Source organism: Panthera leo, chromosome B1 (genome assembly GCF_018350215.1).
Source record: "Panthera leo isolate Ple1 chromosome B1, P.leo_Ple1_pat1.1, whole genome shotgun sequence".
Taxonomy (NCBI): domain Eukaryota; kingdom Metazoa; phylum Chordata; class Mammalia; order Carnivora; family Felidae; genus Panthera; species Panthera leo.
In genome coordinates this window covers 109,776,076-110,352,791 of record NC_056682.1, presented here as the reverse complement: position 1 = coordinate 110,352,791, position 576,716 = coordinate 109,776,076, and the positions used below count along the sequence as shown (strand labels likewise).

At 37.3% G+C, this 576,716-nt stretch overlaps 1 protein-coding gene and 3 pseudogenes across 2 annotated transcripts; 2 read left to right on the top strand and 2 right to left on the bottom strand.

Annotated features, from left to right (window-relative positions):
* Positions 1–332,225: 332,225 nt before the first annotated feature.
* On the top strand, positions 332,226–576,339 carry ANK2 (ankyrin 2). Of its 2 annotated transcripts, XM_042935662.1 has the most exons (51): positions 332,226–332,360; positions 365,789–365,890; positions 401,510–401,608; positions 403,036–403,134; positions 432,564–432,662; positions 436,763–436,948; positions 437,394–437,417; positions 440,546–440,644; positions 441,877–441,975; positions 448,578–448,676; positions 454,021–454,218; positions 456,396–456,494; positions 456,661–456,759; positions 462,176–462,274; positions 468,738–468,935; positions 471,848–471,946; positions 472,559–472,657; positions 477,450–477,647; positions 482,914–483,012; positions 483,718–483,816; positions 489,453–489,551; positions 490,490–490,588; positions 498,896–498,968; positions 500,157–500,210; positions 506,194–506,338; positions 512,977–513,079; positions 513,712–513,815; positions 518,358–518,393; positions 525,263–525,487; positions 527,017–527,115; positions 528,109–528,263; positions 530,526–530,737; positions 531,315–531,519; positions 534,570–534,666; positions 536,933–537,161; positions 537,970–538,095; positions 540,593–540,715; positions 542,376–542,408; positions 544,605–544,626; positions 547,438–553,689; positions 555,247–555,321; positions 558,251–558,382; positions 559,335–559,478; positions 562,551–562,836; positions 564,459–564,747; positions 567,105–567,197; positions 567,710–567,793; positions 567,897–568,061; positions 569,320–569,502; positions 571,005–571,096; positions 574,078–576,339. In XM_042935662.1, the coding sequence occupies exons 1-51, from the start codon at positions 332,226–332,228 to the stop codon at positions 574,259–574,261; spliced, it is 12,546 nt and encodes a 4,181-aa protein (XP_042791596.1). In that variant the 3' UTR covers positions 574,262–576,339. The 2 variants fall into 2 exon arrangements, with proteins under 2 accessions (XP_042791596.1, XP_042791595.1); XM_042935661.1 differs by lacking the exon at positions 437,394–437,417.
* Positions 374,770–375,139, bottom strand: LOC122217940 (annotated as a pseudogene).
* Positions 382,246–385,708, top strand: LOC122217209 (annotated as a pseudogene).
* On the bottom strand, positions 471,829–472,041 carry LOC122218725 (annotated as a pseudogene).
* Positions 576,340–576,716: the final 377 nt, after the last annotated feature.

Below are 576,716 nucleotides of genomic sequence, written 5' to 3'. Positions count from 1 at the left end.
AACTCACGAACCATGAGAGCATGACCTGAGCTGAAGTCAGACACTTAACTGCCCAGGTGCCCCCCAAAAGGTGAGTTTATTAAAGCAGAGGGAGGGAGGGAGACAGAGAGAGAGAGAGAGAGAGAGAGAGAAAATCTTAAACAGGCTCTATGTCCAGCATGGAGCTTGATGCAGGACTCAATCCCATGACCTGAGATCATGACCTGAGCCGAAACCAAGAGTCAGATACTTAAGTGACTGAGCCACCCAGGCGCTGCTGTGTAGTGTGAACATTTTAACCATATTAATTCTTACAGTTCATGAGTATGGAACATCTTTCCATTTAATTGTGTTCTTTTCAATTTCTGCCATCAGCGTATTATAGTTTTCAGTGTACAGGTGTTTTACTTCCTTGGTTAAATTTATTCCCAGGTATTTTTTTGATGCAATTGTAAGTGGGGTGGTGTTCTATCAGCAGTTGCAAAAATTTAGGGCTCCAGACAAGTAGACAAGCTCCTTTCTAGAAGATACCAGCCAGCTGTACTGAGGCAGATGGATGACGCGTAGATGGCCTTCCTTGGCTTACATTGCTGTCGTTCCCTGAGAGCACTTCGGTAGCCTCTAGATGGTGCCCAACCTGAAGGCTGCCCCTGGGGCCTACGCTCCAGGACTAGCACGCAGGCCTCTTTCACAGAAAGGCTAGGGGTATGTTTTAGCATGCTGTCCGTGCAGTGCCCTGGAGGTGGTAGCCTGCCAAGAACTGTTTTTCTAATTGTCAGTCTCATGGGACTCAGGAATGCAGCTCCCTCCCCCTCCTCCACTGGCCACTAGAGCCAGGCAATCAAGAGGTCACCCCTCTGGAGCAGCTGACAAAACCAGGCACCAGTTGTAAAAATGGTCAGCAGACACATATCACAGCTCCCCTCCAAGAGGCACTGGTTGTCTAGAGCACGGCAGAAGGAGAGTGTGAGGATAATGCCTGGGCTCTGAAGTCCCAGGAGAGGTTTACGGTCAGCCTTTAGATGTGTGTTTAATTAGAAGCCTGTTTCTCAGGCTGCAGCTCTGAGGAGAAGCTAATAGGTCTCTTTCGCAGAAACATCGAGCACCTGGGCCTGTTGTCTCTTGCTGAGCCCTGGGGGTGGTAGCTGTTTGAGTCCTTTCTCCATTGGTTGTAGGTCTGTGGGACCTGCGAATATAACCCTTGCTGGTCACTGGGACCGGGTGATGTAAAGGTGTCCCTTAAAAGCAACACCAATAATCATGAAACCACAAAGGTATAAGATCTATTCTGGAAGACACTAGTGAGGTGGAGTGAGGCAGAGGGAGCGTTGTAAAGATTGTCTTCATCAGCCTCTGTACTGTAAGCTGCTATGAATGTGCGGAACAAGAAGCCTGCCCCTCAGGTAAAAACTGTTGGACAAGAGATAGGCCTTTTTCACAGAAAGTCCAGGGGTATGTTTCGGTCTGCTATCTGTGCAGTGCCTTAGGGGTGGTAGTCTGTCAAGAAATGTCTTGGGTGGCTCAGTAGGTTAAGCGTTTGACTTTAGCTCAGGTCATGATCTCATGGTTTGTGAGTTCAAGCCCCACATCAGGCTCTGTGCTGACAGCTGGGAGCCTGAGCCTGCTTCGGATTCTGTATCTTCTTCTCTCTCTGCCCTGCCCCTGTTCGTGCACACACACTCAAAAATAAATAAACATTAAAAAAAAAAAAAAAAAAGGAATGTCTCTTAGATTGTGACAGTCCCATGGGACCCAAGAATGTAAGTCTTTCTGGCTTCTGGAGCCAGATCCTCAAGGGGGCATTCCCTGGGTGGCAGCAGCAAAAACTGGGTCACCAGATGTAGAAACTGGAGCACCATAAATGTGTAGAAGCCACCCTCTAGGAGATACCGGTGTTCTGGAGTACAAGAGAGGGAGTGTGTGAAGATGACACTGGCTGGATTGAAGCAGAGGGAGAATGGCAGAGATGGCAGCCACCAATAAAAGGAAAAAGAAAAAGAAAGGAAAATAAAAAGAAAAAGAGAAAAAGGCATAGGGGAAAGAAAAAGAAGAAGGAACGTGGGTGGAGAAAAAGGCCCTTTCTGGTGTTAGCAAGGCAAAGGGTGAGTGTCCAAGATGGTGCCTGCTGGCTAGAGCATAAAGATGGTTCCCGTGGGAAAGGGAGAAAAAAAAAAAAAAAAAAAAAGGACGGTACCTACTGGTTTTAAAAGTGCAGTGTAAGAGCAGTAACAGCCTGCTACCCCCAGAGAATATCTTAGCTGGCCCCTGTCCCTCAGACCAATACTTTAAAATTAGGAAATGAGTTTCTTTCACATAAAGTCTGGGCATTTTTCAAAGGGCTGTTTCTTGGCCCTGGAGTGGGTGAGTCTGCACACAGGCCCTTTAAGAGTATTCCTCAGTTTGGCACACGCAGACCCAGGATCTTGTGGGCATAAGTCCCATGGACCTTCAAAGCCAAGTGTTTTGGGGGCTCATCTCTCAGGTGCTGGTCTTAAAAGTTGGGGTGTCTAATGTAGGGTAAAACCCTTCACTCTTTAGATAGAAGCTCCTGGTTTGAGTTCCCTCCTGACTGTGGGTTGTCTAACCAGGAGGTAGGGTTGCGTCTTAGACTTTCTTCCTTGTTGTGCTTTCCCTCTCATTTGCCTGATGTGAAGGCACTGTTTATCAGTTTTTTAGTCCTTTTTTTTCCCCCAGAGAAAATTGTTCCATATATAGCTGTAGATTTGGTGAGTCTGCAAGAGGGGGTGAGTTCAGTATCTTCCTATCTTGCCATCTTGAACCAGAACCTCATTATAATTTCTTGTTGAAGAGACTGGGTCAATTTTCTGGTAGAATTCTACCTTCTGGATTTATATGATTGTTTACTTACATTGAAATGCTGGTTTACTTTCCACTGTATTTCCTGTAAACTGGACTTTTTTTTTTAAGTTTATTTATTTTGAGAGGGAGCAAGAGAGTGAGCAGGGGAGAGGCAGAGAGAGAGAGAGAGAGAGAGAGAGAAAATCCCAAGCAGACTCTACACTGTCAGCACAGAGCCAGATGTAGGGCTCAAACTCACAAACCATTAGATCACAACCTAAGTGGGAGTTAGACACTTAACCGACTGAGCTACCCAGGCACCCCATGGACATTTCTATCTAAAGTTGTGACTACAGTCGGGTGTCAGGTAAAACTTGTCAAGACTATTTCATGAGTGATGCTGTGAACGTTATATTGTGTCATATCAGGAGTTGCATACTACCTACTTGTCTTTATGTTAACCTCCGTCATTAGATTCATTGTTACTGTGAAAAATGCCACATCACTCCATTGGGAAGTTATGAGTTTTCCCCTTGAGACAAGTAAATATTCTGTGTGGAGACAACCTGGCATCAGATTGTTACCCAGTCTTTGTCAACCTTATATTCAATTTTTTTTTAAAGTAATGTCTAGGCCCAATCTGGGGCCTCAACTCATGGCCTCAAGATAGAGTCACATGTTCTACTGACTGAATCAGCCAGGTGCCCCATACACAACGCTTTTAGCACCCGTTGCTGACTCCTCCCTGAGCCAGTTATTCCATTACAGATTGCAAAATGGTGATTTTTCCAATTCTGTCAATCCTTTTTCATTCATTAAGATTCTTCTATCAAGAAGAGCTTCTTCTCATCAACTGAAGCCAACTGTTCCTCTGATACAGAGTTTCATGTGGTAAAGAAATAGTACTTAAAGTCTCTCTCTACAAATTTTCAAGTCAGAGAGCGGGTATGATGAATTGAACGTCTTCTCAATTAGTGGCAAATGTGTTCTTTTTTCTTTTTGTGTTAAAGTATCATTAGGATTTTTATATATTCAAGTGGATTAATCATTATTTATTATTCTTTAGTATTCTTTATGAATCTGTCACAGATTGTATTCACCTAAGAATGCTATACCAATATATTTGGTCCTACATGTTCTTCTTCTTCTTCTTCTTTTTTTAAATGTTTATTTTATTTATTTATTCTTCTTTAATTTTTTTTTAACATTTATTTATTTTTGAGAGACAGAAACAGAGCATGAGCGGGGGAGGGGCAGAGAGAGAGGGAGACACAGAATCCGAAGCAGGTTCCAGGCTCTGTGCTGACAGCTCAGAGTCCCAACGTGGGGCTCAAACTCACGAATTGTGAGATCATGACCTGAGCTGAAGTCGGACGCTTAACCGACTGAGCCACCCAGGATCCCCTATTTTATCTATTTTTGAGAGAGAGTGAGCACGTGCAGGGGAGTGGCAGAGAGGAAGAGAGGGAGAGAGAGAATCCCAAGTAGGCTCCGTGCTGTCAGTGCAGAGCCCCATGCAGGGCTCAAACTCACAAAGCACGAAATCATGACCTGAGCCGAAACCAAGAGTCAGATGCTCAACCGACTGAGCCACCCACGCGCCCCCCCCATGTTCTTCTTATAAAGTGATATTGATATTTCTCCATTGCTTCTGCCCAGCCCTCTCTAGGGATATGTGCCTTCAGTGAAATCCAACCACCCTGAAGCCCCCACACCAAAGAAGAGAAAGCATATGGAGAGACAACATAGAGATATAGGAGATGACTAGAGAGTCCTGATTGTTTCATCCCTTAGTTGTTCCAGGCCAGGCAACAAACATGTGAATGGATGGGTGAGCCTTCAGATTTCAGCCTTTAGCTTTTGAGATGATCAGTTGATGTGAGTGGAGTAGACACCAGTTGACCCACTGAACTCTGCCCACACTGAAAATTTGAGAGAACATGTATATTGTTTTAAGTAAAGTTTGGTGTGGCTTTTTGTGTAGCCACAGTAGCTAGATGAAGTTGGCCTGTAGGAGCCTCCCCAAATTGATTCCTACATTTTTTGACATGATGTTTATGCTCTTCTATAGTTTCTTTACTTCTGGCATAAAATAATGTCTTAAGCTCATGTTACACATGTTCTGCCTCAGATCTGAAATCAGCCTTTTCTCCAAAGAGTCTTGGTTCTTTTTAGTGGGAAAAGGTATTGAGGGTTCAAAATGGGAGCATTAAGAGAGTATTCAAAGGAGCAAATTTCAATAGAAAAATTACAAATTTGATGATAATAAAACATTTCAACATGTTTCCTGAAAGCAGAATTGAAAGACAAACTATGACGGTCAACAGAATGGACAAGAAAAGTAATACAATTCTAACAAAAGTAAAAACAACATGTAGAGTGTTGCCTCGCTGGCTCAGTTGGTAGAGCATGTGACTCTTGATCTCAGGCTTATGAGTTCACACCTCATGTTAGGTTTAGAGATTACTTAAAAACAAAAGCAAAAACAAACAAAAAACATGAATAAGCCATTCTCAAAAGGTGGAATACCTATGGATAGTAAATACTGAATCATGTTCAACTTCCTTTTACTAAAAAAATTGAATATATACTATTTTTTCTTTATCAAATTAGATTTTCCTTAGAAGAAATAAGCTTCAACATGAATGTAGTAAAAATGTAGAAAAAATGTGATCTTGTACACATTGGTAGAAATGACACTTGATATTTGGCTTTCTGCTAAGTAATTGGGCAATATGAATTATGCTATAATATTAAAAAGTTGCAACCATTCTTACTAGTTAGGATAGAGTCTATGATACTGTGACAAAGAGGCACCAAATGAGGTCTCTTGAAATTAAAAAAAAAAAAAAGATTCTCTCCTACAACAGGTTGAGAGTGAGTAGTCCAGGTTGGAAGGGCAGCTCTGCTTTCTGTGGTCATTTAGGTACCTAGTTCTCTTCATTCCCTTGCTCTGTCGTTTCCTAAGTGTTAAAGCTGTGTGGTTCAAACTAGGTCACAGGCAAGTCCGGGTTCCAGGTTGTATGAAGAGGATAGAAAGAAGTCCAGGACAGGCATTATTCTCTTAAGGGAGAGAGGCAGAATTCTGCTAACAAGGCCCCACTTAGCTGGAAGGGAGCTGGGAGCTGCGGTGTTTAGACAGGAACTGTTTATCTAGCTTGAACCCTGTCACTTTGGAAGAGACCACATCCTTTGATTCAATAATTTCCATTTCTGCTAATCTATTTTAATGAAATAAATCAATTACAGAAAATGTGTTAACTGCTTAACAATTACTCTGCCAAGGAGAATAATGTTCAGTTATGTACTCGAGAGGAAAATCACTTGAGAAACATCTTATACATATTACTGGAACATTTTAGAGGCCATGGCAAGGAATTAAACGAGGTGGAAACCAGTGGAGGGTTTTGAGTAAAAGAGTGATTCAGTTTAAGAATATTTTGCTTGCTGTTTGGAGGACAGGGTGGAAGCAGTTGCCAGAATCTAGGAGACACATGACGATGGTAGTTTGAACTAGGGTTTTAGCAGTGTTAGTGATAGCCAATCGAATATTAAACTTTTATTAGCTGTGTAGATTTTGGAAGGAGCATTTTGTCCGTGAGGCCAAATTTCACACTTTAGTTTGCCCACATAATTAGATAGTGGCAAAAGATCACTAGGTACAGACACATATCTAGAGTGTTATTTTAAAATGTTCAAAATTAATTATTTTTATAAAGTTAAAGGTAAGAAAAATGCCAAGAAACTCTAAACAGAAAGATATTTCTCAAGTAAAAAAGTATCACTTTCATTTGTTTATATCTTAGTTTATTAATATGCTCTTTCCCACAGAATAATAACAAAATAATGATAAACAAGGTTTTCATTATTTTGTCTTTGTTCCTTACGTTTAAAGTGGATTTCAATATTTTTGTATGTATTTACTAAAGCTACAACATCAATATTTAAACAGTATCTACATATCCTCTTTGTTATGGGGATAATTGAATAATCTATTAAGCTATATGATTATTAATATAATAACCTATTTGTCACCATATATATATACATATATACACATATGTATATATGTGTGTGTGTGTGTATATATATATATATATATATATATATATATATATATATAATATTTAAATCTTCTGCTTGTTTTGTATCAAGTTTTTGATATTTTCTCCTGAGAAGGTGACCAGGTTGCTTGTGACTATGGAATTCAATATGTGATTCCATGAGGCAGCTAATTTCCATTTGATTTCTATTGGGAATAAGCCATATAAACAATAAAACTGTTTGAGTCAATTAATTTATTCTCACTACTTGTTGAACACCTATGATGTTTAACACCTGTTTACACTGTGTCACTGTAAATAATACCAAGGTGCATGTAGAGACCTCCTGTTTCTACATAAATATCTGAAATACAGTTGATAAACCAAATTCACAGGAAGTAATACAGTTAAATTAGACAAAGAAAGTGAATTCTCCTCTTGACCAGGGAAGAAGTATGTTTCTGGTTACTGCTGCCTTACTTGGCTATGATTTTGCTTCATAAAAGCTTAATAATTGTTGTTATTCTTACCTTAAATGTTATATTTATTGCCATTTATTATAATGAAACTGAGATGAAACATAGTTTTATTACTAGCCTTCAGATTCAGTATTAGACACAAAACATGTTATAAGGAGCCTTGAGAGAGCCATTATTTCTTTGACTTATCACAGAAATAGAATTGGAAACCCTGTGCCAAATAAAAAGAAATCTTATTTGAAGATTCAAATACCCTGCCCCTAAATCTACTAACCCCCTTTGTAGTAGGTGCTTAGTAGGTGATCAATAAATGGTTATTGAATGAATGAATGCAAGCATGAATCGATGATTCTGAATTTCTACTTACCTAAGTCTGTAAGTCTATTTCTGTTGGACTGTATGTGAGCAGTTATTGCACATGGCACTGAATCTAGTGGTTACCTCCCTGAGAAATTCCATGAAAGAAAACCAGTAGTGACTAGCTTAAATAAAATTCACACACAACCCACCAATATTTTAGGACATGTACACATATATATCTACTGAAAGGTGGGGGGGGGGGAGGTGGTAGTGATTTGCAGATGAAATTACTCCCATGGTTCTTGGCATCTTGGTGGTAGCTCATTTTTCACCTTCTCTGAACTAGGGGTGGAACTTCAGTTACTTCCCATATATCTGCTAAGTTCTGGCTGCAAATACATCCCAGTGCTTTTCTTGCTTGTTTCTTCCTTGTGTTAGAAACAGAAGGAATCAGGCAAAAAAAAAAAAATTTTGTGAGAAAACAATTCCTTACTCTGTACCACCTGCTTAAATGTAAGCCAAAGGCACCCAAATGATGCAGCCCACGAGTGTAGAAGAGGCTGGCGGACGGCTGTCACGTCTGGCTGATCTGATGTCAGAGCGGATCATGTGGTGCTCCGTGGGCCGCTGGGACTGGCCCGCCGAAAGCACATGGATTACCGTCTGAGGCTGTAATGGGAAAGTCGGCTCCGGGGCTGCTGTCTCATAGACACCAGCCTGCAGGGAAGCTGGGGGCTCTCCGGTTTGCCCTGCTCTGGGGCCCCTCCTGCTGTGTGACTCACAGTTACATTGCACAGAGAAGCTCCTGCTCCCAGTAAGTACTTAAAGAAGGTTTTTATTCAGAGCATTCTGGAAGCGGGGAGGAAGTGTTGGTGTTGATGGGGGTTACTGGAAGCCCTTTGTAGAACACTCTCCCAGGATCTGGGCTGGGCAGAGCGCCTTTCCATGCCATCCTGGAGTTGATAGGCAGCGCTGATGTGCAAATGTCCCCCAGCCCTGATTTCGGTTTGTTCTCCACGGTGATGTGTTTTTCTGAATTGCATTTTCTATTTTTGTAATTGTGGGGTAGATTTGTTAGATGTGGTTCGATTGAATTGATTTCAGATTCTCACACCCCTGAGTGGTCCTGGTGTTCTCTGTATGGTAAACAGGGAGAGGGGAAAGAGGGTGGTGTCTCTCTTGGTCAGAAGCACTGTTTATGTTAAGATACTGGCTGTGTCTGTGCCGGAGAAATATTTAGTGGTTGCCCCCTCTTTTTTGGCTTTGGGTAAGTAGGTGATGGGAAAGAAAGCAGGGTGAACCAGCAGTGAGGAGCATGTAGATTTGAGGAATTACTGGTAAACTGAAATGCTGTTAGTATATTGCTTTTTAATGGTCAATTTTATATGAGGGAGTGTCAGCTGGCAGCACAGGTGCCAGTAATGGAAGAATGATGGAGTTCTCTCTCCCTTTTCCCAGCAAGCAAATTGTTTTTACTGCTTGCAAAGCCCCGTTAAAGAGTGGTGAGAAGTGCAAGCAGTGCAGATTTCTAAGCACTGTTTTTTGTTGTTTTGCTGGTAACAAGCATCACATTCCCACACTCATGGATCAGGAGAGATCCTTACCTCTGTAATGTTTAGGTGTGGCCTTTTTGGAGAGCAAGGGAATATACTCAGTAACATCTTATTGTTCCTTCTGGCCATGTAACACTAAATTTGTTTTAGAGACTGAAAATAAGTCTCTTGCAAGGGGCTACAAAAGGAAACTTAGGGGAAGAGATTGTTTATTTGCCTGGGCGCTTTTCTATGAACACTTGACAGAGTTTTAGGTCAAGGTGTGGGATGTCCACTTGAAAGACATGAACAAATAATTATTTAGGCTATGTCTTTAAGCATTGGGAAATATTTATTCTTTTTGTTTGTTTGTTTGTTTGGGTTTTAGGAATAACCCTAGTCTTTTCTTTGAGTCTCTGCATTAACTGTAGGTGTTGGGGTCAAAGCCTGATTCTAGAAACATTTAGGTATCGAAGAAACTTTTGGGTGGGAAAGACAGTGGGATGGGAGCAAAGCAAGTATGCTTAGATGCGATCCATTCTTTTTTGTAGGCTTTTGCAATAGATGATTTAAGTCACAGAACATCAAACAACAGACGAGAGCTTGCCCCACCCATAGTGTTGTGAACATGGATTATTCATTCACTTGCCATTTTATTCCAATGAACTGCATAAGCACTAAGTGCAGAGAGGGTTCTAATTCATCGTTTGAGCCCTGTGGAAGCAGAGTACAAGCCAAATAAAATGAAGCTGTAGAAAAATGAAGCATCTCTCTTTCCTGCCCCACCCCATCTTGTTCTCCCTCCATATTGTTGAGTGAAGCTAGATTTATTCTGGAAAGGGTCCTTATTACTGCTTGTAATTTCGTTAGCCATTTCAGAAGAGGGGACAAAAGGCATAGGATATGCAGCTGGTACTTGCTGGAGGAGAGTAGGTGAGCATAGTGTGAGAAATGTTTTCAGAAGTACTCTTACTGACCCAGCCCTAGACCACACCCCCTTTTTTGGCTACCTGCCAAATACTGTATCTCTGTCTAGGGAAGCCCGATGAACTGATGCCCATGCTTTGGCCCATCGATTCTTTGGTGATAAAACTGAGGAGCCCTCATCTCTGCAAGGACACACCAATCTGCTTCTCAGGGTAGAGATGCCAGTTTATGGGTGTTTTAGAATTTCTTTTCTTCAAAAATTAATATACTCTTATGAAAAGAAATGGAAGAAAATGACTCATTTCCCCATCTCACTCACAAAAGCTTTGCTTAATGCCTCTGTTTCCTTGTCTTCATTGTCATTTTTGGCAGACTGTGATTAATGCACAGGGGCTATCTACACCCCAGATTTCTACTTTTCAGGGAAGGCATATGCAGTTAGGGACTTAGAAGTAGAACACACCCTCAGGACTGACAGTCCATCTGCTTATTTTATAGAGGGCAAAGTGGCCCGAGTCATACATGTGATGAGTGACAGAATCAGGACGAGAACCCCACTCTCCTGACTCAGTGTACCTTTCACAATCACCTAACTTAAGGAGAAAGCATTTTTCTATAATTTTTTTTTCCAATTTTAGGTGATTTTTCATTTTATTTAGCTGTGGTACTGCTAGTAAAATCACTACAATTTTGCATTTCTTTCGTAAGAATATCTTGGAATATGTTGGAACATCCTTTGAAAGAAAATTAAGTTTTATTTTGTTAGGGGAGTAGCAAGTTCTTTGTGGGTCATGTGATGGAGATCTCGAATACCTGATTATTGGTTTTCCAATCTTGCCTTCCTGGGAATGTGGACCATCTTAATTAGTAAAGTGATCATTATTCAATCATTGTTCAGTTATGGCAAACAAATACCACAGTAGCATTGAGAAGCTTCTTCCCATTTGGGTAGTTTTCTTTTTCTTTTATTTTTTTCTTTTTATTTTTTTGTAAGATTTTATTTTTAAGTAATCTCTACATCCAACCTGGGGCTTGAACTTACAACCCTGAGATTAAGAGTGGCATACTCTACCTACTGAGCCAGCCAGGTACCCCTGGGTCATTGTCTGAGTCATATTAATATTCTTTCTTTACATAGGCCCTATTCATGGGGACATATTTAAACCATTTAAGAGATATTTAGGGCTGCCGAGGTGGCTCAGTTGGTTAGGCATCCGACTCTTGATTTCAGCTCAGGTCATGATCTCATGGTTTGTGAGATTGAGCCCCGCATCAGGCTCCATGCTGGCAACACAGAGTCTGCTTGGGATTCTGTCTCTTCCTCTCTCTCTGCCCCGCCCCAGCTCACTCTCTCTCTCTCTCTCTGAAAATAGATAAATAAACTTTAAAAAAAAAACATTTAAGAAGAGATGTTTAAAATAAATTTTCAGCTTAACTTACTCTCTTTAGAGTGCTGCTAGACATAAAAGAGATTAAAAAAATACTTATTGATTGAGTGAATATACAGGGCATTACAATGCCTACTGATGAGTGTATTGAGATTTAAAAGGTAACACAATGTTATGCTTTCCTATAATGGAATTAGAATATCCATCTGTTAATTATTCAGTCTAATTTTGATCAGGGTGAGATTCACATATTTGTTTGAAATCAAAATAAATAAGAATAAATGTCACATGTAATTCATGCTATTTGTAAAAGCAATAAACATAATTAATTAGATTGGGTGTTATTTAATTACATTTTTTAGAAACCTTGCCTATAATACAGAGGATCTCTGATTATATCCTTAATGTGTAATAATCAGTTTCTACTGGTCTAGTGAGGGCATCTTTTCAATTTAGACATTATACTATAGTGATATATTGGAAGAAATTAGTTCTGGTGGCTTTGAGTGGTTTCAACAAGAATAATTGGAACACTGTTCCAAAGAGCCTGCACTCTCTAGCTCCGAAACAAATGGCTGCATGTGTGACATTTCTAAATGGTGACATCTTCAAGGAGCCCTCTAGCTGATTTCTTATTTTAAGTTTCAGGTTATGGTGGGCAAAAAGAAAACAGAAAAGAGAAATTGTTAATATTTCTAATATGGAGAGACAAGGGCTTCAATAAAAGGTATTACTTATTTAAAAAAGATATAACTAAGAGGAAATGCAAAAACAATGGCCAGAGGAGCCTCAATACAGTGAATGGCTGCTGTCCGTGTTGTAAATTTCACTTTTTAAGGCCTTGGATGCCTTTAACTGGTTCCATTTAGGCAGAAAGCACAAGCGAATATCTCTTGTTGTAAACAAAGCAACAGATTTAAGTTAATGCTAATGTGTTCACGGCCAGAGCCAAAAGCTTTTCAGGGTTATTACAACACACTGGGCTCTTAGCCCATCCATCTAAATGTCTAAAGTAGACTAAAGTTATGGATCAGCCCATTGTATACACCATCCCACATGAGAGCCAGATGCTACTGTTTACTGTGCTAGTAACTTTGCCAGCTTCAATGTGAAATCTGAGATTACTGTTTGGGGTCAATGGAAGTTATAGATTGATTTCTTTGATCATGAATTTAAGCTCCTACACTCCAGTCTGTTTTGATTAATGCTGATTTTTTAGAACGATCTCTTAAAGTTAATTTACACCCAACTGTCTAAATTGTTTAGATGGAGGGCTTCCTCATGAAAACTGTGTTTATTTATTATCTTTTGGGTCTTTGGGTTTGATGTAGGTCTTCAGCATATTTTTTGTCTTTTGTCTTGAGCATGGAAAAGAAGTTATGAAGATCTATTGCACAGCACTATACTTGAAAAGAGCACTACAACACAACTTTTGAGGCGATTTGGTAGAAAAATAGTTCTATATTTCCTAAATATAATGATTTAGGAAAAGATTATCTGCTGCCATCAGTCAAAAAGAAAATTCAATCATTCAAGACCCAGTACTGGGTTTTGATGACATTGTTAAATCTTTATTCCTTAATCTTAATCTTAATTTGATTTGTACCTTATGTATCAGATTAAACTGGGTTTTGAGGAAGTATCATAAGTAATAACAATAACAATGACGATAGCAGCTGCCATATGCCGAGCACTTCCCATTTGCCAGACCATTTCCTAACCTTTCATTTATTTATGGACATTTCACAGATGGTAAGGTGAACTTGCACTAAAGCACTTGACTTGTCAGCTCAGATTCCAACCAGGTCTTTCTAAGTCTAAGGTTCTATCTCTTTTAACTGATGCTATTGTTTCAAGTATAGATTTCTGTAGAGTTGTGTACACAAACATGAAGATTGTGATAAGACCTGTTTGTTTATATATATAATACAGATGTGGGGAGGGGAGTGTTGACTTATAGCTGAGGAGAGAATGCCTTTATTTTGGATAAGATTCCATTATGTTAATAAATTGTGATGTGATATGATTAAAAGATATGGGAAATGTTTAGGAGTAATAGTTACCTGCTTATTAGTTCTACCAGGAGTATTTAGAAGACAGTCCCCATAACAAGGTCCTAATAGATACCATAATTTGACAAAATTTTGTTTTATTTTTTTAAATGGAATAAACATATTCTCTTATTTATTTATTTATTTATTTATTTATTTATTTATAATTTATCATCAAATTAGTTTCCATACAAAATTTTGTTTTATAAGACCTTATTCTTAAAAGCATAGTTCTTTCAGCTTTATCCAAAACATGGTAGCTTTATAACCAATTTAACTCACAGCGAAATGATTTATGGACTCTGTCCATATAAAAATATCTCACAAGGAAACAACAGATGTTGGTGAGGATGTGGAGAAAGGGGAACCCTCTTGCACTGTTGGTGGGAATGCATACAGGTGCAGCCTGGAAAACAGCATGGAGATTCCTCAAAAAATTAAAAATAGAATTACCCTACAACCCAGCAGTGTCACTACTAGAAATTTATCCAAAGGATACGGGAGTGCTGATTCATAGGGGCACATGTACCCCAATGTTTATAGCAGTGCTATTGACAATAGCCAAATTATGGAAAGAGCCCACATGTCCATCAACTGATGAATGGATAAGGAAGAGGTAGTATATATATACAATGGAATACTACTCGGCAATGAGAAAGAATGAAATATTGCCACTTGCAACAATGTGGATGGAACTGGAGGGTATTATGCTAAGTGAAATAAGTCAGTCAGAGAAAGACAGATATCATATGTTTTCATTCATATGTGGAACTTGAGAAACTTAACAGAAGACCATGGGGGAAGGGAAGGGGAAAAAACAGACAGGGAGGCAAACCATAAGATAGTTTTAAATACAGAGAACAATCTGAGGGTTGATGGGGAGGTGAGGCAGGGAGGAAAATGGGTGATGGGCATTGAGGAGGGCACTTGTTGGGATGAACACTGGGTGTTGGATGTAAGCGATGAATCATGGGAATCTACTCCTTAAGCCAAGAGCACACTGTGCACTGTGCGTTAGTTAACTTGACAATAAATTATATTAAAAATTTTTTTAAAAATATATATCACAGAACAATATTACTGGAAGTCTGAAAAAGCATGTTATCATATTTATTACATTTTCTTCCTTTTGCCAATCAGTTCACATTTCCTAACTTGGGTAGTGAATTGCCCACTTACCTTAGGCTTCTTTAAGTTCCTTGAGAGAAGGGCTGTTTTACCTTTGTCTTCCCAGAGCTGGGCACAGTGACTCGTATAGGATGTTGTTTATTCACAAAATTGCCATCCACCATGAGGCCCACCTCTCTAAAGGTGTAGGTTTTGTGGTCGAAACTCAAAGTAGGATTTCTTTGACATTTTAAGAGAACACATTGTGGAAAAACAGAACTAAAACCAGAAAACAAAATGTAAGTAATCCAGACTGAACTGCTTATGTCTTGTTTTTTCACAAAACAATTTCACAGATCCTTTCATGCTAGCCATTCAGAATATCCGTTGTTGTGGTTCCTGTTTGTGACATGTAAAAGTATACCCTTGAGTGTGGTTTTCAAGTGCTAAAGAAAAAATAGGCTCCACAAGTTTCATATGATTAGATCTTTTCTCATCTTGATGTTGGAACATCAATGCTGCAATTCATAACTTTTCCTCATATCTTAATATCATTGGGTTTTATACTAAAGGGAACATTAAACCATCCTAAATGAAGAATGAAGCTGGGTTGAAAGTAGATTTTACATCATTTTACTGTCATACTATTATTTTGTTTTGCTCAGAAAGGACTATATTGTTCCTTCACATTGTACGTATTTACACTTACTAAAACTTTGTTGATATACATACACAAAAACGTATTCCTCTAGTTGTAAAGTTACTTGTAGAACAATACTGAAGAATTTTAAACACCTTATTCTGATATCACATGGTATTCAATTTCAGAATAAACTAAATTCTGTTAAGAACATTTGGCTCAGATGTTACTAAAAATAATTGTTGCTCTGAAATCTCACACAGGGAATAAACATTCCATGCCTTTCTACTTGTTACGCATTTTTGCTTTGTTTCCATTTGGGACTGAAAAGAGGACATTTAGGAGAAATATTTTAAAAGGAGATGTATTGGTGCTTTATAAACTCCCAATATACTGTCTCTGTTAAATCTAAATTGTTGCTATAAAAAGACAGCTATATACTTGTGTTTAGGCACTAACTGTAAATTATTTAAAATGTAATTTAGAAACAGACAAATCCCCCTAAAGATAGCTAGCCCAATATATGTTAGTTAATCAGTACTTAGCTAGACCAGGTAGGATAGAAAATGGTCTGTAGCAGCTACATTGTACGGCAAGTCTCATTTGGACACAGGACAGTTTTGAAAGGTGGTCTTACTTTCGGTTTGAACCACCAGAGGAATTAACAGAGAGAGCCTTTGCTCTACTGAAGAAAGTCTTGAAGTGCAGAAATAAATGTCCACATATGACATCCATTAAGACCCTTTTAAATTTTAATACTTCTTTTCCTTTTAAAAAAAGGTTTGAACCAGAATAAGCCAAACAGGAAGTAGTACGTAAGAGGAGATGACAGTAAGCTGAAGTGGCAATCTTTTAGACCATGGTAGCTCTAAAACCCAGAATGCCAGAATATTGGATTGGATAGATGGCTCAAGATTTCTGATTTTAGCGATATCAGGGCAATTTTGCATTGTCAATCTGGTAGGCTACCAAAATTAGATTAGTGTAAGCTGTGACTGATGATGACAGTTAATGATTAGTTTTGGTGATGCGTGATGTAACCAAGTGGCTGTGCATTCTGTTTTTTCTTTTAATTTGTGAATGATTTATGTTTTTTAAAAAATTTTTAAATGTTTTTGTTTATTTTTGAGAGACAGAGTGCGAGCAGGAGAGGGGCAGAGAGAGAGGGAGACACAGAATCCGAAGCAGGCTCTAGGCTCCGAGCTGTCAGCACAGAGAGCCTGACGCAGGGCTCAACTCCACAAACTGTGAGATCATGACCTGAGCCAAAATTGGATGCTTAACCGACTGAGCCACCCAGGCGCCCTTGATTTATGTTTTTGAATATATGATATACTCTCCCAAATTCAAAAGATAAAAAGAATGAGTAAGTTTTCTTCTTGCCTGCTGCTCCAGTTCCCCTCCTCAGAGGTAACTGCTATTTTTAGTTCCATGTGTATCTTCTGGTTATTTGCCTTAACTATACATACATATATCTATCTGTATCTTGTTAAGCATAAATAGTAGCATACTGCATACACTATGCTGCTGTATTTTTTCCACTTAAAATGTCTTTGCCATTGTTCCATATGAGGTAACATACAAAGTTACCTTATTCTTGAAATAAATGTTTTTTTAATGAAAAATTTAAAACATATATAGAATTAGATTGTGTAATGAACACCCAGGTATCTATTAACCAGCTTCAACAGACATATAAATATTTTTGACAATCTTACTGTATATTAGATAATATTAAGGGACTTACCATTAGCTTTGTTAGGTGTAATAGTGGTCTAGTGGTTATATTGAAAAAAAATTTCCTTATCAATTAGAGATGCATGCTGATATATTTATGAGTGAAATGATGTGTTGTCTGGTGTTTGAGATTTACTTTAAAATGTGCCAGAAGAAAAAGTATGTATGGGAGATGCAGCTTGAGCTAAGATTGGCAAAATGTTCAAGCTGGATCAATGCAATTTCATTATTTCTTTGCTATGTGTATGTTGGAATAATTCCAAAATAATAAATACATTTGCAAATCTAGTTTCATCTACAGCTCCCTCTTTTTCTCTGGAGTATTTATTTATTTATTGTATTTTATTATTATTATTATTTATGTTTATTTATTTTGGAGAGAGAGAGAGAGAGAGAGACAGAGAGAGACAGAGAGTGAATGAGGGAGAGGCAGAGAGAGAGGGAGACACAGAATTCAAAGTAGGCTCCAGGCTCTGAGCTATCAGCACAGAGCATGGCTGGGGGCTCGAACTCATGAGCAGTGATATCATGACCTGAGCTGAAGTCTGATGCTCAACCGACTGAGCTACCCAGGCATTTTTTTAAATGTTTATTTTTGAGAGAGAGAGAGAGAGAGAGAAGGAGAGGGAGAGGGAGAGGGAGAGAGAGAATGAGCAGGGGAGGGGCAGAGAGAGAGGGAGACAGGATCTGAAGCAGGGTCCGTGCTGTCAACGCAGGACCCTGTGTGGGACTTGACCTCATGAACTGTGAGACCATGTCCTGAATGAAGTCAGACGCTTAACCAACAGAGCCAACCAGGCACCCCTTCTCTGGAGTATTGTAAAATAAATCTTACATATCATGTAATTTACCCATAACTACCTTTGTATGTATACATTTTTTCCTCTCTGTATGTATTTCTAAGAAAGACATAAAGACTTAAAAAAATAACTATAATACCATTGTCACATCTTAGAAAATTAACAATAATTCTTAATATAATACCAAACCCAGTCTATTTTCCGGTTTCTCTGATTGTCTCAAAAGAATCTTTTTATAGTTGTTTTGTTCAAATTAGGAGCCAAATTGTGTCCACATATGACATCCATTAAAACTCTTTGAAATTGTTAATACTTATTTTCCCTTAAAAAATGTCATTTATTTATTTTAAAAAATTAGTTTTTCTTTTTATCCTATAGAAGGCCATACTTTTGGATTTGACTGTTTCCTCTAGGTGCTTTTCCACTTGTTCTTCTATTCCTTGTATTTGAGGCTTGGTTAAATTCACGCTGAATGTTTTTGGCAAGAATTCTTCCTAAGTGGTTCCTGTGTTCTTGCTCAATCACCTCGGGAGGCTCATATATCTCATGTTTCACTTTGAGTGATTTTAAGATTGAGCAGAGGATTTGGGTGGCATCGGGCTGATCTGCCTGTATAAAGTTTCCCATTAATGTTTCACCTAATGTTTTTGGCATCCAGTGATTATTTTTGCTGTAGTCCATTATTCCATTAAGGGTTGCAAAATGATTTTCCAGTTCTTCCACTCATTTTGCATTACCTGGGATTGTTCAATAAAGGCATTTCTCTCATCTTTTTGATTAGTCTAAATATAGTTGGTTTATTCTTTTTAAAGACCATATAGCATTTTATTGTATCATAATTGAACAGCCCCCCCCCCACTTTTTTTTTTAATAAACTTTACCCCCAATGTGGGGCTTGAATTCATGACACCAAGATCAAGAGTCACATCCTCTACTGACTGAGCTAGCCAGGCATCCTTTAGAATGTTTCTGTTACTATTTCTTGATTTAAATATTTTTTCTTACTGTTTATTACCTCATATACTTATGTATTTATGGTGAATAGTAAACTATGGAATTTTAAGAGAATTATATTTTAATTGAAAAATTACTGGATTTTTACTTCCTGCATGTTATTTTCATATAAATATGAGAGTTAGAGTCAGACAGATCTGTATTTTAACCCTGGATCATTTATTAAAAACAGGACCTTGGGCAAGTTATTTATCCTTTCTAAGCTTCATATGCTGAGAATAATAATAATAATATCTGATTCCTTGACTGTTTTAAGGATTAAATAACATAGTCTATCAAAATACTTGGTACAGTGCCTGTCATACAGTGAGTGTTGAATAGGATAAACTTTTGTTAATATTTGATGCTTAAAGAGCACCTGCAAACTCAATTTGGCCCGGCAAATAGATGCTCAATAAATAGTGCTACTCTTTTCTCTTTCTTCACTTTGTCTCCAATCTGAGCAGTCATAAAGATTATTCTTTTTCCTGACCGTTTTCAGGAATTTAAGAAAAAAACAAACATGTCAGCTGCCCTGAGCCTTTTGCTGTTTTCATCCTGTAATTCTGCTATTAGACTTTCTGGAAACCCACCTGGGATTGTTGGAGTCACAGTCCCCATCCCAGGAAGCCTTCTTGCATACTGAGAAACGCTAACTTTCAGACTGTCCCAGTCCAAAACGGACCAGGTAGAATGCAAACAACACTACATTTTAATCCTGAGCTGTGAAAATAGTGTTCCTCTTGTCTGTCTTGCCCACCCTGCCCATCCATAGTTGCCAGTTCATTTTTAGGATTAAAAAGTTAGTCTGTTACAACTCTGTGTATTATTCCCTGTGCTCTGTCTAAACTGTGTGGGAACCAAAACTAGGTAGAATCATGACAAATTAATCTTCCCATCAAACTTTAGAATAAAGGGCATTTGCCTTGAAAGTTGATTGCTGACTTATTTTATTCTAGCAAGTCATGAGAATTACTATTTGTTTTGCTCTTTTGGTATTTCTCTTTTCCATATATTCCTCTTCTTTGTAACATCTTCAACCTTAACTTTATTCCTCCACTTTCCTCTATCCAATCCTGGCCAGTCTTTCCTCTTTCCCCACTGGACGTCAGACTTCTAGCATCCCCTCTTGTTACTTTCTGCCTCCATCCTATAACCTTTCAATTCTTAGACGCATCATGTGTTGAAGTAGGTAGACATTTTGCCCCACTCCTTAGCTATGTGATTGGATAAAGCTGGGCTTTCTTGGCATTATCTGATCTCTTTTTCCTCTGTCTTTATGTAATACCTGGCAAGCATTGTACTTTTGTTCACTGACCCCAAGGTTTTAGATACACAATGCAAAAAGGTTAAGTGATTTGAAAGGATGTGTTGAAGATAACAACGTAGAGCCAGCACTGCAGATTAGAGACAACACCCGACTCCCGGATGCTCACATCAGGCTGTTTCCCAGTGAAATCTGCCGAAGGAGCACACACATATCTTAGTAATGGCCCGGAAAACAAGACATACTTTTCCTCATTCTAATGGTACTCTTTCTATTTTAATAAAAAAATATGATAAACATGGGCTGAGTCTTTAAAGAGCGATGATACTACATATTTTGACAAATTTGAATGACTTCTTAAGTGTTAAGAAGTGTGGTTTGGTTAAGATAAATCCTATTTGGTGTGTTAATTAAGATTTGGAGCATCACAAACTCTCACAGAATGACACTACTCTTTAAAAAGTTACGGTATAAAGCAGAGAAAAAAGATTAGGAACAGGGAGGCTGGGAACAGCATGGAATATGCTAGGAACAGCATGGAGCCTGATGTGGGGCTCAATCCCATGACACTGGAGTCATGACCTGAGCCGAAATCAGGAGTCAGAGGCTCAACCAACTGAGCCACCCCGGCGCCCCTCAATGTCCAGCTTTAATAATGATCCATGTCTGCTCTTCATCTTGGGTATAGAGTTTTGTTTTTGTTTTGTTTTGTTTTTGATTGAAGGATGCCTTTTAAAAAATTATACATAATTGTTGAAATTTTGTCTTGCTCGTTTTCTGTGCCTGGGATTGCTTCAGGGGTAAAAATCTCCTAAAAATGCCCATTTCTAATCTTTCTCTGCCAGTTTTGCATTCCTCTGTGTGTTGGGCAATGGATTGTTGTTCCCAATCTATGAAGGACAAGGGTTTTCCTGTCTGCTCTCACACATGCATTCTAAGCAACTATTATGTGCTAGGTCTGGTGCCTCGTGCTGCAGGTACAGAGATGAGTAAGACATGGTCCCAGTGTAAGAGCTGGCGCTAGGTCAGGCATCTCTGCCTGGAACAAACAGGGTTCCCAGAGTGTGGTCGGTGGTCTCCCCTGGGGCCCTGCTTCAGCTATTGAGTAAGAATCTCGGGATAGGCTTAGGAATCTGCATTTTCATCAAATGATTCTTAGGCATTGGCCCAGAGCATGGTAGGAGCCAGGTAGTTCATGGAGAGAGTAGCTGCCAGTGTGCAATGTATTGCATCTTTTAGATGCTTTTAGAGCTTTCTACTCAGCATTAATATTTCTGGGAGACTCCTCAGGAGGGATACACCTCGCCTGGCTTGAAGGAACCTCCTCTGGAACAGGCAGGCTGAAGGGCAAGTAGAAAGGCTTCTGGGAATGGCGTGAACTCTGTCTTTCAGAAAGTCATGGTCCTGAATTAAGGGGCAAGGTTCTGGGTTAGGTTGGGAGGAGAAGAGCCAAGGATTTGGATCCCTCGATGATTCACAATTTTGTCCCTGTGGTGTCCAAGGGGGAGAATATAGCTCACGGCTAATATCATGAGGATTCATTTAGGGAGAGAAAAAATGCAGAGATAAAACTCTAAGAGCCCGCACATATATAGTGTCTTGCTGTGCCTTCCTTCTGTTCTGTGCACTTTACGTATGTTAATTCATCCAATCCTAACCACGATCTTAAGAGCTAGGTGCCAGTACTACCATCTTCATTTTACAAATGAAGAAACAGAGAGGTTATGCAATAGTCCTTTGGCAGAGCCAGCATTTCAACACAGGTAAGTGTGGAGCCGAGCAGAAGTTCATCACTAGAGCATTCCAGTGCCTCTCAGAAGATCATCACTGGAAAACGTAAAAGCAGAAGTATACTGTTCTCCTTGAGCATTGGCTTCTTCCAGCTTGTCGCCAGATGATACCCATCCTCCCCCGTGGGCCACCCAAAGAACACTTTGGAAGCCCTGACAGTTGCTCTCTTAAATGCCTTCAAGGCTGGTTTCTTCTGTTTTAGAGAAGACATTCATTACATGCTTCCTTTTGTTGTTAACCTTATAATCCAGATGCGTATGAAAATCTCCTTGGCAGTAGATCTGATCCTGCATTTCACTGCCTGAAGTGAAGACTGGACGCACTATTTTTAGAGGCAAACCCACCACATCTTAGCCTTTGAACAACTGCGTGATATAAAAAAAGAAAATTTTGCAGTGCCTATTTAAAAGCATGAACAACTTCTGAGTGTTTTTAAATTTGATTTTAATATGGGATTGGGTATCTAAAGGCTTTGTGTGTGTATTCAGTAATGTGGATAGTTATTAACAAATTAAAAAAAAATGGTAACAAGGAAAGGTACATTTTAACTGCATCTGAGCTTCTGACGTGAAGAGTTACTTAACCTGAATTCTTTTTCAGGAGCGATTTCACTTTTTACGTATCGTACCAGATGACAGAGACCTGGCTTGCAAGCTGATCTAAAGATGTCTTGAATCAGTAGGAAGTCAGTGAGCTGTGATATTGCTCTTTTTATTTTTTCCTATAGGATGAGGAGTGAGAGGGCTGCCATTAGAAATTTTGCTCCAGTGGCCTGGCAACTTAACCTTTTTCCTGGTCTCCTTGTTGGAAGAGTTGCACCCACAAAACATTATCTAACTGACGAAACCATTCTCAGGTATAGGTTTATTGCACAAACACTTATTCTTTCACTCAATCAATGCCTACCTGTGTTAGCACTGGTAGAGTTACTGAAGGGCGTGGTTAATTCTGGCAGTGAAAGGATGCATAAACCTCTCATAAGGCAGGAACCACTGTCGACTCCACTGAATATTTAAACTCCAATGATTTTCATTAGTCTAAACCAATTCTTTTCTATTCAAAATAGTATACACTTCTTGTTAAAAAATTCAACAGAAGAAGACATGTTTGAAGTCAAAGATGAATGACGCTCACCCCAAAGTATTTTCAAAGTCAACAGATAGCTAGTGCTTCTTTTAAAATAACATTCCCACTGAATAAAGCGATATTTCAACTTAGGATGACCAGAGTTATAATTCCTATTTTTTTTTTTTACTTTTAACTACTTGGACATTATATTAGTTTCCTATTGCAGTTGTAACACATTTCCACAAATTTAGTGGCCAACACAAAAATATTACTTTATAGTCTGGAGATGAGAGTTCCCCACGTGGGTTTCACTGGGCTGAAACCAAGGTGTTGGCAACCTATGGTTCCTCTGAAGACTCTAGGGGAGAATTTGTTTCTTTGCCTTTTCCAGATTCTAGAGGTTACCTGCATTTCTTGGCTCCTGACCACATCCTCTGTACCAAGGAACATCACTCTGATCTCTGGTTCTGTTACCACATCGCCTCTCTCTTATAAGAATCCTACCTGGATGGTCTTTCCATCTCAAAACCCTTAGTTTACTCACATCCGGAAAGTCCCTTTTGCCATATGTGGTAACGTTCAGAAGTTCCAGGGATTAGGATGTGGACATCTTTGGGGAGGGGGCATCGTTAAGCCTACCAAAGAGATGTACAAATCCGATTTGCTAAGGGATTTTGTGTGGGAGAAATTCATACTAAATTAGTACTTCTCCTTCAACTCTTCTTTCTGTTTTCATTCAAATACCAGAAACTCTATTATGGTCTCACATTTGATTTATATGGGAGCACCTGACCATGATGTGAAGGGTCCTAGAGCAACACTTTCTAAACTGAAGCTTGCTATCATCTATGATTCCGAATGTATTTTACAATGGAATCTTTTATTTCTCTTTCTTCTTTTCTTTATTTTTTCTTTTTAAAAAAATGTTATTAATGATCTTCTGAAGGAGACCAATGTGTTATGATTGGGAATTTTTGTCCTTAATGCAACTTTCATTCTAAAGCTTAACTATATTCCCCTGAAAAAATAAATAAAATAAAAAGGGTGTATTTAAACTGCCTCTAAATATCTTCTAAATGGCATCTTTCATATTTAATCTTACTTCTCTACTACCTATGTTGAACTTAGTTTCTTTAGACTTTATTTTTTTAATTCATTTATTTTGAGAGAGAGAGAGAGAGAACACAAGAGAGGGGGCAGAGAGAGAGAGAGAGAGAGAGAGAGAGACAATCCCAAGCAGGCTCTGCACTGTCAGCATGGAGCCCAATGTGGGGCTTGAACTCATGAACCAGGAGATCATGACCTGAGCTCAACCAGCTGAGCTCAACCAACTGAGCCACCCAAGCACCCAGTTTCTTTAGACTTTAAAGCAACTAACTTTCATAATTTGAATTGAGGTTAAGAATAACTTTATATTTCTATAAATAACATTTGAATAATATTACATGCAAGCAAAAATTTTGTGACTATGATAACACAAAATTGTTTTGAAAAGTAATTGTTTACTGTCAGAGTTTTTCAAGGTGTGTAGAAAAATGTACTATTTGACTATCTCAGAATCCCAGGACTGGCACACATTAATTTCTTTAAAAAATTGTATTTATCTTTTTCCTATTTTGGGAAGGTATTTCCTCTAAAGTGGTCCACAGTGGTACCTGATAATTAATGCTGGGTCACCTCAGAGCTCCCCAAAATGATGTGAAGAGATCTTTAGCCTCCTCTGCTGGGTTCGTGGTGAGATAGCCCTTAGCACAGGTTGGCAGTTCAATCTTCACAAGATAAAAGTTTTTTTTTTAATGTTCATTTATTTATTTTTGAGAAAGAGCACTTGCAAGTAGGGGAGGGGCAGAGGATCCGAAGCAGGCTCTGTGCTGACAGCAGAGAGCCTGATGTGGGGCTTGAACTCATGAACCAGAGATCATGACCTGAGCCGAAGTTGGACGTTTAACAGGCTGAGCCACCCAGGGCACCCCAAGAGTTTTTCTTTAAAATAAGCTCTACATCCAACATGGGGCTTGAACTGATGATCCTAAGATCAAGAGTCACATGGTCTACTAACTGAATAGAGTGCCCTGCCATGTGCCCTGCAAGATAAGACTTTCATTGCACTTTCTTTGTCCTTTTCTTATGACATTGATTTTATTTTCTCACACATCATTAGTTACATGCATGTTATGGTTTATATGCCCAGAGTAAGGTTCTTAAGGGTAGGAGTCATCACTATATCCTTCCTGGTGCCTGGTTCAGTGCTCCCCACAGTAGGAACTGGACCAGTGCTTGTCAAATGGATGACTCCGTGAATGAATGAATGCATTAACTTACGATGGAAATATTAGGTGTGTGCTTCAATCACCCATCAGTTGATCCACATTTATATCCTACCCTAGTTAAAATTTAGGGAATGTCACAAAGATATACATATAAAGTAAAGAAAAAGCTAGATTACTAATAGGTGAGATAACTTGGACAAAGGAAGGATAGGGGTTAGAAAGTAAAATCGATTTAGGAGTGGCTGTTCTGAAAAACATGTGCCGTAAAATCTTATGCATTTGCCGGTGGAGGACATTAATTTGGTACTCAGCTTATTAAGAGCCTATGAAGGAAACAGTTGGTTATTTGATTTTCAGTATCTAGAATCTATTTTTTATTTTTATTAAAAATTTTTAATGTTTATTTATTTTTGAGAGAGAGAGACAGACAGACAGAACATGAGCAGGGCAGGGGCAGAGATAGAGGGGGAGACACAGAATCTGAAGCAGGCTTCAGGCCCCGAGCTGTCAGCACAGAGCCAGACGCTGGGCTCAAACACACAAACCGCGAGATCATGACCTGAGCCGAAGTCGGATGCTTAACTGACTGAGCCACCCAGGAGCCCATAGAATTTTTTTTTTAATGTTTATTTAGTTTTGAGACAGAAAGAGAGAGAGAGACAGAGAGAGTGAGTGGGGTAGGGGCAGAGAGAGGGAGACACAGAATCCGAAGCAGCTCCAGACTCTGAGCTATCAGCACAGAGCCCAAGATGGGGCTTGAACCCACAAGCCAAGAGATCATGACCTGAGCCAAAGTCGGACACTTAACCAACTGAGCCACCCAGGCACCCCAGTATCAAGAAAATTTTAATTTCAGTTGCTCACATGAAACAGCTATTTCTGGAACTAGGATCAGAGAGAAATTCTTCCCATGGGATATCAGAAGAAGTTTACTGTATAATATGACGAATAATGTATGCAACATATCTTTACACTAGATACAGCAATGCATTTTAAAGAGAATTTCTTATATTACCCTTGGTTACTGATAGCATCCCCACCACATCACAGCATAACCAACTAAGGAGTACAGCTGTAGAAAGGGATAAACAGTGGTTCATGAAATCATTTTATGCTAACGAAATTGCAAAACAGTTATCAAACATTTTTATCCAATGTTTAATTAGCAATTAATATGGATATAAAATTCCACTAGCAGGGAAAAGAAACTAGTATGGAATAATGCAGCATCTGTTGCCTAATTGTTAGAGTAAATACATTGTAATCAGTCTTTACAATCAATTATCTGAAGGTGGGGCTCAAATACTGATGACCATTATTTACTTAAAGTGTTTTTTGCCAAAATTTTCTTTGTATAAAGTATTACAGAATGTGCCAATAGGACTGGCTGTTAAACAACAGGAAAACGTCAGCTAAACATAGAATATATTTCTTCCTTAAGTTGCAATGTAAGTTCCTTTTCAGTAGAAAGAAACTGACTCTAGTGAGAATTCACAGATACCAATTATCCCAGAAAATGATGACTTAAAAGGAAGGTGTGAGAATAGAAACCAATTAAAGAAGGGCAGGCACCTGGAGCCCTCTCTGGGGAAAGGGAAAGTTGGATGGAAGCGTTCTAACTGCAGGGATGTGATGGATGGAAATAGCATGCCTTCTGGGAAATTAACTGCCACTCACTTCCTTTCTTATGTGCCTGTGTGGATCTGATACTGCCGGCATGTAATAAAGACAGTGCCAATGTCAGTTTGGAAATACCTTTCAACAGCCATCAATTTATTGAAAAGAGTTTATAAGAATGTGGGATTCCCAAAAGTTATTTTTAGATCTTGGGAATTTTCTTGGAATGTTGTCTTAACATTGGAGGTTTTGAGGTTAGGATAAAAACTTGCCCTGACCTCCTTCCTTACATCTGACTTCTGGTGTTGAGGCTGATTGGGGTGTCCAGACAGATCGAGGATGGCAAAGAAGCCTTTTTATTTGGTTTCTAATTCCTTTGGGTCACTGTGACTTTACATTGATTCACATTTAAGAGTTTTGTTAAGTGTGTGTAAGAAATTGTAATCCTGACCTGCAAAATACCTTTTTTCCATCTCCTTCCCTTTTTGAAACAGTAGTCTTCCTTGCTTGTATCTGCTTCCTTCCATCCTAATAACCTCTAATAGGCCATTCACCCCTATGACTTCACTGACTTTGTTTTGGCAAAAGTCACCAAATCTGTTAGCTTCTTTTTTAAAAATTAATTAATTTATTTTTTAATTTACACTCAAGTTAGCATATAGTGCACAATGATTTCAGAGTAGATTCCTTAATTCCCCTTACCCATTTAGCCCATCCCCCCTCCCACAACCCCTCCCATAACCCTCTATTTGCTCTCCATATTTAAGAGTCTGTTTTGTCCCCCTCCCTGTTTTTATATTATTTTTGCTTCCCTTCCCTTATGTTCATCTGTTTTGTCTCTTAAAGTCTTCATATGAGTGAAGTCATACAATATTTGTATGACTTTTTCTGACTAATTTTGCTTAGCATAATACCCTCTAGTTCTATCCACGTAGTTGCAAATGGCAAGATTTCATTCTTTTTGATTGCTGAGTAATACTCCCTTGTATATATATGCCACATCTTCTTTATCCACTCATCCATTGATGGACATTTGGGCTCTTTCCATACTTTGGCTGTTGTTAATAGTGCTGCTATAAACATTGGGATGCATGTGCCCCTGCAAAACAGCATACCTGTATCCCTTGGATAAATACCTAGTAGTGCAATTGCTGGGTCATAGGGTAGTTCTATTTTCCATTTTTTGAGGAACCTCCATACTGTTTTACAAAGTGGCTGCACCAGTTTGCATTCCCACCAGCAATGCAAAAGAGATCCTCTTTCTTCGCATCCTCGCCAACATCTGTTGTTGCCAGAGTTGTTAATGTTAGCCATTTTGATGGGTGTAAGGTGGTATCTCATTGTGGTTTTGATTTGTATTTCCCTGATGAAGAGTGATGGTGAGCATTTTTTATGTGTCAGTTGGCCATCTGGATGTCTTCTTTGGAGAAGTGTCTATTCATGTCTTTTGCCCATTTCTTCACTGGATTATTTGTTTTTTTGGGTGTTGAGTTTGATAAGTTCTCTATAGATTTTGGATACTAACCCTTTATCTGATATGTCGTTTGCAAATATCTTCTCCCATTCTGTCGGTTGTCTCTTAGTTTTGTTGTTTCCTTTGCTGTGCAAAAGATTTTATTTTGATGAGGTCACAAGAGTTCATTTTTGCTTTTGTTTCCCTTGCCTCTGTAGACATGTTGAGTAAGAAGTTGCTGTGGCCAAGGTCAAAGAGGTTTTTGTCTGCTTTCTCCTTGAGGATTTTGATGGCTTCCTGTATTACGTTTAGGTCTTTCATCCATTTTGTGTTTATTTTTGGGTATGGTGCAAGAAAGTAGTCCAGGTTCATTTCTACATGTCGTTGTCCAGTTTTCCCAGCACCACTTGCTGAAGAGACTGACTTTATTCCACTCGATATTCTTTCCTGCTTTGTCAAAGATTAGTTGGCCATATGTTTGTGGGTCCATTTGTGGGTTCTCTATTCTGTTCCTTTGATCTGAGTGTCTGTTCTTGTGCCAGTACCATACTGTCTTGATGATTACAGCTTTGTAATACAGCTTGAAGTCTGGGATTGTGATGCCTCCAGCTTTGATTTTCTTTAGCCTCAGCAATCAGACAACACAAAGAAATAAAAGGCATCCAGATCGGCCAGGAGGATGTCAAACTTTCACTCTTCGCAGATGACATGATACTCTGTATGGAAAACCCAAAACTGCTAGAACTGATCCATGAATTCAGCACAGTCACAGGATATAAAATCAATGCACAGAAATCAGTTGCATTCCTATATACCAATACTGAAGCAACAGAAAGAGAAATCAATCCCATTAACAATTGCCCACCAGCAATTGTTCCACCACAGAATCAGTTCCATTAACAATTGCCCCAAAACCCATAAAATACCTAGGAATAAATCTAACTAAAGAGGTGAAAAATCTATACACGGAAAATTACAGAAAATTTATGAAAGAAAATTGAAGAAGACACACAAAAAAATGGAAAAAGATTCCATGCTCCTGGATAGGAAGAAAAAATATTGTTAAAATGTCAATACTACCCAAAGCAATCTACATATTTAATGTAATACCTATCAAAATAACACCAGCACTCTTCACAGAGCTAGAACAAACAATCCTAAAATTTGTGTGGAACCAGAAAAGACCCAGAATATCCATTAGCTTCTTTTTAATCTCCCTTCTAGTTTTCTCCTCTCCTGTTTTACATTTCTAAAGCAGCCTTCTTGCCTGAGGCATCCTCCTCTCTCATGATCTCCTCCCTCCTCCTGGCTATTTCTTTTCAGTCTCATCAATGGGGCTTTCCTCACTTTTTAGAGCTTGTTGTTTATTATCACGATCCTCTAAGTTTTATTTCCTTGTTTTCCTGGTTGATCTCATTCATCCTGAGGTTTCAACTACATGCAGATGACTCCTGCAGTAGTCAGAGTGAGGCTGAGCTGCTGTAACAAAAAGGTAGCTGGGTGATTCTCCTGGGTGATGAGGTTACCCAGGAATGCGCTTTTCTTCTCTCTTGCTGCTCTGCCACCCCCTCATGTGTAGTCTTTAGCTGCACAATCCAAAGTAGCTCAACAGCACCATGTCTGTGTTCCAACATCTAGGAATTGAAGGTAACAATTTCCTTTTAAGTAAGAGAAAAAGAAGTTGTACATGAAATTTCTGCTCAAATTACATTGGTGAGGAGGCAGTCACCTGACCACCTGTAGCTTCAAGGGAGCCTGGGAAATGAGTGGCTTTGTACTCTTTAAAAATTGTGAGTTTGGGGGCGCCTGGGTGGCTCGGTCGGTTAAGCGGCCGACTTCGGCTCAGGTCATGATCTCGCAGTCCGTGAGTTCGAGCCCCGCGTCGGGCTCTGTGCTGACTGCTCAGAGCCTGGAGCCTGTTTCAGATTCTGTGTCTCCCTCTCTCTCTGCCCCTCCCCTGTTCATGCTCTGTCTCTCTCTGTCTCAAAAATAAATAAACGTTAAAAAAAAAATTAAAAAAAAAATTGTGAGTTTTGATAGCTATGGGGAAGAATGAGAGAAGGGATATGGGGGCAAAGTTATTAATGGCTTCTGCTAAAATACCTTCAGACCTGCTCTTTGATGTTCCAGATTCATAGATCTGTTTACTTTGTGAGGTCTTCTGCTTTCTTAAATGGTTCATTAGATTAAAAAAAAAAGTCAGCTTTGGGGTGTCTAGTTGGCTTAGTTGACAGAGCATGTGACTAGATCTCAGGGTTGTGAGTTCAATCCCCACGTTGGATGTAGCGTTTACTTAAAAAAAGAAAAATATCCGGTTTAGTGAGGCATATTTGCTGTATAAAATTGTAAGATATTTAAAGTGTACATCATGGTGATTTGTTATATATGGTGAAAGGATTGCCCTTATCTAGTTAATTAACCCATGTTATGTCTTCTGTGTATCCTGCACCCACTCAAATTTAACATCACAAAACAGAACAAGTCTGAACTAATTATTTTCTCTAAGCCTATTCCTTCTACCACTTTCCCAACTCATTACTCAGTTGTTTGAACTAGAAACTTCAGTCATTCTTGATTCTTCTATATGTCTTATTCCTCAAGTAAATTTGTCACCATGTTCTGTGTATTTTGATTACTGAATTCATTCTTCTACCACTATCTGTGTCTATCTAGACCCTAAAAACTCTATCTTGTGTGTGTGTGTGTGTGTGTGTGTTTTCTTTTTTAAAAAATAATCTCTATCCCCAACGTGGGACTCGAACTCACCACCCTGAGATTGAGAGTTGCATGCTGTATTGACTGAGCCATCCAGGTGCCTGAATATTGTATATATTTTTGATAATCATTTTGTATACTTTTTGAAGCCTCCTGACTGGCCTCCAGCCCAAGAGCTGTTTCCTTAGATGACCCTCCCACACAGCCACTGTATTTATCTTTCTAAATCACATATGGGATGATTTCATTTTCATTCCTTTTTTTTTTTCTTTTTTTGAGAGATAGAGGGCACAAGTGAGCTAGGAGCAGAGAGAGAGAGAGAGGGAGGGAGGGAGGGAGGGAGAGAGAAAGAGAGAGAGAAAGAGAGAGAGAGAGAGAGAGAGAGAGAGAGAGAGAGAGAAGCAGAGCTCACCTGAAGCAAGACTCGAGCTCACTGGAAGCAGGACTTGAGCTCATCCAATGTGGGACTGGAACTCATGAACCATGAGATCTTGACCTCACCTTGGCTGAAGTTAGATGCTTAACCGACGGAGCCACCTAGGTGCCCTCATTTTCATTCTTAAAAGTCTGTCATGACCCTCCATTTGCTACTGTGGGTCTGTAAATGTGATTTTTAGAAATGGAACCCTCTTTCTTTCTTTCTTTCTTTCTTTCTTTCTTTCTTTCTTTCTAGAAATGAGTCTTCCACCAAATTACTCAACATAAAAAAAAAAAAATGGAGAACTTCTTGGATAGGGATTGTCTCCAGAGAGTGTAGTGTGAAATCACTGGCCTGCAGAATTTTAATTTAGATTACTTGATAACAATTAAAAGAGCCTTCACAAACCAGTACCAGCTGACTTTCCCAGATTTATTTTTAGCCAGCATTCCCATCATCTTCCCTGCTTTAGTCACATGGCATTAATCACTTCTGTCACTTGTGGCAGGCATTTGTGGGTCTGTGTTCACTCTTGTTCCTTCAGTCATAATTGGTGTCTCTCCGTTGTTCACTGGGCACACCATTACTCCTCTGAAAGAGCAGGAGCTTTGGGGATTGGCAGAGCTGGATTAAGAGTTCAGTTGAGTCCTAGTTTTCTCATCGGAAAAAATGGATTCAATAAGAGAATCTACATAAAGTACCCTGGCCATAGGGGAGTGTCAAGATGTCAGTCCTTTCTATCTCCTTCTCAGATGTCACTTCTGTATTTTTTTTGTGATCACCACGGGAGAAAGTAGCTTTCCTCAGTCTCATATTATTTCATATTATTTGATTTCATATTATTTGATAAAGCTTGTATTAGAGAACTTTTATGATTATATTTATGTATGTATGTGCTTGTCACATCTGCTGGACTTTGAACTCTTTGAAGGTAAGAGTCCTGACTCACTCACCTTTGATCTTTATACTTGGCAAAAATAGACATGAAGTAAAGGTTAAATTGAATTGCATTGAATTGAATCAAAATGAATTTACAGTAGACAAATAAAGATCATCCAGTTTCCTTGGCTCTGACTCACCCTCCCCATAAGGAATGGAGCAAGAGTTTGATGGATGTGCATATGCTGTTTTGTAATAAAAAGGAGCAGTCTTCTGATTCTGAACATGAAATAGCCGCTGCTGGACTATGAAACAATCTGCAAAATTGCATTTATCCTGGAGTGTTTTGTTTTGGCATCAACAGGGTAGAATGTTGTTTCATAGTCCATGTTTATTGAACCATGTAAGGGATTTACATGAGCATCTGTATGGAGGCCAAAGTTAAAGTGGGGCACAGTCCCAAAAAAGTGACATGTAAGACAAATTGATGTATTCAGGCATTCACAGTTGACAACATAATCTGCTATTTTTACAGACGACATTTTGACTCTGGTTGCAGAGTGTGTATATATGGGACAAATCAAGCCTGATATCACCTCCCCACCCCAAACATATAAGCAAATTTTTCTTTTCTTCTCTATTTCTTTTTTAAAAATGTGGTTTGCAAAAACCATATAACATTAAATTTATCATTATAACCATTTTTAAGTGTCTAGTTTGCTAGTGTTAAGTATGTTCACGTTATTGTGAATTATCTCTAGAATTTTTTCATCTTGTAACCCTGAAATTCTATACTCACTAAACACTGATTTTCCCTTGCCTCTTCCTCCTACCCTTGGCAACCTCCTTTTAACTTTCTTTTTCTGATTTTGACTACTTGAGATACTTAATCTATGTGGAATCGTACTGTATTTGTCCTTTTATGGCTGGCTTATTTTGCTTAGCATGATGTCCTTGAGGTTCATCCATGTTGTAGCATGTTATAGGATTTCTTTCATTTTTAAAACTACATAATATTTCATGGTGTGTGTATACCACATTTTCCTTTTCTATTTATCAATAAATGGACAGTTGTGTTACTTCTATCTCTTAGCTATTGTGATTAATTCTGTGATGCACATGGGTATACAATATTCCTTCAAGATCCTTCTTTGAATCTTTTAGATAAATATCCAAAGTGGAAGAGGTGAGTCATATGGCAATTCTATTTTTCACTTTTTTGACGGATCTCAGTACTATTTTCAGTCATGGCTGTACCATTTTACATTCCCATCAGCAGTGCACAGGTGTTCTAATGTCTCATTTTCATCAACACATGTTATTTTCTCTTCTTTTGATAGTGGTCATCTTGATAAGTGTGAAGTGATATCTCAATTGGTTTTGATTTGCATTTCCCTAATGATTAGTGATGTTGAGCATTTTTTCATGTGCGTATTGGCCACTTGTATGTCTTTTTCTGGAGAAATGTCTATTCAAGTCCTTTGCTCATTTTATAGTTGAATTATTTGGGTTTTTTGTTGATGCTGTTGTTGAATTATAGAAGTTTTTTTTTATATATTCTAAATAATAACCCCTTACCAGTTATATCATTTGCAATCATTTTGTCATATTCTACAGGTAGCTTTTTCACTCTGTTGATTGTTTCCTTTGATGTGCAGATGTTTTTAAGTTTGATGTCGTGCCATTTGTCTATTTCTGATTTTGTTGCCTGTGCTTTTGGTGTCATTCCCAACCTTTCTATTTTTTTTAATGATGTTTAATGTCCAGTCTTTGTGTTATATAGGTTTTAAATCTCAAAATTATTTCTCTTTCACATCCTGTATTTAGAAAGTTGCCTGAGACCACTCATGTCTATAATAGTTGTCACCTTTATTCATTCTCTCTCCCACTCCCTCTCCATTGCACACATCCGGTTTATCACCTCATTCTGAATTCCTCTCTCTTCTACTTATTTGATACCTCTTATATTTCCAAACTACTAAATATGCTGTGTCTAGTTTATGCTTCTTTTAAAAAAAATGTCTATGTATTTTTGACAGAGAGGGGGTGTAGAGAGAGGGGGGGACAGAGGATCTGAAGTGGGCTCTGTGCTGACAGCAGTGAGCCTGATGCAGGGCTTGAACTCACACACTGCAAGATCATGACCTGAGCCAAAGTTGGACACTCAACCGATGAGCCACCCAGGTGCCCCTCTAGTTTACACTTCTTAAGAAAGAGTCTAAGTCATTCAGAATAATTAAACTTTCCTCATTGTTGTCCAGAAATGTCTAAATTTTTCTAAAATTGGGTTCTCACCTATCTTTCCTGCTTTATCTTTTGTTCCCTTTTTTCATTACCTACACACAGTTTATAGTTTAGTCAACAGGGTTAATTGCTATTTTCTCATAGTGCCACATAGTTTCCTGACATGGCTTGCACTATTCTTTTTTATTTAAAATATATCAGAATGCTTTAGTGACTCTTGTTTGGTCATTCATTTGTCTGTTCCCAAGTTTCCCACTCAACCTCTCATGGAAGGAGTGAGTGAAGAGGTGGAATGGGGCCAAGGGGGTAATAACACTACTGGACATTTGCCCATGTGGAGAAAACATTGGGAGTTGAAAGAATATTTCTCCTCTCCCCCCTTCCCCACATATATCTCTATCCAGATATCTCACTATCACCTCAAATACAGGTTCATCATATTCTCCTTCAAGACACCTTTCTTCCCCAATTGCTTCTGTTACACTAAAAGATTGAGTCAGCTTTGACTTGACTTTCCTCAAATGCTACAGAGTTGAATATTATAATATCATTGTTTTTCTTTAAAATGCGTCTTTTATTTTGTCTGTTCGTCAGTATTGCTACCACCAACTGTGACAAACCTTTAGCATCCTTGAATAGATCTGTCCAATATGTAAGTCTTCTTTGCTTCTGGTTTGCTTCTTAAAGATTGTTCATAAATCTGTAGTATTTTGGATTAGATGCAAACTGGCACTTAAGTGTCTCTCCATTGCCCTAATATATGACATTCGTTTACAATATGTTCCAGCATATAAACAGCACTTTAGGAAAGATGATGTTTTGGGAACACACCATGCTCATTCCTATTGCTCCTTTGCCCAAGTGGACAGCTGTGCCCGAGAACAGCTTCTTGACCTTCCATAGTCTTAAATTTCCCAATTCAACCTCCCTATCTCCCAGATGCCATGTACTCTAGTCTGCATCTCTGCTAGTGTACTTAACTGCTTTGTCGAATTAAAATGATTATTTTATAATTCTGAAGTTGTTTATATTTTGGCTTTAGCTTTCTAACTAACTTGTATAGAAGTATAGTTTCCTATACTTCTAATATCTCCCCACCCTTCCCCTGCATGTCTAGTAGAGACAAAACACATAGTAAATAGTTAATGAAGTTGATCAGTATAGAAAGTTAGAATGGCGTATTATTCAGTGTGTTTGAGGTTAAATTTCTAGGCTAAGATGTGAGCCTTTTAAGAAGAAGAATGACAAAATTTCTTCCAATATTTCCTGTTTAGAAATTTCTATAAATAAGTAGCATTTATATGTACATGATTTAAACTTCTTCTGATGTATTTTATGTTGGATAATAAGACCCTTTTCTTTGGTGAATCCCAAGTAAGAGTATGGGAATGGAATACTGACAGGAAGGGGGGAAAAAAACAACAAAACCACTCAGATAACACATGGCCTCAATCAAGAAAGCATTGGAAGAAATTAAGAAGGCATTTGGAGAAAAGACATATTGTCATCTGGACACATTGCTTTTAAAAGAAAAAAAAACATTTGGGTGTATGTAATATTTAAATCCATTTTGTGGACCCCTCTTCTTGAAAAATAAAAGAAGTTATTTTTTATAATGACTCCAGTTTGTCTCTGATGTGTATACTTGCAAACTTGAATTTGTTTTGTACAACAGCATAAAACATGTGATGGAAAGGCCAACAAGCATTCTAGAAATATCTATTAGAATTTAGTTGCCTAGACTATAGATGCTGGCAAGGATGTGGAGAAACGGGAACCTTCTGGCACCGTTGATGGGAATGCAAACTGGCATAGCCAGTCTGGAAAACAGTGTGGAGGTTCCTCAAAATATTAAAAATAGAACTACCCTATGACCCAGCAATAGGACTGCTAGGAATTTACCCAAGGGATACAGGAGTGCTGATGCATAGGGGCACTTGTACCCCAATATTTATAGCAGCACTTTCAACAATAGTCAAATTATGGAAAGAGCCGAAATGTCCATCTATTGGTGAATGGGTAAATAAGATGTGGTTTATATATACAATGGAATACTACTTGGCAATGAGAAGGAATGAAATCTGGCCTTTTGTAGCAGCATGGATGGAACTGGAGGGTATTATGCTAAGTGAAATAAGTCAGAGATAAACAGATACCATATGTTTTCACTCATATATGTGGATCTTGAGAAAATTAACAGAAGACCATGGGGAAGGGAAGGGGGGGAAAAAGTTACAAACTGAGAGGAAGGAAGGCAAACCATAAGAGAGTCTTAAATACAGAGAACAAACAAGGTTGATGGGGGTTGGGGGGAGGGGAAAGTCGGTGATGGGCATTGAAAAGGGCACTTGTTGGCATGAGCACTGGGAGTTGTATGGAAACCAATGTGACAATAGATTATATTTAAAAAAACTAAAAAGAACTTAGTTTTCTAAAGAAACTTAAAAGAAGAAACTTTTGTCTTATTTATATCCACATAATTGTTTGCTTTAATAAATGCAGAACAACTTGAGAGAGGTTGATTCCCGGAGCTTTTATTTTTCTTGAATTTCAATTATTAAAAAATGTTTTCCTTTTGATATTAGAAGAACACCTATTAAAAGTTCGGTAATCAATTGAGTCTTCCCTCTTCATGAGTATTTTGGACAATTGGGAACAGAGGGATATCTAGAAGAAATTGGGATGTTTCTTAATTCACAGGATTTCAGTATTTTGGAGAAGAAGGTGCCATTTCTAGGAATGGCCACAAGATGGTGTAGAAATAAATACCTAGGCATTCATAAATGTCATTCATTCATTCAGTAAACAAGCATTTAATAATCCTCAACCACATGCCCAGGATAATGTTAGGCATAAGAGATACTGAAATGATTTATATATGGTTCTGGTCCTCAAGGAGCCAAAAGTCTAATAGGGGAAGGTGTATCTGTAAGAAAATAAGGACAATAGTGTTTTAGGGGTTATGTTGAGCTATATATGGCAAAGAATGGGGACCCAAAGGAAGGAATGGACACCTCTACAGATGTTAGGGGGTGGGTTTGTAAAGGTATTGGAGAGATAATGATTCTAAAACAGAATCTTTTATACCTGGAGAGGGGGTTACTAGAAAGTAGATTATATAGATTGCAGAACTGGAGGAAGTGGTGCCTGGGAGTAGAGGGAGATACATGAGGGAAGGACCAAAAATCCAAGAACCAATCTGGCATATTTAAGAAAATTGAAGTAGTTTAATATGATTAAGACATACAGTAGGAGACTGTAGATAATGCAGGCTAGATAACCAATGGCCTGGCATGCCCTCCATAGTGAGTTTGTTTACTCACTTTTAGGGAAGTCACTTTTACGTTGTTTACATAGTTTACATAAATGGTGGCCGTGAGATAGGGACGTAAGTTGGGAGACTATTGTAGCCTGTACAGGAGAGATGATAAGGGTCAATACTGTGGGAATGAGTGGCTAAATTCACATGAATTGACAATAAAATGGCTGTCTGGCAGAGGTAGTATTCTAGGAAGGCATCAGGAGTTCTGGTTTAAGTGATTGTCATAGATAATTGACCAAGATTGGAATTATAGGAGGGGGAATGGTTTCAGGAGTAAAACTATGAGTTCATATTGTACTTGTGTCTTGAGGGTTCAGTTTGGGACTAATGGTACAGAGATGGGGACTGAGGTGATGAAGGGGAATGGTGGGGATGACCACTGTACTGAGATGGGGCTCAATGTGGGAGAAGTGGGGCAGAATGAAAGGTGAGGTGTTGTGATTTGATTTTGGTTGACATTTTTGTATTATCTGCATTCCTGATTGGTTGTTAGAGTTAAGTTGAGGACCGCTTGCCAAACCACAAAAAAAGATTGTAATTTGTTTCTAAATATGAAACTCTTAATGACACAAGTATTGACTGTGTTGTTTCTTAATCCTACAAATACATTGATTAAGACAGGCTGTGTACTCTCTGGGCATGGACCATGAACTTGGGCTCTGCATGGCTATATGACATTGGACAAGTTAATTATTCTTTCCTCAGTTTCCTCATTTTAAGGTGGAAAAGTTTATTTACTAAGGAGCTCATGTATAATACTTTTCTCTTCCCCATGGGTTGTAAATCGAGAATGACCAGGACTCAGGCAAATGGACAGCAAAGTACTAACTTTAGTACTGAAAAAATGCTCTCTGAGAGGAGGTGGCTTAGATGTGTGGGAACAGTAAGCTTCCTAATATTTGCTTTCTCTCATAGCAACCTTGGAATAGATAAATCGCACTAAGGAAAAGCACTTTCGGCTGTGTTTCGTGAAAATTAAAAACAAGTGCCTGGACCTGGGGCCATCTTCCAGGCCTTGCACAGATCCCTGGGGGGTGGCACTGCCTGCTGGAATCACCTCAGCAGCCCCACTGCCCAGAGCTCTGCATCCATCTGCCTTCTCTTAACACCCATCAGCCTGCTCCGACTGAGGTGCTACCAACATTTCTACTCTGTTGTTGTCGTGCACTTTAAACATCTGCTGGGACAACTTTCAGTATGTCAGATGGCCTACCTGGGCAGTTTAAGCTATTCTGGTACAGTTTTTGGTAGCGTTCTGATGACAGCTTGTGTAGTTTTTGAGAGGTACCTCTATTCCTTCCCTTCCTGCCCCCGCCAGCCCTGTATTCTATAGTTTTGTAGAATACAGAGAATTTTTTTCCAGAATGTATATATCAAGCTACAGCAGAAGTACCCGTAAAGATAAGTAACACTTAGCTATTACTTACTGTGTGCCAGGAATTACCCTAAGTGAATTACACCTATTTACTTGAAAACGATGACAGACAAGGTAGTATACTTACAGGTGAGAAAACTAGAGGCACGGGGGTCAAGTGACCTATGCAAGATCCCACATCTGGAGAGAGACAGAGCTGGGTTCAGAGTCAGGCAGTTCTGGCTCCAGAGTCCATGACCTTAACAACTATGTTACTTATCTCTTCAATGGAACAGCAAATGGTGAATAATAATGGGTACATGTATCACCTCTATTATCCTTCCCATTCGTTGCTTTCTTCGTTCCTCTTCCCATTTTTCCAGTACCCTCAGTGATTGTGTTTCATCATTCGGAAGAAATGGGAATTGTCTGTGAACTGCTGCAGGCAGCCTGGGTTCTCATGGCCCTGTCAGCTGCAGGTGTCTCACCTCAACCTCATGGGCCTGCTCAAATGCCTCTCACCTTCTGTGGTGGTCCCAGCAAGGCTCTTCTCCCGCTTTCTGACTGCAAGGCTTTTCTGGACTCCTGTACTTTACCTCTGTGCTCTCTACCCTTAAAGGAAAAGATTTCCCCATTATCCTGATTTTTACGAGATGAGAAGATGGTGATGGTGGTGATGGTGTTGGTGTTGGTGTGGGTGTGTGTGTGCATGGAGGGGCCGTGAATGCCATACCTTAATTCTTTATTAAGCTTCATTGATAAAACATACCCTGCCCTTCCCATGTCCTCCTTTTCTTTTCCAAAGAAAATGAAGCCCTCACTACACGGTTCAGCTATTTTCCCCAAGTGATTCACAATGTGAGATTTTAAAAAAGGGTTCCAGGGGTGCCTGGCTGGCTCAGTCAGAGGAGCATGTGAGACTCTTCATCTCGGGGTCATGAGTTTGAGCTCCATGCTGGGTGTGGAGATTACTTAAAGAAACAAATAAACAAACTTAAAAAGAATGAAGCACTCTGTGACAATTGTCTTTGGAAAAACCCTAGATTAAACCAAGTTACTAAGACTCCATTTTTTTTCAGAATTTTTTAGAACCATTAAATGCTAATGTGATTTAGAATTTTTTATATGCGAATGAACACACTTTTAAACTGGGAGGATTGAGTATACATTCTTTTCCAAGTTTATTTGATCAAGGAACCACTTTTTTGGAGAGCATCTCATCGGCTAGTGTTCTGCAGAATGTGGCCTTGGAAAACATACATTTGGATAAAGAAGCGCAAAACAAGGAGATCCCACTAAAGTGTCCTGAAATTGTCTTATCATCTATCCACATTTTAGTGACTGCATCTACTTTGATGTATTTTGTTATTTTTCAGACTTGAGAGTATTTAGAGATTTATTCAAAAATGTCCCCAATGAAGATGCAATAGCTTGATGTAATGGACAGTGTTACTTAGAGTACCTACCTCTTTGGAATTGGACTGCCAATCTTTGGTTCTTATGTCCCTGCTGCCATTCGGATGGCCTTGGGAGGGTTGTGAGAGGTCTCACATAATTGCTTTTCTGGGACTTAATTTGAGTTTCATGAGCAGTGTGAGTGAAACTTAGATGTGGGTGCTTGGCCAAGATGTGAGTTAATGCGGGATCGCCTTACCTCCATTGAGCTTGCTCATTTCTATCCACACTCCAAACAGAAATGGATCATGAATATTTTGGGACTGCCCATTTTTGGAGGGTCATTTAGATGCTTGATTTTCTTTTGACTATCCCTATCTAGCATTCTGGATGAAATTTCAGACTTGCCTCACTTAACTTGCATTTGGTAAGCTAAATAGTCCCAAGTATACTTTTCATAAAATGTATTCTGTTCAAACAAACTGGTCCCAATGTTTTATAGCTCCCTGTGGATAAGCTATACTTCTTGGCAGCATTTGTCTGTGCTCTGGCTACCTCTTAATAAGAATTTTTAAGGAAGTATGTTGTTAAAGAAAAAAATATTCTGAAACTTGCTAAAATGGCAAGGAAATCTCTTCAGGACTGTTGTGAATGGTGTCAGCACTATTGTACCAGGAGAGAGAGGTTGTAATAGGGAAGAGAGATGGAGTTACACTCCAAATCCAGCAAAGACAGCTGGAGATTTACAGCCAAGGAACAGAGTGAGGGGGTCAGTGAGTAGGAAATTACTAAGAGGAGACATCAAGGTAGGGAGATTCTTTCCAAACTGACTTAACATAATTCTTGCTGAAGAGAAGTCAGGGTGACCAGAAATAAAGGGTGGGAGGTGAGGAATTTGATCAGATCATTGAGAATGGAGGCTTCTTTATAAACTGTCTTATCAGGATTCTTGCTAAAATTTGGCTATCCAGGCCCATCAAGGATGGGGTCCAAGATGGAGGCTTAGTTGAGGAAGGGGTTCAGAGAAACCTGACTAAAGTTGCTTTAAGGAGAGTCTTTATCAAGATAAAAAAAAGATAGAAAAAGGACTTTGAATAAGAGATGTGTGGATGAAATTAGTTTTTACTATATGTAAAATATTCTTCCCTCTGAGTTCGTTGTTACATGTTATTGAAGATGTATTCTCTTCTATAATGGCCATAGCTCCAAGGACAGGGGCTCATGATTTGGTTTAGGCACATTGAAAAACATTAGGAAATACTCATCTAGTATTCTCTTGTATGTCATGTTTGAGTTCATAAGAATATATTTGCCTGAAGTTTAGCACCATGGATATCCCAAGTCCCTTACATATTGTACAAAGCTCTAAATGGTTATTTATTTATATTTTAATTAATTATTTTTTTATGAAAAAAAATTTTTAATGTTTATTTTCTTTTGAGAGAGAGGGAGACAAAGCATGAGTGGAGGAGGGGCAGAGAGAGAGAGAGAGAGAGAGAGAGAGAGAGGGAGGATCCAAAGCAGGCTCCAGGCTCTGAGCTGTCAGCACAGAGCCCAATGTGGGACTCGAATCCACAAACCATGAGATCATGACCTGAGTCAAGTCAGACAACTTAACCGACTGAGCCATCCAGGCACTTCAAGTTTTTTAAATTTATGTGTTATTTTATTTATTTTTTAATTTTTTGAGTCAGAGGGAGAGACCAAATCTTAAGCAGGCTCCACGTGCAGCAGCATGGAGCCCTTTGCAGGGTTTGATCCCACGACCCTGGGATCATGACCTGAGCTGAAATCAAGAATTGGACACTCAACTGACCTAGCCACCCAGGCCCTCCTGGCTTTTTTTTTTTTTTAAAGAAATTATATATTATTGATTTTGCATTTTTGTAAGGTTCCCAGATGATGCTGATTCCTCACTCAGGTGAATAGCAAAGACCTAACTCAAAAGGAAAAGCACTAAATGCTCTTTTGAGCTATTTATTTACTTTTTTCTCCCCCCAAATTAAGAGAGGTAGTTCCTAGCTTCAAAACACATGTATAAAATGAACTACTGGGCCCTCATCAAAATAAAAATCTTCTGCACAGCAAAGGAAACAATCAGCAAAACTAAAAGGCAACTGACAGAATGGGAGAAGATATTTGCAAATGACATATCAGATAAAGGTTTAGTATCCAAAAATCTATGAAGAACTTATCAAACTCAACACCCAAAAAACAAATAATCCAATGAAGAAATGGGCAAAAGACGTGAATAGACACTTCTCCAAAGAAGACATCCAGATGGCCAACTGACACATGAAAAAATGCTCACCATCACTCATTATCAGGGAAATATAAATCAAAACCACAATGAGATACCACCTTACACCTGTCAGAATGGCTAACATTAACAACTCTGGCAACAACAGATGTTGGTGAGGATGCGGAGAAAGAGGATCTCTTTTGCATTGTTGGTGGGAATGCAAGCTGGTGCAGCCGCTCTGGGAAACAGTATGGAGGTTCCTCAAAAAACTAGAAATAGAACTACACTATGACCCAGCAATTACACTACTAGGCATTTATCCACGGGATACAGGTGTGCTGTTTCGAAGGGACACATGCACCCCCATGTTTATAGCAGCACTATCAACAATAGCCAAAGTATGGAAAGAGCCCAAATGTCCATCGATGGATGAATGGATAAAGAAGATGTGGTATATATATACAATGGAGTATTACTTGGCAATCAAAAAGAATGAAATCTTGCCATTTGCAACTACATGGATGGAACTGGAGGGATTATGCTAAGTGAAATTAGTCAGAGAAAGACAAAAATCATGTGATTTCACTCCTATGAGGACTTTAAGAGACAAAACAGATGAACATAAGGGAAGGGAAACAAAAATAATACAAAAACAGTGAGGGGGACAGAACAGAAGAGACTCATAAGTATGGAGAACAAACTAAGGGTTACTGGAGGGGGTTGTGGGAGGGGGGATGGGCTAAATGGGTAAGGGGCACTAAGGAATCTACTCCTGAAATCATTGTTGCACTATATGGTAACTAATTTGGATGTAAATTTTAAAAAATAAAAAATAAAATTAAAAAAAATCCCACATGTATGTATCTATAGAGGAGGGAGACAAAAATTTGCCCTCTAGTTACTGTCTTACATTTTTTTTACTAGGATGTGCAAATTGGACTGACAAAACATTGTTAACAGAAAAGACATATGTATTTTATTTGACGTTAATATTTTGATTTTTGTGCACAGAAGCCTTTATAAATGAAATGAAAATTTGAAAAAGCAGTTTGGCTTGAGAGCCTGTATACATTTTAATAAAGGGTGATAAATCGTGGAGAGGTGATTAGACAAAAGAAAAAGTGTTTGGGTTTCTAGGGGCAGTGAATTGTGGGAAGGTAAATATATGGGGAAAACTGATGGAAGATGATGGTTATTTTACTAAGCTTTACTTGTGCAGACCCCTATCAGGTTCATTTTCTGTCTCCGGTGATGACTGTTTTCTTCCTCCTGGTAGAGACAAGGGAAGGGGAACACCATCACAAATGGAAATTTGTGTCCCATTTTTAGGCAGATGGGGGAAAGCAGAGACCTCTTTCTACATTTGCTGTTTTTTAATTGCCTTCAGTTCAAAGCAATCCTTATGCCAAAGTGACATATTTGGGGTGGCATGTTTTGATCCCCGTCATATTCTTGTCATGTTGTGAAGAAAATCAGAATTGTAAATTATTTATTACTTCCAAGCAGTGAAGATGACTGTTATTTCATGAAAAGATTGTGCATTATTTATAGATATCACTGCTTCCTCAGTTCTAGGATCCCTTATTAGGAGGAAAAAAAGCTATTTTTTATGGATATAAGTTCCTAAAGAGTGACAATATTATTATTCATAAAAATAATATCGATAATAAAAATAACAAAACTGTCGTACATTGAGCCCAGATGATGTGCTAGGCATTTTTCTAGGTGCTCTTTATATATATCTTTATAAGTCCTTACAACAAGCTTGCATAGTAGCAGTAGCTATTATTAAATATATTTTGATTGAATGACGAGGAAACCATAGTTGAGAGAAGTGAAGGTATCTGCAGTGCTAGAAGGGAAGTTTGAACTCAGATCTGCTTGACTCCAAAATCGTGTATAGTCTATAAGAGCAAATCTAATAGTAGTAATAAGAATAGTATCAGGTCCCTTATTCTACTAGGACAGTTCTATTCCTCATTATCCATCTTAGCTCATGTATTGAGTGAAACAAAGGGAAAATTAGAAAAGAAGACCAGTTTGGCAAAATGATCCTGTCTAGGACTATGGCTGTAACATCTGTAAGGTCAAGGATGATTAGGGAATATTTAGTCTCTCATTTTCTCCCTTGAAAATGTCTCTTTTCTTGACCTTCTCTCTACCTGGTAGGTAGTCTTTCCCCCTTTTGGATTGAGAGATGCACACAGTCCAGAGCAATTTGGCCATTCAACAATTATCAGGTTGTTTTGGAAGGTACCTGAGTAGCTTCTGCTGGCTAATGTCATGGGGACCACGGATCCCCTCCATAAAATCTTTCTGTTAGAAGGAAAGCAAATCTTAGATCAAATTCTGTTGTGCCTATAAATACCTATATTAGTAAGAAGACCAGAACGGTTGTAATACTTGTTACTAGAGTTTGCCCCAATCTCCGTCCTCAGGGACTCTGCACTCTTCTTTAGAACTTCCCATGAGAACCTCCCTCTAAGGAAAACACAAGAAGTTCTCATGAAGGGCCCAGCTAAGCTTGTGGGAGATGAGTTGACCAAGCCCTCCTTGAAGTAGACAGAACTGGTGGTACCAGTGGGATTCCAGATATGAGTGTGCTGTTCGTATAGGGCAGTGGGGCCCAAGCAAGTCTCCACTCGTTTTACAAGGAAAAATTATTTCAAACCTCATTTGTGTTAAGTAGCAAACCTTCTGGGTTAGATTGTACTTAAGATTGTACTTAAGAAACCTCCTTTGGAGTATTGATTTATGATTGCTTTCTGCAGATGTTAATCAATCACTTCCAAAGAATAGACTAAAAATTAACACCTACTAGCATTTTCAATACATTACCATGCTGGCAGCGTAATACTCAGTGTAATTTGTTTTTCTTCACAGAAGCGGGTTCTTGTAAAAAGAGGCAGCAAAAGGTTTGGTGTACAAGCTGACAAGGCCTGAGAACAAAACCAAAAACCAGGGGCCTGAAGGATCGTATTTACTGAAAATTGCATGTGGTTCACAGCTTAGCAAACCTTCAGAGGCTGTGCCTCCAGTCACCCTGAGGTCCCACAGTGTTCCACTTGTCAGCAGTCAGTGGGATTGATCTGTGTACAGCTACCAACATCACCCATATATACCAGCCTTTTCCTTCCCACTTAATCATTTTGCTAACTAATCTGGGGATTAGAGAAGTAAATGTAACAGTGACAATTTCAAAAGAAAAAAAAAATTTAATCTTTATTTCTGAGAGAGAGAGAGATAGAGAGCAGGGGAGGAACGGAGAGAGAGGGAGACACAGAATCCGAAGCAGGTTCCAGGCTCTGAGCTGTCAGCACAGAGCCTGATGTGGGGCTCCAACTCATTAACTATGAGATCATGACCTGAGCCGAAGTCGGATGCTTAACTGACTGAACGACCCACGTGCCCTGACAGTGACAACTTATATAGTACTTTATTCTAGAGAGGGCACAGTGTGGGTAATTTTCCATCAATTTCCTATCTGTACAAAACAAGCACAAATAGGTGTGGGCAGTGGTTGGGTCCAATGGCACATCTCTCTTGAGAGTATAGTCATTCACAGTTCTCAGGTTCTTGTTTTTAATTAAAAAAAAATTTTTTTAGAGGAAGAGTGAGAGAGAGAGGGAGAGCCAGGGAGAGGGGCAAAGGGGGAGAGAGAGAATCTTAAGCAGGCTCCATGCTAAGTGCAGAGCCTGATGCAGGGCTCGATCCAACCACCCTGGGATCATGACCTGAGCCAGAGTCAAGAGTCAGACACTCAATAGACTGAGCCACCCAGGCACCCCTCTCAAAGTTTTGGTGCACATTGTAGCCTCCATGAGTGGTGGAGGTGATTGGAAACTGTCTTCTGTCCAGCCCACAACCTTAGTACCAGGTAATCTGATACAACAAAGGCATGTGTTGAACCAAATTGTGTCCCATGAGCATACATTTGATAGTGAACAAGCACGAGAGCAATCATACAACCTGGAAGGCAACTTCCGGTCTCCACTGTCTTTTCTGCACTTCTGCAATTATCAACGTATGGAAGATTCATCTAAGGCAAATGCTATGATGTTCTGGCAGTAGGGTTCCTAACCTTGTAGTTGGATCAGGTGCCAGAAACCTGTGTTATGTGACAGACACAGGAACAAATGGAGTTGTAATTACAAAAGCTACCTTAAAGTTGTCATGCAGCTAGGCTAGACAGGTGCTTATCCACCATGCAGGGCCGAGCTGGCCGATCAGTGTTTCCAGCCAGTGTGCATTATATGGACAGTACTAATTTACCTGTAATAGATGATATCTAAGACCCTTGTGTTAATTAATAACCTCTCTCAACAGCTTCAGATGGAGATGCTTAAAGTGTTTGCCCAAGCAGGCTTGGGAGTTTGGTTTCCTCGTGGGGTTTGTCCAATGCCAACAACCGGCCCAGGAAAACATGACTCAGGGTGTAGATTAAAATCAGTGTATGATCACATCATGCACTGCCTATCCTGACATTTCTTTAAGTAAGTGACAGACACATATGCCTGACCAATGGCTAAACAGTTACTGGGCAAAGCAAAAGAGAACTTAGTGGGTTTTTTTTTCTTAGTTGTACACTCTCAAAGAATTTTCACATGAGATAATTATGATCATCTGTTTCAATATTTACATTAAAATACTCTGACTTTTAAATTCCTGGTACTCTTATTTTGTGCTTTCTGGATTTGGGAAAGGATAAGAGAGGTAGGCCCAGTTAGATGTCTGTCTTTCTGAATTATCCGGCCTCAGCAGGATCCTTCTTCTGTCCAGGAAGGTTCCAGCCCTCAGGGGAGCAGAACTATCTTGGCTTAAACTTGTACCCTTCTATTGCCTCTTATTTGCTGCCAGCTTATATGGCTGGAAGCCAGAGCATTTTGTTCCTCTGCTTGAAGTCTCTTTAATAAAATCTCTGCAGAGGAGCAAGTATGTGTAGCAAACGGCGTTGCTACTTATCTGTGACCACCCTGCCTGGACCACAGCCCCTTTCTGGGGCTCTCTCTCACCTGGCTGATTTCAGGTCAGATCGTGAAGAGGGCTAGCATACAGGGACTGGTTTCCCCAAACTGATGATGTTTATTACTTAAAAAAATAATAAAAATAATAAAAAGATGAAACTTTAGTTGCTTACTAAATTTGTCCTGGTTTCCATGATGTTGGTTTGCTACCTAACAGATGTGAATATACTGGCCGATTGCTGCTCTGTCAATAATAGAGCAACCATTCTCTGCAAAATAAGGGGGTGTTGTTCCATCAGTTGGGTGGTACGTACCAGCAAATCTGGTCCATCCTATGGGGGAAAATTGCTCTAGTGAAAGGAGGATTCATATCCATGTTTTATTTTTACAGTGTTCTATCACCCAGACAATAAAACATCTATTTGATTACGTGCCATTTACTGTACTTCCCTTCCCAGTCACCTTTTCATCCACACAGTTTCTTGGAGCCAGATTTACCATTTAATGTGACCCAAGTTTTTTTGAACAGAGGTTTCTTTCTTTCCCTTTCTTTCTTTCTTTCTTTCTTTCTCCCTCTTTCTCTCTCTCTCTTTCTTTCTTTCTCTTTCTTTTTCTTTCTTTCTTTCTTTCTTTCTTTCTTTCTTTCTTTCTTTCTTTCTTTCTTGTTTTTTAAATGGTGGTTGCAATTTTTTTAAGTTTATTTATTTATTTTAAGCAATCTCTACACCCAATGTGCGGCTTGAACTCACGACCCTGAGATCAAGAGTCGTATGCTCTTCCAACTGAGCCAGTCAAGTGCCCTTTTTTTTTCTCCTAAAGTTTTTATTTGAATGCTAAAAAATAATCGAAAAGATCTGGGTTCTGGATTCCCCTTGCTACTAACTGGAAAAGGTACTTGAGCTCTCTGGGCCTCAGATCAAGTATGTGGAAAGATGAAGTGGTTGGAAAAAAATGATTTCTGATATCTTTAAGTCTAAAATTCTATCGCCATATATTTTACAAAACAAGGCAATGCATGCTAAATAGGGCCTTGCTTCATTACATGAGTTTCATAAATACCAGTATAATATGTAAGAAGTTAACATTTTAAAGTGGGAAGATTTTACAATGACTATTTTTTGGATGTAAGTCTTGCTTTCTAAGGTTGGGTGACTGGGGCTATTGTGATCTGGGGTCCCTAGCCCTAGGGGCTGCCAAAGGGTACAAAAGAATTGCTTCACTGTTAATTCTACTGGACTTTTCTAACGGTAAACAAACTTCCTTTGACACGAACAAGTTCCCAAAGCCTTGCTTAGGGAAGGTAGTTGAAGTTAACAGAAACAAAGCCTTTCGATTTAATTCACTGGGTGAACATGAAAGCCACACATAAATCTTACAACTGTGCTCTGCTAGGAGGCAAAGCATTCCCCCTACACTCTGAGGTGGGGATATGCTGGAGGGGCCCAGGAGGTCCCTGTGAGGGTGCAAACCAATTAAGTAGAAGTCTTGAGCTGAAATAGCTTTTTATCATCTGGGTGAGAAGCCACAGATTTAAAGAAAAGGACTATTGTTTGACAAAGATCTAATTAGCTGGGCTACACTCAAGCTCTTGGATTTATATCTTATTAGGGAAAGGAAAGGTTGATATTGTATATGGAGTACTCATTAGGTTGGAATTCCTTGAAATTTGGAACTTACATCCATTTCTGAGGAATACAGGACTCTCCCAAAGGCTGTGTGTGTTCGACTAACTAGGTTTTAGATTGAGACCCAAACTAAATATGTGATTACTCTGATTGACTGAGGGCTGTCTTAAATATCTTCTTTACTGCAGGCTTGGTGGGTAGCATACCTGTTTTAGCCTGTTAAAGAACATAAACTCCAGAGTAAATAATAGGTGTGTTTCCACTTGAGCTGTACAAAATCTCAGCTGTCCACTAAATAGCTATTTGCTTTGAGGGTAGTTATTTGAATTACTTGAGTTTATGTCTAAAATGGGGTATGCACATTGTTATTGGGAGGATTAAATAAAATTTAATGGCATTGTTAGTGTCCCAAGCAACCTGATAGGGCTTCTCATTCTTACTTGGTATGCTGTTATTTATTTTTTAAAGTTTATTTATTTATTTTGAGAGAGAGAGAGAGGAGAGACGGGGAGGGAGAGGGAGAGAGAGAGAGCGGAGGAGGGGCAGAGAGAGAGAGGTAGAGAGAGAGGGAATCTCAGGCAAGCTGTGTGCTGTCAGCACGGAGCTGGATGCGGGGCTTGAACTCACAAATTGCGAGGTCATGTCATGACCTGAGCCAAAATCAAGAGTCAGATGCTTAATCGACTGAGCCGTCCGGGGCCCCTACTTGGTATAGTATTTTAAATGTGGCTCTTTCAGGGTGGCACTATCTCATTGTAAACATGAACTTAGCTAATTCATCTTCGTTAAAAGTAAACAAGCAAACAAAACGATGGTAAGTAAGAAAGAGGAAAGAATGGGAGCGGGACTCACAACTAGGTAGAGAACGTAACTAAGAAAATTTTTCCTTATTCTTTAAGAGCAGCAAAGACTTGGCACTTCACGTTTGGCACTTCACTTCAACTCCTTGGTTGAAATCTAGAGTGTGCCTCTTACCTGAGTGGGGTAAATTATTTAATTTCTTTGCCTCCATGTCCTCATCTAAAAATGGTGAAGATAATGGTACTCCTGGGGTGTTGTGAAGACGAAGGGAAATAAAAGGTGTAAGGAAAATACCTGGCATGCGCTCACCGCCCAGTAAAAGCCCCCATCATTACCTCCACGACTGGTATGAAACTGCCCAGCACTCATGTACAAAAATAGGAACAAAGAGCTTTAATATTCTGGTGTTTGACAGATTTAAGGAACAATGCTTTCCCTTAAAGTATATTAATTTCATTATTTTTTAGCATGCAATTATTACTTTTTGATTTCTAAAGAGATATAGATGGGCTTGTCCAATGAAAACACTTCTGAGCAACATTTTTAAACAGGCTAATCTTCCACGTGAAAACTGGGCTTCATTATTTCTGGAGTGTTCCTGGCCAAGGCAGATCAGAGTTTTAATTTTTGGAATGCTAAAAAGGGCAGCTGTATTCCAGAGTCCCAGTTGTTTTTATGGGATTTTTTTTTTTTTTAAGTCCAGAAACAAAACTAGTGGGAAAAATGTTTATGGACTCTCAATCCCTTGCAAAGGGTTATTTCTCTTCAAATTAGATGGCAATAAAATTAGTCAATCAAATACTCAAATGTGAGGTCTCATGGCTTATAACTGTATTGTTAGATTAGTTTTTTCTTTGCAATTAGTTTATATATTTGATTTTGTAAGCATTTTTAAGGCATGAGATACATGTTTTTCCTGTAAATAAAAAGTTGAATGAGAACCATTTACTCTAGAGGATTCAGGGAATTCCAGTGTTTGAATTTTCCCGTAAACACAGTTTTTATACATAAAACGTTACACGTATCTTTTTTGATAAAGTTTTTGGAATTTATCAAATGTTTTTCCATTTCATAATTTATCCTAATCTTTGTGTTTTTTTCTTGAACAAAAGGTTAGGAAGTTATTTTTTTCTCAAAACATGCTGTATTTCACTTTTGAAAAAATGATTTTGAGACACTAATTTCTATATAGTCAGTGTGACTATAACCATGAAAACCCAAATGGTCTTTCAGAAGAGAAAAATGCTAGAAGGAACAATTTTTACAAATTGTGAGTCATGAAAATGTTGGCTATTTAAAGTTTTTTATCTTTCAAATATTTTTATTTAAAAAATTTTAATGATCATGTATTACTCCTAAATTAAAAAGTCATAATTTCCAACTTTATGTAAGATGTGATAAATTCAATAGCCTGAGATTTCAGCATTATCTTAAAAATTACAAAATCTTGTTTTTGTTTTTAACTCATTAGGGGAAATATATGACTTTAAAGTATCTTTATATTATTTTGATATGGTGATGGCTATAACTGGTCAACTCCATGTTATGTGCTATGAGGAAAATAATTAAATGTTTGTAAACAAAAGATTGATAAAATACTGTTATTGAAAGAATTAATAAAAAATATAAAAGGCAGTACAGTCTGAGATCGCCAAGAGCCTTCCATTTATGTGGGACTACACGCAACTAGAAAAACCGTCTCAATGTAGAGGTCATGGAAGAAGCAGCAAGGATTAGATGAGGGATTATGGAGAAAAGTCAAAAATTACTTGTAGAGAGAAGAAAACAAATTTGAAATAATAAGAAATCACTAAAATAAGTATTCTGGTTAATTCATGACTATATTTTATTTATGTAGCATTTAACAAAGATTTTGTTCCAGGTGAGATCAAGATATCCCCTACCCAGACATATCACTGGTCCTTAGTATCGTATCTTATCACTATGACATTATGACCTTGGGGAAGGACCAGTAAAATTGTCACTAAATAGTAAGGATTAAAAAAAAATCAACTTTATTGAGGTATAATTGATATATAACATTGTCAGATATTTACATTGCACATTTTGGTGATTTGATACATGTATACATTGTAAAGGAATTACCCCATCTGGTTAATTAAAATATTGGTAAGGATTAAAGAAAAAAAAATTTTTAAGAAAGACACTGCCAGCATCTGCATCTATGACCTTTCTTTTTGTTTCCTCCATACTGATGAATTCCAATTTAAAATAGCACATTTTTACTTTAAATGTGTTTATGTTATCAGTGAGGTCTGAAAGTGTTACTGACCTTACAGACTGTCACTCAGTTACTCAACAAATATTTGTTGAGATCCCATTAGGTACCAGGCACTGATTAGGGCAGGAGGAATATACTAGTGAACAGCACAGACAAAAGTCCCTGGGCCCACAAGACTTGTATTTCCTCTCTTTATTTAACTTCTGCTACTTTGCCTCTTAAAGATAACTTTGCATTATAGTCTTATTTTATAGATTAATAGTTTGAGGCAATTAAATTTCTCATTTGTGACTCTTGCCATTACATACTGCCTATAAATACAAAAAGCAGGCGATATCTTCTATAAGGGTTTTGGAAAAAGGACAAAGGCATGGAAGTTCTACAGGTGATAACAGTGTCGGAATCTACACCTCCAAGATTTTTTTTTTTTTTTTTGATGTTTACTTGGCCAAAAGTGATTCATTAACGCATACTGTGTTTGGATATCATATAAAAGCAACCAAATGCTATGCTCACGGTACTTTGATTTGAGTGGCTGCTAGGAGTAGAAACTAGGGATTCATTAGGCTTAGAAATGGCACTGGCGAAGACCTGTGCGTTGCAATGAGTGTAATCCACCCAATGCTGTGGGCATTCTGTTTGCTGTCAAAGTAATGTGGAGAGCTCTGGTTCAGCATTGCAAGTCATTAATTCCCAAAAGCAATATAGCCAGTCATGAAGCTTAATGCAGAGAGATTTTTAAAATGGCAGCGAAGAAAATAGCCCTCCTGTCTTTCATTTTCTCCCAACCCTTTGAAAACTGTTGCTGCAATTACAATGAACTTTGGTTCGGTTTATACCAAACTCACAACCGTAAAATGTCTCAAAGTGGGTGTTTGTATATGGTTTTTAATTCAGCTTTCCTGAGTACGTAAAAAACATTATTCTGCCATGTAAAAAGGATATATATTTACTGGCAGTTTCACCTATGAAAAATAGATAAATAAACTACTAAATGGTTATGGCAAAACGAAATGTGGTGTGGGGATGTGGAGGTGGGGAACGTGATGAATCGCATGAAAGAAGTTTTGAGGCAACTACAACTTATAAACTGTGTGATAATAGGAAATACTACAAGACATCTAACCTGATCATATGCCATGACCTTAAAAATGTAAATATTGTCATTTACCTAAGATTTATTTTATGACACATACTTGAAATGCTGAAGATGGATGAATTTCACAAATTTCCTTGCAGCTTTATTAAGATCTGTTACTGGTAGGGATGGTCTAGTAGGTTTCTTATGCATTCATTCCAAAATAATCATTGCTGCAAGTTTTAAAGAAATTAAGTAGCCTGTTATTTTTCATAGCAATGGGTGTTTCAATTTTCTAATAATGTTTTGTAGGAAATTAAGATTAATTGCACACATGGACGCACAAACATGCACATATGTGGCCTTACTTTGGCTCTTTGGTGGATCATTTTTCTACATTTATGAAGCATTCTATTTTAATAAGACTCAACACTGTAGTTTTCTTAAGTACCAGCCCTGGCCATTTTTTAATTTGGGTCAGTATATGGTGCAGCAAGGGAAAATATTTTTTGGAGAATTAAATACTCTTTTATTTTGTTTGTTTTTGTTTTGAGAGTGAGAGAGAGAGAGCACAAACAGGGGAGAGGGGCAGAGGGAAAGAGAAAATCTTAAGCAGGCTCCATGCTTGCTCGCGTGGAACCTGACTCGCAGCTTGATCCCACAACCCTGGGATCATGACCTGAGCCAATACCAGGAGTCGGGGCGCCTGGGTGGCTCAGTGGGTTAAGCCTCTGACTTCGGCTCAGGTCATGATCTCCTGGTCTGCGAGTTCGGCCCGCATTGGGCTCTGTGCTGACAGCTCAGAGCCTGGAGCCTACTTTGGATTCTGTCTTCCTTTCTCTGCCCTTCCCCGCTCTCACTCTGTCTCTTGGCTCTCAAAAATAAATATTTTTTTTAAAAATTAAAAAAAAAAAAAGTTGGACGCTCAACTGACTGAGGCACTCAGGTGCCCCAAGAATTAAGTACTCTTTTAAAAAAAATTTTTTTTTTTAACGTTTATTTATTTTTGAGACAGAGACAGAGCATGAACGGGGGAGGGTCAGAGAGAGAGGGAGACACAGAATCTGAAACAGGCTCCAGGCTCTGAGTGGTCAGCACAGAGCCCGACGCGGGGCTCGAACTCACGGACTGTGAGATCGTGACCTGAGCCGAAGTTGGCCGCTCAACTGACTGAGCCACCCAGGCGCCCCAGGAATTAAGTACTCTTAACTGTCAGTTATTGGGTATCCACTTTGTGACTGTAGTTTATGTTCTTCCCACCTGCTATAAACCTAGATAGGAAAATCTTTAAAGCAGCATAATAGAATGGCTGCTTCTTATCCAGCTGCTAGGTAAGGACATCAAAATCTGGATCGTAGTTGAGACCCGGTTAAGGTCTTAGTCAGTATACCTGAGGGAACCATTTATGTGAGATTATATAAGGACAATAAAAAGATTGAGTGACTAAATCCAGACTATAAAATAAGAATGATATGAAGTTGAATATTCTTCAGGTAAATTAAACACAGATATATTTACATAACAAACTAAGATTAATGTACAGTATTGTTCTTTTTTTATTATTTTGTAATGACTTGGTTATTCCAGAGAAAAGATACAATTAACAAAACACAAATAAGCAAAATGAGATGATAAAGTTCACTTATCATTTAGCCATCCAGAAATTAACGGTTATTTTTTTTTAGTTTTTTTTTTTAATGTTTGTTTATTTTTGAGAGAGATAGAGTGTGAGCAAGGGAAGGGGCAGAGAGAGAGGGAGACACAGAATCTGAAGCAGGCTGCAGGCTCTGAGCTGTCAGCACAGAGCCTGATGAGGGACTTGAACTCACAAAGCATGAGATCATGACCTGAGCCAAAGTCAGATGCTTAACTGACTGAGCCACCCAGGTACCCCAACAGTTAATTTTTGATGTTAACACTGGTGTAAACTTTTTGTATATTTTTCCTTGTGTTTATTATTTTTAAAGGGATGGTAGCATTATGCTGTGGTCCTGAAGTTAAACTCTAAGCTTTTCTTAAAAGTGAACCAACTAAAGGAAACCTTTATGTCATGATTTTTCCTTTTTCCTCACAATTCTATATTGTAGCTCAGCAAATGTATGTTGGATGATATTTGGAAGTGTGGATTGAAAAAGTGAGGGACCAGAGTCAGGAAAACTAGTTTGTTTTTGGAATTTTTGGCAAGAGACACATAGATGAATGAAGACGATTCTGAGAAATTATGTTTAAACTCTCTAATTACTTTTAATTTCTGTTTTTATCATTAAAGCCAATGTGAAATAGTCCCTGGGTAGTTGGGATTTTTTTCTCTTCTGGAGATTCAGTGTCTTTCCTATATTTTGAAGTGCTTTCTCTCATGAGGATAATCAGTCCTTTGCCAATGTTATTTTTCAAGTAAGTTTGTAATTTGAATAAATAGAAAGCCAATATGTAAACTGAGCAAAAAAGCAGCTTAAAGGGACTCAGCACCATGATAATCACAATACCTCTTTAAAATAGGGAGTCCTGCTTGGAGTTTCTGTGTGCTTTGTAGCAAGTTAATTTAAATCAATGTAATTTTGCATATATTGTGGGGACATTTTGAGAGATTATGCAGCATTATCAATCAGGATTCTGACAGAAAGCAGCTGGCATGCTCAAAATAGGATACATTAAGGAGGTTTTATTTATGCTGAAACTATTTACAGAGGTAACTAAAGAGGAGGAGGAAACCAGGGGAATGGAAGATACTTTAAAAGCAAGAAAAAAATGTGGGGGATGGAGGGCACAGGTGTAGGCTTTAACTTTGAAATGAGATGTACCACTTCCTCCAACCCCACAGGAAGGGACTAAACAAACAGATGGAGATACACGTGGATACACGGGAGCCAAAAGGTGATGGGAAAGTGCATGTTGCATTCCTGGGATGAGGCTAGAGTTCTTGTCCTGGATTCTCACTGATTGCACAAGGCCTGTTTGCTGCTAAGCGGTAGAAGGTATCTTTATCTTCTAGCCAAACAGAGAGTAGTTTTTTCATTGAGGAGAAATACTGCACATAGACAGGTCTACAGAGGGTGAGAGTTGATCTCCCCATGAACCTACACATCGGGTACCACACAGTGCAGTGTACCAGATCACTTTTGTCCCCCTGTCCCCACCAGCAGAGACGCTGGACAGAAGTGTAGTGTGGTTGTACTGACAACTGCAAATGACGCAGAGCCATTGACTCAATCCATTAAGTGTTTAATAGCTGTATTGAATTAATGTGCATTATATTTAGTAGGTAGAATTTGATAAGTTTTGACATAGGTGAACAACTGCGACACCATTAGCACAGACAGGGTGGTGAACATACCCATCATCCTGGGAGTTTCCCCAGGCCCCTTTGTGTAATCTCTGGCCCCCCCTTCCCCCTCTCCTCCCCCATCCCCCAGCCAGGCTTGTTGTTACTGTAGATTGATTTGCATTTGCATTATATAAATGGAATGATACAATATTTACTTTTTTCATTGACTTTTTTTTTTTACTCAACATAATTATTTTGAGATTCATCTATGTAAAATGTTAAAATAGCAGTTGGGCTCTCCATTTATCATTCAACCCTTCTACCTCCTTTTGGTGAACATTCTTTTCAGTTCCTTCTGATGTTAAACATTCTTTTTCTTGTCAAGTTTTCTAGCCAACAGCCTGTTCCTCTTTTCCACCTTTTTCTAAGTGGATGACTTTTTTTCTTCATTGAGATACATAAGACCAGAACCCTGTTCTTTTTTCTGTTTTCACTTTTCCCCCTCTAGTTTCAGGGAAGAGGTGTCTCCTGCTCTCTGTTCTCATTCCTTTCTTTCTCAATGCTATTTTAATCTATCACCAATCTCCTCTTTCTTCTGTACCTTCAATGGTACCTCCTGTACCACTGCCTCCTTTCCCTAAGCCTGTAAGCCTTTCTCATCCTAAAATAAAAATAACAACAACAACCACCAAAATAACCAAAAATAACAAACAACCGCAATAATAGAATTCTCTGTTGTCTGCATATCAGTCTGATTGCTTACTGTCTCATCTCTCTTTCCTTGTTTAGTCAAGCTTTTTAAAATTACACTCTATCCAGGACTGGCTACAGAATTTGCAGAGTTTGGTGCAAAATGAAAATGCAAGACTGCTTATTCAAAATTATCAAGAATTTCTAGATGGCAGCAGTAGAGTAGTAAGCCAGGTGTGGGCTCTGGGCCCCATGTGACTGCTTAGGTTGCACACCATGAAGCTGACTCTGGGTCTACATGCCTCATTTCTACTTACTGAATTCCCATTCACCTCTCAACCCACTGCAGACTATCTTTTACCTCCTTCTTAATGCCATGTAAGCTCACATGTAGCTAAAATCAGTAGATATTTTTCAGCTCTTATTTTGAACTTTTTGCATTAGCATAATCTTTCTATGTATTCCCATCTTCCTTCCATCCATTGTGGTTGCTGGAAAATTATTTATTGAATGAATGAATGACCATTCTTGGACTCCTGCTCATTGGATTTCAGGGTCCTCTCTTCTCACTTACTTCATACCTTCACCCTAGTTAATCCCTCCAGGTTTATGTGTAAACTGGTGACCTCAAAATCTATGTCTAGGTCTTCCTCTAACTTTACACACACATATACACACACACATATGCAGATTTGCTGTCTCTGTGATATCTTTACCTGGATAATCAATTGATATTTTAAATTCAACATATCTCAAACCAAACTTAATACCATTTCTTACAGTAAACTTTGTTTCTCTGTGATTCTTATTTTTAATAGCACAAAATACTAAGGAGGACTTATTGAGGGAAAGATTTTATCTATCTATCTATCTATCTATCGATCTATATATATATTTGTTTATATTATATATATAGGTGCAAAATGAAAATGCAAGACCGCTTATTCAAAATTATCAAGAATATGTATACATATATATTTTTTGAGGGAGAGATTATATTTTCTGACCAATGTAAGGAGCTTAGGAAAGATATCAAGTCTGAAATAAAACTTGAAAGGTGAATAAATGTGGAAAGATACAAGTGAGATAGAAGTTACATAAAAGGTAAAATGCTACTGCTTTTTTCTTTTGGAAAAGAAAAAATAGATGTGACTGTGGTAGCCAGCTTCTAAGATGGCCTCCAATGATACCCACCTTCTGATATTTACACCTTGTATAGTACCTTCCTGTACTAATAGAGCTGACTTGTAGAACATACAGGAATTTGCTGAAATAATGAAGTTTGACTTCTGAAGCTGGTTTATGAAAGATATTGTGGCTTCGATCTTATTCTCTTGGATCACTAGTTTTAGAGGAAGCCACTTGCCATGGTGTGGAGGACTCAAACAGCCTGTGGAGAGGTCCATTGTTTGAGGAACTGAGGCCTCCAGACAAGAGCCATGTGAGTGTCCCTTCTTGGATGGAGATCCTCTACCTCAAGCAAACCTTCAAATGCTTGTAGTCCTAGCCCTATGTGTTGATGCAAGTTTGGGGCTAATTTGTTACACAGCAATAGATAACTAATGAAGAGGGCTTTTCCTTACATACAATTTTATAGGTGTTGCACTTTTGAACTCTAGACATGTATTATCTCTATAAAGAAACACAGCAACAGAACTACAAAGGGAGCTATGAAAATAAAATCCCTGCGTCAGTCCCCCAGTGGTTTCCCATTACACTTAGAATTCCTTGTACTTACCTCCCCAGTCTACGTGATCTGGCTCCTGTTTCCCTCTTCAGCATCTCCAGCCAGGAGGCACTTAGGGCTGGTTCCCCTGGACTTCTATTAATGTTCTGACATTTCTGACTTCCAGGATCAACAAAGATCAGGTTCTTGAATTGAAACTCCAACTGTATACCCTGAAGCACTTTTTACCAAAAGTGATATCCCCTATATGTTTCTAGCACAGTGGTGCACACACTCACATACACACACACACACACACACACACACAGTGAACATTATGCTTAAAAGTTTCCTCCAGGCCATTTTGTAGGCTTTTCCTTCCTCTCACCTTGTCTCCTCTGCCCTAAACTACTTATCTAGACAGATGATAGAACATTTCCATCATTATGGAAAGTTTTATTGGAAAGTGCTTGTGTAAATCTTGTAAACAATACCTGATTTTGTTTTGTTTTAGTTAATATACTAGTTGTCTATAGAGCCCATGAGTGTTGGAAGCTAGTAGTGCAGGAAAACAATTCTATTGACAGCTGTTGATGAGATAGTTCTTGGCTTTTAGAGACCTGCCTTCCAGATCAGCTGAGGTATATCAAGTTCACACCATTGTGCAGTGTGAAATGCCAATAGCAAAACATATTCCTCTAGGAAACTAGTTCCTGACTATAATTAGAAAAGGTAGCTTTATAGGTTGAGAGAGAAATTTGTAGTCTTTGATTGAGGGAGGGGAAAACCAGAGTTTGTTCCTTCCATTTAATTATCAGATACAAATCTGACCAGAGTATCCCCTATCTGTATCTTCTAATCCTGGTTCCTTTTCCTTTTTTCTCTGCTTACCATGGGTTGGTATCTTCCCTATAAACCCTCAAAGAGGTTGATGGAATTAGACAGGGTCGTATTTGGTTCTTTACTTTTTCATATGGAGGCTTATACTGAGGGAAAAATGGGATAATACAGTCTTTTCCTAGAGAATAGCTCCAGTTGTTGTTTCTTGTTACAAAAGCACATTGTTTTTTTTAAAATGTTTATTTATTTTAGAGAGAGAGAGAGAGCGAGAGTGCATGAGTGGGACAGGGGCAGAGAGAGAGGGAGACACAGAATCTGAAGCAGGCTCCAGGCTCCAAGCTGTCAGTACAGAGCCCGACGCAGGGCCTGAACCCATGAACCATGAGATCATGACTTGAACCGAAGTTGGAGGCTTAACTGACTGAGCCACCCAGGTGCCCATGGAAAAGCTTATTGTTAAAATTAGATGTATTTTCTCTCTTTCAGAATAAATGAACATCTTTTTTTTTTAAAGGAGGTGTCCGAGTGGCTCAGTTGGTTGAGCATCCAACTCTTGGGCTCAGGTCATGATCTCATGGTTTATGAGTTTCAGCCCCACGTGAGGCTCTGCACTGGCAGCATGGAGCCTGCTTGGAATTCTCTTTCTCCTCTCTCTCTGCTCTCCACCTGTGCATGCATGAGCTCTTTCTCTCAGAATAAGTAAAGAAACTTAAAAAAATTTAGATGTACAAATGAATTAAAAGAAGAACGTAAAAATCATGACCATGCTGAATCACACAGAAATAACTACTTAATATTTTAGTATGAACAGAATTCTCATTCACCTTATAAAAATGAAAATTGCAACATATATTTTACATCTTATGTTACTTACTCATGTTACTTAGGAGTGTATTATGTTATCAAATATGTTCTGTAGCGCAATTTTAAATAACTGATGGAATTGTATAGTATTGTTTACTGAATATTTGAATGTATCACCTGCTGTGAATAAAGGCTTTTATTTTCCTTTATGCCTTGAATTGTTTGTGTAGTCCCATATACACGGAAAAATACACAGAAGTAATTCCCAGCAATATTAGAGTCAAGTTAGTTTACAAAAGCAGAAAAAAGTAAATCATTTTTTAGTTGCTGAAGTATTCATTAGTAGTTTAAAATGTATTTGCCATCTCAAATCCTGAATGATGTTTACTAATTTTCAATGGTTGGAAACCTGATCTGAGGAATGGAATGTGGCAGCTGTTCAATGGTTGAGAACAATAAGAATGTTGGTTTAGAATCAGAATCAAAGGATGACATATCTAATTGAAACTTTCTGTGGAAAAATTTATGTAGACAGAATGAAATTTTCCAAATCAGAATTATACAGGAATACCTGCTGTAATGCATCAATAAATAAAAGATTAAAAAGAGAGAAAGAGAACAAAAAACCTGGTTTCTGTTGATTTCATCCCTTAATAAAGGCATATAACATTTAATATCGTTTTAGGAATATTGAGAATGTGAAAAATATTTCTAGGTAAATTCCATGAAAGTGACTGTGTCTCTTACAAAGGATCCAAACCTTTATTAGCCTGTAACAAAATACAGTGGAAGTGTTTGCAAAGCCCCCAGGCTGTATCAGCTTCTATCTTTTTTCCCCTAGGAGACCTCATTGAATGGGTCTGTGATGTGCTGCGTGTATGCAGCTAGTGAACACTGTCTGATTTGCCTAGGAGTTGGGTGTCTACTCACGGTCACTTGTGTTTCTTCTCACTTGTATTTGTTATTATAATTATGCAATTCAATTAAATATTACATAGGCAGATGAAACATGTTTGAAAAAATTATTTCTATAAAAAATGGAATACTTTGTCAAGACTTGATAAAGGTGAATGAAGGTGGGCTAGAAAACTAAAAGTTTGGGGAGAAATTCACCAAAAATCTTGAAAGATCTGAATCCAAGTTGCTTCTCATTTGGCTCGATAGCTATTTATATATCTTTCTTATGATTCTCGATTCTACCTTTTTCAGTTTATAATCAACACGTGGACCTGATTGCTCTAGATAAGGTTATAGGAGAGTGAGTGTTTTTCAATAGATTTAAAAAATAATGCAATAAAGGCTCAACCAAATGTGGTCTCATTTCATAAATTCCCCCAAGAGAGTATAAAAATATCACTTAGACTTATTAATGTGTTTCTTAGTTACAGAAAAACTTGAAATTCTGATAAAAGGTTTTCAAAAAAGTGATAGACAATGGTACTCACTCAGGTACTCTTATCACAAAAATGAAACAAACTGGCCTATTCTTTTTTTTTTTTTTTACACTTATTTATTTTTGAGACACAGAGAAAGCACAAGTGGGGAGGGGCAGAGAGAGAAGGAGACAGAATCCGAAGCAGGTTCCAGGCTCTGAGCTGTGAGCACAGAGCCCGACACGGGGTTTGAACTCACAAACCATGAGATCATGACCTGAGCCGAAGTCAGACGCCCAACCAACTGAGCCACCCAGGTGCTCCATGGCCTATTCTGACTTAATATTAAACTTATTGGTCCTTAGGCGATAGAATAGATCATGAGTTTGGTTATTTAGATGAGGGGTTGCAATTTTTTTTTAAGGACTAGATAGTAAATAATTTTAACTTTGTGGATCATATGGTTACTACTCAACTCTGCTCTTGTACTAAATGCAGCCATAGGCAAGGTGTAAATGAGTCAGTATGGTTGTGTTCCAATAAAACTGTATTTATGGGCACTGAAATGTGAATTTCATATAATTTCCACATGTCATGAAATATTATTCTTGTTTAGATTTTTTTCCAACCATTAAAAAATTTAAAAACTATTTTTAGCTCACAGGCTGTAAAAATCATGTGGCAGACTGGATTTGGCCTTCAGGCCCTGATTTACCAACTCCTGATCTAGACACCGTTACCTTTCTCACAACCTTCTAATCAGGTTGTGTTAGTATTACAGAAACACATTGTGTTCATATTTGCTTACACATTTTTTGGCTCATATTTCTTCTTGTATAGAATATCTTCTGTTCTTTTAATCCAAAAATCAGCTGACTTCTCTGTCCTCCCTTATTATTTCCCAGACCTGCTAGCCTTCAGGTATCTCCCTTGCCACCAAATTCTTTTAAGTACCTTCAGTCTCTTTCACACAATTAGTGTGAATTAGTTTATTATTTCAGAGATGTGAGCTTTGATTTTTTTGATTATCACATTTTAGAGCAGAGACTATGTGGTATAGTCCCTCTAATTCCCTTTGCATAATATTGGGCATGTAGATGGATAAATACTTACTAGAATGACATGTTTGCTATCAAAATACAATATTTATTATTCTTCTATTACATTTTAAAGCACTTTTATTTGGCTTTTTGGTCTCAATATGCTCTTTTTCCCCCCTCTGGGTTTTCACTTGGTCTTCCCTCACTAGAATTCCTTCTCTGTCCATAATCCTTCTCAAGTTCTTTCTTTGTAAAACCTAGCAACAATAACAATGAATCTTCCATTGACATTGATACTCATATATTCTCTATTGAGTTAAGGAATTCAATTATTCCTTGAGATAATGTTTTTTGAGGATCCTTTAGATACGCAAAAGGAGACACATGAGCACGGCCCTAGCTTCTTTCTGGGAATGCTTCCCAGTCATGGCACATGGAGGTGGAGACCAAATGGAACACAGTCTCACTGGGCGGAAGGGGCAGAGATCATTGTTTACACATGCTGAAGCAGCTGGAATTTGTAGGGCAGGGTCCTGGAGAAGAGGAGAGTCACAGAAGTCTGTATCCTTAGCCAAAGGCTGACCTGCACATTTGTAAGAAATTCCCTGCTACAGAGATGAGAGCTGAATGGGATACCGAGGTTGCATAGTGCTGGGAGTTGTTTAAGTTATGGCCCAGTTAGAATAGATACTCCTTTGGGCACCTTGAGTGTCCAGCTGAGACCCTATGAAGGCTGCATTCCAGTAGTATGTGGAGTAAGGAGTAAGAGCTATGCTCTAAGTCTAAGTTCAAAACAGATTTCCCCTAACAAGTAATGCAAAACTGACTCTGATGGGACCAAACAGATCTGTCAATAATTTAACTGCCTTTTGCAAAAATGCTCAGCACACTTACAGGAAGATGGCATAATCTAGACTTCCTATAATGTCTCACCCACAGCGTTTACTATACAATAAAACATTTCTATTTATTTGAATAAAAAATTCAAAGAAACAGAACAATGAGACCCATAATCAGGGAAAAAAGTTGAGCCAATAGCAGCAGTACCTGAGATAATTCAGATATTGCCATCCCATGAAAAGTCTTTAATGTCTTTCCCCATATTTGTTGTTGTTGTTGTTTTGTTGTTGTTAATATTGAACCCATGCTCAAAATCCTATTCAAATGGTAGGAGATTTTCAAGAGGCTTCTCTGAATTCCTCCAGCTTGAAATAATTTATTTCTCTTGACTTCTCTCTGGTTTATGTCTCTTCCAGGCTACCATATTACATTAATTATATTATATTATATTATATTATATTATATTATATTATATTATTTTATATTACTTTATTCATGATATGAAATGATACTAATGTTATCTCCATATCTACGTGTTTTCCCCCCTGGTTGAGGTCAGGTTTTTTGTTTTAGCTTTTTATTTTTATCTATTTTTTTAAGTTTATTAATTTATTTTGAGAGAGAGACAGAGAGACAGAGAGACAGAGAGGCAGAGAGAGTGCGAACGGTAAAGGGGCAGAGAGAGAGAGGGAAAGAGAATCCCAAGCAGTTGACCTGGGGCTCAATCTCACAAACCATGAGATCATGACCTGGGCCAAGATCAAGAGTCTGTTGCTTAACCAGCTGAGCCACCCAGGTGCCCCTGTTTCTGTTTTTTAAATCTTTTTAGTCACTAATGGACGTGCCCACCAAAATCATATAATAAACACTCAGTTATTATTTTTGAATATACGAGCAAAAGATGTATGTGTTCTATATACTCCTGTTTAAAAAATACTCACTTTCTGGGGGTGCCTGGGTGGCTCAGTTGGTTGACTCTTGATTTCAGCTCAGGTCATGATCTTACGGTTCGTAGGTTCGAGCCCCCATCAGGCTCTGTGCTGACAGTGCGGATCCTGCTCCGGATTCTCTCTCTCTCTCTCAAAATAAATAAACTTAAAAAGAATATATTCACTTTCTGAAATTTTTATATTTTGCATTTACTCATGTACATATATATATATATATGAATGGAAAATCTTTAATGTTATCATGGATCATGAGTTTTTATAGAGGTTTCCACAAATTAGCTGGCTAAAGTGATTGCTTTTCTCTTCCTTTGTATAAATGGAAAAAATAATTGCTTATTGTTTTTATCCCAGAATATTGAACATAAATTTATTTATGTTTATCTTCTCCACTGCAAGTTCTTTGGGAACAGAAAGTTTGTTTTGTATCTTCTGTATTTTCAACATTTTCTGGCACAATAGTAAATGCTCAACAAATATTTATTGAATGTGCAACATTGACTGGGTGTTTGGCCAAACTTTGCTAAATATGATAGACATTTTATCATTCATTATAAATTATTTTAAACCATTTGAGTGTCAAAAAAAAAAAGCTCTCAGAGTTTTGAAATAGTTTTCCTCAGAAATTTTACGTGGAATATAAGGCCTATTAACTAAAATCTATATTTTAACAAAAATTAAGATAAGTAGTCTTTTTCTTGTTAGTTACTTTGAAGACGATTTTAGCTGTACGTTTTATTGCTATTTGTACATATAATACTGACAGTATTTTTATGTTCCCTTTGTTAACAACTCAGAAGTTAAAGAAAAATCAGTTGGTGGGGAATTGTCTGGTTATATAGAGGGTGGAAGTGGTTAATAGAATGTTTAATGTCATCATCTTTTAAAGCTGAAATGGACCCTAGAGATCATGTAATCACTAGAGATGTTGAAAATGAGTTCCAGGAAGTTATGGACAGTGGTTTGCAGAGTCAAAATAAGTCTCTATTTTGTATAATTAATGAAACTTTTTTCAAGCAAAAAATACACATACATACACACACACACACTATATATATATATATATATATATATATATATATATATATATATATATACATATATATATATATATATATATATAGAATTCTGAAAATACACAGAAGTTTGCATTTTAAAATGTAACTAAGATAAATATCCAATATCAAAAATATACTTTTTGGGGAAAGTTTTAGCAATGTTAACTCTAAATTATTTTAATTTTGATACTTTGTTTCGACTCTACAGAAAGGGAGCCCTATCTGTTTTCTAACCTCTCACCTTCCCACCCCCAAAAAAGAAACAAACCAGCAATGCTCAAAGGGATAAATCCAGCCTTTGTTCTACCAGATTCTTTCAATCTGGCACTGGCACTGCTACTGGCTTGGTTTGATTATAGTTAATCCACTGCCTACAACATGACAAATGGTTTTGGTCCAAGTTGAATGGTAAAGTCTTTTCAAATGGGAAAAGCAGTTGTCAGCTGTCGTTGTTGTGGTCCCAACATGTATCATGTCAGGACAGCCAAACAAAGAGGAGGATGATTCAGAATGCTGACCTGGGTACACTGAACCTTATTAACTTGGATGGTTTCCTGGAAGGCCTGTTAATTGTGGTGGAAAAAAAGAAATCAGGGCATAAACCCTATGTTATATTTTGTCCCTTTGATGGATATAAATTTATCAACTAGCTAACATCAAGTGGTGTGACAAAATTGTGAATTGCAATTTCTAAGTCCCCTATAAATGATATGTTTCTCTTCTTAAAATCTCAATGTTTGAAGGTTTCCTTAAAATATTTGTTTCCCAGTTTATTAAGCCTGTTTAGCGGAAACTATCTCACTTACAGTTCTTGAATTCTATGAGTGCTGTTTCTCTTGAAGTACTCATTCAAAAAGATAAACTTGAAATTCACTTGAACACTGTGCCTACTCTTAATGATTGCTTTTATGGGAGACATTGCCTTCTTTTCTCTTTGGGGTGAGGATGCATGATATTGTTTCTAGAATAGAATATACCGACTATGATACACATTTAGGGATGTGTGCTCTACATAGCCTATCTTGATCTTTCTAGGTACAGTGGATCCCACAGTTCTGCAGAGCTATACTGAGTAGATTAAACACTTATCTCAACTTTATGTTAGATGTCTACTTTAGTTTTTTTGGCTATCCTATTATATTTTTTTAGAACTTTCTTTTTATCTTTTCCTTCTGTTTTTTTGTGAATTCCTGATTGTTTTCCTTTTTTTTTAAGTGACCAATTTCTAGTTTACAAAATTAATGTGAGAAATGGAAGTACACCGTGATATTTTATTTACTAGTAAAGCATGTCATGATTCAATAGGTTTATGTTTTAATTTATCTTTGGAAAGAACTGAGTTTATGGTCTTTATTTCACATCCCAGCTGTTAGGGAATTACTAAACCCATAGGGAGTTGCATGAGTTATTTAATTGGCGTGAATTATTTGAGTTTAAAGAAGCACAATCATCCCACAATGTAGTGTTAGCCAGTATTGGATGAATCCACATTCTTCAAGGAATCAGGGTAGCAAAGGTCTGTGGAACTGTGATGTTTTCTTAGTTGAGTGCCGTTTTAAATTTATTTCTGCTTTTATAGCTGGTTAAGTGGAAACACATCATTCTTAAGCATCTTGCCTTATTACTACCTAAAAAAAAGCCATGCTATGAAGAGAGACTACTTAAAAGATGAGACATATAGGCTTAGGAAATGTTAAACTAATAATACTGAGTAGTTTATAGTATATTCAGACTGTCCCCATTTTCTCACCTCGTTTTCTTCCTTTATAAACACAGTACAAGGGAGTACACACACAGTACTCCTTGCCAAATAGTTTTGTTCTTTCACAGTGGGAAAATAGGAAAGAGCTTCATCCTACCTTGCTGCTCTGGGATTTCCTTTCCTCTTCCCTCAAAATGAGTCTTAAAATTTGGCTCCTCAGTCTTTGAAGTCTTAGATTCTAGAATGAAAATAAGTGTCCAAAGCATGGTGTGGTTTTGCTACTTCAACCTACGTGGTAAGACCACCTACAATGACTAGATACTTGGGCCATAGAATATTACGTGGCCTTCAAGGAATGCATTATGGGATGGATTCATTTTCATACATAATTCCCAGTGCTATCACTCTGAAGAATAAAGATTGTAGCAAGAATTAATGCTATAAATTTCTATTGGCCCTGTAATGTTAGGCGCCTATCCAAAGGCTGTTTAATCCCTATAAGAGCTGACTTTCATCTGTAGTGGAAAAAATCGTGTATAGTAGAAGAGAAACTGTTTTCCAAAGAATAACTTAACAGCTATTTTTTTGAGACCTTACTATGTGCCAGGTGTAATGTTACTGTTCCAGGCACTTTTCCTATTTAATCCTATTTGCTTTTCACCACAGCTCTGAGAGTTAGTGTTTTTAACTCTATTTTATAGGTAAGATTACTTGAGACATAGAGAGGTTATGTGACCTGCCTGATGACACACAAATAACCATTAGCAGAGCCTGGTCTTGAATCAGTTTCCTTTGACTACTAGTTTTTTTGTTTTTCCTTCCTCTTCATACTCTCTTTGTGTCTCAGTGAATATGTTATAGGCTTAGTTTATCTGGTTATAATAAAATCAGCTAAATTAATAATCTTGTTGTATTGTTTCTATATATGACTATTCCAGTCATGTCCAGTTAACAGTTACTCTTTCAGGGTCCCCTGGGTGGCTCAGTTGGTTAAGCGTCCACCTCTTGATCTCAGCTCAGGTTTTGATCTCAGGGTCATGAGTTCAAGCCCCACATTGGGCTCTGCACTGGGCATGGAGCCTACTTAAACAACAACAACAACAGCAAAACAATTACTCTTCTATAGAAATAGGGTGACAATATAAATTATTCTTTAAGGAAACACTGTTTGAGAGGGAAAGGGTGCTATTAGTTATTCTGGAAAAAATAGGCTTATACCAGAATTATCCCAGGCAAATTAGGACGCATACATGCCTTGATTATAAAACAAAAACAACAGAAACAAAACTTGAGGTAGTATAGCTTACTAGGAACAGCAGCTCTTGTGACATTGTGAAGTTCAAACTCTGATTCCAGTATTTAAGAGCCACGTGATTTTTGTCAGTGCCTCCCCACTGTTTTAGTTTCCTCATATGTAAAACAGGAGTATATTACTAGTACCTGTTTAATAAGGCCATGTGTTTTAAGTGAGGTAATACATGTATAGCATTAAAACAGAATAAGTACTGGGGCGCCTGGGTGGCGCAGTCGGTTAAGCGTCCGACTTCAGCCAGGTCACGATCTCGCGGTCCGTGAGTTCGAGCCCCGCGTCAGGCTCTGGGCTGATGGCTCGGAGCCTGGAGCCTGTTTCCGATTCTGTGTCTCCCTCTCTTTCTGCCCCTCCCCCGTTCATGCTCTGTCTCTCTCTGTCCCAAAAATAAATAAAAAATGTTAAAAAAAAAAAAAAAACAAACAGAATAAGTACTGATGTTATCTATTGTTATATGTAGAAACAAAATGACTTCTGGAAATATACCTTCTTTGAGTGCTATCCAAAGATTTGTCAAAGATAAACATAGCTTCGTTGTTTCTTAGAATTAAAACGTTAGTTTTCCAGAAGTACTACATAATAAGTTCTCAACAAGTTTTTATTTAAAAAAATGAATATGCGCTAGCATCCGTATGCGTTACAAAGATAATTTGTATTTCAAAGAGACCAAACAAATAGAGATGGGTTAGGACAGTTTGGATGATGGCAGTGGGAAGACAGGAGTTTGCGTAGGAGAAATATTGCATGGAATTCCTGGGAAAGCATCTCAGATGGGATGTGGGATAGATGTGGGATGTTCTAGACAGCTCTCAGCCGGTGAAACTTCTCTAGATACCAGGTGGAAGGAAGAGGTGGAAGTGGAAGAGGCCCTTCGGATACATGGTATTTGCACAAAGATTTTATTGGCATTATGTGCCAGGAAAAGAGAAATAGGTTTGTCAGGGTGAGAGAATTTGGCCCTTGAAATTAGACTATGTTTATTAATCTTGTAGAAGTCCCTTGGGCAAATAGCCTCAGCTTCATATTGGAGAGCTAGGGATAATAATACTGACTTTATGGAGCTATTATAAGGATTAGAATGAAGCATGGGTGTGCATGTGTGCGTGTGTGTGTGTGTGTGTGTGTGTGCATGTATATAATGTTCTTGGTGAAAAGTCAGCAAATTGGGGCTTTTATAATTTTTTAGGATCATAATAATACTTGATTCGTAGCATTTTGAAGTAAGGTATTTGATGGCTCTTTGTGAACATGAAGTGCTTTGCAGAGATAGGGACTTGCTGTGAATGCTGACATTGCCCCAGTTACAAGCCCTGGCCCTTAGGTGTGCTGCTATCATGAAATCGTGGTGTTCCCTGTTCATGTGATCAGAGCAGCGAGAATTTAGTAAAGGCTGTGACTCCTGTGTATGCTAAGAGTGTATTGAGGTTAAACTTGAAAGCATGATTGCTCTTTTTATTCTCCTTCAACTCCCCTTTGAATCCTGAGGTCACAGGCTATGGGGTTTTAGTACTTTTGAGCTTAATAATAATTTCTGAAAAAAACAGTTTGACTCCACATACTTAATGCTGCCGTGACAGTGTCCTTTAAGGTGAGGACCTTAAGGTAAGATGAGGACCTTAAGGTACCTTTAAGGTAAATCTTCATGCATTTTCATATGCTTTTCAAGTATCTTACTCAAATATTTTTACAAGTCATTCACTAAAACAGATAACATGTCCCCCAGATTTTCATTTCAACTACACTTTGGTTAAATGTTTGAGTTTTCTTTAGTTAAATTTTTAATGTTTCCTTAATAGCTCATTCTGATTTTTCTAACTCAAATCTTGTGAGTATGCCCAGAAATGTGAACTTCAATTTTCTCAGGTATAAAATGAAAATAATACCACTTCACAAGGTTGTTGATAGGTTAATATGGTAATCTTTTAAGGTGCTTAGAAAAGTACATGATACCCACCAGTGTGAGATATCATTATTATGGTGAATATAAATAACAGTGCACTTTTAAGTCTTAATTTGCTATAAAGAACCTCAGGACATATTATCATAATAATTATCATTTGTCATTCTGTATTTTGCATCTATTATTCTCTATTCTATAATGGTCTTGCAGGGTTCTTCTCTTTTTAGAGATGGAGAAAATCTGCAGGGATATTGAATTATTTATTCAGCGTCACACAGCTAGGAAATGGCAAAATCAGGATGCAAACACAAGCCTGTCTGACCCCAAAGTTTGTGCAGTTTCTACTGTATCATAAGCGTATTCTTTTTCAACCTAATTATTTCATTTCTAAGCACCTACTCTTTACCAGATAACTCATAGGCCCAGCAATATAGAAGTGAATACAAACAACACTGGTTCTATCTTTGAGAAATTCAGTCTAGTCGGGAAAGAGGACTCCATACATTTATATAGATAGAAGACACCTGCTAGTCTTTTCTTTTTAAGGAGATTGAAATTGTTGGCTAACATCAAATCTTTTTTGACTATTTTCTCTGAGTGTGCTATAGAATGTCCCATAATTGCCTAAGAGGTATAGAAAACAATGAAATACACAGACTCAGAGATCCATATCATTCTTTTCTTAAAATTTTTTTGATGCTTATTTATTTTTGAGAGACAGACAGACAGACTGGAATAGGGGAGGAGCAGAGAGAGAGGGAGACACAGAATCCGAAGCAGGTTCCAGGCTCTGAGCTGTCAGCACAGAGCCCCATGTGGGGCTCGAACACACGGACTGGGAGATTATGATCTGAGTCAAAGTCGGACGCTCAACCGACCAAGCCACCCAGGCGCCCCCTATCGTTCTTGACTGAAAGCATGATATTCTCTTGGATTAAGTCACTGCCCCAAGTTTTTCACCATCTTTTAGCTATTCCAGCATGACTTCACAGGAATGAAAACAAGAGGGAAGTTTGTTATACTCATGTTTTAGTGATGGTTTCTCTGAGTCATATCAGTGAAACAGGCTTTAGAACAGCAGAACTCATAGATATGATAAGGTTGCATGATCTGAATGCCAGGTTTGGTGTGTAATATTTCTTTCTTTCCTTGATCTTTATGAATAGCAGGTGATAAAATTTCAAGTAACTCACTAAATGCCTGGCAGGGTTAATGAACAAATTTTACCACTTGGTGACATCAGGATGCTGATGCATTAGATACATTCGTTGCAATAGTTTTATAAGGCCACTCCCAAAGGAGACGCTCAGAAGCAAAGCATCAGTGTGCTGGTAAATGACCTAATGGTAATTTAATTATCCTGAATGCTATTAAACATATTTTTCTAATGGAAATTTTTATTGTGATAAGCACTGAGTCACTTAGTATCATTGCTATCAAATTTCATGTATCTGGGTAAAAATACAGATGGTACTAAAAACAGCACATTAGCCTAATGCCACAGTGGATGACATCAGTATTGGGGAGACATCAATACACTGATCATAAAGGCTTTGAATCTTCTCTTTCACACATGTGAGTAGGCAAGCCTGTTTTCAAATGAAAAGAAAAAATCATTCAAAGAAGAATTTGCAAAAGGAATTTTCACTTTTTTCATTTATTAATGAAGACTGGGATCCTTTCTCCACCAATTTTATGGTGAAGAGTATCATTGGTTTCTCTCCAGAGTGGCAGAAAGTTGTCATTGTCTCTTCTTTGGGAAATTAAATAGATTTTTAGGACGCTGCACTGAGGTCACAGCTTTACTATAGGCTTGCAGAATGCTGGCACGTAGGTGTTTTCTAAACAAGTGATACAATCATCGTAAGAACCCAAAGGAACACTTTTAATTCATAAGCAGCTACATTACATAGTTCAGTTACTTCGAAATTCTACCCATGACCCCCAGGATGTGTTCTCACACTAGAGAGTAATGCAGCTCCTATGTTTAAAAAAATGCCAACAACAACAGCAACAACAAACCAGGAAAGACATCAAGTCAAGGCTATTTTCCTAAGTATTTATGAATTCCAAAGTCAAAACATGAACAAAAGCAAGTTAAAAATAGTTTTCTTGGCTGGCAGTAATTTCAGAAACCAGCTAGAAAACTGTTCAACTCTGGGAGTAAGTGGCAAAGTGAAAGCATTCAAACCATGTGTTTCAATGTTGGCACATTGTGGCCTGTGCATTGCCCCTAATTGGGCTGGGTCTGTGAGCCTGACTCTCATTTTGTCTGGACAGCTACACAATGGAAGCATTTGTTCTCATTCTCTTGTCGCCCTACTGCTTCAGCTCCAGGCCACTGTGCCCAGACTCCAACAGAGCACAAGGATCTCACGTTAGAATGCTTTGAAGGGTCAGCAGGACTGCTGGACTTGGAGTAAAGCTCTGACTTATGTCCATTGGCTATTTAGAGAGTTCAGCTGTTTGCAAACGGCTTTCCAGCTACAAGGGGAAGGAGCTGAAATGCACTTTCAAAAGCTTTTTTGTTTTTTTTTTTTGCCATGTGTGTGATATAGACTATGGTCTGAAAAAGTTGGTTGGAGCCCAAGTTGTTTATTCACCGGGGACGTATTCTCAAGTGCAAACATGAATTTCTCCTGCATGCAATCTGTTGCCAAGCCCTTTGGTGTGTCTAAGCAAGTAACAATTCTGAGAGGTAATATGTGTGCCTTGGAAAGAAAGTACAAATCACTTCACCAGAAGAAAATAGAGAGGAGGGGGGAAAAAAGAAGATCGAGGAACACAGCACAAAACTCAGCTTACTGAGATCTCTCTTCCTTTGCAGGAAGGAAAAAATCAATGTGTGGGTGCTGGTAAGCCTTTTTCCCAGGTAGAGAAAGACAGCCTTTGAGTTCTCATTTAGTTCACCTCAGATGCTACGGCGGGGGTTAAAGACATTTTGGCCAAGTTTGTTACTGCTGCTAGGGGGCTGGTTGGGATAAACGCTGTAAATGCGGAGCTCACACATCTTGCTTGTTCATTTCTGCTGTCACCAAGCCGAGACCTTATAAATTAGGGTTTCTTTCTGTCTTCAACCTTGGAAACATGACCATGGCCACTTACCTAAGAACAGCTCCTTTCACTGAGTCATCATTGACTTCATAGTAAAACTGTTCTTTAGAGGAAAACAGACCACTTACCTCCAAGTGTAAGGAAGCTCTCAGCTTATTAACTATTTGCAGACATGCTAATTAAAATGCAGCTTCATGGATTTTAGGGGAAGATTCTTCGTCAGTCATGAACTTGTTGTTTCAGTTCCCCTTCCCTAATCCACTAGCTCTCTTCCAGCTGATCTGACAAGTCTTGTTTGTCTACTAGCCAGGCCCTCTCCCTGAGCTTCTCTGATAACTGGTCATGAGGAACTGGCCAGGTTTTCACTCAGGCAAAATGAACACCATATCTGCTTCAAAAAACCTTGTATGATTATAGCTTTTGGTCCTCCATGACAGATGTTTCTTCCCTCTCGTGGGTTTCCCATGAGCCTTGTGTTTATTGACCTAGTCTACCAGTCTTCTTTCTTTGCTCAATGCTTCTTATTTGTGCCTTTGTCCTTGCTATTTTTTCAATGCCCCCTTCTCCGTAAGAGGAGTTCAAATGGAAAATATCACTTGTGTCAAGCAAAAATTATCTGCGTACGTGATTATAGAGAAATAAGCTGACGTTCTTTCTTTCTTTCTTTTTTTGAAAGTAATCTTGGGGCGCCTGGGTGGCTCAGTCAGTTGAGTGTCCGACTTCAGCTCAGGTCATGATCTCACAGTCTGTGAGTTCGAGCCCCACATCAGTCTCTGTGCTGACAGCTCAGAGCCTGGAGCCTGCTTCGGATTCTGTGTCTCCCTCTCTCTCTGCCCCTCCCCTGCTCGTGCTCTGTCTCTTTCAAAAATAAAAACAAAGATTTAAAAAAATTTAAAAAAAAAGAAAAAAAAGAAAGTAATATCTACACTCAACATGGGGCTCAAACTCACAACCCGAGATGGAGAGTCTCATACTCCATTGACTGAGCCAGCCAGGTGCCCCTAAGCTGATCTTCTCTAACTCTTAGAATCAGCTTCTTTATTTTTCACATTTCAAAAAAGTACTAAAAGGATTGCTTATCAGAAATTAGTTGGCTGTTGAAATTTCCTCCTCAGTGCAAATGAAGGGATTAGAGCAGATGATCTCTTAAGGGTCTCTCTAGCCCTAAAAATTTTCATGCACTGATGATCTGTCTTCTTGTGGAAGAGGACAGATGGATGCTCAGCTCTCCATACTGCACATCTTTTTGATCAATGAGTTGAACATCTGTTTGGGACCTCTTACACCAACACACTGCAATTCCCATTGCTCAGTGTTTCAGCTAGCAGCAGCAGAATGCCTCTCCAGAAGGTGTCAGGCCTCCTGTCTCTGGAAGACCTTTTTCTTCTCACTATTTCCAAGAATAATAAAAAAGCTAGCTCCTTCTATATCCACTCTTTGAGACTGGTTAATCTATTTTGGAGTAATGCGGAAAATATGTGTATTCCTCTCAAGAATCTCAAAAGAACAGAGATTCAATATTAATTTATAATTATAAATAATTAATTTATACCTTAACATATAAGTCAAAAAGGTAAGAATATATTTTGACTTATATCATCAAGGGAGAAGCCAATCTTTTAAAAAAATCATAGACTTTATATTTAGAACAATTTTATATCTATAGAAAAGTTGAGAGGGGTGCCTGGCTGGCTTAGTTGGTAGGGCATGTGACTCTTGATCTCTGGGTCATGTGTTCGAGCCCCATGTTGCACATAGAGATTACTTAAAAAAAAAAGTTGAGCAGATAGTAGAAAATTCCCATATCTCCCCCTCAATCCCCCATTTTACCTATTATTAACATCTTACAAAAGTATGATGCATTTTTTTTATTAAAATTTTTTTTAATGTTTATTTTTGAAGAAGAGATAGAGCATGAGCAGGGGAGGAGCAGAGAGAGAGAGAGAGGGAGACACAGAATCCAAAGCAGGCTTCAGGCTCTGAGTTGTCAGCACAGAGCCCTATGTGGGGCTTGAACTCATAAGCCGTGAGATCATGACCTGAGCCGAAGTCAAATGCCCAACTGACTGTGCCACCCAGAAGCCTCAAGTACGGTACATTTCTTAAAAGTTAATAAATTTTTATTAATTATAGTTATTGGTTATAGTATGCACCTTCGTTTTTGTTTTTGTTTTTGTTTTTTTTTAAATAATTTTTTAATGTTTATTTATTTTTGAGACAGAGAGAGACAGAGCATGAATGGAGGAGGGTCAGAGAGAGAGGGAGACACAGAATTCAAAGCAGGCTCTGAGCTGTCAGCACAGAGCCAGACGTGGGGCTCGAACTCACGGACCATGAGATCATGACCTGAGCCAAAGTCAGATGCTTAACTGACTGAGCCACCCAGGGGCCCCTGCACCTTCGTTTTTAACCTAATGCTCCTTTTCTGTTCTGAGATCCCATCCAGGACACCACATCACATATACTCATGTCTTCTTAGTCTCCTCTTAGCTATGGCAGCTTCTTCAGGCTTTCTTGTTTTTGATGACCTTGAGAGTTTTGGGACTACTGATGAGTCAACTGATAAGTCAACATAACTTATTACTGTTGACGTGGACCTTAGTCATCTGCCGGAAATAGTGTTTGTCAGGTTTCTCTACTGAAACCAACTATTTTTAAACTAGTGTTGACTAGTTTTTCAAATAAAAGTTCTAGATTCTGGATTTGGAAGATTATTTGGAAATTATCATGAGGAAATGGACTTTAGTGTAATGAAAACATCGGATATAATACATTTGTTTTTCTTCTCCTGTCTAAAGAACACAGAGCTAGTTATCTGTGACTTAGACCATTATCCTAGGGAGATAAATTGTGTGTGTGTGTGGTTGACACATCAAGAGATAAAAAGTAAAGAAAGAGAAGATGATTCCCACCCCCCCCACCCCCCCCACCCCCGGGATGTGTCAGCTCCATGAAAGAATTTCTGCCCTGTTGATCATGACTGTTGGCTCATATATTTCTCATCTGAGAGACTTTTAAGGAAGTGACCATCCAGGGGTACTTTTAGTATTTTAGAACACCTTGCTCAGGAAGCATTTCCTAACACTTGTCTGAATCTTTCTAGTCTTACTCTACTCAGGCTGATGGAATTGTGAAGCCTTTCCTGTGGGCTCAGGCTCATTATTTTTATTTAAAATTGAAAGAAATGTAGGGTGCCTGGGTGGCTCAGTCGGTAGAGCATCCCAACTTCGGCTCAGGTCATGATCTCATGTTTTGTGGGTTCAAGCCCAACGTTGGGCTCTCTGCTGACAGCCTTGGAGCCTGGAGCCTGCTGCAGATTCTGTGTTTCCCTCTCTCTCTGCCCCTCCCCTGCTTGTGTTCTCTCTCTCTCTCTCTCTCTCTCAAAAATAAATAAATAAATAAATAAATGAAAGAAATATTACAAAGAATAACTCAGGTATGTCGTTACTTGACTATCCTGTCACCAATTTTAATATTATTGAAAGTTAGCAACGTCCTTAACAAAATACAGATGTGACCTTAGTTAGATATCCTCTAATTCGGATTCTTCCAGAGTTTAGATTCTAAATACACATTTGAGTTCAGCAAAGGGAGTCATCTTTAAATAAAACCCATTGCATGGATTAATGTGTATTATTAATGTGTATTTTCATATTTTCTTAGTGAGGTCCACAGTGATTTTTATACTACTTATTTATATATTTCTTCATATTTTTTCTCATTTATTAATTAGTATTTTTTTTTTTTTTTTTTGAGAGAGAGAAAGAGAGCATGAGCAGGGGAAGGGCTGAGGGAGAGAATCCCAACCAGGCCCCGTGCCCAGTGCAGAGCCTGACGTGGGGCTTGATCTCATAACCATAAGATCATGACCCGAGCCAAAATCAAGAGTCTGGGACACTAAACCAACAGAGCCACCCAGACACCCCTCATTGTATTAATTATTGCTATAGGATGCATGCATATACAACTTCCTCTATTTTATCCTTTGGCTCACATATAAAAACACAATTTTCTTAGCCATTTAGTGTAGATGACAGGATCAAAAATATGATTTTCTTTTAGTTATTTTATTATTAAAGGTAGTTATATTATTAAAAGTAAATTATAAGTGGTAGGAGAATCATACTGTTTCCTTAAAGTTTCTTATATTTATCCCCTTTTCTTTAGTTTCAGTGCTACTAGTTCAGTTCCCATCCTCTGCTTTTCTCAGTCCATTAGCCACTCTACTACCAGACTGAGTTTTCTAAATACTAAATTGAATTATGTCTCTTGTGTCTCCACTGTAACTTGTCCATATCTGTACATCATGCGTGATGACTCTGGATTGCTGTCACTAATTCTCTGTCCTGCCTCCCCTACATGATTATGAGATCTCTGAGGGTAGGGACAGTGTCCCGTTCACCTATGAATAACTGGCAGCACACTGTAGGCTCAGTAACCATGGGCTGGATAAATGAATGAGTATAACCACATTTGGAGGTTATCTGGTGGACATCTCCATGACTAAAATGTTGATGTTTGTTTTCGTTTCACAGCCCACATTTTAGAAGACTCTTAAAAATCTTTTGTGGACATTTTCAAACACAGGCCAAAGTAAGGAGAACAGTATAATGAATTCCCATGTAACCAGTCAGCTTCAAAAATCGACATCAGCTTGCAATTTTGTTTCATCTGCCTCCCACCCCACATTTTTTTGGTTTGAATTTGGTGGCGTATTTGAAAGCAAACACCAGACATCATACCATTTACTTGTAAACATTTCATTAAGTATTTAACTAGTAAAGTTTTTTTTTCATCATCCCATTATCACACCCCTTTAACATAATTTAATACCAAATATCTAATGTCCATATTTCCTCAAAACTGCCTTTCTACAGTTGATTTGTTAAAATCAGGACCTGAACAAAGCCTGTACATTGCATTTGATTATGTTGAGGCATTGTTTAGTCTTCACATATAGGGGAGTGTCATTTATGTGAAAGATAAATAAGTGATGGCCTGCATAAAAAATGTATTTCTGCTTTGTTTTCTCTCTATTCTATGTATGTAAACATTTAATAACATTAGGCCTAGAGTTAAACATTTGCATGATTGAGAATTTTGGCTCATTCACACCGTTATTCATTCAGTAAATATTTATTGAGTGCCTACTCAATGTTAGGCACTGTTCTAGGCACAGAGAGTCAACAGTTAACAACATGGAGCTTATGTTCCAGTGGTTGGAGCCTCTGCACGTGTTCGCTTTAGACTTGAGCTGTGGTAAGGATGGGTAGTTCCCGAATAAATCCAGAAGGTTTAATTGAGGCAGACTTGACATGTAGGAGCTAGGATCTAGTTCTTAATGCTTGAGATGTTTCGCAATTGTCAGGTCCTTGTTAGAACATTATTGCCATTATAGTTATCTCTTTCTAACCTCTATACCAACCAGGCTGCCCCCTTGCTGGATGAATCTCTGTAAAACTCCATTTTGATCTTGTCATTGCCTTCCTAAAACAGCTGAAGCATGACTTGTCATTCCTATCAATAAAGGTCAAACTGCAATACCTATAAAAGTAACCCTAACTTACACTTTCAATTTTATCTTTTTGCTATATCAACTTTACTGTAACCAGGCTGGTCTCTTGAACTTGCCTTGAGTTAATTCTGCTCTGTAACTTTCTTAGGCCGGAATTAACTCATTACCTTCTCCTCTTTCTCTCCCCTTCCTTCTTTCCTCCAATTTTCTTTTCTATTCTCTCCTCTTAATTTCCTTAAAGCTCAGCTTAATTTTCATCACCTCTGTAAAGATTACACATCACCAAGCCATTTAATGCCTAATCCACCAATATGACACTTAATTTACATTGCCTTGATATATAAAACCACCTGTGGTTGGGGTGCCTGGGTGGCTTAGTCAGTTAAGCAGCTGGCTTCGGCTCAGGTCATGATCTTGTGGTTTGTGAGTTTCAGCCCCTCATCAGGCTCTGTGCTGACAGCTCAGCGCCTGGAGCCTGCTTCAGATTCTGTGTCTCCCTCTTTCTCTGCCCCTCCCCTGGTCACGCTGTCTCTCTCTGTCTCCCAAAAATACATAAACGTTAAAAATTTTTTTTAAAACCACCTGTGGGTGAGACCTAGGCTTTATAAATCAGAAAGCCCTGGATTTGATTTTCAGTCCAGCCACTTATTAGCAATATGGTCTTGGGCAAGTCTGTTTACTTCTTAGAGTCTCACTTTTTTTTGGTCTATAGAATGTAAATATAGGTTGATTTTCATGGGGTTTCCTTGAATAATAATTAAGATAATATATGTAGTCAATATAATTTTTGATACTTGGAAACACTCTATAACTGGTAGGTTATTATTATTGTTAATTATATTTTTGTCTAATTATGTCATCTCCAACTAGACGGGAAGGCACTTAAATAATGCTTTGTACACTGTTGATATTGCACATTGTTTTGTGAAGAGTCATTTTTAAGATCTTCCGCTTTTGGCTCCAGGGGTTCCCACACAGTCATTTAAATGTTCATCCAGTTGTTCAGATGTGGTTTTTAGTAGTCATTTGAGAGTGGACAACACTAAGGCAGGAATGGAAACATACATCCCAGAAAATGGTATAGAACATGTGGGAAAGAAACTGTACCTATTATACTATTTAAGTAGTTGCTAAAATTAGGCCAAAAAAGTGATTGAAATTAGTGAGTCTTTATTTTCGTATGAGTTCCTTTATTAAGTTTAGGGGAAAAAAGGGATGTTGTGAATCTGATGCTGAGAGCATCTGTCTAGTTAATATTTTATTTGTTGCAAATGGTTCTCAGTGTTGTTTCTTTGCCAACCTCAAAGCAAAATACTCTGCCTTGAAAGAAGGAAATTAAGAGGCATGATATATTTCACTACGGAAAGCTAGTGAGAGTCCGGGAGAATCAAATTGAATTGTGGGTCTGAAGGAGGCCAAGAAAGAGCATTTTAAACCTAGCTAAGCATAAGACATTGCATCATTAAGCGGGGAGAGTTACAGGCTCATAGTGAAGAAGAAAGCACTTAAATTGCTCTCGATTCTCTTGGAGAAGAATAAACACGTATGCAAAGGTCCAAGATCTGATTTTCAGTGTCAAAAGGAAAAACAATGCGTATTCTGTCAATGGAGCTCCAATTATTCAAGGACTCAACCGAACAGCCCAATGGGAGCTGGAAGCAAGGACTTCATGCAGTAGCTCTGTGTCTTTGGCAGTCTCTTGAATTTGGGACTAAAATTAAAAGTAGTTGAGTGCAACCAGTTCTAAATGTCAGATGGAACACTTTGCTCAGCAGGCAGTGCACAATGCTGATTTTCCTGTTATGCTCTGCATTGTTATGTGAGATGTTGAATCAGGTCCTTGTTAGTGCCTTCACTAATACAAGAGCTGGAAAGCAACTCCACAATTAGTATTCTGTGATGTTATTGCCTATTTGCCTTGAACTTTAATTGGGCAAGATTTTCGTGAACTTGTTTTTTTTCTTTAAAAATTTTTTTCTTAATGTTTATTTTTGGGAGAGAGAGAGAGAGAGAGAGAGACAGACAGACAGACAGAGTGCAGGTAGGGGGGGACAGAGAGAATCCGAAGCAGGCTCTAGGCTCTGAGCTGTCAGCACAGACCCCGATGCGGGGATCAAACTCATAGACCGTGAGATTATGACCTGAGCCTAAGTCGGACGCTTAACTGACTGAGCCACTCAGGAGCCCCATGAACTTTTTTTTCTCTTTTGACAGCTGGAGGCAATATTTGTCTTTCAATTTGATTGGTCTTTTCTATGAACACTTCTTATGAATGCTTAAAAGTTGTACTTTCTAAATTGCTACTAAGGCATAGGGAAGGTTGTTTACTACATAGAAAGCATAGAAAGTGAAATATGGGAAGACTTTTTTCAAAAGACTATTATGCTAACCATCTGATCTCTATGGTTACATATACTATTCTAAGGGAGTTTTAAACGGTGGGTCTGTTTTAAGCTTCTGAATACCTGTTTATGATTTTGGTAGCTCCTAGTAAGGCTACGTGAAGGTGGACACTGCGTCCAATCTAGACATAGGATAGATCAAATAAGATGAAGGCAGAAATGGAGAAAAGGTGGGCTTTGAACACTGTATGTGCCAGAGGCCTGTTATTGGCAGTTCATAGAGCCTCCTGGGAGACTGAAGAGCCACAACGCGTGGCTCTATAACGGCTCTAGAACATTCATCCATGAGAGCATGCAAGTAGTACAAAAGATCCAGAAAATTGCTCCACATAGGGCAGTACTCCTCAAACTTTCACTTACATCAGAATTCCCTGGAAGTCTTCCTAAAACACAAATTATTGGACCTCATTCTTGGCATTTCTAAATCAGAAGGTCTGGGGTGGGGCTTAACAATTTACATCTTTAGGGTGCCTGTGTGGCTGTCATTTGAGCGTCGGACTTCGGCTCAGGTCATGATCTCATGGTTCCTGAGTTCAGGGCCCGGGTGGGTTGGGCTCTGTGCTGACAACTCAGAGCCTGGCGCCTGCTTCAGATTCTGTGTCTTCCTCTCTCTCTGCCCCTCCTCTGTTTGCACTCTCTCTTTCTCTCAAAAATAAATAAACTTTTTTTTTAAAAAAAAGAATTTACATCTCTGACGAGTTCTTAAGTGATGCTGATATACTGCTGGTCTGATATCCACTGAAATAAGGCGATGATTCTTGTCGTATTTCTCAAACTTTAATATGCAGAAGAATCATCTTGGAGAAGTTGTAAAATGTGTAGTCTTCAAAAATCAGGGGCGCCTGGGTGGCTTGGTCGGTTAAGCGTCCGACTTCGGCTCAGGTCATGATCTCACGGTCCGTGAGTTCGAGCCCCGCATCGGGCTCTGTGCTGACAGCTCAGAGCCTGGAGCCTGCTTCCGATTCTGTGTCTCCCTCTCTCTCTGACCCTCCCCCGTTCATGCTCTGTCTCTCTCTGTCTCAAAAATAAATAAACGTTAAAAAAAAAATTAAAAAAAAAATTATACTGGTGAGGCTCAGGTCTCTGGTTTTATTTAAAACACCATTAGTGATTCTGCTGTAATTGGTCCAGGGACACTGGCTTAGGGACTCTAAGCCATTGGAACATCTCTAACCCTTTAGTATTTGAGTTTTTCATGTTGTCATAACCATTCATGGCTTGAATGTCAGTTAATGACTGTGAAGTTCTAAATCTCCTTGAAGAGCAAAAGAAAATGAAATGGAAACAGAGTATTTTAATGGCTTACTGATAACATAGGCCAAGCCACATCTCATGAAAATATGATACTGTGATATAATATGATAAGCATGTAGCCAAACTTAATATAACATGACTTTGGCATTAAAAAATTGTCTAATCTCCTGTTATTAAGTAAAATGTAAGTAAACCCAATCTTTTGAAGGAGGTAGCAGGATATAATGAAAAAGAAGACTTTGGAGATAGATAGATTCTAGTTCTAACACTTACAAAGCCTGGGCAAGTTACTTAACCTTTATGATGATTAGTTATCTCTTCTGTAAAAGGGATTTAGTAATTTATGTCTTCTTTTTAAACTTTTTTTTTTCCTTAGTAGGATCCATGCCCAATGTGGAGCCCAATGTGGGGCTTGAATTCACAGCCCTGAGATCAAGATCTGAGTTCAAGGGTCACTCAATCAACTGAGCCACCCAGGCTCCCCAGTAATTTTTGTCTTACATGTCATGGAGAATAAATAGATAATATATAAAGCTTTTAATATATTGCAGATGTTTACTAAATGATAGTTAAAGAAGAAATGATAGACCACAGGCATCTCTCATTTCATAAATTTTTTTTCATTTTGGTTTAACTATGATATGGAAGATGCTTATTCAACTTAACATTCCTTGGTCAGCCATTTCGGCCAATGCTTTTGTACAGATTTTAGACTGACTCTGAAGTAAATTTCATCCCTCAGGTTTCTTTCGTATAAGAATTATTGAGACATCTGGCTGGCTCAGTTAGTAGAGCATGTATGTGACTCTTAATCTCAGGGTTGTGAGTTCAAGCCCTACATTGGGTGTGGAGCCTACTTAAAAATTTAAAAATAATCAATTTGACAATAAATTTTGTATTAAAAAATAAAAATAAAAATAAATAAAAAACTAAAAATAATTATTAATGTAGTCTTTGCGGATATAAATTAAAACTAGGAAATTTTGAAACTAATTGTGGATGTTATATGATGAAAAGAATGCCTTTTCTTTGATTAAATAGGTATATGGTGCATGCATATTTTCTGTCAGGCTAAGGAAATATTTTTTTAAAAAGAACAGATGAATTTGTATATACTGGCATGACCAATATCCACAAGGACAAAAAAAAGCAAGTTCCAAAGCAGTATTATATAATTTTTTTAATGTTTACTTATTTTTGGGAGAGAGAGAGAGAGAGAGAGAGAGAGAGAGAGAGAGAGAGAGATAGAGAGAGATGGAGCATGAGCAGGGGAGGGGCAGAGAGAGAGGGAGACACAGAATATGAAGCAGGCTCCAGGCTCTGAGCTGTCAGCACAGAGCCCAACACAGGACTTGAGCTCATGAACTACAAGATTATGACCTGAGCTAAAGTTGGATGCCTGACCGACTGAACCACCCAGATGGCCTAATTCACTGAATTTTTAATGTAAATTTGAAAGCATTCTTTTCCAATTATTACAAATTAAAAGGAGACCTTTAGAATATTATGAAAAACTGGATCTTAGTAGAAAAAAGGAATGAAAACAGAAGATAGGATGTTACAATAGAGACCTAGCATCAGAGAGACAATGGCTAGAATCCTGGATCAGCACTGATCATTTGTGAACTTGTTCAATATAGACTCTGAACCCATTCCTCATGGGCTTAGAGTGCGTAATATTTCACATGGCTATTGTGAGACTAAATGAATAAATGTATGTAAAACATTTAAAGTCAAGACATGGCCTTCTTTCAACAAAGTATAAAACCTACCACCTTTTGAGTGCCAGCCTTATGCCAGGAGCATCTCTAATCTTCCAAGTAAGCTCATTTCATGAGAAGAACTAAGGCTCAGAGTTTAAGCAATTTTTGCAGGGCCTATAGTTAGCAAGTGGCAGAGTTAGGCCTTGAAGCCTGGCCAATAAGATTCCAAAGCCAGGCTCTTTCTGTTAAACTGCAGTTCACATCCTTTGACCTTTTCTCCCATAAGGCACAAATACACTTAAAATAGCTTTCTGAGAAAAGCCAAAGGGTATGAATGTGTAGTAAGTTCTCTCTGCAAATCTGTATAAGAAAACTATTTAGGTTGATTCATACAGGCTCGTAAGGCAAAGGTATAAAATACTTGAATATTCTGTGTGATCGAAGCCTGCTTTTGAAATGTGGCTCAGGAAGTCATCTTAATCGTCCTCACTGCCATCAACTCCAGATTATTCTGCGTATCATAGTCTGTCTGCCTAATTTTATTAACTTCTATAGTGGGGATACTCAGGAAAAATTGGTGCATTTTCCTTATAGTTTTAAAAATTGTTATGTAATCAGAGAAATGTCAGAAACTTTAAAGAGCCTATAAACCCTAACGAGAATAAACACAAAATAAAAGAGGAGGGATTAATAAGATTAATATGTATCAGAGAGAAAATGCAAGAAGAAGATCCTGTTGACAATTGAAGAAGAAAACGTATTAAATATTTAGAAATGAGCTTAGGAAAGGGTGTGCATGGACCATACAAAGAAAACTGAAATGCTTTTTTTGGGGGATGAAAGGAAAGATCGAATAAGGGATGGATGAGATGGCAAACAATTGTTGTTGGTTGTCAATTCATGTAATCTATTTATAGACTGAATGCCCTCCTCTTAGGCCTTATTGGACCTTAAAGAATTAAACTCAAGAAATTGATACTAAGCTTTATTTGGAAAACACATAGGCATGAATCTAAAAGTATATCCTGGAAGAAAAAGAAAAAAGAGCAACAAAGAAGGAGATATCCTACCAGATATAGCAAAACACATAAATCAGCAAAAATTAGGACTGAAGATGAGTGGAGCTGAAGAGATAAAAAGAATACACACACACACACACACACACACACACACACACAATACACACTCATACTTAAATTATTTTTATAGAAATTTGGCAGTATTTAAAGTCATTAAAAAGATAATGGCTAACTAAATTTGCAGACCTTGAAATGACATGCATGAACTCTAGGCAGTGACATGGAAAATAATTATAAATAATAATAATTAAGAAGAAGAATACAATAGTTTATATTTACAGTGTGTTAGATATGCTAGGTTTAAAGAAGTACATACTTAACATTCATGCGAGGATTATATTTACCTGTTAAACTGAGTACATATTCATATTCATAGATTTAAAGGAGAGAGAACATGAATTAATAAGAACAGTGTTGAGTTCAGATAGTGGAGTAAGAATGATTTTTGTTGTTCCTAAAATTCTTTTACTGTTTTCATATTGTTTTAACAATAAAAGTTTTAATATTGGTTATGTAAACTTTTATGTAGAATATGACCAAAGCATCAAAGTATTGTTTGGCATATTAAACTTGAACCAATAAAGACAGTTCTCTAGTATGAACACAAGAGTTTCATCTTGTTCACAAGTATCATGAGCATGTCAAATCTACTAATGTTGCTTAAAGTTCCCTATGATTAGATATTTTCATAATTTCTTAAATCTGTTCCATCTTTTCACTAGCTTTGTTTGCCTACTTTTCTGGGCTCGTAAAATATTTACATATTTTTTGTTTTGCTCTTTTGCATTTATAATAGAGTGAGTTTTCTTATAAAGTAATTTTTAAGGGCTACTACAAACCTATTTTTATTAGAAATGGAAAAACTCTTCTTAATAATAAATTAAAATGATTTCAAACTTACGTTTCCTTTTTTGTTCTTTTAGGTAAGTAACTGAACAGGGACATGAAGAACTGATATTTCAAATGACAGCCATGTTGCAAAAGGTACTTTTGGTATTTTAATATCACTGTAAAAGTAATCCTATCGAAAGATATAGAGGTTGGAAAGTAACTAAGTACAATTTTGGCAAAAATAATTTTTTATGTAAACAGATTTAAAGATGTTAGAGCTTTAATAATATTTTAATTATGAAAAATGTAATATTGTCAGTATTACAGGGGAGTGGAAAGATAAAGAGATTGATCATTTTGTCAACATATTGACTGGTGGAAAGAGGGAGGTTGGGGACCAAGTTTGGTGTAATAGACAAAGTGAACACATTGGGATTTGTGCATCAGAGTCATCTATTTTCTCTAAGGGATTATGGTTTCTTGTCTGTTATCAAAACATTATCTCCAGGATTGCTCATCAAATTGATTGCTCTAAGCTTGTCAATAACGCAGTTTGATTCTGGATAATTTAAATAGATTGAATCACTGTGGAGAACTCTCCAGATTCTATTTATGTAAAAAAAAAAAAATGTTTTTAAACAGAAGGGAGGGAGGAAGGGAAGAAGGAAATATTACACTTAGAGAGAAATAAAGAATTAAAAATTCTCAGTTCTGAATATCTGTCACATGCATGGTTTGTGGAAATCTGATTTTTTTTAAGTCCCAAATCTCATCTAGAAGAATCTCTTTCTTCTCTAGAAGAAATCCTTAAAATATTGTAGAAACTATCATTGTCACAGGGGAAACAATTGCATTATGAATTGTTAGACGAGCTGTGTGATACCATTAACATTGGCAATCACACAAAAGACTGTGATATTTTAGATGCACTGATCCATGTATTGTCCCTTTGTACTAAATTAACAATTCATTTCAATAAGCAGAAGATACATGAGAATATCAAAAGAAGAGAAATCAACTCAAATATAAAATCACAATAAAAAAACTTCTCATTTTGCTTAAAATTTTCTGAAGGATCTTACAAATCTCAGGACAGGTGCCACTGAAGAGGCCTAATGTGAAGAGAAATTTGAAAAAGAATTGGGGGAACAACTTTATACTAGGAAGTTTTCTTTTTTAATGATCATTTAATTAGCATAAATTTTCTCTGCTTTGTGACTATTCTTTTGTCAAATGAGATCTAGGGAATTTTATCAATACTGATAATGAGAGCACTAATCAGCTTGGGCTGTTTTTAGAAAGGGCAGATATTACCCTGTCATATTATAGTAATATGTTATGATACAATTTGCTTCACTTGAGGTACAGTGAGGCTTCCAAGTGTAAATGCCAAGTCAACAGTTGGATTGATGAGTCTTAGAAACTCAGAGAATAGATCTGTGGTGGATTTTGGGAATCATTGTCTCACAGTTCATAACTAAGACGGTTGAAATAAGTAAGCCACTTTTGTAGAGACTATAGTGTGATAAAGATTTGAGGACTAATTCCAATACTTGAAAGGTGAGACTAATGAGTTGACAGAGTGTCAAATGTTACTGACAGGTCAAGAAACATGAAGGCTTCAATAAACCCATTAGATTTTCCCATGTGAATGTCCTTAGTAACACTGGCAAGGGAAGTTTTGGTGAAATGGTAAGGACAAAAGCCAGATTGGAGGTGGATTGAGGAATAAATAGGAAGTAAGGACATGGAGTTGGCAAAAATAATAGCTCTTTGAAAAATTTGTCTCTGAATAAAAGGGGAGAGAATCCAGTAGCTGGGCAGGGATGTTGGGATGAGAGAGAGCCTTGAACATGTTTAAATGTTCATGAGAATGGTGCAGAAGAAGGGAAGAAATGAAGGTATGGGTTTCTTGAGAATGAAGAAAGGGCTGGAGTAGGCAGTGCAGGAAAAGAGATTACCCATACCTGGTGGGAGGATACCTACTTCAACATAACTAAGGCAGTTAGAGTAGGGTGTGTACACATACAGATAAGCTCATAGACTTGGTATAATACTTATAAGGAGTATTAACAATGGTTTCTCTTTTCTCTATGAAAAAGGTATGGCCAGTGCAGTTAGGAAAGTTTTTGAGGAAAAGAGGAAAGCTGGAAATAGTGTTCGTAGAGAGTAGAAGGGGAGAGGGAAAATTGTGTTGGAGACTGTTGTTAGACTAGGCTGGTATCAATGACAGAATTTGTAGTTTATCAGATTCTCTGAATTTTGCAGTGGTCTTAAGATTCCAATTTGTGAACTTGCCAATTCAGTCAACCTTTGTAGATTGTGACAAGCCTTAGGTGGTATAAGGATTTATTTAAACCTAATAAATGATTACCTTCTTCCATAGAATTAGGATGGAACCATATTTGAAGACATTCATCTAAGTGTGGTCATTTCCCTTAATTTTCATGAATATATACTATGTATATTTGTAAATGTACTATATGCATGAATATTATTTTCAAAAAATCAGAAATCAAAGATCTTCTGCTTCAAGGAAAGGGATAAGAAAGATAGTGACTATTCTTTTTCAGGTCCTCAGTTTTGGTGTGTATTTCCTAATGACACTATTTTCATGGCAAAATTTAGGATCACTATTTGACTTTGAAGAAAAGATTCCTTTCTTTAAAATCCAAAGTTTGTGTCCTATTTGCCATGACAGAAGAGAGCCTGTTGTCCCTACTCAGGCGTCAATAGCTTGGCACATTCTTCCACTTCTGGCGAGTATCCTTTGGATACTCAAGTTAGACTGTGAAAGTATTAAGTGGGTCCAGAAGATGAAAAACTTCAGTTTGTTGACTTTGAATTGTAAGACTGTTATGTTAATATGCACATTTAACTAGAAACTCTAAATTTCCATTTCCCATTTTGATTTTTAAGAGTGTTTACTTGAGGGCATAGAGCTCTTTATTAGACTGAAGAGATCTTCTAGTTCAGGAACTTTCAAATGTTTTTTTAGCTGCAAAACCACTTTGAAAATTAAAATTTGGTATAAACAAAGATAAAAAGAGAAGTGTTCTGGTTTCATTAGGCATGGGGGATCTTGGATCCACCTATAGTCGCCACCTCCTTCTCATCCCGCTTTTGGGTAGGTCTTCTGAGACCTCACCACTGAACCTTGGAATATTGAAAATTAAAATTCTCGGTGATCACAACTATACTGAATTTCATTAAAATATAAAATTTTTAAGATAAATTGTGGTTTGCGGATAATTTTGTTCTCTGATTAAAATAAGCAGGTTACTGCCTACTTTGACCCAAGTCATATAATTATTTTATAATGCTAATTTTAGTGATAATAGATACTAATTTTGGCCAAAGAAATTCCATAAAAACCATTTCTAACTATGTTTCAAATCTGCGGTTGAAAATGCCAGGCACTCCCATTTAATTATGTTTGCTGGTCCGGATGACCAAAGTTTGTAAATGGGGAGCCCGTTAGTAAGCTCATGAATAGAACTTTTCTTTATTGTTCTTGAATGATGGACATATGACTATGGTAGAGAGGATTTAACTGCCTTGATCTTGAGCCACCATGAAAGTGTATAAGTTACCAAGATGGTACTCTTCCATTATGGTATGACTTTGCCTAGGGCTGACAGTATTTATAGACATGGAATTGAATATTTTTGAGAGAATAACAGTACCCTATCTAGTTGGAAACTAGAACATGGATAAAACAGATACAGTAAATGGTCAAAAGAAGGCTGAATTGGAGTATGTGAACTTGCTAACAGAATTATAAAGACAGACTAATAAAACCAATTGGGGAAGTACTAAACATATGATATGTGACACATACAATATCGAATAGTTTATTTGTGTTATTTTTAATAGTTGTAGCAACCCAGTAAAGTCGATATTATGACTTGTTTTTATATTGGATGAAACAGAGGCTCATGGAAGTTAAGTGGCTTGTCCAATTTGCACGGTAAATTACCAGCAAATGTGGTAGAGCCAAAATTTAGCTGGATCATTTTATTTCAAGACCAAAGTGGCCTAGTGAAGTCAGATCCAACAGCCTGCTGGGATTAGAAGTAGCCGAAGTTTTGAAGGGAAAGTTCAAAACTGTTAGGGACATAGCAAGAAGAGGCTTGGTCCTCCATGCCAGAGAGTGCTGCCCAAGAAGTTAAATACTTCCAGTGGTTCACTGAGAAAGAAGTGGCTCTGAGAGTCCAATGAGGGTTTGTGTCCTTAGAACCTACTGCCTTTTTAATTGCCTCAAACAGTCCTCCCTCTAAATAACTGTGGTGATTAGAGGACTATCTCTTCAAGGCTCAGGTCACTTGGGGCTTATGCCAAAGAGAGCTTTGAATATAGAGATCAATGGGATGAGCTCTGGCTGGCTGAGGACTCCCTGTGGTGTCCCTGACTTTGGAAGCCTGGCCCATTGTCCTTTCTTTCATGCCAAGATTCATTTCCTGGGGAAGGAGAAGGAGCTCAGTTCTGGATTATGTCCCTGACATCTTCAATTCAAGTGTATATCCCTGAATCATACATTCGAATCTACACTGGTACATGAAATCTTGTTCTAGGTATAGAGAAACAAGTAACAAAAGGAAATGGGAATAATTAAAAGGGTTAAATAGGACATCATGTGAGCCAAATATAAAATTTACAGTCCTGAGTTTTTACATTCTTTTCAAGGCTTGTTTAAATATGTAGGGCTTAAATAATAATAATAATAATAATAATAATAATAATAATAAATAATAATAAATAATAATAATAATAATACAACTTTTAAAAGGGGCACTTGGGTGGGCCAGTGGGAAGAGCATGCAACTTTTGATTTCCAGGTCATGAGTTTGAGTCCCATGTTGGGTGTAGAGATTACTTAAATTAAAAAAACAAAAACAACAAAAAAACCTTAAATATGTAGGGCTACTGGGAGAAAATAGCAGAGACTAATCTTTTCAGGTATTAGGAAGTAGAATAACCTACATTGACATGACTATTGATAATATGTATATTTTTGCTTGCCTGTGATGTCAACATTTTTTTATACTTCAAATTGTGCCAATATATCTGTTCATGTAAATCATATGTAATATTTGAGACATTTCCTCTGGTAATGGAGTATTGGTCCTTTGTTTTGATCAACAATTGTAACACAGTTTGCTTAAATTTAGTTAACCCCAAACACTCAAGCTCTGTATTTTTGGGTATTTTTTTCCTGAAGAACATATATAATTGAGAGAACAATAGAATTACATTTGTGCATCTTAATCCATTTCAATGTTACCAAACCTTCAAATAAAAATGGGGCTTTATAGTCTCTCCCTCTCAGTTCTTGTGACCAGAGAAAAGAATGCTTTTTTCTTTCATTCTGTTTCCTCTGTTGTTATGTTTTGGTTTTGGTTAAAGCTGTTTACAGCTGGCATACCACCCCCCCCCCCCTTTTTTCTGTTCTTGTGAAAAAAGGAGAAAATGAAGACTCAGTAAACCAAAGCACTACTAATGTTCCTAAGTACTACTAATATACTAAGAAAAGAACATAATTTGTGTGTGTGTGTGGGGGGGGGAAAGAGTTCGCTCTATGACAAATCTTCCTCTTTCACAACCAGAAATACTCCTTCACTCTGGTCAGTCTATGTACAACAGAGACTATGTAGAAAGGATTGGTATCAGATAAAGTGAACAAAGCTCTAATGAACTAATTAATTACTTACTTTTTTTCAAAGCAAAATTTGCCTCCTGCTCCCATAATTCCTCCATTTAACTTGTATAAATTATAATTCTAGCAAAGCTAGTGACTATTACAGTTATTAATTGGTCACGTAATTAACCACAGGCACAACAGTAAAATTTATGTTAGTTTTGGTGGTCAACCATATCTTCAGTGTTTTAAGTTTTTGTAACAAATAAACAATAGAGTAAGCAAGTTCTTCTTGGGTTTCTCACCGCCCCCCCCCCCCCCAAATTAACATGAATCACATCAATTTCCAATGTCTGAGGCCACATGCTTAGAGGCAAAGCATATGAGGAAAACAGGACCTTACCCTGATCTAAAGCTGAAAAAACGGATCTCACAGAAAAGAGCATGCCCTTCTTAGCATGCATCTGGCCCTTTTCATTTTGCTTTCATCAGCTGGGGCTGTTCAGTGGTGCAAAGAAAACACTGTAAAATGCTTACAGCTTTTAGAAGTGCTTCTGAACTCTTCAAATAATGGTAAGAGTTGCAAATCTTATAGGAAGAGCCTATCACAGAAAAGCTTTATTCAGCTCCACGGGGAATGGTGAACTTCAGTTACTGAGAGCTGCTCTAAAGTAAAATACTTATGATAAGGAGGTACTGGAGTATTCATTGTGGTAAAGCTTAACGGGAACAAATGTGTGTTTCATTGCATGTCTAAATCTAATATCTGTAAAGGGTGTCTGTGGCCGCCAGCAGAAAAGGAAAGAGTGAAATTTTGCAGATGGATAAAAAGGAACTTTGAATAACCAAGCTTAGGTTTTTGGCAAAAATCCAATGCACTGGGAATTCTCTAGCAAAATGGGTTGAACTTGGCAGATCTACAAATATGCATATTTCTACTCAGAACAATCAAGCAAACATAGAGACTTCCAGAGGAACTAATTATCTTTGCCTTTTTTTACCTTAGAAAGAGGGTCATATTTGGAAGACAATTAATTGCTAAGAGATTTTAGAAGCAACATTTAAAAAATGTTGAAAGAAAAACCTATATTTAGCCTTTTTCAAAAATGTTTTTAATACCCCTTTGTGCTCCCAAAATAATTTATCATAATTGACAGAAGCCCAAGCCATATGGGTTTATAATTTGACGACTTGTATATTTTGCCATTTGCCTTTTGAGTAAAAGGAAAATTCTATTTCAATATCTTTTGTTTTTCTTGCTACTTATTGCTGTAGTTTTATCATTATGAAATGAATCAATGCAGTCAATTTTCTAAGTATGTATCTGTACAAGACAAACCCTGTCTACTGACTCAGATTATTTACATTACAGAAAAACAAGCTATAGAGGAATATATATGAACGTATCTCCAAAAAGTATTTTCTGGAAAACATTGCCATGTGAAAATGTACTGTATATATTGATATTAATGTATAGTATATGTTTTATATTTGATTATATGCATATAAATAAATTGGGTGATGACTTGGTTTTTCAGTATAAAATATTATAGCAATTACAACTAATTTGACCCTGTGTTCTAAATTCAAATATAGGTATTTTAACTATTTTATTTAAAAAAATGAAATCATACAAAATAGTAGAAAGAACTGATTTAATTAAAATGTAAATCTCTGAATTTCACATTTTGTAAATTTTTCCGTTACAATTGAGGTATTATAAAATGTTTGGGCTAAAAATAGAAAAATTAAAAGAGAACACTTATTTTTAAGAGTGGACTGGTAGATAGAGAGCTTTTTAAATAGAATGAATAAATTTCTATTTTCTGAGGTAGAAAGATGCCAAGGTAAGGAAAAGAAAAAAGAAAAGAAAATAAAAGAGATAGAACACCGTGTGTGAATCTATTTCCATCATAAATATCTGTGCATAGTTCTAGAAAATATCTGAAGGATACTACACAGTTAATTGTGGTTACCTTTGGTAAATAGAACTCTGTGAGTGGACACAGGAGACTTTCACTTTTATAAATGCATTTTGTACTGTTTAGATCTTTTTTTCAATATGTATGTTTTCACACACACAGACACACACATATTTTTATTTAAGGCAGTATGTGTACATATTTAAAGGGCTAACACAGTGAAAAAGACTACTGGTCCTGACTTGAAATTTACTAACCATCAAAAGTAAATTGATCTGCTTATTTTATATCATTATTATGAGAATTATTTGGCATTACGAGTGAGGAAGGGAAGATTTGTTCTTTTTTGTTGTTGCTGTTAAATATGAACACTAATAGCCAGAAAATGGAGCAGGTCTACTGAGACAATTAGGCTGAGAATAAATAGATCTGGTTGACTTTTGTAGAAAGTATAGAGTTAAGGTAGTGTTGTTATGAGATTAACACTGACATAACATTGTTTCTTTTTGTAAATATTGCCCTGAAAGGATTGAAATTAGGGAGTCACAAAAACATCCACATGGTAGAAAAGATTGTATGTGATAGTTAGAAAATGTATGTCATTAGCCTTTGTTAGTGAGTGAAACAAAAATAGCAATTAGGTTCTCCCTCCCCCCCCCCCCCCCCCCCCCCGATAATACATGTGGAATTCTGGTTATGGTCCATCAGTTTCAACTACTATAAATCTACATTAAAATTCCATACAGCCTGTATCCTTCAGGAATATGGCTAATTTAAAATTTTTTACTATAGTACAGGCGTGCATAACTCTTACGCTACTGTTATAAGCTTCCTAGATTGTGTGTATATATCTATATCTATGTATCTGTGTATCCCTTTAGCTGATGAGTATTTCACATTTGATTTTTATTATTATTATTTTCTGCTTAATGAAATCTATGAGATGACAATTTAGTAAAGTTATCAACTGTGTGAAAAGTTTAGTGAATAAACAAACTTGATTAACAAGAGACAAAAATGAAGAACAATAATGGCAAAGTAGTAGCAAACCTAAAATATCATAGAAGCACTATATTAAGATTTTTATTTTATTTTATTGTTTATTTATTTATTTATTGCACCAAGAACTTGGTGAGAACTTTTTATTTTTGTCAATTTTATGTAACAACCAAATGAGAGAATTATCAATATCCACTTACCAAGTAGAAGGAAAGTGGGGAACAGAGCATTTAGAAAATAATCTCAAAGTCCAGTAATCATTTAAGAAGAGTGTGGGAGTGACACTACTTTGTCTTCTCTGGATGTTGCAATAGTGTGAATAACTTGAGTTTCTGCCATCTACTGCAAGGCACTGGCCTAGCCCTGGTGAATTCCACCTCCACCTTGTCAGTGTTACATTTCTATATTTCCATGGGCGCTCCTTATCTTTTCTTCTTATGTATATTGTTTGACTTAAATTTTCCTTGTGGAGAACAAAGGGATTAAAGTTATTCCAACCAAGATAACTACAACAAAATTGAGGATTAAGCAGTTAGCCAATTCACTTGATGTCCTTTTTGTTTCAGCAGAATAAATCATGTTGCTCAGCCTCTTGTATATTATGGGCATTTAATAAATGTTGCATAACTGGAGGAATGAATACATTAGGATGCTATTACAAACCTCATCAGTATACTTCATGATTCTTTTACTATAGCGAAACCAGAATCCAACTCTAGAATTTATCATTTAAGTCTTATCTATAATTTTAAAAAATGCTGGGACACCGAACAGTTCTGTAGTTCACGTAGGTTACACGGATTAGCAATCAAAAATAAAGCAGCCAAACCCACATTCCTATAAAATTAAAAAAAAAAAATTACGTTCATTTGTTTGATGGAAACTGGAAGTGTGTATATCAGATAAGTAAGTAACAAGGGGTGGGGATTCTCCTTTTGAATTAACCATTTGATAGTGCCTTATAATCACCTACAGATTAAGATTACTTGGATGACATGGGCTCAAATATTGATGGTCTCTTAGATATATTAAATTTTGTGTGGTTCTATTACCTTTTCTCAGTGTTTTTGTAGTTGATTGGAAATGTGCTCTTGGCTAAGCCTGAGTGTATTTGAGACCAGGTCAACTGAGTGATTGACTGATCCTGTCAACAATATGATTTTTATATTTGCTTTCAAAATTTAGACACAAATGTTTGGTATTTTGTGAACAACTCAGTAATGAACGTCTTTCTATTTTAGTTAGTGCGTTTTACAAAATGTCCCATACTTAGGGGCTGTGTCTCAGCATCCCCCAAGAAAAGCCATTGGTTTTATCATACATCCTGTGAATCATGGGTAGAAATTCAATACTTTTTTTTTATTGTGGTAAAAACCACATAACATTATCAATATAATTTTAAACAAAGTCTAACGCTACTTTTGTACTTACTATACTGTCAATGACACCAAAAAGAAGCTAAAGTTGTCTCTATATAATTTGTTTTGCAAGTTATTCAGATAAAAAAAAGAAAACCAATATGTACATACAATTTGTCAATAATTTTTTGAGTCAGCTAGAAAAATAGTTCACCTTTCTGAAGCAAGTTAGCTAAGAGCACAGTTATGTAACTACTGTACTAGCGATTATGTCATGTTAACAAATTTGGATATGGCATTTTATGGATATGTGGGCACAGTATTTATGGCTCAGGGGAAAAAAGGCCATTTTTAATGAATATTTTTTCAGTAACATAAATTTGGGAAAAAGGAGAAATCACTTATAAGGTCTAAGAATTTCCAAACAGGACTGCCCCACTAGTTCAATTGGTAGAGCATATGACTCTTAATCTTGGGGTTGTGAGTTCAAGCTTCATGATGTATCTAGACCTTAAGTAAAAAAAAAAAAAAGAATTTCCAAACATATTTCCTATTAAGAGATGACCCAAAACTTTGATACTTGATATAAAAGCATTGCTTTATAAGCCACTCATTTCTACTTCAGCTTCCAAGCAAAATTCCACTGGTATAATATCAAATGTAAGAAAAACCATTTAGCTGCCAATTTATTTTGAGGGGAGTGGGGAGAGGTTATATTAGGATTTTATTTTTTCTGTCCCTCTCATTTTCTTCCATGAAAAGCAATTTGTCTTATCAGTGGGGATTCCCAAAGGACAAAAATGTATATTCTTAGAAGAGTAACATGGAAAATATCCCACAATTCAGAGAGCTGGATAGTGGGTGGCCCATACTACGGTTTCTAGAAGACTGAATTTGTAAATAGCCTAATTTATTTTAATATTATGAAGAGCAAGTCAGCCATGTGACCGTAAGTGGAGTAGAGATAATGTATTTGTAAATTAAATACTTTCCAGTTTCTAGAAATAACTACATCTAGGAAAACATGATTTAAAAAAAAAAAAAATACTGGACTGGAAATCCAGTGAAGTCTCTAAGGTTTCTTCCAGATCTATAATTTCATGATATATTGTGTCAATCAATGATTGGACCAAGACATACTACATAGGCCCAGGGTTGCCTATGTAACAATAAAAGAACTATTATTAGCTTGCATAGTACTTTACATAGTTGTTTACATCTTTTTTTTTTTAATTTTTTTAATGTTTATTTAGTTTTGAGACAGAGAGAGAGACAGAGCATGAACGGGGGAGGGGCAGAGAGAGAGGGACACACAGAATCGGAAGCAGGATCCAGGCTCTGGGCTATCAGCCCAGAGCCCGACTCGGGGCTCGAACTCACGGACCGCGAGATCGTGACCTGAGCTGAAGTCGGATAACCGACTGAGCCACCCAGGCGCCCCCATAGTTGTTCACATCTATTGTTGTTAGGTTCTTCCCATTGTAACTATTCAAATTATTTGTAACATTGGAATAATGCTGTATTAAACATTGCTTGAACTAAGTATGTAATATTAAGTATTTATATAAAAGGCCAGTAATAGGCACTTCAATATCCTTCAGCAATATAAACTTTTATGGCAAAATGCAGCTTGTTGTAAAGGCTTTTGAGCCATATAATTCCTTTCCCTGTTGAATAAAGTCATTATCATTCCCACTTTCTAGCAAGGTAATGAAAATACTGGGAGGATGAGATTTGTCCAATATAATATATCCTTAATAAAAGCTTTTAAAAATAAATACAATCCCTATCATTCTAAAAACAAAAGAGGTAAAAAGGAAGGAAAAGAGAGATGGAGGGAGAGAAAGAATGAGAAAGTGAGACTTCAGTATATCATAGGAGCACTTTATCAAGTCAGTATTAATCCTTTATAATATAAATGGCATATTATAGGGTTGGAACATTGATTTTTTTATTTTGTGCTTTTTACCTATTTTCCTAAAACTGTGTTTTTTATTAGAATTATTTTTTATTAGAATGTATTTCAAAATAATACATTTTGAAAAATATATGTTCTTGAATTTTTCCCCAGTTAGATTATGGATTCTATAGGAGGTCAAGACCTTGAATTCTCTAATTGCTTTAAAATTCACTTCAGGGTGCCTGAGTGGCTCAGTCGGTTAAGCGTCCAACTCTTGGTCTTGGCTCACATCATGATCTCACAGTTCGTGGGTTTAGGCCTGCATTGGGCTCTGTGCAGACAGCACTGAGCCTGCTTAGGATCCTGTCTGTCTCCCTCTCTCTCTGCTTCTCCTCTGCTTGCTCTCTATCTCGCTCTCAAAATTAAATAAATAAATAAACTTAAAAACAAAAAATCTCTTCATATCCTCTGTCCTCTTCATGTATTGACCTCTTCTGTAAATTTGTTAGACATGTATCATAAAGTTGTACAGATATACTATTTTTGTCTAGTAAGTTGAAAGTCCTACTTGGAAACCATAAAGAAATTGTAATACAGTACCTATAGTGGAGTTTGAAAAGAAATTCAAGCGTATAAAAATGGACAGTTTGCTATGAAATTTAGCTACAATTGCATCTTCAAGGTATGTTTTAGATATAATTGCATCTTCAAGATATTTTTTCTCCATTTATGTTTTATGTTAGGGATCATTTCACAGATGTTCACCCTGTGTTCTTTTCAATTGAAATGTTTGATTGCAATACTAGCTGACATCTTTAGTGCTTACTTTCTGCTAAGGACGTCAGGTGCATCATACTTGGAGGTAGAGTTTTATTATTTTGTGCTTTTTATATTTTGTATTTTGCATTTTGTAGAAGTGGAAGTTGAGGTGAACATGGCTATATAACTTGTCACATGAATTGTGGCATAGCTAAGCTTCCAACCTACCCGTCTGATTTCAAAACTCATGATTTTGCTCATGAAATCAAACTGTCTCAATATATAGAAAACTGTTACATGTACACATAATGATGAAATGTTCATTTGTGTTACCGTTATTGCATCCAGTTATTTACAGAGTCATCATACGGTAAAGTTAGATATGATTGCATAAGCTATCTAAGGTGGACTACAAAATGATTTTTTCCATACCTGCTTGCTTTTCTTTCTGTGAGCTGAGGGAGAAAAGGTCCAAGCACATGTGTATGGAGACTGAGAAAGAATGGTACATGCTATTTCCTAAAATTTAGAGATGGAAGGGGCTTTAGAGAACTAGTTCAACTCCTGTTAGTTATTTATTTATTTATTTATTTATTTATTTATTTATTTATTTATTTATTTTTCTCAAGTTAACATACAGTGTAGCCTTGGCTTTAGGAGTAGAACCCAATGATTCATCACTTACATATATCACCCAGTGCTTAGCCAAACGAGTGCTGTCCTTAATGCCCATCACCCATTTAGCCCACCCCACCCCAATCAACCTTCAGTTAATTCTCTGTATTTAAGTCTCTTATGGTTTGCCTCCCTCTCTGTTTTTATCTTATTTTTCCTTCCATTCCCCTATGATCATCTGTTTTCTCAAATTCCACATATGAGTGAAAACATATGATATCTGTCTTTCTCTGACTGACTTATTTCACTTAGCATAATACCCTCCAGTTCCATCCACGTTGTTGCAAATGGCAAGATCTCATTCTTTTCATCACTGAGTACTAGTCCGTTGTGTGTGTGTGTGTGTGTGTGTGTGTGTGTGTGTATGTATATATATATATATATATACCACATTTTCTTAATCCATTCATCTCAACTCCTGATTTGAATTCTTGTCTCACGATTGAAGTGATAGTCTAGGTAAGAACATAATGTTTCCTTCATTGGAGGAAAAATTTGTTGAGAATACACGAACATGTGAATTTGAAGATGAATTCTACTCTTGGAAACCTTAAGGCAACACAGTCTAATATTAATGGTAATGACTGGTGCCTCTGAATCCCAATGACTGCTGCTTTCTTCTAAATAGTTACTGGAAAATATATCTAGAGTAAAGTTTGTGGCTAAATTTAGGGTTCATATTTTCTGATTTTCCCAAGATAATAAGTCTTTGACTTCTACTGAATTGAACTGAGTTATAGTAATTAGATTTTGATTTCTTCTCTAGTTATTATTGCTCTCTCCACTTCCTTGTGTGTTTTCTAGAGAGAACTCCTTCAGAGCAAGAGCCTTCTCTGCTTTCTTAGCCTCAGGATCCTCAGTGAAACACTGGGAGAGTTCAGTAAACATCCTGGGATACACATACAAATGATAAATGCCGAACCTGATCTAATGAAATCCTTACTGAGAACATAAGACCTGATAGGGCAATAAGACTCAAAAAGAGATGTTTTTTTTAAGGATAAGTTAAAATTCTCAAAGAAAAATACAGGATGGAGTGTGTCTTGCATAATATTTTGGGGTTTTAAAAACTTGTAACAAGATGCTATGAATTATTTTTCAGTTTGTGTTGAGTTTCAATTTTGTGTTTGCTTTTGCTATTTAGGCTTTGCAATTTGGTTTGTAGGCACATGACTTTGCTTAGTGTAATTAGTAAGTATAAGTATACTTAGTATAACAGTTGCCTATTATCACCAAATTTGATATCTAGAATATCAAAGATTAATATATGCAAATTTTTTTCTTTCCTCTACTTTTTAATGTTTTTAATTGAATTTAGATGTTTCATTGAGGAAGCTGATGTGTGTGATTCATTAAGACAAGAAAGTTATTCTTAAATTATCTACTAAACATGTTTGTTTTAGAGATCAAACAATACTTTTAGCTCATGGACTCTAAATGTTATAATTTCTGAATTAATAAGCAGTCACGTGAATCCCTAGTATTTTTGTGTTCTGATGCAGTTTTGCAAAGAAAATGGGTTAACATTAAACCCAATAGTTTATGAATATACATAATAAAAATCTGCTTTCGATTTGGTTATTGAAGGTTAATGCAGTAAATGTACAATTGCAACTTTATCATTGAGCAGGTCTGTGAGCTTCAGTAATGGAAAATTAGAAGAATGTGGGGTTATTTATCAAAGTCATCTTTGATATACATTATAATTATATACCTAAGCTATCATTGTGAAGCAGAGGAAATTGATCTATAAAGACTTGATGAATAACTAATGCATAAATTAGAATTTCCACCTTTAATCTGTTAAATATTTAAGCACTTCAATGAAATATCTGTAGTTTATGCATATTTCGTGGCATATTTGGATAGCAATGTGACTGAGAGTGAAAGTGTCAACTTTCACTAAAACTATAATCTCTTTCATGGTCAAGATTGAGTCACTTTCATTTTTCCATTCCTAGCACAAATCCTGACACATTAAAAAAGTAAAAAGCAAAAATCTTGATTACACATTTGTCAGGTTGAGCAAATAAATGATTACTTATGAGAAGATCTTCAACTATTATAGCATCAGGATTTCCATTCAATGTATTTTAATGAGTAATTCAGTGATCCAATTTCCTATCTTCTTACTATATACAAAGTACTATGAAAAACACTTCTGGGACGCCAGGCTGGCTCAGTCGGTAGAGTGTGTGGCTCTTGATCTTGGGGTCGAGTTTGAGTCCCACGTTGGGTGTAGAAATTACAAAATAAAATCTTAAAAAAAAAATAAGAAAAGCACGTCTATGGAATTAACATGACTTAAACAGGACCTTGCTTTTAAGGAATTTGTACTCAAAAAGGAAATATATAGTGACAACTTAATTCCAAAGCTATAAATGCTATGGGAACAGAGAGGAGGCAAGACTTGAGCAAAGGCCCATTGGCGTTCTGGCAAGAAGTAAGAGTGTGTGCAAAGGTACAGCAGTGTGTGGAATATGCCACTTCCAGAACATCCAGTAATTTGGGGTTGCTACAGCTCAGAGTTTGTGCACAAGGTAGGTTTGAGTAGTGAGGCTCAAGGGTCACACAGCTGCTTTCAACGACCTTATTTCTGCCAAAGCACCAAGCACCACCACAGAAGAACTCATCACAATCTCTTTAGTGATGTCCCTTTTGAAGTTTTTCTTTTTTAATGTTTATTTATTTTTGAGAGAGACAGAGTGTGAGTGGGGGAGGGGCAGAGGGAGAGAGGGAGACACAGAATCTGAAGCAGGCTCCAGGGTCTGAGCTGCCGGCACAGAGCTTGACGCGGGGCTCCAACTCATGAACTGCGAGATCATGACCTGAGCCGAAGCTGGACACTTAACCGACAGAGCCACCCAGGCACCCCAGTGATGTCCCTTTTGAATCCAAACCCAGTTGCCATATTATATTATATCCAGGTCAATTCTACAAGCTTTCCATGCTCCCAGCTTCCAATGTGGTTTCTTACTTTTCTATTTTAGATTTTGCTTCTCAACTTTAGATCTGATAGTGAAGCAACATCCTGTCTTCCACCACCAACACTGCCATGGGTGACACTCCTGTTGTTGGTACTGTTTGTTCCATCATATTGGAGGTAAAATTGGAAAAATATAAAGGGTGGGGCTCAAATCACAAGGGACTTTTCTTCTGCGTGTTACATGTGGAGAGTCCTCTGAGAAAGATGTAGCCTTAGCCATAAACTCCAGCTATTTGGTTGTTATGGTATATTATTAGATGATCTAGATCTTGGGGAATTCATCATGGTTTTACACTGAATCCTGACTTTATAGCCCAGGAACTAAGTTTGTCAGCACATCAAGCAATTTCTTAAGGTGAATTCATATTAACTGACCTTGTAGAAAGTTAAGTAAAACAGAACTCCAATGTATTGTCACATAAGGTGTGTAGGGTCAACATGAGTGTGGTATTCTAACTTTATAGGCAAATAAAATTATATGGGAACAAATATTAGCCAGAAGGTCTTTTGCATGAAAGAGGAGATAAATTTATAATTTGATTGTCGATGGCATCGGCCTAGTATCCCGAGGCACCATCTGCATTAAGGGGACTATCTGGGGATGCCTGGGGTGGATCAGTGTTGAATGTCTGAGTTCAGCTCAGGTCATGATCTCATGGTTCATGAGTTTGTGACTGTCAGCTGTCAGCATGGAGCCCACTTCGGATCCTCTGTCCCCCTTTCTCTCTGCCCCTCTCCTACTCGCACCCTCTCTCTCAAAAATAAATAAAACATTAACAACAAAGACAGGACTATTTGGCTACTAGGATTGGAACGTAGGAGATGTGGGGCTTGTGGATCACTTCCCTTGCTTGGATTGGCTTGATGACTCTCAATATCTCTCCTCCCTGAATCTGTTTAATTGTGAGTCCAGTGATGCCCAGGCCCTCTGGTCAGATCACTCTTTTGACTACCAGTATATTCAGAAGGTGTATAGGTTTTATTTTATGGGCCATGTCTGACGGATTGGATGTGGCTGCCTGGAGCAGTTTTGAGAAGGACTCTGAGATTCAGACAAGCTCAGCGGGCTAGAGTGCCTGGGAGGTTGTACTGGAAGACTGCACTCGGCTAGGGAGGAGTGGAAATAATTCACTGGATTTTCCTTCCTTTCGTGAGTAGTTCAGATTGTGTAGAGCACCTGAAAGAGCATAAGCAGGAAAGTGGCATCGACAGGTTTTCACTTAGAGAAGGACAAGATCACGTCAAATCAGGTCATCTGCCCAGATTCGTCGTACTCAGCATCGCTCTGGGTGTAAGCTATCTGACCGGGGGTAGCTGAGAAGTATGGCAGCAACGTTTAATTCCAGACACTGGTTTTCTATGGTTGCTTTCTCTGTGGCTGATGTATTTCTTGTCCAAGTGAATATTACTTTCTCTGTCTGAAGAATGAGGAGAAATAGATATAAAATATCTTTGTTTTGTTGAGCAGAATTGAGGGAGTTTTTAAATTCAGTCAAGACTCCTTAAGTATAAAGCAGAAAATTCTTGCTTAATTACTCGGTAATGGCTGATTCAAAGATCAGGGCATCATATTTTATTAATGAAATCTTCTTGCGCCTTTTTGTTTGAACACTACCTAGTATTATTCAGACTTTTCTGCTAAGTGCTTTTAATGCTTACCACCATAATTCTGTGCTCACATCTAAAGATTTATAGTTTTGTTTGTTGTTTATTTCATAAATAAACAGAATCAATTTGATAAGAAACTTTGATTGATAGTCACTTTCATCAGTTTTGCTGTAGGTGGGGTTAGGCAGTCCATGACTATAACCTGAGTTGGGTGTATACCTCACTAATAGAGTTATGAACTTTTCTTGAACAGCATTTTTTTTTCCGGGAAACAGACTTTTTAATGACTAGAGTCTCATTTTCCTGTTAAAGACTATTTTTAAAATATTATATATAAGGCACTATGTTTAGGGATATAATTTCTTTTAAGATGTGGTTATTTTTCCAAGTAACTATAAATGAGTGTACTTGGGACTTTTATGAGCCAGATGCTTTTTATGTGCTAGACACTTTGTGGATGTAATTTTGCATCCCCATGTCTAATCTATGAGGGAGCATTATTAATATTTTCTTTTGCAATATGCATTATAAGGAACAGAGGTCAAATAATTTGTTTGAGTTAGGCAGCTAAAAGCGATGTTTAAATGACGTTTGAACCCTTGTATTTGAACCCACGTCTGTTTTAATGACACAGCCTACAGTCATTATAACTACATAGGACCATATGTGAGGGAATACAGTTTGCAAAATACATTAATTTGAGTGTTATTGGTGCTGTTTTCCCCCAAAGGATTCTGTAGGGCATAGTTCAATTGATAGTATTTACATTCTCTCTCAAAACCTCTTGACCTGAAAATTATGCCACATTCTAACAAATAAAATCAAAAAGCATGGCAATAATATTAATGATACTACCTACCATCTTCTTAGTATTTTGCATTTTATATCTCTGTTGTTTGGCATACCAACAGGATTATGGGTTTTGGATTGCAAATAATTTTTTGAAACCTTTAATTTTCATGCTAATTACGTTTTGCTTTTGAAAAATTGTTAAAAGTTTTGCCATGGCCATTTATTTTCCTATGTCCCCACCTGTTTGTTTACTTGGCTGTTGTTTACTAGGCTGGCTCTAAAACTAGGATTCATGTTTGCATATCATCATTTCTGCATGGTTGTTGAAATTCTCTATGCTGTTAATCAGAGGTGGCAATATACTCTGCTTTAATGAACCCCTGATCACGTAGACTCTCTACTGAATTTCCATTTAATAATGGAAATAATTTCCATAAATACAAAATTATTCCACTTTGTATTTAATAATAAAAATTTATTTCTCATTTTCTACGTGCAAAACCTTTTAGGGCTACAGTGGAGCTCTTCAATTCTTAATAGAAATTTTTCAGTATACTGGAATGTGCATATTAATATTATCCTCAAGACTTAGCTCCACATTGAAAATTGGCAGAAGCATCTATTCATAGGTGACAACAAGGACTTGTAGCAGCTCTATGGAGTAGGGAATAGCATTAAGGAAGTCATTATTTTTCTGTTTATACTTCCATTAGCTTTAGTTGGGTTTCATTTCTTTAATGCGTATGTTTTAATTTATAAGCATTAACTACGTTTTAAATGTGGCATTTTATTTTATTTCTTTTTCAAGTTTTTACTTAAATTCTAGTTAGTTAACGTATAATGTAACATTGGTTTCAGGAGTACAATTTAGTGATTCATCACTTACATGTAACACCCAGTGCTCATCACAACAGGTGCCCTCCTTAATGCCCATCGCCCATTTAGCCCACCCCCCACCCACCTCCCTCCATCAACCCTCAGTTTGTTTTCTATACTTAAGAATCTCTTATGGCTTGCTTCCCTCTCTTCCCCCACCCCGCTCTTTCCCTATGTTCATCTATTTTGTTTCTTAAGTTCCACATATGAGTGAAATCATGTGGTATTTGTCTTTCTCTGACTTATTTTGCTTAGCATAATATACTCTAGCTCTATCCATGTCACTGCAAAAAAGGTGATATTTTAAAAATAAGTTTAAAAACTTAACATAAGCTCATTCATTGCTGGTCATTAACGTTGGTTGAAGTCCAAACTTTCAGATGAGGAAATAGAACAATTAGTTTATTTTATGAGGGTCAACGGAGGATAATTAGTATATATACTAATTTTAATACACTTATTTTAATATATGTTGAAATATTTTAATACACCTAGATCCTAACAATTTGAGTTGCATAGCGCTTTTAATATTCTCTTTACTTTTCCTAAGACAAACAAAATTAGTGTATGACTACATCTAATTCCCTTAGCAAAAAAGTAGAAAATTTATAAACTGGTATTTTGTCAATACTTCTGTAATAGGGAATAATCCTGTTTGTTTTAGTGTACTAAGTGTCTTGCTAATGCTTGCAAATGTAGCTAAGTGAGGTCAAATCAAAGTTCCAGTTGGAAAATACAAAAGTGAACTTGAAATGCATTGTAATGTCTGCTATCAATGAAGGTTGAACATCCTAGTGAGAAAATTATTTATTTTGTCTAGACAAGAATAAATATCACTTTAATCAATATGTTAATCTGCCTATAGTTTAACTCATGCGGCTACTAATAAAATTTACCATATTTCATAGTGAATAATAAATTATAGAATTTTAGGTCCTAGAAAGGGCCCTGACAGATCATTTGAACCAACGATCTTATTTTAAGTACGGTAGACGTACAGGCTCTTCCCCTGGCCGGTTAGCGGCAAAGCAAGATGCAGCACTCCCGTCACCTGCCTCTAAGCCCAGAATATTTTTCATCACGCTACACTGCCTCTGATCTATATGGTAGGTGATATCCACTCAGCTTTTTATAAGATACAGAATGGTCTGCACTTCCCATATTGAGGACACTCCACTCATTTTTCTTCTCACAAATATTTATAAAATATCGTGTGCTGGCATATTAGTAGTTGCGGATTGGTTGTCGGGTGAGAGACACGACATTTGAGTGGGAAATGTCAATGTATACAGAAAGTCTTCCCATAGCCAAACAGAACGTGTTCCCTATTGGAAAGCAATAGTTAAGACATAATACATGTTCCCAAATATTACATACATAGGCAGAGGATATAGAGTGTAACACTAATGAGATAAGATGCATTTTATTTTTTTTTTAAGATCTCTGCTTTCAAAATCTGAACAAAGTAAAACAGTCTTCAAGGATTTGGGGTTAATAACAATTATATTTTATTTTCAGTTATAACTAATGTAATTTCAGCATTAATATTTTAGATTTCCTTGGATTTTGACAAGATTTACCATATTGGTTGTATACAAGTAGTGTACAAATTGGCACAGAGAAGCCATTTATTAGCTTTCTTTCTTCATAGATATATGTATACAGAGTATGTATGTATATACATATATATGTATAGTTATATGTATGGATGGATTTTAATACTACCATCAAAGACAGTCTGTTCTTTTTCAAAAATTATTTATTTATTTATTCTTTCTTTCTTTTTTAAATATTTATTCTTGAGTGAGAGACAGAGCACGGACATGAACAGGGGAGGAGCAGAGAGATACAGAGACACAAAATCAGAAGCAAGCTCCAGGCTCCAAGCTGTCTGCACAGAGCCTGATGTGAGGCTCAAACTCACAAACCATGAGATCATGACCCGAGCCGAAGTCAGGTGCTTAACCAACTAAGCCACCCAGGCACCCCTTTATTTTTAAATTTTTAAAAGTTTATTTATTCTGAGAGAGAGAGAGAGAGAGAGAGGCTCGAGCAGGGGAGGGGCAGAGAGTGAAGGAGAGAGAATCCTAAGCAGGGTCCACACTGACAGCAGAGCCCCCGATGTGGGGGGGGGGGGCTTGATACCACAAATCATGAGATTTGAGCCAAGATCAAGAGTCTGATGCTTAACCGACTGAGCCACCCAGAAGTCCCTGCTCTATTTTTGTTAATTGAATTGTCATGTTTACTTTGTAGATTTGCTTTAATTCTGGCTATCCCTTATTGCACACACACATACCTAATGATCAAGAATTTCTCATTCCACCCATACTCCCTCCTTTTCTGTTTAATATTACTTTAAATGCCCCATATAACGTTGTGAAATTTTATATTTACAAATCCAACCTCAAATTAAAACTTTGGCTTGCATAACTCAGGGACTTCTGGTTAAGAAATATTCAGGGAATCCTATTTATTTAAATACCTCATGTTAGCAAAGTGGTTTTAATGGTGATTGGTCCAAATGAGTAATTCTATGTATTATTTTCTTATGAGAATATTTTCTGCATTTGGTTTCTTAAATTCTTTGTATAGTTGCTATTTGTTATATGCTCTGATACAGAGGCACAGTAATGTTTTTTCAGAAAGCAAGACACCATTTCTGTCATTTTAATCAAATTTTTAAGAGTGAATTTGAGATATAGTTCCACTTGTTTGCATTTTTCCATTTGTTCTTGTGTTTAATTAAATGTTTGTTACCATGGCAGGTAAGAAGAATTGATCACTTGTTTCTTGTCAGATGTCAAACATCATGAGCTCCTGTGTGTCAGGCTTAGAACTCACAGCAATTCAGTTCTAGTTCATTTGTCCTTGAATACACGTGCCTGCGAACTGGCACCTGACCAGCAGTAGAGGGAGTAGAACTCTGGGCTGGAGGTCAGAAGACTCGCGTGCTAGTTCCAGTTCCAGTGCTCTTTAATCTTGTGACCTTGAACAACTGACCAACATTTCTGGGCCTCACTTTCCCAAGTTGTTAAATGAAGAAGTAGGACTGAATAATTTTTAAGGTTATTTTTAGTTCAAATATTATAAATAATGAAATCGTAGGGCTACTCTGATTGATCTTGGGAGTGTTCGTATGCATCAATCTCTAGTACCCTTGGTTCCCTTTAACTGGATAGTTGGAGAGGGAAGAGTGGTTCTTATCTTTGGGAGTTTTGAGAAGAGAAAGAAATTCTCGAGTAGATCTGTATTGGGCAGCACTTGAGTCAGCTTGTACTAACCTCTGTACTTTTCTTGAGTGATTGTCTAGTCCTCTTTTTCATGGAGTCCAAGGGTTGTAGATGAATTCATGATGCCACATTCAGTTTTGCAACTGGGTTCTTTACCATCTCTATGAGCCATACATAAGATAAAAGATTAATATTATTTATCTTAAATTTAGTATTCCTTGTCAGTGTTCACCAACTATGAAATCATGTTCAACTAACTTAGCCCAACTAGGATGTATGTTGGCAAACTTTGAAGTGTTCTCAATTGATGTTCTGTAGCAAAGTGATGCAAAGAATCGAAAGATAACTTGATTTAATGACACTTGAGTAGGAAAAACTCACTTCTTCACCTGTATGTCTCTCCTTTACTACTCACACAGAACATTTCACTTGATACCTCTAGTCACGAAATGTGTGTGGGGTTTTCCCATACCAAGAAGTTCTGTGACACTAGCTACGTGTCCTATAATTTAACTTAAATTGGATATTCTTTACCTGCAAATACGGTTAGATCCCCCAGATTAAGGCCTAGTCTTGCAAGACTGCCCCAACCTCTCAGATGCTAATGGCAAGCCCAGGTTGTTACCAGTGCTTCTGACCTACCAACTAGAAATTGGACATTTTCATAATTCTTTCCTCTGGTTCAATGATTATGTTAGAGCAGCTCATAGAACTCAGGAAAACAGTGTACTTACTGTTTACTGGTTTATTCTAAAAGGATATATAAAGGACACAGATGAACATCCAGATGGAAGAGATGTATAGGGCAAAGTATGTGGGACGAGGCATGAAATTCCATGCTGTCTCCCAGTGTTCCACTCTCCCGGTGCCTCCATGTGTTCACCAACCCAGAAGTTCTCTGAACCCCCTACTTTGGGGATTTTTATGGAAGCTTCATCATGTGGGCGTGATCCATCATTAAGTCCATTTCCAGCCCTTCTCCCCAGTCTCTGAAAATTGAGACTGAAAATTCCAAGCTTTTGGATTTTTTCCAAAAGTCCTCATTCCCGATCTCAGTCCTCATCCACAGTCCCACCAAGATCCAGGATCACCTTTTCAGAACCAAAGACACTGTATGACCCATGAAATTCCAAGGAATTTAGGAACTCTGTATCAGGAACAAGGGTTAAAGACCAAATATTCGAACAGACGGTGCTCCAAGTGCTCTCATCACTTAGGATATTACAAGTGCTTTTAGGAGCTTTATGCCAGGGTGCAGGGGCAGAGACCAATAGATATGTTTTGTGTTATCTTATAACACTAAAGTTCATATTAAATAATGTGTGTTTGCTTTGGAGTGTCTGAGATAATAGAAGAAACTACTCAGCCTGGTGTGATGGAGTCTGAGATGGGGTGAGTCACTTATTTTGAGCAAAGCCTTCATAAAGAGCATATTTGGAATATTAAAATGAAGGTCTTGAACTTTGGTGCAGACTTAATGCATTAATCAATTCAGACAGTTTGATATTAACGTTGCATTTTAGTTAAGTATGGTCAAACCTTGAAGAACAGCTATAATTAAAAATGTGTAATATTCATTGTCACTGACACTAACCTAGCAAAACCCAAGATGCACTAGGGGAGGAAATAGAGTTCTTATTTTAGGTTTTGTCTCCTCTTTTTCTAGTATTGTAAAGGATAAGTTGTTTTTAATGCTCCTTTAAAAAAAAGAAAAAAAAATTCTTATGTAATGCTAAGATTACTTTTCTAACCATACAAAAAATAATACTTTGAATTTTAGAGAGACATTGATTTAAAAGTCATAAGATATATATATCCAAAATGGATGTATAGTTTTGTTAATAAATGTACTCTAGTGGACACATTATTCTATTTTTAGCTCTTTTGTGTTTTGGCATTTAATAGCACTAGATTCAGAGCCAACCCCACTTAACCTGTAGCACTAATCTAGAGATCAGAGAAATTAAGTTTATTTATATTCCAACACTTTAAATAATTGCTGTAAGGGATAATATGAAGAGTTATTTAAAATGTCTTTAATATTGTTGTTTCCTTGCCTTTTGAAATCAAATGCTAAAACAATTGGTCTAGTAGAGAGTGCTGTGTGTTAAACTCCATAATATGGAATTACTTTTGGAATGATGCTGATTATTAAGCTAATTGTTGCTATGTTGTTTTAAATGAGCACTGAGCTAATAAAATCCCAACAAATAGCAAACTCAAGTAATATATGAAGTTGGGGGAAAATTATCCGATCAAGATATTTTTGAAAAGAAAAAAGACTATCTTTTGCAAATATGAATTGGATATCAAGCAAAAAAGTTCATGACTGCTCTAAAATTAGAATGTTCATTTTTAATACCCAAAGGGCCAAGTGTTGATATTTGAACAAAATGGGAACCAAAGTATTAATATTAAGCAATCTCTTGAGTAAAGTTGTAAGAAAAAAAAAGGATTGGTCACTTTTGGCACATTGCTAAGCTTTAGATATTGGAACAGAGAGGAAGGAGGAATTTGGAAAAGAATATAATGAAACGCCCAAATTCTTGGAATTTGATTCAAACCAAAAGGAAATGATTTCTGAGATTTAGCACACATTTGAAAATAATGATTCTTCCAGTTGTGAAACACTTTAGTCACACCTCTGTTTTAATGACCCAAAATATAATTCTATAAGTTTTGGTATGAAAAATGAAAGGCTGTATATAAAATGATTTTTAAATTTAATTAATTGATTTACTTATTTTGTCCATTTTTATTGAGAAATAATTGACATACGTCACTATAAATTTAAGACCTACATCATGCTGGTTTGATTTATATACATTGTGAAACGATTACCACAAGTTCAACTAATATCCATCTTATCATATAGTTATAATAAAAAGAAAAGGAGGAAAGAATTTTTCTCATGTGATCAGAATTCCTGGGATTTATTTTCTTAACTTTCCTATGTCATCATGTTGCACATTACATTCCCAATACTTATTTATCTAGTAACTAGGGCTTTGTATCTCTTGATGAGCTTCTTCCAATTCATCCTCCCCAAACCCTCCACTTCTGGTAACCACAAGTCTGATCTCTTTTTCTACGAGGTTTTTTTTTTTTTTTTTTTTTTTTTTTTTTTAATTCCACATATAAGTGAGATCATACAGTATTTGTCTTTCTATGTCTGACTTATTTCACTTAGCATAATACCTTCAAGGTTCATACATGTTGTTGCAAATGGTAGGGTCTCATTTTTTTTATGGTCGAATAATATTTACACACACACACACACACACACACACCACAATTTCTTTATTCATTCACCCATTGATGGACACTTAGGTTGTTTCCACTATTGTAAATAATGCTGCTAAGAATAAGGGATGCAGTTATGTTTTTGAGTTAGTGTTTTTGTTTCCTTTGGATATATTTCTAGAAGTGGTATTGCTGGGTCATAGCAGTTTTATTTTTATTTTTATTTTTTTACAGTTTATGTATTTATTTGGAGAGAGAGACAGAGAGAATGAGCAGGGGAGGGGCAGAGAGAAAGGGTGAGAGAATTCCAAGCGGGCTCTGTGCTGCCCCCCAAAGAACCGTACACAGGGCTCCAACTCACAACCTGTAAGATTATGACCTGAGCTGAAATCAAGAATTGGATGCTTAACTGGCTGAGCCACCGAGGCACCCCTATTTCTAAATATTTGAGAATCCTCCATACTGTCGTAGTAGTGGCTGTACCAATTTACAATCCCAGTCACGGTGCACAAGCATTCTCTTTTCTTTACACCCACGCCAGCATTTGTTATCTCTTATCTTTTTGATGTTGGCCATTCTAACAGGTGTGTGGTGATACCTCATTATGGTTTTAATTTGCATAAAAATGATTTTGAAATTAATTTAAAAAGCTGAGTGCATATTGATATTTTAAAATTAAGGGCTTTTAGAGTTCTTGAAGCATCTCCAGAAAATTTGAGTTGTTTATCCATGACTAATACTTTGTCTTAGACAATTAGTGCATAATTTGGCTATTGCTTGGTGAGAAAACAGCTTTTTAAAAGCTGGCTCATAGTTTTTATAATTGCCCCAAATTGAAAATAATTAAAATATTTCATAATAAAGAAGTTGTTAAATAAATTAAGGTATATCCATGAAATGGAATATTATGCATTCATTTAAAAGTAGTTTTATTTTTATTATTTTGTTAATGTTTATTTATTTTTGAGAGAGAGCACATGAGAGTGGGGGAGGGGCAGAAAAAGAAGGAACAGAGGATCTGAAGCAGGCTCTGTGCTGATAGCAGAGATCCCGATGTGAGGCTTGAACTCACTAACGGTGAGATTGACTTGAGCCAAAGTTAGATGCTTATCCGATTGAGCCACTCAGGCGCCCCTAAATGTAGTTTTTAAAAGAAATTTTAATGACATGAAAATGCTCATTATTTATTAATTTAGAAATTCAGCATAAAACATGTACCAAATATGCTCTCAAATATATAATCCATATGTAGAGAAACATGCAAAAGAAATGCATATATATATGGGGTGCCTGGGTGGCTCCATCGGTTGAGTGTCCGACTTCGGCTCAGGTCATGATCTCACAGTTCGTGGGTTCGAGCCCTGCGTTGGACTCTGGGCTGACAGCTCAGAGCCTGGAGCCTGCTTCGGATTCTGTCTGTCTGTCTGTCTGTCTCTCTCTCTGCTCTTCCCCCACTCATGCTCTGTCTCTCTCTCTCTCTCAAAAATAAAAAAATAAACATAAAAAAAAAGAAATATGTGTATATCAATAGTAGTTTTATCTGGATACTTATTATTTTTCTTCAATTTTTTTCTTGCATTTCAAATTTTTCCTATAGTGAATATTTATAACTTTTATAACTAGGAGCTACATTTTTAAAAACTTACTGATTCCAAATGTTCCTTACAGTGGTGAAAATAATCATTATCAAAAGCATATGATAAAATCTTCTTTTTGCTCAAATGTGTGGGGAAGAAAGAACAAAGAATGAAAAAATACCTGTTACCCTGAAAGTAGCATCAAATGCTTTAGTTCATCTCCCAAGCATAGCAGTCACCGTCTCAAAAGAATAACATCCATCTGTATTCCATCTGCCATAGTAAGTCATATAACATTTTTAGAAATGCTTATACTTTCATTGTATTATCAGTACAAAAGATACATCTACCTAATGTAGATCCCATTGACTATATGAATTATGTTTTGAAAGAAAAACTTCACATGGTTGGAAGAAAATCATAGCTTAAATCCAGCAGATCCCTGCCAATATGAACTTGGTATTGTCCTCTTACTACACTATGATAGTGATAGTAAGTACCTCAAAGGGATTTGTTAAAAATATTTATTTGTTTATTTTGAGAGAGAGAGAGAAAAAGAGAGAGAGAGAGCACTTGTGTGCACATGAGCGGGGGAGGGGCAGAGAGAGAGAGGGAGAGAGAGAATCCCAAGCAGGCTCCATACTATCAGCGTGGAGCCCTACTTGAGGCTCGATCTCATGAACCAGGAGATCATGACCTGATCTGAAATCAAGAGTCAGACACCTAATTGACTGAGCCACCCAGGTGCCCCAGGAATTTTTAATTAATAAAATCAAATTGTGCAAGTATACTATAAACATTTGGGGACTATTCAAGAGGAATAAACTTGGAGGAACTTTGAGAGATTATTCAGAGGAGCTAACTGGTACAGAATATAATAAATAATTTAATTAAAGTTATACAGCATGAAATGAGTTTCTTTCATGGACTTCTCTGGTAATTGATCCATTCTTCCGCAGTTGAGGGGAACTATGGTTAGCTAAGGGAGACAGTTTGTAGTTATCATGAAAAGAAAATATAGTGATACTTTGCTTTTAATAGAATAGTTACAAATAAAGTTAGGCTTTAGTTTGTGTTCTAGACCCCTATGCAATTTAGAAATAACTTCCTTGAACATTTACTTTTCGGTCGACTATCAATGTGTCTCCCCTGTGGCTATGCATCAGAATTGTTTAAAAACTTCAGAGACATGGATTTTATGCCTAGAGAACCTGATTTTGGTGATTTTCAGTATAGTCAGGGTGACTATAGTTAAACAAAACAAAACATAAAACTTTTTCTCGTGGGGCTCCTGGATGGCTCATTCGGTTAAGCGTCTGACTCTTGGTTTTGGCTCAGGTCACCATCTCAGAATGGTTCAGTGGTCGTGAGATTGAGCCCCATGTTGGGCTTTGCACTGCTTGCTTGGGATTCTCTCTCCCCCTCTTTCTGTGCCCCACCCCCCCCCCCCCCCCCCCCAGCTTGTACTCAGTCTCTCTCTCTCTCTCTCTCTCTTTTTTCCCTCTCTCAAAGTAAATAAATAAACATTTAAAAAAATCTAGTAATGTTGATTTGTAGTACAAATTGAGAATGACTAGGATGTATATGCAAGTTGCTGGGATTACAAAGAAATAAAATATCAGGCCAGTCCTCATATTATGTACTCTCTGAGAAAGCAGTTCAGTCTCTACTCTTTCATATTGGTAAAATATTCATTTTTTTAATACGAAAGATAATCTCCTGCCATGAGCTCTTCACCTACATATTGATAGATTTTATGTGTATTGTCAAAGGTTCTACCATTCCAGGAATACAAGGGCAAAGAACAGGCTGATTGATTGATTGATTCAATTATGTCAGAATAAATTGTCGAAGATCTAAAATGGGCAGAAGAGATTAATGGGTGTGTGTCCAGTGGAGTGCTGGGTGTTGTCTAGCAGACCCTTCAGGAATTTACTGCTTTTATAAGGGTGTGCATATTTAATTCTCCTTCAAGACCATTTTACAACTTTGTAGAAGTATAAGTTAATTTTTAGAAAACAGTAATGCAAAACATTTTTTTAATAGAAGTACTAATAAATTTTGCCCAGTATGAATACAATTAATTTTTACCTGTAGAAAAGATAATCCCAAACATAATATTTTATTGCCACATAAAATATTAACCAGTTTTTCATGTATGGGCAAAATCATTTCCATATTTAGCATATATAGTTGTCTGTATAAATCTGCTCTTCAACAAACCCACAGCTGCTTTTTACTACTGAGTAAAAAGCATAAAGTTTTTCCTCTAAGATCAGGACAAGTCAAGGATGCCAGTTTTATTTAGCATAATAGTGGAAGTCCTAGCTACAACAATCAGACAAAAGAAAGAAATAAAAGGCATCCAAATTGATAAGGAAGAAGTAGAACTATCACTGTTTGCTGAGAAATAATAAGTGAACTTAGTAGTCATTAGATACCAAATTAGTATACAGAAATCTGTTATATTTCTATACACTAATAACAAACTAGCAGAAGGAAACATTGAGTAAACAATCCCACTTATTATTGCATCAAAGAATAAAATACTTAGGAATAAATTTAATCAAGGAGGTAAAAGCCTGTACTCTGGAAAGTATAAGACAATGATGAAAGAATTGAAGATGACAAAAATAAATGGAAAGACGTACTCACAGACTGCAAAAATTCATATTGTTAAAATATCCTTACTACCCAAAGAAATTTACAGATTCACTGCAATCCCTATCAAAATGCCAATAGCATTTTTTTTTATAGAACTAGAACAAATAATCCTAAAATGTATATGGAACTACAAAAACCCCAGTAGCCAAAGCAATCTTGAAAAAGAAGAACAAAGCTGGAGGTATTCCACACTCAGATTTCAAACTATACTACAAAACTATGGCAATCAAAATAATATGGTATTGGCACAAAAATAGATTTATAGATCAATAGAACAGAATAGGGAGCCCAAAAATAAGCCCAGGCTTATATGGTCAATTGATCTATGACAAAGGAGGCAAGAATGAATGAAACTGGACCACTTTCTTATACCATATATGAAAATAAACTCAAAATGGATTACAGTCCTAAATGTAAGACCTGAAACCATAGAACTTCTAGAAGAAAACATAAGGAGTAAACTCTAGGACATTGGTCTTAGCAATATATATATTTTTGGATGTGTCTTCTCCAGCAAAGGTAACAAAAGCAAAAATAAACTATGGGGATTATATCCAACCGAAAAGCATTTGCACAGCAAAGGAATCTATCAACCTAATGAAAAGGTAACCTACTGATTGGGAGAAAATATTTGTAAATGATATATCTGATAAGGGGTTAATATCCAAAATATATAAAGAAGTCCTACAACTCAACATGAAAATGTTATAAATAAATAAACCACCGAACAATCTGATGAAAGAATGGGCAAAGGATCTGAGTAGACATTTTTCCAATAAAGATATACAGATAAATAACAGACACATGAAAAGATGCTCAACATCACTCATCATCAGGGAAATGCAGTCAAAATTGCAATGGGATATCATGTCACATCTGTCAGAATGGCTAAAATAGAAAACACAAGAAACAACAAGTGCTGGCAACGATGTGGAGAAAAAGGAACACTTGTGCACTGTTGGTGGGAATGCAAACTGGTTTAGCCACTCTGGAAAATAGCCTGGAAGTTCCTCAAAAAATTAAAAAAAGAAATTACCCTATGATCCAATAATTGAACTACTGGGTTTTTAGCCCCAAGATACAAAAACAATAATTCAAAAGAATACATGCACCACTATATTTGTTGCTTTATTTACAATAGTCAACTATAGAAACAGCCCAAGTGTCCACTGATAAATGAATGGATAAAGAAAAAGTGGGGACATATGTGTGTGTGTGTGTGTGTGTGTGTGTGTGTGTGTGTGTATGTATGTATGTGTGTTTTTTTGTGTATATATATAATGGAAGTATTATTCATCCATAAAAATGAATGAAATCTTGAAATTTGCAACAACATAAATAGAGCTAGAGAGTATAATGCTAAGCAAAATAAGTCAGAGAAATAAAATACTTAGGAATAAATTTAAATAAATGTGGAATTTAAGAAACAACAGCTGTTAAGCAAAGGAAAGAGAGACACAAACCAAGAAACAGACTCTTTACCTAATTAATTAATCAATTAATTTCTAAATATAATTTATTGTCAAGTTAGCTAACATACAGTATATACAGTGTGCTCTTGGTTTTGGGAGTAGATTCCCATGATTCATTGCTTACATACAACACGCAGTGCTCATCCCAACAAGTGCCCTCTTCAATACCCATCACCCATTTGTCCCCCTCCCCCTGTCGACCCTCAGTTTGTTCTCCATATTTAAGTGTTTCTTATGGTTTGCCTCCCTCTCTGAAACTATTTTTCTCCCCTTCCCTTCCCCCATGGTCTTATGTTAAGTTTCTCAAATTCCACATATGCAGACCCTAAACTGTAGAGAACAAATTGGTTACCAGAGGGGAAGGGAATGGGAGGATAGATGAAATAGGTTATGAAGATTAGAGTGCACTTGTCATGATGAAAAAATAAATAAATAAATTGGTGTGAGAAGAAAGAGACAAAAAGTAACAAGTGTTAGCAAGAATGTGGAGAAAAGGGAACCTTCATGCCCTGTTGTGGGAATATAAATTTCCACTTTGGAAAACAGTGTGGATGTTTCTCAAAAAATTTTAATAGAAATACCATATGGTCCAGTAATTCCATTTCTGGATGTTTACCTGAAGAAAACAAAATCACTGAATAAAAAAGATATATGCACCCCATTGTTTTTTGCAGCATTATTTACAATAGCCAAGATATGGAAGCAACTAAAGTAAGTACCCATTGATAGATGAATAGCCATTGATAGACAGAATGAATGGATGGACCTAGAGAGTATTATGCTAAATGAAAAAAGTCAGACAGAGGAAGAAAAATATCATACGATTCCACTTATATGTGCAATCTACAAAGCAAAACAAAAGAACAAATAGAACAGAAACAATTTCATTAATACAGAGAACAAACTGGTGGTTGCTGGGGACTTTGGAGAGATGGGTGAAATGGATAAAGGGGATTAAGAGGTACAAACTTATAAAATAAATAAGTCACAGGGATGTAAAATACAGCATAGGAAATATAGTCAGTAATATTGTAATAACTTTGTGTGGTGATAGATGGTAACTACATTTATTATGGTGAGCATTTTGTAATATATATAAAAAATGCCAAATCACTATGTTATGCACTTGAAACTAATATAATATTTTGTTAGCTATACTTCATTAAAAAATAATACAAATTTGGTCTTCAGATTCTTTAAACTAGTTTTAACATGTTACTCATTTTCTCATTTCCCATTAATCAGCTACATTATGTCTTTGACATGTATCATCTTGTATTTGAATGATAATTAGATGAAAATGGCGATTTCACAACTATAAATATCGGCATGCCTTAGACTTGCATTCGGAATGGATTTTGAATCAGGGATATTTCTACACCTTATGCTGTTTCAAGCAGTGGCTCTTTTCTCACTCATCACTACTTGCCAGTGGAGATAGGATATACATCCTCCTTGACTATCAGTGCTTCTTTCATAATTTGAGATGATATATTAGTGACTCCTCCTCTGATATTACACAGAAAAAAATTATAGAATCATCTACCCAGGCTTTTTCTGAAAAATACATTCTGGCAGATTTGTTGACAAATAACTATCTTGTAGCTATTGATTACATCATAACCATTTTTATGGCTTTTGCTAAGCTATGGTCATAAATTCTACGGTGTTCACTGGAGAAGCATTTTTTGCTACCATGGCAACAGCCAGAATATGTCAAAGTTATATATAAATTGTACTTATTTCTTTGACCTGTGCATGGAGATGTGACTTTGCTCTTGAAACAATTCAGAGATATCCTCTCTTGCTTTCACAGCCAATAAACTCTCTCATCCCAAATGATCATAGCCAATATAACGCTATTTCTAGACACTCTCCATACTTAAGAAAGCCCCTGCTCTGCCATTAGCCTATTAAATTTATAAGCATTTTTGATTTTCTAATGGTCCTGTTCTAATCAAAGTAATTGCATTTTGACTTAAAAAATCAAGAAAAATTAATGTGTACACTTTTCAAAATATCAGAAAAATAATTTGCCAAAGAGTAGAATAATTTATGATAATTTATTTCAGTTTTGAAATAGTGCAAATATGGAGAAAAAATAATTTTTGGATTTCAGATTAAAACAGTCGCTGGTTGTTTTGTTTTGTTTTGTTTTTGAACTGAGTTTGGAAATAATTGCAATTGATAGGGGAAGTAGTTTTCATTTTCCTAATCTGATCCAATTAAGATATGTTCTAAATAGAAAAATAATATATTCTCATGTCAATAGCACTTATGATAGAGAGCACAAGGCACTATGAGATAGTTCCATTGACAACCATAAAAATGTACAGTTTTCTTAAAACATCTAAGGTAGAAGTTTTTGGCCATAGTAATTGTTACAGACTGAATTGTGTCCCCTCCAAATTTGTATGTTGCCTAACCTCTAGCACTTTAGAATGTGACTGTATTTGGAGATATGGTCCTTAAAGAGATAAATTGAAATGAGGTCTTTGGGTGGGCCCTAATCTAATATGACTGGTGTCCTTAAAAGAAAAGTTTAGAACCCAGAAACACCCAGAGGGAAAACCACATGAAGACCCAAGGAAAAGACAGCCATCTATAAGTCAAGGAAAGAGGCTTTGGAAAAAACTAACCCTGCCAATATTTTGATTTTTGACTTCTAGCCTCCAGAGTTGTGAGAAAATAGATTTCTATCGTTTAAGTCACCCAATCTTAAGCTTTTTTAATTTTTTCCCCATTGATTTCAAGATAAAATAGGGCAATCATATATATCAAATTCTGTAAGTAAGTTAATTTGTGATTACCAGTCAAAATTTATTTGTCTTTTTTGTGGGGAGGGGAGTCAGAGTCAACCTCTGTTTTTAGGAAATCCCTGATTTATGCTACTGCACATCTCTTAGTTTAAAAATGATTAATCTGGACTCCTGGCTGGCTCAGTCAGTAGAGCATATGACTCTTGATCTCAGGGTCATGAGTTCAAGGCCCATGTTGGGTGTGGAGCTTACTTAAAAAAATTTAAAAAATATAAATGATTGACCTGCTATTTATTCCTTAGACATATATCTATTCTAATAAGGGTTTACAACGATGAAACAAATTGCTTTCGGGAATAGAAAAATATAGAAATGAAGAGAGTTTTGCAGGAGGGAAGCTCCTAAATGAGTAGACTTAACTGTGACAAATATTTAACCTATTCTTTTTGGATTCATTCTATTATTCTGTTCCTGAGCAGCCCTTGCATTAATCTTCCTTTATTGTTTCTGTCATGGCCAACACAGGCACTAGCCAGCTGGTCATGCTTATTTTCCCCAAAGAAATCTTCCATTTCTTAATCTCCAGTGACTAGTTTCTAGGTGAACTCTGAGATAAATGAGGTCTGGATTACAGTGAGCTATTGCTCTTGCATCCTGAGGTAAGCTCCTCCTTTGTTGTTTTCACCCTAACAATCTGCACTACAGACAGCCTTAATTCTTTCTCTGATGACCACAAACTTAATGATATCTCTCTGTGGAGTGAGGACTGACATAGTAACCTGTTCTCCCCAGAAAATGGCGGTCTGTACAGATATTGGAAGCATATCCCAAACCCAGTTTACATTGAATTAGATGTTTCCCAGTGAAGCGACTGGGATAGAGTCTCTGATTCATGAGGTGCAGTCTCTTTGAGTGATTGTCTTACCACTAGCAGGATAATGCACTTTTTGCTTCCAGGTCCATTAAATAGAATCGGTGAATAGGAGGTACAGAAAGGACAGAGGAATAGAATATTTGGTTGTGGGAGATCATATCAGAATGAGGATTCCTCTACTTTTTCACAGTCATTTTCTTAGTTGTTGAAAATGTTCAAGTGTTGTCTAGGATGCTCCCTGTGAATACCAGGCAGGGGAGTTAGGGTATGAGGGGTAGAGAAGGTTGGATTAGACTGTAAATGGGGGGGGGGGGGGAGAGGGGGAAGAGGTATAAGATTAGGCTCTAAGTGAGAAAGGACAAATACAGGAATAACAAATGAAGTCTCCTAGTCTCCAGACATTTACAAATATAACATTCCTTAGGAGGAAAATTAAATTAAGCAAGGATTGAGAATACCTGCCAGGGTTTGGTCAGAGCACACTTGGAATAGGACATTGGGGCTTCAGGGTATCAGAGGTGTTGGCCAGCAGGCAGTCTGGTGATTTGTAATGTCCTTTAATCCTTTTCTCTTATGATGAAACCGACTATAGACTCTGCATATGGCTAGGGGAAAAGCCTGAGTGCAGATGGCAGGGAGACATTTCTGGCAAAGTGGTTGAGCAGGGCCATAGAGACCAGAGTAGGTGTTGGAAATAGAGGGCAGCCATCCTAAAAAATTGGTCTTTCCTCAAATGCTCACAGCATAAATATATAGGGATTTAAGGAGCCATATGTTTGTTGTAAGTTAATGACAAGCTTCATTGCATACAACTTATTTTGTATGCAGTTCAAAGATTTCTACCTTAATAAGTTCCATAAAGACTCCTCCCCCACTTAATGTAACTTCAGGTTGGTCTTGCTGCCTTGATTAGAGAATCATGATAATTTCATCAAACTGCATCCACTACTGATTCATATCCTCAATCCAGGTATCTCTAATTATCATAATAACAATTGTATGTTTTTAACAGACAAAATTAATTTTCACTTGTATTTGGGAGTTGTCATGAAATCAAACAATGAAAGCTGATAGCAACTCTAAAAAATGGAAAAATCACTATTTAATATAACATAGGTACTGGTTTCCATTTAATTCATATTTTAAAATGAATCTTTTAAAGCATGTCTGTTAAAAGACAACAGAATATCAGAATGTTCCTACTACTAAGAACCAGTTATTTATCAACAAGTGTTAATTTGCTTTTTAATAAGTGCAAGGGTCAGCCTCTAGCCTGAAAGAGTGACAAAGATAAAATATTTGGCTAAAATGTTGAACAGTCTTAAAAAAGCTAGCCTCCTTCTGTTTGCAGCTGTGGCCTTTTGTCTGGCAAAAGATATAAGGTTTAGTGTTAATCCAAAGTTTCAGTTGTTTGTAATCAGATTTCATAGAATGTTTTAAGGCCAGTGAGAAAGAAAACTTCTTGACAGTATTTACCAGGTCACCATATATAATTTTACTCTTCAAAAATGTCTTTCAATTAGTTTTTAAAGTAGTTTCATAATAGATAAAATGAAAGTTTCCCAAATATAAAGCTGAAGGAAAATGATGTGTTAGTAAAAAACTTTAATAAAATGGCAAACATACTTTTTCTTGACTTAATCCAAGGAGTCAATATCATGCTACCTTTGATATTCTTCTATTTTTTCCCATAGTCAGGAAAATGTAAAAATCAGCTAATTGATCTTTCAACAAAGAATTATTCCTTTCACTTGTATTTCCTTAAGCACATTTTTTTTCTATTTGTTTATAATTTCTGTGATATAGTAGGAATAAGAATGGATCAGGAGTTACAGGATATAACTCATGAACAAATTAATTCCAAAAAAATCTAATTGTTTTGGACATACACAGGGAAATTTAAATGTGGAGTAGGAGATGATATTAAGAAATTGTTATTATTTTTTAAGTAAGCTCTACGCCCAACATGAGGCTTGAACCCACAACCCCAAGATCAAAAGTTGCATGCTCCTCTGACTGAGCCAGCCAGGTGCCCCAATATTAAGAAATTATTGTTAATTTTCTTAGATGTGATACCAGTTCACGGTTATATAAGCAAATGTCCTTATACTTTTAAAGATGCATACTAAAAGATTTAGTGATAAAATTCCTGGATGCTTGCAATTTGCTTTAAAATATTTTATCAAAGGATAAGAAAAACTTGGATGAAGCCAGTGCTGATAATTGTTAAATCTAGGGAGAAAGGATATGGATGTTCATTTTACAAATCTCTCTCTGCTTTTATGTATGTTTGAAATTTTTCATAGTATAACGTTAAACAAAAACAAAACCAGGGGCACCTGGCTGTCTCAGTAGATACAGCATGAGACTCTTGATCCAGGGCTGTAAAAACAAGCCCCACATTGGGTGCAGAGATTACTTAAAGATAAGAAATTTAAAAACAAAAACAAAGCAAAACAAAACCAGATATAGGTATTCTGATATCAGATCTACATTCTGTAGCTTTGGATATATCAACTAACCCTTCTGATTCTCAGTTTTTCCAGCTTTAAAATTGAAGGGGAAAAAAGCTTTCTACAATGATGACTGAACAATATAATTCATGTGAAAGAACTCTGAAAAAAGTAGAAAATTATTTTCTAGAATAAAGTATACATTACTGATGTAAACATAATCACCTAACCTGGGCCTATCCCTTGCCGATAACCTTTTTTAAGAAGCAAATTGAAAAATTAGGATAGATCTGAAGAAGGTTGGCTAAGAGGATGACCATCTGGAAACCATGTCATATGAGATGGCCAAAGACACTAGGGAGACTGAGCTTGGAGAAGGGAAGACTCATGTAATGGGTGGAGGAACTGGGCCTGTTAGTGGGTTTTGAATATTTGAAGAGTTGTGGAAATGGAATCAGCGTAGTTCTGGAAGGCAGAATTGTGATCAGTTTATGAGAGATGTAGGTGGTTTGGGTTCAGAATGTGGAAGAACTTCTTAATGAGAATTTGCTTCTAATAGAATTTAATTGTCTTGTAAATAAGACCAATCCTGTGGCTGAAGTTTTCAGTTGAAGCTGGTGACCAACTATAGAGCCCTGTTGAGGTGTTTTTGTCTTTAAATGGGAAGTTAGATTCTCCTGAGCCCTGAGAAAACTTCCAGCTGTCTGCGGTTTCATTGATCCCTCTTGCTCCATATCTTTCTGTTTTTCATGTTATCCAAGACATTACTCTCTCTTAACATTATTTTCTTCTCCCTCTGGTCTCCTAATTCCTCTCTACTTAAATTTTTAGCCAACATCTCTGCGTTTTCAACATTTAAGTCAATTCAATGGTATTTATTAGATTCGGCTATCACATTTCCTCTTTCCATCATTAAAGGTCATTATCAATCCACCTCCAATAGAGGTACTATTACTGTCCCTATTTTACAAATGTGGGGGTTGATAACTTTCCTCAAATCTTTTAATTGGCAAGTGGGGAAAACCCAAACAGTCTGTATTCTACAGAGATCATGTCCCAAATTACTCTCCTGATAAAGTTTACTTACATTTCAACGACTTTTTCTTTAATCCCAATGCATAGATCCAAACTTGTTTTTAAGGAGCTTTCAAGTATCTGAACAGGGTCTTGAAGGATTGGATAATATAGTGATAGGTGGTGAAAATCATATCTTTCATTTCTTACCTTTTAGATGGCAGGTTCTATATTGGAGCAGCTATAAAGCTACATTAAAAAAGCTATATAAAGCTGTATGTGTGTATAGATGTTATCTGATCACAATTCTTATCTCTTTTAATTTGGGGTATTTTTAGGTCTGATTAGCTTCATTTCCTTGTATGAAGCAGTTATATTCATTACTTTGCTGTCCTCTGAAAAGAATTCCTATGTTTTAGTCCTAGCATACCTCAAATGTTCCATTGGTTATGATGTTTTCAGTGGTATAGGAACTCTTCAGACAGCTCATGTGATGGATGTGGTGCATAATAAAGAGGTGGTCCTTGGGAAAAGATGAATTCTGCTGCTTAAAGCTGTGTGGCCTTTGACAAGTTATTCCATCTCTTTGTAACAGTTTTCTTGGCTATAAATGAGGATAATAATGGTGTCTACATTCTTAAATGAATTATTATTTTAAAGCAGTTGGAATAGTTCATGATACATAGTAAGCACTAATTGAAAAAGTAAATTAAAAATATTATTTATTGTATTCAAAATTCCAAAAACCATGTGTTTTCTCTTAGCCAAAATATCTTGTTAGACCCACACGGCTAAACGTGTCCAAAATAGCAGACTTTAAATCATTTAAATCATTCAATCTTTACGAGACCCTTGTAGGTGAGTAAGGATATATTACTCTTTGTTTTTCTAATGAGAAACTTAAGTTCATGGTGATCAGGTGAATTGTCCCTGGTTGCTCATTTCAAGTTGGGTCAAAGGGGAGACAAAGCTAGGACTTGAATGCATAACTCTAGATACTTTCTCTAGGCTTCTTGTTCCATCATTATACATTTCTTCCTAGGGGTTCTAGTCACTGGTGGTGAAGTCTGTTCAGCGTCATGTATGTTGGGGTATGATTGAGTGACAGATCATGCCTTATAGCTTGTCTTGTTAGATTAGAAGGCGGTGTGCTCTAGCAAACTCAGACCTTTAGCTCATCTTCTTGTGTTCTCCAAAATGGCATATGTTAAGCCGTCTTTTGGTCACGGAAAAAGCAAGTTAAAAACAAAATCAAAGGAAACAAAAAGAATACATTCCCATAGAAACAAGAAAAGTTGCTTTTATTCTGATAAATGAGACAATGCCACCTAGTGGATTTTTTCTAGATAGGTGATCTATGAAAGAAAAATTAGAGGAAGCAAGAACATATAAATGGAAAATGCTGAAATAAACGATGTAAGACATAATGTCTATTTACCACTTCAGAATCTCATCAGGGGAATATTACACTGAAATGTAAGTGCCATAATTTTTCTGTTTTATTCACTAATGTGTCTACCAAAACTCAGAATAGTACCTACCAAATAGTAGGAGCTCAATAAATATTTATTAAATGAATTGATTGTTAAAGTTATTTTTTTAATGTTTATTATTGAGAGAAAGAAAGAGAGAGACAGAGCGTGACAGGGGCAGGGGGGTGGGGGCAGAGAGAGAGGGAGACACAGAATCTGAAGCCAGCTCCAGGCTCTGAGCTGTCAGCATAGAGCCCAACCCAGGGCTTGAACTCATCGGTGGTGAGATTATGACCTGAGCTGAAGTTGGAAGCTTAACCGACTGAGCCACCCAGGTACCATGTTAGATTAAAAATATTATTCATATATTTCCTTTTGCTGGACAATTTTCTATACTTCATATATGAAAACGGTTTGTCAGTTTTATTTGTACTTTATAGTTTTGTATCCTAGCTCCTATTGTAAAGTTAGTTTGCTAGTATTTAGTGGAAATTGAAACAAATGTCTTTAATTTTTTTTTTTTTTTATTTTTAGAGAGAGGGAGAGAGAGAACACATGTGCATGAGTGGGGTAGGGCAGAGGGAGAGAGAGAAAATCTCAAGAAGGCTCCACGATCAGTGCAGAGCCTGATCTGGGGCTTGATCCGAAGACCCTGGAATCATGACCTAAGCTGAAATCAAGAATCGGATGGTTAACTGACTGAGCCACCCAGGAGCCCTGAAACAAATGCCTTTTTAAAACTAAATAAGACTTGTGGAAATATTTCCATGGCCAGTATTTAAATTTGCCTGAGAAATGGCAAGTTAGTTGGTAGAAAATGGGAAAGCGAGTAGGCATATTAAGTCAAATTCAGGATAGACTAAATAGACTATAAATTTAAAAAGCATAATATCAGGGAACAGTGCATTTTTAAAATTAAATTTTTATTTTAAAATTGGACATTCAGTAAAAATTTTGAATTCAAAATTCAAAGGTACAAAAAAAAACATATTATGAAAATTCATCCTCACTATCTCTGTTCTCCAGTTACCTGATTCCCTTACCAGGAAGTCACCAAAGTTATGTTATTTTATTTTATGTTTTTTAACATTTTTAAACGTTTATTTTTGAGAGAGAGACAGAGAGCATGAGCAGGGAAGGGGCAGAGACAGACAGAGACACAGAATTCAAAGCAGGCTCCAAGCTCTGAGCGGTCAGCACAAAGCCTGATGCAGGGCTTGAACTCACGAGCCATGAGATCATGACCTGAGCTGGTCAGGTGCCTAATCGACTGAGCCATTCAGGCGCCCCACCAATGTTATTTTTCCATGTGTCTTTCCTGAGACTTCTTAAATGTTTGCAAGTGAATATGCTTTTCTATAAAATTATACCTGTTATTATAAAGAACCACTATACAGAATGTACCTATTATTACAAAGAACAAAATTTGATCGAAAATTTAGAGTTGTCTCAACTTCATAATATGCTTTCAATTTGACAAAAATGGCAATGTTTTCCTATTGAAAAAATTCCTTTTGGCATTCCCTGGATTATGTTTCAATTGTAGTTGTTATTTTAGCTTTGTGAATTTCAGTTTTTATAATAAATATACATTTGCATGTAAATTATTCACATGGATGTTCAGTATGTTGGGTGACAGGTTGTAATCGTACACCAAGTCATCTCATGTTTCCAGTGCCTTAATAATTTGCTGCAATTGTTTCGGCAGGCAAGAGAAACACAATTATGGGCTTTTTACCTTATCAAATGTTATCTATCTATTAGCTGGACCAGTTTTTGTCCAATTTCTTTATTTTGCCATTAACCAAATGGTAGAGAGATGGAACATACATATTCATTTGACAAGTCATTGTTAAATACTCTATGCTAGAGACTGTAGAAATCACCTAATAATTATGTAGAGCATTTATGGGACAAACCCTACTTAGGAACATATAAATAAAAGAAGCTAGTGACATTTAAAAATTCGGCTCTATCTGAACACACACAGGGAATGTCTAATTACTTAAATTACTGGCACCAGATCACCTTCAGTATTTGGGTATAATGAGAAGTGATGTCATTAGTATTTTCAAGAATCTCCTAAATGCTGGAGGCATTGTACAGAAAATGAGAATACCCATTAATATTAGGTGCTGGGCTTTGGACTGTCTGACATATGCTCAGTTGAACAACTGTTGTAGGACTTCATTTGACATAACAGCCTCTGAATCATAACTCTAATGCTAGCCCAGTATTTACATTTCAAATAAAGGAGCACAAAGTCCCAAAGTGGTGGAATCTATTGAAAATCTTTGAACATTTTTTCTTTTGCATGGAAAAGCAGCCTTTTTAGTTGAGACAGTTGAAAGCACATTGATTTGTCCCTGAGGCATCCGTTCTGCCTTGGTGAAAGCATAGCCAAACAAGAATATGTCAAGCAGTATGATTTATTTATGTTCTGGAGCACAGGCTTCAATGCTTGCCCTGCCATTAAGAAGTTAAGATCAGTGGGAGGAAGGGACAGATACTTTCAACCCCCTCATGCTATTGTTGATAAGATTTTGGCATTTTTAATTTTTTTTAATCTTTATTTTTGAGAGAGAGAGAGAGAGAGAGAGAGAAAGGGAGAGAGCAGGGGAGGAACAGAGAGAGGGAGACACAGAATCCAAAGCAGGCTCCAGGCTCTGAGCTGTCAGCACAGAGCCAGATGCAGGGCTTGAACTCAGACCACGAGATCATGACCTGAGCCGATGTTGGACGCTTAACCGACTGAGCCACCCAGGCGCCCCAGATTTTGGCATTTTTAAAGACTGGGGAAACACATGCTGAACAATTGTTAGAGGAGTTTGGCTACTTTTTTCATGAAAGTTGTTAAATGTATCTTTAAGATATTTATATTGGCCATTTATATAATATCCTATTATATACTCAAAAGTACTCTAGAATCATATGGCAGAAAAGCCAATAGTATCGGAAAATGTTTATGTTATTTTCTTGAGTGAAAAAGCATATTAGGAAAGGACATATTAAAGCATATTTAAAAGAACATGAATTATATTAACCTAATTTGTTTAAAAAGAAAACTGTATATAACATGTACACAGGAAAAAAATGGAAATCTACACATCAAAATTTTGATAGAAGTGTTTTCTGTGCTTTGGTTTCTTCATTTAATTTTTTTTTTTAACATTTATTTATTTTTTTGAGAGAGAGAGAGAGACAGAGGGTGAGTGGGGGAGGGGCAGAGAGAGAGACACACACAGAATCTCTAGCAGGCTTCAGGCTCTGAGCTGTCAGAACAGAGACCGACATGGGGCTCAAACTCATGTACTGTGAGATCATGACCCAAGCCGAAGTCGGACACTTAGCCAACTGAGCCACCCAGGCTCCCCATGGTTTCTTTATTTTAAAAGTAAGGATAATGATGGGAATGCAAGCTGGTACAGCCACTCTGGAAAACAGTATGGAGGTTCCTCAAAAAACTAAAAATAGAACTATCCTATGACCCAGCAACTGTACTACTAGGTATTTATCCAAGGATACAGGTGTGCTGTTTCTAAGAGACACATGCACCCCCATGTTTATAGCAGCACTATCACCAATAGCCAAAGTATGGAAAGAGCCCAAATGTCCATCGATGGATGAATGGATAAAGAAGATGTGGTATGTATATACAATGGAGTATTACTCGGCAATCAAAAAGAATGAAATCTTGCCATTTGCAACTACGTGGATGGAAATGGAGGGTATTATGCTAAGTGAAATTAGAGAAAGACAAAATTCATATGCCTTCATTCATATGAGGACTTTAAGAGGCAAAACAGATGAACATAAAGGAAGGGAAACAAAAATAATATAAAAACAGGGAGGGGGACAAAACAGAAGAGACTCATAAATATGGAGAACAAACTGAGGATTACTGGAGGGGTTGTGGGAGTGGGGATGGGCTAAATGGGTAAGGGGCACTAAGGAATCTACTCCTGAAATCATTGTTGCACTATATGCTAATTTGGGTGTAAATTAAAAGTAATAATAATAAAATTAAAATAAAAGCAAAAAAAAAAAAAGGATTATGATAGGACTTATTTCATAGGGTTGTTATAAAGGTTAAATGAAATAATACTTACAATATGCTTAGAACAAAGTCTGGCAAAAATGGTAGCTATTATTGTTTTTATTGCTATTGCTATGCACAGTGTTTTATAGATTACTGTTTTTTCATTTTCCTAATTTTCTATAACCAACATGTTAATTTTATAATTAAGTTATTTAAAAATATATTATCTACTTCTAGAATTTTTTTTTCATCACCCAAACTCTGTCATCCAAACATTAGAGGGGGGATAGGATCCCAGCATTCTCCTTTGCAGCACGTGCTGATATTATAATTAATTAATTGTTTGAGGATTGTCTTCTCCAGGAAGCTGTAAGCCTCACTGGGTAGGGATGTGTTAGTCTTACTGATTTTAGTTTCCTTTGTGACTAATGCTTTTCCACTTCTTAGTTGGTGCTTAATAAATATTTGCTGAATAAATGGAAGTTAAGGATATATTCAAAGTAATTCATGGTCACTTAGTACTTTGTGGTTTAGTTTATACATTAAGTCATTAAATCCTATTACCCCAATTTATAAATGAAAATACCAAACAGACTCACAACAAGCAAGTAGTAAAGTCAGAACTGGAACCCAGTTAATCTCATTAAAGTATACTGCCTCCCATAAGAAAAATGAGGAAAGGGGCACCTGGTTGGCTCAGTCAGTAGAGCTTGTCTTGGGGTTGTGGGTTCGAGACCCGCATTAGGTATAGAGATTACTTAAAAGTAAAAAATCTTAAAAGAAAATGAGGAAATATGATCAAAGTAATACTATCTAGGAGAATTACACCAAAATATAGGACATGCCTGAAATATTTATTGGAATTTAAAAAAACTGAAACTGAGAGGAATAGAAAAGAACATGTAGCATATCTATCATGCTTTACAAATGGGCTTGTGTGTGTTCACAAGCTATCCTTATAATTTCCCAAACAAGTAATTATTATTTACATCCACTTTGTTTTTCACTGGTGTAGCTCTATATCCCCTCTTATTCATAAAATAAAATTAAGAAAATACTTTTTTCCATTAATTTTTTACATACTATCTTTTTCAGTGGAGGGGTGCTTTTTAAACTAACTGGCAATCTGAAGTTTTAACAACAAAACAAATTGCTACCTTGAACACAATTTTACTTGCTCAACCTATAAATGGTTAAACTTAGTAACCATTTTCACAGCCCTTTATCTTTCTCCTTTCTCCAGACTTCTGTGAACAGGGGCAGGGCAGAGCCTAAGTCTCATAATGGACCCCTAACCCTGAGAACAAATTTAAGTAGTAAGAAAAGGCCTCAGCATGTCGCTAATTCTCATCCTTGGTCTATAGGTGCTGATGTCTCAAATGTAAAACTTGAAAGGAAAGTGAGTTCTCTGTGAGACCTCTCTCCTAATAAATTGAAAGTTTCTCTCTCTCTTTTTCATCTCTCTTCTTTCCTCCTTCTTTCCTTCTCTCCTCCCTTCCCCCTCCCTTCTTTCTTTCTTCTACTTGCAAATCTGGGCAGCCTGTTAACAAACTAATGATTAGATAGCTGCTGGAACAAAGAGATTCTGGGAGAACCAGATTCCTGTTATTCTTCTCCTTTCTGTTTATTTTCACTTTGTGGCCATTGTGCTGTGAAGGAAGAAGCTCTTGACTGAGAGTTACATAATCTCCATTCAGGTCTTAGATTTGATTTCTGTAGGATCCTGTCTCCTCATTGTTACAATAATGGCATTAGGCATCCAAGGACCCCATCAGCCCTAAACCCTTCTATTTTGATTGTGTTTGCAAGAAGATATTGTGTATCTAAGAAGATAATGTCAGGATCAATGAAGTTTCACAAAAATAAGAGTAAAATGAAGTTTATAATTTTTTTTTCTTTCTCTCTACCTTGTTTTGCTGTAAACATTTGGGGGATGGAGTAGGGGTGGTGGAAACAGAAGATTACTGTTAGAAAATATAATTTAATTTGTTTTCTGGCATTCTTGGGTAACAATTTTTAATTAGGAAAGCAGAGTTGGTATTTAGTCACAAGGTTTATACATACAAACCTAATTTGTATGTCAGATATAATTTAGATGACTTCAGACTATTTAAATGAAATGGGAATGGGTTTTGGCAGCCCTTGATTAGAGAAACCAGGTTTGGCAGATTTTTGAGTCCACTGAATTAATATTTATATTTAGCAAGGACTAGAAAACACAGGTATAAGGCTTATCTGCATAGAAATCAGCTATGAAACCCTCTTCCATTTCTGGACAAGCTTTTCAGTCTAGTAGGGTTTGGTCTTGGTGGGCATCTCTTTGTTACGGCTTTTCCTAATTGACAATAAATGATGTATTGAATTAACTGCCTTGTCTGGTTACCGTGATCTCATCCACAGAGTACTGCAGAAGTATTTTCATTTCCAGTTAATAAACTGAGGAAATGATTTTTGCAGTCGACAGGCGTGCCAAACATAGTGTTTTCTTTAACTTGGGCAAAGAAAATCATCCATTAATTTGGAGTTCGTAAAAAATGCAAACATTCTATTTCTTTGTGAATTGAATAGGATGAGGATAACGGGAAATTATTATTAATGAACACATTTAATGAATGTTACAGCCTATAAAAGGTACCCTTAATTTTAAGAGTCTAGGGCCTTCTAAACCCTAATTTCCTCTTTTATGTCCATTTCTTCTTCTATTGGTGGGGATCTCTAATGGGTGGATCCCTGAGGTTTGACAAGCTGGGTAGTTGCTTGCATATGGGAATTGGGAAGTGGTTCCGAGGTTAAGATTTAACATGGAAAAACAAATGAAAAGACTGTAGTTTGTTTACAATGAAGAGAGCTGAGGCAGATAACACAGAATAAAAATATGGCTTGTAGAGGACATCAGACGGAATGAGAGGTAACACAGACTTCGGTGGACTGCTGAAAATGATACCTTGCCTTTGAGACAATATGATTTGGCGCAGGTAACTCTCCTTCTCGGGGCTGATTATCTTTTAGGAAAAGAAACCTTATTGAAAAAGGCAATGCTGTAGTAAGAGCTAACATTCTCTAACCAAGAGTGTGATATCCAAGGATTTATACAAGTTATTATATAACATTTAATCATCTGTGTACCAGTCAACATGGACTAGGTTGTACTAAAGTATAACTTAGTGACAGAAAAACCACAAAGATGTATTTCTTGCTCATACCACATGTGTATCTTGGGTTGGTGGGGATTGTGCTCTGCCTTGTCCTCATTCAGGGCACAGGCTGGCAGAGTTTCCATCATCTGGAAATCTGGAATATTGTTGTCTGCCGTGGCACTGGGAAGCAACAGGATGGAATGTGTGTTGCTTATAAAAGGCTTCTCCTCTGCAGAGAGGAATGTTACTTCTATGCATACTTTATTGATGAAAGCAAGTGCAGGAAGGGGCAGTCCAGCCTTGTGCCCAGAAGGAGAACCAGAAACATCGGGGAACTGCAATCAAAAAGAGCAAATAGTATTTCCGAATATTATTTATATCAATGTTTTTCCAAAATATTTTAATTGTGTGGATAATTTTGCCAATTCATTTCTTTTTATTATTAAAAAAATTTTTTTTAACGTTTATTTATTTTTGAGACAGAGAGAGACAGAGCATGAACGGGGGAGGGTCAGAGAGAGGGAGACACAGAATCTGAAATAGGCTCCAGGCTCTGAGCTGTCAGCACAGAGCCCGATGCGGGGCTCGAACTCACAGACCGTGAGATCGTGACCTGAGCCAAAGTTGGCCGCTTAACCGACTGAGCCACCCAGGCGCCCCTTCATTTCTTTTTAAAGATGTTTTTATTTATTTTTGAGAGAGGGAGTGAGAGAGGGTGCGCAGGGGAGGGACAGAGAGAAAGAGAGGGGGACAGAGGATCCCAAACAGGTTCCACGCTGATAGCAGAGAACCCGATGTGGGGCTCAAACTGGAACTGAGAGATCATGACCTGAGTCAAAGCAAATGCTTAATGACTGAGCCACCCAGGAGCCCAAGATTTTTAAAGTAATAAATTAGTTAAGGAAAAATGGACCTAGTGACTAGTTACAAAAAAAAATTATTTAATAAGTCCTTGGGTCATGGCTACCATTTCTGATTGGTAACCACACAGCAGTCACTCTAAGAAACTGGTAGGCTGCTTTCCAAAAACGTTTATTAATGTTTAATAAGGAAAAGTTTATTTCTTTTGTAAAGTTATTGGTTCAACGGACTCTAGTTTGAGATACACAAGATTGTCTCACATAGTCCTTAGCTCAGAAGCAACTGACCTTTGTCTGGCCTTAACGTTCATGTGCTCAGCCACTACTCTGATAGCTTGCACCAAACCTGGGCAGTACGTGATCCCTGAGCACTGGGTCCGTGGGTGGTTCAGGAGACAGTGATGGGGAGAGAGCTGGTGCAGCTGGATCATCTCCGGGGGAAGAGTGAGGGATCTTGGCACTCCACAGTAGTCGTGCTCATCATCTTACCAGAACATAGAAGTGTTTTAAAATTAGTGGTTTTCGGTGCTTTCGCTACAGAAGCTCAGTTATTGTTGTTGTTTTTCCTGGGCCTGGGAGGAGAGCTCTGAGTGAGGCTGGGAGCCAGGGATGTCCCAGAAGATGAAGACCAGAGCTCTTCCTGGAAAGGAGCCCCTGCCGGGCAGAGCGGCCTGCTGATGCCCGGATGTGGTGCGGCCGCCGACCAAGGGTGGCGTGGGCTGTTAGGGGCCGGAGTGCTGAGCAAACGAACGGGCTGGGCCGTCCTGTTAGCCCTCCACACCCTAAGTGCTGCAAAAGTCAGACCAGGGGTTATGTAAATGGCGTGGGCTGTGAAGATTCTCGTAAATTGAAGACTGCCTCTAATTTGATTAAGGCACAGACAGCTAATGGACCTTTATAGGAGTGCTTAAAGCCAATCAGCCAGCGAGGGAGAGGGCGCCTGGGGAAGAATTAAAAGGCAAGCAGGGTCAAATTGCCAATCAGACGCGGCTGTCCATTATTCACTGCTTCTATTATAAAGGAGGCCTATATAATTTATATATCATGTATATATAATTTATGTACAGGAATAATGTCAGTCCAACTAACTTTGGAATTTGTAACAGTAAAAATCTTATTCTTAAAATTGGCTGCGAAGCAGTGCCAGGCGCTGTGCCAAATACAGATTGTTTTGACTCCTCGCAACAGTCCTGTAAGGCAGGTATTATTATTCCATTTTACAGGTAAACAGCTGAAGCCTAAAGAGATGAAGTCATTTCCTCAAAGTGGTATGGCTGGAAATTGGTGGGGCTCAGCCTCCGATGTTCTGCTTTCCTTTGGAATACACTTACAAGGGTGATGACGTTCGTTCGGGGGATCAATTCTTTCAAGTTGAAGAATGGTATCTTAAAGTCGTTACCCCGCATTGTCTAAACTACCTTTCCCAATTAACACTAATAGGCAGAAACAGCAAGCAGGATTTTCTCATGAATAGGTCCTGCATGCTTATAAAGTCCATATTATCTTTCCATCATATTGTATGCCCTTTGGGAGTAGGAACCATAGCCACACAGTTGTTTCACTCCCATTATTCTTGGTGCGGTGCCCTTCGGTTAATGGCTGATTTTATGAAGTGTAGTTTTTTTATGGTTAGGCACTTGGTGTAACTCGTTAACTGATAATACATGCCCATAATTTTAATGAAAATCTTTACTTTGGTATCTTGCTATCAAATAAGTTGCTTACGGTTTGTTCTGAGTTATGCCAAAAATGACTAGAACTATGTAACTCTATTTTTATAACCTTGAAATATGGAAAAGAGAAGCATGCAGGCATCTGGAGCAAAGCTCCAGAGGGAAGATAACTAAAATCCTCACAATTGAAGGTTAGAATTTTATTGTTTCCAGACAAGTAAAGAGTATACATTTATTTTTAAATTGTTTTAAAAGTTTATGCATTTATTTTGAGAGAGAGAGAGAGAGAGCACAAGCAGGGGAGAGGCAGAGAGAGAAGGAGAGAGATAATCCCAAGCAGGATCCTCACAGTGCAGAGCCTGACATGGGGCTTGAACCCACAAATCATGAGATTATGACCTGAGCTGAGATCAAGAGTCGGATGCTTGGGGCGCCTGGGTGGCTCAGTCGGTTGAGCGCCGACTTCGGCTCAGGTCACGATCTCGCGGTCCGTGAGTTCGAGCCCCGCATCGGGCCCCTGTGCTGACAGCTCAGAGCCCGGAGCCTGTTTCAATTCTGTGTCTCCCTCTCTCTGACCCTCCCCCATTCATGCTCTGTGTCTCTCTGTCTCAAAAATAAATAAACGTTAAAAAAAAAAAAATTAAAAAAAAAAAAAAGAGTCGGATGCTTAACTGACTGGTCCACCCAGGTGCGCCTAATGGGTATACATTTAACACAGATGTTATACTGATAAACTCCAAGATTTACAAAATGAAAAAAATCAATGCAATGTATGCTAATTAGCTAGAGAGCTTGTGGGAAGTAATGGAGAGCACATGGGGCACAGTCTGTCAGGTTGACTTGAGTTCACATCCAGGCTCTGTCACTAATAGCTATGTCACCTGTAGCAATTCAAATAATCGTTTTGAAACTTAGAAGATTTATTACACGGAGTTTGTAATTTCCAACTTGTAATGTTCTGAGGATCAAATGTGTGTAAAACATCGAGACCTAAGTAGGCACCTCAGTGAGCAGTAATTACTATTATTGTCATCATTGAAGCCCAACACTCAGGACTATTTTGATAAGTCAGAGAATCTAATGAAGATGTCATCTTTTCTGTTTTTCTGGAGAATACCTTGTGGCTAAATGGAGAACCTTACAGTATCTGCCAGCCTTACGACAAGATTTAAAATTTCTGGTCCCACTAAGTGCTCAGAGTTACTCTCCCTTGTCATTTTATTACAGGCAGGTGTAATGTATGGATGCAGACCCATGATCGCCATTTTCCTCCTCACGTTTTTCTGCCCAAATCAGAAATCAGAGTAGGGAAACAGGGGAAAATGCAGATTTGGGGGTGTTATCACAGAGGATCAGGTGTGCGCCACTTGCCTGGGGCCACTGGGCCTTAATAGTAAGGTTCCTGGTTGAGGAGATCGCAGCTAACTTTTGTCTACTTCCTAAAAATCAGCACCTTGCAGAAGCCGAATGTCTACTGTCTGTCTATGGTTCATTTTTATGAGAACTGACACAAACTTGTAACTGTTTTGATTAAAGTCGAACATATTCGTTATTTGTGTTTGAATAGTTTAAAAGTAACAGTAATTCATCATTAAAACTGGCCCTAGTGAAGAGAGAGAAGAGCAATGAGCCAGAACAGAATCCAGAAAGAAATCCAATTATATGATAAATGCGTAACTGGCTTCATTCAGTGAAGGAGTTACACACAGGAAACAGCTTTGATTGTTCTCCCCACATTTCATTCAAACAGGCTCTGTCATCTCTCTTTAGTGGCCTGGATATGATCTCAAGTCATCCAATAGCTTTTTGTCACTCTCATGTGACCAAATGGCCTCATTTTCAGACATTACACTGCCTGGGGTGCCTGGCTGGCTTACTCGGTAGGGGATGCAACTCTTGATCTCAGGGTAGTGAGTTTGAGCCATGCCTGGGGTGGCTTTAAGCTCACTTAAAAGAATAAAATAAAAATAAAAGTCTGGTCCGGGTATATAAAAACTTTATTTTGATATCCATTTTAAAGCCTTTGCCTTCTTTCAGCCCAGGTCTGACTTACGGTTGACTCTGGAATGAGCAGGGAGTGAGGAAGAGTATGACCTGTTCTTTCACTCTTCTTGCTCCATATTCTTCCCACTTTTATATCTGCTAGGGTTAGGAGAAGGAGGATAATGAGTTTTATTGTTTTTGGTACTTTCCTTGTATCAGATGCCCTTTTCATTTCAAGTATTCAGATGCTGTCTCTTTTGTGAGGTCACGAGAGTTCTTTCCAGATTACATGTGGAATTTCTCCAGTGACTCTGAGAGTTTTTCTTCGTCCTGAGCTTTTGCCCCGGGCAGCACAATTCCAGTCATTTCCTGTTAGGCCTTTTGGCCCCTGCAGGCAGCAGCTTTCTTGGGGGATACCTGTCAAGTCAAGATGGCAGAAGTCTAGCTAACTGCTGGACTCTACATTCATTGTTGTCATCTGGAAGGAAGAGATTGTTATCTCCCCAGCTAGGTAAAATGGTAAAATTTGCAGCCATCTCCATAGTGGTTCTCTTGGTCCCTCCTTTTCCTACAGGGGTTGAGGGAGAGAACATCTCACAGAGCAGTCTCCTGAAATTCTCTTCAAAGAAACAGTCTTTCTAATGAATCAATAGTCTTCTTGTATATGTTCCCTGGTTTGTGGTCTTTTAATTCTTGTAAAGATGATGGATCTATTGGTTGGTTTTAGAATATTTGTGGATATTGCTGACCTACTGCATCAGGGATTAACAACTCAATATAAAAGAAATGCAACTGATCAATAAACATAACTATAATTACATGTCCTCACAGATAACTTTCTGTTTGGTCTGCTTACAGACTTCTCCCCTTTTCTTACAAATTTTATCAGGTCTTCACTCTAATACTCTTTAACTCACTAACTCCCCGTCTGCCACCATTTGAATAGAAGCTTTAAAAAAAATTTTTTTTTTTAACATTTATTTATTTTTGAGACAGAGAGAGACAGAGCATGAATGGGGGGAGGGTCAGAGAGAGAGGGAGACACAGAATTTGGAAGCAGGCTCCAGGCTCCGAGCTGTCAGCACAGAGCCCAATGCAGGGCTCGAACTCGTGAACCACAAGATCATGACCTGAGCCGAAGTTGGACACTTAACCGACTGAGCCACCCACGCGCCCCAAATAGAAGCTTTTTAAGATCAGGGACCTAGGGGTGCCTGGGTGGCTCAAGTCAGCTAAATGTCTGACTTCAGCACAGGTCATGATATTGCAGTTTGTGAGTTCAAGCCCAGCGTTGGGCTCTGTGCTGACCACTTGGAGCCTGGAGCCTGCTTTGGATTCTGTGTCTCCCTCTCTCTTTGCCCCTCCCCCACTCATATTCTGTCTGTCTCTCTCTCTCTCAAAAGATAAACATTAAAAAAAGTTAACAACAACAACAAAAAAAGATCAGGGACCTAATCTCTGTTTCTTTTTTCTGACATATATCTAGTGACTGGCCCCAGTAGACTCTCAAATGGTTATTGAATAAATGTATATATGAATGAAAGAATTAATAGCAAGTAAATAAAAACAATTGAATTGAAAAGTTTAAAAACTGAAACTACCCAGCATGGGTAAAATAGTGTATTCTCATTTCTGGAGGTGTAAATGAGCACAGTATTTCTGCAGGAAGATTTGACAGTTTGCATCACATTTTAGAAGGTGCACCCCTTAAAAAAATAAAATAAAATGTGAGCCCTTTCAATCAAGTAATTCTACACTTTGGAACTTACCATAAGAAAATTATTGGATAAGTGCATGTGGTTGTTTATTAAAGTATTATTTATAATAGGGAAAAGTTATTAGCAAGTGAAATGTCTATTAATAAATAGAAAGTTGATATATTGTAGTGTATCCAAATAGCCAAATATTATGCATTCACTAGAAATGATGTTATAACATCTATGTATCTTGACATGAAAAAAGTGATACAGTAGGGAAAAATAAATTATAAAGAAGTATGGATAGTATAATCCTACAAGGTTATTCACCAAAATATTGACAGTATTTAATTCTTGATTCATATTATGGATCATTTTGCTTACTTCATATGCCCTTGTTTATTTTCTGAACTTTTTATACTGAACATGGGTTACTTTGATAACCAGGCATTACAAGATAGCTTTTTATTTTTATTTATTTTTTTTATTTTTTATTTTTTTCAATATATGAACTTTATTGTCAAAATGGTTTCCATACACAAGATAGCTTTTTAAAAGGTCATAGTTTACTTTTATAATATTATTTAATGAATCAAATGAAAAGAAAACAGATGAAGTAATATCTTTGTAAATTTCCAGTTTGCTTTCCTGAGGTTTTCTTAACTCTTGTTACTGCCACCTAGTGGATAAGTGTTAGTTTACTTTTTTACTATTTGAGAATATAGCTTGTTTTTTTTCCCCCAAAGATAGTTCTTTTGACTTAAGAGCTTAAAAAAATAAGCAGGGGAGTATACTAAATGTTTAACAATTAGATCTCTCTCCAGAAAACAAAATGCATACATATATGCACACAAACACGCATTTTTAGTGAATTTTACCTATATAAAGGATATACACAATTTATATAAAAGTAACACACAATTTACAAGTAATAATAAAGGAAGAAATACTCTTTATTTAAATTAAATACATCTAATTGATTACCAGAAAATGCTTTCATTGATTTATGCTGAACCTATGTGTCTGTAGCCAAATCTGTGGTTGCCGTACAACCATCAATTGACACACGGAGTTATCTTCCAATCCACCAACTCTTTTCCCAATTATCATTAAATATTATATATGATCTACTGTATAACTATGTCCCACCCTTTTACAAATTGTATTAATTAAACTCAGATCTCAGTTTTAGCACTAAATCAAACCCTTATGTGTAGCACTTGTACATTTGGGTTGCATAAATATTCTTACCATAGTCAATTTCAGTCTACCAATGTGACATCACTGCACATGGATTTGGGAACAGACTCACAGTAGCACACAAGTATGTATAGTCTTTTCACCATACAGGTATGATAGAACCTCAAAAGCATCAATAATAGCCTCAAAACATCAATAATAGTAAAATATAGTAAATGTAGCATAATAAATAGGAAGTGATGAGTTTTAAATGTATATTTATCTTTATTTTTAATGTAATTTATTTAATTATAAGTTTACATAACTTAAATGACAGTTAAAAACAGGCTTGCAAAGTTCTTGAAAATTTAACACTTGGCTCTTGTTAGCCTGTGTGAGTCAGCTCCGGCACGTCCTTGAATATAGTTGTTATCTTTGCTTTCTGAGTTATCTTTATTGTTCTAGGAAAACTGCAGTACCATGAAAGAGCACCATTCTTAGAGTTTCTAATTTGTATTTGTATGGCATACGATGGCATGTTTTATTGTTATCTGCCATGAGTGCATGTTAAGGAGGAGTAATCGCTCCCTTAACATGCACTAATTATGGAGATTATTCTTCTTTAACGTGTGCTTTAAGCCTTTGAGCGTCTTGCAAAAAAAAAAAAAAGGAAGAAAGCATAAAAGATACATGCAAAGTTCTCAATTACTTACTGAAATTATTACTATACAGATATAATTATCTAAACTAAAATATCTCTTGGAAATACTTTATAATGTAATCTTTTTTACTTTTAAATTCCTTCTCCACGTTGTCTCATTTAACCCTCTTAACAAACCTATTAAAGGGGGTATTATTCCTTTCATTTTACATGTTGGGAAACAGGGATGCAAAGATGTAAAGGCGCTTGACCAAGGTCAGGAGAGATTAGGAGAGCTATGACCAGAATTTTTTTAATGTTTGTTTATTTTTGAGAGAGAGAGAGAGAGAGAGCGAGAGAGAGAGAGAGAGAGACAGAGTGCGAGCAAGGGAGGGGCAGAGAGAGAAGGATACACAGAATCCGAAGCAGGCTCCAGGCTCTGAGCTGTCAGCAGAGCCCCACGTGGGGCTCGAACCCACGAACCGTGAGATCATGACCTGAACCAATGTCAGACACTTAACCGACTGAGCCACTCAGGGGCCCCAGGAGGGCTATGATTATAAAGATGATAAAACAGCAACAGTGTCACAACAGAAAGGTTGGCTGAGCACTGAAAATATGCTAAACAATATTCTAAATACATTGCAGGTAGTATTTCATTTAATCCTCTCACGAACCATATAAATCTCCATTTTTCAAGTAAGGAAACCAGACCAGAGAGGTAGAACAATTTGCCCAAGATTATAAAAAGTAGTGGGGATCATGTGATTCGCAGCCAGGTGTGTCTGACCCCAGAACCTAACTCTAAGAGATACTATAATCGCCTGCCCCCATTCCTTACCTTCCCATGCATATGTAGATAAAATGCAATGTCATATTCTATCCATTTCTCAGGCAGGTATACTTTATTATAGCTTAAGTATTGCGAAAATAGTTTCAGAAAAATATCACTGAATACCAACTTTCTCTTTAAAGAGGATTGGTTTTCCTTTTTATTTCTTAAACTTGCTCTTATTTCAAGAGCCTAAAAGGGATTTTAATATCTTTGCTTTAAATAAGTAAAAAAAAAAAACTATGGTGAATCACGTTAGTTTTTTTCCCCCAAATCTGTGGTAGAAATAATACCAACTTAAACTAATTGTAGTATTTCTGAAACATACATATTATTTTGATTTCTGTTTTACTGTTTTTCTTTGTGCCCATTTTTCCCCTTTCCCTTTCTTTCCTCTGACACTTTTGACCTGCCCTGATCACCCTTGACCTCACCTGACAGTCTTCTCATCCAAGAATTAACATATGGTAGTAATTTTTCTTCTTTGAATATTTTAATACCTAAGAGAAGAATACACCATAGCTATTCTTAATAATAAATAATTAAAACTGGTTTCTCATAACAAATATACTTTATCATACCACATAGAGTTTTGTTTGTTGATTTTGGTTGAATGTGTGTCTTTCTGCTAACGGGATAAACTTAATATCCTGCCATTTGGGGGACTGCATATTTTTAAACGATTAGCCACTAAGTAGTACAGCTTCATTGTTCTCAGCTACACATGTTCCTATTTTGCATCATTCCAGAAAGAAGTAAAGTGCTGCATTCAGATATTTGGTGCTATGGGAAACTTAAAGGCTGGAATTCTTTTCTGATGTTCCAAAGGGGGAGATGTTCACAGCAAGGACCACCCTGCTTACTATTCCCAAGCCTCCACATATGGCTGTGGGGAGAATCCTATCATTTGTTTTTTGAGAGGATTACATATGTGTAGTGTGCAATAATTTCAGAGCTTTGACATTAGAGTTTCTCATATGGGACTCTTTCTGATAGATATTAATTCCCAGTTAAGGAAGTTAAACTTCTGGCATTCTCTAGAGGTCAAGCCATTGACTTTTCCCTGGCTCTCCACTCTACAAGAAGGTAGTTCTTTTTTTTTTTTTAATTTTTAAAAATTTTTTAATGTTTAATGTTTTTTAATGTTTAAAATTTTTGAGAGAGAGAGAGAGAGAGAGCGCACAAGTTGGGGAAGGGCAGAGAGAGAGACACAGAATCTGAAGCAGCCTTCAGGCTCTGAGCTGTCAGCACAGACCCTGACCTAAAGCGGGGGGGGGGGGGAGGCGAGGGGGGGGGGGCTCAAACCCACAGACTGATATCATGACCTGAGGTGAAGTTGGTCACTTAACGGACTGAGCCACCCAGGTGCCCCTAGAAGGTAGTTCTTTTGCTTGCTTGTCACAAAAGCTTGCCTTTTGAATTCTGGTAAAATTATTATCAGGTGTTTGGTGGTCTAATAAACATCTCATACATCTTGCAAATAAATAACTAGCCACAGAGACCTTATCCACCCCATTCAAATATCTCAATTTTTCAGTTTCTTTTAGGTGGTTGAAGTCACATGCACAGATATTTTCTGCTTTTGTATAAATGTGAAGGCAAAAAAGAAAAACAAACAAACAAAAAACAAACAAACAAACAAAAAAACAAAGTAGGATATAGAATAGGGTAGGTTGGTTCTTTATAAACTCAGAAAAATGCAGTAACTTCTGGCCATGTTTTAAACCCAAATGAGATTTCAGTATCTAATTGCTATTGCTATGTGAATAATTCGGTTTCTTTTTATAGAATTAAATTTACCACTGGATAATGATGCCCTTCTTTCTTCCCACCCCTTCCTTCCCTCTTTTTTTTCCTTATTTCTCCCTTCTTACCTCTCTCTCTCCCTCTCCCTTCCTTCCATTTTTCCAAAAGCTAGTTCAGTGATATGTCAGCACTGAAGAGCATAGTTCCCTCTACCAAATTACAATGGCAAAAATCACTTCCATTAAATTATTTTCTGGACCAAGGCAAATATTATTTGAACTCTAGTTATGCCATTTACTGGCTATGGAAACAATGAGATAAAGTATTTAAATGGAAGAGATTGTGCACAAGGAATCCAGATGGCTCATGTCTAACACATAATTCAAATACAAGCACACTACTAAGAACTCTGAACTGTTAAACAGGTGGTGGCTTTGGGACTTAATTCAGTAGAAAATAGCATTAACTCTCTAGACCAGTAATTCCCGGCTTTCATCCTCCATTGATTTTTAATAGATTTAATTTTATTTGGCCATTACCCATTAACATTGATTTCTAACCAAAATGGATAGGAAAATATAAATATAGTCTTTAGGAAGACTTTGGTTTCTTAAACTAGGAAGGTGCTAATTTTAGAAATGAAAAAGTTGAGAGAATTATCTGGCCATCTTTTCTTTTTGTATGTAGATCTAAAATTATAAATAGGGTCTGTTTGCTGGTATGAGTGTAAGATGGGATGATATTTGGGGAAAATAATTTGGAAATATGTATTAAACAGATGAAAATGTACATAAGCAAAAAGTCAACTTTTAGGAAGAGGTCCTAAGCAAATAATCCTAAATATACAAAAACAAACAGACAAACAAACAACCTTGCATGGCCAAATATGATTATAATTGTGAAAAATATAAATCTTTGGCAAGAGGTGTCAAGATACTTTAACTATGCTCACATTACAATTATGTTAACAAAAACAAGGCAGTAAAATGGAAATTATGGCAACGTAAGTAAAAAAAAGAGATGGAAATCATTCTTTGATAAAATCATGTAAAGTTCACTAAAACCAGGGCAGCAATTTAAGCTCTCTATGGAAGAAAATACCAATATATTAATAGTGGTTGTGGGATGAATATTTTTCATCTTTTTTAAGTTAAAAAGGTCATATTGCCTTTGTAATGAAAAATATGAAAACTCAGAAGCTGCATTCCTGACCCAGAACTAGGCATCAGATTAACCTAGGCCTAATGATTGAATAAACCATCTTTAATTCACATAATAATTTAAGATTACGCTCAAGGTAAGAGTTTTTAATAGTGAAAGGGCCAGAACCTTCGAGATCATGTATTCTAAATTTCCATTTGGAATGTAGATGTGTGAACATTAGTAGCAAGAAAGACTAAAACCCTAGTCTTTTTTTTTTTTTTTTAAGTTTATCTTGAGACAGAGACAGTGTGAGTGGGGAAGCGACAGAGAGGGAAGGAGAGAGAGAGAATCCCAAGTGGGCTCTGTGATGCCAGCTGTTGGAGCCTGTCACCGGGCTTGAACTCGTGAGCCATAGGATCATGACCTGAGCTGAAACCAAGAGTCAGATGTTTAACCGACTGAGCCACCCAGGTGTCCCTAAAGCCCTATTCTTTTAATTCTTAGTCCAAAATCTTTTTTAAAATTAATTAATCAATTAATTTTTAAATTTACATTCAAGTTAGTTAGCATCTAGTGCAACAATGATTCAGAGTCCAAAATATTTTAAACCACAAAACATCTTGTAATTTTTTTTAAAGTGGAAATGAAATTATTGCTCAGTTGATTATGTAAGGAATTACAATTTACCACATGGTACGCATACAGCCTGATACAATGGGATTCTAGACTACTGTGTCATAAATATTACTTACTAAAAACAAGCATTATATATGTAGTAGTATGCCGGGCATAATAAAACATTGTATATATAATTGCCAATATTTATGTGCTAATATTTGGTCATTAGTAGAATTGAGGGAGAAGCGAAAACAATGGACTTATACCCCTAGTTAGGAAAGTTTGTGTGGATGCCATCTTATTCCCTAAATATATTTTTTCTCTGGCAAGTACAGGCATTTATTTACTCACATGTTCACTTAGTAGATAATTATAAATCACCTATGATGTGCCTATTGCTGTTCTTAGTACAGGAGAAATAATGGTTAGTATAAACATATAAAAACATTAGAAATAATTGCTTTTCTATTCTTCCCTCCAAAAAGAGCCATTGCATTTTATAAGTATCAGGCATCCCTAAGGTACTCATTGTGGATAATCCCTCAGTCATTACTACCTGAGTTCTTAATGAAAAAACTGAAATTGAATGAAGACCATTCAATGAATGCGTAAAGACATTGAGTGCTCTGGGTTTTGGTTAAATTTAATGGCTAAAGATAGAAAGACACTGTCCATATTATGTATTTCTAATGCAGTTTTTAAAAAATGGCCTTTTAAATTTCCCTAAAGCAAATTGCAATATTGCCCTCGTCTTAAAGATTTCATGTATACTACATAAGATCAATTGTTTGGTATCCTTTTTGAGTTGACTTTACTTGAAAATCATGTTATGATGCATTATTAATGATTAATTATTGTTACTAATATTATTAGTAATAGGGCCAAATGTTTATCCCTATCCAATGATAATGGTTATCTTATTGGGACAAGGGAGGTTAAAAGGGAGAGTGGAACCCTAACTTAACCTCCAATGCAACAGATTTTCCAGATGAAAAAAGTTTATGATATGTTAATTTTTTATGTGGTTTATTTATTTATTTTCAAACATTTTTATTTGTTTTTGAGAGATAGAGAGCACTAGCAAGGAGGGGAAGAGAGAGAAGGATACACAGAATCCAAAGCAGTTTCCAGGCTCTGAGCTGTCAGCATAGAGCCCGACGCGGGGCTTGAACCCACACACCGTGAGATCATGACCTGAGCCAAAGTCAGATGCTAAACCAACTGAGCCACCCTCCCCACTGCCACAGATAAGAGGATGCTTCTTAGGGATTTTAAAAGTTATTTTCAAGTCTCAAGTGCTTTAATCAATGCTTGCCTAATTGTATTGATGCAAAGGTAGAAAAGTGAAGGTTTGGTAACCTTGTGAAAATATTATGGGACACACATATGTATAGATAGGTAGATAAATAATGGTCTATTCTACCTGAGACAGTCTCTGTAGTATAATGGTCTTTCATGACCCAAATTCCTACCTCAAATGTGTCCATATGTAGGAATGTAGGTGCATTTTAGTTTTTATGTTTGTAACTAGCAGTGTTACTAATGCAAGTGCTGGTGTTAAGATCAAAGAGCAGAAGTCAAAGGAACACTGGTTAACAGACCCAGGAAGATTGGGAGAAGAATTGTCGGATCCAGCTCCAACTACTTGCGGGGTCCCCGAGGAGTACCAGTTTGAGGAACCCCCTTTGAAATCTGACTTAGAACTGTCAACAATTGCAAATGTTCCTACAATCTGGAGGCCAAGGCTTAGACAGACTTATTTAAGCAGCTGAAGTAGTTTGAAACCAAAAAAGTAAAGTGCATAATAATAACTCTGATGAACCTTTCATTGTACTGGTATTCCATGGTGACACTGGTAATAATAATCATTTACTTAAAATAACCCAGGTAGAGACAAAAGTCTTTGTGTATTCAAGCCAAACAACTCAGATGAATAGTGTTACCTAGGAGAAAAACTTTCGGGAAAACCATACTGTAATAGAGTTAAGCCCACCTGTGTCAGTGATATCAGGAGGTGCCACTGTATTTCTGTCCAAGAGCCTTCTTCTGGGGCCAGGTTGCCTATAGGGTGGCTGTAGATGAAATGTATGTAGGGTGGATGTAAACCAGAGAAGTAATAGTGTTAATATCTACTTTAATTTTTAAAAATGTTATTGTTTTCTTCTGGTATCTCATTTCCAAAACCATTCAAAATGACAGAAAATAGATGAGTTGAGTATTATATCAGGGACATAAAAAGTTTCTATTTTCTCTTTTTAAAAAAGATTTTATTTTTAAGCAATCTGCACCCAACTTGTGGCTCAAACCCACAGCCCCAAAACCAAGAGTCACATGCTCCACCATCTGAGCCAGCCAGGTGCCCAGGAAGTTCATATTTTCTAACCAGTTTTCCTGGTTCCCAAATGTAAGCACAGTTTGCTTTCTTCTGTGTTTGTTTTTTAAGAACCAGAACCCAAAACATCCTTTATTAATTAATTAATGTTTTAAAAACATCCTTCAATTTAAAATAATTCATTAGTTCTAAACTTTGGGGCAATGATAACATTCCAAATTAGATTGTATTTCGTTCAATACCAGAATTAAATCAATTAAAAAAAAAAAAACCCACAAGCACTATTGTCTTGATAAATTTATTCTTTAACATAATAAGTTAGTCAAATCACTATTTGTATATCTGGAACTGATATAACACTGTATGTTAACTATGCTGAATTAAAATAAAAACTGAACAAATTAAAAAATAATAAGTTAGTGACAGTTCTTCTTAATTAATGGTTCTCTGCCATTGTTTTCCTCAATGGTAGCATTTTTATAGTAATAAGAGTAATTTATTTTTTATAATTGGTTTGCCAAGTTTCCTCCTATGCTTTTTCCCCCTTTTTACTTTCACAGTATCCCTACAAGGATACTGAGGGTAAGTATCATCACTTCAATTTACAGATAAAACCAAGCTTCTGGAAAGTTCATTTTTTCCCTTAGGACATAACCTCCATGTTATTTTCAGTTTGCCACATTGCCTTAAATCATCAGACACTTTCACAAATAATCAGATATGTGAGGTGTTTGCAATACTCAATTTCCATACCAATCTTGTGTAGCATTATTTTTTTAAGGTGTATTATAAATTTTTTAGCATATGTAAATTATTTAAGTAACTGCTGCTTAATAGAGACAAATAGGGCTACAGATACAATTCCATTACAAAAATGTCACTACCGAGAATAGTTTTGTACAAAAGCTATCTCGTTGTCTGGGCAGACAGCCCACAGAAAGTGCTTGTCTGATCTAGTTGCAATGAATTCTCTGTGAAGAAAAACAAGCGCTTTCTCTGGATTCTAAAAGTCAGTATAACGATAGCAGCAAAACTCTTATGTGCTACTTTCACTGTAGGTAGGAAAAGGAGAACTGAATTAAGGTTTGAGTTTTTAGGTCTATGGAGTGATAGTTACTTGTTTCCATCTTAAAAAGATTACCAAACAGAACCCTTCTCTACGTCAATATTACCAAAACAAAGCTGCAAACATAAAGATTCCAAACACAGGATGGAGAAAGGAAAAGTGTGTGTTTCATAAATTCCCTATTTCTTTAATGAACTCAGTACTTTCAGATGCTTTAGGGACTGGGCCTTGGCTTACCTGTAGGTACCGTAGGTTGAAAAACCATTGGCTTTCTACAGATTGTAACCAGAATGAAAGCATGCTCCATTTCCCTTTGTCATGTTTAAGACAGTTGTACCATGTGTCTATGGTCATCTTCTTGTTGGCAATTTTGTCTCCTTAAGTTAATGTGAGGTATTGTGCAGATGATCTTCAGATAAAAATTGCCAGCATAATTATAACAACTAGAGCAGACTGAATTGTTGCAGGAAGTGAAAATAATACAGTGCTTCTTAACCCTATCTGCCTATTATAATGACTTGAGGGCCTTTAACTATACTGATGTTGGGCCCCTCTCCAGAGATTCTGATTTAATTTATCTTGCATGGGGCCTGGGCTTAGGAGTTTTTCTAAAGCTCTCATAGTACCTACAATGTGCAGCTCTAGTTAAGAACCACTAATCTAGTCTGTGGTCCTCAAACCTCGGTTCCTTGTAGATAATGAGGACTAATTAAGGAAACATGCGTAAGTCCCACCCCAACTTAATGAATCAGAATCTAGGGAGAGAGGACTGCCAGCATCTTTTTAAAAGCGTTTGAGAATCACTGATTTATGGCAAAAGGAGAATGGCATGACTTCACTAAACCTTAATTAGACTTAAATATGGAGTTGCTCAGTGATAGGAAAGGAAATCATTTACTCTGGGAATCTCCGGTAGGTTACTGCTAATCATTTGTGTGCCGAAGTGTTATTTCTTTTTATACCCCAGCTTATCTTCAGCTAATAGATGAATATTTCCTGATTATTTAGTTTGTTTCCCACCATTTAATTATTTTTTATAATGCTTAATAGTCAATTACCTAGGAGAAATGTTTAATAGGCAGTGGCATGTTCTGTCTCTGTTGTCCTGGCAATGAGATTGACTTTTCTAAGGCATCTGGAGCTGCTCCCTCCTCTGAAAGCAATATGAGAATGTAGTTTGATTTAATTCTTCCTCTTCCAAAGCCAAGTGTATTTCCAAGTACATGTTGGTTATCTTGGTGGACTCTTTTAGTTTTTAATGATCTTGATGATAATAAAGCCATTCCCACCTTTATAGTTGTGCTGTACAAGGCAAGAAGAACTTTCTTTTCTGGGAATGCACCATACTTCATGCATCTATTACCTCTTAACTTCTAATAGTCAAAATATCACGCCACCAAACGTAATTATAGCTCCTGGGTGAGTGGGTTTTAGTAAGATTGCTTAGATTTCAGTCATTCTTGAAATTACAGAAATAATTTATTAGTTCAAAATTTTGATAACTAAAAATAATCTATGGGCCACAGTAAGAGAGTAGCACTTGGATTTATTGTGGATGTTCAGAGAAGAAACAGGGTTAATTTGCTTTCCCAATTCAATCACTATTTCTCTCTATGACACTTTTTAGTCTCAATGGGTGCGTCTATAAAATGGAAATAAGAAAACATTTTTAACTTTTCACATATTTCCCTCAAGGAAAAATAATAGCATACAAAATCTTCATAAGATATGGAAAAAAAACATGTCTATATAGTATGTGATAATTTTAAGAGTCAGTTATAATTCAAAATATCTAACATAACTTTGAAATAACAAAATGAAAATTACAAGTGATAACACCCAAATACTAACACAATTCCATGTTTTCTGTTCTTTTACAGTCTTTATCCCTATATTTATAGTAGCCAACTATTTACCCTTACTAATAATGTTGGTATTTTGTAACCACTCCTATGATTGAATATAGTCAAACTATTTACCATGTTAATGCCTGCATTATATTGTTGTTCAACTGTATCTCTATTGTAGATTCTTATGTTATTTACAAAAAGAATGACATTTTCAATTTTTACTATCCTTTTATCTCTAGATGATATTTTGAAATTTGTTTTTAAAGTTTATTTATTTTTGAGACACAGAGAGACAGAGTATGAGCAGGGGAGGGGCAGAGAGAGAGAGGGAGACACAGAATCTGAAGCAGGCTCCAGGCTCTGAGCTGTCAGCACAGACCCCGATGTGGGGCTTGAACTCTCCAACTGCGAGATTATGACCTGAGCAAAAGTTGGATGCTAACCTGACTAAGCCACCCAGGAGCCCCATTAGATAATATTTTGAATCACATTTGTTAAAATATTTCTTCATAGCAAACTATGCAATACTGTATTTTATAATAATACTTATTGTCTAATTTTACCAAGCCATCAAAATTCATAAAAAGAATTTTAATGACACTTTCAAATTTAGAAAGACTCAAAATTAATATATTTAAATAGGATTATATGTCACATTAAGTATAAAACTTTTAAAAGTTGAAATCTATAAACATGTTTAATTATAATACGCTAACTATGTGCATCAATTAAGGTTAAAATACTTTAGGCAGAAACTACAATGATATGTTTCCATTGCCTTGTGAACACTTATGCTGTGAAACCCAATTATATTATAAATGTTTGATTAAACTTATGATATCTTCTGCTTCTTCCTAAAAGATTATATGACTCATTAAAAAGTTAAAATATACTAAAATAATTTTTATTAATGGAATGCAAGCATAACTTTTTTCATATGTATTTCTCATTATAAATGTAATCCATAGAGGCACCTGGGTGGCTCGGTTGGTTAAGCGTCCGACTTCAGCTCAGGTCGTGATCTCACAGTTTTTGAGTTCGAGCCCTGCGTCAGGCTCAATGCTGACAGCTCAGAGCCTAGAGCCTGCTTCGAGTTCTGTGTCTCCCTCTCTCTCTCTGCCCTTCCCCGCCCCTGCTCACACTCTGCTTTCTCTCTCTCAAAAATAAATAAACATTAAAAAAATATAATCCATATTACTAGTAGAAAATTTAGAAAATTATTCACATTAGTCACATTAATCACGTAAATTAATGTTAATGTTTGGTTTTTCATTCTAGTGTTTTTAAAATAATATGTATATATACATATACAGTTTTTAAAAGCAAATTTGTGATCATATTAAAAATTAATTTAAAAAAAATTTTTTTTAATGTTTATTTTATTTTTGAGACAGGGAGACACAGCATGAACAGGGGAGGGTCAGAGAGACAGGGAGACACAGAATCCGAAACAGGCTCCAGGCTCCGAGCTGTCAGCACAGAGCCTGACGTGGGCTCGAACTCGCGGACCACGAGATCATGACCTGAGCCGAAGTCGGACGCTCAACCAACTGAGCCACCCAGGCACCCCTAAAAATTAATTTTTAACTGAATTATTTAATAAGAATTTCTTATGTTTGTAAATATTCACAGGAAATATTCTCATATCAGTGTTGCACTTTTCTTTTTTCTTTCTTTTTTTTTTTTTTTTTTTGGCTATATCAGGTTAATGTTATAGCAAACATTTTTGTTTCTAGAATAAACTTTTAGAGAATTAAAGATGTCCATATTTGAATATCACTGAAAACTATAACCATATGTAAGATGGTAGATATAGAAAATAATATATTCTACATAAGCCCTTAAAAATCTATTATGAAATTGTTTCACAAACATTTAAGAAACTGGATCTGTGGTGTTTGATTGACAATGCATAAAATGGAGTAAAACCTTATTAAATGATATTGTTGCGCCTTCTGACCCCCTCTTCTTGGAATGGCAAAATCTCATTTTCAGCCTGAACAAGCACTGTCAATAAATATAGGAAAATGTAAAAACGCTTGATGAGTGCTTGGAGGTAGCACGTCAGGGAAAATTGCTGGTTGTTTTGCCATAATAGTTATTTGGGGATGTTCTTGAGACACATTAAACGGTTCTGAATTGTAGGAGAGAATATCTTCTTTACAGAGAATTTAGACATTTTCTCAGTGGAACCTCTCATGAAATAAGTACTTATAAATGTTAAATGCTGAAATATTATGGCATTGTACCGAGTTGCAAATAAGGAAGTAAATGCAGTGTCCTCTCTACATTCCAGGACAGTGTAACTTGCAAGCTCGCGTATGGCCTTAGCTTTCCCTTGTCGGAGACAAAGGATGGCCGGATTAGCTCCTATTTCTTCCTGGGACTGGGAACCAAGAGTCAAGGCTAGATTAATCCAATTCTTTCCTTTTGTAAGTGAGTGAAATGATGCTACAAGAGGCTGAACAGCTTCCCTAATAATCCCCACACAGTTCTGTGCCAGAGTTGAAACATGCCTTTGCAAGACCTACTTTGATCACCACCATGTAGTATAGAGATTCAGAAGTCTCTCCTTCTTATGATCAAAATAGTAGTTTAGATGACAGAAGTCGCCCATATTATAATGGCTCTTGCCTTTTTTTAATCTGAAAAATGCTACTGAAATGATGCGTACATTTCTAAAGGTGTGAAAGAATAAAAATGAGCAGAGATAAAACCAAAGTAAACTAAAAGTGTTAATGATTTCATGATTTCATATTATACTAGTTTTTATTTTAGTTAGATCCTTCATTTCTTGCTGTGTAATCACACTGAGATTTTAAATGCAAAATCCTTGGTGAGGATGGCAAAAATGGAGAGATAACAGCTTGCTTATTTTAATATTTAATCATCTCCCCTCTCAGCTTGAGGTGAATAGACAGAGGCTTGTGGATATGTCAAGGAAGAGTGTGGAATCTATTGTCTCCCAGAAAGAAAAATCTAACTGATCCATTTCATCTACTATACAGGCATCTTGCCCTAGTAGTTGATAGTAGATTACGTATGCTACTAGGTAAAATTAGATAATGCTTACTTGTTTTTTTTTCCATCTCTGACCTTTTTTTATTCCAGAGACATTTACCCAGTAAATTTATAGAATGTGTAAATCTCAAAAACATTGAACTCTCTTTCAGTTGGTTATTCATTTGAAGGTCTTTCCTATGAATCATTAATCAGTATTTAACATTAATTATTGGTAGATTAGTGTTTTTCTTGAACTGAAAGTTTTATTACTGCACAGGGTTCAAAGAGGTATTAGCGCTATTGAATAATGGTCAGATGAATGGATCCTCTTTAGCCACAGATTTTACTTTCAGAGGTTAGGGCAGACTGGGACATTTATCACCTCATTGTTGACAGGGCTCATTGGACTGGCTGGATGGTGCTGTTTCCTATCTCAGCTCTCCTACTCCAGGCATTTGGCTGAGAGGATGGCCATCCCAGAGAAAAGAGTGTTTTTAGTTGAGGAATTGTTTATGCAGCCTTAGGCCAGATTTTTTCTTCTATTTGTCTGTACTAAATGTATCCTGGACAGAGGATGGGAATGGGAAATGGGAATACAGAATTTCTTAAAAGACTGATTCCCTACAGTATTATCACCTTTTTTTCCTCTCTCTTGAATCTTTTTTTCACACTGTGATTGCTGTTGCCTATAGCAACCACCATCACAACATTCAAAGCAATTTTTACTACAGTGGGAAGGAATCCCAAGTTAGAAATTGCATGCTTTTTCCATAAAGGACACATTCTTTCATTACTTAATTAGCTCAGTGTAGGGTTAAAGCATTAAACAATCTCTTCCAGAGAGTTTAATATTTTTACTAGCCCTTCAGTTGCTCACTTTTTTCCTGATACTGACCTTTCTTGATTGTTCACATCATTTTAAGCTGGTGGTAGATCCCTGGAAAAACAGGGTCTTTTTGTGTCTTGGCCTCAGATCCGTCTCCTCAACCTGAATTAAAAATGCTATCTTAATACCTATAGATTAGAATTAATTAGCTAGCTCTTTGTTTGGTCCAGGCACCATGCTGGAGGCTCTGCATACATTGTTTAATCTTCACATGAAACTTGCAGGGTAGGTGTAATCATCATATTCCACAGATGGGAGGAAGACAGGGGCTCTTACCCAAGGTCATATAGTTAATAAATGGTGTCTAAATCTCTCAGACTTCAGGCACTGGAGCTCTTTTCATAATCCACACTCACTCTGTTAGTGAGAACTACTTCAGCTTCACTAAATACTCTTTGTTTTGGATATGCAGCGTCTCATTTCTCCTGAGGTAGAGTCTACCATTTTCTGAGTATCCAGGGTGTAGGTGTTTGCCACATTTTCCCTCTGTACCTCCAATCTCTCTCTGAAATTTTTATCCTTTCAGCCTTCCTTTATGACTTCTCAGAGAGTCTTTGGCTTTGCTCAGGGCTTCAAAGTTGAACACTTTATGCTGTTTCCATAAGAAGTTCGGACTCTGTATGGGTAGGCTTAGGGGAAATGGAGGAGAAGGAGGAGAAGTGAATTTAAGGCTAATGCTCTGAAGAGGCAGAATATGAACTGAATGCTATGGAGGAGAAAAGCTCAAGCGAACTTCATCTAGTCAGTTTTTTCAAAATATTTTAGGATATTTTCTCTATAGAATATTTGTTCTTACATTTAACCCAACTTTTGTCCCGAGAAATGAGCCCGTATCCTCTCTTCCTGTTCTTGGTAGATATGGGTAGCAATTTATTCAGCAACTTCCTTTTAAATTTGATAAGGAGTATTTATTTTGTCATAGCCGAGCCCTCACATAAGATTTAATATGGTCTCACTGGTGGTAAGTCTGAGAGGGCTAGTATCGAATTCTAAATACTGTTTTGGATGCAAGCCCCTTTCATACTGTTTTATTTGATAATATTGCATATATATATATATATATATATATATATATATATATATATATTTGTCTCTACTAAATTTCCATATATACGTATACGTGTGTACACACACACACACACACATCCATATATGTGGATAATATATTTAGATGATGCTTTCATATATAAATATAAATATAACCTCATTTTAATTTATTTCTACCTGACTTCATTCTATAAATGATAAATAATTCAGGCTAACCTACAACAAAAATACATATAACAAAATGGGAAAATATAAATGGAAATTTAAATTTATGATTACATAAAATATGCTAACATAGAATTTTAAAAATGAATACTCCTGATTCATGAAAAGATAAAATGAATGCATGCTGCAGATTTCATTCATCTTATTAACTGATGAGGAAAAAAGTAAAATGTTAAAAACCTATCCAAAGAACATTTGGTTTTTATTAGATTTATTGCAATTTACTAGATTGCTAGATTAGATACAAAACTGGCTATTGTCCAACAGGGCCATAAACCACAGTTTTGGGGTTCCACTGGATAGTGATTATTTGCATATCTATTAAACCAAATCTACAAGTTAACCTCTGTCCTTACACATTGTGAATTGTCACTAAATACAATGTCAAGCCCAGCACTGCCCTGAAAACATACCTAATAATTTCTTTTGCCTTTTCCCAAATTTTGGATAATTTTTCTGACAAATAATTCTTAAAATTTGTGGAAAGGACCATGATCAAAGTGGGAAATGAAATTTAGGTACATAGGCAGTAAGGGCCTACATAATTGCTATCCTTGAAACTGGCATTTAGTTTCAAGTTCTGTAGAAGCCCACAATGGAAGATGTGAAAGGTTAGAGGATTTTATGGATAGAAAGAAGAAGTACTTCAGTTCCTTCAAGGAAGATAAGTTTCTCTTCAGAAAAAAGACACATGTACCTGAGGAGCTTCATACTGGGGCTTGGAATTTCACATCTCACAGTCTTTAAACAGCCATCCAGCAAATGAAAAAACAGACGTCAGAGGGCTGTTTTCTTGGAGTACACTGTAATGGAAGCCTTGAGTGTAACATTGAAATCCACTCAGAGAAACCACTTCCAGTGGAGCGGGGGTGGAGTGAGAAGGGAGAGGAAATGATAATTATAGTCCAGGAGTCTGGTTTGAAGATGGCCTACTTGATCCGTCTCTAGCAGTGGGTCTTCATCAAAGGAATGTAGAAGGATCACTCAAGGTTTCCTTTTCACAATTCTGTCAAGAGCAGTGTTAAGTTTAAGGGAGAGGAGTCTTGCCAGGGTAGGCAAATAAAGTAAACTTACTTAGCATAGTGCCTGGCATGAAGTAAATGTTTGATAAACTGTAACTGCTATTATCATCATTGTAATTATTACTATTATAAAATAAAATTTTTAAAAACATTTTGAAGTTTATTTAATTTTTTGAGAAGGACAAAGCGAGCACCCAAGTGGGGATGGAACAGAGAGAGAGAGAAGGAGACAGAGAATACCAAGCAGGCTCCGCACTGTCAGCGCGGGCCTGACACAGAGCTTGAACCCACGTACAGTGAGATCATGACCTGAACCAAAATCAAGAGTTGGGTGCTTAACCCACTGAGCCACCCAGGCACCCCCAAATAAACTTTAATATGCCCCTTAGATATTTAGGTGGGCATGTCAGGTAGACCCAAGTTCAGAGGATAGAAGGGGACTGGTGATAAATGTTCGAGAGTTACCAGTGTACGGGAGTTATTGTAAGCCAGAGGAGGTACTGGAAAAGACAGGTTAAGGCCTTGTCAGTATGATAGTACAAATAGTGAATGTGGGGGTGATAGTACTCGGGCTTTCACAAATATAATTTCCTCAATAAGGCTTGATACGAGTAGGACAACAGAGAGTTGAGGTTATTTTCTCTGGAATGCATAGCTTTCATGTTTTTATTTTAAAAATCAAACGAGCAGATGTAGTTAGAGTTTCCCCAAACTCTAGCAAATAAGTGTGGTAGGACATTTCTATCCCCATTTATGACTAAAGTATAGAAATGTGAAGCGATATGCTCAAGATTTAACCGTATATGTATAAATATATACTTATATAATATAACTAGAATAATATATTAACAAATATATATTATAGATTTATCTAGTAGATGGCAGGGTCAAGTCTTGGCCTCAGAACTCCTGGCTAGTTTATGGCTTTTCTATCTTATCTTTCCTCCCCCATTGTGTTTATCTCTACTCTCCTGGCCAAGTTTTGTTGCCTTGCTTTTGATAAAGGATCCAATTAGATACAGTCTCAGAGCTGATTAATGTTTTCTCAGATCCTAGCCTCTGCCTTCCTCTCAGCCTGGCTTCCTATGCAGATTTAATGAGCGTGTTCCTTGTGCCATCACTGAGAATATTGACTGAAATCTTAAATAATGTAGGCTCAGGGCCACTTCTGACCATTGTTCCTTCAGTCTGAATAATCACACTTTGGGTGATGGGTTGTGTGATGTAGGTGGTTCTCCATTAAGGAACTAGATTAAAACCAGAAACTTATTTCTTACGGGCCACTGCACTGCTGTTAGGGGTCAGTCACTGTCCATGTGACTGGATGGATAGCTGAAAATAAGAAATATTTCATTATAATCTTAGGAAAGTCTCAAACTACTTATGTCACCATAGAAAAAGAAAACCATTAAAAGGTATAATAACTAAAGCAGTACCTTACCCTGACCTTGCCTCTTGATTTCCTGGGACATAAAAATTGTTTGCTACAGGAGTCAGCTTTGGATTTGTGGTGTGTTTGAAAAACAATTCAAATCATGTATTGGGAAGAGGCCAGAGACCCATCTGCTGAGAGTTTGTCTTTCTAAATTGGGCACAGTGCATAGTGCTGAGGGAAAATGACACACCTCTCTTATGAATATTTTCATGAACCTTCGCAGTCTCTAGAGAATCCACCCATGCACTGTTAGATTGTGTCATTTGTGGGAACACAACGACAAGGGCTAAATTAGGAAGTAATACAGATTTAGCAAGAAAACGTTTTCCATTCAAAGGGGACTTTGCTAATTTCCTGTGTCCAACATAAAGAGGGATCGAATAAGCAACATAAAGTGCTAATCCCAAAGGCCTACTTTCTCATTACTAAATTAAAATACTACCTGATATTTCATATAGATCATCACACAGAGTGAAGTGGAATTATAAAATGTTTGTGAAGAGAGGGAAAATACAATAAAAGGAAGGAAGTGAAGACGTAGACAAACCTGGACTGTAGTCTATTTTTCCTTCCATCTCCTCACTATAAATAAACAACAGCACTAATAGCCAGACTTAATTAAGTGCTTTCTATGCATCGGGGACTCCATATGGATTATCAGGATAATTTTACTACTTCACTTTATAGGTGAGGCCAGTGTAGAATTTGGAGAGTTTGACAAATTAGTCTCGTTTCCCTAGCTAGTTTTCTGTAAAGAACTCACATTCCCCATAGAAATTCCTTTTTGGTTTCTTCTCTCCCACTCTCCAATTTAGCTCCTGTGGCAAAAGTAGAAAAAGAAGAAAGGAAGTGAACGCAGGTGTGGTCTGTGCCTACATGAAAGAGGGGAAGCAGGGTTATCAAAAGAAGAGTGGGAATGCCATAGAAGGAAATTGGCAGGTGACCTATTCCAACATTTTCATTTTCAGTTGGCGTAGCTATATTTAAAGATAGTAAAATGAAACATTTAGTTAAAAGTAAATCTGGATTAGAAACCGATGTTACCTGGGGCGCCTAGGTAGCTCAGTTGGTTAAGGGTCAGACTTCTGACATCGGGGTCATGGGTTGGAGCCCTGTGGCAGGCTGTGCGCTAACAGCATGGAGCCTGCTTGAGATTCTCTCTCTTCCTTTCTCTCTGTGCCACCCCACTTCTTTTTAAATAAACATTAAAAAAAAATGATGTTACCTATTCCCAGCCCAGCACTTCTCAGATATCATGTTGCCTTTTGTCATTTTAAATCCTTTTTCCTTCCACTGAGAAAAATTGAAGTTACTTATCTGACATTATCTTTTGTAAAGGAATCTACTGTTTAGGAACTTTCATTTAGTTACATGTATAAAATGAGTATATTCTGTTGATGTTTATATTCACTTAGCAGAAGTCATAAATTTCCCAAGTTTATGCTAATTTTGTCTTACAATTTTTTTTTTTCTGGCTAGAGTCAATTTGGAGATGCTACTGCTCCTTTAAATAAAATGATATACTCATAGTTTTCAGGTTGTTAAGTGTAGTTGAGATAAATATCAACTTGGAAGGCCAAAAAAAAAGATGCTTATTGGATCTTAAACAACATTCTAGAAAATATTACATACAACTTTAAGTAATCTTTCATTGTTTGTCGTATCCGGTAATACAGAAAAATGGGTTTATTTAAACTGGAGGAAATAAATCAAAAGGAAGTGCTGATGGTTTTATTTAATGTGAACTGTGAATTGAAAGCCAACACCATCAACCACTCTAATTTTTATTTCTTTTATAAATAGTATACAGCAGGACTGGAAGCAAATAAACTTCCTTTTATAGTTCTCCACTTTTCTCTGTTTTTGCACAAACGCCTGCCTTAATATTGGCAATAATCAGGTAGCATCATTCAAGGGAAGTTCCTTTGTATCATGATTATCAGATATTTCATTTAAACTATCAGATTATTAGATTAGAGCACCAATTAATTACTTTTTAGAGAACTTTCTAAAATCGGTAACTGGGTACCATCTATGGATACATTTGAATATGACTAATCTGTGTCTGGTACTGGTTAATCATTAGTTGTTTTTTTTTCCCCCATTATTATTCAGAAAGCCTCAGATGCCTGAGCAGTTATATTTAGTTGATGTTTCTCAATTTGAAAATTTAATATGCCAACACATGCTTCTGACATCTCTTCATTTCATGTTATTTTTTTTCTGAAATCCACAAATTCTTTATGCCGTTCTTTTGTTAGCCCAAAGTGTGAAGTTTAGTGAGGAAGCAGTTGAGAAATTAAAAGAGTTTATTATAAATAGTCCTGGGTTTACTAGCTCCATAATTTTGAGCTGGCTGCTTCTCTGGGAGACACCTTCCTCATCTGCAGTGTGGGAATAATTACAGAGGCCTTGTAGGGTTGTCACATCCAGTAAAGTACTGGATGAGAAATTGCTTACTAAATTTTACAACGAAGGATAAGGTGATATCAGAAATGTAAGGTGATATTAATGCAGATATTGGTTTCTTTCTAAAGAAAGAATTGGGTTCTAAAGAAAGAATTGGGTTCTAAAGAACCCATTCCAAAACAGATAGACTTGTAATTTTCTTTCTTTCCAGTCAAGAGAGCTCCAGAATCACCACACTTAGATTAACTACTTCTTTGTGTCCCTACTATACGTTCGATCTACCTCTTTTGTTAAGTCCACTTCCTTGAATCTCTGCCCACAACATGGAGGTGCATTTACATACATGTTTATATCTCCCATGGACTCAGTTCTTTAAGAGCAGGGAGAAAGCATTTTAATCATTTTTTATCTCTAGCATCAAGTACTGGGGCTTGTCAATGGTAAGCTTTTGCAAGTCACTGTTGAATTAGATTTAATGTGGAAGACTAGGAAACAGGATTTTATGTTCTATTCTTACACCTGGTTTTCTTTTCTTAAAGTGGAGGTTTGTCCTTCTAAAATAAAAGTTTATACTGATCCAAGTTTATTTTAAAAATTAGATTTTTATGGGGCACCCGGGTGGCTCAGTTGAGTAGGTGTCTAACTCTTGATTTTGGCTCATGTCATGATCCCAAGGTCGTGGGATTGAGCCCTGTGTTGGGCTCCGTGCTGTGCATGGAGCCTGCTTAGGAGTCTCTCTTTCTCTCGGGGTGCCTGGATGGCTCAGTTGGTTAAGCCCCCGTGACTCTTGATTTCAGCTCAGGTCATGATCTCATGGTTCGAGGGTTTGAGCCCCATATCAGGCTCTGCACTGACAGCACGGAACCTGCTTGGGTTTCTCTCTCCCTCCCTCTCTCTCTCTGCCCCTCCCCAGCTTATGCTCTCTCTCTCTCTCTCTCTCAAAATAAATAAATCAACTTTCAAAAATAATAAACTTACTTTCCAAATTTCTTTACATTTTGAAATTAATATAAAACTATTCTCAAATGTCCACAAAGTACTTTGTAACAAGTCTGTGGTTTGTTTAAAGAGAAAAACATAGGGGCGCCTGGGTGGCGCAGTCGGTTAAGCTTCCGACTTCAGCCAGGTCACGATCTCGCGGTCTGTGAGTTCGAGCCCCGCGTCAGGCTCTGGGCTGATGGCTCGGAGCCTGGAGCCTGTTTCCAATTCTGTGTGTCTCCCTCTCTCTCTGCCCCTCCCCCGTTCATGCTCTGTCTCTCTCTGTCCCAAAAATAAAAAAAAAAAAATAAAGAGAAAAACATATGCTGCTATTGTTCATTTCAACAATATTTTTTAAGGAAGAAAGGTAATTGTTTATAATAAATAACTTAAAAATAATTTTTTCCATACTGAAGTAGTCAAGCAATATAACATTAACAACTCATTTCTTTAAAGATTATAAACAAAGATGATTATAAACAAAGATTATAAATAAAGATGAAACAAAGGCATATGGATACAGCTTACTCCCTACTATTTGCTCCTTTTATACAAATCTAATTTTTATTTATTTATTTTTTTAATTTTTTATTTTAGAGAGACAGAGATGGTATATGCAGTAGGGAGAGGGGCAGAGGGAGAGAGAATCTTTATTTTATTTTATTATTTTTTAAATTTATTTTGAGAGAGAGGGAGAATGAGCAGAGAAGGAGCAGAGAGAAAGAGGGGCAGAGAATCTGAAGTGGGCTCCACACTGTCAGCACAGGGCTGCTCAGGGACCCTGGCAGGGGCTCAAACTCATGAGCCATGGTCATGACTTGAGCCGAAACCAAGAGTCGGACGCTTAACCAACTGAGTCACCCAGGTGCCCTTGTTTTCACTTTCATTTAAAAATTCATCTTACTCTGAGTTAGCAACAAAATTTTGTTCCAGTTTTAAAAATTGTGAGAAGATATACATAATGTAAAATTGAAACATTTTTAAGTGTATAGTTCAGTGGCATTAAGAACATGCATATTGCTATGCGAATATTACCACCTTCCATCTCTAGACTTTTGCATCTTCCCAAACTGAAACTCCATATTCATTAAACAGTAGCTTCTCATTTCTCCCTTCCTCCAGCCCCTGACAACCATCATTCTACTTTGTATCTCTATGAATTTGATTAGTTACTTCATGTAAGTGCAAACGAAATCATAAGGTATTTGTCCTTTTGTGTCTGGCTTATTTCACTTATAATGTCCACAGTGTTCATCTGTTTTATAGCAAATGTCAGAATTTCCTTCCTTTATAAAACTGAATAATACCCTATTGTATGTATATAACGTATTTGGTTTATCCATTCATCCATTGATGGACATTTGGGTTGTTTCCATCCATTAAAAAATTTTTCCCAGTAATGTGATGCTTCTGGGACTGTAGTTTTAGCAATTTGAAAATGTTTCAACAAATATGAATTTTATGTAGTCATTTGACCTTTTACACTATGAGACCACAGTGTATGGTTAGGCCCTAAATGGGCTCAAGTCGTAACTCTGCAGATCACTAACCATGTGACCTTTAATAAGTTATTATAGCCTCTCAGGGATATGATGGTTCCAAGAGCAGGATTAATAAAATCAGAAGGAGGAAGTGACTTGGAGAGAAGGGGGGGCGGTGAATTCTGTTTGGGGTAGTTTGAGTTGAAGAGTCTAGCAATTAATCCTTTTGCTGGTATACCTAAGGAAGGAATATTGGGGAACACTAACTTTAGTGCTAAAGAAAGGTCAAGTGATTCTGGGTTAGAGATAGGAATTTGGGATTGCAAAGTAGTGTCTTTTCCTTAGAAATAAATCCTTCAACTCTAAGATTGAGAAGAGGCCAGGTTGTGTGATTCTAACTTTATTCTTCAAAAATCGTAAGATGCATTTTCTTGGGAGTGGGGGTGTGACAGTGTTTCTCTGCCTTTTGTCACTTGTCTCTGGCAACATGATGCTTGTGGAAAAAGCAAAACTTTCACTTTGACTTAGAGAACATCTGGAACAAAGTTTAAAAATCCCAGCAAAACTTTGTCAAACTGAACCATTCTCAGTGTGTTCTGTGACACAACAATCATTGGTCCATGGAGAAATAGAGAGGCCAAAAGAGTTTGGAAATGCTGGAGCTACACAAAGGTAAATCCTTTTTTGAAAATTATAAAATCTTGTTTTATTTTGCTTCATTTCATTTTGACTGGACTTTGGTTTTGAAGTTACTAATATTCACCATCAATCATTGAGAGAAAACTATAGAATGCTGAACATTTGAGGGATTTTGAAATAGAGAATAATTTTTAAAAATCCTAAGCATAACAGAGATAAAAATATTCCTAACTTCCCTTTAGCTTGGACGTGCTACAGGTGTGTTTCTTTTCCTAGCTCCCAGTCTTTCTCGATGTGACCATCCTCAAACCCACCATCCAGGATTCCAAACCTAACATCTTTTCTCTTAAGACTTTTGATCAAGACAGACAGGTTAATCTTGTTTTCCCTCCAAACTGGGGCCTGTCTTGATTCCTGTCTATGGATTTGCCTCTTTTGTGGGTCTTTGACATGAAAGCTGACCTCACTTGGATAGTATTATTCTCCATGATAGAATGAAGCAGTATTAATTTTGTAAGTTTTAACTGAGTAATTACATTTCAATACAATATAATCATACAATATTTGTTATGGGTTGAATTTGTCCCCCTGTCCCTGATTCATATGTTGAAGTTCTAACCCCTAGAACCTCACGATATGATTGTATTTGGAGATTGTACTCAGAGATAATTAAGTTAAAACGAGGCCATTAAGGTGGTCTCTAATCTAATATGACAAGCATCCTTATAAAAAGAGGAAATTTAGATACAGACATGTGCAGAGAAAAGATGGTGTGAAGATACAGGGAGAAGACAGCCAATGTCAAGCCAAAGACAGTGCCAGAAACAGACCCGTCCCTCACAAGCCCTCACGGGGAAACTTGATCTAAGACTTCTAGCCTCCATAGCCTGAGGAAATACATTTCTGTTGTTTAATCTCTTCTATCTGTGGTACTTTGTTATAGCAGTCCTAGGTGATCAATGCAATACAATACAATATATACGGTAATGAGGGATGTTAAAGGGAAAGATTGGGAACTATCATTTCCTTAGAAGGAGGTAGGCATCTTCGTTGAGGACATTTATGAAGCCTGGTGAAGGATGGGGTCATTGAGGAAAAGAGTACAGAGAAAAAAAATTGTTCAAAGGAAGAAACTTCAAGAAATGTCTGTTTTTTTTTTTTTTTCTTTTTGAGAGAGAGAGAGAGAGAGAGAGAGAGGGAGAGAGGCAGATAGAGGAGGAGACAGAGAATCCCAAGCAGGCTCTGCTCTGTTCAATGTGGTACTCAAACCCATAAACCTTGAGATCATGACCTAAGCTGAAATCAAGAGTTGGATGCTTAACTGACTGAGCCACCAGGGGCCTCAGAAAGTGTCTATTTAAATGAAAAGATAGAAAAAGAGTGGAATGCAGGCAATGTGAGCCTTGACAGGCGGAAGGAAAAGCATAAACTTGATGGACTATAGAAGCTGAAGGAGGAAAAAAGGTTTTAGTTAGTTTTTTGTTAGGGATCTCCAACATTAAATTTTGAAACATGATCATCTTTGACAGCCACTGAAGAGTCATATTGTTATTTTATGTAGAACTATCAATTTTAAAGTAATTAGAAAGGCAATGATCTAATTTGTATTAAGAATATGAATTCAGCAAATTCTGAAATCTAGAGGGCAATGGAGAATTCTTCTTTAAAAATCAAAATTAATTTTAAAAACACAAATAATCCAATTAAAACATGGACAGAGGACCTGAAAAGACATTTTTCCAAAGAAAATGTACAGATGGCGAACAGACACATGAAAAGATATTCACCATCACTAATCATCAGGGAAACGCAAATCAAAACCGCCTTCCACCTGTCAGAGTGGCTAGAATCAAAAACACAAGAAGCAATAAGTGTTGGTGAGGATGTGGAGAAAAAGGAACTCGCATGCACTCTTGGTGGGAATGTAAATTGGTGCAGCCACTGTGAAAAACAGAATGGCGGTTCCTCAAAAAATTAAAAATAGGAATACCATATTATCCAGTAAATCCACTAATGAGTATTTACCTAAAGAAAATGAAAACACTAACTTCAAAAAGTATATGCACCCCTATGTTTATTTATTTATTTATTTGTTTATTTAAAAATTATTTTTATTTTTTAAAATTTACATCCAACTAGTTAGCATATAGTGCAACAATGATTTCAGGAGTAGATTCCTTAGTGCCCCTTACCCATTTAGGCCATACCCCCTCCAATAACCCCTCCCATAACCCTCAGTTTGTTCTCCATATTTATGAGTCTCTTCTGTTTTGTTCCCCTCCCTGTTTTTATATTATTTTTGTTTCCCTTCCCTTATGTTCATCTGTTTTGTCTCTTAAAGTCCTCACGTGAGTGAAATCATATGATTTTGTCTTTCTCTGACTAATTTCACTTAGCATAACACCCTCCAGTTCCATCCATGTAGTAGCAAATGGCAAGATTTCATTCTTTTTGATTGCCGAGTAATACTCTATTGTATGTATGTATATATATATATATATATATATATATATATATATATATATATATACCACATCTTCTTTATCCATTCATTCGTTGATGGACATTTGGGCTCTTCCCATACTTTGGCTGTTGTTGATAGTGCTGCTATAAACATGGGGGTGCATGTGTCCCTTCGAAACAACATACCTGTATCCCTTGGATAAATGCCTAGTAGTGCAATTGCTGGGTCATAGGGTAGTTCTATTTTTAGTTTTTTGAGGAACTTCCATACTGTTTTCCAGAGTGGCTGCACCAGCATGCATTGCCACCAACACTGCAAAAGAGATCCTCTTTCTCTGCATCCTTGCCAACATCTGTTGTTGCCTGAGTTGTTAATGTTAGCCATTCTGACAGATGTAAGGTGGTATCTCATTGTGGTTTTGATTTGTATTTCCCTGATGATGAGCGATGTGGCACATTTTTTCATGTGTTGGTTGGCCATCTGGATGTCTTCTTTGGAGAAGTGTCTATTCATGTCTTTTGCCCATTTCTTCACTGGATTATTTGTCTTTTGGATGTTGAGTTTGATAAGTTCTTTATAGATTTTGGATACTAACCCTTTATCTGATATGTCATTTGCAAATATCTTCTCCCGTTCTGTCAGTTGCCTTTTAGTTTTGCTGATTGTTTCCTTCGCGTGCAGAAGTTTTTATTTTGATGATGTCCCAGTAGTTCATTTTTGCTTTTGTTTCCCTTGCCTCCGGAGATGTGTTGAGTAAGAAGTTGCTGCGGGCAAGATCAAAGAGGTTTTTGCCTGCTTTCTCCTCGAGGGTTTTGATGGCTTCCTGTCTTACATTGAGGTTTCATCCATTTTGAGTTTATTTTTGTGTAATGTGTAAGCACCACTTGCTGAAGAGACTGTCTTTATTCCATTGGATATTCTTTCCTGCTTTGTCAAAGATTAGTTGGCCATGCACCCCTATGTTTATTACAGCATTATTTATAATAGCCAAGATATAGAAGCAACTCAAGTGTTCATTGATAGATGAATGGAGAAGATGTGGTGTATATACAATGGAATATTATTAAGCCATAAGAATGAGATCTTGCCATTTGCAGCAACATGGTTGGACCTAGAGGGTATTATGCTAAATGAAATAAGTCAGAGAAAGACAAATACCACATGATTTCACTTATCTGTATAATCTAAAAAACAAAACAAAACAACAAACTCTTAAATATAGAGATCTAGCAGGTAGTTGCCAGAGGGGATATGGGGGGGATGGGTAAAATAGATAAAGGGTATTAAGGGGTACAAATTTGCATTAATGGAATCAATAAGTCATAGAGATGAAAGGTATTGCATAGTGAATATAGTCAGTAATATTTTTAAAGAGAAAAAAAAGCATATATTAGTAGCTGTGCTTTTGAAAAATACAATTGAGTTGATACAAGAATTTAAAAAAAATTATTAAAAAAAGTCATTTGGTGAAATATCTTCAGTCAGTGGGGAATTTCTAGGACCTCTATCCTAGGGGGGAAGTCATAGAGAACATGGGGGACAGCCCTAGAGAGGGGCTTTTGAAAATTCATAGAGGATGGAGGGCACCATGTTATGAATTGTGATTCTTATGAGACAAATCAATCCCTGTTGAAAGCTGTGCCCAATGGAGGTGGGGGGGGATGACATAAATGCTGACCAAATTCAAAACTAAATCACCTGGAACATTCTATGTTTACAAATTTCTGTTAACCAGTTCTAGAAAGTCCCGTTATTTAGTGTATGTTGTATGGTTTCTCCTGGTAGTTGAAGGAGAAAGCAGAAATGAAAAAGCTGTTTTGCAATCTGTGCCGTAGATTTCATTCTTTCAACCCTTGTTATTGAATGCAGAACTGTATTATCCTCTATTTGAAGAACGCAACAGTATACACCATGGCAACCAGTGCACCAGACCCATATGCCATTTCAGCCACCCCAACAAGACTAATAATAGTAATCATTTTCATTTTTCTCATTAACTCTAAGCAGTATATTTAGCCATCTTTTAAGACAAAATTCCCTTTTATTGTCTGAAGAAAAACTGATTTTCAAAATGATATGCATTTCTGAATATAATGACTTTATTCCCTCACATTGTTATATATTTCATTTTATTCAACATATTAGATTCTTTATTATTTTCTAGTTCACGTACACATATTATAAAATCATTATTCAGTGACAAAATGTTTATGTTTTCTTGACCTTTGGGTGCATTAAATCTCTATGTATTTGAAGTGCTTGGACTTCTAACATCATTGTGCAAAATGGGAGCTAAATTTAAGAAACTGAACCCCCTTGGGGCACCTGGGTGGCTCCGTCAGTTAAGCATTCAACTTCAGCTCAGGTCATGATCTTGTGACTCGTGGGTTCAAGCCCAGGTGGAGCTCTGTGCTGACAGCTCAGAGCCTGGAGCCTGCCTCAGATTCTGTGTCTCCCTCTCTCTTTGCCCCTCCCCAACTTGTGCTCTGTCTCTCTCTCTCTCAAACATCAAATAGTAAATAAAAAGAAATGAACTCCCTTTAAAAATTTATCTCATGGGGGTGCCTGGGTGGCTATCGGTTGAGCGTCAGACCCCTGATTTTGCTCAGGTCATGATCTCACAGTTTGTGAGATTGAGCCCTGCATAGGGCTATGAGCTAACACCATGGAGCCTGCTCGGGATTCTCTCTCTGTCCCTCTTTCTCTGCCCCTCCCTCTGCTCTCTCGTTCTCTCTCAACATAAATAAATTAAATTAAAAAACAAATTATCTCCTGTGTTTCTTTCGTCTTTCTCCATATTTTAATGGATAAAATAGAAGGCAGTAGGAGCTGAGTTCTGGAAGAAGACTAAACTGCTATCTTTCTCTTTTCCTCTCTTCCAATACACTTCCATGATACAGTAGACACTTCAGGAATTTTCAGGACTTCAGGGTCAACCATTCAACAACCCAAGTATTTTATTCTAGATGTATGGAAGTTAAGGAAGCAAAGTCTACTTAACAGAATGTATCTATATTTTTAGCATTCTTGACAAAATAATAATGATAATTTGACATCCTACTGCCTAAAAGCAATTTTAATTTTTTTCAAGTTTATTTAAGTAATCTCTGCACCCAATCTGGGGCTCAAACTCACAATCTCGAGATCAAGAGTTGCATGCTCTTCTGACTGAGTTTGCCAGGTGGCCCTGAAAACAATTTTAAAGTTTTAGACAATTTTTCGCCTGGACAAAGGCTCAGCCAATATGGAATCATAACCAAAGATCTTTTGCAATGTGTTTACATCAACTGTGTAAAATATAAGTTAGTACCTTGGTTTTTCTGATGTATGAGGAGAAGATCAGGAAGTTTGATCAGTATAAGCAGTGAGGTCAGTTAGGATCTGAACTATGATTCAAAGCCCAGGTCTTTATTACTAGGCTCATGGCTTCCTGTGTGAAGAATAAAGAGGACTGGGTGTTTAGAGCCCTGGAAATGTATCCAATTCTAGTAGATTACTATTTAAATTTTTTTCAACTCTTTTGAGGTATAATTAAAAATAAAATTGTAGGATATTTAAAGAGCACATCACGGTAATTTGATATGTGTATACAGTGTGGATCCTTCCATCTAATTAACACAGGAAATGTCTCACATTTTTATCTTTTCTTTTCTTTATTGCTTTTTTTTTTTTTGATGAGGACATTTAAGTTCTCCTCTCTTAGCAAAATTCAATTATACTATACAGTGTTAGCAACTATCGGCACTATGTTTTACATTAGATCTCAGACCTTATTTAATTTATAACTGAAAGTTTGTATCCTTTTACTAACCTCTGCCTCTTTCCCCCACCCCGTGGCAACCACCTTTCTACTCTGTTTCCATGAGTTTGACATTTTTTGGGATTCTGAATATAAGTGATACCATGTGGTATTTTCTTTCTCTGTCTGGTTTATTTCACTTAGCATAATGCCCTCAAGGTCCATCCATGTTGTCCCAGATGTTACTATGATTAAAGTTCATAGCAGCAGTCAAGAGTGAGCTCATGCACCCCACTCTGGGGAGAGCACTGAGATGGTCTCTGGATTTAGGCTTTGCAGTTAGGTCACCAGCGTGTGTTGTAGCCATACAGAGTACCTGATAAACTGAGCTCAGTGAACCAACTCCTCTATGGCTTGATTTCTGCCCTACCCTGTCCAACATCTTATTAGAAAAAGGTCAAATATACAGAAAGTTGAAATATTATATAGTGAATATTTATAGATCCACTACCTGAATTCTACAATTAAACTTTTATGTACCTTGCTTTTAAATAATGGCGATGTTGTCGTTGGAAACGGGACCGCACTCCTGTATCTGCTGACATGAAGATGGAATTATTTATGTCTCGAATCTGTCTATTACATTATCTCTGGGCCTCCCTCAAAATACTCACTTTTGAAACACTGTTCTATGCCGAAGCCACTCCAACGAGATTCAGTTCCAGGTATTAATCAAGTGTGTCTGCAAACTTGTCATGTTTGACTCTGACAGGTGAGAGATTTGCGTTACAACTTAGACTACCCCACAACACCCACCTGTGCCATTGCACTAAGAATGCTAACTTCAGCCTGAATCTTCTCTGCTTCTCTCCAGTCATTTTCCTAAGGGTGAAAACACGCAGTGAGAGCAAAAAGGTTCTAGGAAGGCTCTCGTAGGAGTGTGTTTTTCCTATTTGGGTTGTGGTTTTAACAGAAAGAGAATTCTTCCTGAGCTTCTATTGAGGATAGACCTTATTCTTGGTACAGTAAAATCTTGATTTGCAAGCATAGTTCGTTCCTGAAACATGCTTGTAATCCAGAGCACTTGTCTATCAAAGCAAATTTCAAGAGCCATTGGCTCAGTTGTGGTTATGTGACATTTGGCATAACATACTACTCGTATCACAAGACATCGCTCGTTTATCAAGTTAAAATTTATTAGAAACGTTTGTTCGTCTTGCGGAACATGTGCAGAACAAGTTACTCGCAATTCAAGGTTTGACTGTATTTGTAAAGTGGTTCTCCTCCGAAGATTTGTGAGGACATTTGCTATTCCATACAGATGTGCTTGGTTTAATGTTAAACTAGCTTTAGAGGACATGTGTATATTGTTTTAGTAATATAGAAATCTACCTTTAGTCTCATTATCAAGTTGTCTAGTGGACGCTCTGATTAGGGTCCACAGCTCTCCCTAGAAGGCATAATTTGGGGGGGAAGAGTCAGACACCCTAGGCTCTGATTAAAGGAGTATACTCCGGTCCAGGTTAACAGAATCAGAGGGATGAAGATCCAGGTGAATTCAGTTTAGCTCTCTAGTTCCTGTTTATAACTGACCGGTGCAATACATTTAGAGAACTGTGTAGCTTCTCTGTATATAGAGCCAAATTTTTTCTAGTTGAATAAGTTATGTCTGTATATACAGTTCAAATATATTTAAGGATTTAAAACATAGTAGAAGCTTCATCAATAAAAAATACAAACTTACAGAATTTGAAGTACGCTGCTGGTTTTATACGAAGGCACATGATTTGGTAACCCACATGAGCATAAAATGCAAATTGTAAAAACCCCAGAAAGGTAGTCAGCAGAGTGTTTTCCAATACATTACTCCAATCAGGGAACTGTTGAGAATAGGGTAGAAGAAACACATGCATAGAAGAAATGGCTTTTGACTCTGGGGAAGAATCTTCCTGGTAACATTCAGCTTGGAAAATCTTCACCATGACTGAGATGCCGTATATTGTGTGACTGCAACAGATGTCTTTGTAGGTGACATTTTTACAGAAAGTAGTTAACAGAGTGCTTTTAAGGCATTTCACTGTTAAGCATTTCCAGTATTTTAGATACGTGAAATATCAAATGGGAAAAAAATCACTTGAGTAATAGCATAATGGGTAACGAAATAGGTGGAGCTGTTTAGCGTGAGCACTGGGTGCTTGCTGATGAGACTGTGCAGCGTTCCACCTTTTGTGTTCAAATTTCACTTAATTTGCACTTTAGCACATTAGATAGACCTCAACACATGTTGCATATATCGAAGTCAATTTTTTCCACATATCCATTACCTAATGATTTCAAGGTCTTCCACGGGTCTACAGTCCTATCCTCCTGTCTGTTTATACTATGTTGGCATATAGGGTGGGTATCTATCTGCCTTTCTGCTTGAACTTCCTCTGCCCCAGTGCTGTGGGCAGTGCGGGGCTGTAAGCAGGTGGCAGTACAGCCGGGTGATGCTCTCTGAGCTCACCTCTCCTGGTTGTTGGGGGCAAGAGATAAACAATGGCCCTTGATCCTTTGCTTCTGATACTAACCAGATTCAGTTTGAAGGCTGGCTTTCTGACAAGCCTATGATAGAAGGTGGCAGGTCTTTGGGCAAGAGAATGCCTGACTAAATGTGGTAGGTCATGGAAATGACCAGTTGGCTCCCAGGTCAGCAATTTCCAGACAACTGTGAAAATTATCACCCATCAGCTAGATTGCATGGCCCTGTGGGAGGGCCAGAAAGAAATTTAATTCAGGAATTATTTGTTGTGCTTGATTTCTGAGGGAACAACTATAACATGAAGGTCTGTTGCCCAACTTTGAGACCATAAATGTTGTAACATTTTTTTTTTCACAGATACATTACGTATGAAAATAGGGAATTTTATATTTGTCATTTCTGATTCTAGGAAGTGACAATATTAAGTATGCAACAGCAAAGGATAAAGAAGCAGGGGAGGTGACTCAGATACCAGAGGAGATCTAGTATGACAAAGGAGGAATGGGTTGCAAATTAGGATGTGGGTTATACTCTAACATTTCCTCAGTGTTTGTTTCACTAAAGAAATCAGTGGTTTACACTGCAGAGTAATAACAGCTGTATGTTTGTGGAAGAAGAACTCTTTTAGAAACTGTTAAAGAAGCATACTTAATGCCAGTGAATTTGTTCATTAGATATTTGTTGAGCATCTACTATGAGCCAGGCACTTTTCCGGCAACTGGGATGCAACATGAAACAAAACACAGAAAACCCTTTGCTCTTTTGGTACTTAAACACATTCCTGGGAATCAAGTGTCCTCAGTAGACCTTTGTGTTTGTTATCCTGGTGACCACATCAGGAGTGTCCCCTACAGGATAATGACTGAAGTACCTTGAGTGGGTGATCCACTTCTGACTTATGTAGACTTGTTATCCCAAGGTTTGAGATGTAGAAGCAAGTATCTGGGAGGTCAATGGAAAGAAGGATTGAGCTGAGAAGAAGTCAGCATGCATTTACTCTGTAAGGGAGAGGAAGGAATCTATTTGCTACAGGCTAATCAAATATAGTTACTTCCAGCCTCCAGATTTAGGGATGGAAATGGGAGAATAGTACCTGGAGATACGATGACTAATCTGGGATGTGCTTTGCATCTCTTTTTGTTAAATAGCAACAGCTAAAATATGTACAATGCCTCATTATGTACAATCTTCTTCCCCGCTAGCATATCTTATTGTAACCTAACCTAGATGTACTCCTATTGGGTCCACAGGAGAGGTAGTATTAGCCTAATTGTGTGCATGAGGACTGATAGATGGACTAGTAGAAGGAGGTTAGAGTCTTTAATGTACTGACAGTTAAAACAAAAATTTTTTTTAAATTTTTATTTATTTTTGAAATAGAGCGTGAGCAGGGGAGGGGCAGAACGAGGGGGAGACATGACTCTAAAGCAGGTTCCAGGGGCTGAGCTGTCAGTACAGGGCCTGGTGTGGGCTCGAACCCATGAACCTCGACATCATGACCTGAGCCGAAGTCAGACACTTAACCGACTGAACCACCCACGTTTCTCAATGTAGTGACAGTTTTTAAGCAGACACCAATATCTAAGCTTTTGCTGGATAACTCAAATGGTAAAAAAAAAAAAAAAAAAAAAAAAAAAAAAATCTGATGGGAGAATAAAGGAACTTGGTCTTAAAACAGTATAAAGCAAGGAGGAAGATTTTCTAGTGTGCCAGGTTCCACGGGAATGATTCTGTGGACTCTGTGTACACAAATGCTACTTTAATTTATGTGCAGATAGATCTCCAAGTTGTTTTTCTCTTAAAGCAGATAAAAACCAATGCTAGGACTAGAGGTAACCCTAGAGATCTAGTTATCATGTTTTAAATGAGAAAACCGAGACACAAAGAGGTTGTCAGTTTCCCAAGTTAAAAATTCTTACTTAATAAGATAGCAGAAAGTCATATTATAAATAACTTTAATAAGACAATTCACATTATAATATTGATGAAAGTGAAGCCTGTAGACACAAACAGATGATCACACATGTGGTCTTACTGATTCATTGATTCCTCTTAGCCATAATATTTACCTACCAAATTTCCTTCTATCTGTAGTGGTGTTTTATATTTATTGTAGCTAATTGATTCTGGAGATAAAAATAAGCCCTTGTGCCTCTGAAAGCCTCAGCAGCCTTGTACAGTATGTTCTCATTATAATTTCATAATGTAAGTCTCTGGATTACCAGATGTTAAGATACATCACAGTGGGCCAAATTTAAGTGAATAGTTTCAGAAAATATCCTGTAGCCTTGTGGTGTAGGCTTGTTAGCTCCCCAAAATGGTGGAAATTCATCAGAGATCTTGGAAAGAGTAGAGTTTAAAAAGAAATGGAGGGAGGTCAGGGAGCCTGATGGTTTAATGGTAATATACATTATGTTAATACGCTGCTTGGTTTTGTACTGCAAAAGTAATAAATGCTTTTAAACCAACTAATTATAAGGAAGCACACATATACATGAGTGCATTTGCGTTTTTTGACTTCGGGTAGTTCATAACTATATCCCTCCAAGATGAAATTGAAAATTAACATTTAATTTCATAGCTCAATAGGAATTGTTGAAATTACAGTGTTTTGGCAAACTAAATTAATAATTTTCTAAAACAATGTAGGTATTGAGCCAAAACAATAGTTTTGAGGCCATAACAAGGCTGGCATAATCAGAATCTCTAATAGTCAATGTATGAAAGTCCCTTCTCTCAGCTGTTAGACAACACTCCACTCTGAGTCATTATTCTTTGATTAATCCCAGATGCTTCTTTGTTCTTTAATGTCCAGCATGTTTGCGAGAGGGATTTTTTTTTTTTTTTTTTTTATACCTGTCTTGGTGTATCTAAGAACTACATATCCATGCTTGGGTTTGTTCCAGGGAGAGAGATTCCACTTTATCATCTCTAATGCACCCATGTAGATCAACATTTCATGTTTTTAAGTGATAGCCACTGCAAGAAAAGAGAAGACACAAATTTGGTGGGGGGATGGAACATAGTAGACAATGACCCATTGCTTATATGTATAAAATCTATCCTCATCCTGAGACAGAATATGCTTAGAGTACCAGCATTCTCCTGTCCCTTTCTCCCCCCCTCCTTTTTTTTTTAAATGTTTATTTATTTATTTTTGAGAGAGAGAGAGAGAGAGAGAGAGCGCAAGCCTGCACAAGTGTGAGCAGGGGAGGGGCAGAGAAAGAGAGAGAGAGACAGTGAGAGAGAGAGAGAATGAGAATCCAAGCAGGCTCCACACTGTCAGCACAGAGCCCGATGTGGAGCTCAAACTCATGAACCGTGAGATCATGACCTGAGCTGAAGTCGGATGCTTAACTGATTGAGCCCCCCAGGCACTCCACTCCTGTCCCCTTCTTGCTCTCCCTTCACTCCTGTCCCATCCCTCTACATGCACATGGTTAGTGTGACTGTCTTTTTGATGTGTCCACTTGCTGAGGCTACAGTCCCGTTATATAATCAAACTCTAATCTAGATGTTGCTGTAAAAAACATGTGATTAAAGTCCATTAACTGATTTTAAACAAGGGAGATTAACCCAAATGATCTGGATGGGCCTAATTCAATCAACTGAAAGGCTTTAAAAACAGATCCAAGGTTTTCTGAATGAAGAAAAAATTGTCTTGTGGACAGGAGCTTCAGCCTGTACCTGAGAATTCCAGCTTGCCTTTTTCTTGATGACCTGCCCTATGGAGTTTGGACTTGCCTGGCCAGCCCCACAATTGCATAAGTCACTCCTTGCAATAAAACTTTTAATATGCATCTCCTACCAATTCTGTTCCTCTTGTGTATCTTTTATATGCTATGCATTGCTATGGGTGTTAGCAGCATAGAGGTAAACGAGGCGAAGTTCCCAGGTACATGCAGCCTACATTCTCGGGACAATTGCATTCCTTAGCTCATCTATACACACAAACATGTTTCCATTTGACAGTCTGGGACATCTTATTCATTGCTAGGTAGGTTTGCATGCTGACACTTGGACCTGAATGGAGTAGTGAATGGATTAACTGAAACACATTTGGATCTAACTGATTTTCTTGTAAGAGTTTTGACATAATTTCTGAGAAGGCAACATTTTTACAGATTCTCACTGACACTTGAGGAAAGGACATTTCTTCTTTCATGTTTTGCCACATATGGCAATAAACAAGTAGACATAATATCCTTCTCTGGTAAATTCATTGCACCTAATAGCAAAAAGAAAATTCATGTGATTGTTTACAAAATTTAAATACTTACATGCAGGCTAGGCCAATAACTCATGGGAGAATTAGCTAAGAGCTACTAGGGAGTTCCTTCTACTAATGAAGTTGTGGCAGCACTGAGAATGCAAGTTTTCATGGGCAGGTCTCCATTAGTTTAAATAATTCTTCTCGAGGGAAAAATTGGTTCAGGGAAATAATTCAGAAGACGGCTGTAGTGTTATTTCAGATAAGAGATGTTTGTAGCTTAGGCTAGGGGTTCAGAAATGGAGGGAAATAAATGAATTTGACAAATATTTAGGATGTGTAGAATGTATACACTGTGAGATAGATATGAAAAAACTTTTAGCTATTTGCTGTATTTTAAACCTTCATTTATTTATTTTAAGAGAGAGAGAGAGAAAACGTGAGTGGGGGAGGGACAGAGACAGAGGGAGAGAGAATCCCAAGCAGGCTCCAGCTGTCAGTCCAGAGCCCAATGTGGGGCTTGATCCCATGAACCATGAGATCATGACATGAGCCGAAATCCAGAGTTGGAAGCTTAACTGACTGAGCCACCCAGGCGTCCCTCCTATATTTTATGTTGCCTTTCCTTAGAACACCATTCCTGCTTGCTGGTGTATCAGTGTCCGTGGATGCTTCTGCACCTGTACTGGGGGAAATAAGGAATGATACAGATCAGGAATAAGACAAAAATTGCCAATGAATAGTCAGTCAGTACATCTTGGTGTCACCTTCAAATTCTCTTTGAGATATTCAGTCAATTCAGTGTTCACCTCCCATTAAGTGCTGTTTCCTCTCTGTCAATGCATATTCTCTTCCTTTCTTCCCTCCAGCGTTGAAATGAGAGGTCTAGACACACATGCCCTGGTGGGGAGAGGATCATTTTTGTGCTTACTGACTTCTCTATGCCTTCAACAAGTTGTTCACTTTGCTTGGTCCATGGTGTCCTGAGACTGTACTAAGAAATGAAGTCTGTTCTACGATTAGGGAAATAGAACACTTGCTCAAATAGTCTTGGATTATCCCAGATCTATCTGGGTGTCTTTCCTCCCGATTCCCCTGAGGTTTGGATTGTAATAGGAAGTCGGAATACTTACTTCAATATTCCTAAACATTTTCATTTCTCTACCTCATTTACTCATCTCTCCCCCAATTCACACCCACCCACCCTAAATAGTCTTTACCATTTCTCATAAGAAGGGACTTTCCCTACATCATATCATGCATTTCCATATCATGCATGTGCCTATCATATATCCTCCCTGCAAAAGGCTTTATCAGAATGAAGTTTATGTTTTGTTCCTCCTAGTGTACTTTATACTCCCCAAGTCTTATTCTTGGTGTGTAATTATAAACTTTAGATATTGGAAGACCTTTGCCTATTTCTATAAAACCTGGATTTCAATATTAACATTTTACTATTCACACAAATGAATTCTAATTTGAAAGTCAAAGTGAAACAAAGAGCTATTTATTCTTGACTATCTTCCCTACATCGTATGTAATAATTCAAAGACGGAAAATATAGGAGCCCATAATGGAATTATATTTACATGTAATAAAAAATTGAAGCATGTTTAGAAAAGAAATTCTTTGTGATATATACATTGGGTTTTTGATAGGATGATCCATTTTTATGGGGTATTGGTGAGGATTCTACATTCTTTCCAAATTCATATGTTGCTGGTGGAAATGTAAAATGGAACAATCACTCTGGAGAACAATTTGACAGTTTCTTAAAAAGTTAAACATACATTTATCATATCCAGCCATTCAACTCCCAAATATTTACCCAAAATAAATAAAAGCATGAATCCATACAAAGACTAGTATGCAAATATTTATAGCAGCTTTATTTGTAATAGTCCCAAACTTGAAACAACTCATCAACTGCTAAATGGGTAAAAAAAAAAAGAGAGAGAGAAAAAACTATTGATACATACAGCACAGATGATCTCAAAATAATGATCTAAGTGAAACAAGCCAGATATAAAACAGACACATACTGTATTATTCCATTTATATACAATTCTAGAAAATGCAAACTAATCAATAGTGATAGAAAGGAGATCAAGTGAGTTCCCGGGGACAAGGATGAGAGTAGGGAGACAGATTGCAAATGGCTGGGAAGAAGCTTTTGGAAAGATGAAGTTAATTTATACATTAGAACCCACATTATGGAGGCGGTTCCAGTGGCTGGGCCCATGTCACAAATCCAAACCTAAGTCAGTCTGCAGTTACTACAAATGCCTCACTGTCAAGGAAACCTAACACATACCAATCACAATCTTCCAGCTCAGCTTCAGTTAGGTTACCTTACTTAGAAAATAGGACCTGCTAGTCTAATAAGGAAATCCTCACCTCCTCACCAATCATGCCCTGTTTCTCCATGCCTCTTCTAATGCTCTGTAAACCTTGCTCTTACCCAAAATCCTTTGGGAAGAGTACGCTACTGCTTGTGAGGCACCGCACCCCCCCCCCCAAGTCCATGGAGTGGTTCCCCTTGAATAAAGGACATCAAATTCGTTACTAAATTGTTTTAGTTTTGTCATTTGACAGGAAGTAATAAATGTTCAATATTTTAACTGTGGTTACAGGTACGTACATATATGAAAACTCATAAAATTGTTCTCTTTATACACAGGTTATTGTGTATCAATTCTACCTCAATAAAAGTATATTTAAAAAAGGAAAACATATATACTCACTTAAAACATGTCCTATGGTTGTAGAAGGCAGTAGGAACAGTTCCTTTTATTGCACCATTCACTTAACTTTCATAATATTTCATCTATTTTACTCCACATACATTTTAGAGTTCTCTGCTAGTGTGTTTGTGCTCTCTGGTATGTTAAGATTATGGTTGAGATTATGGTGAAATGAATTTTCCTGTAGTAAGACTATGTAAAGATTTCAGATTGCACCTACATCCCTGTTCTGTGGAATTTCTGACAGACCAACTCCCCTCAAAACTACTGGTATCACATATGCTTAGCAAACACAACCAGCACAACCGGTTTTTCACTTCAAACCCTTCAAATGCAGAGGTGATGCCTTCATCAAATCTCTTGGATTTTTCGTTTCTAGTTAAATACTTAAAAAGACTCAACAGAACTCCCCTGTTTGGGGAGAATGTATCCTTTTTTTTTTTTTTTTTTTTTTTTTTTTTTTTTTTAGAGTCTATGTGTACACAAATATTTTGGCCATCTTTCTAATTGCAGGGTCAATTTTGACAAAACATTGCTACCATTGACTACTTTGTCTAATTAGATAGCATGTGAGACATAATACCGTATACAAAGGTCATCTTTTGAGCTGTGGTCCTAAATGTGATGGTCTTAATTCTTCATATTTTATTCTTCAAAGCTACTGGAATCATACAAACTCTATTGGTTGGACTAATATTTTTACACAGGGTCTGATGCATTGTGAGTGTTTCATCAATCTTAAGATAATCCAGTGATAGTAAATAATTGCCATTTTCAAGGTACATTTGGTGGTTTTGCCAAGGGCAAATGGACTCTTTCAAGCAGAAGTCAATTATGCCTGCCTCCTTGTAGGTGCAATTTTCCCCTCACTCACTGAGCCCTTAGGGTACAATTCAGAAGAGGTTTTGTGCCCAAAATGAGTGATGGTCTTTAACAACTGTAATACTTGGTGCCATTTGCCAGAAGTGTCCTCTGCCTTTCATTCAGTCTCAGCCACATGCATCATATAAATTTGCCGGGTTTTCCAGGATGACTTTTAGGTTGAAAGGGAATGTTAGTGAATGAGAAAAAAAGTGCTCAGCCAGCCTAGTGTACAGTCTGTGCTGAGGGTCTTTGTTTTTTTGAATTAATTTTATTTTTTATATTTTGAGGAGGTATCTTTTATTTTATAAATAGCTGCTGCATATCTGAAGCCCACTGCGTTGGTCAGCTATTCCCAAATTGTGTTATGAGAGCACTAGAGGTTCATGAGATATTAATAGGAGTTTGCTTAAAAAAATTAAAATGTCCCATTAAATAAATGTGCCTGAGTGCCTCAGTTGGTTAAGTAGCCGACTATTGATTTCAGCTCAGGTCAAGATCTCATGGCTCATGAGTGGAGTCCCACGTCGGGCTTTGTGCCGACAGTGCAGAGTCTGCTTGGGATTCTCTCTCTCCAACTCTCTCTCTGCTCCTCCCTTGCATGTGTTCTCTCCCTCTCAAAATAAATAAATAAACTTAAGAAAATAAAATAATTTTGGGAAACTGTGTTAAATAAAGTTGAGCAGATTCCTCCACAGCAGGATTTCTCAGAACCTTTCATAAGCCACTGAATTTTTAATCCCTAAGATAAACCCGTAGTACACAGTACTGACTAAGCATATCTGATCACAGCACCTTTTTTTAAATTCAAAAATGCCTAATTTTCATCTTGCAGAACATGAACACACTTAAAATTAATTTGGAGAAATCCTTCTCTATATGCTGCTTTTCATATATATTTTAATTAAATATAAAACCAAATAATTAAAATAAATTTTAATTTATTTAAAATAAAATAATTTAATAATTTAATTAAAACAAAAATAGAAATAGAAAAATGACTATAAATTTAGCAAATAAATTTGTCTTCATACTTGTGAATGTATAAAGTATATACATATATTAAGTATTGCAACACATATATTAAGTATTAATATTAAGTATTGCAACACATATATTATACAAATTGCCACATGTGTGCATTATTGCCTTTTTAAAATATTAAAATGAATAACTTCCTGTCATGCGTCACACTTCTACAATTTTTCTCTGCAACATTCACTAAAGAACATCTAAACTTTTGTACAACAAAATTAGTAGATTTTTAGTGAAGTGCCTCTGTTCATCACCACCTTCCTACCCCATTGTCCTCAAAAAGAAGAAAAGAAAAGGAAAGAAAAGGGGCAGTTCTGTTGGTTAATTGTCCGACTTTGGCTCAAGTCATAATCTCATGGTTTGTGAGTTTGAGCCCCATATTGGGCTCCCTGCTGTTAGTGAGGAGTCCTCTTTGGATCTCCTGTCCCCGCCACCCCCGCCTCTCCTGGCTCCTTCTCTGTCTCTCTTTCTCAAACTAAATAAACTTAAAAAAAAAAAAAAAAAAAAAAAAAGAAAGAAACTCATTAAAGAAAAAGGAAAGAAAAAAAAGGAAAGATAAAGGTAAGAGCTCATATTCACTGTCAGAATGCCAAATATGAAGTGTTTTGCTGTCGATTTTAATTTTATTTGATGCCCCTAGAATTCTTTCTGACTTTTCTTCACAAATATCATAGCAAAGTTTTAATTTTGGAATGTGGTATCTGGAGAGTCTAAGAAATGACTGAAGTCTAGAGAGATAAAGGGAGTTGATTCAGTAACACATGCTAAAGTTGGGGCAATTGAGAGTAACATTTGTCTTTCCTTTTTTTTTTTTTAATTTCCTTCCTTAATTTTTAATTTTTTAAATTATTTTTAAGTAAGCACTATGCCCAACACGGGGCTTGAACTCACAACCCTGAGATCAAGAGTTGCATGCTCCACCAACTGAGACAGCCAGGTGCCCCAAAGATTATGTTTCTTAATTCACTGTTGAATCAATGTGTTTATGGAGGACGATAATCTGATAAGTGAGTTTCAAAGTTTTCAGGGATGTAGAATGATAGGAAAAAAATCCGTGAGAATACAAATTGAGAAAAGCTGAATATATTAGCTAAAGATAGAGTTATATTTTGAGTAAATCAAGAAAACTGGATGTGTTCACATAGCTTCTGGGGAGAAAGTGTGGGTGGTTCAGGTCAACTACCAGTAAATCCACTAAAAACTCCCAGTACCTTCACATAGGTCCTTGTTACAGGTCTTAATGACTGAACAATGACATTAGGATTGTTGATTTCATTATCATCCTCCTCATTATCCAAACCATCAAAATTGTGAGGAAGAGTGACTACTTTTTTTTATTTTGCTTTATCTGTTTTTTTACAAAAGACACAGAAATAATGTCTACAAAACTTTGACATAAATGTTGAACATTTTCCTCCTTTTCAATGTTTTCTTGCTCCCTTTCACTTTTTCTTAACAATAATGTAAACTTTTATAATTGGCTATTAAAAATATCTTATATATGTGTGTGTGTGTGTATATATATATACATACATACATACATACATACATACATACATGTATATATGTTTATTTTTGAGAGAGAGAAAGCTCAAGCTGGGGAGGGGCTGAGAGAGAGAGAGGGAAAAAGAGGGTTCGAAGCAGGCTTTGTGGGGCTCAAACTCATGAACCGTGAGATCATGACCTGAGCAAAAATCAAGGGTTGGTCGCTTAACTGACTGAGTCACCTAGGCACTCCAAAAATACCTTTATTATAAAACAAAACATGAATCATGAAGCAAAACTTCCAAAGGGAAGACTGTGATCAATGGTTGATGTATTCTTGAATATTCTAGGCATGTGTCAGATTAATAAATATTTAACTAAGATTTCTCCCTTCCACCCCAGATTCAAAGCATTTCAAGTGTCCCTATGATTTTGATTAGGTAAGAGTTATTCAAATATTATTTTTACCTTTGATTCTAGTGACCATTCATTCTTTATGAATTTGATCTTATACTGGATTCTGGGATACCAGTGAATAAATTCTGCTTACTGTTCTGGTCATTCCTCAGTCAGTCTTGCAAGGATTCCTCTTCTCCACCTGACACTTATTTGAGATTTCCTAGTTTTCTGTTGTCAGGCTTCTGTCCTTTCCCTTAGCTCTCAGGTTGAATGTGAAATATACCACCACTAAATGAGTAAGTTAACTGTAGCTGTGTGTTTTAATTATCTCTATTTGTCTATCTCCTTGAAGTTCTCTCTCTAATCCTGGCCAGGAACATGTGCATGCCAAAAAGCTAGAATTCTCTCTCTTACTTGCCATATTCTATCATTTATAAGTCCTAAAATTCTTGGGGCGCTTGGGCGGCTCAGTTGGTTGAACATCAGACTCTTGATTTTGGCTCAGGTCATGGTCTTGTGGTGCATGAGATGGAGCTCCACGTCGGGCTCTGTGCTGACAGCATGGCACCTACTTGGGATTCTCTCTCTCCCTCTCTCTCTGCCCCTTCCCCACTTGTGCTCTGTCTCTTTCAAAATAAGAAAATAAATTTTAAAGGAATAGATAAAATACACCATTATATAAGTCCTAAAATTCTACTTCTTAAGCATCTCTTTAATCCATTCCTTGATCTTATTTCAGACCTTTGTCATTTCTTACCTTGAAAATTGAAATAACCTCTATTTTCTTAATTACCAGGCTAGTCCCTTTCTGGGGCACTTTGGACCTTGTCTATTTATAACCCTTCAGTATCTGTATAATCCAAACCCCTTGGCAGGACATAAATCCCCGTTGTGATTGGGCCCTTGTCCACCTTTTCAGCCTTATCTCCCCCCATTCTGTCTGAGGCTGACAGATTTGTTCTGGGAAACTATTGCAATACATCAAGTTACCTCTCTCTCTGGCCTCTGCAGTTTTGTACAAACTCCTCCATCCATCTGAAGCACTTGTGCCTCTTTGTCTTTTGAGAGACACCTATTTATCCTTCAGGTGACACTGTTCTGTGCCGTCATCTTCATGACCCCAGTCCTGTAGAATGTGTTCACAGACTTTTTTATGACATGCATCGTATTGTATTTTAGTGGTCTTGGAGACCTGTGTGTTTTATTTGTGTATGGAAATCTTACCTTGCAGGTCTTTGTACGCTCAATTACAGTTTCAACATAAAAGATAAAATAACTAGGAATTAACAAAATGACAAGTACATGATTTTTTATGAAAAAGTTTTATGTATATTCCCCATATCTCAAAGAAGACGTGAACAAATGGAGAGGCATACCTTGTTTTCACATGGGAAAATTCAGTATCTCATACATTTTTTTCCAAAGTTTATCTAAATATTTAACATCCTCCAAAAATATCACTGATGTTTTTTATTTTTTTGAGCTACACAAGTTGAGTTTAATATTCAAATGAAAAAGAAAAAAGAAAAAAATGACCAAAAATTGCTGGAAAAGGAGAATAATGTGTGAGGGGAAGAGGACCAGCCTGGATGTTTCAAATATTTAAAAATATTTTATTAGGTATTTAAAGCATTAAATATTTAAAAACATTATAGGGGCACTTGGGTGGCTCAGTCGGTTAAGCGTCTGACTTCAGCTCAGGTCATGATCTCATGGTTTGTGGGTTTGAGCCCCGCATCAGGCTCTGTGCTGACAGCTCAGAGCCTGGAGCCTGCTTCAGATTCTGTGTCTCCCTGTCTCTCTCTCTGCCCCTCCCCTACTCATGCTCTGTCTCTGTCTCTCTAATAAATAAATAAATATTAAATAAAAGAAGAAACACTATAGCGCTGTAACACATAGAACATAGTATTGGAATAGAAAAAGATACAAACCAATGGAAGGGAATAGAAGGCCAAGAAACAGATTGGGATACATATGAAGATTGAATGTATGATTAAGGTGGCATCTTAAGTCTGTAGGGACCAACAATTGCTATAGGGACTATGATCAATTTTGAAAAATAATTTTTATGTGACACCACAGTAAGTAACATTGAATTAAAGATTTAAATGTGAACAATTAAAGCATAAAAGAAATACTTCAATAAGCCATAGGAAAATCTGTTCATAAAATTGGAGTAGGGAAAAGCTTTCTTCACTATATGATGTAAAAACAATAAGCCATAAGAAAAAAAAAAACTGATAAATTCAACTACATGTAAAGAATTTCTGCATGCAAAGATTACCATAAATAAATTCAAGAAATAATCTCCAAATTAGGGGAAAGTATTTGTAACTCGTACCACAGACATAGGGCTAATCTACCTAATATACAAAGGGCTCTCACATATCAATAAGAAAAAGACCAATGAACAAATAAAAATAGGTAAAATAAATGAAGAGATAGTTAACAGAAAAGGAGGTATGAATGCTCTTCAGTGTAGGAAAAAGAGCGTGACTTTACTCACAAGAGCAGTACACATTGAAACACGTTGTACTATTTATTGTCTTTCAGATTAGCAAATATGAACACATTTTGCTAATAATTTGTGTCAGAAGATGTGGGAAAACAATCTTTTCCCAGAGATTGTTGGTAGGAGTGTAAGTGGGTACAACTTTTACAGAGGGAAATTTGGCAACATGTATGAAAATTAGAAATCCAACAATTTGATCCCACCATTCTCTATGTAAGGACTTAATTGACAGATATATTTGGGACTGTGTTAAGGTATTTCCTATTTTAAACTATAAACAAATTTTTAAAATAAAAATTAAATGAACTTTTTTTTAAAAAAAGCCCTCATTTCACCATCTTTTGGCCCAGATTTTCCCTACATTTTGTTTCAAACATTTAGGACTTTGTCATGAATCCCCTGTGATTCTGACAAATACATTTCTCTAGAAACTACATACTTTAAAACTTAGTAAAAATTAGTAGAAAATTTAGAAGGAAAATGTTTACTCTTCGTATCTTCAAGTTTGAAACTGAAATGTTAGCATTTTATTTGGCCTGAGAAAGTAAAGGGTCTTAAAAAATTATTGATATAATATACATTGGTTATATACCATCCACTGCTTTTCTAAAACACTTATTTTTTTAAAAAATCAATTATGTCTTTTAGGGTGGATGCTTTGATCAAATGTTGTTCGTTTATTTTAACTGAGAAGAAAAATTAAAAATATGTGTGACATATGGAATTACCTGACTCGATGGTTTTCTGGAGCTATCGTATAAATATTTGACCTTCATCTGGGCCTCCGGGGAGCAGAGTAAGCTTTAAGCTTTTCAGAATAGAGATCTCACACATATGGCTACATGCTCTGCTGTCCTGGAGAAGCAGGTGGCTAAGTCTGGCCCTGGCCACAGAGTCCCCAAAGATTTACTTTTACCTGCCAACCACACAGGGAAACTGTATAATCAATAGTTCCATTATAGGATACCCGGAGTACCATGTGCCTAAGCGCATCGGGATGTCTTTTTTTTTTTTTTCCCATGTGCTTCACTGAGAGTGTTTTTTTCTCCCCTTCTCAGAAGAAGACTGTTCCCCAGAGAAAGTACTCCGAAAGACTTCGATATAAGGAAATATTATGTAGAATCACACTGCATTTAATTAATGACACGGGTTGCCAAACAGAGAACATGCACACTGAATTTATTGGTGGCGAAGAAGTTTATGCCTTGAAGTACAGCATTAAGATTTTAAAACAGAAGCAGATAGATACAGGTAAATAAATAAGACAATGTTATACAAGCACAGGCATGGCTAAGATGAAAACCAGTACTGGAGTGGATTGCAAACTAAATTGTAATGTGGCGTCAGAAAAATGAAAATGCAGCATTCAGGAATTGCAAAGCGCCGTTTCGGAACACCGTGTAAATCCAGGCTAGTGCGCTCAAGCATTCCAGTTCACCTCCTCCGTAATCGTTCAGTTTCAGGAGCAGCATACATTTTCATCTTTGCAGCCACCATTATGTGCAGTTTTAATTTTGTACCCACACTATTCACTTATTAAGGTTTTTCATTTTTTTCTCCTTCTGAATGGAATTCCCTTGTTTTCCCTTTTGAACTAAATTTTTAGAGGAAATAAACACAGGTTGTGATTTTAGGATTTCTCAGTTGCATAGGACTCTGAACACTGCATAAAGTGTTGTGTGTTACACTTTATTGCCTTTTAAAGGCAGTTGAGTGGAGTTTATTGTACAGAAGTCTTGTATTTGTAGTTAGAGAAAAGCCTCACATGATTACCATCTGTTTGTTTTTGCAAGAGTAGCCTTAGAATTTAGTTTAGATATGCCAACGGAAATGTTATTTTAGTTTTAGTCAGGACTGGAGTTTTTAGACAGGAAATTTAATTCTCATACCAGAAAGAATATTTGTGACCTCTGATTGTAAGCCACTTTTAGGCTACGACTTTGAAAATCACTCACAAAAAAAAAAAAAAAAATAGAATAGGTGGTGTAAGAATTTCATTTTAATTCCTGCTTGTTACAAACTTGGGGGTCCCTGAAATAGGCCTTTGTTATTGGGGGTTTTAATGTGGAATAAATGTATCCAAGTACTATGTGGAGAACATAGGGAGAAATTTACTGGATCAAATGGTCATTTTCCATTTTGTGTCATTAATGGAGTGATTTTGTTATCTAATATTTCAGACCCTGCATTACTTAAGCACAATTCTTGCTGGCTGGGGGCACATTTCGGCGTTGCATGTCTGAGTGGTGAATAGGAGCAATCCGGTCCAGCTGCCCCCCAGACTCAGCCTGTTCATTAGGGAAAAGGGCTCAGTGACCAGAGCTAACAAAGACAAGCTGGGGAAGAAAACAAAAAACTTGCAGCTGCTGATCGTCAGCTGCCTCACTGAAGGGGCCTCAGAGAAAGAATTCAATTTGTCTTACAACACACCTGCTCATAGAAATATTCTTCCACCATGCCTGAACCAGAGATTTTAAATTATAAACATGTGGAGATGCAGTTAAAGGAGAACACCGTTCTGGTTGGTGGGGTCTTTGCTTGTTTGTTTTGTTTCTTGGGATTAGAGCAAGAGCAAGTGACATTGACGTGGGGTCAAGTGGATTCCTCAGAACGATGGCACATCCATGCTCTTCTTTGGTTTAAATGTATTATGAAAACTACAGTGTTCAAAAAGTCTGGACCCGTTTTAAATATACATTAGTTATTTTTATTTTTATTTTTTGTGAGTAAGCTTTATGCCTAGTGTAGGGCTCAAACTCATGACCCTGAGGTCAAGAGTCTCATGCTCTATGGATTGAGCCAGCTAGGTGCCCCACCTCAGTTATTTTTTTTTTTTTTTAGTGTTCATTTATTTTTGAGACAGAGACAGCATAACTGTGGGAGGGGCAGAAAAAGAGGGGGACAGAGGACCCAAAGCAGGCTCTGTGTCAACAGCAGAGAGCCTGATGCAGGGCTTGAATTCAAGAACCGAGAGATTGTGAGTTGAGTGGAAGTTGGACATTTAACTGACTGAATCACCCAGGCGCCCCTCCTCCCCCATTGGCCACTTTTAAATTTTATGTGCTCAGTGTATGTTTCTTCATTCTCCAGATATGTTTTTTTGTTGTTGTTGTTGTTGAGGTACCCAATTGTTAATCTGGAAAAGATACAATAAATACAAAACAGAGTATGCAAAAAGTCTGCAAATACCAGGAAATTTAGAGGTAGTTCACCTGAAAACATGCCTGGAGGTTGAAGAAAAACATATTGAGAATGCTTTGTGTAAATATGACTAACATACTCTTCTGTTTCCCAACACCCTGTGGTTCTAGAAACTGTAGTTGGATGCAACTGTAGTCGCATCAGAGGATGCCTGGACCTCTCCTGAGGATAAAAAATGCTTTAAGGAATGAATTTGTAAGTTTTAGCATTTGGTTGTCATATGTCCTTTGTAAAGTAATCCACATTAATCACTGTGATTAACCATTTTTGGAAATGCTTAATTGTATATTGAAAAAAATGTTTTACCTTTATAAAGTAGTTATATGCTTCTAATTCTCATCTTATCTTCATAAATAAGCCCAAAGATTTGGGAGATTCCATGCTTTCCAGGGCTTCATTGTTAGGAGAGATCACACACACCCCATCCATATACACACACACATCCACACCACTATGCTTGTGGTCCAATATAAGAGCACTTTGGTTTGGGAATTAGAAGAACAAATAACATAATAATTCACACCTGGTGGAGGGCAAAAGATGTAATGTGGATCCTCTACTGGGACTACTTTTATCTTTCACTTTTATTTTGCCTGCTTTCTCATTTTGGAAGAATTGCTCTGTGTGATCTTGACTGAAGAAATTCTTGATAGCAGGAAGATTATGTACTTTTTGTAATGATAAGTGCTTTGAGAGGAGTGTTTGGTGTAATGTGAGTCAATTCAATCACTGATATACCGATCATTTAAAAATTGTTCCCTCTATTCCAAAAGGAATACATGGTTTCTCATAGATAATTTCAAACATAAAGATAAGCCCCAAAGGAAAAACAAAAACAAAAACAAAACAAAAAAACCCAAGCACCCCTGCATCCACCAAATTGTTAAATTTGGTCTTTTTTCATCTTTTAATGCACATGTATTTACAAAAACTCTTCTGTTTTCTCATTTATTCATTCATCAAATATATGCTGAGCACAGACTAGGTGCCTGACACTGTGCTAGATGCTGTAAACACTTCAGTGAATACGACAAATAAGATCTCTGTGCTCCTGGCACTAGCTGGGAGCGACAGACAGTCACTAGATGCGTAAGCGAAGAAACAAATGGGATCATCAGTGGTTGTGATAAGTACTATGAGGGAGGTAAACAGCACATGTGATGTGAGATGGAGAGTAATGCAAGGGTCGTCTTTAGACATGGCAGACAGAAACTGACTCTAGGAGGAGATTCGTAAGTCCAGATCTGAACTGAAGGATAAGAAGGAACAAGCCATGTAAGAGAGAGAGAGAGAGACTATTTCAAGTAGAGAGGACACTCGATGCGTACACAATTTTTATCCTGCCCTTTTCCACTAAATATAAATGTCCGCAATTCTTTGTAGACATCTCTTGTGGTGATATTTGGGAATTCAGAAGTTTTTGAACTCTTGAAACATATTATGGTTAAGTACGCATATTTGGTAACATTTTCAGCAGTGTCTGGGCAGCACCCTGTAATCAAACACATGACTATTTCTGCAATGAAGCATAAGAATAATCACGCTGTGTGAGATAAATAAAGCCTCTGAATAGTCTCCCTTCTAATTAGGTTTTGGTGTCAAATGAGTTCTAGCGAGATTGGGTTTTTCTGCCAAATAATTTATACATAAACTTGACTTTTTGTACTTTCTAGGTTTCAAGATCATAGGTAAGGGGACTGTGGAACAGTATTCCATAATACGAAACATCATAGGGGTGTCTGGGTGGCTCAGTCAGTTAAGCATCCGACTTCTGCTCAGGTCATAATCTCACAGTCCATGAGTTCGAGCTCCACGTCAGGCTCTGTGCTGACAGCTCAGAGCCTGGAGTCTGCTTCAGATTCTGTGTCTCCCTCTCTCTCTCTGCCCCTCCCTGCTCACTCTCTGTCTCTCAAAAATGAATAAATGTTAAAAAAAAATTTAAAAAGAAAATAATCATAATTAATGCCATGTTTTTGTATATTTAGATCGTCTCCACTTAATTGTTATTTTAGCCTGCTGGGATGAACATTCTTCTAGCTACCTATTTGTGCACATTACTAATGATTTTCTCAGGAAGCATTAAATCGTTATATAAGGGATGTGCAAAAAACATTTTAATGCAGATTTTTATATAGATTTGATATTTTAAAGGAACGTACCAAAATTGGGGACTCCTCAAAAGAGCTTCCTAATTCTAAGCTTAGCTGAGGGTAAATATTTTCATAATATCACATCCCTATCAAATTTAATAACTTTTAAAGGCAATGACAACAACAAAAAGCATATCTTTGCTTCTGGTTGGTTTTCACCTTGATACCTTTTCACTCCTCCACTTGTAACAGAAACCATATATATAGAGAGATTGGATTATTAACCACTACAATGTCACCACTCAGGGTAAGGGGAGAGTGTACTTGGTTTATTTGCTATATCCAAACAATGATTCAGGATCTGTGCTTATAGAAAAAGCATCCTTCATTTAATTATAGAAGCATGGGTCATGTTTGCAGATTTCCGGGCTGTCATTGTCTTCTCTGAGCTTTTATGGATCTGATCATGCATCTGACCTTCCTGATTAAGATCAGCCTTGGGAGAACTCCAGAATTTAGTATTCAAATCTTATTCTGCTCAGAATGTGACAGATCCTTCCTTTCAAAGCAGTAACTCAATAAGTTCCTCACATCAGCTCTGGTTTAAGCATGTGTGATATCAAGGCCGCATTTCTGCTATGCACCCTCATTATGAGCCATACGGTTCTCTCTCAAAAGTACCTGGGTTTTTTCAAGTGTGATGCCAATTCTGATGAAAACTTTAGAATCAAAATGTCAAATTGTTGCTGTTTGTTGCAAATGTAATTTTATCATCTCTGTCAATTCACTATGAAAGAGTATACAGTTTGTTTGAAGAGCATGTAAACTTTAGCAACTACAATATGAAATTCAAGGATTCTGCCATTATTTACACATATGTGCTCCAAGAGCCAAATGAAATTCTTCTTTACTTACACTGTACAATACACCTTTATATGGGTTTACTGTATGCATACAGGGTGTGTTCAAGACCCAAGTGCATTATTAACTCGCTATTCCTTTGGATCTCACAGGCTTCTCAGGCATAGATGTCTGTCACTGAGATCTGAATATTTTAAAAATTGGAATGTCAACATTATTCTTCTTGGAATAAATGAAGGGATTGTGGGTGTGAGTTGTGGCTGGTTGCTAAGAATATCTAATCAGGTTGCATTGCTATAGCAACAGTGTTGCTAGGACTTTAAAGTTCCCCTGCAATCAGTTGGAATTCATAAGTGAAAGACATTGTTTATCTCAGTGGTATTTTAAAGTGATCCTGGCTAGCATAAGGCAGGAATCCCATACTTTGGAAAGGAATGATGCCCCAAAGAACTGTACTCTATTTTATGATTAGTTCAGAGTATGTAATCTGCAGTACCAGGGTGATAATCTAACAGCCTGTTTTTAAAAGTGTTTCTCTTTCACAGACACTACCTAATTCAAGGGCATTACCACCTGACTCCTCCACAGGCCCACAAAGTAGCCAGACCATCAATTATCACACATTAATTATTTGAGAGGAAAAGTATCATTTCACATTTCTGTCATACATCAGAACGTTGATAATGCCAAAAAAATTCTATTAATGTTCATTTTTCTCGTTTCCAAAATGAAAATCGCTTTTTTTTAAATTATAGTTGACATACTTCTTATCTAAAATACAGACAGTTTAGAAAGCATAAAGCAGATAGTTAAAAATCTAGAGCTAACTACTTTTAACATCTTGTAGTAAAAATCATGTATATCCATATTTGCTAAATAAATAGATATAAAGCATGTATATGTTTCCTTGGCAGTGTGTTATTTCAAAGGTAACTTTACACTGGATTTTTAAACTGCTTTAAAATTGTCTTCATGTTCGATCTATTGTACTTTTGAACACTTTTTTTTTCCTTCATAAATACACTCAAAACACTGAAATTGTTAGGGGTTAGTCTCAGAGTGGAAATCCTCTGTGTTTCTTACATATCTGCTCTGTCCTATTCTAAGAGGTATTCAAAATATTTGGTTAAGGATTTCGGTAATCACCATCTTAATGGAACATAAAGTCAGCATTTTTTTTCTTGTTTTAGTCACTAAACTTTTAAATGAGGGAAAGACATTGTATGACTGTTTCATTTCAACTTTATAATACAGAATTTGATTCAGTTTAAAGAACTAAAATAACTACATTTTTTTAAATGTTTATTATTTTTGAGAGAGAGAGAGAGAGAGAGAGAGAGAGTGAAAACAGGAGAGGGGCAGAGAGAGGAGACACAGAATCTGAAGCAGACTCCAGGCTCTGAGCTGTCAGCACAGAACCTGACATGGGGCTCGAACTCACGAGCCGTGAGATCATGACCTGAGCAGAAGTCGGACGTTTAACTGACTGAGCCACCCTGGCGTCCCTAAAATTACTACATATTTTTTTAACAGGTTGAGCACTGAGGACTGAAAAGCTAGTTTTAGGTTGGCTGAACATGTAGTTGAAATGAGGCATGAACTATAAGTAGTATTCTCTGCTGTTGGTCATCTCACAGAGACCCAGAAATGAAAATAAAATAGAAAATCTTTGAAGATTTCATGGGGTGGATTGGCTAATCAATAAGGACTGAGCTGCTTGTGGACCTAAGAGATAATAATAATAACTAACAATTTTTGAGAAGTACATATGTGCCGGGCACTGTTATAAAGATTTCATTATTATTAACTCACGTAGGCTTTAGGATACCCTATAAAGGTTCTATTACTTATGATAGCCCTATAAGATTTCTGTTATTCCCATTCTATAGATAGGAACACTGAGGAAGAGTAAGCAGCTTCGCAAGGTTACATGGCTAGTAAATATCAGAACCAGAATTTAAAACTGAGAGTTCACTTGCAGAGCCCTCTTTTAAAACCACAGTACTTTGCTTTGAGAAATACTGGGTGGCTGTTTAAGCTAAGCTTTTCTGTTGGGGATTCACAGCCCGTGATTTTATCCACAGTTTTGCTGGTCAAGAAACGTGCTTTTGGTTTTGTTGGTTTATCCAGGGGGTGGACTATCTTTAGTGGTTTGCTCACAATAACTCAATGCACAGGGTATGGATTATAAATCATTTAAACTATCTACAAGGAAAGATACAACTCACCCAGATACACAGACTAGTAATCTCCACAGAGCATATATCATTTTCTTTGTATAAATCTACTAGAGAAGCAAGTTACAAATCAAAGAGTTCTGATGAAAATGGAATAAGTATTTCTCAAGAGAAGCTTTCATTTTCTTTTTTTAAATTTATTTAAAAAATTTTTTAATGTTTTATTTATTTTTGAGAGAAGAGGGAGGGGCAAAGAGAGAGGGAAAGAGAATCCCAAGCAGGCTCCACACTTACAGCAGAGAGCCGGATGCGGGGCACAAACCCATGAGCCGTGAGATCGTGACCTGAACCAGGAGATCGTGTCTAGAGCCAAAGTTGGACACTTAACCAACTAAGCCACCCAGGAGCCCTGAGAAATATTCATTTTCATTGTATCTGATTTTCTTTAATTCTAGGAATATATTATGTGAAGAAAAAAATGAGGTCATCTGAGGTCAAAACACCTTCTCTTCACAGCAGTACTGATGGAACCAGCCAATTGGTATTAATTGGTTGTTCTTCATGCATTTAGCTTGACTCATGTTTTGATAAATGACAATTTACTTCTTCATTTGCTGACCAGCTTGAAGAGGTTAAGGCAATATTGCCAACTGGTTTAGGCCCATAACTTTTGCAGGCCGACAGACTGGGATCAAACCTGACTTTGCCACTTAATGGCTATGCCCCTTTGGAGAAGCTACTTCTCCAAGCCTCAGTTATCTCATCCTTATAAATAGAAATAATAAGGGCACCTGGATAGCTCAGTGGGTTAACCATCTGACTCTTGATTTTTGCTCAGGTCATGATCCCAGTGTTGTGAGATCCAGTTCCGTGTCTCTCTCCCTCAGCCCCTGTCCCCTGCTCATGTGTTCTCTGTGTCTAAAAAGTAGATGATAGATAGAGATAGTTAGATAGATAGATAGACAGACAGATAGATAGATAGAAATAATAAGTAACTATTGCTCTATTGCTATAGATTGAATGTGTTCCCCTCCCACCCAAATCCATATGTTGAAAACCTATTGGTATTGGGAGGTGATGCCTTTGGGAGGTGATTGGATCATGAGGGTGGACCCCTCATGGATAGGATTAATGCCCTTACAAAAGAGACCCCCAAGAGCTCCCCTGCCTCTTCTGCCCTGTGGGGGGTACAATGAGAAGTCAACAGTCTGCAGCCTGGAGGAGGCCACGCTGGCAGTGACCACACTGGCAATCTGACCTTGGACTTTCAGCTTTCATAACTGTGAGAAATAAATTTCTGTTGCTTATAAGCCACTAGTCTGTGGTATTCTATTATAGCAGTCTGAAGGGACTAAGGCATCCTCTTAAAGTTACTGTACAGAATAAATGAGAAATGTATATAAAGTGCATAGTGCTGTGTCAATACCCCACTGCTTGGAAGCCAATATTCTGTTCATATTGATTGGACTGGGGAGACATCATTTCTGTAAGTGGGGATCATATAGCATTTTGTCTACTGTTTATGGAGCGGGTTTAAAGAAATTGTTAGAAATAGCTCTGGCACCTTATAAATGTGTAGCTTTTGGCAAATCCCTAACCTCTTTTAAGCCTTAATTTCCCCCTATCTTTGAGAGTTATAATAATACCTTATTTTCAAGGTTGTGATGAAGTTTAAAGTTAGGATGAAAAGAGACTTAGCTCAGAGCCCTAAATAAATGCTAATGACTACTTTTTACTAATGTGACTGGTTGAAATTTTAACAGGTCTTACTTTCCTGATCATATGCCCAAACTTTGAGAACATCTAACCTGTAGCTCTCTATGCACTGTTAACTGCATTTTTAGTTGTTGAACTAAATGTTATGACTTAACATGTTCATAAAGTTGTTCACAATATCAGTATTCTTGGGGTTTTTTTTATTCCTTTTCTACCTACAGTTTCGTTGCTCTTAGTTCTACTTCATGAATAATAAAAAATATGTGGATTGTTGGATCACATTGAATCATGTTCCCTTTTCAGTGCAAACTACATGGTCTAATGATTAGGGTTAGGTGGGGTGTCATTTCACAAAAGGAATTCAGAAATATCATGAAACCTGACAGATTTTGTATTCCCAGTTGTGTATATTTTCTTTTGTTCAACATGTTTTTTTTACTTCCTTGAATTTTTGCTTGTTTATTTCCTAGAGGATTGAAGACAATTCAGCATAAATCCAAAAAGTCTTGCTCAAGGTTGAAGGATTAGCATCTTGTACATTTGGGGAGATGAGCAAATAAGGAGATAACGGTATGGTCTTTAGAAGTCAGTGTTAGCAAAACACAAATGTTATCAGGGTACAAAAAAAAAAGATATAGAAACATTCAAGAGAATTATCAGAGAAAGTTCTTCCCAGATAGTTTTGTTTTTTTTTGTTCTTCTTAATTTTTTTAAATGTTTTTATTCATTTTTGAGAGACAGAGAGAGAGCATGAGCAGGGGAAGGGCAGAGAAGAAGGAGACAGAGAATCCGAAGCAGGCTCCAGGCTCTGAGCTGTCAGCACAGAGCCCAACGTGGGGCTCAAACCCATGAACTGTGAGATCATGACCTGAGCTGAAGTCAGATGCTTAACCCACTGAGCCATCCGGGTGCCCCTCATGTAGCCTTGTTTTATTCCAAATTCTCTGGTAGATGACAGGTTTCCTATCATTGTGGACAGTTAGGGAGAGAGGCCTAGAGAGATAGAAACTTCATCTGATGTGTGGCCCGTAGAATCTTTTATGGACATTTTAATGACTGGGAAGCACAAACTCTTCTAGGTTCTTCACCCACCAAGTTTCTGCTCAGCAACTCATAGCTCATGTGCCAAATGGTGATGCAAGACAGTTTTGATGGAATGGTAAAATTGTCACATTCTTTTTGAAAACTACCCTTTTCATTTTCAGAGTCCCTACTATCTCTTCCTGCTCTGGCATGCTCTTCCCCACGTCTCACCTTCTTCACTGGGCTGCCATCTTGGCCCTGCAAAGGGCTAAATTTCTGCTGAAGGCATTAGCTGATGTGATACCTCCCTTCACCTCTTGTGGCAAGAGCTGTGACACATCTCCACCACTGTAGGATTTGTGCTTTTTTTACAAGACCCAAAGGAATGGAAAATTATAGAGAAGGAAAATGGCTCCAGGGCAACAGTGAAGAAAGGATTCTGATTTTTTAGTGAGTATGTACAACATTCTGCCGGAGAGACTTGTCATGGAGAGATTGTGGGAAGGTAGTGAGGATGGGAAGGTTCAAAAGGCCTACTTTTGCTACTGTTCTTCCCTGTTCTGCTAGGTCTAAGGCTCAGAAGGGTGTGGATTGTCTCTCACTGCCCACCTCACATCAGCTTAGAGGGCTTGGGGGCCATGTCTCCATACCCTCAGCCTGATTCCTCTCTCCAGCAGATGAAGGAGAATAGCCATTAGCACTCTTTACTGTTCCCTTCACTTTTTTTCTAAGCCTTAGAAATGTGGCTCCCAACTTCTGAAAATTTTGTGGGTACCTACAGCAAATAAACGGCCCTTAATTTTTTTAAAGAGTTTATTTTTAAGTAATCCCCATACGCAGCATGGGGCTTAAACTCATAACCCTGAGATCAAGAGTCTCATGCTCTACCAACTGAGCCAGCTGGGTTCCCTAACAGCTCTTAATCTTTAATTTAAAAGTGTCTCAAAGGCTTTGTAGCTAATTTTTAACCTCAGTGTATGCTGCTGGATTGTCTTTTGCAAAAGTTTATCTTCCTGTTTTGTTTAGCTAAATATTAAACGTATTTCATATTCCTTGAGTACCTTATATAGCTTAAATGTTTCTAAGCACCCATTTCACTTTTGGAAAATGTCTTGGATGTGTGAAAAGTCTGATTTGGTCAGTTTTCTGTTTTGTGAACAGCATTGTGGCTGAAAATATGAACTCTGCAGAGAGTAGAAATAGAAAAAACAAAGGGTGAAGCCCAGTGTGCAGTATGTCTGAACAAGGTAGTGTTTTGTTTTGTTTTGGTTTTTTAGGTTTTTACTTAAATTCCAGTTAACATATAGTGTAATATTAGTTTCAGGTGTACAATATAGTGATTCGACAATTCCATATATCACCCTGTGCTCATCACGACAAATCTGCTCCTTAATCCCCTTCACCCATTTCACCCATTCCCTCTCCTGCACCTCCCTTCTGGTAACCATCAGTTTGTTCTCTACAGTTAAGAGTCTGTTTCTTGGTTTGCCTTTCTCTCTTTTTTCCCCATTTGCTCTTTTCTTTTGTTTATTAAATTCTATATATAAGTGAAATCATATGGTATTTGTCTTTCTTTGATTTCGCTTAGCGTAATACTCTCTAGCTCCATCCATGTCATTACAAATGGCAAGATTTCATTCTTTTTTAAAACTAAACACTATTCCATTGTGTGTATATGTGTATATATATATGTATATATACCATATATGTGTGTATGTATATATATACACACACAACTGTGTATATATATATATGTACACAACTGTATATATATATAAACACACATATATATACATATATATATATATGTATATGTATATATATGTATATATATATACACACACCACATCTCCTTTAACCATACATCAATCGATGGACACTTGGACCATTTCCAAATTTTGCCTATTGTAGATAATGCTGCTATAAACATTGGGGTGCATGTGCCCCTTTGAGTCAGTAGTTTTGTATCTTTTGGGTAAATACCTGGTAGTAAGCATAGTTGTTTTTGGGTTTTTTCTTTAAAGAGAAAACTTGGCAAGACTGAAGTCTCTACTTTGGCCTATCACAGAAGAGAAAAGCTAAAACCAACATTGCAGAAATGAGAACTGTAATACATTTTCTGAAGGTTCTAAAATTTAGTTAATGGACTCTTTCTTATGACATATGCTACAACTGTAAATCTTTTAGGAACCCATATTATTTGGGTTCCATCCAAACCTTGGATTTGCATCTCTCATTAACATGCAGAGTTTCATATGGACCTTTAATGCTCTAGTTGCTTCAAGTGCACTTGAAAATGGATTAGAAAACCTTGGCTGGTGAAGGGTGAATTTTAGCCGCAGCATGCAGTTTGTACGGAAGCTCCTATCAAGTAGACACACTGAGCCAATGGTATATGATACAATGAGATCCATACCAATTGTTCTGAAAAGCTTTTTCTCTCTACCTTTATTTCAGTGTCAAATGACCCATGAGGCCTGGTTCTCAGATGTTGAAAACATTCATTTTCCAAATAATTGGATGTGGTGGGTGTAAAAGAAAAGGGCTGCTGAGATACTCTTTCTTATGTAGACTTAATGGGATAAAAAGAAGAAAAGTTCAAAGTAATATGTGTGAAAACAATGGGAATCTATCACCCTTCTTGATGATATTTCCCTTGAAAATAACAAGATGAAATGTTTCGTGCGTTAGGTTTTTAAAGAGTGCTTTCATTGTCAGTCAGTCTCACATCTGCCTGTTCAGACTGATGAGACCAGTATTCTGTAGCTGGAGGCAACTGGCTGAAATTAATGATATGAAACACAGGCAACTTGACAGCAAGTCATTTTACAAAGCTAGTGGTTGTGACTTGGAGAAAATGTGAAATTAAGTCTATCTTGGAGTAAGGGCCGTACTTTGAGGGATTTTAGTCATTGACCATCAATCAAAACACCAGCTTACAATTAAAATGCATGGGTTTAACTTTGGTAGCAAAATCTCTAAGGAACTGTTGTGTTAAGAGTCGGTGTCATAGGAGTTGCTCATATTCTTCCAGAAGAGAAGTCTCTGTGAATGGAAGATAAGTTAAATCATTCTTTATTATTTGACAGCTTACCAGTTGAGAAATTTAGTTGAGGAATAGGGTCCAAAGGCTGCTTTCTTTACCACTTGTGCTATATGTGGTAAGTGAGATGATTGTTTTTTGGAGCCATAGCCAGGGCCAGCCACAGCAAAACTGTAAAGAATATACCAATTCTAGCATCGACATGGTTTCTCTTCCTGTCGTCCTACAGAATCACAGGAGCCTGAGGCCTGGGGGATATTTCTCCAGATTGTCCCTGGCCTTGTTTCAGCCACCAACAGGCAACTGCAGCCGTCCCATTCTTCCTGAAGGGCTAATTTTTGGCTGGGACCACTGTTTTCATTTTCCCCATTTCCTTGGGATGTGAATGAGCAGAGTTTGGGTTGGTGATTCTTGCGAGGATATCAATTTCTTGTGTTAACTTTATAATTCTCTGTGATTATCTATTATTCCTTTCATCTAAGTTGACACATAAATCCAAGGTGAAGCCAATTCTACTAAACTATTGGACTTCTCCCAAAATTAGCAAGTTTAGGGGAACAATGTCACCTTCTTATTCTTGAGTGCTTATGGTAGGATTTCAAGGGTTTTAATTTAAATTAGCAATTAAAGATGTATGTGTATACTTACATTTAAAGATATACATACTTATAGATTCTGATCTGCCAGGTTTTTTAAAAAAAATATTTATTTATTTATCTATTTATTTATTTATTTATTTATTTATTTATTTCAATATGAAATTTATTGTCAAATTGGTTTCCATACAACACCCAGTGCTCATCCTAACAGGTGCCCACCTCAATGCCCATCACCCACCCTCACCTCCCTCCCACCCCCCATCAACCCTCAGTTTATTTTCAGTTTTTAAGAGTCTCTTATGGTTTGCCTCCCTCCCTTTTTTTTTCCCTTCCCCTCCCCATGGTCTTCTGTTAAGTTTCTCAGGATCCACATATGAGTGAAAACATATGGTATCTTTCTCTTCCTGACTTATTTCACTTAGCATAACACTCTCCAGTTCCATCCACGTTGCTACAAAAGGCCATATTTCATTCTTTCTCATTGCCACATAGTATTCCATTGTGTATATAAGCCACAATTTCTTTATCCATTCATCAGTTGATGGACATTTAGGTTCTTTCCATAATTTGGCTATTGTTGAAAGTGCTGCTATAAACATTGGGGTACAAGTGCCCTATGCATCAGCACTCCTGTATCCCTTGGGTAAATTCCTAGCAGTGCTATTGCTGGATCATAGGGTAGATCTATTTTTAATTTTTGAGGAACCTCTACACTGTTTTCCAGAGTGGCTGCACCAGTTTGCATTCCCACCAACAGTGCAAGAGGATTCCCATTTCTCCACATCCTCACCAGCATCTATAGTCTCCTGATTTGTTCATTTTAGCCACTCTGACTGGCGTGAGGTGGTATCTGAGTGTGGTTTTGATTTGTATTTCCCTGATGAGGAGTGACGTTGAGCATCTTTTCATGTGCCTGTTGGCCATCTGGATGTCTTCTTTAGAGAAGTGTCTATTCATGTTTTCTGCCCATTTCTTCACTACATTATTTGTTTTTTGGGTGTGGAGTTTGGTGAGTTCTTTATAGACTTTGGATACTAGCCCTTTGTCCAATACATCATTTGCAAATATCATTTCCCATTCTGTTGGTTGCCTTTTAGTTTTGTTGATTGTTTCCTTTGCAGTGCAGAAGCTTTTTATCTTCATGAGGTCCCAATAGTTCATTTTTGCTTTTAATTCCTTTGCCTTTGGAGATGTGTCAAGTAAGAAATTGACGTGACTGAGGTCAGAGAAGTTTTTTCCTGCTTTCTCCCCTAGGGTTTTGATGGTCTCCTGTCTCACATTCAGGTCCTTTACCCATTTTGAGTTTATTTTTATGAATGGTGTAAGAAAGTGGTCTAGTTTCATTCTTCTGCATGTTGCTGTCCAGTTCTCCCAGCACCATTTGTTAAAGAGACTGTCTTTTTTCCATTGGATATTCTTTCCTGCTTTGTCAAAGATTAGTTGGCCATACTTTTGTGGGTCCAATTCTGGAGTCTCTATTCTATTCCATTTAAACTATCCCTATCTATTCCATTTAAACTATCCCTGTCAAAAGCATTTTGTATTGGGGCGCCTGGGTGGCTCAGTAGGTTAAGCATCTGACTTCATGGCCTTGTGGTTTGTCAACTCAAGCCCCACATCAAGCTTTCTGCTGTTAGCTTGGAACCCGCTTTGGATCCTCTGTCTCCCTCTCTCTGCCCTCCCCCTGCTCACACTCTCTCTCAAAAATAAACATTTTTTAAAAAGTATTTTGTATTTCTCATTAATATCTAGTTAAAAGTGCTCATCAGTTCTGTCACTTCACATACAGTGTAAAATAGATACACAGAGAACATGTTACTTTAACTACACTTGTAAATAAAGTTGTGAACACACTTTCTGTATCTAAAATCTGCCCCTAGATTTATAAAAGTCCTTCCAAGCAAAACACTTTCAGTTAAATGTTTTTATTTGTTCTTGTATAAATATTCTTTATTTTTTCTTTAATTTTATGGACAGAAATAAATCAGGTGAAACAAAACACATACAAAATATGCCAGAAAAAAAATTGTACTGGTTCTTAATGATCTAGTGATCTAATGATCTAGCTATTTTTGTTCTTGTTAGTATTTAAATTTTTTGAAAGAATGGATTCAGTGTTAAAAAGAAATTAAGACCATTATTATGTTTTAAGGAGAAATCTCCCATTTTTCTATTTTGTAGCAGAGTTATTTCACTAGGTTACAATCTGAAATAGCGAAGCTATTTTTTTATGATCATAAAAATCCAGAAAAATACTGTCCATATTCCTAAATGCAACTGACTGTATTTATTTGTGGATTTTGTTTCCAAACTAAGTGTACATGAAGGAGGCATTCCCTATTGTCTAATAAACGTAGTGCAACTGTATAGATGATGGAGCAAACTTCAAAGACTGGATGTTGTTTACTGCATCAAAGATATAGTGGTCTTGGGGCACCTGGGTGGCTTAGTCGGTTAAGGATTCGACTTCAGCTCAGGTTATGATATCATGGTTCATGAGTTTGAGCCCCACATCAGGCTCTGTGCTGACAGCTCAGAGCCTGGAGCCTGCTTCAGATTCTGTGTCTCCTTCTCTCTCTCTGTTCCTCCCCTGCTCACATTCTGTCTGTCTCTAAAAAATCAATAAAGCTTTAAAAAATTTTTTTTACCGATAAATTGGTCTTGCTGTGATTCAGAAGACCTATGTAACTGGTTATTCAGTCATTAGATTGATACCAGCTGTGCAGAATTTTTCTATTTTAAGTACTTATCAGCTAAAAAATTTATATGCAAGACATATCCCATTTTCGCTGTCTTGGATTTTTTTGCTTATAGTTTTTGACCCCCTGAGCCAAAGAAATCCTTTACTTTTGCTTCTGAAATAGTTTTAATGATAAAATATTTCTGGTCTGTATTCTGCCAAAAGACAAAGTGAGATTCTTAATGAATTTATCTGAAAAATGGAGAGAATAGCGTAGCAGTTCATTTAGAGGATAGGAGTATAAATTCAGGGCATTGCTTTGGGTTAGAGAAATAGAAATAATAAATGATTTTTTCTTTCTTTTTACTCTTTTCAGCAGATACTCATTTATTATAAGGCAGGAGCTATATAGCATTAATTAATAAATAATAATGGCATGGAACATGTTCTTTGGAATGCAGTTCATGGCTTCTTGCCCAGGACAGCAGAACAGCTGTTTCTGCTGAATTATTGGAATGTGAGAAGCAATGATGTAAACTCTTCAAAGCATAGAGAGTCAAGGGATTTTTTTCTCTTAAATCCCAATGAATAGAAGCTTTTATACACAAAGAGAGAATTCAAAGAGCCTTGTACTTTTTGAGCATAACACTTCTTCCCTTTGCACATTCCCATTATTCCACTAGATTCTGAGTGTGAGATGTTCCAGGGGTTTCTGGTCACATAGACTATTCTATTCTCCCATAAACCACTCAGAACCAGACCCCCCTAGAGTCTCCCTAGCGTGAACACCTGTAAAAGCTCCGCAGCGAGAGGGTGGAGAGCAGTGCCAAGTGGAGGGAAGCTTGGGCGTGGCTATCGTGTGACCCATAAGGGCTCTGGAGCTGAAGGACCTTAGAGCAGATCCCACCTCTGCCTCTTCTTAGCTCTGGGAACTTGGTCAAGTTACTTAACATTTCTATGCCTCAATTTTTAAAATTAAAGAAAAAATTATCAATAGCACAAGGATAATAATAGTAGGATCAATCTTAAAGGGTCCTTAATGAGTATTAACAGAAAAGATTTGTGTACAGCAAAATGGCTCCTGGTAAACACTGAATGAATGTAGAGCTACTTTTCATTTTATTCCAAGGCATTTTTCAATAGGTTCATTGTACAGTAGGTAACATTTATAGTATTGAAAGATCTGTTTAAAAACATACTGGAAGGAAAATCAAGGAGATCCTGGTCAGACACTACTAAATACTTTTTGTATGATCTAGAAAAGTCATTTAGGGGTGCCTGGGTGGCTCAGTCGGTTAAGTATCCGGCTTCGGTTCAGGTCATGATCTCATGGTTCGTGAGTTTGAGCCCCGTGTCGGGCTCTGTGCTGACAGCTCAGAGCCTGGAGCCTGCTTCAGATTCTGTGTCTCCTCCTCTCTCCCTGACCTTCCCCTGCTCACGCTCTGTCTCTCTTTATCTCTAAAGAATAAATAAACTTAAAAAAATTAGAAAATTCATTTAACTTCTCTACATTTCAGTTGATGTATCTGAAAAATGAAGGCAATAATGGCTTATATTGATTCTATGCTTGTTACATGCTAGGTACTGTGGTAAGTGCTTTGCATGTCTTAGTTGATTTAATCATCTTAACAACTTTAAGTGATAGGAATTGTTTACAACATTATACAGAGGAAGGGACAAGAGAGAAATCTGATTCCATTCATTTGAAGAGTACTTACAGGACACCTACTATGTGCCAGACACTTTTTCTTGAAGCTGGAGATGTAGCCATGGAAAACATAGACAAAAAGGGCAACAGCAGGGTCTCTTACAGGCCTATGTTCTAACAGGAGAAGAGAATGAACCAAGTGTTTTAAAAAGAAAATATAGCATATATTGGGGTGATAAGTGCAAAGAAGAAAAAAAAGAAAAAGAAAGCATGAAACATGTGGGATGATTTGTAATATTAGGTACAGTCACCAGGGATGATCTCATGGCAAAAGGTAGCATTTTGAGGGTAAAACCTGAAAGGATTGAGGAATTCTAGAGAGCGGAAAGAAGAAAGTGTTTGCATTTTCAAATGCTTCCCTATGCTGCTAGTGTAAACCCACCCACCTCTTTGAGCTCTTGAGAAGATCAAATGAAATAATATGAATAACCTTTGTAAACAATAAAGCACTAGGTAAGAAATAATAATTGTTATTCAGAAGAGGAAGAGACCGTTGTGATACAATTTAGAATCAGACAGAGATCTATTAGATTTTCTTGACTCTTTTGTTCCTTAAAACTACATTCTCAAATACAGAAGACAATGTGAATTCACTTCCTAAGGCAAATCTTCATAGAGAAAGCACCTTACTCTGCTATCTACCAGATGTAGACGCATCACTGAATTTCAATAGCTCCTTGGCAAGTTTCTTGATTTGTCAAAATGAAGGCAGTGTGGGCTATCAGAAAATTCTTTCTCCTTTTGTGATATAACGTTCAAATAATGCAGCTCTTTCTAATTTTTTTTCATAGTCCAGTAATCATTAGTCACCCATATGATTCAGCCCCACCTGACTCAAAACTAGCACTGAAAACACTTGCGATTTTGTTTAACAGCTTCATGATTTTCTAATGACCCAGATGAGACCAAGTTAGCCAAAGTGACTGACCATTTATTCCAGTGATTAGATCCAATAAGTTCTCTCCTTTTCCATTGTTGTTTCTTTTAAGGTCATATGGCTTTAAGTAAGAATTCTTCCAATGTATTTACTGAAGTTTAGGAGTCTGTAATATAAAAAAGATTTATCTGGGAGAAATCTCATACAATTCAAAGAAGCTTTTCTTTTAGTACTGCAAACCTTTCAGATCATATAACCCACAAACTTTAAGCCTTGTATTAATTCTGACAATAGTGAATACTCCTCTCAGTTAAGCAACTATTGATACCGTAGGTGATTCTTCATGTTTCATTCCTCTTATTATTTTTTTTAAATAAACTTTAAATATATAACATTCACATCAGCTTTGTAGTAGAAGAGCTTCCCAAATATATGGGGTAAAATGATATAGAGAGCCTCTGGTGATTGATCCTGAGTTGAGAAAGCATATCCCTAGCAGAACCAGGGGAAAAAATCCAGACTGGGTTCCTGAGGAGCAGAGAGCTAAATTCTTTGGACACTTTTTATTTACGTCTACTGGATTGGACCCCATTTTATCTCTCTTGTATGATTTTTTAAATGTCAAGCAACATTATCTTGGAAAAAAACTTTGCCATCTTTCTAAGCAGATGACTTTCTGAAATATATACACGTATCTGTACTTCATTGGCTGAGATATTTTATTATGTATTTACGGCAACCCCTCTACTTCCCTATGTGATTGTTTGTTAAACCTGTGTTACACACAAGTATGTATTAGGTAATCTAAGTCACAACTTTTGAGGAGCTTGCAATCTAAGGGAAAGAAAAAACACTTAGATAAAACTTTTAAGAAGTAACTATGCTTTAAAATATTAACATGAAGCTTCCCACTTTGAAGTCAATAGTCCTTGGATAGCTTTCTTGTGTTCTCCTACTCCCCCCCCCCCTTTTTTTTTCCTAAATCTTTGAAACTTCTAAATGTTTCTCTTGTTTAGGTAATTTTATATTAATAGATCAAAACTTTGGAATTTTTTTGCTGGTCAGGGAATCTGGCCAGTTTGCTTCTACAAAGAATTGTGTGTGGGGGCACCTGGTTGGCTCAGTCGGTTAAGTGCCCGACTTCAGCTCAGGTCATGATCTCACAGCTTGTGGGTTCGAGCCCCGCATCGGGCACTGTGCTGACAGCTCAGAGCCTGGAGCCCATTTCAGATTCTGTGTCTCCCTCTCTCTCTGCCCCTCCCCCACTCGCACTCTGTCTCTCTCTCTCCCCCCAAAATAAATAAACATTAAAAAAAGAAGAATTGTGTGTGCACATGTTCATGTTTGTGTGTATTTTTTCCCCCATGGGAAGGGAAAATAGGGCAGATTATCAATCTGTGCATGCAATGTTGCAGATTGTATGTATGTGATAACACACATAAATCTACACATCATTATTTTACAGCAAATTCAGCATTATTGTTCCCATTATTTATGAAGTGTATGTTTTACCAGATTGCAAACAGGTTTAAGAGGAAAAGCCATTATTTCTGTTAAATTGTATTCTAGTTCCTTTTCCTTAAATTGCATATTTCTCATCTGTATTGTATTTGATATTCAGCTCTAAGATAATGGCATTGTCCAACTGGAAGGGGCTCTGGTACAAACCCTTCACTCTTCACAGTGGTGTAGAACAGTTCAGAGAGTTACCTAGTGTTTGGTAGGCCTGGAACCCCGGTCACATTCTACAGGCTCTTGACCATTGCCAGTGAGTAGGCACTGACTATATGTGGGATTTTAGGGTGTATTGCATCCATTAGCGTTAAACATGATAACAATTTTAGAAACCAAAAATATAATTGCTACTGCTTCTGTCAGTGTGGCTGACATGAAGTCATTTAACCTTGAGGGAGTTAAGGGAGTGGCTTTGGTGTCATAAGAACTATGGCCTATTTTTAGCGGAAACTTCATATCACCTTTCATTGACTGGATGATGCAATAATAAGTCCTGAAAAATTAACCAAATTTGCCTCATTATGCTTTTTCCATCCTGATGGGAGCAGTGCTGCTGAATTTCAAGAGGTTAGCATAATCAGTACAATGAAGTGACAGCAAAAGGGAAGATTTCTCCTTCTATTACTTAAATTCTTTTAGAAGTAATACATGTTAAAACTGATTTTAAAAAATATGTACACAGTTCTAGGGGTGTCTAATATTCAAAACTAGTTTGGAGTATGGGGGGGGAAGGAAAACAGGAGCGAGTCAGTCCATAAATGAGGACCAAAAAATAGAGTGAATTCAGATCATAAAAAGCACTTTCAAAATGCTGCAAAAATTTTTCTTGATCTACAAAAACACACAAATGAAACACACACACGCAAATTCAAGACACTCCAGGGGATACTCCTAACTGTCCCTGCCAGGAGTTGTGTAACTATAGCAATAGTCACGTGGCTTGTGGCCAGCATGATAATTGTGAACTACTCCAGGACAAACCCATTTCTCCTGGGTCTTTGTAAGGACTGTAGAGCTTTTATCTTAAGGACTCCAAGGACATTCTGCAAATTTAAATAAACCTCTACTCCCCAGCCTTACAAAGAGCATAAAATGAATACCGTGTACAAATTATTGTTAGAGCCTAGACGATAGTACAGTCTAGGTTATTGGTCCTAAGTATTTGTTAGCTGCAAAATTTCAGGCCCTGTGGTAGTAGTAAAACGTGTGAAGAATGTGCTATTAAACATGCTAAAGATTAATCTCTTCCAGCATATGTTTTCTTTTAGGTTTTAAACTAAAAGAAATCTTTAAAAAAAAAACTTATTTTTTTAAAGTCATTTTAGGTTCACATCAAAATTAAAAGTAAGGTACAGAGATTTCCCATATACCCCTTTATCTTTACATTTGTAGTTAATCAGATTGCTACAGTTTTAGAAACTCTATTTCACGTTAGTTTTGTACCTTTTGGTTTCTGTAGCATACAATTGATACTCTTGGAATGCTCTCTCATTAATTATCCAGAAACTAGAATTCTGAAAGTCATTATCTTTTTTTTTTTCCTAATTCTTACATTTGTAATCCTTGTACAAAGTACCCCTCATTATTCCTTTCTGTTCTAATTATTTCGTTGGCTCTTTTCTGCCTTATTCCCTATTTTATCCTAAAAATAACAGCCAGGATCAATCCTTAGATGCCACTCTAATCACATTGCATTTTTTTTAAAAAAACAGGACAGCATATATAAAGGGACTCCCTGCATGAACTCCCCCATCCCTGACCCTTCACATGATGTAAGAATTGTGGCAGCACGGGAGGTGTATATGTGGGTATTGGGAGTCTCCCTGGCTATTCTTATATACTTTACTTCATTCTTGCCACCCCCTCCTCACATATTTATTTTCTGATAGGACCATTTCCAGTTGTATTCTTCACTTTGTCCAAACAAACGTAAATTTCTCTCTCTTTCTCCCTCTCTCTCTCTCTTTTGTTCCTTTATGGATAATCTCCAAACTCCTGGTATATAATGTTTCTTCTATTCAAAACATTGCTAAAAATTAATCTCTGTGACATTTTCTAGGCTTCTCTTGGATCGTACCTAAATTTCTTCAAAGTGAATAATGCTATCTCCTTATGCAGTTGTAATCAGCTTTGTATGTTTTTTTTTTCTCCCCCATGGGTTCTTGTGAATGGTTAATGAGTACCTCTTTCTTTTTCTATATGAAATGTGTAAATGCAAATTGCTAAAGGTTGGGGGAAGGGAATTATTTTGTGGAAAGTAAGTTTTTGTGAGATGTGGCTGTATGGGTGGCATAACTAATAGCTATGTAATTTTAAATAGTGAGAAATTATACATAGGTAAACTTATTTAGACTATTTCATCTTTATGTGTTTTGACTTCCTAACTTACAAGGAGGCCAGGGATATAAATTAAAATAGGAACAGACAGGTTAAGTAAATGAATGAAGCAGGATGGGCATAAGAATTGCTTGGTTTCTTGGTTATTTTGCACTTTGACATTGATAGACACAGAATATAAGATAGATTTCTTAAGGAAAAACAACACCTACAAGCACAAGTGCTGTGATATATGGCAACTGGCACTTGGGACCTGAGATGTGGAAAGCAAAGCTCTCTCTAAAAGGGACTGCTACAATTGAGCTCTACTTACTGTTTCCATGTAGAGATATGAGATCCGTGTTGCCAGATCTGAGTTTTCAGAAGTAAGAAGTCAAAATTTTGATACCAAAACTCCTGACTTTTCTTTTTAGTGTTTATTTATTTACTTTTTTATTTTGAGAGAGAGAAAGCAAGCAGGGGAGGGAGAGAAGGAGGGAAAGAGAGAATCCCAAGCAGGTTCTATGCTGTCAGCACAGAGTCCAATGCAGGGCTCGAACTCACAAATCATGAGATCATGTCCACAAGCCTTGAGATCATGGCCTGAGTTGAAATCAAGTCAGACACTTAGCTGACTGAGCCACTCAGGTGCCCCCAAACTTCCTAACATTTTAAGTTGAGTTCTAACAAAAACAAAAAGCTGTGTGGGCCAAACTAAACATAATGAGGCTATGCAGTGAAGCCATCTTCAGCCCAAGGACTGCTGTGATCTATGCCCTAAAGACTAGGCTATCTCTAAGATTTCTTCTTGTGCCAGAGAGCTCTCTTCTAAGTTCCTTGGGGTCAGGAAGTGTCTACTCATACCTCTTTAACTGCTGCTGTGGATTAACAACTGATAATCAGAAATATTTTTATCAAAACTTTCATTGGATTGAATTTTTATAGAGAAATTTGACCAACTGAGGTATTTTCAGTGGACAGAGAATGTTGATAATCCTGAGAGCAGCCATTTATAGGAAAGGGCCCAAATGCGAAGCTGTGAAATATAGTCAAATCTGGCTTAAAAGATCTCATAGGATGCAAAGAAAAATGACAGAAATGACTGAAGAGGGTGGGATCATGTCGGGAAGTGCAGGGAAATGTCTGGAAGTGCAGAATCAAGGAGAAGGAAGTTATTCACGGTGGTGGACTGTGCTGACTGGCTTTTTGGAGGAATGAAATAAAATGATTAGTCCAGGAAAGAAGCAGTTTGATTTGGCTGAGAGGAGGTTATTGGAAACCTTGGAAAGGGTGGCCCTTTGCAGTAGTTGGGATCAAAGCCAGACTGGAGAAGGTTAATGGAGTTAGAGGTGAGAAACTGGAAGCTCCAGAGGTATGCCACTTTTCCAAGAGCTTGGATACAAAGAGAAAAGGGACCGGGATGAGAGTGAAGGAATCCACTGGTTTCAGAGAAGACAGTGCATTGAAAATGGGGAGTGTCTGTGTTTGCCTGAAGCTGGATGGTGATACACTCTCTTCATTGCCGTTGGTATCTTGGAGAGTAAGTGACTTCTTTTGACTTGCATGTCTGGTGACAAATGTGAAGTCCTCTATGGTGTTGAAACAGCATTTATTGGTAACTTCTGGGTGGAATGATTAATAGAATTTTGAATCATTATTTCAATATATTCAGCATATATTCAGAAGCTCAATACCTTCGCTAAGATACAGGTTTCATTATTTCCTATGTGTGAAAGTCACTCTAGCATGTAATAATGTCTCGAGACTCATGGTCTTAATTCCTTAAAGGTGGGTTGTACTTCAAATAATACCACTGTGGAGCCAACCTGAGCCAAGTATTTGTGCTGACCGTACAGAACCTGATCTCTACCTGTTTACAGGCAACACTTCTACTGAATTCTGTCTGTTCCCTTCCTGGGGCTACCATTACGTGAACTGAACCACATGTTCATATCCCTAGGACTCTAGCATTACATCAGGTTGCCAAGAGCTTAAGGAAAAGCTCATGTCCCCATGGTCTTACAGCCATTTTCTTTGATCTCTTTTGAATGGTATGGTACATTACTATTTTCAAGAATTTAAAAATTCCTGTTAGCCCGTTGTTTCATAAAAATTAAACATAAATCTTGTATTGGGAGGTATTCAGGAGATAAGTAGAAATAGGAGTCTTTGTTTTTGTTGAAATTCCCTAAAAAACAGAAATATAGCTCATATACAGTAGGGAGACTAGTGAATTTATTTAGAAAGGGTGGCTTTGGGTGAAATGATTGATTTCTTTGCTTACAATACACTATCATGTTGTCGTGTAATGTGGTGGCACAGTTTTGTGGATGTTATAAATAATAAAATTATGATGGTGTAAAATGTGCATTCCTCTAGCTAGTCCATTTATTTATTTCAAATTTCAAACTTCAAGGTATTTCTTCTGCTCTGGTAGAGCTATTAAAATAGGTGACTGACATTCACCCATATACTAAAAACACTTATTTGGGACCATCTGTGGATTCTGCACTAGTGGTGATGGTAAGCAATTTGCACATGTCTACTTTGTTTAGCGGGAAACATGGCCAATTAAATGATCGCAGTGGAGTAACATGTGCCATGGCCGGGGAGTGCAAAGTACAATGAGAGCACAGAGTGGACAAGCAGCTGATCTAACAGGACAGAGCTTCTTTAGGAAGTCACCTTTGGAATAAGACCCAGAGGAGGCATAAGGGGGAGCCAAACGAAAGTATAGTTGTGACCAGAGGGAAAGGCCGGTGATACTGTCCAAGACGTAAGTCAGGGCATAGCAAGTCAGAAAAATGCAGAGAACATCTGTTAACTCTCTTTCATCAGAGAGAAAGAGAGGCATTGGATTAGGCGCTGGGAGTTATGAAATGCAAATGTCTTCATGGTGTTTATTATGTAGGCAGGAAGTAACTGGGCATTAATACATTAGCAAATAATTACAGGACAGTGCATAAGAACTAGAACAGAGGCATGTACAAAGGGTGCGGTAGAACAGAGGAGAAATAATTATGTTTGGAGTTCTGAAGGAAGGCTGGAGATTTATTTTACAGCAACCCAAATGTAAGGGGACCTTTTGTTAGGTTTTTATTTTGGGGCTTAATTCAGAATTTAACCTTGTGCGGCCAAGATGGTGTTTGCTTTACAGCAGGTTTCAGAATAAGAAACCTAGAATGAATGAGAAGGCTGCTTGTGGAGTGTCCATAAATCCTATTCAGGGCAAAGGAAAACATGTGTTGTTTCCATGATGGAGAAGAACAATTTGCTAACTCAAAGGTTGCAGGAGATACCTCAAAGGCCTTCGACTTCTATCATAAATTGCTTTATATGAACCAAATATGCATAGTCTCCTCAGATAGGGGATTGAAGTAGTCAGTGAACACAAGTACTGGGTCTTAATATACATTAATATCTTGGAATGACATGTTGCTATGTGTTCTGTTAGTGCAACTCGGTTTCTGTTGGCTTGATCATATTTGATGTCAACACAGTTGAGTGAATTTAGAAGATTGAAATAAAAACCTGGATTCAGAATAATTGGAAAAACTCCAGGCAATTTTAACACATAAATAAGAGTAGATTATATATTACTTGTCAGTTTTCCTAGAAAAATAATATTTTAAGAAAGCAAAATTACTCTCAAGCAAGGGGTTTTATGATACATGGGGTTTGGGTATTTTTAAAAAGATACTGCAAATGAACAAGGCAGAGGTTTCTCTAAAATAAAATGGACATATGGAGCTTACAAGAACCACAGTGATTAGTTGGTCTGAGGCCCAATGAGTTGGAGTGATCTGCTCAGAATTATACACCCACAAGTAGAGCCTGACCTGTGCATCTCTCCTCATCCTTGCCTGTGATTTTCTCTGTAGCTCCATGCCTCAGGATGATAAGCTTATCTTAAGAAAAAAAAATATATGTTTACGTATATATTTATATGTTTATTTATTTATTTTGAGAGAGGGAGAGAGCATGCAACAGTGTGAACAGAGAAGGAGAGAGAGAGAGAGAGAGAGAGAGAGAGAGAGAGAGAATCCCAAGCAGGCTCTGTGCTGTCAGCATGGAGCCTGATGCGGGGCTGGAACTCACAAACCATGAGATCATGACTTGAGCCCCAGTCAAGAGTTGGTTGCTTAACTGACTGAGCCACCCAGGGGCCCTGACAAACTTATCTTGACAGCTCAAATACTTTTTTTTCAAAATTCCCTGGTAAATTAAGGAGGTAGAGTTATGGGGACACCTGTTGGCTTATTCTTAAGTTATAAGTAAGAGAAATAATACAGCATGTATACCTTATTACTTGATTAATATTCACACAATTTTACATGATTTTCTCATTGCTCTATTTGAAATTGAAATGTAAAATCTGGTTTACTTTTTGGTTTATCTGCTACTGAGGTATGCTTTTTTAATGAAAGTAAATAATGATATTTATTATCTAGGATAAAATATATTATTAAAAAATAATATCTAGGAGTGCCTGAGTGGCTCAGTTGGTTGAGTGTTGGACTCTTGATTTTGGCTCAGGTGAGTACTCTCTCTCTAAAATAAAATAAAAAAATAATCTAGTGTACTATGTGAATCAAAAGGCAACAGAATGATGGTGTATAGATGGGTAATTTTGAAAAAGAAGGATGTGTTTCATCTGTAGAACTAAAAATTGGAAGAGGGTACATTCTTCATATTACAATAAAAATAAAATAAATCAGATAACTTATAAGGGGAGGGATCAGCCATCGGAGAATGGAAAGTCTTATATTTGACTCGTTTGATAGTTTTCTAAACAAGGTGGTCATCTCTAGCCTGGCTGACCTGTTGAGAAGAGAAGAGAACTGAAGTAAGCACCTAGGCAGTTCTCCATAGTTCAGTTCCCTTCTTCTGAGATATCAAGTAATGGGATGGGGGTTGAGGTCACTTGATTTAATATCTTTACAGATGACCTGGAAAAAAGAATCTAGAATATGTCTGTCAGATTTGTATTAATGTTTAAATTAGGTGAAACCCCAAAGGATAGAAATAAAAATTCAAATAGTTTTGCAAACAGAATAAAAATTATATACGGAGAAGTATGGTGCCCTTTATAATGCGAATACAGGATTGGACTCAGCATAAGAAATGAATCTGGAAAAAAGCTGAATATGAGTTAGCAATATGTTGCCATTGTTTAAAAATGCCTGCACCATACTGACTGTGGTTTTACTAATTCTATGTTTGTGAATTGCTAAAGTGCTTTATGAACTAAAAGGTAAAACTCCAGAGTGGTTAAAGTGTAATCCATGGTGCCTGGGGGCTCAGTTGTTAAGCATCTGACGTCAGCTCAGGTCATGATCTCACAGTTCAGTCCCACATCTGGTGAGCTCAATCTCTGCTTCTGCTGAACATGAGCCCCAGGTGCCCCAGCTGAGCCCTGCTTCTCTCTCTCTCTCTCTCTGTCCCTTGCAAACTTGCGCACTCTCTCTCTCAAAAAAAAAAAAAAAAAAAAAAAGAAAGAAAGAAAAAAAAGAATAAATACATAAACAAAACTTTAAAAAATGTAATCCAAATGATAGAAAAGAAAGAAAAATGAGGTCACTCATGAGTACAGGTTTAAGAAATTAGGATGGTTCTAGCCAGAAAATTAAAAAAAAAAAAAAAAAAAAAGGTAAGGTAAAAATTAATCATGTAGATGCTTTTAAGTACAGGAAGAGATATTTTTTTGGTTTTGGATGAGGGAGAGGTTGATCCTTTCCTTTTTATACTGAGATGAACAGAAAATGGGTTCAGTGAAAGTAAAAAGATATTTTTGGTGACTATGTGAGTAATAAATATTAGAAAGACAAAGAGAATAGTGAAATTACCATCCTGGAAAGCTTGACTAAGATAATGAATGGTTGTTTTTCCTTAAGATTTGAGATATTTACTTGCTTGAAAAATACTTAGCAGATGACTTGAATTGTCTAGTCTGCCAATTCTGTGACTATATTTTGAAGTTTGCCAAAACGTCTTTGAAATGAATTGTAAATTTTAACTAAAATAAACAAAAAGAAGAATTAGGCAACATTGTTAATGTTGAGACTTCTGTAGAGATACATTAGAAAAAATTTTAATTTTGTAATTGATTGATTATTTAGTTCAATATTTCTCTTTATTTCATCTTGTTTGGAGATATTTGTCTTTCTCTGAACCATCCATTCATCTTGCCTTGGATTTATTTATTTAAGAAGAGAGAATGCCCTGGGGACTGTTGCAGAATAATGGGCAGATGGGCTGATTTCTTGCTTATTAGTAAGCTGGAATGATTTGACTATCAACTTCTTCCTAAGGGATAGGAGCCACTTAAAATGAGGTTTGCTCAATCATGGAAATATAATTAAAAAATAAAGATATTATTTTGTCTCTCCCATCCCCCACCTTGTTTCTCTCTCTCTCTCTCTCTCTTTTTTTTTTTTTTTTTTTTTTTGGTATTCTGGTTTGGCTTGATGACTTGGTGTTATCCCTGATGAAACCTTACGTAGACAGACCAGTGGTTTGTTCTTTTGTTCTTTTGTTATCAGAGTTGCACAGATGTAACTGCAGGATTCAGCATTAGGTAGCTAGGAGAAGCCTCTCATTAAAGAAGAATTGGGAAATCCCAACTGAACGCCCTCCTCCTATTATTTAGGACATGGGGGACACATGATGAATAAAACAGGGAAATTTTTAATATCAAATGCAAGGGTATGCAAAAACTGCTGTCAACCTATGTGTGCCTTCTTCTTAATTTTTTTCTTTTCTAAAACAAAACATTTGCATTTACTGAAGTTAGACACGGCATGTTTTGAGGTAGTCACAATTGGATGCAGTTACTACATTATCAAGTTGTAGTTGAACTCTTCTGTGAGCCCGATAGAGTACTTGAAAAATACAGAACTTCTGAAACCAAAGCATCCCAGACATCCATGGCAGGAATGTTAGTGTTATCACACATAAATCAAAGTATGATGTTTGACTCTAATTCATAGTTCTATTTACTGTACTACTCTTTGGCTACAGACACTATTTGATAAATATATGCAACTTAAATCATGTGTCTGCAGTTTTTGGAGGGAGAAAAACAATGACTGTTTTGAATTCATCTCTTTCTCTCTCTCTCTTTTTCTATTTTTCCAATTGGTTTCTACATATGGAAAACCTATTGTTCCATGAATTTGTCCCAGACCTGGCACAAACGGTGTGGAGAGTCAAGAGCATGGGTTAAATGTGGAGCATGTGGAAAGTCGGAATGGGAACTAAAGAGTCTGCGTTGCAGCCTCTCCCCACCCTCCCTTCCCCCCACCAAGTGGGGTTTGCCTGGATTAGTAACCTCTTGGAGCCACAGGTCCCCTCCCATATGAAACAGGAGAACCTCTTCATAGAGGGTTATGGTGCACATTAAGGACAATAGTCTAGGTAAAGTCACCTTTGCATGTTAAGTGCTACGGTACCAGTTTGGTTTCTCATTGGGGAACTGAACTCCATTTTCTTAGCATAAAAGGGATCCCAGAGAAATGCAATATCAATCTTTCCTGTTTGAGTCTTTTTCTCTATTGCTAACTATTCTTTATTCCCACCTTCATCTTTGCAATGAGTCAGACTGTAACATAACTAAGAGATATCGCCTAAGGTAGTTTCTTCTATTTTCCACTGTCAATGATACTAGTGAAAGACCTAAGAATCAGCTTAGAGAGAAGGAAGGTTCTCTTTTATAATTGAGTAATCTCACTTGTATTATATTATCCAAAGAGACAGTCACCCTGTAATGTTCTCTTTCTGATAGGATAGTGTTCCTAGGCTGAATTTGAATACTCATTCAAATACTTGTAGATATATCCTTTCTGAAAACATCTACTGGCAGCCAGGTGAAACATCCTTTTCTGATCTGTGAAAGTAGTGAGTTCCTCCAGAAGAATCAAATTTTGGAAAGAGTTTTAGAAGAGGGTCCAGCTGACATTCACTATACCACAAAACAGCGTCCAGTATCAGGGAAAGCATATGCATACACATTTGTGGAATCACAGGTACTGCTTTATTTGCCCACTTGGGCCATTTAGATTAGATTACACTTTCCTGTGTTTGGAAAGCCGCTCATTATCTGGAATTAAGAAACATGATAAAGATCCAAGGAACAACATGTGGCCACCAATGTAACACAGGATGACATCACCATCTTGTATTACATAAGGTAAGGATGGCTGAGTATATATCAGAATTATAGGTTTGTAGAACAACCTTGGAAATCATACCTGTAGTCTAACTTTCTAGAAATAAAGGCACAGAGATTCAGGTGATTTGCCCACAGTTGTAATTGTGGTCCATCCAGGAATGGGATTCTTGTGTCCTGACGACTCATCCTATAGAACAAACCAAAAACTCATGGTCTATAATGGCATGATATGCAAAACAGTTCTCTTTGGGCAATTAAATCTAAGAAACATAGAGAAATACTTAAAAAACTAAAACAAAACTTCTCCACATCAAATGCTAACTTTGTGATATTATCATATGATCTTATAACATTTTTGGAGAAGAGAGATTTCTTTCTCTAATAATGTTAACTGACGATTTGAAAAAGAAGTCTGTGGATTTGATTTTAAGTTTGGTTAGATGAACACTGTCATTTTCACTACTGCCTTATCCAACATTATCAAGAAACCCAGCCATATGCATGATTATTTATGATAAAAAACAAATTAAAGGGGTATTTTCCGTTGGTTCTAGGAGTATAGGTTCTGTGACAGGCAGCAGTTTAAGGACAATCTAACTAGCATTTGACCCCTGTATTGACAACCTCCAGCAGTCACTTGCCTTGATTCTTTCTCCCACACTGTCTTCTTTCCACACCTTGGATGCCTGATTTGTCTGAGTCACAGGAAAGGCAGTCTTAATGATCCTGAAGAGTGTGTTGTGGTGTGCTGGCCTCCACTCCCTGCCAAATCTCCAGACCTGGTAGGTAGATTTGGGAGACCATCTCTTTTCTTACTGGTTCTGTTTTTCTGTGAGTGTGCTGCCATGCCAAATTAGCTAGCTGAATGGAATGAGTAGTTTGCTTGGAATCATCAAAAAAGTTCAAGAGGAAGAAGCTCTCTCTTTTTTTAATGTTTATTTTTGAAAGAGAGAGAAACAGCACAAGCAGAGGAGACGCAGCATCTGAAGTAGGCTCTAGGCTCTGAGCTGTAATTACAGAGCCCAGATATGGGGCTTGAACTCATGAACCATGCGCCAAAGTTGGAAGCTTAACAGACTGAGACACACAGGTGCCCTGAGGCTTTAAAAGACTGAGGTTGAATGGTAGAACAGGAAAACCTTGAAGATGGGGTATATCTGAAGATGAAAATTATACCACGAGAGGGAGTCATGATCAGTTTAAATTATGTCACAAATATTCTTTAGGTGGGCCAAGAAGAGGAATCTCTGCCGTTTGTATTTTTGTTTAACTTATAACCAGATGGAGTTTTCCAATTCAACTAATAATAACTGAGTAGTCTTGATTTATCTGCAATCTATTCAATTGATTAAGAAATATACACTGCCTGCTGTGTGATGAGTACTACCAGAAATATTGATAAGAAAAGACTGCAACCAATATAAGGGAATCTCCTGGGGGTGGTTTTAACCTTCTTAGGTTAAAGTGAAGGCCGAACAGAGAGTTCTCAATGAGGATGCTTTTTCATGCATACCCTTGAGGGTAAGCATCATGTCTTAATTATCTGTGTATCTAGAATGGAGAAAGGAACCTGGCACTTAGCAGATATACAATAATGTTTGCTGAAGGAGTATTGACAATCTTTCTGGGTAAATGTAGAGAATGAATAAATTACTAGATTCTTTTTCACCTAATGAAATCCCTCTCTCCACTTTTCTCCACTACCATGATGAGGACATGTATTTTGGAATCTCTAGTGGAGTATGAATTTCATTTTCCTATAGAAGACATATTTAAAATGGCAGTTTAGATATAATTGAAAACTGTTTTGGGGAGCACAAGGAACTTTGTGGATTATCTAGGAATGTATCAAGTCATATCTAACATAGTTTCTAGGACCGAATGTATTCAAAATTGGGAACACAACCATTTTTCTAAGGTTCATACCCACTTGTTTTAAAAAAAATTTTATTTAAATTCCAGTTAACATGCAGTGTAATATTAGTTTCAAGTGTACAATATAGTAATTCAACATTTCCATATATCACCCAGTGCTCATCATAAATATACTCCTTAATCCCTATCACCTATTTAACCCATCACCCCACCCACCTCCTTTCTGGTAACCATTAGTTTGTTCTCTGTAGCTAAGAGTCTGTTTCTTGATTTGCCTCTCTCTCTCTCTCTCTCTCGTTTTCCATTGCTCATTTGTTTTGTTGCTTAAATTCCACATATGAGTGATATCATATGGTATTTGTCTTTCTCTGACTGATGTTTATAACAACATTATTAACATATTAATAGCCAAATTATGGAAACAGCTGAAGTGTCCATTGACTGATGAATGGATAAAGAAGATGTGAGATATATCTATATCTATATATATATAGATAGATATATATTTGAACATTTATACTTATATTTTATTAATAAATATATTAAAATATATTTATACTTATATTTATTTTATTAATAAATATATTAAAATATATTTATATTTATGTTTTAAATAATATATAATTAAATATTACTCAGCCATAAAAAAGAATGAAATATTGCCATTTGCAACAACATGGGTGGAGCTGGAGAGTATTATGCTAAGAGAAAGAAGTCAGTCCACCTGTTTTTTCTAGATAGGCTCTTCTACTGTTCTACTATTCTAGCTACTATGAGTTTGTAGAGGAAACAACAAATACCAACAGCACCTTGCACTCAAGATAAAAAGATACTTATCAAAGAATATCTTTTTTATGGTGAGAGGTTATCTTGGATTATCCATGGTTATTTTATTTGATGTTGCAAGGCGTCTAGTTGGGCATACAAAACAGATGCATATTCAGCAGTTAACTAGTTTGTGTGATTAATGCAGAGAAGTGGCATAGTGATCTCGAGAGAAGGAAAGTTTGATGTGGTCTGTTGTTAGAAAAAGCTCCATGGTCAATTTGGGACTTGAGTTGGGTACATTTTAGAGAAAAGGAAAAAAGTAATAGTAGGTATTTTTTTTTTCAAAGTGGGAATTTTTCACTGACCCACCAACTCAGGATTTGATGCTCCTCCCAGAAGCTCTGGTAACATTTCCTTAATAAAAATCTGATCACATTATATTTTGATTTACCTATCTGCTTTCATAGGCCACCTTGGAGACAGGAATGTATAAATGAATTTGAGCAATAATTGGAATGCTTAAATTTATTCTGAGGATATTCAAGAGTGGAAAAAAATGTTCTATGAAGAATAAAAGTGCAACAGTCTGGAGGTCAGATTTGAGGAGGAAACCTGAAGGTGGTGAGACAGCAAATCCTGTTGATTAAAATAGTTCAGATAGGAGAGAGAGAGAGGTGGTGCTGCGGTGATAGAAATAGAATGGCAGGAATAGGTAAGATGTGTTTCCAAAGTAGAAACAAAAGGTTTTGTTTCCTGGGCATGAAAGACTGGAAAGAGAGAAGGGAAAGGTGACTACAGTTTCAAGCCTACTGGACACTTTCGAATTTCTGTCCAAACTGGTGGGTAAAACTCCACAGCATTGTACAAGTGCCAGATTTGCTTTCAAGGTCTAAATAATTTGTGCCATAAATGTTAGCATTTCTCTTTTCCTCATTTTCCAACTTCATTTGTTGACCTTGAGAAAAGTTAGATTCTGTAGCATCATTCATCTTCTAGTGGGAAAAAGAAAAGCCCATTGAAAATGAAGACAGCAATATGACATTCTGTTTGCTATTGTATCACTGGCTATTTAATCTGCTCATTAAATTCTCTTTGAGTTATTTTCCCCCATAAAGTGTAGGTTTGTAGATTCAAGGACTTTTAGCAGTAAAAAAAAAAGATACAGAAAAGTATCTTAGAGAAAAATAAGAGAATGATCACACATTGGGAGAGATATAGAAAGTGAAGCCCAGGTAAATTATAGGGCATGTTGTGAATAAATGGCTGTTAATGACAACATGGGGATTTAAACCTACATGCACTGACTTTCAAACTCTTTTTCCTTATTGTATGCCATAGTGGTTCTGGCAAAACTACAGATAATGTGTGAAATCTTCCAAATGATATAAGCTAACTGTTAAAACTTACCTCACAGACATATATGTATGACTGCAGAGAATATGCAGGAAATCTTGCTTAGTTTCCATTTAAATTTAGACTGTCACGAAGGGCATTTTGGCATTTATCTCCTTAACTGTAGGATAACCTGTATTTTTTGAAACTTCCTGTTGAAGAGAGAATTATTTGTGGGCTCCTTACATTTCTGTACATCTTGCAAGCCAAGACACTGACTTTGTTCCAGATTAGTTTCTCAAGGAAGTTGGTATAGCAAACAGCCTTGGAAGATAGAGAAGCATGCTTACTATCCAGTATAATAAAGGTAATGGCTTCCTCTGTAGCAAAGCACAGATATGTTTACTGCCTAGTATAAAAGATTCAGGTGTCCTAAAGTCAGGGTTCCTCTTTTCTGTTCAACCCACTGATTGTGCACGCATCCATTTATACCATATCCCTCTGGACCACATCTCAATTCTGTGAGAATTGAAAGGAAAACTGACATGAGTATGCTGATGGCCATGCTATGCTGTGAGTCATGAAGTTCTTTGTCTCTGACCCAGGAGTCTCATATCTTCTGGCAGTATCTATAAAAATACAGCAGACCAACTTGTTAGGTTGTAAGTAGGATCTCAGATACTTCACAGTTCTTGACACATACTAGGTGTAGAGGTTTATGGGCCAGGGAAAAAGCTGATAATTGGCTATGTATAAATAAAATTCGAAATGTTGTATATCAGTTTTTACTCAGACTGTAGTTTTAGGTTGAACAGCTTAAGATCTGAGTGTGGTATTACTATCCTGGGGTTCACTGATAGGATTTGTGAAGTAGTACTTGCTCTCATCCATGACAAACTATACAGCATTGAATATAGTATTGTTGTTATATTCTAAATTGCTTTTGTAAATTTATAGGGTGGAAAAGGTTATTTTGGGAACAATTATGCAGGATAAGCTGGTAAACACATATTATGTAGTAATTTGTGTAGATAGTCAATGTGACCAAAATGGATGGCTTCACCATACTTTGGTCCCTGAAGTTTGCTTGTGTGAGTTGGAGAACTTCCTGGAGGAAGATGCTTCTTCCTACCTGAACTTGGAAACTTGCTTTCCAGGTCTGATTCTTACCATATTATCAAGGCTCCAAACATTTTGTTCTTGGTTGCCGGAGACCAGCTCCAGCAACCAGGGGTTCCTGAAGGAAGAATGGCGTTGGTGAAAATAAAACAAAACTAAAATAAAAAAACTAAATAAAAAATGAAAACTAAAATAAAAATGGACACAGACAACAGCAGTGTGTTGAACTGGTTGATTTATTGTAGTAAACGTGGCATCATATATGCTAGTGATTTCCTTGTAGCATACATCATCTATGTTTTTCTAACATTACCTAATTTTGAAAATGTTCCTATGTGTAAACAACCTTTAAGAAATAACATGGTGAGTTTCCTGTAATATTCCCACATACCCTTTGATTATTGATTAATTTCTTACATTATTCCATTATGCATCTGCGTTTATCTGTAATTATCTATAGTCTATAAAGCATTTGCTTTGCTGTTCGCGTCAAAGGCCCTCCATTTCTCAATACCTCAAGTGGAACAGTTACAGGGACATGACCTCCTAACCACATGCGGCCAGAAGAACAATGTGTTTACCTCGGTCCGAGGTGCCAGGAAGGGGCTGAAAAAGCCTTAGAAACCCATGCCTCATACATTCTCAGAGAGACAATGTACCTAGGAACCAATGAACCATTCTGTACCTTAACCGACTAGGTTCAGTCATCATCTGGAATGCCTCTGGGGGGCCAGGTGGGCCTAGGGGTTGAAGTCACCTGTGCCGAGAGATACACTCCTTAGTTGCTGGAGTGAGGCTTTCAAATCCATATGTCTCTCCTTTACAGGTCCTCTTTGCTGGCAAATCTATGAGGCTATCCTTCCTGTAAGTAGAGGAGTCTCCATAGGGGATGGCAAGGACTAAATGTAAGGCCGCACAATTTCTTGCAGATCCTTATTTTCTTTCCTAATGGTTCTTTTCCCAGGGGGCCTGTCGAGGGCAATTCCCCAACAGACAGTACCCCAGGTAGTCTTAAGGCCGAATTACCTAAAAGCGGGAGTACAAGAAGCTTCACTGTCGGTGGGCCGCCTTGAAGTCACCAATCTGTCCACAGCCCAGGCCCTGCCACTCAGGCTGGGATAGCTCGGCTTCCAGCACTTGGGAATTAAGCAGATTGAATAATTAGAATAGACATTGTCTGTTTTAGTTTTGTTTCTAAGCTTGAAACAGTAAATGTGAGGCTTACAAAGAAGAAGACATCATAAAGATTGAATGACAAAGGGAACCCATCAGATACATAGGTTTTGCTAAGGTCCGAAACATAATAGCCAACATCTACACAAATCACTACTAAAGACTAAATTTGGGTATGTGGTAACAATGTGGTTAACAAGCTAATAATCTTGCCTCCAACTCTAATGTATGTTTAATCATTTTCTTGGTGTTGGGTTTAAAGCTAACAATGAATATGGCTGCACTGTATGTCTCTCTTTTGACATTATTTCAAGTTCTAACCTATTTTACTTTTATTGCCTTTGTAGGCTTTTTTAAAATAACTTTTTGTACAGTAGAATTTGTGTTTTAAAATCATATTTATATTGTTTAAAAGGATAGAATGGGTGCAAGAGTGGTAAGAGAGGACAGTGCAAAGAGAGTGAGAGTAAAGTGCAAAAGAAGCCATACTTCAAATATACAGTACTTTCTGTGAATGTATTAGACACAATGGCTCATGTTCAGAAAATCTGATACATGAAACTCATCTTCAGAGATGAATAGAGACTTTACTTTGAGAGGAAATAGTAGAGTTTGACCCAGTAATATGTAGTAAATCATCCCAGAAACTGACATTGATAACCTTGTTTGTAAAAAAAAAATATGCAGAACGGTGCATTTCTAGCTAGCAGAGTCTGCTCATTTGGGAAAAGACTTTGTGTTTATAGTATGCAAAGTCAGCCCTTATACTTCATTTCCCTCATGGCCTACTTTACTTGCTAGCCATCTGTGGCAGATTACATTTTCCAAGATGGCTCCCATCCCATATGTTCTTCTGCGATGTGACCTGTCCACCCCCTCTCATCAAAAGGTGGAGTCCCTTAAAAACTGAAGATAAACTGAGGGTTGATGGGAGGTGGGAAGGAGGGGAGGGTGGGTGATGGGCATTGAGGAGGGCACCTGTTGGGATGAGCACTGGGTGTTGTATGGAAACCAATTTGACAATAAATTTCATATTAAAAAAAAAAAGTAGAGTCCATTTCTTTACTACTTGAGTCTAGATGGGCCCCGGGGCTTCCTTGAACAGTAAAATATGGCAGAGCCCTTAACTGACTTGGTACTTTACATTTCCTGAAAGGTAGATGCCATGGTCTCTAAATTACCTTCTACATCATAATCTTTTGTGTTTTTGTCACTTCCGTTACCACCATGGTTACACATCTTTTTAAAATATGATTTTACATTTATATAAAACTTAAATATGAAGCCTCTGGACGCTTTCTATGTTCGGTACTTATAAATGGACACATACTCTCTCTTCATAGTTAATAGAAGCAAAAACATTTGCCATTTTCAAGATAGTTTAAGATTTAAAATATTTACAGTAATAAAGTTCAGTTGCACTGGAAAAAATATGTCTGTCAAGGACACAACCTACCCCAATGTGCCATTCATTTGCATCTACAGGGAAACCCAATTATAACAGCTATTTTCAAGAACTAATATCACTGGAGACTGAGCAGAGCTACCCTGTAGTAGAGCAAGCAGGTAACAGCGTGTCCTAAAAAACTGACCTAGACAGGAACATATACATGGTGAGCTTACCCACATTATATTATTCCCCCATGGAATTCTACATTTGATCTAAAATACTGTTGCTAATGTTTATGTAAAATGAGATTATAATTAATCATTATGCTAATTTTAATAATTTCGTGTCTCAGGTGGATTGAGGTGCTAAAATTGTATGTCGTGGGTTCCAAAAACTGCCTTTTTGGGTTGGGCATGGTACATTTTGCAACCAAATACCTCCTTTGTAAACCTTATGTAAGACTGGCATAAAGCGAAAGAAGCAGGTCCCTAATCAATTGTTGCTGCTACTTTAAGATCTATCTCAAGGAAACATTTGTTGAGCTCACTCCAATCCCTGGCAGGACACACACCATATTTACATAAGAAACAAGGGTCATTCTTCCCAATCATTACTTGGGGGAGTGGACTAATTTCTCTCTGGTCTGTTACACCTTATGCAAAAGTTGATGGCTCCTTAATTTCAAATAATAATAGATAAGATTTGACATAGGCTTTTTAAGTTCACCCATGTGGAAAGGCTGCTCACTGAGGTGGCATGATCCCGAACTTCCTATGCCATTAACTAGTTGTGGAACCTTGAGAGCAATCTCTAATCTTTCTGAATTTTGTTTCCTCGTTTGTTAAAAGAAATGGACTTCAGAAAATTTTCTTTGAGGCCTCTTACCAATACGAGACTTTAATGAAGATGAACTCTCTTTCCCCTTGCTATTTAGGCAGGAGACCTCCCCACTGCCCTCTGCTTGTTTCTTACTTTTTCCTAGGACTTATGAATGGAACACTGTTCACAGTGACAGACTAAACAGTGCGTCTGTCCACTCCGTCACCATCTTTTCTTCTCCCAGACTGCTGATAGAGCCTCTTAAACACATCTCTTCATATCCATTCTCTGTTTGGTTCCCACACAATAGTTCTTTATATTAAAACAAAAACAAGACCACCAGATCTTATGATTTCACTTCTTTCCTTAAACCATGAAAAATGGCTTCGTGTGGCTTTTCAGTCTGAATCCCAAACCCTCAACATGGCTTACTGAACTTTCTGCTCTTTAGTCCCTCCCTACACCTCTGACACTTCTCTTGCCCCCCTCACCTTTCAGTTTGCAGTGGCCTGGAGTTGTCCCTCGGAAGATTGAGGTGGCAGCTTAGTGAATATGAATACTTTGTTGTGGTATAAATGTGTTGCAATAAGCACAATGGATATGCTTTTACCAGAAGACGTGGTGACGTCAGACAGAGAAATTGCTGGATATGGCTTCTTAAGAGTCCTAGTTCTTCCTGGGAAGCATGGTCAGTTTTGTGGTCATGGAATTTTTCCTGTCCAGAGTATGGGTTGGTTTTTTTCTATCTCCAAACATGATCCATGAACCTATGGAGATGATATGTTACGTGGTTGCAAACTCAGCCTTTTCTGGCCACACCACTTGCTTTTAACATCCATAAGCCAACAGGGCCATCTTACTAGTGGTTTGCAAGTTGTATAAGAATGATTAGATATCACACATGGATACTTACATGGAACAATAACCAGTCTATGGACAGGCACATTTGGTGCTACATTATGGCCTAGGATGCAGTCACTACTGCAGGCCTGCCTAGGGAGTACTATACAACCACATGCACCTTGTCTCAGTTATGCCAGTGCCATGTTCCTTCCTACTGGAGCGCATTTACCCTTGCTGTTCCTTCTTGGATCATTCCTCCCAAACCCCACCTTATACCTTCCTTTCCATTTAGACACTTCCTACTTATTATTCACATCTTCTCAATATTTGAGTTACTTCCTCTTAGAAACATGTCCTGCTCCTTAGACTAAGTTGGATATCCCTGTCTGGTCCTTCCATAATGCACTTAACATCCCCTGTAGATAGAGTCCTTGCTCTTGTAATTCAATGATTGTCCCACTTTTAGATTTTAAGCTCTTTAAGGGAAAACTTGTCTAATTTATACAGAACCCCAACATCAAGCATGAGGCCTGACATATAGTAGTCAGTCACCCAATAAAGTATCTGTTGTTTGAATAAAGAAATACATGAACAGTGGAAGGGGAACTCCTAGATGAGAAGAAGGAACAGATCACAAGGAAGGAGAGGAAGTACTTCCTGCTGATGCTGATGGTGGAACTGCAATTAACTGTGAGGTAAAAAAGAAAAAGTCTCCTGCCTGGCCCTGGTTTCCTGTGGAAGAGAGATTGCATCAAATAAGACCTGTGCAGTACACCCAGCAATTCAAGAAAGGCACCAGAAGAGAGCAGCCCTGAGGCCTGGAAGTGGATCTGAGCACAACTCTGGCTACACACCCCCATGCATTCTAGGACTTGTATGGTGAACTTTGAGAAACTATGTTTTTCCTTTGCTCTCTTTCCTTCATGTTTTCTTTCTTTTTTTAAAAAAAAAATTATTTTAATGTTTTATTTTATTTTTGAGATTCAAGAGAGAGACACGGTGCAAGCAGGGGAGGGGCAGAGAGAGAGGGAGACACAGAATCTGAAGCAGGTTCCAGGCTCTGAGCTGTCAACACAGAGCCCGATGCAGGGCTCAGATCCATGAAAGCAAGATCATGACCTGAGCTGAAGTTGAACACTCAACTGACTGAGCCACCCAGGCGCCCCAACCCTTTATGTTTTTCCCATTGATAATAAAAATATTTAAAAAGAGAGAGAGAAAGAAGAATCATTAGAGGACATCAAGAAGTTACATGCTTGCCAAAAGATAAGCAAGCATTCTGTGTTTTCATTCTCAGTGGGTCAGAAGCAATGGCATCTGGAAATAGGAAAAGAAAGGATTTATCCAGGAAGAGAGATAGGAGAAAAAGGGGAGTGGGCAAAGGCTGCTCTGAGATTGTGATCCCCTGAGACCTATCAGGTATCCCTTTCTCGTACCCACCCCTAATCAATAATATTCTTCTCTTCATCTCTTTTGATTCCTCTCTAATTACTTGTGGTCCTTTTTTTTTTCATCAGAGTAGCACCTTTGCTCCTGGACATAGGATCCATTTCCAATGGCTAAAGGCTTTGATGCACTGAGAGTATCATTGATAGAACAGGCAACCCAAAATAGAAGTGTAAGTACATATTCCCTGGGAAACATAGATAGACATGGTTAGGTACCATAAGCTAACTGTTGTAACAAATAGCGCTGTAGTCTCAGTGACAAAACACTCATGAGAAAAAGTTACTCATGTCTACTGAGGGTCAATGGAGGAGGGAATGGGAAGAAGAGAGACTCTGCTCCACACAGTGACTCAAGGACTCAGGCTTTTTTCCAACCTGTTACTCTTCCACCTTCTAGGTTATGTCTTCCTCTGTTTTCAGCCAGTCGGTGGGTAAAGAAAGAAGATCACTCATGGGAGGGTTGTATTAGCTAGCCCTGAAAGTGGCATACACTTCCATCTTTTATACAAGCCAGAACTAAGTCACAAGGCTGCATCCAGTGGCAAAGGTAGCTGGCAAATATGGTTGTCCTACTTTCCCAGGATTGTCAAAACAAAGTACTGGGTGGTTTCAAATAACAAAACTTATTCTATCACAGTTATGAAGGGTAGAAGTCTGAAACCAAGGTGTCATCAGGACTAGCCTCCCTCTGAAAACTTTAGAGAAGAATCTTTTCTTACCTCCTCCTTGCTTCTGGTGGGTTGCTGGCAATTTGTCATCACAGGCTACAGCTACACTTCTCCAGTTTCTTCCTGAGTCTTCGCATGGCTGTCTTACCTCTGTGTCTCTGTTTCCAAATTTCCCTCTTTTTATACAGACACCAGTCATTGGATTAAGGCCCACTCTAATCCATTATGACCTTCTCTTAACATGATTACATCTACAGAGGCCCTAATCCCAAATAAGGTCACATATACAGGTACTGAAAGTCAGGACTTAAACATATTTTGGGGGGAGAAGGGTTGTGGTACACAGTTCAAGTATGACAGTGGCCTAGAGGAAAAGATGAACTGGTGAACCAGTTTCCAGTCTCTCTCTGCCTAGCTATTAAGATACTCTATCACAAGTAATGGTGAATAGGAAGGCCTTTTGAAGGGTTTTTTTTTTTTTTTTTTGAAGGTTTTAGAGAACTAAGCCTTTATTTATCACATTGTTTCTAGATTAACTGGATTTAATACCAGACAACTCTGACTGATAAAGGAACTTTTGGAAGTTAACCTACCTCTAAGACATAACTGCTTATACCTCAAGGAAATTTACCCCACTCAAATAATGTTGCAAGTTTTTTTTTAAAGTAGTATGTGTCACATTTCATAATAATATTAACTCTGATGGTTCAATAAAATAAAAGTAGGCATATTAAAATTAATATAAGCACCTCTAAAACTCCATGCCTATTAAATATGCTTAGCATAAAACAATAAAGATTTCCTTTTTCTACTTGGGTCACTGTCATCTGACTGTGGTTTCTGCTCTTGGCATTTTCCATCTTGGTCTTTGCTCATCTGACCGCAGTTTATTAAAGTGTGCACTTTGTTAAGTCAGCCATGATTTAATAAAAGAACAGTGGCCTTAGAATCCGAACTTTAGCTCTGTATTTTATTAACTTTGTTATCTTGGGCAAGTCACCAAAAAAAAAAAAAAAAAAAAAAGTTACTGAGTTTACTTCAATGTTTTCACCTGTACTGTGATTGATATTAACCCTTTCCCTGTGTGGTTATGAGAATCCTATAAAGTCACTTAATATTTGAGTGTGTGTCATATGCCAGGATTGTTATAAGTGCATGAGATGTATCAGTGACACCCGACAAAGATTTGTCTTCACGGAGCTTTTATCCTAGGAGATAAAAATCGTATACATTATAAAATGCTTTACAAAGGTAAGGTATTATCATCATTGCTATCTTGCCTTCAGCAGCTCTAATTTTTCAAATATCTTTAAAACTCTTATTATGCGTATCTCCTACATATCAAGTACACAAAAAGAAAATCTAAGAAATGAAGTATTTACCCATTAGAAGTTTAACTACAAATATAAACTGGATGGTAAATATCGAAAATGTTTCTTTATTGCATTAAAAGTAATCCTCGGACCCCTAGTATATGTTGTGAATGAGGCTTTGTGTGGAATGTGAAAATAGGCATTAATCCTGTCTTCAAGGAATTTATAGAGTCCAGTGAAACACATGCCCACAAAATACCTGCAGTATTGGGGGGAGGGTGCCTGGGTGGCTCAATAAGGGTCTGATTCTTGGTTTCAGCTCAAGCCATGATCTCATTGTTTCATGGGTTTGAGCCCTGTGTCGGGCTCTGCACTGACAGTGTGGAGCCTGCTTGGGATTCTCTCTCCCTCTCCGTCTGCCCCTTCCCCATTTGCACTGTCTCTGTCCTCTCAAACAACATAACAAAACAAAAAACAAACAGGCAAACAAACAAACAAAACCCCTGCACTGTGAGGATAGAAAGTGAATAGTGCCCAAATGTGAGGCACCAAAAAATTGATTGAAAGCTTCAAAAGACGGCCCCAAACACCTGCAACACTGTAATGTCTTATTGACATTTTCTATATGTAAAATATTTACCTTCTACTGTTGTGATGGACATAGCACTCCTAGTACCTGTTTCAATTACCTACTTACTGCGATTCCATTTTACACGTTGAATGTAGATGTTGACATCTGTGGTATGCTGGTACAGTGTTTGTGCCATACTCTCACTCTGTAGTAGAAATATATTGCCTAAGAGCCTACATGATATTTCAGAACAGCATCCGAGCATCCAGAAGGTTATAACTCATTGTCAAAATTGGAGGCCTGTACCTGACTATTTAAAGAAATTTTTTTAAACATTTATTCATTTTTGAGAGACAGAGTGTGAGCAGGGGAGGGGCAGAAAGAGAGAGGGAGACACAGAATGTGAAGCAGGCTCCAGGCTCCCAGCTGTCAGCCCAGAGCCCAACACGGGGCTCGAACCCACGAACTGTGAGATCATGACCTGAGCCGAAGTCGGACGCTTAACCGGCTGAGCCACCCAGGCTCCCCTGTACCTGACTATTTAAAGCCATGTATATATATTTGGGTGTTGGCAGAGAAGACACTGTTATAAGAGCCTGTCTCATCTTAATCAGAAGTTTCTAATTCATGAAGTATTGAAATGTGAAGTACATTTATTTTCAGTTTACGTTGCAGTGATTGGGCTCCTAATTGGTCCACCAAACCCATTGATTAAAAAACACATTTTGATGTCACTGGAGAGTAAAGGGTGTTAGTAACACATCTCTTCTATTGATCCAGTTGCTAGAAAAGTTTTCCTTTTTCCTTCTTTTCCCCTTTTGGTGATATCACTTTTTCCCCAAAATATGTGACAAGAAATTCCCATTTCAGGACTTTGGAGGGCTGTTCTTCTTGGCTAGAGTGTTTTTACTCCAGGTAATTGCTTGACTTGGTCCCTGAGTTCATTCGTGTTTTTAAAGAGCATTCCTCGACACCTTACCTAAAGTAGCACCTGTCTCCCATCACTCCTTATCCTAAACTTTTTTCCCAGTAGCACTTACCACTTACCAGTGTCTTAGTTCCCCTGTAAGAATATAAGCGCCATGATAGTGGAAATGTTGCCAGTTTTGTTGACCATTATACCCCCAGTGGTTAGGACAGTCTATCCCTAGTGCTTAGTTCCTGGTACATGGTAAATGTTCAATAGATATTTATTGTTTAGGTGAATCCAGTTTCCAGGCTGGGGGTGCTCCTGAGAAAGCTTGAGTAAGGGGGGCCCAGTGGGGATGGGTGAGGGAATAAGTGGAATAGCTGAAGGGCTAGCAGAGGATTAGGATACCATGGGGGATTTCTGGCAGGGCTCTGACAACAGTGGGAATTCAGTTCCCGAGGTTTTTGTACAAGTCCCTGTAGGATTTTGTTTCATAAAAAAGAGGCCCAGTGCCCCTGCCTGGCTGTGGGATCCAAGACACTATTGGTGGTATCTGCTCAAGAGGAAGGAGGGTGGAGAGAGTAAGGGGCAGCAAGACTCAGTTGACTCGAGATGAAGATGTGACAAATGTCTTTAGGGTGGTAAGCCAGAGAGGAAGATTAATCCCAGTAGCAGTCTGGACGGAAGGTGAGTTTTTCTTCTCATGTCTATTAAAAAGATGAGTTCCCAATTTTGGTAGCCCTTTTCATGTTAGAAACATTTTTTAAGGTCAATTTTTCTAAGTGGAAAATTACCTGTATTTGTAAAAATAATGGTAGGATCAACAACGACAATAACACATTGACATGGGCACCTTCAGTTTTCAAAGTGTATTTAAATACATTATCTCACTGATTTGATCCTTACTTTATTTTTACATTTAAGTATTCTGTGTATTATACTTTGAGTTTGTTTTCTAGGAATAGGGATGAATGTTTAGCATATGTATTACTATAAAATACTGGTTGCATCCACAATTTAATATGTTCAAATATACGGATATGGCCACCTTGATCCAAAAGATGAAATTGGGTTTCTTGTGATAAAAACCAACCCTGTTTTCTTCTTATCAAGAATAATTCTGGAACTTTATATATATAATTTCCTTAAAAGCTGGGATTGTGTTTTATTTGTCAGTCAATAAGGAGAATTAGGTTAAGATTACTTATAAAATGTTTTAACTGCATGAATTTCTTGTATTTCTATTACCCAGTGTCTTACATATAAATTGACAAACCTTGACTAACTGCCTTCAATATATCATGCTTGGTTCTGGGAAATGCAGTGATCTCCCTCCAACCCAAGCACGCATGTACACACACACACACACACACACACACACACACACACACACACACACACTTTCCCTGGCCTTAAGACGCTTCTGTTGGGTAAACGTACAGTTGTGCGATATGTTACAGGTGCCTTGTCAGAAGGGTACAGTGGAAAGAGGAGGCACAGGGGCAGGAGTGGTCTGTGTTGCCTGCTTGATGGGGAACCTGTTTTCAAGTCTCCATGACAAAAGTCATTCTTAAGCTGAGTTTTGAAAGATTATCATTTGAAACCAAGTGAATAACATCTTAAAACTGTAACTTTCCTACATGCACTTTAGGATATTAACAGCTAATCCTTTCCCTTGAGTAGCCTCTTCACTGGCTGAAATGTATCTCCTCAGTTTCAGAGACATCAAGATTGTTATAGTTTTCTTATTATGCATTGTGTCTGTTCTGTGTTGAAGTACCTGTAGGAAGAAAATTAAGTGCAGGTTTTGTGTGTGGGTTGAGAGCTGATCGAATTGAAGGTGTGTCAAGAACCAACCAGCAGTGTCCCCACATCATCCGAGTCCCTGGTATTCTTTTTTCCAGGCTTTCTGCATTGTAACCGGTCCCGATGGTAATTGGTTGAATCAGATTTAACAATGCAGTCAGATAAACAGTTGTGGCAGCTGCTGCCATGGCAACGTCACCGTCCTTACCCTCCCAGCGCGCGCCCCTTCCCCACCCCTCCTCCTCCTCCTGCTTTCCTCCAGTAAGTGCATACTCGCTAGTGGTCTGTGCAGGCAGCAGGGTTTAATGGCAGAGCTATTTTCTTTCCAAACTGTTCAAAATGATGAACGAAGATGCAGCTCAGAAGAGCGACAGCGGAGAGAAGTTCAACGGCAGTAGTCAGAGAAGAAAAAGACCCAAAAAGGTAAATTGGCAGAATTAAGAATGTCTGTATCTCGATATGTGTGTGTATGTGTTAGTGTGTAATCTCAGTGAGATTATGGAACCCGTAGAGCCTTACGAGTGACTGTAGACTGTAGCAGTGCCAAACATTGCTTTTTAAAGAGGCAGGTGCACACTGCTGCTTTCTGAGAATAGGAAAGGAACCCGGGTTCATAATGGATTCATTGACTAGAGCACGGTGAAGTGAGCAGAGATAAGGTGTGTTCTGTATGTGGATTGTTGAGGATTGTGGCCACCGATGGATGCTTCTGGTGTGAACTGGGTATAGAGAGAGTCATTTTATTTTTAGAATGGGTGAGTTTAAAAGGAAATGTTAAGCAAGGTGGATTGTGAAGCAAAACGAAGATTGTGGCCAGATGTTTGCTCGGGGATGATCTTGAGACAGCTAGACAGCAAACGTCTTTTGGTTCCGTGCTAAGTGTATTCTTCCTGAGGAGAAAAGACTGTTGTGACAGGAGAAATATGATCCCCAGCATGGTATTTCTTTGGTTTGCTTAGCTCCTCTACAGTTTTCTCAGACATTATAGTGTGATGCCTCTTTCATTGATTAAGATAAACAGCTAAAGATATTATGGGTGGGGGGTGTTGGGCACACAAAGCCGTGTGTAGGTTTTTTTAGACTGGCATACATTCCCACACCCTTGATTTTCATGGAAACGATACCAGTGAGAAACAGTGGGAAAAGATGCAAACTATTCAGCCCCACCCAATGCTAGCACTTCTTTCTTTATGGCCTGACTCCTTCTGGTAAACTGTTGCAGCCTCACAGAGCCATGTGAGCCCCACCTCTGACAGAGATGTCTTTTAAATAAATTCTCCTAAAATCCGTTTATTTCTTGAGGCAGTAAGACGGGCAGAATGTAACATGATTCTAATGTAAATGCATTCCGATGTTAGACGGTTTGCATTTTGAGTGAGCAGGTTGAAAAAATTACCATGAACAAATGAATGTTTTTCATTTTGACAATTTTGAAATTGCATTGCACTTCAAAATTATAGATCTCTGGTACTAAATGTCTCATAATCTAAAGAATTAGAAATGATTTGAAGCAAACCTCTGATATTTAAAAGATCATTGTATTAGCAAATAGGGGTTAGTAAATTTGTATGGTGCCGCGTAATTTGATAAAGATAAGCATGCCCACATATGAGTTTAAAAAAAAAATAATAGTGTAAAGATAGTGATGCAGTCTGATAAAGGCAAAGGATAATTCAGGGTAGGCAGGAACATTGGTAGAATATCCTTTTGTACCTAAGGATTCTGGATCCTCCAGCCCTTGATGGCATTTTTGCAGAGTGTTAGCTAATTAATTGGTTAACCTTTAAAAAGAGAAAAAACAAATAGAAAAGAAAAAACAAATAGAAAAGAAAAAGAGAGCAAGTGATAGGGAAAAAGAAAGAAGGAATTTTTGTTTGAATTCACGGTATCATTTCAAATTCATCTTAATTTCTCTCTGAAGTCCCTATGCTGCATTGGAAACATTATCCTCAGAACTACTAAAGGGGTGGAGAATCTGTATCATGAAGATTTTATAAGCTCCGAGGGTTGATACTAAATTCACATGGCCAAAGCCATCTTAAAGTATTTGAGGTGGCAGAGAAGATGAAATCATCATATGTGAGAACTATAATATTTTTTCAGCTCTGTTTTCTCAAATATGTTTATTTAGGAATAAAGTCTTTTCCAACTTGTATTCAAAATGATAGCAATTGATTGTAAGCTTTGCGTATGTGTGTGTATTTTTACATACATTCAGAAGCATATATTAAATGAGCTATGAAAACACAGTGAATATTGAGGGTTAAGGAGTAATTGCCCCTAATAGGAAAACATCCACACACATGCATGCACAAGTAACCAACCTTTAGTTTGTCAAATCAGACATAAATGGGTTTGAATCTTAGCTCTATCTCTGAATATAGTGTGTTTGCAGCATATCGTTTAATTTCTCTGACTTAGGTTCTCATCTACAAGGTGAATGATTCTATACACCTATTGGTATTTTGTGAGGATTAGAAATAACGGGCATCAAATTCTTTGGGTAGTATTTAATATATAGTTCATGGCAATGACTTTTAGGTGTTGTTACAATTTCCTTGAATGGAAATCACTTATGAGAATAAGCCCTATAGAAGCAAAGTCTGTTTATATTCTTAAGAGAGGCAGAATATAATGTTGGTACTTCGCAAAGGCTAGTATTCATTTCTCAAAAGGCCAGAAGTTATATACTACAATTGAAAACTTGTGATCTCATACAAATTATTGAGATCCACATAAATGTACCTCAGGTCTTTAGATTACTGCTTCACGTCTTTTTTCATAGCAGGCGACTTAAATTTTCATATTTAGAAACTAGACCATTAAATGTGCTTTGATGAGGAAATAATAATCAAGAGATAAGCATCCCTCATAAGGATAAAATCTGAGCAAAGCAAGAACTGGACCAACGTCAGTGTCATATCACTTCAATTCAATTGTCTGTTTTTTTTACTAGAGGTTCACATTGAATGCGTGGTAGGATTCTGTGTGAGCATCCAGGACTGTGGACCACCAAGCTCACTGTGGCCCAGGTGCTGATCCAATAGGATGAATCATATTCCTTGAAAACATGCCTCCTCCTCTAGTAAATATTTAACAGATGAGCCGTAATACACTTGTTTATTCCACATCTCATAAAAGTGGTTCTTCTCAGGGACAGAATGAAAGGGTCTTTTGCCACAAAACCCACAATGTGGAAAAATAAGCAAAGGAATTTATTTTATATTAGAGTTTTAGTGAGTACCTTGAAAATAGAAACGATCCTACCTTTAGTAAAAAAAAAAAAAATTCTATTCTGTTTTTAATAATTGAGCGTCTCATTGCCCTCCACGCAAAGACCACTAAGAACACACCTGTGATTGGGGGCACCTGGGTGGCTCAGTCGGTTGAGCGCTCGACTTCAGTTCAGGTCATGATCTCGTGGTTCGTGGGTTTGAGCCCTGTGTCTGGCTCTGTGCTGACAGCTCAGAGCCTGGAGCCTGCTTCGGATTCTGTGTCTCCCTCTCTCTCTCTGCCCCTCCCCTGGTGGAGAGAGAGATCTCAAAAATAAGTAAACATTAAAAAAAAATTAGGGGCACCTGGGTGGCTCAGTCGGTTAAGCTTCCGACTTTGCTCACGTCATGATCTCACAGTCCGTGAGCTCGAGCCCCGTGTCAGGCTCTGTGCTGTCAGCTCAGAGCCTGGAGCCTGCTTCAGATTCTGTGTCTCCTCTCTCTGCCCCTCCCCAACCTGTGCTCTGTCTCTGCCTCTCAAAAATAAGTAAATGTAAAGAAAAAAATTTTTTAATTAAAAAATAAAAATAAAAAAGAACACACCTGTGATTGAATGTGTCGGGGTTACAACTCATTGCAGTGAGGGAGGATGTACATTGTGAGGAGCTGAGTTAGCAAGGACTCCTAGGATTTGGGCTTTGGATGAGTGATTTGGGGGAGGGTCCAAGAAAGTGGGAGCTCACTCTGGATTGAGTGCTGTCAGAAAGCAGGGACAGTTCTATGATTGTTTATCCCAAGAAATCTTTGCTCTAAGAATGCAGACTAAAGCTATAGTTGGGAAAGGAAGAAAGAAGGATAGAAAGAAAGAAAGAAAGAGAAAGAAAGAAAGAAAGAAAGAGGGGAGGGAAGGAAGGAAGGAAGGAAGGAAGGAAGGAAGGAAGGAAGAAAGAAAGGAAGGAAGAGAAAGGAAGAAAGCAAGCAAGATGGCAAGAAAGCAAGCAAGATGGCAAGAAAGCAAGCAAGCAAGCAAGCAAGCAAGAAAGCAAGAAAGCAAGAAAGCAAGAAAGCAAGAAAGAAAGAAAGAAAGAAAGAAAGAAAGAAAGAAAAAAAAAAAAACCAGCAATCTCTCATTTAGTAAGAAAGGGGCCTATCTGGTATTTTGTGGCTTGGACACAATGTTCGTGTTTTGTCTGTGTTCAAACATGATAAGGGACTGGTGCTGTTTTTGCCCTGCTCCATTTTAGTCCCAGAGTGGCCTGGTCTGATGATGATGCTCTGGGAAATTGTTTATGTTCAGCAAAACACAAAGGCCAAGTTGATAGTACCCGGTTCACTCCTGGGTGCCAGTGACTGCTTTTCTCTTTCTCAAGCTTGAACACAAAGATTCTTTTGGAGAGACAGAGATTTATTATTGGATGCTCTTTAGTGTTCAAGGAAAATAAATCAGATATTGTTGCTAAAGTATTCATAGAAATCTTTCTCATGTAATACTTCAGCAAATAGTTTACTTAAGGCCCAGTTATTTCACGCAAACAAATATTACCCGAGGTACAGATCTGGGGTTGATATTCCAGGGGTTGTTCAGTGGAAAAGAGGAAATGGGAAATACTCTAATTCCCAGCGGGAATCCTGGACTAAAAGGAAGTACAGAGACCCATACTGTATCACTGTATGGGAGTGTTTAGCCTATTCTAATCCCAGACAACTCGATAAATATTTTATTCCAGACAATATTTTGGCAGATTAGATTAAAATAATTCAAGACCATGTTAGTGTGCAGCACCTCACATTTCCCAATTTTGTGTCAGTGACAAGGCTGTAGGAGCCTCTGATAATTTACATAAATGAAAATGGAAATGCCCAAGCATCAATCACACATGACAGAGCCATCTGAAACCATGAGGCTTTGTGAGTTCTTCTAAAACAAGTAAACAACCAAATGACTTAATAACTATTCACTCATTTGGTGGAATACCTATATAAAGATTAAAATATAAATCCTACTGTTTTCAATCGAGTAGTAGGATAAAATGGCTTTGTGGCATATTTCATATTCATTTACAATGTTTTGTTCTGGACCATTATTTTAAAATATTCATGAGTGTTGCAAAATTTTTTGGTTATATATATTTTTATTGCTGTTTTCTTGCCACTGCCTAAATAGGGAGATGAAAGTGATACCAGATGTGTGATTGAAATGTTGCACCATTGAAATGTGAATGAGAGACACAGAAAAAAAAGGTTAATTTTTCAGCAGCCACAGAACGTATGGCTTTTCTAGTACAATCAGGTAGCAGAGCCAATGTTTGGGTGTTCAAATCTTCTTGCAGGCAAATTAGTTTTGAATTTAGTTGGTGCCTTACCTAGTTCAGTCAAGTCTAGAAAAGCTTTCATGTATAATTCATTCTGAATAATATCCCCATTTCTTCAATCTTCCAAATAAGTTATGATTTATCTTTTTTTTTAACATGAATTTATAACCCAAAATAGCACGTGTTGCCTGAAGACAGCAATTCCCCATCACTGAAGGTGTTTAGGATAACCATCTGTCAGAGGTGATGGAAATTTTTTTATTGGAAAGAAGAATCCCTTACAACGTGGTATTCTGTGGTTTTCTATGTCTCTCCAGCTTTCTATGTACCTTCATAATAGGATTCTTTCACTGATAATTTCGTATATAAATAGTAGCTACATATTAAACCTAAAATACCCTTTTTTGAGTAAAGTCCTGTCTGCTGATCACGACTATCAGAATTCCCTGGGTTGCCTGATAAATGAAGAGAATTCTTAGGACCCACTTCAGACTTGCTCAGTCACTTTTGGGGATTTTTTTACTGGCTTCTAACTCTTTTTTATGTACACTAGAGTTTAGAAACATTGCCTTAGAATGTGGTCAGCAGACAGGAAGTGGAGTTATTTTAGAAAGAAGAGTCTCTAATTTCAGTTAGATGTGTTAGATTGTTACTTGGCTCTTACAGTTACATCTATTTCTTTTAAGTCTAGATGGCAATAACAATGACACAAGAGAATAGACAGCATTTCTCCCCTATTTTACTCTTATTCAATGTCTAGGACCTAGAATTACTTCACGTCTCTTTTAATCTCCAAAATAACTCTCGGTGAGTATTATTACGCCAGTTTTGTAGATGAGGAACTGGAGACTCAGGCTTTATGTGGGGATGTAGCTGGAGAAATGATAGACATTTTTCCTACTATTCACCATGACATTTTGAACCATTTCTCCCCCAGAAACCAGGTGCTAACCCATATCTCTGTGTCTCCTGCAAAGCTTCTAGAGTATCTATGGCTTCATCTTCTGATATAAGATGTCCTCCAGATTTTTCCCCCAGTTTTGCTTCCTGTCTTGCTTCCTATCTTCTACCAGTTGGTGACTTTCTCCAAAATGCTGACTCTAATCTGGGAATAATATATGTAAAGGTGGTTTATTTCCTGGATGTTTGTAATATTCTTCCATTCAGGCCTCCCCTTTCCTCTCCTTTTGCTCCTATTACATTTTGTGATATGTTGGGGTAGCTGTTTCTTTCAGTCTATACAGACATGTACTGGACTTTGAAAAATCCACAAAAATGAATGGGATAACATAAGTAAACAGGTATCTTTCTGTGGTTTAGGTGTATCAAATTAAGCTAGCATAAAAAGTTGATCCTACTTTCACAACTTTATTCTAATTGCCTGAGAAACTTTGTTAGTATGATATTCTCAGTAATTGTTGTATGAAAGATTCGTTTTCACATACAGTAAAGTCTTGGTTTGCAAGCATAATTCGTCCCAGAAACATGTTTGTAATCCAAAGCACTTGCATATCAAAGCAAATTTCAAGAACCATTGAAATGGTTGTGATCATGTGACATTCAGCATTACATACTACTCGTATTGCAAGACATTGCTCATTTATCAAGTCAAAATTTAGTAGAAATGTTTGCTCATCTTGTGAAACACTCACAGAACAGGTTACTCACAGCCCAAGGTTTACTGTACTCTTTTCTAAAGTGTTTGTGGGTTTTTTTTTCCTTCTCAATAAAGTTTCTAAAGAGACAAGTGAATGCATATTGAAATAGAATTAAGATTTTTAAATCTGTATTTGTTACTATATCGCCCTGATTTAGAGCATACTAAATTATAAATATGCCTACAGCTTTGTTTCTTTCCTGCTTGTAATGTGTTCAAATTCCTGTTGGTAGCAGAAACAAAACCACTGTCTATTTTTATCTCAGTGGGCACTGGCAGGATTCATCACAACAAATAAACTTACCATCTCCATTTCCTTTCACTTGAAAAGATAGAGTTGGAATTGCTACCAAATGAGACCATCTTTTGATAGAAAAAAATTAACTGTTTTATAACTTGAGACCAACTAAATATGATAGGATATTCTTTTTCTTTGAAATTCATTAATACCTGCCAACCCGTTTTGGAGAGTCAATTTTTAAAAACCAGAGGGAGAGAGTGAAATATGTTTTCATGAATGATACACCTAATCTAGAGGGTGAGCTTATAGTTAGTTATCAAACCTGGTTTTTATTCATGTCTTTCTGTTAACTCACAATTATCATCTTCTACCCACTAATTTGTGTTTGTACTCATTAAGAAAAATACCTTGATTTCTAACATTTGCTTAATGAGCTTTAGTTTCCAAGAATCCACTTGTTTAACTCAGTTTAACTTAAGTGTTTCCTCCTAACACACAGGAAACCTCCCTAACTCAACAATTTTGTATTGGTTTGCTAGGTGCATATAGCACTGAATTAACTGTTATGGCATTTCAGGGATGAAAGTCAATGGTTGATAACTTCATGGAGTTTATAATCTGATGGAGTAGACATTTCTATCAAGAAAAGGTAATGAGCAACTCAGAAATATTATAAGTATTATTTAACAAGGATTGTAAGTATTATGTTGTGCAGTGCCCAAAATAAATTCTCTAGGATCCTAGAGAAGAGCAACAGATCAGTGTGATTTTGTTAAATTATTAAGCTCCACAAGGAGGTGAGCAAATAGCCCCTGGCCTTGATTTATGGCTAATACTGGAGTATGAAGGATGGGGATAGAAAGGCAATCTAGATGGGACAACCTCGGCCATGTAATCACAAGTCACATTAACGATTAGGAAACTGTTGAGAAATTTGTTGTGGTTTATCATCATACATTTTTTGGGTGAATTCTCCTTGACATGTCCTTATGCTCTGAGCCTTGGTCAGTTCTAGGCTCACATTTTAGAATTCATCTTGTTTGGGAGACTTATCCTGTGCCCTTCTCTTTTAGCGCATATTTCTTTAATCACTGATCTTATCTCTGAAGCCTTCCCCCATATATATTCATGTTTATAAATTATTCCTTTAGTCAATAGTAAATTCCAATAAATAAGCCTCCAAATTAATAAGGCATTTCAGTCTACTACTATATTATCCAAATAATCAACCTCTGCCTTTAGAGAAACTGCTATGGTTACCCTAGAACTGTAGTTGTCTAGAAACTTACACAGGAACTCCCAAGACTTTACACTTACATGTTAGCTAAAAATGGTTTTTCTCATTTGGTTATCATTATATCTGTTATATGTTGGCCCATTTTATGTGTTGGCATACTTTTGAGTTTGTTCTGAGTGACTAAATCCTATTGAATTTTCAGATCCTTGAACATGAAATTCATGACTTTCCCCTCCTTTCCACTTCCTGGTCTGTCCACAGGTTTCTGCGTATGGTCTTTGTTCATCTTCACTGGCAGGCAGAGCGACTTAGGGTCAATTATTTTACCTCTGGCTGCCTTAAACTTTTTATCCATAAGAACAATTGTAGCCACTAGTACTTCAGAGAACACTCACGGTTTAAAAAAAAAAGTAAGGGGGGCATATTAGAGTAAAACTATGGAAACAGAAATAAGTGTCAGGATCTGTGTTGATTTGGAAAGTTTGAAGAATTTAAAAATGGAAGGTGGACCATTCTAGAATGTTTTACCAGGTACTAGTAAGTGATATCTTTTTATAAGTATTTTAATGTAATAATGTAGTAATTTATTATACTGCTGATCTTTAACAACATTTTTAAGAATAAATATTTCTCTGTGAAAGTTGAGCCAGTCTAGGTGAGGGTGTTTTAACTGGACAAAAAAATACTAAAAACTTTAAAAAGTTGAAACACCATGAAAATTATGGATGGGAAATTTGGTATTTTCTGCATCATGATTTTAGTTCCCTTTTCACATAATACTTATCCCTAAAGATTCCTTTTCTCAGATGTTCTAAATGTTTGCCCTGAATTCAGGGGGTGTGACGGCAGATTGACTTTCTCTCTTATTTTATAGTATTGTCTCGTAATCATTGCACGGGGGTGAGGGGTGGAAGTGGGGAGTGGCAATAGAGATAAAGACCAGTATTTTATTTTTTTTTAATTTTTTTTTAACGTTTATTTATTTTTGAGACAGAGAGAGGCAGAGCATGAACAGGGGAGGAGCAGAGAGAGGGAGACACAGAATCTGAAACAGGCTCCAGGCTCTGAGCTGTCAACACAGAGCCCGACGCGGGGCTCGAACTCACAGACCGTGAGATCATGACCTGAGCCGAAGTTGGACACTTAACCGACCAAGCCACCCAGGCGCCCCAAGACCAGTATTTTAGAGTGAAAACCAGGAAGCGAAAAACCAGAACAAGTACAGACATTTTGCATTCGGTAGTTTAGAGACGCCATTAGAACTAGTAGATCTATTCATCCTATTGGGTTGTTAAAATTGGCATAAATATCTGCTTTAATTTGTTCACATTCAGTCCGACCTGTATCAGATCAAACTGGCATATGATTGTTTAGTATTTTCCATATAGTTGTCACAGTAAGTCATTTCGGTATCCTCTTGAATCAGTCAAATTCAAAAGAGTAGGTTTACTTAAGAATTTGATAGGTGTACGTTGTTGGTATGAACTGTAGTAAATATATTTGTAATTGTCTCTGCAACTTAGACTTAGTATGATCTATCACATATTATCATTTGTGTAGAAAAGTTGTTCAAAAGCTCATATCTAAATGGCCAGTGAAGATACTTTCTAAGTACCCTATAGGAATCAGTTCTGTTCTGCCTCAACATGAAGAGAAGATTAGCATAATGCTGTATTCTTATAGGTCATTCTTCTGTCCTGGTACTTTGATGTGGCTGTATGCCACACATCTGTGCATTGCTGGGTCACACAGCATGTAATGGGGATGTGTGTCTGTGACAGAGTTAAGGCAAATTTGTCACACTCAGGGTTGTGATAATTCTTCTAAATCTCATGAAATAAAGCTGGTATGTTTTTTTCAATATGGTTGTCGGCTTCCCACCTTGTGTAGAAAGTCAAGGTTCCTGCTCTATCCTAATGACAATGTTTTATCCTGTGTAGTACAAGGATAAAAGGTGAGGAGAAGGATTAAGGAAATACCATGTAGCAGCTCCTCTTCCATTCATTTCAGAAGCCGTGCCTAAGTCTGTGGATTCAGAAGTATGAAAAACATTCACATCTGAGGTTTACCTGCAGAGTGGTTTTGTTTGTGTTTCATGTGACACTTTGAGAACATAAATCTGATATTAGAGTAGAATTCACCTGTAGAGTTTACCCCCCCACTATACCAAAGGGATATGGTTCTCCCAATACAACGTACAGAACAAGTGACAGGGGCAAAGTAAAGTACACCTGTAAAATTCTTTTCTGAGAAATTTGTATTTGTACCTTGAGAATTCAGAAATTGGCAACACTGTCCTCGCAGTTGACGGTTTCCAGTAGTGACTGTGAAGAGACTTAATGTGAATGATCCATTTGTTTTCATGATTTTAGACTCTTTTGAAAACCACATTTGAGTAGCATTAATAAAATGTTAATAAGTAACACATTATTCTGAGACTCAGAATAAGTCTGTGTAGTGAGGTTTCAGGATAAGTGGTGACGAGGTTTTGGTTTGAATTGCGCAGCTGGTTAGGACATAGTGCTAATCTAGCCACTGCTATTCCACACAAGGCAATTATCTTCATTTAGTCTCAAAGGCATAAACTTCATTCTTAAGCTCACAGAGTAGCTGATCAAAGGGAGACAGTACAGGAGAATACTGCTAGATGTGTACAAACCCAAATCCATTACCCCACAAAAATAAACTTAAAAATCGACATTCTATAGGCACATATTTATGTGTCAAGATTATCCCCTAATTACTTATCTCTTCAATATGAAAAGGAATCCCAGTCCCTTTTTAGGAGGTCCATGTGAGGGGTAACAATAGTAATAGAATTAAAGTAAAAATGGAGGTCTTCTATGGCTTAATGATGAAGTTAACTGAATTCAAACTTGTTTGAATAAGTTATGTTTTTTCTAATAACCTGAACAGTTTAATTATGGAAATATTTTTCATTAGGAAAAATAGCTTACCTCATTAAAACATTTTATAATAATAATAGGAACAACATTTTTGAATAATAAGCAAAAAAATAATACATATTGAGAGTTTATCATTGTATTATGCACTACCCATTGTGCTAAGAGTTCTACATAGATTATCTAATTTTATCTGCACAATAATTCCATGAATTGGCACTACCCCGTATTAAAGAGGAAGAGGTTGATGTCTAGAGGGATTGAAAAACTTCTGTGATTGAATTCACGATAGCTACTAAATGATGGACCCAAGATGTTACCCCAAGTCAAAATCACCTTCTTGCCTGTCTCCAAACCCCTGTGCTATGCTGATAGAGCAACATTTTAAACAATTAAAATAGGATCAAGAATTCAAAAAATAGAGGTTTCTTTACATTCAAAACCCATTGGTTCCAATATACCTCGCTGATTAGTCAATGAATCTAAAAAGCTATTTTGATTGTTTTTTTTTTCAAATATATTTCAAAACTGAAGTATAAATCCAAATAGGAAAATGTTTTTTTTTTATTTGGTCATTGATTAAAATTATCAGATGCGCTCATAATATTCAAGTCAGATGTGAGTTCTTGGTCTTAGCACTAGAACACTGAAGAATGAAGCCTTATATGTTGATATTTCCATCTGCACTTCAACTATTTTTGTCAAATGGCTGACACTCTTAACATAGCCTCTTCAATATAAGGGGGAGTTCATGTTGTTTGTCCTAATTCAAAAGGTCAGTAATCTATCATGTGCTTCATAATCTCATTACACAGCAGGGACTTCTTTCCAGTTGTTAAAGAATCAGTAGGAGTGATTGGGCCATTACATGGGGCAATCAGACATTTGTATACGGGCCCATGTAGGAACATGCACTCTAAACTATTTTTTGAGTGGGTAGGAGGTCTGTTCCATCAGGAAACTCTTCCAGATGACCTGACCCCAAGTGGCTTCCATGCCTGATTTGTGCAGGTAGTTCTTTGGCAATAGCAACAGGTTGGATGTGGTTTGAGAATTTACTCTTATTTTGACAAAATGCCTTGATCAGATAAAAAACTGTTGTTGCAACAATTTTCTGAATCACTTGCTGGCCAGAGTCCAATGGAAGAGTGAAGTTTGGCTCCTTATTGCTTCTTTCTGATAACAATTTTAAGGGATGATTATTTTTAAAACTTTACAATTTATCACATATGAAGAAAATGATTTATGAATGGAAATAATTCATCCTTTGCAGAGCAATTAAAATTTTCTTTTTTCAAAAAGGAAATTGGGAGATACTTCTTATAGATTGCCTATACAACAAAGTCAAGAGTTTAGGAAAAATTATATACACACATAGATACACACTTGGATTATTCTTGGTTTCAGATATGATACTATTGGAAATGGCTTAGAAACTTTGGACTTTTTAAAACAATAGTCTTAATCATGCTCTAATTCATAGTTTCCTGGTGTTTGAAGTGTTTTCATTATTACCATCACCATAGAAAGCTTTTATAATGATAACTAACCCTCTAAAAACCTAATGCCATGTCATATGCAGATTTTAGATCCTTGTATAAAGCTGGATTATTAATTTGGAAGTCATAAATTGAATTTCTAAATATTCAAACAGGCTTCCCTCCCCCTAAGGTGAGTTTGGCTCTCTTTTTCTGTGTGTGTATGTCAGGACCTATGATGGTAGTCTCATGTTCCAACCCAAGAATCAAGGGGCATGTGAACACTATCAGAGGATGGCTTAATCTATAATTTAAATACCATGTACATTTCCATTTCATACTTTAAAATAAAAGTAATATTTTGGGAACTTTTACTATTTAGAATGATTTCTCAAATTTATTTTAACGTCATCAGTGAACAATGAGTTTGGATCATAGTATATTCTTTATATCTGTTGCTATACAGTTCTTTGTATACTTCTATATGAATACATATCAACCTTTTGCAGTGTCTTTTTTTTAACATCCGTAAGAGCCTTATTTTAAATAGAGATTGTTCAATACTATATGAATTGCAGAAGTAAACAGTGTGAATAACTTGATAAATTGAGAATATGTGGTCTAACATGGGACTTTTAGAATATATTTGACACGAATGAGTACATCACAGGGGTGATTGATACTTAGGCAGGTACAGCTGACTACATCTTTCAACATACTGAATTTTCTGGAATATGAGAAGGATTCTTGGCAGCTTTTCAATGGCAACTGTCTAGTACACATTTATTTACTATTTATCCAGTAATTTCAAGGTTGTATAGCTCAGATATTTATGAGTATGATTAATATTTTGCCCTTTCTTTCTACAGTACTAATTTGATTATTTTCCCTAGGTCTATCATGATGACAAGTAATTATGTCTTTTGACCCTAAGATGACCTCAAGGAAATGAGGTGCTTATACCAATTTAGCTAACAGGTGACAAGTGTCTGTGTTATAGCTGACCAAAATTCAAATTCTATAGTGTAATATCTTCTTAGAGTTGAAAATTCTGAGATAGAATATGAAATTGAATATAAATGTATCTATACATAATCACTTCTACATAATCACTCATATATATGTGTGTGTGCATAACAAATACTATCTTTGGATATTTCCAAATAATAGCAAAAATGCCACAAAATTTGCCGTGTTTCCTAAATGAATTGTATTGGGTTATCATTTAGTAAAAGTTTTCAAATTATCCCTGCAGCCAGTATTGCACATAACATTTGGTAACAGTTGTTAGTAAAATAAATTCTGGGAGAGGTAAATTTCAATACTGCTTTCTCAAAAAATATATTGTAGTTCTTGAATTTGCTTTTTTCTATGTAGTGTCTAGTGAAAGTGTATTTCTTTGATGATGCAGATATATCCTTTCTCAGTGTAAAATGCATTGTCTTTTATTACAATCAGAAAACATTGTTTTTGTGTGGCTACTTTCTCAGTTGGCAGAAGATGAGAGATCAAATAGACTGATAAGTAGAATCCACATCTATGATATTAATTGCAGATTATTTTTATTGGCTGGCGGTTATAGGTAGGTATTTTTTATATTATAATTAAAAATTCTTGCAAATTAACAGCATATGTGGAAGTCAAAGAGTTGAATTATGAAAAATGGTATTTTTTCTCACATAAAAATATTTCTACTTTTTAAGATGTATGAAACTTGACTGCAAATATAAAAGTAAGGCTGAAAAACACATTTCAGGGCTATTTTGAGTAGACATTGTGTTAATTCTTGCTAATTTTCACCAAACTACATTGAATTTGTTTAGATTGCAATGGGAAACATACTTTTCTGTTTCTTTATTTCACTTGACGCCTCAAATGGCAACTTACTTATGGGAAGCTCACCTCCCAAGTTATTTTAACATAATGTTTTATTTTCGAGTTGACCTATAACATTAAACTGAAATTTAATTTTTTTTTCATAAACACACACACACACAAACTGTTTTTTCAGTAGATATATACAAACGTCTTTCTTCCTACTGAAAGTTGTGTTTGGAATTTATAGTAACATGGTCCAATTGAAACTGTATAGCTTTTAGGTGTAAAAGATCTATATTATATTGTTTTATTTTAGCTTATTTTTATTTTGGATACTTTTTTTTAAGTTTATTTATTTTGAGAGACAGAGCACGAGCAAGGGAGGGGCAGAGAGAGAGGGAAAGAGAGAGAATCCAGTGCAGAGCTCAATGTGGGGCTCCAACTCACAAACTGTGGGATCATGACCTGAGCTGAAATGAGGTGTTGGACACTTATTTTAAAGAAATTTTGGGGTGCCTGGCTGGTTCAGTCAGTTAAGCATCCGACTTCGGCTGAGGTCATGATCTCAGTGTTCTGAGTTTGAACCCTGTGTCAGGCTCTGTGCTAACAGCTCAGAGGCTGGAGCCTGCTTTAGATTCTGTGTCTTCCTCTCTCTACCCCTCCCCCACTCACGCTCTGTCTCTGTCTCTCTCTCAAAACTGAATAAACATTAAAAAAAATTAAAGAAATTTTGCCTTGGTAATTCTTTAGAACATGAAGTGCTTTAGAATTTGGTTATGACACAAATGCCTTTTGCTGGGAGTCTGACAGGAGAAAAAGTCCTTTTTACCTACCTCATTATCTCTCAGTGCAGACTAAGCTCCCATAAGAATACTCTGTGTGGTTTATCACGATGGTGGGATTTTGTGTCTGATTCAGTAATGTTTCCCATATGCAGGTAGCCAATTGTTCTGGGAGTTTATACATAACAGCAGGTGGTACAGCGGCAGGATTCAGCTAGGATTAAGGAGGAGGGCTCTACATTCCTCTGTGGTGCATTGGCCACCTTTTGTTTTTCCCATGACTGAAACCCCTTACCTCCCCAGCTGCCAGACCAGTTTACCCATCTCGCTCTAGGAGCTCAGTCCAGTCTGTGGTGATGTGCCTTGCCACAGAGTACTTACTAGTCCTTGCCGCCTCTCACGCCACCCCATTTTGAGAAAATCCAGACTATTTATGAAAATTGTGGCCTTGTATGGTTCTTTGGAAAGTTAACTTTCTAGGGCGCCTGGGTGGCTCAGATGGTTAAGTGTCTGACTTTAGCTTGGGTCATGATCTCACGGTGTGTGAGTTCGAGCCCCACATCTACTCTCTGCTGTCAGCGTGGAGGCCGCCTTGGATCCTCTGTCTACCTCTTTCTCTGCCCCTCCCTCACTTGCACACTCACTCTCTCTCTCTCAAGAAGAAAATATAAAATAAACATTGAAAAAAAAGAAAAGTTAACTTCTGTGATTTAAACCTTGCATTAAAAATTAGCTTCCTTGTACATCTGTAGAACCTCCAACAAGTAAAAAATGTTAAAATTGAAATTTAAACAAACACAGTACCTCTCAAATTCTACAGAAACATATCGTATCACTCATCCTGTGTGTCTAATAAAAGCAATGATTATTTTGTTATTGCAGTCAATATAAATATATGAGTGTACTCTCTCTCATGCATGTGAGAGCGTGTATACATACAGGTGACTTTGATATTTGATTAACACTAGTTTTCTTTGAAAGCGATACAGGCAGGCTGGATCTGAGGACCCAGAGAGGGGGTCCCACGGGACCAGCCAAAAGGGTCCCTCGCTTCACATAGGATAGAAATCAAACACAAGGTGGAGAAGGTAAAAACAGAGTTTATTGAATAACATGAGTGACAGAGAATAGCAGAGTATTTAGGAGACTCGGAAAGGAAAAGAGAACGAGTCCTGTGGTTGTTTGGGGTTAGGGATTTATATCGGAAAGGGATCGAGAGTATGTGTTTCTTTGGGGATCTAGGTAGGGTTCTATCAAAGGCGAGTGTCAGGTGAACAATAGATGTTATTCCAAAATTATCCAAGGTAGGGTATTGATACCAGCATCAGCAGAGGCTTGTTTGAGGCTAATGTCCTAGATCATATTCAGGATCTTCTTAGATGTTATAAGGTATTTTGGGTCTAGGACAAAACTCAGAGAATGATTAACTTTCTTGCTTCCCCCCTTGAAGTGGGAACATAGCTTCTATGGCTTATTCAGGGGCAGAATACAGAACATGGGTAAACGGCCTAGCAGAAAAACAGAAGAGACAGGGACTTTCTAAAATGGAGTCCCTTCAGCTTCCCTACCTCAAGAGTGTAAGCTTGTAGAGCTGAAATTAGCTTAAAATTTCCAAATTCAAATGTCTTATGTTACATGAGGAAACTGAGACCCAGAGAAGTCAAGCACATTGGCCAAAATTGTGTAAGCAGTTACATGGGCCTAGACTTCACATCTCCTGACTCCTAGTGATCTTCCTATTGCTTAGAGGTCATCTAAAAGAGCAATAAAGCCTAGCAGTGAGAAAGAATTTAAGTGTTGATGTTGAGAGGTACAGCATCAGAAATGTCCCTGATGTCTGCTGTGTGAAGGACATGTGGGCCAGCTTGACAATGAGGACAAGCTATGTTTCAAACACCAAGTGAGCTACCAAGTTTTTATCTGCGAAGATATTATGCAAAAGCCAATTTCCTGGTATTTACTATCAAATGCTTCATGAGAATGTGTTATACTAGGGCTACTAAACCAGAGCTGTCTTTCACTGTGACTTAGGAAAGGAGAGCTGCTTTGCTGTATCATTGCTCTGGTGTCTGCCTGGATTCAGGAATATATTTTATGATACCTTAAGGCCTTTTTAAATTAGAACTTTAAAACAAACTAAAAAGATGGTTGAAGTCAAAACATTGTGAGGGAACCGTATACAGATTTGTCGAACCATTAACACATATTAGTCTTAGAAAGGTGCTTCGTTTTACTTTGTCTGTGTATACCATCCTTTTGAGTCCCTTGCTCCCTTGATTTATGTTATCCTGTCCCTCTGCCTGCATCACGCGCGCGCGCGCACACATACACACACACACACACACACACACACACACACACACACATTCAGGCTTCATAAGGTTTTTGTAAATCAACTGCAGTGACTACTGGGCTCACTCTGTAGGTACTGTAAGTTCAGTTACTGTAGTACTCTTATCAGGAATGGTTCTTGGTTCCTGGTGGGGGTGCCCTTTACTCCTCCACGTATTAACTAATTCTTCACTCAGCACACATTTATCGAATGCCTCTTAATGTCTGGACACTGCTGTGCAAAATACAAAATATCAAATACAAAAATGAGGGAGACGTGTTCCTTGGCCTCAGTTAAAGAGAATTCCTCAAGGAATAGGTCCCCTTCATTAAATAGATACATTTTTAAAATTTGTTTTATTTGAGGAACCTCTACACCCTACTTGGGGCTCAAACTCACAACCCTAAGATGAAGAGTCACATGCTCTTCTGACTAAGCCATCCAGGAGCCCCTAAATAGATAATTTTTATATTAGAGGTTAACTGCTGTGATGGGAATATACAGAGCCTACTATAGAAGCACAAAATAGGGGCACCTGGGTGGATCAGTTGGTTAAGCATCTGACTTCAGCTCAGGTCATGATCTCACAGTCTGTGAGTCCAAGCCCCGCGTTGGGCTCTGTGCTCACAGCTCAGAGCCTGGAGCCTGCTTCAGATTCTATGTCTCCCTCTCTCTGCCCCTCCCCTCTCTCAAAAATAAACATTAACAAAATTTAGAAGCACGGAATATATACACATATATATGTTTTATATACAATATAAAAGCACAGAAGTGGCCCCTGTGAGGAAGGGAAGAAGGTTAGGCAAGAACTCCTATAAGTTGTAGTGACTGAGCCGCTATCAGCTATGATGATTGCATTGAGCTTTAAAGGATATGTAGGATTGACCAGGCACTGGGGTGACAGAAGATTTTCTGACATACGGTAAACGTGGGCCATGTCATGGGGAAATGAGAACAGGGCTTCCTCCCAGGAAGGGAGGGCATAATGGGGTACAGCATGGAGTCTGCACCTGGACCACATGTTCTGACATGTCAAGATGTGTAACTTGGGGCAAGCAGCTTACTTCCCTCTGCCTGTTTCTTCATCTATAAGAACTGAGGTAATTACGGGACCTGCCTAATAGGGTTTCCGTGAAAATTATGTGAATTAATGTATATAAAGTGCTTAGCGCAGGACTTGGCAATAGTGAACACTCTGTAAGCTTTCTGTCTAACTTATAAAGGGAAAAGTAAGTAGGTCTTATGATAAATGAGACTGAAAATGTAGGCAGGAGTAAAAATGTTGTACCTCATGCTCATAAGCTTGGGCTGTATGCTGGGTAGCTAATGAGGAGACTTTGAAAGACTTTAAGCAGTAAAGTGCCATGGCCAGATTTTTTTCCCATTACGGTGGAGACGGCAGAGAATGGGAAAGTCTGGGGGCAGATTTTATTTAGGGAGCTGTAATGCCTGGGGAGATGTGGTATGGGCATCAACTAAAGCGTCATATAGTAGGTGTGGCAAGGAAGGGATAGATAAAGGCAAATTAGCCTGAACCAGCCATTGAGTGGATACAGGGGTGAGGTGGAGGTGGCAAACAGCAAGTAAAAAATGACTTCTACATGTCCAACTCTGGTGACATGGTAGCTGGGGGTACTAGGAACTGACATAGACAGTAGTAAGGGAGGAATAGGTTCAGAGGGCAAGATTTCACGTGGAACCTCATCCCTGAGGTTCCTGTGGGATAGGCAGATGGAAAAGTCTAGCAAGCATTTGAAATGTGACACTTGGGCAAAAGGGTCATGATAGATATAATTTTAGGAACCGTCAGCCAGGTGAGGTTGAAATCATAAGACGTAATGAAATCACTCGTTGGTGGAGGACAGAGTTTTGGACAGAGTTAGCTACAGGGAAAGTTAAGAAAGAGGTCTTCAGGAGAGACAATAAAAGGAGATAGCAGAGCTCCCAGGAAAGCTGGGAAAGAGAATGTGTTCATGTTTTTGCCTCCAAGAATGATTTCCCCATTTGAATGCCAGGCTTAGATTCTAACAGGTGTTCTTCTGAGGCTGCACTTTGCAAATCGAAGCCCCAAGCAAGTCTAAGTCTGCCTAATTTGTCAACACTCCATGTAGGCTGCCTGGCCACAGTGAAAATAAGTTAACTGGTCACATCTTTCTCTCTGGGTGGGTGGACCACTCTTGCTCTCTGTCTATACTGGTCACGCTGTCACCATGTCTCTGGGGCCACTCGGTGATGCCAGTTGCTTTTCCAAGCATGAGGTTCTGAGTCTATCTAGTTCCTGGGGCAAATGCAAATTAAAGAGATCATTTGGGCAACTATTCCCAAAGAGAATCAAAACAAGTCCTCTCCATCGAATTCTTATTTCTTTCTCTTCTGTTTTCCCCCGAGTGTTGGAAAGATGTAAACTTTATAGCCACATCTTTGGAACAAAAACAAATCTGCCAATAGTTGCCTGTGAGTAGCAGATAAAGGTCTGTAAGGGTTTTTCTGCCCTATGCATGAATTTCACCTGCACAATGAAAAGATTGTAAAAATACACAACAATTGAGACAGTTAGTTATGTCTATACTGGATGGGTTGCATATAAGCGAGACTGGATGGGTTGCATATAAGTGAGGCTGAAAATTATCATGAGAAAATTTACATTGTTATTTTTAAACAGTTTGCATGCTGGTGGTCTTCAGCAATCCTTTAAATTTATTTTACCCTTATTTATCTCTACCATTTAATGGTTCTGAATGTCACGTAAATAGGCTTCTCATAAAAACTGGAAAATTTCAACTTTATGATGTAAGATGAAAAACAAATAAAAGTATATAACGCTATTTTAGTAATGGATTTAAAAATTCCCTTGTGTAACAGGATCCTAAGTGTATTTTCCAGATTTTAGATAGAGAGTTTGCTATCCCATAAGGATAAAGAGAATGATCCGAAATGAATCATACAATTGTATATTTGGATATTTGTATTACAGTAAGAGCAATGACATGGCTAGGAGTCAAAAAATTGTAGACGATTTGATAACAAACAAACAATGAACAACCACTTTAGGTTTAAGGGAACCTAAGGTCTAAAGTCAAGTAAGGGATTTCAGACTCAACAGATTAAGAAAATGAAATGAAATGAAATGAAGATTGAAGTCCTGAAAGTAACAAGTAATGTAAGCAGATCACAGAAGAGAGTGTAAAACAAGGATTGAGAAACGGCCTCCGGGGCGTGTAATCGGCGAGGAGAGAATGAGCAAGGTCAGGGAGAAATGAAGAAAAGAACATTTATGCCCTAATTAGCCAGCAATTTGTTATAAAACAGCTTTGCCACCTGGAGAGTAGAATTAAAAAATTTATTGGCACAAACCATCAAATGAGCCAAATGAGAACAGGCCGTCTTCCAGGTCCGCAGCCCAGGCTGCAGCGGACAACTGGTAATAGCAAAACAACTCGCGAGGTCTGAGTGAGAAGAAAGTGTGCTTTACTAAAGTAAGACAGACAACAGTCAAGGATCAGCATAAACTCATATGAGACTTCCATATTGCAGTCAGTCCTTTAAAAGTTAAATAATGAGGGACCCCTGGGTGGCTCAGTCAGTTGGGCATCCAACTTCGGCTCAGGTCCGTGGGTTCGAGCCCTGTGACAGGCTCTGTGCTGACAGCTCAGAGCCTGGAGCCTGCTTCAGATTCTCTGTCTCCCTCTCTCTCTGTCCCTCCCCCACTCACGCTCTGTTTCTCTCTCCTTCAAAAGTAAATAAACATTAAAAAAAAACTTTCTTTTTAAGTTAAATAATGAATTTGGCCTTTGGCACAACTATATGATATCTTAAACTGAGTGTTTTGCTGCCACATGAAACTATATAGGACAAGGAAAGAGCTGCTCATCTCTTTTTTACATCATCATTTATACTAAACTTTTCCATTGAGGGGTCATGTTTCTCTTTAACCTTGGGGCCATATGTGACTCATTGTTCTTTCTTATGCTGAATATCCAATATATTTCTCTAACTCGTCACTTTTACCTTTACCACAGTGCCTATTCATTCCTCCTTCTCTAGCCCCCCACAAAGACTGCACAACTCTGTTCTACCTGTAGGGCCCCTGCCAAAGTGGTCTCTTCTGCTTGACTCCTCCCTTTCATCTTGTTTTTTAGGCATGGGGGTTTCCAGGCTTCCATCATGCTGTGAATTGATACTGTCTCCCTCTGTGTTTGACACTTGACCAGAACGACCTAAACCATCTCCTCCTAAGCCCAGTCGGATGTCCCGGTCTACACTGTCACTCTGCTCATGTGTTGAGAGTCAGTCCACATTTCAGTCTTTACACCACTTGTCTCTTTTGTCCCTGATCCTGAGCAGACACTGCAGAGAACTGGCACACAAGTTCTTTCCACGCCTTTATACTCAGAGAGACTACATCTTTATCCTCCAAATTGAAATGTAGCTTCCTTTATTCACTTCCCTTCTCTTGGTGTGCTTTCTCTTATTCTAGACAAAGTTGATCAGCTCTATTCCTAGAATTTGGACATTATCACTTTGTCATTTAAAAAATCTTGGCATTGTTAAAGTCATGAAACCGTGAGTCCTAACTACAAGGGTAGTGGTGATTCTCCAAGCACATGATTACATGGCATCTTTTACTTGGAGATTCATCAATATAAATGACATTGTTCCATGTTTAAATTTTTCCTTCTCATTCTGACTGAACTTAGTGACTCTGAGTGTGAATCTCAACCAAAATGTACTTATTTTAATTTCCTGGTTTGGCACATTCAAGCAATAAATTTCACTGGAAGACAAAGGGTCCATTTGCCTTATGAGTCTATCTGTACAATTTAGGAACCAACCAATCAAACACTATTTTTTGTCCTCAGGTGGCAATCATTCCTGCTCAGTCAGACTATACTACATTTCCTTCCATGGAGATCCTGCAGCCCCATTCCCTTGTGTAATTTTCCTGATTTTATTCACTGCTGCCATTGAATGCATTGAGTCTTTTAAAAACCCTTAAACACTAATTAAATGAATTTATGGCATATGTCATTAACATCCCATTCTGCTTTGATCTTTTCTGTCTAAGACAACAAGCCCTTGGGGCATTTGAAATGCTTAGGTTTAGTTGCTTAGTAAATCCTTAGTACCCATCATAACTCAGATTTTGATGACAGTAATGGTGATGGATAAAGGAGGCCATCACAGCCCAGAGAAGTTATGAGCCAAGAATGTCTAGTTGGATTTATTTAGAAGAAGTAACGGACAGGATAAAGCACTAAGAATAAGCTTGGGTTCATTTTAAATTGAGATGACAACCATCCCATAGTCCTAAAATAATGACTGCTTCTCTTATATACTGTACATGTCTAAATTGCCTCACATTTATTTAAAAACAAAGCCGTAAATGAAATAGCAGCTGACAGAAGTTTAGGCCTTATGTCTTTTCAGTCAGATTAGGGACAAGGACTGGCAGATAGCATGGTTTCAAAGTCAGTCAGCTGACAGAATAGTAAGCTAGATAATAAATCCCAATTACAGTTCACTGTGATAAAGGCTATGATGCATGTTTTTTTAAGAGTGGTACAGAGAGGGGTGGTGCCCCTGGCTGGCTCAGTTGGTAGAGCATGTGACTCTTGATCTTGGGGTTGTGAGTTCAAGTCCCGTGTTGGGGATAGAGTTTACCTTAAAAGAAGAAGAAGAAGAAGAAGAAGAAGAAGAAGAAGAAGAAGAAGAACAGAGATTCATAGTATGGTTCCCTACTCAGACCGAGGGATCAGGCAGGGCTTCATGAAAATCACCATGTATTTCATACCTTGTGTCTTACCTGCACTCTAGCCTATCTTGGCTGCCAAGATGACTCTAACGAGACTTAATTCAAATCCACCTTCTTAAGCCGGACTTCCTCTTTGCTTGATCAACTAAGATGTTCACTCTTTCTTCCTCAGGGTTTTCTTAACCCTGGTAGGACTTATTCCTTCCATTTAGTTGCCATAATAGCTTTATAGTCTGGTCTAGGCTTAGATAGAAGTATATATACCCTGTCCCTAACCCATTTTGAATAAAATCAGCATCGTACAGCTAGAAAGATCAGACAGAAGGACAAGTACCTTAAGAAGACATTTACAAGCTAAACCACCCACATTTACAAGCACTTTTACCATTGCCCTATTAATAGGAGTAGAAAAGGACTCTGGCTTCATGATAATCTAAAGGTTACTTGGTATGGAAAAGAAGGTCAATAAAACAACAGCTTTTATAATAATCTTTACATGCTCAAACCAGATTCCTTTTCCAGGGCATCTTCAGCATGGAGGGAAGGATTCAGAGACTCAGTCCTATGGAGTCATAAAATCAAACTCGAGCAGCATATACAATTAGATTTCTGGGGAAAATTGTGTTTCCAATGCTACAGTATTCTTTTTTTTTTAATGTTTATTTTTGAGAGAGAGAGAGAGAGAGAGAGAGAGAGAGAGAGTCAGTCATGGAGGGGCAGAGAGAGAAGGAGACACAGAATCCAAAGCAGGCTGCAGACTCTGAGCTGTCAACACAGGGCCCGAGGCAGGGCTCGAACTCACGGACCGCGAGATCATGACCCAAGCGGAAGTTGGACTCTTAACCGACTCAGCCACCCAGGCAATCCCCACCCCCACCCAATGCTACAGAGTTCTGGTGCCAGTCTCTTCAGGTGTTCAAATGTCAAAGACCTAGCAGACTGGTCTTTGTGACATCCAAATAAAATGAGCATGAGATATCCTCAATATTAGAAGATACCTATGACTATTTTCTTAGAGGGGTGTGTGGGGAATGGGGCATGAGAACACCTCAGCTGAGTTGTAGAGCAAGGTTGTGGGAGCAATAACAATGCCTAGGCAATGCTCAACCAAAATATAAGTGTAAGAAATTCCACTATGACTTTTTTGCTCTCCCCCCCCCCCGAAAATGAACAGTTACTTAAAAAAAAAAAAAAAAAAAAAAAAAAAAAGGTTTTCTCTGTCCTGCCTTTCCAGCTTCAAAAACATGTGTTTAAACTTTTTATTGTGTGCTATAATTGTAGATATTATAGTATTATAGTGTCTTTACTCAAACTGTTTCTATTATAGGATTTATGACAATTACATCTTGCTGTTAGTAGACCCGTCTTCACAACTGTGTCACAGACACTGTGTCTTATAATTCCTGGATTTTTGCACAATACCTGGCACATAAATATGTCTCAGTTCATTTATTTTTAAAATAATGAGTAAATTAGCTAATTATTGATTGAATACATACAATTTCGATCTCTACTAAATGAGACTGAAGCATACCAGAACAGATTTATCTGGATAATACATCCAAAACGACCCGGTATACCTGGATCATCTATGTAATTCAGGTGAAACTAGGTCTCAGGCTGAATTATTTGAATAATTGCCCAAGTCGTCCGCAGAAGAGTATAGGCCGAGTAGAACAAAGCAAGGAGAATGGCATTCTTTCTTACAGTCAGCTTTTAAAACACCGCACTCTCTTGTTTCCATGGCAAGAAAATCTCCTGGGTGCATTGCCAGGAGGTTCTCCCTTAGAAATTGAAAAGAAGAAAGAGATGAAGGGAAAGAAGCAACCCGTTGCTGTGTTTTCTGAAAACAGCCTTACTCTCCTGCTGATCATCGACTGCTGCCGCGCCATGGAAACACCTCATCCAATGGTGCCCAGGCCGCCTCTACTCAGCATGCTGGAAGCTCGTGATTAATTTTGTTTGACAGCAGCAAAAAGTGTGTCCTACCTTGGATGCCAGCTGATTATTTCCAGTATGGTTGCTGCTGAAAATTCCATTAATGATTTGCAATATCTATTCAACTTAAAGAGAGGAGAAAAGTGCTTTCCTGAAAAACCAAAAGTAAACCGGACCCAATCTTAAGGAAAATCCTAATCTACAGAGTGAACATTTGATGGCAGAGGAATTGAGAAAGATATCAGCAACTTCAAAATTTTTTTGCACAAAAGATTTGGTCTGTTATTGACAATGTACCATTAAAGAATGTGTTGTGAAAAAATAAGTTTTGATTGATGTGCTTTCCTTTTCTTTCCAGTATTCAAATATGACAAATGTGCAATTTGTGTGTATTTATTAGGTGCCTACAGTGTTCAAGGTCCTTAGTAAAATGTATTGAGTTGAACTGAGTGTACTGTTCCAGATGTTTGTGAATAGGACCTAGTGCAAGCCCTTGAAGAGCTTCTCATCGGAGACAGTGATTCTCAACTGGGGCTGCACATTAGAATCCCCACAGATGACTTAAAAAAAAAAATCCTGATGCTGGGTTTCTTCCCAGAGACTTTGATTTAATTCATCCAAGGTGAGGCTTGTGGCCTCAGTATTTTTTTCTATGTCTCCTTATCTCCATGATGTGCAACCAGATTTGAGAATGAAAAACTGATCTAAAAGTGAAAAGGTAGCACATGGCCAAGTCCAAGTATCTGTACAAAGGACATTGTTTTTAATCATTTGTCTGCTTGAAAAATTTAAAAAATTTAAAAGGAGGAGAAACTACATTTCATTGAGTCTATCAGGAAACATTTCAAGAAGGAAGTAATATTTTACCGAACTTTGAAATTTTGATCGGCAGAGATAGGCATCAGAAAGAGGGTCAAAGGCAAGGCTAAGCTTAAGCCAGTTCTGTGAAAAGTAATGCATACCTGATATTATGAAAGTTATCACAGATTTGTAATTTTAGCTAGCTAGTAAGAACTCAAATACCTTTATGAAATGGTGGGATATTTCAGCAAGTTTTTTTCCCCATACTCTAAACATTATTTCTAAAACAACAAAGCTGAAAGTGCCTCATATATGGTGGGGCAGGCATATATTTAAAATGCACTTTAGTACCTTGCTATTAAAAGTATATGATTCTCAGATCAACAGCATTAACATCATCTGTAGTTTGTTAGAAATATAGAATCTTGGATCCCACTCCAGACCTAATGAATCAAAATCTGCATTTTAAAAAGATTTTTGTATGGACACTGAAGTCTGACAAACACTACTTTAGTATATAAATTACTATTACATAATTAGCTATAATAAATTGAGGGAGGTAGAGAAGTGTACATATGTTTTAATAAATTAAATTTCTATTTGACTATGTGAACAAAGAATAGTACTGACAGACAATAATCTTCTCATTTAATCAGACACCATTAAAAATGTTTGTTTCTTTGTTTGTTTGTTTGTTTGTTTGTTTATGAGACAGAGCATGAGCAGGGGAGGGGCAGAGAGAGGGGGAGAGAGAACCCCAAGTAGGCTCTGTGCTCTTAGCATGGAGCCCCACGCAGGCTCAGTCTCACGAACTGTGAGATCATGACTTTAACCAAAATCAAGAGTTGGATGCCTAACCAACTGAGCCACCCAGGCTCCCCTCAGATACCTTTTTATATTTATCACACTATATATTGTCATGTAATAATTTACTTAAGTGTGAGGAAAAAATTTCAATTCCTGTAACTTTGTCTTGGTGTTTCTCTCCAGTTCCATCCCGGTCCTGAATAAGACCTTGGTAATATTTCCTATGCTTTTCAAATGGATGTCCTCAAAATCACCTCTGAAAACCAATTATAATCTAAGATTCTGTGCCTCTGCCATCCCACTGCACATAGGTTTGGGTGGCATATGGCAGATGGGAAAGAAAGACAAGGGACTAGAAAACTCCATCCATGGAAACAGGGATGCCAGAGTAAACTTGTGGCACACAAGAAGATGGTCTAGCGTGGGTGCTTAATCATTATTTACCTCTTTAAACTGAATTAAACAATTAACTGTAAATAATGATTCAGAGAAGTTTTGCTAAATAGCAGAATATTTCATGGATGGGGGTTTTCCAGCAATTCCTCTGATCCATGAAAAGGCAGTATATTTACAAATAATTGTTAAAACATTCCTTTTCCCAAGTAGTATTGAATTTAGTGATCTGGTTAAATCACCTTAGGTTGATACTTAGCAACAAGAGCTAATATGCTTAATTAACAGAAATGATCTGCCTTTCTTGAGCTGTAGTGTGCAAAAGAATATCTGAGAATGTTGTTCAAAAAAGATGTTCCAAACCCTACTGAGATTGTGACTCAGTAACTTGGAGAAAGGCTCAGGAATCTGCACTGAAACAAGCAACCCAGGAAATTCTGTTACTGGTGCTAAGGATATTACATGTTGGAAGAACATTGCTCTAAGACACTGCATTCTTAGGAATTGCGAACTTTCTTCTAGTCCCAATTGTCAGTCTAATGGTAAACTGTAGATTGATCCATTTAATCAGGCAAGCTTTCTGAAGACGATATTAAAAAATTACTTGTATTTACTGGACGATTTTGTATTTTAAGCATTAAAATATGCAATCCATTATGTCTAATTATTGATCATGTTGCATTTTTATAGGGAATAATTCAGTACTTTTTTTTAATAAGAAAACTATAAATTAGTATCTGACTAGTGCTGGGAGGTTTTCTTGTTTTGTTTTGTTTGTTTCTTACTACTTACCATTAAAGGAGGAAAAGAAGGAAGGGTGGAAGGGAAGATGGGAGTAGGGAGGGAAGAAGTAAAAGGAAATAAGTGGTGTTTATTGTGATGCACTTCAGTGGACTGAGAAATATTCGAAAACAATTTTCCTGTCGTGAATTTGTTACATGGGTCCATGTCAGGAACTTTTAATTTTGGAAAAGTGGAGAGTTTGTATCATTTCTCATTTATCAGTGAATATTTGCAATTGTGACTAGACAATGACTTCATTGCATTCCCATGTAAAATGGAGCTAAGAGAATTTGTAATATATACAGAATACAGGAGTTTAAATATTGAAGTTGACAGATTTGGAATATCTTTTTGACAAATAAGGGAGAAAAAAATACCATTGATTTATGTTACTTGATTAAGACACCATGAAATCTTTTACTTGAGGATTTATTTATGGCATGACCAAAAGCTGGCTCATTCCCTTATGTTTCAGATCACTTTATCTCTTGTTCCTAACTTTATGTTCCATCAGACAACAGCATTAAGAGTTTGTAACATCTTAGACTTTGTTGTATTCCAAGGCAGTTTATCTCCAGTCATTCAGTGTTTTGTCAAGGGTGGTTGTCAAATCTCCTTCTCTGTATGTCTTTAAAAATAAAATATGTTCCAGAAATATTTACATACTTTTCGATTGCCGAATTAAAAAATAAATATAAGCATAATATTCAAAGTTGATGAGTGTAGAGGGTGCCTTTTTTATGTTACTGGTGCTTTCTCAAAAATAACTTGTCAGTGTTGTAATAAAAATCATAAAATCTGAATACGTCCTCAACTAGTAATTCCCTCACTAGGAATTTGTGTAAGGAAATAATTAGAAACTTGAATTATTTGTATGAGTAGGCATTGTAGTATCATTTATCAATAGCATAATAAATCTGTTGACCTGTAGAAACGTAGGTAAACATATTATAGTATACCCATATAGTTTGGAAAACACAACCATTTAAATTAATATTTTCCAAAAATATTTAACATAAGACTCACCATACAATGTTAAGAGAAAAAAGCAGGATATAAGAAAGTTGATTTTGAAAGTAAAAAATATATATACACATTAAAAATTTGGATGGAAACATGTCAAAGTATAAGAATGGTCATATCTGGATTATTGAATTGCAGGTGATTTAAACTTTTTTTCTTGATAACTTTCTGTACACTCCAAAATCTTTTCAATGAGCTTATGTTACTTTTACAACTAGGAACAAATTTTAAAGGAATATAAGTTTAAAAATTTAGATCGTTTTAAGGGTAGTTCTGCTTAAGAACAGGTGTGGGGTGGGGGGAACCTGGCTGGCTCAGTCGGTAGAGCATGCGACACTTGATCTCGGGTTCATGAGTTCATGCCCCACGTGGGGCATATAGCTTACTTAATAAAACAAAACAAACAAACAAACAAAAACACAGGTGGATGGGCTGAATGAACCTTTAATGTCCCTTCAGTTCCATGGGCCATCTGCCCAGTCCTATTAACCAGTAACCACTGAAAGAAGTTCTATCCAATTAGTAAAGGCAGAAAGAAACCATGCCTTTGTGAGTTCTGTCTGTTATCTCTGTGCATATGTGCTGCCTTAAACTAATGGACTATTTATTGAGTTCAAGCTGTCCCCAAGGAAGGCTGTTTCCACTTTGCTTCTATGCAAGTGTTGTTCACGTTTTGCAACTAGCTACCGGATCAAAGCCAGCAGCTGGCCATTCGTGCTGCTGCACAGATCCACAGCCCAAGTCCAAGAGTCTCAGGAATGAGCCTGCTCTGGCGTCTTGAATATGCCTGTATAAAAAGCAGACACCACTGAGGATGGTTCTATCTGCTTCCGCTCATGAGGTAAATACATAAAACGTGAAGACAAAGCATGTGGAGGGCCACAGCTTATTGGGTGACCTTGGGAAAGTCAACTGCACTTCAGTTTATTTATCTTTAAAATAAGAATCATAATGGCTTTCTCTGTTTATGTCCTATAAAATATTGTAAGAAAGAGGTTTCTAAACTACAGTTTTAAAATATTAGTTGATACATGGTCATATTCACCTTTTCCACATTTTTCTTTTCCTTCTTAAGTACATAGTGATGCTAAAGAGACATTAAAATAGCAGCCGTCCTCCCGCCTTGCCCAGGACTCATGCCGCTTTGTAATGTGATCTCAAAATGGAGTGCAACTGGATGGCCTGATGCTATTTATTATCACCACTTAAAGTGAACCCATATGCCAGTGGCATATTGAGCTGACAAGCTGTGATGTCATTGGCAGGAGCAGTACTTCCAGAAGGCAGAGTTGCTGTGGATTGTTTATGACATTATTGTATGAACATATTGAATGCTGCTGGTCAATAGTAACAGTGGTGTCTGGGGAAATAAGGTCAAGCGAAGTGAAGACCTGAGTTGCTAATGACTTAGGGGTGACCACCTGTTGGAGGCACAGGCTGGACACAGATGGATTATGATTTTTTTTTTCTAAAATTAGGCTTAAATCCAGTAGTGTTGTCCGCACTTACTTCTTTTGCCTTCAGAAAGTTTATTAATTTTATGGTAGATAGACATTTACCCTTTGTCAAAATAGAAAAATAGCCAGGTGTGAGCCCACCCTGCTATGTTTTCTTTTAGCTGTTTTATTACTGAATTTATAGAGGAATATTCCTGCCTTTTTGGGAAAGAAGACATATTTTTGATATATTTTACAATGGGCAGTACACTGTTCTGATTCTCTTTCTACCTTACTGATTGCACTTTCCGTGACATCCTGTCTGAGGTCATTTTATGATATTTTGTCTGGAGCCTGGTAAGCAAAGAAAGGTGAGTAGGCACCACATATTTTAAAAGCCTTAAAAGCCAAACTACAGTGTTCCTTGAACTTTTAACTTCCGCATCTTGAAGTTGCACTTACTTGATTTTTATGTTCAGTTTTCTAGAGAGTTGGTTAATTGGGGACGGGAATCATGCTTTATTAGTCCTAGGTTTCTTAGCGCTCAGCATACTGCTTGGCACATTTCAAAAAATGCTTTTTAAGGGCGCGACCTTAAATATAACTGTATTTCTTTTAAAAACATCCTTAGTTTATGTCGACTTTCTTTCTCATTAATCTGAATCATTGTATCATTATTGAAAATGATTCGATCAGATGAAATAAATATTTCAGTTGCATGTGGGTCATTATCTTACTTGATTTTCCCTCAGAATACCACAAATACCCAAAAACAATAAAGTAAAAAATATTCAAATGTAACTACAGATGAAAGCATAAGGCTGTTTTAACTATTAATTTAAGAGAGGAGAGCCAGGGGCAAGCCTGGACCTTCTATGTCTTCCTTCTGGAGGATGTGGTTCTAACCAAGTTGGGTGTGGTCTTTGTGACTTTAGAGAATGATGAACCTGCCACATGGTTTAGCTGGGCTTTGAGATGATCTCTAGAGCCCAACTGTTGATATTCTTCTCCTGAGGAAGAGATTTGTGTGTGGCTTATTGCAGTGGAATTGGTTTTATTTCTTAAAGCAGTCTGTCATTTCACAGTCAGCCTAGAATCGTAGTATTTTCCATTGTTATTCTTTAGTACTAGAAGACTGAAAATCAGGAATGATAAAATCAAGTACAACAGTTCTGGAGAGCCTTTTAAACTGTTGGGAAAGCAGTTTTGTTTATGAGGTTCACAGTTTGGTGGCCTCCTTTTCATATAGTTTTGAGAATATATGCTCAATATAATTAATATAAACTCTACTGTATATAAGACTTAGATTCTAATCAAAGTTAAAGGTCACTTTGTAAATGGAACCATGACCGATTTCTATATGATTATGAATTATGACTAGGCTACACAGGAAAACAAATCTCATGACTTTATAGTTTTACGTGTTGCAATGTTCAAGTCTGGAATTACCATGAGTATATGCAAAGACATTAGAATCCCTTCAAATGGAAAACAAGACATTCTGCTACTTGGAAAACATCTGTCACATCTGTAACTGGCTTGGTCTGCTTTACTAGCTTTCTTTTCCCTTTTTTTTTTTTTTTAATTTTTAAGGTTTATTTATTTTTGAGAGAGAGAGAGAGAGAGAGAGAGACAGAGTGTGAGCAGGGGGAGAGGGAGACACAGAATCTGAAGCAGGCTCCAGGCTCTGAGCTGTCAGCACAGAGCCCAGTGTGGGACTTGAACCCACGAACCACAAGATCGTCATGACCTGAGCTGAAGTGGGATACTTAACCAATTGAGCCACCCAGGCACCCCTGCTTTACTAGTTTTCCTGAATCTTTGCCCTGTCACCTGTTGGTTATCAAGTGAGCTACTTGGTGATTTTGTTTTCTTTTTCACACCTTTGTCTCTGTAGGGCTGTATTTGGAATCAGTCTCCCTAGGACAGAAAGGCAAAGGAGAAAAGCAAAGGAGGTAAAAGAAGATGAAACCAGGGGTGCTCAAATAGAGATGGAAAGAGGTTGGGCAGAGGAAAAAGACACAGGAAAGTCTGTTAGGTGCTGTGTGGTAACCTCCACGCTGATCTGCTATCAATGCATTGACAAAATGAACAAAATTGTACGGAAACATTTTAATCTATAAAATACACAAGCCAACTTGTTTTTAAGCGCTTCAAAGGCATTACTTATGAAATGTATATTATTCTTATCAGACTCCAGATATTTATTTTGTATATTTTAAAGAAGTTGAGTTTCTTTTGAAAAAACTCTAATATAGAGTTTTCACTAACTCAGAATGTCTTTTCTTTTCATTAGTCCTATTGATAAGAGTTTACCGCATGTATCTAGTACCACTTACCACTTTACATTTTAAAAGTCAGCATTAACTGACATCAGTGGGAAGTTCCTATGGACATCGATTGCTTTTAAGTTTGAAAGGAGTATTCTTCTAAATGGTCGTTGGTTCCTTCAAAGAGCATGATTCCCTTCCAGGATGACATTCCTTGACGCCAGCTAGAATGATGGGGCATTTTCTCTTAATTAAAAAAGCGACTTCTATTTAACTTAATCACTAATTCAACTATCTTAATCCTAGCAGCATGACATGTAGACCATTTAGCAATGAAGTAATAAGAAGCTGAATAGTTTATAGAAAGATCTATTTTTTTATTTTATTTACTTATTTTTATTCTGTTTCTCTTTTCTTTTTTCTTTTTAGAGAGAGAGATAGAGTGCGTGCATGCGTACAAGCAGGAGAGGAAGGGGCAGAGAGAGAGAGAGAGAGAGAGAGAGAGAGAGAGAGAGAATCTTAAGCAGGGCTCCGTGCTGAGCACGGAGCCCAATGCGCAGCTCCATCCCACAACCCTGGGATCATGATCTGAGCCAAATTCAAGAATCAGATGCTTAACTGACTGAGCCACCCAGTCACCCCCCAAAAAGATCTATTTTCTAACATGAAAAATCCATTGTCACTGACAATTCTTGGGGAGATTTTTACTATCATGGTAATTATTCTTAGCAGAGTCTTGCCTTGTTCTTCTGTTGTAGATCCAGGTGTTTTGATGATAGGATCTTAAATAGGAACCACCTTCCTTTGAAGAAATTATTTAAATCCCTTGTGGGGAATACATAATAGTTGTCGGTTTAGATTTCAAGTAGTTTTGTATGGTAATTGATACAGTGCCTTTAATGATGATGAAATATTATTTATTATTAACAAGCAAAACTGGCCACTCATCTGTCCAGTCTCCACTTAGATGTTTTTTCCTTAAGGAAATCTTTCTTTAACCTAGAATTAAGTAAATTCAATCATTAAATTCTACACTTTTTCATCTTGTATCCCATAAAATAACTTGCTCCTATTTATATTCCCATCAATTAGTACAACGGCTGTACATTGTAAGTGCTCAATAAATATTTGCTGAAAAAATAATACATGAAAACCTGTATGTAACATACAAAAATTTTACATTTTGTACTAACTTGGGTTTTTTATTTGCATGATTTATGTTTTACATCTAAATATGTAGCAAATGTGTATAATAATTTAGCTTTATTTGCTACAAGAATGTATTACTTCTTATTTCTTTAGGATTACATTTATTTTTAGATTTTGTAAAAGTTATACATTTTATTAATTTATTTAATTAATTTTGTATCACTATTAAAGATGAAATGCCATAATTATGAAAACTTAATGAAACATTTTTTTTAAGTTTATTTTATTTATAATCTCTACACCCAACGTGGGGCTCAAACTCACAACTCTGAGATCAAGAGTCACATGCTCCACCGACTGAGCCAGCCAGGCGCCCCAGAAATACATTTTTTTTAAGGTTTATTTATTTTTGAGACAGAGAGAGAGCATGAATGGGGGAGGGTCGGAGAGAGAGGGAGACACAGAATCTGAAACAGGCTCCAGGCTCTGAGCTGTCAGCACAGAGCCCGACGCAGGACTCGAACTCACGGTCTGTGAGATCATGACCTGAGCCGAAGTCGGATGCTCAACCGACTGAGCCACCCAGGCGCCCCTGCATTTTGTTTTAATGCATGATTTCCTTTCCATTTTATCCATTGGGCTGTTTATAAAACCAATTCACCTTCAATATTTGAAACATACATCAGAGTATTCCTCTATTGTGGATGATTATTTCAGTTGTGAATATTATACAAGCAAGGAGAGAAAATGTGGTTTAAATATTCTGACTTAAAATAGTTTGCATCTTATGAATATAATGAGGCAGAATGTCTTAGTAGTTTAATTCCAGTTCTCTCTTTAAATTTTATATATTTGGTGCTCATTGTTATGGTTCTTGAAATAAAATATCATGTAAATTTGCTATAAATGTTGAGCCAGCTTTATAAAAGTGGTCTTGCTGAAGACTACAAAATCTGTCTGGGAGTCACATAGGAAGGTGGGAATATGTCCGGGCAGCTTGGGCACAAGAATCTGAGTGACTCTCAGATAGATGCCCTCAGCCTGATCTGGAGAGGACAAGGCATGTCTCAATATTTTCTTAACTGCTCTTGCAGTTAGATAGCACAAGTGACTTGCATCTGGTTTTCAACCCTATCCTCTAACCAGGTCCGTGGTGACAAGGAGTGGAAAAGTGGGATTGCTGTTATCCTCCCATTGTGTAATCTATAAAACTCTCTGCACCAAGCAAAATCACGTGGGCATTTTAGGTCAAAACCGTAACATAGATATGTTGATTTATAGTGGTAGCGTTGCTTAGGCAACAAGCAATCTCTCCAGTAGGCAGCAAAAAATCTTAATCTCATTAGAGAAACTAGTCACTAGCAAATTTAAACTATATGATTTTATATATCTGGTATTTTGAGTCAGTTCATTTGTATTTTCTCCCCCTACGGCTATATCTCCAATGGATATTGAGATTTGATGCTAAATTTAGCTGATATGAGAGTTATGGCTGATAGTTGCTATAACATGTAAGCCTGCAACTTCATGGCTTAGCACAAAAGGAGCTTAGTTTTGGTTCACCTGAAGTCTAGTGGGGTTGATGGTGGAAAGGGGCAGGGTGAGGCTTTTGTATCTTTTACATGCAATTGTCAGGGATTTGAGCTTGTATAAGTTTGCTTAGAGACTCAGGTTAGTAGGGACTCTACTTCTCCCATTGGGCTTCTGAGACCTCCCTAGGGGTTGACATCCATTTGCCAATTGAGGAAGTGAGAATGTGGAGGCCAGAAAAGATACGCATCTCTTCTGCTTAGGTTCCGTAATCCGTCTTATGGTCTAACCCAATGCAAAAAGGAGTGGGAAAATGAGGTCTTCCAGTGGGGTGACCATTTTCCAAAAACAACACTTCTTCGTGATAAGGCAGCGTGAGTTTTTGGTGAATAGCTAGCTTCCTCTGCTAAGGTGAGAGAGTGATTATGATTGCTATATTCAAGCAACAACTGAAAATTATCCTTAGAATAATGGTATTGGAAATAAGGCTATTTTTTAAAAATGGAAACAAAATACTATTAACCCATAATTGAGTAAGTTTAGGACTAGAGGGGTTGCTATGTCATCAAATAGAATCCTGTTTAGATGATTAAGGAGATATTCTTAGATTTCAGAAATTCAGAACAGTTGTTCCCCTTTTTTCCCTCTGGTGATTATTTTTAAGTGGAGGGATAAAAATCCCTCTTTCTACAGTTGCTTAAATAAAATTGCTAAGCAGAATGATAGTTTTATTTAGAAGATACATACAACACATCCCTCTGTGTTATAATGATTATATAAATATTCTATCATGCTAAAATAAATTTCTGTGATTAAGAATAACTATGTCCTCATATACTTTACAAAGTATCTCTAGGTCTTTGTGCCACTTGAGCCCCTCAATGACCCTTTGAGAAAGTTACAGTAGGTATTATTAACTCCCCTTTTGGACAAGGAATGTGACACTCACAAAGTTTTTGTTTGTTTTGTTTGTAAATACTCACATAGTTTAAATCACTATCTCAAAAGCCTTTGGATTGTAAGGGTTAGAGGAGTGAGAACTAAAACCCTGTGATGCTGTTTTCATGACCCAAAGTGGTATCTATCTGGACACTGGAAAGGACTATTAGTGTCAATTTTTCAGTTTGTACAATCTATACACATGACCACAGATGCAGATAATGTGAGAATCACCAAGGTGACTGAAATGACAGATCAGCATTGCTGGTTTTTTCATTTTGCTGGTGCAGGCATATTTTGTGTTTTGGCTTTTAAATATTTATAGAGTAGAATTCCGAGAGTGGACAGATATTAAGCCTTTTTCTTTTGATCCGCAAGGCACAAGCCATCAAAACGACAGCTCCTATGTATGTATTTCTCAATGAAGCCAGAGCTATTTCTACTATTTTCAAGAAATATTCTCATTTAGTATAGTTGACTTTTCACCTTTTATTCATTGCCTCTTTATTGAATTTTTATTGCCTAAAATTGTTCAATACAGAGATAAAAGACAAGGTCCCTTTTCCCATGAAGATCACAGTCTTCATGAGGGCTAGACAGAGAGGAAGCTGAGACTTCCTATAGTCTAATAAAGGTGATAAACGAAGGCTACTAAGGGAGTCTTATAAGCCCTAGGAGTAGAGGCTAACAGCTTTGGGTGGGATAGAATGGGGTGCTATAGAAGGTGTTCTGGAGGAGGTGATGTTTGAATTGATTCTGGAAGGATAAGTAAGAGTTCAAGTGGACATGTATTGGTTTTTTTAAATGTAAAATACAAACTTCAGTTATATTTATATTTATTTACAGTTTTTTTTTTTTTTTTGAGAGAGAGAGAGAACATGTGCATGTTGTGGGGAGAGGGGCAGAGAGAGAAAGAATAGTAAGCAGGCTCCACACTCAGCATGGAGCCCAATGTGGGGCTTGATCCCATGACCCTGGGATCAGCCAAAATCAAGAGTAGAACACTCAACCAACTGAGCCACCTAAGTGCCCCCAAAATTTAATTACATTTTAAATATTTCACTTAAATTCAGAAATAAGTCTAAAATATAATTTCCACATCTGGGCTTCAAAAAAATATTTAAAGGACAGCTCTGTAGAAAGTCATAAACACTGGGAAATAAAACCAATAAAAAATACTGGGTGCTAAGGGTGCCTGGGTGGCTCAGTTAGTTAAGCGGCCGACTTCAGCTTAGGTCATGATCTCGTGGTCTGTGAGTTCAAACCCCAGGTTGGGCTCTGTGCTGACAGCTCAGAGGCTACAATCTGCTTCCGATTCTGTGTGTGTGTGTGTGTCTCTCTCTCTGCCCCTTCCCTGCTTGCTCTCTGTCTCTCTCTCTCTCTCTCAAAAATAATAAACATTAAAAAAAGATTTTAAAAATACTGGGTGCTAAAGTCAGCATGCAATAAATATTGTTAGATTCATAATGAATTTGAACTTACTTTGTACTTACTCATTTATTATGACCTACGTATATTTCTTGATTTGTAAAATTTATCCTTCTTTTTAACTCTGTCTCTGTTCTGACTCTGGCTATCCTATATGAAATCTGTCCCTGCACCTGCTGTGATGTACTTATTATGTGTATTTTTTCCATAAGTATATAAATATTACATATATTTGTTGATTATTTATGCCCAGTTTCACTGTATCAGCACTCATCTTTTATAGATTTCTGTAGCACTTATGGTTCTGTGGGATTTTTTTTTTTTTGTTTTTATTCCCAATGGCGATATGTATTGTCTACCTAGAAGTCTTCTATGTTTGCATATGAAAATAAAAACCTTTATCTAATTTTCTTTTAAGAGAAATAGGCTCTCATCTTCTGGAACAGTTTATGAAAAGTTATGCATGACAGTAGAAGAGAAAGGGAAAGATGGAAAGAACAGAAGGCCTAGAAAGAACATATTAGTTTTGAGCCCCGTATATTGTAAGTCAATTTCGTTGGAACTTGGTTTGCAATAATTCTGAATATTTCTGTGAAATATAGAATCCTATAGTCCCAGTGCTCAGACTGCAAAAGGTTTCTCCTGTCTGTGGTACTTTGTTGGCAAATGGCTTGAAGGCAATGCGGCTGAAGAGCTTGTCCTTGACTGCGATGTCAAAGAACAGGGTGGGTTGACCTTGGCCAGCCTGCAGCAGTGTTGATTGCGTCTGCAAAACCTCACTGGTACTCTTTTTGAAGATTGAAGTTCTTCTAGAATTCTAAAAGAACATTGTATGCTGTCCATAAGAAATTAGAAATCATGAATGTTTTTCATTGGATATGTTTAAATTGCTGTGTCAGTTACCCCTTGATGCTCTTCATTAGAAGTTCTATGGTGAACCAATGTTTTGGGAACTGTGAGCTGTGTAGAATTTGAGCCCAGGGACTCCGGGGTTCTCCAGAGGAGGAGGCAGCTCCCTGAGAGGCACGATTGGGTCACTGGGAGTTTTCACAGGCGCCTTTCTGGCTATGTGCGAGGGCCTTCGTTAGTATTAGCATCATTCTTCATTTTCAAACATAATTCTAGAGTGGAAGTGTTTACCTATATCAGGTAAAGATTTTTAGAGCATACCATCATTAACAATTGGCCACACATGTCTAAAAGCATGATCATAGTCTTATTTTAGTGGACTTTATATGACAAAGCTCAGAAACCTCGGAATATTAATCTTTTACAAACTGGTATTTAGAGAAGAACATTTTATGTCTCCAAAAGACATTGAAACAGAAGTCAAAGGACCTGAGCTGGGAAGGAAACTAACATTTATCTGCCTGTGGGCCTTTCTTCTGCTAGTGGAACACATCAGTTCATTTACCTGCCCCAGTTGTTACACAGACATAACTAGCACCATATTACACAAATGCCTAAACTGAGGCTCAGAGAAGTTGGACGACTGTATCATGAATCGGAATCTAGGCCTTTCTGGCTCTTATGTCCATGGTGTCACCTATCAATTCTACTTAAACGCATCATTTAATCTTTCTGAGCCGTGATTCTGCTCTACTTAATTATCACAGCGTAATGAACCACCCCAACACTTAATGGTTTAAAACAACAACAATTTAAATTCTCTCATACTCCAGTAGGCTCCATCAGCTTTATTATATGGTAGTCTCAGGGCAGCATTCCAAGAAGTGAAAATGGAAGTAGGGTCTAGAAGTCCCACGGTGCCACTTCTCCACATTCTGTTAGTCAAAGCGAGTCCTAAGACCAGCCCAAGTTCAAAGGGTGGAAAATAGTTTGTACCTCTTGATGGGAGGAGCCACAAATTATTTATGATCATATGAAATTAAATTAAATTAATTCATTTATCTTTTTAATTTTTAAGATGTTGTATTATGCTGCACCATTACCAAAGCACTTAAAAATGTTAGAAAATGAAGTTTTACATTCTTAAACACGTCTTCTAATTTTGTCCTACTTTACCATTGTGAAGGAGATATTTGAAAGAAGATGATGAACATGAAGATACCTTGAAAACCTATAAATAGAGCCCTCTGTAAGCTAAGGTGTTATTATGATTTCTAGAAGATGCTAGAAGGACTTACAGTTGAAAGGAGTTTTTCATAGATTAAAAATAAATGAAAAAGAGATTTGAAACATAATCTGTAGTTTACAGGGCATATAAATTTTCCTCAAGACTTGGAAGTATGATTGGTTTTCTGAAATGAAATAAGATGTGATTTTTTTTTAAAGTAAATGTTTTGTTGCTTGTTTGTGCAGAATCAAGCAATGAGTAAAAGTTGTGCAAAGTCAAAGTCTTGCCATATTTTGGGTTAATAGTATTAGATCCAGATGCTTTCATACCAACAAGTCTGTGGAATCATATCATGGACATGGAATCACCCTGACAAATGCAGAAATGACAGATTACTCAATCTTAATCCCTCCATAAAATCTAATTCCTTTTGGCATCCCAGAATATTGTTGCAGTGTGCTAAAATGAGTTCTAAAATGGGAAACCTACGTGGTGCTACAAAAAATATATCCTCCAGGGATTTCTAAGAGAGGGCTGGGTGAGATTTGGGGACTTTATTTAGGAAGAAGTTCTTAAAAATTAACCTTGGGAGACACAGGCTTCCAGTTATGGAATGAAGAAGTCACGAGATTAACAGGTACAGCACAGGGAATACAGTTAATGGTATTGCAAGAGCGTTGCATGGTGACAGGGAGTGGTGAGCATAGCATACTTGCAGTGAGCACAGCATAATGTATACGGTTGTTGAATCACTATGTTGTAGGCTTATAAGTAATGTAACATCGTGTGTCGATTATATTCAGGTCAAAAAAGGTATCGGTGTGTCAAAAAATATTAACAACCTGGTCACCATGACCCCACTTTCCATACTTGCATAACCTGCTTGCCTGTGTGAGGCATTTGAGTTTGAGACATTGATAGAATTATGGCTGAAAAGAGTCAAACACCGCCCTCATGTTTGATAATTAAAGAATTTGGGGGCTGCTACTGGGCATGTCAGTGATACATCAGTGACAAAGGGTACAGACTCTCAAGTGTAGGGAGGCAAAATGAAAGGATGGACATAAGAGTTTCCTCTATGCCTCCTGATCCAGCTCTGAAAAACAGTGGGGCAGATTTTGCCTGTCTATGAACCATATCATAAAACCCGATTTTGGCAGTAATACTTCAGCACAGATTGCACCTGCTGCTTTGAAAATGCGGCTTATCAGTCATCCTTAGCATCATATTGATATCCAATCCAACACAGCCTGAAATTTTGACTTCTCTCAATATTGTTGTGAACTTACTTCAAAGAATGGAGAAAAATATTCACTCCAAACTGCCTTGAATTCTGAATTCAGAAATTTAAGGAAACTGAGTAGTAGTTAAATTCTTTGATCATATTTTGGATTGGCATAGCCTTTATAAGATATGATATATATATGATATAAATATATATGATATATTTATATATATTGATATATATGATATATGATATATATGATTTATATGTATATAAATCATATATATCATATATCATACATATGTATATATATCATATATATCATATATATCATATATATTTATATCATATATATATATTTACATTTAAATGTTATGAGTTCTGTTGTGTTTATCATTATTAAATTTTTCTCAGAGTATAGCTATGATTTTCATACCAACTGGCAATTTTAAGATTGATTAGAAAGAAAAATTACCAGGTGATGGTAGTTCTGTTTTCTGAAACAAAGAAATGAAATAGATTAACTTGGATCATTTTGAAAATTGCCCACTCAGTTTTAAATAATGGTAGCTAACATTATTGAGTGCTTATTATGTGCCAGTGTTTTAAGAATTCCATATTAATTAAACCATTTATCCCTGTTAGGTAGCCCTGCTTCATAGATGAGAAAATTGAGGCATAGAGAGGGAATACAATTTGTCTAGATTCACAGAGAAGAGGGATTTGTTTCTGGCAGTTTTATTTCCCTGTCTGGTCTTAATCACTCCCTTCTACCACATCTTGCCTTGTCTCTCTCAGACATGCATCTGGTCTCCTCTACATTTCCCACAGGCCTGGGTTTTTAGACATTGTTACAATGTGCAAGAGTCTAAACTTTATTGGGCTTTTGGAATATTTTGTATGAAACTTAAGTATGTATAAACATAGTTGCTGTAATGATGGTATAAAGTATAAAAACAAAACCCATCAGTACAAAGATTGGTGGAAGCTGTGGATTTTCCTTATTGAATAAAATCATGTGTTTCCACCCTAAACATTATTCTTCTCTTCTAAGATGGTTTGAATAGAGCCAGTGTACATTCTCAAAATTATTTTTTAAAAATGAAAATTAAGGTTAGAATATGAGGATTTACTTAGAATGGTATCGGCTACAGGATTACAATCCATGTGGTCAAAGTACAAACTATATACAAGAGCAAAGTTCTATACAGCACTTATGCTAGGGTAGAACTACCCTCATTCCTGACTCTGAGGACTGGAGTTTAATAAATATTAAACTTAATAAATACAAGGAAGCAATAGTGAGAAGAAGCAACTTGATAAACAGGCAAAAACAATGGTACAAGTCCTTGCTATTTAAATTTTGTCCAGGGGTGCCTGGGTGGCTCAGTCGGTTGAGCGTTGGCCTTTGGCTCAGGTCATGGTCTCATGGTTCATGAGCTCAAATCCCACATGGGGCTCGCTTGCTGTTCTTAGTGCCGAGCCCACAGTAGGTCTTCTGTCCCCCTCTCTCTGCCCCTTCTGCCCCTCCTCTGCTCACACTCTCTCAAAAACAAACATTAAAAAATAATAAAATATATAAAGTTTGCCCATAAAACCAGGAGTATGGACATTACCTGAGAACTTGTAAGGAATGCAGAACCTCAGATGCCAGCCATCAGAGCCCGCGGGGAATCAGAACCCATGTTTACATCAACAGGTGATTCATGTGCACACTGAAGTTTGAGAAGCCCTGGGCTAAAGCATTGGTATTCTGTTAATAATTAGTTGTGTAAACAGGAATAAGTCACTTACTATGCTCTGTATTTTAGTTTCCTCCATTCCTGGTCATTTAGTGTGCATTGATTCTGGACAAGTTAATTCTGTAATCTTCATTTAGTTGTCTGTAAAATAGAGGTGCTAATAATAGCTACTTTATATCATTATAATGATTAAATGAGGTAATAATAATTGTAAGGTTTGTGGAATACTGTCTGCATAAAGTATGTGGTTAATATATGCTTGCAATTATTATTTTAGTTATTGTTTCCTCTTATATGCTATATTATCTTGTGGATTACATGGCAGCTGGGATAATAAATTTCTCCCAAATTTCCTATACAGATACATAAATTGTTTTTTTTTTCACATTTTCAGCTTTATGAGATAATGCAAAACTCTTCCAAAGTGGTTGTACCAATATAAATATTGGTTTTAAATACTTGCCTTTAAAAATTGAAAAGTTTAAAGCCGCAAAATTTTCCAAGAGTTACAGTGCCCAGGGGGAAAAAAATCACTGGCATGAAGATTAGATGGACTATATAATCTGGCCCCAATTCTTCTGACCTCGAACCTGTCATTTAACCATTTGGCTTTTGTGGATGTTATATGAGAATATAAAGTGCTTTAAAAACACTTACAATACTATTTTATGGATTTTGTAGAACTGGCAAAACCCGGGGTGCCTGGGTGGCTCAGTCGGTTAAGCGTCCGACTTCAGCTCAGGTCATGACCTCGCAGTTCGTGAATTCAAGCCCTGCCTCAGGATCTCTGCTGACAGTGTGGAGCCTGGAGCCCACCTCGAGTTCTGTGTCTCCCTCTCTCTGTCCCTCCTCTGCTCACACTCTGTCTCTCAAAAATAAATAAACATTTTTTAAAAATTAAAAAAAAAAAGAACTGTTAAAACCCAATTATTATGCATATGTTATTTTAGTCTGTGGAATTTGTGATAGGGTGTTCCCACGGCTCTTTTGTGGCACCATATCGGGTACTTTTAGAAGCTTCAGAAAATCTTCCAGATTATATTACTGTTTCAGCCACAAATATATGCTCCAATTCTCTTGATTTAATCCCAAATTCATTATGTCTACAAGAAATAATCTGCTATTTGAAAGTGTGCTGATTATAGGATAGTATCAACACATTTATTAAAGCTTCACATAGAAGTCTTCTGTCCTCTCTTCTATCACCTTATTGTCCGAGCGTTATGTGAGCACACTGGCTGAATCATTGCAGGCCTGCAACAAATCTTCACTGAATGAAAGACAGTGACTTCACCTGCATCGTTCCCCATTTGAAAATTCACTGAAATTTGTTGCTTACCTTTCCTGATAAATAGTTTGTAGCAAAATATCGACTCTATGATAACCAAAAAGTCAAATGTTTGAAGTTCACTGAAAATGAAAATCTGTCTCCAATTCACACTCAGCCAGTGTTTATGTGGGACCAGAGTATATAATGAGACTTTCATAAATGAAAAGAATTTCTTGAACTTTCCTTAGTTTGCTGCTTTTGTGTCTCTTTCTCAATTAGTGATGATAGATTTCCCTGCTGAACATGTGGCCGACAGACTAAATATTTAAATTGAACTGGATGTTGAAGTGATTGCAAATTAAATAAGGTCATTTTTTTCCTGCTTATTCTGATTATCTGCAAGTCACAACCCATTGAGGTACTCTGTGATTTAAAAAGAAAAGAGCAGTTTCTTAAAAACTAGGGGAATGCGATTTTGCTTAATCGTTGGATTCATAAATAAGTAAAGACTGTTATCAACATATCTCTGTGGTAAAGACTTTAAGTCATTAGAAAAGAGATGGTCCTGAGGGAATTCCGTTTATATAAAATTTTAAAATGTGGACGTTCATCTGAAGATCTCATTATGTATTCAAAACAATTGCTTCAGCACCGAGAGGGCCAGAAAGAATTTATTGTCATGGAGAGCAGGGTACTGCTTTTATGCATATAGAAGTTAAAAAGCTGCAATGGATCTGTTATCTTCCTTTCTTTTAGTAGCTTTTAAAGATGTGATTGACATAGATACTTAGTGTGGCGTACAATGGGAAGTTTTGACATACATATATATAAACCATAAAGCCATCACCACAATCGACATAATCAACATATTTAGTGATCTTTGGAATGATAGAGGTCTTTAATTGAACTATCAGAACCAGATTCCATCTTTTCTTCAGCAAATATTTTACTACTGGGTTGGATTTTAACATTAAAATGAGATCTGAGTACACGTTTTTGTGGCTAGTCACAAAGCATTGTTTTCTATCATTTAGATCTATTCATGTTTTAATTTAGGGTGTGGCTGGAATACAAACTGTAGCATGACTGGCCTCCAGTGGTGTCTTTGAAGAATAGCATCACAGCTAGATTCAGAGCCACAGGTGAGATTGAGAAAAGAGCCTTTACCTGTCAGCTAAGATCATGCACATACACTACTTGGCAGGGCTGGTGAAATGGAACGTCTATCGCGGGCAGATTCCTCTGTATCGGAAAAGTGTGCTGATGCTAGGTTATGTTTTAATGCAATTGCTGCTCAAACCTTTTTTATAGAGGAAGATTTACACTGATTTTCATTTTAAGAAAAGAGACTTCCTTCTCTCTGCCTATGTTCTCTCTGCTATGCTGATACTTCTTCAAAATATATCTTTATTATATTACCTGTTTTTTCTTTTGTGTCTTTTTTTTTCCTTACAGCTTTTGATTTTGGTTAACTACTCTAAGGACTCTGAAATGGCACCTATATGAGTACAAATTAAGGATCCACATAACAATGGCATTATTAATTGGAAGTAATTTTAATGATGAGTGAAGGTAACTGGGAGGTTTGCCTATGGTTAGTATCACACATGAAGACAAGAAGTATTCAGATCTTTTTTTTTTTAATTTATTTTAACATTTATTTATTTTTGAGAGACAGAGAGAAGGCATGAGCAGGAGAGGGGCAGAGAGAGGGAGACACAGAATCCAAAGCAGGCTACAGGCTCTGAGCTGTCAGCACAGAGCCCGATGCAGGGCTCGAACTCACGAACCACGAGATCATGACCTGAGCCGAAGTCAGATGCTTAACCAACTGAGCCACCCAGGTGCCCCAAGAAGTATTCAGATCTTAAACTGCTGTGTTTGGGCGTGTTTTTATTTTCTTGCTAGTATTTCTCGTATTCTATTGTCCACAGCAGTAGAAAAGAGGAATCATAAATAAAATAAGGAAAACCAGGGAAAGAGTCTAGGTTAGAATAAATGAAGGAGATATTATTTTTTTCTGATTATAATAACAATTCTTCTATAGAAAATAAAATCTTTCAGCATAGGGGTGGGGAGCCTGGGTGGCTTAGTCAGCTGAGCATCTGACTTCAGGTCATGATCTCATGGTGTGTGAGTTGGAGACCCGCGTCAGGCTCTGTGCTGACAGCCTGGAGCCTGGAGCCTGCTTCGAATTCTCTATCTCCCTCTCTCTGTGCCCCCCCCCCCCCACCACCATGCTCTGTCTCTCTCTTTCTCAAAAATAAATAAACATTAAAAGAAATTTAAAAAATCTTTCAGCATAGGAAAAAGAGGACTTCAAATACTTGGATTGGTCAGGGCCAGTTGAGGTAGACAAGAAAATCTGTCCCACCACTAAATTTTTTTCTCAGACTTTTCTGCTCACTTTCTCCAAGCCACCATCACTACCTAACTTTCTTCTGATTTCTAGCCAAGGCTAGGAACTCTGGAATCTTTATGTTTGCCTAGTGTCTCATCTAAATACATTTATGCTGTACCTCTCACTGTCTGTGTATGCTCACATTTATGTTCTTCTGTTGCTGTTGTACATGTGGGTTTGTATTTGTTCACTGTAATTCAGGCAAGGGCGGATGGAGACCATATCCAGATGTCCAAATTTTCTTAGGCCTCATCAACTATGGATACAAATGAAGTCAGTTTAATAGTCACATGTCTTCTTTTATGACCCATATCACCATCCCAATCTCCTGAAAAGCCTGCTTTTCTTCCCCCATTCACCGCTCTTGTATTTTTGGTGGGACTGTCTTCAGGTGGATCTGATATGCTCATGAATGAATCGTGTGAACCCTCTCATCAGCTGCCATAGAGTCTCTAAACATATTATCCCTTTTCTTCTGCTGCCCACTGCCCTATCACCAGGCTTCACTGAGTCACTACACACTTCAGATGCCAAAGACAACATGTTAGCTCATTGGAACCCATTCCCCCATTGTGTTATGTTGGAGGGTGACTGAAGTGGTATTGCTTTTGCCTCAGTGCCTGACAAAGTCCATCCCAATTCTTTCTATAAAGTTTAAATATGAGAAGCACTTGGGAGCTGGCAAGGAGTTAAATATCTGTGACAGCAGCCAGCTCTTCCTGTTTTACGAAGAAGACCTTATTATTGCATGAATCTCCTGTGATTTTCTCTCCTTCCATTTGGATGAGTTCTTTACCAAAACGCTCTCTGGTTTCTTTATCAGTTAGGACTAATTGGTTAAATAATTGATTTGCCATTAGAACCAATGAAAATCTACAGTAGCAGTGAGTTAAATGGGTTAGAAGTTAATTTCCCTCTCATAAAATAAATCCAGATATGAATAATCTGGGGCTGATAAGGTACACACTCTACTTGGTCAGGATTTGAGGGTCCTTTTGTCTTTTGCTCTTCATCCTCTCCATGAAGCTTCTACCTCATAGCCTGATCTGATGGTTCACGTTCTAACTGTTATGTCCAGCAGAATGGAGAATGGTGGGAAAGGGTATTTATGCTTTGTCTTTAAGGACATTTCCAAAGGTTGCAAGTAAGCCTTTAAAAAAAAAAACCCTATTGGTCATCACATAGTTATACGACCACGCTTGGTTACTGATGAGGCTAGAAAATGTAGCCTTTACTATGGCAATGATGTGCCTAACTATTATTATTATTATGATTTTATCAAAGCAAGAAGGGAGCACATCTATTAAGGAAAAACAAGTGGACTTTGCCACAGTACCATGGAAATAGGTTTCCAGAACACCCAGCCTACCAGCTGACCTTGGGCCAAACCAAGATTGTCATTTATAAAATTGTCCAGTGCGCTTTTCCTTCCTTTTTATCTCATTGGATTAGCTTAAAATGAGACACTCATTCTTTCTGTGCTGTGCTAGATTTATCTATATGATATTATTGGTTTCCTGACTGTGATCTTTGCACCAAATTGTGTCAGATGGCATGCTTTGATGACAAGTATTCATTCCCTTGATATCAAAACCATATAAAGACATGACAAGAAAGGGAAACTGTAGACCAATGTCTGTCATGAAAAAATAGGTGTAAATATTCTTAATAAAATACTGGCAAAGAGAATGCAGCAATGTATAAAAAAGATTTATACATCATGACTAAGTGGCATTTATTCTAGATATATATGCTAGGTTCAACATCCAAAAATTAACTAAAATAATTAATTACATCAATAGGCTAAAGAAGAAAAATCACATAATCATATCAATAGATGTAGAAAAAACATTCGACAAAATCCAATACCAAATTGTTTTGTTTTGTTTTTTAGGTAAACTCTACTCTCAACGTTGGGCTCAAACTTACGATCCCGAGATCAAGAGTCACATGCTCCACTGACTGACCCAGCCAGTCATCCCCAATATCAAGTTTTGATTTTAAAGAAACCTCATCAGGCGTGCCTGGGTGACTCAGTTGGTTAAGCATCTGACTTTGGCTCAGGTCATGATCTCAGAGTTCATGGATTTGAGCCCCACATTGGGCTCTGTGCTGACAGCTCAGAGCCTGGAAACTGCTTTGGATTCTGTGTCTCCCTCTCTCTCTGCCCCTCTCCTGCTCATGATCTGTCTCTCTTTCTCTCAAAAATAAACATGTTAAAAAAAAACTCAGCAATCTAAGAATAGAGGAAACTTACTCAACTTGATAAAAAACATCTACGAAAACCTACAGCTAGCATCATACTAAATGCTGAGAAATTAAATGCTTTCCCCCTGAGACCAAGAATGAGACGAGAATGTTCCCTAGTATTTTAACATCATATGGGAAGCTTAGTTAATGCAATAAGATAAGAAAAGGAGTGTATAAAAATATTGGGAGAAAGAAAAGTTTCTTTGTTTATAGATGATATGATTTTCTATGTAGAAAACCCCAAATAATCAGCAAACACACCTATGGAACTAATAAAAGATGATAGTAAATTTGCAGGATACAAAGTTAATATACAAAACTCAATTGCTTTCCTATATGTCATCAATGAACAATTGTAATTTGAAGTTAAAAACACAAACAGGTACAAATCTGACAAAACGTATACAAGAACTACATGAGAACTACAAAACTCTAATTACAGAAATCAAAGAACATCTAAATATTCTATGTTCATGTATAGGGAGACTCAATATTGTTAAGATGTCATGTCTTCCCACTATGGATTTAACACTGACCAAAATCCCCGTAAGTTATTTTGTGGATATTGACAGAGTGATTCCAAAGATTATGTAGAAAGGCAAAAGATCCGAAACAACCAACACAACACTGAAGAATAAAAGAGGACTGACACTACCCAACCTGAAGACTTCTCAAAAAGCTACAGAAATGCAAACAGTGTGGCATTGGTGAAAGAATAGACATAGATGAGTGGAACAGAATAGAAAGCTCAGAAATAGACCAATGGAAATATAGTCAACTGATCATTGGCAAAGGAGCAAAAGTGATTCAATGAAGCATCTTTTTAATGGTGCAGAATAATGGGACATCTGCATTCAAAAAATGAATCTAGATGCAGATGTTACACTTTTCACAAAAATTAACTCAAAATGGATCAATATTTAACTGGAAAATTCCAAACCATAAACCTTCTATAAGAGAACATAAACCTTCTATAAGAGAAAAAAAGTCTAGGTTACCTTGGGTTTTTAGGTATGACACCAAAAGCATGATCTATGAAAGCAAAAACTAATAAGTTGGACTTTATTAATATTTAAAAGTTCTGGGGATGCCTCAGTAGCTCAGTGAGTTAAGCATCCGACTCTTAATTTTGACTCAGGTCATGATCTCACGGGTTCATGGGTTCGAGCCCCACAGTGGACTCTGCTCTGGGTCTGCTTGGGATTCTCTGTCTCCCCCTCCCTTTGCTCCTCCCCTGCTCATGTGCTCTCTATCTCAAAATAAAATAAATAAATAAAATTTTAAAAAATGTTAAAACTTCTGTCCTGCAAAAGACACTATTACAAGAATGAAAAGACAAGCCAGAGACTGGGAGAGAAATCTTTGCAGAACACACACCTGGTAAAAGGGACTTGCATTAAAAATACATAAAGAATTCTTCAAAGGAATTCAAACATAAGAAAACAGCTCAATTTAAGAAGAAAGAGACAAAGGATTGGAATAGACACCTCACTAAAAAAGACAATATGGATGGCAAATAATCATATTTAAAAATGCTGGATCTTATAGGTTAAGGAATTGCAAATTAAAACAGCAATGAGACAGCACTATACACCTATTGGAATTATTAAAATCCAAAAAACCTGATAATACCAAATGCTGGTAAAGATGTGGAGTAACAGGGGTCCTCACTTATTGCTGTGGGAATGCAAATGGCACAGTCACTTGGGAAGTCAGTGCTTAGCAAAGCTAAACATAGTTTAGCAGAATCCAGCAGTTGTGTTCCTAGGTATTTACCCAAATGAGATGAAAACTGTCCACACAAGAACCTGCACTTGCGTATTTATAGCAGCTTTAGTCATCATTAGCCAACACCAGAAACAATCAAGATGTCCCTTAATATATGCATGAATAGGGGTGCCTGGGTGGCTCAGTTGGTTAAGCATCCGACTTTGGCTCAGGTCATGATCTCGCGGTTTGTGAGTTCGAGGCCCGCATCAGGCTCTGTACTGACACCTCAGAACCTGGAACCTGCTTCGGATTCTGTGTCTCCCTCTCTCTCCACCCCTCCCCTGCTCATGCTCAGTCTCTCTCTGTCTCTCAAAAATAAATAAATGTTAAAATTTTTTTAAATATGCATGGATAAATAAACTGGAACACTACTCAGTGATAAAAAGAAATGAACTATCAAGTCACGAAGAGACGTGGAGAAATCTTTTTTTTTTCCAATATATGAAATTTATTGTCAAATTGGTTTCCATACAACACCCAGTGCTCATCCCAAAAGGTGTCCTCCTCAATACCCATCCGCCACCCTCCCCTCCCTCCCACCCCCCATCAACCCTCAGTTTGTTCTCAGTTTTTAACAGTCTCTTATGCTTTGGCTCTCTCCCACTCTAACCTCTTTTTTTTTTTTTTTTTTTTCCTTTCCCTCCCCCATGGGTTTCTGTTAACTTTCTCAGGATCCACATAAGAGTGAAACCATATGGTATCTGTCTTTCTCTGTATGGCTTATTTCACTTAGCATCACACTCTCCAGTTCCATCCACGTTGCTACAAAAGGCCATATTTCATTCTTTCTCATTGCCACGTAGTATTCCATTGTGTATATAAACCACAATTTCTTTATCCATTCATCAGTTGATGGACATTTAGGCTCTTTCCATAATTTGGCTATTGTTGAGAGTGCTGCTATAAACATTGGCGTACAAGTGCCCCTATGCATCAGTACTCCTGTATCCCTTGGGTAAATTCCTAGCAGTGCTATTCCTGGGTCATAGGGTAGGTCTATTTTTAATTTTCTGAGGAACCTTCGCACTGCTTTCCAGAGCGGCTGCACCAATTTGCATTCCCACCAACAGTGCAAGAGGGTTCCCGTTTCGACGTGGAGAAATCTTAAATGCATACTGCTAAGTGAAAGAACCAAGTCTGAAAAGGCTCCCTACTGTTTGATTCCAACTATAGGACATTCTGGAAAAGGCAACATCATCAAGATAAGAGAAAGGTCAGCATTTGTCAGGGTTTCTGTGCTGAGATGGAGGGTAATGAATAGAAGAAGCATAAGGATTTTTCAGGTGGTGAACAATTTTGTATGATCCTTTAATGTTGGATACACGACATCCCAAGTTATTTCTCCCTATACTTCTAAGTTTTCTCCTTTTTGGACCAAAAGAAAAGGATGTCTCAGAGACAGGGGAGGCAGGAAAAGGACAAAAGAAAAGGGTAATACAACATACAATGTGACATATGATTCCTTTGTACCATTCTTCACAAAATTACTTTTCCTCCCTGTTACAATACCTCGAGTTACTTGCCTTCATCCACTTAGAAAATTCAATTATAAAATATCTGTTTAATACCTGAAATGTCTGAAGTTCAATATGAACCCCAGGGGAACTTTTCATGAAGCCCATGTAAATACATCCTTGTTTTGACTGCTTCTGGTGTGTTGAATCGCAAATAGAGCTGTTTTGCATTGCTGTAATCCATAGCACAAAATGCAATTGATCTTAGTGTGGAGCACAGATACTGTGATATGGCTTATGTCAAGATGACTTGAAACTTTTCATCCTTTTTTCACTTATGTTATTTCTTTATAACATATAAGAAAAGCCATTTAAAACTGTTTGTTTATTTTGAGAGAGAGAGAGAGAGAGAGAGAGAGCACAAGTAGGGGAGGAGCAGGGAGAGAAGGAGAGAGAGAATCCCAAGCAGACTTCACAGTCAGCACAGAGCCCAACACAGGGCTCCATGCCACACACTGTGAGATCATGACCTAAGCCAAAATCAAGAGATGGGCGCTTAACTCACTAAGCCACCCAGGTGCCCCAAGAAAAGCCATTTTTGTTCATATCAGAAAAGACTTGGGGGATGTCTGGGTGGCTCAGTCGGTTAAGCATCTGACTTTGGCTCAGGTCATGATCTTGCAGTTCGTGGGTTCGAGCCCCTCATCGGACTCTGTGCTGACAGCTCAGAGCCTGGAGCCTGCTTCAGATTCTCTCTCTCTCTCTCTCTCTCTCTCTCTCTCTCAAAAAATAAATCAACATTAAAAAATAAAGAAAAGACTTGGCATTAAATGCTAAGAATAAATGCTTAAATGGCCAGGAATTGACTAAGTTTGTTAGCCTTTATGGTACAAAAGCATCGACTATTTTGAAAATAGTGTTATCTAAGACTAAAGATTTCTTTTAAGTGGAAAGTGTTTTTTTTTTAAATAAAGGTAAATGTTAGTAATGTTTTAATGGCAATTTCTGAAAGTAGTCAAAAGGCTCTAGTGTATACATCATCATGCATTTATTGTAAGGGACTAAAATCATTTAGAATCCTGCTTAGCACCAAGCAAAATCCAGTTAAACTGGGTGCTTAGTATTTTCAAAGCACATAGGATCTCTGGAAATGCATTACTGAGTATTATTTGTGCCTTTAATGATTCATCAACATTTAGGAATATAAGCTTTTATTGTCAGTGTTTTAAAAGTCAGCTATATAAAGTTGATAGAGTATACACATTAGATATACCCATTAGTCATTTTTTAGGAAATGGAATATGTATGCAAATCTGAATGTTTATCTAGATATAAAACAAGAGGAAGATATGCCTCATTTTGTAATAAAAGACAAATATTTGAATTTCAGCAAGTTAAAAAAATATTAGTTGTCATTTTTGTCCCTGTCTGTCTTCATGCCGCTCATCCTTTCCCTCAGAAAACACACAAGCTGCTTACTCAGGCAGTACTTTTTAAAATATCAAGGACCTCAGAAACCTGGGGTTCTATAGTATTTGATAGTGTTAGAATAGGCTGAAGGGTAAATCTTTGTCCACACTTTCATTTTCCAGCCTGTTTCTTTTCTAATAGTTAGCCAGGAGTATAACCTCTCCATAATATTCCTGTTCCCTGAGTGAAATGCCACAGACCTTTTTTCAAAAGTTAGATGCTGTGTGTGTGTGTGCGTTGTGTGTGATATTGATGGAGACATGGTGGGAATTCTGGGTTGGGAAATGAGAAAAAAAAAAGAAAAGCAGGTTTTTGCCCTTTGCCTTTTAAAAAATTTTGGAAAACTAATCACAAAGAGCTTTACAAATCTAGGCAGTTGCTTTGAAGAAAAGAATTGTGAAAAACATGTAATTAATTAGGAAAACAAATGAAAGAGAAGGTAGGATCATTTTTAAAAAGGCAAGTGAAGTAAGTCTATGATTTAAAATTAGTAAAATAAAATATAATGGGTGAGGATGAAAAACCTAATTTTGGTAAAAGTGTAATGTTGTTACTGGACAGAGAACCAGTTCTGAACTCATGTTTTCCTGCTCAGCACTTGAAAATCAATACTCAAGAGATGAGTGAGAGGTGCCTGGGTGGCTCAGTCAGTTAAGTGTCCAACTTGGGCTCAGGTCATGTTCTCACAGCCGGTGAGTTCAAGCCCCATGTTAGACTCTGTGCTGACAGCTCAGAGCCTAGAGCCTGCTTCAGATTCTGTGTCTTCCTTTCTCTCTGCCCCTCCCCTGCTCACACTCTGTCTCTGTATCTCTGTTTCTCTTTCTCTCAAAATAAATAAACATCAAAAACAAAATTTAAAAATAAAAAAAAAAGAGACGAGTGATGGTGGAAAAGAAAGGTTACTTTATTCAGGAAGCCGGCAGCCTGAGAAGATGGTGGACTAACCTCTCAAAGACCGTTGTCCCCACCGAGACCAAGCTGGAGGGTTTGAAAGGGGAAGGTGCAAAAAAGGGAGGGAGGCCTATGTTCAGGAGAAGCAGGTGCCCAGGCTAGTTGTTTGTCAATATAACCCTGAACAGACTTGCTGGCATCCCTGGCACTATTTTCAAATGTAGTCAGGCCTTATCTCTAGGGAAAGTCTGGTCCTTCACTCCTCAAGGTGAGTAGTCGGCAAATCTCAAGGAAAGTAGGTTAGTTCTGCTGCAGGCCAAGGGATTTAGGTGAGTAAGCAAGGAGTACATAAACTGGAAGCAAGTTAACCCCTCAGACCAGTTGGAGTGCTGTTACAGAATCTTGGGACTCCTCCTGGCAGTGTCTAATTAAAGATAATGAAGAGCAGACATAGGAAGTAGCTGGACTTCAAACACTCAATGGTTGTGGTGTTCATAGAAAATGGCCCCAGGCAGTAGGTAATAATCCAAACAGATTGAGAAGGTCTAATGGGCATGATGCTCACATGTCCCAGCAGGCAGGTTATACTGTGGACACAGAAATTCAGGAGAGGAGATTTGGAGATTCAGTAGAATGATGGGCAGTTGGTAATAAGCACATCTTGCCCATTGGTAGCACTTCTAAAGTCCTACCCATTTTACCAATCTAGGATGGGATTAAATTTTGTCTTCAGAGCATAAGCCCAGTTATCTAAACTGAGATGCAAAAGTGAATGGATCCTACATTTTGGTGAATTAGAAAGGAATTCCTTAATCCCTTTTTAAAACAGGACTAGCAGAATTTGGAAGTGAATATCACATGGCTCTGTCATGACGGCGAGAAAGTTGAAGAGACTGTAGACCAGGCAAAACCTTATCAATGGTTTTGGAAGCAGCAGGGACAGCAGCTAGGTATATGAAGAGAGGATTGAAAATAAGAATTTTTTTTTTAATTTATCGCTTTTTAAGTTGATTTATTTATTTTGTGTGAGAGAGAGACAGAAAGCATGCACAAGCAGGGGAAGGGCAGAGTGGGGGTGTGTTGGAGGGGAGAAAATGCCAAGCAGGCTCCGTGTTGTCAGCACAATCCAACCCTGGGCTCCATACCACAACCTGTGAGATCATGACCTGAGCCGAGATCAAGAGTCGGATGCTTAACCCACGGAGCCACCCAGGTGGCCCAATAAGAAACAGTTTTAAGTGATACAACAGGAAGGTAGGATTTTAGGAAGATTAGATATGTGAATAAAATTAATCCGAAATTGATCCAAGATCTTTAGAGACTATTTCAAGACTCATTCATTTTGAGACTTACTATTAAGACTTGCAAACACACATCAAATAATTTTCCAATTGGGTTTGAAGGTTCATTTGTAAAACAATTTTTGTAAAGATAATAGTGTTCTAGGACCTGACATGCTTCAGAAACTGTACATCCAAATTAAGAGTTGAATGAATATTCTAGAGTGATTCTGCCATCTTGTTGAGAAATTGTCTTGCTCTAAAGAAAAAGCCTGATTAAATTGTACTACTCAGAAATGTAGAAGAATACAACTGACTTAATGCATATTAGTGTACAGTTTGAGACTGCATCAACAAATAATTTTTTAAATTAATTATAAATATATTAATCTTACCTAGAATGAGGTTAAGACAAATACCAGATACGGATTTGACAACTGAGAACTTACAAACATTTTGCTTGTGCTCAAATTTTACTTGCTTTGTTTCAATTTCTATTTTTATTAAAAAAAGAAAACCCTGGGGGTGCCTAGGTGGCTCAGTCGGTTGAGCCTCTGACTTCGGCTCAGGTCATGATCTCACGGTTAGTGAGTTCAAGCCCTGCATCGGACTCTGTGCTGACAGCTCAGAACATGGAGCCTGCTTTGGATTCTGTGTCTACTTCTGTTTCTGCCCCTCTCCTGCTCACACTCTGTGCCTCTCTCTCTCTCTCTCTCTCTCTCTCTCAAAAATAAATGAAAATTAAAAAAATTAAAAAGATGTGTACTTAAAAAAAAACCCTGCACAATATTTGAATTTATAATCTGTATTAGATGCTTCTGGTTTAATCTATATTGTATGGCTTGGAGATATTTCCTGTCTCTCTTGTGTAAAACAGAAAAATACCCACTAAATAAAAAGAAAAAAAATATATATCTATATATTGCAAGCATTAGAATAGTCCTCTAAATCTTATGGAACATTTAGATCCTCAAATACTGCTTTCTTGTAACTGCATTTAATATCTCTCATCCAGCAGAGGGCTATCAAACTCCATTAATTTCTATTTACACACACAACAACATAGAGCTTATTTCACTCTTCTGGTCTTTTTTTACTGTTTTATGTATGTATGTATGTATGTATCTATGTATATATGTATGTATGTATGTATGTATTTATTTATTTTTTAAGTAGTAAATTCCTTTCTCAAAGTGGAGATTTCCAGTATGTAAAGTAGGTATATATATACCCAGAGATGCTCTAATTGCAGAAGGGACCGGAGCTGCCACTGTGAAAACCCCCAGCAAGGTGTGGAGGATAATGGAAACTCTCCGCTCTGATCTATCCAAAAAATACTCTTCCAAATTCAAAGTCAGCTCTTCTTGGGTGGAGTTGTAAATATTTTTTCCCTCTGTAAAAATCCAAATGCTGACACTGCAGGGAAAATATATAAGCAGGATGATGTCCAAGTTATGGAAGTTCCTCATGGTTGGATTGCCTTCAATTGCAATTGTAATTCCTACCGTGCGGTTGTATGTCTTGTTTGTTTTTGTTGTTATTTATTTATTTATTTTTTTAAACGTTTATTCATTTTTGAGAGACAGAGAGAGACAGAGCATGAGTGGGGAAGGGGCAGAGAGAGAGGGAGACACAGAATCCGAAGCAGGCTCCAGGCTCTGAGCTGTCAGCACAGAGCTCGACGCGGGGCTCAAACTCACGAACCGCGAGATCATGACCTGAGCCGGAGTCGGTCGTTCAACTGACTGAGCCACCTAGGCACCCCTGTTTTTGTTTTGTTTCAGTAACGATGGAATACTATCTTCAGTATTTATTATGAGTACAGAAAGCATTTATTTTGACAAATTTTGTTCAAATATTTTAGGTGCCAATTTGATGGACTGGTTGACTGTGGCTTTCTATATTTATGGCAATGGGGCCCGTTCTGCTCTCTCCTAAAATCGAATTTTAGGGATTAATTACGAGAGTGAAAAAGCATTCCATCTCCTGACTATTTATTACTTTGCATTAGTAATAAATCCATTTGCGGAAGAAGCTATTACAGAACCTTCCATTTGGAACTATGCCTAGTTGGTAGTCTAATGGTAATTGTTCTTTGTTTTGCTTTTCCATTCAAAACAGAGCTTTTACATGGTGTCCCTTTATTCTTATAGGGTACTGAAGGTATTCTTATAGGGTCCCTTTATTCTTATAGCCTGGTACTGAATTGGTACTGAATTCATTTAAGTAATATGACCATAAGGAGCTGTGTTATCATGGGGTTAATAAATACTTTCTCAGGCACATATTTTGTCTTCATCTGTTCAGGCTGCTATCACAAGACACTATTGACTGGGTGGCTTACAAACAGCAGAAGTTTAATTTTCACAGTTCTAGAAGCTGGGAATCCAGGGGTGCCTGGGTGGCTTGGTCGGTTAAACGTCCGACTTCAGCTCAGGTCATGATCTCGCGGTCCGTGAGTTCGAGCCCCGCGTCGGGCTCTGTGCTGACAGCTCAGAGCCTGGAGCCTGTTTCGGATTCTGTGTCTCCCTCTCTCTGACCCTCCCCCGTTTATGCTCTGTCTCTCTCTGTCTCAAAAATAAATAAACGTTAAAAAAAAAATTTAGAAGCTGGGAATCCAAGATCAGGGTGCTAGCATGGTCAGGTGAGATGAGGGCTCTTTTTCAGGTGGCAGACTTCTTAGATCCCAACATGGTGGAAAGGACACAGGGAGCTCTGTGGAGTCTCGTTTATAAAGGTGTAATCTCAGTCATGACCTAATCACCTCCTAAAGGCCCTCTCTACCAACATCAGCACACTTGGGGTTAGGATTTCAACATATGAATTTTGCAGGAGGTATAGAAACATTCAGACTATAGCCCGCGTTGCCTGATTTTTAAGACTCATTCCATGGTGTTACAAGCTTTATCATTAACACATAGTCTTAAGAAGTATGAACACACTTACAGAGTGATCAGCATTTTTTTAAGTTTATTTGTTTAATTTGAGAGAGAGAGGAAAAGAGAGAGTAGGGCAGGGGCAGAGAGAGAGAGAGAGAGAGAGAGAGAGAGAGAATCCCAAGCAGGCTCCACGCTATCAGTGCAGAGCCCAACACAGGGCGTGATCTCACCAAGTGTGAGATCATAACCTGAGCTGAGATCAAGAGTCAGACGCTTAACTGACAGAGCCACCCAGGTGCCCCAGAGTGATCAGCATTTTCTTCCCACACACTATTTTTGTGGGTGACCCTGTCTCATTTCCTGTCTATCCCCCTAGTTTCTGTCTCAAAAGCCTACTTTTCTTCCCTTTCATGCTTTTATATTTATGTTTTGTGTGTGTTTGTTTTTCTCAGAACAGTAACCATAGTAGTCACTACTTACTGAACACCTACTAGATGTTTGACACGTGCTATTTCTCTCAGTTCTGTCAGGTAGACATTACCTAAAAATCTATATAAAAGGAGATTGGAGCTTACAAAGGCTAGGTAACGTACCTGACGTTACAGAATCTAAGTTGGAATTCAAAACCCGCACTCAAGACCCTTCATCACACAAATAAAAAGCTTGATTTTATAACATATCAAATCTCTGCTATTCGATCAATTAATGAAAAAAGATGCTTAATTAGAATACAAATGATGAATACTGCTTTGGAATATCTGCCTTTAGCAACTAACAGGAAGTCACTGATGCCTCAGCTGTGTCTTCGTGTAATAATTTTGAATCTATAAAACATTAAATAAAAACCTTTAGTGAACAACATTTAGTTGGTTTATTTAATGTTTCATATTATGTAGTGTGCTCATAGGTAATAAAACAGGCAGACTTTATTTTTTTACTTAAATTTTAGTTAGCTAACATACAGTGCAATATTGGTTTCAGGATTAGAATTCAGTGATTCATCACTTACATACAACATCCAGTGCTAGTCACAACAAGTGCCCTCCTTAGTACCCATCACCCATCTAGCCCATCTCCTGGCCACTTGCCTCCAGCCACCCCATAACTTGTTCTCTATCATTAACAGTCTCTTGTGGTTTCCCTCTCTTCTCCTCCCCTCCCCATATGCTCATCTGTTTTGTTTCTTAAATTCCACATATGACTCAAATCATGTGGTATTTGTCTTTCTCTGACTGACTGACTTCACTTAGCATACTACGCTAGCTCCATCCATGTCCTTGCAAATGGCAAGATTTCATTCTTTTTGATGGCTGAGTAATACTCCATTGCATATGGACACCACATCTTCTTTATCCATTCATTGGTTGATGGATGTTTTGTTACTGCTGATAATGCTGTAAGCTACAAGCTTTTAAGTGGGCATTTGTGTTCATAGAAGGAATGGAGATATTTTGTTAAGTAAAAGGTAAGAGAGCCTCTATTCTATGTCTTTCAAGAAATGAGGGAAGAAAAGGTAATTTGCTTTCTGTGAAGACATTGAGAGCTAAATGTATCACAGGACTTGAAACAGTAAAAATTCCAGAGATGTTTTTACTTTACTAAGTTAATTGGGTTGAATATTGATGAAAGTTTTTACTGAAGCCACGTTTGTTTCCACATGAAATTTTCAATATGTGAAATTATTCTACTATATTTTTCAGTTACATCTTATTCGATTTTGGTGACAGTTTTGAATTCTCAAATGTTGAAGGATGCAAAAATATTTTTTTATTAAGAAAAAAAATAGACCTTCTAAAGTCCTATTATAAATACATATAATCCTACAGTACATATTATTTCTACAATTCCTTCGATGCTTAAAATGTTCATTTACCTAACATTTATTATTATCTGTTCTTACTCAAATTAGCATAGCTTGGTGGACAGGGAGAGGTAAAAACGTGAAATAAACTTGAGCTCAGTGAGTTCAGATTACTTAACTCCCGACTAAATGCTTTATATGCTTTAATGCTTTTATATTTATGTAAATATAAATGATATATAAATGATATATAATTATATAAATGATATATAAATATAAATGATATTACTTCGGGGAAACTGTTGTCATTGTTGTTGTCTGTTTTTTGTTTTGTTTGTTTTATTGTTTGTTTCTTTTTATAACTCATCCCTTTTGTGTCAGTGGTTTGTCCATAGTTCTATTATTTGAAGGTTTTAAGGGTCTGTTTCTCTGTCCTGTTGTTTCTGCTATATGCTTGATCATCTCTGATTGTTTGCTGATCGCTGTACTTGGAAAATTATTTATGCACATAATTCAAGGCCAAGGATGGAGGTCAATCCTTCACAGAAGATATATATTCACTTCAGGCTCTGTGGTTAAAAATGATTTGGAGATCACCCTAAGCCAAGTTCAAGGCTTGAGTTTTGTTGAAACCCCAGAAAGTAAAACCCAGTTTGTAAACCTGCCGGAGAACTGGTTATTTATTATTCTACCCTTAGACTAAGGGTATGGCTTTTTGAGGTTTCAGATGATTGTAGGGACGTCCCATAGTGGACCCTCCATCTTGTATAGACACTGACCTTTGATTTCTGCCCTCTTGGTTACGATGTTTTCAGAATGAAAGTTTCAAATTTCTAGGGAAATACACTCAGGAAACAAAAGCAGTTTCTCTGTTTGTTTATCTCCCAGTGGTTCCATTTTCCTTCAGAAATTCCTTATTATCATGCCCGCTATTTGTGGCTTATTCGAAGTTACTTATATTTTATCCAGCATTCCTAACTTGCTTCAGTGGGAGGGTTGGTCTGAGGGACCTGGCTCCTATTAGCTGGGAACATACACTGTATATAGGTAGATACTTCGTATTTCAGTGATTGATTTGATTCAGAAGTGATATAACCACCGTGTCACGAAAAAGGTTTGATTGTGCCTTACCTTTGAAAGTGTGGTTTCCAGAGAAAGTTTGATTTAATTTTATGCTTTGGTTTCCATATTTATGGACTATGACTTTGCATGAGTAGGTATAAAATGAAAAGTGCTGGTCATGCCTAAAGCAAGAAACATTAACTGCCTAGCAACAGATTTTATTTATAGGTCAATTGAACAAGGGTTGCAATAAAAAGAATAGCTTGTATCTGTTGGTGAAAAAATGAAAATGGTTCATGGAAACTCTTTCTATTTTAGTATATATGTAGGGAAGGTGGGGAGGTAGTTAACTAAATGTGGTGGCATCCAGAAGCAGTAATAATCCAGATGTTTCTTATACGTTCATAAAAATTACTAACCACCCACAGATACAATAGTAGCACTTTGTGGCACTGCAGTTTTCTGGTACCAACAACACAGCCACAAGGAGATTGTTTTTTGTATGGCTGTGTTATTGAAACAACATATTTTAGAAGTCTTTTATATTTATTGCTGTATCCATGCACAAAAACTCTACTGGGTATAGAATTGATTGTTGGAATTGCCAAAAGTGTTTATGTCCCTGTCTTAATGGTAAGGGCATTGGGTCGGAAAACTGGAGATCTTAAACATCTGTCACTGATTTGATGTTTGATCTTTAACAGATTTGGATATACTCTAAGATTGCATTCTGCCATCTTTCTGTTGTTAATTCTGAAGAATAATTAGATATTTTTGCTAATAATTTACTGGCCAGGAATGCTGAGTAAGAGAGCTATAATTCATGGTCCATAAAAAGTATAGGATTAATAGCTCAGTCATTTAAAGCCCACATTTACTCGCTTTTAAGCCTTATTGACTTATATGCAAATATAAATTATTTCACAAAATTTAAGATACACATGGCTTAAATTTGGAATCACGTGAAGAATAACAATTAAAAACAGTTTGTCTCAATCAAGGAAAATTAACCTTTGCCTTTTGCAAATAATCTAACTAAAACATTTATAATCAATGGGGCGACTGAGTGGCTCAGTCGGTTAAGCGTGGACTTCGGCTCACGGTTCATGGGCTCGAGCCCTGTCGTGTTGGGCTCTGTGCTGACAACTCAGAGCCTGGAGCCTGCTTCAGATTGTGTGTCTCTCTCTCTGCCCTCCCTCGCTCACGCTCTGTTTGTGTCTCTCTCAAAAATGAATACACTTAAAAAAAATGTCCTATCAAACTGTCCCAATAGCACTTCAAATTGACACTATGCAAGTGCACAAGTTTCAAGCATTGATCCAACTTCTCTCTCCATTACCAATAAAGTTGTTTCTTTTAAGATACTAAAATACTAACATATAATTCCCAAGTAAAAATATAAATCCTAAAATAAAAATAAAAATTTCTTTATAGATAAAAGGCACACAAATCTGTCTTTGGAGATCTTCAGAACTAGCAGGTTTAAGATTGCATTTTCACATCTTAACCACAATTTAGTGCTTTTTATTTGACCAAAATAAAAGGACCAAGAAATATGCGCAGAATTTTTATGGGGAGTTGTTACAAACCCAAATGGCAGGTTATATGTGTTTTAAACCACAACAGCAAATTGTCAGCAGGAGTTAGAATTTAACTCAATTTAAGTCAATCCCTAAAGGACTATGTGGCTTCCTGATCCAGGATTGGTCTGTTTTTTTTTTCCCCCAGAATAAAAGTCCATTTATGAGAAGAGAATAGTCCTGAGAAGATATTTGAAGATATGTAGAAATAATCTGAAACTTGAAACCAAGCATTTGAAAATTGTGAAGCAGCTTTCTATTCGAGATCTGAATATTGGTAGTTGTAGTCACTGTAGATGTTGCCGGAGGTCTGCAAATAATTCACTTATAACAGCTGGACTTTTATGACTTTATCATTTTCACTGGTGGATCCCCAATGCTTCTTGACTGACTCAGATTAGGCCCTCAGTAACTGTAGCTGATAAAAAGATAGCATCAGAGATAGGTGCTGTGCAGTAATGGGATGACAGTGAGAAAGTTTTCAATTTAAACAAAGAATATTTAAAAGGCAAATATAAATTCCCAGGCTTTCAGTCTAAGATAACATATAGCAAACTAAGAGGAAGAAAGATTTTAGCCTTGTGAGGCTTTTCGAATTCCTGAATGAACTTATTTCTTTATTTCCCGTCAAAGTGAGCACAGAGAAAATAAATTTGATTAAGAAGCCTCAGTGAAGGGATTTTCTGTCAGAAGAGTTTTCACAATGAGCAAATCCCAGCCCCGTTTACACAGGCTGCCTCCAATTTACACAAGCTAGGCTAACACACATTCATCTTTGTTCATCTGGGTTTGCACTTTGGGGATGAATGAATGGAGTTGGGGATGGAGGTTGGGTGGGCGGCACAGGGAGATAGGCTGTGTCTCTCTTTTCCTTGTGAACAGTTTTTGATTTTCCTTTCCCTGTGCCTTTCCCTTCCCTCTGCTCACCGAGGATGTGGCTGCTGTGGGTCATCCCCTGACCATCCTCAGAGTGGTTATAGAGCCACAGCCTATGGTGGTGACAAAATGCTAACTATTTGTGACCTACACTTTTGTGGCTTTATCTTCTTTATGTAAAGGGATCCCCAGAGGGAAGCTTTTCACTCCTTGTGTACTTACCATTGTTATTAGCTGGGAAGTTTCTGTGAAACATCAAAAATGTTAATGAGCTTGGTTAGGAGGCTGGAGGACAGGGGTCTTTAGGCTCCTGCTTCCTTGTCTTAAACTCTGGACACCACTTATTTTGACTTGGAACTGGGGTTCCTCAGGCAGAAGTAGAAGAACTATACCATTTTGATAGTCTCATTTCAATCAAATCATCGCCTTACAGAATCTGTTAGGAACGGGAAGTAGGATCTAGGATTATTAGCAAGCTCTGCTCTCTTAATTTAGTGTTATCAAATTGGCTTTTGGATTTGGCTCCGGGTAAAACAAAGTGGGGAGGCGGATGTATGAATGCTACAATTCGTTCAGTCTGTATTATCTTACGCGGACCATTCGGGAGTCTCAGAACACATGTGAATCCTCAAATACAAACACCATTGCACTTAAGCAGAATGAACTCTTGGCTCCTAGCTCAAGTGAGCAGAACCTTTGCTTTTTTTTTTTTTTTTTTTTTTTTTTTTTCTTCCTGATTAGGTGATGCTTTAGCCGTCTTTGTGGTGCATCTGCTTCTTTTCCCACTTACCACCCACACTCCATTTGTGGTAGAGTGACAATATATGCTGTTTAATTGCATTGCTCCTTCTCCTGGGTGAGACTGGGAGAGAGAAGGGGGATTAAGTTGCACATGGCTAGCTCAGTTGTTATTGAACGATGCCCTGACTGATGCCTGAGGTCTGCAGAGGATTTTCTTTGGATTCTGATCAATGGAGTGCTGGACACTGAGGACAGCAAATGGCCATTTTCTCTCCTGCCTTTAAAATGAAGTATGTCCTCTCTGAAGGGCAGTCTATCTAGGCTGGCTCTCAAGTTTAAATGTAAACGACAGTGTGTTCCTTACTTTGAAGGCAGACACAAGCTTATCCCATTGATGGGCAAGATGCTTTGTGGAAGGAAGCGGCTTTTGTTACAAGTTTAAAATTCAGCCAGTATTATATCTCTGCTGGAAGCTTGATGGGAAGACGCCTTTAATGTGGTGCGTGTATCCTTTAAATGGCTGGGAGCTCCTGGGACTGGAACCTGGTGCCCTGTCTGTGCAGAGGTCAACTGGTGAGTGTGCCCTGCTCTCTTTCCTCAGAAAGACTGGGACTGATTTTTTTCCCATTCAAGTAGAAATCATAGGAAAGTCTGAACAACACAAATATACAAGAAGGTATGGTTTAAAAAAAAAAAAATCTTTTTCTCAACAGCTTACTATTGAATAAGTCAGTTGTAGAGAGACAACATTATCACTGCGTAGGGATGCCTCATGTGCCTGGTGCTCCAAAAAGGGTTCTGTGTTGCCATCCGTCTCACCAGGAAGCAGTATGTTCTATGATTGGGGGAGATAAAAATAAAAGATTGCACACTAAAAAAAAAAAAAAAAAAAAAAAAAAAAAAAAAAGGACTTGTGACCAGTTCATTTTATTTAAAAATATTCATCCCAGTCTGAGATTTCCTGTTTTGTGATTTGAGTAGTAGAGCCTGCAGTGGGGCTTTTTGAGTGGGTTCCTTCTCCCGAGATAGGCTGATTTATGAGTGCTGAAACCTGGTCCCCCTGCCATTGTAAACTGTCCTGGGAAAATTATCTGGAACACGTTATTCTCCTTCTAGTGTCCTCAACTAGAAAAACACAGTGACTTTCTGTCTCTGCATCGCATCTAAAGACATTATGAGAATATGTAAGCAAAGTAGGGTAATTACTCTTTTTAAAGATTTGGCAATCATAGTGAAATATTTATGTTAAACTAACACCTGACAAACTAACATCTGATTCATTATCTTTTCTTCATGAAACAAAGTAATGAAACAGCTCTCAAGCCTTGTAGAAAGAGGGGACAGAGGGACACCTGACTGGCTTTGTCGGTAGAACATGCGACTCTTGATCTCAGGGTCGTGAGCTTGAGTTGGGCATAGAGTTTACTGAAAAAATAAATTATTAAAAAAAAAGAAAGAGGGGGAGAATCTTGAGGGCTAAGACTGTTAACCATGTCTAAGAATGTGTTGTTGTTGTTGTTATCAGATTGAAGTTTTAAAAGTGTATAATTTTCCTGGCATTAGAAAACAGCAGAATCCAATTGATACTGTCCAATGTACAAGTAGGGCTATTGAGCTCATTAAAGGCTAATGAAATAAACATGGGTTTTTCGGTTTTTTTGCTTTGTTTTGTTTTTTGTTTTTATTTTTGTTTTTTTTATAACAGTAACTCCTCACTTTCTTCTCTAGCTGTGCTTGTGATTTTCCACCTTCCTTTTGGGAAAGCTACAAAGGGACGAATATATTGTGAAACACTATGAACAGGTTCTAAAGGGACTAGGGAAGGGCATTGTCCCAGAGGAAGCCCAAAAAAGTCCTTCTCACTAACGGGAAAACCACTGTATGGCTGTGGCTCAGCCACATTTTTGTTGGGACACATGTTATTAAGTTAAAAGGACATCCATGATCCAAAAAAGAGTAGCTTGGTTGTAAACATTTTTAAAAAAGTATTTAGAAGAAGAAAAAATGCCAGATGGTGTTAAGAACACCCTGTGCTCCAGTCTTACCGCTTTCCCTGAACCACCTTCATTCCTAATGACTGTTTTGACACCATCACCACTGATTATCTTGAAGTACCTCAGGGAAGAAAATGTTTCAATTATGTTATATCAAGTGGCAGGCGATGATTCACCTGGTTAAGAACATATAGGAATCCTCCCCAAGTCCACATATTATCTTCCCAGGAGGCCTAAATGTCTATGTGTGTTTCCTTGTAAATATGTACAAGATTTTCCAGAGGACGGAGTTGATAAGCTGATTTTTTTTTTTTTTTTTTTAGGAGATTTATTCTCAGCTGTTTAAGTCAGGGAGGGTTATGCGTCCCGTACATAAGAAACTAATAGCTGGCTAGAAGTTCACTGACCTCTGAACCATGCATGCTGGCCCATACAGTGGCAATTATTTTCTCCTTTGACTGGCTTTTGGACAAGGTTAAGTGCTGGGTACATCCTGATTACTGAGTTGTATCCTTTCATTCAATGAGTCTCCCTTTCAGGTATGTATACAGCAACATCTAGGAATGTTAAACCCTCTTTACTTCATCACATGGCTTAATGTTTATTTGGTGTTTAACAGAAGCCTTTGGTAACTTAACAATGAGTACCTGTATGCCCCTTAGAATGATGGAGAGTGGTTTTAGGTGTTCCTACCCCCTCTCTCCCTTTTGCCTCTGCCTTTCTCCCCCTCTTTGGAGGGCCCACTTTTTCTCCCAGGGTAACGTGGCTGAGCCCAGATTATGCTGTGTGCTCACTGACAGCTCCTTTCGATTCCGGCTTAATGCAGCTCCCTAATGCAGCCTCACGTGGGGCTGTAAATGACACAGTGAGGACCGGGCTACTCCCAGCCCTTCCCGGACGCGCTCACCCGGGTATTGCCATAGCGGTGGCAAGTAACTCCAACTGTGCCCGTCTTCTCCCCAAACGGCAGCATTGATTCTTTTCTGGAAAGGAACCTTGGAGAAGGGAAGGGCTGAGATTTAAAAGGCAGGAATTCATGTCATGTGCTACAGCAGAACTGCCGTAGCAACAGCAGCAGCAGCAGCAGCACCCGCAGCGGCAGCGAGTCATTTAGTGAGACTGCACCATTTTCTTCTCACCCTGCATAGAGGTGTGGTTGGAAGCGGCAATAAACTACCCACCCCCTAGCAGTTCCACAGAGGTGGCCTCTTCCTGGCTCCAGTCGGAAGACACAGACTGTCTGGAGGAGTCCCCAAAGACTGTTCCAATTGGTGTTGTGTGTCTAAGGAAGGCTTTTTCAACTAGTAGGATGCTTGCCTGCACTTGCGGCCACCCAACTGCTGAAGAGCTCCAAGTCTAGTGCTCCGCCTTCCCCTGGGACCATTTCCCAGTGTGGGTGCACACCTATGCCCGCGTGTGTGCAGGTGTGTGCTGCTGGGGGGCTTGGCCTGGGACCTTGGTACGTTCTGGTGAATTATGGGTGCTGCAGAGGCTGGAGCAAGATTATGACCTAGCTCGGGGGCGGAGTGGATTATTTTGCGAGTGCTCTGGCCGCCAGCCATTGCCCTGGTGGGGAAAACCGTATCTCCATCTAGCTCTAAAATCACCTGGCTTGCTGGGGAGTGGAAACTGAGCCGCCGAAACTGCTTCTGCTGATTTTCTCCGCAAAATGGCTCACGCTGCTGCTTCTATTAAAAAAGTTCGAGAGGCTGAACTGGATGAAAAAGAAAAAAACCTTGAGAGAGAGAGGAAAAAACAACGGAAAATCCCCAGGGAACGTATGGAACGGAAAAGAAAGGTAACGAAGAGCATCCCTTTAACCCTTTGCCTCTGAGGCTACGTGTAGAAACCCTCCATCCTCAGAGCCGGCAACTTCATCTTCCCTTCCCTCCATCATTCCCCTGCACCATTCCCAAGCTCAGTTTGCAGCCTATAGCTCATGTCCAAATTTGCTGCATTGGGAAGAGATGCCTGAGCAGGGCAAATTTCCTTCGCTTTAACCAAGCCAAACTGCACTTCGTTTTTCTCCGGTTTTCTCAGTTATGTGTACTCAGTCTCGAGCCAGGTGCTTTATTCCTCCAAGTAACTCCCAACACTTGTCTTAGGAGAAGGAAAGGGCTGATTGATGGTTAGCAGGGTAGAGTATTTTTCTCTTCTTGTTCCTCATCTCTACTTACTAGACCTTCAGCACAGCGCCTTCTCACTGATGATATATGTGATGTAGATCGCTGGTAGGAATAAGCCTCAGGTTTTATTTACTCCTTTTTCTTTCCCCTTCCGGAGGTGCACACTGTTCTATGTGAAACTGCACTAAGAATATTGGTGCAGTGAGCTGTGTCCTTGCATCTTTAAAATTTTAATTCATTTATTTTCTGGTTTCCATCAGTAATCTTATGATTTTCTCTCCTGGCTGTAGCAATTAGATGAAAAGACCAAGGTTAAATAACAGGAAGAAACGCGGATTCCCTATACATTAAACTAGAGAATTGTCTCTTTCTGTCTTTCGAAACATTATTTTTTCTTTACAATAGAAATAACCTTACACCTGGGCGGAAGGGAAGTGTTCATTTAGTCAGTGGTCTGGTTCTATAAGGGAAGAAGATCTCAGTAAATGCCTTAATTCACAAAGTAGGTCACTGAATAATTTCAGAATGTGATAAACAGCATATTACATTAGCAAAGCATAAAAATAGTGGTTGGTACACAAGCTGTTGTTAAACATAACTCGAGGGCTGGGGATACACTGCAGATCAGATGCTCGATAATCCATATGTTCAATGCTTCCCCCACCCTTCTTCATTAATAGGTATGTTTACCTTTCCATTTTGAGGATGCTATCTTTGCTAATTTTCGGAAAGACACGTGAGGACCCACATTGAATTAAGATCTTACTATGTAGGGATTCGTCCCATTTCAGTTTTACTACTTATTTCACCACTAGTTAGTGGAAGTAACTATTATTAGGCAACATAATTAAATAAAATTAGAAGCATATTCTCGTTTTTCCTTCTGGGAGAAAACTTTAGTATTGCTTGTCTGACCTTTAGAAGGCCTTGTTTCAAGGATGCCGTAATTCTTTTTTATAATACCTTGGCCATTTTTGTGGGAGCTGGCTTACTTCTTGACAGTTACCACGGTTCTGCTTCTAATCCTCTAAATGGAACATTATTACATAAAACAATTTCCTGTGATCGTATCTTTTTTATCTTATATTCTCCAAAACATAGTATATTGCTTCTTGGCCAGGACTGTTCAGCATCCAGTTGTGACCTAGTAACTTTGCTTAGCTAGCGTACCACGCATACACCTAGAACATTTCTTGGTCTCGCTGTGGCTTGTTTCTGTATCTAGTTCACTTTTCCCCTTTTCTATCCGTTCTTGAAATGGAAAGACTACATCATTAAAATGGAAAGGTGCCAATAGTTGTTGAGAATCTCCATTGTTTTGATGCTGCATTGCTTTAGCTTGAATCCAGCACCGTGGCAAGATCGATGGTTAATCATGCAGTCTTATGACAGCATTATCTGATCTTCACATCCAGATAATATCATTAAGCTAGAACCAAGGAAAATTGGGGGAATAATTGCATAGCTATTATTTGTTCTTGTTCTTTTTTTTTTTTAACATACCTTCTGGACCTCTTCCCTTTTATACTGCAGATGCTTGAGTATTTACACAGCATAACAAATGCTAGCTTAGAAGAGTGACTGACATTTTTAGGTGTTTTAGATTTATTTTCAACGCCCCCCCCCCATAACTACTTAAGCCAGTTCTAAAATTTGGTTTAAGATAAAAAAGTGTACCTCATTATTATTATTTAAGGTATGTAGAATAGTAGTTCATAAAGAAATGAAAAAAGGATACTTGCCTATTAGTGGTACTCTGGAACACCATCTCCGGAAAGTAACCTAAAACTTATTATACTTTATTTGCTGTTGCCTTTTTATAACCATAAAGAAATGCATCAGTAGTAGTGGTGATTAAATATATCATTTAAATATCCATTTGTAAAGTATCTTGCAAAAGAACTTGCTTATTTGCAAAATTCAGATGAGACCTGCCCCAATTCAGGTAATAGCCAGCTATGGAGCTCAAAAAAAATAAGCTGGTGTTGAAAAGATTTTTACTGAAGTAAAAATGATTGAGTATTAAATCAATTAGGCAGCTTCATATTTGGATCTCATTTTAAGATTTTTGTAAACTTGCTGTTGATTAAAAGAATCTTTGCATTATTGTTTTATACTCTGTAAAACATTTTAAGTAAGTTTTAATTATTGTAAACTTGAAACACATTGCATGCTTGGCTATAAGCCCTCTACTAAGTTGTCAGTGGTATGGTTTTTTAAAATGACTAACTTGTATAGTAGGGGATCTAGTTTCAACCTCAGTATAAGCAGAATTTATCTTGGAATAAAACGTTCAGTCTTCTTTGAGTCTGGATAGCTAATATTTAAATATAGCGTATACTAAATATATATAGTATATGTGTCATACTATGATAGAGCTAGAATAAAGCTTACCTTTAAGCAAAGGGACCAAGATTAAGATTAGTTGGAGCAAACAAACATTTTTTGCCCCAAATAGTACACTGATATTCTAGGTTTTTACAGGAATAAGAGGATATTCCTATACTAATTATCAGCTTATATGAGCTGAAGTCATTTCTTTATAAGTCCACGTGTCTTATTTCTACACTAGAACCTGAGACATTAGACTTGAGAAGGATGCCAAAAGGAATGATTTCTCACAGATTTGTAAGATTTAGTTGTAGGAAGTGATTTTGAGTATAATATTCTTTCCACAATCGCTTTTTTTTTAATTTGGAAAAACATAATTTCAGAGAATCTGTAAAAAACAAAACAAAACAATTCCATCCTTGGAAAAAGCATATACTTAAATAACCCTTCTTATTTAAATTTATGATTACCAGTTATTTTCAAATAGTAGATATGTTTTCCATTTCTCAGCATGGACAGACCATTCTCTAATCCATTATAGTATCTACAACATTCGCTGGAATCGTATGTCATAAAAGGCAATCTGTAGGACTAGTGCTCAGCATTGTGATGTTTAAGAAGTTCTTCCTTTATTATTTTAGTTTATACTATTCAAAAAGCCAGAGTTCATGTTTTCTGTATAAATTATATGATAATAATATTTATTGAGTACCAATATGGCCCTGTATCTGGCACTTTATATACATTGTACTGTTTAATCAAGAGACAGGTCTACACATTAGGGATTATTCTCTCCATTTTGCAAATAAGGAAACTGAGACCCAGACTCATGGAAACTGCTGTATCATATGCAGCTATTATGTGGCAGAGTTGGGATTTGAATCCAGGCTCCAAAGTTCATTGGGAAAAAGAGGTGATGATTCCTTGGTCTTGTACATACACTGAATGTAGGGAATAAGTAAATAATTTAATCTGTCAATGCTTCAATTGCTTCATCTTCAGAATACCTCCCTACACTGAAAGGGATTTTAGTTCCTGTAAGAAGTTAAATGACATGTTTGAGAGGAAACTATGTATTTAAGTTTGTGATTCTATCATAATTGCTTCAAAATATTCCATGAGATTTCTTGGAAAATCAACTTATTAAAAGTTAACATTTGGGGGCGCCTGGGTGGCACAGTCGGTTAAGCGTCCGACTTCAGCCAGGTCACGATCTCGCGGTCCGTGAGTTCGAGCCCCGCGTCAGGCTCTGGGCTGATGGCTCGGAGCCTGGAGCCTGTTTCCGATTCTGTGTCTCCCTCTCTCTCTGCCCCTCCCCCATTCATGCTCTGTCTCTCTCTGTCCCAAAAAAAATAAATAAAAAACGTTGAAAAAAAAAAATTAAAAAAAAAAAAAAAAAAAAAAGTTAACATTTGCTCCTTAAATATAGCAGTTGCGGTCAAGGATAGACTATGATATATTATCACTCTTTGTTACAATTGTATCAGGACTTCAAAATGTATTTGCATATTCACATTCGCAAGCTGACACAGGAAGGTGATTTTGCAGGGGATTTACATAGAAAATGAAAGCAAACTTTTTTCCAAGTCTTTTAAATTGAATTTCATAGGAAAAGGTTCTGATTAGTTATTTGCATTTATTTTTTCTATATATAATTTTTATCTTGAAGGGAACAAGGCTCACTGTTTTTAGGATAACCTTTGGGAACCCTCATTGACACTCCCCCCCCCCCCCCCATATTCTTGTCCACATGGTTATTAACTTGATGACAATGAGAATACTTATTGAGTATATATAATGGACTTATCATCCAGTTGTAAGGAGACATGGAGAGATGGAGACTTTCTAAAGTTATTAATTAGTGTACTTTATTAAAATGGAAGAATGTTTTATTTGCAGTTGTGGAGATGAATATATTCTGTAACTTTTTTATTGTGTTATAAGAATGAGTTTGTAAAGAAACACAGTAGATAATGGCTGACTGTGGCATTTTTCTGGTGGTCTGTAGGTGAACCCTATGGTATAGGAGGAAGGTGGATAGCCCAATCATTCTTTCTATCCTTCAGTGTTCTGCTCACTCAGCAGCATGATTCCAAAGGCAAGACCAACACTGACAGCAACAATACTTAGCCAAGAACCAAGTACAAAAAGATTTCCAGGCACTAAACCAAACATAATGTGATGAAAAATACAATGACAACATGATAGTGTGATCCTTTGTATTTATTACATGCTAGATCTTTTCAAATGTGGTAAATGCCAATAATACTTTTTAGGACTTACATCAAATTGTCTTTATATAACTTCTTATAACCCCTTCATCAATATGTCAGTACTTACAGAAACCACACTAACATAAGGTAGGTTGGTGATTTCTTAAGCTTTACCTGGACATTTGCTCTTCCTATGTCCTAATGTCTACTTATAAGTAAAAACTCAAAAGTTTTGTTGTTGATTTCCCATTTGAGTCTAAATAAATATGTTCAGGTATATCTACTTACATGCGGAGGTTTCTATGGAATCATGATTTTTTTAAACCCCATTTTCCTCTTCTTTAACATTCCTTCTATCCCCTTTTGTAGTTCAATTCATAAACCCTATATTGGCTAGAACAATTATCTTTATATAAGTGACTTGCACCATTAATGGTATTCTTTGCCAGTACTGTAAGTCTGAGTTTTTATTAATTTTTACTTATAAAGAACCTCTTTCAACCATTGAGTGGGTGACTACTAGCTTAGGGTTACAGCTGTCAAATTTGTGGGATTGTGGCAAAAATAGTCCCAATTATATGGCTTGAGATAAGTTTTTAAGAAGACTGTAAAAAGACAAAATCAATGTAGAAAAGCTACTATGAGTGAGTTTAATTTGTTTTGGAACCTAAAAACATATAAATGTTTTTATCTTGAACAAAACCAGGATTAATTCACTGGTGTTCTTTATTATGAAAGTTTTAATTTTATTACTTACCTCATTTATCCATAATGATATTTATAGCACATTTTGACATCATAAAGAATACTGAAAATACTTTATAGAAGTACTGTAGGGGTCAGTGATAATATAAGGAGGTTAAGTCTACTCACATCGTATTTAATAATCTTTTAGTGTTTATATTTTACATTGAGTCACACTTTTTCATTCATATTTCTCAAAATAATTTCTTCCTCACAAAGAATACACCTTTTTTTTTTTTTCAGTGACACTACAAAGAAGGCACTTCCCAAATTTTGGAGTTCTACATAAATTGCTAGTGGAATCATCAGTATTTAAGTGTGACCCTTTTTCCCACAGAAGTGACTTCTGATTTTAAATGTGTACAGTATTGTGGAAAATCTCATCAGAGTGATTTGACTTTATCCCGATAATAAGAAGTCAGAATCCTGGGGTAGATTGGGAAGGAAAGGGGACTGTAATCTATATATTTTTTAAGTTCTCCTGGTGATTCCTACCAGAATTGAAAGCCACTGGGATAAATATTCATATTCCCTCTGCCATCCCCTCCGACCCCAACTCTTACTCTGTCCCATCTTTGAATTTGGAACAATAAGAGATCTACTTTTAATAATCAGTATGACACTAAACTGCTACCGAGAAAAAATTTCCTGTGTCAATAGGAGGCACTCTGGCAACCTTTTGAAAGTTTAATGAGACTAAGTGGTCTATATAATAACCAATTAATTCTGAGCATAGAGAGGAGGACCAAATGTTTAGGAGATAAATTGTAAAGCTTCACGGTCTGTATGACCATCTCTGCCCTAATGGAGTAACCTTTAGGAATGAGACTTGTGTTTTTCTGAGTTCTATGTTAACCAAGCTCAAAGAAAATCAGACAGTTATGTAAGTTAGGGTTTTGAAGGAAAGCCATTCAAATGTGATTTAAAAGTGATGTCTTAAATAGATTTTGCTGTTTTGAATACACTCAAGTAAATGTCCCAGGGATTTCATTGGTAACTTAGCAGTCTTGGTGTCCTCAGACCTGTAGAGATGTCAACACTTCTGGAGCTCCTGATGCAAGTCAACAACTACTTTTTGTTTCTTGTACCTGACTTTGATAGATTTTCTCTATCTTTATTATATATATAATCCTTATATATATTTATTATATATTATTCTTTAGATATTTCCTTTTAATGTTTCTAATTCATTAACTTCTTAGTGCCAGGGTTTTTTTGTTTGTTTGTTGTATGTTTCTTTTTCAAGTGAATATTTGACTTTCTCACTCCCTTCCCAGTTCACCGCAGCTGCCAGGACAGCCAGAAATGGATTTCCCCACCAGTGTGTACAGAATTCAGGAAAGGACTTTTTAGCATGTATAGTTGGAATTACTCCTTCCATTTTCCCTCACTTTTTTAGTAGCTTGCCAGGAAAAAACCCTTTTTCTTTCCTCTTAGAACTTCACTGTAAATTCAACCTGGCCTTTCTCTAGAGATGTTCCTTTAACTCTATATCATTACTATGCTGCTTATGTAATGGGGAACACCTCGATAGAAAACCATGGATCTTGTATTAAAGAAGAGAAGTACCAGGGTGCAACAATTATTATAAACGTATCAACCTAGTCCCCATTTGATTGGGAGTGATAGTGTTATTTCACATTGATAATTTTATATGAATATGTATTTCTTGGATTTTTATATATTTTGCATGAAGACCTGTTCACTACCAATTTTAACTCACTTGTTTATAGTCCTTGTCTGTAAAATAAGGCTGAAATCTAGACTGACAGTGACCTCTCTCTTTATGTAGCTCTATGCGAGTAATGGCAGTTTTCCCAAATGCCTGACTTTCAGGGGAGCTATTAAATCTCAAGGTTAAATATTTTAAAAATAATGTTAATATTACAAACATGGACTCTAAGAATCTACTTTAGCTTTATTATTAATATAGAGATAAAATATTACTTTTGCCTTTGAAATCAACTGTAGCTGTCAATACTTTCAAGATGTTAAGCACAATTAGAAGTGGATGTGAAATGTAAGAATAGACATCACAGCTACAGAGAATACACAACACAGCAGAAAGGTGTTTACTAATTTAATAAGTGATATTTATACAAAATTATCGGATGCTTCTAAAAGCTCCATAAAAGCAGATTTAGGAGACCTGCGTTTAATTCTATCTACTGACTGTGACGTTGGGTAAACAACTGATCTGACCTTAGTTTCCACATCTATAAAATGATGAGGACCTGAGATCTGTTAGAATTCTTTCTGTTCCTGTATGACTGTACAATTTTAACTATGTCTTTCCCTCTTTTCATTTTTATAAATGATTGAGATAGTTCAGTGGAATCTCCAAGGTTTTCTTTATTTAATAGAAATTTTCTTGAGTTGATACTACATCCAAGGCACAGTGCCTTCATCCAAGGGGTTCTCAGACCAGCCCGGGGTAATAGGTACTTTGACACATAACAAGAATAATATGTTATTTGGGCTATTAAGTTGGGTTGGAGATTGTTTATCTTGTATATATTATGCAATTTTTCTTTAAGAAGTCTTGTGTCAGTAAATTCTTATCTGGCAGAAGAAATAATAGAAGGGAATAGTTTCTGTTGTGGTGCTTGAAATTTTCCGGAAGCTGTTAAGGCAAGATATATAAAATGAAGCATTCTTATGGATCTGTGTGGTTGGATACCGTATTTTGGATACTGATTTGAGTCATTTCTCAGAAAGAAGTTTATTGCGGTTCCCTTAGATCATCCGTATGCTGATAATACCATGAATTATAAATCTACAGAGAAATATTATCATGGTGTTTTAAATCATTTTACAAAGATATAATAGTAGCCAGAATAGCTATCTTTGAACGGCAGGACGCTATGATGAACAAGAGTCCACTGTAAACGCTTCTACCCTAGCAACTCACAAACCATTCAACTGTCCAGCTCAGTGAAAATAAGACGTTGCCTGAGTTGTTCCAGGAGTACGAGTATAAACTTCCTCCTTATTTATGGTTCCTGCCTCAAACTGGGCCAGAATGCTTAATTAAACCATGTCACATCCTGAAACAACTGAAACCAATAAAGTGTAAGTGGAACAGGTTACCTGGAAACAGTAACTCCTTTGAGAAGAGAGGTCACTTGGGAAATGAGGAGCTTTTGTTCAGGGTGGTCACCTTCAAAACATGGGGCTTCAGTGTGGGCTCCGAGGGACAGGAACCAAAGACTGGGTGTGGGTGGGGGGGAGAAAAAAAGACATCTGTGTAAGCACAAGTTGTCCTTACTGGGGAGAAGGCAGATGACAAAGGGCCAAGTGGCAGATGCCAATTCTCTGAGTACAAACACTTTATCGAATTGGATAAGGGCCTTTGGTATAACATAAACTACTCATACTCAGTCATTTAACACAAAAAGAAATATTTCAGAACTTCTGGCTTTTATGCTAGAAAACAACACTGGAAAGATAGAAGAAGAATTGGTGACAAGCTAGTATCAGAAATATTTTGCCATCGAAGGAAGCTTGATAACTGAGATGCATTTCACTTTAGTCACTGCGATTAGCCTTCCTACAAGATCCTTCTGGGTTACGTATTCCCTAGTAAGTTGTATAAGAGCTCATGAAACAACATAGTCACTCCAGTGGTCTTTAAAATTCTATAAAACTTGATTAATCAGGAAGCTCAGATAATTACACTTTCTAGTTTTGATTGCATTTTACACTTAAAGTCAACCAGAATCTCTTTCTTTCTCCCTCTCTTTCTTTCTTTCTTTCTTTCTTTCTTTCTTTCTTTCTTTCTCTTTCTTTCTTTCTTTCTTTTTCTCTTTCTTTTTCTTTCTTTCTTTCTTTCTTTCTTTCTTTCTTTCTTTTTCTCTTTCTTTCTCTTTCTCTTTCTTTCTTTCTTTTTCTCTTTCTTTCTTTCTTTTTCTTTCTCTTTCTTTCTTTCTTTTTCTTTCTCTTTCTCTTTCTTTCTCTCTCTCTCTCTCTCTCTCTCTCTTTCTCTCTCTCTTTCAGTTTATTTATTTAAGTAATCTCTACACCAACATGGGCCTCGAACTCACAACCCTGAAATCAAGAACTGCATGTTCCACCAGCTGAGCCAACCAGGCACCCCTCCAGAAGCTCTTTCAAATTATGCTTGTTTGTTTCTCTTCCTTCTTGTGCTGGATTTAAAAAAAATTATCATGCTTCATGTACCATCAATCATCTTCCCTATTTTCAATGTGAATTTGATATGTACAATACATGTAATATAATTCAGGATATTTCACTTCTTTGGATCAAAGAATTATTAAATAACTACCATGAGATAAATTTTAAGTTAAGAGTGGTCAAGATTTTGGTTGAGTTAAAAAATTTTTCTCAAGAAATTTCTCTGTTAGATAGGTATTTAAGGTTAATGTCAATGGGGAAAAAGTAGAGGACAGTGCTAGCTTAAGTGTTATAGCTTTTTTATGTTTATAGAAGTTGTGGATTTCAAGCTGGGCCTTGGGAAGACAGTCAAGTTTGGCTTAAGCGGGGGGAACATCTCAGAGGACACACATAGGAGCTGATGAAGGGCCTGGCATGACATGACCAGAGTGGCAGGGCTGGGTAGGAGTTGGTAAATACTTGGAAATAATGCTGACCACACAGGAGAGACTTCAGGGCAAGGAAGAGGTAACTGAACTCAATAAAGAAAAAAAGAAAAAAGAAAAAGAGGAAGAAAGAAAGAAAGAAAGAAAGAAAGAGGAAAAAAAAAGAAACTATGGAAGATTGTATGATAATGTAAGATTATGGGGGAGGAAATGGAGGTCATCCAGGAGACTGTAAAGTAATCTAAGAGGGATGAACAGATCTGGATTAGAAGATTTGCACGGGAAAAATCAGTGGAGAGGGAAACAGGATGGATATTAGCACCCAAGTGGGAATAGTGAAAAAAAGAGAGGTGAATAAGCATGACTTGAGATTACATATTTCAGGGGCACCTGGGCGGCTCAGTCAGTTGAGCATCTGGCTCTTGATTTCGGCTCAAGTCACGATCCCAGAGTTGTGGGATCGAGCCCCACATCAGGCTCCACAGATTATACATTTCAATGATATTTGAAAGGTGGTGGTGTCATTAGCAGAAAAGAAAAATTTCAAGTGAAATTCAGGGGGAAAATAAAAATACATTACTTTATACATGGTTAATTTGAAATGTTGTCAAGATGATCTCTGTCATATTTAAATGCAGGAAATTTTTATATAAAAGGCCAAAAAATAGAAATGTTATCTATCTTTCTGATTTGGTATAATGGAAGAAGTTGTAAAATGTAGAGTCAGTGTACTGCTTAGCTCTACCACATTCTGGTAATCTGATCCTTAAATTGGTTTGCTTTTCTGTAAATCTGGGTTAGTAATAGTTAACTCTAATAATTAACAACATATATATCATAGAGGAGGTGTAAGGACTAAAATGAAACAATGTTTTGAAATCACTATGCACATGATATTATTCATTATTATATTACTAGATTTACTTGCTTTTTATGCAGGAAGAGCAAAGGAAATATACTCACCACTGAAAGGATCAAAAATGTTCTTGTGAGCATCAGTATAATGTGCTATGTCTCCTGAGAGCCCCTGGCAGCAATGATGCCTCGGTAGCAATGAGCATATGTAGCCCAGATTTTTTCTAAATGCCATTTTCCAATGGAAGGAACCAGAACTTCTTGGGCAAATGGCTGATTCAAGTAAGGAAGTGTTCAAAAAGTGATGGGGCATGTCAACTTGCAGGAGCTTCCAGTGACCTACTATAGAGAAATTGGAGCAACAAAATAAATAATGGAAGTAAGGAATTATAACTCACAGAATAAATCCCTATGAGTCCGTACTACCAGAAATAAATAATTGAATAAATGAATAAATAAGTAAGCAAGAAGGGAAAGCTTTTTCTTCTAGTAGAATTCCACTTAACACATTTGTAAGAAATCATGTAAATTATAAATAATACAAAGGTCAGCAGTTTAGCCTATTTGATAGTTCAAACTATCAAAAGTTCCATAGTGAATTGTTTTTAACTACAGAATTCAGTAAGAATTAGCTGACTGTGTCTAAGGCATCACAGAAGGAGGAATTTAAGAGACACAGTTACCTTGTGGAGTTTAGAACAGCTTTTGCTCTCTCTTGAACTCCCAGATACATTCAGAAAAAGAAATTGTTGATATTTATTAACGATTTATTTTAAAAACATAATGAAATTATAAATGCAAAACAGAATTTTTTGTTTTTTAAATATACTTTTGTAGGTTTTTATATAAATTAATATTTTCTTTATTTTTAAGTTTATTGATTTATGAGAGAGAGAGAGAGAGAGACAGCATGAGTGGGGGAGGGGCAGAAAGAGAGGAAAACAGAATCCGAAGACGGCTCCAGGCTCTGAGCTATTAGCACAGAGCCCAACGCGGGGCTTGAACTCACATACCATGAGATCATGACCTGAGCAGAAGTCAGATGCTTAACTGACTGAGCCACCCAGGTGCCCCTGCATCAATTAATATTTAAGGAAATGGTACATGTAAAGAACTTCTGGATAGTATTGAATGATATAACCAAATTACCAGCATAGTATTTTGTTTATGATTATTGTTTTTGGTTTTTTTTTTTCCAAATAGCTGTACTTGGTTTTTACGAATCACATGTCTGCTTATATTGAACATGGCACTCCTGACATGGCTGATGTCAGCACTGATGCAGTGTTTTTCTAATTTTTCCATTTTATTCCTGAATTCTTTCTGGGTAAAATCGTTATTTAAAAGATCGTTTTTCTGGTAATGGGTAGAAGTATTTTTATTTATTTATTTACTGGTGATATTATATACATAATGTATATAATAACATTGGCAACTGACATTTGTTGAGCACTTTTCATCTTCTTACCAGTCTGGAAGATTTCATTTTATTTAGTTTGAGTAACTCAGATAATCATCTTACTTCTCTGCTTCTTCTTTTTTTTTTTGTTTTAATGTTTATTTTTGAGAGCAAGTGAGCACCAGTGGGGGAGGGGCAGGGAAAGACGGGGACAGGCCATCTGAAGCAGGCTCTGCACTGATAGCAGAGAGTCCAGTGTGGGGCTGGAACTCAGGAACAGGGAGATCATGACCTGAGTTGAAGTCAGCCGCTCAACTGATGAAGCAAGCCACCCAGGTGCCCCGTCTGCCTCTTTTTTGTAACTGACACACCATGAGTCTGTACGGGAATCTGTGCGATGTGCTGCTTCTATTGCAGTGGTGATAATGCATGACTGAGTTATCCTTTTCACTTTGGCCATGAGAATTAACTTTCTCTTTTATTTACAAAACTTGATTCTCTAATAATTTTCATGAGCAGGCCGCTGCTCTCCACATACAGATAATATTCTCACAACTAATGAATCACTCCCTGGTCTCTTCGAAAAGTGCACTCCATTTCTCATTTTAATTAACTTTGCTACTGCATGGCCAAACTCAATAAAATTTTTCCTTCTGTTTTCTCTGCCTTTAGTAATTCACTTGCTTATCTTAATTGAGCTTGGTAAAATATTTAGATATGTAATGTTGGTTCCCTCTTGACACTAAATTCTTAGTTATAACCAAATGTATAATGATACTGTAAGTTGAGCATATATTTTAAGTACTATAGAGCACTTGACCACCGATCAGAGAAAACACAAGTACTTCTATTAACGTTACATACATGTTCTCTTTACCTAAATGTGTTTACCTTAGGAGGATTTTAGGTTCTTTTTCTAAGCCTATGTACTTGGAAGTTTTATTACATGAGATGAGAATAATATCCTACCTGGGGCAGCCTAGCCCTGGTGTCACAGTATTTGACCAGCTTGCTGTGCCCATAATGGGCACTGATTTTCTTCTTATATCATGTCACATTGCCTTAGACACAGCAAATACGCACTGATTCTAAACATCTAATTATTGGGGCACCTAGGTGGCACAGTTGGTCGAGCATCCGACTCTTTTTTTTCTTTTTAGTTACGAAAGTATTTATTTATACTGAGAAAAAGAATCACAATGAATTACACATTTTAAAAGTAATAAATACCACATACCATGAAATCCAGATAAATAATATGATATTTTTATTAATTAATGGCCTGAATCACTTTTTTTTTTTTTTTTTTTTTTTTTTTTACATCCTCATCAGTTAGCATATAGTGCAACAATGATTTCAGGGGTAGATTCCTTAATGCCCCTTACCAATTTAGCCCATTCCACATCCCACAACCCTTCCAGTAACCCTTTGTTAGTTCTCCATATTTAAGAGTCTCTTATGTTTTATCTCCCTCCCTATTTTTATATTATTTTTGCTTCCCTTCCCTTGTGTTCATCTGTTCTGTGTCTTAAAGTCCTCATATGAGTGAAGTTATATGATATTTGTCTTTCTCTGACTGACTAATGTCACTTAGCATAATACCCTCTAGTTCCATCCATGTAGCTGCAAATAGCAAGATTTCATTCTTTTTGATTGCCGAGTAATACTCCATGGTGTGTGTGTGTGTGTGTGTGTGTGTGTGTGTGTGTATATATATATATATATATATATATATATATATATATATACACATACCACATCTTCTATATCTACTAACCCATTGATGGACATTTGGGCTCTTTCCATACTTTGGCTATTGTCGATAGTGTTGCTATAAACATTGGATGAGCATCCGACTCTTGATTTCAGCTCACATCATGATCCCAAGGTCATGGAATTGAGCCCTATATTAGACTCTGCACTGAGCATGGAGCCTGCTTGAGATTCTCTCTCTCTCCCTCTGCCCCTCTCCCCTGCTGGTGCTCTCTCTCAAATAAAAAATAAATAAATAAAATAAACATCAAATTACTATTTTTGTGTCCTAAACTCAAATTTGTCATAGGTTAGTGTTCTGAATCAAACCCAGAGGACAAGGTTATTTGGGTAAGTTGGAGATTGTATCAAGCATGAGCACATATTACAGAATGAAACATAACCAGAGCTTTTAACATTTTGTGATCAACTATTCTCAGTCACATATATTAACAAGGAAATTCAAGACATTACAAAAGAGGGGACAAAAATTTTTCTGAAATGTATTTTTTAATTTAAAAAATTTTAAATGTATTTATTTATTTTGTGAGAGACTGAGACAGAGTGAATGGGGGAGGGGCAGAGAGAGAGGTAGAGAGAGAGAATCCCAAGCAGGCTCTGAGCTGTCAGCACAGAGCCTGATGCAGTGCTGGAACTCACAAACCGTGAGATCGTGACCTGAGCCGAAGTGAGAGTCAGACACTTAACCGACCGAGCCACCCAGGTGCCCCTGAAGAAATATTTTTCATCTTCTTTGGTACAAGTAATATTTAAATGTTAATTTCCTGTGTTTCCATCTTAAAGTCACACTAATGTTTAAAAACTATTAAAAACCCTTTTAATTGTTTTATAAACTATTAACTTTACTATTTTCAATACAAATTTTCTCACCTTTGTGGGACTTGAAACGTTCCTCTGGAGTACATGAAATCTACCACATCAAGCTGGCACGACCCTCTCAATACCCTATTTGCACTGTTTCTCTCTTAACCTTGATTCTTGTTCACACTCAGTACACATTATTGGCATGTTTAGCTGCCCTAAAGCAGGGCTAAACTCCGGAACTTTCCTTATTCTCTTCCTGCTTTGTTTTGATGAATGTCACTCAAGCTCCTGGGATGAGGTGCCTACAGGCCAGTGACTCAAGTATATAGGTTATCTAGATATAAGTTACATTGCTGAAATCTAGGTTCCATTTCTTCTAAGATGTATCAGTGCTCCATTGATTTATAAAACTTTTGAAGGACCCCTCCTCTGATATATATAGGTTTCTCCCATTTGAAAGCTGCTAAAAGGCATGCATGTCATTGTAATCCAAAAGGACTAAAACACAAGGAATTGAAGTGTGGTGCTCATTTAGACGTTAAAGGCTGGGTACGTGGTTGTGCCCACGTCAGGTTAGTTTCCAGACTCTCAAGCGGAGACAAACCTGCATGTAGAGCACGCCACCAAAGACACTTCGGTTACAACAAACAGTATATCGTAACTGACTTTAAAACCTTCTAACAGTCCTGCACACTAAAGCACAGTGGAGTTAAATGGGATCTCTGTGATTCCACATATCCTAAAGAAGCAGTTTTTCTCTGTGTGAAACCACATGCATTTTCATGGACGATTCAGGGATAAAAACACATCCGGGCAAGATACAAGAGTGGAATGTATAGACAAAAGCTTTAAGGGTTCAAAGGCTTTTTCTTTTTTTCCCTTCTCTTTCCTCTTTGAGCTCAAGTATCATTGAATGCCATGGAGTAAATAAGGTCAAGAATTTGACCTAACAGAGTAACAAAGTTGACTAGGAAAATGTCTCTACCATATAAAAGAAAAAATAGAATACTATCCTGAAATGTCAAAACTATCAGACCCTAAACTCTGATACAACTTGATTAGAGTTTTTTTTTCCTAATTAACTCATTTCAGAGTAGGTTCTTATTTGAGGACATCTATGGTTGGAATTCCGTTGTTCTTAAGGTATGATGTGTATGTATATGTGTACATATGCACGTGTATACAAATATATCTATGTTTCTCAAAGTTTTACTTTTATATGTGTTTTATCTCTCTCTGCTCTTTTTTCCTATGAGTTTTCAATAAATTGAAGTTACAGTGTTGTAGTTTTACTATAGTAGGTACTCAAATGTACTTCAGGGATTGATCATTTTAACAAGCTTTATCAAAGGGATGGATCCTTTTCATAAGCATGTGAAATTGAAAACAAATTTTGTAAGTTAAACAGTATTGAAATTTAAAGTATAGAATCATTCCACAGAGCAGCGTTGTACTTTGCAAGTATATCGTGAGGTACGGTAGTCATGTCTCAACCAGACTCGGCCCATGAGGGCTTTTGGGATCTGGCTTTAGAATAGATCTAGCTGCAGACACTGGGCCCAGCAGACTATGATCAAAGATGGGATCATGTGTCACTAAGATAAATAAAAATATTTCTGACATATCAAGGAACAAAGCAAACTGGATAGGGAGAGCCTCTTAAGAGTTGTAATGTGGTTTATATAACAAAAAGGTCTTTAATGATAAGAAATGCAAAGAAGCAGGACAGAAGGGTTAGAACTATCAAGTACTCAAACCATCTGTAATACCTGTATCTCTAACAATCAAAATAGTATCAACGAAGATGTCTAAGTCCTAGATGTTTTCAACAGGAATCTCTTAGAAGAGTGGGGGACAGGTGAAGTCAGTTTCACAGATCCAAAATTCAAATGGTTAATATGAAGTCTGTTTATCAAACTGCAGAGGAAGGTCTAAAATTTCCTGAAAGTTAATTTTTTTCACTGGACTACGGAAAGAACCCAAGGACATAAATATATAGCAAACTGGACAAGGAAGACTACTGAGGTACTATTGGCTACAGAGACAAAACATAGCACATAAAGAGCTTTAAATGCCATTTCTGCTCTGCTGAACAATGAGATCAAGGGTCTGCATGATACCTTTATAACATAGAAAGAGCCATCTTCCATTATGTTAGTGTGGGATATTAATAAACTGAACTGTATCAGGTTATAAAACAAAGAGAAAGTAATACCTTATCAGAGGTAATTTTTAACGTTTGATCCCCAAAGCAGCTAAAATTGAATGTTACCAAAATAGAAACAACATATTTCAGTAAAATTGACATTTTAAAATGTCAGTGGTTAATGGAAGCTACTTTCACTCTTATTGATGATTCTTTTTTGGAAGAATTTAGTATAAAATTAAGTTGTCGTGACATACTTCTTGATCAACCAAATATAACATGACCTATGTGTTTAGTAAATTTGACAAAATTTGGTTAGAATCTTGCCATAAAGTCTAATGAATTATCAAAATATGAAGTCAGAAATAAATGTTATTGCCTTAGGGATTTAGAAGCTAGAAATCCTTACTTTGTTTATTTTTATTTTTTTTAATGTTTTTACATTTATTTTTAGAGAGGGAGAGTAGGAGATGGGCAGAGAGAGAGGGAGAGAGAGAGAATCCCAAGCAGGCTCCACACTGTCAGTGCAGAGCCTGACATGGGGAGGGGCTTAAATTGATTTCCATGAACCATGAGATCATGACCTGAGCCAAAAATAAGAGTTAGATGCTTAACTGACTGAGATACCCAGGTACCCCTGGAAATTCTAATTGTAAACATTAGAATGTCATAAAAAAGAAGGCAAGACTTTAAATTTTTATGGTGCTCCTTTCTTCAAGATGTGCCTTTATTGCAGTTAACATACATCTAAATTACTGATATCTAACAGTGGAAAAATTGGGGAGTTGCACCTGCCCCCTTGAATTGGTTGTTTATCATGAACAAAAGTAGGAAACGCATGTCTTTTCTATGACTACTTGCTATAGGCTGATAACTGTAAGGTATTTTGCTATGAATTTGTTATATTACTGGTTGTTGTCTACAGAGGTTAGTGTTTGTGTTGAAAGCAAAACATGTTAGAAGGAAAGGTATATATGAATAAATAAAGAGAAACAGTGGAGAGAAGGAGAAAGAATTGAGTGTCATAGGTAAGAAGCAATGTCAGAGAAGGTCATGGCCAAAAAGAAGTGAGGTCTGTGCAGAGGATTAGTTGTGACCGTAAGGGCAGGGATCTATGGATAACCCATCATCCTCAATAAAAAAGAATGAGATAACACAGAGCAACTCTATGGGTGGAAAGAATGGAATGAATAGAGGTTTGCAGGGCATATAATACCTTAGAGGCCCACGATGGCCAAGCCATGGAGTAATCGGGGGGAGGGGGGGCGGTGTGTATGTGTGTGTGATAGACATTCATTGTAAGGGTAATCTATTTGTCCCTCTAGAGAACAACTGGAGTGTTTCTCTGGCATCAACAGTGATTACTCTGCATAGGCTTTAGGCATGGCTGGAATATCCAGTGTGATTAATAGTCTTATCCTTACTTAATAAACCATCTTCTGGTTTGTGGCCACTATTGCTCTTATAGCCATTTGCATAATTGTTCCTCTTTTCATTCCTGCTTATATTCAAATGATTACCAGTAGGTTCAGTGCCTCGACCACTTCATGACAAAATCAAACATCTGAAAAAATAATCTAACAAGAGCTGACAGAATGGTAATGCGAACAAACAAAGGACCATTTACTGGCAATTGAATAGATTGCTACAGATTGCCATTCCCAGAGATTTACTGAAGAATGTATGTGTACATCAGAAATACTGCCCATTTGCCTCTTTTTATTTAAATGACATGTTCCAGCCTGGCATAGAGTGCCAAATAAATATTTATGGGATAAATGAAATGAATGTTTATGAAAACCAATCGTATTTTAAATGTGTCAAGAAAGATTTTTTTTATTGTTTATGTATTCAGTAATCAATTATGAGTGTCTGCTCTATTAGAAACATTGTCAGAAGTCCTAGGAACAAACAGACAAATAAAATATAGTGTCTGTCCACCATGAGCTCATAGTCTAGTGAGGAAGACAAGCATGTAAAAAGATGAATACAGTGCAGGGTAGCTATCGCTGTGATGACTCTGTGTTCACAACAGGCCCTCAGTCTTCTGTTGGCCAGGCAGGGAGGGTTCCAAGAGAAGTATTGTAAATACAGTGGGAGGGAGGGAGGTGATACGCATGGAGGGTTCCTTGTTTATAAAGGTCCAAAAGAAATTACAAGAGAAAAGGCAAAGATAAGATAGGGGAGTGGGGCCACATCATTCAGGACTCTGTAGAGCACATTAAAGGTTTTGTCTTTTATCGTGGAAATTATAGGAAGTGCCCTGAACAGCTGTGAGCTTCAGAAAGCTCACTCCAGCTATTGTGTGGGAAATGGATTTGGAATAGAGCAAGGCCAGAAGCAGGAAAATATTCAGGGGAGAGTTATAGTAATTCAGTCAGGAAATGATGAATTCCTGACCTAAAATAGTGACTAAGAGATGGAAAAATGCAGACTCTTTAGACCTAAATGTATGGGAAAAGGAATGTCAAAAACATCAACATTTCTAGCCTGAGCAGCAGAGAGTATAGGGTGCTGGTCAGTTGAGCCAGAGGAGGCAGGGCCGGGAACAGGTTTGAGGAGAACACATACTTAGGGGAGAGATTCTTTATTGACCTAGGAAAGCCCTGAGAATATTTAAATACTAGCTCTAAAGAGCTAATAGAAAGGAAAAACATTTTTATTAGAAATATTTTTAATAAGTACTCTTTTTTTTTTTAATTTTTTTTTCAACATTTATTTATTTTTGGGACAGAGAGAGACAGAGCATGAATGGGGGAAGGGGCAGAGAGAGAGGGAGACACAGAATCGGAAACAGGCTCCAGGCTCTGAGCCATCAGCCCAGAGCCTGACGCGGGGCTCGAACTCACGGACCGCGAGATCGTGACCTGGCTGAAGTCGGACGCTTAACTGACTGCGCCACCCAGGCGCCCCAATAAGTACTCTTAAAGCAAAAACTCTTCTTAGGTTTGAGAGACAGATCTGCATTTTCTTATATTTACAATCTTTCCTTCCTTCCTTCCTTCCCCCCCTCCCTTCTTCCCTCTTTTATTTCCTTCTTATTGTCCTGAAGAGTAGGTAAATTATATGCTGACCTCATAGGATGATTTATAAACTTATGTCTCTAAAGATTTAACACATACAAATATTAGCGGAAGAGTCTATTTGCTGTAGCTCATTATTATACAGATTGGAATACTAAAGTTCAGATTGGTGACTGGCAGTGCTCTGCCCAGTGTTTGTTCCTTAACGACATATGGCCAACAACATTGTAGCTCAGAGAACATAAGACCACAATGGCACAGTTTTAGGAGAATTGAATTAATGATATTGATTTTATAATATTTTTATTTTTAGTTTTCCCAGGGTTTTGATTGCCTATAAAATTATTCTCTCTTCCAAAAAAAAAAGTAGGATATAATTAAAAAACTTTACCCCCAAATTTCCCATTATCCAGGGGAACAAATGATATATAATCAAGATATTTATTCTAGTATGAATAGTAGGTAAAGGATTATAAACTATTATTTATACTTTAAGGTACATGGAATAAGTTTGCTCAAGAGAGATCTTGAAATAGAACCCAAATTAAATATCAGTTGGACAATGAAATTCAGATTCTTTTTGGTGCTCTAAGTTTTCTCAGCCTTTGAAATAAATTGAATTTAGTCAATCATTCTGTAATTGTTAATTTAATTCTTGATTAAATGCATACTCAACATGTAATTTAAAAAAATTAATAATAATGCATTTTATAATCACTGAAACTTCTTGACTTAGTATTTTAATGTATAGTATAAGGAAATCAGTTACCATCCTCATAACAAGTCAGGTTTAATTGGTAATTTTGATAAATACTTAAATCTGCTCCAGTTTGAACTAATATTAAAAATTTAGTTTGAACTTGAGTTTGTTCTTAATTGATCAGTTCCTGGCTATAGCCTGGCAGTGTATTTTAAATGTCTATGTCTCCTGTCTAATTTCAAAGAGTGTATGTGCATGTGTGTGTGTGTGTGTGTGTGTGTGTGTGTGTGTTTGCGTGTGCATGTGCATTTATTTTGTTGGGAAATTACTATTTTAAAATACTTTGAGAGAAATAGATTAAAACATTTGAGTGTATGATTACATTGAACTGGGCTCTGCTTTAAATTGAAGAGACTTTTTCAGTAATGGCAAATGTATCAAAACATTTAAGCCTTCATATTGCATGTCATAACCCAAAAAGTTTCTGAAAAGTTGCTATTTCTCTAGAACCTTTAGGGTTCTCTAACTGAGAATATGTGTATGTAAAATAATGCCTGTGAACCATCAAAGGAAAACTGTCCATATAGTAAGTGAAATGAGACTTGAGAAATATGGAAAGGATAAATGAACTTTTATTTGCTAATCTCAGCCATGGAAAATTTATTTGAGCTTAGTGGTGGGGTTTCTTATATACTTAACAATAGTAAGACATTATTTGGAGAGGTTGATTATAAATTCTTGTTAGGATAGCACTCCCGTTTATCTTGTTCTAATTAATGATCAAGCATGGTGTCTAACTACCATGGCATGTGAGAGACCATTTTCATAGATAGGTCTAGACAACTGTGGCATGCATCATATAGAGCATAACCGGTCAGCTTGTGAAGAGTTACATCCTCTAAGAACATTGTTCCTCCAGGCACTAGACTTTACCCCATTCAGTGATCAACACTTGTGCTGTGCACCATTCATTCATCTTAAAATCCCCTTAACAGAGTCCTTTTCAGATTACCTCTATCCGCTGTCTCCCTAGTTTACAGATGGAAACTTACAAGAAATGTTAATAAACTAAAATACTGACTTAGGTTTCAGAAAGTAACTATTAAAGCCTGATTGCAATGGAGCCCCCTTCCTGCTTTTTTATTTTCATCCTTGCCTCTTTCTACAAATAAAGCCTTGGGAGAGCCCCTGCGTTAGTGGTTATCCATTTTCTGAGTATTATGTGAATATGTATTTTTCTTCAGAAAAAGTAGGAGTGCACAATGGCTAAATTGTTTTATGTTGTGTTTCAAAATGCTGTCCAGTATGACAGCACATCACGAACTAGTCACGTGGCCCTTTAGGCTTGCTTTGGACACCCTACACTTCTTGGCTCATAGTGTCTTTAATGTCAGTTACTGACACTTATTGAGTGCCCACTTTGTGCCGGGCATTGTGTGGAGTAGCCTTTAGAAAACTTCTCAAGTTGTTAGCACTGTTTACTAAAGAATGTCCTCCTTTATGTACTAAGAGTCAAGAGGCAGCAGTTTGGAATGAAAATAATAGCTGGGAGGAATGTAAAATGAAATTGGTTAATTGATGTTTGTGGACACATAAATAGCTTGGCAATATTCACTTTGATTAATTTGTGGACAGCATAAACAGTAAAACTCATTTATCCTGACCTCAATTAGAAAAGTTATGCCACATGTTAATATGGAGAATCTGTGTAGATCTATAAATTATGCAACAGTTTTCCTGATTGATCAATTATATAACAGATCCAACTGGTAAAAATAGTTACATGTTTAACTTTTAGCTAAAGAAATTATATTGAATGCACCCAAACAGAGGAGAAAATAACGTCCTGTCTCCTGTGTTGCACGGAATGTTCTAGTTTTATTTCCACAGGTCAGTGATTCCCAAAGTTAGGGGAATTTGTCCCTGGTTTCACGTGATTGGACATGGAGAATTCTGCACACAATAGGAGTAATGAAATATTAGTTTAATCAGATAAATACATTTGACCAAAACAATCAGTTTTGAATTACAGCTAGCATGGTTTAAAAAAGGTAAAAGCTGTTGGTGGGGAGAACAGGGGGAGGTGGATTGTAATCTGAACAGTTTTCTAAATTCAGGATAACTCTTACATACTAATGATCTGCAAAATGCAATCAAAGTGGTAACTACCATGTTAGGACTTTTATGTTGCAATGATAGTTTAGATTAAGAGACTGCACTTTGCTTTTTTCATTTCTGTGATACATATCCTTGCATAACCCTTACCACTTGGAAGAGAGAAAAAATTAAATAATTCTGAGTGAAACATTCTTTCAGATCTGCTACTTCCAAGACTCCTGGCAAGATACATTTTTCAGTGTTTTTAATATTGATAGCATTTGCCCTTTAAGAACAAATTAATTGACATATATGAGGGAGAATAAAATCCTTTCTATTTTATGCAGCTGATTTGCAAAAACATTGTGCTACAAAATCCTATAAAGCTGTCCTACAACATCAGTTTTCCAGACCGAGACCATTTCCAGGTGAAAGCTGTTTTACTCTTGTGAGATGTAGAAAACCGGCAGGGTGAGGTGTCCAAAATGTTTCCCGTTTTTCATTGGAGCTAATTTTCAGGAAAGGTGGAGCAAGAGCAAAAGGGTCTGCACCTTGCAAAAGAGCTCCTAGATATCAGCCGTTTGTCGTGTTTCACACAATGGTCCTTTCAGCTTCCCTTGTGAGTGTCCCACGGAAATGCCACTGAATGCAGATAGCTCGTAGAACCAGGGACCTGTGATGCAAGATATTGAGTTGTTCTTATCTTTCTCTCTCATGCCAGCTAACTAAAGAGATGGGCAGCGTCAACTCCCCTCTTGTTAGATGTATTTTCAAATGTAAACAAGTAAGGTTGCATGGAGCTGAAGAACTCCAGAGCTGGAAGGGATGTAGTCTGACCTCCTCATTTTAAAAAAGAAAACTAAAGCTCAGATTTGATAAAGGTTACACAACTCCATGCAGGGAAATTAGTGATCGACCCAAAATCTGGGATCAGTTTTTCCTAGCTAAGAGGTCTTTTCATTCCTCTGCAGGAGCTGTGATCTAACTCTTTAGGTTAAATTAGAGAACGGATAAAGTTATTTCTTCTCCAAGGTGTTAGTTTTCTGATGATTCTATAATCGCTGCTTCATATTTAGAAGGTGAACTTTATAAAACTGCAATGGATGGTTTTCTGCTTTGCTGTCATAGGGACTTTAACAGCTACTTTCAGAAGATTGCAGTTGAGAAGCTGGCTTTTGTTCTCGGTCCTTAATCGCTTTTCTCCTGATGGATTTGAAACAGCAATACAGATGAAATAATAACAGTAAAAGTCGCTGGAAATTTAAGAAGGATATTGAAAGTATGTCACGTCATGGGGGCTTTGAATTTCACTTTCTAAATCATGTACCAAATGCAAGTATCCTGCTCTAAGTGTGGCCAAACATGCAAATATTTGCTTTCTGAGTAATTTGCCCTAATGACTTTGAAGCATTTTTGAGAAACAGTGGTGATATTGTTCTGCCCTGGCAGAAAGCATATCCCTTGTCAGATGTCCACAGAGATCCCAACAGTCTACGGGTACATTAGTAAGGCATGGGTAGTACACAGTATTTGCTAACTTTGCCTTCTGATTGGCAAAATGTTAGGTATATGGGTTGTCACCTCATCAAGGTTTTGTGACAAGTCTGCCCAGCAGCCAATCTTAGTTTGCCACTAGGAAATGGAACTAGCAGTGTTTTAACTTCTAAATGCTCTCTTCTGCAAACTCCTCTCACCCTTGTTTTTGATTATGTGGAAAACACCATGGGCAAAGTCTGGGGTAATCACGAGTAGTATGAAGTTGTTCATTTGAAAGTTCTATTTTTCACACTTCGATAGCTTCCAGATTGATAATTTAAATCTGTTTGGCCAGGGGCGTCTGGGTGGCCGTCAGTTAAGCACCGACTTCGGCTCAGGTCATGATCTCGCGGCTCATGGGTTCCGGCTCAGCGTTGGGCTCTGTGCTGGTAGCTCAGACCCTGGAGCCTGCTTTGCATTCTGTGTCTCCCTCTCTCTGTGCCCATCCCCTGCTAGTGCTCTGATTCCCGCTCCCCCCCCCCAAAAAAAAAACATTAAGTAATTTTTAAGAAAAAATAATGAAGTCTGTTTGGCCAGAAAATGGAAAATTTTAGCAATCACAGGAGCACCAGCAGTTTATATTTGCCTTTCCTTTTCCCATACTTGTTTAGGCACTAAACTTTAGTAGTGGGACTTTGTTGCCACCTTGGATCCCTAATGTTAAGGAGGGTAGGTGTTATTCTATTCAGCAAGCAGAACATTTTTCTATTGGGGAAAGGATGGGAAGATTTCCCTGAGATGAAGGAAAGAGAGAAGGGTAGAAAACTAATTGGTAGATGTTTAGAAAAATTATTTTGTAAGAGTTGTTAACATGTTTCTTTTCTGGTTTATGTTCTTAGTATACTTTACAACATTTTTTTCTTTTGAAACAAAACACTACAAATTATTTTCTAGGAAAATTTACCCTAAACAGTGTTAATATTTTTTAAAGGCTAATCAGAGTGTTTATTGTAAATGTGGAAATGAAATCAAATATTTGTCACACTTAAAATGTTTAAAATTATTAAATCTGTTACCATTAAAGTGTAAAAAGAAGGTTAGCACAGTGCAGTTAAATATTGAAAAAATCAATTGCCCTCCTATCGGTGGCTGCCTTTTATTCATTTACTTAACAAGCATTTAATACTGCCGTGTGCATTTTACATCTGTGAGGTCAAGGAGAGAGACAAGGCATATTCTGTAAAAAAAAAGCAAATAGCTGATAGTAGTCCCAACTTCATTAAAAAAGATAGAACAAATTAAGGGACTAATATAAGTGTAATTAAGACTTGTAGGAAAAAGTGATTTTAAGATGTGCTTTGAAAGAGACGATGAACAGACTGGTGGAGAAAGGGGGATGTATGCTTGGCTGAGGCAGAAGCCACTTGAGAGCATAGTGGTAGAATGGGTAATGTATTAACAAGACGGAAAGATTCCAGGAAATGATTCATGCTGTTAAAGCACTACAAAATTATTTATCAAGCACCTAGGGACATGTTTCCCTAAGCTGGAGTGGTTAAATATTCCTCTCACATGTGTAAGTACAGGGATTCAGATCTAAGCTCTAGAATGAAGGGATGAGGCTAGAGAGAATTTTTAGGATTTGCCTCCAGGTTTTAAGTTGCATGATCTCTATTAAAAGACTGTTGAATATTAAATTTTTAGGTTTTAAAAACACTCGACTAACTGATTCTGAAAGAGAGAAAAAAAAACTGTACCTCTTTTAACAGCTAGCGAAATCTTGGTTCATAATCTGAATAAGATCGTTCATGTATATTCAAGAAGAAGTGCCTGTTTTAAGACTTTGTAAGGCCCTGTAAGGCTCTCAGCACCTTAGAGAAGATAGGAAATTTTAAAACCCATCCTTTTAGGAGAGTTGCTAAACACATGATTAAACATCATTTCTTATTTAATTTCTACAGTACACTGTTCAAGTATGTGTGGCATTTAATGAGGAATTACTGTATTGTGATAAATCATTAGTTTATATAAAAATAACATGAGCAACACAAAAGGTTTTGCCTGGTACATCTCAGCTACCAGTCTGATCTTGTTACTGATACTGAAGCTTCATCTTTATGAATACTTTCACCTACACCTGTCGCACCCCCCCCCCCTTTTCTTAAGTTGTTATCTAAATTCTAGTTAGTTAACATAAAGCATAATGTTAGTTTCAGGTGTACAATATACTGATTCAACACTTCCATACATCATTTGGTGCTGATCACAGCAAGTGCACTCCTTGAACCCCATTAAACCTTTATCATTTAAAATGTTTGGGTTATGCTTGTCTTTAACGTGAATGGAGAAAATATGCCCCCTCCATTTTTATCATAATATTATTGGTTCAGTCAATATTTTTTAAAAAAACTTTTAAAATATGCTATCATCTGTAGCTGAAAGATAAAAATAATTTCACTGAATACTGTTAGTGCCTCTCAGAAATTGGAATGTAAGGGTAGGATCCTTATAATAAATAGTATACACTAGGTTCTTAAGCTCTGGTATAAAGAGCTATTCAAAGAGGATTGGTAAAACAAACAAACCAGCATGGGGCTGTAAGAATCAACAATCCAAAAATACCATTCTTGGATTTGAGTTTGTTAGGGCTTTGGACAGCAATATAGAGTGATAGACTATTTGAGGAATGCTGTTTTTAATTTAAATAAATAATAATAGTGACGGGCATTTTTAGTTTTTAGAAAATGGCAAATCAGAAAGGTGAATTTTATCCTATTGAATGAAATGTGGTTGATGTCTAAATATCTTCCACATCCTGTGTTACCCAAATGATTGCTTTCAATTCAGTAGATTTCTTTAACATTATTTAATACATAATGTGGATGGGTGATAACAAACATCTAAATCTTTATCCTGCCATTGAGTAGTTTAAAACCTGTTTAGAAGATATGAGAAAAGAAAGCAAATAACAAGGATAGGACTAATAGTAAAGCAATGACATATATAAAGTTTTAGAGAAAACCCTAATGGGGGGTAAGGGGAGGAATAAAGTTTCATCAATAATAGTCAATAACAAAGTCTTGATGTATGTCACAATTGGCGTCATAAATCTACTGTGCTCTCATCTCCGTGGGAAACAATTTCTTTCAAAGATCTGTAATGTGGTTTCAAAGATAGTATGTATGTTTTTAAAAGCCATTCTCAATTATTCTTTTATAAAGCTGGAGGAAACATTTTCAGAATATTAAAAATTAAACTTGTACATAAAGCAAAATGTTTGCTCTACTGTAGCACAATCATGAATAACAGAAAACTGTAGATACTTTGTAAAATTCAAAACATCCAGACCAAGGTAAAATGACCCATTTTGATTGCTGTGTTTCTGATGAATTTTAAATGCTGCAAGGACAACCAGTTATTTTCTGTAAAAGATCATGAGAAAGACGATGTATGTTAGCTGAGTGCTCGCCTCTTGGTTTAAACAATTACAAAAATAATTTCTATCTATTATGTGGGTGAAGCGGACTCATTAGCAGATTGGTGTTCTGTGTAAGTAGAAAGACAGAGGGGGAAAATCAAAGGATTCAGAGGCATTCACTGAGTAATGCAAAAATTCTCATATGTAGAGACATTTTACACAGCAGGAACTTAAGTCCATGTGTAGAGCAGGCTGCTCACATGGTGAAAAACAAAACAACACCGCCCCCTCCCCTGCTCTCTCTTGGCCTCACCCCCCTCACTCCATTGACATGCATAGCTGGCCTGGTAGGTGTAAAAATAGACTGGCAGAGCCTGAATTGGAAATGGTCACCGAATGCAGCCTGCAGTTGCTGGGGTTTTGAGTTCTCTCTCACACCAGCAAGCCAGCCAGCAGATGGGGAGAACTGGTGAGGGGCGTTTAGGGGACTTGAGCGGAGGAGCCAAAGATCGTCTGGATGAATTGTCCGCTTTAGTGTCCCCCAGGGAGCCCTGGACAGAGCACAGAGGGCAAGCACGGGCCCAGGGACGGCAGGAACTGTAGGAGTGAGATGGGTAATGCAGCTCTCTGCCCGTCTTGTCATGCGGATAAGAGCGTAAGAGTACACGGACACATGCAGGAGTTGGACAGAACCCCAGACTACTATGGCTGTAACAGCGAGGACACCCAAGAACTTGGGGTGTGGGTAAGTTCTAAGCCACAAACGAGAAGGAGGGGAGGGTGGTGCCATAAGAATCAACAGTGGACCTCATTGGCCAACCTCTAAGCTTCCTAGAAGGAAGTAGACAGAATAAACCCAATGTGACCAAACTACCCAACTGCCTCTGGTTCAGCGGCACGCTGTTGTTTCCTCTTGGAGCCATGCGGTGTCACATGTCTGTTCCTCCTGAGTTGGCTTTAGCTGTGAACTGATATTTGGAATAAGCAACGATGTTGTCTTTTTAATTTGAAACTCTGCCCCAAGCTGAACATGTATTTCATTATGGAGTGACTTGTAGCCTCATGGCACTTACATTCAGGGTGTCAAATTCTTTTGCCTGTTTATATATTCATGTATGGTTCATTTTCCATTAGGTCACAGGGCATTTTTTAAGCATATGCTAACATCGACTCCCAGGTGCAGCTTATAAAAGTGTTTTTCTTCCAATATTTGACTAACCTCAGTGGAAAGGCCTTTAAACACTGTCCTGATTATGATAATAATATTTTGTGCAGAGGCTTAAAAGTTGAGCAAATATCTAAGTGACTTTCAGATTTTAGTTATTCATTGTCATGATATGCTCCTTAAAATAGTTACAAAGGTTTATTGTGAATTTGGGGGGGGGGGTGCTAAAATCTGTTTCTGAAATCTTTGGATTTTCAAATTTGCTGGAGAATAAAGTTGATCTTTGATCTGCCAGGCCCAGGAATTTGACCTTATTGCAAGTTATTTATTTCAGAGCGAAACCATGAGACTAAGATGTGTAGGATTTCTGAGTAAAAGAAACAGAGGGGTTGGACTCATATTTAGTTTGTGTACCTGATATTTCCAGGGGTGAGAATAACAAGTAGGTGAGGGGTCTGAGGTGCTCTTTGGCTTTTACTCTGATCTGGATGAATTTCATAATTTCCTAGCCTTGAGTCTGTCAGACCACAGTGAAACTGAAACAGAAACTAAGAACTTACCAATACAAACAACCTGCAGAGGCAGTGTGTGCAATTAGCAGAAGTGAAAAGAAAGTCTGTCAGCACTGTAGTGAAAAAGAGGACAGTGTTTCTGGAATGGGGATGGAAGTCACCAGGCAAGAGAATTAACTTGAAAGGCGGGGAGCTTGGCAATCCCGTGGGGGAGGGGAGAACACCTGCCTGAACAACCACACAGCTGAGGTTTCTCCTTCTGGGTTACGGCTTAAATTATCCGCATCCACCATGAGAGTCACTCCAGATTTCTGATCGGCCACTTCTAGTGCAATTTCTGAACTGAGGTGTCAGAAAAGGTAAACTTTTTTTGGTAACTCTTTAGTAACTCTACGTGCTTGCTTTGTTACAATATGTAAATATATTCCCTGAGAAGTAACCATCTTGTTTAAAAGGTAATTTCTATGAATATTTTTTATTAACTTAGAATGTAGACCATTCTTGCAAATGTTAGTTAATAATTCCTTCAATATTTTTGTTACCTAAGTGTATTCCATTTTTCACCTTTTAAACATCATTAAGAAAAATGTAATGCATTAAAATAAGTTAAAGGTGCTTTAAAAATTAAATATAGGTAAACACGAGCACGTGTCAACATGGTTTTGAGGTCCAAGGGCTGGAATGAGAAATTCACTCAAAACTTCAGAGTTCAGAAGACAATGAAAAATGTTTTAAGAGGAAGACATAATCACCAGCAAGAAAGATCATCCCCTGGTTGAAATCCTTCTATTCCTATTAATATAGATAGGTTCTGAAAAATGGGAGTTGACTTTAAAAATATATTACAATCTGATTTCTCTGAATTAAATAACATTCTTATAACCTGCTGATTATTGAATAAACTCTTCTGTCAGAGATTTTATAGATGGGAGCGTATAATGATTGCTGTGACTTAGAAAGTTACAGTAGAGGTTGAAATCCACCTGTTGTCCACCTTCGGAAGTGATGTTCTGCTCAGAATTTCTCCACTTTGGCTGTGGGACCAAAAACCAAAAAATAATTAATTTCTAATACCAAGGGTGACTTAAACTAAATATGTGGTTGTATCTTGCTGAAGTTTTCTGAACTTAAGAATTGTGTCATCTTTTCTTTCATGTTAAGTGGGCACTACAAGACTGATGTCACTCTCTGAATCGTGTAGATAAATATGTTCCTTAGTCACTTTCCATCATTCATGTTTGTCACAATTAATGATGAACAGTTGTTAAGAACTTTAGAACTGATTGACTTATATTTTTATTTTGTTCTTTTTTGGGGGAGCAAGACAGAAACAGTGGTACTGGGCACTTTTTTCTTGGAAATAAACTTAGAAATGTTTTATATAATTTATTGTATTATTAGGCCAGAAGTTTCACATAAATAAATTTTCCAATTTTTTTTTCATAATCAGAAATCAACTTATGGGGAAAAGTAAAATTTGAGATGCTAAATAAAACAGCTTTTTGTGTAAATTAATACTTCATTTTTTCTGTAAGTTTTATTTAGAATTTTGAATATCCTGGCATTTATTTGTATAGATAGTATAGCAATGAGGAATATATCAGCAATTGTGTTGGAAGTAAGTAACCAAAAATAATTTCTCCTTGAACAATGTTATTGTATGTCCATATTTGCAATTTCACTTATGTATAAGCTTGCAAGTTTTTTATAAAAATGATAAAGGAAATAAGACCAGAATAATTTCCAGATATGTTACATAGCAAAACACAAAAATTATACCAAAAAAAAGAAAGAAAATGAAACTCAATATTATTTTGGCATTATGACTATTTTTTAAGTTTTAAAACAACTTTTTAAAGGTATAGTAAAAGAGATGAACAGCTATTATGCCAAAAATTTTTTAAATTCTATAACTGGACAAATAATATGTTATTTTCATAGTGCATATACTAATTAAGGCTTACATTCCAGAGCAGAATTAGCAAGCATTTTTTTTTTTTTTTTTTTTGTAAAGAACTAGTGAGTGAACATTGTAGGCGTTGCTGGCCACCTGGTCTCTGTCACAGCCACTTCTTTCTGCTATTGTAGAACAAAAGTGGCCATGGACAATAGGTAAACAAATCGGGGTCTGGCTGTATTCAAACTTTTACTAAATTTTTCTATTATTATCCCATTGCTAACTTTTCAATTACTAAATATTAATTTAGTTACTCTTTTTCTATTTTGTAAAGATATAAATTAAAATATTAATAAGTTACCATTCCATTAACAAAGATGTAAAATATGGTAATATTTAGTCTTAGAAGATTGCCTTGAGAGTGATGAACTTTCCTGGGTGTGCTGTAAGTTTTTCTAATTATTTGAAAAGCAATTTGGAAATACATTTCAGACTCTAATTACAATTTCTGCTTTTCAATTTTCTAGTGCAGTGAGGACTCTAGTAGCAGGCAGGTATTTTCAGGGAGACAAAAGAGTAGGTAGGTAAAACTTCTGGGCAGATTCCCACCTCCAACAGCAGCTAATGGGCTGGACTGGACTCCAGTCCATTTGTTGTGAGTATTCCCAACACTCTTAAACATTCCTCCTTTCACTCAAATTTTAGGGGCATGAGAGAATTATACTCCTTGAGACCTTATTCCAAATCCACTGAGAAAGTAACTGCCTTCCTGATGAATATATAAAGCTCCTGAGCATATGTTAGGGTTTTCCTCTGAAATGTGGTTGCCTCTTACTTTAGACTTTAAAGGACTTGAAGATCTATTATTATCACAGTTAGTTTTTTTTTTTTTCAGTTTTTCAATTTTTGTGAATTTCAATGTAACTGACACTCAATGTTATATTAGTTTCAGGTGTACAACATAGCAATTCGACTCTGTTATGCTATGCTCCCCACAAGTATACCGACTCTCACCATACATTGACTCTATCTCCTGTGCTATACCTTTTGTTCCCATTACTTATTCATTTCACAACTTGAAGCCTGTATCTTCTACTCTCCTTTACCCATTTTGCTCATCTCCCCACCCCCTTCCCATCTGGCAACCATCACTGTGTTCTCTGTGTTTATAGTTCTGATTCTGTTTTTTTTGTTTAGTCTTTTGTTCTGTTTTTTTTTTTTTTTATTTTTTTTAGATTCTACATGTAAGTGAAATCATACGGTATTTGTCTTTCTCAGTCTAACTTCACTTACCATGTTGTCACAAATGGCAAGACCTCATCCTTTTTTATGGCTGTGTAATATTCCATTATGTATATATATTTCTCACATCTTCTTTATCCATTCATCTCCCAATGGATGCTTGTGTTGCTTTCATATATTGGATATTTTAAATAATGCTGTGATAAACATAGGCGTACCTATAACTTTTTGAATTAGTGTTTTCATTTTCTTTGGTTAAATATACAGTGGTTATCAGTTAACACTTTGACATTTCCTTACAGAGGAAGCATGTGGAGCAGATAGGAATCCAGAACAAAGTTCAGCTGTTTTAAAACTCTTATTCAGAATAAATCCGCATAATGGTTCTAGTTTTTCCTGTTGATCGCAGAAGGGAAAACTGCATCATCTCTCACATTCCTTTTCATTTTCACTTATGCAGATAACTGGTATACATATTCCAAGTTCACCTACAAAAAAAGAAGCTCTTAGAGATGCCTTATAGTCTTTGCCCTTGTTTCCAGGATAGCTGTATCTGGGACATGAGTCAGCAAAGCCATGAGGAATCCAAGTAGGCTCCAGAGATATGGCTTATTGACCATGCTTTGGTAAAATGCAATCTAGAACAACATGAACAAAATCATTTCATGTTCTTCTTGGCTTGTATTTTTATTATGGCATCATTTATAGGTTTGTATGTTGCTCTAAGTGTACTCCCTATTTTTCTTGCACTGAGATCATGTATTTTTAATTGTAGTTTCTTTGCTGTATCACATTACTTTGCTTTGTCCCAAGAACAAAACCACAAATTTGTTGCGTCATCACAAACATTACTTTGGTTACCTGTCCTAGCTGATTTTTGAGCTATTACATTCTTCACTTTTTTATCAGTTATGCTCAGAGATTTTTATTTTCTTGTTTCATTTATCTGAACAATTTTTCCAATTTCCATGAAGAATTTTATCTTGTTTATATCAACCATTTGTTATTCTATAAGTTTTCCTATGATTTTTAGACCATGAACAGTGATTTCTGATGTTGTGAAAACATTTTCGTTTTTTCTGCTATGCTGAATCAAAAGATGGTTTGTTCATCAGCCAGTATTTATTGAGCTGGGCCTTCTTCTAAATGTTGGCGATGGAATGATGACAACAGTTTGTGGTGGGGAGACAAACTTTAAACATTTGTTGGAGGAGGGGGAGTGTGCTGCCTATGCCTAGCTGAAGTAAGAACATGCTGGGGGTATTCAAGGGACAGAAAGACAACATGGCAGAAGCATAGTCGTCAAGGAAGAGGGTAGATGCCAATGGGGTCTGAGAGGCAGGCATAGCCCTACCATGGCAGAGGTTTGGATTACTTTCCTTCTTTTTTTTTTAAAGTTTATGTATTTTGAGAGAAAGGGGGAGAGAGAGAGAGAGAGAGAGAGAGAGAGAGAGAGAGAGAGAGAGAGAATGAGAATGAGAATGTATATGTGCGCAAGCCAGGGAGGGGCAAAGAGAGAGAGAATTCCAAGCAGGCTCCTCACTGTCAGCACAGAGCCCTACATGGGGCTTGAACTCATGAATCAGTGAGATCATGACCTGAGCCGAAGTCAATAGTCAGATGCTCAAATGACTGAGCCACCCAAGTGTCCCTGGATTTCTTTCTAAATGCAGTGGGTCTTGGTAAAAGAGTTTGGATTTCATTCAAAATACACTGGAATCCTCTGGGAAATAGTAGGACCTCATTTATGCTTTGAAAGCTCTCCCTCTCTTGCTCTTCCCTTGGTGAAGGAGGGATGGTGAGTGCAGCAAGAGTGAAAAAAAAAGAGGCTAAGTTTGGTGGTCCCAGAGACCCCCGAGGTGAGTGATGATGGAGGATCAGATTTAGGATGCTAGCAGGGGAGGCCAGAAGTGATCAGATTATGGATGTGTTTTTGTTTTTATTGAGGGATTGTTTTGGCATTGTAAAAGAAATAAGGGACTTTTGGCTTAAACAACTAGGTACAAGACAATTCTATTTATTAAGATGGAATGGTGTGTGTGTGTTTAAGAAAGAGAGAGAGGTGATTCTTTATCTAATAACCAAGCATGTCTGGACATCAAGACAGTTAAAATTTTTCTTCAGTTTTGAGTTCTAAGTGCGTAGAAATTAGAGACTTTAAGTGATATAGTGAGCATAAATGACGTCCAATGGTCTGTCTATAACTGCTATAAGGAAACTTCCTATAATTTTGATATTAACTCTAAAATGAGCCAAGAGTATAATGAAATCTATTCTGATAAGGCACTTCAAATAATACGAAATGATACGGAGCATGGTTATGTAACTTTTGGATGATTTATTTAAAGGTAAATATTGAAGGAAGATAAGCTCCTCCAGGAGCTTTCAATCTAGTTTGAGAACTAGAACTTATCCACATGCAATCAATTAACCATATAAGGCAATAGGCAATAAAGTGACAATGTGAGTGATAAAATGAGCACCCATAGGAAGCTGAAGAAGGGGAGAGCAGTGCAAGGCTGTGTTTGGGGGATGCCTTATGGACAGCGCTGATGTCTAGCCAGTATGGAGCAGAACTGTCCAATTGTTTACACTTTGAAATGCTTCCATACATGCTAATTAAACAGTTACTTTTATGAGCCCACCAAGCTGCACCTTCTACTGAGGCTGCCTGGAACTGATTTCTAGGATTTCCTAGTCCATTCCATCCCCTAAATAAGCAAACAAAGGAATAGTGCCTGGACCAGCAAGGGGCCTCCAGGACCACTTGCCTCTAGTGCTACTGCCGACATCTACTGTGATTGGTTGGTGCCTAAGCTGTACCAGTTGTTAAATATTTTGACTCTCCCTCTGCTGATGGAGAAGTTGGAACCTGTAGTAAGCCTTGGAAGCAGAGTGCAATCTTGGTTCCTGCTGAGAAGAAAGTACATGCAGTAAGCATTTATTGAGCGACTGCTAAGTGCCGGCCACTGGGTCTACCAAGATGAATAAGACATGCAACCTTGGTTTAAAGAATGTAATCTAAGATGGACAAAGAAGGAGTCCCAGTGTTGCTACGGTGTCGTGAGAAGGCACAGGGTGTTGTGGAACACCTAAGGATGACAACTCAATCAGAGTTTTACAGAAAAATCAAATCTTGAAGCAGTATGGGTAGATCACAGAACCAATGTTGGAGTCAGTAGTAACACTGGAATGATAGAGAAGCAGTAGGTAAACCCCCATGGCCATGACACAGCTAGTTTCTATCGGACATGTGTGGAACTCAGGAAATTTGGATAGTAAGCGTGGAATCAAATTATCAAGAGTTTCATAAGCCACGCTTTAGAATTTGGACTCTCTTCCGGGGAAAGATCACTGATTGAAATCTGTTTTAGAAGAATCGATTAGATCGTGGTTTGCATATCAGAAGCTCCGTCCTCTTTGCAGGGCCTAACAGAGTACCTGGCACCCACCTGGTGATTACTATGTATTTGAGAAAAATAGGAATAATGACTAGGAAATCACCCAAGTTAGCCAGTCTAGTTGTGGGTGTTTTCCAGCTGCAGGTGACAGCTGAAAACAGACGAAACCAGAAGCTGTGAAAATGGAAAAGTGATAGAGGCACAAAAGACATTTCTAAAAACATTAAATTAGTGCTGTGAAATAGTAATTGTATGAAACGTATTTACTATATAAAAAATATATTTTCTTGACTTATTAGGCATTCTTTAGGTCAAGTTGTACATAAAATGCAATAGTTTGAAATTCATTGAAAGATTACATTGTGATAAGAGGAATCATTATAAACAGTATTAATATTTCTCTTATATTTTTCATATACTGAGGTTCATCCAAACCAAATTCTTTAATTGAACTGTGTAATAGTTTTTAATAGTCCTTCTTCTGCTATATTTAATAAAATTAGTTCCACTGCGTATATAGTGGCTTTTTCAAGGTCACATGTATGATGGAGCTGAGAATACTCTGTGGAAAGAGCTCTTTTCAACCATATTTTGCTTCCTTCCCACACAGACATCTGTCAAACTTCTTATCCACTTTCATTTGCTGTCTTAGATTTAATGCCCTTTTAGTGAGTGAAACTTAAGAAATTTGGGGCATACTAGATCATATTTGACTGTCAGAAATTTCAGTGTTTGACTTTTCAAAGCTTACATTCACATCATATTTGTGTGGGCTTATGTGACTCTAGTAAAACATTCTTGTGCCTTTCTTTAAATTTGCTTATAAGACGTAAAAATACTACAGTGATCATCCAAAGTATAATCATCTCAGTGTTATCTTTGTGCTGACAAATTGTATCTAAAAGTTATGCAAAAGCCAGGTATTTAAACAGTAGAGATTGTGAATTGAAACCATGTTTTTGATTAGTTATAAATATTGCTGCCATATTATTTTAAGTTTTGAGATTTTTTGGTAGTTTATCTACAACAGTTATTAATGACTTACACAGGGGGGCATTGAAGTATATTTAAAAAAAAATTTTTTTTAATGTTTATTTATTTTTGAGATACAGAGACACAGACAGAGTGTGAATGGGAGAGGGGAGAGAGAGGGAGACACAGAATCTGAAGCAGGCTCCAGGCTCTGAGCTGTCAGCACAGAGCCTGATGTGGGGCTCAAACCCACAAACTGTGGGATCGTGACCTGAGCCTAAGTCTAACGCTCAACCAACTGAGTCACCCAGGTGCCCCTGAAGTATATTCTTATACAGTATGCCTGATACTCTAACAATTTCTATATTCTGGTTAACAGCTCTATTAAATAAACATATCATGTACTTAAAAATTAAATTTATAAGATCAGTAATTTATCTAATAAAGAATTGTCTGTCACTTTACCAAGTCTAAATATGAGAAATCGGTCAGTCCAGGCAGAAATACTGTGTTAAAACTAGAGCTGAAGTCCATTTAGATGTGCTACTTCAGTATCATATCCTTCTAGGTTGTTGACCCGCTGAAGGAAATTGGAAACCATCCACTAAGACCTCTAGTGAAATAGAAGTACGTAAGAAAATTTGTGACTCTTAACTTTTCGGAAATCACTGGTTGTCACAAATAGTTTTCTCCCCCAAATTTACAAAAGGAAAAAAGCAATTTTTAGAAGTAAAAGGGATTTAAAAATTTCTACCAATAAGGTGTATGTTTTACAAAAGTGTCCACATATCTATAATACATAATTATTATTTTTTTAAAAAATGGCTTATCAGATTCAGCCTATTATCCATTCTTACATCAAACATTGTGACCAAGTAAATGATGGATGATGACATAAGGGATAAGGCATATTTGAGTCGTGTAATAAATACATAGAATGAAAGGTCTAGTTAATCCTTTATGTCAGCACCTCCCAAAGTGTGTTCTGTGAACCACTCACATCAGAAGAATCATCTGGGGTGTTTTAAAGTGATGTAGATTGCTGAGGCCAACTTCCGACCTCCAGAATTAGAATCTCTGAGATGGGAGCCAAGAATATCTATTTAATAAGATTAAGCATGATCTCTAAGTAACCCTTAAGTGCACTAAAATATGATAACTACTGCTTTCCGTTCTAAGAGGTTGATTTTATTGAAGAGACAGGACTGAATATGTACCATCAGCACAAAAGGACAAAAGAGTATAAAAACCCTTCACATTTTATTAAGATTCTTCTAATCCAGATTCATTCAACTGATTGCCAAATTTGGTGGCAATTGCAGAAGCCAAGACCACACAGGACACATGGGAATGGAGTCTGCTTTGCTAGCAAACGTTTCACAAACTTGTTCGTATATCTATAATACATAATATTGTTTGGACTCCTGCAGTTCTCATGTACAGCTTTTAGAAGAAAGTGCCTGCATTGCACTCAATGGAATTTTAAACCTCAGCACTTAGAATACATTTCAGCTCCACTTTCAAAAGCTAATAATTACTGAACATGTGTATAGCGTCCTTTTATTCGTTGTTTAATCTTGTAAACTCCCATCAGATATCTAGGCACTGAGGTTCTAGAAGATATTGTTGTGCAAATGTGTCAAAATTTTTTTAAAAAATCAGAATTTCATTCCACTATTGAGCAGCCAGCATGAACAGCCAGATTGTTCCAAGTGATCTGATTCTCCCTTAGAACTGACGTCTAGTACAATATCCTGGTTGAATTCCACACTGTGCCTAAAAAGTTATGTAGCACATAACAGATGATTAACAAAAATTTTCTGGTCTTGTTAAAATTTCTTAGTATATCAACTAATGTGAAGCGTCAAATATTCATTCCATATATTTTCAACTTTTAAAATTATGTATGTATTTCTATTTTGTTTTAAATTTTTAAAATATTTATTTTTGAACAAGAGAGACAGAGTGTGAGCAGGCGAGGGGCAGAGAGAGAAGGAGACACAGAATCTGAAGCAGGCTCTGAGCTCTGAGCTGTAAGCACTGATCCCGATGTAGGGCTCGAACCCATGAACCGCAAGATCATGACCTAAGCCAAGGTTGGATGCTTAACCAACTGAGCCACCCAGGTGCCCCTATATATGCATTTCTAAAAGAGCTGTCAAATTAAGTATGAAATCAGTCTCTTCCAAGAAAGTAAATAATGAATTCCATTGTCTATATGCTCGCTCCTCTTTCCCTTTCTCTTTCTCTCTCTTTCTTTCTCTCTCTCTTTTATTATATAATATATAAATACAGATTGAAAATCAATCTTTTCTTTGGTGTTGATTTACATATACTCACCGAATAATTTTTTGAAGAATTAAACAATGATCCAGATGGACATGTTAACTTCCATTCCTGTTTAAACTGCGTGGGTTATACAGTTATAGCTACATGTCAAATGGCCTATCCATGGACATTGTCAGCCAAGTTATCGATACTGGTTTGCTTTCTGGCCCATCTCTAACCTCTTGATCTGGTACTGGGACTAGACCTATTCTACTCGGGATCAAAAGTAGACTGAGATGTGGAAAATAATAGTAGCATTTTTAAAAAGAAAGAAAATAAATAAAAGAAATGTAGACATGTATGGAGGGATTCCATATTAACTATTAATAATAATAGCTACCATTCATTTAGCTCCTATTCTTCACCAGATTCTGTCATGGTGCTCTACATACCATTGACAGAACATAAATGCCCTTTACTCCTGGCAATAGCTCTGTGAGTCAGGTATTCACATTTCCTTTTGCTGAGTGTGTGCTTCTCAATACATTCTTTTTAAGGATTTCACATACATTACCTTCTTTAATGCACATAACACTATGTGTTTTATAGACCAGTAATTTGAGGTCAGTAATTTGCTCAAGATCAGACATCTCATGGTCAAGTTTTGGAACCAGGATTGAAAAGGAAGTCTACGCTGACTATATTATGGTTTTTTAAGAAAAGAAAAATGTTAAAAAGGAGACACTAGAGAAATTTAAAAGTGGGTTGAAAGATTTTCAACAATTGGAAAAAATTGCCCCCTTGGAAAACGCCAAGTAACATTGTAACTTATGCTTAATACCAAAATAAATTTCAGAGAATTAAAAGTTAAATGGAGGGGTACCTGGGTGGCTCAGACAGTTAGGTGTCCTACTCTTGCTTTCTGACAGTGCAGAGCCTTCAAATTCTCTCTCTCCCTCTCTCTCTGCCCCCCCCCCTTAAAATAAGTAAATAAAAATCCTTAAAAAAAGAGTTAAATGTAACTTTTTAAAACTAGAAGAAAATGAGGAGAAGTATTTCATTGATTTCAGGGTTGGAAAGCATAAAAGCAATGGAATAAAAAAATCTAAAAGTAAGATATTTTATACTTTTTAATTTATAAAATTAAAAACTTCTAGAGGTCAAAATATATGTTAGAAAGAAAATAACAAACTCAGAAAAGTTTGCAACAAAGATGACAAAATCTTAACTTGTCAATATGGAGTTTTCAAAAATAAAAAGGACATTTAAAACTCCAAAAGGACCAAAAATGTGAACAGACAAGTCAAAGAAGACAAAAACGTAATAGATGATACATGTATAATTAAGTGCCACATTCTTCAAAAAAGGAAAAGATAAATCAAAACCATGATGATACACATATCAGCTGAGCAAAGCAAATTTGAGGGTGCTGTGTGGAGATCAGCTCTTCTACAAACAGATATGACTGTATCTTTTGATTCAGCCTCTCTCGAGGGAAGTTTTGCAGTATTACAATATGTACCAAGAATCCACATCTTTGACAGGATTATTCCACTTTTAGGAATGTAAACAATGGACATAATCACAACAAGGACAAAGACAAAAACTTTTCACCATAACCTCCTTGACAATAATGAAAATCAAAGGGACTAGTTGTACAAATGATTAGGAAAAGCTAAAAAGAACTGTGATCTATCAACTATTGTATGAGAATTAGAATGTCTTTGGAACTTTTTAATGATGTGGCAATACTTAGTTGATAATATTTTAAAAGGAGAAGACAGGGTATTATTTCTTAGCTTTGTAAAAACCTGATCTTTACACACGTATACAGCATATAGGTAGAGAAATTCTAGAAGAAAATACATCAAAATATGCACTGTTAAATTTGAGTAATGGAATTGTGGCTGCTGGCTGATTTTTGAAAATTCACTTTCCAAATGTTGTACTGTGAAAACATATGTTTTTATAATTACCCCCCTACATTGTTTAAGGGAAGGGAGATATAGGAACAACAAAATTGAGCTAAAGAACATAGGAAGTTGTATGGTTTTAGGCAAATACTCTTATGGGATATATATTTATATATTCTTTTGGTTTTATAACAAATTATTATTTTATTTAATATCCTACTGTTATTTAGCATTTCAGTTCATTTGCAGGAACAGACTTTTTATGGGAACATTTTTACTACTTAATTTTTACTGGGAAAATAAGATTTACTATTAAGCTTTCTTCTAGGTGTAATCAACATTTAAACAGCAGGTGTGATGATTAATTAAGAACAGCTGAGAGAGGTTTCATCCCTCTTGGAAGCAGTCCAGGTTTAAATCCCACTCAGGGAAATATGTCAGTATGAGCTAGTAAAAGTCTGCATGCTGCTTTAAAAACAGAGGAACAAATGTCTTTGAAGCTTACCATGCTGTGGAGCTTGAAAAAACTTGTCCTTTGTATGGTAATAGTGATCACTGAGAGGTGTTGCTTTAGATCGCCAAATATGGTTTGCATCATATTTTGAAATAGTATAGCTGTGTCTTTAAAAGTCACAACTCTTGCGGGGGCGCCTGAGTGGCTCAGTGGGTTAAAGCTCGGACTCTTGATTTCAGCTCAGGTCACTATCTCACGGTCGTGGAACCCCATGTCCGACTCCACACTGGGCATCTAGCCTGCTTGGGATTCTCTCTCTCTGCCCCTCCCCTGCTTGTATGTGCACGTCTTTCTCTCTCTCTCTCTCTCTCTCAAAAAAAAAAAAAAAAAAAAAAAAAAGTCACAACTCTTGGGTTAGCAGTGTTAAAGAAAAATCTCAGTATTCCAGAGGTGTGAGTGCCTTATGGTTAAACTTTGGGCCCTGCCTCTAGCTCAAGAAAGGGAACTGAGCATCAAGAGAGATCAGAACGTGATCTTTGGGCCAGGAATAAGGCCGCAGTAACTTTTCTCCGGAACAGAAAGCAGCAGATACTCCTGGTAAGTCAGTCAACAGTGAACAGTGAAAACTATTTGGTGGTTATGATTATGACCTCTGGATTGAGACTGGAGACCAGTCTTTGCTCTGGCATTTATTACCGAAAGTCCGCGGACAAGTGGCTTCACCTCACTAAGCCTCAATTTCCTGACTTGGGTGCTTTATCAGGATTAAGTGGGAATATAAATGTGTTTGGCATACTGTACAAGGAACCGTTAATATTACAGTGGAAAGTGTAAGAAAAACAAAAAGTACAAAAAACTCCCTTTAAGGAGTTTGCAGTCTGGTTGAGCCGCAGAATGTATGCACACAAAAGCAAACTGTATGTTGAAGAGTCCCACGAGTGGGTGGACAATTTAGAGGAAGCAATTCTGGGTGGTATGTAGAATCTTCACGTGGTGTGTGTCAGTCCGTATTCTGTAGGATGATATTTATACATTTTAAGAAAGGAATCACTAAAATTACATTAATATAGATAAATCATGTAAAAATGATGAATTGACTTGCTCACTCACAATGCTTTTTGATAACTGTATTAAAACAAAATACAGTGAAAAAAATGTAGTAAACCCAATAATAACATGTGTAATCAATTCTCTTGCTCGAAATCATAATCAGAGAGAAAGGCTTTAGGTCAGGCTCAATCTTTGTAATAACCACTTTACATAATAAGTGATAAATTGATAGTTACATTTATGAGAAGACATTATCAGAGGAAACTCAGTTACAAAATGCCCTACAATTTTTATATGTGGGAAAAATAAACCAAATAGAAACGGAGCTTCTCCAGCTATAGAGGACTGTATCCTATAGCGATGCCACAGGATTTAAATGTATACTCAAGTTCTCGTCATGCTTCACATATGTGTTGTGTTCCCATTTCAAATGTTGCTAATCAGGAATGGCCCAATGTAAACATCTTTTTTTTTAAATTATTTATTTTGAGAGAGAGAGAGAGAGAGAGAGAGAGAGACAGAGAGTGGGGGAGGGGCAGAGAGAGAGTTTGAGAGAGAGAGAGAGAGGGAGAGAGAGAATCCCAAGTAGGCTCTGTGCTGTCGGTGCAGAGCCTGAAGGAGGGCTCGAATTCACAAAACTGTGAGGTCATGACCTGAGCCAAAACCACGAGTCAGATGATTAACTGACGGAGCCACCCAGGTGCCCCAATGTAAACAACTTTTAAATAAAATTCTCAATACCTCTTATTTTCACAAGGTTTGTCCTTGAATTATGGAGACAAAGGTAGCCTGCCACCTGGTTCTTAGTCAAGGACCAGTAATGAGGTATCTATGGTGTTAATATTTATGAAGAGTTCTGACATTTCAACTAAGTTAATTTTGTTAGATGAACAAAAACTTTTTGGCCGTAGTTAACTACTGCTTTGCAAAACAAGTTCTAATGCTATCTTTTTATATGTCCCAAAGTAACCTAATGCTTGTTTAGAAATTTTTTAGTTTCTAAAGTTTAATTTTTGAGCAATTAAAGCTAGAATAACTTCTTTTTATCTTACCTGTTGTCACCTTTGTATAAGCTTTGTGTACATGCTAATGTTCTTCCCAAGGTTTCATTATCGCCATAAGTGTCTTTATTGACTAATATGTATATATTTTAGGCATTGAACTAGCCTTGGAAATTCTAAGGATTATGGCATGTTTCCTGCCTTCAAGTAAAATTATAGTTTTCTTCTGAAGATGTGCTATATGACTCTGCACACACACACACACACACACACACACACCGGTTTACTTTTATATGTTATACCACAGGTAGATATTTAAATAAGAATGTAGAGGTGGAATTAAATATGCAGGTTTCCTATGACTAAAGTGAGGTATATTTTATATACATAATAATTCTAAGAGAAAACAGCTTCTCTTCTGTGTATCTTGGTCAGAATAATTGAAACAAGCCAATGATCTTTTTAAAAATTTATTTAGAAAGTTAATTAGTCTTCTGGTAACTACTGGGGATATTGAAAGAAATTGCTGTACATTGTTATGCATTCAGAAATACTGAGTTGTCAGGAATTCTCCTCCTCTTTGGATAATTTATACAATATTAAAAGCTTATATTATTACTTTATATAAAGTTTTTTTTTTTCCCAGAGAAGAATGAAGTTATAGTTTCTTATTTCTAAAAAAACCAGAACACTAATGGTTCCGTGTAGTTAGTATCAGTAAGATACTAGTTCCTTCTATGTTTAATTTCTTTACTAATGTCATTGTTGTTACTATCTGTTAACCTACTCAATCGGAGAATGTTGAGCTCCAGAGCCCATCTAATCAAGTCCATTGCTAAGCATGGTAGTGTTCTCATGACTTCAACTGAAAGACAATAACGATACAAATGGAGGCCGTCCTTACCCATTACTCTTCATTCATTTATCCCTAGGAAGAGTTAGGCATCATGTGGTTTTATTGTGGATATCTGATAGAATTATAAAAGAAACTGCAAAGAAATTTAATCTTGGGTAATGAGTTTTAGATACATTAATATAACAAATATAAATTTTGCTGATCAATATTTGAAACCAAGTTTTAAAATTCAGGAAATCTGCAGAAGTATTTACTTGATTCAGCAAAATTTTCACTAGTTTAATTCCTATTGACCAGTGCTGATTCATGCCCCTATTTGGTCAAGTTTACCTTGTTGAACTTCTTCCTTTGTTTCATTTCCCCAAGTATTTATTGATCTACTCTGTGTTGGGCACTGTGCTGGGCAGTGGAGACACAAAGATGACTAAGTTGTGGATTCCCTCTACTGTAGAGGGCCAATCTAGTTAGGGAAATAGGTAAACAGGTAAACTGTGGGTGCTAGTGAATGATTGAATGCTCAGGGTGTTATGGGATCCCAGAGTACAACTTAAGGGAGAGGGTAGGTTAGGAAGGTTTTTTGTTTGTTTGTTTGCTTTTTAATGTTTATTTATTACTGAGAGAGGGGCGGGGAGGGGCAGAGAGAGAGAGGGAGAAACAGACTCTGAAGCAGGCCCCGGGCTCTCAGTACAGAGCCTGACATGGGGCTCAAACTGGGGAACCGTCAGATCATGACCTGAGCTGAAGTCAGATGCTTAACCAACTGAGCCACCCGGGTGCCCCAGAAAGGTGTCTAAAGAAGCTATCCCAAACTTCTGGGAAATAGACCCACAGGGTCCATTTAATATAAATTCTCATAGGAGGCAGAAAATTAAAAACAGCTAGTAGGGGATTCTTCATTTTTCATTAAACCTGGCTTAGGCCTGATTTTTCTTTTAAAATGGTCTTGGGCATCTGAACTAAAGCTTAGTTCTAGAAGATGAATTAAGCCTGTTTTTGTTTTAGTTATGTTTAAATTAGCAGTTCCATTACTTTTCAAAATTCTATTTAGAGTTGATGCCAATGCTCTTATACCAAAAAATCAAGAATTTGTTTTGAAAGCTGCTTCAGAAGACATGCAGATATTCTTTGAGAGTCAGTAATAAGTAGAGGAGTTTTTATTGACCGATTTCCAACAGAGGGATTTTGTAGTATGAGCTGGAATGTTTAGGGGAAAAAAAAGTGGTGCAAGCTACAAATATTTGATTTGTTCATCTTTTTTCCACTGCCATGTGTTATATACTATAATTAATCAAATCATTGCTTTTTAAAGCCAGTTTTCCATTCTGTGTTTTACATTTCAGTATAAAATTATATAAGCTCTATACCTTGCGTGAATTTAGTAGCTCAAACCATTCTTGACATTTGCAGTTCATAGCACAAGGGTAAATTTAGAAAATTATAGTAGGTCACATCCATTGAGGATAAAGCAATATCTTAATTGTATTCCAGTCTTGTGGGGAAATGTCAGCTGCATGATATCAGTATTCTGAGCCCATGAGAAAGCTCCTGTACAGAATTCTATTTTAGTCTTAGTCTCACTGATATATATGCTGTGTACATACATATATATTGCAATTTCTATTTTATTAGCACTTCCTGGCATTTCATGCAAAATGTTGATGGGTCAATACTATTCACTTGTAGAGGAAATACAAAAGGGCTTCCCTGTTCCTAGGAGTGTTATGGACAGAGAAGTGGTTAAGAGTGAAGCAAAATCCAGTATTTCTACAAAAAAAAACCAAACAGACCATCACCCAGAGGTTATTTCTATGGGCTATTTCTTTAGTACATACTCTCTCTTGGACTCTGTTTAATTTTTTTTATTATTTCTTTATTTTTAAATCATTCATTTATTTAGATTTTATATTTAAATAATTTCTATGCCCAATGTGGAGCTCGAACTCACAACCCACGATCAAGAGTAGCATGTTCTTCTGACTGAGCCAGCCAGGCACCACTCTCCTGGACTATTTAGTCTTGTATTTCTAATACACTACTGTGTAGTGTTAGCACTTTATATTTAATCAGTCTAAAACCAGACTATTGTATTCTCTCCAATTTTAGGGTATTTTGTCCCTAAATTCCTAGATTGATTAGATATGTCACTCATTACCTGCTGAAGCTAGATGCCTCCAAGCTTTCCTTAATTTCTTCTCTTCCATAAACCCTCTAATTCGATTTCCCCAAGTTTTACAGCTTCTTTTCTCTATATGAGAAATTATGTCTTTTTCACATTGCTGACTATCGCAGTAGTATTCCAAGTTGTCTCCCAAGGTCCATTCTTTTTCCCCTGTAACTCATCCTCCATATGTTACTAGAATGACTGTTTTAAAACAACATTCTGATCCTGGCTTTTTTTTTTTTTTTTGGCCCCCCACGTATAAGGTGACAATCTTCTTATGATGGCATACAAGAACATTCATGGTCTGGGACTGCCAGACTTCTAGAATTTTACTTCTTTCTTGTTTTCAGCATGATCTTTATAATTCACATACACTGAATTACTTAGAGTTTTCTGCATATTATATTCTTTTATGCCACTATGACCTTGCACTTGCTAGTCCTGTGCCTGCTATGTTTCCCACCTGACTTATCTCCAGGAACTTTATCAAATACTATATTGCTATTTCTATTCTATATCTTAATGTGTTTGTGAGCAAACATATTTGTTTGTAGTATGTTTTTTTTTTTTAAACAAAACAAGCATTTATCTCTTGGACTACTGCCTCGAAATTGATCTCCCTGGATCCACTAATGTCCACTTCTAATTTATGGACCATACTGCAGCTTAAATTGCTCTTTTGAAAGTTTTTGAGGGGATAGATCATGTTTCTTCTACATTCAATCCCTTGCATCTAACACAGCACCTGGCACATGGTAGGTGTTTCAACAATATTTATCCGACTCCTGACTAAATAATTTATCATTAAGGACTGACTAAATTATTTTAATTATTATCAGAATAACTTGTTGTTTCACTAATTTGTTTATACTTTTTTCAAACCAAAGAGATGGTTTTTCTGGTGCGTACACATTTAGGTAGGTACAACTGTAGACGCTCCAGGAATTTTTTTTTTTAATGTTTATTTAGTTTTGAGAAAGAGCATGAGCGGGGCAGGGGCGAGAGAGGAGAGAGAGGGAGACACAGAATCTGAAGCAGGCTTCAGGCTCTGAGCTGTCAGCACAGAGCCCGACACGGGGCTTGAACTCAAGAACCGCGAGATCACCACCTGAGCCAAAGTCGGACGCTTAACCAACTGAGCCACCTAGATGCCTCTCCAGTAATTTAATCAACATCATTTAGTGAGTCTGAGAAGTGATTTTCTTCTTCCTTTTTTGTATTTTTTATTTTTTTTAATGTTTATTTTTGAAAGAGAGAGACAGAGACAGCACGAGCGGGGAAGGGGCAGAGAGAAATGGAGACACAGAATCTGAGGCAGGCTCCAGGCTCTGAGCTGTCAGCACAGAGCCTAATGTGGGGATTGAACTTGAGAATGGTGAGATCATGACCTGAGCTGAAGTTAAGACACTTAACCGACTGAGCCACCCAGGTGCCCCAAAGTGATTTGCTTCTTAAACAGTATACATCTTAAAAATTATTTATTTTTTCCATTTTTTAATGTTTCATATTTTTATTTAAATTCTAGTTGCTAACATATAGTGTAATATTAGTTTCAGTAGTAGAACTTAGTGATTCATCACTTATGTACAAAACTCAGTGCTCATCACAGCAAATGCCCTTCTTAATACCCATCACCTATATAGCCCATTCCCCTCACCTCCCCTCCAGCAATCCTCAAGTTTGTTCTCTTCAGTCGAGTCTCTTTTATGATTTGCCTCCCTCTCTCTCTTTTTTTCTTTCCCTATGTATGAATTTTCTTAAATTCCACACAAGTTAAATCATATGGTATTTGTATTTTTCTGACTTATTTTGCTTGGCATATACACACTAGCTCCATCTATGTCATTGTAAATGGAAAGAGTTCATTCTTTTTGATGGCTGAGTAATATTCCATATATATATATATGGAGATAGTTATATATACATGTACATATCTTTATCTATATATCTATATCTATATACCTATATAGATATAGATATATATAGATATATATCATCTTTATCCATTCATCAGTGGATGGACATTTGGGCTTTTTCTATAATTTTACTATTATTGATAATATTGCTATAAACATCAGTTTGCACGTATTCCTTTGAATCGGTATTTTTGTATTCTTTGAGGTTTTTTAAACATTTATTTATTTTTGAGAGAGAGACAGAGCATGAACAGAGGAAGGCAGAGAGAGAGGGAGACACAGAATCTGAAGTAGGCTCCAGGCTCCAAGCTGTCAGCACAGAGCGCAATATGGTGCTCGAACTCATGAACTGAGAGATCATGACCTGAACCAAAGTTAGATACTTAACTGACTGAGCCACCCAGGCGCCCCCTTTGAGGTTTTTTTAAATTTAACTTTTAAAAGTTTGTTAACACTCTCCTCTGTAGCACTGAACCAGCATCATAGGGGCCAGGACATGGATGTAAAAATGATTTTATGTATTACATTAAGCATTATGCTGACTTATTAGAATTGGAATTTTGCCTTCTAAAGCTCATTGTTTGCACTCAGTGTCCATGTAGATCATTTCAAACATGCAAAAGAGGCTGAAAGCAGTGCATGCCCCTTTGGGACCCACATACTTTAGAGAATGGGGCAAATAAACAACTTCTTAAAAATTATGTGCACATCAGAAGGGTGGGCTCTTGCCATCTTACAGATGACAGTGAACTTAATAGTAGTTTAATGAAAAGGACTAAAGACACACAAATTATTTCTAATAAACAACATAATTATCATGCTGAAATTCATGACATCCAGTAATTAGAAAGATTTTCCAAAAAAAAGAAAAGAAAAAGAAACCCTAAGGGTGGCACAACCAGAATTCTTGGGTCTATTATTCCTAGAAAATAAATATATTGTCTTGAGACAAGTAATTATATTAGAAAGTAATGACTTCAAATTCCTGTGTTATTCTGAAGTAGATATTAATATTGTGGGACATATGTACTGAAAAAAACGAAAATAAAAAATCTGAATTGGGTAACTGATGCACTTGCTCTTAGTTTTTTTGTTTTTTTTTTTAAACACTGTAAATGAGTTCAGAATTGCATTTAAACAAGCTGAGTCAGGTTGTCACAGTGTGTGGTTGTTAAGCTGTAATTAAGTGATCTCCCTAGAAAATCCATGTGACCGACACTTACAGATGTACTCCAGGCTGTTGTAAACACAAAGCCCTTCTGTATTTCTACATGCTTCTTAACAGGGCTACACGAAAGTCAACAGTGTAAGGATATATATCATGATAGAAAAACATATGCAAGTTCTTTTAAGATAGTGGTTATATTATAAAATAAACCATTTGTGAAGCTTTCATTGCAAGAATGTACTTTTTTTTTTTTTCAATCCTGAATAAGTCCATGCTAAAGAAGCAGTTTACTTTTTAGTATGTGCCAGCCATGGGGGTGCAGTCCCCTCCTCATCTGTGTTGCCTCACGAAGCTGCTTCTGTTTGAGTGATGTCTCCTTCAGAGCATATGGTCTGAAGATGAAGAATAATCAGACAAATAGGGATAAAAATGCGGTGCCTACCCTCAAAGGGGCAGTAGAAAATTAACACTGTAGGATGCCTGGATAATAAAAATTGATGAAAGATATTTTCACTTGGTTGGGTCTGTTTTTTCATCTCCAGTTTTAAGAGCCTTCAAGGGAGACTAAAACCTAATTCAGGTCCAATAATTCTGATCCTTAAGTATAGCAGTGGGATGAACTCTAACACATCTTCTCTCCTCAAAGGTTCTGTAAAATTTGAACACGCTGATTAGTTAGGGACTGAAAAGAGTTTTGGTGTAGAGAAGATTCTTTAAAGAGGTCAATATTGTTACCAACTTATATCAAGAGCTTTCTTTTTTCTCCTCACCTCAATGTTATTACAGTTGGTTATTATTCATTTGTAAATCTGACTCTTTTTATGGCCAGTGACGATCCAAAAGGAAATTCCTTTGGGAATTTGTGAACACTACATAAAAACTCGATAAGCTCTTCCGTGTTTGGCCCATGTTCATTTGGGCCGTGTTGAGCTTAATGTTGGCAGAACACTTTTATAGAGATGTCCAGATAGTGGGAAATTAGAAGAGAGATTTGGTCTGGGATATGAGCTATTTAATTTTTTTCATTATTTTACACACAATTAATACCATTTGGGGATCCCTGAGCAATAATAGAGAACTATTTAGGATTCAGCCGTGTATGGATATAGTATGTATTATTAAACTTCTATGGTGGATCTCTAAGTTTTCATTATTTTTATTGTTGGCATGTTAAATGCAGACTTCCATGTTACCTTAGCTATTGAAAATATTAAGGGATATTATGGAGAAACTATAATACTCAGTATAGGATTTGTGGACCATTTTGCTTGCCTTTGCGTCCTCAGCATCTTGAACATAAAAACCTAGGCAGGACTTTTCCAATAGACCAGGTCAAGCAATAGCGTATTAACTCTTGTTCAATAGTTTAATAGCTAAAATAATCATCAAGGTTCTTACCTGACTGAAACAGTAATGTCTTAAATCTGTTCATGTAACTGACACTTCCCAAAGAATGTATTATCCCTTGAAAAAATCTGAAGCATTCAATGTCAGTGCTTTTCAATTTGTTTTTAAGATGACTCTCAAGTTATTTAATCTGACATCAGAACTATAGCTACAGCAAAATGTTTTCCCTATTATTCTGATTTTCTTGTGGAGATTTGTAAATGTTGTGAAAGGAGCCGCAAATATTTCCATCTACAAACTTACCATTTTCTCATTGAAATTCAGAAAAAATTGACATGTTGTATTCAGTGATGGAACTTCTGAGTTCTGTAGGTGTTTCAGAGTCATAGACAGAACATACACCGGAATACAAGTAATCAAAGCCTGTGGATTTTCTGCCTTATGAGAAGTTGCTTAAATTCACCATAACGTTCAATGGGCAAGTGAGAACTATAAGCAGTTAAGAATGTTTCCACCTGTCTTTGTAAAAGTTCCCATTTTAGTGAAAGTTTTGATGTGTTTCATTACAATAAGCATCTTAATTATGAGCCTGGATATAGAAACATTTTCTAAAGCCAAACTAATGTCAGCAAAACACTCACTTTTCAAGTCAGACTTCTACTGTATCATAAAATACTAACTGGGGAATTCATATTCCTCTGCTCAATAATTCTTTTAAAAATAGATGCATATAAAAACTTACAGAAATTTCAAAATCATGTAGGGAATTTGAAGTATAAAATAGTTATCAAGGGTACATCACAAATGTTTTTTCTAGCTTAGAGTTACTGTTTCTACTAGTTTAGGATTTTTGTGTTCTTGTGGTAGTAATTTCAATTCATTAAGGAATGATATCATCATATTATTAATATTTTGGTTCAGTTTTTAGAAAGTGTCACAGAAAAGTAAACTTGTGTACAGAAATTTTTTAAGGTATAAAATTTTTAAGGTATAAAAGGTGAGATCCTTGAACCAGATCTTGTCTTCTTAGATTTGTAGTAAGCATTTTGAAGAGCAGAGGAGTACTATTTGTATGATATGTACAAAGGACCAGAAAAGTAGAATAACCTTAACTAATGCTAAAGGAAGAGTATAATCAATGCATGATGAGAGAGAATCATAAGGTTTTTATAATTGCGAAGTCTCTGTAAATATCAGAACCACTAATAAAGAGCTGCTCTAAAATTTGACTTAGGAAACCTTTGGAGTTAAAGAACAAAATTGTGGGTAGTTAGTACTCTGCATTGCTTTTTCGACTGTGTAATACCTTCAATATATTTTCATTAAAAACCTTGCATAATACGAACAGTCTGAATTAGAAAAATTGTCTCCACTGTGAGAAAAAAGATACTGCTTTTGAATACTAATTTTTTTCATCTAGTTAGTCTTAAGTGCTCTTGTTACCATTGTGGAAGTTAAAAACAACATGCTTATCTCTCAGTGTCACCATCTTTTTAAAGTAAATATTTCATTTAATTATAACATACATAAAAAATGTATAAATTATAGTGTTCATCTTGATATTTGTCACAAAGCTTACACACCCAGTTAACAACACCCAGAGCTGAAAAGTAGAATTAGGACATTACCAGCAACTAGATGCGTTTTTTCTGCCTCCTTCTAGAACCTACTATTTGGACTCCTAACAATATAGATTAGTTTTTTCTGGTTTTTGAACTGTAATAAATGGAATCATAAAGGTGCTCTTTTTTAAGTCTGACTTACCTTGCTTGGCATTGTTTTTGTGAGATCTGTTGATCTGTTATCTGTGGATAATGTTTATATTCATTCCTATTCCTGTATAATATTGCAGCTTTACTCTCCTTTAAACTGTAAGAATTGTACAAGGGGTTTATGAATCTTCACATAGTATTGTAAAACAATCTTAATGTTCTGAAAGGGATGGAATTGGTATGTTATATGTTATAGTTGGTTCTTTTTTTTTTAGTTCTTATTTTTTATGGGTGATAATCTTGGGGAAAACATCAATGAGTGAAATAATTTACCTGGTGTGCTAGTGAAAATCAACATCAAAATGCAATACTAAGGGAAAAAATCCCTTATCTTTATATAAAGTAATTTCAAACAACCGCATGTAACAATAAGATATATGCTTAAAGGATTCAGGTGGAATTTATCTATTTAGTTAAACTTAGTTATTGTTCTGATCCCAATTCTCCATTTTACATGATAGTAATCATCTTAAATAGTATTTTAAAAACAAAAATATGAACACCTAAGTCTCAGCCAATTTTCTTAGCACATAGGTTGCTGGAATAAGAACAAGTTTTGGCGAAGTTGCATTAACTGTCTTTGAATGTTACGTCACCTGTTAGTGTTTTGTACTAAGTAGCAGTCTAAAGATTTGTTGAAATGACACTAAAGAAATGGAGGTTAATCTGCATGCTTGAGCTTAAGTGTACAAATTTATGGTTTATAGCAGATTTCGTTGTTAGTGGCAGCCAACTAGAAATTCTCAGGTGAGATTTTGTGGCGTAAAGTGTTTTACCTGTCCTATGTGTGTTCTAACTGCAGAAGGACCACTTGTGAAATTATCTCTAAAAAAATTTTAGTACATCTAGTGTGCGGTTCTCAATTGCCCCCGATTTTTGGCTTATAACAAGATAGTGATAACAATTCGAGTTACTAAAAGACCTAATACTTAAACAATCCAGCAATCCTTATACAAAAGTATGGCCATTTAAGGAAAAACATTACTGTATCACAAAGGGGTGCTTTGTCAAATCTTTGTAGTTGGAAACAGACCGCACCCACCCCATTCTGGTTTCCTTTTTGTCCTTTTGCACCCGCACACATCAGGGTATTTTCAAATACTCTGGTCTTCTGGCAACAGCCTTTATATTCAAAGAAGATCATGAAGATGCATCTATACTTAGATTTGCTCACTGTGTCCTCAGTGTGCCTGTCATAAGGCTAAGCACCTTCAACTCATCTTATTTAATCCCCCCAGAAACTACAAAGTACATTTATTTTTTTCATAAGGAAACTGAGATACACAAAGATGTGAGATCATACAACTCGTGATTTGCTAGACATGGATTTACCTTATCCAGCATTCCTAGGAAAAGACCTAAGGAATGGTAGAAATGTCCTCCATTTCATGATATTCATATTAAGATTCCTCCTAAGTTATTTTAATAAATTTCATTTATTTTGCATTGCTATAAAAATGTGGATCTCAGCTAGACTGATAAACCACCCTGCTTTTATAAAGGAATAACTGCGTCCTAAGAAAATAAGCAAATTATTAAAATTCCACGGGGAACATGTGCTTTCCTTCAGGTTAATCAGCAAATATTTGTGGAGGCTGATAAAGGCTGCTGGCCGACTCACACTATTCAACCCGTGCTTCTCAAACTTGAATAATGTAGTCTACTCTTTCAAAGTATAAAAACAAGTTCATGACTTCCCGTGTTGTTATATTTATTATAGTGTTAATTTTTTTTTAAGTTTCTTTATTTACTTAGAAAGAGAGAGAGATAGAGAGAGTGAGTGGGGGAGGGACAGAGAGAGAGGGAGAGAGAATCCCAAGCAGGCTCCACACCGTCAGCACACGGAGCCCGATGCGGGACTTGAACTCACCAACTTTGAGATCATGACCTGACCTGAAATCAAGAGTCAGGTGCTTAACTGACTTAGCCACCCAGGCTCAGTTTTGTAAAAACAAAACTACACAAAGCTCCTTAAATCATAACCCACTGCTAAAAAGAAAGTTTACAAAGTAAGCATAAACAAAACTACAAAACAAGCATTACTCGAATGCTTGACTCCAATTGAGTAGAATGTATAGCACTGACTAAAACTAACAGATACAGGGTTTAAGAGTAAAAAGATTTAACCCCAGATTTCTATAATTTAATAGGCTTCTGAATTTGACTTGAATGAAAATAACAAAGAATTGTTTTTGTAAGCATGTTGTACAAGCCATTATTAACACGTTTAAGGTTTTGTTTTTCACTTCACAGTAATAAAACTTAAAGCTATCAGAGAAATTTGCTAATGTCAATTTTAACGGCATGCCATTTGATAATCATTTAAAGCTCTCCGTATTTACTCAGAGAGGAAATTAATATTTCCATGGAGGTTTGTACGTACATAATCCAGTAAACGCAAACATTGGGCACTGAAAAACGTTTCCCCATGGACTTTCTGTTACACTCACTGCCAATGGTTGATGCAAGTTGAACCATGCAAAGATAGCATCTGAGCCGTACGTTTATTTGCAACTTTAATGTGGCTGCTGACTGCTGTTTTTTTGGTTTATCATGTGTACCATCCTGCCATGTACAGTGATCAGATTCTCTGATCATTCTCTGCACCACAGCAAAACTTTCTGCATATCATGCATCTATATGGCATATCTACTTCACTTGTTACGCAGTGAACTGTAAACACAAAGGCATATACCAAAATTGCATGGTGGTACTTGTTAAAGGGTAGCTATCTAGATGACCTGGAACATGCTTATATTTTTCTTGTTAAGTTATTGTTGAAATGTAAGCACAGAATTAAAAAAAAAAAAAAAATCTTGTAGCAAACTCATGGACGCCTGTGAATATGCCCCTAGACTCTGGGGAAGCACTATCTTTAGGATATAATGTGGCTCTGTGAATGCACATTCCTCTTTGCCTTTCAAGTCCACCCTGCTGGGTGCTAAGAAAGTATTCTGTTTTTCTAACGTTCAGATACAAAAAATGTACAGAACTGTGTCAAGAGGAATTTAAAAGGAAATTTTTCTTTCTTGGCTTGAGATGCCACATCAGGGTTGCAAAGGGGGCAAGTTTTAATGACATCCATCTGTTTCAGATTCCAATAAGTGGGACTCAGCATTTGAGTTCCTTGTCCGGAATCAGACTTTATAGGCCTAAGTACAATTGGTTTTAGGATTTGAGAGTCCTAGGACATAAAGCAGCAGAGCAGAAAGAGGTTAGTTTTACATTTGTTAGAGACTTTCCCCCAAGGCATTGCTATTACCTCACTTTCTCTTTATTGAGCTGTTATGTGTGAAATCAATCTATTTTGAGAGCATACTTCCCCCCCTACTTACACTTAACTTTGAAATAATTACTTTTGTCATAACTCCGAGGGAAACACGATATCATAAAAGCTGCCGCATCTCTCACCGTGAGTCCCTGAATCTCTATCATCTCGGTGTTGACTGAAGGTAACCAAACCGACTACTGTTTATCTTAAGCTCTTGTGTCGAGAGCTTTAATCACAGATTGACCTCATTGTAGCACAGGGAATGCCTGTGTCTACGTGGAAGCCGGAAAAGAATATGGATTTCCATGCAGGTCTATACTTTGTACCTAAAATGAGGTCAATATACATAAAACTTGAACGCTCATTTTCATTTTCTCCTTGAAACCCATCTTCTGGATCTATTTTCTAATAACACTTTCGTTTGTTTGCATTTGCAAAATGCATTTATGATGCATTTTCTCCCTAAATTTTTTTAGCAGATTCTAAAAGAATCCAGCTTACCATAACTCACTGTTGAAGAGGTCCCTCTCAGGGTGGCTCAGATGTTACATTTCCGTTGGGTCTAGACCCACCAGAACACTGGGAATGCATTTTGCTAAAATTCCACGGATTGACTGTAAGTCTTTGACTTGCATCTACTTTCTAAAAGTTTGCTTCAGGAAAGAGAAAAACGGTTATGAAAAACAGTCATGTCGGGGTGCCTGGGTGGCTCAGTCGGTTAAGTGTCCAGCTCCTGATTTTGACTCAGGTCATGATCTCACGGTTCCTGAGATGGAGCCCTGCATGAGGTTCCATGTGCTGACAGCAGACAGCCTGCTTGAGATTCTCTCTCTTCCTCTCTCTGCCCCTCCCCAGCTCACGTGTGCGCTCTCTCTCAAAATAAATAAACCTAAAAAAAAAAAAAAAGTTGTGTAATAGCTAAAGCAATCCTCTGTGTCATGCCCAGTCCCTAAAGAAGTTCTAAGAGGGTCTATTGGGTTTTCCTCAGTGACGCCTGTAGCTCCCCTTCAGATCAACATCTTCGCTTTAAGCTTCCGCAGCTATGTCTGCAGGTGTTTCTTCATCCCTTCAGGATCAGGTGTTCCCTCTGGCTCTACTTATTCTAGGCATTCTTTTTTTTACCGGAATGACAGAGCACCCTGATCTTAGCTCCTGAGTTTAATCCTATTAGGCAGAGATAGTCCACTGGCTTTTTAATATAATGTGTGCTTCACCCCCTCTTCTCCTCATTCCCCAAAGATTATGTTTCTAAGTAGTTTTTCACAAGCCAGCTCTTTTTTTTTTTTTTTTTAGCTTTCATCCACTCCACGGATTTATTTTATTTTATTTTATAATGAGCACCAGCAAATGCGCCTCTCAAACCAAGAACTCGAATATCACTGTTAACACATCTTACGTACCCCCCTCCCATTTCATCCCCCCCCGACTTCCCTCTGAAATAGCCACTAACTGAATTATGCAGTTAGCATCTTCCTGCTTTTTTTCCCCTCTTATCACATTTATGATACTTTTGCTTGCCTTTAAACTTTACTTTTTAGATTTTTTCTCTTTTTTTTCTTTTTTCTTTTTTAATTTACATCCAAGTTAGTTAGCATATGGTGCAACAATGATTTCAGGAGTAGATTCCTTAATGCCCCTTACCCATTTAGCCCATCCCCCCTCCCACAACCCCCTCCAGTAACCCTCTGTTCTCCATATTTAAGAGTCTCTTATGTTTTTGTTCCCCTCCCTGGTTTTATATGATTTTTACTTCCCTTCCCTTATGTTCATCTGTTTTGTATCTTAAAGTCCTCATATGAGTGATGTCATATGATATTTGTCTTTCTCTGACTAACTTTGCTTAGTATACTACCCTCTTGTTCCACCCACGTACTTGCAAATGGCAAGATTTCATTCTTTTTGATTGCTGAGTAATATTCCATTATGTATATATATACCATATCCTCTTTATCCTCTTCTCCATCAATGTATGTTTGCGCTCTTTCCATACTTTGGCTATTGTTGATAGTGTTGCTATAAACATGGGGGTGCATGTGCCCCTTTGAAACAGCATACCTTTATCTCTTGGATGAATACCTAGTCGTGCAATTGCTGGGTCATAGGGTAGTTCTATTTTTAATTTCTTGAGGAACCTCTATACTGTTTTCCAGAGTGGCTGCACCAGCTTGTATTGCCACCAACAATGCAAAAGAGATCCTCTTTCTCTGCATCCAGGCCAACATCTGTTGTTGCCTGAGTTATTAATGTGAGCCATTCTGACAGGTGTGAGGTAGTATCTGATTGTGGTTTTGATTTGTATTTCCCTGGTGATGAACGATGTGGAGAATTTTTTCATGTTGGTTGGCTATCTGGATGTCTTCTTTGGAGAAATGTCTATTCATGTCTTTTGCCCATGTCTTTACTGGATTATTTGTTTTTTGGGTTTTGAGTTTGATAAGTTCTTTATAGATTTTGGATACTAACCCTTTATCTGGTATGTCGTTTGCAAATATCTTCTCCCATTCCATTGGTTGCCTTTTAGTTTTGCTGATTGTTTCCTTCGCTGTGCAGAAGCTTTTTATTTTGATGCGGTCCCAATAGTTCATTTTTGCCTTTGTGTCCCTTCCTTGCCTCTGGAGACGTGTTGAGTAAGAAGTTGCTGTGGCCAAGATCAAAGAGATTTTTGTGTGCTTTCTCCTCGAGGATTTTGATGGCTTCTTGTTTTACATTGAGGTCTTTCATCCGTTTTGAGTTTATTTTTGCGTATGGTGTATGAAAGTGGTCAAGGTTCATTTTTCTGTATGTCACTGACCAGTTTTCCCAGCACCACTTGCTGAAGAGACTGTCTTTTATTCCATTAGATATTCTTTCCTGCTTTGTCAAAGATTAGTTGGCCATATGTTTGTGGGTCCATTTCTGGGTTCTCTATTCTGTTCTCTGAGTGTCTGTTTTTGTGCCAGTACCATACTGTCTTAATGATTACAGCTTTGTAATACAACTTGAAGTCCAGGATTGTGATGCCTCCTGCTTTGGTTTTCTTTTTCAAGATTGCTTTGGCTATTTGGGTCTTTTCTGGTTCCACACAAATTTTAGAATTGTTTGTTCTAACTCTGTGAAGAATGCTGGTGTTATTTTGGTAAGGATTGCATTAAATATGTAGATTGCTTTGAGTAGTATTGACATTTTAACAATATTTGTTCTTCCTATCCAGGAGCATGGAATATTTTTCCATTTTTTTGTGTGTGTCTCCTTCAATTTCTTTCATAAGCTTTCTTTTGTTTTCAGTGTACAGATTTTTCACCTCTTTGGTTAGATTTATTCCTAGGTATTTTATGGGTTTTGGTGCAGTTGTAAATGGGATCGATTACTTGATTTCTCTTTCTGTTGCTTCATTGTTGGTGTATAGGAATGCAACCGATATCTCTACATTGATTTTATATCCTGCAACTTTGCTGAATTCATGAATCAGTTCTGGCAGTTTTTTTGGTGGGATCTTTTGGGTTTTCCATATAGAGTATCATGTCATCTGCAAAGAGCACAAGCCAGCTCTTACTTTTTCTAGGTGTATAGATGGCTGATAGATGTGGGGACAGAGATGTCAGCCAAAAATTCTCTCTCCAGCTGAGGCACTCTATTTAGGAAGTGCCGTGATTTGCAGAGCAAATATGTAGACCAAGGGCGTAACAGTTTTCTCACAACTGAAACCAATCTATAGCTCATAGGTTAGGTATCTGTAGTAACATCTGCTTTGATGCTTTGGAGGGGTGAGATAGAGTAGCAGTTAAGACTAGCTCTGGACTGATAAACATAAATTAAATCTTGGATCTTCCACTAAATAATTGTGTGACCTTGGAGACCTTCTAAACCTCACCTATTAAATGAGCATAACAATAGCTTCTTTCTCATAGTGTTATTGTGAGTATTAAGGATATAATACATATGACTGGCTCCCTTAGCTCTGTGCCTGACCCACAGTAACGAGTGAGCGTTAACTATAATTATTTAGCCTCATGTACAAGATAACAGTAGTTACTAGGCATAATCTCTAATATAATATAGAATATATAGTGCATAGACTTACTTTTTAAAAAACTATATATGGAAAATAATGTCATACTTTCTGTGACCTAATAGTGTTTCATTTTAGTTTTTTTATAGTAACTAATGTTTCCTGTGAGATATTGACATAACATAATGCATAGTATGATCTTTCACTTTTAAGTGCTGTGGCAAGAAACCTGAGATGGAAAATCTTCCTGGAGATTAGAATTTGCCGCAAACCACAAAATAATTTCATCGAATAGGCAGTTTAAAATGAGTCACAACTCAGTCACTGTGGCATTGCAGATACACTTAGGGCACCCTGCCATGGGCATGGCTTTCAGGAGAGGCAAAGAGCGAGGCACTGTAGATCACAGCCATGCAGGGAGGGAAGGACAGTCAGGTGTTAACCAAGTGATAGACTTCTAAAGAGTGAGAGCATGAATTCCAGATGTATAGATTTCGGTCATACCTTTCAACTCTTTGTAAATTATCTATCTGATTTATAACTATATAAATCATTGTGGTATTTGGGTTAAAAGTGAGGTAATTTAGTCTTAGGTTTTCCATCTTCCCATGTGTAAATCATTTGAACAGTATGCAAATAATTTCCTATTTGAGACTCCCAGAAAAAATACCTCCATTTCTATCTCTGTACATCATCACCAGCCATAATGAATAGGTCTGCAAGAGTGTGCCAAGAGCCCCTGCCAAGCACATTCTTCAAGGGAGAGAGGCAGTGTAGCCTACTGGGGACAGTGCTGGATTACAAGCTGTCACAATGGTGTCTCACTTCCTAGTAGGTCAGTGGCATCCCTTTTCATGTTACCACATTCTCTTTAGTCAGATGCTATACCACAGAAGAATTATAAAGTTACACAAGTGTCTTGGAACCTAACAAAGTTTATCATCGTTATTGGGCTAAGATTTGAAAGTCAGGCTTTGCCAGCAAGCCAGAGAGTCAGGTGACTATGGCTTCATCTCTGGAGCGGCTCTCTTCTGGACGTTCTGTGGGGAAAATTCAGCTGTTTCTTCCATGATCAGATTTTGAAAGGTGCTGGGGGAAGACGAGGACTTAAAAAGCAGCACTCCGTTAAGAGTGCTCATTTTTATCAAGGGATTTTAGTTTGGTATTATGTCAGCTGGGTTAAATTGAATCTTGTTTTCCCAAAATCACTGGGATCACAAAATTTGCATTGGCCCAGTCCACACCTGCCAACTAGTGCTATCCTCTTTCTTCAAAGCATCCTCGGAGCTTTCTGTTTTTCTCTTGTAATGAGGACAGATGAATACCAAGCGACCCATGCTCAGCATTCTTCCTCAGACTTTTCTGAAAACCAAACAGTAAAGGAAAAGAAAGAAGAAACCCAGTGTCTTTAATTTCTTTTACTATTTTGATTCCTTTTTGGCTTGACATTAGGCTTACTGTAAGGTCGCAAGCATCTCAAAGCTAAAATGAATGGGTAACAGTGGATTTGGGGGTAGTGTAAATTCATCTTCAAATGTGGCCAAAGATTTAAAATAAAGCAGTAACGAGTATTTTTATTTTAGTAGTTCTTCTACACTCTGTAACATAGCAGAACACATTGACTTTAAACAACTCTCTAGAAATACTACGAAGTTGCTACCTTATCCTATGAGTTATTGTTCAGTGTCTTAAACTCAGTATTGAGGTATTTTGCAACTACAGCTTTTTTACCTGCAGTGTAAACTTTCTTTGTCTTTCTGTCTTTGATATGTTTTTATTTTATCAGTAATAACCTAAAAGTCTTTTCTTTTTCTCACAGTCTGACAGCAATGCAAGCTTCCTCCGTGCTGCCAGAGCAGGTAACCTGGACAAAGTAGTGGAATATCTGAAGGGGGGCATAGACATCAATACCTGCAATCAGGTAAGAGCATGACTCTGTACACAGTGAAGAAACACTCATTATCTATAGATATATTCCAAGAGCCCAAGGTTAATTTTTGTCTTTATTGAATTTACTAAAATATCAGTGATTCAGACTTAGGAAAATCCATTTTCATCCTCTTACCAACTTTTGAAGCCTCAGACATTTGTGTCTAGACCTAATTTTGCAGCAAAGCAGATAGATCAAAAATAACAACTGAATGTCAGTTTTTGTCTATGAAATGGCTGGGCCTTGGTCAATAGCTGGAGTATTGACCAAGAATGATGTTTTACTTCTTATTTATCATCAACTAGTTATCCAGACTGGCTTCTTTTGTTCTCTGCCATATGCATTTTACTCATAGGTAACTGAGTGTTAAAATTTGAGATAGAGAAATAAGAGAATAAAACAAAAATTATCCCCCCTCCTTCCCTAATTATTTTTAAAATATGGATTACAATGAGAAGAGTTTGAAACTGTTAGCTTAAGTATGAAGTGTTTGGATTATCCATTCATTTACATCCATTCAGTAATGACTCCAGACAATATTGTACATTTTGGATATTATTCGGTCCCATGGATATTGAGATTTTTGTGCTATTTTTGGACAAGATTTTTGTACCATGAATACAGCGTCTAGTAGACTTCAGTGTTCACGACAGTGTGCTAAATGTTGGTGGTGCGTGTGTGTGTGTGTGTGTGTGTGTGTGTGTTTGACAGAGCTGACTGGGAAGTGAGTAATTCTGGCTAATTTTAAGTGAACAGAAGGAAAATCTCATTGTTGGATTCTACCTTATCTATAGAATGCCCCTTTATATCCTGGTATATATTGAGCCCAGTTATGCTCAACCCATGGTTTCCTGAAATTAGTAAATCTTTCAAACACAACTTTTCAAAAAGTAGACATATTATCTCAAACTTACTCTCCTCTCAAACTTCTACCTGCTGATTTCCTCATCAATGTGTCAATTCCAACAGTTCTCCTATCATCTCCCCCTCTACCCACCAACCCAGCTCCAGTACGGCACTCCTTTCTTAGTCCATCTTCTACATCCATATTTGCATTAACTGAATCACCTCAGAGTCACTTATCATGGTTGCCATAATACCCTCCTTAATTCGGTTCTGTCCTCATCCTGTCCACTCTGGTCAATTTCTGAACTATGCCTTGAGTTATTTTTATAAAGTAAAAATATAATTCTGTCATTTCCCCCAACAAACTTCCAGGGGCTCCCAATGCTTAGATTAGTGAAGTGGTTGTACCAAAATCACTTGGAGGATTTTGCAAAGATTGCGGGATTTCCCTTGCTCCTCACCAGCAAGGGAGAGGTGACTCTATGCTGAAAGTCACCAGCATAGAAAGCATTGTCACTGTTGGTAATATTTTTTATCCTTTAGAGGAATGCATTTCTTGGCATTAAAAAATGGTGACAGCCACTTGCTATTGGGAAAAGCAATATGCTGTTTCCCCAATATCTCTAGTATTCTTTTGAGTATGACAAGAATTGAAGGACCCTGAATGCTCTTTATCTGGGCCATTTCTTAGGGTGTGCTTACAGTGAGCAACCTTAGGTACCATCTCCTTCTTGACAAAAAGCAGGCTTATGTTTTCTTTTTTTTTTTTTAAGTTTATTTACTTATTTTTGAGAGAGAGCACAAGCATGCAAGGGGGGAGGGACAGAGAAAGAGAGGGAGAGATAGAATATGAAGAGGCTTCAGGCTCTGAGCTATCAGCACAGAGCCTGACGTGGGGCTTAAGCCCATGAACCATGAGATCATGACCTGACCCGAAGTTCGACCCTTACCTGACTGAGCCACCCAGGTGCCTCAATGTGTTTTCTTATTATAAAAGCTGCGTCCTTCTTTAACATAACCCAGTGTGCACAGGCATCTATCGTTGGCCCTGTGTGTCACTTCTGAGGGATTGGGAAGGGGCATAGGGAACTGACACAAGCAGCATGGTGACACTCAGCAAGGGCTTTTGCTGTGAATCATAAAGTCATTTGTCTCTGATCTAGGAAACTCTTATCTTCTGCCAGCATCATGAAAGAGTAGTTTGACTTTTTAGCTTGTATGTGAGATAAAATTCCAGACCTTACATACTGACACTGACCTATGGAATAAGGCCAAATCCCTTTATCCCGATATATAAGATCTTCATATTCTGCATCTACATTCCTTTCTTTATCCATCTTATTTTCCATTAAGAATTGTTTTGATATGTTTCTCATGTTCTTTTGAACAAATAATTTGAACTTTAAGTATATTAGTTACTCTAAAAGAAAAAGAACATCTAAATTCCCATATGGATACATGAACTTCTTCCAAAAGTGCCTATGAGACTAAATATAAAATATTTTTATAATTTTAACATATTGCCTTAGATATTTTAAAGTATATGAAATACATTCCCAAATTTTAATATTGATCCATTAAATTTCTAAATGTGCAACATGCTAGAGAATAGGCAATGAAACTATCAGTTCATTTAGGTAAAATTATCATCAATAATGCCAAAAAAGGAACCCAAGGAAAATGAAGTTGACTGCGGTCAAAGCAAATGCACTTAACCCAAAATTGTAACAAATATATTAATTGTATGAAGGATCTTAAGGGTATTTTTAGGGTTCTTTGTTGTTTTTTTTAGAAAAATAATCTCTCAGCAGTACTCAGTTTTTTCTCCTCCATAGACCAACCTAACTTTTTGAGTTACCTCAAAAACTTTTTGGTGCCTAAATTATTTTTCTTACAGTGGCCAACTGTCCAGTAACATGTTGCTGTACAAGGGAAGAACATTTATTTTTGTGAACACGTAGCACAGTATCATGAAACCACACAAAACTTAGAGCCCAGAGACTACAATTTAAGTTCCCTAAGTTCCCTCTCCACTTCTGTCAGTCATTTCAATTCAGAAAGTGACACTTTTCTAATCTCTAAAACAAGATAATAATAATAATACATTCAATCTTATATCACTGGGTTGCAGGGTAAATTAAATTATTAAATAGGAAAGGAATTTTTAAGTTGTACATGTTCTAGTTGCAATTAGTATATATAATTGACCAAGAATCAGAAAAATTAAAATTCAACTGCATACAACATATGAGATTGAGTCTCCTCGATCACCTGAATTTACTAGGTAAAAAGTAAGTATTGTTGTCTGGTGTTGGTCTTTATTATTACTATGCAAGGATGTACATTAAATAGAGATTAGAGAAATAAAGTGACTAATGTTAACTATTTAGCCACTGTGTATCAGGCTTTCCGCTGGGGTCTTTACATGTGATGCTTTATCAACCAGCAGAGACAAATGTTATGAGGTAGGTAGGTATTTGCTGGAACTTACAAATGCAGAAACTGAGCCCACAAGTGGTTAAGTGATGTTCCCAGGGTCACACAGATCTGTCTGTCTCTGGTGTACAAGTGTTTTCTACTGCAGGACATTTTCCTGAGACAGATCCTGAGATCTGTCCTTCAGGATGTACAATGTGGCTTCCTTTATCTTGAAGCTCAAATCTTCAAGATGTACCATTGTTAGTGTAAAAAGAGCTTTATTCATCCTTAACATAATAGTAGATAGATGGACTTTTAAATCAAAGCGCACCACTACCAGGATTACACTAAAACTCAAAATTCAGAGCTGAATATAATTTCTGAACACCTAGGAGGACAACTAACTCTTCAGCCAAAATACAGCTGTATCTAACGAATATGTAAAAGCTCAAAGTTACTATGGCATATGAAAGAAGAGAAGAAAAAGTGTCCATTATTTTGCTTGTAAGCCTGGGTTTCTGGGGAGCATCATGGCATGTGACACAGAAACCAGAACTTTCTGTACCCTGCTATATTTCTCAATGAAAGGCAATCTGGGCTGTACCAGCTTTCCAAAAATATCGCGTGTGTTGGCGTTCTAAGATTCCTTAAGCTGAAATTTGGATGAAATTTTTTTTCTTTATAAAATTTGTCTCATGACTACCAAGAGAATTTTGAAATTTAATCCAAAAATACAATTTGGCTTTTAATCACTTAAAGGATATGACAAAAAAATTCATAATTTTGGCACAAAACAATTTTCTTAAAAAACAAAGACGACTTCAAGTCTTCATTTTTCTTTTCCAAATGGTTAAAAAATCTGTTAACTTCTGTTTTCTATAAAAGATAAAACTGGTAATTTATTTTTTTTATTATCTCTTGTACACTCAGGAAAGAGAATAAATCTTAGCATTTGCTCCCGATCTGAAACTCATATATATGTAATGCTTTTATTTATTTAGTAACTATTCACAGTCTAATAATGTTATCAACAAGGTTAATGTCCAGACATTAAAAATAGACACTATAACCTTTTCATAAAAATATTTATGGCCGGGGCACCTGGGTGGCTCACTCCGTTAAGCATCCGACTCTTGATTTCGGCTCAGGTCCTGATTTCATGGTTTGTGAGTTCCAGCCCCCCACTGGGTTCTGTGCTGACAGTGGGGAACCTGCTTGGGATTCTTTCTCTCTGCCTCTTGCCTGCTTGTGCTCATACTCACTCTCTCTCTCACTCTCAAAAATAAATAAACAGAACCTTAGAAAAAATGTAGCCAATTACAAGTCAATAAAAGGCTCAGAAGATTCAGGTACTTTCACCAGGCATAAAATTTATTGGTTTCACTGCAGTGACTTCAAAATAAAGGTTATCACTTATCATTTATTGAATGTAATCCTGGAGATGACCCTGAAAGTTAATAGTCTTTAATATATTCTAATTTTTGGTCTTGACCTTTTACTACTGAGGTATAAAGGTGCAAAATTACCAGTTAGATCTTATGCTTCCTTTATCAAAGACAGAAGGCAAGGTTAAAGGAACATTTTCAAAAGAATTTTAATGTTCCTAAAATACCAAGTCTTTACCAGCAAGAAGGTACACCAAACAATGAATTTATCATATGCTCACGTAGTTATGACTCAGACCACAATGCATTTTTGGAAGTCATTTTAAGAATGTAGGTGCTGGAATCCAAATTCTCATTTTATCCACTTACCAGCTATGTGACCCTGGACACCAAGTGTTTCTAAGACACCGTTTTCTCAGCTGTAAAATAGTGATCGTAACAACACTGGAGCCATAGCATAGTTGTGATAATTAAATGCGATGTTTGCAAAAGGCTTAGCAGAATACACATTCAATAAATATTAGCAAATAATAATCCTTATTATAATAATACAGTCTTTTTATATTGATTCTCAACCTAAACTTTAGCAAAAGCGGTGCTGGTTCTCATAGGCAGGGCAGATCATAAAAGGTATTCTCATAGCCTGTGTCATCAAATAGGAAAGATCGCATTTAGTAGCAATTTGGTAACAATTTCTGTTTATCTGGGTTAAATTAAACTAAATTTCTTTTCTGGAACTAAAATCCTTTTTACCAATGCCATTTGGATCCATCCACTCTGGACCTCTCTTTAAAAACACTAACACCAATTCTATTAACCTGGGAATTTATAGAGGCGACAGTGATGAATACTTGAGAATTGGACTTCTGGAATTAATGGAACATGGAATGAACTATATCCAGTTTCCTAACCAATTAAATTGGGGCACAAATATACCTGCAAATAATCTTGTTAAGTATTCATTATCTGACATCTCAGAGGAAGCAAAAGGTGGCACGTCTACCTGGTTCTGGTTACATGTGTCCTTTGGGTTTTGGATTCTATATTATTCTCTAATTCTCTTCAGTGCATTAACACTGGTCCTTGGTCTATACTAAGTAGTACAGATTCAGGTTGGACTTAAATAACATCTGCCCAGTATTTTGAGCACTTAGAATTTTCATTTTCATTTTCTTTCTTTCTTTTCTTTTTTTCTTTTTTTTTGGAATTTTCATTTTCATGTTGATAGTTGTTCAATGCAAAGTAATTCCAGTAGACTTTTCATCAGCCACTTGTCCATAACTCTAAAAAATTTTGTCTCACAGATTTAGGAAGATGTTTGAAGTGCAACTCTTATTTCATTTAAAAACGCCAGGGGTAGCTTCATGCAGAGCATTTCTGTGACTGTCTTCTTACGTACTGTGCTGCAGCGGTTTAGATGAAAACAGAACAATTTATATTCTGGGAATTATCTTGAATGCTCTTTTCCTATGACTAAAAGACATGGGTTTTAATACACAACTCCCATGTAGCCACTCCATTCTCCTTAATTCATCTCAGATATTATAATCACATTATTTCTGCCAGTCTGAACTCAGGCTCACCGTTTATCTTTTTATTCAAACATATAATATGTGTTTACTATGTGGCAGGCACTGACCTAGGCGCAGTGAAAACAGAGACAACACCCCTGCTCTCATATAGCTTATAATCTACAATGTAAGAAGACAGAGATAATCATCAACCAAAAAAGTTAGATATGTGGGGCACCTGGGTGACTCAGTTGGTTGAGCGTCTGACTTCGGCTGGGGTCATCGTGGTTTGTGAGTTCAAGCCCCACATCGGGCTCATTACTATCAGTGCAGAGCCCACTTTGGATCCTCTGTTTCCTTTTCTCTGGCCCTCTCCCTGCCTGTGCTCTCTCAAAAATAAATAAACATTTAAAAAAAGTAAAAATGTGAAAGGAGTAACTAGTAAGTGATAGCGGGAAAATATAGCAGGAGAGAATGAGAAGGAATGGAAGGTAAGCAATGTGTTATTTTAGATAGGATGGTCAAAAAAATGCTTGAAGAATTTGACCAAGGAAGCCCTGCACTATTTGCAGGGAATATATTTTAGAAGAAGGCCTGACAAGTGAGAAAGTCCCAAGGAGGGAGCATGCCTGGTGAGTTCAAGGTCCAGTAAGGAAGTTAGTATAGCAGGACTAGTAGGAGATCAGGGGAAGAGAAGTAAGAGGTCAGGAAGAGTCATCTGCAGCACCAGGTCATATAAGATGTTATAGGGTATTTTAAGAACTTTGGCTTTAATTCTGAGAGGGAAGAGAAGTGATTGATTAGAGGGTTGTTAGCAAAGAAGTGACATAGGTTGACTTAAATTTAAATAGTAACGCTCAGACTGAAAACTGAGAAAGGGCAGAGGAGGAAGCACTTTTGTAATACTTTAGGTAAGAGGGCAAATGTTCTACACCTGGGCAACAGGCAGGAGAGATGGTAAGCTGTGGTTGGATTATGGATATATTTTGAAGAGAGAGCTGATAGATTTTTTTATGAAGTTAGTATAAGATAAGAACAAAAAAGGAGGAGCCAGGGATGAAGGTTGGGGTCACAAAGAGAATAATAAGGGTTGAAGATTCGTTAACTGAGAGGGGAGAGGAGGTGGGAGACAATCATCTAGGAGAGTGGAGGGAGAGTGAGTAAGGGTGACAGAGCATGATTGGAAAGCGGAATTAAAAGCCTACTCAAGGATCGTGACCAGCTAGTATGTACGTGTATTCTTCTGCAGCCACAGTCAGATACGGACTCAGATGGAGAGTTATATATAACCAGGAATGTGGTTTAGCTAAGCATGTATAGTATAGCTAGAGAAAGACAAAAGAATTGAGGATGCATGCAAAGGAATGAATAAAATGATTCTAAAAGATTGTGCATGCGATGTAGCTCCACTGAGTGAGGAGAGAAACAGGCACTGTGAAAAGGTGAACAGACTGTAGGTGTCAGGCATAGAAGGATTGTTGAAATTGGATCAGTAGATTGTCAAGAGAGTAAATGGTGGTCAAAAGGTCAATGTTCTCAATTGAGATCCGGGGCGGGGGACGGGGGGAGCAGATTATATTATTGGAATGAGAAGGTCTGGAATGTGACGATAGATGTGAGGAGATGATGTAGAGAAAAGGAAAAATCCTTGGCCAAGAAGTCAGGAACCCTTAAGTCCAGAGTTTTGGAAAAATCACTTTCGTATAGGCTGGAGAAAGTGGCAGTGTGTGTGTGTGTGTGTTGATGATTATAAAGGAGTAAACTAAATCCTATCATCTCTAGTCTTGTCAAAGCCTTTTCTCTCCTTGTATAAGAAGCAGAGGGAATAAAAAGGAAACCTTGTTTTTAGATGGTAACTTCCCCCAAATTCTCAGAAATGAAGAAAATAGATATGTAGAAGAGAATGTTGCAGTCCGTTATTAAAAAGTGGCTGTCTGCTGAGCTGGGCATGATCAGAAGCTACCTGTCTGTTAATGAGCCTGCATATGTACATGTATACACCTCAACATAGGCAATTCTTTTTACTTTCATACTCAGTTTCTCTTCAGCCTCTTCCCTCAGAAATGAAATGTCTTCAAGATAGGGTAAAAGAGTCCAAAATGCAGAAACACAAAAGCTCATAAGGGTATACCTTGGAGCATGTAACTCCTGGCTCCCCCCTCCCACCACCATCATCACCACCAAAAAAAAAAAAAGAAAAAAGAAATAAAAAGAAAGCAAACTGGTGGTGGTGGGGGGGGAGGGGGTGCCTCGGTGGCCCAGTTGGTTGAGTATCAACTTTGTCTCGAGTCATAATCTCATAGTTCATGAATTTGAGCCCCTCATCGGGCTCACTGCTGTCAGCATGGAGCCCACTTCAGATCCTCTGTCCCCCTCTCTCTCTGCCCCCCTCTGCTCATGTTCTCTCTCTCAAAAATGAATATAGACATTTTTAAAAAAGGGCAAAAAATATCTTAAAAAGCCAACATCAATGAAAAAAGAAAGTTCTTTGTACAGGGCAGAGTGGGCAGTGGGGACAGTCTGAAATGAAACCCTGTACCTTAGTGGTATGCAAAGTCATTGCTGGGGTGAGTAAAGAATGCTTGGGAAAGGGGTTTATGAGAGAATTCATGGCGTGATGTTTTCTTGAGGAATGAGGAAACACAGCAGTTGTGCCCATGGCACGTAGAGAAAGGTAGGAGACATAAAGGTAACCAAAACAATAGGAACAAATGTTTTAGAACTATGCTCCCAACAATGGACCTCTAAAAAAAAACAAACTACATGGTCTTCTCAAGAATTTCTCACTTCATTGATCATTTATAGTTGGAGACACTTTGAAACAGGGTAATATTATCTCCTTTTAGCATGATCTGACCCAGTTGTTTTCTTGACTTTGTTTTAGAATGAATCTCTCCTGCATCATCTAATACAAGGTTCACGTACTCATCAAAATCAATGATACAGCGCTCTATCTACATGTTCACTTGCTCATAAAACCACACCTGAATCCAAGATCTATTTTGCAGGTATCTGAAGATGAGGTTGATGGGCTGCACCATCACCTTCTGCATTTTTTGACTCTGGCCATGGTACGCCATGGTGGAAGCTGACAAAGACCGCTGGAATTATTAGTTTAAACACCAAACTAGCAATGGTCTCTACCGCGTTTCTGAAGTATAGCTGACATACAAAGTTATATTAATTTCACATGTACAACATAGTGAGTCAACAATTCTATGCCCTAAGCAATACTTACTGCAACAAGTGTAGGTACATCTGTCACCATACAATGTTCTTACAATATTATTGACTATATTACCTATGCTGTATTTTGCATTTCCATGACCTATTTATTTTACAACTGGAAATTTGTACCTCTTCATCCCCTTCAGCTATTTTTCCCATTCTTCTGCCTCCCTCCTCTCCAGCGATCACTTTTGTTCTCTGTATGTATGAGTCTGTTTCTGTTTGTTTTTATTGTTTAGATTCCACATATAAGTGAAATCATCCTGATTTGCCTTTCTCTGACTTATTTCAGGTAACACAATAAGCTTTAGGTGCATCCATGTTTTCTCAAGGGGCAAGGTCTCATTCTTTTTATGGCCGAGTAGTATTTCATTGTAATGTATACTCTAGAGCCCTTTTTAACAACACCTTTTAGTGAGATTTTTTTGTGTTTCTCTAAAGGGGCACTAGATTATTTTTAGCTATTTGCATCTACAACTAACAATTTAGCAATATGCAGAAAGCCACATAAACTGGGAACTTGGAACATTAGCAACACAGGAAAATTAAGAGGTTTATAAAGATAGGTTCATAAAATATACCAATACAAATATGGCTAAAATTAAACCTAAGGGGAAGAGAGGCTAGCACTGACTTATATGATCATGACAAATAATGATTACAAACTAGAATTTCAGCTTCAGTGTTGTTGGTCAGTGAAAAGGGCACTCTGTTGGAAAGACTAGGAGACCCAGGATTGGCACATAGTAAGAATCCAATTAATATTTGATAAAGAAATAAATAATTGAATGAACACAGACATTTGGCCAGTCACTTAAACTAGTCTGAGTCTCAAATTATCCATTTTTGAAGTGAGAAATAATAATACCTATGATATCAAATAATAGTTATCTTTGGGGTGCCTTGGTGGCTCACTTGGCTAAGTGTCTGACTCTTGGTTTTGGCTCAGGTCATGATCTCACGGTTCATGTGTTCAAGCCCCATGTCAGGCTCTGTGCTGACAGTGCAGAACCTCCTTGGGATCCTCCCTCTCCCTCTCTCTCTGCCCCTCCCCTGCTTGTGCTCCCTCTCTCTCTCAAAACAAATAATTAAGCTTAAAAAAATAGTTACCTCTATTGCATGTCTACAATATGCTTATCACTGTACTGCATACTTTATAATCTTCTCAACATCCTTCTCTGTCTCAAAGGGAGACCACTGGGTGCTCAAATTATACATGTGAAAACCCATTGTGTTGTGCACACTCAGGAGACCAAAGTATGGTTCTGACAGTTGCAGTTAGATAGGATTTAATTAAGATGTATGGCCATGATTGATGATTTCACTCAAACTAGAGTAGCTGTATGGACAGATTTGGGGAAAGTACTAACAAGTTTATTCCTTCTAACTTAACCAAAATTGTCATTATTTCTTTCAGATAACTTGTAATTTTGTGTAATGCATAGGAAGGTCTTGGTCATGCCTCCTCAAACATTTATTCTGCTTTCTAGATGGAAGGACCCATGTTTTGTCAGGTTCTGTTTACAAACCATCTCTTAAGGCAGTATTTCTTCTCTGTAGAGAGAGGAGACTTTTTTTAGAACCCTGAGAATACATCCATATGCTTCAGTGTGAGAAATGCTGCGTTTAAATTTGGGTGTTCCTTTCAGTGATCACTTGGAATTAATTGACACAGTCATAAACATGACCAAGAAATTACCACATGATATTTAATTAAATATCCTCAGAATCCTGAGATCCTTAAGAACACATCAAGGGATTTCAGACTGAGAAAAGCCCCTATAGATTAAGTGTTTCTCTCAGGATCCAATTTCGTCTTATGCATGTTAATGTTAACCAGCTTTAGCCTCAGAGAGTGAACTTTTCCTGATTGTGTTTACAAAGGCTAGAAATCATTCTGTTTGTACCTGACTTGCCCACGCATTGACTACATTACTGACAAATGTAGAATAACTGGATGGATTAAGCAGACGCCTATTTACCTCCATATGGTACTTACTATTCATTAGCTCACCCATTGTGCGAACATTATTAAAGTATCCTTTTTCTTATACTAGATACTATATCAGGTGTAGAGCTTACAAAAGTGAATAGGATTTGATTCTTGCCCATGATAAGCCTTGTTGGGAAGATAAACAGAGAACACAAACACAATTGTAAGAAGAACCAAATTTTGTGATTACTCAGGATAAACTAAGCCAGCTTGTGAGTCTTAGACAAACCTGAAATTGACACTAGATGAAATTTGTAGGAGTCATTTTATAATGATGGAAAGCAGAGTAATGGTATGTTACCCGTAAGACTCCTAAAGCCAACCTTTATTTTGTGGTGGCTCCTTCCTCGCTCTCTTCATATTCTTTTAGAGTCCAGGATGCCAACTTTGGCTTGTTTTTAATTAAAGTTGTTTTAAAAAATGAGAAAATTAGAAGTCACTGTAATTCTATAATAATATTGCTAACTTTTATATGGGTACCTTTACATGTAGACTTGGTTCCTAGCACAATTTGTCATACCATAAAAGTTCAGTAAATGTTTTAATATGTGAGTAATTGACACTCAATTGTTATTTCACATTGAATTTAAGCTTCCTCTAGTCTATATTAAATTTAAACTTTGTACCATGTTTTTATCTGAATTTAATATTTAGTACAAAACTGTTTCTTCACTTCTGCCTCATTAGGAGTGGGAGGATAGGGGGGTGCCTGGCTGGCTCAGTCAATAGAGCATGTAAAAAAACCTCTTAATAAACAGGTTGTAAGTTTAAGCCCCACGTTAAGTGTAGAGATTACTTAAAAACAAAAAATCTAAAGAAAAGAAAAAAGAAGTAGGAAGGTAGGGTACATTCTGGAATTGCTATGGAACGTTTTTATGTTCTGTTCTCCCTTCTTGTTTTCCTTCTCTTTGAGATCCTGCCACTCTTTCCCTTTCTTACTTCAGTCTCACCCTTGAGCCCTGCAGGCACATCCACTGGAGGCCACAGCACTAAGGAGTTCTTCCGTTTCATTAAAAAAAAAAAAAAAAAAAAAAAGTTACTGGTTGATTCTGATATATACTCCTTATCCTTGCTTACCAATTTTGATAAGTTCCATGTTAGAAGGAGAAAATCCAGGTTTTAAAAAAATGTTTATTTTTGAGAGAGAGAGAAAATACGCGCGCATGCTCGCACACAAATGGGGAGAGGGGCAGAGAAGGGGGACAGAGGATCCAAAATGGGCTCCAAGCTGACAGCAGAGAGCCCAATAGTTGACAGCAGAGAGCCCAATAGTTGACAGCAGAGAGCCTGATGTGGGGCGAACTTACAAACGACAAGATCATGACCTGAGCCAAAGTGCAATGCTTAACCAACAGAGCCACCCAGGTGCCCTGAAAATGCCCTCTTTTAAAATGAGTTGATTGAAATATTAAATGAGTCAGTGATAAATCTACAAAGGCAAGATTCATTCTCTTGTATATTTATTTCCTTTAAAATCTTCTGGAAATGATACCCTCATTACTTGTCGTTTGATCTAAGAACCACAGAATTTTATTACTAAGAAACTTAAAGGATCAACCCTTTCCTTAATTTTTACTTTAAATTAAAACTAGCTAAGTTTCACATGGATATGATAATAATATTCTAGAATGCATTATAGAATTATTTTCTAATTTTGACACATTTGGACACTTTATGTCTAGAAAGGAGATTTCTCTTTAATTACTGACTTACTGTGAGAGACTGAGATACTTACTATTCCACAAAATACCAAATAGAATTAATGAGAAATTGAAGTCTAAAGAGAGCTAAATAGGATTATAATGCAGGGTCCATAGATTTTTTTTTTTTTTTTTTCAATTCTAGGAGTTAAGGGTATAGTTTCTGAGCTAGAATCACCAGGTAATTCATAATTCATAATGTTCAATTTAAGATTAAGTGAGTTAATGCAATTAAAAGCTTAGAACCAAGCTTGACACTTAAGAATGTTGTATGTTTTAGCTATTTAAATAATTTGCTGCTGACTTTTAAAGTTAATATTTAAATCTCTTTAAACCATGACTATTATAATAAGTAGCTCAAATAATGTTCTTTCTTTGAGCTTCATATAGTATTTTGCTTTAGCATGTGTTAAGTCAAATATGAAGGAAATAGTGTATCTATTATTTCTCATTAAAATTAACCAAAGAATGAGCCCCTGTGAAAACAACACTTAAATAAAAGAGTTAAAGCTTTCTGTCATAAAATAGCAGCTCTTTGAATTTTGTAAAGGATGACTACTTTCTGGATGGACCAGGTTCTGTCTTTCCTAGGTTTCATTAGAAGTGAAAATACCTTCTCTTTAAGATTTTATTTTTTTTAATGTTTAAAATTTATTTTTATTTTTATTTTATTTTGAGAGAGAGAGAGAGTGAGTTGGGGAGAGCTATTCAGGGAGAGAGAAAGAGAACCCCAAGCAGGCCCCATGCTCAGCACAGAGCCAACACGGGGCTTGATCCTACCACCCTGGGATCATGACCTGAGCCAAAAATCAAGAGTTAGACCCTCAACCAACTGAGCCACCTCGGAACCCCTAAAGATTTTGTTTTTAAATAATCTCTTCACCCAAAGTGGGGCTCCAACTCACAACCCCAGCATTGAGAGTCACATGCTCCACAGACAGAGACAGCCAGGCATCCCAGAATCGAAAATACTTTTTTAAAGTAAATAATTTCTGCATAAATTAATAATTTCCCTAGTCCAGGTAAACATTGTACAGTAGACTCAGAAATGCTCAATTCGACTCATTGTATTTAACCAAATATCAGTGATAGAAAACAGGAGTTAGGAGTATATGAATTTCTTCCTTCTTGCACTTAACCAGGAAATCATAATATTTTACATTTGCATATTATTTTATAGATTCAAATTAGCATAAACATGCATTATTTTATATTCTTTTTTAAAAATAACTATCTGAAGAAAGCAGAGTGGGAAATTCATCTGTTTTACTAACGAAGAAACTTGAAATTGTGTTGTTAGTAATGGAGACAAGCCAGGAACCCAGGTTTTGTGTTGCCTCCCCTGGACCACACCCCCTCTCAGAGCCCCGGATGTGCATGCGGTTCAGCAGTGACTTAGTGGATATTTTCAAAGTGAAGAACTCTTCTTTGTCCCATCATCATCCTTCATATTTACATCACAACACCCATCTAAAAATAAGAATTATTAAGTTCAGAAAATTCAAATAAGCATACCATAAAAACCAATCCTCTCTTAGAATGGTCTTTGTGCACGTTAGCTTTGATCTGAAAGAACATCTACTTTTCCCAACATGCTTGCATGTCTTACCTAAACCTCCTTAGTTTTTTTTTTTTTTTTTTTTGCAGTCCAGACCATGCATGTGTACACAGTCTCTCTCTGACACACACATGTGTGTGCATGTATGTGTGTGTATTGTGAAAATTTTCACCAAAAAAAACCCAAAACAAAGCAAAATCAACACTTGCTCATCTACTTGCACTCTGTTGTCTTTATTCCACTTTATATTTTAAAATGTTGATTGGCAGTCCATTCAATAGATTTTATTTTTTTTAATTTTATTCGTTCATTCATTCATTCATTCATTTAAATATAATTTATTGTCAAGTTAGCCACCATAAAATGTATACAGTGTGTTCTTGGTTTGGGGGGTAGATTCCCGTGATTCATTGCTTACATACAATGCCCATTGCTCATCCCAACAAGTGCTCTCCTCAAAGCCCATGACTTATTTTCCCCCCACCCAACCCCCCCAATGAAACCTCAGTTTGTTCTCTGTATTTAAGAGTCTCTTATGGTTTGCCTTCTTCTCTGTTTGAAACTATTTTTTCTCCTTCCCTTCCCCTGCGGTCTTCTGTTAAGTTTCTCAAGTTCCACATATGAGTGAAAACATGATATCTGTCTTTCTCTGACTGCCTTATTTCACTTAGCATAATACCCTCCAGATCCATCCACATTGTTGCACATGGCGGGATTTCACTTTTTTCTAATTGCCAAGTAGTATTCCATTGTATATGTAAACCACACCTTCTTTATCTGTTCATCAGTAATAGATTTTACAACCCACTTATGCAAAATGACCTACAGTTTGAAACTTGATTTACAACTTAATTATTTTAGCTTTACAAACATAAATAGGTAACTGAGATCAAGTTTGGACTTCTGCTCTTCCTCTTTTTAGTGGTGAGGATCTTGAGGCAAATCACCTGATTTCTGAGAATTTTAGGGTCCTTCTTTGTAAAATATAATGTGTGATGTAATATATGTAAAATATAATAATGATATCTATGTCATTGAGTTTCTTATTCTTTGATTCATCAAGTATTTATTTCTCAGCCCCATAACTTCTTCATCCCTCTTGATCTTGGTAAGTTTTGAAGAATTTTCACAACTCTTTCTTCTTCCAGGCCAAGGCATCATCATATTTAATGTCATTCTTTATATTTGGGGGATTATATGGTAGAAAGATTTGATAGGGCTGAACAGGGGAGAAAGACCAGTGGCCAACAAGGGAGCTACTAGCCAGAAGCACTACAGATATCTGGGTGGCCCTGGATCATAGATGATCCTTAGATGAAATGGAGATCGGGAAGTGGACTATACAAAGTGATATTTTCAAAGCATTCTTATTCTAAGCATTTTCCCATGTAATGATCAATGAGCTACCAAACTCCAAGCCTCATTGTAAATTAGGAAATACCTTACTAAAAATTCATCTTTTGGGAATTACAAAGAAAGCCTTGAAGATTTGAGAATAACTCACTAATAAAACAAGTTTCCTCTTGGGTCACCCACAGTTTGATTTACTATATTAGATCAAAAACCTTTGAAGACCAGCCAAAGACATGGTAAAATCAGTTAAATTGTATCTGACACATTGTTTGCTTTGCTGTTCCTGATCTTCCCCAAAACTGAATGAATCCTTAATTCCATCAGAGTAAGTACTCTTAGTTTAGAGCAGCCACCATGGAAGAGATGGGAAAGGTGCAGCTAGATTATGGCTGGGTGTAACCAGTGAAAATTGGATTGGGAATATATAAACAGGTATTTTTGTTATGAGTTTGATTTTTTTCCATATGTAGGTAATTTCTTTTGCTAATGTCACTTATGCCAATATAAGTATGAAATTGTAAATCATACTCACAATTATCGTATGTCTAGATGTGGGCATTTTAGTTCCTCTTGAAAAGAACTCCTGGTTTAAGGCATCTCTGACACAGGAGCCCCATTCAGAGTGGGGGTGAGATGGAGATTGGGGGTCAAGTTTCACTTTCCTTTCTCTGTTACTGCCCTTTGTCCCCATTTGCTCTCCCTTTTCCTTCTAATATTTTTCAAGAACTCATATATTTCAGTTGCCTCCTTCCTAATATTTACATGTTAGTAGAATTAAGGAAGTTAAGGAAGTTAGTTGTACTTTTCTGATATGCATAAGACAGACTGGAGTACCCTTAACTCCAAATGTAAAATTTGTAAAGAAGAGAAGCCAGAGATTTGAAAAAAATCACAGTCAAGTATATGCTCGTGCAGAGGTGGTTTTCAAGTGTGTAACTAATAACTATTTTGGGGCTCTTTGGGGACAGAAAATACATCACATGTCCTTTGCTTCTCCCTTAGAACATAGCTCCTAGAAATGAGCACTTGGTGGGTAGCTGGCACACACTTGCTGATTAGCTGATACCTTCCTAAGTATTGATGCAAAACAGTTGAATGGATTTTGATGCAAAAATTTAACCTTTATATATGTTTAGCTGTATCTTCTTGAATCTGTTCCTTAACTTTCTCAGATGGACTACTCTATATCTTACCTGTGTGTGCCAGAAATGTAACCGATGCTTGAATGGCTCTGTACAAATTTTTATTGACTATCTGTTCTACCTGAGGTTTCATATGATCATAGTTTTATACTTTTATATGATCATAGAAAAGCAGTCAATGGGCAAAATATCTCATAAAATCAACAAGAGAAGTGGTGACTACAGCTTATTGTAAAACCTGATTGTAAGCAAAATGTTATAATGTTGCTTTATAAAAATTTAATAGAACAAAAATATCACCTTTGATTGAGTAATTTGCACATGGTTTATTTCAAAGCAGCATTAAGACCTTATTATTTTTTAAAACTATTTAGTATGTTTAATCATTTTAATGATATTATATACAAAAAGCATTATTCCAAAAGTTGTAGAATCAAAGGTGAGAACTTGTCTAGGACTTACAGAACTATAAGCCCTTGCTCACAGTAAGAGCTGAATTAACATTTGTTGATTGTTTCAAAAGACTCAAATTCATATTGTTTTTATCAACATTAACTAACATTAAGTCAATATCAAGGGCTTATCAATAGTAACCTGCTGTGCTTGGTTCCCATTCAGTATGTGGCCACGACATTAACTGGTAGGGTTAGCTCCAGGACTCCCGGTGCAGGAGGGCCTGTAGTGCTGGGCGCCAGCACAGGAATCCCGGATAAGAGCAGCAAGGAATGCTTGAAGGAAATGGAGGTGGGGATTTGAACAGGAAGTTCTGAGGGCTCTAGTAACCAGAATCCCCACTGTCATGCCTGCTGCACCCAAGGTCCCCACGGTAGTACTGGTGCAGGTGCCTGTAGCTCCTGTGATTTGCCCAATTATTGTGACCAAAACATTCCAGCATATCCAACAGACTCTTGGACTCATGGTTCCTCCTATGGTCCACTTAGCTTTGGCCCTGGTGATTGGAATCATCTGAGCAGTCTAGGGGCTCAGGGAGCCCTGTTCCTATCTATGTCATGCAGCTGTGGTCTCCCAGAGGACCCCTATCCTGCATCTGGCTTCATTTGCCATGTACTGCAGAGAGCAGATTACGATCTTAACTCTGTACTAGGTAGTCTCTCTGCCTCTGGCTTTGCGGGCCCTCCCACCGGTCTTTGTGGGGCCCCTATCGTGCTGCCCGGAATGGCCGGCCCACTTCCAGTCTCCATGGGTGCTCTGAGGCCTCCCCTAGAAGGGCCAGCAACACCCTGAGAACTGGGCTTAGGCCTGGCATTGGCCTGAAAGAGAAGGAAGGGGTAGTGGTAGCAGCGGATGGGCTAGACAAGACTAGTGCATTGGTGACTGTGGGGCAGGAGGCACCCCAGCTGGTGTTGCAGTCACCGGTCTCAGCCAACCAGAGCGTCCCTCTCCCTGCCTTTGCCTGAGCTCTAACCCCAGCCCCTCCCATTGGAAGTCGGCTCGCACAGTGCATATCTGGACTTTTGTCCCTGAGTCTATGGACCCGGCCGCTTTGCCTTGACCTTATGACTTTGGAGGTCCCAGAGGCCCTGGATAAGGATGAAAAGGAAGGCGAGCCAGAGGAATCGAAACGCAGCATTCGTTCAACACCTAGGAGTCCCCCAGCCTGCTGGAGCGGGATGCAGATGACTTCCACATCTTCTGTGGGGATGTGGGCAGTGAGGTGAACCATGATATCTTGCATACACCTTCAGCTGTTTCCCATCCTTTTTTATGGCTAAGGTGATCTGCGACAAGTCTGAGGCAAGACCAAGGGTTCGTCAGCTCTTAACGACCCCAGCCATCATGCACAGACTATGTGCGTGCCAAGCCTGAGATGAATGGGAAGTAGGTGAGCTTGTGCCCCCCTAACCCACACACCTCCCCCATCAAGGGTGGAAGGACCAGTAGCTGGATGTGGTGCAAGAAGCAGAAGGAGAAGAAATCAGACCTAAGATGGGGTCTGTGGCCAGGCACCTACCCCCTCCCTCCTGGGTGGCTGACTCGTTCCCACAGTTCTCTTTGGAAAACCCTCAACAATTCACCCACACATCCTCCCCCAAACCAGTTTCAATAAGTTTACATTCATTAAAAATAAAGGCTAAAACAATGACACACAACTGGTGCTCATAAAGTTTTATTTCTTTATCATTGTCATTGAGTTTTCATTATTCTCATTATCATCATTTTTATAGATAAGACCATTATAGGACAAAGAGGCTAAGTGATTTGCCCAAAGTCACCCATCTGGTTTGCAGCAGAGCAAGGACCAGTTTGCATTTCTTATTCCCAATAGCATGTTATTATTTCTGCAGTTGATCACACTGTCTTAAAAAAGGAAGGAGGGAAGGAAGGAAGGAAGGAAGGAAGGAAGGAAGGGAGGAAGGAAAGGAAGGAAAAGGAAGGAAGGGAAAGAGAAGGAAGGAAGGAAGGGAGGAAGAAAGAAAGAGAAAAGAAAGAAAGAAAGGAAGGAAGAAAAAAGGAAGGGAAGAAAGAAAAAGGAAACACATTCAGTCAGGTATGTACAAATGAGAAACATTTAACCTTTTAACAACCTTAAAAGGAAAGATTTCCAATGAATGACAATAAATGCTCTTCCAATGTCTCATACTTTTTTTTTTTTTTTTTTTTTTTTACCGTGTATTTATCTGTTTTCCTCCAGATTTGCTTCAGTAGAGTTATAACACCAACACCTTTTATTCTCAAGCATGCTGAGGATATCAATTCAGCTTTTAGGCTACTATTTCTCAGGTTTAATTTATTCTTAGATTTTCCTCTTGTACTTTTGTTTTTGGCTTTTAAATGATTTTACATTTTCTTCTAAGTTTTTTTCCAAAGTGTTGGTCAGTATGTTGAGCCACTGAGTAGCTAATTGGAATCAGCAACCGTGTTAATCAAAGTATCCTCGCTGTCCATAAATCTTGTGAGGTAGGGAATACATCAAGCTCAGTGAAAGCACTTGGCATAGTGCTGTTGTAAGATACAAAAGATGTGAAAAATTAAAAAAAAATTTTTTTTAATGTTTATTTATTTTTGAGATAATGAGAGAGACAGAGTGCAAGCGAGGGCGGGGCAGACAGAGGGAGACACAGAATCTGAAGCAGGCTCCAGGCTCTGGAAGCTGTCAGCCTAGAGCCCCACACGGGGCTCAAACTCACGAACCGTGAGATCATGTTGGACGCTTAACCGAATGAGCCACTCAGGCGCCCCAAGATGTGAAAAAATTTTAAAGTTTTGGTGGCACTACATGTACATACATACATACATACACTCCCAGGTACTGTCATTCTGACATCATTAAAAATGAAACAAGATAAAAGCAAAACCAAGTAAAAAGAGGAATAGAGAACTTGTGGTAATTAATTCTGATGAATACTGAATTTATTTTGTGTTTCCTGGAAACTAGTGAAAAAGACAAACATATGGATTTATGCTGTTTTCCTAAATTAAAGTTTAGTAAAAAGAAGCATAGAGGGTTTTCCTATTACTAAACTTTTCCCTGTTATTAAATTCAACAATAGTTAATCCAGAAAATCCATATAAAACAAACACAAGGATATAAATATTGTTCAAATGGACATTTCTTATATTCACTTGACATATAAGCCAAATATGTAGTAATATTTTATAATTCAGTGAAGCCATTTCTGTAGGGAATACAGATAACATACTCCAGGTACATTGTTTCCTGGTGATCTAACTGAATGTCTAACCTGATATTAATTTAAGAGAATGAGTAGTTATTGTTTCTGTTAAATATGAATTGTTTCAGAAGACTCTTTGGCCAGAACCCAGTAAGCTCATGGTGAGTGTTCTAGTAAATGCAGAAACTGACAATATTTTATGTTTTGGTTATGTGCCTCAAACACTTTATGTGTGGGAAGCACTATTGGGAAAGTTCTAGAACCTGCCCTGTGTTTGCACTCAAATATAAAAGATCTGACTAGTTGGGCATGTCCACCTCCTCATTCCCTCACTTGGCAAAGTGAAGAATACCTAACAACAACATACCGTCCTTTGAAATGTAGGCCAATATTACTAACTGACCATGGTAAGCCAAAGTGTGTCAGTGTGGCTCCAGTGGGAAATCTGAATTTTAGAAACATGACCTCAGGGACTCACCAAAATGGGTTGACTGCAAAGCATATTCTCTAGGAGTTAGCCGAGTTGTACTATTAGATGGGATTATTTATCACCTTTCATTTAAACGTGATTAATTTATATGTTAGCTCATATTCGCCAGATAAAACTTTTTTCTTTTAAGTCTATTGATGCTGAGCTGCTTTTTCTAATAACAATTACCCAGCGTATTCAATTGCTAATTAAACCTATTTTTGGTTAGAAATTCCAGAAACAAAACATTAAGCAGAAAGTTGCTTGTCTTCTGATTCCTATGGCTAATTCAATAGGATAACAATAATGTGATAGTCCCAATTTGATTGCATTTTAAAAGAAGGCAGATTAAAAATTTATAGCATTTATAACTAGAATGGCACCCATCATCTGTCTATATCAACTCTAGTTTCAGTAGAGTTAGTATTACAGATATCTTAAAGACCCATGTATATCCTGAATTCAATTTATAGTTTATATAGGGTTTACAAATTATTCCCTCATATAGAAATTTTAATCACATTCTTCATGATGTTTTCAATAAAATGCAACTAAATTTCAGTGATTTGTAGTAGGATCTCTGTGCTTCCAAAAAGGGTGCTTTTCCTTAGAAAATTCTTATAAATTAGAGCCTCAGCTTTGTAATCAATAAAGAAGAAAGCTAACCGATTATTGAGGACATGTTTTATCTTGTCCTGTGGATTTAAATGTTTTGTTTATTTTGTGAAAATGAGGTCAGCTACATTTTGAAATGGTGAAAAGAAAACTGGAGTAAACTAAGGTAAATAGTTTGGCATTGGAGTCTTCTTTAAGATAACTTCTGGATATATTTAATTTAAATATATATTTAAAGGCGCCTGAGTGGCTTAGTCGGTTAAGCCTCCGGACTCTTGGTTTCTACTCAGGTCATGATCTCAGTTTGAGAGTTTGAGCTCTACAATGGGCTCTGTGCTGACAGAACAAAGCCTGCTTGGGGTTTTCTCTCTCTCCCTCTCTCTCTGCCTCTCTCTCTGCTCACACATGCACAAGTGCACTCTCTCAAAATAAATAAACGTAAAAAAATAAAATAAATATATATTTGAACTTTATAAGTTTTTAGACGGTGTCAGCTATATTATATTTGAGATAGTGTCTTATTAGCCTTGTCAATTTTTTTATAAAATGTTTTCCCAACATTTATTAAAACACAAAAATAGAAACTGTGTTCTAATGGTCTGGGCTACCATAAGTTATAGCTTTCGGCTGAGGTGGTACTATAGAGTTCAAGGAGAAAGATCTCCCAGAGGGGAAATTGAGAAGAGTATTATAAATCCTTTAAACATCAGAGAATTGGCCACTCATGGAACTGAAGAAAATTTGATACCTTTTTAAACATCTTAATTCTCAAACTTTTCTATTTTAAATTAATAGAAAGTTATATTCAGAATGCCACTGTTGAAGTCACTTTCAAGCCAGTCTACACCACCCATTTTAAGCGATAAAAGGTTGATGATTAGTTAACAATGAGGTTTTGGAGTGGTGGTGGTGGTTGGGAGCCTACGGCAAAGAAAGAATTCTTGAAGATATCTTTGGTGCAAAAAGGGTGATTTTATCAAAGCAGGGGAATAGGACCCTTGAGCAGAAAGAGCTGCACTGGGGTTGTGAAGGGTGACTGCTTATACACTGTGGGGTTGGGGGAGGTAAGGTCAGGAGGAAGTTTCTTAAAGGGATTTCCATATGCTAAAGAGGTCACAGATAACTGGAGGTCTAGCTATAGTGAAGCTAAGGTTGTTTTTCCCTCTAGCAAAGCATTACCCTTAAGACAGTAGGGAGTTCCTGGGGCGCCTGGGTGGCTCAGTTGGTTGAGCATCCGACTTTGGCTCAGGCCATGATCTTGTGGTCCGTGAGTTCAAGCCCCTTGTTGGGCTCTGTGCTGACAGCTCAGAGCCTGGAGCCTGCTTTGGATTCTGTGTCTCCCTCTCTCTCTCTCTGCCCTACCCTGCTCATGCTCTGTCTCTCTCTCTGTCAAAAATAAATAAACATTAAAAAAAAAAAAAAAAGACAGTAGGGAGTTCCTGGAGATTAGGCTATTGATAGGGTTGCCCTTTTCTTTTAATATTACTAAGATACTTGTAAGCTGATGGAGACTATCAGTTTAACCATTTGTTTTCTGTCCTTTTCTTTGTTCTTGGGTAGCCAGGAGTGCCTGAGGAATGTCACACATATCCCACCTGGGTGGGGGATGTGCTAGTTTGTGCTTGGCCCTCAGCTTGCCTTGTGGTCCCTCAACAGTTAATAATACTTGACTCTTTATAAAGCTTGTAAACAAGATTACCTGTAGATATATCCCATATTGTAGAATTTTAGACATAAATGAAGACCAGATTCAGGCCATTGTACCTTAGAGATATTGACCATTGGGGAGCCATTTTTTCAGTTCACATTATTTATTTATTTTTTTTTTTAAATGTCATTTAAGAGAGAGAGAGAGAGAGAGAGAGAACAAGTGTGGGAGGAGCAGAAAGAGAGGGGAACAGAGGATCTGAAGCAGGCTCTGTACTGACAGCAGCAAGCCTGATGTGGGCCTCAAACTCATGAACCACGAGATCATGACATGAGCTGAAGTTAGACACTCAATGAACTGAGCCACCCAGCACCCCTCCAGTTCACATATTTTAAATATAAACTGCTGTCAAGCCATCTGACTTTGGCATGCAGTGATATTGCTGGTAAATGTTTAACAACTGGCTCTCTGGAGTGGGAGGGAGGGGAACCCTGATACATATTATTTGTTGACTTGCATAGTAAAACATTTCCATGACAGTATAGGAAGACATGATTCTGAGAAATATTAAATTAAATTAAATTAAATTAAAATATTAAATTAATATTAAAATTAATAAAGAACTAAAAGAGAAATCACTGGCAATACTGAGAATATTGACAAGATGCTTTATTTTTCTCTTCCCTGTCCTCCTCCTTCTTCAACTGATTACAGCTCAGAGCCATGGGCTCAGTCCAGGAAAACTTTGTAACTGGGATGCAGGAGTATAAGAGCACCTGGCTCTGGGGTCCCAAATAGACCAGGTTTCACCACTTGCCTCCAATAAAATCCAAAGACAGAGAGCTGAGTGATGGTGAAACAAGAAAGGAATTTATTTCAGTGAGGCCAGAACTGGAAAGACAGGGGACTAATGTCTCAATGACTGTCTCCAAAGTGCTGAAAATACTTCCAGGTTTATACCAGGAAAATATGGGACAGAAGTTGGTGGATGCATGTAGATGAACAATGTAGTTCAGGTCCATCGTTGTCTTGGGGTCAATCATGTTTTCTGTCCTTTTCTTTGGATCTCTCTGGCGTCAGGTCATGGCAGTTGTATTGCTTGAGGGGTGGTTTTGGTTCCCATCACTGGATGCTTTGCCCACCGAAACTTTTGCCTGAGTTAAAAGATAAGCTGGAAAGAATCAGAAAGTACAGACTAAAGTCAAAATGGAGGTAGTTCAAGTCCTTTTTTAATTTGATCAATTTGGGGTGGTTAAAGGGCTCTGGAGAACTTAAGGTGGGAAATCTTCCATGTTCTCTCGATTGGGAATTTCAATTCACAGGTTAAACTCTTCTTTTAATTTACATAAGTGTTGACATCAGATAAAATAATCACTAAAAAGTAAAAGTTATCCAGTGAGAAAATTCTAATGGGATATAGAAGTTGACAAAAAGAAATTTTTTTCAAAAGCTAAAAGAGAATTGCAGAGGAGCAAATAAAATGATTCCCCATTCTTCCAGTCGTGGAGAGGAAGGAACTTCATAAAGAATGGATCAACACAGTAGAAGTATCAGCTTCATAAAGAATGGATCTCAGTCAGTTAGAGCATGCAACTCTTGATCTTGGGGTTGTGAGTTCAAGCCCATGTTGGGTGGAAGAAAGGAAGAAAGAGTGGATCAACACAGAAAGTCATATATGAAGAGGTTTTATTATTTGAAGAAGCCAACTGTTGCCCCTCATGTAAGAACTTATGGAATTATATGGCATGAGATTTTAGAAAGAAAATAATGTAACTGAACCATTGTGAGTTCTCTCCTTGGTGAGTCACAGACACACCATGTGGACTTGTTGCACCAAGTAAGCTTAATTTGCAGCAAATAAGGTGGTCATGAGGAATAACTTTCAACCCAAAAGGGTGAATGGATTCCTTTTATTTAGGATTAGGATGAGTATTTGGATAGGGAAGCCCTGTCATATGTAAAGGTGGGAATAAGGCCATTTATGCACCTTAAGGAAACTTGCCTATATGTGGATTGTATGTTATGTAAATTAGGCTTATACTCCTCCTTGGGTGGAAATTTTAGTATTATCATAGGGGTAAGTCACACACAAAGTCGGGACACTGAGGCTTTTCTTTCCAGGAAGCAGCTTTATTCATGCCAGGGTGGGATCAGCGGGCTAAGACCCAAAAGGCTGAGCCCCAAGCATGGCGGGGGGGGGGGGGGGGGTCACCTTTTGTACAATTTTTTTCCTTTGTCTCCCATATATGGTAAAAAACAGTCTGAATGGGCGGTCTATATTACAGAGTCATGAGGAATGTCGCACACACACATAGCCAGGTTGCCTTCCCTTGTCTTGAGGTTTTCACCACATTCCTTATGGAAGGACTCTACCACATTCTCTCCTTTGATGCTTGGACCCCCTATTTTTGGTCAAAGAACATCACCTTGGTTTAGAGGTTTATGTTTCCATAACATCATCACATGTGTGGCTGCTTTCCTTTTGACCATTACTTCAATGAGGCTGGAGACAGACTGTAAAAGTAGGGGAGCTAGGCAAGGCAGGATTAAGCAAGCCCCCCAGGTCAAGAGAAAAACACTTATGAGGGTTTGGAATCCCCTGCAAGTTGAAAATAAATCCTCCTAATAACTCTTCAGGGCCCCAACCTTTCCAGGTCTGGACTGGGACATGAGCAACCTTTCTCATTCGATCTGTGATCTCCTCTATGACTTTTCCTTCATCATCTATCTGTAGGCAGCAGTTACTCAAGTTAAACTTTCCACAAACTCCTCCCTCAGAAGCAAGCAAGTAATCTAAAGTCAAGCGATTCTGATAGATACTATTGTGCATTTTGGTTTGCTGCTTGGCTAGTGAGTTAAGAGCTCTGACAGTTTCATTGTTTATAGTTTCTACAACTGCTTGCAGTCTGATTATGTGGTGTAGCATGTAAATGGGAGTGTGGTAGCCCCAGGACCCATCCTCTGCCCAGGTGGCAGGGCCATATTGGATTACACACTTGGGAGGCCATTCATCATCTTTCCAGTTACCAGTTGGTAGGGCTCGTCATTTCCTTTGAGTCTCCCTGTCCCCATACACTTGGACTCTCAAATGTTCCGCTCTGGCAAGTGGGAGCAGGAAGAAAGATGGACAAATAGTTCCCAGCACACATGACCCTGACCAGCATGAGGAAAGTACTTTTTAGGTTATCCTTCCACATATCCAGTATAGTTCACCTGGGCCCCGCCATTCAGTAGCTGCATTGACATTGTCCTAGGCCTCTTGGAGATAAGAGAATTTAGAAAACGGTTGGGACCTGCCTCAAGGTGATCTGGTAAACTCCCACCATTGGGTTTCCTAGGAAATTGAGTTATAAAATCTTTGGTCTAATGTTAAACGTTCAACATAGATGGTCAACTTTCTTCCCCACTGGGCAAGGCAGTTTTTCCCAACAATTGAGGTTTTGAGGAGCCAAACCCTGGTAGTAGGACTGGGGCATTCTGTTCCATTATAAGGTTCACCGGGATCTAATTCTCTAGCCTCCCATGGCCATTGATTCCCCATGTTGGTTTCCCCACATATATAGCAAGAAGAGATCTTCGGAGTCTGGGCTACAGTCTCTGCTAGCGTTAGAAACAAGTTCTATACTGTGACTGAAATGGGAGGGTGGCTACTTCTTATTTCTTCACAGAAGGAGTGGAAGACTTGATGGGATGTGGTTGGATGAGCAGTAGTGACTCTCTTGAAATATAGCACAGTCCCTGGGTCTCTGTCTCACCTGTGAATCTGGATGCCAATTATCCTGGGTTAATGATGGTAAAATTAACAGGGTTATAGGTTGACTGATAACCTGATTTAGGAAGGAATGCTATTGTGCCTTCTTTTTTCCAAGTAGCCCATGAAACACAGCTCCAGCTGGGGCATACAAACTCAGGTGTATAGGCACATAAACCATTTTCTTCACAATGTATTTGTCATTGAGTTGTTTTTTCCACTCCCCATTTAAGCCTCTGTATGGTATATCATGAGTCCTTGGGCCCTCTATGACAAGTGCCTGCTTTTTTTCATATGACAGATGCCTCTGGGCCAGTATCTATAACTGCACGTATGTCAAACAGCATTGACACTGGTCCTTTTGGGTTAGTAATTTGTGTCCAGCTGACCAAGCTCCTTGCCCCACCTCTTGGTAGGATTGGACTTCTAACCAATCTTCACTGGGGGAGTGTTGTGGGTCAAAGCAAGTGTATTGACTCTCCCATTGGCAGATAGAATAGGTGGTCTTATTGTGTCTGCAGGACTTTTCCTTGGCATGAGAAACGGGTATGGTATAGTAAGGTCCAAGTGACTCCCTGGCCTAACCTGGTTATACAAATACATGGGTCACGTGATGAGGAATCTAGGCTATGCTTCAGAGTCAAGGGATGTATAAATGTTGGCTCAATGTAGTCTTTAGATCTGTTCAGCCAATATGGATTTCCTGATGGAACTGCTTGACAAAAGCTGGAGCCAGTGCCTCAGGAATTGCTACAGAAGGGGTCCAGATTAGAAGCAACTGATACCAATGAAGCATCCTATCCACAAAGGGAAGGTGAGTGCTAACAGAAACCTCTCACCACACTTTCAGCCAGCCTCTGCCAATCCTATGGTGAAAAGTAGAGCAAGAATCACAATAACAGCAAGAAACAAGGGGGACAGTGCATCACAGTAAGGAAACAAATATAGAAAATAAGGACAGTCTATTTGTTCCATCGGATCGTTGATTCTTCAAGCTTCTGCCGTGCGTAGATTAGTCAGCTTCCGGAGTGACTAAAGCAGGGCTGCAGTCTCCCCGAGCCTCTGGAGTCGCAGATTGCTTCTTCCGTGTGGTCAGCTTGCACAGCATTGATGGCTCAGGAATGCACTCCCAGTTTCGAGATGCCAGCTTCACTCTGCTGTGATGAATCCAGGGACCCACTTCGGCTACCTTTACTGAACTAGGGGTGGACAAGATGACAGTAAAGATGACAGTATCCTCCAGAGGGGATACAGGGGTTGGACATCCCACTCCTTCACCCATACATACCCTATCTCCTGGTTTAAAGGGGTGAGCCTGTCTGGTCAGACTCACAAGTAGTCACTTCCTAACCCAGTGGTGTAAGGTGGTTAGGGTAGAGCCAAGGGCTTGCATCTGTTGCCTTAGGGTTAGATTGCCTATCTCATTTAGATCCCCCCTTATGCCCTTGATAATGGGGGGAGGGCACCCATAAGGGATTTCATAAGGGGAGAACCCCGTCTGCTTAGTGGGACTACATCTGATTCTTAACAGGGTGATTGGCAACACCTGGTCCCAGTGTAGGTGGGTTTCTTGACATAGTTTACTTAATTGCAGCTTCAGGGTTCTGTTCATTTGTTCCACCTTCCCAGAGCTCTGAGGCCGGTATGCCATGTGTAACTTCCAGGTGATTTTTAACCCTTTAGCCACCAGCTGCACCACCTCAGCCACGAATGCTGACCCATTGTCTGATCCTATAGTGATAGGGATCCCAAATCGAGGAATGATTTCTTTTAGAAGTCGGGCCACTTCATGTGCCTTTTCTGTGCGAGTAGGGAAGGCTTCCACCCAGCCTGAGAAAGTGCACACAAAGACCAACAGATATTTATAGGATTGGACCCGGGGAAGCTCAGTGAAATCCACCATCATACTTTCAAATGAGGCTCCCCTGACACTCTGCACCCCAGAGGCAGCCTTGGGTCCTTGATGTGGGTTATTCCGGGCACACGTTTCACATTGCTCGCATACTGCTTGGGCTATGCTGAAGAGTCAAGGGATATAGAAATGTCGGCTCAATGTAGTCTCTAGATCTGTCCAGCCAATATGGATTTCCTGATGGAACGGCTTGTCAAAAGCTGGAGCCAGGGCCTCAGGGATTGCTACTTGGCCGTCTTCAAATTTCCACCATCCACCTGGGAGTTAGCTTCCATTTTCAGTCAGTACCAGGTACTTTCAAGTTGTGAGTAATTAGGGTCCCATTCTGCCAGTGGACTAGGGAACAGTGCTGTGGTTAAAGCTGCTGATTCTGCTGATCCTTTGGAAACCACAAGCTTTGCCTCTTGGTCTTACCATTTCCCCATGCAGCCAAGGTGTCTCCCCTTTGATGTCCCTGACAAAGCATGATAGCCACTCGTTTAGGGGCCCACACAGTATATAAGAGTTCAAGGATTTTCTTATCATACTTTATGTCTTTCCTCCTGAGTTTGTTAGACCCTTCTCTTTGTATAAATCCCCGTGGTGAAGGCATACTTAAGAGTCTATGTATATACTAACACATATCCCTGCCTCCAGGCAGGTTAGCGCGATGAGCTCTGCCTTCTGTGCCAAAGTCCCCTGACCTACTAATGACGTGTTGACCATCTGCTGGTTAATGGGCACCTCTAGATCAAAAGAGGTGTTGAGACGAAGGCCCTCACATAGTCTTTGTAGAACTGGCTTGGGCTCTCCTCGGGTCCATGGAGTACTTCAGATGTTTTGCTCATATTTATGGCCTTTCACCCCCACTTTCTTCATGCCATTTAGAAGGGCTTCTTGATACCGTTCAGTCCTTGTGAGCCCTCTGTCTACACTTGAGTCATTTGGGTCCCATTTGGGGTCCTCCCCAGGGAAGTGGGCCCGAGCATAAGCCTGAGTGTCTAGTGACCCAGTGGGGCATTCTCCTCTAACCATTTTAGGGCTGCCTGGGTAATTTGGCAATGTTCCTCCATGGCGAAGGGGGTCAGGAGGAGTTGGTGGCAATCCATCCAGGCAGGTTTTTGGGTTTCAATTATGGACTGCATTAGTTCAATCATAGTCTGGGGCTTCTCTGTATAGGAGGGAGTATGGTGTTTCCAATTTAGGAGGTCCGTAGTGGTAAAGAGTTGGTGCACAAAAACATGCTGGCCTCCTCAGATCTGGCCTTCCTGATCATAATAGATGGATCCCCTAGTTTTCCCTCAGTGGCATCTGTAGGGCTCCCCGGTGTTGTTTCAGGGAGGGACTGCCTCCCTTGGCCTGATATTCTTATCGCCTTCCAGGAAGGGTGTATGGGGTTAGGACTGGTGATCCGGGAGAGCTGGCCACATCTGGAGAGGCCGGTGGTGCTAGAGGTGGGGAGTGAGGCCTCAGGACTAGGGGCAGGCTCTGGTGGGGTTTCTGCAGCTGGGATGGCTAGAGGCACCGATGGCAGTGGGGCACATGGCAGTAGGGTCCCTTCGGGCCCTCCCAACAGTATGGGCTTTTCAGTTTTGGGTTGGCATTTGGAGGAAGCCACAAGCCATCATAACTTTACAGCTCTCTTCAATACACACTTTTAGTCAAGGCGGCCGGTATAGGACTAGGTCTTGCCAACAGTCAATGTAAGGAAATTGGTCCGGGTGGCCTGGATCCCTCACAATGACTCTGAACACTCGGATAATTAGTTCCTTCTCAAGTGAGCCCTTAGAGGGCCACCCCACCCCAAACGATGGCCAATCAATTTCACAGAATGTCCAGAGCTTTCTGGGAGTTAATTTCACACCATAATGTCCTGAATATCCTTTTTGAAATTCCTCAACATACATTCTAGGGGAGTCAGTTTTCTCTTCTTTCTACCCATTTCCTCCCCCTAACTGGCAACTTTCATGCACAAGAGAGGGCTAGGGGGAAGGGAGGGACTAATTTGGAGAGGACCCACACCAACTTTGTCCACTTTCGGCTGCTCTCCTCTCAGATATTTCAGGCACCTCTTAGCCTTAATGGGTTCAGTATCAAGCTCTGACCCAGATCAGACTCCCCAGGAAGTCTGACACCACCCTAAGCTGTATGAGGTCACCAAGGAACTGTGGATGGGGACTCAATACTCGCTTTGGCCCATTGGTCAGGTTGGAAACTTTCTGCTGTTTCTCATTCATACACAGTCACATAGTGACTCCAATCCGCTGCCCAGTGCCCAGCACCTTAGAGTTGGTTTTGTTCCTTATGGAAATATTCAGGCAGCTCTGGGAAGTGATCAGGCTCTCCTTCTATCTCTTAGGGGCAGGTATACCAAAATGAATCCAGGTTCTTACCAGTCTGATGGGCTGTGCTCCCTGAGCTGGTTCCTGGGCCTCACTGGGTTCCTTTGTGTATCCGGGGCCCTTACCCTGGCATGACAGGAGGGGCTAGTCTCCTATGGATCAAGCGGTCCACTGGTGCCAGGCAAGGTCACCTCTCCTGGTGCCCCAAGCCCCGGTGACAAGGGAAGTGAAACGCTGTGTCTGCCTCCTGGGCAAGCCCCCACGTAATGTAGCAGTGAGTCACACACGGAGTGGGGACACCAAGGCTTTTCTTTCCAGGAAGCAGCTTTATTTGTGCCAGCACTGGATCAGCAGGCTAGGATCCGAAAGGCTGAACCCCAAGCGCAGTGGTGGGGGTGGGTGCCTTTTGTACAAATTTTGCTCCTTTGTCTCCCATATATGGTAACATGCAGTCTGCATGGGCGGTCTATGTTCCGGAGTCGTGAGGAATGTCGCCCTTGAGCACATAGGCAGGTTGTCTTCTCTCGTCTTGAGGTTCTAACCACATTCCTTATGGAGGGGCTCTACCACATTATAATGAGGTAAAGTCAGTTTATCATTCTAGAAGTCACTCTGAGGCCTGCCTATGCAGGCACAAGTGGGGAGTTACACTCAGACTGGTCTGGGTGGTCTGGTGGCTAGAGGTCTCATCAGGGTAGTCCCATGGCTCAAGGAGTGGTTTCAGTTTCTAGTTGCCTGAGTTAAGAGATAAACTGGAAAGAAGAACTTAAAGAAGAATGTGGTAAAAAGATTGGTGAGTACAAGCAAGTGGGCAGTGAAGGTCAGGTCTTAGGGTCTAGCTGGTGACGATAACAATTCCAGTGCATAATAAGTCCAGTTGTTCTATGGGTAGGCCTTAAGCACTTGGAAAATATATCTCCAAACCAATAATCTCTAGTCCCACTTGGATAAAAATCCTGATATATGGAAAGCTTATAAACTTTAGGCACTACTCAGTCTTTTCCATTCAAATATATTACATAGGTTTGATTGTTTATAAATGTAGACTTTACCAAAATATTCCCTCTATGCTCTCTTTAGATTCATTCATTCATCCAACAATATTTATCAAGTAGGTACTATTTATCAGACCTGGGGCAGACAGAGTGTTAGGCAAATCACTGGATTAGATGTCTCAGAGGTCCTTTCAAACCTCTCAGGTGGAAACTTCAGATGGAGGCAGAGACAAAAACTGAGAAAAAGGAAAGGCAACTTCTTATAATAAGCATCTTAATATGTAAATATTTAATATTTAAATCTTCATATTTAAATATTAGTTGGCTAGGCCATCTAACAACTCCCAGTGATCAGCAGATTTGATTCTTACTTACTGAAGTAACAGATCCACCTTAAAAAACATTTATGTAATGGCTTATCATACAGAGTAAAAGATTTCTTCCAGTAAACAACTTAGGCCAACTAATCAAATGTCATGCTGAAATATATATATAGAATAAAAAATTATCAGAAAAGTTACAGGCTCTAAAATATCAGGTTAATTATCTCCTTAAAAATTCCTATCCGAAGATCATACTGCTTGTCCTTCATTATGTCAGAATGAGTTTACTATTTGTGAAGTGGTTTTTACATCTATTAAAATTAAGTACTTCCACTTCCCGTTACCAAAGGGACTGGGTGTTGAATAACTCAGAAAACAACTTTGGTCTGGTAAAGGGAGTGGAAAATAATTTTGGTTGAATCATTTGTATTAGTTAATATAGTTATCATTATCTGCATGCTGGTAGGACACGGGAGTCATAAAAGTGTCTTTATCAAGCTTTTGTTATATTGTTGATGAATTCGTTAAATTTTCTAGGAATAACGTATTTTGAAAGTACTTTAATTCTTATTATTTTATGCCAGTAAATATATAGAAACTATGACATGCGTGTATTGATGGTGCAACTATATCAGCTGCTCAGAGTTAAATGTTGTTGAAAAACCAGGACCATGTTTTGCAAAGAAGAAAAATAAATATTATCTTATTTTTGAAACAGGTATAAAAGCTTGAAGGCTTCCCATAAGAGAATCATTAATATAAGCATTGACCAGTAACGGGAAATTTGCCATAGAGCATTTTGTAGATGTATTTGGTTCTCCTTATATGTGTTAAAAAAAAACAAAATTCAACAGAGTAAATTTGAAAATACAATTAACTTCATTAAACAATGACTGGATCAGGCAGCATCCTATCTAACAAGTAGAGGGGAGCTCCAAGGAGTGGTATAAAATGAAAGGTTTTATAGGAAGGAGGGTTGGGCAAGAAAGTTATTAGCCAAAAAAAAAAAAAAAAAAAAAAAAAAAAGTTCCAGGCAAGGTCACTTTCCCTTAGGGGGAGAACAGGGGTTTTTATCATGCAGATAGAACAGGGGTTTTTATCATGCAGATTACCTCATCTTCCTTTGGGGAATGGAGAGGGCCCATGTGACAGATTACCTCATGGGCACTGATCAGAAAATTCCTGATTGACTGTAAGTCATTTCTGGGGGAGGTCAGTATCATGTATGTAGATACCATATTTGGTAAAATTATCGATGAGTTTTTTCAATGTTATGATGGGTAATTTTTTAGGAATTTAGATGTGAGTCAGATATTATAGCACTAATGATGGGGTTTGGGGGTGACAGTGGAGTTTGGAGCTTATGGCCAAGAAAGAATTCTTGAAGACATCTTTGGTGCAAAAAGGTGATTTTATTAAACCACGGGGACTGGACCTGTGGGCAGAAAGAGCTGCACTGCGGTTGTGAAGAGTGACTGATTATATACCTTCAGGTTAGGAGGGGGTTAGGGACAGTGCAAATCTCTAAGGAATTTTGGAAGCAAGGTTTCCAAGACCTTGAGGGGCTAGCTGTTGTTAGGAAAATATCATTTATTACTGTTTACTAAAACCTCAGTCATGAGACCCCTCAGATGTATATCAAGGGCCGTATGCTTGGAGTATAATTGCCAACATATACTTGGGGGTTAAAGCTAAAGGACGTTTGCAAAGGAATTTTTATGTGTTTAAGGAGACTCACAGGATCCTGGGGGGGTCAGGATAATGTTAAGCTAAGTTTCCCTTTTGCCCCTAGCGAGTGTCACTATCAAGGCAGCCAAGCTCCTGGAGGAAGGTCACTCTGCCTGTCTCAAGGACATGTCAGTGGGCCGTAGGTACTAAGGAAATTTAAGTTTTAATTTGCCTTTGTTTCCCACATCACCATGACAAGCACTTAAACCCTCTTACATCTTGATGAGGGTGATATTAGGGCTCCAGGAAACGGAGTCTATAGGTTTCTGGAGATTAGGTTATGGATAAGATTATCTTTTTCTTGAAGTTTACTAAGTTATCTGTAAACTGAAGAAGACTCCTGTTCTGCATGACTGTGATCTGTATCAGTCAACCATTTGCTTTCTTTTCCTTCTTTTGTTCTTAGGCAGCCTGGAGTGTCTGGGGAATATCATACATATCCCACCTGGGGGTGAGAGGGCGGGAGGGAGTGCTATTAGCCTGTACTTTGCCCTCAACTTGTCTTATGCTCCCTCATCTCTATCAGAAGTTATAAAATAAATTTGAAATTCTTGGGGAAAAAAACTTACAGACAAATTAGTGACATAGTGCTAAGTGTCTTTTAAGTACAATGTTATTGCAAAGTTTTGTTAGCTTAGAAATTGTCCTATGGCTTTTGAATCACTTTTTATGAAAAAAAAGATTTCCTTCCCATTTGTTAAAAAGTAAGATTTATTTAAACTCTCTCAATGTTCTAGAAACTGGAAAGAATTTTATTTGTGACTGGTGCAATAGATGATACAGTTGTTCTTTTTTTTTCTCTCATTAGAAAAGTATTTAGATATTTCTTAGTCAAAAAATTGTTGAGATAAAGTTGGCAAATCCACAGCTCTAATGAATATTTACTACTTTCCCTCTCTAAATCAAGAACACTGGAAATTAGTCTCTCTGAACTTAGTAGCTTCAAACTAATGCAAAAAGAAAAAGTACAATGAAGAAACCAGAGTCTGTCTAGTCTCTGGGTTAAATACTTGCATAAAAATCAGATACTACCCACAACTATTACTCAATTTCTGAGGACTGTTTGCTTCTCTTTTCAGAATGGACTCAACGCTCTCCATTTGGCTGCCAAGGAGGGCCATGTGGGCCTGGTTCAGGAGCTGCTGGGAAGAGGGTCCTCTGTGGATTCTGCCACTAAGGTAATGTTCATGCTAGTAGAATTTATTTCCTTGGACAAGAGGAAATGATTTAAAGTTATTTTGTCTGGTTATACATTGCAGACGTTTGCTGGAACACCAAGGTTCTTGACCATGAAGAACTGAAATTGAAACTCTTTCCACTAAACTTTGCAGAGTTTGAGTTGATTCTTTTAGAGACTTATCAAACATGAGACTGGAGAATTCTGCATACTTTGTTTCAAATGTTCTGTCTTTTTTTCTTTGATTCATGTAGACACTAGATTAATATAATCATGTGTGGACGACAGCACCTATTTTCCTAAGGTTAATTCATTTTTTCAAAAGTATATTGATGTAGTAAACTTCTCAGTGGAAATGGACAGGTAATTTTCATGCTTTAATGAAGTTGTTATATCTTTTTAATGTATTCATTTAACTTGGTAAGAGAATATTCGGAATCTCTTATAGTGTAATGGAAAAGAGATTTTGGATCATGGATTGAATTATTGGGGAAAATTAGATTTTATCACTATAATGTGTGTTTGTAAAGCTATTGGACTCATTTTTAAAGAACTGTACAAGATGTTTGGTATACTAGAAACTATTTTTTTTTTATTGATAGTCCTTTTACTAAAATATATTTGAACTTTGTCGTTGGGGAGTCATTTCAGAAACAACAGATTTAAGTATTTTATTTTATCTGAGGGAGAGAGAGAGAGTGGGGGAGAAGAAAAGAGGGAGAGGAAGAATCTTAATCAGACTCCACGTTCAGCTCGGAGCCTGATGTGGGGGATGAATCCCATGACCAGCATGGAGCCCCATACAGGGCTCGATCTTACAACCATGAGATCATGATCTGAGCTGAAATCAAGAGTCAGATGCTCAACTGACCTAGCCATCCAGGCACCCCAGAAACAACGGATATATATTTTTTAAATATCATCACTGGTGACAAATTTTTGTCTTTAGAAGGTGAAATTTTAATTTGGAGAAAAACAGTAGTTAGTCAGAATCAAGCCTGTTGCCCAGAGCTGGAGTGTGATAATATGGTTGTGAGAGATGCAGAGAGGCTAGGCTGTAGGCCCTCAGGCGACCAGCTGGGGCTTTAGTCTGATCAGGGTTGGACAAAAAGAGTGGTGGAATAAATTAGGAATATGGCCAGTTAACCTGGATTTCTAACACCTCATGCACACATGATTGTCAAAATATAGACTGGCCCGACACCTCACGAGAATTGTGAAGGATGGAAAAGGAAAGCACTATACAGGAGGCTCAGTGTTTTGATGGCAGACAATTTATCCCCTTCCAAGGTGGGCTACTGTCTGGATTAGAATGACAAACTTTAACCACTTGAAGTTATCAATCAGCAAAATTAAAAATGCCTGTACATTCGATGTCTACAAAATTTGGATACCTCTAATATTTTCTATTTTGTTTCTCCAAAACAGAAGGGGAACACTGCTCTTCACATTGCATCTTTGGCTGGACAAGCAGAAGTTGTCAAAGTTCTTGTTAAGGAAGGAGCCAATATTAATGCACAGTCTCAGGTACTGCATTCAGATTTTCTCTGGTGTGAATGAATTTAAATTAGAACAGCTTTGTGAAATTGATTTAATGGGTTGAGCCAGCTGTTGGATAGTTAAATTTGCTATAAATATTTCCATTATTTATTTCAGCCACATTATTTTATGAACTCCTGCTATGATATTTTTTTGATGTATTATGATCCCCCTCTTAATATAACTGAAAATTTGACAACTACACAGTCTGTCATTCTCTTTAAGTGCATTAAAAAAGCATATAAAGTGTTTTTTCCCAGAATGACAGTGACATCTGTGAAATATGAATTATTCATGCAAGTTCTATGTTGTGCTATAAAAGTAGTTTCTCTCCTTAAATTTTAAAAATTCTCAAAAGATTAGCATTCCAGTAGGAGATCTGCTATGAAGTGGGAATCACACTAATTACCTCACACCCCAAATGTGGACTTTACAAAACTCCTGAAGGAAATAAGAAAATTCGTGACCCACAGCCTTACAATGCATGTAATAACAATTATGTAGGATAGAAAATGCGTGTTCTTAAAATGAAGTATTTTTTTGAATTAAAAGAATAATCAAAATACATCATAAACTTGATGCCCATTTTCTGCGTGAAGAAATGTTGCTTTTCCCAAAGCTTTCCTTTTGGTATCTATTTTGAATCTATGAAGAAATTGAGGGGTGTATCCTTTTAAATCCATTTCTTCTCTCTCTCTTTTAAAGTTTTTAGCCTCTCTAGCATACCACAGGCCATGCCATGGGGACTATTAGCAAAATAAACCAGTTCCTGTCTATCTATTCTTTGGGATAATCTCACTGGCTTGCTTCTGAGGGGCCTTGTGTAGGAATATCTCTACCTATTTTGTTCATTCATTCATTATGTTGACATGTCTCCAGTGGTATAAATAGCACTACAGGGCAAAAGTTAGAATCAGCCCTTTTTTCTTGGACTTTGATTAGAGGGAAGACTCTGTTGAAATTATGACAGACAAGACGTTATTTATTTTCACCTCTCTAATATCATACTGTTTTAAATAACCGCATTTTTCTTTTAAAGCACAATTTTTCTTTTGAAAGTCCAATACACATCTCTATTTTAACATTTATTGAGAATATTCCATATTATAACATCTTCATGACGTGAAAATTTTTTTTTAAATTGATACCATCTGTAAAGAATTCCCATATAGCATATAAAGTATAATGGCATCTTGGGCTTAGAGACACAGGACTTGACAAAATCTACTGCTCTAAACTAAGGGATTAAAATATTTTCTTTATAGCAAGAGAACATCTTTTTGCTCCAGAGCAAATCTTCCAGACCTTAGCTGGCATCATAATCACCCACAGGGCTTGTTGAAGCATGTGCTTCTGGGCCCAACCCCAGAGTTTCGGATTCATTTCTGGAGTGGGATCTGAGAATTTACATGTATCACATAATGCTGAGGTTTTCCAGTTCAGGAACACTGTGAGACCCACTGCTTTGGAGAATATAAGAGAAAACTGGGCTTAAGAACACTGCTATAGAGATTCACTAAGTACAGGTTTAATTATGTGCATTAAGTCAGTAGTTTGTATACTTAAGAAGCATGGAAATGAAAACCTGGTCAAGTTCAATTGTCCATGGGAGGTTTTTAATGGGAAGTTCACATGCCAACTGTTAGTGCTGTTAGTATCTATAAAAAGAGCTTGGTTACTTTGCTCAAAATGACTCGTTGAACGTTGTGATTTCATAAAAGTTGACAGGTAGCAAATACTGCAAGATAAGTGCTTGTCAAAAGTTGTATCAGTTATTACACTGTGATTACTGGAAATTTATATGCTTTGGAGGTTTTCAAGAATAAGCCAGAACCACTTAATCGGTAATTTGCTTTCAAGAATCAATGAGCCCATTCTTTATAGTCATAATCATGCCAGATTATAACAGATTTTATAGAAAGATTTATATTATCATTAAAGTAATCTTTATTTGTATTGTATTTAATTAGCTCAATTTAGGATTCATATTGTAGGGAATCCTGACAACTAGCTTCAAACTGATTTTATATTATAAGAAAGTTTTGGAGTGAAAAAAAATAATAATTAAAATTTAGGATGCTTTTCTAGATGCCTAAGTGATTTGATAAGCCCTATGAGATTATTTACTATGTTGAATTTAGGTGGCCATCATTACCAAAGACAAAAATTACTATTACTTAAAATATTTTGTAATTTAATGATTAAGATTAAAATACAGGAATTTATATAAAACTATTTGGTTTTTTTTGTTCCTATGTGTGAACAAATCCTAAAGGCATGGTTTTAAGGGCCATTGGGAGAGGATATGAGTCCATACGTGATTCTCATTAGTCTTGTCTTGATTAAGATACAGATTTTTTCCATGACAACAAGGGACCTAGATGGGTGGGTAGGACCATGCTCATGGTAGTTAGATAGTCTCTTCCTTTTGAGAACCAGAAAAGGGGCATAGGAATACCAAATGTGCAACATAAATTCTGAATTCTGTACTCAAATTATACCTTCTCCCATATCTTTCTATGAACATAATGCAAGACAAATGCAGAATAGTCTGTTAGTATAGGAACATTGATAGCTGCATAGTACTTTGCTTTTGACAAACTTCTGAATTTTTTGGAAATGGACCACTAAGGTTATTGTCGAATTAAGAAAAGCCCCAAGGAATAAATGTTCAGTAAACATTTACGGAGCTCATAGGTCATGGAGAGGTATACACCTGTGGATTTTACTGCACTCTCTACATAAACTGTAAGATCCATGTGAAGCTTACCCTGACACGACACAGTGCCAATTTTGGTAGTGTCCTTAATTCATGAAGAATTCCAGAACACCAGCAGAAGCAATTTAAGAATTTTAAATGGAACTATGTGATCAGTATAATAACAATCCACTGATGTTTAAGTTTCTGTGCTCAGCAGTGGTAGCAGTGTGGTCTCTACTGAGACAGTTGTCCATCTAAAATCTCGATATGATTTTAAATATTGCTCAGACCTTGTGGCTCTCTGGCTTGGTTCTTTGCTCTCCTGGATTCAGTGGCACGGAGATCTCATCAAGGTCTCAGTGCAAGCTGTGTTGGTGGAATAATGGGGCTAGAAGTCAGGTTAGAGTGATTGGAGGAATGCTATTTGCCTTGAGGATGGTTGCTTGCTTTCTGAAAACTTGGGCACTTTCTGACAGTCTTTACTCGGCACATGGACATCTTCTACACAGTCCTACAAAGTAATGCTGGAATGCTTTCTGGATATTTGTACTGGCATTTATTGATCACTTTTATAACCTGTACAGCTATTAGATTCAAAGATATGAATTTTAAACCATTGTTCCAATTATATGTTGTACATGAAATTTTGAAAAAAATAAAAAAAATACTCTCAGAGTGATGAGCTCCTTTAAATTCTTATAACACTTTTGCCCATTAATATTTGCCTATCTCAGGTTTATTTTTTTGTTATGTAGATCTACAGTTTCTTCAAGGTGGTACATTTCTTGGGAGCAGATCATTTTTTTCTCACGTTCCTCTGTATTTTTAGGATTTGGTGTAATACCTTGCACATATATGATTGGAGGCTAAACATATGCACATATATTCTTCCTGTATAAGAATTAGCTCCGTTGCATATTCCAATCATTCTTAACAATAGATGTTAATAATAGTACAAAAAATAATATTGACTGCCAGGAGCTATCTCTGACGCATTGTGTATATTATCTCTTTTGATCTTCATTTACTCTGTCATCATCGATGACAAACTGAGATAAAGATGATTCATTTACTTACTCATAATCTTCATCCCCAGGCAGAACTGCTTCTTAGAACTCTCATAACAGTTAGACCTTCGCTACAGACCCAGGAAACAATTCCTAAAATTCTTTTTTCTTCTGTCCCAGACCCTATGAAGGTCTAAGTCAGCCGATTTTCCTGCAGCAGCATCCATGCAAAGGTTTAAGGTGAAAACTTCTCCTGTAGTATTTTTTGTGAACTATAAATGCTAGAGCTCTGCAAAAATGTTCAAAACATGATGAGATTTTGCTGTTGCTGCCAAGAAAATCTGGCCTGCAAAATTTCCCTTCTTTAATTTTCTCCACAATAACATGTGACTTTTTGTTCCTTACACAAGAGTGTTTTTCCTTGCAATCTTAATTTTATTTTCTCATGTAAAGTTATTAAAATCCAAATGACCCTCATAATAAAATAAAGTTACTTTAAAAATATCTATTTGTTTTTTTGTTTTTATGAAGCAAGCCGGTTTGCGTGATGCCTATTTGGCTACAATGAAAAAAAAAAAAAAAAAAAAACAAGAGCACAGTGGATTCTGGTATAGGTAATATCTCTATACAGTAGAAGCTAGGTGAAATTGTGGAACATGGGCACAGTAAAACTTGTGGTTAACTGTAGCTGACTTTTACCTTATACAATGGAGACTGGGATGTTTAAATTCCCTGATAGTTACAGAGAGAAAAGAAAATGTGACTTCATTGGAAGAAAGGATGAGCCAGAAATTCCCACAAGTCTGTTTAAGGAGTAGGTGGAAGTGTGTGTCCAGGGAGCTAAGTGTGGGTTGGAGGAGAGTCCAGATGCCACAAAATTACAACCCCATAGTAGTATCTTACACTCAGCCTCTTAATTTTAATGTATAGTTTTATGTATTATTTAATCTCATTTTATCTTTACAATGATGTGAACTAGCAGTGATTACGCTCATTTGGATATAAGGAAATTTGAGGCACAAGCAAGGAAATCTAAGGTCTCATAACATATTAGTGATTGAGTCACAAGCCCAGGGCCATTTTCATGGACACCTCCCTTCCAATAGTCCTCTACATAGTTCACTGTTTCCCTTAAGCTTTCTCTACAATCTGCCTCTTCTAGGTCAGTTCAGTTACCTCCCACAAGAGCCAGGTCCCTGGCTCAAATGCCATCCATTCTCTCAGGGTCTAGTTGTGAAGATGCTGGGAATAACTAAAAACATTCCATAAAAGCGAGGCATTTCCAAGAAAAGGGATTCATGTACACTGGGACACCTATCTACATTTGGGACATTTTCACTCAGACATTCATTCTCTTAGAGTGTTCTTTTATGAAACACAATTCTTAACACACGGAAGACTTAAATATACTTTCTGAAGTATAGTTGGTGATGTCTTTCTGACTCATTTTTCTTATTAATTTTTGCATTGTTCTACTTTTTCTTGAATTTCTTGTGTTTTAGTATTATGAGGATTCCAGAAACAGTTTTTTTTTTCTCTTTTCATCCTATTTTAGTGGTGAGTGAGTCCAAATAAGAAATTCTGATTTGGTATTCTTCATAACATATTTTGCTGAAAATTTACTTCTGTTTTTCTTGAATCCTTTTGCTTGTTTTATGGTCACTACTCTTTGTTCTTTCAATTCTGGAAATTTCATTCCAAAGGAGGACTTTCCTATTTGTAACACAAACATGATTAGACTTTATTTTATTAGCTTTTAGATTCTCAGACCGTGGCCATTAATGCCAGTTGCAAGATTACATGCCCATTAGTTATACCCCCAGAATTTTAGGGGTGCATATGCCTACTCTATGCAATGATAAATGTTTTGTTGGGTGTAGCTTCCAATAATTTTTACTTCATTGGCCCTCACTCATTGTCACAAATAATTTGAATTGGGCTGTGAAGAGGAAGAAAGCCTACACAGTTGGCCGGCATGCCCATTACACTGAATTGCTTCCATATGGCCATGGAGCCATCCCTGGCTCTTAAAACAAAAACTCATAATGGAACATTCCGTTCTGTCACACGCACAAACACACACGCATACATACACACACACACACACACACACACAGTATATAAAATAGGATCCGGACTCACAGATCCAAAAAAATTGTTATGTTTTCAGCATTTTTCTCCAAATATATACATATAGCTCTTTCTTTTTTTTTAAATTTTTTTTTAACGTTTATTTATTTTTGAGACAGAGAGAGACAGAGCATGAACGGGGGAGGGGCAGAGAGAGAGGGAGACACAGAATCGGAAGCAGGCTCCAGGCTCTGAGCCATCAGCCCAGAGCCCGACGCGGGGCTCGAACTCACAGACCGCGAAATGGTGACCTGAGTTGAAGTCGGACGCTTAACTGACTGAGCCACCCAGGCGCCCCATATAGCTCTTTCTTAATAAGGTTCTTAGTTGTTTTAATTAAGAAAATTATTGTAACACTTTATTTGAAGTTAAGGTGAACATGTACTTGCATTTGACTGGGGATGAGAAAGAACTTGGGACACTTACGTTGTCTTTTTGACTCTGAGAATCAGTTTATGGAATGATTACACACGTGGAAGTGCATCTTCGTTCCTCAGCATTTGGAGCTAAACAAAGGAAGTATGCTTTTCCAATTCTCCATTCTCTGATATGGATCATTTCTCCAAAAGAAATGATGAGAATTGCCATCTTTAAAACTTTGTATAAAATGGAATTCTCTCATATTATAGTAGAATTTCAACACTGAAAGTACTGGTCTGTTCATACACACTCACATCTGAAAAGACATAATATTTTCATTTGCAATAAAATAAAGCAGTTTGCTATTTTTGAAATAAAATTGCGACATTTATATTTGTCTTTATCTTCATTAATCTGGGGACAGGTGATGTGGCAAGGCTGAATACTGGTTGCCATTTTGTCCTGAAATTTGAATGAAGTAAGACATAAATGTCATTGAATGTAAATCTATAGTAGATGGCCATATATTTATCACTTCAGAAGACTATCTGTGTCCACTATTACTGTATTTTAAAGGAACTAAATTGTAGAAAGGTGAGACTTGTAGGGAGAAGAACAAAATGGCTAAGATGGCTCTACATTTCTCTGAGTAGAAATAGAGTTCAAATTTCATACAGAGGATCCTTCTCTGTCCTTCTGAGTAAAAATGGAGGATAAGCACCTCCGGCAGCAAATAGTTAAAATAGTACCAGAGCGGTTTGCTTCTTACCTCAGATCTTATAGCACAATGTGCACGTTCCACAGCAACTAAGATGCTAGGAAGACCTCAAAGTAGTGATCCTTCCAGACAAAGAGCACAAAACAAAACAAAAATGTGAAAACATGACACTAAATAAATGAAGTAAAACTTGCCAATAGAAAATTATTGGAAGTAGTCATTCCCTCCCTCCATCTTTCCCTCCCTCCCTCAGCAAGTGTTTGGATATTCAATTTGTGCCCCCTAATGTTTGCTAAAGATACAAAGATGGGGTTGGAGTGGGGGAGACCAGAGGAAGTAGTGACTGAACTGCTTTCTTTTTTTTTAACTCATAGATAATTTTATTTTTTATATCTATTTTTTCCAGCTTCAGTGAAGTATAACTGACAAATAAGATCGTAAAGTAGTTAAAGTGTACAATGTGATGATTTGATATTAGTATACCTTGTGAAAGTGTTCCAGGTTAATTCACATGTTCATGACTTAACATATTTGTTTATTTTCCTTTCTCCCTCTCTCTCTTACTTTTTAAAATGAGAACGTTTAAGTTCTCCTCTTTTAGCAAATTTCAATTGTACAGTCTAGTGTTATTAACTACATAGTCATCATGTTATATATTAGATCCTCAGAATTTACTCATCTTATAACTGAAGGTTTGTATACTTTTACCACCCTCTCCCTACTTCCCTCACCCCTCAGCCCCTGAAGACCATTTTTGTACTTTCTGTTCCTATGAGTTCAATTAAAAAAAAAAAAAAAAAAAAAGATTCCACATGTAAGTGATACCGTGCAGTATTTATCTTTCTCTCTCTGGTTTATCTCACTTAGCATAGTACTGTCCAGTAACTTTTCTCTTAAAAAAAGGAATTGATGTGATAATCAGGGGTGAAAAGAGATGCAGTGTGCTGTAGGAAAATGAAATAGGACATGCGAGAGCCTAAAAGAAATCCAGGAGCTGAAACATGAAGGGAAAATGTGGTACATACATATGAAGCTGAGAGAGAAGATCACAGCCTGCAGGACTCTGTGAGCCATGTTAATGATTTTGTTTTAAGATGCTTATCCTAAGCCCAGTATGAGGTAGAGGTGGGAGGTAGAAAAAGATAAGATTTGGATTTTTAAAGATCACCTTGAGGCAGTTTGGAGAACTATAAAAGGGGCATCATAATAATAGTACCTCCCTCATAGAGGATATGAGAATTGAATTAGTTAATCCATGTACGGCACTTAGAACAATGCCTGGCATAAGAACTCAGTGACTGTTAGCTGTCATTGATTGATATATATATATATACATATATATATATATATATATATATATATATATATATATATACACATACACACACATATATATACACACATATATATACACATATATATATATATATACACACATATATATACGCATATATATATTTTTTAAGTTTATTTATTTTGAGAGGTGGGGAGGGGCAGAGATGGAGAGAGAGAGAATCTCAAGCAGGCTCTACACTGCCACACAGAGCCCCCCAGGGGGCCCGAACCCATAAACTGTGAGATCATGACCGCAGCCAAAACCAAGTCAGATGCTCTACCAACTGAGCTACCCAGGCGCCCCTAGCCGTCATTGTTAATAACAGATTCAGTGATAGCTCATTTGTGTCAGAGTGGCCTCTCTGCATGCCCCCACTGCTTGTTCTCAGCACAGTGGAGACAGCAGAAAAGTCAGTTCCTTGACATGTTAACAAGTTGCTACTAAAGGGGTACCTGGATGGCTCAGTCATCTGTGTCCGACTTCAGCTCAGGTCATGATCTCACTGTCCATGGATTTGAGCCCCTCATCGGACTCTGCTGACAGCTCAAAGCCTGGAGCCTGCTTCTGATTCTGTGCCTTCCTGTCTTTCTGCTGCTGCCCTGCTAGCTGTCTCTTAAAAATAAATAAAATGTTAAAAAAAATTTTCTTTAACTAAGTTGCTACTAAAAACGAAAGCTGCAGCTCCCGTGACTGTTTTTTTTTTTGTTTTGTTTTATTTTGTTTTTTTCCCACATGCTCTTTGGAACACTGTCAATTCGGATGCATGAAATTGCATTATCCTAAACACGGATATCGTAGTCATGTAATAGTTTAAGTAATTCAGTAGCCAGGACATTTAGGATATAGACTGATCACCTAGAGACATGTGCGGCTTTAGATTAATGGATCAAATATGAGAGTTCTCATCTTAGATATTCTGGGTGATGGAAACTGAAATACAACTACCAAAATATGTTTTTAACTGAGTATTATTCTTGAAAATCACTTTCAGAGAGTAATTCCAGTGTGGAAAATTCTAAATGGAATGACATAAACCAAAAAAGAGTTGTTTACATTTATTTATGGTAAAATAGTAAAAAAGATTTTTGAAGTGTCTGAAATATAGTATGAGTATACCTTAGTTAGAGCAAGGTATCACTGAAGCTAGCATAGAAGTTGAAGATGTGGAAAAACAATTTTAAATTGTTTTTTTAAAAAAACATCCAATGACCTTGATTGGTCTGGGTTTATTTTCTTTAAAAATAAAATTCCATTCTACATCTTTTATTTGGGCAGTTACCACTTTTCAGAACTAATGGTAGTAACTTTATGGGTCATTTTAGCTCTCCACTATAGATATTTTTGTACCCAATATTTTAATATTATTTTCAATCATATATTTAATATGTATGCAAATTAATAGATTAAATTTTATTTTTAATAACTTAAAAAATTACTCAGCGAGGAATATCAGGCTGCTTGCAGAGGAAATATACCTAAACCACTGCAAAACCATTTAGAATTATAAGTTATTAAAGGTATTCTCATGAAAGCCAGTAGCAAGAAAAGGATTCTTCTTAGTGATACTGTTCAACATTGTGTTCAAGCCCTAGCCAATGAAATAAAATAAGAATATGAATGGAAAAGGAAAAGACAAAAAATGTTGTATTATAGAATATGATTATTTAGATAACTCAAAAGAATCTGCAAATCAATGAAGATATTTTTACATTAACTAATTCATTAAAATTCTGCCGCCTGCATTTTTCTATCCCATACATCACAGAGTTGTCTTGTATAGTCTTTGGATAAGATTTTCTTCAGCCTAAAAGTTAAAATGAATTATTCTCTTAAAAGTTAATACTAAAACAAAGTAGTAAGTTCCACATCTAAAAATGGTAGATTAGGACTTCATATTCTTTAAAAAAAATTTTTTTTTACATTTATTTATTTTTGAGAGACAGAGAGACACAGCGTGATCAGGGGAGGGGCAGAGAGAGAGGGAGACACAGAATCAGAAGCAGGCTCCAGGCTCTGAGCTGTCAGCACAGAGCCTGATGTGGGGCTCAAACCCATGAACCATGAGATCATGATCTGAACCAAAGTCGGACGCTTAACTGACTGAGCCACCCAGGTGCCCCAGGACTTCATATTCTATTTAAAATTGGATTTGTGAAGCACAGGTTAAAGCTTCATTAGAGTGTGTTTGCATGACTGCCTTTATATATTCTGGTCTTTTCAAAGCATTGGGAAGTACTTTTCGTATTTTATTTTTATTTTATTTTATTTTATTTTATTTTATTTTATTTTATTTTATTTTATTTTATTTTATTTAAAATGTTTATTTATTTATTTTGAGAGAGAGAGAGATCAAGCAAATGAATGTGGGTGGGGGAGGAGCAGAGAGAGAGGAAGAGGCAGAGAATCCCAAGCAGCGCAGAGCCTGACGCAGGGCTCAATCCCATGACTGTGAGATCCTGACCTGAACCAAAATCAAGAGATGGACACCCAGCTGACTCAAAGTACATATTTTTGGATTTGCAAATAGCAGCCCTTTAAAATTTTGGAATTTTAGGATTTGAAACACATGTGAACCAACAATGTCATGAAAAGACATTTATTAACTCTCTGCCTGAACATAACCTGGTATAGTACTTTATTTATTTTTTTTTCAACGTTTTTTATTTATTTTTGGGACAGAGAGAGACAGAGCATGAACAGGGGAGGAGCAGACAGAGAGGGAGACACAGAATCTGAAACAGGCTCCAGGCTCTGAGCTGTCAGCACAGAGCCTGACGTGGGGCTCGAACTCACGGACCGTGAGATCATGACCTGAGCCGAAGTCAGACGCTTAACCGACCAAGCCACCCAGGCGCCCCTAAAACTTTAACTTTAAATGACATATTGACTTGAAGATATGAAGAGCAGGAAACATAAGCAGTTGAGTAACACCTTGACATTAAAATGCAAAACAACAAAGGCCCATCTTTTCAGAAGAGCAAGATAAAGACATCACTAAGTAAAGACAAACACAGGAGCTGGGCAAATCCCACTCTGGAATAAGAAAAGAAAGGCAATAAAATGTGTTTAATTAATCCAGGAATACTACATGCAGAGATGGAGACTTCATGAGAGATTCTAGAGTCTAGTGGTCAGGAACCCTACCCTATCACTTTTTATTTGTGTTACCTTGGACTTGTTACTTAAACGGAGTCTTGGTGACTCCATTTCCCCGTCTATAAAATAGGGATACTACTATTTGCTGCACAGGGTAAATGATAAAGATTAAATGGGTTAATACATGTAAAGTATTAGAACAGTACCTGGCACTTAATAAATGTAATATAACTGTTAGCATTTATCTTAATTATTAGAGATGATGGTTTATCTACTCAAATTAGTGAATAAGTAATAAATGGTTTGGAACACTAATTAAATTAAATGGGATTTTAATTAATTAGGCTGTTGTTTTGTCTGATTATCCATTGGAGCTGACAAATTATTATGTTCTGGAGGTAGTGGTAGAGAAAAGATTATACAGAAATTTCATCTTTAGTGATTAGCAATATGGAACGTGTCCTTGGTATGACATAGGTTTGGAACAAAGAACGTGAAGCTGAATGAATAGAAAAAGCACTTGCTACAAACAGCAAGACAGAAAAACAACTATATTCACTGAACACATACCATATGCTAAGCACTGATCTACCCACTGGGATGCAATAAAATAGTCTCTTGCTTTATTAACTTTGGGTAGTTAAAACATCCACATTTAAAAACATCACTTTTGTGTGTGTGTTTTCTTTATCTAATAATTAATTTTTCCATTTTCTGTTTTTTTAAATTTCCTATTATTTTAACATAACTTCTGTTTTAATCTCACTATTTATTTAACAAATTTAATTAAATATGATTTAATAAAGGAACAAGCTGTTCTTCATCTCTTAGGCATGAAAAACACATTTTGAAGGTTGAAGGTAAAGGATTGCTTACATAGAAAAATCCTTATTTTTTTTCTGCTTCAACTGTTAAACCAGGGAGATCTCCCTATGTTTTCTTAAGATATTTCAAGTCCCAGCCTCTTATTGTATTACCTTCCATGAGAAGCAGGGAATTTGGGGCAAAACTATTTCATTGCTAATATTTGTCACAATCTTTCAACTTACTGAGAAAATTCTTTAATTTTTTTTTTAACGTTTATTTATTTTTGAGACAGAGAGAGACAGAGCATGAACAGGGGAGGGGCAGAGAGAGAGAGGGAGACACAGAATCTGAAACAGGTGCCAGGCTCTGAGCTGTCAGCACAGAGCCCGACGCGGGGCTTGAACTCACGGAACGCGAGATCGTGACCTGAGCCGAAGTCGGCCGCTTAACCGACTGAGCCACCCAGGCGCCCCACTGAGAAAATTCTTAAAACAGTATAAATTTTCATAAATGATTTACTAATGTTTTTGTTACCTTCTGATTTTATAGCTAGGAACTTTCTGAGGCCAAGCTACCAGATGCTGTCAGCAATCTCAGATAATATAAGCTTTCTTAAATAGTGTAGTGTTTAACATCCGGAAAGGAAAGCATTATCGACTGATGGACCACGTTCTAATTTTAGACCTTTTAAGGTACTTCAGTCTAAAGTACGTGGGGCACCTGGGTGGCTCAGTCAGTTGAGCCTCTGACTTTGGCTCAAGTTACGATCTCGCGGCTCATGGGTTCCGGCCCCGTGTCGGGCTCTGTACTGACAGCTCAGAGCCTGCAGCCTGCTTCAGATTCTGTGTCTCCTCTCTCTCTGCCCCCCCCTCCCCTCAAAAATAAATAAACATTAAAATAATAATAATAATAATAATAATAATAATAATAAATAAACTATCCGGTGGTGTCTTTACATGATTTAGTAAATAGTCACTTGCCACAGACAAAAGAGAGGTAAGAATTGTGTTCAAGGGCAATGACAATACCTTATGAACACAAACTAGGAGTAATCCTTTTTTGCAGTTAGATCTGTTAAAATATCATCATTGGAAGTCATAATAATCATTATTGTGTAGGTTGGCATGACAATTATTTGGGGCAGGCATGCTCCAGAAAACACATCTGAAAGATCAGCCTAGTTAGTTGTTTCTGGGTACATTTTGAAGCCAATACATCCAGGCAGAACTATCAAAATATATTTTTGTTTAAAATTTTTTAGTGGGAGGATGAAGAGTGAATAGAGCATACTTAACATAATTTTATGGGTGAGCTTTGAGGAGTGACCTCTTCCCTCAAAATTATTTGGGTGCCAGTTGTAGCTTCTCTATTTTGGGATCAAGCTCAGCACCCAATTTTTTAAAGCAGATCAAACACTTAAAAGGAAAGTGGTGCTATAGGTCCCTGTAGGCTGGAGTAAGGCTGCCTCTGTCTCAGTAAGGATATGTCACAGTTTTCAGGAGTAGCATGAATCAACCTTGCCACCTCAGATTCTAATTAGAGTTTATTCTCTTGGGTAAGAACTCTCTCTCCTTTCCGTGACAATTCTTCCTGTAACATATATGTACCTAAGAGAGCTGTTCCAAGAAACAGCCTCAGGCACATTTAGACAACCAACTTCTGTGTCTTCTCTGTCCCTTGTATAAAATCAGGATTGTGGATGGCAATCAGCAAGTTTCTGTTTTTTGAAAGCATGACGTTTCCCATCATCTATTACATTTTCCTTATTTCTGTGGCTGCCAAAATCCAAAAGTTCAATTATTGCACCTAGCTCACTCTGGGTTTTGCTTATCTCTGCTAGATCTCTACAGCCAAAGCTGTTTAGGTCTGCTTTTATAGCCCTATCTTGACTATGGATCTGTATGTTAAATGTGTGTGTGTATGTATATATATATATATATATATATATATATATATATATGTGTGTGTATATATATATATATATATATACACACACAAACACTGTGTGTATATATATATATATGTGTGTATATATATATATATATATATACACATACACACACAGTGTTTTAAATAACCTTAAATCCTTTGTGAATATGATTTTATTTCAAGATAAAAATTATTTAAAAAGTGCTCCAAAGAACACTAAGTCTGGGCTTGTGACTAAGTGGTTCATGTGGTTCATGAGTTTTTCGACCATTTCATTGACAGTATTCATTCTTTAAGATTATATCTTTGGCAAGTTGTGAATTCGAACTTGTGTTAAGCAGCTTTTAAATACTGGGTATACCGCTTGGGGCTGGTTGTTTTAATGGATCTATTTTCTTTCTTGGTCTCAGCATTGCATGGGAACATTGCCTGCTCTAACTCTCCAGCAACTTCTAACAGAGTTTAGAGAAGGGCCCATCAGCACACACTCAAACTCACACTTAGTAAGGGCAGAGTTCTATACTAAGGCTTTTGTTGCCCTTAAACTACTCTGTTTCTCAGACATCACTGAACCAGTGTATATCCCTTGGTCTTGTTTTAATTTCTATTGGTATAATATGTATAGTATCATCTGAATGAAACTTTGGTTATCCCAAACTGTTCATATTAAATAAGAGGTAACAATAGCATTATAATTCCGACCACTTTTGAGTGACTAAGAAAACTTACAGCAACTATCTTGCAGAGAAAAGGAAACTTTTACTTGGAAAAATTTTTTTGAAAATGTTTGAATCCTAATGGAGGGTGTCAGTGTGTTTGTGTCTGCATGCTCTCGACTATATGTTTTAATTTTTAAATTAGAATACGAAGGACTCCAATCATTAAATGGCAAAAAAGATTGACCTTGCTGAAAGAAGCAATAATTTAATTTCATTAAATATTTGGACTTTCTAGATGCATGTTATTGGGCAATATAAAAAAAAATCCTGTATGATTACCTTCTATATTTTTTAACAAAGCTCTAGTTGCAGCTGTTGACAGGGTTATCAATGTGGCTTTTGAAAAGTTTGTCCAAATGAACCATTCAGTGTTTTGATGTTAGATGTGCTTTTAAAGACTTGGAGCAGCATTGGGGCGCCTGGGTGGCTCAGTCGGTTAAGCATCTGACTTTGGCTCAGGTCATGATCTCGCGGTTCACAAGTTCAAGCTCCACATCAGGCTCTATGCTGACAGCTCAGAGCCTGGACCCTGCTTCAGATTCTGTGTCTCCCTCTTTCTCTGCTTCTGCCCCACTTGTGCTCTCTCTCTCTCTCACTGCCCCTCCCCTGCTCATGCTCTGGCTCTCTTTCTCTCAAAAATAAAAATAAACATTAAAAAAATTTTTAATTAAAAAAAAAAAAGACTTGGCACAGCATTTTATTGTCTCAAAGACAGCGGGTTAGAATTAAGAAACCTTTTCAGTCATCATTAGTTACATTTCTCCTTTTTTGTATAATATGCAAGACAACTAATAAGAGTTGTAGCTTATGTTGAGTATTTTAATATGGAGAGTAAAAACTCTTTGATCCTGATATATTTAAGCAACTTCAAACCAATAAAATAATAACCATTTGAATGAGTACTAGGGCTTAATTAAAAATAATGATTTCAGGTTTATGGATTTCACTCTATTAGGGCAAAATAAAAGCATCCTCCAGTGATTGTTATTGACTTAATTTTTCTTAACATCATGGACCAATACACAGCAGCCAATAGTTTTGCTTTGGGAGATGACACATTTCCTTTCGCTTCTAAGCTACTGGGTCATTTATGAAGTTGCTCAACAGTACACATCTTTAAAGCAAATGCTATGTATGCCAAGCAGATTACAATACAGATTTCTAAAGGTATATATAAAGACCTATAAAGATATGAACCCAGTAATTTATGTTGTTCAGTAATTTCAACGTTTAGAAAATTTACTTAAAATGTATCAGGGAATTAATCCCCACCCAATTTCACTATTCAAATATTTATTAAGTTTATGTTAAAGTTTCATCTGTGATATTGAGACCTTTTCATTACGTCTGCAGAGATTAGTGAGGGCACTACATCTGCAAATTTAAGTTTAGTTGTTGTCATTAGAATCATTACATGTGGAACATAAAAGCGTTCTTATAGATTCTTATAAAGTTTTATATGATATAGTGAGAAAGCACTAAATCCAGTGATAAACTTGCCATTTCTATCAGTAGCTTAAATGAAAGTTAGCATTATGTATGCAAAAATAACACTGAATACCTTATTTTGGATGCTATTCACACAGAAAAAATTATTTTGAAATCTTATCTCTTGGAAGAGAAAATGTATTTCTTTTATTTTTTCTAATTTAAAAAATTTTCTTTTATGTTTTACTTTATTTTTGAGAGACAGAGAGACAGAGTGTAAATGGGGAGGGGCAGAGAGAGAGGGAGACAGAGAATGTGAAGCAGGCTCCAGGCTTCAAGCCGTCAGCACAGGGCCTGACTCAGGACTCGAACTCACGAACTCATGAACTCATGAGATTATGACCTGAGTAGAAGTCAGACGCTTAACCAACAGAGCTACCCAGGCACCCCAGAGAAAATGTATTTCTTTACTGAAAATAACCCACCTATTTTTTTTTTTTTTTTTTTGTAGTTTAACCTTATTCTTAAAGATTTGATTTCATACTTTTTCTGCAGATATGTCTCAGGGTCACTGAATGACATTTTTAATATAATAATAGATTTTGCTTCTAATACTTTTGTTTCTGTGATACGTTTTGTGATATTCCAGATTTCCTGGAAAATGCTTCATTTTAAACTAATGACAGTAGGGCAAATTATATTTTAGTATAGATATCTCTATCAACCAGAATACCTTCAATTGCAAATAAGGAACAACTTACTTCATACTCAGGTGATCAAAAGAGGGACTTTCTTGGCTTTCATGAATATAAAGTTCAAGTAGGTAAGGTAAACTCCAGTAGTATATTGATTTTTTTTCAGTTTTTTTTTTTTTTCTTCTACTGGTGTATTCATAAGTAAGGGCCCAGAATGTCTTTTTCTCTTTGCTATGATTTCTGCAAGCTTTATTTTACCGTTGGCCTCTATTGTGGACCTGATTGGAGCTATGCTTTCTCTTGTTTAGAGTCAAAATAAGGGAGCCCTGTCCCAGCTTTCCAAAACAGAATCCTGAACTTGACTGATTGGACCATTTTACTTCTTTTGCCCACACTTGACCCAGCTTGTATCCAATAGAACAGAATGTGTTGATTGGCTTAAGTCATCTGATACTCTGCCTAGAGCTAGTAAAGGAGAAGTTCAGCTTCCTTGGAATTAAATGAACTATGTGAGGAAACATAGATACTTTAAAGAAAAACCAGGATGCTATCAAAAAAGAGGAAGGATACTGGGTAGGCATGAACAAATGCCCACTACTATATCTTGGGCATTCCATGTTAAAAATTAATTTGCTTTTTTCAGTTTTAATATTTTATTTACTTAAAAAAAAATTATTTGCTTTTTCTAGAATTATTTAAAAGTTCATTTTACTTTTTATTTTTGGTTTACAAATGCAATGATATAAACAATAGAATTATTCAGTTATAGCTTAACAGTATAATGAAGTATTTATTCGCTTTTGCAAAGTAAAACATGAGATGCATGTTTTCAATGTTTTGGAGTTATATGAGAGTAAATTAAAACATCACCAGCCACCTCAACTCTTTGTGGAGTGAAGTGGTTGTGAGACACCTGGTACATTTAAATTTTAACCTTGAATAAAGGAGAAATGCACAGATCTATACAAATCTATAATTTTCAGGAACTGAGTAAAATAAACGTAATGGTAAACAGTTAGTCAGCAGCTGTTTATTGGGTGCTTACTGTATACCCATGAGAGTTCTCATTTCTGTGGAGGATTCTAAACAGTTGTCAGACAGGAAGCTGCTTTTAATTATTTTTTTAATGTTTATTTATTTTTGAGAAAGAGAGAGAGAGAGACTGAGCATGAGTGGGGGAGAAGGAGAGAGAAGGAGGGAGAGGGAGACACAGAATCCGAAGCAGGCTCCAGGCTCCGAGCTGTCATCACAGAGCCCGACACAGGGCTCGAACCCATGAACCGTGAGATCATGAGCTGAGCCGAAGTCAGACACTCAACCGACTGAGCCACTCAGGCACCCTGACAGGAAGCTGCTTTTAAAAGACAAATACAGAAGAAGCGAAGACAAACAATAGAAGATAGTATATGACTTTGTACTAAATTGTATGGAACCAACAATGTATTAGAGGGAAGACTGGAATTGGCCAAACTCTATTAGAAAAATTGACAGAGGTGGGGTACCTGGGTGGCTCAGTTGGTTGAGCATCTGACTTCGACTCAGATCACGATCTCGTGGTCCATGAGTTGAAGCCCCGCGTCGGGCTCTGTGCTGACAGCTCAGAGCCTGGAGCCTGCTTTGGATTCTGTGTCTCCTCTCTGCCTTTTCCTTGCTCTCTCTCTGTCTCTGTCTCTGTCTCTCTCAAAAATAAATAAGCATTAAAAAAGAAAAGAAAAGAAAAATTGACAGAGGACTTGAGCCAGGCATTGAAAAGGAGATAAGGGGAAATTCTCCCTGCAAGGGTACACTTAAACTTCGTGAGTTTAGAAATATTAGTGAGACAAGCTCATCTGGAAAAATGTCAGAATATATATTAAAGGTTTGCTCTTAATATGACTATGAAGCAAGGGTACAAAAAATCTTGATCTTCAGCTGTGGTCTATGAAAACTGACCTTCAATCATGGTTGGTAAAATAGTTTACATGTTTTCTTGGTTATGTATCCATGAGGAGCTGAAAGCAGGGATTATGGTAGATCTAGTGTGAATACAGTATTTTCAGTGGTGTTTCTGATTGCTAGCAATACCCAGATATGATAAAATAGTGTCCGTCAAATATACTGCTGAAGCACATGGCAGTATAGTATAGTAGAAAAAGCATGAGCTTTAGAATTAGTTATATGTACGTTCAAATCCCAGCTCCACATTCTGAATAGTGTGGAACTTAATACCTGTGAATGTCTATTTCCTTGAGTTGTACAGAGATCTATTACTTACTTCACTGGAAAAATCTTTACACCTAAGAGAACACTTGCACATTCTTCATCAAGCAGTTCATGATAATTCCATTACTGTCATTAGGTAGAGCTTCCCTGCTTATCTCTAGCGAATGGCTTAGGAGAAAATGGAAGTCAACTAATCCCTCAGTTACTAGATAAAAGCAGGGTGTTCTCTGTGACAATCTGATCTCAGTTGAAGGGAACAGCTGAGGGGAGTGGAAGGAGCACTGGGTTTGGAGTCCTCTGGAGTTCAGACCCTGATTGCACCATTTGTGAGTATGTCTTTGGGTGAATGGTTGCCAGCTACAGTCTTCTCTGTTAAATGACCCCAATAGCACAGTTGTGGGGATCAAACAAGATGACATGGTAAATATTCCATAAAGTAGAACCCCCTTCAAAAGATTTAAAACATTAATCATTTTAATGTCATTTAATAGTTTAGCTATAATCCTTTAAAGAGGACCTTTGGAGAGAAGAAGGTGGTTAAAAATAACCCCTAGTATCTTAACCTTGGTAAAGAACTGCCAAGTTCAAATCACCTTAGAAAATTCATATGGTATTTTAATTAATAAAATTCCTTCTTCACTACCAAACAAGTGTATAATCGTATCTATTGTTCTTTTGCCCTAACTACACCCCCAGAGTACACAAAATAGTCTTTATTTTTGTGACTACAATTAATACCCATTGTTTGTTGTTTTTTTTTTAAATCCTTTGCAGCTGTGCATTTACGTTATATTTAGGGAAATAATTTGAATCATCCTGGCCTTAAAGCTGGATGATAATTTGGGGATTCTTCCCAGCCTTGTCGCTCATAATGCTAGTTCAAAGAAAGAAGATGATACATGGTATCTGGGATGGTAGCTAGAGGAGTAATTGCCAACCTGTGCTAACCACTGTGTGATGAAGAGTTTCCTAGGAAGTCATGGCTAAGTCTACTGAAGAATTCTGCTCTGTGAAAAAACCTAAATCTTGATACTGACCTTCCTGCAAAAGACAAAAGCCTTCATCAGAAGGGGAATTCTACTTTTGCAAGTTCAAACCCAGTGCTATCTATAACCATTTTCATATTCTACGGTTGGAATTGGGTATATAATTTGTTGATTAGTTTTCTAGTGGATATGAAAAGTATATGTAGTACTCTTAGAAAACTGGCAAAAGGCACATGGCATTAGGGGTATTATAAAGCTTTAAAGCTGTAATTTTCAAATTCTCTTAGATTATAGATTGCTCCATTTAAGCAAATATGCACGAGTGACCTACTTCACTCTTTCTTTCTTATAAATGCAAAGACTTAATCTTTTCCAATTGCAAAATACGATAAAGAAGGGTAACACATGACTACCATATTAGGTTGCTTTGTCTTTGTGTTTTGTCAAAGTTATATGAAAATAACTGTCTAGGATATGAATTCCTTTCCTAAAAACAAAGGAATCAGTGTAGAATATGAGTGGTAAGAGGTTGGCAAGGTAAACCATGGTCAGATCATGTATGACCTTGTTGGACATTGTGTCAGCTAGCAATTGCTCATAACAAATTGTTTCCAAACTCAGTGGCTTAAAACAGCAATAAACTCTACGATCATAACACTTTCCGTGGATCAGGAATTTAATAGTGGCTTAGCTATGCGATCATGGCTCTGAGTTTTTCATGAGGTTGTGATGAAAACGTTGACCATCTGAAGGGTTTCCTAGGGCTCGAAGATTCACTACCAAGGTGGTTTTTCACATAGTTGGCAAGTTGGTGCTAGTTGTTGGTGGGAGGTCTCAATTCCTGCTCACCCGCTTCTCTCCACAGGCTGCTGGAATGTCATCGTGACTTGGCAGCTCATTACCTCCAGAGCAGGTGATCCAAAAGAGAGCAAGGCAATAAGCCAGTCACTTTTAAACCCTAGTCTCAAAGTCATACACAGTTGTTTCCACCACAATCTGTGTGCACTGAAACTGAATTACTAAGTTGGCCCACACTCAAAGAAAGGGGAAATAGGCTTTACCTTTTGAAGGGAGGCATGTCAAAGAATTTGAAGACATATTTTAAGACCCCTGCAGGCATAAAAAGGAACTTGGTTTCTTTTTTTGTTGTTGTTTATTTATTTATTTATTTTGTTGTTATTTATTTATTTATTTTGAGAGAGAGAGAGAGAGAGAGAGAGAGAGAGAGTGTGAGCACAAATGGGGGGTGGGGGCAGAGAAAGAGGAAGAGAGAGAATCCCAAGGAGGCTATGTACTGTCAGTACAGATTCTCACGAATCATGAGATCATGACCTGAGCCAAAATCAAGAGTCGGACACTCAATTGACTAAGCCACCCAGGAGTCTCAGAAACTTGGTTCCTGTTCTACTTTATTCACTCACCCATTTAAATATTTATTGAACATCTGCTCTGTACTGAGAATTGCTTTGGGCATTGAATAAGGCCTCTCAGAGAGGGTGATGCTTATATCAAGGCCTGAAAGATGAGAAGGAAAGGGTAAAGCAAGCATCCCTGCATGAACTGTGTCCATTTACCTTCTATTCTCTCCTTAATCTGTGTAACTGGCCAGTCCACCTGGTGGTGCACTCAGTCTCTGGGTTAAAATTTCCTCAACTATAAAATGACGAGTTTCCTTTCAGCTACAGCATTTTCATCTATGAAAATATGGCAAGTTTTTTAATCATTAAAAATTTAATGATAATGATTTAATAAGTTTAGCTGCATAAGACCAAGAGTTAAGACAGGTAAAATAACAATGACTAGTGTTCAGAGATACACCATTTGAAATTTCCATAATCACTGTCCACTCTTAGCTTATGCTTGATCCATGAAATCACCTAAAGTATATCTTTACCTAGGTGGTGATGTGAATTTCAGTTTTCTTTGTTATCTGTCTGGTTAAGAATTAAAAAAATTTTTAAACATACATAAATATAAATATATACAAATTTTTTAAAAAAAGAATTTTTAAACCTGTAAAACATTTTTTCAAGGTGCATTCTTGCATTGGCTTTTACTCATCTTTGGTAATTTTGCTTACTGTTCTTTTACTATTCACTAGATTTGTTATTAGGCTTGGGGAACAGAATTCCCCAAGTGAAATGTGTACCTACAGCAAATGCACTGAGAATTCTCATACAAACACCACATTTCTTGAGAGATGGGGAAAATGAAACCAGAAAATAATAGCAAATAACATTTTCTTTTCTGTAGATCTACTGTCTTGATTTCATTAAGGCCTCCTAATTTCTTCTCAGATCTATGTGCTTGAGCCAAAAGTACCTTTTTTCATGGTACTAATTGCTCGCTCTTTAGTGATCTGATAGCACTTTTTTTGTGCTTCTTTGGAAATTAGTATGTATTGAGCCAACTATATATATATATATATATATATATATATATAAATATTGATATATCAATATATCAATAATATCAATATATATATCAATATTGATATATCAATATCAATATATCAATACAATATGTCAATATATATGTATATATATCAATATACATATATATATATACATATATATATATATTAGTATGTATTTGCTCAATATGTATTGAGCTACAGATGGTCCTATATATGTGTATTCTGTGAACTCTGTTATATTTTCTGTTCATGAGGACATAAACAATACTATATGCATATTCATTACTCTCAAGACGTCTCATCTAAGTGCCTAAGTAACAAACTGTGGACTAAACCTGGTGCTATAAAAAGACCCTCTGAATTGAATAGTAACATTGACTCCAGTTAATATTAGAGTAATTTGATATGATCAATCTTTCAAGTCATCCAATTGATGAATCTCCATTTGTGTAAGGAGAGAATAAGGTTATATGTGGTGATAGAATTAAGTCTGAAAAGTTAAGATCTTAAAAATTGCTAATGATGATAGTTCTTAGAATTTTTTTTATTTTGGTCCTTGTCCCAATCATTGATTCTAAATCATTTATTGCTTTGCATACTGACATTATTTGTCTCTGTATAATTGCTTTGAAATGATATACAAATATCAATAGATCTACTTATTTTAAAAATGTTCTGAAAAGCTTCAATAAATCTACATTTGATAGGTAGATACATAAATAGTAGCTCATGTTCATTTAATTTTCCCAGATAATCCAATTACCTAAAGAAATTCTCACCAGCAGCTGAAATCTGATCACTGGGTTGTAGTTATATCACTAATAAAAACAGGGAAACATTTTTTGTAATATTACAAGGGTTTGAATTCTTGAAACAGCATAATTTCTGGATTTAAGAAGACTGTTATAACCTCAATGATATGAGAAATATTATTCGGTATGATCAATCTTTAAGTAGAATATAAATACATAAATACTAAATTACATTTTAAAATATCAAAATCATATTAATATTCCTAATCCTCATTTCTCAGCTGGATTATTGTAAAAACCTTATTAGTACTTTTCCAGACTATACTCTGGCCATTTTCCAATTCATCCTCCTCAATCCTGGTAAATTAATCTTTCTTTTTTTTTTAAGTTTATTTATTTTGAGAGAGAGAGTGAGTGTGCACACGAGCAGGGGAGGGGCAGAGAAAGAAGGGGAGAGAGAATCCCAAGCAGACTCTTGCAGACTCAGGGCTTGAACTCACGAACTGTGAGATCACGACCTAAGCCAAAATCAAGAGTGGGATGCTTAACCCACTGAGCCACCCAGGTGCCCCAAATGAATCTCTTTAAAATGGAAATGTGATCATGCCAAACCCCAGCTTAAAACCGTGATTCCCGTCTTCCGAATAAAATTCAGACTCCTTAGCATGACACATGGGAACTGATTCCTGCCTGTGTCAGCCTCCTCCTGCTGCTAGCCACATTGAGTTATTTGCAGATCCCTAGATGTTCAGTGTTTTCTCATGGGGTTTCCGCTGTTTGAAGTCCCTTTCCTGTGTCTATGCCTAACTTCAGTTTTCGTGATTCAGTTCAAACCAAATCACTCCCCTTGTCTACCAAAGTGTCACTTCCAGTGACTTCCTTTGGATATGATTTCCTTACCCAGTTTAGTTCTGTGCTCTTCTGTGTTCTCTTTATATCCCTCATGTAACTTTTTCTTTCTTTCTTTCTTTCTTTCTTTCTTTCTTTCTTTCTTTCTTTCTTTCTTTCATTCTCTTTCTTTCTTTCTTTCTTTCTTTTTCTTTCTTTCTTCCTTCTTTCTTTCTCTCTCTCTTTCTTTCTTTCTTTCTTTCTTTCTTTCTTTCTTTCTTTCTTTCTTTCTTAGAGAAACGAATTCTATATGTGTTCACTGAACTGTAACATAGTAGTTTCCTCACTTGCCCATCTCAGTCTCTGGACTGTGAGCTCCTAATTAACAGGAACTTTGCCTTTCCTCTCTGAATCACGATGCCAAACACAATGCCTAGCAGTAAAGAGTCACCCAACACATTTTTGTTGAATAAATATACATGAGTGGCAATGGAGACGAATAATGTAAAAATATTTAATAACTGGTTGGTAGAGGCACCTACTGGTCATGCTGTTAATTATCATAACAGCTGATAATTTGGTGCTTGTTAGCATCCTCCTAGTATCAGCCCAGGTTGTGGATCTCTTTGACTTTTTTATACCAACAAGAAGAAAATACATATACTTTTATACCTACCTGCAGCCAGACTATTTTAGAAAGGCATGGAGACATAATACATTGGAAAGCACCTGGAAGCATGGACACAGGCCAGTAATCCTGTGTTATTAATCTATTTATATGCAGAGATAAAAGCTTTCCTGTAAAATTAACAGTGCTGTTAAAAGGCTGCAGTGCCCTGTCCCAATTACCCAGAGGCATGTTTCACATTTTCTGGCGGAGTATTTCTTGTTAAGTAGTATCAGGAAGTTAGGGAAGGATAATTTCCCACGTCTTTGGGACCTGTAGTAAATCTTTATTGCCTTCTTACTTCACATATTTGTAACAGTAAATAGCTCCCTCCCTCCCTCGCCTAGCCAAGATGTTGTTTTGGCTCAGGCTTCCTTCATCTTTTAAATGTACTATCGCAAATACTACAAAATCTGATTAACCCCGTACTTTCATTCGTGTCTTCCACCACCCCAAACCACAGTGGGTGTGGTCCACTCAGTGTTCACCAGAGTGGACGCTCTGAAACGCAGATGTGATCACGGCCCTTCCTGCCCTAAACCATTCATTTGCTCTGCATCACTGATAACAATATTCTTCAGGTAATTTCAAAAATTGAGCTTTTTAAAAATTACAGGTGCTTTGACTTCACCCATGGAGACTCCAGTTCAGCAGAGACACTTTCACTTCACTTATTAGCTGTGAGATTTTGGCCAAGTTACCCAACTATCTGAGCCTCAGCTGCCTCAGTTCAAGTGGGGTGAAGAGGGATCGCTGGGTGGCTCAGTTGGTGGAGCATGGGACTCTTGATCTGGAGGTCATGAGTTTGAGCCCTACTTTGGATGTAGAGTTTACTTTAAAAAAAAAAAAAGGATATGGCAGTACCAATGTTGCAGCAATATTTTAAGTATTAGAGATAGTATTAGGCCATTTAATGTGTCATTCAAACTGAGACACTATTAATTATTACTCCAGGGTTCTATACATAAACTTAGACATAAACTTAGACTGTCCCAGACAAACAGACACATACATGATCACAATAATTAGAGGTGACATCGAAATCATCTCTCATAGTGAATAGCATATAGCAGAAGTTCAATAAATTATTTTTATTGTTATTGTTCTTCATATCTGTATCCCCTATACTGCTGAAAGCTCTTGCATGCTGAGGCAGTGTCACCAGACACAAATGGGATTCATGATGTGCTCTAATCAAGATCCTGAATGTTTGTCCCTGCGCTTTCTCCCCTCCCCTATATGCTATATACTGATATTTCCCCCTTTTCTTTCTCTACCACTAACCCACTATTAACACTTGCAGAGTCCAGGGCATGAATGGAAAAGAGGCCTGCTTACAATATACTTTTTTTTAAAGCTTATTATTTATTTTGAGAGAGAGAGAGAAAGCACGAGTGGGCAGAGGGGCAGGGAGAGAGGAGAGAGAGAATCGCAAGCATGCTCCGTGCTGTAAGTACAGAGCCCAACTTGGGGCTTGATCTCATGAACCGTGCAATCATGAGCTGAGCTAAAATCAAGAGTCAGATGCTTAACAGACTGAGCCACCCAGGTGCCCCTACAATATACTTTTGAAATTAAAAGCTATACATCAAGTTAACTTTAAATAAGTATCTCCTATCTTCCTATCTTGACAAATATATCCTTATAACAATATGACGGGTCCAAATTTAGACTTCTCAGAAACCTTGGAGTTCCACACAGGATTGTGGCTGGTGGCGGGGCGGGGTGGGGGCGGGGGTGGTGCTGATTCTAAACCCTGGCCTACAGCGGGTTCCTCTTCTTGGCCCATCCCTGGATCCATCCTCCCCATAGAGCATCATGTGTAAAGGTGTGAACACCCTGACCTGCACCTACTACTCTGACCTTCCCTAGCAAACAGCTCCTGGGGTGTCTATTAGATTCCTGTTGCTGCTGTAACAAATTGCCACAAATTCAGTGACTTAAAATAACACAGATTTGTTATTTTATAATTTTAGAAGTCTGAGATTAGGTTTAGGACTAAAACCAAGGTGCTGCCCCTGCTGGTTCTTTCTGGAGGCTCTAAGTAAAAATCTCTTTGGATCACGTCCCCTTCCTCCATTTTCAAAGCCAGCAGTATGGTGTCTTTTCTCCTCTCTGACCTCCTGCCTCCTTCTTTTAAAAACCCTGTGATTGTGTTACACCCAGCTGAACAATCCAGGATAATCTCCCCACCTCAAGATCCATATCCTAATCACACCTGTAAAGTTCCTTTTGACATATAAGGTAACATCTACAACTTCCAGAGATTAGAGTGAGGACATATTTGGGGGCCATTGGTCAGTCTGTCACATGGTGTGCATGGCACAGACCTTTTGGAGAATGAACCCAAAGAAGAAGTCTGAGCAAGCACTGGAACCATGCTGGGGGCTGCTTAGTCAAGGATTATGGGTAACTTCATGCCTAATGTGTGGTCTGGAAGCAGGAGAGCTGCAGGATCAGGATGGACATATCCCTTTGGGCATCTGGATCCCTACCCTGTTCAAATAGAGGAGGCCCCCTCTAAAGCCCAGGACCTAGGGTGGGAGGCTAAGAATGGTACATTTTTTTTCCCTATTGGTGTGGCAACCACGGTCTATCTCCCTTTCTCCTGATCTACATCCAAGATTCTGTCAGAGGAAAACATGTAAGCAAAGTGTTTTACTCTATTAAAAGTTCTGTTTCGTCTTTTTTTTTCTTTGCATCCTGCCTTTTCCTTGTCATGAAAGAGCCCCATTCCACACCCACTCATTGTTTTTAACCACACTCACTGGCTTTCCCTTCCTTTGAATCTCTAATTCCGTCCTTCCGCCACCTCTTCAGTGTTCTTAAAATACCCAAGATTTCACCTGTTTGCTATGTTTTAAAAAAATATGCTATCCAACTAGCAAGCTATTCCTGCATCCTACAAAATTGTCAATTCATTCCTTTGACAATATTTCTTAGTTTAAAAATGTCCTCCTCTTTTGAAGTCTGCAGATTTTCTTTTGTAATCAAATTTAAAATTTCTTTTCTTATTCTACTTCTATATTCTGTATTTTTATATTTTGCCAGATCTTGGCCATCTTAAATAATGTTGCCACACTTAAACGATGCATATAGAAGAATTTTTCAAAACAGTTATTTTTTTCTCCTTTTATGGTTTTGAAAATCCCTTGTTTTTGCTTATTCTCATTGATGCATAGAATTTTTCAGGGAATCAACAACGCGTAAGGCTCTGACATTGTTCTGGGAGAATTGTTAGATTTAAGAGTTTATGTAGTGTCCCATGTTTTCTATTTTTTTACGAAGTCTTTTTTTAATGAGATGTTACCTATTGCAAAGGATCTGATGAAAAGAAAATTTGCCAATTTAAACTTAATTTTAAACTCAAGCTGTACAATTTCAGTGATTCTTTTAACCATGACTATATAATAATGTTATAATATTACCATAGTATATGTTTCATGAAGGCAGATGTCTGTCTTATTTATCAGTGTATCCCAGTGATGTCCCAGCTACCAGTGGCTGGATTTTAGTAAATAACTGAATACATGAGTATGGGAATTAATGAATGATAGAATTTCAGAATGGCTTTAAAAATAATATAAAGATGTTCAGTATAAACCATATTACTTCAATCAGAATACTGAAATTTAGATTTTTTTAAAAACCTTTTCAATCAGATTTGCAATCACTCCTAGCCTAGTCTGGAATGAGTAATAATTTATACCTTTAAAAGTGCTAATTAAACTACATACATTCAAGATAATGGTAGCCTGTTTAAATAGTTTATGATTTAATAAAGTACAGAAGATTGGGGTCCCTGGGTGGCTCAGTTGGTTCAGCTTCAGACTCTTGATTTTAGCTTAGGTCATGATCTCACCGTTTGTGAGTTTGAGCCTTGTATTAGGCTCTGCACTGACACCGTGGGGCCTGCTTGAGATTCTCTGTCTCCCTGTCTCTCTGCCTCTCTCTCTCTCTCTCTCATAAATAAGTCAGTAAACATTTTTTTAAAAAGTATAGGAGAGGGGCATCTGGGTGGCTCAGTCAGTTAAATGTTTCGGCTTCAGTTCAGGTCGTGATCTCGCGGTTGTTGGGTTTGAGCCCCACGTCAGGTGCTGTGCTGACACCTTGGAGCCTGGAGCCTGCTTTGGATTCTGTGTCTCCCTTTCTCTCTGCCCCCCTGCCCCCAACTCGCACTCTATCTCTCTCTAAGAAATAGATAAACATTAAAAATTTTAATTAAAAAAGTACAGAAGATACTATATAAATATTATTTTATAAATACACTACATATAATGAGAATTTATATGTATGCCATAGGATTATATTAAAATTCTAAATATCTTTAGTTTTAACAGGGTTAGGTAATGGGAAATGTAAATCTCTAGAACTGAAGTGAAGGTAGGGAATTTGGTAAATATTGTTTCCATATCACTTTGTCCTCATTCTTTTAGGAATTATGTGTAGGAATTGGTTCACTTTGATTATAGCTAGTTTTATAATAGTAAATATATGTATACTACATTGTGAAGATGTGTTATATGTATCATCATTTCAAAAGTTTACCTCATAGTATTCTCTCTTTCCTTTTCTGGTATTCTTCCCTGGTTTAAACTTTACAAATGATTAAAGATGTCTTTTTTATTGTTTGCCCTCAGAATGGCTTCACTCCTTTATACATGGCTGCCCAAGAGAACCACATTGATGTTGTAAAATATTTGCTTGAAAATGGAGCTAATCAGAGCACTGCTACTGAGGTAAGACTGCCAACCCAGAGGTTCAAATTCTTTGGTCTTAATGTCCATATTCTTTTTATCCAGCTGCAAAGGATCTCCATTATCTTGTCTAAAATATGCTAGAATGTTCATGGGGCACCTGGGTGGCTCAGTCAGTTAAGCATCTGACTTTGGCTCAGGTCATGATCGGGCTCTGTGCTGACAGCTCAGAGCCTGGAGCCTGCTTCAGATTCTGTGTCTCCCTCTCTCTGCCCCTCCCCTGCTCATGCTCTCTCTCTCTCTCTCTCAAATAATAAACATTAAAAAAATTTTTTTAAGTAATAAAATATGCTAGGAGTGTTCATGTTACTTGTGTAATGTACAATGATGGCCATGAACAAAGGACCCAGTGCACACAGTTGAATGAGTTTATGCCTTGATTTGGGATTCATGCCAACTTATTCTTACATGAACTCATGCTTCCATCAATTTGCCATTCTCTCGGTTTTGGGAGTTTTTATACTATTTTAAAATCAGATTACAGTAAATCCTTTCCATCTCTTTTCATCACTATTGTATCTGTTAGGATCCAATTTAATTCTCTAAATGAACAATTTTTAACGATCAGAAATTATTCATAGGTATTTGTGTTAGCACAATTTTATGAGGAATGTGTGACAAAAATAAAGCTGTTCACATTTTCTGAAGCGCAAATTATGGCATATAGTTGTATGACTATGATTATAGCAACAATTAAATAGGATGTTCAAAGTCCATTTAGTATCAAAACATTCAGGACATCTAGACATAAGAAAGGGTTAGAGTGGGCCAGTTTAGAACATCACTTTCCTTTTCAAACTATGCATGTCCTCCAAGAAACAGACTTGCTTTGTTATTTTCTTTCTCATTTTTGCGTAGGCACGTTAAGGAGCAAGTTCAGTGGTTGCTTAGAACTGTGATTTCTAAGCGATCCTCCAGAAACCCTTGAGTTTGGAGAAACTGTCTCCAAACCACCACTGTGAGGTGGTGCCTCGTGGGGCCAAAGCTTGGAAGTGAGTGACACAGAGAAGGGAAAAAAGCTCCACTGGGTCATGCCACTCCTCACCCCTTTCAACCAGATTATGCAGGCTGTGTTTTTCCTTTCTCATATTTTGTGCCTCCACTGATAGAACTTTAAAACTCCTGGCTTGGAGTGAGAGATGATTGATAGATGCTTGCCCTCCAGAAACTAAGTTGGTAACTTTTGACGTCTATTAAGGACTTCTTTCTTTCTGAACGATTAAGTCTTTAGGTGAAATAAACATGAATTCCTTTCTATCCTGCCCTGGGGGAAGAGATCATCATAATCTATTAAATCCATTTCCAGTCCCTTTGGCAGAAAACTTTTTATGGAGCCAATTGCAATAACTTTCTGACAGCTTATTCTTGTTACTTAAAAAAAAACAATCCCAAGAAACCACTATTAATGGGGCCATGTTTCTTATTTGTTTATGACTGGAAAACACAACTGCCCAATGTAAAATGATTTCAAGTTCTGTATTTAACACACAGGTTTTGCACTCTTACCATGTGGGTAAAGTGTGATTTTTATGATTTGAGGCCTTTTTTTTTTTCTTTTTTCCTGAGACACTAATTATGTCAATGAGTAGCATATGACTATCTTCAGGTAAATCTTGAGTAACTATGTGAGACTCTATCTGTGTATCAGGACAACTGAGAAATGTACCAAAATAAGGAAATCTGTGTCTGTTTTATTTTAGTTTCTTGAATGCAGAATCACTTCCCCCAAGAAACCATCACAGTCCAGAGTTCTAGTCACCAGATAGATTTATTATTTCTAAGTGTATGGTTTAGAGAAATTCTGCTTGCTGGTATTCATAGCTGTCTCAAGGCTGCTTTGGTGTAGCTCTCTGTAGCATTTCAGTCTGGTTCCAAAAACATCCCTTTATATACACTGCATCAGCAGAGGCCATGTTGCACTGTGATTCTCAAAAAATGAAAACCCTCTCTGATTTCTACACAAAAATGCAGCTTTTGCAAGTGAATCGTATGAGGTTTGAAGCTTAGCTTAGACATGTGTATGCTTGTTGCTTAAGTTTTTAATCACTTAAATAACTAGAATTAATTTTTAACTGACTGGACATATATAAGCTTAGTTGATTAATCCCCCCCTTCCCTTTGCTGGCCCTAATGATTATCAAGTAACACGCATATGGGCATTCCCTTTTAGTCTCTCGTTCTGTAAAACTTACCATGTTTCCAGGGCTTTAGGACTGATTACTGTTTGATATTTTATATTGTATTGCCAGATACCTTGTACAGTCTCATGTGCACACGTGTGAATATGCCTAAAGAAGACATTTCCTCTGTGCCCAAAAGTAGCCCTAATTTGTAAAAATTAACTACTAATCAAGACATTGTGACCACTTTAAAAACCAGATAATCATGAGATTATTCAATACTTCCATGAAACTCATGTTTGAAAATAAATCTTTAAATATTTGAAATTTCCCATAATTATAGCAATTAGCATTGGTAAATAAACGATGAAAAATGAAGCTACTGAATTTTCATATGGGTTTCCTTTTTCATGGAGTTAGTTGAGGTGCTTGAAAAAATCATTTCAAATATTCACCCCTCTCTCATGAAGCATAGAATAGAATGAAATCCATGTGGTAGACATCGAAAGTTAAATTCTTTTAGGGGAATTCTCTGTCCCTCCAGTACTAATTTTATAACTCTTAACTCTCCTTCTTCCTGAACATTACCAAAATTGAAGGCTAAAAACTTTTTAATTAGGTTCTGTACTGTCAGTAAATGCCTTGTCTCTAAGAAAAAACAAAAACAAAGTTCATACTCTTTTCATATAAACTATCACAGTGTTGCAGGGGATAATCGAATATGTATATGATAATGAGCCTGTTCTTTCTTTCTGAACAGAAAACTTAATTTGTGCCAAAGTTCTAAATTTAGGCTACTATTTTTCATTTTACAATGCTACATGTTGTATTCTTCCATTCTATTAAGTAATGTGTTTATTTAAAATTCAATTCTTATTAAAACAAATTCAAGTCTTTTTGTGGTAGTGCTATAGGAAATCACTTTTTCTCAAAAGCCTACAGTTTAAAAAAGTTATCATTGAAAACAAATCGAGTAGTTAGATTATGGTAAATTGCTGTTGTCTCTAAAATGTAATCATTAATATACAATCTTATTGTCCTCATCTCTTCTATGAATGGAAACTTCTAACTGAGACTTGTTTTCAAGCTTTTGTGGAGTAAGGGAGGTTTTAAAATACACAGAGCCTAGGATATATATGATATATATAGATTTTTTTCTATTTGTCACCTTTCCACTAACTGAATACTTGTTTCTAGAAAGAAAACATAGTTTCCAAATTTACAAGCATGGTTATCCATCTACCCCTAAAATTCCTTTACCTTTGATGATCTGTGCTATTGTTTTATTTTTTTAACTTGTTGCCAAGTTTAGAATTAAAAATCTGTTTTTTCATTACCTAGCACATTGTATCTAAATGATCTAAGTAACATAAAATTCAATGAAGTATAAAATTAATGAACTAGCCTTATTTATCAAAAAGTTTTAGGTTACATTATGTTCCAAATTTGCCACATTAATTGGTAATAGACCATTCCATTGATAATTATTATTGTTCTCCCCTAATCGATACAGAGACATTTAGAAGCTTGCATATTTAATTACAGAATTTATTTCCCTATCTTAGCTACTGTGTCTTTGCTTCTCAATCAGACTTGGTCTCTCTTATTCCAACCCTTCCCACTTTTTCCTTTTGATTAGCCTGTATACTTAACGTTGGTTCTGATTTTTATTTTCCCATTCTAAACATACATTTAAGTTCACCTTATGTGAAGTATGCTTTGTTAGGGAATGCAGATGTTTTTCAAAATATTTAGAACAGAAGCTAGGAAAATAATCTGATGAAACCAGTCCATAGTACAGCATAGGACAGTTGATCATCTGCTTTAATCTTCACAGGAATATTTGATCCCTTTGCTTTTCTTCTCCATCTTAATTCTTATTTTAAACATTAGAGGCATTGCTTACAGTTGAATCCCACGCTTCCAAAATTTAATTGAGCGTTTTTCCTTCTATTTTGCTAGGATGGCTTTACGCCACTGGCTGTGGCACTCCAGCAAGGACACAACCAGGCAGTGGCCATCCTCTTGGAGAATGACACCAAAGGGAAAGTGAGGCTGCCGGCTCTGCATATCGCAGCGAGGAAAGACGACACCAAATCTGCCGCACTCCTGCTTCAGAACGATCACAACGCTGACGTACAATCCAAGGTAAAAGCTGAACACATTTGTGGACAGGAACTCTCCGGCTGCCAGCTTCCTCCTGGGGGATGATACAGAAGTAGGCCATGGTGATAATGCAAAATTACTTCCGGTCATCCTAAGAGATAAATTACCGTCGGAGGTATTTCAGAAAGAAGGGGACCGGCTGTTGGGTATAATAACAACAAAATTTAAGATAATTGTCTCTTAAAGATGGGGTTCAGCTTTTTAGAAATCTGCTTACTTATTCTATTGGTATGGAATAAGAAAGGTATGGAATAAGAAATGGAATTAGAAAGGTGAAATTGTATTGTATGGATAGCATTACGGATGTCTTTTCTCAGTAGAATGTATTTTGGAACAGTGTATCCAGTTGCAGTGAGCAGATTGACCGTTTACTTAATTTTGCACCGTGTAATATCTCCCCTCTTCTTCCCACACAACACTGCTTCAGATGATGGTGAATAGGACCACTGAGGTACAGTATTGTGGTTATACCAAAATATACCTTGTTTTTATTTATTTTAGTTTTTTGCCCAGTTAGAATAAATGCTCACTAATTCATACTAATGATTGGAATTTCCATTATTAGGAAATTGATTTTAGAGACTTTTCCCATAATTAAGGCAAATGAATAATTCAAAAATTTTAATGTAATATATATTTGATGTTTTTTTAAATCAGTGAAACTAATTAAATAGCTTACTAGAGTAAAGCATGAAACAAAACTCCTTAATATGTATTTTACTGAGTTAGCTTTACTGTTAACTTTTTGCCAGTAAGAGATATGACCTTCTCTTAATGAAATTTCTCTGCTTAGAGTTTAGCAAAGTGAAATTTAAGGAGGTTTCTTTGCAACTGTTTTATCTTCTTATCTCATTGCAGTTGCCCTTTTCTTCCTGTACTTTTTAACCACATTGCATATAATCAATAATGATACCGAGCATATTATTATCGAAGCATTTGCTTTTATCTTGCTAAGTCTTAACAGTACTTGACATGAAATTATCTATTTTCCACATACCAAAGTAAGTCACATTGATCACCAAGAATATTCAGTTCAGAAGTCTCTCAGTAGTGTGTGTGTGTGTGTGTGTGTGTGTGTGTAGTCTTTCGACCATTGCTACTGAGATGCCTTCTATTGTTGAAAGTATATTATAAAAATTAACCAGTATTCAAAGGCAAATGACTGTGTAGATTGATTTTCACTTAGTTGAGGGGACTTTGTAGACTAACCTCTCATGATCACTGGGCTGTGGATCTAGAGAGGTTTTGAGCATTCATTTGGTATTTAGTAATATTAGAGTATTTCTAAAATTAAAATCTTGTTTGTTAACAAATGTACCTATTGAGATATGAATATATTTGAATTAGTCATATTATTTCTTTTGTTCCATATCTGTGCATGGAACTTAGGTCATAGATTTTTTTTAAAAAGGCCCAATTGGTTGGTGAAATTTCTCAAGACTAGAAACATATAAATTGATATCTTAATTGCTGGTTTTAACAACATTAATTTTGTAGGTAATTTTTGGTGGTTGTTTAAGAGACATTTTTGAAAGCAATATTGGCTGTAAACATTGTATTGAAAGCAGCAGTTTGGGAAGATTCGTACTGAGTTAGAAATATTTCTCTGAGGATAATAGAGTAACAAAGAGGGGAGCCCTTCCATTGATTCCCCTGTAGAAAAGTGAACTGAGCTTTCTACCTCCATGGTAACCAGGCAAGAGTTTCTCTGAGGGGCTTCTACGAGCCACATGTCGATCCAAGAGTCACATTCTGAAGCATCCTCGTGGACGGTTGATGAGGCTGTGTCAGACAATAAATTGGTTTATTTTTGCAAATCAGAAAATTAATTTGAAAATGATTCACCAGCAATCACTACGTTCTTTTCCTGAAATGAAACTGTAACTTAAATGGTAGACTTACATTCAGGATATGTCTAGGTGGCAGGAACTATCAAGATACAAATGAAAAACTTCCAGTCAATTATTTCCTAAAATATAAAAATTTGACATTTTATAAAATAACAGCCAGGTTGTAGATTCATGTTTCCCTCCATTTTGACATGAGTATTTGGCATCCTGTAGACACAAAAATATCTTTACCACAAGTGTGGGATTTGGATTGATAGTTACTATTATTATTTTGTGTCTTGTTTCTCTATAGTCAGAAATCATTTGTAGCTAATTTGGTTGATAGCAGGGAGGAATTTCCATTACCTAAGATATCTGAATGCTTATTTAGTCCATTTAAAAAGCAAAATCAACAGAAACTATCAAATGAATAGAAAAATAACAGTTGTGATTCATATAATATTTCTTAAAAACAATATTATATACCTCAAAGTTCATTTCAAATAAAAGGGAATGATACAAATTAACCTCAAAGCTGCAGGATTTGATATCCAATTCTATAGGAACAGTCTTTATTGTTCCTCTCATCTTTTATTGAGTAATGAGAATTATGAAATTATGGAGAGCAAGAATAATAGACTTTTTAGCATTTTAATAATGAAAGAGTAAGTATACTTCTTTTGTGAAAATGGCAAACATTTCTAACTAAATTTCATCAGAATAAGGAATGAAAGAAAGTATACTTTTCTTCCATGAAGATTTTCAGATTCATTTTTTAAATATTTTGAGAGTAGGAGTGCAGTTGGTTAAGCGTCTGACTTCTGCTCAGGTCATGGTCTTGTAGTTCATGAGTTTGAGCCTCTCATTGGGCTTTGCGCTGAGAGCGCAGAACCTGCTTTGGATCCTGTCTATCCCCCTCTCTCTGCCCCTCACTCACTCACACTCTCTCTCTCTCTCAAAAATAAATAAACATTAAAAAAATTCTGAAAGTAAACAGTTCTCTAATGTCCATACATTTGATTTAACTTGCTTATTATTTTATGTCAATCTTATTGATAAAATTTGGTTTAATTAACATTCAAAATTGTGTTCAGCTAAATTTTTTTTCTTTATTTTATATTTACATTGATGCCAGGTATATTATTTAATTTTTGTTTTTTTTAATTTTTTTCTTTGTAACAGCATAGTCTCACTAAACAGTTATTAGAGAAGACAGAAATATCATGACAGTGTAAATGATGTGGAATTAATTGTACACCTCTGTAAAAGTTTCTCACAATATTTTCATTGTTCCAAAGACACAATGCCAACCAATGTTGGTTTCTTTTTTTATTGAAAATCCCCAAACTAAACAAAACTATAGTTTTGTGTCTTTCTCTGAAGAAAAAATTTTTAATTCATAATTATGTGAATTCTGTGGCTGAAACCTTATGTCGTTTAATCATATTCTGTTTTTCTCTAAAGCTTAACCAACTCAAGATACAACAACAAATCTCATAGACAGATAAATCATGAAGCTAATTACAAACAGTGTTGCCAAGAAATATAGGGTATTTATTTACCTGCTTATAGCCCTAGTTATTTACTATCTTGTAGTACTAAAATTTAAAGAGCTTTATTAAAGCATTTATTATCTTATTGTGTTGCTCACATGTTAGGTAGACAATTACGTGTGATTTTCTTCACTAATCCAGGGACTATAACATATGGAGGTGAAATGATTTACTGTTATTCTCTTTGCTTTCCATAGAGTGGTTTTACCCCTTTGCACATTGCCGCCCACTATGGAAATGTCAACGTGGCAACTCTTCTTCTAAACCGGGGAGCTGCTGTGGACTTCACAGCGAGGGTATGGTTTAAAATAGTTTCTCATTTTAGATAGCAGTAAATGAAAATTTTATTAAAGTAAAAATGAATAACAATAAAGTTTTTTTTTCCTTGACTGAATCCATGCTGGATATATTAGATTTTTCATGTTTTTCTTTGCATCATAGCACATCATCATGACCCAATAAATGAAAAATAAGAATGTGTAAATTCACAGGCACACAAATCATTTGTAGTAGTTAAGGAGGGTATTAGTTCTGACCTCAGTGTGAGTAGTTATATTTAAAGATCACTCCATGAATCATGAATGAGCAACTTCAAGTCAATAAACAATTAAACTGTTAAAACATTAATTATCAAATGTAAAAGAACATTTATATAGTGTTATGATCATTATGGGGCATATAATTTGACAGAAAAATGTTTTTAATGAATTGAGAATGTGCTCATATAGTCTAACCAAAATACATAACAAGACATCATGTTGCATTATATGTTTAATGGTATGCTTTCACTGGAAAGAATTCACTTACATGCTAATTACAAAACTCAGTGTACTCAGTATGAATCAGTAAATGCAATATTTGAATATTTGCAAAATTATGACATATAAAAAATTAGGTACCTATTCTTGCCATAACGATGATATACGATAGCCAATAAAATAAATAACTACAATTCATATATATGGTGTTTTTGGCCCTGAGAAGTCTTCTGTATTGAAACTGTGTCGAGTTATCTACAAGTTGTTTTTCATATTGAAATATTCTGAAGAAGATGTTTTTAAGAATCTTTTTTTGTAACGGTTATTGAATATGTATATTTACATCCTGTTTTTAAGTATAGGAAATTTTAAGATGTCAGAATCTTTCAGTTCATGGATATTTTAGAAAGAGCGATAGACTTTGGACTAGAGCTCTGTCCTAAGTAGAATCTGAAATTTTGTTTATTATGCGAAAGTGCTCCCTTTGTCCCTTGACAATGTGTACAATGTAATGTGTACATTCAATTCATATGTTGTGGTTATAGACAAACTTAATTATGCAGCTTCATTCCATTTTTCATTCTCTAACTATAGTGCTTTGTGGTTTGTGTGCTTTTTTGTTCCTTAAAAATCAAAGACATGAAACTTTAAAAACCTTGAATCAAATTACCACATGGGTCACAACCTTCTTTGTGCCTTTTAACACAAAGTTTTCACCATCATGCCCTGTCATACCCAACATGCTCTTATTTCGTCTTCCCATGGTGTAGAATGGAATCACCCCTCTGCATGTGGCTTCCAAAAGGGGAAACACAAATATGGTGAAGCTCTTACTGGATCGTGGTGGTCAGATCGATGCCAAAACTAGGGTGAGTGTCTCTGTTCTTTGAATTTCCTACCATTTTTGTTTTTTGTATTCTTGAAGCAGGCACCTTAAAATACCAGTGCTTAAATATAAACAATGCATTTTCAAGGAAATTGCTTTCTTGGATTCAATTTAAATTTCATACAATATTTAAAGGTTTCTCATTGTAAAGTGAAATTAATATTTGCTCATAAGTGCTGAAGAAACAGAATGCTAGGTCCTCAATGAGACAGTTTTTTAAGTCCATGCTTATTTTGGGGAACAAAGATCAAAGATTGAACGGAAGCGTCTCTGATTATCAGCTGTACCTTTCAAAAACCCAAACTCATAAACATACATTAAGCTTTGAGATTGTGGCTTTTACATAAAATATTTTAATACATGTTGACAATCCTTTGCTTCTAACTTTCCAATTTTTAGATCGTTTTTCTTAGGTGGTCATACTATACTGACCTGAACAAACAATCTGCTATATGCTTATGGAACAAAGGCACATAGTTAGTAGATTGCACCTTTAGTCAATCCAATTTGATACGAGTCAGTGTCCTTCATTCACTTCAAATTTGTTAAGTAAAATGTAATTCTAAGCTTTCTATACTCCCAACAAATAGATAATAAGATAGGCAGGAGAATACAACTGTTAGAAGCGCAGCCTCTGAAGGCTGACTACCTGATTTCAAATTTTACTTCCACAACTTACTAGCTGTATGATATTGGCAGTTGACTTACTATCTTCTCTGAACTTAGGCTACTGTTGGTAACCAATCTCATACGGTTGTATGAGAATTAACTCTTAGATTCTTATTATTTATTTTTTTAAAAGTGGGGGGGGGTCAATTACTTAGCTACTCATAATTTTTTATTATGTTACTGGAATTATAAGTAGTTACTTGCTTAAACATTAAACCAGTACTTCAATATTCGTCCTCTGGAATATATTTGCTTCATCATAGACTTCAGCAAAATTTTAAATATTCCTATAATGTGAACATTTTCAAATACACAGTGGTGTAAGAAGTCTATAAAAGATTGGGGAATAGGATGTATCCCTTGTGATATTTTATTCACTTTGTTTAATCCTGGGACTTTATATTTTCAGAGGCAAAGGACTAGGGATCAAATCTAGTTCTTTTGCAAATCTTGAGGCTAGCAAATGCTTTTATTTAATTACCTTATCATCTTTGTGCTTCTAAGAACTACACCAGTCCCAGACTGTACATTCTGTTTTTTAATGACCTCAGGAACTGTTGCTTTCTTAATCTCATTTCTCTAAGACATTTGATCCAGATCATCTACGTCATATTATCATGGGGGAATTCTAGAGTGGTTTGCTTTGTCTGTCAAGATCTTTGTTGTAGTGTCTACTGTCTTTGCATTAGAGTTTTATATGATTTCTACTCTTTGCTGTGTTGGCATGCCTTTTCCCTTGCTGTGCTGTAGGTATGCAGAATTTTGAACAACTATGCACAGTGTTTCATGCCTTGCTTACTTGTTTTTCATGTTTAAAGGACAGTTTCTGTGCCTCCTCTTTTAAATACGTTATTAACATAATGTCTCCCTTTACACTTACCTCTCCATTTCTATTGAGACTCTCTAATAATTGAGAGTACCAATGGAAAGAAAGCACTTGGCAAATGCAACAGAATTTTATCTTGGCCAATGTCTTCAAAATCCGCATGCTCTTGTTAGTATTTTTCTGGAGTATTCATTCATTTTGAGGCAATTGATTTTGTTCTTATTGATCATTGCAATATTTGCTTAGTTCTTTAAAAGATGCTCTAATTTACATAGCCTACATACATTTGCATATGTAATTTAAGTCTAACTCCAATTAGGGAGTGCGTTTTCGTAAAAAGCATACTAAGATATGGAGAGAAATGGATTCTTATGCTAGTTCTGCCATTAACTAATTGTTCTTGAGCAAGTTAATCAAATATAAGCTTTGGTTTCTTCTGTAAAAGGAATATTTGGGCTGTATTTCATCCAATGAAACTTTTAGATATACAAATAAGTTGAATTTCATTCAAGACTTATAAATCAAAAAGTAGATTTTATAATTGTATACATTGTGTGGATCTTCTGTTCATTCATTCCCTAAACAGATAGTTTTTGAGTTCCTACTTAATGCCTAGAGATACAGCAGTTAATATGATAGACTAGGTCCCTTTACTCACAGAGATGCAAATTAATAGTACCCAAAGAATTAGATTAGCAGTATGCTAGTAAAAGTTTACTAATTGGCTTTCAAAAAACAAACAAACTCTGATTTGGAGCTTCTGCCTTTGCTGACTTCTGTAGTGTAAATACTCCCCATACCTCCATCATGGCCAGTTAGAGCTACCAATAGGGTATCACTGAATACAAAATTGGGAAGAGATGTGCAAAAACTTGGCTCTCGCTAGTTTGTGTGGGTTGGCTCCGGCACACCCCAGGATTGAGTACAGTACAGTATTGAATGGTGGTACTGAGCTTTTCCCACCATAAGTTAAAATACTTCCTTATCTCTAAGAAGTAGGATTTTAAAAGCAATTGAATTCTTTTAATTCTGGCTGTAACTAAAACAACTATATCTTTCTTACCAAAGGCAAAGTCAAGTAGGAGGTAATACTGAAATCAAGGACTGCGGTCTGGAATTTGGAGGCTGGTTCTGCAACTATCACATTTTATTATTAAAGTAAAAGGAATCTGGTTAGGTTTCTCTTTTGTCTTTTGAAAGTATATTTTAAAACAGAAAAATTTTACATTTACTGTTGACTGCTTTTTAGGTAGTACAATGGAGGCTCTACATAAGGAATTAAGAATAATATTTTTTTTTCATTTTTTATCATAGAGATCTCAGTTTCTTGTAGCAAACATACTAGTCGTAAACATTCTCAATCTAGTATATTCTATCAAGGATTTTCCACCTGATCTTCTCATTGTTAATCTCGTATATAAGGTTTTCATTATCTGGAGAAAAGCAGAATATGTAGAGGCTTTCAGGTAATTAAAAATATCTTGCCCACTGATCCTTTCCCACTTTTGCCAGCACTTTGTCAATCATTGAGACATTGTGCATGTCATTGACATTCTCATCATTGACTGGGATCTAGTGGGAAACTGAGACATTTTCACCAGAGCTCGGTTTTCTGCTATCTGAAAAATCTCACATTAATGTTAAAAACATTAACAGAAATTTCATAGCTGGTTTAAAATGGTATTACTAATCCAGGTTTTATTAAGAACATTATTCTGTCTTTATTTTTAAACTTATATATTATTTATATGTGGAGATACTCCATATAAGGTTAAATTATTGAAATGCATGTTTCAATGCAAACGATGAAAGTATACAAAAACATTAAAAGGTGATGAACAAAAACCAATATATCAGAAAAAGTGCTCATAATTATTAAAGCAACAGCAATAGTGGCCACCAATTGTCATATGCTCACTGTTCTAGGCCCCCTGCTAAGTACTCTACAAATATTTTATTTCCTTTCCTAACAATTTATGAAGTGTGTATTATCTGCTTGTTGAGAAAATGTGGAGGCCTTCATTTGAGAAATGAGACTCCCAAGGGGAAAAGTGACTTTCAGAGGAGTTATGTAACTTGACCTAGGATACACAGGGTAGTAATTACAAGAGCCTGTGTTCATACACAGACTTCAGGCTACATCTACAATCTAAGCAGAGGGGAGGAAGGGAAAAGGTAAGGAAAGAACTGGTTGTAAACAGCTAATGCTGCGGGCTATCAACTGGAAAAATGGTGTCCCTCTAATGTTGATTGATTTAACCTATTAAGGATTATCAACATCATGGTGTGATATGAACTGATTCTAGTGAAGAAAAAAAAAGAACAAAAGGAAAGGAATTGTGGGAGGGGAGGAATGTAAGCTTTAAATACAGTCTTAAGAATTTAAGTTAAAAAAGGTATTGAACAGATCATTGCCCCTAGGAGTTAAAAAAAGTAAATAAAAAAGTCCTGGAACACAAAACCTTGGTAAGATTCAGGGGGTGGGGGGCAATAATGAGACACTGTACTTATAGAAAATATCTAAAATCTATTCAGATTGAGCATGTTGGGAAACTTGAATTTAGTATAATTCCCATATCCTTGATAAGGGTAGATAAATTGCATCAGATTTAGAATCAATGTAATCCTTACTGTTCTTTGATGTTCCTGTGTGGTTTTAAGCGTTCTCTATATTTTCCTATTGTTATTCTGAGAATATCAGAAGATTTCAACATGATTATACAATGAATATTTCATGTATTCTGTAGGAAAAATACCTATTCTAAAAATGACTTAAGGCAGAGTCCCCTCATCTTTCAAACAAAGGTTGTAAGTTAAATAGGATAAGAAGAATTATCCCCATTTTATGTATTGTGAAGTTGAGCCTCACAGAGAATATCCATAGTGGCTGATTTGAGACTCACACCTGAGGCTCCCTGATTCCAGAGCCCATTTGCTGGACCATTGCATATAATGCCTTCATTCACTATAGTTGATTTCTCAAATTCTAGTTCTCCATGGAGCTCCCACCAAGAATATGTTTGAGAAATCAAGCTATATCTAATAGTTATATAAATTAAGTAGCAACTAATGCTCTGTACTTTAACCACAAGGTATGTTATCAAGATACAAAAGCACAATCATCTTAATCGCTTTGCCTGCACAGTTACTTTTTTTAGACTCCTCTCTGGCAAACTTTAAAATAACTTGGCATCCCAACTACAGTAGTTAAATACTTTTTTTTTCTGGAAAGGCAGTCTTTTCATGCTAATTCCTACATATCTAAAATTGCAAGGTCTATTTTGGATATTCAGTATCTTAATACTAGCTAAGGAGATTTAACAAAGCAAAGTATCATTATAATTCAAGGTTCTAGACCAGGGCACTTGAGTGGCTCAGTCAGTTAAGTGTCTGGCTCTTGATCTCGGCTCAGGTCATGATCTTGTGGTACCTGAGTTTGAACCCCACCTTGGGCTCTACGCTGACAAATAACTCAAGGTCCTAGCCAGGACCAGAGTGCATGTTCAAATTTGATCATTTGAATATGGATTTATTAAAGGATCTGTTTATAACATTGAGGGTGGATTGTAGGGAAGGCACAAAGGATATTAGAGTATCCCCAGAGCTACCAACAGCAGGGCTCATTACCAACCCTAGGCCTGCAAGGTGAGAAGTAGGTTGCCAGAACAAAGGAGAAAACTGCATGATGGAGGCTGCTTTGGCAGGATCATAATATTTGGTAAAGAGACACAGCCAGACTAGGGAGATCCTTTACAGAGTGGCTTCAGGTCTTGCTGCATTTTCCATAGTCAACCAGAAGCCAGAGGGCAAGGTGGCTCACCAATACAATCTAGAGTTCTTTCTGTCAGACATGGAGCAGAGGAGAGAAGGTAGAGCATGGATCTGGAAGGTAAAGGGAAAATACCTAGCATAGGATCCCAGAATGTTGGGATAGGAAGAGTGTTGTGATTCAGATGACTTATATTTATTAGGGGGAAAACATAATTCAGAACAATGGTCCTGGAAACAGAGACACAAAAGATAAGCTATTAGAGTTCTGGAAAATTCAGCTTTTGAAGTCCTCTTAACGTCCCCATCCCTCATTTTCTCTGAATGCTACCTACCTTCTCAATGTCTTTCCCCATGACAATCTGTTTTTTTCCCTTAAGCTTGAAATCTCTAGTTAATTTATGTACTCAGGATTTCATTTTCTCTCTCACTTCTTACCCATCGTTTGTACATTTTGCCTGATATTACCCGTGCACTCTGCTCTCTGGCCATTTCACCCTAAAGAGAAATAAAATCCAAAAGACAGAGGGAATTTGAGGATTTCTCTGGAATCAGAAACTACCTGAGAAGCATCAAGGTCAGAAAGTTTTATAAGTAACATAACACACAGTTGTGCCATAATTCTGTTTGACACCTTTTTAATGCTATTATTATTAATAACAAATTTCACCTCTGAGAAATATGTATGTAGTTTTTAAAATGTTGAAAAATATATGTGGAAACCTTTAGAAGAATGTGAATAAAATGACTTTCTTCTCATGAGCAGCAGGGAGCATTTTAGGAGAATTTATAAAACTAGTAACAATTCAAGAGATGACATAGATGGACAAATTAGGTTAAGAAGAATTTGGGGGTAAAATTATGTTAGGGCAACCAAAATGAAAATAGTTTAATGATATAACATCTGGTTGTAGTTTCAAGCAGGTAGGGTTTTCAAGTTCGACAAATGCAACAAACTCTGCCTTTCCGTCTTCCCAAACAGGAAAACACAGGGCCAACAACATGTGTTTTTACATTGAACCTCTGCATGTGAGATCTCGCTTGCCTACACCCTCACTCTGTTTCATCCCTATCTTTCTTTTTCTCTCTCTTGCCCTCTGTCAGGATCTCTCACTGTCTTGTCTTCCTCTCACTCTTCTCCTCTATCATTTAACTAATAGTTCTATTACTGATGTATTGAATCACTAGGAACAAGTTCAGGAAACCTTCTCTTTGAAGTGGCATAAGAGGCAATCTGTGTGTGTGTGTGTGTGTGTGTGTGTGTGTGTGTGTGTGTGTGTGTTTAAGTTAACTCAGGCTTAATTCTTCAATTCTTTGGACAGGATGGGTTGACACCCCTTCACTGTGCTGCAAGAAGTGGACATGACCAAGTGGTAGAACTTCTGTTGGAACGGGGTGCTCCCTTGCTGGCAAGGACTAAGGTGGGTCATTATGGGTAAGATGGGATCTAAAGAACTCTTTAAGCCACTTTTTTGAATATGTCTTTTCTTCTTGAAATCAAAGCATTAATCAAGTAGTTTCTAATTACTCAACAATTGCGTGCTAGAAATGAGGAGTGTATATCAAACTGTTTTAAAGTTATTTAAAACTAAAAAATACAGGCATTAAAATGGGTTGAATGTATACCTTCAAGTTCTTTCTATATTTTTACCACAGATGGAAATTTGAATATATTTCTATTATATGTAAATGAGTATATTGTATATAAATGAGAATATTCCTTACATTCTATAGATCTGTACTTTTATGATTCTGTGGGATGCTATAAAATACATATAAAATTGTCTTTTAAAGTAGCACAATTAGCAATACAAGATATTCTTTTGGCTCTCTAATCTTTATCTCTTAGGCAATACTAGTAAAAAGAATTACTTATCAATGGTGTTGGATGATTGTATTTAGGATTAGTAGATGACATGGAAAGCACAGTTTAGGATAGGCCATCTACGAAGAACCATTAAACAAGCCTAACATTCTCTATGGCACAGTACATCTAGCATTTCTTGTCTTATTTCATCCATATGCTCAACTATGAAGAAAACTCTAACCAAAACCTGCACCAGGAACTGATTTGTTGGAGGTTTTCATTACAAAATGTATTTTACAAGCATTATTACTGTGCAAGTCCCCATTTTCTAGCCACTCTTTGGGTTACCAAGGAATATCATGAGATACAGATAAAAAATAATCACACAGAACTATTTTATAGCATAGGCAACAATCAGATCCTTAATACAAGAAAAATTTAGACAAAGGACACTTCTTACATTTTCTCTGTATTCTACCTCGCCTAGCCCCTGAACAGGATTGGCACCAACTGATGCTTTTACTAGGGTAAACTGAGAAGAATAGACAGCCAAAATAAACAATTTTTTTTATTTGTATTATATTTTAATTGAATATTTATTTGAAATTATTTGGAGCAAAACCCAGCCCACATATTTAAAATATGTGTAGAATGAACTTAATCTTTAAAGCTGTGCACTATAGGCCATGAAATGGTAGTTTCAAATCGTATGTATTATTTTCATTCTCATACTGATACCATGAGTGTTGTAGAGTTTTATCTTTAAAATGTGACATTTTGGGCTGGATAATACAGAGATAATTGTAGAAAGTTTTGTGGAGAAAACTTATTGAAATTTAAATGAAAATAACAAAATTTCACCAGTCATGTTGCAACCAATAAAAAACATATATCAAATTGAGAACAGACAGATTTGCTTTTCCACAAACTATAAAATAGTCTTGTCTACAGAGTTCACCTAAAATTGTCATGTCACTAATGAAGACAATGGATTACCTAGATGAATTTTTTACTGGCTTTCTTATAATATCAAATATCACTTATATGTAAGGATCTAGCATAAAGTATCTGTGACTGCATGATTGTATCTATTCATTTATTCAGTCATTCATTCATCCATGCATACAATTATCATATTGAGTAGCTACAATGCGCCAGGCAGTGTTCTGATCACTAAGGAGCTATCAAGGTAAATAATACACAGTGTTTGTTCAAGAAGCTCAAAATTGAGTGGGTAAGATAGATAAGGAGATAATAACAAAAAGTAGAGCTATGTTCAGGGTAAAGAACAGGGAGAAGATGAACTAATCAGGTTGGCAAGTTGATACCATAAGCCTGTGAGTGGAATAGGCACCTAATGCCAGACTATTCTTCCCCTTACATAAAACTCCCGGTTTTGAATCATCCATTAGTCCTCCTTGAAGCAAATATTCATCTATCTACTCACTCCCCCCCCCCCCCATTATTTGAAAATGCTAGCTCTTGGCAAACTGACTCTTCACCACAACCCCTCTTCTAATACATGATGACTTTAATGATTTTGGCCACAGCTGTAGATGACCTTTCTGGTTGGCCTCTCAATTTGGTAACTGTAAACCCTGTGTAAACCCCCCTTTCTGTGTCTAACCTCTGACTCTCCAAACACCCCTGTATGTTTTAGCTACCTTTCTCTGGAACCCCAACTCTAGAAATGTGTTTATTCTTCTGAGTCCATCAGCCACTGTTTTACTGTCCCTCATTTACTTTTATGCCCTCACTTTTGCCCAGCATAATCATTCATATCACTCCCTGACATATTCATGCTCACTTGCTATATTTGACCCTGATCAAATCTTGCAGCTGAGTGTGGTGGCAGAAAACACCCGGCCGTACTGACTGGGTTCACTATAAATTCATAATTGCTCACCTCAACTTGACCTTTAATGCTGCCTGACAATCACGATATGTTTCCCAAGTGTGTTCGCTCTTACTCCCTGCTACCTGACTGTTCTATACTTTTTTCTTTCTTTAGACTTCTTTCTCTGTTGTCACTTCTCACAGCACTGACAGAACTGAAGTAATCAGAAGAGAATTTCTATAGACTCCTGTCTTCCTATCTACCAATTACGTGAATCTGTCCATATAGTCTGTGTTCTCTCCTCTTGCTATCGTCTGACACAGTTGCTTGCTCCTCTCTTCTCAAAACACTTTCCTTTCCTTATTTGTCTTCTGGGACATTACACCCCTCTGTCTTTCCTTCTGCTTAGTCTCCTTGCCTGTCGCCTCTTCTCTCCCACGTCGCTGAATGTTAGAACCTCCAGAGCTCACTTTGTTTATTTGTCTATCCATACTCACTAAGAAATCCCATCCAGTTTCATCTTTAAATACAACTTATACGCTGATGACACACATCTATGTATCTCCAGAGCTCTATATTGTAGATGTCAACTTACCATTGCTGCATAGATGTCTACTGTGCATCTCAAATTTAGTAAGTTCAAAACTCAGCTGCTGATATTTCCCTCACCCCTACTCCTAATCCTTCTTGTAGTCTTTTGATCTCAAATGATGTTTATTATCCCATTCTTTCAGTTTCACAGGTCAAATACATCATGCAGTGCTTGACTCTCCTCTCTCTTCATATCCTATCACTAAACCTTGTCACGTTTTCCCTCAAAATACCTCATAATTCAGCAATTTCTTAACAGTCTTATTACCACCCCCCTGGTCTAGATCACTATCAACCCTACCTCAATGATTGCAAGAGATGCTAATTTGACTCCCTTTTTCTCATTTAACCCCATTCGGTATATTCTCAACAGAACAGCCAGAGTAATCCTGTTGTCTTAAACCTTTCAAAAGCATCCCAGCTCCCTCCAAGTAGAAATCAAAAAGTCCACCCTGCCTTGTAGGTCTCTTGCCTGAATTGCTCTCCTTATTCACTCCTCTTATTCACGTGTCTTCAGCTGCATTCTGCTCCCTACTGTTCATCAGTCATGCTGGTGGTCTCAACCGGACATGCTTGTATTTGCTTTTCCTCATCCTCAAATATTCTCCCCCAGATGAGCAGGACCAGCTCTCATACTGTCATCATGTCTTTCACCAAAACTCACCTTGTCAGCGAGGCTACTTCTGGCTAGCCTATCCACAGTGCACTCATATACACAAACTCCCTTGGCCATCCAATGCTTTAGTGTTCTTCTTAATACTGGTGGCCTTCTGAGGCACCTGCATAGCTCAGTTGGTTAAGCATCGGATTTCAGCTCAGGTCATGATCTCCCAGTTTGTGAGTTCAAGCCCTGCATGGGGCTCTGTGCTGGCAGCTCGGAGCTCGGAGCCTGGAGCCTGCTTTGTTTCTGTGTCTTCCTCTGTCTCTGCCCCTCCCCTGCTCACACTCTGTCTCTCTCTATCTCTCAAAAATAGATGTTAAAAAAAATTTAAAAAAAACAAAACACTGATGGTCTTCTAACATACTATATATTTTAATTCTTATTCTTTTTGAATTGTCTGTCCACCACATGTTACCTCCATGAAGACAGGGGGTCCCTGTGTGTTATGTTTCTAGTTGTACCCTCAGTACTTGATCAGAACCTAAGTAGGTATGCAGTAAATATTTGTGAAATGTAACAAAGAATTAACTGCTGAAGATTTTATTTTCCACATAACTTTTAAGTGGATAAAACCACATTAAAGATTGGTAGACTGTCAGAGACACATGCCACACATCACCCCAGATACTGCCAAGGCCTGAATTTCTTCTACACTTTGCCCTTATGCTATCTCCCCTCCAATGCATAAATACCTTCTCATCACCCTGCTCTTCTAAGTTCATTTCAAGAATTTTTTAACATAAAAGCAATAATTATGGGCAAAGAGTATTCAAAAAACAAAGAAAGTATATTAATAATTTCAGAATCGCATACTTCTGCCACCCCAAATCACAAGTGAAGACTTTGCTGTATTTGGTTTCAGTTGTCCCTCATTGTTGAAATCACCTTCCTTGTTGAGAATATCAGGCCTTCAGCACATTCTGGCTTTTTATCCAGACACAGTTTCTACTTCTTTGAATGTAATGACTTCCAAGCTGGGTACTTGGTCAACAATTATTCCCTAGTCACTGTATTTGCATTGCTTATTAAGAAAAGACTCTTTTTTAATGGGCAGATGTTTTCTAATTTAGTTTCTGCCCTAATTTGACGTATTTTTTCTTATAAGCTTATTTATTTAAATTTTAAAACTGAGTGTCTTACCTAAACTGATAATCCTCAGTGAATTACCCTCCTATCTTACATTCCTGCTATTGACCTTCTCTGACAATTAAGACTAACGCTGTTTTGGGCACCATCAATGATGATAAATTTATATTATTTTCAAAATTTAAAAGCTGGAAGGTCATTGGCACATGATCCACATTTGTCTCACACTTTTCAGCCCTTACCTGACTGCTTTCTCCAAGTCCAGTTCACGTCTCATGATAGGAAAAAGGAATTCTAGAATTTCAGAGCAGCACGGATCTAAGAGACGATCAAAATATCTTTCTCTCCTTGATGAACCCACTTTACCCTCCTTCATCCACACACCTCCCCCCCATTTAGAAGTAAAGAAAATCTTGCAGAGAGATTAATTGAGTGGCATTGTATACAAATAATTTCAGCATCAGCCATCACTTGTTTTAAATATCTAACATTGCCCTAAGAATTGTGAGAGCCATCTGAATTGCCACACAGTATCATGTATTCATTCACAAAAGACGTATTAATTTCTGTTTTGCCTAAAATAGCATAATTATGAAATTAAATGTTCTCTTAGCTTCCCTCAGCACCTCACACAGTCTACCATACATTTAGATGTCAAGTGGAGATTATTTTTCCCTCTGCTACCAACTGTACCAGATATCAAGAATTGACTTTGCTGTGTTTCACAACCTGGAAGTCATGACTGAAATGTGGACTTGGTCTTGTTGTGTTTTCGATATGCAGAACGGGCTGTCTCCACTTCACATGGCTGCACAGGGGGACCATGTGGAATGTGTGAAGCACCTGTTACAGCACAAGGCGCCTGTTGACGATGTCACCCTAGACTACCTGACGGCCCTCCACGTTGCTGCACACTGTGGCCACTACCGTGTCACCAAACTCCTTCTGGACAAAAGAGCCAATCCAAACGCCAGAGCTCTGGTAAACCTGGCCTAGTCCACATTAACAGAATAGAAACTGAGATCAGTATACCGTAGTGATTGATCAATGGTGCACCAGCAAAGTGTGGTTACATATATGAAGTTAATTCTGCTAAGTTTGTTGCCGCCTACAAGTGGCCTGCCTACCTCATGCCTTCACAGTTTGCTATTAAATGATGGTGAGCAAGGATAGATTTAGGAAAACACCAAGGTACCATTTCCACAACTAGCAAGCTTCAGATAGATATGAAATTTCTGTAGTGGTAAGCACTTTTAAATGGAAAATAGAAGTTGAAAATAGGAAATCACAAAATAAATTCTAAACACCTCTATGCCAAGTCAGAATGAAAGTGTAGAAAAGTTGAATGTTATTAATCTCTATTTGGGGAAAAAATGGTTTTAAAGTGCTGAGTAGGTTTGACCATGTTAAGACAGGGTAAAATGTAAGCCTGCAAAGAGTTCACTTAGAGAATTTCCTTACTGACCTGATTCCCCAAACACAGTCTAATAGAAAAGTGATGCTTAGCACTTTCCTGCTTCAAGAAACATTTCATGTAAACTATTATGGGAATTGGTCAAGAGAAATCTACAAGAGGCTGTCCCTAGAGCAGCATATGTATTTCCCAAGGTCTAATATTGAATAAATCTTCCTTGCTTCACTTATATTCTAACAATAATCGTTGGGAGTATTAGGCATGTACTAATTTATGCCTCTTGTTTCCTAATTCTCAAACTAAAAGCAAGCCTTTATCCTATACATGTACATGGTTTATGCCAGTTAAATTAGTCTTCAGATAATATTTAAAATGAGAGAGTGCCATGAGAATTATTAAACAATAAATCTTATTTTTATTAGAAAATTTTCCATTGGAATCAATTTATTCCTAATTGCCCAGGAAGCAAATATATTTTTAGGGTTATATGAAATTATGTAAGGATATTTATTTTCTTATAAGGAGGAAAATACTCACTTTCATTTGGATAGTGGTCAATAAGCTTATAAAATATTACACTCATAATTAAAAATCACTTAAGTGCTACACATACATTTGGCTATTTATACCTGGCTTACTACATAACTTATAAATGGGAAGTGACTTGAACATCGTGAAGAATAATAAGTCATTAGGTTAAGTAAGACAATATGCTTTCTTGAGAACTGCTAGTGTAGAAAAATATTGACTGATGATCAGTCCCCATTCAGACAAGCAAAGTAACTAACTGGCAGAACAGACATAGCCATTCTGTATGTAGGGATCATTGTTCAAATGATAATTGTTCAAAGGGATAATTGTTCAAATAAAATTATAATACTTACACATAAGGGTTAAGCATGGGACTAATTAACAAATTTTTATGTAATTGCCCCCAATTCCTACACATTGCCTAGTTTGGAAAGTTAAAAACTGTCTTAGAGACATCTCCACATTCATTTGCCTCAGAGATATCTTATTCCACTAATTCCAGAAATTCTCCATACTTGTCTTGAAAACATTCAAGAACTTAATAATCGTATCTTTATAAAATGATAAAATTGAAAATGTTTTAATGTAAGAAATATAACTTCTGGATATAAAATATTATCAGCATAATGATTTCTGCTAATACACAACAATTCCTTATAAAAATTTCTTAATGGAAGATATATAACTTTTGGATGTAAAAATTATTAGCATAAATAATGATTTCTGCTAATTTGCAACACCCCCTGCCTGAAGATGTTAGCGAAGCTGAAACGTTTGTTGTAGAGGCAGTCATGCTTGTAGAGTTTTGAAGTCAAACAGATGAACAGTTTTTATGCCCTAAGAAATGGTCTTTCATCAGAAAAATAGATGTTTACCTTCCATGCACCTTCAAGCCATTTCATCACCTGACCAATCAGTATACTTTAAAACATCTCCGAACTTCTGGTAAGGAGGCCCATGCAGTTTTCTTTACTTTTGTTTTTCTCTGTAACCACACGAATAGAATTCTATACAGGCCCCCCACATATAAACAAAGTTGGGGGCCTACGGGAGCACACACCACTTTTCTTTCCAAATTTCCAACACCTACAGCATTTGAAAAAATGGTAACATTATGTGACGATGTAACATTATTGCCTGCAATGTGCCAGCATGGAGTTGCGTGAGGATCGTTTCTGCATGTTTTCAACTAACTTGATTGTCTTTTGCACAGAATGGTTTTACTCCACTGCACATTGCCTGCAAGAAAAACCGCATCAAAGTCATGGAACTGCTGGTGAAATATGGGGCTTCAATCCAAGCTATCACAGAGGTAGAAAAATGTTTCAGCTTGTCACGAAACATTCCTTCTCTTACTCCTTCTTTCCCTTCCTGTCCCCCATCTTCTGTCCTCTTTACTCAAGTGTTATTTATCTGAAGAAGTCCCCAAAGCCCCCACTGGTGCAGAGGAGTAAAACTGCTGTTGCTTTGTTTCGCAGTCTGGCCTCACACCAATACATGTGGCTGCCTTCATGGGCCACTTGAACATTGTCCTCCTTCTGCTGCAGAACGGAGCCTCTCCAGATGTCACTAACATTGTGAGTATGGCTTGGGTCAGAATAACCACAGGGAGAAGGAGCGAGAGGAAAAGAGAGTCTGGATGTGTGTAGGGATGTCCGTGTGTATGTCATCATAGGTAGAGCAGCCGAGTTTTGAGAAGAGCCTCCATAATAACAAGTTATTAAAATAATCACCAGACCTTCGCTGAGAAAAATTGTGTTAGAAAATAGAATGTAAGCTGTGGAAGCTGTTTCAGCTTCCTGGTGCAGATGGATTAAACATGCATCATGAATCCATTTATTAGAACAAAATACATTCTGAAAGCTCCTCAGAATGTGAATGAATGATTGGTTGGAATAAAATCTTAAGGACACATTCTAGTTGCTTGAGTGAATTGTAGTCCAGGTAATTTTGATTGTCATATGAAGTCAGTACCACAATGACTCATAGCAGATAGTTAACCAGAGATAGACCCATATTATGGATTTTCATTTGATATCAGATTCTTCCTCTTTCAATAACATGGACTTTTCATTTTCTAACCTCACTTTGATTTTTCATTTTGATTTCATTTTGTTTGCTAGAGTGGAGCCTCTCTTACCTGAAATAATTATACCATTATGACTTTTTCGTGTATCTTGAAATGAATGTTGATCTCCAGACGTTTATTCTGCCAGGGACTACTGGATGTCCCAGAATTCTTCTGCCTAATCTGAATTAGGATTTTAACTTCCAACTTCCTTATGTTTCTTTAATTTTCTTGGAGTCTGCCACTTTAAACTTTGATCGTTGAATGCAAAATTTCTCCTTACCCTGCACAAGGTGTAGTCAGTATTTAGAGCTCAACAGGGGGCCACTGGAATATTGAGATTTTTTTTAAGTATACGATAGAGATAACTCTCCCCCAATAAGCATCAGTGCTTATTATTGAGTCATATTTTCAAAAGCAATTGATTGACTACCGTTGTTAAATTTTGGTATATCATTCCATTTGAGTTGTGAAACAGAATGTTTTCATTTGCATTCCCTCTCACTTTCTCATGTCTTTGCATTTTACACACTATTTCTGTGCTAAGTTTCTGATGCATGGACAAAATCCATGTGAGATGAATTAATTTGGTTTAAATATTATTTAATACTCTCTCTTTATATTATTTCCCAATTGGAGCATAAAACCATTAAATCATTGAAATATAGTCTATGTTTATATTTCCCTAATTATAGCTTATTGGTCCGAAGGTAATAATATCATAAATTAATCTTTAATTATTCCATTAAGGATAAGAGTAATATAAAAACATGCCAATTTGAGTTTAATTTCTAGTTACTTCTTAGAACTTTAAAAGTAATCAACATCCTTTTTCTGTGCAGAGATGGTGACCACCTCTCTTTTTTAAACTGAGACCTGTATGAACCAGTAACTTTCAAGGAAAGTGCTCTGTATATTTTCCCACTATACTGTATTTTCCGTATTTACATTTCAATGCCTTCAGGATCAAGGAACAATGGTGATACTGTGTTAAATTATGTTATCATAAGAGTAACATATATAAGTATATTCTATGTGATGCTTTATTGAAATCCCCTAGGTTAATATTTTTGAGGGGAGAATTTTATAGAATCTTCAAAGAAACTCCACATGAAATGGTTGTGTGATTCTATGGCCACTGTTAATTTGTTTCTTAACTGACCAATTCCAAACCATTTGATGGTTATGGATTTATTCCATATTCATATGCTCCCCTCTGCAAAAAAAAAAAAAAAAAAAGAAAAGCACTATGTAGGCTATGTGTAGATTTTCAAATAAAAATAAATAAAATATTAATCAAAACAATAAAAAAATGCTCGCATCCTTTAGGCTGCAAAATCCCAATTTCGGTAATTGTAATATCAAACTAAACTTCAACATACCAGTCACTATAAAGTTCACTTTGTTTTATCTTCTCACTTGTCTCTTACATACTCTTTCCCTTCAGTTCCCTCAAAACAAATACTTGAGAGGCACCTGCTAATGTAATCCTCTTAACATGTTTCCTAGTTGTTTTTTTGTTTTTTTGTTTTTTGTTTTTTTTTGTATTAAATGTCCTTCAGGGAGCAGACACCATGTAGATAGTTAGGGTTATCAGATAAAATACAGAACTCCTGGTTAAATTTGAAGTTCAGATAAATGACAAGTAATTGTTTTTCGTATAAGTATGTCCTGTGCAATAGTTGAGACATATTTATCTTAAGATAATTATTCATTGTTTGTCTGGAATTCAAATTTAACTGGTCATCCTGTATTTTTATTTACTAAATCTGGCAACCTACATTTAGAGGAATTTCATTTCTCTAGCAGTGGGATGCCTGTGAACTTGTGCATTCTCAGGACATGAGGATATAACTACTGGATCCAAAACTCTGTGCAGATGAAGAAACTGTGTGAACCCTGACTGCCTGCGCGCTGTGTGAGAGTTGGTCATTTCCTGACCCCAAAGTACCCCACCCTTGGAGCCTTTGTGTGTTGCCTGAAATCCTGTTGCATTTTTGAATGTAATGCTGTCTGTTGTGCTTTGATGCTTTCCAACTGATGCAGCCAAAGTGGAAGTCAATGTAGCTGTCGGCCAAATCAGTTTTAACAACTGAGAAGAGGGGCATGAAAAATTTAGTACCTGCTTTGGACATGAGCGTACCCATTCTCTTGCCAGTCTTGTTTTTGTCTCAAAATTCATTCCAAGTGTGAGATGTACCAATAACTGAATCACGCACAGATATTATTATTGCAAAGCTTCTTTTCCGGAAAGCTCACAAATGCACTTTGCACTTTAAAACCTGGGAAGTGGAACTACCAGTTGTAATACATCCATAATCCAAAGTATCCGTTGACAACCATGGGAGTCGAAAACTAAGCACTTTGGGGTCTGTCCAGAGTATGGTGTGAGATACTACCAAGTTTTCGCATATAAAAATCAATGAGTTCACGCCAAAGTTCACACTTTATATTATGTTTAAAAATTCCCCCCAGTACTTGAGGTGAATTAGTTTAAGATAAAGAAAACAAGGGTGTTGAATAAGATGAGGTACCCAACAATCAAGAAATGGAAGTCATTAAAATAATATACGCCTTCTTTCATTTTTTTGTTTATACTTATGTATAAACAAGGGTAATATAAATATAAAAGGGTTAGGGAAATGTACAATAAAAATCAAGTACCCCAGAGTCATTAAATAAGAAATGAACAAGACCATTGCTTTCAATTGGAGAGCCGTGTGTGTATGTGTGTGTGTGTATATATATATATATACACATACATATATAACTTTTCTTTGAACATAGTGTTTAATATTTTAGATTAGGTTTTATATCTAACTCATTGATTTTAAATATATAAATATCATAAAAATAACTCATTTTAAGTATAAAATAAAATAAGGTTATTGGAAATATTAAGACTAGTATTGGAAACATTTTACATTCTGAAAACTCCTTATTGATAAAGTTTGGCTTGTAAACTAAACATATAAATCCATCCATAAGTAGGAACTCATGACACCATAACTTCTTATAAGGAAATTTATTTTTGTCTTTATTTCTACTAACATTAGTAAAATTGCTATACTTCTGTTAGTCTTAGAAATAGAATAAAGATACGAGGGCTTTTTGTGATTGTTTAATAGTTAGATCTTAACTTCATCTATTTAGAGACAGGTTAAGTGATATAGAAAACAAGTTTGAAATCGTGGGTGTCCAAAGAGGAAAAATCTTGCCATACACCCAAAGGTTAAGGACAAATATTGCTATTCCAATAATGTGTTTTATGAGACAGCACACTTCAGATGCATTTACTTTACAAAAGTCAAAACTTGTCATCATTAAGGCCATTAGAAGATAAGTGAATCATCAATAAAACAGAAAAAAAAATAGAGTAGACATCCAGATTAATGCTTTCAAAATCAAATCATTTGAAATGAATTTTTCATAACTTCATAAGGAATGGGTCTCTGATACTAGGAAATAAAATGAACTGTGAGCTATGTGCCAAACTTAAGTTGTGCAAGGAATCAGAAGAAATGATTCACTGGAATTTGTCAGAAATATGCAATTACCACAACCAACTTAAGATCAATTGCATTTCTTTGGAGTGGTTTACTTTACATAGTTGAAATCAGCTTTATTTTCTAGAACAGTTGTGGTGACTAGAAGTAATCCCTTTTATTCCAGTGTGTTGGTTTTTTATAACTATAAAATTGTTTGGAAGAATGAACCCCTGCCTTCTTCAGAACAACACAGGGTTTTAAAATACGTTGATTAAAACAAACGAACAAAAACTCCTCTCTCACAGGCAGTACTTAACAAAGTTTTCGATGACAAAAACCCTTTCATCTAACCATCATCCTTCATGCTGCAACTTAAGCTACCATTTCCTGACAAGTGTGCCCTATCTTGATGTAGCATGAAAACACTTGAGGAATGACCTGATGCCTGGTGCTGCCCACCTCAACAGATGACGCTGTTAACAGTTGCTTTACTCATCTCTTGGTAGTTCTCTCAAATAACCGTCTATAATTAAATATGCTCATTAATAATAAATAGGGGACATCCGGGGCCAATCACATTTCTTATGTGAATAGCCATCATCTAGCCTCACAACACAAAGACAAATTGAATGTAAAAGAGTTTATTTTGGAAGTAAATTTTGAATTCTGAAAAGGAATGACTTATGTATAGTACAAATGATGTGATTTTTTTTTTTTTTTTTTTTGCACTGTGTTGACTTGATCTAGCATGTAGAGTTTCTCCTTAAAATGGGGTCAAGTTGTAATCACATAGTCAAGTGTGACAATGACAGATTTTAGGTTTGAAGGATAAAAGATAACACCTAAAGTATTTTTTTTAACGTTTATTTATTTATTTTTGAGAGAGAGAGAGAGAGAGAGAGAAGAAAGGAAGGGAGGAGGAGGAGGAGGTGGAGGAGGAGGAGGAGGAGGAGGAGGAGGAGGAGAGAGAGAAAGAGAAAGAAAGAGAGAATCCCAAGCAGGCTCTGTACAATCAGTGCACAGCCTGATGCAGGACTCAATCTCACAAACCATGAGATCATGACCTGAGCCCAAATGAAAAGTCAGATGCTGAACTGACTGAGCCACCCAGGTGCCCCTCACCTAAAGCAATTTAAATTATGCCAAATTAACTATGAAGTTAAACCTCAGGGTATACTGGATTTTGGGGTAAGTTCACTTGTTTGTCATGGACTGAAAAAAAAAAAACTAAAAAACATTTGTTTTATCCTTATGAAGATGGAGAAGATACAAAACTGTATTGTTTCAGACTAAATAATTATGAAATAATTATACCTTTTCATAGATTTCCTAAACCTTTGGATTGATTGCTGAATTTCACAAACAGGCACATTTTCATCCTTGACCATTCAGAGCAGTGAATTTACTTATGACTCAATGGTCTCTGTTTCCCGGCAGCGTGGGGAGACTGCATTGCACATGGCAGCCCGGGCAGGGCAGGTGGAAGTGGTCCGATGCCTCCTGAGAAATGGTGCCCTTGTCGATGCCAGAGCCAGGGTACGTGCTGGTGCCGGAGGTTCTCTCCTACTGCGTGCATGAGTTTCACCTTTATGACGGAATGCTATTCTTCATGTCCCTGACTTGGAAATGCCATGGATTGTATGCAAAAGTATCAATTCAATAGCAGTTTTACAGGCAAAAAAGGAAATGGTATAGTAAATATACACAATGGAAAATGCACCCCAATTTCAGAAACATTAACTTTGAAAAAAATGTATAATTTAGTCTCTAAGAAATATAGCATTGACTAGCCTAATAATTTTTTAACCTATGGAAACACTTTTACTTATATCTCTTTTCATGAATTTAAAAAATTTATCGTATTATAGACATAGTATGCGTATTAAAATATATTTCATACCATAAGCCAATCAAATTGCCACAGACATTCCTTACTAGTTACTTACAAGCAAATTATACTCAAAGTTTTAATGTTGTACATTTATCTCTATTATTTTCCTCCTTTCTATCATGAATTATACTTTTCTCCTTACTATGATTTTACGTATTTAGACAGTCTGCACTTCTGTGATTCCAAGTAGAACAGTTGGGGTCTCGAGTTTACTTGATCAGATTCTCGTTTCTAATTGCTTCAAATCCCTTCACAGCTTGATTTTTCCTTCCTTCCTTCCCTTTTTTTTTAATTCACTTCCCATTTGCTTTTCTCACCTTCTTCGTCTACACTGAATATGCTAGTAATTTTTTATCAGTGTACTATACCTTCAATTTCCTTTTTCATGTCGTTCCTTTAATTAATTAATTATTTATTTATTTTGCACTAGCATCTTTGGGATTCTCTCTGCTTCAATATTTGAAGTACCTAAGCTAGAACTCACTTCAGCTTGACTTGTACCATCATGACTCCCTTTTAGAAATGGTATTGTATTAGAATGAAAACATCTGGCTGGGGTCCTTACACATTGTTATTTCAGGCAAGTCATTGCACTTCTAGGTCCTTAAAATATAAAGGTTGGACTTGAAACTCCTTTGCAGACTTCCTTAATATTCTCTGACTCTATGAACTTAATAGAATTTTTTCTACAGACCTTCATGAAAAATACAGTGAAACATGGGCAGCCTTAACATTACTCTTGTCCTTCTGGATTTTATCTGCCTTTTTATCCATTGTGTGAGCAATGTAATTTATGTTCTTTGGTAATCATCATTGGTATTTTATGTTCTTATATATTTAGAGCTTTTGTTATCCAAACTGTATTCTTCTCTGCCTTGGCACTTTTCTTGTTTCCTCTCACTCCCAAGACTTTTTTTTTTTTTTAACATTCATTTATTTTTGAGAGAGAGAGTGAGCACAAGTGCCTACGAGTGGGAAAGGGGCAGAGAGAGGGGGAAAGAGGATCCGAAGCTGACTCTGTGCTGACAGCAGAGAACCCAGTGTGAGTCTTGAACTCACCAACTGTGAGATCATGACCTGAACCTTAGCTGGATGCTTAACTGACTGAACCACCCAGGCACCCCTTCCAAGACTAGTTTTTAAGAGCAGTTTTAGGTTCACAGCAAATTGAGAGGAGGTTACAGAGATTGCCCATATACTCCCTGATCCCACACAGGCATAGGCCACCCCGTTATCAACTTTCCCTATAGGAGCAGTACATGTGTTAGAATTGAGGAACACACATTGACACATCATAATCCCCCCAAGTCAATAGTTTACATTAGGGTTTACTTTTGGCGTTTCACATTCTGTGGGTTTGGACAAATGTATAATGACATGTATCCATCCTTATCATACAGAGTAGTTTTACTGCTCTAAAAACCTTCTGTGTTCCATCTATTCTCATTTCCTTTCAAGCTTACCTGGCATTAGTTATTAAAAATACACACACACACACACATATATATATATATATATATATATATATATATATATATATACATATATATATATATATATATATATATATATATATACATACATATAGTTAATCAATGCACTCTGAGTATCATGAACTTCAGTATTTTTACCAGAAATGTGGTAATATTTTTAGTAAATATTTGTAATCCATATTTAATAGTAAAAGGGTTTCCTGTTTATCTCTCAAAATTAAACTGCTTAATATCTTTCTATATTCAAATTTAATGTGTTCTATTTATTTTATTTTATTAGAGAAAGAGAGAGCACAAGCAGGGGAGGGGCAGAGAGAAAGGGAGACACAGAATCTGAAGCAGGCTCCAGGCTCTGAGCTGTCATCACAGAGCCCAATGCAGGGCTCGAATTCGTGAAGAACAAGATCATGACCCTAAGCCCAAGTCAAACGCTCAACCAACTGAGTCACCCAGACACCTCTAATTTATTCTATTTTTAAAGGAAATTTGCTTATTTTCATATATCTTTGCCAATTTTTTGTGTTATCAATTTAACCTGTTATTTATCACCTTATGCTTTTTTGGGTACCGTCTGCAACCCCTTCCTCAAAAACCACGGGCTACAGACTCTTTACTGTGAAATATTATAACATTTATGTATGTGTTTATTTTTACACGCAAATTCCATCAATTCTATTGTTTTGCTTCTCTTTTGCAACTATGTTTAATGCCATGGTCTACATATATAAACATCTATAATTTTTTATTCCTCCTTATTTAAGTATCACATTTTATGACCCTTTGTTTGTTTTTTCAACTCCACCACCTACCCTAGGATGCAAGTGAAATTCCTTTCTTATAGCATCCTTCTGTGGCGAACAGGAGAAACTGCCATAGCCTTATATAAAGGCATGCTAATGAAAGGTCATTATGCATGACATCACCTGGGGATCTTGTTAAAATGCAGATTGAACTCAGTAGGGCTGGGATGAGGCCCAAAATCTGTATTTCTAAAAACTCACAAGTGATGCCCATGTTCCTGATCCTGGGATTATGCTGAGCAGCAAGAAGCTATGGTTTTCCTTTTCACATGTTCTATTTTAAGTTGTACTTTCACCATGAGTTTCTATTTTTATTTAGCCCTTTAGGTTTCCCTGGAAATCTTTGATTTAGTTAACATTTGTACAGCGGTTTATACTTCATAAAGTATTTTAACACAAATTATCTTCTTCAACACACAGAACAACCCTGTGTTGTAGAGTGGTTTAGAGTTCTAAAATTCAAAATGTTGCCGTCTTACCTGAGGTCATGGAATTAGAAAGGATGAGAGAAAGGTTCCTCCTTGGTTCTGTGTCTTTCTCCTAGGTTTTCTCTGCTCACATCATTATCTCCGTTTCAGATGTAAAGGGAGCCCTTATCTCTTTCATCTAAACAAACAACAGGATTCTAATTAGTCACATTTCCCACCTGAGCTGTTCACTACGGCCAGGTTATCTTATCAAGCCTGGGTTCCATGCCCATTCAAGAGGCGGGATGAGATGATTGGCAGTCCCCCCAGAGCCACGCGTAGTGTGGGATGTCCCCTTCCCCCAAAGGAGGGAGGGAGGGAGGGCTCTTCCCAGAAGAGTATTGAACAGAAAAACCAACATCTATCTGTTCTGTTTTACCTGCTGGTTTCCCAGCAAGCATACACACATGTCTGCGCTTCTGAAAACTCTCTCTGTTAACCTAATACATTGCTTTATAATTCACTCTGTGTCAAAGGGGAGATGGTCAGCAGTTACACTCAGGTACTACACTGAACTCCAAGGGCAAGTTCTCTGGATAGTCTATACTTCTTAATCAGGTTTGGAAATAATATCTCCTGGTTATATAATCATGGCACTACTCCTAATTTATAATGAAAGAAAAATCATGTACTCACAACAGTATCTCTCATTTGAAAAGTGCAAGCGGCATACTCTCTTCAACAGTCAAGAACGTAAGGCATATTTTGCTGGACAGACTGGGGAGCATGGACTACAGTGGCATGAGTTCGTCAGTCAGTCCATATGCTTGCCCTCAGACGCTGCTCTCATCAAGGTTCTTCCTTGTCCCGTATCCTCCATGGACATGACCGAGAGAACCCCTGGAGCCTGCCCATTGGGGAGCTCTCTTGCTTTAGGTGCCCATGTTCTGTTGGCATTATATGGGGGGCTGACATTTGCTTTAGGGATTGAGCAATAAGAAGGCCCCTAGGCTTAAACTCACTTGAAACTTAATTCACCTTAAAATTTTAGTCAGCTCCCAGTTGATTAGGTTCCTGGGAATCCTGTTAGCTAAGAACTAATAGCAGAAATTTTATCAAATCTTTGAACCTTGTCCCAGCCATTACTGTTGCTGACCCTTGGTAAAGGAGTTGGGGCTCAGCAAGTCTTCCTAATTTGGGAAGACTGTAGCCTGTGGTAGTAAGGCAGAACTCATCTCTTCCTGGTCCAGGCTGTATCACAGTCAATGACACTTTATGATGAGGGAATAATTATTGCCCCTTATATTTGAAAGAGGCCTAGAGGATCAAGCTAACCCTCCCCCCTTTTAAATCTCTTTCCATCAATATTATTTTCTGTGCTTTCCCAATTCTTTGCCTTGGCTTGAATTAACTTTAGCTTGGGACAGCAAATTCAACTCTTGCAGTTCAACAGGGAAATAAATAATTCTGCAAACCTTAGAGGTCTTATATCTCTAGTTACCATTGGGAAGACTTTCTAACCAAATTTGTTTGTTCTTCTCTTTTTCACTTTCAGATAGGACTGTACCAAAAGTTGAAGAAAGTAGGCAAGACAGCTTATTTCTTAACTTAAACAAAAACAAAAACAAAATGAAGGAAACAAAATCAAGTGCCTGAATGCTCTGTAGTCTGAGAACCAAAGGATAACTTAACCAAATACTTGGCTGTTACTAGCCCTAGGTTAAGATGTCCTCATTGCCCCAATTCTTCCACTCACTCATCAAGAACACCTTTTAGATTATGTCACTTGCAGTACCCACCTCTATCAAATTGTTGGGCAGAAGTGCAAGAAGGGAAACCCGGAAACAACAGATATTCATGATAGCTATTCTCAAGTTCTTCAGTTCTTTTATTGTTGTTGTTTTGCTCTCCATTTATCCTCATAACTCAGTTTTCCCCATTTGTCTATTTTCTCTGCTATATATTTAAAAACAGTTGTATCTTCTGAAGTGTTGCAGTCTCCTTTCCTATTGAGAGTCGCTTCATTCTGTTAGTTTCCTCAGTGGCCAATGTAACTGTGTCTATTTCTGTAGAATGTATAGAGGAATAAATATCTTTTGAATCCAATGCCTGAGTTCAAGTCCTGTTTTAATAGCCTGGTGACAATTCTGGAGAACTACTTTACTTCCTCTTCATCTCAGTTTTCTAGAAAATGATACTAATACTACATTTTACGCCTTCTTTTCAGGTCTTTTGTAAGAATAGGATCAAGTATGCATCATACCTGAAGGAAGTTTATAAATTGCAATTTTTCAAAAAATTCCAATTCTCTTACTAAAATACTTGTATTATTGTTATTTATTATTTACTTTTCATCACCCTGAAATTCATACAATGCTATTTCCTCTCATCCTGAATACTTCTTTTTTCTGGTACTTTAAGACACTGCATTTATTTGAACAGCTCTTCCCCCACTCTATTATATCTTTTTTCCATTCATTCTTAGCTCAGTATGCTGGCCCAGATTTTCCTTCCTCACTCTGATTATGACATGCCTTTGGACAGATTGTAAAGACATACCTTTTTTCATCACTAAGATTATACTCAACTTTCTTTTTATAAGAAGATGGCTTGGCCTTGTTCTCTTAACACTGAAATGAAAGCATTTTTCTGACTACACATTAGAGTCAGGTGATTTCTTGAGCCTCCTCCAACCTATCCTCCCTATTCATAGTACCAACTATGTCTTCTCTGTGTTTCTAAATGGAAAGCACTCGGCAAATAGTTAACCCCATTTGCTTCTTGCCAGAGTTCCATTTCATCTTTGAAGTCCTGGATCCAAGTCCCAGAACTATATGCAGTGTTTCCTGGAACAGCATTTTTTTAAAAAATCAGATTATGATATCTTCTTTTTATGCAGTCCCTACTTGAAGAAAATGACCAGCATTTGTATCCTTGGCTTGTTTGAGTTAAGTAAGAACAGTTTTCCCTGGATCCCTTTTTTTTCCTCTGGATATAGTTCCCAGAATAAGTACTGTCTCTTAATGAAAGCTTTTGGATGAGAATCTAGGTCTTAGGCCTCTGGACTAGATTTTTTTTCTTACTCAGAACCACGAGTTGGTTTGTATTTAAGCATTAGTGGGGGCTAAAGCCTTAATGAGTTGAGAAACATGTGGGTGTGCCCCGGAAACAATGACCAAGTTCATGAAAGTACATACTTCTAGAAAAGTCTAAGGAAGATTTTGTGACCAAACAAGTCACCTCCATAACAAAATATACCATAAATCATGGTCAGAGTAGTAATAATATCCTTTTGGCTAGGCGCTACTAGAAATTCCAAGAAGACATCAGGAAACATCTGAGTGAAATATGTCATCCGTGAAGTTTGGCTTGTTTTGGCACTAATTTTTTACTTGACTTGAGTTGTAGGAGGAACAGACGCCTTTGCACATTGCCTCTCGCCTTGGTAAGACAGAAATTGTCCAGCTGCTTCTACAACATATGGCTCATCCAGATGCAGCCACAACAAATGGGTACACGCCCCTGCACATCTCTGCCAGGGAAGGCCAGGTAGATGTGGCATCAGTCCTCTTGGAAGCAGGAGCAGCCCACTCTTTAGCTACCAAGGTAAGGGGATGGCTCCATGACAACATGGACCGGGAAGGATCTGAGTCAGGATTCCTCTGTTCTACTAGATAGAGTATCAAGAAAGGTAGATCTCCTTTAGGCCTCTGACTTCTTCCTATTTAAATATTTTAGATTCATTTTCTAAATCATCAAAGGGGATTGTGAAATTCCATACCATACCTTCAGTAAAGAGTGCTAGATTCCATCTTTCTAGTTAGTATTGTTTCTAATACAGGTATCTAGTGCTTTAACTGAGATTTTTTTCCATAGAGCAAGGGCCACTTTCTCTTCTCTTTCCATCATAAAATGTATAATGTAGTCCCAAGAGAAAAAATATAAGATTCTCAAATACATTGAACTAGTATTACTAAAGAAGAAAAAAATTGCATTAAATTGGCAATACTGTATTTGCTAAGAGTTTTAGTACTATCTAGAAGTTTACCTCACTTGATCTTACAATTTTCTAACTGTGGTATCAGCCAGTTATCATTCCCATTCTGCTGTCTAATATTTATAGGCTATATTCTTGCCTGGGTATGTACAGTCTCTAAATAGAGCTGTGCTAGAAAGTCGCTTCATTAGTTGTGTATTCTTTGTGTATGCCAGCCTGAATTTGACTTATGTTCGGAGTTTCATGCCGGGGCAGAATAATTTTTCTCCACTTTATACATCCTATTTGAAATTCACTCTGTGGATGTGACTTAGAATAAAACACAAACACACTCAGCTAATCAGTGCTAAAGAAATTGGACGAGTACAGAAGAGTAGGGAAATGAGACAAGTTTAGAGCCTATCACAAGTGTGTTGCTTGCAAGGCAAAACAATTCCCATGAGTACAGCAGTGATTCGTATTATTTAAAAGACATTTTCAATTTACTCATAGTAAATAAGCATAAGTACTACATCTGAGGGAGAAGTATGAACTGGAGTAGTATTGTCGCATCTGTTGTACTAGCAGAAGGGGCAACCGCTAGCTATGACTTAATCTGGTTGCCTGTGGCATGTTTTCAATGTAAGAAATTGATACCTATTCAAATGATGAAATCTGAAGAGTTGCCAGGAACTTAAAAGTCATTTTTTAGAAAAACCCAAACCCAGAAACTAAGCACCAAACTACTAATAGCAACAACAACCACCCAAGAGAGACCCAAGAGAGACTGTCTCGTCAGATGAAGGTGGTAAATAATTTCAAGTATCTAAAATATAGAAATAGAGAATAAAATATGGTGCCTTCCAAAGTTGTTTAGGATTTCAAAAATATGTCTAGAGCAATAGTAAAGTGCAGCAGTCAAATGGAAGGGAGTATTAAACTGATCAGTTTAACAGTGGAACTCACTGGGGTTCTGATGAATAGTTGACTCATCATCATTAAAGCTGTTGGAGTGTTTATACATATCAGAGGGTAAATGAAGTCCTGATGAGGTCAACATAGGGAAAAGAAGGAATGTGTGACTTGAGATGCTTTCCAACCTCTATTTTGTGATTCTACATTAAAGATTCTGTGTAGTTTTGTCTGGTAATAGGTTCCAAATTTATAAAGGGGCTGGATCACTCTTCCAGCAGGACTTTAAGGGTAAGGCATTTATTTTTCTTCCTTACCACATGGTTTTTTTCTCAAAGGATTCTTCTTCATCCTGATTGTCACCCCAACCATTGTGTGCATTGAGCAGACGGAGCACATTAACAGTAAATGTTGGCTTAAATGGGCTAGTGCAAGGAGGAGGAAATACTTCCTATGTTTGTCCCACACTTGGAGAAAGTGAAAGACTCACTCTCCTCCAAGGACTTATTAGTGCCAAAGGGTTCAAAAAGAAATAACAAGAAAAACAACATCTTAAAAGTAATTTGTGTGGTGACACTGTGAACGGGCAATATTGTTTCTGGGGAGATACTCTGTATTGCAACGAAGGCTTAAATGGTCCCAAGGATAAGCTATATCTTACACCACCTACCGCAGGCACATTTACTTTGTGTGTTGTACAGGCCCTGGTCAGCTTTAGAATTCTCCCACTCCACTGTAGTGCCAGAAGAGCATGTGGCTAGACTGTCTGGCCAAGAGGATGGATTTGAGATCATGGTGTAGGAACTGTGCCATCCTTGAGATCTGAGCCCAGCGACTTGGCTGTTTTTGTAACACACTGCTAATTACAGAGAATGGCATTAGTCAGGCACATAAGTCATTGAATCTATAAACATGGGTAAGAGAGCATTCTTTTAAAAAAGCTTTACACTGTGGTGGGTTTAAAAGTCTGATGTCAATCAGCTCAACATTGTGCCAGAAGTAGAAGTGTATTTTACAAAAGGAATTGGTCTTTTATACAGCGCAGGTCTTCTGGGAAAGGGGATAACAGGATGGGAGGTGCTTTTTAGTAGTGAACATTTTTTTCTCTGTCAACCATTTATCCTGCTATTTCTGCAGAAGATACAAATCAACTGAATCACAATAATAATATATTTTTTTTACCATTGCTGTTGAAATATCCTAAAATTTAAATGAAGAAATTTGGAATTCAGGTATTATAAAGAGAAGGCAGCTATTGTCTCAGTCCTATTAATTTTAGAGACAAGAAAAAGCCAAGCTCCCGTCTACATCCTGCCCAACTCACTAACGAGAGCCATTTTAGGGACACTGGTAGCTTTTATAAATCCCAACCCCATAAAGTCAAATTTCAGTTTCTAAGCTCTCAAAATAAAGTTTGTTTTGTTCAGTCTATTAAGTCAAACTCTTGTGCGTTAAATTTCCTTCTTTTTTTCTAGTCCTTGTTTGTGGCTCACAGATTTAATGCTTCTCATTATTTCTCCCAAATAGAGAGCCCCGATATAGTTTGCTTAATATGTTAACAAATAAAACAAGTTTTGTTAGGAGTCACAAAAATAAATATTACATTTTACTTTTGTTCTTCACATTCCAGAAAGGTTTCACTCCCCTGCATGTAGCAGCCAAGTATGGAAGCCTGGATGTGGCAAAACTCCTCTTGCAACGCCGTGCTGCCGCAGATTCTGCAGGGAAGGTAAACGTTTTTACTAATACGTGACATTTTTCAATTAGCTATAACCGCGCCTTGGATAAACCTCATTGGCTACGATACTGCCACTGCGCAAAGCTAATATGTGACATTTTTATAACTCAGTCAAGTTGGAAGCTTTGGAGATCTGTGCTTCAGGATATTTTTCCCACTCTCCTGAAAGGAATATGAAAGCAACTGATGAAACTATGCCAAATAGACATGATGGCTCTCTGTCCGTGACCTGTCCACATACACACCAATTTAGAAGGCATTTAAAGCTGTGCCTCCAATGTATGTTCTTGTCACAACAGGGCCCAGAACATCTCTAAATTTAGAAGAGCCCTTGCAATGTTAACATAGTAATTCTTGCATAGCATTTTAGGCTTCTTTTTATGGTGGATATCAAGATAACCTGTGCTAATTTAAGCTCAACCAAGCGTTTTCAGTTTTAGCTAAATTTCTAATATGAAAACCATTAGGCATTTATTTGATTTTTTATTGACCATATTAATTAATTAACACAGACTTAATATACATCGGTTTCCATGCATTTTGGTAGCTTCAGGGCAGCTAACGCTAATTTATTAATGCTGAATTTAAACACACCCTTTACAGAATGGCCTTACCCCACTCCATGTTGCTGCTCATTATGACAACCAGAAGGTGGCACTGCTGTTACTGGAGAAGGGTGCTTCCCCTCATGCCACTGCCAAGGTGAGGACCGCAGAAAAGGGTTTACAGATACAGGGTATAACTATAATCTGACCGCACGTGAGAATTTTTATTTTTTAAAATTTTAATTCCAATATAGTTAATGTACAGTGTTATATTGGTTTCATGTGTACAATATAGTGATTCAATAATTCCATAAATCGCCCAGTGCTCATCATGACTAGCGCCCTCCTTAATGCCCATCACCTGTTTCACCCATCCCTCACCCATCTCCCCTCTGGTGACCATCAGTTTGTTTTCCATAGTTAAGAGTCTGTTTCTTGGTTTGTCTCTCTCTCTCTCTCTCTCTCTCTCCCTTTTATCCTTTGGTTGTTTGTTTTATTTCTTAAATTCCACACATGAGTGGAATCATATGTTATTTGTCTTTGATTTCACTTAGCATAACACTCTCTACCTGCATCCATGTTGTTGCAGGGAATTTTTTTTAAACACATGCTATGGTATAATTGCAAGTAGTTCTAGTGATAGTAGCTTTTGATATTGACTTTTTAAAAAATTTTCTACCAGTTGCTTCCACAAAGTCGTTTAAGATTTTTTATCAGTCAGTATAGATTAAGGGGATGTGCCTACGAACCAATAAAGATGACTCTTATTGCCAACACTCTGTTTTAGAGACTGAAGTTTTGAATTTTGAGAAATGAAACCTCATAAAGGCAGATAGGTTTTTTCTTTTCCCCTGTAAACAGCGTGTTCTCCTATAACATAACCTTTGAATTGTTCATTCCTTTAGACTTCAATTTTTTCATTGTGGTATATGTAAGACTCTTTATTTCTTTTTCTTTAAATAGTTCATCCATGTCAACTATAACATACATCCTTTTAAGTCCCTAGGCTAGGAATTCCTTTTTGGTGTACATGTAGCACCAATTTCTGAGATGGTCCCAACTAAGACTTGTACCTATGGATAGGGCATCTTTCGCCATTGGAGCTGTCCCTTATTTACACTGAAAATACACATGAATGTCATATGATACATAAAGTAATCATTGTACCTTTCATTAATTCATTCGGCAAACATGTATTGAGAGCATATTAGGATTTATTTAAAAAAGAAAAAGTATTTATTTTGTTAGGAAAATAGTCATGTAATGTTAGATGACACAATAAAACAGCGCAACCACCGTTTATTAGCCAAGCACTGTGCCTACCACTTTACATGCAATATCTCATTTAAATTCATAATAATCCTTTGAGATTGGTGTCATAATAATTTCTATTTTACAAATAAAGAAGTGATATTTGAATAGGTTAATTTGTTAAAAGTCACATGACTAAAAAGCAATAGAGCTAAGATTTGGCCTAAAGCAATCTGACTTTAGAACCAGCACTCTTTTTTTTTTTTAAGTTTATTTATTTATTTATTTAGGTAATCTCTACACCCATCATGGGCCTCAAACTCACAACCCCAAGATTTAGAGTCAGATGCCCAACCGACTAAGGCACCCAGGCGCCCCTAGAACCAGCACTCTTAACCACTAGGTCCACTGTGTCCCAAAGCAGTAGAGAGAGAATTAGTCTACTTCTATTATACAAATATGTACATATGTACTCACATGTCTATTTAAATTACATAGTTATACATATATAATAAAATGGGATACGTTATATAAAAAGTATACTCTGTATAATATTATATATTTCATATATAAGTATGTTACATATAAATATACACAACTTTGTACATATAACTACACATATGTCTACATATATATTTATACATTACATATGTATGCATATTTTATTGGTACAAATATACACTAACAATAAAATACTTAAACTATCAAAAAAGGAGGACAAATATTGATAATTATGCTTATCATTCTTATTCCTTGATACTCTTTTCTTAGTAATCTCATTAATTCTGTATTTATTTGATGTCTTTCTTCCTGCTAGATTATAAATACTTGAGGACAGTAATTATGTAATATTCATTTACATATTCCTGAATTACCTCATACAGTATTATGTGGGTTCTCAATACATTTAAATGAAAGAATGAAGGCTAAGAAACTATTTCAATGGAATAAAAAATATCTGCTCACTTAACATGCCAGTATTTTTTTCATGAACTTTCCAGGCTGGCCATTATCAACATAGATATGAAAGATTTCATCAATACCCAACAATACTTTAACTCTTCCTATGTATAAAGAAAGGATTGTGGTAAAACATTGTTCTCCTCCCAAAGAGACTCTCAATCTACTTGGGAGAGAAGATCTAAATTATAAGATAATCTGTATGGTTTTGCCAGAGAGAAAAATATATCCCTGATCTCTAGCATCTATGGTGTATGGTCATAGCCACATGCATGGAGTCCAGAAGACCAGGTAGAGCAATCCTCTGCTCTGGAGTTCACAGTAGGATGGGTGTTCAGGAGACTCCTCTGGTATCTTCCACTCATCCACCCCCGCCTGTCAATGAGCGTGTGTCCTCTGGGACTACTCCAAAAAGGCTTCTTAGTTTGGACCCTCACTCCCATCTCCACTTTTTTTTTTAATTTTTTAATGTTTATTTATTTTTGAGGGGGAGAGAGAGAGAGAGTGAGCATGAGCGGGGGAGGAACAGAGAGAGAGAGGGAGACACAGAAGCTGAGAGAGAGAGAGAGAGAGAGAGAGTAAGCATGAGCGGGGGAGGAACAGAGAGAGAGAGGGGGACACAGAAGCCGAAACAGGCTCCAGGTTCTGAGCCGTCAGCACAGAGCCCGACGTGGGGCTCAAACCCATGAACCACTAGATCATCACCTGAGCTGAAGTCGGAGCTTAACCGACTGACCCACACAGGCACCCCTCCCATCCCCACTTTTGACTATTCACTGCAACCACCTGTCCCAGCCTCAGACGTAATCTCTTGGGCCTTAGAATCTGTTTGCTTCTTTCTACCAGAGCCCAGAGCTTTTCTTAGTTTTTATTGGATTTTTTTTTTTTTTTTTTTTTTTTTTAGTTATTTGATTCCAAAAAATGTCACTGTACATGAAGTATGAGGGCTCTTCAGATCTTTTAGGTCAAGTATCTACTGGACAGTCAGATCTCTTATATTGTCAAAATTGACACTCTCTTTGATGATCTCTTATGTTGTTTTGATAAAACCTGCTGTTCTCATCCACATAAGTCTCTGACTTCCTAACCTTGGTAAATTTATCCTGATAATTCATCTAATTTGCGTAGAGCCTATGTGCAGGGATGGGAGATGTTTGGATGGAAGAAAATACACTACAGTGCCAAAAAAAAATACTAAACTTATATGGTCCATAAAAATTTATGTGTCCTTTAAAGGAGCTCTTGGTTCTAAGTGCAGTGTTCTAGAACACCTGAAGCATCTGGGACCTACGATAATATCATGAAAAGGCTTCTAAGGAGAGTTGCCAGATTTCATCAGCAGCTGAAAGGGAAATATCATTTATTTGAACTGAAAGAGGCCTACTTTTACTTGGAGAAATGGGGGGGCAGAGTAGGTAGATAACATAGGACATTGAGGAACAAGATTCGATGATGGCATATGAAGACATTTAAATTCTGAAAACTACTTCTTATTTTTTGGTTCCCTTTGCAGTTAGGCTTCAGGAAATAACATAACCTAAAATGACCTCTTAGGATAAACTCACAAGAAGCAACTGATCGTTATGCGGCCTTTACCTTCGTTATAACACAGTTAATGTCAAAACCACCATTTTTAGTTTCTATTACACATTTTTCATGGAAAATTCTACCTTTGAAAAAAGAAAAGGAAAGGGAACAATATAGGTTCCAGACTTACATTTGTTCCACGGGTCTGTTTGTTGTTTCTTTTAACCAAGTATAGGGTTTAAGGTGTAGCTCTTGTCAGCAAAGTCTGAATTCCCCTGGTCCTCTCTACAAACTCCCACATAAAACTAGTAGCCTCATGTTTCTATTTTTGAGCTCACAGGTTATAGAGGCAATGGAAGATCTAGGATTTTACCTGGCCACAAGATTAATATAAGCTAGTTTTTTTTTTGTTTTTTTTTTTTTAATATCTTTTCCATTAGAATGCAACCACTTAAAGACAGGGATTGTATCTTGTCCACCTTTATATCCTCACACTCTGCCTGGCATGTGCTAGCTACTTACTAAATAGCTATTGAATAAGTAAAAAGTACAATCCAGCTAGAAGCATAGTCGCAGGAGTGTTATAACAAATATACAATATAAAATATACAATATAAAATTCCATTTTATTCTGTACTATTAAAACTGTATCCAAAGCATAGCATTCAGTTCTGGGTAGCACAGTTCAAGACCAGTGTTGACAAACTAAAATCAGTCCAGAACAGGTCCTCCTTAATGGAGAGGTCTGGAGATGGGGCTTCTATCAGGAATAGTTGAAGGACTGGGGAAGTTTAACCTGGGAAAGAAGAGTAAAGGGAGACATGAAAACCATTTCCAGGTATTTAAAGGACAGTCATAGGGAAGAGGAACCTGGCTTATTTTATGTTGCTCTGCAGGAGACAACCTATATTATAAAAAGAGATGTTAAGCTTTGGGGTTTTTGTATCTATACCTGTCTTACAGTAGAATGGGTGCCTTTTGATGTTGGTTGTAAAGATACGAGTGGGTGTTGTTGGATGGGAACTTTAATGGGTAAGAATCTAGATCTACTGTAAACTCACTTTTTAACTTTTCTATTGATTAGAGATTCTTATTTCCTATTGAATATATATTCCTACTTGAATATATATGCAAAGATATATATTAAGGCAAATGTTAAACTTACAATGTATATATGTTTTTGTTTTTGTTTTTTTGTTTTTTGTTTATAGAATGGCTATACTCCTTTACATATTGCTGCCAAGAAGAATCAAATGCAGATCGCTTCCACACTCCTGAACTATGGAGCAGAGACTAACATTGTAACAAAGCAAGGAGTAACCCCACTCCATCTGGCCTCACAGGAGGGGCACACGGATATGGTCACCTTGCTTCTGGATAAGGGAGCCAATATTCACATGTCAACCAAGGTATTCTGTTTTTGCCTCTTGTTTTAGCCAAGAGTCTCTCAGATGAATGTAAAGAGAAACCAATCAAAGATAACGTGTAACAAAAAATGGGGGATATATTAAAAGGAAATAGAGATCTCTTATAGAATTCAAGGACAGTAACAGTCAAGTCTTCCGATGAACAAGAAACCGCAAGGAAGCAAGAAGCGGACTCTCTGCCTATATGGCTACATTTCTGAATCTTGACTTTTCCCTGTGAGTCAGTTTCATTTACCTGTCTCTGCAGATCTACTGTCTCTGCTTCTCTGTGTTTTGTGAGCAAAATGATGACCCCATAGCTCCGAAGAGGTAACATCACTTCAGTTTAAGAAGTCAATCCAGATTGCCATAGTACCTGCCGGTCATAATCCCAAATTTCAGACAGAGACAGTAAGAGTGAGGGATACAGAGAGAGGTGACAGTTCTCTGGGATCTGGCCCAAACAACTGCTTCTAAGCTGTTGGTCCATGGCCACTACCCAAGCCATTCTGGAGCCTGATTGAGCATCAGAGGCACCTGAGAGGTTGGGGGGGTGGGGACAAGGAACTCGCTAGAAGTTTGTATAGCCAACTTCAGCCTAGCTTGGGTAGTTGTGGTGGTGGTGACCAGGGAATTAGTGTTTTTAATAAAGAACTCAGTCATTTAAGCCTTTCTCCAGAAAATGGCTCCTGAGGACAAGCACATTAACTGTAATAGAGCAACAGTTAGGAAGAAGAGGAAAAGATATTATTCAAATATGAAAATATTTGGACTATACAAGTACATGTCTGTCTATACATCTCCCTCTTTCTCTCTCTATATATATATCTATAGCTCAACCTACCTACCTGCCTGCATACCTACCTACCTACCTATTTAATGTATAGTAAAACATTATACTTACATATACTCCCCTGGAGCCAGCTGCTGAGAAACTAAAAGTTGAAGCCTATGTTTATAAGTCAGTTCATCATTTATATATTTATTTTTACTTTTTTTAAGTTTATTTATTTATTTGAGAGAGAGAGAACAAATTCCAAGCAGGTTCCATGTTGACACAGCACAGAACCTGATGCAGGGCTCTGAACCCACGAACTGTGAGATCATGACCTGAGCTGAAATCAAGAATCAGACATTTAACTGACTGAGCCACCCAGGTGCCCCAAGTTAGCTCATCATTTAGATCTCTTAATGCTTTACGTAAGACAAGTTATAGGTTTAGTGAAAATTAAGTTTCTTAGGATTTTTCACAAACGCACAAATACGGTGTTTTCTACATCTCACCGTTGAGCTAATTAATGCTTTTGGAGACTCAGTTGTAAATTGGTCTTAATAACATTTACCAATAGGTTATGTAGCATTATGTCCTTTAGAAATAACTATGAAAAAGACAGTTGTCTTGAATGCCTCTAGAGTCCTTTTCTGTGTCTTTATCACTCAGAAATGCTCCAGTAAATCCCTTACCCTTATACACTTCTCTGTTCTCTATCTAAAGTCCTCACAGATCCTTTTTTATAGCCAGAAATAATTATAGAGTTAGCTCTCCAAAAGATATTTATTTATATTTTAACATGAATGAACATGATTAAGCCTTACATTCAATGTATCAGCTGTCATTACAGTCTGGGGCATGGATTTCCTTGTGGTCATCTAAACCATGCCATTCAGGTGGTCATTTACCTACTGGGGATATTCTCACTATGAGACCAATGGTAGAATACTTCATTTAACATCAGTATATGAACAGGGCAGAGAGTTTTTATTGTCCATTAAAAACAAATATGCATTTGAAAATAAACACAAGAAATCCATAAACAAATCAAGCAAAATTTTGAGTAGAATGAAACTCTAGGCATTTCATGAAACTGATCATGCAATGCTTCTGATACTGCTATTTTTAATTTGTAAAAATGGTGTACTCATATCTGGAATCAGTTAACATGTACTCTCTGATAGTATTCTTCTAAACATATTACTTCCTTTGAGGGAGTTTTATCAGTCAGTCAGTGAATATTTATGAATATTTTTGAGTTGCATACTTCACAGTGAAGAAATATTTTCAATTCTGAACCACAAACTAATTATGTTATCTTCATAACAATGATTTCAATATTAGATTTGAGTGCTGCCCTAAATGAAGGTATGAAGTATTTGTCACTAGAATAAAACTTTAGGGAATACGCTTATATATATATATTAATAATAATACAATATATAGAATCTATCTATAAAAATATAACCTTACTCTTTGGTTGGTATTATAATGAGCTAATGCAACTGCAGGTAAAAAGCAAAGCCAATAATACATTTTTCCAAAGCTTTTGAAACATGCATATATTCTTTTGCTATTCAAGACCAACTGAAATCAATAATTTCATACTCTCCAAATGATGACTTCTCAATAAGAACTAAAATATAGAAACTATATTACATTTCTTATCCCATCACCATGTGATAATGAAAAAACAGGTGTAGAGTCCACTAGGGCATCTCAGGAAATAAGTTCCTCTTTTTGAAAAGAAGTCCTTCAACATCTTCTATTTTCTTGATTTATTAGAAAAGTTTTCATAATTTGATTTAGGTATGCAATTTTATCATAAAAAAGTGTAGAGGATTCTCATCTTGGCTGTTAGTTTGCAATCTTATATTGTAGAAAATCTATTCTGCAAATAGTATAGAAAACAGCAGATACATTTGACATGCCATTTAAAATATCTTTGAGATAGTTGATGATCATTTCCCTTCGTAGTCACTTCAATGACATTTTAAAAGACCAATTGTGTCCATAAAGAGAAATATTTTTATGTTTGCTGTTTTCATATGAAGAAACTCAAAATGAGGAAGAATCATCTGTTTTGTCCTTATATTCATGTTGTTCAAAATTTAGGACCGTATAGTATTTGTTTAGAAGGACATTTGGGGGCACCTGGATGGCTCAGCCAGTTAAGCATCTGACTCTTGATTTCTGCTCAGGTCATGGTCTCATGGTTCATGAGTTCAAGCCCCGCATCAGGCTCTGTGCTGACAGTGGGGAGCCTGCTTAGGATTCTCTCTTTCCCTGGCTTTCTCTGCCCCTCCCCAACTCGCCCTTTCTCTCTCTCTCTCAAAACAAACAAATAAACTTTTAAAAAAGCCCTCTTTTTTAAAAGTTTATTTATTTATTTTGAGAAAAACTTAAAAAAAAAGTCCTTTTATTTTTCAAAGTTTATTTATTTTGAAAGAGAGAAAGAGCGAGAGCGGAAGTGGAGGAGAAACAGAGAAAAAGGGAGAGACAGAGACTCCCAAGCAGGCTCCACACTGTCAGGGCAGAGCCCGACATGAGGTTTAAACTCCCCAACTGTAAAATCACAAAATTAAGAGTTGGATGCTTACCCAACTGGGCCACCAGGCACCCCAAGAAGTGAGCACATTTTAATGCAAAAGGTCTATCTTCCATCTCATCCTGATGGTTTATAGAACTCAAAGCTGAGCTCAGCCAAAACTATAAGGATTTCAAAGCCCCAGGCCTCAAATAAAAAAAAAAAAAAAAAAAAACTTCTTTCTAGTTGGAGAATGTTTTTTTCTCTGTACATTTATTTTTTTAATTTTGTTTTTTAAAGGTCAGAGGACTTGTCCATTTCTAGGAGTATTTTCTGGCTAGAGATCATGAATTTTCAAGAACATGGCTTAGCTGTCTCAATCTAACCTGACTGCAAATCCATGGTCAGGGGAGGCTGGTCGATTCTAATTGGGTGTGAATTGGGAAAGTGGAGGTGGGGGTGGGAGTAGGGGTGGGCAGGTGGATGGGGGCTGACAACTCAGAACATAAAGAAACTACCTCAGTATACAGCTGCAGGATGTACAGGAAGTGGATGAATATCCCAGGTATTTGAGCAATAGTAGGGGGAGAGAAACATGGAATGAATATACTGCTAACTAGCATACAGGGAAGAAACTTTTGTTCACTGATATATTCAAATACCTACAACACTTCATGGCATATGAAAGGTAGTCAGAAAATACCCATTAAATACACAAATGATTAAAGGGACTCTTTTAATGTCAGTTTTGTTTGTTAGAAACTACTTGCACATGTAGTGAGGCTGCCAGATTGTGGCATTGACTTAAACCAGCTTTTCCCTCTTCTTTCATCTTGTATTAATTCATAACTGTACTTTAGTTGCATATACAAATAATCAAAATATTTACTTGATGTGTATATGCCAAACATTTTACATAAAGCTGGCCGATTTATGGTGCTGTATATAAATGATGGGGTCACAGGGTGCCTGGGTGGCTCAGTCGGTTGAGCGTCTGACTTCGGCTCAGGTCATGATCTCACAGTCTGTGGGTTGGAGTCCCGCTTCAGGCTCTGTGCTGACAGCTCGGAGCCTGGAGCCTGCTTCCGATTCTGGGTCTCCCTCTCTCTCTGCCCCTCCCCCTCTCATGCTCTGTCTCTCTCTGTCTCAGAAATAAATAAACACAAAAAATATTTTAAAAAAATAAATGATGGGGTCACTTTTTATTTAGTATTTAGAGGAAACTCCAAGATTGTATACTATCCTTGGGTACTGGAGAAAACTGTTCTCAACTCATTTCCTGTAACCTTGTACACTTTTTACATTGAGACGATATTTTATTGATGAAAATACAGATTATTGCTACAGTTATAAAGTAGAAGTTGGTTGATTGATTATTTAAGGGAATAACTAATTTCAGCAGGTGGCACAGATGGATTTGAAATGAATGTTGGGGCGCCTGGGTGGCTCAGTCGGTTACGTGTCCGACTTCAGCTCAGGTTATGATCTCACGGTCCGTGAGTTCCAGCCCCATGTCGGGCTCTGTGCTGACAGCTCAGAGCCTGGAGCCTGTTTCAGATTCTGTGTCTCCCTCTCTCTCTGACCCTCCCCCATTCGTGCTGTGGCCCTGTCTCAAAAATAAATAAACGTTAAAAAAAAAAAGAATGTTGTTTGGAAGCTTATTAGCTTAGTTATTTTAAGCACATTATAATATAACATAAATACATCATATATAATATAAATATTTAAGTACATTATAAGTACCCAAATGTAGAAAATGTAATTTGTTATTGAAATTGTTGATTAACTTAGAGAATAGGTCATAAATGGAAAGACATATTAACTTTGAGGGTTTGTCTTAGATATCAAAAGTTGCAGGTTCTGGGAGACCCTGTGAATTTTCTGGGATTTTTTTAATAGCTATGACATTATAGATGATGAAATATATTTTCTTTTCCAAATATACCCATTTGCTTCCCTTCTCTCTTTAGAGTGGACTCACATCTTTACACCTTGCAGCCCAGGAAGATAAAGTGAATGTTGCTGACATTCTTACTAAGCATGGGGCTGACCAGGATGCTCACACAAAGGTAAAGCAAATCACCTTGAATACTGTGACAGGTTCTGAACTGGATAACTCCCAGTAGCCCCCATTTAGGTCACCCAAGTCCAAGCCCCTCTCCTCAAAAGTCCATTCTGAATTAATTATGACTCTGTTTTGCTCACAAATCTATAACGGTTCTCCAGTTTTGCTGGAATCGAGTCTAAATGGAGATGGTGATATCAGGACCCTTTAAAACAGTGCTGGCTTAAGTCCACCCTCTCTCCCTTATTGCTTCTGCCAGTCAAGGTGACTTTGCTGTTTTCTTCCTGTGCTTACTTGCCTCCAAGCCCTTGGTCTTAAACTGCCTTTTCCTTCTCTATGCCATGAAACTTTTCAAGCCCACCTAAGCTACATTTTTCATGTATCTCTTCCACATCCGGCTATCAGACTCCATCTCTCATCTCTGTTTTCAGATTCAGTTATTTGTGTCTCTCTGGGGCCTTTGTCAGATGAAGTCACACACGTGTCTAATTCCCTTTGCTGAAGTTCCATGTGCTCTGGGATCTGCTTCAGTCCGTATTTGTATCCATAAAAAGTGTCAGTAATCTGCTAAGTAATACTTACACAGTGGAATAGAATTTCTACCCATCATACCATAGTTGAAATTCTACCTAATCCCTCTCTCCTTGAGTATTAACCATTAAGAGTACTTATTTATTTGTCTGTCTGTTTATTTATTTATTTATTTTAGCTTGGTTACACTCCTTTAATTGTGGCCTGTCACTATGGAAATGTGAAAATGGTCAACTTTCTTCTGAAGCAGGGTGCGAATGTCAACGCAAAAACCAAGGTAAAATATGTGTACTCATTTTTATTTTCTGTAAGCAGAAAGCTTCTGCCTTGTGGACACTTCACTAGCTCACCATAGCTACAAATGTACTTTTTTTCTTTGTAGTTCTTTCTGAAGTGATTTTGAATAAGCAATATAGTTTTGTACAATTGTTTGAGACTTTTCATTCTCATAACCTTTGACAGCCAGGTAGGTTAGCTTCAGAACTACTTTTATTGTAGAGTTAAAGTAGCTCATATCTAGTTAACAATTTACTGCAGAATACAATAAAAGCCTGTTAGAACACTTTGATATTCTGGCTGATTCTTCATGTTGTTTCAAGGCCTTGGCCTGTCTTCCTGTCACCCCCTCTTTCCACATGAAGAAATGTAGACATGCAGCCTAGACCCTGAGCCTTTCTTTTTTTTTTTTAATTTTTAAACTAATATTTATTAAATGCAAGCTGTGAGTCACATATATATTATATATGACTTTATTTATATTAAATCATTTAATCCCTAAATAACCTCATAGTCAGATGCTAGTCCTATCTCCATTTTACACTGTGAATTTAAATAACTTATCGAAGGTCACAGAGTATATATTGGAAGAATTGGAATTCATACTCAGACAGTCTGCCTCAGGGCCAAAGCTCTCAAAGCTATGGCATAATGATCTAACTTCTACATCGCTATAGGTCATTAATGTCAACTCACTGTACCTAAAATCTTATCAGTCATCATTCAGTCTCCTACCTGACACTTATTCCATGCTATGAAATCCTTCTCTTGACTTCTCTCACCTAGTCATCCTTTTCCTTGTTTTCAAGTCTCTATATTGTGACCTGAACTAAGTTGCCAGACGACCACTTCATAACTTCCCTACAACTAAACTAGCTTATCAGTGCTTCACTTTCTCACAACAGTATTTTCCTATACTACGCCCTGTGAATAGCAATAGTGCTTCCCGTTTAAATGTGTGTGTACAACATTTTTATTAGCAGTACATACCTCTAAATCTCTGTGTTTTTATTGGTGATGCATGATAAAAGGTTGGGTATGTTCTAACCACCTCTTCTTCACCCTTGAGGGAAGGATCTCGCCCTCTAAATACAGAGGATATAGCTGAACACAGGACACTCAATATCATGTAAACTTTAAATCCATTGTATTTCACTTAAAAAATGTTTATTACCCTGTGATACCTTTCGCTTGTTTCTCCCAACTCCCCATCCCCTGCCTCTAGCAATCATTAATTTGTTCTCTGTATCTATGAGTTTGGATTTTGTTTTGTTTAGATTCCGCACAGAAGTGAAGTCATATGGTGTTTTCTTTCTCTAACTTATTTCACTTAGAATGTTGCCCTCCAGGTCCATCCATGTTGTCGCACATGACAAGATTTCATTCATTTTTATGGCTGAATGATTTACATTGTGTGTGTGTGTGTGTGTGCAATTGTATTTATTTGTTCATTCATCCATTGATGGGCACTTAGTTTGCTGCATATCTTAGCTATTATAAATAATGTTGCAACGAACACGGGGGTGCAGATATCTTTTTGAGTTCATATTTTAGTTTTCTTATAAATACCCAGAAGTGGAATTTCTGAACCATATGGTAGTCCTATTTTTAATTTTTTGAGGAACCTCCATACTGTTTTCCATAGTGGTTGCATCAGTTTACATCCCCACCAATCCCACCAACTCTGTCACATTTGGACTATCACGTGGTAATGCTTAGTAAGGCAATGGTGTGTAAGGCCTGGGTTGCAAGTTCTCAGGGATAATGCAGAGCTGACCTGAGCCCAGATGTTTTTTCTAGTGGCAACTGAAAGGTCCTACTCAGCAAAACAAGGTTGGAGCATGACACCATACTTCCAGGCACTCAAATTGTTTCAAGGGAAAGAGAAGTGAATAATATAGCTACTGGGGCGCCTGGGTGGCTCAGTCGGTTGAGTGTCCGACTTTGGCTCAGGTCATGATCTCACAGTCTGTGAGTTCAAGCCCCGCATCGGGCTCTGTGCTGATGGCTCAGAGCCTGGAGCCTGCTTCCGATTCTGTGTCTCCCTCTCTCTCTGCCCCTTCCCTGCTCATGCTCTGTCTCTCTCTGCCTCAAAAATAAATAAAAACATTAAAAAAAAATAAATAAATAAATAAAAAAAATAATAATATAGCTACTGCCACGATGCATAATGTAACTTGCAGCTCCAGGTTCTTTGGTCCAAAGAAATATGTAATTACATGTTTGTTCATTTAAGTTTATATATCAGAAATTCTTTATCGCAGCTATGTGAGTGGGCTCGACTAAATTAGTGTGAGCGCATTCAAGAGTTTTCAAAGTCATCGTTCAAAGATGCTAATAATTAGAAACGTAAGTTTTGGAAGTTAGTCTTTTTATATCCTCTTAGAAGCAGAAGCACAATCATGTCTGTACATAAGCATATTTACAAATGAAAAATAGTTGTTTTTAAAATCGTAACTACTACTATTGATATTTAAGATTCAAAACTTCTCATGTGACTCTGGGAGGAACAGCTGCTGCCTAGATTCTGAGCAGTTCTGGACTTTTCATGAAATTGTACTTGGAGATCATGTAAAAGGTCGAAGATGAATGCTTGGGTATTAGCACCCAACCCCATTTCTGCTGAGTCAGATCACACTTAAGCGTACAGGAAAGACATTTTTTTTTTAATGTTTATTCATTTTTGAGAGAGAGAGAGCATGAGTGCAGGAGGAGCAGGGAGAGACGGGGACAGAGGCTCCAAAGTCGGCTCTGCACAGACAGCAGCAAGCCCGATGCTCAAACTAAAGATGAGCTGAAGTCAGACACTCAACCGACTGAGCCACCCAGGCGCCCCCAGGACAGACATTCTTATTGGAATCCAGGTCTTCTGACAGGAATAATGGTAGCTCTGCAATGAGACCTTGGTGGAACTTGAAAATAGTTACTGTAGACTTTTGTTAAGTGTGTCAATGTTGAAATAAGATTTACAAGCCAGACATATTGTCTAGATAACGTCATTTACCCACTTGGGGTTTGATATACAATCACATAGACATTTGGTTGAGAGAAAAATCTCATTTAAAATTTTCAAGTTTTTAAAAATTGAACTGTGTAGATTTGACTTGCTTCTGGAAGAAAATATTTCTTTTAATATGTCTTCAGAGGAGTGGACAGATACATAAATCAAAAGATGTTCTTTTAATAAACACTTCAGAATTTTTTTCACATCAAATGGCATTTTTGGAAAAGGATTTATGTTTTCTGCCTCACATCTCATGTAACTATGGTTACTAAAAATTTGTTTTGTTGCTGTGAAAATGTAAACATATGTACTGCCTTTCCCCTCAAACATTCATGATTTGGTATAAGAACTTAGAAAAGTGAACTTGTTTTATGGGACTATTAGTTGCTTAAAATTAAAATGAAACTCTATAACATCAGCTTGAGGTAACCCAGATTTGGTTAATTATATGATCAATTTGCGAAAAGGGTTTAGAACTTCAGCATGTAAAAGAAAATTTTCTTTGTGAAATATTATGCAAAGATCATAGAATTCTTCAATGAGAAAGAAAAAAATACCAAAATAATGTTTCTTAGCATATATAACTTTAGATAAATCAAAGTTACACAGACAACACATCTGATCCTTCACCAGACTTGAAATCTTGGCCATTCCCATTTTGCAAATGAGAAAATGAAGGGTTAGAGGGGTTTTGGGATATGCTAAAAGTTGGTAGAACTGGGTCAAGAGCTCCTAGCAGAATGGGCCTAAGACCATGGGTAAGCTGCAACCAAATGTTCATGTAAAAGTTTTTGAGTTCCTCCAGACTTCCCTAGCAAATATACTCATGCACCAGAAGCTTCAGGTAAAGGTTAAATTAAGTCAGGCCCGGGAGACATTTTCCTGGCTATGATGTCCATTGACAACTTGAAAAATGTGAGCTCTTGGGGGCAAGAATGTTACTCTGACATTATTAATTTATGGAAGCACAGTGTCTCTTATTTAGCACATAACATGTGGTTAGTAAATGCTTGTTGAACTTGGTTGATACTGAAGAGGTGAACTAAATTTGGTTGGTGGAACATTTGTAAACACAATGGAAAGGAAGAATTTTTGGGAAAAAAAAATATCACTACTTTATGCTTCTCAGATGTCCATGAATTACTTTATTTGAGAGCAGAGTCCCTGCAATAGCAGGTTTCTCAGAGTCCCTGTAATCGGTTTATATTTCCAGGTTGCCTGGGGTGATTCCATTGCAGGGATGAATAGCAAACATGGCAGGGCTGATGATGTTCTAGACTGAAAGGCTCTCAGACTGATAGACTCACACACATGTGGGGACATCCCCATGGACAAAAGGGCCACAGCAAAAGCATAGAAGGAATCATGTGGCACCTTGTGCATACAGACACTTCATGTAGATAGGAGTAGTATTGGTCACGAGGCAGCAGTGACACTAGATAAAGGGATATATATTCCTACAAGTTCATGGTATGAATCGACTACTCAGAACCCAGACAATGGGGTCTCAAATATATAGATGAAATTTTATCAGGATGAGGCAGGGAGATAATAAAAAAGTAGTCTGATAGCCATTGGCCACTGTGATCTATACAGGTTCTGAACCTAGAATGATCACAAAGAAATGATTTAACTGTTGTTTTCCATTTAATCACCTCTGACACAGGAAGAAAAATATTCATTTATTCAATCATCTATTCACTCAGTCACTCATTATTTATGGGACACCAACTATGTACCAAGCACCTTCACTTTTAGGATGATAACAAAGATTAAAAGACAAATATAAGGTCTGGTATCCGGCACAAAGTGAATGTTCAATGAATAATAGATAGTAATGCTTTGTTGTGCCTCCAAGGATTCTGGCGCCCTTTGTTTAATTAACATGAATATGCAACCAACCTGTGTCCTACCTGCCACCCGCTGGAGTCCTGAGCAAGACTGACTTCCCACTAACCTCACCAGCAGCTCCTCACAAATCACGGATTACAGAGCTTTCAGCTATGAGGAAGTTCAGACTAGGATGTTAAAAAGAACCTAATTCTTAAAGTCATTTTTTGTTGAAAGTGGGCCACTCAGCTTTCAACGAAATGTTCCATTCTCTAAGTGTGCTCTTCTTGGGTCAAAGCTGCTCTCTGAAAGGAAGATTTCGATTTACTTTCGTTGGTTTAGAACCCCTAACGCTGGCCCAAAGATTATTAGAAAAGTCCTAACAAACAAGCAGTGGCTTGTGAAAATATCCTGTGCATCTTTCCGTTAAAAAGATTTTGAGATTTTACTCTTTCTTTTTCCCCCGGGAAGAAATCATTGTGATAATGCCCTTCTGTCATTAGAAATCTCTCAGCATACCCATTTTTAATGCTAATTAGTTAACATATAATAATAGCTATAATTTGGAGTTTGTTAGTCTATTTCATCAGCTAGTCTTTTCTCTTCGTTTAGCAGACCATAAGGTGAGAGGGAGTATTTGCCGGTGAGAAATGGGGTGGTGGTGATACTGCGCTCCAAATAAAAGGCATCCTTGATGGATTTGCTGTAAATAAGACTAAGAGACTCAAAATGAAGACTAACCTAGTTTTCCTTCTCCCGCTGCAAATCTATGGTCGGGCCATCGTCGCCACCGTCACCCACAGAACGGCTACACGCCTTTGCACCAGGCCGCCCAGCAGGGCCACACGCACATCATCAACGTCCTGCTGCAGCACGGGGCCAAGCCCAACGCCACGACCGCGGTAAGGCAGGCGCCGGCTGCCCCTCACCACGCTGCTGCTTCCTCCTCCTCTGCCGCCCTGGCGGCCCCTTGTCTGAGCTGAGTTCAGACACATCCCCCTTCGATAAACCCCCGCACTCTGGAAAGCCCGGGATTTCTGGAAAGCCTTTCCAGAAATCAGCGTGACTTCTCCGGTAGTGCTTCCCGGGGAGGGAGAGCTGTGGGCCCGACTCGGGCCGTCTCTCTCTCTCTCGGGGGAGTGGGGCCCTGCGTCTAGGCTGCTGGAACGTGCTCTGCTTACAGCTGGCGCTCAGATGTGAGCGCGAGTCCGCCCCTCCCGCCCGGCCTTCTTAAGGGAGCACAGTTTGCGAGGCTGCTGGCTTAGACAAAGCTCTTCGGGATGTGGAGCCATTGAAATGTAAACTAAGCGGTGCAATTAAACAAACCGGGATCCCCAGTGGCCTGGGCTGGAGCCTGAGTTGCTGGCTGGCGCTATTTTGCTGCACCGTGAGCTGTGTGCACAGCTGTAGCTAAATATGTTACTGAGTTCCCTGTGGTAACATCTTACCTGCAGCAGATGGCCTGACCTCTGATGAGGAGTAAGAATATTTGATACTTGCTAATAATTTTTGGAGGCATCCTTCTCCGATCAAGAGGTACTTTCCTAAACACAGTGCATTATCTGTTGGGATGTTTGACAACCTTAGGGTTAAAGCGTCAAGTGCTTCTTATTAGAAGAGCAGGCAGATGCAGCTTGTTGTGTTACCATGGTGACCTGGGCTATAGTCTAAAGAAGTTACAAAGAGATTCAGCTGTAATGGTAAAAACTAGTGATTTTCCTAAGCTGTGCCTTGTTTTGGAAGGAAATGCTGGCTCATGCGGAGCAGCCGGTGAGCTCATTGGCTCAGGGCGCAGTCCTCCCTCTCAGTTCTCACTCTTTCTCTCTTTCACTGTCTCCAGAATGGCAACACTGCCTTGGCGATTGCTAAGCGTCTGGGCTACATCTCCGTGGTCGACACCCTGAAGGTTGTAACGGAGGAGGTCACCACCACCACCACGGTGAGTAAAAGGAACTGATGGGCTTTGGCTCCATTGTGTTGGTTTTCAAGCCACACACTTTTCACGTATAAAACGCGTTGAGCTTTTGGTTTTTGAACTTCTTTTGGTGACTATATTGCAGAACATAGAAGTATGCAGATGTAATAAATACATTTACACAATGGATACAGGGGTTTTAGCTTCCTCTAGTTAACATCAACCCATATAAAATGTAAACATAATTTTATTATATTTAGTTCCCCCCCCCCCCCCCCCCCCCCCACTGCCCCGGACTGACTTCTTTGTCGTTTCGCTGCTCTGCCCTTTCACTGTAGTTGGGTGTGACACCTACTGCGGGCACAGTTGTAGGACACTCCACAGCAAACTTCTGATCTTAGCCATGAGGTCACTCCAGCCTCTGGAAAGACCCTCAACCTCCAGATGCTGGGCTCATGACTGGATCAAATGCATTCCCGTGAGAACAGTTCATCCTCACTTTCTTATTTCTGATTATTCCTTTGCTGAAAAAGAAAATTGATTGTACTTAGTAGGTAAACTATATCTGTATCATGACAGAGTATATATATATATGCTTAATTTTTTTGTATTGCTTTGAATATGACTGCTGATTCTTTAGGAGAAGCGGTGATAATCACTGCCCTTTGCCAGAGAAGCTCTAGGAGAGTGAAGGCTATGGTAATAGTGAGTTGTAAGGCTCTCTTACTGTTCAGTTGGAGCAAAGCTTAAAGGAGGCCTCGGAAGAGGGAGACTCACAGACGAAAGTGGAAGTGCTATTCTCTTTGAACTTACTTCTTAACCTTTTTTTCTTAAGCATGAACTCTAAGAACAACAGCTCTTTAATTTCTCTTTTTAAAATAGAAAAATAGAGCGACAGTAGAACATTAGATGTTCTTTAGAGACAATAAGATCATAAATCAACACAAAAAAAGTCTGGATGGGGTTCTAGTAAATGTCTTAAGCGAGCAATGATGCATATAGTTTTAGAACACTTGTTTATTTTGATAGATATGTGGAAAAAGAAAGGAATTTTATTCTTCAGACTGACACCAAGCCCCTGTCAACATTGAGGTAGATGGAATACAGTTGGTTTGATGTGAAATTTTAAATAGAGTGGAGTATGATTTATTAATGAACTGCAAGACACAGCCTGAATTTAGATGGGAGAGAATAGTACTGCTTGATTTCTCAAGCAGAATCTTAAAACCTTCAGCTAGTGCACCACAATGTTTTGTTTAAAGATTTAAGGTATAGCTTCAATAAATTATATAGGAGAAAAAACAAGTCTTGCCACTGCCTATCACTGTACTTCTCAATTATGTGTGGTTGAATCTTAATGGCTTTTTCTTACTAGATGATTACTAGAAGAGGAAAATCTTCATATTAGGAACCTATAATATGTGTCTTTATTTGGAAACTTTGAAACAATGTATAAATCACAGTTAAGTAAAATCTTGCTTTAGTGGCAAGATTTAGTGGCCAAGCACATCAATTCTTAGAAGTCATGTTTTCTGTCAACTTTATTAGCTTTTCCATGCTCTGGTTATCACGTACATACATTTTTATCAAGTGACCACTAGATGGCAAGCTTGCTTTTTTTTTTTTTTTTTCCTATTTGATCTGCTTTTCCATTCATTTCTTTAAGTAACTCATTTTTTCAATATTTATTAGATAAAAAATATGCCCTGGGGTCTGTGCTGAGTACTGAAGAGTCGTTAGTGGTGAAAACATTACCACCACCAACCCCCTCCCCTCCCCAACCAGCAGCTTAAAGTTTAATGGGAGTGGAGAATGAGGCATGTTTTGTAAGAGTATAAATTCTTCCTTAACATCAACAGAACTGTGGGACTTACGTGTCTGGTTTCAAAGGGATTCTAGGCTCATAAATATTACTTAGAGTGAATGATTTTAACTGTATAGTTCTGTATTTGAAAACAGGAGCAATTAGCTTGCTAAATGCTATCACTAAACAAGTTCAGATACCTTTCAGAAATTAGACATGTGGTCATATCTCTACCACATGTAGAGATACGCTCTAGTGGAATACGAAAACTACTCTTAGAGCTGTGGGCTTTTTATTTTTTCTGGTAACTATGATTCTTTACACTGCCTAGCTGAGCATTTCCTCAATCACAACCACTATACTTAGAAATCAAGTTTCTAGGTAAAAAGCCAACAAACAAATGTAAAACATAATAGCATGTTTGTTTTTAGTTGGGATGTGAAGTCATTGCCTACAGTAACTAAACAAGTACCCCCTTTATCTAAATAGCTAATTTTATTGGTAACATGTTTTGATGCTGCCCTATTTTTGCTCTCTGCCTCTCGGTATTGAATTCTTCTCTTAGAATTGTGAGTTTTATTGTTTCGTGAAATGGAATTTGGGATTAAGGATTGAAAATACGAACTTACTCCTGTTTATTATGTGGGCCTTCTTACTTTGCACTTCCTCTCTTTAGGAAGAGATTTTCATTCATACTTTTTTCACATATTGTTATGTGAAGCATGTTATCACATGTTAACATAATTTTAATGATATTAAAAATTAATATTTAGCGATTACAGATATGGCAGGCATTGAGGGTAGATCTAGGATTCAAATTTAGGTTGTGAGGTTCTGAAGACCATGTTCTTAATCACTCTGATGTAACTGATCTTGACTTTACTAAAAGTAGCTTAACATGAATTTTGTGAAAGACATATTTTAATCTAGGGGTGCCTGGGTGGCTCAGTCAGTGAAGCATCTGACTTCAGTTCAGGTCATGATCTCACGGTTTGTGAGTTCAAGCCTCATGTCGGGCTCTGTGCTGACAGCTCGGAGCCTGGAGCCTGCTTTCGGATATTGTGTCTCCCTCTCTGTCTGACCTTCCCCCGCTCACGCTCTGTCTCTCACTCCTTCAAAAATAAACAAACATTAAAATTTTCTTTTAAAAGAAGTGTTTTCACCTTATTTTCTATTAAAAACAACCCACTTCAATAGTGTTCTTTGTTGATTTTCCTGGAGGTATCATATTCAATATTATTTTCTAAAGTCTGCAGATTCACTAAGGACAATTTGGAACTACTCACTGGTGAATAGGCAAATAGCAGAGACCATTTAATAATTATGTAAAATTAATAAAATTAAATTTAATGTTACCACCATTTAAGTGTAATAGTTGAATTACAGCTACACAACAAATGTACAAATTTCACATAAGTAGATTCATACGATGTGCCATTTGAGCAGCCATGTGAGTTCTCTTCCGTGAAAGAAAGTTTCCCATGCTAATCCTCCTTCCAGAGTTCTTTCCCCCAAAGTATGAATAAAGTCATTGTGTAGAGAGAAGAGTAAGGCGGCAGTCTGTAAGGGAGAAGCCACTGCTTCAGAAATTTCTGAGACATTCTGGAGTTGTGGTTTGTTTCCTTAACCTTTGCTTTTCTAACTTTACTTTGTAAGACCCAGTGGGGGATGTGAGGCAGTTTAGCATTCTCCCAGGATTACAATCATTGTGTGTTTGCCAGAATGGACATCCAAGTGTGGGGGACACATTTCTGGCATCAGAAGCCGACAAGCTCAATTACCTAAAGCAGTTTGGAAGACTGAGCTATGACTCATCCCTCTACTTATTGATCAGCTGTCATTGATTATTTGTGTTATTTACATAATTTCAGAAATGATCGTGTTTTAAGTTGCATATAATCACTGTTGTGTAGACTAAAAATTACTGATTCAGCTACTAAAATAACAATGACATCATAAATTACTGAATAAGCTACTAAAATAAAAATGACATTATATTTACATTAGCATTTAAACATTGGGGAAATTTTTGACAAGAAATTAAGGAAATGTAAATATGCAGTGTCCTAAATCTTATCTAATGCTGTAAGTCATTTCAAACAGGAATCATAATAACAGCAATGCAATAAATCCATTTGAAGTTACCTGACACCTTTTGAGGTGGAGTCAAGATCTTTTTTTGAATACAGGTCCATTGACTAAAAGAAGGCTAAATGATCATTCTTGCGCAAAAAAAAACATCATTATGACATACTATGTTTTATTTGTGTATATATCCTATATCTATATCTTGATAGTATGTCTTGATGTATCTTAATAGATAGTATCTATATCTTGATAACTATATCTTGATCTAAATACTATCAAGTATATTATCTTAAGGCAACGTATATTATCTTAAAGCTTAAACATTATCACGTATATTATCTTAAAGCAATGTATACTTAAAGCAAAGTATATTATCATAAAGCAACACTATGCTGAGTGCAGAACCTTTTTAAACTTTTGACATACTTTTTTTTTTCTTTCTAATCTTCTGTAGACTTGTTTCAGCCAGACCTGAGTAGCACTTATTTTTGGTGACTCACCTATGTTGAGATTTCCAAACCATTTTCATTAGTTTTTATAGAAAAATATTATTTACATACTATTTAAATTATTACAGGCATTCTGTTAACATGTACAATTGGTATAAATAGGTTTGGGAACAAAACCAAATTTAGCCCGTAGCTCCACTGATGGGAGCCGTTGTGTGTGGGCATTAGCAGGTGGCATACTAGCCAAGACCACTCATTGTGCTGTGGTGACTTGGTGAGTGTGTGATACAAAGGAAATGGTTGACAAGGGATGTGGGCTAAGTAGAGGTCAGTGAAACACACTTTCTTTTGCTTAAAAGAAACCAGATATTATCTATTATTCACAAAACAGCACGTTAAGGACGCCTGTTTTATTTTTTACATCTTTCCCACATCATAGTGCATATTAAAAACTCATTGTTAAGCCTTCCATCTATCATATCCTGTTTATATTGCCATATTATCTCATTTAATTACATAGGATTAAATTTGTGCCTTGTGCACCATTTTAACTTTGGAGTGGTTTCTAATCTTGATTACAGAATCTTAGATTCTATAGCAGGAGGAGAAGCCCGTGATCATTTAATTATATCCTTGTTTTCTATGTACTATTCAGATGCATTTGTATGAAACCATATATTTATGTTTTGATAATCAAGTTTTCAAAGGACACTTCTTTTTAAAGGGAAATATGTATTCATTTCTTATAATATTACTCATAAGTAGGAGGGCTTATTTGTGCATTTGACATGTATTTATTGATGGCCTTCTAAAGGTCAAGCACTACATCACGAACAAATGCATACTATATTGACTACATTGCATGTGGAGGGCATTTTTACTATATTTACGGAAAAATATCTTTGACCAATGTGATCACTGTGTGTTAATTTTTGATTGCCACCTATATTTGCTGATAATAACTTTGATAGTATTCAATGACCAAACTAAAGCAAAGCTATTTCCACTCTTATAAATTCAAAGAAAATACAGTCCTATTATCAGTGTCTGAAGATACAAACTAAGAATATCAGGCAAGTTAACTTCATCATTTAAAAAATATTTCTGTCACTTATTTTCAAATACAGAAGCATCCTCTTGTGGAACATGACCTCTGAAGGGCAAATACTCTAGAACATTTCTGCAAAATAAACTTTCTGGTGTAGTCTAGTATAGTAGATATCCCTTCACATTTTTAAATCATTTACACTGAGAATCTTATTTAAAACTTAATAGAATATCATAGTTTAATAGGATGTCACTGTCTCTTTCCTCTATTTTAAATGCAAATCACTTTTTGCAGTTTATACCCTTCTCCAAATGGGTTCCATTTTGAGCTCACAATAGACCCATCTGAACAGCTTTTTAAACATACTCATAGTTGGGGCACTTGGATGGTTTAGTCAGTTGAGCTCTGACTCTTGAGTTAAACTCACGATCTCACAGTTTGTGAGATAGAGCCCCTCTGTCAGGCTCTGTACCATGATTACAAAGCCTGCTTGGGATCCTCTCTCTCTCTTGTGTCTCTCTCTCTCTCTTGTGTCTCTCTCTCTCTCTCTCTCTCTCTCTCTCTCTCTCTTCCCCAACCCTGCTCAATTGCATGCTCTCTCTGTCTCTCTCAATTTCCCTCAAAATAAATAAACTTAAAAAATAATAAAAATAAAAATACTCATAGCTGGGCCCTCAGGGGTTCTTATTTAATTGTTCTGTAATGGGATCCAAGTGACAGTGCTTTAAAATTTTCTCTGATTTTAATTAGCAGCTACAGTTGAAAACCTTTGATATAAAACATAGGTTTTAGTCTATTCATGTTAAATTTATAAACTAATATAGAAATAAGTAGATGATAGTCCTCTTAAGTTTGTTCATTTAACAAATATTTATTGACCACCTGTTATCCAGAATTTTGAATGGGTGCTTTTGTTTTTCCTAAAGTTTAGTTTGTTTTTGGTGAATAAGACATTATGGAATTCTTTAAACACCATCTGCAACATGCAGGAAAGCTGAATATAGTAGTTTAATCTTCGACTGTGGCTTCATTGGGATGACATGAGACTTACTTCTCAGTTTCTTCCCATTCTTTAACTGTTTTGTCACCCAAAAGAAAGTCTATTCAGTGGTTATGTGGATTTAAAACATATTTTGCATAATTGTGTATCATTGGTTTATTCAGTGTATATTTGAGAAGCACTTAACTATGTTTCAGGTTCTGTGGAAACAATCATATCGTTAATGACCCATGCTCTTCTGTGGGAGCAGATAAAGGCACATACAGCTGTGTATGATGTAGTTGTAACAGTACATAACAGCGGATAGTCACAGTTAAAAAAAAAAATTCATCAGGGCGGATTGGGGAATGTTTCTCCATGGAAGTTACTTCTAATATGAGCCCAAGAAAAGAGGGAGAAGAATGTTTCTGGTAGAGGAAAGAATACATGGAAAAACTTAGAGGTATAAGAGAACGTTACCTGTGAACATGACTGTAACATGGAGTGAGAGATGAGGCCTCCCTGCCTCTCCTTTCTACAATACCTGGCTCTTCTGAGCCACTTCGTCTTGCTTTTTCTCGGAGGAGATACAGGACCACTGAAAGGGCAGGTAGTATCGCACTGTGAGTTCATCAGTCCCTCTAGACACACAGATATACATGTATATGTGAATATATTTTCAAATTAGTTGACTTACCCTGTAAACATATTTGAAGTTCGCTACTGCTTTGGGAAAGAAAAGAACTGGTGATAGGGTCATTGGAGCCATTAAAACAAGTCTGTTCTTTATGTAGCAAAGTTTAACATCCCGAGACAAGCTGTTTATTATTGTATTTTAGTGGCTTTAATTAAAAATTTGACTTAGAGTTCCTGTTAAAATGCCAGTCGATGCACTTAATACATTTTCAGTGCAGACACTAGAGATATGAGCTTGAGACTTGACTGTCTTTAGGTGATATTTCAAGTAGTGAGATTGAATTTTTGTCTTTTTTTTTTTAACTATGTAATATCCTTGATGTCTGAAACAGTGCCTGGTATGCAGTAGGCATTCTAAATGTTTCTTGAGTGCCTTGAATGACTAAAAACTTCAGAGCCTCTTCAGTTTTACGATGAATTTAATATTGAATTACAGTTATAATAATGATGTTATGCCTGCAGGTATTTGAGTGCTAACATGTTCCAAGCACTGTTCTTAGAACTCTTATTTACATTATTTCACTTAATCTTCATAACAGTTTTGCGAACTAGTATTATTATCCCTGTTTTACACATGAGAAAATTGAGGCACAGAGATATCAGGGAAATTGTGCCTCATAGCTAATAAATGATGAAGTTAGAATTTGAACCCAGGTAGCCAGTCTTCAGAACCTGGTCTCTTAACCTTCCATTGCCTATCAGGAATGGCAGGCAGTGGCCCTGACAGCTCTGGAGTGCTTTGGTGGAAGGCATACAAGCGACAAACCAGAACCGTAGACCCATGGATCCTCTGGTCCCAGAAGACATGCGTCACATTTTCTGCCCAGTTTGTCTTTCACCTTGTTTGCAACTTCTTTTCCGATGGCTTTGTTTTTAACAAATTACATATGTTCATTGCTTCTTTTTAAAGCTTTTCTGGAGACATCACTCAGTTTGTTTTAGGGAAGCCCTGAAAACGTTAATCTGCTTTCTCAATATGACTAATTATTAATGCCATTGCTAAAGAATTTATTTTCAAAAAGGTACTCAAAATAATGAACTTCCTCTTGTACAACTTCACTGGAGTCAATGATCGTATACCTTCAGAAAGAACAAAGGAATTTTCATGAAAGAGAATAAGAAAAGAAGCTTCCAAACATGCATGTGGGAAGATGAAATGCCCAGGGACGGATGGCTTGCTGAGGCTGTCCATGTGACCTCCTCTGTGATTCTTTTGCTCTTGTGTTGGAATTTAACTTGCATATTAATGATTTTTTTTCCTTTGCAGACTATTACGGAAAAACACAAGCTAAATGTTCCTGAGACGATGACTGAGGTTCTTGATGTTTCTGATGAAGAGGGTAAGAATTTTATTCAGTTTCTGTGACATCTGTCACTCTCTTACACAAAGACAAGCAAGCCATCCTTTTTCTCAGGGACTAAGCTGGTGCAGTGAGTATGAGTGACAGCATCTTAACATTTAAAATCACTTTTTCACCCTTGTTTCAGAACATACACTTTTGCCATTTGGGGCAGAGAGGATAGCAATTAGTCTGTTTTTTCAATGGGTATTATCTTTAATGTGTTACTAAATGACAGGACTGAAAAAGTGGAAAGGCACTGGAAATTGGCCAACTGTGGAAAAAAAATCTGCCTGATAATACAATTATTATTAATGTATGTTTTAATTATGTTAAAATACACTTTCAAAGTTACTCTTAAAGCCCTTAAAAGTATACTTTCTCAATGGTGTCTCGAGCAATCTCTGTTTCTGATTGGTTCCAATGAACAGAATATATTTTAAGTCCAGAGGAAAGGAGGCTTAGATAAGGTTAAAATTAGTAAGGCATACTAATTCAACATAACAATTTGATTAAGTCATTGCATATGTCCTGTATAGTCTTAGAGTTGATAAAAAGTGTCTAAGGTGGTGGATTTCAAAGTGTGAGAGGCTAGGGCTCTAAAAGGAGCACCAGGGTCTGCCTGGCGGGAGGATGGGGTATTGGAATGTAATACCAGTGGGGTAGGGAGTGTGTTGCTCCCTACCTCCACTTCAGTTAGAGCAGCTGACTTTCCTTGAACAAAAATATCGCTGCCAAAAAATCATGCATGCAGCTAATGAGGTACGTAATGAAGCATGCAACCAAATTTCAATAGTACAGCTTTTGGTCAAATGTATATGTTTGAAAAATTATTGCCATAGATCGTAGTACTTGTGTCAATAATAACTGCTTTTACTAAGAAATATTAGAAGCAGATTTTTAGGTTCCTCAAGATAGAACCATAAAGTAAAACTTCACTTGAGATGTTATTTGGAACCAATTTGTTCACCTACTGGTAACAGGCACCGACGTATCTCAGCTTTTGTAAGAACTTACGACAAGACTGAGCACGTTTGGTCACTGTATTAGTGTAAATAAATAATGGCCAAAGGTAGTAGTTCCAAGTATTATAATAATGTTGTGTTCCTTCCTAACACTTGCCAGCTAATTTTCAGCATCCATATATGCGCATCATATTTTGTTTTCTGGGGTCATCTTTCTTAACAGCTTTTAAACAGTTCGGTGACAACTTTATTGATGGGGAAGCGCTTAGTGATTCAGGTATCTTTAGAGGAAGGGATTGGAGTGAAAGCTTTTTTTTGCTTTTAATTTTTCTTAACTGGAGAGAAGCAACTTCCCTGCTATTTAAATCTGGGTGCCTAATACTAATCTGTTTCTTTTGAAATAGCATGTCTAATACGGATGGAGTTGTGTATGTGTGCATGTGAGTGTGTGGATTTTATTAACTTGGAAGCTTAAAGCCATAACCTGCTTTTACTACTAATGAGTTTGCTACCTATTATTAGAATTAAATTGTTGAGACCTATTAGTAGAATTAAATTACCTAATGAGCATTATATATAAATATTTTTCCGTAACTAGGTCTCTTGTTAGAATACAAATTCAGAGAAAAAAAATAATTCTTTGATAAGTTGACATTTAGCATGAACCTGTTAAAACTAAGATGATTTGACTGATTGTATTTCATATCCTTCTTGGATGGAGATAAGTTTTAGATATGGCTAAAAATATATGAAATGGATAGCTATTATGTGATTTATGAAGGTAGCTAGGAATAAAGAAAAAGTAACTCTTAAAATGATTTAGGGCAGCTTTGGCATATAGGGAAAAATGAATAAGATATTCTATCCACTGAGAAAGATTCAAGGTACATTTGGCACCACTTTAAGCAAATCTGCTACATGAAAATCTGAATTTATAGATCAAATAAATTAGTGATTATTTAATTTCCTTATTTCCTACATAATTATTAAATAATTCTGATAGCTAATGCATTCAGAGTACTTAGTGGGTTTATAGAAATTCCATTTATGTGAAACAGCTTCTTGGAGCTGCTCATTGCATAATGTAAGATGTAGCTATAACATCTTGTGTACTTTTGTTAAAAAATTTATAGATTAAGAGTTATTAGTGATAAAAGTATTGATTTGAGAGAAATATTGGCTAATGATCAAGAATATCTTTTACAGTGAGAGAAGAAGCTTTCTTTTTTTTAGACATAGCCAAACGCTTAGTAACATTTTTTTCCGAGAAAGAAATTCAAGTTGAATAATTTTTATGTGTAGGATATACAGTATTTGAGTATTGTGAAGTAACTTTTAGTGCAAGAATTAGTATAAAGAAACTTGGCTGGTTGACATTGCCAACCCTTTAATGTTTTGTGTGCTTAAAATGTTTTTGTGGAACCTATTATCCATATGGACGAGGTGCAGCCACGTGTGTTTTGAAGGTATTAGTCAATTCCTGCCTTTTTAAAAAATCTGTTTTGATAGTAGTGTTTCAAAATTCAAAAGGATATTCAAGCCAAGTGTAGATGTCCTTTCAAGCTAACTTGTTATAGCAATCAGGATATCCACTCATGAATCCAGTCCACAGATAGTAAAAGTGATGTTATCGTCTATAAAGTTCTATCCCTGTACCACAGGGGAATCAAAGGTGGGCATAGGGCATGCCGTTAGAAACATATATGGAGAGATAATGTAGAAGTTAAATGAAGTGTAACTGCAGGCACTATCCCATCACTGTTCATATCTGTCCTGGAAGGTCAGGAGGAGAGACCTGGCACAGTGCCGTGGACTTGCTGAAATGGAGAGATCAATAGGAAGGTGACACAGATTTTAGAGAGTAGAGGAAGAGTGTGGAAGTATGGAAGGTCCTGAGATAGGAAAGTGCAAGAGAGAGATACAGAGTGGCAAAATAATCCAGTCATTCGGTTTGGCTAATGCATTAAAACATATCGGGCTTCGCTGTGGAATGGTTGAATTATTAACTGAAAAGTCTGGGAAATTAGGACATATTAAAAATTTTGATTAATGAGTGAAACATATCTAATTTTTACAAAGATTAAGCCAGCCATGATACACTAAATGAGTGTATTAGGAAGAAATTGGAAGGAAGGAGATATTTGATGGAAGAGAAGATATTTGCTAAGCATCTGCAATGCTAGGTGCATTATCTCATTTACTCCCCATGGCATCCACATGAGATAGGCTATGGATTTCCCCTCATTGTTTTTCAGGTGAGGAAGGGCTCACCTGAACATGAGAGGACTAAGACTTAAATACGTTAAGTAGTTTGCTCAACAGCACACAGCCATTAAGTGCTGGATGGAGAATGTAAGCCCAGTATGAAAGCTGCTATAATAGCTCAGTCATATTATAAATAAATCCTGGTGGAGCAACATGGCAGGCAAATGGGAGGAAAAGGTGGAAATGGGAATTCAGTCCGAGAGTATCGTACTGTGCAGACGAAAACAGAGCTGTAAGAGTAATTCTCTACATCTTCATAGGATCATGAGCTGATCCCCGCCTTTGCTGACTCAGCTCCACAGCAGTAAGTTATATAGTGGGGCTCAGGGGTCCTAACACTTATGTAACTAAAATACCTGTAGAAACATGACTCCTGTCCCACATACTCAAACAATTGTTTCCTTTTTTTTTTTTTTTAAGTAAAAAAAGTTTTTTCCCCGTATATTCCTGTGTTTGGATGGTTTGTACAAACTTCTCCACTGGCTCTCTGGAATGATGTGTACTAATAATAATCAAGAGAACTCCAGAAGGGCAGTGTTATGATGCAGTGTAGAGGCATCAGCTATTATCTCCATTGGACACACTTCTGCTGTGAACACTTGACACTTTGTGAGGCTGTTCACTTCTTCCTTGTATTACATGACAGATTCTGCATCCAGCTATTCCCTTCACCTTTGCATAAATAAGAGTAGACTTCCCGAATGTTAACAAAACTTGCGTACTTTTTTTTTCTGGAAAGAATTTAGGCTTATAGCCAAACCAGACAAAGCCTGTGTTTCGGTACACCAATTCTTAGAATTGATCTTACAATCTTTTCCCCCAGAAATAAACAAAGGGGCACCCAACTTAGTTGACTTATAAAGGCACTCCTATGTAAAAATGTACCAATCATACAAGAGAGGGGGAAATAGGAGGAACAAATAAATCCTACAAGGCCTATAACAAAATGTCTGAGCTTCTTGATTTTATCACTATGTTCAGACACTCTCTTTCTGGACTGTTTGCCATTGCTCACCAACATGAACGTGTACTATTGCCAAGTTATTTCACATAGTATTCTCTAAATAAGTGATGATTATTACTCTTTCATATTGTTTTTACTGCCCTCCATGACCCCTTACACATGAGCCTCTCTCCTGAAGTACTGACAATCTCTGCCCATGAAAACTGAGCCCGAACAAATAATCAGTTTCAATTCTTTCTTCAGTGAGTGCTTCAACAGCTTTACTGAATTTCCGAGGAATACCACAAGAAATTACTACAAACTTAGTGGCTCAAACCTATTCTCTCACAGTTCTGGGAGTGAAAAGTCTATGGTGGGGCCATACTAACCTCCAATGGCTCTAGGGAAGAGTCTTTCTTGTCTCCTCCAGCTTCTAGTAGCTGTCAGTGATTCTTGGTGTTCATCCCTTGGTTTTTAGACACATTGCTTCAACCTTCACATGGCATGCCTTCACATGGCATTCTCCTCTGTGTCTCTTTCTCTGTCTCTTATATGAATGTTCACATTGGATTTATCCAGTATTATCTCATCTCGGTCCTTAACTTAGTTATGTCTGTAAAGGACATATCTCCAAATAATGCCACATCCTCAGGTTCCAAATGGACATGAAATTTTAGGAAGGAGACTACTGAACCTACCACATCATCCTAAAGTGATCTCTCTCTCTTCTGACCTTTTGGGCTTCTTCTTCTTCTTTTTTTTTTTTTTTTTTTTTTTTTTTTTTTTTTTTTAAGAGAAAGAGAGGGAGGGAGAGGGGCAGATGGGGAGAGAGAACCTTAAGCAGGCTCCATGCTCAGCGTGGACCTCGATGCAGAGCTCGATCCCATGGGATCATGACCTGAGCTGCAATCAAGAGTCAGATGCTCAACCAACCGAGCCACCCAGGCACCCCTGACCTTTTTAGTTCCTAAAGTTGACACACATCATGCATTTTGTGTTTGACTATATTGTTATTTATCTGTTGTTACATCTTGCTTTGTGAGGGAACACTTTGAAGAGGAAAATATATGTAAGGGCTGGAGGTGGGGTGGAGACCACTTTAACAAACATAATTTTAAAAACTTTACTCATGTTTTCCTTAGAGCTATCAGATTTATGATTTTTTAAACAATAAAATTCTATTTCTTTATAATACATATATTTAAAAATATTTTTGCATAAATGAAATATAGGTCAATGTGTAATACGTTCACCATTTTGTATTAGTAGAAGCAATAGCTAGCAGTTATTATACTCTGGCATTTTATTACACATTTTTATGTGTTATTTAACTCATATAACTAGTATATGTGATAGATTATTAGTATCATTCCCATTTACTAGTTGTGGAAACTGAGGCTCTGGAAGATTAACAAGCCAGTAATAACAGAATCAGAATTTGAACCCAGGTCTGTCCAATTCTAAAGACTCAACTTTCATTTTATCTTGAAAGTTTCATTTCTCTTTATTTTTGAGAAAGATACAAAAAGCAAATGGAGGAGGGGCAGAGAGAGAAGGAGACAGAATCCTTAGCAAGCTCCACATGGTCAGCACAGAAACTGATGTGGGACTTGAACTCACAAACCGTAAGATCATGACCTGAGCCAAAATCAAGAGTTGGATGCTTAACCAACTCAACCACCCAAGTGCCCTTAAAGACTCAATTTTTAATAATACTCTGGGTATCCTAACTCAGAGTGCTAAAACTCAATAAAAATCTAATGGTGTCCCTGAAAGAGCCATGAAAATATTTTTAATGATGAAACTTGTAACTGTCAAATGTTAAATGCATTGATTTTAAGACAAAAATCTAATGGTGAATAAGTTATGTCCCTATTTACTGAAAGATCTTTTTTTTTTCAGTCTGTCATCAGCTTTAAGTAATTTAGAGACCTAATAATCTGAGATCTTAAAATCATATATACAGACAAATAATGAAATGTCAAAGACCCACCCTTCTTACAATTCTTTAATGCTGTATCTCTATAAATTAGTGTTGATTTGGAACAATTATTTGAAACAAATGAGAATAAAACAATATTTAACTTAGTTGTAGGAATAAAGTCCATTCTTTCAAGTTTTCCTTTACATAGATTATGAGGCTTAAAGTGTGTGATTAGTGTCTCAGAGTCCTCAAAGACAGTTTCTCTCAGCTATATTATTTATTTCTCCATCTCAGCATGTTAATGGCATATAGAACATTTCTGTGAATGGGGTATTATTTATTGAATTACCTGAAAAAGATATTGTTGAAAGCATTCTATTCCTAATCACGGGCAGGGGATGTACCCTTAACATTTGGGCTTCTAAATATGAGCCACCACACTTAGTCATCTCTTTCTGCTACAACTTAGTTACTTAATTCACTTTTTTCCCTATAGTTCACCTTTGGGAAGCCATCTAGTTTCCAACAAAACATACTTTTTATGCTCTCCAATGCTTTTAAAATTAAATTCAAGGTTGTTTATTAAAATGTCACAATCTGTTCACATTGTTCTGGTGTTCTTTCCCTAATGTGCATACCTTGCTAATCTTATAAATTATATCCCTTCCTTTAATATACCACAGATTTGTTTTAGAGCAGTAGATATTACTTAGCATATTGCCAATGACATGAAGAGAATGTTAATGCTGGACATCATGTACAAAATTATTGGAACTGTGTGTAGAAGTTAAGCAGCCTACATATTGTACTAAGTTAAATAATATAAGCTATAAGCCAGCTAAAGAAAATGAGTAAAGAAATGAGTGATGAAGAAATGAGTAAAGAGAACTGACTGATATTAAGAGAATTAGAATTCAGGTAATTATTTCTTCTTGGTAAGCGATAGAAGCGGGTCAAATATTGTTTCTCTAAGTTTTATCACTTTTTAATTGCATGCATTGTTTTCTTTGGTGTGTGGTGTTTCAGTGATGTCAGTGCTATTATGCTGGTATTTTCCACAATCCTCCTATTTTGTAGTTAATATTACATTCAACGCATAATGCTTTGTCTTTCTCTGGTTGCTTCAAGGTGATGACACAATGACAGGTGATGGAGGAGAATACCTAAGGCCCGAGGATCTGAAAGAGCTGGGTGATGACTCTCTACCCAGCAGCCAGTTCCTGGATGGTATGAATTACCTGCGATACAGCTTGGAGGGAGCCCGCTCAGACAGGTATTCACCTAAAGCTTACATTTGATGTCAGCTAGGAGGGAATGCAACACTTTTTTCATGATAATAATAAAAAAGTAGACATAATTATTGATACCTAAACAGGGACTGCACATAACAACTCTGAGCATGTTACCTTACTGCGTTCTTGAGCTGCTTTTTTTTTTAAGTTTATTTATTATTTGAAAGAGAGTGAGAGAGAGCAGAGGAGAGGGAGAGAGAAAGGGGGAGAGAGAGAATCCTAAGCAGGTTCTGTGCTGACAGCCCGGAGCCCAATGCAGGGCTCCATCTCATGAACTGTGAAATCAGCTCATGACCTGAGCTAAAACCAAGAGTCAGAGGCACCCAGGCACACCCCTTGAGCAACTTTAAGTGCCTATTTTAAAGAACAGGAAACTGAGTCGAAAGAGATTAAGTTACTTAGTAAAAGTCAAACGACCAGTAAAAAGCAGAGAAACGATACGTAAAGAAATCTCTACTTTTCAATGTAGTGTTTTAGTTATTTGCCACTTTTTTCTCTAGGCAAATAAAAAGGCCAGTTTTACCTTATGGACAGGCTTACTACGTGGCAATTGCAGACACATGCAGTTTCCTTGAGTGTTTTTGTTAGTGCCATAATTTCTGTGAATAGAAGTATGTTGTGAAGAAGGATTAAAAAGAAGTAAATTCAGAAGGAAACTGTGCCTGAAACTGACTTTTTCATGAAAAATAATGAGACCACAATCCTCCAAGAACTTGAATACAAAAAGCAATCTGAGAAAAATATGAAGGAGCATAGGTTTTGTAGACAAATCTGAAGAGGTTCATATAATACTCTGAAGTATAAAATCAGTGTTATTTTCTGACTGTTACTTACTAGCATAACTGGTGTTGGTTATTTTTTGAGGCAAGCAGAAGAACATTCAAAGGTACCTCATCAAAAGAATGACTGCCAATTTAGGTTAAGCATATGGTTGTTCACATAGCGTGTTTTTCACTAATCAATAATCTTAGGTTTGTAGTTTTAATCTTGGCTGTTTGCTAAGCTATAGTTAACATATACGGAGTCTAAGAAATAGACATTTTACAGTTAATTTTTTAAATGTTTGTTTATTTTGAGAGAGAGAGAATGAGTGGGGAAGGGGCAGAGAGAGAGAGAGAGAGAGAGAGAGAGTGTCCCAGGTAGGCTCCATGCTGTCAGCACAGAGCCGTATGTGGGGCTTGATATCAACAAACCATGAGATCATGACCTGAGCCGAAATCGAGAGTTGGACGCTTAACTGACTGAGTCACTCAGGTGCCCCTAGGAAATAAATACTTTAAAACGTAGTCAATTCTAAATGGATAATTAGCAAAAACAAGTTTTCTTGGGGGTTTTTCCTTGAGCATCAATGCCTCCTCCCTATTTTTTCTCTTAAACAATTCAATGTGCATGTAGTGAGTGCCTTTCTGGGCTGGCTTTGTGGTAGTTGCTAGAGGTACAAACATGACTAGGACACAATTGCTAAAGTCATAGTCAAATGGGATGTGAGAGAGACTGGGCTGTAATACCCACAGAATGCAATTGAAACCCCAGCGCTCAGGCTTCCTGGAGGAGATGAGCCTAAACTGAAACACAGTGATGGCTAATGATGGTGAAGAAGAGTGGGAAAGGCATTTGAAGCCTTAATGAGATCATGAGCAAAGGCCCATGGTGTGTGAGAGAAAGAGTATAGTGCAGTGTTGCTAGAGTATAAGTGTGAAGGAGGGGAGATCTTGTCTACGTTTTGGGTGGATCCCTCTGACTGTGAGATTAAGGGTGAATTTTAGGGAGAAGTTGTCAAAGGGCTAAACCTGGCAGTTGTGACCACCTGACAAACTAGTGCAGTAATATTAATTGAAGCTGTTAAGAGAAGATTTGAACTTTAACCCTGGTGGTAGTGATCATGGAGAGAAATTGGGAAATGACAAATTCAAATTTGTCATAGATAGAGCCTATCTATGAGGTGAAACTAGGCAGATTTGGTGACAGATTTCACGGAGTGGGTGAAGAAGAGGAAGAAGATTAGACTGACCCCTTGGCTTCAATGACGTAGATAGAGGGTGGTCCATGGGGTCAAGAGGCAGAAGGAGGAGCACTCAGGGACGAGAGTGGGAATGCTCATGATGGAGCCAGTGTTTTATAATTGGATTCTGACATCCTGGTATATTTGGACATCACAATCTGAAGTTTCTTAATAAAAGATTTGAGATTTCAAAAAAATAAAATGTTTATGGCTTTGCACAGATTCATAATAATCTATACATAATCATATCACTGTCAGAGGAAAAAAAAAACCTTTATTTTCAGCCTGTTCTATTCTACTAAGAATAAATTCTTGATCTTATTCTTTTTCTTTCTTTGAAAGTACCAGGTTAAGAAAAATTTGGAACAATACTATCTATAAAACAGGGGTCAAAGGTTTAATGATTCCTCTTAAACTGAACACTTATCAGCATTTAAGATGAGGCAATAAAATGAATAAGTCATGGTCAGTTCTCTAGGTCCACACTTGCATTTATGGGACCCCAGATTGTATTCATGATCTCCAACATGGAATTACAGGCAACATCTCATTTTCATGGAATTCTTGTTTCACTGATTTTGTTTTTTTAATTTTGCTTAGGCAGTTAAGTGGAAATTTTCTTTCTTTTTTTTTTTGTAACCATTTTTACTTTTCATTATTTATTTGGTATGCTTTCAATAGTACCATGCCCAGGTAGGTATTAAATAGCATGAAAACATGATCCTCCTGGATACATCCACATTTCCTTGCTCACTTTTCGTGTGTGTGTGTGTGTGTGTGTGTGTGTGTGTGTGTGTGTGTGTGTTGGCAAGGGGTGCTTATATTCTAGAATTATGGATTTATTCTCAAATTAGAATTTTGCTGTATTGAATAACTAAGCTAGAAGGGTAAATATATTACTAGAATAAAAGTCTATGACATGCCCCTGGTATGATTTTGTGTTAACATCACAGCTCCACCTTGTGGCTGATAAAACATTAGCATGGCTTCTCCAAAGGAACCTAGTCAGCCTTATGTGTAGTTGAAGATGGTAGAAAAACGATTCTGATGCCTAAAATGTACCTGGATGCAGGAGAGCAAAAATAACTACAATTTAATGTACATTCCTAAAAATATATCCAAATTCTGATTAGATGTTGTGTCCATAGTATTATTGTTTTAAATTAAAAATGCTATTTAAATTTAATGTAAAACACTAAGTAACAATGAACCACAGAAGCTTTTACAGACAATAAAGCACATAGAACATAAACATTTTTGGATATTCACTTGTTCAGTAGGGTTGAAAAACTTCATTAATTGACTGTCTAATAGTACAGCATACTAAGATAGTAATTATTACATTTTTCAGTGAAATTACAGACTTTGATACTACCTATCGTGTCCATAAAGTAGTTTTACTATAGTGGAAAAAATTATAAATTTAAGACCATAACAGAACTTTTGGCACAATCCCTAGCTGAACAACAAGTAAAAGTTCACACTTCTATGGATACGTGTTATTTTGACCTTATTAACTGAATGGCATGACCTCTGAATTTATGACAAAAATGAATTGTAAAACATTTAAACCTGTTTGTAATGTTTTCAGTCAGGGTAGAGACTTGAATTATTCCAGACATTTGTGCTGGTCATTATTTCACTAGAATAATTTCTCCACTGTTGGAATATTCTAATTTTATTTATTTAAGTAAATTCTATATATCAGAGACAAGAGCAGTTAGAAACTATAAACATTGATTGAACACCCAGTTAGCATTTTAGAAGGCAGCAAACAGTAAGACAGAATAAAATCATAGAGATATTTGGACCTCGTTCTCACTCATTCATTCTCCCTCCCTCTGTCTCTCCAACTTTTCTTACTCTCTGTTTCCATATGCTAATATTTTTCTCTCTCTACCCTAATCTCATTTTTGGTTGTAAGTCAACTGTATCTCTTTTGTTTTTTTCTTCTCCTTCTGTATTTCTTTTCTGTTGAGGCTTTAGGAAAGATAAAAAACAAAACAAAACAAAAAACACCAGTACTCTTTTGGCCCTCTGATTCAAACCAGTTAAGAGATAGACCCAGGTATCAAGTAGATAGATATCAAAACAATCCTCCTTTATTACTGATGCATAGATTGCAAAATGCATCTCTGTGCTTGCAGCCAAATGAGTTCTTTAAGACTTCATTCCCAAGCAGACAGACATCCACCGAGTTACAGTATCACCCTGAGTGTGGCGATTGAGACCCAACTGCCTTCTTTCAAAGTTGAGACCTTTATAGTGGTGGCAGTTATGCCACTAGGTCTTATTTCATGTACCTTTATTGCCAGTTTGTTCCCATCCGAGCTAAATTTCCACTTTCTCTTTGAGACCTGTGTTTCCGCTATTCCAGTGTCGCGTTTAGGAGTCAATTCTACCTACTGCCAGAGTCTCTACTCGCTGTTGTGAGCAGGCATGTCTAATCCTGTACCTCAATGCCTCTTGCTCCTTTTGCACTATTCGTTCATATAGATCTAGCACATTTACATGTGTAAAGTTACAACTTGGAGCTCTGAATTCTAAAGCCATGGATAGAGCTAATGTAATCAACAAATCTGAGCAGGGTAAGAACCTGACAGGGGAAGATGGTTGACCCTATAGACAGACCTATCATTTCAGGAAGCTGATCCTTCACACCTCCTTTTTCCCTTCTCTTGGCAAAATTCAAAACAAAATAAAGCAAAGTAGAATTAAGACCTATGTATCTCTTGCTGCCTGGTACAAAACATATACAAGTGGATCTTAGCTATCTTCATGATTTAAAGCAGGGAAAAAAAAATTTACTCAGCAGTTGAGACGAGCTTTTGCTGAGATTACAGATCCTTTCCCCCAATAATTTAATCTCTTTTCATCCTCAAATTCAAGGTTAGGCCAAAGTTAATCATAGTAGCCTGCAGCCTGTTTGTGAAGTGCACCATCGAAATCCCAACTGCACAACTGTAAAACCAGCCCCAATATCAGCTGCCAGGACTAAAACCCCTATGGATGGGCTCACTAAGGTGTCTGGGCTGCTTCTGCCTTTGCTGTGTCTGGAGCCTGAATCTTCGAGAGCCTATATAACACAAAATAGTGAATTCCCAAATTAGATTTCTTTGTATTATAAACACACATTTATGTAGGATCCGACAATCAGCTGCTTTGCTTCACGTCACTTTACCCTCTGATATTCCAGGTCTATTTTAGGGGCATAAAACCTACAGCAGGATAAGAGGGTGAAGGCCCTAACTTCCTATGAATTATCTACCAAATGATGATTTCCTCAAAGAAAATTGAAGTTGGCTATATTGGCACTTCATAAAAATGACAGTATAAGGCTTACAGAAATAGGTATATTTGCAAAATGAAAATAGTTTTTGCTCAGAAATATGCTAACCTGACATTTAGTCCATAATTCTACAGTGCTTCACTGGCCAAATGCCTACTAGCTGAAAGTAAATGAAACTTTGCTTCTATAAATATTGTGAAAGCTTGCATATCTCTATTTTTCCCTATGGGCTTTGGGCTAATGTTTTGAATACAGATATTTAATTCTTAGACTAACACGTATAAAATATATGAGCTTATATGAGATCTCAATCTATTTGTCATTTGATTGTGCAAATTGATTAGGAAGGAATGAATTGCACTTATGCAAATGTCAAGTTTTACCCGTCACATTTGCGTATATCATTCCGAAGTTTGAAATTCAGATTTATCAAAAATATACAGCATCAATTATCAAGGCCTAAATCCCATTTTGAAAGCAAGCCTCATTTTTCGGTTGTGTCCACTGGCAGTTTGTTTTTGTGCTGGCAGATGTGTCTGTGTTCTGGTTGGTGCTTAGAAACGGTTTCTTGTGCTCTTGCATCTCATCGCCACAGCAACCGGCACTCTTTGGTGCTTCACTCACCACACAGAGGACATGCAAAGGGAACAATGCTGCCCTTTGAAATAGTATTGTTGGAGACACCAGAGACAAACAAGAGGAACTCCACTTCCGCAGGAAGCATGCATCTGGTCACAGTTCATTTCACTCTGTACCTTCCAGGGGAGTGCACCAGTGTTGAGTCATTCACAGTTGGAGAGGAGGAGAATGAAGCATGGAGAGAATGGAAAAATGAGAGAAAATGAAACCTGTGCTTTCATTTTGTTCTCTCTGAGGGTGGTCTATTCCCCGCCCCCACTAATATTTTTCTTAGTTGCAGGGAGATTAACATTTAACACAGATTTAAGCAACCTATTCTGGCATTATTTCCTGTGTGAATTTCTTGTCCTGGCAGTAAGTGAACTACAGTGGCTGGTTTCAAACACTTCTGGGAGGAAAATAAATCAGATTAGAAGGATCAAATTTTCACTTCTGGATTCCCTTGTGCCCTTGCCATTGAGTGGTAGGAACCAGTCAAAAGATGTGTTAGTTTAGTTGTTGGACAGAAAGGTAGGGCAACACAGAGACCTGGGTTTCCTTCTCCCATGGTTGCGATTAATGTCCCCCTGGAAGTTGCACTGTTAGCTAATAGCAGGCTTTTTTCACTCTCCTGCTCGGCTCATCCTTCCATCCTCCCAACCCTGCCACTGCCGTTGGTACATGACCATGGCCTCCTGCCAACCTACCAGCCTTCGATCCTTCAGTTCCGACAGGTCTCACACCCTGAGCCATGCCTCTTACCTGAGGGACAGTGCCATGATTGACGACACGGTTGTCATCCCCAGTCACCAGGTACGTGACTTTTTACTTTGATGTTTCAACTTTCTGGAGAGCTTTTGAACATTACTGGTTGCTGAAGATGTCCAGAGAAAGTTTTTTTGTGTGTAAAGAAAATCCTTTTAATGTGGTCGACAAGCTAGGATAAGAGTCTGAGGACTTTTCCAAAGTGATAATGCTGCATGTTAATACTTCTGTGGAGATTATACATTAAATCGATTTCTTTATAAAATGTCTGTTAAAGGAAAAAGTGAGATAGGATGCATTTAAGGTATAAAATGAAAGGTACAGGTAAAGATATTATATTTACCTTATATTTAAAATTGTTTTCAGTTCCCAGAAAACAGGGAGAGACAATTATGGAATATTTTAATCTTAGATGTGATTTTATCAGTTTTGGCTGGTTGGATATAGAGAAATAGATGGGAATACCTATCTTTAAGGACAATTTCACAAATGTGGTCTTATGTCAACAGTGTAATTTAAATGGGAATGCATTATAAAACATGCATTTTAAATGACTCGGTCTTATATTTTTAAATGAAAAGGTGGTAATACCACTTTCCTGTGATACTTTTTAGAGTTCATTATATTTTATTCACTTGGAAGAAAGTATTTTTGTTAAATCCCGTGTTCTTTGTATTTAGGTGTCAACTCTAGCCAAGGAAGCAGAAAGGAATTCTTATCGTCTCAGCTGGGGCACTGAGAACTTAGACAACGTGGCTCTTTCTTCCAGCCCTATTCATTCAGGGTGAGTAAATCAGTATTATGTATCCAGATCAAGAGGTAAAAAGAGATGAGCTTGAAAATAACAGCTTTGTCCAGTAGCTTTAGCTGATGGCTAGCTTACAGGGGAAGTGACCTTTGTTTAAACTTGTAAATAACATTGCTTTGTCCAACATGGACTCGATCTACACAAACAAACCTGCCCAAAGAGTTGAATTCAGCATAGAAAAACTGACTGTTGTTTTAAAATAACTAGTAGGATTGCATCAGACAGCTTGCTAACTAACCGGAATATACCAGTGGCCTCCTTACTGTTCACATTTTGTCTGAAAGATATCTTTAAAAAGAGGGACAGGATCACTTGCTTTCTAGAAAGTTCTGTTTTTCTAAGGTTAACGGACTAGTTTAATAAATGCCTTTCCTCACATATTCATGCATTTAAAATGTTTACAGATGTTTGAATCACACAGATAGAAGAGTTCATATACTGTTTGAAGTAGGGGTATACCAAAAAGGGAAATTTTAATGCAACCTGTCAGGTTCTCAGTCACCTTCTAAAAGTTATCCAGATAATATATAAGTCATTATGCAGGAAATGCTGCCTCTTTGTATTAACCCATTAAAAAGTAGGATTACTTAGAGTTAATAATTTTGAACATACTTAAAGATGTTCGTAAGATGTAAGAATTCAGTTATGCAGAAAATAATTTGCTTAAGGAGTTTTAAATTGTTTCACTCTTCACAAAAGATTTTTCCCTTACATTTTGGTAGTTTCAATTTGTATAGTAATTTTATAACTACATAAAAGCTTTAAAAATATTTTTCATTTAATCATTTCCATTTTCATTTAAAGAAGCCTCACTTGTATTTTATCCATGCAATACTTTAATATAAATTATTATCCCAAACTCCTTATCCATAATCCCTGGAACTATTTTGAGTGGTGGATCCTTTCTTATTTTTATTATTCTAAAATATTCTCCTTCCAGAAAAGCATTCGAAGATACTGTAGTTAAAAATTTGGGATCTTGTAGTCTAATTTTCTACTACAGGCTCATAGAATTTAAAACTAGTTACATAGATATCGAAAATAATCATAATATTCTTTTCCTTTTTAAATAAGTAAAAGGCAGTTCCTGATACAAGAGTTATTTCAAGTGAATAAAAACCAAGTTAAACATCATCCAAATTTACTAACTTTTTTTAGGTGTAAAAGAGATAATTAAAGTCTGACAGCTATCATTATTCTAAAGACATAATATTACATTCTTCTACCAGATTTCTCAACAATGCTAAGGAGGAAAAGAGTCTTGGACCTAGAGTACTGAAGGATAATAGATCAGAATCTAGAAATCACAATAAAATATTTGAAGTCTATACCAGCCTACAAAGTGACAAGATTATTTTAGGCAAAGTGTGATTAAATATCAATAGCTGAATTTACAGGAGTCAAAGTGTTATGGTAGTACTTCAGTTTTCAGAATAAATAATTTACCTTAAGAAAGGAATTCCTTAAACCGTTTAACTACTGAAGGGCAATAAACTATTCAGCTTAAGTACATCAATATACACACCAGTTGTATAAAACTAGAAACATGCCATAAGTAATTCTGGTTAATTACTTATGATGAAACAAGATCATCCACTGGTTAAAAATTAACCACTTATTAAGATAAGGATGTTTAAACTCTTGGTCTGTAATAAGCCAATTTTCCTATAAACTTCAGACATGATCATTGATTCTAAACAATTTTCAACGTTGGCTGTACATTAGAATCCCCTCAGAGCTTTAAAAAATACTATACCCAGGCCCCCAACTCCCCCAACTCAAACTAATTACATTTAAATCTCTGTTGTTGGGGTCTTAGCATTGGCATTTTCTACCAGCGCCAGTAGTCCAAATATGTCTGTTTTATATATAAACTGTTAGAAAGGGACAACTTTGCCTAATAAAGCTTTGCTTACCAGGGAGATCTAGGTAATTAACATATACCTAGTTCTCTCAAATGTTTTTTTATCTCTTCCATTCACTTATTTATTCTTCACACATTGCTGAATTCTACAAAGTACTAAACCTTGTGTCAGGCACTGAGGAAAATAGATAAGTAAGATCTAACCTCTACTTTTAAGAAACACACCTCTCTGTTGTTTTTGAAGTTGGAAGACAATCAGTGGAAGGCAGATAACATGTTGGTTATTCAAACACTAACCAAAGTGTGCTTTGGAGTCAGACCAATCAGAATTCAGTTCCCAGCCCTGACACTCCATATATGACACTGGGCAAGTTATGTAAAGTATCTATTTACATAATTTCAGTTTATCTATAAGTTTCAGTTTATAAGATGAGTTATATTATGGATCCGATAAGGGAGCTTTATGGATTCCATGCTTCTTAAATAATTAACATTTTGCCTTGAAAGAATACGTACTCAATAAATTATAGCTATTAGTATTTATATAACCCTCATATACACCTTCTAAATCCTTCACAAATTTCAAATAAGTTAAGCAGAATGTATTCAGAATACTTTAAGTGACAATACCACTCTAGTATAACTCATAATGGTAATATTTGACTTGTTATTTTTATTAGGTTATATCTAGTGAGGTCTCTAGAATTTGAATGCAATGCCACAGATGACTCTAATGGGATGAATAATTACACTGAACACAAGGATTTTGAGTGTCATGGTATTTGAAAGCTACCATGATATTAAAGGATATGAATAACATTCATTATATCATATCATCTATAATTTCTCTTTTTCATTTTGTTCATTATACACCAGGCACCCGTGTAGTCATTTTTATATAGTTTTTAGGGAACTAAGTTTTTCTTTAATTGATTGGGAGAATTCTTAAGTCACTTCCAAATCTGCCCAAAATGTAAGGAATAGTTGATTTTTAGATAAAGGGGATAATAAAGTCAGCGTTTTTTTGCATATGCCTCTAATTTTATGTATAATGTTCTATTTGATTCCATAAAGGGCTTTTAGATTAATAGAAGACACACTTTCTACCAAAAGCAGTATTAGTAATTTTCTTTAACCTCTGCTCTATTTTTCCAATGACTAATGTCCATGACTACAAAAAAGTAGGTATCAGTGCTTAAAAAAAAAAAAAACCTGTTCTGCACCCAGTATATACAGCCAATATCTGGCAAAAGAAAGGCTGACAGTAATATTTTTGTTGCTGTTCTTTGGATTGTGTTACTGATTCACAATCTAAACAGTCATTTCTAGCAAGACCAGTCATGAGTGTACCAACATAAGCTTGGGCAAAGAATTTGAATTTTTTAATTCTCCTCCATTTCATAAGTGCATAATGAATTAACAAATAAGGCTCAGTTTCTAGTAATAGCTTTGTGATTCATTTTAAATGTTATTATTTCAATGGTATTATTTTTATAGTCCTTTAATGACAGCCAGTGCCAACAATTAAATGCCACTTCGTGATGTTATGCTCAAATATATTACAGGAGCTACAAACCTATAAGAGAGTGATCTTTTAAAGGACTCCCTTTTCATTAAAACATGGTGACAATTTTGCTGTGAATCTAAAACTACTCTAAAAAAAGTCAACAAAAACACTTATGAAGGTAATTAGCTCAAATAGTGGAAGGTGACATTAGAAAGGCAAGGAAATCAAGACTGTTTCTCATTTGACAATATTTATCAAATTCCTATAGCAGTTAATTTAGTTGTTTATGTATTTCAGACAACCCAGTTTCTTAAGGTACATGAGGGTAAATTCTTTTGGATGAAGACAATTATTTTCTGAGTGGCAGAACAACTGTTTTGGAAGGCTGGATTTCTGGTCCATTAAACATGTATCCCTTTGTATATTGTCAAGTGTTGAAAACACAAATGAATCATATGAAAACTTACGGAGGGTTTTGTGGAAAAGCAGACTCAGGGTGAAGAGGCACGAAAGGACTAGAAAATGGGATTAGACAGTGTGGCCAGTGAGAACAGTAAACCACAAATCAGGGAATGAAAGTCTTGAAAAAAAGCATAGTTTTTTGTTACCTGCTAGTAGGTAATTAATGTTACCTGCTCTACCTTATAGTTGATGCTACTGTTTGTCATTGAAGCTATTTAAATTGTGCCTTTTCTGCTTGCATTTCTTTGGAAGAAGACCAAAAGGGCATTACCGTTATTTTGAAAGTATTAAAAGTATGACTGAAAAGTTTGGAGACTGTGTCCATCAAATCAAAGACTGTGATTTTTATTACAATGCCCCTTGGTGTTTAGCAACTTCCCCGGGACACTCAGACTTTGTTACATGACCTTCCCCCAACCAGTGTTGAATAAGGCAACAAATCCAAATCCAGCGATTTTATCACATCCCCAGTTCCCTGAACTGGGAGTCACTGCGAACCCCCATACCTTGCTCTTCTCTCCGCATTTGCATAGAGCTATATTTCATTTGTATTTCCATCTTTTTTCAGTGAATACTGTATTGGTGTATAAGTAATATATTTCGGTTGAAAGTCACTTCTGATTTCCTTCTTTATATTTCACTTTATCCATTCCTTCTCTGTGCTAAAGTATCTATTCTGTTGCAGCCGCACCTCTCCATGTCTTGATCGTGACAACAGCAGGTGAACTTCTGCATAATTCCTTCTCTGAACATGTCGCCTCCTCCTCTCCCCCTTTCACCATCTCCTTCTGCATATACCCCATCTCAGGATGCTTTAGTGTGAAGATACCTAGCCAGAGAGAGAGAGAGATTTATATTCTCCAAATTGTGGTCATTTCTGAATTCTCTTTCTCTGTGGTGAAAGGAAAGTGGGTATTTTTTTTTTCCTTTGGAGAGTAGGTGGGGTTGCCCCACAATTAATGTAGAGCTACTGTGAGAGCCTGTTTTGGACCTGAGTCTCCACATCTCTACTTCTTTGGTGAGAAAAAGTGCTACATAGAGCTGAAGAATGTTATTTTCAGCTTTTATGCAAATTGGTTGAGCTATTTTAGTTATATCGTAGGTTATGATTTTAAGTGTCATTTAGCAGGGTTGTTTTTTTTTTAACTATATTCTAGGTGAACCAAAGTCTGAAGATTTATTAATAGGGCATTTCTTTGCTAGTACTGCTTTAAGTGCAACCTTTTGATATTTTGGAAATTGTGCTATAGAATGATTCCAGCCAGTTTTCTAAAAATATCTATTCTTCATTATTTCAATAAAGTTATTTTTAAAGGTTCTTAGCAGACTAGTGATTATAGTATTTTTATTGTACAGTAATTCACTATGGTACCACAGCTTGTCTACAAATAAGACAGTTTTTTATTTTCCAATTTTGGAATTCAAAATTTCAAGTCCATCCTTTTACTTTTTCTGAAACACACAGTAAATATTCTGTTTCTACACATGAACGTTGTGAGTGATAAATGATTGGGGATTTTTTACAAATTGGAGCCAATTTTTTTTCAAAGCGATTTTCCACCAGTTTTTCAGTCTATGGAATTTGGAGAGGTAGGAAGGAATTAAGGGAGTTAGAGAGGAGAAAGAGCTCACGATATTGTTTTCCCCCGTAACCTCAGAAATCAGATTTAATTTAAGGCCCTCTTGCTATGTATATGTGGATCACTGAAGCACCCTGATGACTTTTTTTTTTTTCCTATTTTCACCCAGTAACTAACTCTGAATGCTGTTAATTCCCTGTCCCCACCCCTGGATGAATTAAAAGTAAACCTAAGGATTAGTAACTTTTGGGGTGGAGGATGTAGTCCTCAAAAGACCAGAGTCATTGTTTTCTGCTGCCTCCTCTGAAGCATGTACCTGTTTAGCTAATCAAATTGTGTATTTGCAGGCAAATCATCTGCATAATAATGGTGGACTGCTTTTGCTTTTATTCTTTTTAAATTGTGATAACACTGTATCTCACAATTTAGAAAACTTCAGAAAGACTTTCTGTTTTGCATGATTGCTGAATTTCATTTGGAGAGTAAGATATGCAATTGAAGCTGAGTATATTCTGTGATAAATTTTGTCTGTACAGTCTTAAGTCAGTGTTCAGTGGAATGTGCGTACACATTTTCTCCAAAACTGTTCGTTGACTGTTTTAAGCATCCAGTGAAAGAATATATATTTCTTGCAGTAAAAGCAGTTTATTTTCCAAATAAAAATTCTTACAGAGCATCTGACGTGAAACATTTCAGGAGGTTTCCAAACTTTAGTTAACAGGAAATGGTACATAGAATTTTAACACCAGCTCACTTTAGAGTTTATTTAGCTGAATTCTCTCATTTTATGGATGAGAAACTTGAGGGCCACGGTTACAGCAGTAATTCAAGACAGAGATAGATTTAATGATAGATGACGGATAGATCCAGGAAAGAGCAATGTACTTGCTCCATTATCTTGTGCCCTGTGATAATAGCTTACTTAAACAATGAAGTTCATAAACTAATAAAAACTCCACCATCGTATTAAACTGCTTTAGCAAGTTTCCATGTTCATTTTAAATATCTGATAAAAGTTAGTTTCTCTGTTTCTTAGGTGTTGCATTATATTGCACTGTAGTTTTTATGACATTCGAAATACACAAAATCATATGGGTGTAGGGAATGGAAAAGGATGGCAACAAGCCTTTACTGACTTCTAAATGCTTTACCCACACATGATTTAATCCATGCTACACCCTTGGTGGTAATACGATTCTCCCTCATTGAGACAAGGCTTAAGTATTTTTTTTTTAATATTTATTTTTGAGAGAGAGAAAGAGAGAGAACGGGAGAGGGACAGAGAGAGGGGGAGACACAGAATCCGAAGCAGGCTCCAGGCTCTGAGCTGTCAGTACAGAGCCCACGTGGGGCTCGAACCCACAAACTGCAAGATCATGACCTGAGCCGAAGTGGGACACTTAACTGACTGAGCCTCCCAGGTGCCTCACAACAAGGCCTCAGTCTTAAAGTTCACAAACAGCAGGGCTGAGCTTCAGTCCATATACCATCTCCTCTGTACATATTCAGTTATATGTTTTTACTTCTAGTCCTTTTACTTCCAAATGTTTACAGTATTATCCCATTTTTAATCTCCTGAAAATATGAGAAAATCCTATTTATTTAATTAACTCTAGTATGTGAGCTGATTCATCTCATGACTCATACCTTCCAGGTTTTCACTTTTTCCTGTGGTACAAAAAAAAAGTGCATGGTCTCTTACAGTCTGTTTTTTACACTGCAGAATAGCTTTACTAACTCTACTACCTATCCGAATAGTGAAACCTTTTGGTATTCTGGTATTTTTAGTATAAGTGTTCAAATGCTTACCCAATTTTATATTAGAAATTGTTGGGATTAACGAGCATGTTTTATCTAAAAGACTTTTCATTAGCACTTGAATTAGCATTTCTCTTATTCCCTCTCATTTGAAGAAAAGACTTCTTTTAGTATACAGTTCTGCATATTCAGCTTTCTTATTAGTGGGTATTCCACAGTTATGTTATTTGAGTCTGTAGACTATAGAGTAAGTTCTGTAGACTTTTTTCTTGCTGAATTTATACACCTTTGTATTCATTCAGACTACTACTATTTAGTTCTTTCATGTCTTCTCTTCTTTCCGTTTCTCTCTTGACCTCTTTCTGTTTTGCTTTCTTCTCAATTCTCCTGCCTCTGTCTCTCTCCCCCTCCTGCCTTCCCTTTCCCTCTTCCCCTCCTGGAAAGCCCCCTCCCTTGCTCTCTGGCGAAAGACAATTCCCTCCCCAGAGCTTGTCATTTTAGGTTAGTCTTGCTACTTCCTTTAGTTAGTTGAGAAAGACACAAAGGCTTGTTTTCTCTGGAAATGTTATTTTTCTTTTCTCTGAATTATGCATATTGACGCTTTAATTTCCCCAATTTGCTTTGGTTGGGTAAAGTACTTACGTATTACTTCCCAGATCTATATAAACTTAAATTTATCTACTTGCAGCTTTAGCCTTTAAGTTCTTTTATTTTGATTTCCCAATCTTTGGTCTGTCTTCATGAAATTTTCACTCCTAATAAAATTGTTGACTTTGTTATATTCAAACTCTTGATTTTTGGTTACTCCCATTTTCTACTAATCATCTACCAAGGGAAATAAATATATCAAGTCTCTTATTTGAGGGCAGGAAAAGGCCTGTAGAAGAATATTTAACATTGAGTATAGCCCTTCCCAACTATTTTGCTATTTTATGAGCTGAAATATCTGGGTGTAGTAATTTGAATGAGTTCTGACTGGATTGGTTGTCCAGAGACCAAATAATTGAATTACCTTCACTTTTGCTGCCTTTTCTCTCTATTAGATATAAATATATACAAGTCCTTACAACTTGCTCTTTTCATTCTTCCATTCACTCATTCAACCATTAGTTATTGATGACCTATTATGTGCTCCATCTACATTGTTCTAGGCATTGGGAGAACACAGGAAGAAATAGGAGGAACAAGGTCATGCCCAATATGGTACTTACATGGCTCCTGTATGTGGTTATAATTCACTTCTTATTGACCAGGAAACTAAGTGATTCTGAGCAAAACCATCATGTGAAACCTGGGGCTTAGACTATGAGCATCTTGGCAGGAGCAACTATATTTTTACTACCAGTATCCTCAGTTCCAAGCAGGGCACCTGGCACTCAGTAGGAGGGAAACAAACATTGCATGCTTCTCATGCATGGGAATGGAAATTATGGAGTAAATAGAACAAAAGAAGATTTCAAAAGGAACAGTCAACGACACAAAATCTGACAAAGTAATCAAACGTTGTTATGGAAACATTGCCGCTAAGAACATAGCTACTTCAATTCACTTTTTTAGAAGATGCACCACCAGAAGATATTTAACATGTTTTTCTAGATAGGGACATCATATAGGCCCTAAGTCATCACTGAAATACATAGAGGGGAAACACAATAGCATATAACATGAGGTGGAAATTCCCTAAATGGCTTTATAGGTACAAATAATATTCAAGACTGATAATATTAAGTGGATATATTCTAATAAGTTCTTATGGGTTTGAGTCCCTGTTCTATTGTTCAATGGTGACAGTAATCAAAAGATGAAAAAATTTAAAGAAGGTAGAGAAAGTCAGAAATATTGCAATGCATTTGGAACATTTGGAATATTTCAGCTACTAGTTGAAACTTAGTGTTGCCTCGTTTTTATAATAATTGACATAAATATCATTGTCAAATAATATGGAGAAGAAACTTTTGTATTCATCTAGAAGTGTTACCAGTTTTTCTTTAACTTTTAAAGAAAATGTTTATTTTGAGAGAGAGAGTGAGCACAAGTGGGGGAGGTGTAGAGAGAGAGGCAGAGAGAGACTCTAAGCAGGCTCCACACTATCAGTGCAGAGCCCAGTATGGGGCCTGATCCCAGGACTGTGAGGTCGTGACCTGAGCCCAAATCAAGAGTCAGACACTTAACTGAGTGAGCCACCTAGGTGCCCTGAAGTGTTACCAGTTTTACATCCTTTTAAGCTATAGAACATTGTAAGAAACAAATAGAAAATAATTATTTTTAAGAATTCATACTTAGACAAGTAGTAAGAACAGCAGCCAACATTTTTTTTTTTTCATTTTGTTTTGATAAAGCCCAGAAACATCTATTTTTGAGTACTGGACAATTGATTACACTTCTCAGTTTTTGCCCTATACTAAAAACTTAGGGGGTTGGGTGTGAGGGGTAGTTCTAGGCTGGCTCCTGCATGTGAGAAGGACAGTGACAGTTCTCGTGGTCTCGTCCTGCATGATGTGCTTCAGACAGGCACTCCAGGCTCCCTCACATCCATTTTTATTACTAGCAACAGGATTTCTGTTTAATAGCATGCTTAATGAGTTCTGTGTTCTGCTATGAGGAAGATGCTAACATATTTCCATCACTTGTCTAAAAATAACATCCATGTATTGTGTTTCTGTCCTTACTTTGATGAAATACCTTTCAAATGTTTTAAGTGTCGTCATGGATGCGATATCTAGATACGGTGAATCTGATGTAGTTCTGTGCTTGTTAAGCTCTAAATAGATCCATAATACACCTGTATGTTGCTTTCCTTTTTTTGTTTTGGTATATAAAATCTTGCAAATGCGATGAAAATTGGGAAGGATAGTAATGTAATCTGTATAAGGGTGTACACATTGTTTGTGTCTTTGTGTATATGTGTACAACACTCAGATTGCCTGGTGTAATTTTTGCTGCTTAATGAAACAAGTACCTCCAAGACTTTAATGAGTGTTAGGACTATCAGGGTGACAATAACTCGCACTAAGCTGTAGCAGGATCCTTTAAGACCATCCCACAGGAAGCAACTTCAAGGTTAAAACTAATCCTTTTTCTTGGTACTCTTAAACAGAATCGCTTGGATTATAGTTCTTTTATTCAGGAACAACTCATTTGGCAGAAAAGGAGCAAAATAATAGGAATAGGAGCCTTTACATTTCTAAATTATTAGCTGTGATTTTCCATACACAGCTTACTATACTTTGGGGAAAATCATGATGCACAGATCTCTCCCATTAGCATGAGCCCAGGGTTTCCCACTTCAAAACACAGAGTAGAGATGATTTGTTATCTTATTTCCCGCCCACCCCATCTTTGCTTTAGTTACAATGGTATGGCAGAGGGATTCCTACTTAAGAACTGGAAAAGTGCATGTGAACCAGTAAACTCATTCTATCCAAAACGTTTAGTTTTTCCTTCTCCTTTAGAATGCAGTAAGTTAAATACCTGCATCCTGGGTAAGACGATGTTAGAGCAGGATGGGTTTGATCTTGGGAAAAGCCCTGTGAATCTTTTTTTTTTTTTTTCTTTAGGTCATAGAATTAAAGTGGGGTGGGCAAGATGCAATTTTGAAAAGTCAGGTTGAATTAACTTAGAAAAAGTGCAATTTGATATTTATTTATTTATTTATTTATTTATTTATTTAGGGAACATGTAGGGGAGGGGCATAGAGAGAGAATCCCAAGCAGGCTCTGTGCGTTAGCGCAGAGCCTGACATGGGGCTCAAACTCATGAATCATGAGATCATTACCTGAGCCGAAATCAAGAGTTGGATGCTGAACTGACTGAGCCACCCAGGCACCCCAAAACCACAATTTTTTTCTCTCTATCCGTAAACTATGTGGATTTTTACGGATATACCTAGAAAGGAGAAGTCTTTACATTTACAACAAAAGAAGACTCACTAGTGTTCATTATATAATTTCATCCCACTTTCTTTCTGAGTCAATTGGACAGATTTTGAATTTATAGTTTGTATTTAACATCGGTATTGTCAACAAAAATTAGAATTCTTCTATAAAGATCAAAATAATACAAAAATGAAAACAATGACAAAACAGAAAGGCACTGGCATAAAGTAAAATAACTTTTAAAGACAAGTATTTTGCCACCATGCCAAAAAATAGAAATGAGAGTAAAGCTTTACGGGAGAGAATTAACTTGGCAAAGCTTGTTTATCTGGTTCCAATATTTCAAAACACAGCTAATCTTCTATCTTAATTTTTAGTTTCCTGGTTAGTTTTATGGTGGATGCCCGAGGTGGTGCGATGAGAGGGTGCAGACACAATGGGCTCCGTATCATTATTCCACCTCGGAAATGTACTGCCCCAACTCGAGTCACCTGCCGTCTTGTCAAACGTCATAGACTGGCGACAATGCCTCCAATGGTGGAAGGAGAAGGCCTGGCCAGTCGTCTGATCGAAGTCGGACCTTCTGGTGCTCAGTTCCTTGGGTAAGGGTTTCTGATAAACCTCCCACTTAGTCACGGATGAGCTTGTGTCCTCTACATGAAATCACTAGGATGGAATGGAAAAAGGTACGTCAAAGCGTCGTGAAAGAAGATTGGCCCATGACATTTTTTTTTTTAAATTAGAAGTAGCACCTCCATGCTTGACTCCAATTACGTGCCTCTTATTTTAAGGCATTAATGAGTTCAACATTCAGGTGAATTATTATCCTTTCTCTTTGGATGTTACCATAACCGCTAGGCTCCCAATGTGAATTATCATGTTTTAGCCATTGGTAGTTTTTGTTTTTTTCTTATCTGAGACTCACCTCGTCAAATCATAATGAAAAATACTACTCTATTCCAAACACAAATTTAAACTCTTGTGTAGTAATGAAATGGAGCGATTATCTTTGGAAATCAGTGTTGTCTTTATATAAGAATATCCAAAATTTTACTCTATGTGATTTGTCTTTTCTGTCATCAAAATTGCTACCTTGAGTCTTAAAATTACACTGGGAGTCTCTTTAGTTGTAGTTTTCCCTAAGATGACAAAATCAAGACTAACTTCTGCCGTGCTCATTTTAGCAGTTTTGAGCAGAAGTGAGCATTTCTTCTTTCTTCTGTTTATACAGCTTCTGTTATATTAAAGTGGTATTACAATATGCCAAAAGATGAGTAGCTGCCCCTGAAAACTGACAAAAGGATGAAGTTTTGGAGGGGGACAAGTTTCAAAATATTTTGAAACAAATCAATTTTATTTAAGTCTTGTCACGTCAAGTCGTTGTTGTCAAAAATTGAGAGAAAATCCTATTAATCACGAACTCTTTGCTTTGCCACTGTCATTTTGGGGAGAAGGTTTGCTTTAGAACTCAAGGAACGTTCTAAAGTCTTGTAATTTGGAGCAGACTATTAATGAGTTGCTGCAAATTATGTTCACACCTGAAAAGGGGTGTCTGTATTTCCCAATTATAGAAACCACCTCCCATGTCCTCCTAAATGACCAGAGGTTTAGAAGGAGCCTGTGAAGTTCTGGGTTGCATCAGAAAATGCCAGTATGGTTGGAATAATTCCCCAGTGAGCCCTTTCATATTCTGTGCCAGGCCCTCTTCCCTCCCTCATGCTCAGGTAGTTTTAGGCTTTTTAATAAATTTCACATCTGTTGAGGAATATCCATGAAAACATCTGGCCTCTATCCCGAAGTCAGAGTTTTTATTATATTCCCAACAGCTTTGTCTTTCCTGTGGAGCATATATTTTTTTTTTTTTGTCATTGTTTATTTTTTGGCTCATGCCCTGGCAGTGAACCTAAACAGGGTCAGATCAAACACCCAAGTGTCTCCTTCCACGTGCCTCCATTGTACACTCTGGGTCTCAGTTCCTTGCTCTTTGTGACCAATGGAGGGGGCAGAACCAAACGCAGTGTGAAACCAAACTTCACCCTGTTGATCAGCTGGTGACGCTGGGGTTCTGTGGAAAACAATACCTGAAGCTTACTTATGTTCTTTCTTTCACTGCTGCTTTGGATGTACTCAGTAAACTTCACCTGCCAACGGCCCCTCCCCCACTTAATGAGGGAGAAAGTTTGGTCAGCCGCATCCTTCAGCTGGGGCCTCCTGGAACCAAATTCCTTGGGTAGGAGTGACTTAAAACAAATTGATGGCTGCTGGCCCCCATTCTTCTCCTTCTTCTGCAATATGATTTCTCTTTTTGTCATTGTGCCCATGACATGTCCCTCCCTATGATTTAAATTCTGTATAACCTATCTTTAGTGGACCATTTCTGACCCTTGTGGTATGTGACTTTTATTTTTGAGTGACGTTTTTATATCTTTTCCCTTAAAGTGCTGTGACCTTCATTTTCGTTTAAAGCATGAGATCTGCCTAGTTGTACTATGTGCTAGTTATGATGTTGTTATGATGAATTTGAAGTCTGTATCAAAGCAACCTGGACTGAAAAATCAAAAGCCTCTATAATTTTTGAGAGTGAATGCGACCTGAAAACATCAGGGCAGTGCATGTTCTGGATCCTGAATATAATAGGCATGGGACACAATTGGGCTATCTACTGAGGCACTCAGTTAGGGCCACACTGTGTACACATGCCTATTGTTCCCTTGAATGAAAAAGATATTTAAATAAGCAAAAAACATGAGTGCATGTCTCTTTAGTTCCCAAGTAGTTAACTTTTGTGACATCTTTTCATTTACAACACGTCAAATTATGCAACATAAGAGCCATTTTCCTTCTTAAACCATTTTATCATTTGCACCTTATAGAAACTGTTTTAGGAGATTGGCACACCTCATGGATATGCATGCACGTTTCTTTTGGTTAAATGTGTTATACTTACATTTATCAAAGGAGAAGTTCCAGAATGCCACATGCACTCACAGGGAAACATTATTTGGCTTAAGGTAGCAGCATGCCCCTAAGGATTGGTGCCCCTGAGGTAGAATGCTACTGTGTGACCATCTGCTAGCCAATGGGCTCCGGAGGAAAGCCTACTATACCCCTGTCCCAAGAAAGAGAACAATTCCAGGTCACTTTGCAACAGACAGGGTCAAGGTGCTTGTCTTAATGTTGGCCAGCTCTTGTCTACACTGAATGTTCTGCCTTACTGTGTCAGGCCTGTGATTGTGGAGATTCCTCATTTTGCTGCCCTTCGAGGAAAGGAGAGGGAACTGGTGGTCCTGCGCAGTGAGAATGGGGACAGCTGGAAAGAGCATTACTGCGAATACACCGAAGACGAATTGAATGAAATCCTTAATGGCATGGATGAAGGTACTTCATATTGAGGGTTTTAAAAGAATTCTAAAGTGGAAGCATTCAAATGATATATTTCTTTCTTATGACCTAGGGATGTGGGCGCGGGGATGGGAGGTGGGTTTGGGTATAGGTGTTCCTTGTGTTATTTTACCACAGCAGGTATTCGGTACATTCCGGGGTTGGAATGCATAATGAATTTGCCTACTCTTACCTCTGTTATATTCAGGAAAACAAATCCTTTCAGTAGGAAATATCTCATTTAATAAGGAGATACAGCATATCTCCATCCTTATTCAAACCTAAAGCATGAGATGGAATAGATGTTGTTTCATTACAGAATGAACGGATACCGGATAATAAATCCATGACTTTTTGAAATGCCTAACAAGACAATTTAGATATAGTTAAGACACTGATAAAAGTGCTAAGCTTTTTTGTTGGAAAACTTACGTAAACCCCAAACCAGTGCATTATAGGATAATATGATTTCTTTTGAATTTTCTATTACTAAGGAGGAAAATTAAGTTCACTCAAACTTCCACATGTAATTCAAACAGGGAGTTAGCCAGGGTAGAATCTCATATATACACCTACACATATAGTTAAGGAATTTATTTTTTCATTAGGGCTTTGAGCTCTGTAAATCCCAAATCTCGCTTGGGCCATTTTGCCACAGATTGAAATAGTTCCGTGTTACCGGAGGTAATGGATTAATTCTCTGGCATCCTTAGCTTGCACAAATACAGAGTGCCGGTTCTAATCCAGGAGATGTGTTCCGCTTTAAGTAACCACACAAATAGGGCAAATTCTTTGCCCAAGTGCCACGAGCATACCATATTTTGTACAGAACTGGACAGGCAGCTGTAGAGCTATTTGTAATGTGTAGCTTTGGGTATGGCTCATGAATAGGAGGTGTAGCCTGACAGCAGCTACTTTAATATTTCTTTCTGCATCCTGCGGAGGTAGACTAAGAAAAGGGGCCAGCTTTACCCTATCTAAGAAGTAGATGGAAAAAGAAACAATGTCCTCTACATGCATAGGTTAGTCTTCCAAGAAAGACAAAAAGATCAGGATTTTTACTGATAAAGCTTGTTCCATGCAATATTTAGCTGTTTTCTGCTCCTTGGAAACATTTGTTTTGCCTGCATTTAGGTTTAGGATGTTTTCTTCTGAGATATTTACCTGTCATTAACACTGCCATGAGCATTGGCATCTTGTCCTTGAATGAGGACTTGTATTATACTCTACATGCGTATGAAGCTTGTTTTAAAACAAAGAATGAGATTTTTGTATTTTTTGTTCTCTGTGCTTGGAAATGCATTCTTTTGTAAGTATATGCTAGTGTTTGCCAGTGTATCAGTTTTCGATGCCATGATTAGATCCTGGGACTTCTGGCTTTTGCTATCTAGTTATATTCAATAGTCAAGAAAAACATAATTGCTGTCCCTGCCTCTATAATAGATTGCAAATGATTTCTAAAAATAAACAAGTTTCCATTATCTCTGAAAATTCAGTGATTCCCTTAATGCAAATTTTCAGCATTTTAAACCAGTCTGGGTTTGGTGTTGCCCTACATAGCTATACTAATGCAATTTAAAAAGAGCCCATTATCCTGTCTTCCTAATACTAGATGATATGTTTGGTAAGTTAATGGTTTCAGGAGAATATTGAAACCCTGAATTTATAATCGCAGATTTTTTTTTTTTTTTGTATCTGACTATTTCAGAGACAACCATGTCACTAGAATAAACACGCAAACACAAACCTTACCCTTACAAGACAGATTTTAATCCCTCACTATTGCCTTGAGAACTGAAAGGGCCATCTTCCTTCTTAAAACCACAATAACTGGTATTTGAACTAACTTTGAAATTTGCAAAGAAAAGGAGTCCACAAACAATTTCCTCTCTTTCACGTGAACCAAGAATAGAACAGGTTCATTTCCATTCCAGGTTTGCCCTCAAAACCCCTCATTTACAAAGGCAGTGCTGCAATACTGTATCTGGAGCTGGATGCTCTCCTTTCCCAGGGCCCTGCAAAGACCTAGTTTCCACAGAGAAATAAAACGTGCAGACTAAATGCCAATAGGTCTTGAGAGACTGCAATTTTTTTTTTCTAGTGTTAGGATAGGTAGTCTTGCTTCTTAAATTTTCCTATTATTTAAAACAAGGCATCTTGCTGCCATACTGGTTTACTATGAACTGTGCCAAGGAGTTTGCTAGAATGTTTTTGGATGGAAATCCTTGCTCTATGAAGATGGGTCATTTCTTGTCTCAGTGCTGGATAGCCCGGAAGACCTAGAAAAGAAACGGATCTGTCGCATCATCACCCGCGACTTCCCGCAGTACTTTGCAGTGGTGTCTCGGATCAAACAGGACAGCAACCTGATTGGCCCCGAGGGGGGCGTGCTGAGCAGCACAGTGGTGCCCCAGGTGCAGGCCGTCTTCCCAGAGGGGGCGCTAACCAAGAGGATCCGTGTAGGCCTACAGGTAGGCCCATGTTGGATACACGTTAACCTAACATGGATTTTTATTGTAGTGATTGGAAATCAGCTTTTCAAATGGGAAATGCAGTAAAACCTTGGATTGCAAGTAACTCGATGAGCAAACCCTTCTAATAAATTTTAACCAATTTGACAATAAATTTCATATATTGAAAAAAAAATTTTAACTTGATAAACTCTCAGTGTCTTGTAATACAAGGAGTACGTGACACTGAATGTCACATGATCAAAACTGAGCCAATGGTTCTTGAAATTCACTTCGATATACAAGTGCTTTGGATTACAAGCATGTTTCTGGACTGAATTATGCTCACAAACCAAGGTTTGACTGTAAGTGGGTAACAAGTCAAATTATTCCCAGGTGAGCAAAAGCTGCCATTAGAGATTGTAGGTCTCATGAAGTTTTATATAAGTGCTTAGTACTAAACTTAACAATTATCATGTTTGAAGTCACCAAACTTATTTATGGCTAAAAAGTGATACCTGGAGAAACTTATGTCAAAGAAATTTGACATATATATAATGATATATCATTTATTTTAATTTTTTTTTTCTTTGAAAAGGCTCAACCTATGCACAGTGAGCTGGTTAAGAAGATTCTAGGCAACAAAGCTACCTTCAGCCCTATAGTCACTTTGGAACCTAGAAGAAGAAAATTCCACAAGCCAATTACCATGACCATTCCTGTCCCCAAAGCTTCAAGTGATGTCATGTTGAATGGTTTTGGGGGAGATGCACCAACCTTAAGATTACTATGCAGCATAACAGGTAAGTCACTTGTGACTATGCTAGTAGAAAGTTCCAAAAGAAGTAACGTAGATCATTGTAAATATTCAGTACCTTTGCCATAAGATACCTGTGAGGTTATATGCATTAATTCAGGAAAAGCATTCTAATTAGGGACGTGAAAGCTAAAGGAAATGAACTTATATTTATTACATTTATATACAGTTCGTATGCCAAACTATTGGACACTTTATATGCATTGTCATTTTAACCTTCACAGCGGACCCATAAGGAAATGTTAAACCCATTTATGCAAAAGGAAGCCAAGGCCGAGTGAAGTTCCATAACTTGCCTGAGATCATACCATACATATTTGGCAGAGTTGAAATTCAAACCCAAATTTATATACCTCTACTCCCAAGCTTTAAGCCTTCATCGAAGACCTCATCTTATATCTACTGAAAAACAAACACTTGAATAACTATACCCAGTAGTTCAAACTTCTGTCTAGGAACTGATATGTCTTTATCATTAATCTATTAAACTAACTTTGGAAAAACAAAGTACAGGTTTTTAATCATTAACTGAATTTTGGCCTTTTCAATTGGAAGTTGTAGTAGCTTTCAGATGACTACCACACTCCAGAAAGACATTCCCAGAATATTGGTTTTCTCTGCTCAAAATACCACCACCACTGGGTAAGAGAAAAAAAAAACCCACACAAATAATCTGTGTTAAGACTACATAATTTGACTAATTTCCCTATTTAACAATAAACACATGGTATTGGCATTCAGTAAATATTTATACTGTTGTCAGTAGGAATAACAACCATCCCTGGTTGTTTAGGTATCGTTAGAATTTTTTTTTTCATTTCTCCTCCATATTGAAAGGAATGTTCACTTTTATTTTGTTCTCTTAATTCCCCTTCTAATTAGTGTTTTTCCTCTACTTACGACAGCAAACCATTGAGACTTTACCCCATAAGTTTAATAATATGACAGAATTTTAAGATACACAGACTATAATGAGTATAGAAGGAAATCATGCTTCACGTGTGACTTCTTTCCCAATTACCCATTTCTGGTTGTCACCCAGCATTCCTGGGTGTCAGTCTGATACTTTTTGTTCCATGGGTATACAGTTAGTCTCTCTATAATGTGCAACATTCATGGCATGGAAGCAAAAGTAGTAAGACCGAAAAGTGTCTGTGGCACACCCTGACCTTGTAGAAGATCCAGTGAAGATACCACGTGGGCCTAGGTGCCACCTAATCTAGTTATTCAGATGGGTTTATGCTAAACACTTTCTTTTTTTTTTTTAATTCTTTTTTTTTTAACGTTTATTTATTTTTGAGACAGAGAGAGACAGAGCATGAATGGGGGAGGGGCAGAGAGAGGGAGACACAGAATCCGAAGCAGGCTCCAGGCTCTGAGCCATCAGCCCAGAGCCCAACGCGGGGCTCGAACTCACAGACCGCGAGATCGTGACCTGAGTTGAAGTCGGATGCTTAACCGACTGAGCCACCCAGGCACCCCTAAACACTTTCTTAAATTTATTTGTTAATTAAAAAATATGTGAAAGTGTTTAGATTTTTGTGTTTTGCTCTGTTATGTGCTTCTGCTAAGAATTAATATTTTAGAGGCCTACTAGAATAAGGTTCCATGAACTTTCTATGATAACTCATTTCCTTCTTTAAGAAAGTTTAGAGTCACAATTTTTCTTCATCTCAAACATACATTCCTCTTGCAGTGCTTTAAGACTCTTTCATCCTTATCTATGCCAACTTAATTTTCCAGTAGAATGAAAGTTCACCTCAGCCTCCATGGTGATTTTTCTATGTATAGAGGTCATTTCTTTAGCATTCATTCATGTGTTCACCCACCTTTCAGTATTTATTGAGCTCTTAATATCTTCCAACCTTTTTTTTTTTTTTTTTACCAGCCTTTAACTACAAATTCAGAAGAAATTTTATTTCTTTTTTTAAAAGTTTATTTATTTTTGAGAGAGAGAGAGAGAGAGGAAGTAGGGGAAGAATGCAGAGAGATTGAGAATCCAAAGCAGGGCTCAAACTCACAAACTGTGAGATCATGACCTGAGCTGAAATCAAGAGTTGGATGTTTAAGCAACTGAGCCACCCAGGTACCCCAAGTAATTTTATTTCTTAAAATATGAATAAAATATGATAGTTAAAAAATATGGGGGCGCCTGGGTGGCTCAGTCGGTTAAGCAGCCGACTTCAGATCAGGTCATGCCCCGCGTCGGGCTCTGTGCTGACAGCTCAGAGCCTGGAGCCTGCTTCAGATTCTGTGTCTCTCTCTCTCTCTGCCCCTCTCCTACTCATGCTCTGTCTCTCTCTGTCTCAAAACTAAATAAAACATTAAAATAAAATAAAATAAAATAAGATAAAATAAAATAAAATAAAATAAAATAAAATAAAATAAAATAAAATAAAATAAATGAAGGTCAGGAATAAAAGAATACTTGGATTTTTTATTATCTTAACAAAGTATTCAGCTCCTTGGTTGATCAAAGTATCTTTTCACATCATCAACTGCTACAATTTAAAATATATTCAAAGCCTAGCAATTACAATCAAAGCTTCGGAGTGTTAGTCTGATCTTAACTATAGAGAACAAACTGAGGGTTGATGGAGGGAGGTGGGCAGGGGATAGACTATGGATATTAAGGACATACCTGTTGTGCTAAGTAAGCGCTGGGAGTTATATGTAAGTGATAAATCACCAAATTCTACTTCTGAAACTAATATTATACTACATGCTAGCTAGAATTTAAATAAAAACTTGAAACATTAAAACAAAAAGAATGTCAGAGCATAGAATACTTGGTAAGTAATTTGAGGCATTTATTCAAATAACTTCCCTTAAGTTTCTCGAAAGGTGGTGTCTGCTATTTGTTTTCAGTGTGTCATTTTTTAGCATGTGATTTTTAGACATGTTTCCAATATGTCATTTTGAGGGGTGGGTGGGACTAAGAGGTGAACACAGCCAGAACCACAGTGACTTTATTTTACAATTCAAAGTCTGGAGTTTTGCCCAAATTTTTTTTTAAAAACAATCCTATTATTTCAGGTGGAACGACCCCTGCACAATGGGAAGATATTACAGGAACTACGCCATTAACATTTGTCAATGAATGTGTTTCCTTTACAACCAATGTGTCTGCCAGGTATGGTTATGCAGCCCAGAAAAGCCCACTATGATATTGCCCCTCCCCATTGTCTTTTGTTTTATTTAGTTTCTTACATCCTTTAAAAGTACATCTTTTTGGTTTGCTTTTAAAGATCATCTGCATTTTCAGATTTTAAACTAGACCTGCCAGCAAATATAATAGTGATGATACAATAACAAAGGACAACCAGTCAAATTAAAATCTAAGAAAAATAAGTGATTGTCGGCTTTGACTGTATGACCTTGACTTTGGTTTTAGCAGCCACCACTGATTTTTCCAGTCCTAAAGGTCTTAGGAAAGATAAATTTCCTGCTGTCAAAAAATAGCCTGAACTACTTTTTCCAACAGAATAATAAAAACACAAAGCCCGCCATGGCTGGCTTAAGTGGTTTAGAGGTTTCAGTGACCCTTATGCCTTCTAACACATTTACCCATTACCCATGTCTTATCCATTTACATATCACACATCTTTTAAAAGCTGAAGCTATCTAATTTTATGTCATGCACACAAGAGTCAGTTTATTTAGTTCCCATTTACATTGGGATCAGTGGATTGCTAAGCATTTTCCTAATTATTTAATTTGACAACTACAACAACTGTGTGACTTAAATAGAACAAGAGGTATTGTGTCCATTTTACCGATGAGAAAACTAAAGTTGAGAGTGGTTAAAACTTAAATTTCTATTTAGTGGGGAAACGAAAAAATAGAGATTCATGAATAGCTCAGTAACAGTGCACAGCAATACCTGGGTTTGATGGCCCATGTTTATAGTCTCAGCCACTCAGGTTCAGCTACTGAGTCTCGAGCTCTCTGTCAGTATGCTCTGCCACTCAGGCATCTACCCTCTAATGCAAGACAATGGCAAGTTTTGAATGAGAGGTCCACCAGAGTTACTAAAGAATTCAGCAGAGGGTGTTTGCGTTGGGATGTAGAGGATGTCCGAGAAGAGGTAACTCATGAGACATGTAGGAACCCAATAAGCAGATTGGGAAAGTGGAAAAGAGAGTAACATGAGCAAAGATGCCAAGATAGAATGCAAAAGCGTCCTGGGGGGTTGCAACAATGATCCAGGTAATCTATAATTCAGAAGTAATGCTGGATTGTGCATTGTTTATAGAAGGCCTTGTGGGATAGAGTAAGCAGTTGGTATTGTAAGTGTATTTAATGGTTACACTTAAGTATGGTTACACTTAAAAATGGTTAAAATGGTAAATTTTCTGTTATATATATTTTACCAAAGCCAGTAAAAAAAGAAAAGAGATGGATCAAGAACTTGAAGAAAAGAGAGGCCAAGACGATAGGGAAATCTCAGGAATGTTGAAAGATTATGGGAAATGAGCCAAGAGGAGGAAGGTGATCATTGTTGAGGAAACGTTTCAGAGCAAGAGGATGTGGAACAACCTTTGAAAGTGTATACATATACATATACATATATGTATACATATATGTATATGTATACATATACATAGCAGATTGGGAAAATGTCCATCAATGACCTCTTTTTCAGTGAAGTTGTCTTTCTTAGGGCCTCAGATGAGGGGCGGGGGGGGCTCAAGCTTTGCTAAAAGCTTAGCAAAGTTAGTATACTGAATAAAATGATATCCGAGGAGAAAGTTGCCAGGCAATGTCACAGACTTAGTTGGGGTTAGAACCCATAAATTGGTGACAAGCAAATAATTTCTTCTATGAATTATATTCAATATTTAGAAGTTCTGGAGCAAAAGCAAATTGTTTAAAATGGTTTTACCAACCTTGGTGTCTGGAGAGGTTACTGGAAAAGAATGATGAAAAAAAGCTGTGTAGGTATTATTGAAAAGAGTTTCAGGAAACGAAACAAAGAATAGGAAAGGGAATCAAGGAAATAGAAATTCTTATTCAGTGAGATACTTGTCATAATGTCCGATACTGAATTCACATGCTAGAAGATTCTAAAGTGCTGAGATAGAGTTGAGAAGATTGAATACTCAGAAGAGTCTCTATGGAAGAAAATCACAAATACTGCATTTGATAGCTGATTTTAAACACCTAATCTTTCTCTCTTCCCCTGAACTCCCTTGCTCCTTCCCATCTTTCTACCTTTCCTTTCACTTTCTTTCTTTCCTTTTAGTTTCTCTTATCATCTCCCTCTTCACTCCCTTCTTTTTCCAAGAAACATTTAGTGACTGTTTTGATCACAGTGAAGGGATTGTTGTTGTTGCTGTTGTTGTTTTTCAACTGCTGTACTTTAAATTTCAAATAACTTACCTTATTTCCTTTTGTAGGTTCTGGCTGATAGATTGTCGGCAAATCCAGGAATCTGTTACCTTTGCATCACAAGTGTATAGAGAAATTATCTGTGTACCATATATGGCCAAATTTGTTGTGTTTGCCAAGTCACATGACCCCATTGAAGCCAGGTTGAGATGTTTCTGCATGACTGATGATAAGGTGGATAAGACCCTTGAACAACAAGAAAATTTTGCTGAGGTGGCCAGAAGCAGGGATGTAGAGGTACTGTATTTACAAAAATAATTTGTATTGACATGGTGTTTATACCCTTACTAATATATTATATTTAAAATAGTATTTAATAAATAGAGCTATAAAAAAAAAAAAGACCAATCCACATTTTGATCAGTTAGAAGGTCAAGGTCCAAAATCAGCCATTCTTAACCTGTTTGCGTATAGGGACAGTCTCAGTGTGTATGAGTAGATAAAAGGACTCTGTTGAAGATTATTTTGGGAAAAATTATGAGTTATTGATAAAGTATATAACTGACTGTCATAGTTTAGATGTCTTTATCTTTCCTTGTTGTTTCTTATTATTGTTTAATAGTAAAGAAAGCAGTTGGGAAGTATATCCTTTGTGTAAATGTGAAAGTACCATATCCAGGACTTTTCTACATTACTTTTTCTTATTTTGGATTTTTTTTTTTTTACCAGTGGGCCTTTGGATTTTGAAGTCAAGTAACCTGATTCATTATGATGTCAAAAATTACCCAGTCAGAAATTTAAATGTGGGACTTAAAGAGATATTGGTTTTGGAGGGGTAACATGAAACTATTAGAAATGAAAACATTAAAACTGCCACCATGCATTTGAAGATTCCTGTAATTCCTATACCAGTAAGAAGAGGAAGGGGGTACTAACACCTGCTTTGTCACCGATAAGACAAAAATGTCAGTCAGCAATTTAAAGATTATATATGTGTATTTTAAGAATTTTCATGGTCCAAGTAGCATCACCACTTTTTTTATGTAAATAACACGTGATAATTATAGCTATTATACTATATGTTATTTTTCTCTGTTTTCATCAGGTACTAGAAGGAAAACCAATCTATGTTGATTGTTTTGGCAACCTGGTGCCATTAACCAAGAGTGGCCAACATCATATATTCAGTTTTTTTGCCTTTAAAGAAAACCGACTTCCTCTCTTTGTCAAGGTAATATATACATGAAATTTTGTAATGCCTTTTATTTAAGATCAAGTAAGGATTTGATTTCCTTTAGGAGGAGATAATATTTGCTTTTCAATGATTTCCAGTAATTTTTTTAAACCATATCTATGAAACTTTAAAGTCCTCTAAAACCAAACACTTTTATTTTTGAGGTTCAAATTCATAAGGCTGAGAATTAGGACAGATAGCCAATTCGTTATTTAGAAAAACTGGCCATTTTTCCCAAATTTTGAAAGAAGTCTCTTTCTTCTTTTTTACTATATTTCTTTTAAATATTTATGCTTAATTTTTAAAGATGCATGAATATCATTAATGTGGAGACCAAAAGAGTTCTAAGTGACAATATTTTGTAATAGAAGCTCTCAAAGGACCCAGGATCTCACTTAATCTAGTAAGAAATCATTCCAGATAGAGCTGTGAATTGGATATACTTTCAAAAATTCATCCAGCAAACATTTATGGAGACACTTCAGTACACCATGAATCTGTTGTCCCTGTTTAAGAATTTTAATCCAAGTTAGGAATTTGGCCTTAATGGACACACATTTCATTCTAGAGTCCAATTATAAAGAGGGACAAAAATGTGTGATGGAGAGATTCATGAAATTAAAAGGAAGTAATAATTCTGTTATCTATTTCTCCAGTCACTCATTTTTTTCTTATTTCTCAGTGTATTTCACTGTTCTAGAAGTCCTAATAATGTTCAATCCTCACAAGATAGAAGCTGGTCTCCATCAGTTTTTATTACACTGACTTTAGACTACTAATTCCAAACGGTTTGTCAGCAGTGACTTATTTTAATCCCTTATTATTTTCCAAGTATATGTCAGTACACCTCTTTTAACTTTTTAAAAAATCTATTAAGCTTTCCCCAGATCTCCTCTGAGTCTTTTGTTGTGCCATTTCTGGTTTGATTGTTTTGCCTGCTTAAAGATAAGTTCTGTAGATCATCACGTTAAGCTATAACTGCCGAGTGGTAATGGATCCATTTAACACAAATGGGTGTATAACTAAGCTAATACTTGGTATTGTTGATGTGCAAAAGTCATTCTATAAACAACCAAATACAGAAATGAGCAAAGGACTTAGACATTTCTCCAAAGAAGTTATATGGATGGCCAATAAGCATATGAAAAGATGCTCAACAGCTTAAGGAAATTCAAATTGAAACCACAATGAGATACCACTTTGTACCCATTAGGTTTGCCATTGTTAAAAAATGAAATAACTAACACATGTTGGCAAGGATGTGGAGAAATTGGAACCTTGATCATTGCTGGTGGGAATACAAAATGATGCAGCCACTGTGGAAAACAGTTTGATGATTCCTCAAAAATTTAAACATAGATTAGCATATGGTCCAGCAATTCAACTTCTAGGTGTATGGTGTATACCCAAGAGAACTGAAAGCAGGGACTCAAACAGTCACTTGCACAGCAGTGTTCATAAGAGCATTATTCACAACAGCCAAAAGGTGGAAACATCCCAAATATCCATTGACAGGTGAATGGATAAATGAAATATGGTATATACATACAAAGGAATATTATTCACCCACATAATAAGGGATGAAATTCTGATATAAGTTATAGCATGGTGGAACCTCGAGGATATATCCTAAGTGAAATTAGCCAGACACAAGGGGACAAATATTCAATGTTTCCACTTACATGAGGTACCTAGAGTGGTCACGTGCATAGAGTCAGAAAACAGGATGGTAGTTGCCAGGGGAGGGAGGCAAGGGAGGAATGGGAAGCTATTGTTTAATGCAAACAGGGTTTCAGTTTGTGAAGATGAAAAAGTTCCAAAGATGCATGGGGGTGATGGTTGGACAACCACGTGAATGTATTTAATGCCACTAAAAACTGTGTGTGTAAAAATGGTTGACATGGTAAGTTTTATATTATGTATATTTTAGCACAATTTTTTTAAAGAATGAAACTTTGATATATGTTGCAATATGATTGAACCTTGAAAATATTACGCTAGGTAAAATAACCTAGAATCAAAAGGATAACTCTATCCTTTGTATTGTATAACTGTCCATTCAAGGTACCTGGAAGAGGCAAACTGATAGAGACACAAAGTAGAATAGAGGTGACTGAGGGCTGGCAAAAGAGGAGAATGGGGAGTTCTTGCTTAATGGGTACAGAGTTTCTGTTTGGGATCATGGAAAATTCTGCATAGTAGTGATGATTGCACAAGTTTGTGAATGTGCTTAATGCCACTAAATTGAACACTTAAAAATGGTAAGTGTAAAAATGGACGTGGTAAATTTTATGTATATCTTACAGCAATTTTTTAAAAGCTGAATGATTTTTTTAAAGTCATTCTAAATGATAATAGCAAAAGAAAGGAACACCTCTAAATCCTTGGCATTATCAATGAATTTATTTCTTCCTGATTCTTTTGAGTATCCTCTAATTAAAATAAATTATATACATCATATCTGGGTGAAGCATGTATGCCTTTTTCCTTCAAGGTACGTGATACGACTCAGGAACCTTGCGGGCGACTATCATTTATGAAAGAGCCCAAATCCACAAGAGGCCTGGTGCATCAAGCTATTTGCAACTTAAACATCACCCTGCCAATTTATACAAAGGTATTGTCAAATCTGCTGTAGTGCACTTCAGTCTGTATAGGATTTAATTTTCAAATCCTTTAAAATAAATAAAAGCAAAAGCACTGAATGCAAGCACATATAACAGTCATTTTTAAAAGATGTTTATTTATTTATTTTGAGGGTTGGGGGGGTGGAGAGAGAGAGAGAATGAATGAATGAATGAATGAATGAATGAATGAATGAATGAATTCTAAGCAGCCTCCACGCTCAGTGTGGAGCCAGACACAGGACTCGATCTCACAACTGTGAGATCACAACCTGAACTGAAATCAAGAGTAGGACATTTAACTGACTGAGCCGCCCAGGCACTTCGCCAGATATTACTTTCTATTTAAACCTCTCACCATTACAGAATTCCTTGCTTACTCTGATCAAGTTGAAAATGACAACCGAATGAATTAAATGTCGGGGATAACTTTATTTGATTACTTAGAACAATTTTAACCAGTATCTTTTCCATAGAAAGCTCGCATGTGGCAGCCTATAGGGGGCTGCAGCAGGTCGTCAGAGTGTGTACTAGAGGTTGGGGTGGAGGCTGAGAAGTGGCAGGTGAGACTTGGAGGAGAAGTAGAAACACATTTAAAACCCTAAATCTTGACTCCACAAAAAAAGCATTTTCTACACTTCTTTTTAACCCATGATGGTCTATTCTTCTTAACCAGTTGTTCTTGTAAATAGAGATGAGTCACATAGAGAAAAGCTCATAGCATCATGTTTTAATATTGCAAATTCTGATTCTGTGATAAAAACGAAACATTATCTGTACATGTAAACTTACATGTTATTCCAGTAGTTAGAATAGAGCAATAGGTGTATCCATCCAAATGAGCATAATCTAATCTCACTCCAGTTGATACGAAATGTACTTTCAGTTTATAGATTTGTGAGTCACTGAAACAGAATGCCATATAAAAACCATAACAACATATATACTTCTGTGCAGTCCACCTGGGTGACATATAAAGATGAATGAACTTTGTCTCCAATTTCAGTGAGCTTCAATGTGCAATGAAAGAAAGAATTTGCTGTATTGTTACACTGTATTTCTAAGTCAGTACATATTATTAATGCTGTGATGGTCCAGGACAGCTTTCCATTTAGCAGCTCAAAGCAAAAAAGAAAATAATGCCGACATTATACACTTCAGATATACTTTAGAATTTAGTAGTTCCTTATTATAATAGAACTTCTAAATATTACCTGTATATTCAAAATATATTCACCGTATGTTTTTTTGTGGCTTTTAAGATTTTCAGCCAGCATCTGTAATGACTGGGATATTCATCATCATTTCTGTAGACATCGGCATCAAATCCATTAAATGTCAAGCCTTAAGGCTGCTAGTAACCTAGTATCTGAAATGAATATATTTATAATTTTAGTTCCTTTGACTAATAAATTAGAATATAATGTTGGTTCTTTTGCCTCTTGAATCTACAGACTTTGGCATTTAAATCAATCCTTTTTTAAATTTTTGTGCCTGTCTTCTATAAGCTCTTAGAAAAAAAAAAAAGTGTGCTGTCTGTATGCTTGCCTGTTGATGTTTGTTGGCAACATATTTAATCTTTTCTTTTCTTCTAAATCCTGTCTACTCTTTCTGCTCTTTTTTCTATCTTGCATGGCATCTTGGGGCGGCAAGGAATCAGAGTCAGATCAAGAACAGGAGGAAGAGGTAATTATATGACACTGTTGCTTGTTGATGGCTGTATTTGCTCTAACCATTAAGAAGAACATGTAGTTAACCTGTGCTCTAAGAAGGGTTATACAGTTGTTAGTAATTGAAGGGTCACGGTTTTTCTTAACCTCTCTGAGCCTCTGTCTTCTCATCTCATCTCGTAGACTCAATTCAAAGAATAGTAAAGTGTTCCCCTGTAAATTGTTACCCTGTCTCTGTGCAGTAATATATGTTTCCCTACCAACTACTGAAGGTCAGACTATTATTTCATTTCTCAAAGGTTGATCTGGAGATGTCTGGGGGTCAAAACTTGTTTTTAATGCTACTGAGACATTATTTGCCTTTTATTTCCCATATCTCCACAAGCTGTGGAGGAGTCTTCCGGGGGGACTGCATTACATATGATGATATCATCACTCTGACTCTGGCATATTGCTTGTGTATATTTGGGTTCTAGCATTTTCTCAGTTTTAATGCATGAAACAGATATTTACTTGTGTATATCAAACATAAACAGAAGTTCTTCAAGGTTCTCAGTCCCTTTTTAGGAGTGTAAAGGAGCCTTAGGACCACAAAGTTTGAGAACCACTGAGACCAAAAACTATAAGTTTTGAGTGTATAGCTCAACCATTAGCCTATAATATTATAATGCAGATCTCTACTAATGAGCATTTCTCATAAAATAGATTCTTTATTAAGTGCTCCATGTACCTCATTAGCACTAATGTCTCACAATTGCCCTGTGAGGGCTATGCTGTCATATCATAGATGCTATATCATAGGTGAAGAAAGCGAGTCTTAGAGAGGTTACCTTGAATAAAGAACCATTTGAATTAGACCTCTTCAGGCACATGTGTTTGTTTTCCTTATAAAGATTTGAAGGTGCCCAAACATTATCATAGAAATGAAAGAAATCATTGGGAAATACCTTCTCCTTTCCTATTTACATGCTGGTTCCTGTTTCTAAGATAGACAAATGCAGTTGTTAATAATTGCACATAAATGTTTTCAATAATACTAGTTTTATATTTTTAATGTTAGTCTGATGGATTTGGAATACAAAAACATAAAGAAAAATATAATAAATACTCTTGTACTCACCAGCCCAAAATGTAAGGCCTTTTCAGTGAAGAGGATCCCCCTGAATTCACTTTTCCTCCTACTCTGGCAGTGGAGCAGGACAAGAGGGGTGATTATAAACTCATGGTCCCACCATGTGTAACCATACACATAGTACACTGCAACAAGACTGATGTCATCCTTTCCCTCAACTGGAGAGTCACTCTTTTGGCTCACATATTCCGTTTCCCTCCTGCACTTGGTGCTTCTATCACCAGAGCTGTTCAAAATTGGACCTACACACCTTCTTAGAAGAGCAATGCAGTTTTAAAACCATTTTTTTAACATTTATTTGGGAGAGAGAGAGAGAGAGAGAGAGCGAGCGTGCACATGCGCGCGCCCAAGTGGGGGAGGGGCAGAGAGAGAGGGAGACACAGCATCTGAAGCAGGCTCCAGGCTCAGCTCAACTCCGGGCTGATGGCTCAGAGCCTGACGTGGGGCTTGACCCCACAAACTGTGAGATCATGACCTGAGCCGAAGTTGGACATTTAACCGACTGAGCCACCCAGGTGCCCCTCAAACCATTTTTGCTGTGTTTAAGTGAGTTTCTTGTGTTAGGTTTATGATTTCTCTATTGAGTATTCTCAGGAACTGTTCAGGGCAGTAGATCCAGTTTCCTGGATCCTTTTCAGGATTTGGAATTTTGGCTTGTAATTAATGATACTGAAACTACTTCTGTAGAATGTATTACCTGGCATGCTCTTTGTTCTTTCCTTCTTTTTCACAACTAAATTGACACTTACTGTCTAACCCCTATTTTGCACTTTTCCTGGCCCTTCACCTAATAAATATGTATTTCTAACATCAAACACACCCTGGATCACATCTTCCTAGGAATGACATGTTAAAAAGTACTTTCCACCTATAGTGCCTAGAAAGGAGATTTGTTTTTTCAAAGTTATGATAAGAATCCAGGAGACTCTCAGGAAGAACTGTAGCAAATTACTCTGACCTTCCTCTGGTTTATGGTGTCTCCCCATGGCTGTGATTATCAATAGGAGCTTACTTGCACATCAGGGGCTGTGAAACAAGATGCAATTTGTAACCATTCAATTTGTGTATCTTTTCTTTCAGATCGATATGACATCAGAAAAAAGTAAGATTTTAAATAAAATTGAATTTGTTTGAAAGCTGGCTACAATAAAGAGAAGCATGAATTAAGATGCAAGCTAGTTGCCATTACTAACCACTATAATTATTATATTTTTATATTGTCCTTATTAATCATTAATGTATATTTAGAAAAGCAGCTTGGCCAGTTAAATTACAAAAATATCTTAATGAGCTAATTAGCAGTAAAATGCAATTATTATTCATCTAAGCATTCACTTTCTTTTGATACCCCTGTTAACCCTGCTACTGCTGTTATGCTTGTTTAGAAACCCACCCTACCGTTTTTGTCCATTTGTTAGCATAACATTGTCATCTCATTTTTTTTTTTTAAGCACTGACATGACAGTATCACTTTTTATATCAAGCAACACTGACTTGGGCAGAGGGCTCATTATTTTTGTAGGCTACACCTGCAAAAGTGATACTGTCTTAATAGTTCTCAGCTAAAGCTAACCCTCCCCCCACCCCCACCACCTAGCACCTCTTACTGTGGTGAAGTGTAACTGACTTCTTTAGGACTGAGGTCTAACGGACTTTTGTGAAAACTTTCTGGGGAAGAAAAAAAAAGAACCAAGAATGCAAAGATCAAAAACTCCTGGATGAAATTATTAATCACAACAGTGTGCCATTATAGGGGTAACTTTAAATAATGGTGCAAATCCCAAACATAATTTAGTACAGACACAACTGGTTTTCACAGACCTTAAGAGAGCTGTCTTAGAACTCGTTTCGGGTTTGTAGCAATCCATTAACAGTTTAGTGTTTTGGCCTGTTTCTGGCTTCTTGTGTGGAAAAAGTTGAATTTTTCAGGTTTCTTTTTTGTTTTCATGCCCCAAATGGTTTAGGGAAAAAAATACCAATTTTTAACGTTTATTCATTTAAAAATTCATTTTTATTCACTGTATTTCAGGGTGCTAATTCCAAAAGGAGGAAACATAGAACCATGTTTAATGACCACTAGATATGGTCATCTGACCCTGTGCAATGATCTGGGGTTTTTTGGGGGTTTTTTGGTTTTGTTTTGTTTTTTTTTTTGAAGACTTAGTACAATGTAAATTACAACTAAGTTATTGGAATACTTTTGATTGAGTCTCTTTGCTCTTATATTAAATTGACATTCAGGACTAGATTATTTGAAATTCTGAATGTTTTCATTGGCTTATACTTGAGTAAATTTACATCAATATAAATTATTTTAATATATCATTATATATGCATATTCACAGAGTATGTCTCCTCAACAAGTACTGATTCTCTCAAGGCACTTTTATTTGTTAAAAAAGTGACATTATTATTGCATTAATTAACTCCTTTTCTTAAAAAGAGATTTTGTTTTATTATCTTGCTTTCTTCTTCAGCGCTACTAGGTTTATTTAAATGGCCTTTCTTTTGTTCCTTGAATGCTAGCTGGTAGAAGTTAAAATTTAATACAATCCCCACCCCCCCCCACCCCCACCGCTGAGTCATTTAAAAAAGAAAAAAAAGTTACTGTGTTGCTATGATGACCCAGATTCTAGGTGTTATAAATATATTTTAAAGCTTAAATATAGACTCGTGTTTGGTTTTCTTTTAGTTTAAAGACAATCATTAAATGATCTTCATCTAGGTGTAAAATTATCTCTAAAGAAGGGTTCTATTGAAGAGACACTTTCCCAGTTCTTTTCAAGAGCAAATCCTAAACGAGTTTGAGTTTTCCTTTTTTGCTGTGAATGGGTGCAGGTCCCCACTACCTATACCTCAAATATAAGACACTCAGCGCCTTAGGTACAGACTTGTGTGGAATTAAATATGCCTCACCACAGTAACGTTTTACATACTTGTTCTAATTTCCAACCCATCCTCCTGCCCGTGCATTTCAGCAAGGCCACCTTGGCCACCAGTTTTCCTCCACCTTTGCTTTGCATGGAAATAACTTGGCTTACATAAACTGTGCGTGTGTCCTGTGTGACTGTCTCTGATTTGGATTGCCATGCATCACATTTTAACTTTGGACTCACATATATGTTTAATCACAGTTGTTGTTTGGTTGTTTTCTTGTTTTCCTTTCCTTTCCTTTTTTCCCTCCTTGGTCTGTCCGTTATGTGTCTAAACCAGGAGGTTGCTCCAAGGAAAGGACCATGCCTCTTAGCACCAGACCATTTGTTTCATTGTTAGGTGTGAATTTCCCTTAGATGAAATGCCGGTTTGCAGCTGATTCAGACATCTTCAATATAGTCATTGTATATTGGCAGAACAAAACATACTGAATTCCAGATTTTTTATATGATTAAAAAACACATATACATCATTAGAAGGCATTCTGAGTTTGCTACTACTGGCTTTCTCCTAGAGGAAATTAACTTTCTGCAATTTCTAATGCTTTTTTCCTTTTTTTCCCATGTTTATATTTTTTTCAACATTGATCTGTAACATCTGAACAATCTTGAGATACCTCTGTGTAATTTCACTGCGTTCGTTCTTTGTTGTGATCTGTGATGGTGTGTGTGTGTGTGTGTGTGTGTGTGTGTGTGTCTGTCTTGGCTATTTGTTACAGCTTTGTTGTATGTGTGAATGTGCTACAAGTGAGAAAATTAAGCAAGTTATTTCCTGCTCATTTTTCCTTTTCAGTTTTTTTTCCGTTAGCCTTGCTTTGCTTTTGTATCCTGAGACCTTGTGGATCCACCATTCCCAGCCCATTTTGTTGTCCCTCCCGCCACAACAGGAAAAGACACTGTGTTGTTTCAGTCCTGATTACATTTGCCAATATATTTTTTGATTTCCATTTTACTTTCAATGTTTTTCATTCACATCAAAGATGATGAGACAGAATCTACAGAAACATCTGTCCTGAAAAGTCATCTGGTTAATGAAGTTCCTGTCCTAGCCAGTCCGGACTTGCTCTCTGAAGTTTCTGAGATGAAACAAGATTTGATCAAAATGACCGCCATCTTGACCACAGATGTGTCTGATAGGGCAGGTTCTATCAAAGTGAAGGAGCTGGTGAAGGCTGCTGAGGAAGAGCCAGGAGAGCCTTTTGAAATTGTTGAAAGAGTTAAAGAGGACTTAGAGAAAGTGAATGAAATCCTGAGAAGTGGAACCTGCACGAGAGATGAAGGCAGTGTGCCGAGGTCTCAGTCGGAGAGAGAATTAGTGGAAGAGGAATGGGTAATTGTCAGTGATGAGGAAATAGAGGAGGCTAAGCTAAAGGCACCCTTAGAAATCACCGAATACCCGTGTGTAGAAGTTAGGATAGATAAAGAGGGTGACGTAAAAGTAGAGAAAGACTCAACTGGGCTAGTGAACTACCTTACTGAGGATCTAAAGTCGTATGTGTCTCCTCATGAAAAGAAACAGCAGACAGCTCAAGAGATAGCAGGGGAGAAATGTGAGGCCCTGGCTGTGGGCAGGGGCTCTGAAAATGAAGAGAAAGACACACCCCCCGGTGAGACACAGAGTGCACAGAAACAACACAAACCAAGCCTGGGCATAAAGAAGCCAGTGAGAAGGAAATTAAAAGAAAAACAGAAACAAAAAGAGGAAAGCGTACAAGGTAGTACAGAAAAAAGTGAACTTAAAAAATGTAGTTCCGAAGAGTCATTAGATGAAGACACTGGTTTAGCCCCTGAGCCGCTTCCCACCGTAAAGGCCACTTCACCTTTGATAGAAGAGACTCCCATTGGTTCCATAAAGGACAAAGTAAAGGCCCTTCAGAAACGAGTGGAAGATGAACAAAAAGGTCGAAGCAAGTTGCCTGTCCGCGTCAAAGGCAAAGAGGATGTGCCAAAAAAGATAACCCACAGGACACATCCAGCTGTATCACCCTCTCCGAAGTCAGAGAGGCATGGACCAGCATCACCCTCTTCTAAAACAGAAAGACACTCTTCTCTTTCTGCCTCTACAAAAACTGAAAGGCATCCTCCAATATTACCATCAAGTAAAACTGAGAAACACTCCCCTGTGTCTCCCTCTGCAAAAACTGAAAGGCACTCACCTGTGTCATCATCAAGTAAAACTGAGAAACACTCACCTGTGTCACCCTCGACAAAAACTGAAAGACACTCCCCTGTGTCATCTACAAAAACAGAGAGACACCCACCTGTTTCACCTTCAGGTAAAATGGACAAACGCCCACCTGTATCGCCTTCTGGGAGAACAGAGAAACATGCCCCAGTATCACCCGGGAGAACAGAAAAACGCTTGCCTGTATCACCAGCTGGAAGAATGGAAAAGCATCCACCTGTATCAACCTCTGGGAAAACTGAGAAACACTTGCCTGTGTCGCCTTCTGGGAAAACAGAAAAGCAACCACCTGTATCCCCCACCTCAAAAACAGAAAGAATCGAGGAGACCATGTCTGTTCGGGAGTTGATGAAGGCTTTCCAGTCAGGTCAGGACCCATCTAAACATAAGACTGGACTCTTTGAGCACAAATCCGCAAAACAAAAGCAGCCACAAGAAAAAGGCAAAGTTCGGGTAGAAAAAGAAAAGGGGCAGATGCCAACCCAGAGAGAAACACAGAAAACAGAGAGTCACACAGTCAAACGAGGTCAGAGATTTGTGGTAACGGGAGTTACCGAATCCAAAAGAGCGGTCCGTGCTTCCTCCATAGGGCTTAAGAGAGAAGAGGTAGCTGTAGAGAAGGAGAAAGTTCTTGGCCACAAAACACCTGAACCTGTTCAGTCAGCACCAGAAGAAGAAAGCCATAAAGAGAGCGAAGTCCCCAAAGAAAAGCTGGCTGATGAACAGGGAGACCTGGATCTCCAGATCAGCCCAGACAGGAAGACCTCCACTGACTTTTCTGATGTCATTAAGCAAGAATTGGAAGACAATGACAAATACCAACAGTTCCGAATGAGTGAGGAGACTGAAGAAGTACAGCTTCACCTAGACCAAGTGCTCACTAGTCCTTTCAATACAACATTTCCACTAGATTACATGAAAGATGAATTTCTTCCAGCTCTGTCTTTACAAAGTGGTGCTTTGGATGGCAGTTCTGAGAGCCTAAAGCCTGAAGGGGTGGCAGGTTCTCCATGTGGCAGCCTGATGGAAGGGACCCCTCAGATTAGTTCAGAAGAAAGCTACAAGCACGAGGGCCTAGCAGAGACCCCTGAGACAAGCCCAGAAAGCCTTTCTTTCTCACCAAAGAAAAATGAGGAGCAAATTGGGGAAATAAGCGAACCTACCAAGTTAGAAGCACCAACAGAAATTCGTTCTGAAAAAGAACATCCCTCAATAAAAGACATTACTGATGGTTCTGAAGAGCAAGGTGCTCTAGTCACTGAAGGCACAGAGCCCTCAGCTGAGTGTTTGCTGAAGGAGACCACCCTAGAGCCTTCCAAAGACACACGCCCCAAACAAGAAGATGATTCCCTTGGCAGCTGTAGTGTGTTAGCAAAAGAAACACCCAAAGAATTGCCTGAGGAAGCATCCTCTGATGAGGGTCAACTTACATATGGTGGTTCAGCCCACAAGACACAAACTGATACTGAAGCTCAGAAATCCACAACCACCGAGCCCTCAGATGAGACCAAGTCCTCTCCACTGCCTGATGCTTCTGTAAAGACAGGCACAGGGGCTGAATCAAAGCCCCAGGGAGTAGCTAGAAGTCCCCAAGGGTTAGAACTTGCACTCCCTAGCCGAGATAGTGAGGTCCTCAGCCCTGGTGCTGATGAATCATTTGCAGTGAGCCACAGAGACTCCCTGGAAGCCAGCCCTGTGCTAGAGGATAACTCCTCACACAAAACTCCAGATTCTCTGGAGCCAAGTCCTCTGAAAGAATCCCCTTGCCGTGACTCTCTTGAAAGCAGTCCTGTGGAACCAAAGATGAAGGCTGGAGTTCTCCCAAGTCACTTTCCTCTTCCTGCAGCCGTAGCCAAAACAGAAATCTTCACGGAAGTGGCCTCGATGCGGTCCCGGCTGCTCCGAGACCCAGACGGCAGTGCTGAAGACGACAGTCTTGAGCAGACATCACTGGTAGAGAGCTCAGGGAAGAGCCCCCTTTCTCCTGACACCCCCAGCTCTGAAGAAATTAGCTATGAGGTTACACCCAAAGCCACAGATACAAGCACACCCAAACCAGCTGTAATTCATGAATGTGCAGAGGAGGATGACTTGGAAAATGGGGAGAAAAAGAGATTCACACCTGAAGAGGAAATGTTTAAAATGGTAACCAAAGTCAAAACATTTGATGAACTTGAACAAGAAGCAAAGCAGAAAAGGGACTACAGAAAAGAACCCAAGCAAGAAGAATCTTCTTCATCCTCTGACCCAGATGCTGACTGTTTAGCAGGTGTGGATGAACCAAAACATATGGAGAGTGTAGAGGATGAAAGCAATGTCCCTGTGGTAGTAACATCAGAGAGCAGAAAGGCCTCTTCCTCCTCAGAAAGTGAACCTGAATTGGCACAGCTGAAACAAGGTGCTGACTCAGGCCTCATACCAGAGCCAGTTATTCGAGTGCAGCCTCCTTCCCCACTTCCATCCAGCATAGACTCCAATTCTAGTCCTGAAGAAGTACAGTTTCAACCTATTGTTTCCAAACAATATACTTTCAAGATGAATGAAGATACTCAGGAAGAATCAGGTAAATCAGAGGAAGAAAAAGATCATGAACCCCACATACCTGAAGACAGTCATACCATTTCTTCCAGTGGCTCAGATACATCTTATGATGATCTGAACAGATGTGCTGATCAACCAGAAGTCTGTGATGGCCGTGGGTGTGAGGCTGGGAGTCCTAGCGGCTCAGTAACTCCTGTATCTTCAGGTCTCCGCAGCCCCACTGGAGGAGAAATCAATGAGCAGCTAGTTATCCATAAAGAATCATTACCTCTCCAAGACACTGATGACAAAAACACAGAAGGAGAAGAGCTTAATGTTTCTAGAGTGGAATCTCTACAAGTAGATTACCCCAGTGAAAGCTCTTCATCTTTGTCCTCTTTTCCTCATTGTCCAGCATCTGAAGGAAAAGAATTAGATGAAGACATTGCCTCTCCATCTTCTTCAAAAATGGAAGACACCAAAACTGACCAAGAATTTGAGAACTCACCAAAGGACTATTCCACTCAAGACTCGTCGATTACTACTCAAACCGATAAATTGTCCATGGATGTTCCTGTGTCTGACCCAGCTGAGACTGATGAAATCTACGATCCTCAAATAATAAGCCCTTATGAAAATGTTCCTTCCCAATCTTTTTTCTCCAGTGAAGAAAGCAAAACCCAAACAGATGCAGGACACACAAGTTTTCACTCTTCTGAAGTGTATTCTGTTCCCATCAAATCCTCTGTTGAAGATGTAGTGGTAACAAGCTCCTCCAGTGGAACTATTTCAAGTGAAGAATCTAATTTTGAGAACCAAAATATGGAAAAAGAATCCAAACAAGAAAGCACCTTGTGGGAACCGCAATCAGAGAAAGGCCCCTCATCTTTAGAGCCTTCTATACCAAATACAGCAGCAGTCGTTGGTGAACAAATTAGCAAAGTCATCATCACAAAAACCGATGTGGATTCTGATTCCTGGAGTGAAATCCGTGAGGATGATGAAGCCTTTGAAGCTCGAGTGAAAGAGGAAGAGCAGAAGATATTTGGTTTGATGGTAGACAGACAGTCACAGGGCACCACCCCTGACACCACTCCTGCAAGGACCCCAACTGAAGAGGGGACTCCAACCAGTGAGCAAAATCCATTTCTCTTTCAGGAAGGAAAATTGTTTGAGATGACCCGAAGTGGTGCCATTGATATGACCAAAAGGTCCTATGCAGATGAAAGTTTTCACTTTTTCCAAATTGGGCAAGAATCCAGGGAAGAGACTCTCTCTGAAGACATGAAAGAAGGGAGTCCTGCGGCTGAGCCCCCACAACGGGAGACATCAGCTGAGTCACTAGCTCTCTCGGAATCAAAAGAAACAGTGAGTGATGAAGCAGACTTACTTCCAGATGACCTGAGTGAGGAAGTAGAGGAAATACCTGCTTCAGATGTTCAACTTAACTCCCACATGGGGAATTCAGCCTCCACTGAAATATCAACAGAAGAGGCTCCTTCTGCAGGAGCCAAGGACCTCCCCACCATGCATATGGGGGATATGCCTCCTAAGTCCAGTGTGAAACGTACATCTTGCCATGACTCCCCTGAACCAGTCATACAAGTTCAGTTAGATTTTTCCACAGTTACTAGGTCTGTGTATTCAGATCGGGATGATGATTCTCCTGATTCTTCCCCAGAGGAACAGAAATCAGTAATTGAAATCCCTACTGCACCCATGGAGAATGTGCCTTCTACTGAAAGCAAATCCAAAATTCCTGTAAGGACTATACCCACGTCAGCCACAGAGCCTCCATCTGTGGAGTATGAGAATTCCCTTTCTGAAGATTTTTTACCCAGCCTGGATGAGGAAAGTAAAGAGGATGAAACGAAACCAAAGTCTAAAATCCCTGTGAAAGCACCTGTCCAAAGAGTAGAGCAGCAGCTTTCGCATCTAGATTCATGTCTTCAGAAAACAGTGGCTCCTCAGGGTCAGGACATGACAAGCAGAGCACCAGATAGTAGAAGCAAATCTGAATCTGATGCCAGTCCTTTGGACTCAAAGACCAAATGTCCAGTAAAAACTGAAAGTTACACTGAGGCAGAAACAGAAAGCAGAGAGAGGGCAGAGGAGCTTGAGTTAGAATCAGAAGAGGGGGCCGCAAGACCAAAGATATTTACATCCCGATTGCCAGTTAAGAGCAAAAGCACCACATCTTCCTGCAAGGGGGCCGTGAGCCCCACAAAAGAAAGTAAGGAGCATTTCTTTGACCTTTATAGGAACTCCATAGAATTCTTTGAGGAGATTAGTGACGAGGCTTCAAAGTTAGTAGACAGACTTACCCAGTCAGAAAGGGAACAAGAATTAGTGTCAGATGATGAAAGTAGTAGTGCCCTGGAAGTTTCAGTAATTGAAAATCTGCCACCTGTTGAGAACGAGCATTCAATTCCTGAGGACATCTTTGACACAAGGCCCATTTGGGATGAGTCCATTGAGACTCTGATTGAACGCATCCCTGATGAAAATGGCCATGACCATGCTGAAGGTATTTGCCAGCCACTGGGATTCCCTGTGCTACGCATGTCATAAATTTTATATAGTTTTTTGTATATCTTTTATTTGGTGATTTGTGTCTCATTTTCTTTAAGCTTTCTGTAGTGGTTACTGCGTTTGTGTAAGCCCTTTGTGTTTTGTGCTTTCTCTGTGTACTTTTGTCTATGAAAACAATCTCAAGATTGAGTAATGAGAATGCTTATGGAAAACATAAACATGATAAACAGGCAATGGTGATCTTGCCTTTCTCGAGCCGCTGCACGTGAGGCCATGCAAGCTTTGAGTTTTGTTGCTCTGAAGTCCCAGGCTTAGCCTCAAATTAAGCACTTTGGCTTTTGCACATGAATATATTGGGGTTTGTTTCATATGGTAAGGATTCGTTGCTTTTTCTTCTTACCCTTAAATACTTTAAAATAATCTGTACTTAATAATTCTATAATCATTAGGAAGCCATTTGCCCAAGAAGATTTCACATTACCCCAAAATTCCAGTTGTTGTGGATCTGTTTTTGATTCAAAAGGTTGGATTTCAGATACCATTGGTAAACACTTTAAGCAAACAAATATAAGGTAAAAATGTACTTTTTGTTTTAGTAGTAGGTGAATGAAGAATCTACTCTTATCAGATAAAGCAGACAACAAAAACTCAAACTTTGCATGATTTAAGTGACTGTGAGAGAGGATGATGGCCCTTTGAATTATAAAAAAGGAAACCATAGATGGCTTTGAGAAGTAGCCTCTGGTCTTCCAGTATCTCTACAATAAAGACTATTATTCTTAAGTTTGTGTTATGAGAAAATGTCATGATGCCTAAAATGCTGCCCGTTAATTAATTGAGGTTAAAAAATGAATGGGAAAATTACAATTTGTGGAAGTACTATATATATATATAGCTTACTTAGTAGTAAGCAGACAAAAATTTCACAAAAGACATAGGTACCTATTGAAACAACAGACACACATACATGTGCTTTTATCTTCCCTTCTTCCAAGGTCACCAGGACCAAGGAAGATGTTGTTTCTGGCCACACTGAAAAAACACAGGATGGCCTGATTAACCCATGATCTGTGTCTCTTATGAATCTTGGATGTCATTTCTTTCAGACATGACCTGGAAGCGATCTGTGCTACCACAGGCAATAGTGGAGGTCCTAACTAGTTACTCCACTTCTGCATCCCATTTATGATTTTTCTGTTGTTTGATGAACAAGATGATTGTCTTCCGGTGGGCAGTATCTTCTTAGATAATTTAAAAAGAAAGTCCTAAAATTAATTACTAGAAATCATTGACTTCTACAATATGTCCAGTGGCTAGTCTTGATTAAAGAGATATGGAAGCAGTTGGTTTTCATGATTTATAATTACATTTATTCCCCATTCCATTCCAGAAATCAGGCAAACACATAACTTAAAATGATTTAAAATATGATAGCTAATTTGTGCTGTTATCAAATATTTGGACAAGTGACTTCCTTTTTTTGATGATCAGTACTATGGTTGCTCTCCTGTCATAGACAACCTTTGGCCATTCTGTTTTTGACCTTCTATAGATCAACAGGATGAGCAGGAACGGATCGAGGAAAGGCTGGCTTATATTGCTGATCACCTTGGCTTCAGCTGGACAGGTAAAATGAGTGTGACACACTTTTTCACCAAAATTTGCTTCACTTAAATAACAGTGGCATCAGCCATGTGTTGTTAACAATGAACAAGTTGTGTGTTTTGTTTCTTTCCTTGAGGAAGACTGTGGAATAGTGAAAAGAATAATAAACTATGAACTAGAAAATCCAGGCTCTGCATTAACTCACTGTGTGAACCAGGGCAGGCCTTTTATTATCTCTGGAATTTAGAAAAATAATACTTTCTTTTTTGTTTATTTCAAGTTTTTATTTAAATTCTACTTAACATATAGTGTAATATTGGTTTCAAGAGTAGAACTTAGTGATTAATCGTTTACATACAACACCCAGTGTTCATCACAAGTGCCCTCCTTAATGCTCATCTTCCATTTAGCCCATCCCCTCAGCCACCTCCCCTCCAGCAACCTTCAGTTCTCTAGAGTTAAGAGTCTCTTATGGTTTGCTTCCCTCTCTTTTTTTCTTCCCCTTCCCCTATGCTCATCTGTTTTGTTCCTTAAATTCTACATATGAGTGAAATCATATGGTATTCGTCTTTCTCTGACAGACTTGTTTTGCTTAGTATAGTACACTCTAGCTCCATCCACGCCATTGCAAATGGTATACACACACCACAACTTTATCCATTCATCAGTCGATGGACATGTCGACTCGTTCCATAATTTGCCTGTTGTTGCTAATGCTGTTGTAAACATCAGGGTGCATGTGCTCCTTTGAATCAGCATTTTTGCATCCTTAGGATAAATACCTAATAGTGCAATTGCTGGGTCATAGGGTACTTCTATTTGTAACTTTTTGAGGAACTTCCATATCGTTTTCCAGAGTGGCTGCACCAGTTTGCATTCTCACCAACAGTGTAAGAGGGTTCTCCTTTCTCCACATTCTCTTCAACATCTGTTATTTCCTGTGTTATTAATTTTAGCCATTCTGACAGATGGGAAGTTTAAATTTGTATTTCTTTGATAATAAGTGACATTGAGCATCTTTTCATGTGTCTGTTAGCCATCTGTGTGTCTTCTTTGGAAAAATGTCTAGTCATGTCCTCTGCCCATTTCTTAACTGGATTATTTGTTTTTTGGGTGTTGAGTTTGATAAGTTCTTTATAGATTTTGGATACTAATGCTTTATCAGATATTTCATTTGCAAATATCTTCTCCCATTCTGTAGGTTGCCTCTTAGTTTTGTTGATTGTTTCCTTTGCTGTGCAGAAATGATGAAGTCCCAATAATTCATTGAAAAATAGAACTTTAAATTAGGAGATTTGAGAATATGCTACATGTCACCATCCTCCTTTGGGAGCTATGGATACCTAAACTTTGGGGAGATGACTGTGTTTCAAAATCATTGTGAGATGTAATTGTCATAAAATTTGGTTGGAGATGTAACCCAGGGTTCCCTATTTTAGATACCTTATATTAGATATCTCCATTGTAAACAGTACTAAAATTTGTTTTGGATGCCTGTTGAAATACATATGAATAAGATATTTAACTAATTTTCTGAGAGATTAGGATATTTAAGCATAAAAGCTATAATGTATGTTAAATAATTTTTTAAAGGAAAGTGAATTATGAAATCAGTATGATGCATAGAATTCCGTAAAACCTGTAACAAAGGTAATTGATAACAAAACAGAAAGAATAGTCATGTCCTCACTTTTAAACATTTTAAAGCAATTGTTAATGATAATCAGATTTATTTAATTGAGCGATTTAGGGAAAGGAAGGACATCAAAATATCCATGATTGACAAATAGGTAACATTCAGAATTACTTTGTTTTTTAAATAAGTGTGTTTGTGTATAAAGTGTAGTATCTGTATACTTGTTGAAAATTCAAGCCCCACAACTATACAGAATGGTATAAAATGAAAAGTAAGTAAGTTTTTCACACCTACATCTGGTCTTCTAACACCATGCCTCAAAAGTAACTGCTTACACTTTCTCATGTATTCCAAAAAATATACAATACCCACATCTATGTCTGTTATTTAAAAGTAAGCACAATTTTCCCCAGTAATATTCCTTGTAAATATTCCATCAGGGTAAACATATCTATTCATTCTTTGAAATGACTATTTAATTTTTACTGTATGGAAGTATCATACTTACCAGTGGCCTTTATTGCTGGACATTTAGGTTGTTTCCTGTTAATGACAAATATCCTAGTGCAATGGTGTATTTTCATGAGTATCTCTACAGGGCACATTACTAGAAGTAGAATTGAATATCTGGATAAAGGGTATGTATATTTTTAATTTTGAAAGATATCGGCAAACTGCCCTCCAAAGAAGACACTCATTTACACTCACTCACTCACACCACAATGTATAAGTGTCCAAATACAGTGATAGTGGTAGACTTTAAAGGAAAAATTTGTGGCTTTTCCCCTAGGTCAGTTAATGCTTCCCAGACCTTTTATTCATGTGACATCCAATCAAAGGAGTTTAGCCATCCACCATAATATAACCACAGCCAGTATTTATCCAAGTATCCAGAAATAGGATTTATAGTACTTAAAACATTGCCTAATGATGATTAAAAGTGAGAAACAGTCTATAACTCCTATTTTTAGTAATTTATTTTTCATTATCTTGGTTAAGAGTATAGGCCTGTATGAATGGTCTCTTCTGCATTTTGGAATTAATTGAGCCTGAATTATACATATTTGTATCAACAGTTGCCTCAAACTTAGTGATTCCACAATGAAAGTTATCGATTCTATATCCAGTTTTAATAAAATCCACAATTAGTGCTAGAAGAACAAAGACCTGTTGAGAGTCACTTCTAATACATAGGGGAGAAAATGAACCCTATTACAGCAATACAAAGAATACATCACTTACAAAATCACAAGGCAAGGTGTTAGAGACTCAAATGTTGAAGTTACTGTATTTAGAGTAATATTTTCTTGTCTAGAATTAGCAAGAGAACTGGATTTCACTGAGGAGCAAATTCATCAAATTCGAATTGAGAATCCTAACTCCCTCCAAGACCAGAGTCATGCGCTATTGAAGTACTGGCTGGAAAGGGATGGGAAACATGCTACAGGTAGGTGGGAAACTGTATGTAAAAAGCATTAGGCTAAAGGTTGGGGTATATGTCTTATTCAACAAGCCCTCTCTTGCATATTCAGTAAAATAATAACAAATGCCATCAATCTGAAGTGCTACTGTAAGCAAATGAGAACAAGCTATGATATTTCTAAAATATGCATGTTGCATAAAAATTCTTATATTCCCGTGAACAATGTCAGAGGAAACACTGGCTGCTAACAGGAACATTATGAAAGTCCTAAAATTTTCTAAATATTGAGACTGGACACAGTTACTTTATTTGTCATTGTTTTATTGGTAGTATTATTACCTTTACTCCTAAATAACTTACATGACAGAAAGATGTCAGGTAGATATTCTTTATAATGATTTATGTATAATATTCTGACCACATCAAATAAAATGAGAAGTGATAAAGACCATTACTTCCTCTCATTCTTCAGCTAAATTTGCTACTTCCTCTAACGCCTCTCTGAAGATCTACCTACAGACCTCCCTTACAAACATCCAGTCTACATTTATCTTTCCTTCTCTTACCATTCTTCTAGGTAGGATTGCCAGATTTTGCAAATAAAAATAAAGGGCTTCCAGTTAAATTTCAAAGAGGCTACAGATAATTTTTTTAGTATAAGTATACCCCCTGCAATATTTGGGATATACTTATATTAAATTTTTTTTAATCTGAAATTTAAATTTGACAGGATATCCTATATATTATCTGGCAACTCTACTTTTAGGGCTTTTGCCTATGCTTTCCCCCACTATTTTATGCATACTTCCTTTCTATTTGCTTTTTTTTTTTTTTTTTTACAAAGACCTTTAGTTGGGCTTTGTTTCCTGTACAGATATAAAAATTTTAGTAAGGCAACTAAATGAAAGAGATTTTCAAAAGAGTACCCCTCAGATATTATAAATGTTTTTCTGTTTTTTTTTCTCTAATATCCCAGATACAAGTCTCATTGAATGTCTCACCAAGATCAACCGAATGGATATTGTTCATCTCATGGAGGCCAGCACAGAGCCTCTCCAGGAGCGCATCAGTCATAGCTATGCAGAAATTGAACAGACAATTGCACTGGATCATAGTGAAGGTCAAACAATCTGTGTGTGTGGGTGTGTGGTGTATGTATGACTAATTCAGGTGACTGGAACAAATCTTCCTTCTTTTTTTAAAGGGTGGTCTATGAACTCTGGTGATTACATATTTTTCTCATTTTATAGGTACCTTCATACTGTTCATTCTTTGTTATTTCACCTTTGTTCCAACCATTTTGGACTGCTATAACACAATGCCATAAACTGGGTGGCTTAAATAAGAGAAATTTATTTCTCACAGTTCTAGAGAGTGGAAGTCAGAGATCAGGATGACAGCACAGACAGGTTCTGGTGAGGACCCTCCTTTGGGTTGCAGATGGTTGCCTTCTTGCTGTGTCCTCACCTGGGGGAAAGAGAACTAGCTAGTTCTCTGACGTCTTCTTATAAGGGCACAAGTCCCAGTCGTGAAGGCTCTACCCTCATGATCTAAGTACCTCCTAAAGGCATCACCTCTAAATATTATCACATTGGGATTAGGGTTTCATCAGATGATTTTAAGGGGATACAAATACTCAGTTCATAACAACACGGATGACCTATCCAATGCCCTTTCCTTGGATCCTTGGTGGTATTTCTTATACTTGTGTCTTTTACTCTAGCTACCCATTCCTGTGCTCACAACCAAGACTATATCATTACCACTGACTATATTACTTCTGGGTCCTGATTTGAAGAATTACACTTACTTTTTCTTTTGCTTCGATACTAGTGATTCTTCAAACCCACTGGGACCTCCAGCCATTGACCCTACCACCTTTTCAGTACTAAAGTTTCTCTGATCCATTCTCCTTTATTTGCATGCTCATTATCTTCTCTCCCTCCCTCTCTGTCTCTCTTTCTCTCTCTTTCTATCTCTCTCACACCTCTATTTTATACCTTCTCTTTTTCTTTCAAGCCTCCAACATTTCTCTTCTCCTTTTTTAAAGCTAATGACCAAGTTTCGTATTTCTTAGAAAAAATAAGAACAGTCCTAAGCGAATGTCCATATTCTTTCACCACAAACTCTACCAATCCAAGTGCATCTCAATGTCTCTACTCTACCTTCCCTTCTGCATGAAATGTCTTTGCTTCGCTAAAACCATTATCTCTTCTTTTGTACTGGATCTCATCTCTTTTTATCCAATTAAGGACCTCACTCCTTCAGTTATCCACTGTGGCTTCCTACAACTAGATCATGCTCAAGAGCATTAAAACATGCTTTAATAGAGCCCATTCTTTATTTTTTTAATATGAAATTTATTGTCAAATTGGTTTCCATACAACACCCAGTGCTCATCCCAACAGGTGCCCTCTTCAATGCCCATCACCCACCCTCCCCTCCCTCCCACCCATCAACCCTCAGTTTGTTCTCAGTTTTGGCTCCTTCCCTCTTTAACCTTATTTTTTTTCCTTCCCCTTCCCCATGGTCTTCTGTTAAGTTTCTCATAAGTTTCACATAAGAGTGAAAACATATGGTATCTGTCTTTCTCTGTATGACTTATTTCACTTAGCATAACACTCTCCAGTTCCATCCGTGTTGCTACAAAAGGCCATATTTCATTCTTTCTCATTGCCACATAGTATTCCTTTGTGTATATAAACCGCAATTTCTTTATCCATTAATCAGTTGATGGACATTTAAGTAGAGCCCATTCTTTAAAAACAAAACAAAACAACTCCTTCACCCTATATGCCTTCTTGTATGATTGTTCTGTTTCTCCATTCATTTTATAGAAAATCTCTTCAAAAGAATAGCCTATATTCCCTATATCTACTTCCTGTCTTCCTGTTCTCTAGAACTGTCTCTAGAATCCATGACAGTCATTTATTGAGTCATCACCACTCAACAGAAAGCAATCTTATAAAATTCACCAATGATTTCCTCATTGCCAAATACAGCAAATAATTTTTCAGTCTTCATCTTATTTACTCCTTAGTAATATTTGACAAAAAATTAATATTTTTTAAAAACATTTTCTTCATTCACTTTCCGTGACACCCTCCCTTCATGGTTTTGTTTTTCTTTTGCTTATTTTTCTGGTTATTTTTACACAATTCCTTTCTGTAGCTTCTTTTCATAGATTTAAATGATGGTGTGAAAGTTTGTCCTATCTCCTGTCTCTCTCCTTTTTTTTTTTTTTTTTTTTTATAAATCCCAGACACCTGGCCTCCTTGATGTTCCCTGGGCACCCTATGCATTTTGGGGCTTTGGAGCTCTGCTACTTTCTGTTTCCTCCACTCTGGAGCATTCTTCCCTCAGAGCATCAAATACCTACCTATTCAGGCCTCTGCTCAAAATCAGTCTCCCCAAAGGACCCTTTCCTGACAATTCTATCTAAAATACTAGCCCTATTTACTCTTTACCATGGTTTCCTTTTCTCCTAAAATTTATCATAAATATATATCTGCAGAAATAAAAGTTCAGTGAGGACTTTTTCTACCTTGTTCACTGCTATATCTCTAACGTCTAAAGAGCACCTACTACATAGTTGATAATATATACATCTGTTGAGTGAATAAATAAGTAGATGAATGTCAGTCATACCTCTGCTAAAGTTTTCAGTGACTCCTCATTGCCCTGGGTATGATAATATTCCTTAGCATGGCATGAGAGACCCTCCACAAAAAAGGGTACTAACCCCAAGTGTTGTTAATACAAGTTAATACTTGTGGAACACCTAGAACAGTGCCTAACACATAATATTTAGAATGTATTAGCTATTATTAATTATTATTAAACTCTAATCCTTCTTCCCACTTACATTCTATGCCTCAGTAGCAGTTATCATTAGGTCTCCTTAAAATGTCACACCCTCTGCATTTCCCTTCCTGATTCTTTAACCCTGAGTTGGGTGCTCCTGCATTTATTGACTGGCACTGTGGCCCCGTCACTCTGCATTTCAATAGATTCTTACTTGCCTGAGCTTCAATAGATGATCTGTATCTTGAAGGCAGACACAGTTATCTCATTCAGCTTTGTAACCATGGATCTATCACAGGATGTGGCACATTAATAGTTACCTAGTAAATACCCATTTAATATAAGTGAGCTTCAGTTAATACTTCATTTAAATTGTTTCTCCCTGTAGGGTTCTCAGTACTTCAAGAGGAGCTATGCAGTGCCCAGCACAAGCAGAAAGAGGAGCAAGCTGCTTCTAAAGAAAACGAGTCCTGTGATCACCCTCCCATTGTCTCAGAGGAAGACATTTCTGTCGGTTATTCTACTTTTCAGGATTGCATCCCCAAAACTGAGGGGGACAGCTCAGCAACAGAGCTCTTTCCCCAAACTCACAAGGAGCAAGTTCAACAGGATTTCTCAGGGAAAATGCAAGACCTGCCTGAAGAGTCATCTCTTGAATGTCAGCAGGAGTACTTGTGAGTTTCAAAAGAAAGCCTGTCCAATGTAATTCCAAGAAATAAGCCAGTATGGCAAGAGTGCCAGGCATGTGCAACCGTAAATTGTTTTCAGATGGTTTTCAAATAAGCCCACCAGTAACAAGTGCCAGAACTACAGGAAAAAGAGCGAAAGATTTGAGACATAATACATTTGAGCATTGTATGGTAGATCTGCTTGAAACAACTTCCGGTTCTATGACCTTGGGCAAGCCCCAAGCCCTTTTTGGTTTCTGTTTCCACATCTCTAAGTTATAAGAATATATACCTTATTCATCTCATAGGGTCACAGGTCAAGGATACGCCTGTGAAAGCATTGTTTAAACTGTAAGATTTCATGAAGACCTCATGCTTATTGCTTATAAGACTATTGCACTTGACTTCTCTGCAGTGCTCTGTTATGTGCCAATTGTCCCATGGCTAGTTCACAGTATGAACAAGGATGCTGTAGGCGAAGCAGCCCTCAGTGTATGTCACCAAAGCATTGGGGTGGCTGACAATAAAAATAGAAACGCAACACAAATTATTCACACAGAATGAAAGACCATCAAAATAAAGTGGGATAACTTCAGAGTGGAAATACAGAGAAGTCTTCTGGAGACTTTCTGTCTAAAGGAAGCTATAGAACAGTCAGCTCAGAACTCAAGTACTGGGCTTCATAGAAGCAAATGAGAAAGAGAATTGTTTAAATGACGCTTGTTATTTCTAAGAAGGAAAACAGATGATGTGAAAGGCAAGTGTGTCCCCAGACCTGAAATCTGAGAATAGTGTGTCAGGAGATTACACCGGTAAGCGAGTTTTCTGCTGGGGTCACTGGAGCTTGAGAAGAGGGTGAAATGGGTAATAAAATCCTCTTTCTTCCACTGAGCCACTGCCTACCAACTACCTTTAGATTTTAGGGGAGAGAAGAAAGAAGAAAGAAAGAAAAATAAAAAGATGGGAAGCAAAGAGGGAATATCAGAGAGGCATTTGGGCACTTAGCATCTACAGAGTGACAGAAATTTGTAATAAGAAGTTTAAAAGCAGAAAAAGAATTTTCGTATTTAAAATTGAGATTATAAAGATTGCATTGGAGTCACTCCAAATTAAATCAGAAGAAAAAGTTTTAACTAGGTCTTTCCATCAAGTAATAATTTTCCAGAAGTATAATAAGAATCTATATTTACAATTATGATAACCATATTAACATGGGGTTTGTATATGTTTAAAAAAATTTCCCAAACTTTGATTCTTGCTTCAGAAGCCTTATTATCTACAGATCTTTGTTATATAAACCTCCTCAAATCTTCAAGATAACCTTGAGTTATCAAAGAAAAGATGAAATTATAATTTATATACTTTGGAGAGATTAAGAAATGGTAATACATTTTAGAATAATTTTTCTCTTTAGAATAGATCCATCCCAGCCAATACTAGATCAAGGAGCTGTAACTGTCTTACATACGATTTTTATTCAAATTTCATTTCTCGGCCACATATACAAAACTTATTTTGACTTGTCATGGACCATGAAGACAAGTTCCATCTTTCGTTCCAATTGCCTTGCTTCAGCAAAAGGGGAAATGCAAATGCTCTCATGGTGTAACTTGGCTTTTCCATTTCAGTGTGACAACCCCAGGGACGGAAGTGTCAGAGACTCAAAAGCCTACGGCTATATCTGGCTCTCAAAGCAAGACACCTGAGGAAATCAGTACCCCTCCTGAGGAGGAGAGGCCATACCTCCAGACTCCAACATCTAGTGAGCAGGGCGACTCTCCCATCGTACAGGAACCCGAAGAGCCCCCAGAACATAAGGAGGAGAATTCTCAGAAAACTAGCCTTGTGATAGTGGAGTCTGCTGATGACCAGCCACAGGCCCTTGAAAGGTTCGATGACGATGCAGCTTTCCATAAGGTAAGGATCTCCTCTCTTTCCTTGCCCACAGGCAGCAAAGCTACAAATCTTCCCCAGTTTCCATTTCTCTGATGGTTTATTTTTTCTCTGAAAAAAATCGACCTGGACCCTGGAAACCCCTCAATCCCCCTTTAAAACCTGGGAACCAGGGAATCTAGGAAAAAAAAAAGATACACAGTTCTAATTCTTGCTACCTGAGCATGAGCCTTAATTTTACAATTGGGAAACCCTTTTGCTAAGGAAAATGAACCCTGGAGTGAAACAGTATGCCTGATGTAGCTTTTCAGAATTGATAACCATGGGCACAAAGACTAGTGAGAGGGATTAACAGGGCCCCCAGTAAGTGCCAGCCATGGAAACTTGTGGGAGCCAGACTCTGGTTACATCTGTCTGTGCTGTCAGGTGATGAACACGCAGACTGTGGATATCAGGTGGGGTTTTCCTCCCCCCCTCCAAATTTTCCTCACTAAAGGAAGGATTATTTCCAAAATAGATCTCCTTATACCTATTTTAAGAATGACTTTGAAAAAGGACAGTGTACCTCAACTTATCGTGGTTCAGAATGTCAGAATAAGGAGCAGAAACTTACTTAAGTGTTTCCTTTGTCATTAAGGGAGCTTTGATGTTGCAAAGAGGGGTCTCTGGAGACCATCTAAGAAATTAATTTAAACGGTGTATTCTGAATCATTCCCACGCCTCAGTGTTCACTGGCGGTGTTTAAGCCCTCCTCAGAGGAATGAATCTCAGGGAAGAGGGGAGCAAGAATCTGCATTTTAAATAACTCTCTGGATGATTGTCATGCACAAAAAAGTGTGAGAATCTGTTTGGATTAAATTTAATATCTATTAAATTATATATTTGTCCTTTTAGAATTCAAAAGCATTTTTTATGTCACCGTGTTTTTAAAGCGTTAATATAGGTCTCAGTAGTAAAGAATGAGGTATAGAAAAGAACTGAAAGGTTTTGAAGAAAAGCATGATACAACATATCTGTAGGCTTAAGTCCTACATTTATTTTTGTTCACTATGAGGGTGACATCTGCTAGCAGGATTTATCTAAGATCTTAACTAAAATTAGGGGAGTTTCAGGCAAATGAGAACTGTGTCCCAGTTTTGGTAGTTATCTTAAATAATGAATTCATCCCGTGAATGGATTTTTATTTTAAGTGTACCTTTGCACAGAATTACTCATCTCCCAAATTCTCAGCTTAAATGAATTCTGGTAAAAATGTTTCAAAGATGCTATCAGGGCTTAGGAGTTACTAAATTTAGCCTGAGAATCCATTGGCTAATCGAAGTATAGATTTCAAACAATTATCTGTATAATTCATTTATTTTTTCTATGCATATAAATAAATTTTGATAAGTCATTCTGTATTCCACTTTCTATGGGCCTGTTCCATTTATTCTTGGTGAATATCCAGTTATCTCTGTGATGCTTCCTATTTTGACCCTTAATTCTCATGACCCTAACTTGAGGATCTAACTTCAGTCACTTTTCTTGCTGATCATCTTTCTAGGCAGCAGATTCCAGAATGTATTTAAAGTATACTTTGGTTTCGATTTTACATGTTTTCCTTTAGCAGAAAAGCATATAGAAATATGTCAGATATTTTAAAAAATGTTGAAAAATATCATTGAGTTTTCTTTAAAAAAAAAAAAAGTAGTATCCTGTTAGGAAAGAGTAATTCAATAGAACGCTCCCAAGATATGTTCTAATCTAAAATTGTGTTCTTAGCTCCATCTTTGACTCTGGGCCAGACCCATAAAATCAGACTGGCCTGTGCATCTTAACTTCTCTGCAAAATGAGTCTAATATTATTCATAGCCTGCCTTGTTTGTTGCCAGGGAGATGCTCAACTGGCTAGATAAGAGCTGCAGGAAATTTTGACTTTTTGCAGAAAGTTCTGCTACAAGCATAAGTTATTTCTATACCTGTGGGTTAATCATTCTAAGCCTAAGCCTGAGTGTTGAGTATTGATGGCTTACAAGTGGTGTGTGTGTGTGTGTGTGTGTGTGTGTGTGTGTGTGTGTGTTGCTTAAGTTTTGTGTTTACATTTGGTTATTTATCAGGAGTTTAAGTCCAAGAAGTAATGTGGACAAGTTGCTCGTTTCTTTTGATAGATTCTGACAGATGGGCACTCAGCTTTCAGAATTCCAGAATTGTTTTCATTCATTGAACAAAAAAGTATTCTTACCAAAGTGTGAGACAGACACACACTTGTTTGCTGTGCTGGCTTTTCTAGCAAAGCCTCCATGAATAAAACTTTCAGAAAACCGTGTGAACTAAAGCAGAAACCGGTAGTGAAGACATTCCTTAGCGTGTTAAACAAAACGATGCTTCCATGCTTCCACCAGGAGCTAACAGAGGAATTAGGTGAGCTGGAGGCCAGCTCAGATGAGGAGGCGATGGTAACTACCAGGGTTGTCCGCCGACGAGTGATTATTCAGGTACCAGCTGTTACGTTCCTGCACGTCCGGGACACTTCTGTCCCCGTAACCCTCAGAGAGTGATGCTAGCCATGAAGCCACGAGGGCTTGGCATGCTCTTTAGGTAGTGCATGGCCATTCAAAAGCAGACCCCTTCACTTAACTCTCCTAAGTTTTGTTCGTAAAAAAACAAAAAACAAAAAAAAACCCTGCAGTGGTGATGACATTGGCAGCCCACTTCCAAGAGAGCGAACAGCAAGAGAGAGACCGCTTCTTCAGTTCCACCCACCTCACCTTGCTTGTCTGTTTTTGTTGGTGTGTTTGTTTTACGCCTAACTTTGGTCCAATTCTCCTAAGCATGTTACTTCCCACCTTTTTTTTTTTTTCTTTAAAACACACTACTCGACAGGATTTGGCATCTCAGCAGTGCTTCTCAGTAGCTCCCTTCATTTTCTAACATTATAAGCACTTGGGAGTAGTTTCTCAGAATTGATGCCCGACACTGAAGTGACCGTTTTCTCTCAACTGTTTAGGGAGATGATATGCCTGACATACCCCCAGAAACAGTCACAGAAGAAGAATACATTGATGAGCATGGACACACTGTGGTAAAGAAGGTATTGTCCTAACATGGTTGATCTCAAAGCCTCCTGTTTAAAACTTATCGGTACCCCGGTACTGTCACTCAAACACAAGATACATGAATAAAATATCTTTCAGGTCACTAGGAAAATCATTAGGCGGTACGTAGCCTCTGATGGCACAGAGAAAGAAGAGGTTACAATGCAGGGAATGGCACAGGGACCCATCAGCATTGAGGAAGGAGATGGCTATTCCAAAGTCATGAAGCGCATTGTATTAAAGAGTGACACTGAACAGTCAGAGGTAAGATCATCTGATTCTCCAACCTGATTTTATGGAGAGGTCTAAAACAGAGTCAGAAGAGATGGACGCGATTGTCCATACTGGCCCCACTGCTCCCGCTTATATGGCACTCTGCTTTCAGTTGCATATTCACATGTTTCTTCATGATTTTGTGGAATTTTAAACTAACGTTCAAGGACATTTGTAGCCATTATACTCATTGTCTCTGTTTGGTCCTTCTTATTTATTCATTTTTTTAAGTTCATTTATTTATTTTGAGAGAGAGAGAGAGTGAGTGAGCAGGGGCGGGGGGGTGGGGGTGTGGAGAGAGAATCCCAAGCAGGCACTGCACTGTCAGCACAGAGCCGGATGCAGGGCTTGATCTCACAACCCTGAGATCGGGACTTGAGCTGAAATCAAGGGTCGGACGCTCAACCAACTGAGCCACCCAGGTGCCCCTGGTCCTTCTTATTTCTATTTTCTGTTTAATTCATGGCTGAGTACATAAAACAGAAATCCAAAACTGAAATTTTAAAAGACCAGAATTCCATTTGCTGGCGAGCTGTATGTCATGAAAAGACCTTGTGAAATTGTGTTGTAATGCTTGTGCCCGGGCAGCATAGCAGTCTTCTGTAGGGCACTGGAGATAAATATTTGATATTTAAACTTCTGCATTTCAGTCACTAAAGCCAGGATCCAGAAACTCCTTGATTTATAGTTTTACTTCTTTCTGTTCTACTTCCCTCTCTGAGGAACGTTTACTCCCTTTGACATATCATTGGTGACACACTCACTGTTTTGCATTCATTCACATCCTCAGAAGTTTATTATCGCACCCACAGTTTCTCTAGAAATCTACTTTTTCAATTTTTCATATCTTTGAGAGTTCCTCTTTTGGGGTTTAATTTTATCTTCATAAAATCAAAACCATTTAAACATGGGGGACAAGAGAGTTCATGCTCAGGTTGTCATGTCGCTGAGGAATCAGTTATTCATAATACTTCCGGACAGATTTTCGTTCAGCTGATTAATGAGTGGTGGGTTTGGTGCTGTGTGTATAGAGTCATTATATAGGCATTACCAGTTGATTATAGGCTTTTTTCTTTCTTTTAGTACCTGCTTCTCTTTTCCAAAATACTATTTTCCAGAAGGCCTATGTATACCATTTTAAGGTTTTGGGGTTTTGTTTGTTTGTTTGTTTGTTTTTACATAGAAAAATCCATCACTGTTACATTTTGGCAGTCAGAAACTGTGTTATCATGTGTCCTTCATTCATTAGGTAACTTTGTCTGAGCCCAGCATTTTGTCCAGTACCTCACAATTTCAGGCTGAACCAGTGGAAGGCCGTAGAGTCAGCAAAGTTGTTAAAACAACTATGGTACATGGAGAAAGGATGGAGAAACATCTGGGTGATTCTAGTTTAGCCACTGATCTTCCTTCAGCCAAAGATGACTTTGAAGAGGTATAGAAGCATTATCACTTTTATGTTTTTGTGTTGTGTGTTTTGTGCTTGCTTTGTGTTTAAAAATAAAAGGATTTACCATTATGTCATTCCATATATGTATTCATGGAAGGGTGCAGAATAATTCAAGAGAGTAGAGTTGCTGTTTGAATAACTTGTACAGTGAGGTAACGTTTTCTCAACTTGTGGTATCCACAAAGCGACAAGTTCTGTGTCATCTTAAATGCTTTTAAAAGTCTAGATGACCAGGATTCGCTTCAACTGAATCAGAATCTCCGGAGTTAGGTCACAATTGTACATCTTGCTTAGATGCTCCAGAAGTGACTTTAATTCTTTAATTAGTGAGAGAGAGAGAGAAAGAGAGAGAGAAAGAAAGGAAGGAAGGAAGGAAGGAAGGAAGGAAGGAAGGAAGGAAGGAAGGAAAGAAAGAAAGAAAGAAAGAAAGAAAGAAAGAAAGAAAGAAAGAAAGATTGATTGTGAATTATCTCTAGTAGCTAATGCTCTCAAATATTTCCAAAGATAGGCATTAATGAAAACTCTGATGTATTTTAAACCTAGATATAAAACAAGCATTTATAATTATTTAAGTTCTGATTTTCAGTAATTAGGAAATGGGTCCATAGGGACAGATCCACACTAGGATTAAAAAAATCCCAAAATTCTGAAAACCAATACAAATTTTGTAGGTTAATAGCAAGCTAACTTGGCAGTAAAACAATGTGAGCTGATATGGAGTTATAATGACATGGAGAGTCTTTTGGTCCTACCTAGACTGAATATTCATATGTTTTGCTGTGGATATATTTATGCGTTTGATTAGTAGATGCTGTCCCTGCCCCATCAGAGGTATTCAAATATACAGCATATATATCATACTACCTTTCTAAAATCCAAAAGGGAAAATATTCTGAATTCTGAGATACATCTGGCCCCAGGGGTTTTCACTAAGGGATTGTAGGGCATATGCAAACATCTACAAAACATTTTTTTGCTATTGAGACATTTTGAAGTTAAATGTTATATGTGCATTCTCTTCTACACCCACAATGTGCACTGAGATTATATATGGGAATGCATTGGGATATGAAAAGCATACCTTATTTAAATACTTTTAAGGACAGTATTTTGACCTTGTATAATCAAAAGGTGAATTATGTGAGTTGTACGCTTTGGGCTTTATTCATTTGCTGCTTGTTTTTGCCTCTGATCATTATATTCATCATTAGAGTCTCCACCGGAGAAAGAGGGGGGATGAGGTGTGGAGGAAATTAAAAGTCAATCGGTACAGATGCTATTTACCAACATTTATAAGTAATACAATACATCTCCCTCACAAATGGGAGAGATGTAAATAAAACTCAGTATTTACATTTGTTCCTAGGATTGTTTTTATTTCTGCTTTCAAGCATATCTTTTTATGGTATCAATTAAGCAAAGTAATAGATTTTTTTTTTAAGTCCATGGCTCATGGTGGGTTTTGTCTTATTTTCTTTTTTCTTCAGGCTTTGAGCTATACAGGTAGCCACATGAAAGTGCACTTACCCAGTTTAGTAGAGAATGAGATTCTGAAAGAGGATGGATCAGTAATTAAAAGGTTTGGGTTAGCATGGGGTTATGCTCTGCCTACTAACACCTTGACTTTTTTTTCCAGTTGTAAGAAAAACAGAGCCCCTACCTCTGCCCTAACGTCCCTTGGGAATTACCAAGTCTGTCTACGTTGTCCGCTTTGCCAAGCGGTAGATCTGTCAGTGTGTCAAACCTGTAGTGTCCTCTTGACACTTTGAAAATGATACCAAGGCTTGAGGGGAACTGAGACACCTGTTCACACAACCACTCCCTGGGTTTTAACAAGTCATCAGTTTCGTTAAGGCCAACTGGCTAGAATATTCCATTGTGTTGACAGATTTGGAGCACATTTGGAAAGGAAACCAATCAGCTGCTCACGGATTAATCTTGTGACCAGCTACCTTCAGCTCAGTCGTACCGAATCATAATGCCGAGTGGCACATGCTTTGGGGTTTTGTTTTTGTTTTTAAGCTGCTTCCAAAATCTTTAAGTTGTTTCATGATCTTGCATGCGAGTGGCAAATAACATGAGCATGAGTTGGATACCCACAAACCTGATTGTAAATGCTGAAACCAGGGATTTTAACAAGTTAAGAAAGGGCCACAAAAGAAGTAAGTGGCTCATTTTTGTGCCTGAGGAAAGAGACAAGCTGTGACGCTCTGTCGTCCCTATCACCTACTTGATGCGTGATTGTCAGCAACATTGCCTTGTCTCCTGGCCTTTCTCTCTAGTCCCCTCTCTCTTTGGTCCTTTAGCAGCACCATGCTAAAAAAGTGTCCTCAGCTTCTCAGTGAAAAGACACAATGGAAATTCAAGTTACTATTGTTCTTTTCGCTTCATTGTAAAGAAGAAAAAGATTGTCATTTATAGTACTCTACAGAGCTATTTTCAGCCTGCAGAACATAATAATTAGAACAGCGAATTAAAGGTTCTGTCACAATTCCGCCCTCCAATCACATGTGAAAAACAGCAGCAGCTAAGAATTTAAAAGAGTGTAATTGCTCAGGGAACTTTAAAAATGCCCCGTGAATTAAGGATAAAGTACTTTTTATATGCTGAATTTTTACGTCTTTTATTCAGTTATGCAGACAAAGCCACACAAACCAGGTACACCCTAACATCATGAGATCTTTACATTGGGATAGATTTAGAGACCATCTAATCCAAACTTCTTAATTACTGCTGGTGAATTTGAAGCCAGGGATATGGAGCAACTCAATTAAGTTGCACAGCTATTTAGTTCCGGAACTGTATTTGTCAGTACACCGCTTTATCTTGTATGTTGCAAAGATATTTTATCATCCCCACTGCTCCCCTGAATACACATAAGTAAATTCATTCCACTGCTTGAGTTACATGCATACACATGCTCATAAGCACATTCATCTATGATATCTGCACAAAATATCAGGGATTGTCCTGTGATAGAAGCTTATTCACCGCCTCTCCCCCCTCCCCCCCACCCCCCAACACAGCCACACCAGTGCCACGAAGGCTGCTATTAGCTCTTGGCAGAAATAATCAGATATTTGCCTTTTCGGAGAAGAAAAATATTATGGGTGCTGAATCGTGAGAAAAACACAATCTCATTTCAACCACTGGAACAAAATTGGACCTTTTTTATCAAGAGGAACAAATTTAAGTTTGCTTTCAGATACAAAATAATTCATGTGGTGTCAAAGGAAGGAGAGAATAAGAAAACATGAGAAGAAGGAAGAAGGAGACAAAGATGCCCAAAAGAAAACCTGAAAGTATTTTGGCTAAAATAAGTTTTTTTTTTTTTTTTAAATCAGGAGTATCTTAAATGCATAGCAGTATGAGAAGGTAGAATAATGAAAACTCAGGATGATCTTAAAGGCATGACAGTGCAGAACCTCTAGCATGTGAACACTAGGAATCCATTAAGAAAAATGCTGGGGTAAAGCTAAGAAAACTGCTCTTCTGTGGTTTTAAGTGAAGATGCATGGCATCATGGTTACGGATTCAGGCTCTGGAATCCTTGAGTCTTGGCCTCACTTCATACTAACTGTGTTACTTTGTATTTGGAACATCGCTTAAAATCTCTGCAATTTGTTTTCCTTATTTATTACAATCATAGTGCCTGGCACATAAAAATGTTCACCACATATTTACAGAATGAATAATTCTATTGAGAAGTAGATGGAAGGACAGAGAATGAACAAATTACAGTTTAATAATTTTCAAGTAGGGATACAGGAAAATAGTACTAAATACCACAGTACATCATAGCCCCTTTTGTCAAGTAATCATTAGGAGGGAGCCAAGAAAGCACTAGTCAGTGGCATAGAAGACCAAAAATGGGCAAAGTCCTGGAAATCTGAGCAGATGGAGGAAGGATCTGTGTCTCAGTGTTTTCTCTCTCTCCTCTCTCTTCCCTACCGTCTCCAGATGAAGTTTCAAGGCTGGGGCAGTCCTCATCTCTCATTGGTATTCACCTTCCTCTATGTTGATAGAATAAGATTCCCATTTTTAAAGATCTAGGTCTCGTGGAAAAGTTTTCCTAGAACATTTCCCAGAACAGGATGCAACTCTAAGGATTAAGCTGACAGCTGAGGTGTTTTCAGAAAATCAAAAACTATTTTTCCTAGCCTGTCAAAAAGTACATATGGAATCCCCGTTTCGGGATGTGCCAAGCGCTTTCAAATCAGTGCACCTTAAACAAACATGAATGATTGTATGGTTGCTTTTGGAGAGAATCTTATGAAAGCATGGTTTTATTTCTTTGAAATAGTTCTGAAAGTTTTAAAAAATATTCTTTGTTCCAAAATACTTTAAAACATTTCATGACTTACGTCAGATGGGAGAGGCCATGTTTAAAAGAGAGAGGTGGAAAGAAGGCTGCAGATGTTAAACTAATAGCTCAGTCTAGAAGTATCCAGAGGTAGCACAGTGAAGTATTTTCCTGTCACAGTGATCACTCCCACCCCAAAGGTGGTGGCTGCCTTGTAGTGAAGAAAGTATAATTCTCTCTTGTCTGCTTTCCTCCAGGACGACAATGAGTAAAGCCAGTACACAGAAGAGGGCTGTGGTGAAGGACCAGCATGGAAAACACATTTACTTGGAGCACCTGGAGGATGTACCAGAAGCACTAGACCAAGATGACCTCCAGCGCGACCTCCAGCAACTCCTTCGGCATTTCTGCAAGGAGGACTCGAAGCAAGAGGCCAAATGAGGGGCTGCCCTGTCCTCACACCAGAAACCACACATCCACTCGATATGCAACTTCCCGTTTCACTAGCAGAGCGACCTAATGGGATACCCTGACACTTCCACTTTTAGCAAAAACACTGCATTTTGTTTTAGTTTTTCCCCATCCTCTTTAACTGTAAGCTAATTTGTGACCAAAGATAGCATCCTTCAGTCTGGATGCTGTATCCACTACTTTGTTGTGTCTGTGCTAAACTGGAAACTGGCCACCTCCGTCGTTCTTTGCTTCTGCACAAGCTCCATGAAAATCCATCGATCAGAAGAACTTCACCTACAGACCTCTTCAAGTGTTGATGTATAGGAATCCTTCCAAGGGATATCCTTGTACAATGTATATAGCTAAAATGCTCAGATGAACAACATATTAAAATTAAAACCACTGCCTATCATAACTACACTGGGCATCATGGAAATAAAAGGCCTCTAGAAATTGCTGAACAATGGTTAATTAAGATATTGCTAACACAATCGAATGATAATACAGTTCTACTGCAAAAGAAGCACTTCAGACCTACCATGTCCTTAGACCTTCCAGAGTAGCCATTGCTCCTAGTTAAAGATGGGTTAATGACCTCAAGGGACTATCCTAACTAAGCACTTATTGCTGGTGCTGGCCAGCCTTGATTTATGATTCTCCAACAGCCACTCTGAGGGAGGGGAGAAGGGGAGCAGAAGGCAAAAGGAGTGAAACAATGAGGTATTCAGCTGCTAGCAGCTACATCCTGTGGCGTTCTAGCATCTTCAGGTCTTTTGGATTTTGGACACATTGGCAGGGTATTTTAAAAGCTATAACTACTGTACTTTTCCAGTTTTCATTGCTGCTTTAGCAAACCACGCTGTCTTATTGGTGGTACTTTCTTCTGGCCACTGCACTGTAGATAATTCATTGGAAACAAGATTTACCCACTACGCAAAAGGTTAAACTCCTTCACCATGCTGGAGTGTTTTTTCCCCCCCCCTCCGGGTTTATATCTTCTCTAATACCTGCATGTAGCATTTAAAAATCAAAACCACAGTCAAAACTTCTCTTCTAATCACACTGATGGTTTTCATTCTTCTGACCCTGAGCAAGCACTTTTCACTTTTCAGCTAGGTCTGTTTTTTAGCTTGCAGACAAGGTTGAGAAATCCTTACAAATTGGGTTTTGGTTAAAATTTTTGATTTATTTATTTGAAATCCAAACTCCCTTGGAAACTCTTAAGTGCATTTGTGCACTTTTTTGTTTGTTTCAAAGAAGGAACTTTAATCATCTGAGTGATTTCCATGTCCTAATTCCTTATTCCTCTAGTGGTTGAAGCTGTGTAGCATTTTAACATATATATATATTCACAAATATATTCATATAAACAGTATACATTTTGAATCAGTTATTTGTTAAAGAAAAGTATATTCGATGAAGATGAAATTAAAAAAAAAAAAAAGAGTCTATCCTCCAGGGATTGAACATTTTCCAATTCTATCTGGTCTTTTCCTGTTGTGCAAAAATGACTCATTGCTCCGAATGTCAAAAACAAAAGTGACAAACAATGGCACTTCATCATTTCAAGTAGTGTTGCCAAGGGCGCAAATTTCCTGGGAGGGAGATTTCCCATAAGCCAAATCTCTTAAGCCTCAAATGCTAGCACTTTTTGGCAGTTGGATAGGAAATAAAGCTTTTTTGGCAGCCAAAATGAGAGAGGCTGATGGTGAAACTTTTTGAGACACACCATGGCCTTCTTGTCAGAACCTTCACTGGAGCTCAAGAAAAGCATTTCTGTTGTGTTATTTGCAGTGCAGATGATGTCTGTGTAACAACATAATGGTTATTCACCTTTTTTTGGTTTTGATTTTTGCTGTGTAATCAAAAAACTTGAATACTGTGAGAAGAAGTGAATTTTCAGTTGATGAATCAGCATCTTGTTCCCATGGTGATAACACTAATTGAATATATCTATGAGGGCATGTATTAGTTAATGGAAAAAAAAATACAACACTAACAATACATAGCTGCAAATGTGTACAATGGCTGATTTAATTAAATAAAATGTACAAGTGTTAAATGTGGCAACAGTGATTTATTCTTCTTTATCACTTAATCTGTGATTTCAGGAGCTAAGACATTATTAAAGAGATGCGATACATTTAAAGCCAAAAAAGACACAAATTGCCCTTTTCCTTGTAGTTTTTATTTAGTAGCTGAAGATGCTACATGCCCAACACTGTGTTAAGCACGGAGATGAGCAGAAAGATTTTGTCCTTGCTCTCAAAGAAATTTGTATTGTGTTTGTTATGCAAAAGGAGAAAAACAGGGGCGCCTGGGTGGCTCAGTCGGTTAAGCGGCCGGCTTCAGCTCAGGTCACGATCTCTCTGTCTGTGAGTTCGAGCCCCGCGTCGTGCTCTGGGCTGATGGCTCAGAGCCTGGAGCCTGCTTCCGATTCTGT

What these genes read in the sequence shown, in the direction of transcription:
- ANK2 (XM_042935662.1), top strand. Translation starts at nt 332,226, where the DNA reads ATGGGTAATGCAGCTCTCTGCCCGTCTTGTCATGCGGATAAGAGCGTA. An exon ending in ATCAGAGCACTGCTACTGAG is followed by an intron (nt 432,663 to 436,762) that starts GTAAGACTGCCA and finishes CTATTTTGCTAG; the next exon opens with GATGGCTTTACGCCACTGGC. An exon ending in GGAAGCGCTTAGTGATTCAG is followed by an intron (nt 500,211 to 506,193) that starts GTATCTTTAGAG and finishes GGTTGCTTCAAG; the next exon opens with GTGATGACACAATGACAGGT.